General features: G+C 40.6%; 6 protein-coding genes and 4 long non-coding RNA genes across 17 annotated transcripts; 2 read left to right on the forward strand and 8 right to left on the reverse strand.

Moving 5' to 3' along the window:
* Positions 1-4,664: 4,664 nt before the first annotated feature.
* rassf10a (Ras association domain family member 10a) lies at positions 4,665-10,085 on the reverse strand. Its single transcript, XM_086301917.1, has 2 exons — positions 9,953-10,085; positions 4,665-9,762 (listed from the first exon to the last, which is right to left on the reverse strand). The coding sequence occupies exon 2, from the start codon at positions 9,684-9,686 to the stop codon at positions 8,244-8,246; it is 1,443 nt and encodes a 480-aa protein (XP_086158043.1). The 5' UTR covers positions 9,687-9,762; positions 9,953-10,085; the 3' UTR covers positions 4,665-8,243.
* A 4,050-nt stretch (positions 10,086-14,135) lies between these two features.
* Positions 14,136-64,361, reverse strand: tead1a (TEA domain family member 1a). The gene is made up of 12 exons (XM_086301918.1): positions 64,131-64,361; positions 43,460-43,925; positions 37,080-37,144; positions 34,032-34,094; positions 31,158-31,289; positions 30,899-30,948; positions 29,441-29,502; positions 27,101-27,228; positions 25,206-25,379; positions 21,096-21,236; positions 20,555-20,707; positions 14,136-18,937 (listed from the first exon to the last, which is right to left on the reverse strand). The coding sequence occupies exons 2-12, from the start codon at positions 43,662-43,664 to the stop codon at positions 18,824-18,826; spliced, it is 1,287 nt and encodes a 428-aa protein (XP_086158044.1). The 5' UTR covers positions 43,665-43,925; positions 64,131-64,361; the 3' UTR covers positions 14,136-18,823.
* Positions 64,362-82,922: 18,561 nt separating this feature from the next.
* parvaa (parvin, alpha a) lies at positions 82,923-109,410 on the reverse strand. The gene is made up of 13 exons (XM_086301919.1): positions 109,057-109,410; positions 99,354-99,443; positions 99,018-99,088; positions 98,686-98,788; positions 96,704-96,844; positions 92,472-92,587; positions 90,105-90,163; positions 88,727-88,746; positions 88,583-88,644; positions 87,330-87,398; positions 86,938-87,039; positions 85,021-85,093; positions 82,923-83,761 (listed from the first exon to the last, which is right to left on the reverse strand). Exons 1-13 carry the CDS (start codon positions 109,190-109,192, stop codon positions 83,685-83,687), a joined length of 1,119 nt encoding a protein of 372 aa, XP_086158045.1. The 5' UTR covers positions 109,193-109,410; the 3' UTR covers positions 82,923-83,684.
* A 1,143-nt stretch (positions 109,411-110,553) lies between these two features.
* Positions 110,554-172,531, reverse strand: mical2b (microtubule associated monooxygenase, calponin and LIM domain containing 2b). 4 transcript variants are annotated; one of them, XM_086301920.1, is made up of 37 exons: positions 172,343-172,531; positions 153,353-153,743; positions 150,592-150,799; positions 147,793-147,909; positions 147,096-147,197; positions 144,680-144,835; positions 144,468-144,568; positions 142,531-142,788; positions 141,607-141,722; positions 141,319-141,445; positions 139,887-139,977; positions 137,531-137,678; positions 136,664-136,860; positions 134,060-134,154; positions 133,565-133,633; positions 133,329-133,457; positions 132,528-132,707; positions 132,157-132,429; positions 131,947-132,075; positions 131,126-131,596; positions 130,319-130,420; positions 130,040-130,132; positions 129,094-129,280; positions 128,937-129,010; positions 127,758-127,845; positions 122,990-123,142; positions 121,289-121,342; positions 118,901-119,022; positions 118,536-118,760; positions 118,179-118,354; positions 117,697-118,064; positions 116,723-116,796; positions 116,512-116,601; positions 113,651-113,744; positions 113,052-113,160; positions 112,905-112,978; positions 110,554-112,824 (listed from the first exon to the last, which is right to left on the reverse strand). In XM_086301920.1, the coding sequence occupies exons 2-37, from the start codon at positions 153,656-153,658 to the stop codon at positions 112,604-112,606; spliced, it is 5,577 nt and encodes a 1,858-aa protein (XP_086158046.1). In that variant the 5' UTR covers positions 153,659-153,743; positions 172,343-172,531; the 3' UTR covers positions 110,554-112,603. The 4 variants fall into 4 exon arrangements, with proteins under 4 accessions (XP_086158046.1, XP_086158047.1, XP_086158048.1 ...); XM_086301921.1 differs by lacking the exons at positions 131,947-132,075; positions 132,157-132,429; positions 132,528-132,707; XM_086301922.1 differs by lacking the exons at positions 130,040-130,132; positions 130,319-130,420; positions 131,126-131,596; positions 131,947-132,075; positions 132,157-132,429.
* Positions 172,532-177,352: 4,821 nt separating this feature from the next.
* Positions 177,353-272,077, forward strand: ppfibp2b (PPFIA binding protein 2b). Of its 5 annotated transcripts, XM_086301925.1 has the most exons (33): positions 177,353-177,532; positions 205,976-206,080; positions 210,474-210,682; positions 226,543-226,629; positions 228,594-228,707; positions 238,921-239,070; positions 245,757-245,984; positions 246,890-246,982; positions 248,528-248,656; positions 252,169-252,280; positions 252,455-252,487; positions 253,549-253,610; positions 253,705-253,780; positions 253,880-253,962; positions 254,061-254,128; positions 254,209-254,274; positions 254,356-254,416; positions 254,638-254,685; positions 257,296-257,452; positions 257,913-257,945; positions 259,070-259,102; positions 260,229-260,364; positions 260,461-260,580; positions 260,671-260,821; positions 263,065-263,176; positions 263,262-263,350; positions 263,489-263,611; positions 264,119-264,244; positions 264,330-264,518; positions 265,953-266,153; positions 267,977-268,042; positions 270,839-270,907; positions 271,942-272,077. In XM_086301925.1, the coding sequence occupies exons 2-33, from the start codon at positions 205,999-206,001 to the stop codon at positions 271,963-271,965; spliced, it is 3,330 nt and encodes a 1,109-aa protein (XP_086158051.1). In that variant the 5' UTR covers positions 177,353-177,532; positions 205,976-205,998; the 3' UTR covers positions 271,966-272,077. The 5 variants fall into 5 exon arrangements, with proteins under 5 accessions (XP_086158051.1, XP_086158052.1, XP_086158053.1 ...); XM_086301926.1 differs by lacking the exons at positions 270,839-270,907; positions 271,942-272,077 and adding an exon at positions 268,937-269,076; XM_086301927.1 differs by lacking the exons at positions 257,913-257,945; positions 259,070-259,102 and having other exon boundaries at positions 177,354-177,532.
* On the forward strand, positions 271,990-274,419 carry rep15 (RAB15 effector protein). Its single transcript, XM_086301930.1, has 2 exons — positions 271,990-272,265; positions 272,354-274,419. The coding sequence occupies exons 1-2, from the start codon at positions 271,990-271,992 to the stop codon at positions 272,891-272,893; spliced, it is 816 nt and encodes a 271-aa protein (XP_086158056.1). The 3' UTR covers positions 272,894-274,419.
* Positions 274,420-279,586: 5,167 nt separating this feature from the next.
* LOC147326603 (uncharacterized) lies at positions 279,587-281,768 on the reverse strand. Its single transcript, XR_015130620.1, has 4 exons — positions 281,458-281,768; positions 280,716-280,764; positions 280,484-280,547; positions 279,587-280,088 (listed from the first exon to the last, which is right to left on the reverse strand). It is a non-coding gene; the product is annotated as an uncharacterized LOC147326603 (long non-coding RNA).
* Positions 281,769-332,059: 50,291 nt separating this feature from the next.
* LOC147326604 (uncharacterized) lies at positions 332,060-334,241 on the reverse strand. The gene is made up of 4 exons (XR_015130621.1): positions 333,931-334,241; positions 333,189-333,237; positions 332,957-333,020; positions 332,060-332,561 (listed from the first exon to the last, which is right to left on the reverse strand). It is a non-coding gene; the product is annotated as an uncharacterized LOC147326604 (long non-coding RNA).
* Positions 334,242-400,344: 66,103 nt separating this feature from the next.
* LOC147326605 (uncharacterized) lies at positions 400,345-402,511 on the reverse strand. Its single transcript, XR_015130622.1, has 4 exons — positions 402,221-402,511; positions 401,479-401,527; positions 401,247-401,310; positions 400,345-400,851 (listed from the first exon to the last, which is right to left on the reverse strand). It is a non-coding gene; the product is annotated as an uncharacterized LOC147326605 (long non-coding RNA).
* A 71,991-nt stretch (positions 402,512-474,502) lies between these two features.
* LOC147326606 (uncharacterized) lies at positions 474,503-476,612 on the reverse strand. Its single transcript, XR_015130623.1, has 4 exons — positions 476,379-476,612; positions 475,637-475,685; positions 475,405-475,468; positions 474,503-475,009 (listed from the first exon to the last, which is right to left on the reverse strand). It is a non-coding gene; the product is annotated as an uncharacterized LOC147326606 (long non-coding RNA).
* Positions 476,613-545,408: the final 68,796 nt, after the last annotated feature.

Consider the following 545,408-nt stretch of genomic DNA (forward strand, 5'->3'; position numbering starts at 1 on the left):
GTCTTTTGAGTAAATTGAATGGTTTTGCAGTGAGTATGCCAAGCATGGCACCAGGAGGTCAGAAACACACAGACACACACATAACCCATGTAGTTAGTGGCTGTTTAAGAGTAATTGCAGCCTTCCTATTACTGCATGTTTTGTTTGTCTGATTGCACAACAGTGTGCAGTTTATTCTGTGGTTCACTTGGATACATGTTGAGCGCTACGAATTCTTACAGTGACCAGTGTTTACAGTGGAAAAAGGCACGTTCGTGCAAACCGAACCGCAAGCTGTGTGTTTAGACACACTTCAGTGAGAAAAAAGAGTGGCTCAGACCTCGTTACAAGTCAGCACACTATCAATTCCTCCAGGATTAAGATTTGGTTTCTGGATGATGTTCACATTGTGAGTTTTGTTTGTTTGGTGTCGTTTTGGAAATAAAGCCTTACTTTTATGAACTGGATCAGACTAAGAGGAAGATGCTGGGGTTGGTGGACATGCAAATACACAACATTTATACCAAAAACTGTACTTTTTTAATGGTGTTTGTTAAAATGTTTGATAACTGCCTCTCACTATGGGTAAAAATTAAAACCCTAACTTATTTCCTGTTTGCAAACCTGGCCGATCTCTGAGTGGGAAGTCAGATTGTGGAGTCAGTGTGGAGTCACAGTCCAAATGGGATTACCCTAGTTTTTCACATAAAGACTAGAAGTGCAGGTGAACAGCTGGCCTTGTTACGTCTAAAGTTAACTAACACAACTGTCAGGGCTCTGTGTGCAGGCGGATGGAGAGGAGGATCCAAATGCGAGACTCTGAGACTGAATTGAAACTGAGAACCTTAGCTTTATTGCTGGTGATAAACAAAAACATGAACTGAACACACAGGCATAATTCTGAGGGTACGACGCGACACTGAGAACAGGAAAACACAGGGCTAATATACACAGGGTGGTAATCAGGGAATGGGCAACAGGAGGGAGACACAGCTGGGAGAAATTGGACTAACGAGACAGGGGGAGCAAAGCTGCACACACTAACATAAGACATAGACTTTCACAATAAAACAGGAAATAAGACACAAGGACGCAGACTGAGAAACACAAACTTAACACGGGCAGAACTAAAAATAAACCAGAATAAGCTGGAACATAGAACATCATCATAATCATCATCACAAGCACTAAGAGAATAAGAAAACAATCAAACACACCAAAGTACCTTGAAATGCAGATTCATCATTCAAAAATAAGCCAAAACACAACTCAAAATACTGGGTCAAACTGACCCAGAACTGTGACAGTAACTCCCAATCTCTCGAAAACTGAACTCTCACTCAGTGTATTTAATTTCTTTAAACCAATTCTGAACCCAACAGTTAGACGACCGATCTGGTTTTACATGGAGTTACAAGATTTTCTGATTTTTCAGCTTTTGTTTTTTGATGCAATCAGTAAGTCTGTGTTTTGACGTAGCAGAGTTATAACAATTCACAGTATCAGTTTTCAGTATATTCCAGTACTTTCTGTTTTACAGAAAATGTACATGTTTTCTTAAAATTGGCATGTTCTGTGCAGCTGTCATTGCTGGAAAGAGAAAACAGACAAACCTTCTGCATTGCCAAAAAAAGTCTCACTCTAGAATAAAACATGAGACAGGTGGTGTTTTAGCTTCACTGATTATGAAGTGTGGATAAAAGTATGAAGGAGGCTCAGGAGGCCTCCCACCTTTTACTGGACCTCATCGTGCTCTGTTGTCCACTGATCAGCTTTTTTTTTTTAATCATTTAAATAAAATTCATGTTTCTGAAAGATCCTTAAAAAAAACCAAAAAGTTGATTTCTCGTTGTCTCACTTTTGAGCTGAGCCATAAACTTTGAATAGAGTTAGACTTTAGCAAAGCCCTTTTAAAAGCAACTTTTACTACTTTTTGGCAGTTTTGCTAACACTACCAGGGAATTAGTTTTAAGAAACTAAATAAGTGAATGCAAAGAGATCCATTAATTTGATTTCTAGTCATCACTAAGACATAAACTGCATGTATAAAATCACCAGTGAACTTCAAATCGAATTAAGAACACAAAACAAAACATAGAAAGACTTTAAATGCTGAAAATGGTCCAGAGGTGAATGCGAAGAATACTCTGAATGTGAGATCAGCCGCTTTTAAATTGGGTAAGGGGTTTGAGTCTTGTGGACCAGTTCTTAGAACTTTTTATTTAGACCTCATGCATCTCTATTACGACAGCCAGTCGATATGCCTGCAATGTTTCCTAGATGAGCTATTTCAAGGCTATTTTGTGGGGTGTTGTAGGACAACTGTCATATTTGCCATTAAGGAATTCTTTTATAAATTACTTCATATATAGTATAGTTATACTGTCTCTGAGTTTATGCAAAGGTAAGCAAATAATATTCTCTCCTTTAAAAAAAAAGCAGCAAAATGCTCTTTTTATGCAGACATTCATGTGTAAAAAATATTTATCTGTTATCATATTAAGGGGCAAAAAATAACCTTAAACATGTGGAGAACAATAATGGGGAAAGAGTGTCAAAGAAAGCAGAAAGAAAAGAAAGTAAAGAGGAAAAAGAAGAGCTGCTGGTGTAACTGAAACTCTGTTCCTGAAGACACAGGAGAAAGTGGGTGTCGTTTGCCAGCTTGGATCACTCCGACGTCTTACGTCAGTCCAGCATGGATGGACTCAGCAGAACCACTGGTGGATTTAAGCAGTGAATGAGAACCCAGATGAATTTAACCCGTCAGAGCAGGAATAAAACAGATGGTATCAGATGACTGCAGGCATCCTGAGTGACACGTTTAGATGAGACCCAGATCAGCAGGCTCACAGTTGGCTGAGATGTGAGACGACCCCTCTGGGAAAATGTCTTATCTACACATGACAGTACTGAAGTTTGAAATATGCTTCGCTGCACGTAGACTCTGTGGCGTTCGCAGCGATGCTGATGCAGCCATTCAAAGAGCATCACGCTGTCACAGAATTAATACACGTGCAAACACTGTCAAATCTGTTTCACCCTTAAGGGTTACCAATTCTAAAGTTTAGGCCTAGCGTGCCCAGCCTCATGCATGCACCATGAGGCAAACATCCCCCCAGTTTAGACCCCGGTTGTAAAGTTTAGTTACCATTAACTTCTTCCAAGGAAACCTGATTTATCACTTGTAACCTTGGGGATGAAGAATGAAATACCAAAAACATGACTTCCTCTAATGGCTGTTTGAAGGTGGCTCCAAAAATGAGTTTTATCCTGTGATAAAATGTTCAACTTTGCAGCCTTAAAAAGCATGTTTACTGTCACAGAGAGCAGAAAAGCCACCACAGGAAGTGAGTCTGGATTCTGGGGGAGTGGCTGTTTTGATTGACAGGTGTCCTAGTGAAGGTTGCTGTAGCCAATCGGTGTCTGTGAGGTCTCAGTTGGAGTCACTAAACTAGACCTATCCTGCACTTCAGAGTGCGGTTCATTGTGTTGCACGCTTACAGCTGATGGGAAACAAGATAACTGTTTGGCAGCCAGATCTCACATTAAAGCCTCAAATTGCAGTGTCCATCACTTATATACAGTCTATTATTTCACCTGGTATTTCATTGAAAAACTGTATTATTTTAACGTCAGTTCACTCCACATTTAAACTTGCTTCAATGGCTACCAGTTCAGCTGCTTTCATTGGTTAACATCTTCAGCACCACTCCCACTCCTCTCTTCATTCACTGTGTGTTTTTACTGATTTCTGATCTAATCTTTTAATTTGTATACTTTCAATGACATTCTTTCTTTCAGGACTTCAACTTTAATGATGCTTCTGTTAATCAAAATCACTCTTTTATGCCCATTGACTTCAGCTGAATGGTTCTACTGAAAGCTTCACTCAAGGCTAAATTCCTATAAAATTGAAACTTAGTGTTATCACCCAGCTTTAGCCTCAGCTTCTTTCAGTGCCTTCAGATCAAATGATCAGTAGAAGTAAGCACAAATTTGTAGTTCCTGGTTCTTTCCACATCTCCCTGGGGAACAATTGTCCACATTTTCCATCTCACACACTTTTCTGGAATTCCCACAAAGATGCTAATACTCTGTGCCTGTTTGGTAAACACGTTTTCTCTCTACACTTAAGACCATTTCCCCCGTTGCAGGTTAGGTTGTAGAAACAAGGCTTATTCTGTAGACACAGGCTCTGCAGATAATACTAATCATGCCAACGGCAGGGAGGGGAAAACTGATCAGAGTGACACATCACCAAACAAGGAAAACTTGTACCAAATTACAACCTATGTTCGAGGAAATATCTCGAATTCTTTTGGTTAAGCTGACAGGAGCACTGACTTGTCCGCGAGGCCTGAAGAAAGGAGCGCGAGCTAGTGCATTAAGGAAAAGTACACACTATATGATATTGAGACTACAGCTAGTCTACCCTTAGATATGAATCATTTTCTCTACTCGGTTCTGAAAACTCATTCTTGACTTTGGAAACAGGAGTTGGAAAAATAGTTTTTGGAGCTTTTGACTTAATTAAGTTTGCCTTGTTCTTGGGTTTGTAGAACCAGCACAGCAGACGTGAATGGAGCACTCCTGTTTCATCTAAGAAAACTCTTCTATCCAAAACTATCCACACTAAGGTCTGTGGATGATCCAGACACACAGGACAGAGTTTCTAAAATAGCATTGTACTTATGAATATTTTAAAAAAGCAATTTATCATCAGTGTGAGCGCCACAAAAAGTGAGATGATACGGAGTAAGATGATAGGACTAAGTGAAAATGTACACTTTTAATAAAGTGGTTAATTGACCCTTTAAGACACCCCCTGAGGACCATGTGAAGGGAAGTGTTACTAACCAGTAACCTGAGCTGTACAGCTGTGCTCTGTATGTTCAGATCTCCGTTTCATCCTGTCATAATTAATGTAGGAGTTCATGCAAGAGTGATCAAGAGGCAGCGATTAAACACAACTATGCATGACGAGTACGAAAGGATAACAGGAGAGGTAGTCCACAATCTACCAACACACACACACATGCACACACACACACATCTTCCACTGTCAAGCTCTGTGGCCTAGAGGTATGCAAAGTATCTTCCTATCCCTAACCCCTGCATGCAGGCTAAACCCAAACTTGTGCGTGGAAAAGATGTTTAGCAGCGGGAGGAAGTCATCTTTTAATCGAGGTGTGAAAACACTGACGTGCTTGAGATCAAAATACATTCAGCCCTGTCAGTCATACCGAATAAAGCCACACACTGATCCAGGTTTTTTTCCCCCCATTTATTTCAACACTAACAGTCATGTGTAATATTGTGCTGACTGGCGTCATGTGACTTCTGTTGCTGTAGCCTCACAGTTGCTAATCTAGAGCCGTCTATCTAGAAAAAGCAGGCTGAATGTCCCAAACTAAGAAACCCAAACTGTTCCTGATCAAGCGACATAAATGAGCTACACGCTGGTCATTTTGGTGTGAGGAGACACATCACAGCTAACTCCACAGACACAGTATTATCAGCTATCTGTCATAAACATGTTACTTTTCACCATTTACAGGTAGACAGAGTCAAGATCTGAAATCACACAGTGCTGACATAACACAGGGTAAATGATTTATTTGAAGGACGATCTTAAAATAATAATGATATATATATATATTAGCTTCTGTTTCTGACCCCTCCCCTTGCAGCAGGGGCGCCACCAAGGGGGCCTCCGCAGTGGCACCCCTGGCAAGACTGTCCTATTTTGGTAATAATTCTAATAAATGTGAGCACAAGTGAGAGGAAGACAACCCCAAAACAACTTAAAACATTAAATTGTTATTTATTCCAGCTTTAAACAGATTATTATGGATGTCAAAATCTGATGTGGTTTTCATGTATCTATTTTCAGTGATGTCAACTTTAATAGCAGGAAATTATCTAGGCATATCATTGTTTTCTGTCTCTCTTTTTTGGAAATATTTTTGAAGTAACATGTATTTAACAACAGCATAATGAAACTGGAAATTCAGTTTTTGGTGTGCCACCCCAATATTTTTAGTGGCCCCCATTTGGCCACCCCTATGCAAAAATTCTGGAGGCACCCCTGCCTTGCAGATGTTAGAGTAGCATACCAGGCAGCACAGCTAACACTGCTTTGGAGCAAATATTTCCAGAAAAAAGATGAAGAGAGTCTTAAAATAGTCCAGTGGTCGGCTACGGAGGGACTGCTAAATTTTGGGGTGCTGAATCTCCCAAAAAGCATCTTAAAGCCTCACAGGTGTTATTCAAAGAGGTCCGCCAGCATGTAAAGGTTTAGATTAGACAGTTTTCTAATCTGTTTCTGTAAATAAGTTGGATGTTGTCATGCCTATTTAAACTGGAAATAAAAACAAGTTCAAGATTAAATCTCATTTATGGAAATGTGTGGAATGTGGCCTACGTTTCTCTTGTGGGGGTTTTTTTGTTTTGTTTTTTTTTTTGGGGGGGGGGGGGGGGGGTATTTTGCTGATTGGGCAAAAAACATATCCACCATAATGTAAATAACTAACGTGCAGGTTCACACATGTAAACCTGCTGTTTCAGTTTGTTACACAAATGCATGTGGCGTCTGATAGGGGAAGTAATTCCTCAACTTAAACTTTGATATAAACATCTGGCTTTTCTTGTCTGTTCACATTGATTATGCTTGAGTAAGAAGCTTTTCATGTTAACAACACTGCTCAGAGCAGCAAACCGATGTTCCATTACAATAATCCAGACCCAGATTTAAAGGAGCACTCTGTCAGTTTCGCTAACCAAATTCAAAGTACTCATCAGGAGGCGCAATCCCCAGCTGATGTAAATAAATTGCTGATGTTTTCTGTTTCTGTCACTCCTCATGACAACACCTAGCTTATCTCATGTTTATCTAACATATGGTCTGGTCTAAGATTTAAAAGCTGTGGGCATCGAGGGGGCAGGAGGGTCTAATTAGAGATCATATCCAGTTGTATTTTAGGAAATCCTGAAGATTCAGAGGTTTGGGATCTGTTTGAGAAACAGGAGCCTCTGCTGTTTCTGTTTGTTTTTCAGTCCGTTTCCTGTGATTCCCCTAATCTGTTACTACATTGCTGGAGTTCCCCCTTTTTCCATAGCTGTTTCGTTAGAAAGATGGCACTTTTTTTCTTGCTGTTAACTCAACCTAATAATCAAATAGATAAATCAACTTAAAAAAAAAAATGTTTGGAAACCTGGTGCTTGTTCAGGGCTATTCATGACATAACACTTGGCCTTCTCTGGCTTTGCTTACTTGAAACGCTAAGAGCTCATGGAAATATATAATGCATGATGTTGACTTTGCATCGGTTTAAAGGGTCACAAGCTCACAGCAATCAAAAACCACAAGAATCAAATAGTTCATTTTTTTCTTTTTAAGTCTAGAATGTGAGAGTTCAGCAGTATGGTTAAATACGTATGACTTCTTGTGCTTAAGAGACACGCTATACTGTATGACAGGACAATATCGAGCAATCTATCAGCTCTGCTTAGCCGACTAGATCAGGGATCAGTATACGTTCATAAACTTTACGGTATAATTGCTCCAAACCCTGATATCATTCAGAATATTAGGCAGTTCTGGGTAATAATAGTCAGCGCTTATAGTTTCCAGTCTTATTTTGAAAAGGAAGCAATGAACTGATTCCACATTTACTTTTTTGGAGACTGAAAGAGCTGTAACATGTTCTTAGCTGACTCATCTATCTGTATAGTAGTGGATAGCTGACTAGTCTTTACTGTGCATTAAGATACATTTCATGTTGGCCTTTTAAAGGAAACTTTGCATGGCCATTAGACCTACTTTCAGCATAACAACACTTAGCCGTGTCTTTCAGTCGCTTCAGCGAGTTGTTGGACTCCCTGACAAAAGCGAGCTGTTACCTCTGAGCCATCCTTCCATCAATGACGCCTTAAAGTTAATTTGAGGACTACAGATTTTAAGAGGCTTGTTATAATACTCTTCTAGGTTATTTCGCCTAACAAGTGGTGCTTTGTTGACCTTCCTCTTACAGGTCAAAGGTCAGCTATAGAGCAGCATGGCATCTCTCTCTATAAGCATGCTGTCCTTTCTAGCTTATTGTGCATGACTACATGTCAGAATTATTGCTATAGAACTACATCATCCATACAGAGGTGCATTTTGGGTAGGGGAGAACATCTCCCAGTATTGCCAACACTGATTTCTCTGCCCCTGAGTTTATGGCATTGCATAAAAGTCCAACATGCTTCCAAGCAAAGTGAGTCTATACGAGTGACTCGCACACAGGTGTGTTGTCAGAGTCCTGGCTGTGCATGGAGCTCAGCCCCGTGTCCGAGTCCTCATCGTTTGTGTTGCAGGCTTTGGAAAGACCTCGGGCCTGTTCCACCCAACCGCCGCTCTTCTCCCCTGATGCTGGTTCTGCATCAGCGCTCACTGCACCCAGCTCCCCCTTTCCATCATCGGTCAGTGTGTTGTTTGCTTGCTCTATCTCCATGGTTTCCACTTTGGCCAGCAGGTCCAGCAGTTCACTCTCCTTGGTTTCCCAGAGTGCCAGACTCAGGTCCAAGTCCCCCCTGATGGCGTCCAGATCTGTCTTCAGTCTCAGGCCGATGTAAAGGCTGGTGTCCAGCTGCGTTTTGATCCTTTCCTCTTCCAGTACGAGCTCATTTTCAGACAAACTCTCAACATCTGGTTCCACAGCTGGAGGGGCGGACACAGTGAGACACATCTCCTCCGAAACACTGTCCGTGTCCTGTGCTGCTTCTGCGCCTCTCTCCTCCCGCCGACGCTTCATCCACCGCCGATTCAGCTCCTCCTGGATCTCCCCGGTGATGCTCTCCACGAGCGCCTCGCGTTCCGTCAGCTCCTCCTGCAGCCTCACCACCTCCTCGCACCGGCGCGCGTATTCCTCAAACTGCGCAAGCGTCTCCGACGTGCACCGCGCGTCCTGACGCTCCGCTTTGCGCTTACAATCCGAAAGGGCAGGAGCCCCTGAAGTGGAATCTACGAGGTAAGTGTCCTGCACGTAGTTCACCCCGTGTCTCTTAATGCGGTCGAAGTGCACTTTGGCCTCGTAGCGCTCGATCTCCCGGTCCAGGTCCTTGATCCTCTGGATCTGCTGGCGGATGGTGTGGTCCTGAGAAATCACCAAGTGGACCAACGTCTCCATCTTTTCCACCGAGCTTTTATCTTTAGAAACAGTCTGCTCCTTCTTTTTGTTCATTTTGTCCAACTTTCTGAAGGCCTTCCTGACGATGCGCCGCTGTTTCTCCTGGGACAGGTTGGCCGCGGCGGCCGCTGCGGTCCAGCAGGTCCGGGCGGTACCCTTGAGCAAGCCGCCCGGACCACCACTCTCCCGGCTCTGGACGACTCGGGCCTCGGCGCTGCGGGGCCCGTTGTTGGGCAGCGAAGCCTCGTTTTTCACCAGGACAAAGCGAACATTCTCTTGCTCGTCTCCCCAGGCGCTCCACAGCCGAAGGATTTTGGTCTTGTTGGGTAAAATCCTCTCGAAGCCTCTCCATTTCTCCACCACGCAGTAGGACTGAGGAGAGCCAGACAGCATCGCTGCCGAGGCGCCCTGCTGCAGGTTCTGATCTTCAAGCAGGACTTTGACCACGTCGGCGCAGGTGGTTCGCTTAGTCAGCCCCGAGACCAGCTTCTCCTCCCGGCAGACCCATACCGAGATCTTTCCCTCCTCCGGCTCCATCTCCGGCTGAACTCCAAGAAAGAAAGAAAGAAAAGTTCCCTCACTGAATCCTCTCTGCTGCCTTCGTCTGCTGCAACTAAAAAAAAAATAAAGGAGACAAAAATATTTTTATTAATGATGCAAAACATTCATCAGGAATTCTCTGCGCAGTCGTCTGTGTCAGCTCTCACTTTAAATGCGCTCAGAAGTCCGGACATGTAACCTCATTACGCTTAAAAATATCTGCCTTATTTCTAAAAAGAAAAAAATCACATATATTTATTTACCTCCGTGGTCTGTTTTGGGGCAGTCTGCTGGGACCTCATGGCTCTCTCCCCGGCATATCGATCTGAGCCCTGCGCGCTGCTCCGGAGAGGAGATGAGGAGTGCGTCCTTGCGTCAGGGCAAGCTGCTCTGGTGTGTAGGACAAAACAGGAGGGTGCTGTAACGCTGGGACACGCCTCCTGCCTCCTCTCTCGCTCTCTCGCCCCCTCTCTCTCACTTACACACACACACACACACACACACACACACACACACACACACACACACACACACACACACACACACACACACACACACACTTTCTCACTCTTGATAACAAAGGTAATCTGGACTGATATGCCAGCCTTTGTTAAGTAGAAAGTCGGTACTGAGGGTTAAGACAAGGTTGCCTTCAGATAACTGTCTGAAACACACTTATCAAACTAATTCCGTGCGTGACTTAATAATCTATGGGCCGGTGTGTTTACACGGTTAAAAGTCAGCGCTGTTATCCACGTTTGCTTAGAGCTCTGTAGTATTTTTATTAATGTCACAGGTTTTATTCTTGAGATCAGTCTGGTCTACATGAGAACTGCAGTGAAGTCAAACTTGATATCTGGGATGTCAAATAATCAACAGTTATTAAGTTCGGTTGGAAATAGAACCGTCATCTCTCAGGTCAGCAAAAAGGGGTGAAAAAAGTGCGGTTGCCAAAATGCGCTATAATATTTCAAAGTCTTAACTACAGCTGATGAGAAACACGTCAGATTAGTTCCTGATCATCTCCATCTTTAACGCGACTTTCTGGCCTTTCATGATTTCTGCAGTCTTCTTCACTTTTCACTGTGAATCTGTTCACAGACTCTGAAGTGTTTGGAAGGGGATGTCAGGTCAGGCACATGCAAAATATTTTAACACAATTCCATATTGTCCAGTTTCTTCACAATGTAAATAGACGGATGTGTTCACAGATGTCTCACAGGAGTGGGAGGGCGGCACAGAGTGGGCCTCTTGTCTTCTCTTTCTTCGTGGTGGGTGGGTGGAGCTGACCTGCTCAGCCATGCAGCACACCTGTGCAGGTTGAGCTCAGGAGATTATCCAGCAGCCCCACCAGCTCCTCTCACTTTCTCTTCCTCTGGCTGACTGAGCGAGATACCAGTTTGCAGTTTGTGCATTTGCTCAGAAATGCAAACTGGCTCGTGACCGTCCACACGTTTAATGTTTGGTTTATTTATTTTAACTCAAATACTTCTCATCTAAAGACTATGAGGGTAACTGCAAGACTTGTCATTATAATTTCTGACGAGGTGGAATTTCATGTTTTTACTTTTTTTCTTTTTTGCTTGCAACTATGAGATTTTTTTGTGTGTGTTTTTGTCTGCCTCATTAGGTTAGTACAATCTCAAGGCACAGAGCAGAACCTTCAGTCTTTTGGCTTTGCTTACTGTGTCCCGCACAAGACAGAGAGAGCTAGAGTTGGAGCAGAGAGGCACTCGGACTGAGCTAAACCGCTGATGAAGCTCTTACTCAGCAGTGTTAAGACTGCAGTATGTATTGTTACTCAGTTTCATCTTCATAATCTCCACAGAGCCGAATGTTTTAGAGCTCAGCTGGATTGGGTAAAAAGCGGAAGGAAATCCATCTATTACACCCCGCAGGGTCCTCATATAGCGTCTGATCCCATAATCGGCTCTTTCAACTATTTCAGGACAGAATATGGTCGACCAAACTCGTAAAAGGATTTATGTGCATTAAGAGTGTTTTGGTGTGTGTGGTAGTGAACATATTGCATTGATGGCAAGCGTTGATCCCCAGCAGGCACCATTAGTCTGTTTGAGTACTGTCAGGAGTGATACATCAGGCCGGGTTTGTTGGTAAAATAACTGCTTAGGAAACCATCTGGGAATATGAACACACGCACACGCGTTAAGGCATGTGAGTGTGCGCACTTACTGGATACAGAACCATGTTCACATACGTTCTGGGCATGCGTTGCAAACAGTAGATTTGGATTAAGAGGACTGTGGGCTCTGCGTCTGGGATGCACGATAACGCGGAATGTTTTTCTTATCTTGGATCTTGTTTCCTGTGAGGTCACTGTGTCTGTCTGTGTGTGACCTGCAGACTTGTTATTGGCTGTCAGACGTTTGGAGTTTCCAGTCTCACCACAACAAATATGCCCACAAAGCCAGCTGTAGCATGAAAAACATTTTACTTCACAAAACGTCACGTTCACTGTTGATGAAAAATAAAATGTTGTAGTTGAGCTCAGTTATGGATAAAGCCTCAGTTAAATACAAACTTTTTAGTTTTAAAACAAATGAATCATTGTCTTAATAACGTGAACAATCAAAGATTTTTATGCATTTTTTTCTAACAAATTCTTAAAAGTGAAGTGACAGAGCAAATGCAGTTTCAATGGCGCTTTGGATGCATTTCTTTGAGTAGAGCTCCCTCTGGTGTTTTTAAGGGAAACTGCTTGGCTGACGTTCACTCTGTCTCAGCTACATCTGGAATTGTGGGTCCAGATGTTGTTTTATGTTTTGTTATGCGATTCTGATTGGCTGCGTCATTGACTGTTAATCATATACAGCTAGAGAAAATGTACTGACCATTAGCAAGGGGCACAGAAATTAAGAGGTCATCCTGATAGATCTCTAAGATGTAGCATCTTATAACCTCAACACTATGTGAATAAAAATTGTCAGTGCCAAAGACTTCCATTGTTTCCTGTAAGATCCTAAAGTCTTAAACATTGTTGGAGGTAATGCGTTGCTACAATCATATCACACTTGCTACCATGTGCGGTCACTTAATCCATATGTTCTCCATTGATCTGTACAACAGGAACAAAAACCCAATAAAATCTTTTCAGCAACAATCATTTGAAGCACATTACTTGAAATTCATTGTGTGTATCTGTTCTTTTAATGAGCGCAGGGATTAGTGCTGATATTTGAATATAAGGAAGTTCTAACTTTAATGTGAAGTAAAATTCATGTAAAGAACAACAAAAAGGTTTCAGCATATATTAGTTGTTCTTCAGTTTTGTTTTGAGCTGACTTGGCAGCTAAAAAATAATGGCAATAATTAAACAGGGTACAAGTACTTGAAAACACTGCTCCAGTATAATAAGCATACTATATGGTTACTTTCTTAGCCTATTTAAACTCCAGATGGTTCAGGTTTGATTTGCATGTTTTGTGCATTTGCGTGTGAGCTATGCATCGATACAGTTTGAGCTTCATAAGACATATGTGTGAACAATTCTTGAGTTCATAGTTCATTCAGTCGGTGTGGCAAACACAAAACTGGAATAAAAATCTTCCTGAATGGATTCTTGATGCAATTAACCAAAAAGGCTCTACATGGTCAAGATGTCTAGTTCATTGGCTCGAACTGCTAAAGTTTGTTATTGAGAACAGTTTTCTGCACCGGGCTGTAAACATACAGCATATTTTACAGTAGAGTTTCACATTTTTATATGGAAGTCTTGTATGGGAGGGTGTAGTTGGTTTCTTTTAATATATCAAAGCTTCTTTGAAAGCAAATTCCTAAAAAAACAGTGTGTGTCTCTTAATGCTGTGGGAGGTCTCATGACAGAGTCAACTTATAACAACGACTTGATTAACCTCAATCCTGAATTTTATCAAAAGGTTACAAAAAGGGGTTAAGCTTTAAATATTGCTGTCACCACTGAGCTGTAGCTCAGGAGGTAGCGCAGGGCACCTACTGATCGGAAGGTCGGTGGTTCGATCCCTGGCTCCTCCAGTCTGCATTTCAAGTATCCTTGGGCAAGATACTAACCCCAACTTGTTCTCCATCGGAGTATGAATGTGTATGAATGTCGTTAGAAAGCACTAAGTGTAGATTAAGTGCTTGTGAGAATGGGTGTGATTGGGTGAATGAGGCATGTTGTATAGAGCGCTTTGAGTACTCCGTGAGAGTAGAAAAGCGCTATATAAGAATCAGTCCATTTACCATTACCATAAATACTTGAAATGTAATGACAATAAAACTAATTGGAAAATACGAATCTATAACAGCTCTGCTGAAACCTCCCGTTGCTATTCTGTATGCAAAGAAGAATTCTGCATGTATCATGTGAATGCATTCAAGCTAAATTAATTAATGACAACAATAACAGCAAGTTCAGAGATGAGACTAATGAGAAAAGACAAAACCCACGAGCACAGTTTAGAACTGACCATTTATTTAAACTGAATAGCATATGCGTACAAAGTCTCTACAAAGCTAGAAAATATCTAACATACCTTTAGCCATGAGGGGGGAGAAAGTTACAAAGCAAAGATCAGACCCTGTGCAGTACCAATAGACACACATCACTAGCTTTTGGATTTCTCCTAAATGTACTCTCTTCACAAAATAGGATAAACATTAGAATATCAAAGATATACACAACATCTGTAATAAACGTTATTGTCACTTTTATACAAAGCACCTTATCAAAAACCCCTCGGTGCACGACACACGCGTGCTGCACCGGAGCGAAAAAGATTCAAGGCCATTTTGGAATTGATTACAGACAGGATTTCTGCGCCTCACGTGATCCGTAATAGAAGATAATATCCAACTTGCACATACAAGACGACATTAACAACACAGACGACGATGACTGAAAAACTCAGTGCTTCACTGGACTTTGTGACCTTTTGAACGACCTTTTAGACTTCACTGCTTTAGTGTTATTTCATTGTCACCACATATTCTCCAGCTGATTACAGCAAATGGACAGTTAACAGTTAAGCTGTGCAGCTGAGTCCTTGTAATGTTTAACGGACAGTTAGAGCATTTTAATGAGTCACAGTTTAAAGAAGCCTTTTCCTGACAGCCAAGATGGTAAGGGGCGTCCATTTTTGATTTTGTTTTTTTATGTTCATTAAGCGAGCTTTAATAAATCACTTTCCTCTTTACTTTGTGTCACATGACTGTCTTTGGTAAGCAGGTGCTAGATACTGTTTGGACAGAGGGTCATAGCTGCAGCTTTTGTTGGGCTATCACTTGCACGTTACGTGTCCATCCTCCTGCAGAAGGCCTAGTGTTCGGTCTACAAACAACAAATACTGGAGTGTGAGCCACAAGTCTGGGAAAGTCAAGAGCAGGGGAATTTCCTAGCGGGATGATTCACGAGTGTGAGGGGGGAAAGCGTGGTTTGTAATCCCGACAGACACCCACAGGGGTCTTTAGTTTAACAGAGTCAAAACCTAGTGGTTTTGGATAAACACTAATCCATTTCAGCACAAAGGCAGGAGACGTGAATCACGTGTGAGTCATAACTTGTTGAGGCTAAATTTTGAACAGCTGGCCATTTCTGAGCAAAGATGTGTCATTTGAGGTTTGAAGTTCCTACAAGTTACTGGATCTTCTGTACCGCAAAGCATTTTCGGCCAACATCATTGTATCAAGGTTTTCTTATTAAAACATAAAAATCTCTGGGCCTCATTTATTCACATTGCTTCATTTTTCCGACCTTCTAGTGTTTAAACAGATTCCCACATGTAAACAAAAAAAAAAAAAAAGAAATCTTTAAGAGCTGCAATGAGTTACAAATCATGGATTTTAATTCCAAGAGAAAGAAGCTTATCCAGATAAATCGGTAAACCTAGTCAGTGTAGCTTATTATAGCTGCCTTTTCAGTCTAACTTGAAAGAATCAGTTTGGCACTCTAACAAATACATTTCTTGTTCGGTTTGTTGTGTGAAAGCTGCTAATGCCATGAGTTTATCACACCATGAAAACATGTGGAAACAGCAAAGCTAAAAGTGAAACTGCCTACTTCTCAAAAGTATGCTTGGACTGCTGGAACAAGTCTGAGAGCAGGCAGTCTGACTCAGTTTTAATTCATTAATCTATTACTTTTTAAAACTAGCCTTCCAAACACCGGTGGTTGGGAATACGGGCCAAACTTGCAGAAAATCTGCAAAAGCTAATTATGAGTACGCTAAGCTAAGCTAACCAGCTATAGGTATGCGAATATATAACAAGACAAGATGATTTGAGAGCTGGTTGACTTTTAGCATTTCTTCTTATTTTTTAAACTGCCTAACTTGACTATATGCTTTTTTTTTTAAAACATACCAAACAAACCCAATATAATATGTGAATTTGCTAGCTTTAGAAGGGATTATGAGCACTGTTTCCACTTGCTTTCATTGCTATGCTAAGCTAAGCTAACCTGCTAGCTGTAGCTGTATCAGACAGAGATATTAAAGTTTTAAAAAGTTAATTGATGGCATCCACTACTTTTAACAGCGTCTATATAAAACAGATAATCAAAATGATTCTACAGCAGGTTTGTAAGAGCAGGTCGTCCAAACAGTGACAAGTCCAAACAATTGCATTTTATGAACGAGGCGCCAGGTAATATCTAGTGCACAAGCTCTGTCTACATGAATCCGTCATACATGTAATAAACAAATGCAAATACATGGAATAAATACTGCCAATAGATACCACATGAACAAGAATTTATCCCAAAGACATCAGAAAAAATTGAAAAATTAATCAGGACTGTCCACAAATTAAATTAAAGAACCACTTTTACATGGAATTTGGATAAACTGATCCCAGGACACAGAAAACAGGGGCATGTGGGACCAAAATGTTCCTGTACAATAAAATGTTTTTGTTTTTTTGTACCCATGCACCACCTACAACATCAAATTATCAGGACTTTTGGGAAACACAATAGAAATGTCTAATGCTGTTTCCAGCCAAAGGCACTTCATGCTGCTGGGCATGACACAGACAAACCACCAGACGACACCTGCTACAGTACACTCCATCGAGAGTTTTTGGTTTTTTAAAATTCATAAATTACTTTTTAAATATTATATAACCAGAAAAACCTGTGTTGTAGTGGTTGAGGGGAACTGTGTCATCTAGAGTTAAAATAACCCTGACACTGAGGTGAGAATGCTTCTGGTCAGGGCTGTCCCATCTAAATATGGATGTAATATTCAGGCTTGCTTGTATGGGCATGGTCATCACACTTACCTAAGATAACATTAAAGGGGACATATTATACTTTTCCTTGTTTTCCATCATATATAAAGTTAAAATGGTGGACACTTGGAATAAACTAGGCCAACATTTTAAATAATATGTCCGGGTATGTATAAGTAATCCCTGTGAACCAAAAGCTCAGGTTTCTGCTTCAGATAGCAAAAAAACAAAACAAAACAAAAAAAAACCTCTGTGTACAAAAGCCCCGCCCACCTGCTGAGCCTTCTGTTTGCAGGGAGTGGCCAATTAGAAGAAGTTGGGTTTAATAATGGGAGGCTGACTCAGACATTGAATGAACTGAAGGGCTACATCAAGGACCAAAATAAGATAAAGGAGGATTATTTTGAACTGTGACGCATGCAAAGCTACTCTAGGAGACTAAAAGAATGAAAATTTGGAAATGAACACAATAGGTCCCCTTTAAGTTGCAAAAGTAATTTACACAATAAAAACAGCAGTAAAACTTTTTTCCCTACGTGTACACCATGAATGGCAATGTATAAGGTTTAAAATTCACAGTGCTTTTCAGTAGACCAGAGTATGCTTCAGATTATAATCCTTAAGATCTGCAAACTCATATTAATAGTTGATCATAGTTTGTAATCACATTTCTATCTGTTAATCACCCCTCTGGTTGACAGCTGTCACGGTTTGGGATGAAGCCTGCAATTCCACGTTGAATCCATTTATGGAATCCAGTTTTAGCATTTCTAATGACGTCTCAGTGACGTCAGTTTCACCGTTTGCCGTTCTCCCACAGAGCTGGCATTTCCTACAGCTGCTGCTTCACAATAAAAGCCCACAAAACAGGATTCTGAAATCTTGAGGATTATAATTTCGTTAGTCTTTTAAGCAAAATAAAGAGTCACCTGTTGCACAAAAAAAGCTACCTGAATTGTTCAATTTCACTTATAGTTTCTTATTATTAACATAAGGTTTAGATAGTGATTGTGGAATTAAAATAGAATCTCTATGCTATTATCAATAAACAACTCCCCAAAGTTTAGAAGATTTTTTTCTTTTCTTTTTTTTGTAAAGAAAACATACAAAAAGGTAAAAATTTGATTTCTTTTTCTTTGGGACAAACCTCTTGTATAAGAATTCAGCTCACACAATTTGCAGTGTCCATCTGTACAAATCCACCTCTATATTCTACTATATGATAATGCAGTAGTGTTATTTCCTCCAGCTTTCTCTGCTTATTGATGATACACAGGGTCTGACCTTCAGCGCCTGTCAGTTTCCTGACAGATAACACACGGGGGGGAAATTATGAGATCTCACTCTCTCTGTTTTTTGTTGTTTTTTTGTTTTGTTTTTCTCCCCCTCTCTTTCTTTCTTCTCCCTGGGTCGACTTTCACCAAAACTCATGACAGAAACACCACTTTCATTTCCATCATCAAGATAGGAAAGAGAAAAAAAAGACAGAAAAGAGAAAAAACTGGGAGAAAGAGAAGAAGGAACCAATTAGTGGAGACGTGACATCCCCTGGTGATATCAGAGTCAGGATGTTCTTGGGGAAATGCACCAGGTCGATTCTGATGTGTTTTTATGGCTGCACTGCCACTGTGCTTTTTTTATTATCATTATAGCTAATGAGCTACCGATCACCAGGTTTGGAGTTAGTGTGGATATGCTCCTGTTGAGGAGGTTTCTGCGGTGTCACATCTGGTGTTAATTAAAAAAAATATTTTTACCCCCGTTATTTTCAGTGAAAATGCAGCCTTTTTCTTTTTTTCACGAATTTGTTTGGCTGAAACTAATTTTTAGAGACATTTTTAGCTCTGATGTCACAAAAAAGGAAAAAAAAAAAACACCAAGCAAAGGCCATACATGTGTTTCAACGTGAGTGTGTATATGTGTGTGTGTTATTCCTTGATGAGTCGATAGATGTGGTGCTGTGCTCCGTGCTCGTTGTTGGACACCTCGAACACACACGCCATACACAGCAACGTTTCCTGAGTGTCTCTGTTGCTCACCACCTGGAAACACACACACGGGAATGAAGAACACACAAGAGGTCAAGGTTAAGCACACTCGTATACATATATCATTCGAGATCAAGAACTGCACAAGTATACTTCTAAACTCTTATCCTCCTTAAGCCAACAACTAATATTTCAACATGTATTCACAGCTGTAGGATATAGAAGACAATATGCTTATACAAAGCACATGAAACAATTACAGCACCTGAACAAAAGCACTTTAAAAGGTCTACCAATGCAGAAAGGTGCCACTGAGAAATTCACATGCACAGTTTTAGTAGCACACTGAAGGTGCTGGTTTATGGAGAAAACCAGAGTTTGGTTAATCCCATTTGTTTTGGGGTTGTGTGATTTTTGCAAAAAAAGTGGATAAAGTAGCAGCGAGAGCTCTGCACAGACGCTGAAGAAGATTCTCATTATCTATTCCCAGTGAATGTAGTGTCACAGAGACCTGGCACCGGCTGGTGTTAAAGGGGACCTACGCTGCTCATTCCCAGTTTCATGTTTTTATTCTTGGACTCCACTAAGGTGGCTTTGCATTAGTTTAAAATCACTCTTGTTTATTTTGTACTGGATCTTGGTGCTGCCCCCAAGTTCATTCCATAGACTGTATATAAAAGTAGGTCAACACAGATGCTGACTAGTGAAATCCTGTTGTGAAGTCTTGAGCTACGCTTTTTCACTGCTGTCATCTTCCCATTTTAAAGCCAGACATGATGAGGGAGGGGTTGGTCTGCCTGGGAAACTGAGACACACTGAAGCTCATGCTGTAAGAACTGCTCCATCACCTTCCCTGCCTTATCTTCCCGTGTGTTTGATGGGAAGTAGGATCTTAATATACTCCTCTTTGCAACCAGCTTGATGAATCAACCACTTTGATGTTCCATTCCTTTTCCAGACCTAGAATCTGTGTGTGGCGGGGCGTGGTCTGTGGTGCCGTTGCAGGGGAGATGGATGCACGTGCACGACATCGGCAGTCACGCGTCGTTGGCTGGAAGATCTGCACTGGGTCCTGGGTTATTGTTGTTGGTGATGCGTGCGGCTGGCAGCGGGAGAGCTGAGGCCATTCGTGTGTGTTTAACAGCAACCGAGTTAATAAAGAGATGCTGAAAAGCACAAGCCTGTGGTCGGGTCCGTCATTAATGCCACACTGTACATCTTTGATATACAGTCTTTACCTTATCCACTCTCTAAAGCAAGCGGTTTTAGCTCTTCTCCCTTTAAAATCTCCCTCTCTGTAATCCAGCTTTCTACTGATTGGCTGTCAGTGTGAGATGATCATATTAAGGATATTAATAATTAGCTTCTATGACTCTGACATCACAGAGGTCTAAGAGTTTAAAAACTCAGTTTTTAGACAGGATGAAACCGGAGCTTTTATCTCATGGGGATTACCTGTACATATGTTGACCTCATTATTTGAAGCTTCATGTTTAATATAAGCAATCGCCATGATAACAGTAACGATATAACAGAGAATGAGGAAAAGCGGAAGAGACGTCCCAGACTTGGATTAACTGCATTAGTGTAACATTTTCACCCATCGAGAGAAGGAAGGTGGTAAATATATATTTGCATAACATAAACAGTACAGCACACAGAGAGACGCACCAGCAAAATAGTGAAGTTCTCCAGCACGCTGTTCATCATGTATTTCTCCGGCAGGTGTTTGAGCTTGTGGATGAAGTTGATCATGTATTCGCACATCGGCGAACGACTGATTCTGTAGACAAAACGCCCGTTTTCAAACCTCGCGTACTCCGTCTGTGAGAGAGGGGGAAGCAAAGGAAGATGCTTTAGCCAAATAATATTACACAACGCACCAATGAAAGGCACCTCCATCAGTTTTACACATCAAAAGCAGCTTTCTAGCGAAAAGCTCAGCCTTTGAAAATGGTTGTGTAACATTATGTGCAGCTGTGGAAAACTGTCAGGCCTGACATAATCATTTTTGCTAGTGTCATAAGGGATTATTTGATGCCATCGAGGGCTTAAGGTGAAGAAAATGAAGGATGTGGTGGTTTTAAAGCCCACATAGGGAGTTACAGGACATTTTGCAAGTATCAATATTTTTTCAGTCTGAATGCAGAAATCACCTGCTGTGTGAATAAACCCCACATGTTTCTATTTAGCAGTTATCCTCAGTCCTCACCTCAACCTTCTCAACCACCTGCTTGCCAAAGGAGCAGACCTTGGTGGAGCAGGTGATTGTCATGTTCTCCGAGCTCTCGTACTGGCTGGTCACACCGTAGAAGGCTGCGGGGTCGTCCTGCACGTTATAATTCAGGTCCGCCTGGAAACCACAGAGCAAAGACGACAACGCAAACATCAGGTCACAGAAAACAAGCACGTTTAGTCCTGTTGCTTTTCTGAAGCTAAAGTTTTCCGACAGTGCCCTCTGCTGGTACTGCACCATAAAAGGTCTCCAGAGGACGAGCAAATCCATGATTATGATGCTGAAACTGACATGAAAATGCAATGTGCAACCTTATTTTTCAGTACATGAAGTAAAAGAATCATCTCCGAGACTCTTCCTCCATCCATCAGTGCAGAGTGCTGTTTTAATTGGGCACTAACATGCAACATGAAACCTTGCATATGCATGTTTATCTCCTTAATCACCTCATAAAACAGTTAAAATGCAATTTGTTGTGTAATCTTTAGAAGAAGAAAAAATGTATTGTTGTAAAATGTGGGGATTGACCTTTATAACATCCACATTTGTTTTGTTTGTTTTTTTTATTTGAACCAAACCTTTATGCAGGTGTTTTATGAGACAGGAAAGAGGCAGGTACAGGGGGGAAACAGAAGAAAGAAACATTTTCTTATACAACTTTGTGCGACTGAAGTTGAAGCAGAAAAATGTTTAATCAGAGCAGAGAGAACACGCTGCACCTGGACTGCAGGCAGGGAGGAGCGAGGAAGGGTTTGTACTGTTTGTAATGAGTCCTCTGAGAAGCACCGTGCGTCTCGGGGCTCAGAGAACACACAAACACAAACACCATATGCTTACTCACTTACATTTACATCCATTCACGTGCACACAAACATCAAACCGTGCTCTATTAAAGCTGCAGATTATCAGAAACACACTCCATTGTGGTAGATCTGAGAGCTTTTTAATTAAATTCAAGGAAAGGCTCTCTACATGACACACACACTCTCTCTTTATTTGTTCGCATGCTGCAAGCACACCTCACCACTTCACAAGCCTGCAGGCTCCTGTCCTCTCCTGGATTATTTCTACTGTCCAACAACCTCCTCACCTCACAGTGATTTTGTCGGTTGACCAGCCCCACCCCAGAACAGGAGTTCTCCAGTCATGGAGCTTAGCAGCTGCAACTAACAGGAAGCCTTGGATTTCTGCTCATGTTGAAGCAGTGCAAGTGTAACACATGCAAAGAGGATGGTGTCGTTTTAGAATTACATTTATGACAATGACGGAAAGAGGAAAAGGTGTCGAGAATAGATCGTCTGCTGTAACATGAGCTCATCTAGCTAGCAAATCAGTGTGACTCCTACTAAGCTAACTTGCTTACGAATTAGGGCTGTGACAACATCTGATATCCAACTCGAAATGCTTGTGGTTAAAAAGAATTACACAATATCCACTTTATTTTACTTCTCCAGGCAAGGATTTTAGCTACTCTGATTAGCGACTAACAATACAATGTAGCCACACGGTCACAGAACATCAACTCAAAGGCCACCACAATGCTACAGCATAATAACTATGACATAGCATCATCAGACTGAAGTACTGTCTGAAAACATGAAGATAAAAGCCAGTATGTTTTTCCACCGTGAGCACTGAAAGCATCCAACAGCTCAGTTTGTCAATCACCAAATCCAATTACTTTAATTGACCCATTCATCTGAGATGATTCTAAGAAAAACTACTTACTACACCTTTACACACATTTAATTCATATTGCAAATGACAATGACGTTTTTATCTATAGATCACATTTCATTACATGTAAACTCAATCCACCTGACGCAGAAGATAGAGACATAAAAACCTGTGTATGTTTGCAATGCCTTAAGGCAGTCAAAGCTGCACAACAAAACAACGCCAACGCCTATTAAGCGAAGATCTGTGTAAATAAAAAGGTTTGGGGTCTGTTGTTGAATGTATGCACACATGTAACTGAGAAGAGAGTAGCTTGTTCCAAAAAACAGCAACACAATAGCTGAAAGCGTCCGCCTATGGCGTTATTTTTGTGCCACTATTCTGAGCGCACGTAAAAAAAGTTTGCAGGTGTAAGTGTTGCATTTTGAGGAGAAATTTATTTTGAGCGAAGAAAAGCTGAATTTGAGTGAACAAAATTCATTCCTGCAACGCCTGTTACCCACCAGCTGACCGGGTGGTCACTCAGGTTAAACATAATATATGAGGCTGAACTGACAAAAAATCACCGACTACACCACCAGGTATTATAGGAAAAACAATAAAGCCTTTGAACTAAAACAAACGCTGTTGTGACAGTGACGTACACTGTCTTGTTGGTATATATGTATGATTTATTTCACCTTCATGTTTCCAAACCGATATGATGAGCAGCAGCTTTTACAGCTGTGGCTCCAGCAAACATCAGCTGATACTAGAAATTAATTTTAAATAAATTCTAACAACAGCTGATCAAGCTTGAACGTGCTGCTGTTGTTGTTTAGCGCAACATCTGCTGGTTTCCTGTTTCTGGCGCAAAGTGGGAGATAAATAAACAAGAGAGACGATCAGCTGATCATTGATCAGTTTCATGATTGAAGTAGCAACAGGAGAGAGAGGGGAGAAGATGAGAGAAGAAGAGGCAGCTCACAGCGTAAAGACAGAATAACTCCAGCTTTGTGTCTTTTTCATTGTAGCTGAAGTCCGGGACTAATCGCGTTCCTTTTCCCCTCAATACGGATGTATTGTAATTGGTCCAGCCCAGAGTTGATCATGACGAATTGGCTAATCCACCACCTTTCATTGTTTATACAGTTACAAAAACAAACAAACATAAAAATGAAAAATCATCATCGGCTCACCGGGGCCGGTTCCAGTCCAGCTATGCGGTCAGCTGGTGGGTAACAGGCATCTCCGAAAACGTTAGAGCACTTATGCAAAAATGTGATGTCTTGATGAATCGAGCAGATATTAGAAGTTTACACAGCACCATTCTCGCATGAAAATATCTTAAAAGTTTATTTTCAGACTCAGAAAGAGCAATATTTCAAACTCCGCCACTCTGTGTTCCTCCGCCACTGCCTCGATTGAGTTTTGGACGAAATGGATTCTGGGATATTGCATTTTGTCATTTCGAGCTGATTGGAGACCAAAACAGCCAATCAGATTTTTTTGCATCCAAGTCTGTGATTGGCTGGTTTTGTGGCACAAATATAACGGTGTAGAGAAAGAGTTGAGCGCGCACGGGCAGAAATGTTTAGAGTGCGAGCAACACATTGCGAGCGAGTGCAAATGCAAAAACTGACCGAACTGAGGGGCTGCTATTGTGCGTTTGTATGGATAATAGCAAACACTGAAATACATTTTTTGCACGCAGCAATGAATTTTGTTCACTCAAATTCAGCTTTTCTTCACTCAAAATAAATTTCTCCTCAAAATACAACACTTGCACCTGCAAACTTTTTTTTACGTGCACTCAGAATAGTGGCACAAAAATAACGCCACAGGCGCCCACTTAGATCCAATTATTGTCATCTTACTGGGTTTTTTGTTACTGACTTTTTTTCGTAGAGGCTATAAATTATTAGTTTGAGAGTCGGATTTTTGGAAGTCCTATGGTACAGAGGAGTTCTGAGAAAGGACAGTAAAGTCAGCACACACACACACAGGTGAAAACAGCTACCTGTGAGTCTGGAGGTGAGCAGGTGTTCAAACAAAGCATCTGCGCTTTCATCAACCCACCACCTCCATATTCCAGGTGGACAGATGGAACTCACACAAGCACACACACACAGATGGAACTCACACAAGCACACACACACACACACACACACACACACACACACACACACACACACACACACACACACACACACACACACAGTGCTGCGTAGAAAAATAAGGGAACTTTCCCTGGGTGGGGGCAGAGGTGCATGGAATGCGGTTCTTGCTGACCCTACTCGGTGACGTCCAAAGCATTTTCAGGAGGAAAAAACATTAACCTTAGTCCAGAAATATTTTTAAGATATTTGACAGGTACTGGAAAAAAAAACTCAAGTAAACAGGAAACTGATTAAAAGTTTGTCTGCTTACCCAGAATTTGATCAGGTAGAAGGCGTTTTGTGGGCCCTTATCAAACAGCTCCTTCAGACCTCCCTTCTTCTCGGGGAACTTGTCGTAGATTTGCCGGATGTCCACACACTCCAGCAGCGGATCGCTGTAGCTCAGGCTGCTCTGGCTGATGTGCACAAAAAGGTGCTTGTTGTACTGAGAAGAGAGAAACATTTGAATCAGACGGACGCCAGAAATGTGGAGATAAACACACTGGGTACGCCTAAAGTTACTTCAAGGATCCTGCTATAACTTTTCACTGTAATTTTGAACCTAACAGAGAAACAGAAAAATATAAAGTTAGATCAGCAATCTGGTGGATTGTTAAAAGAAAGACTGCACGTCATCACAGCACAACCAAAAGCCAACAAGACCACAGAAGTCATTGAAAGTGCAACGAGTTATCTCCATGGTTTAGAAAAACAACTTATCGACATGAAACACAGTCAAGAACACTCTAAGCATGAATTGAGACGCTACCGTTCATCGAGGTTGTCAAGTTCTGCAACCAAGAGACAAGCTACTCTCTCCCCCCGAGGACCCAAAAAACCCTCAGAAATGTTTCTATCACTAGCTGTGATCTCAACCCAGCAGATCATGTTGTTCATTACTGAACTAATGGCAGAGAAAACACCCAAACAAGCCGCCACTGAAGGAAGCTGCAGTAAAGGTCTAGCAGAGCATCTCAAGGGAGGAAACACTCGATGGTGTCCATGGGTTCTCCACTTCAGGCAGACTGCAAATGGCTTTCATCCAAGCAGTGAAAAAATCCTCATAATACCTTTGAGCCTCTGAAAACAGGATTGTGTATAAATGGCTGTAATTCCTCAACAGTTAATGCAAATTTAGTGTTAATTCCCCTGAATTAAAGCTGAAAGCACTTCAGTCAGATCTTCGTTGTTTGATTTAAAGTCAAACGCTGCAGTCGCTGCACAGGCAAAGCTGCAAAAACTGTCTTTGTCCAAAAGATTAGGAACCTAAATGTGTGGTTATCATTTAATCGTTAAATTTAAGTCAGGTTTTATTAATTATAACAAACTGAATGCAAGCATAGCTGCTAGAAGTTATGGCTAAAACTACAAAATTAAACTGAGGGATAAACTGCTAATAATTCAACTGTAATCTCAGTATCCATGTAAGCTGCTGATTAATACGCTTATGTTGAAAGCAAACTTCAAATTTCTGAGCTCAAATAGAGGCTTTACTGACTTACTCCCACTGACCAGTTTCAGAACAGGACCACGGCAACTTTACTGGGCTGTTCTCTGACCTGCTTTTCTTAGACAGGGTGTGAGTTTGTTTGGCTTTGCAGCACAATAAATCATACAGTTTAATGCAATATTGGCCAGCTATACAGATCACAGAGGGCAAAAAACTTAATAGAAAGATCTGCTAGTCTGGTTGGTTAAAAAAAATACATAATTTCTGCATTTTTACCCAACTTTGTCTTTGCCTACTGATAAATCTGCATGTTAAATGTGACTTCAGTGGGATGGATCTACATTTAAGGACTCCATTTATTCCCACTAATGTAAATGATGCCGTTTGACAACAGAATCTATTTCACTGTACAACAAAGTCACTGTACAACAGTTTTTTTCCCACTAAGCAAACAAAAAGCAACAAGATGAATGCCAGCTGTCTATGAGCCCAAGGTAGAAAAATGGCAGTGAGTACGCAGCGTGGCAGGATGACAGATAGACTGAGCAGACAGAGAGATAAAGCTTTACAAAGGTTATTCATACTAGGCGACACACAAAGGGCTTTAACGCTGTTCTCTGCTGTGGGGTTATCTGTCATCTCTGTTTATGGGACAATAGGGAGTGCTTATTGTAGTCTGGTGCTGGATATGTGTGCATGTGTGCAGAGTAACTCACTGCCTCCTGGTCCCTCTGTGTCTCCAGGAAAGATGAAAACTCCACCAGTCGTAGTTTGGTGGTGCCGATGGAGCGACCCTGCCATGCCGGCTCTCGGTGCGTTTGGGCTGCACTGGGAGGTTCATAGCCTTGAACACACACACACACACACACACACACACCATTTAATCCCACTTCACCACTGCAACATGTTCAATCGTGCTTTTTAACGGGCTTAGCAGTAATGTAAACGTGTAAAACTTTAAGCCATTACTGGAGGCCCGAGGACAAAAGCCGGCTGAGGTAAAGGCGAGGCACTAAAAAGCGGTTAACAACAGTATATGTAAAGGGGTAACAATGCAGGGGCCACAGCGAGACCCCCGGTTGCTGCCTCAAAACTCACTCGCTCCATTTTCAAAAACCTCGCCACTCTCGTCACTTAGTTTCATGCTATTGTAACTAGCACACCCCATCATCCAATCTGAAGAGAGGAAGCTCAACAGTGCCGGGTGAGCCAAGTGACGCGGCGCCTTCTTAAATTCATGAAACGTAACTTTTGTTGACCTCATCTGTGGTCAGTCATGTGGCTGGCTCAGTTCTGGCTCAGTCTTTTTCTGATTTGTCATGAGTGGATAAAAGATTAGAGATGTTTTGGGGCATTTCCAGTGGCCGTGGTTACCTAATTTTCTGACAAACTGTCAAATTTTAACTTTTTCAAGTCAAGCACGCACTAAGGAACTCGTTAGTTTGGGTGCCCTGTTCCACATTTGAGAGGACAGGCCACGCAGCTGAGGTTGTTTTCCACTCTGAAACAGCAAAGCTAACAAGGTGTGTGCAATCAACAGGTCAGCCAATAAAACTAACTTTTGTCATTTCATTAGTTTTTCATTGTTTGACAGGATCGTAATATAAAAATTAGGTAATATATTTAATAAAAATATTAAAAATGAGACCACCTCCAACTTTCTCAGTTGGTACCATCATGTAGCGATGGTGAACAGAGGCCACGCTAAACCGAAACTTGCTGAAGAAACTGGCTGTGCGCTGCTTGTCTGTCATCTTAACCTCAGTGACGTTGTTCATTCCTCGCCACATATCTCTTGTGGTCGCGTGTGGCCTCCAGCTTCACCCTTACGTGGACTCTCACTCTCCTCTGGGAGTTCACTTCTTCCCTGTCACCTTAAAGTGTTTCTTCTTTATACTAAGCAGTTTTTGTGGATGGCTGCGGCTCAGGAGGTAGAGTGGTTTGTCTACTAATTGGAAAAGTGGTTCGATCCCTGGCTCCTCTGACACCTGTATGTCAAGTATCCTCGGGCGAGATACTGAACCCCGAGTTCTCCTGATGCATCATTTTTTTCAGTTAGGCAAAGAAAAAGCACTTTTGTGAATGTGTGTGTGAATGAGGCTTGGAGTAGAAAAACACCAAGAGCTTAAATTGAATAGAAAACAAGTACAGTCCATTTACCATTTCTTTTAGGTCACTAGGTATCCCAGGCTTGGTCTCAAAGTAGCATACAGGCCTGGCTCGTATCATCACAAAATTGGATCTATTCTTTGATGCAGCCAGTCGAACTAATAATGTCGTCTGATGTAGATTCCAGACTGTAGACTCAAAGCAGCTCCTCTGGATAAAGGTTGTAACAAGAGGAACCAACTTCGGTGTGAGCAGCACTACATTATGGACACGTCACTGGGTATAGTTGTCTTTCTTGCTAACATTATCGGCAGCAAAATCATATCCGAGGGATATTTCTATCTGGATAGCTTGCCAGCTGTTTAATGGCAGATGTATAAGTTGACTTTTTGCAGTAATAGTCAATGTGTGAGCACGAGCTGCACACTAATGTCCTCAACACTGGAGTTCACTCAGCGGCAATGGAGGTCATTATTGATAATGGTTTTCTGAGGTTACACAGAGTTTTTAAGTTGACAGGACCAAATGAGCGCTGCTTGCTATCCTGCTACTCCTTGTATTAAAGGGTATATGGCTCCAAGATTAAAATTACTAGCATTTTCAGGCAGTAAACAGACAGGCTCAGCAGCTGCACGCAAGCTGCAAAAGCTATGCCAAGCAATCAAAGTGCAATTTTCCCAGAAATTGCACTTTCCACCTGATATTTTCAAAGCTGCTTCTAGAAAAAGCAACACAAACTTTTAGTACAGATGACGTAAGAAAAGTCAGATCGACACCTTTTCCCTCTCACGACCTCTTCACGATACAAAAGCGGGAGTGCTGGAGACCCAGGTGTTCAGACAGATTCAAAAACCATCCTGTAGTGAGGCAGCGGTCTAAATGGCAGGAGACAGGACTGCGAGTCCGCTTTAAAAAAAAGAAGATAATTGCGCTGTGGTCCGTCTCACCTGAGATCGTGGTGGTCCCTGCTGTCTGCACAGAGTAGGCTTGCTGAGAGAAAGGCTTGATGCTGAGAGAAACAGAGACAGAAGCAGAAAGGAAGCATTGTCACTGTACTTACATTATACAGCGAGGAAGTCTGCTGTGCGTCTTGTATGAACAGTAGTAGAAGCACAGAGATCAAGAGCAGCTCCGAGTTCAGTAAAAGCTATACCAGCCCTATTTCCAACCATTATCATCATCTCACGGGCACGTAAGAGCAGCAGGTGATGAAATGAAAAGGGGGTTTGAACTTGGTGCAGCTAGCCATGTGAACAGAAACTAGGCCAAGAAACCAGCTTAACCATGTTGGAAATCAAATGTACCGTTATTTTCTAAGGAATTGGAAGATTCCACGTGTCACTCCTGCAAACTAATCAGATTTATGACTTCTGAATTGCCACCTTGTTTAAACATCCATTCATTTATTCTGATTGCATGCATCTGGATGTGTCTGCGAGACTCTTGTTATGATTCTGTGTGCTGCAAAAAATGCATCAATAACTTTAAGCCAAATCCAGACTGACAACACTGAGAAATCTTTGTGTGTTTGAGTTCTGGCTTGTCATATTTCAAAAAGCACTTAGTAGTAAATGGGATGAACCCTCTCTGACATTTCAAAAACATAGCGAGTACTCAGTAATAATGTCTACAGTCAGAGGAGTGAAAAACTCCTGATGTGAGGGTTTACAAGTTCACTTAAATGAAACAAAGTGCATGTTTCACTGTGTTTAGTACAGTTAGTGGTTAGTATGGCCACTGTCGGTGAAAATGGAAATTACAGAGCAGTTTAAGATTTAAAAACTTACAAATTTAGAAGACATCTCATAGATTTTTGGGGGGAAAAATAGGTATTTTTTTCTCTTGGTCAACGAACTATATTGTGTTACTTTGCAAAGGTGTAACAACCTCTTCACACCAGTGCTGCTGCCGGTGCTTGACATGTGTTATGCCTCCAGTGGATGAACTAATCAAATTTTAGCCTTCTTGGCAATCGGATTAAGCCATAAGAAATTACCCGTGATTTTAGAATGACCTGTAACCACATTGAGCATACTATCAGAAGCATCCCGGCTTCACGGTGCTGTAAATTGGGCCTATTTAGAAGAAAACAATACGCTGATTTGGGAGAACTGACAGCTTATCAAGTTCCTTGACTTAAAAACGAAAATCTCCCAAGTGTTTGCTTGTGAATTCTTAACTTTATCGACAGATTTTACTTTCAAATCATCGCAATCTTTCCATAAAGTCGTGAATTGATCTCAAGTTATTTCTCAAATCCTATCCCACACCTGCAGACCAGTCGCTGTTATTTCATTTTACTACAAAAGGGCATAATATGCATGATAGTTTGCAGTTGTGCAAGCATGGACAAAAGAGAAAACATGTAAAGTTGGATGAGAACGTGTAAGGTGACTGCGACTCACTCTTCTGCGGTGGAGCTGGACTGTCCTCCAGGAATCATCCCCTGCCACAGCTGGAAAGTACACACATGCACATTAATACACTGGACTGAGAATGCAAACCATGCATGCAATGCAATCTCTGCATGTTTTTTGTGCACTGCCACTTCAGATTGCTTTATTTCTATTCATCCCCTACTCCCTGTATTTATTCACAGAGAATAAATACAGCACATCTGTGTATGTATGCATGTATGTATGCACGTGTGTGCGCAAGTATTACCTGTGCATTAGCAGGGAAGCTGGCACGGACTATCCCAGGCAGCAGCTTGCTGTGTATGGCCGTGGCTGAGACGATCTGAGCAGAGGACATGGAGGAGATGCTCTGCAGAGCTTTCTCCTTGGCATTCTGGTCCTGCATGTAAACAAACACCACACACTCATTAACATCGTCATTCCTCTGAACATTGTCATTACCGTGCAGCTTGTGCAGATCAGCAGTGAGTCATAAAAAGCCGGAAAATTCATGAAATTGAGAAGAAGAATCTGAATTGTCTTGAATAATGGAATCTTAAATATTAAAGCTTGAGGGGAAAACACTGTCCCTGTGTGACTGGATGTGATCAGGCTGCCACTTTCCTGCTACTTTTTGATTGCACAAATTAACGTACAGCAATTTAAGTAAACTGCCCAACATGGAGCAGCTCATTTGCCAACAAAACACCGTGTAGCTCCAAGCGAACAATTACAGGAGCTTCTTTTACACCCTTATCAGGGTCAGACTACATTCTTTCGTATCTAAATCTCTTGCTTTGTAAAAAACTGTCCCTGTGACGTTTCAGAGCGATTCAGGGGACAGGGCTTTGTCTTTTTGTGCATGTCATTTGGGTGTGGTGATGTTGCTTGTGGCCTCGAGGGAAAATCATGGCGACATGAGTGGTGAGCGGCGAGGACAAAGTGTACAGCAGAGCTGAATGTGCTTCAGACGGCGCGGTGAACATTGCTGATCAGAGCTGCTGCCTCGGGGCAAACGATAACATATAGCAGATTTATAAGCTTGATGGTGTGGGCTTATTTATAACGTGAACAAAAAGGCAGCATGAAACTCATGAAACAGCTGAAAGAAATGGAATTAGAGCCACTGCCATAGCTGGAGAATCACTAATTGGCTGCTTCACTCAAGTTAATTGGCACTGAGAGAAATCTCTCCTCCTAGGGGAGGTAATAACATTATAGGAGGCACTGAAATGGGAATCATGCTGGATTTTCATATTAAATACCAGGAGCCATATGGGTATGATAACCACCTTGACCTCAACTCATTCCTTCAAAATCACCAATGATCCTGTTCCTGTTGAATGAGGAAGTATTGTGAAATCCACACAAAGAGTCGCATACGTAGTTTGATTTTTAATAGATGATCAGAAAATGTATTAAATCTGCGAAGCAGCAAATGTTACTCGGACAGCAGACACACTATCTGATGATCTTGTATCTTGAATGGTCTCATGGTCTGGGATGTGATCTACACTGAGCTCACACTTTCCCCATTCTTCCCACTTTTCTACAATATTTCGGTTTTCTAAATGGTCAAGTGTTACGCACAGAGGGTGGCAAAGAGGACAAACTCCACCGAAACTCACCGGAGCATTGGTTTTGGCAGAACAAAAGATCAAGCTCAGCCAGCAGTACCGGTAGCTCAGTCGATCTCAATCCCTGCCCACGTACGCTGACGCCTAAGCTGATAACCATCTTCACAACCAATTGGGAAATCTTGCATGTGTAATGATACCTGCATACAGTTGCTGCCTGCCCTACAAACTACTTTGCAACCCATTTCCTGCCATTTCTGTCCTAATCAATCTCACAGGTGGCTTCTAGGTGCTGTTAAAACCTTCAGGGGCTACAGGTCAATTCATTTTAATGGATTAGTGACGGGCTCTGTGACCTAATCATCTGATCAAGCCTTCATTTTACTCCAAAGACTGTCATACAACCTTTTGGCCATAAGAGCCATCCATATACACAGTTAATCACGTCACACGTTACAGTCACGTAAGAGATGCGTGCAGCTCTTCAAGAAAGCCACGTGGTGACGAAATTAGCACTCACACATACACGTTTGTCTGTTATAAAACGTGTACGGCCCAAGAACTCGCGAGCATCATCAGTGGCGTGATCTCATGTAAGATTGTCTACGGTTAAAGAGGTCTTTCCACCTCCTTTGTTGACAATTACCAACTTATTTGTGGGTTAAAAGGTATAATATTCAAGAACTGAAATGAATGTATAGACACATAAAGAAGTACTTGCTCTCAATCGTCACTTATACCCCACTAGAAGCTTTTTGTCATTAGATGTGTAACCAATTAGAAAATTGTTAAGGGGGGTAAAAAATAAATAAATAAATCAGAAAGCAACACTAGAGACATGCACAATTTTTCCTAAACATATAGTGTATCATCAACAAAAGGATCTATATGAGTTTGAATAACCTTTATTATAAACTTCAATTAACCATCTGTTGTTTCTTTTATGAAAGCAAACAATTGTTCTCATTCCGACTGCTCTTCTCGGAAAACAAGCGCTCCCTTGTTGCTTTACATAAAGTTAATTACAACCAACTGTGAGGAAGAAAAGGAAAGAGGGGTGAAGAAGGACAAGATACTAAGGACACGAGATTAGCAGACTCAAAGAGAGAGAGAGTAAGAGGACAAGGACAAAATAATGTATGGATACAAGAGAATGACAGGAAGAGGAGGAAACATGAGAGAGTGAAAAACCTAAACAGACCTAATTATACACCTAGGAAACTGGTGTCAACGTGACAGGCGTCCTCCCAGCTATAGCGTCACATTAACAAGCAAAGAGCAAAGCAGCCAGCTACAGATTCCCACTGCTTCTTCAGGACAGCTTCAGAGACTCCAAATTTTAAAAAGTGATTTTTCTTTCATTCCATTTCTTAATGTTAACGTAGAAAAATCTGTTTGCAGTTGTGTGGATGATGCTGTTTTCACTCTGTTCATCCACTGTAGTCATCACAGCAAATCCTCACTAATCATCTGTGTTTATAGCAAACAAACTGGAAAAGAAAAAACAGCAACACTTCCTGAGCAGCAGAGGATTTTTCTGGAAACGTTTCTGTGCGGTCTCTTACCTTTAGCTTGGACTGAAATTCCCTGGATTTTCTTCGGGCCAATACTTGGATGTGACTGGATACCTGGGGGAGAGGAGACGAGAGGAGAGGACGAAGTGAAGGAGGGGTTGAAGGGTAGGAAGGAGAGGAGGAAGAACCAAACAGTGAGTTGCCATGGTTATGAAAGGACTGTTGCTACACTGGAAGGGTGCACACACACACGCACACACAGACACACACCTACCTCCCCTGACAACAGTGAATAGACCCATCTATGCACATCTTTTGAGCAAGCAAAATGACACCTGGGAACACGGGCCAAGAGCTCAGATACAAAGATTACACTTCACTGACATGCAATAATTAAAAAATAAATAAAAATCCAGACACCCAGTTAGTGTTTCTCAACAGACGGGTGGTATAATCTATCATTCTCCTGTATTTATATCATTGCTCAACTTGTAACAGTAGCGCAGCTGCTAGGCAGTTAGTCGGAAAATACGTTCCTGGTTTCCTTTCTAGTAGCACAGAGAAGATGTCACATTTGGTTGTTGTGACAACAAACACAACACTTTCCAACACAGTTTATTTGACTGGACGACCGTTATGTTAAAATGAAATGAAACTGCAGAATAAACACATTATATATGGCACACAATATGACATAATACACATATACTCCAATTAAAATCCATCAATGGAACATAACCATAGTCAACAATATGAGGTCCAAAATGCACGTGTATATAATATAAAAGGATGGTTGGTCGTCAGTAAAACTACAGTTATACAGTGGGGCAAAAAAGTATTTAGTCAGCCACCGATTGTGCAAGTTCCCCCACCTAAAATGATGACAGAGGTCAGTAATTTGCACCAGAGGTACACTTCAACTGTGAGAGACAGAATGTGAAAAAAAAATCCATGAATCCACATGGTAGGATTTGTAAAGAATTTATCTGTAAATCAGGGTGGAAAATAAGTATTTGGTCAATAACAAAAATACAACTCAATACTTTGTAACATAACCTTTGTTGGCAATAACAGAGGTCAAACATTTACTATAGGTCTTTACCAGGTTTGCACACACAGTAGCTGGTATTTTGGCCCATTCCTCCATGCAGATCTTCTCGAGAGCAGTGATGTTTTGGGGCTGTCACCGAGCAACACGGACTTTCAACTCCCGCCACAGATTTTCTATGGGGTTGAGGTCTGGAGACTGGCTAGGCCACTCCAGGACTTTCAAATGCTTCTTACGGAGCCACTCCTTTGTTGCCCGGGCGGTGTGTTTTGGATCATTGTCATGTTGGAAGACCCAGCCTCGTTTCATCTTCAAAGTTCTCACTGATGGAAGGAGGTTTTGGCTCAAAATCTCACGATACATGGCCCCATTCATTCTGTCCTTAACACGGATCAGTCGTCCTGTCCCCTTGGCAGAAAAACAGCCCCATAGCATGATGTTTCCACCCCCATGCTTCACAGTAGGTATGGTGTTCTTGGGATGCTACTCTGTATTCTTCTTCCTCCAAACACGACGAGTTGAGTTTATACCAAAAAGTTCTACTTTGGTTTCGTCTGACCACATGACATTCTCCCAATCCTCTGCTGTATCATCCATGTGCTCTCTGGCAAACTTCAGACGGGCCTGGACATGCACTGGCTTCAGCAGCGGAACACGTCTGGCACTGCGGGATTTGATTCCCTGCCGTTGTAGTGTGTTACTGATGGTGACCTTTGTTACTTTGGTCCCAGCTCTCTGCAGGTCATTCACCAGGTCCCCCCGTGTGGTTCTGGGATCTTTGCTCACCGTTCTCATGATCATTTTGACCCCACGGGATGAGATCTTGCGTGGAGCCCCAGATCGAGGGAGATTATCAGTGGTCTTGTATGTCTTCCATTTTCTGATGATTGCTCCCACAGTTGATTTTTTCACACCAAGCTGCTTGCCTGTTGTAGATTCACTCTTCCCAGTCTGGTGCAGGTCTAAAATACTTTTCCTGGTGTCCTTCGAAAGCTCTTTGGTCTTGGCCATGGCGGAGTTTGGAGTCTGACTGTTTGAGGCTGTGGACAGGTGTCTTTTATACAGATGATGAGTTCAAACAGGTGCCATTCATACAGGTAACGAGTGGGGGACAGAAAAGCTTCTTACAGAAGACGTTACAGGTCTGTGAGAGCCAGAGATTTTCCTTGTTTGAGGTGACCAAATACTTATTTTCCACCCTGATTTACGAATAAATTCTTTACAAATCCTACCATGTGGATTCATGGATTTTTTTTTCACATTCTGTCTCTCACAGTTGAAGTGTACCTCTGGTGCAAATTACTGACCTCTGTCATCATTTTAAGTGGGGGAACTTGCACAATCGGTGGCTGACTAAATACTTTTTTGCCCCACTGTAGTTACATCAGAGGTTAGCTTGCGCATGTTGGCTTACAGCTCCAGCTGCACTATCACACTTACCGGAGCTTTACTAAGCACACGCATCTTTACCTCGAGGTAACAATGATACAAGTAAAATCAGGATCAGTAACCAGCGTGGCCAGTGTTGGGAAGGTTACTTTTAAAATGTATTCCACTACAGATTACAGAGCACATGCCCCAAAATGTATTTTATAACGTATTCCGTTACGTTACCCAATGAGATTAACGTATTCTGAATACTTTGGATTACTTAATATATTATCATGCTTCTTACAACTACATGAATGTGATTTATTACTATTACTGAAGGTTATTCGCCATACCAACACCAACTAGATGTTTAAATCTTAATATAAATGAGTAACAGTAGGTGGACATTAGGTAAGGCTGCACTTTTTGCAGCGATCTCGTATAGAAAACTATTCCTCCCCAACACTGAGTATAGCTGACTGTAGCTGCACCTGAATGGGCTTTTTTTGCACTGCTGAATCAACAGCTAATCGGGGAAACAATATTCTTTAAATCTCTGTGCTTTTTTCCGACAGTTGGAGATCTTTTTTTTTTTCCAAGCTACTCTTTGTATAATGGGATACGTGGCGATCCATACTGTAGGCGGCATGACTAGATTTAAAGCGCACTCCCATTATTACCTGTTTCCTTGTTCGCGTCTTCCCCGTTCGGAGTTTGATGTATCTGGCTATCAGCTCGTTTCGACCTGGAGGCACAAGACACAGAACATAGTAATGAAACATTATGCATGCCCACATGCATGTTAAACCCCATTTGACCGGTCTTTCGTTTACGCGGACAATCGCACGCAGAAATCATATGACCCTGACAAACAACTTAGTGGCTGATTTAGAGCTGTTGACCCAGCGGCCTGGTTGACGTGCAGTTTCACATAGAAACGCTGTAATCACCGATACCCCTGTTGAGCCGTCCACACATACACACATGCACATAAAATCACACACGCCACGGCCCTGAATACACATGACCCAACAATACAGGCATTCATGCGGACCGGCCGTCCCCTGATTAAAGGAGCCAGCAGGCCAGCTGTACCCGTGTTTACGCGTGCACACATACACGCACACATAAAGACACACACACACGCACGCACGCTTACGATGCTGAATAATTCAACCCATTCAATGGGGAGCACAGCAGACTCAGCATGACCTGGCTAGTATAGATTAGCCAGGGAGAGGGAGGCAGTGAGAAACAAAGCAGAAAAACACAACTTTTACATCCAGAGAAACTGCGAAGGGGAGGGGAGGGGTCGTTTGCACATATTAACTTAGGCCTGCTCCGCCTGGCTATATTACAGCTTTACAGTCCTTAGGAATTAAGGACGACAGACCATTTTACAGATTTCAGGAAATTATGTAATTTGACTGTAATTTTATTTGCTAACAAGCAAATGCGGTTCAGTTTGGTTTGGTTTGGTTTCGCTCCCGATCTGTTCTCTGTTGCAACCAAGTGGAAAACCAAAGTCGGGCCAGCTGGCCAACTGATGGTCAAGATCAGCACAAAGCCAAACCTCTACACACTACCCAAATGGCTTGCAACAATAGCCCTAACTAACTAGCAGATGGTGTGTGTGCATGCGTGTGTGTGTCTGTGTGTGTGTGTACCTTCTGAGCAGTCCCACTCTCACTGAGATATGGAGCTTAGACTGATAAAATCTACAGCTCACCATGCAGGTGTTTTCCTTCGAGCAGTCAAAAGCTGTGACTGACGACAGCACGCAGACGCACACACACACACACAGTACACATAGATGTATACGCAAACATGAGTGCGTGCTGTGAACGCGTGCACAGAAACACACACACACTGAGTAGTCCTGGCTGTGGAGGCTGACATCTGACTCCAGAGGGGCCAGCTGGTCTTTCTAGGAGGCTTAACGGTGAATTATCATCCTTCACTAACCCTGCGGCACACATCCCTCACTCTCACCCTCCCTCTCTTTCAAAAACTCTCCAGCACACACACACGCACGCACACACAAACACACTTTCTTCCCTCCCTTCATTCGGCCATCCATCCATCCTGTGTTCTGGCTGTTCCTTTTCCCCCCTCCTCTGTCCCTCTTGTAGTGAATGGGCTTCCCGTCTGCTCCCTCCCTCCCTCTTCCACTCTCTGTCTCCATCTCTCTCTACTCGCCCAGTGAAAGACTTCAAGGCCAAAGTCAGATGGTCATTAACCGTGACGAACAGAAGCAACCCCCGTGCTCCCCCCAGCTCCCTATCTCTAGGCTGAGGCCACCGCGTGCAAGCCGATATTAATGGAGACGACAAACTGGGAAGAAAGAAAAGTAATGAAATTACATGTTTGTTATGTGATTCTGAACCATTTAGAGCTGATTTGAGAACACGAAAAAAGTTCCAGAAAACACAGGAAACAAGAGCCGGGTTGGTGACGTAATGCTACGACGACACAGGGTTACAATACAAAAGTGAATACGAGGTGGTACGAGGCAGAACGAGTGAGAAGGAGAAGCTAAATCAGACGCTTCCTGCAGTTTGTGTGGTTAGAAATGCGCCTTTTCTTTCCTGTCCGCTAGCCGCAGTACATTACTGTTACGCCGTCGCTCTCTTAGTGGGGTGATTAAGAGCTTCAGCTGCTTCATAGAATAGCTCAAAACCCCTTTCAGAATAAGGTCAAGGCCTCGCTGACCGCGCTCGCTAACAAGGCTGGAGTTGAGTGGTGTGTATTGTTGTGTACCCTGGACAGACCTCAGAGACCACAGGGGCCAAACACTGGCCTAGAGCCTGGATTCGCAGCAGCTTTGTGGGAGTTTCTGTTCGTTACATCCAAAAAGCAGTTTTTAAAGTGCTAAACCTTTAGGATTTGCATTTGCACTCATTTGAGGCTCTTCCCTTTGTCCTCCAAGGCACAATCCCTGAAATCCTGGTTGGTGCAGACTGAAGTTAATCTTTCATTTATTACAAACAAGCTGCCAGTTCTTTTAAAGAGTAACCAAATCCTGTTAATCTTTTACTGCCAGGTGATGCCACCTGCAGAGATTTGGTAACATCGACTTACTCTAATGTTGGACGACCGTAATATGTAGCGCATCACGGTATCCGACTTGTTTCAAAGGAACCAAGAAGTGTTGACTGAGTGTTCCCAGCACCGTGTAAATATTGTTTTTCAAAGTGCTGATAATAGTATGATATTTGTTGCCGGTGTCAGGGAACGGAATAATGTGATGATTAAAACATGCAACAAGAAGAAGCTGTGAGGATAGAACCAGTAAAAGACTTAAACCCTCAACTCTGACAACAAATAAAGCCTTTAATATTCATTTTCTCCTTTCATTCTGAAACCACTCCAAAATTTCAGTATTAATACCAGTTTATTCCAATTTAGTTACAGTGCACACTGAAATTAAACGTGGACTAAAAATGTTTTTTCCGTATTACAGTGGTCTAAGATGACTCGTTATTTGTGGGGGAATGATCGCAGGACTCGGCGGTTCCTCTTTGCTTTGTTTTTGCGTCTCTTTCTTTTCCTTCGGTCTCATAAATCCTGTTACTCGCAGCAGCACACGTCAGCTTTGACGGCTGAAGTCACGGACTAGCTGGAGAGCATTTAGCAGCTTAAAAAAACAGATATTTCCTTTTAAAAGTGTTTGTGGAGACAGCTAAAAGGAGAGCGAAGGCTACCAGATTTCCATTTGCCAAACAGGGCTTAAATAAATGCTAATGCAGACGCGTGCTCACGCACATGTTCACCATAAGGTGATAAGATCTGGGTGTTGTGCTTAAAGCTTGTCAGCACTGCTGATCACATAGTGAAAACCACACTAATCTGACCAGACACTGGCTTAAGAGTAAATTTGTTTTCTACTGAATTATCCTTTAAAAAGAAATTTCTTTACTTTTATGTGATTTATTAGAAATAAAGACAAATGTAGCTGAAAAAAGCGGCGATTTGAGGAACTTTTCTCTTAATAACGTCACATAAAGTAGGCGGCAGTGAGCCTGAAATTTAGTGAGTCTTATGATTTGTATTTTATTATTACTGGAAAACAAACTTGGGTAGGTTACAGCCCCTAAGAAGGTAAAAAACAATATAGATACATCGGCGGGGTACAGTAACGCACACACAGGAAGAAACATTTAAAAAATACAGTCACGCATCGGGCACGTGAGGATTCAATTCCTCGCCATCTAAAGGATTTCGAAATGAACAGACAAAGGCAGAAGGGTAGCTAGCCCTTTGTCTTAGGGGAAGATGAAGAGTATCTTCAAAATGAGTCATATAAGTCGAGTAACTGGTTTCGCTGAAGTTGATTTTGCAACCTTGTTGGTATGTCGACTGGAAAGAACCAAAACCATTCAGCCCCAATGAAGGATGCAACCTCCAGTTTAAGACGATTACATTTTTACAATGAAGAAAATGTAGGTGTGTATGACACCATGTGACTGGAAAACTTTTGCCAACATGTGTCACAGTCTATACTTCTTCCACTGTTATTCTCGATAAGTAAAGCCCCCTGTGACATAGCTGGTTTGAGCATGCTCGCCGCTGAAGAGACAGATGCCGTTCTGTGTATTAGTCAGTAGATCTATAGGATATGTAGGAGACAAAGACACTGGTCATTACATTGTACTTTTGATGCATCTTTCCCAAGGATAATAGAGCCATTATTCGCCTTTTCATTCCCTGTTATATGCACCCACATTATGATGTTTCTAAGCTTCTCATCCACTAAGTTTATCCCGGCACTTTTTGTACCCGTTTCTTCTTCTTTTACGTTTCACTCCATTTTCCTCCACCCTGTGGGGGGTGTTTCTAGAACCGCAGTAGTCCCCTGCCTATCAGGTATTACTCGTTTCTCCTCTGTACTGTAAGACAACTTACCAGCCACTCAGTGTGCCTTAATGTAATGTCAACGAAAGCGAATCTACCCTTAAAGATGCTTAAGTTTGCCTTTAATAACTAAGCTTGTATTTTGCTTCTGTGCAAGCAGGAAAAAAAGCAGAAAAATCATTAAAAAACAAAACAAACTCAACAAAGCCTCAAGAGCCAGATTACACACCAGGCATGAAATAAAATAAGAGCCTATTCAATCCTGCAAGCTCCATTGGCTAAAAATTACAATAAACGAGATACTGTTTTATAATTCCGCTTTGCACAGATGTTGTAGGCAATGATTAAAACCCCTGGTCTCTGTGGCCAAATGCTGCTCATCCCTTCTTGCCATTTCGCCTTTCCTGCTCTGCCTCTGAAAACAGACACCATCTAACTCGATTAGGTCACCATGATAAACGTGTCAACAACCTGCACACAGAGTCAACAAGGTAAACAACCGAACATGCCACCAAGGCAGAGAACAGAATGAGTCTGATTGATCGGCAACTGATCGGGAACACAAAGGAGGTCGATCGCGAGGTTTAGCATCAACGCGACAGGAGAGCGCTGCTGCTTCCAATCTGTGCATGTCCGTAGCGTTTAGGGTTTTTTGGGTACACCTCTCTCTGTTTCTGCTCTATTCAGAGAACAGCAGCAGTGCATCCATGAATGACCAGGGGATGTGAAAGAACATGCAGCTGGCTGGCTTTTTTTGCATCACAACTCAGCCAAATAATGCAGCGAGATTATTTTTGTTCCATAGCCCTCCATAACAACACACGTGGCATCAGAAAATGTATTAATTTTATTTTCACCTTTATTTTGGACAGCACAGTAGAACAGCAGAGAGAGAGCAAGGGGAACAACACACAGGAAATGGCCCAGGGCGGACTCGAACCCAGAAGCCTTTTAGCAAATAAGTCACCTGCTCAACCACTGAGTTATACCAGCACACAGAACATTAGTACTGTTGGTTTAAGACATCTAATTATAGTAGATCATGTTCCTCATAGATTATCATAGCATTAATGTTACATAAGTTTGCTTTACAGGCTTAGAAACTCTTCTTATTGTGTCTCTGGGGTTCAAAGAAAAGGACAGCTGAAGCAAAACAACAACATGAAGCTAAAAAAAGAAGACGATTCGCTAAAATTGCAAAAATTCCGAAGGAAACTGTGACGTTGGGACAATTCACAAGTTTTTAAAAGTATAACTTTAAGGTGCTTTAAAGAGTCCTGACCTTAACCTAACCAAACACCCTAGAGACGCACTGGTACACAGACTGTAAGCCAGATCACCCATGAACAGGACCTGACCTCACTAATGGGACAAACAAATATGGCCGCCCTCTTTCGGGGCTCATATTTAGCGTTCTAGTCTGTGTGGGACCTTTAACCTAGATGATAGAGGAAATAACTATCTCATATTTAGGATACTGATTTTGATTTTCTCTCGATTCCCAAAACTCAAGAAGTATTCACTAGAGAGCGATACGACGAAAGAGAGGAAAAAAGAAAAACAACAGGGTGAAAGGGAGGGGGGGACGCAGCTGGTGGCAGCCAGAGAACCATCTGTTCATCACTCTATTAGTTCACACACACACACACACACATATAAGTACTCTCTCTTAGTCCCACGCTCACACACACTGCGCACCTATAGCCTGCTTCTATTTCCTCTCTTTTACGGCTCTTTCCTCCCCCTGCATCTCTGACACTTTGCCCTGCGCGACAAGCCTCCGCCACAGCCGTCTATGTCGTTATTCGCACCGTCTGACACAACAGCGAACATTTCAACAGCTCGGCCAGTCGCTCGGTGCGTTTATATCACATTCTACCACATATACCGTGTGAATTAGTGACGAACTATCAAATTTATTCACACTTATTAAATATGGCCCACGGTTGTAGAACAACACAAAGAAGTGACCTCTGCTTGTTTGCGCCTTCGTGAAGAAACCAAAACAAAGCACACGGGGTGCATCGCACTTTCACAACAGCTCCTGTAATTCGCAGTCCAAAGCAATAGGAACATTTATTAAGCGAGGAGTAAAACTGTTTTTCATTGTTTATCTACACTGATATGAGAAAAAGACCTTTTTCAGTTTTTCAAGTGTCAGTAACTTGTGCTGATTTATACCCAGCCCTGATTTCCCATCACTCACCGTACATCTTCCCTTCATCCGACAGTATAATCTTCCTCCTTCCACAGGGCGGATAGATGGCCAGGGCCTCCTGGAAGCTCTGCTCGATGTCCGGGCTCCAAACTCCCTCGGGATCCCCATCCATGGTCTTGTCCCCTCCAGAATCACTCAGTCTGTCCATGTCCTCCCCTGGACTCTCACTGCCACTCCAGCTACTGCGCTCCATACTGGCAGCTAACGGTAACTAGCTGATGTGTACTCAGTGCAAATGCCTTGATGCCAAGTTGATAAAGTAATTAAAAGTCTAGTGATAAACTGAAGCTAAAATGAACTATAATGGTAATAATTAACTCCCAGTAACAACGGCCAGCTGTGGCCAACTAGAAACTGACGGTAGCTCCAAATGGTAACTACCAGTAATAAAAATTTAAGGACTAGTGAACTGTAGAAAAGTGAGTGAGCCGCTCCAAAATCCAACCTCAGAGCTCTACAAGAAAAGAGGAATAACAAAGAAAAGTATCGTATTAGTCATTAATATTCAAACTTGATTCTTCCCATATATGCAAATTAAATTTTACTGCAGCAACACAAGCTCACGTATAAGCCAAGACAAAGTGGCACGCTATTGAAAAACCTTTTAATATTGAAACTGCGAATAATTTTACTGTTTGGTACAGTAGGGGTCTGCTTATAACCACTGACTGTAAACGACGGATGCAGCTTTAGGGTCTGGAAACTGAAGCCAACACTGACCAGCAGGGGCCGATTCCTCTGGTTCCAAAAAGACTCCCGATTGTATAGAAGTCTCTGGAAAAACGTCCCTCTGATCCTTTATTCTGTGAAAGCGATCAGGAGAGTGTTCACTGCGATCAAACTCTTGAATAAAACATTGAGTTCTGTTCCACAGACAGATGCGCCTCTCGCTTGTCATGTCCGATTCCAAAGCACCAAGACGGCGACAGCAAAAACAAAATCAGCTCGAGGCTTCATAAGGGTGCCTCGCTTTTCCAGCGAGCAGTCTTACTGTGGCTGTGCCTATGTTTTATCAAAAAACTAACACAAAAAAGAGCAAGAAAAGGACAAAAGAAACTAGAGTCAAAGTTTTGATACAATTACACCCCCAAGCCCAGAGGAAAGGATCAACTGATCACCCAGCGACTTGCATCCAATGAGCTTCTCGGTCATGTTCAGGAGACAAATACGGATTTCACTGCTAAATTTTGCTTTTCAGCTTGCATTGTGCAGGTGTGATCACCACATCCCAGAATTTCATTTCAGAAAATGGGACAAACATAATGGAGGGGTGCCATTCTTCTCTCTCTGCAGCCTGCTTTGTGATTCACACTGATATTAAGTCAGATTTTTTTTTTTAAACCAGGAAAATATTTTTTAATGTAGCTTTAAGTACCGATCAACATGTAGCAAGCCTGTATTCCAGCTGCAAGAGGTAAAGTATTGCTTCCTTTCATGAAGGAAATTGCCTATTTTGTTAAAACCGTTGTGGTACATCAAATCCATGCACGTAAGGAGTGCAAGCGTGTGAGGGGCAGGCTACTACTACACACAGCGACAGACTCAGGGAGGGGAAAAAAGACAAACTGAAGGGGCTTGCCAGCTGCCTACAATTCTTCTAAAATCCCCCATGGTAAACAGCAGGGTTGGCGCAGTACACACCACACTCAAACACCACCACCATATGCACACACACACACACACGCACACACACGCACACACACACAATTACTGTGCCAGCCCCTTGGGCGAACACATGTCATTTTGTCTGGTCTTCTACTGTTCACACTTCCCATGCACTGTCCCCTTGCCACAGCCCGAACAAGCCTGCAGTGTGAAGTAGATATGTGTGTGTGTGTGTGTCTATACTTAACACAATTATATTTGACAATAAGCACACATGCAACTGAAGCATGTAAAACAGCAGGCAACATTTTGGACACATTTTAACCCCGTCTGCACACCAGCGTTCAGCTTGAGGCTTTTTAACACCTGGAGGAAAACGCTGCGAATCCACAAGAAAACATCCGCTGGCAGAGAATTACAGACATGTGTAATGAAAGGGATCTGCTGGTTTTACTAGAGTTTGTCCCCAGGTTCTCTCTTCATGCTCATTCTGTTCACCCTCGTTTCCGTTTCCTCTCCAACTTCCCATCGTGGCTTTCTTCCCCGCCTCTTCCCGCCCATCCCTCTCCAGCAGTTTTCCCCATTCAAACAAAGATTCATTCATCCAGCAGCCCGCACCAATGAGCAGCAGCAGCTGGATTTCTTACAAGTTTCGGTGTCTCTGGGAGACTTTTCGTGCTGAAGTCAGAATACAGACGCTGTGATCGTCTAGTTTCACGTTACAGTCATTTCACTGATACGTCAATGGCAACATTCTTTAAATAAGTCAGTTCTTGTTAATTTGTTGTCAACCTTCAACCTTTACGCTTAAATATGTTGCTTCTATATGGTAGCTAACAGAAGGTGATAGCACAATATTACACTAGACTCATTTTTGTTTGTAAAGTGCTTTTTAAAGCCCATCAGAGTCAGTCACTGACATTGGCAGCCTATTAAAATCAAGGTCTAAAGCATCACTGAGCAATATTTTATAATAAATAGAAGATAAAATGACTAGTTTTGATTTCTACTACTGATTAAGGTCAATTCCAGCTGCATCTCACAGCTGTTTAGAGAATGAACCCACAGCACAGCACAAAACCAGCATGAACTTTGTTGACTTTTCTTACTTTTCGTCATAATTTTCATCAGTGACTCTTTGTTTCCTCACAAAAACAACATAATAGCCAAGTTAAAAAACTATGATGACTTTTTGTCGATAAATAAAAACGAGATGGAAATATTCTGGAGAGACGAGATCCAATCAGAACTGATTACGCTACAAAATGTCAACGATTTGAAGGAAGAGAAGAGAGTAAACATGTGGACACATTCTGCATTTAAAGTCAAGGGAAGTAAGACATTTTATAAACTGTGTGGAGCAACTCTCACCATTAAAAACATTTTGTATTTTAATCAATTGAAAGACTTCAAATTTTTAAACTTCATAAGTTTAGACAACTTAAATTTGACTGAAACTAAAGAGCATTTTAGTCAAAAGACTACAAAAACGCAAATCAAAATGTACTGTCAAAATGAACACAGCGGAAATATACAGTCCGAAAAATACTTCTTAGAAGAGTAACCAGTGGACGTGCATTTTAAATTTTAATGCTACATTTTCAGCTAAAATTACTTTATCTTTAAAACTAAAGAACTAATAAAAACATGTATAAATCAACTGACCTTTGAGGAGCTGTTAGCATTTTCCATCCATCTTGCTCATCTTACCCAATTCAGGACAAGACGAGAGGATTTTCTTAACAAGAATTCTGTTCTGTGCAGGATTTAAGTAATGAAGCACATTTGGCTGAGTCTCTTATATGGATTCATTTAGTAGATTTTATAAGTTTAAAAAGCGTTATTTGTGCCATTGCAAAGAAAAAGGAAACACAAAATTAAAGACAAAAGACAAAATTAACTTTCTTATTTAAGATGAAACCTGGATTCTCTTATTTGTGTTCTTTTATAGTTCTTACAAGAAAGGACCGTAAAGGGGCTTAGAAAAAGGAAGAGACAAGCAGCAACGTGGTGACCAGAGATTGTGGAATCTCAGTGAAGTTTAGCACAGTCGAAATAACCATTAGCGATGCAAAATGAGTATCAGGTGAAATTTACAAACACCAACAGGAGGTGAAGACAACAGCTGATGTATGACACGGCGCCTTAGTGGGTCGCCTAAGCACTCATACACTCAACAAAAATATAATAATAATAATAATAATAATAAACGCAACACCTTTGTTACTGCTCCCATTCCCCATGGGATGGACGTAGAGACCTAAAATTCATTCCAGATACACAATATAACCATCCCTCCCAAACAGTGGTCACAAATCAGTCCAAATGTGTGGTAGTGGGCACATCTGCTATATTGAGATAATCCATCCCACCTCACAGGTGTGCCACATCAGGATGCTGATCTGACATCATGAGTAGTGCACAGGTGTACCTCAGACTGCCCACAACAAAAGGCCACCCTGGAATGTGCAGTTTTTTGCGCTATTGGGGGTCTGGGGACCCAGAACCGGTCAGTATCTGGTGTGACCACCATTTGCCTCATGCAGTGCAACACATCGTCGCATGGAGTCTATCAGATTGTCAATTGTGGCCTGTGGAATGTTGGTCCACTCCACTTCAATGGCTGTGCGAGGTTGTTGGATATTCGTGGGAACTGGTACACGCTGTTGTATACGCCGGTCAAGCACATCCCGAACATGCTCAATGGGTGACGTGTCCGGTGAGTATGCTGGCCATGCAAGAACTGGGACATTCTCAGCTGCCATCTGCCCTGAACAATGTGAACCATGATTCATCCGTGAAGCGCACACCTCTCCAACGTGCCAGACGCCATCGAATGTGAGCATTTGCCCACACAAGTCTGTTACGGCGACGAGCTGGAGTCAGGTCAAGACCCCGATGAGGACAACGGGCATGCAGTTGAGCGTCCCTGAGACGGTTTCTGACAGTTGGTGCAGAAATTGTTTGGTTGTGCAAACCAATTGTTCCAGCAGCTGTCTGGGTGGCTGGTCTCAGACGATCTTGGAGGTGAACCTGCTGGATGTGGAGGTCCTGGGCTGGTTACACGAGGTCTGCGGTTGTGAGGCCGGTTGGATGTGCTGCCATATTCTCTGAAACGCCTGTGGAGACGGCTTATGGTTGAGAAATGAACATTCAATGCACGGGCGACAGATCTGGTTGACATTCCTGCTGTCAGCATGCCAATTGCACGCTCCCTCATTGCTTGTGGCATCTGTGGCATTTTGCTGTGAGACAAAACTGCACATTCCAGGGTGGCCTTTTGTTGTGGGCGGTCTGAGGTACACCTGTGCACTACTCATGATGTCAGATCAGCATCCTGATGTGGCACACCTGTGAGGTGGGATGGATTATCTCAATATAGCAGATGTGCCCACTACCACACATTTGGACTGATTTGTGACCGCTGTTTGGGAGGGATGGTTATATTGTGTATCTGGAATGAATTTTAGGTCTCCACGTCCATCCCATGGGGAATGGGAGCAAAAACAAAAGTGTTGCGTTTATATTTTTGTTGAGTGTACATCCACTAGTGAACCGACCGTGAGCTATGGGGTGTTCACGTGTCTGCCTTTAGTCACACACATAGAAAACTGAACTTTCTGAGATTTGCGGCATGAACAGAGACCTGAAGGACTCCACAGGTGAACTGTTAGCAGAGGATTAACTTCCAATGGTCAAACTGAAATATCTTCTTTACAAAAATAAATAATCAGAAGACCGACCCATTGCTTAGGACAGGAGATCAAAAATAAAATAAAATAAAGGTGCTTCAGAGCTGTCAGTAATCAAATATCATTACAATCTCTAAGCAGCGTATTCAAACTGTTTCGCCCCATTCTGACACCCTAATAAAATGTATCAGCGTCTGCTACCTCCGTGTAGTCACTGAGCTCTTTGTTCCCCATAACCTTGGTTAAAAAGGAAAGTTTAAATAATATTTCAGCATAAAAGCATTCCTGCATTCAAAGATTCACCCAGGAAAAAAAAGACTGGAGATGAAGCTCTCAAACCAGTAGGTTTAAGACGTGTTACAGAAATGTGGAATTTCTTCTTCATCTGAAAATATTTCTGCATTTTTCTGGAGAGCTCTTCAGAAAACATTTGACCTCTTTAAAGACCCTATGCTGAAGTGATGACAATAGACCACCTACGCTTAAATTCAAAGGCGTTTTAATTCTCACAGCTACATTTATAACCTCTATTGCATCTAAACACTCAACACTACCACTTTTATCACTGTGCAACAGGCTTTAAATACCAAGCTCAGCCTGAATAAATACTTGCTATATTTCACTTCTCTGCACATGAGGTCTGTGAACCTCATTCTTGGGGTTCATAGTGTAAATACCCATTCAAGTAAAAATGTACTTAAATTATTGCTAAAAGCTTGTACTCGTCAGCATTACAGGAAGACAGACTGTGGTTCCGATCTCACACGAATTACTCCATTACGGTACACTCATCAGCATAAAGAAACCATGCAAATGTTCTAATGAGAGGAATTTTTGCATAAGGCAAAAAAACCCCAAACTGACAAGATCACGTTTGCATAAACTGGAGCTTCATCCACCAGCTGTTAACTGGTTAAAATGGCATAAAGGCTGAAACGATATGAGATTCTCCAAATTTTTCCATCTTCGCAAGTCCTCGCAAGCCGTTTTTGTACACGGGGCTCAACTGTAGTTTAACAAACCACAATCATAAACAAATGCTTCAGATCATGAGCCACTCCAAGCCTTTTCTAGACTTGTGTCCTCCTGCCATCTTGGTTTCACTGAATCTAATCTGGCCTTCCAGTTCAGGAGACACGTTTGCACTTTGTGATGAATCCTCAGTTTGTGAAGTTTCCTCTTTTTGGTAAACCTGGGTGATGATATGATGTCCTGGATGGATGCATGTTTTACTTTGGTTGATGTTGGGGGGGGGGAAAAACACTAGTGTGCACTTCAACCACATCATGAGATTGCATCATCTACTGTGGTGGAATACATGAGAAAATTATGCAAAGTATATCCCGGTGTGTAGGGATTACGTGGTATTAAACACGAATACGTAATAGCCGCCAGGTAGAACAACAAAGCTAACATTATACTGCCAACATGCCCAACAGATGCAGCACTGTTCATATCATTTGCAGAATGAAGCAACTGTGTCAAAGTCAGTAAAAATAACTTTATATTTATTTACCGAGATGTGAGATTTACATGATTTTGCACCAGAGAGATCTGCAAATCAGAAAGTCTATTTTCAAAGTTCGGTGTGGGCTTTATGGGTAAGAAGGAGAAGAATGTGCTGTAGGTCAGTAAGTAGACCAAGAATAGCCTCTAAATAAGAATATAAGAAATGTGAGTCTACAGAAGGACAAAGCCAGCCATTAAAAGCCAAACATAGACCGTGCAGTGGTGAATAAGGCCTGTGAGATTTGTAAGTTCCATGTAAGACGGCACAGTGTGTAAGTAACAATGGCACACCCCAACTTTAAGTCTTTTAAAAGTAAAATTCTAAGTATTTGTATTTAGAGGATAATTTAATCTCTACATGAAAGGTTCTCTGGGTTTGGTTCTCGGCTGCAAACTGACCTCGAACTTGGTGTAAAGCTCCGTGAAGAACTTCTGGTTTCATCACTGTGCATCCATTATCTCGGACTAAAATATAAACTTGCTCAGAAATTGCAGAAAGGGAAAAAAATCTTTTTCACTGTAAAAACTTTGTTATATTTGTCACAATAAATAACCCATTTGAGATTCTTAATCTTCCTAAATACAGCCACTGTATCTCAGGGAATCCAGTAGTTTGATATTAACATTGATGTTTGTGTGGACGAAGGTTTTGATGAAGAGGAGAGGTTAAAGAATAAGAACTACAGTTAGGCTCATGTGAGCCATGAAAGGGGCCCAGTAGCAGATGGACGCTGGAGAGAGACATTAGTCACACAACAATCAACTCTGACTACTGGGCGACTCTTCTGCACCCCGGGCACCCCCCCCCCTCCCTGCGTGTCTCTCTGTCACCAGGCAGGCCCGGGCCACTCGAGCCAGGACAGCAGGCTTCATAGTGTCAGTGCCAGCCCTCAGGAGAACACACACGGGGCATACAGCCACAATCCTGCAGCTGCCTCGGACTCTCATGTTTTCCCCGTGTGTCGCCTTTCTTCCACTTTCACTTGATTCTCACAGCTCTTCCACAGGCCTGCTACATGCGTGTGTTTGCAAATATGCAACGTTTATGGAGGTTATAATGAAGATGGAAGCTTTTACTGGCGTGCGATTGTCTGCATTATCAGAAGAAACCTGTTTGTGTGTGTAATTGTGCTTGTATGTGTGCATCAGCAGGAGGTCGTGTTGCTATACAAGTTGAATGTTTTATCCCAGCCTAGGCAGTTCCTTTCACTCATTCTTCTGTTGGACCACTCAACGGCATCTGTTTCAACTGCTTCCAACATTTGCACACACACACACACACACACACACACACACACACACACACACACACACACACACACACACACACACACACACACACACCGGTTTTTATAAAAAGAGGATTTTCCCATAATCCTCAAAGCAAACATTGTTCCACTTTATAATGTTTAGCCATGTTTTAATGTTGTAGCCCATATGGCCCAAAGAGAATTATTCACCATCAGGGATGACATTTCTTGTACTCTGCTTATTTTAATATTGCTATTTTACTTCAAGGACCATATGGCACAATATTCATTCTTTACAAGTATGCAAGTGTGACTAAAGCATTCAATATCTAAGCAGACTCGGGGGTGCTTCATTCATCTTCCTATGTTAATAGCCTCCACTACAGAGGTCCCAAGGTAAAAATCATTCAAGTACACCTCATGTTATTCAAGCAGTCAGAATGTATTTAAATGTGTGATTCTGGGCCGAGCTGATGTGCCGTCCGTCCCTGACTTCCACCCTGGTCATCACTATAGGAACAATTCTGAAAAAGAGAAAAATGTAGTTCTATTTTCTCTTACTAATGCTTGCACATATCTACTACTCTAGTAAATTAAACCTTTGAATATAAGGACTTTGCAACATCTGAGGTGGGATTTGCTACAACATGGATGTTACAAAGACCGGGGGCTGCAGTACTGAACTTTCCTAGCACTCATCCAACAGATATGCAAATGCCAATGAATATTTCACAATCTGTTCAGACTTTAGGCATTCCTTTACCTGCCTGTCCTCTAATCTGTGTGATGGGGAATTATTGTCCTTGTGTAAAAATCCAGAGCATTGCCTGCTAAAGTAGGCTTCATAGACTGTATATAAAGGATGGATGTTACCATTGATACACCCTTTTATTAGTGGACGCTAACGGTTATATATTGGCTGCTACCATGTGATCAGAAGTGACCATAGTTGAGGGTGCATTAGCATTTTGGTGAACGCACATATCCCAAACAACAGGCTAATGGAGGGGTTGTCCCACATGCCAAGCACTTCTGGTCAACAAAAACAAATAACTCCAGTTCAGTGACGTCAGGTCAGGTCGCAGTGGCTACTACTGTTACACGTGAGGAAAATATTTGGAAATGATTCTTCTAAAACTGTTTGTGTGTCAAAGAGGATTTACAAAGTTTTGTAACTGTTTGTGGTCATGTATGTGCTTAGGTCCATTTAAAACATACCCCATGCTCTGTAAAAATAAACATAAATACTATGTAAAGCACTGCTACAAATAGTTAAATAGAATGTTTGGGGGGGGGGGGGGGGGGGTCTGCTTGATTGTTTGTTTTTGTTTGTCTCAGAATCAAGTATTTGAAAAATGTAAGTCATTTGGAGATTTCTTATAAATAAAAGTTAACAGATAGGAACATTGCACCACAGCGCTATAAGTCTTCTTTTTCTAATTATTAAAAAAGAATACTACAATTAAAAATAATCTCAAAATTTAAGTGTTTACTGTGAAAAAAAAAAACATCTACATTGTGTGTGCTGCACTACTTTCAAAGCTTGAACTTTAATTTACAGACTCAGTCCCCTAGGAGCAAGCACTGGGTGACAGAGTGGGAAGGAAAAACTATATTTTAACAGGAAGTTCGGGTAGAACCAGGATCAGGGAGGGTCGGCCATCTGCCACAACTGGCTGGGGTGGGGGTGGGTGGGGGCAAGAGGCAAGAGAACAGAAAAAAACAAAGATTTTTTTTTTTTTTTTAAAGGACAAAACACAGAGAGACAAGCATAAAACCATAACTATAGAAGAGAGGGAAGACAGTCACATATTCAAAGGTTTGGTCCAGAACCTTCCAGAATAACAGACTGTGACTGTGTTACAACCGTTAATATATGGCATCTCAAATGTACTGGGAATAGTTCACTATGAGTTTTTTGGTTCCCCCTTCTTTCCTTAACACTGAGCACATGCCATTCATGCAATGAGCACAGAACATTGTGCATTTTATACTTCTAATCAACCAGATTTACTTTGCTTTTCACACATTAGAGTGAAGGTCATCCTAATCTCTACAAGCAGATATCTGCTGCGAACATGCAGACATATGGACATCCAAGGAACGAAAGCAGGCAATGAATAGGAGGCATTGTTTCCACGCAGATAAACAGCCCATGTTAAGAGTTAAAGAACTGAAACCAAGGGTTGAAACCTTTAAAATGTTAAAAAAGAATCGACATTCAAACACAAATACACAGAACAGAAAGTCTTAACTCATACATCTATTATCCAGGGCATCGAAGGTTTAGAGACTGGATGTCTTTAACCCTTTAAGACCTACCATAGAACCAAGTCCGCCAGAGCTTATATTATATTTTTACATGCTGTAGTGCCATTTTTGGGAGCATTTCAAGTTGCTATACATCAATACAACCATTACAGCCTAAATTTTAATAATATGTCTGCATTAGGTGCATAGTAATTACATAAATTGCAAAAAAGTGCAATAAACTACAAAAAAATTGAAAATCGTTTTTGTTTTTTTAACATATATTTCTAGTTAGAGAAATTTAAGAGGCTTATCCCTCAAAACTGTAAATACAAAAAAGTTGCACAAACTAGTTTCCCACCACAGGAAATTTATTTTGAGTGTCTTCATAGTTTTATTTTTGAAATACACCAATTTTTATACACTGCAGGAAAAACGAAAATAAATATTATAGTGCAAATTTGCAAAATAACAGCATATGCATCAAAATAAACTATTTCCAGCAGTGCAATATGAGTCCTAAGCATCCCAGAAACGACACAGAAAGTCATAAAGTCAAACATAACTTTTTAAAACACAAGTATAGGCTCATAAGGCCCCGATCGTAAAAAAACTACATTTCCGCAAAATGACGTCACTTCCGGTTTCGGGCAGGTCATGCGGTCATGTGATAGTTCGCGCTGATGGACGTAGGAAGTGTTACAAACAGCTGATCGGATCGGCGAAGCGTGTTTCTGGAATATCATGTTTTTGTTGCTGCAAGTGATTTTTATGCAGTTTTTGCAAAGCTATATGTGGAAGGAAACTGTGACCTAGGACAAGCTGATGGCATCAGATGTAAGTACAACTCCTCCGGTTTCATATGCAAAAAAAATTATTGCGCTAGCTTACGCGGTTGCAGAGCTACCGGGATTTAAAAATAGTTACGCAAAATGGAGCGTGCCCGCTCCAATCGGCTGTAAAGGGTTAAGGGTCAAAAAGGATAAACTACACATAAAACCTTTCAAGGATGCAAGCCTTTGTCTACTTCTGGCTTGAGCAGCACCTGCTTAAGCAGGTACATTCCTACCTTAATGTACTGATGGCATAAAATAATATTAAATGTTACATGCGATATATTGTACACTAGTGCCAAACACTAACAAATCGAGTGAAATAACGTGATCAGCAGTCAACTAACTAAACAGCATGTCTTCGTCTCATCTTCCACCACTCATTCCCAACTAGTTGCATGAGATGGCCATCCCCACTTGAGCCTGGTTCTGCTGGAGGTTTCTTCCTGTTGAATGGGAGTTTTTCCTTCCCACTGTCACCAAAGCGCTTGCTCATAGGGAGTGATCTGATTGTTGTGTCAGCCAACAATTCTCTGTTTTCTCTGTATTATTGCGGCGTCTTTACCTTACAATACAAAGCCCTTAAGCAACTGGGCAACTGTAGTTGTAATTTGGAGCTATATGAATAAAACTGAATTCAACTGAAAAACTTACAGGGAGAAAGGATTTTTTCCAGCACTGATGGACGTCACCGGAACTCCAATCCAAGAACTTGATAATTAAACTGAGTGGATTTGAACTGAATACACATACTGACCACATGAATACAAAACTCTGCTTTTTTCCCTTTTTACACCAACTCTCTTGCAGTTTAGAAAGTATGACCAGCCCACTCTCATTCCAGAGGTTACAATTAACACTGCTGGTGTGCCTTTGTCTACAAAGGCATCCTTTTAGGAGGGGGTTATCCTACCCAAACTAGGATCATTCCATTACTTTGACTAACCCCAACCACGGAGTGTTAGTCAAAGTAAAAAGTGATAAAAAAAAATAAACTGAAAAAATAATCAGCGAGTGGGGGAAAAAAAGTGCAAAAACACAAGAGTCAGATAAGGACACAAACCGCAAACTCATGGTTGACGAACTCCCATCTGCACAGCCTCTTAGTACAGCCTCTGTAGGTCACAAAAGCAGCACCTTTATACATCTATAGAAATACATACACACACAGCTGTAGCTGGTGCATCAAGGAACCGACACCAAAAGAGAGGTGTAATGACATTACTTGCCAGAACTGTATTTTGTAGCACCCAAGGGTGAGAATGCGTTGGTATGACAATATCACAGTATGACTGCTTTGATAGGGATCTTGTCCTTTGTGCTCGTCCACTCCCATAAGACACAAATAAGAAAGTTGTAGTGAACGAAACCCTAATATCAAACGGCTGAAATGACCACGGCGCAGAAGACAGGATATAAAATTTCATCTAAGATATTTGTAAGAACGGCAGCATTAGATACCCTGCATTGAACAGCAATCAACAGAAATCAGTATCGTACTAATTAAATTCATTATACTAACAATATTCAGCAGCGTTTCTCACGTGATCTGAAGCTGGAAAGGTGTTTTGTTTGGTTTCACTAGTGGCTACCTACTTTTATGGATAATCCATATGAGACCCTACAAATGCCTTCCATTCAGACCAAGCCGATTATTCTTGGTTCCATTTCTAATGTAGACTTTAATCAGTTTTCTACTCCGTCACATGTGATTTTTGACTTGGCATTGATGCACGTGTCCGAGTTCAGACTTTTTGATATAATTTGGTCACGATTTCAATTAATCCATTACTGATAAGTTCATTCTGCTGAAGACAGACTGAAAAAAAAAAACCTTTATCCACGTCTCCAGTTCTTCTGATTATTTCTGACCCGATTTCATTTTGTAAAAAAAACAAAACAAAGACATATTCATCAGGCTGAATAATAAAGCTGCATCAGTGAAAAGAAACCTGCAAAGCATCTTTTATTCTTTCTCGGCACTAATACGCACTTGAGTAAGACAGAGAAAGTTGCTTTATGAGTGGTGAAGAGGCTGTGATTCACAGCATGCGCTCCTCATTATTTCACCATCTCTTCTCACGGAGGCATTACCATTTATGCACACACGCAGTAATTGGTCACAGATTGCACACTGATACAGTGAAGTGCTTATTTCCTCCTGAAATATGACGGTAAAAGGTTCAGCTAGCAGCTCTCCTCTCTGCTCGCCGTCCTTACCGTTATTCCTCATCCACCAGCTTTAGGTTGGTTTTTTTGCTGAGTCAGACAGAGTCATTATCCAGTCTCTTCCTTGGGAGGGTGGAGGGAAATTGGAGGATGAGGGGGGTGGGGTCACACGTCACACAGACACACACGCAGGAGACAATATCCTCCACCAGAGGAAAGGGAGGCCTGGGGAGGTTACAGCAATACAACACCGTTTAATAAGTGTGAACACAGGAGCGTTGTGCCGAGGCAGACACCACGTGTGCTGCATGTGCGTGCATCTGTGAGTCTTAACCCACACCTAGTAAAGGAACAGCGTACGGCTGCATGGATGCGAAAAAGAGTACAGTGACCTCCATCTACCCATCTCGTTGCCACGATTACATCCTCTAAAGCCAACACGAGCTCCGCTCTCCTCAAAACACACGTACAAAACGAATTAGCCCCTGAACTGTGTTTTCCATCTGTGGTCCATTAAAACTTGGGTACTGCTTTATTTAGACAGTAGCAGGTAAAGAGGCAGAGATTGTGGCGGCTGCGCACCCCTTATTTAAATATAGTGCTTTGTCAGCACTGTTTCATTTGTTTGTTTGTTTTGGATTCCTCTCTCCTAAGCTGAAACTCCAGCTGGACTTTATCACAGACCACAAAGGATCAGAACAAATGGTCTTTAAGGTGATCCGGGGGACAAATCAACAGCGGAATAATTAAATTTTTAAAAAATGCTGCTTTATGTTGAATCAGCTCAATTGTTTACTCACTGAAAATCTACTATAATGTGCCATTAACTCATATCTCTGAAAGTAAGTATAATCATCAATCATTTTTTAGGGTAACTTTTATTTGAATGATTTTTGTCATTTTATTGTGCTCTCAGAGGGTCGTCTGTCCCTCCCAGAGTTTAACTTTGTAAACAAAAAAACTAGTTAAGGACAACTTGAACGATCTAAAAAATAATTTGTAAAATTTGAGATTCTAGCATTTCAATAGTCTCTGTTGCTCGAACTGAGTTTTAAACTAGTTTTGGTTTTGTGTCGTCTCCCTACGCTTTCCTTTTTCCACCCCACACCAGTCATGGCAGGTGTTTGCCCTTCACTGAGGTTGGGTGTGCCAGAAGTTTCTTTTCTCTTGCCAAGTTCTGCTTACAGGAAATCATCTGATTGTCGTTTCCCCTCTAATACTCCAAGTGTCTTTACTATACAGTATAATGCGCCTTGAGGCAACTGTTATTATGACTTGCTGCTACACTTAATTTCACTATATACAAATATGGGAACATAGCAGCAGCTAAATCTCTAATGTTGAGGCTTCAAAATACAGCCTGGAGAGCTGACATTGTGCGATCAACATTAAGTAAGGCAGAACAAAGCACTGGTTTGAAAGTCTTCATTTGTGACATTTCTGAGCTACTGTAACAAGCTCAGAGCCCATGGTAGGTAAGCTAGCCTTGCGCTGGTAGCTTTATTTATGGATGTTTGTTGTATGTCATTCCCTATCTCTCCTTCCACTTCTATGTAATGCTATACTGAAACTTACATAATAACATAAACTGCACAAAAAGATTAAATTTACATGTAGTCATACTATGACTTCTAAGTGTCCCTTGGAAGTCAGAACTGGGAAATTACTTTATTCCCGAGTTAGCGCGTTCCAGCAGAAATGTCATAAAAGTAAAAAATGGAGTTCGCACCACTCAGGTCTCGCTAACAATACACCGTGAAACTTGTTGTTTTGCACAGAAAAACACAGCTACAGCACGTCAGATAAAGCCTGCGTCACGGAGTATTTAGCGAGTCACAATACATGACAGTGGCTGTACAAACTAAAAGTTTTATAGCTTTACTGAAGTCTAATTCAATGCCGCCATCTTGGACTCTTAACTTGGAGATTCTCCAACTTTCCAAGTAAGGAATTCAAGTCGATGATCATTCCAAATTCAATTTATGATTTGAACGTTAGCATTATCTAGCTTGAGGTTGCGAGCATTAGCTAGGCTAATTGGCTAGGTGCTACATGTCAAGGCTAAAAATAAAAAAAATATTGAGACAGTAAAATTAAAAGCCAGGTTTTAATTATAAATTGCTTAGCTTTAAATGTGCAAGAGGAGAAAATATAATTTCATCTTTTAAAAATGAAAAGGCCACAGGATTCTTTTTTGTGCTATTTTCTGCTGCTGTTCACTAATGCTAATAGCAAATCTAAAACACAAACCAGTGTTAGCTGAATTACCATAAAAAGGATATAAGTTCAAAGAAAAAGAGAAATAGACTTCGTACTCTGTGAAAACTTACTTGTTTCCAATTAGGTAATTATATATCATTTTTTAATAATTTATCACACTCTGCACAGAGTGAAAAGAAATTATCAGAACAAACAACAGTGAGTAATCACCATCAGGCCTGCTGAACACAAAAACCGAGGTCGTGAGCACAACAGCAGGGAAACATTTTTCCACTGTGGGAGTTTTCAGAGAGCAGAGCGAGCAGTTGGCCCACTCTGTGGAGTGTTTATCGTGTCAATTCTTCCAGCCGGGAAAATACATAAGTAGTAGTTGAAATCTAGACTTCCTTTTCACTTCCTGCTGAGGTCAGGAAATGTGAGGGTTGATTCAGACTTCCCACAGTGGGATGGTTGGACTCATCCATTCCTCTGCTTGGTGCTCAAAACCCCCGAAAGGCTGAGATCCTGCTTACAGTATTTATTTCTGTTCTTACTTTCGAAATAAAATATGTGAACTTACTGTTCTCGGTGGTATTTTCAGTATAGGTTAAATGTAGCTTTAAAAGTAATGTGCAAAAATTCTATTTTTATCTAGTTATTTATTTCCGTTTTTGCAGAAGAAAAACAAAAACATAAAAGCTTTACAAATAAAATAAGATCACGTGACTCAAAGGGAATATCAAAGACATCAGCGTCTTTATACACGAGCTCCATTCTGCAGTTTATTCACACAATGGCTCAGCTCCCGCGACAAGGATTAAGCCAAGTCACTTTTTTCAGCGGAGATCTTCATTGAGTTTTTTAAGTTAGGGATTAGGGTTAATCCATGCCTGCCTTTGTATGTTCAGTAAAAAAAAATGTACATGGATTATGATCAGTGTACACTGATCAGCCACAGCAATTATGCCCATGACAGGTGAAGTGATTGCACTGCAGAAAATTGCAATGCCAGCAAATCTTGATGTTTTGCTGATGACCACCTAAACAATGTTAGAGAGAAAACACAGGACCCCATAGCAACAACACTCCCCGGTGACTCTTCCCTCCTCTGGAAGGACAGTGTGCCTCATATCGCTTAAAAAACTGCTCAGCTACAAACTCAAGGAAAACAGCACAGAGCCCAAAGGTGTTAATTGACCTCCATGTTTTCAGGATCCACTCAAGCATACACCAGAATGCACAGGACCCAAAATCACGTATCTGTGTCCCGATGTATCACACGATATCGTTGACTAATATCAGCTAATGACATACCATTTACTGATATTGCTGGGAAATATTTAGCTGTTGTGGCACATCAGGTTTGGGATGTGAAATGTTTAGGAATCAAAACAGTGAAATAGTTTTTTTGTTTCATTTAAATGGGGCTATATTAGTTTAGATAGAAAAAATTGATAATTACAAATAATAAAAACTAAATTTAAGTAAAAAGAAAAAAACTGTTATTAGCATCAGAATGTCACAATGAGTGCATCACTAGCTTATTATACTGCAAAAAGTAAAGCCATGTAAAGCTGGTTTCACGTCTTGTGGGTATGAATGTGCTTTTATGGGCTATTTTGTTTTATTTTTGCTTGTTTGCTTCTAATAGAGACATGTTGCCGTATCTTACAACATGTTGCAGAATCACACGTTCGGTAACAGCATTCTTATCATCTTCAAAGTGCAACAACAGTGTTGTTGTGTGACTTAAGTGATTATTGGCACAGATACAAACAACGAAAGAGACACATTTTCAGATACAGTCACATCTGTGTGGATGTGAGAGACACACTGAAAGACGAGGAGCTCGGGCAGTCAGGCAAGCCAGCACAGGCTCCGCCAGCCTCCTGCAGCCACAATCCAGCCACCACCACCACCCCCCATCCGGCTCCCTTGCACACCAGCATCCCCTATTCCACCCTACTCCCCCACCCCACCCAGGAGGATGCCTATTGTTCCCCCATCTCCTAAACAAAGCCTGCACCCTCACAACCTCACCCCCAAAACCACCCTCTCTTTCCCCATCTAACCCCTTTGCCCTCCCTCAGCACACACACTCACACACACACACAGCTTTGCTGCTCTAATAAACCGGCTCAGCTCCCTAAATTTCATTACATACAAGCCCGGACCCCCACCCACCCAGCCACCCCCCCCCCCTTCCCTTCTTTCTTTTACAGTTTTTCCCCTCTTGGCAGAGTTTATCTTTGCGTATCGTGCTGCATGCTAAATATTGGGACATCAGAACAGAATGCACTACAACAACAACAGAAACTGCTCGATGAAAAACCAGGAAGCTGAAAAACTGGACTGCAGTGACACTGGAGGAATTAATTTATCGTGAGAATTAAAAGGAAGATTGTGTCTTTTTTTTTTTTAAAAAAAGAGAAATTTAAAAAAAAAAAGAAAAAAGAGCAGAGCAAACATCTTGCAAGCCAGCAGCATCCGTTCATTTGCAGGATTTACTGTATCACCTGTTGATTCAGCCAAAATGACAACTTGCACTGGCAAAAAAAAAAAGAACTACAACTACATTTGAAATTATAAACGAAACAAGTGGGACGTCACAAGACATCATTTCATTTGCCACGAAGATTACTCCTCCTAATCCCAGTTCCACAAAAATCTGTGTGCCGGATTTTGTCCTCCTGTTTAGAAATGAGTCGACAGATGAAACAACAAGGAGGACGGCAGCGAGCAGCGCCACTCCAAACTCCACCATATTGCAGCAGCATTGGTGAAGTAGATGAAAACACACACACACACACACACACACACACACAAACATGCACACATACACAGCGGTTGTGACTAAAGCACACAGAGGCCATATGGTGCGTCCTCATCCACCAACGCCTGTTGCTGCTTCAACAATGGGGCTGCCTGGCCTGGACAGCAAGAGGCAAACACACACATCCACAAATGTGTGTGTACACACACACACACACACACACACCAAATGGTCGTTAGTCAGTCAGTCTGCGTTGCTTAGGCCCCGAACAAACGCCTGGATTTGCATTCTGCACCTCCCTTTATTCTCCTCCTCCCCTCCCTCTCCCCCTCACTCACACACACACACACACACACACACCCCTGGTCTCTACAGGTGCACGGAGCACTCAAAACAGATGTCAACGGACTGGAGAAGGAGAGGCACGGGTGAGTGAGGGGGAGAGGGGAGGAAAGTGGAGGCTGTTTGCCCAGAGCGACTGACAAAGCTTTGTACACTTGCGGGCCTAGACACGGCAAAGACAATGACACACACACACACACACACACACCTTACTCTGTTACACATTCAGGCCGGCCTGATTTGTCACTGTTGGAAACTTTAAAGGGGGGATGAGCGTGAATAGAAAACGCAATTTGCATCCACATTCAGATTCGCCCTCTTAAAGACAGGTTTTAAAAGTAACCTGCTCCACTTGGAGAAATCCACATTTCATTAATGATTCCAATGTTATAATTTGCACATCTGCCAAAACAGAGCCTGAACAAAGTAATGGTTCACACACTTTTAAAAAGGTGGAATGAAATATTTGGAATACCTCTGCAGAAAAACTATTTTGTTTTCCGGATCATTTTAAAAAACACTTAAATGCATCCCACACTTTTTTTGGCACTGGCTGTTCTGAAACTGGGGCAGTGATGAAATTCACCGCTTGATCGACAATGTCAGGTGTTACTTCATCATTTGGACCATTTTAAAAGGCAGAATATGCAGAATAGTCTTTCCCTCCTTGTTTTTTATATATTTCATGAACAAAACGATACATTCAGTGACGTGGGGAAATAGAGCACCAGACATCTTTAAAAAAAACAAAAACAAAAGAGACAAGAATTAGAAAATTACACTGATAATGGAAACAGCTACAAGTTACATTCCTCACTGATTCCATTGTAATTACTGGACTTGTTGCACAACTTCACATTAACAAAACATTCATCTCCAATATCCCCAATTTCATTTAGCCGCATCAACTCTATTCAAAAAGAAGCCCAAACTAATATTCTCTGAAATATAATCCTTTTATCCAACATCGCCCTCCCGACATCTAACAGAAGGATTACTGTAACAGAATTAATGCATCTACTATGTTTCATCCTACAGGCTGTAATTTTCTCCAATAATTACATTGTGGTTTGGCCCTGCTTTGCCACACATCTCCAGCCATAGAGGACAGGAGCAGTCCTTTGATCAATATTAAAAAGGAAGTACAGAACACAACTACATAGGCTCATGTGAGGAGCTGCTGGAGAACAAGGACACTTGTGATTTGTGATGTGTTTAATTTTTGCAGGCAGCTTTTACTCCAAACTGACAGACGCGTGGAGTGGAAGGAGTGTCAGCATCACAGATCTCCATTTAGACTTATATATATATATATATATATATATATATATATAAAGAAGAGCTTTAAAGCTCTTCATAAAAGTCATTTTCTATAAAGGTGGAATAAGAAGTAAATGCGTTAACAGATCTCCCAAACGGGCTGTGTGATGGTGCTGAGAGTGAGCGTGTAATGTGTTCTGTCCACTGGGTAAACACTGGCTGTGTGCATGTTATCAGCCTATGGCCTGTTTCTGTGACTGGGGCCTGCCTGCCTGCCTGCCTGCCTGCCTGCCTGTGTAGGAAAAGAGAAAACCCCGCCGATGCAACAAGTCCCCCATTCACTCCCAGCTTTGTTAAGCTGCCTCCCAGCGCTGCTGCGAAAAGCTTTTCATCCACAATCTCTCAATCTCCCGTGGACACATTCCCGTTTTTAAAAACAGAAAACACGTGATTTTTAGCTTACGACAGAAAGAAGTGTTAGGAAACAAGGTTTGTTTTCTGGTGTCGGAAGGAAGGGGAATAAAACTGTAGTGAAAGCGACATCCCTCGCTTTGAAGCTCAACACGGCGCAGTATTAATAAGCTTGTTAGACTTGTTCAGCGTGTAGAATAGGTGTATTTGTGGCGATTTGTATTCCAGTGTCGCCGAAACTGTTTTAATTTGAGCTTCAGTGACCACTTCAGGATTTTAGAAACAAGCGAAACGTCCGGGGGCTTTCAGGCTACAGGCTGAAGAGAGCGAAGGGAGGGAGGGGGGGACTCCTCCTAGGGAACTTACCTCGATTCATACGCCTCTTTATGGATTAATTCCCACACTTTTCACCGGATCGGAGTCGCTACAGCAGCGGGAAGCCCTCCGCCAACTCCAGAGTCTCCTCTCGGTTTTGGTTTGAGGAAGGATCGGGCGCGCTGAGTGCGTAAAATACGCAGCGTCTCTCCAAGGATGCGAAATATGCGCGGAATGGGAGCAGGAATGAAATGAACGCAGCGGACTGAGTTGAACGGGGCGGGGTGAGAGGGACTGGCGTCACCCTGGATGGATGAAATAGAGTGAGTGAGAGATGGGAGGATGGGTGGAGAGAGAGAAAAAAAAGAAAGAGAAAGAGAGCGAGGGGGAAGGGGAAGGGGCCGGACTGTACAGGCTGCGTTCAACAACAAAAGAGTGGAGCGCCCAAACTCTATTCAGGAAGAGGAGGAGGAGGGTCGAGATAAAACACAGTCTGCTGTGCGGGGCTGACAACTAATCAGATAAGGTGACGCTAAAAGAAAGAGAAAAACACTTTGGATGGGAGCTTTGTGGCAGGAATTCAGAGACTCAAAAAGTTAGTCAACCACAACCTAGAAATATTTTTTAAATCTGATTTATAATCAATAAAAACGTGACGTGTGTAACTTTCGTCTGCTGTTATGCAAGCCTAGGTTTGAGTATTCGTGTTTAATGGTCTGCAGTTAAGTTTAAACGCAATATTTCACCTAACAGACTGAGTACTCACACAACTACAAAAGTCTGCGTCCACAGTAAATAAAAGATGGATGTAGCCATCACGCAAGTAGTGTTTTTGGACATGTTTGAACCAAAGAATTTTGAAAAGTTATAACTTAGGGCCATCCTTAAAATCCACGTACAGCTATAATGCACAAATACCCATAATTGCTAATCAATGCTAAGTAAAATTCTAATAAAAACACTATAAATCAAGACGCACAGCTCTTGCACCACAGAGCAGAGACTGACACATATATTTGTAAGATGATTAACAACCTTTTCCCACTTAGTCATTTACAAATGAGGTGTCCACATATAATAAAACATAATATGTAGTTGCACGGGTTGTGTTTTTTAAAAACCCCGAAAGAACAACCTGTTACACATTTTTAGTAATGCTACGTCTGTGCCATTAATGCTAGCGAACTGAAGGGGAAATGCTTGACAGATTGATGGACTCCATGCAAGAACAGCAACAGCTGGGGCAAACCACTAAAAAGACAAGCAAGCACAGGCTTGACATTTAGGCTAATTTAACATTATCAGAGGCTTGAAGTTAATGCTGCTTTGTGTTGGTTTAACGTTACAGACCGAATGGAGCAGGATTTATGAAGGCTAGTCACTCTAAATCTTCATAACTTTAAAAGAACAAGTATTGGGATTAAACTTCTTTGGCTTTCTATTATGCACAAAGCCCCAGAGGGCTTATCCTGACCTCACTTTTAGGAGCCACTGCCCTAACCAGAAAAAAAAAATCTTTGTGTCTCTATGAGATCTTCGAATGCGGCAGACAGCCGCCTCTGCCTCATAAAGGAGTTGTTGTTTACTACTAAGCTCTGCCTATCTCAGGTTTCATCCCCTCGGGCTCTGCTGGACTGTCATCTCCCTAGAGGGAGGGGCTGTGACATAAAACAAACACAGATATGCCAGGGTCGCAGCCTCCGGAACACCTACTGCAACCCGACACCACGGCCAAGCCAGGCAAGCCAGCAGACAAGCATTCCACATGGCAGCATGTCTGTGTTTGTGTGCACAGGAACAAATTCTCCCATACACACCCAGCCACACAGCTGATTCACATGTGGACCGTACACAGTGTGTTTCTGAGACATCTTAGAGGAGGCGTGCGTGGCTCGTTCCCAGACTCAGAACAATGCAAACACAGGAGCAGCTAGTAAAACCATTCAGCTCGGTGACCTAAAGGTCAACCGTCTGACCTCTGATCTGACCTCACCTGGTTTCCTGATGTTTTATTAACGCTCTGTGTGCCCGGAGTCCTGCATCTTCTTCACGCCTGCGTACAGAAGTGACGGTCTGCTGCACATTTGTTATTTAAAGAACACATAATAATATGCACGGAGCTGCTTCTTCTCTCATCAAAAGATTAAAATCACAGCTCAGATCTTGTCAACCAGAAAATCCGAATAGATCATGGTGCCACTCCCTAGAAACTTGCTTTGAGGTGCTAAAAATAATTTTGTGGAGAGGCAAATTGGTCCCGCTCGCTGTACTTTGAGCAGCACAGATCGAACTGGAGCTCTCTCTGTGCTTGTCCTTTAGGCTTCGGTGCAACACTGGATACTCTTCATCATAACATTTACCTTTTTTTATTAAAGTAAATGCTCTGTAATGGTTTGAATCTGTACACAGAAAAGTTAGACACAGAGTTCCACAGGGTTCTGTGCTTGGACCAACACGATATACATTATACCAGCTTCCCTTAGGCAGTATTATTAGAAAATAATACCCAGTTATATATATCTATAAAGCCAAATGACAGAATGGCACGTCTGAAAGACATAAAGGCCTGGATAGCCCACAATTTGCTTCTAAATTCACGACATTGTTATACTTGGGCCTAAAAATCTTAGAAACATTGTGTCTAACCAGATATGTGCTCTGGATGGCTTTACTGTAGCTTCCAGCAACACTGTGAAGAACCTGGGAGTCATTTTAAAATATGTCCTCCAACGCACACATGAAACTAACATGTCGGACTGCTTTTTTTTTACATTCTCACAGTATCAATAAATCTGGAAACATTGTGTCTCAGAGTGATGCTAAAAACTAGTTCATGTATTAATTGCTTGTAATCTTGACTACTGTAATTCATTTTTTATCAGCTTGTTCTAAAAGCTCCCTCAAAAGCCTCGAGTTAATCCAGAATCCTGCTGTGAGAGCGCTAACAGTGACAAGAAAGACAGAGCGTGTCTTTCTTTCTCCATGTTAGATTCTCTTCACTGGCTCACTGTTGAATCCAGAATTGAAACTCAAATCCTTCGTCTCACATAAAAATTCTTGAATAAGTCCCATCATATTTTAGAGACCTCATCAGTACCATGTTATGCTAACAGAGCACCAGACTCTCAGACTGCAGGCTTACAGGTGATGACCCTGAACCATCCCTTAGTTACGCAGCTATAGGCTCAGACTGCTGCCAGGCTTCACGTTGTGTACTAAACACTTCTCCACTCGGCTTTTTTCAGTCCACGCAGGTTTATTCACCACAGCAACATGTCATTACATTCTTGTCTTCTCTCTCCCTTAGTCTGCCTTCATATGCTCTGTGTTTTTACCTCTTAACCTCTCCAACCAGTCGCAGCAGATGGCTGCGCCTCCCTGAGCCTGGTCCTGCCAGAGGTTTCTTCCTGTTAAAAGAGTTTTTTCTTCCCACAATTGCAAAGTGATTGCTTATAGGGAGTTACTTGATTGTAGTTTTTTCCCCCTGAATACTGCAGGGTTTTTACCTCACACTTTAAAGCATCTCGAGGTGTCTGTTAATCCTGAACTGAGCATCCATGTGAATAAACCTGTCTCTATTTTTGGTTTTCTCTGCACTCGAAATGACAGCAAGAAAATAAAGACTGATTGCAGCCACAGCTCTAAAAGATGCAAGAGCCCCATTTGTGGTCTGTGGGTAGCAGCGTAAACAATAAAGGTGTGGAGTCTCAGGTATATGTAAGGTGGGTTCCACCTCATCTACATCCATGAAACTTCCACTAATCCATTTTTAACGGCTTTCATGACCCCTGTCTCTGCCTCACAGTTTATTCTTGACCTTATTTTGAAGGTTAGATCCACGTGTGGCTTCCTGTTTTTTCCCTTTACAATTATTGTGTCGATTGAGTTTATTATCTATTTGGTGTGTATTTAATCTTCTCTCTCAGTCTTTGTTAGTTGTTTCTACGCCTTGTTCCTGAGTCTCCTCTGCTGTTTCCTAACGCAGCAGCTTGTTCCAGAAAGCAGGTTAAAGAAATTCAGGGTGTAACCTTAAACTCTGAGGTTGGCAATTCCTTTTTAATCAAGTTGACTGGAATCCAGTTCACATTTAAAAGAGAAAAGAGAAGAAAAAGCTTATCAAAAGGTATAGGCTTGCACAAAATTTAGTGTTTTGTATTTAAATCAAATCTTAAGCTGGCAGGGACAAAACTTATGCGATGATAAAAATGTGGATCAGACAGATAAGCGACTGTTTACCTGGGCGATTTTAGGCCTAGTGAGACTTATTTGGGGGATTTGCAGTGTGACAGATGCTGAGGTTAAAACAGGGTAATTGTTTCAATGCAGGCGAGCTGGCAGACAACCTGGCAGGTGCCTTCATGTCTACAGAGTCGCGCTGTCCAGTGATTCCTGTCTCTCTATGAGTATAAAAACTAATGAACTGACATATAAATGGTATTTCATTGTTTTAAAAGACGTAAACTTTTGCAAATGCATGCGCCTCGATATTTACTACGCTATTAACTATATGAATGAGGAAATGAAACAGAGTATCAGACAGCTGGTTCAGGTGTTCAAGAGGGGAGGAGTCAGAGTTTATTGAAGAAGCTTGAAGACCTGCCAGGATAGCAAGTTAGGTTCAGAGTCTGTTATCACGGTAACCGGCTCTGGGTTCAAGTTAACCTTCCTATTGGAACAGAAAAGCCAAAGTCTCTTTCATCTGAGAAACATAACAATACATTTTCTGCTCTGGGAAAAAGAAAACAATCCTTACAATTTGTTCATATTATACCCAAAAGTACAGTAGATTGAAAAAACCAAAACTTGTCCTAAAAGAGATACGATAAGCTTTGTATGCTTTGATCACAAAATAAGTTATTTAACAGAACAAATCGAATCTTTTTTAAAAAGGCAGATTGAACTTTTATTAATCTTTAAACCGATGCATTGTATCCACCAGTGTGTGAATGCCAGAGTGAATGAATAGTGGCATTGTAAAGCGCTTTGGGTGCCTTGAAAAGCGCTATATAAATCCAATCCATTATTATTATTATTTTTATTATTATTAATGGTTCTATTTTTCACTCAAATCCTTAAATCTGCACAAAAATATAGAAAATCTAAAGAGTAAAGATAAAAACATCCATCTGTAAATTCAATGGAGCCCAACATAATTCCATCATTCTGTAAAAGCCTTCAAATCACTCGCTGCTTTGAAACACCTTTGGACACTTATTTGTGCAGCTGTTTTCGTGGAGTACCTAAATTAACTGATTTCAATGGTCACCAGGACATAACACCAAACACCGAAATACAAAATCAGCACCACCAGCGGTTTAACCAGCAAAAGATTAAATCTTATTTTCTTTCCTTGTTTTTATGGAAATTCATATATGACTCTTTTAGAAGGAAATTGGGCTACTGTCTGAAGCAAATTTACATTTCCACTGGTCAGCACTAACAGCCGCATAAAACTGTGTGATTTTTACGGTCATTGGTCACAGCTAAGACCTTTGGACTTTATCTGTTGAAAAATGCTATATATATATATAAAAAAAAAAACACCCAGCACGCCCCTGCGGGCGGTTTATCCTTCAAGCTCGGGTCCTCTACCAGAGGCCTGGGAGCTTGAGGGTCCTGCGCAGTATCTTAGCTGTTCCCAGGACTGCGCTCTTCTGGACAGAGATCTCCGATGTTATTCCCGGGATCTGCTGGAGCCACTCGCCTAGCTTGGGAGTCACCGCACCTAGTGCTCCGATTACCACGGGGACCACCATTACCTTCACCCTCCACATCCTCTCGAGCTCTTCTCTGAGCCCTTGGTATTTCTCCAGCTTCTCGTGTTCCTTCTTCCTGATATTGCTGTCATTCGGAACCGCTACATCGATCACTACGGCTGTCTTCTTCTGTTTGTCTACCACCACTATGTCCGGTTGGTTAGCCACCACCATTTTGTCCGTCTGTATCTGGAAGTCCCACAGGATCTTAGCTCGGTCATTCTCCACCACCCTTGGGGGCATCTCCCATTTTGACCTCGGGACTTCCAGGTTATACTCGGCACAGATGTTCCTGTACACTATGCCGGCCACTTGGTTATGGCGTTCCATGTATGCCTTGCCTGCTAGCATCTTGCACCCTGCTGTTATGTGCTGGATTGTCTCTGGGGCATCTTTACACAGCCTGCACCTGGGGTCTTGCCTGGTGTGATAGACCCCAGCCTCTATGGATCTTGTACTCAGAGCTTGTTCTTGTGCTGCCATGATTAGTGCCTCTGTGCTGTCTTTCAGTCCAGCTTTGTCCAGCCACTGGTAGGATTTCTGGATATCAGCCACCTCCTCTATCTGCCGGTGGTACATACCGTGCAGGGGCCTGTCCTTCCATGATGGTTCCTCGTTTCCCTCCTCTTTCTTGGGTTTCTGCTGCCTGAGGTATTCACTGAGCACTCGGTCAGTTGGGGCCATCTTCCCAATGTATTCTTGGATGTTCGTTGTCTCATCCTGGACTGTGGTGCTGACACTCACCAGTCCCCGGCCCCCTTCCTTCCGCTTAGCGTACAGCCTCAGGGTGCTGGACTTGGGGTGAAACCCTCCATGCATGGTAAGGAGCTTTCTTGTCTTTATGTCAGTGGCTTCTATCTCCTCCTTTGGCCAGCTTATTACCCCAGCAGGGTACCTGATCACGGGCAGGGCGTACGTGTTGATGGCCCGGATCTTGTTCTTACCATTCAGCTGACTCCTCAGGACTTGCCGGACCCTCTGCAGGTACTTGGTGGTTGCAGCTTTTCTAGCGGCCTCTTCATGGTTCCCATTCACCTGCGGGATCCCCAAGTACTTGTAACTGTCCTCTATGTCTGCAATGTTGCCTTCTGGTAGTTCAATCCCCTCAGTTCTGACTACCTTCCCTCTCTTTGTTACCATCCGACTACACTTCTCCAGTCCGAACGACATTCCAATGTCATTGCTGTATAGCCTGGTAGTGTGGATCAGTGAATCGATGTCTCGTTCACTCTTGGCATACAGCTTGATGTCATCCATGTACAGGAGGTGGCTGACAACTGCTCCGTTCCGTAGTCGGTATCCGTAGCCAGTCTTGTTAATGATCTCACTGAGGGGGTTCAGGCCTATGCAGAACAGCAGTGGGGACAGAGCATCTCCTTGGTAGATATATATATATATATATATATATATATATATATATATATATATATATATATATATATATATATATATATATTCTTCTTGAGGACTCTGAGGAAGAACCACCTGTCCTCAGACATCCTGGTGAACTTCTATCGCTGCACCATCGAGAGCATCCTGACCAACTGTATAACAGTCTGGTACGGGAACTGCTCTGCCTCGGACCGGAAGGCGTTGCAGAGGGTCGTGAAAACTGCCCAGCGCATCGCCGGAGCACCACTTCCTGCCATAAAAGACATCTACAGGAAGCGGTGTCTGAAAAGGGCTGGGAAAATCATCAAAGACCCCAGTCACCCATCACATGGACTCTTCACCCTCCTGCCCTCTGGGAGGCGCCACAGGAGCCTCCGGACTAAGACCACCAGGTACCGGAACAGCTTCTTCCCCACAGCTGTCAGACTCCTGAACTCTGCCTCCTGACCTCTGACCCACGTTAAACTCATGGACTGAACATACACACACCCACAATGGACAACTGTACCCTCAAACACACAATAATAACATGGACTGAACCACCACTCACAACCACTAGCACTTTATATAGCCTCTGTAGAAACTACCTACACCCTCACTTATCTTAACTGCACTACTGTATAGCTCTGTGTAAATAATCATTCTGTACATTCAATAATCTTTAATCCTACAACTGTTTACAACTTGCATAGTTCCCATTTCTGTATAGCTGTATATCCCAGATTCTGTAAAGTTATTTATTTCATATTCTGTATACTTTTTCATATTTATATCCTGTTCATATCCTGTACAAAGCTTGTACTCACTACAGCCTGTACATACTTATAGTTATAGAATATTCACAACATACTTCATACCGTGTACATTATAACATACCATAATAGACCCATTTCTGTAATATACTCACATATCTATATTATTGCTAATATATATTGTAATATATCTATATCACTAAAGCACTTCTGGATGGATGCAAACTGCATTTCGTTGCCCTGTACCTGTGCATGTGCAATGACAATAAAGTTGAATTCTATTCTATTCTAATTCTATTCTATATATATATATATATATATATATATATATATATATATATATATATATATATATATACACACACACACACACACACAGTGGGGCAAAAAAGTATTTAGTCAGCCACCGATTGTGCAAGTTCCCCCACTTAAAATGATGACAGAGGTCAGTAATTTGCACCAGAGGTACACTTCAACTGTGAGAGACAGAATGTGAAAAAAAAATCCATGAATCCACATGGTAGGATTTGTAAAGAATTTATTCGTAAATCAGGGTGGAAAATAAGTATTTGGTCACCTCAAACAAGGAAAATCTCTGGCTCTCACAGACCTGTAACGTCTTCTGTAAGAAGCTTTTCTGTCCCCCACTCGTTACCTGTATGAATGGCACCTGTTTGAACTCATCATCTGTATAAAAGACACCTGTCCACAGCCTCAAACAGTCAGACTCCAAACTCCGCCATGGCCAAGACCAAAGAGCTTTCGAAGGACACCAGGAAAAGTATTGTAGACCTGCACCAGACTGGGAAGAGTGAATCTACAACAGGCAAGCAGCTTGGTGTGAAAAAATCAACTGTGGGAGCAATCATCAGAAAATGGAAGACATACAAGACCACTGATAATCTCCCTCGATCTGGGGCTCCACGCAAGATCTCATCCCGTGGGGTCAAAATGATCATGAGAACGGTGAGCAAAGATCCCAGAACCACACGGGGGGACCTGGTGAATGACCTGCAGAGAGCTGGGACCAAAGTAACAAAGGTCACCATCAGTAACACACTACAACGGCAGGGAATCAAATCCCGCAGTGCCAGACGTGTTCCGCTGCTGAAGCCAGTGCATGTCCAGGCCCGTCTGAAGTTTGCCAGAGAGCACATGGATGATACAGCAGAGGATTGGGAGAATGTCATGTGGTCAGATGAAACCAAAGTAGAACTTTTTGGTATAAACTCAACTCGTCGTGTTTGGAGGAAGAAGAATACTGAGTTGCATCCCAAGAACACCATACCTACTGTGAAGCATGGGGGTGGAAACATCATGCTATGGGGCTGTTTTTCTGCCAAGGGGACAGGACGACTGATCCGTGTTAAGGACAGAATGAATGGGGCCATGTATCGTGAGATTTTGAGCCAAAACCTCCTTCCATCAGTGAGAACTTTGAAGATGAAACGAGGCTGGGTCTTCCAACATGACAATGATCCAAAACACACCGCCCGGGCAACAAAGGAGTGGCTCTGTAAGAAGCATTTGAAAGTCCTGGAGTGGCCTAGCCAGTCTCCAGACCTCAACCCCATAGAAAATCTGTGGCGGGAGTTGAAAGTCCGTGTTGCTCGGCGACAGCCCCAAAACATCACTGCTCTCGAGAAGATCTGCATGGAGGAATGGGCCAAAATACCAGCTACTGTGTGTGCAAACCTGGTAAAGACCTATAGTAAACGTTTGACCTCTGTTATTGCCAACAAAGGTTATGTTACAAAGTATTGAGTTGTATTTTTGTTATTGACCAAATACTTATTTTCCACCCTGATTTACGAATAAATTCTTTACAAATCCTACCATGTGAATTCATGGATTTTTTTTTCACATTCTGTCTCTCACAGTTGACGTGTACCTCTGGTGCAAATTACTGACCTCTGTCATCATTTTAGGTGGGGGAACTTGCACAATCGGTGGCTGACTAAATACTTTTTTGCCCCACTGTATACACAGTGTTTTTACATATAAACAAATAAGATGTTCTTATGTAAAGAAGAAAAGTGTGGCACACCACTGGTCAGTGTCTACGGTCAGTGTTACATTTTATTATGATGTTTTTGCAGATGTGTTAGAATATCCAGAATCACAGTGCAATTTTTTCTATAGAGAGCCTCAGATGCAAAGCAGAATATGCATGTATCTGTGCAGGTATAAGAGCACAAGCATGTATATGATCAAAGGGAGAAGGAAGTTGATAATCCTCTTTGCATGTTTTGTGCAGATCTGGAACCGAACCATAAAAACATGTTCACCGATCCTGGTGCACGAGTTGTTGGCTTATTGAATACTAAACCCTATAGCCGTGTTTTCACATCAAAAGCTGTGCTTGCCTGACATTGCACTTATTAGAAGAGGACTTAATCAAGGAGTTTTCTGCTTTTTGTGTTTCCATATGAATTAGGTTGCAAATATTTTTGGAACTTAAATGTGATTAAAGCCCTAACTTTGGCCTTGACATGTTCCCATTACTGAAGCATGCCAATCTGAATGGAGAAGAAATAAAAGTAACACTTGAGTGCAAAAATTAATCAAATGTTCAACTGATGGAATTTATTCTATTGCACTAGATGAGCCTCAAACATAAAAAGAAGCATAAAGTGCAGTAGCATTCATTACTATACAGCGACTTTTTCCTGCACTGAACTGCAGCCTTGAGCCTTCAGACTGTCACTCACCTGCACATTAGCAGCTATGATCCAAGGGGAGGGGTGTAGGTTTGGATTCAACCTTCACTAAAGTGTGTGTGCGTGCACTTTACAAGCCTTCTCAGACAAAGACCACGGTGAATACATCCACAGGCTCCAAGGCTTTATAGGATGAGAATTTCTATATGGAATGTCACTACTTTTTACATTTCTTCTGGCAGCATAAAAATTCCACAAATGTCTGAAAAGCAGTTCATTTAAGCTTTTCTTTTTGTTTTTTATGTATGTATTGCTTTTTAAAACGAGTTATTTCATCAGTAACAGCCTTGAAGCAGTCTGACAAGCTAAGACCACAAAGTTATCCCCAATAAATAATAGTGTTTTAAAGCTGCCTCACCGCACAGGCCACGCTGTCCTAAACACTAAGTAAGAGTGTAGATAGTGTTAATGTTGTCAAATTTAGCTGCTGGGTTTCCTGCCATTTCCAGATTTATGTTTTGAAACTTGGTAATCGTGTCGAATAGAATAAAAATGACAATATCAAGGGAGCTGGGACACAATGAGCGCAAACCTGTTTTACCTTAGTGACACTATTTTACTCAACAAGGAAAATCAGCCTAATCAAGCCAGCGGTAATGATCAAATGACGGCCTTGGAAAATGATTAGCTGGTCCTGCCCATTGGCTATCAGAGCTGTTCTCAGTCCACGTATAGATCTGAAGCATATAGATAATGCAATCCTATAAGCCTGCTGTCTACACTTTGAATTTTTAAAAAGTTTTTGTTTAATATGTATAAAAGTCGCTACTAGTCCGTGTAGTGAGTGTGTTGTGTTGATCACACATTTTTCATTTGGTTTACATTAAAATTGTAAACTGCACCTTTCAATCATTTTATATTAATAGCTGTATAACAATGTATAATATGAAAACAGGTGCTCACGTTGTTCTGTCATTTATGAAACTTCAGAAATATTAAACTTCTTAAACATCTTAAACCAACGCAAATAAAGCACATTTTTGTGTTTTTAGCACAACTAATCAGTCCAAATGACTCACAGAAAAACTGTAATGACATGCACTGCATGCCACCCACAACATGCTGATATCCTTCATTTTCCTTTCATTTCCTTCATCCGCCCCTCCCTGAGCCTGGTTCTGCTGGAGGTGTCTTCCTGTTAAAAGGGAGTTTTTCCTTCCCACTGTCGCCACAGTGGTTGCTCATAGGGGGTCATATGATTGTTGGGTTTTTCTCTGTATGTATTATTGTAGGGTCTACCTTACAATATAAAGCACCTTGAGGCGACTGTTGTTGGGATTTGGCGCTGTATAAATAAAATTGAATTGAATCTCAATCTAAATGCTTCTTTTAGTCTGCAGACGGAGACTCTTGTGGTTTAACAATAAAAGTTGAACTGTACAAAACGACCCTACATCTTACTTTGTTCTGTGACCTCAATAAACACTTTTCTAATGATTTTATGGGCTAAATCACTAGTTTAGTGATTATTGATTGATTACTGATTTGATTATTGATTTCAACATGATGGTCATTTAATAAATTATGGTCCACATTAGCTTCACAAAGGAGAATAAACGGGTTTACTCATTAAGTCCTGCTGCAAAATGCAAAAAGCACAGCTTAGGTTCCATCTCAACAAAACAAAAGACTTCTAGAACAATGTCCTTTGTACAGGAAGTCTGTATGACATGAGGTGAAGCTTTCTGTTTTCTCCGCAGGGCTCGGTTTTAATCGGATCTACTTTCTGAGGGCCAAGGTGACTCTTCCTTATGGGAAGCTGGCCAGGCTCCACTTTTTTTTTTTACTTGAACACAATAAATTCACAATGAACCCTCAACAGAGTGTCCTGCAGTAAAAAAGAGAAAATGGCAGATGGATTGTGCCAGTGGAACATTGGGATTCAGGTAGACCGAGCCTCCTCTCCTTTTGTGTTTTTAAACGCTCCTTTTTATACAAAGGGGGTGCAGAGCAGCCTCCTTTTGAATTTTTGACATTTATTTGATGCGTGGATAGCGAGAGCCATGCAGACATGAAAGATAGCAGTTACAGGATCGAGGTTTATGGGGCTCAATTTCCATGATCGGCATTGATCAGGCTGCTCGGAGAGGGACAGAGGATGAATGAACGAGTCAGAGGAGGTCCCAAGCGCCTTTGCTCTTCTGCTGATCTAATCAGTTTACCTTTTGTGTCATTATGTGCATGATAAGTGGTCAGGGACAACATTTCAAATAGAAACCAGCCTGTACTTTCCTGTCCTGGTGGGTTACAGCTGCAGGAGAGATGTTCCAGGGATGAACAACTGATTATTCACGAGATACTAGAAGGTTAACTATGATACAGCATATCTTACTTAGGATTTAATCTTTTAAGATAACAGACTGTCCAGCACGCTCATATCATGGTTATTGCTATCCCAGTCATACAGTGTATATATAGCTTGTTTAAACATCACAACATTGCATTGTTGCTGAAACCTGGACAACCTTATCTTTGCACTGAGGGAGCGAAATATGCTAGTAGGAGTACTTTGTTAGAAACATGGGTACTGTGGCATGTTAATAACGTATCTAGGCTTTTTTTAATTTGCTATTAGTGCGGCTCCATGGCAACACTAGCCTCTCGGCCCACTGTTTCAGAGCAAACTGAAATAGCTCAACAACTACTGGAAGCGTTGCCTTTAAATTTTATAGAGACATTCCTGGTCCTGAGAGGATGAATCCAGCTAGTGCTAGTTTTCAATATGAAGTCTCAACAGTGGGTCCAGAAAGCAGCAGTCAGTCGAGGGGCTTCTTCAGGAAAAATCAACTATGCTGACCAGTCAAGCCAAGAGAAGCTTGCAGTAACGTGTATCAAGAAGGCCATAATACAGATATTATACACTTTATGATGTCATCCATTGGTTTGAGGACCTCTTCTGAAGACATGAGTTTGACAGTTTGGTTGTTTGATCTGTTTTGTTTGGTGCTGGATGTGAATGTATTTGAGTAAAAAGCTTGAGAGGGGAAGTTATCAGTGATATTAAATAGGATGATAATTCTAGTTAGCAAACAACACTTTCCAATACAACCAAATGCTGAACGTGACAAAATTGCCCTGACCTAATGGTGATTTTCTAAAAGCCATAGATCATTGACTGGGGCATTGTTTGATTCTCCTTAACATCAACTATACCAGTCCACACAGTCCACACACACCAAAAACTAAAGAAGCTTTTTTGATGGGAGGTGAGACGCTCTGAAGAACCTAAAAAAAAGTTCAGTTGCTATCAACTCGAGTGTATAAGATTAGTGACCTGGTTCTCTTGGCAGCCATTAATTCTCTTCTGGTTTTCTTTTTTAGATGTTTTCTGACAAAGTCTAAATTGGAACTTCCTGCTTTTAATTGTAATCACTGGTTTGGTCATTTTTATTGTCGAGGTCCTTTTAGACCTCGACAATAAAAAGCCGACCTCGCCAAGAGTGTTCTTGTCTTGGTTAGATATTGTGTTGTTTTTCAAGGAAATAACTCTTCGATCATCCACTCATAATGTGGATCATAATAATCCACTTTATTCAGTTTACTTGTCTTCTTTTTAAAAATGTATCAGATTCTTGATTTGGCCATTTCTTAATTTGTTGTTATCTTTATAATAAGCTGATGTTGGGTGTTGATTTACTTGCTTAACATCTCCTTGGAGCTCATTATGAGATTTTCACTGAACAGGTTTTAAATCAAGTACAAATCTTTAAGTGGCTTCGTTTGATATGAAATAATGAGGGAATGCCTAGTCAGGTTACTGTCCAGTTACTTTTGACCCTCTGAAAAGGAGAGATTGTGTATAAAAATGGCTTTAATGCATAAATAGTTAATGCAGTTATTTTGTTAAAGTCCCTAAATAAAAGCTGCAAGTCTGCACTTTAATCACATCTTGATTGCATGATTTAAAATCCAGATTTAAAAATTTACAGAGGCAAAATTACCCCCCAAAAAAGTATAATTATTCAAATACTTATGGACCTAGTTGTACAATCCCACCTCTCCAGTGCTGCAGTGCTTCATAGGTACTCTGTGTTTTATAACTCTTTGGAAATATAGATAATTTAGAGTGACCTACTTGCATTACATGTTAGTTCCCCATGTATAATAAGCAGCCTTTGTCTGCTGGCCTTTATCATGATATCCAAGAGCTCTTTCTGCGAGAGTACTTCACACTAGTACCAGGGACTGCATATACACACAAACACATAATGGGATATACTGTACTATAGGAGTGTCATCTGATAATCTCTGATCATCTCCTGTTTCTCTGCCTCTTCACTGTGATATTGTCAGACAGCTGCAGCCGACATTCGTCCAGAGGACTGGACGTGAGCCTCGAGGAAATAAGAAGGGAAGCCAAGTCAGGGCATGAACATATAACATCAATACATTTATTACTGATGAGGCAATCCTGCTCTGCTTTGTAACATTACCTAAGCGGTAATGTTTAGTGCCAGCAAAACATCATTGGACTATATGGCTGACCCTTTCATCTAATGTCACATAATATAATAATGTGATACTTTATTGATCCTCGCTAGCAAAATAGGCTCATGTCTTGACCCAGTTCATAAAAAGGTCAGACGTCAATGGCAGCTGCAGAGGATTGTGGTGCCTCACTTGATGACAAAAATATGTCATGGAAAATGTCAAAAACTGATAAGAAAACTGTTTTAAAAGATTTATGACAAGCTTCAATATGAATCATGCCGCTGTGCAGCACCTTGCATTGTGCATTATCAACATTACATGTTATACTCCAGCCAATGCAGAAGAAAAACACTTAACTGATGATATGAAAACGTAACTATGACAGATGTTCACGTATTACTAAAATATGACAACTTAACACCTGAAAAACGAATAAATTGTGACTGAAAGGTGTGGGGTGACTGACAAAGTACAAAAGAACTACAGAACTACAGCAATTCATGTTTGCAGCATTCAAACGTTTGTCAGAGAAACATTTTAAAACATTTGGATCCTTTTCATGGTCACTGTATCCAGACTCCAACATGTCTCAGAGAGAAGATCAAAAAAGGCAAGAAATTGACCTCAGCTCGCTTCCCTGGGATGAACCACAAGACCCTTTCCTCAGGTCTCTTCCTTGGGATGGACAAGTAGAACTAGAGGAGAAACGCTTGAAAGAAATGCAGAATGAGAGCAGAGAGAAGATTATGTTCTTGATGCAAGAAAATGAGAGAAAGAGCGCTGAATTTAAAAAAAATTGTCTGACCAGGTTCAAGAAAAGGAAGGTATTATTGAGGAGAAACAAAGGAATCTCCAAGGCATGGACAAAAAGAACCAGGAGCTCCAAGGAAAGCTTGATGAAGCTCTGGAAAAATCAAGAAATCCAAGAGAAGAAACAACAGGACATAAAACTGAGAGATTCAGGTGTGTCAGTACAAGGATGCATCTAAAAGCTGCAGGACAGTCGCTCACCTTGCTCCAGATCTTACTGTGTGACAGCAAAAAAAAAAAAAAACAGGTCAAAAAATTAATTCAGGATCACAGAGCAGAATAGTTTAGAAATGTAAAATAAATGAATTAACAAGTTATACAAAGTTAAACTAAAAATGAGCATGTGCCTTTTTTTCTTTCACTTGTCTCTTTGGATATTAAAAATCGAAAATAATTCAGGGTAAATTCATCCAACCTCAAAAAGCAAAGTGAAAACTACACACACACAAAGAAAAAGAATAAAACACAAGTCGGTGTAGCCATAGCCTGATATTAAATAAGCTTGCTAGCGAGCAGCCTCCTGATCAAACTGTGTAATAACACAGTTTAATTACATTCATGCTCCAACTCTCGTAACAAATTAAACTTTTTAAACCAACATTCTCATTTCAAGGACTCCCCTATTTCTCCATTACTGCGGTGCCTTCAATCAAAGGAATGCGTCCGTTGTCCCCATGTGACCCCCGCACAGAGCGACAATGTAACGATAATACAATAACAATAATGTAACTAGGTAATAACTAGAGCAGCTGAATTGTTCCCTGGGCGAGGCAGCGGGGAGGAAATGATTCTAACATGCTTTCAGATCCCTCAGGATCTGTTGCAGACAACATGAGAGCATCTGAGAGGGAAAGCATCACCGGATAATGTTACTTGTACCGAACGTCACGTCATGCTCGACGCACAATTACTTTATATGAGTCTGTAGCTTATTTTTCACGTCAATTACCAAAATGCAGAGGTTTTAAAAGCTTTTTGAAGGTGAAATACTATGCTCCATATAAAACAACAAAAACAACACACACATACAAAAAACAACAACATGCTGCTCAGGCTCTGTGTCAGAAGCCTTTTCTTACAAACTCTCAGCTGAGGATTAAATTAGAGCCAGCACAGGGCTCCCTCTAACAGTGTGCAAAAGGATTACTTGCGCAATGTTTTAGGGACTACACACAATCACACAGGAGCTCACAAAATACAGTTTGTGGTCCAAAGTCTACGTACAGTATTCATAATAGACACGAATGTCATGGTAATTTTGGGCTTCTAATGATTTCTTTAAGAACAAGATTGGGATGTAGAGTTTGAACTTTCTCTAACCCACTCATACACACAAGCTCAAATATATAAATACACCTCTTAAATCTTTTAATAAGTATGCTGAAGGTTCTACGCTGTCTTTTAACTTGACAAGGCCAAGGCCTATTAACTTCCCGTTAGTGATCATGACTGACTATAACTGTTGCCACCGTAAAAAGGATTTGTTATACAGTACACACTGGACAGACCAATACTTACAATGGGATAGTCCAGGGAACTCAGCGAAGGTCTAAAAAGAATTATAGAAGTTGTATATAGAAGTAGCAGTTGTGTAGAATTGGCTCCTGGAGCCATTTCTAAACAACTGCAGATCCCAAGATCATCAGTTCAAGCAGTTGTGCGTGAGTACACATTATTCAGGTGTGTCAACACTTTGCTAAAGTCTGGAAGAAGACCTTGGTAAAAAACTTTCCCCCCTCGGAGGAGAGGAAATTGGTCAGGATGTTCGGGAACAATAAACGAAACACCAAGGCTCAAGCTTGCCATGAACTGGAAATGTCACTGTCGAAATTGAAGCAACATCACCATGAGTCGCAACCAGTGTTCCAGCACTGACACCTTTAAATTCGGCTGAAATTTGCAGCTGAAAAGTTTTATGGTCAGACGAGAAAAGGATTGAGCTTTTTCGCCACAAAGACACGAGCTATGTTTGGTGCAATAAAGGTGAGGCTTTAAAACCTAAGAACTCTGTACCAAGTTTCAAGCATGGTAGTGGTAGCATCATTGCTATAGGGCTGTTTTGCTACCAGTGGTACTGATATGCTGCACAAAGTTAATGTAATAGTAAAAAAGGGTTAGATTAATTACAATTGGGTGTTCCCAGTGATCCCAAGTACATTAGAGGGTGTTGGAATGGATAAAACAGGCTAACTTTAAGCATTAACGAATGAACTGCCCACAGACCCAACCTCGTCTATGCTGCAGCGTCTGTGCCCAGAAACCAACCAGTTTAAATTTGCTCTAGCAATCCTGCCAAGAACAGCGGTTAAATATTCACCCAGAAACTTGCCGACGGCTATCAAGCAGTATTAGTAGGGCTGTGCGTATGTATACTTTTGATCCTGTGTGGATTAGACAAATCCAAACTTGTGCACACAATTCCTCTTTTCTAAAGTCATTAAATATGTAAGCTGTAAATAATTCCACCCTGTAAAAGGAACAGTTCAAAGAAATCAGTAAAAGCCCCAAAATACTGTGACGTTTGTGACCAAAATGAGTGTATTTGGACTTCTGATCACAACATAAACACAGAATAGTGAACCGAGATCGCCAGCAACACGTCTGCATCTACAGGATGAATACTGCAGTGCCTCAGTATTATCAATAATAACGTCAACACATACGCGGCATACACACACCCATCCCCACCCCCTGCCTTTCTTTTTAAAGGCTATTGTGGAATGTGTGAGGGAAAATGAACCTTTTCATCCATTCAGTAACTGTCCTATCTGTTTCAGTCTATGTTGGGGTCAGCCGCAATTCAGAAAGCTTTTACACAGCTTTTCTAACAGTCCATCTCAATTTAGAGGAAAGAAAATTGTTGTGGAGGTTCACTTGTCTTTCTGTGCGGACAAAATTGGAACCAATCTGACCCCAATTTTTGTTTTGTTGGAAAAGCTTTCCTTTTGCTTCCTTTGAGGGACATAAAAAAACGCCATTGCATTTAGGGATTGAAGTATTTATTGAATTTAATGCACTAAAAACATAAACAGATGCATTATAGAGAGCGTGTCTGCACAGATGTGACATTGGCTTGAAAGTAGAATACAACATACATTTAATATATTCAGTCAAATTTAACTGGTCTTATAGAAAGATGTGAAAACTTATAAAAAGTGTGATTAATGCATATGCAATTTATACTAAGATAAATTTAACAATATAAAATACAGTAAAGCGAGCAGCTGCTGAGCAAAACAGAGCTTTGGTCAAAATGTTTTGAAAGGAAATCTGGAGCATTAAGACCACTGCGTAGCTGGTTAGCACAGTATCAACGTATTAAGAGCTGACAGTGTTCGCATGTTTAAATAAAGGCACTTTCCACATTTCATAAAAAGCAATATGAATGAAATAACAAAAGAAAAAACTGGAAAACCAAGTAGTGTATCAAAATGTACAATAAATACAATTAAACATTTTATTTTCTGAATTAAAAACGTACAAATCCGCCTCACAGGATTACCTCTGTGTCGTAGTCAAACACCAACAACGGCTGTTATTTAGTTCAATGTTCAATTCATATTGTAGAGTCAGAAATTTCAAAAATAAACAAGACAGACTTGTGTTTGATTTACTATCCAACAAGCAAAATGTGAAGCATGCACTGAGTTAAAAATAGTTTTTCATAGCAATACAAGGAAAAAGGTATTAAGCTTCAGAACGTGGTCCATGTTATATAGTGTTCCCTGCTGATGCACGTCACGCTCAGTCTACGTTTCTGTACCTGGAGAAGAGGTTATAGAGGACGCGCAGTGTTGATTTGAGGTCACAGTTCACAATATCTGAAGGACAAAGGAAGGAGAGTTACACATGGGTACATATATTCAACAAGGGTTCAACCTTTTAAAAGCAGTCAGCAGTAGTGTGGCTGGATTTCAGTCGAGGTGTATGACTGTCCCTTTTTCTGCACAGCAGCAGCGTAATTAGAAGGAAAAGCAGCACTACGGATGATGGTTTAAGTGAGCTTAAGCCACTGGCACAGTTGGAGATGTTGTGGCACCACAAACTTATAAGTCACTACTTTGCACATGGGCAGCAACAGATACCTGGATGACATGATGATGATTTTCATCATTCTGGTCTGAAAGTATGGTTCAGTTATTGTGATTCATATGCGATTATAGACGAGGCACATACAATCCTTTATGAGGGATGCTCGAACTAACTTGGCTGTGTTTTAGCGACTCCCCTGCCAAACAACCACATCTCAAACAAGTATCATACGTGCACGTTGGGTTTAAGCTCAGTGACAAAAAGATCAAGTTAAGCTCGAGACATTTAATCTCAAAAAAGTCTCAACATTATTACCTTCTTGCCATCACCATCTTTTTCTGCTTTTATGATTTTTTTGGGTACTTTACTTTGTATTCTCATTATGATAATTCTGTGTTTTTGTTGTACTAAACAAATGATAGGACCTAAAAATGAATGACAACTGTTTATACTTTTTTTATAAACCGTTGTCATCCAAAATAAAAAAGCATAACAAATGTCAAGTGGAGGAAAAAATATCGATTAGCATGTTTGGAGCTACTTAAGAGCTGTAAATGATATTTTGAGTCATGGGTTTGTGCAAACGAATGAAAAGTGGCCTACTTGAAAAATAAATTTAAAAATAGCAGTTCAGTAGCTTTACAAATGATAAAATATTGTAGAAAATATTTTAAAAATTTAGCAGCGGGTTTAGGATATGATGTACTTGTTTACACATTGTACACTCAGTAATGTAAAGAATTATAAAGACATAATAAATACAATTTAAATAATTAAAATTAAAATAAGACTTGTTCATATTTATTTATTTATTTTGGTCAAAGCCAAAGGAACATGGCAAAGGTTTGTAACCCCAACTCTAAGCTGGAGGGATCTTTATCTGCTTGTATGTCATTATAAGCAATCTGATCCTTGGCTAATAAAAGATGATTGATTACTGCAGCTAAAAAGTGAACAAAAACTAGTGGACCCTGGTGTGTCACCACATACAGCAGTGTATAAAGAAGCAAAGGTTCAAAAGCACAAATATGTTGAATGAACATCCTACCCTCAGGTCGGGGCTTTGGTCTCTCCAAACCTCCATCCTGCATCAGCTCAAAGGAGAAGGACACATTGTGAACCTGCAGACAGAGTGAGGAGGCTGCTGAAGGAAACACGTCGCATACACGCAGAAACACAAATCGTACAAACTGCACACAGGTCCTCGTTGATAAGGGAACATCCTCTGTGGGCCGACGCGGCAAACACAGCACGGCTCTGTTCTGTAAGATCATGAGCCTTCAGCAGCTGCACAAACAATCTGCTCCCTCATTTATCAGTGGATACATTACACCAGTGTCACTCAAAAAAACCCTCCTAATGCTGGGAAAGCGATACAGTCACATTCTTCATGCTATCAAAGGTGAATGAGTAACAAAGTATAACGATATATTTCAAATAGCTGCTTGGATTTCTTTCCTGTTTGTTTACTATGATTTTGTTCTTATTAACTCTTCTAGGTGCCCCAAAGGAAACAAAAGAATCTTTAATGGCGGCTTTAAAGTCCTTCAGCTCATCTTTACGCTGCCTTTGTACATTTACCGAGCAATGTATGCCAGTGCAAAGTGGAGACATGGGATTTCTCCAGAAAACTGATAATTATGACGCCGGGAAGCTGAGCTGATATTAATGTGGGTAGGACCGGACTTGTGTCCAGGTAAACTGCTTAAAGGCGGTTAAGATTTTTCACATATAGTGCATTTAGACGAGCAGATGTGCTCTCCTGTTGAGGAAAGACTTCTCAGCCAGTCTGACTCAAAAAATGGGAATCCAATCACAGGGAAGAGGTTGAAAGAGGTTTTCCATTCCCCGCACATTGTGTCTGTCGGTGTATGCTCTCCCTGCTGTGAAGTACTAAAAGCTTTGCCCAACAAGGGCTTATTGTGTGAAAAGCGTGACCTTAGCCCATCTAATAGAAAAAAGAAAGGAAGAGCCTGGAGTAGAGATCCACTGAGCAGAAGCAGGAGTGCTTTCTTGATGCCTCGTGCTACTTTGCACAGCCCACCCCTGGTGTATCGCCCACAGGCCTCTGGGCCCCCCCCCCCCCCACACACACACACACACACACACACACACACACACACACACACACCCCGAGTAAGAGCTGAGCCCCTAAGCCACTCCAGTGTTTCCCTGTGCAATAGGAGATTACAGATGCTGTGGGGCTGGTGCCTGTTCTTCCGGGCCAGGAATGTCTGTGTGTGTGTGTGCGCGAACGAGCAGTTGTGTACATTGAAGCACCCGATGCCCATTTTGCTTCGCAGCTTGGCAAGGGCAGCTGGCCAAAACCCAAACAAAAGGCTACTGTGGTGTCTCCGCAGATTGCCTGCTCAGAATACCGTAGTACTACAGAGGCCAATGGAGAGGAGAGATGGCTCTGCAGTGAATGGGCTCCGGGGAAAACGGATGGCATTTATCAAGCTATTGAGAGGAGAGAGTCTTGGCTCCAAGTATGTGAGGCTCCTCAGAAATGGAGTATCGATTTAGGCGTGTTCCCTAAACTATAGGTCAGGACTAAAGATTGGTGTAAGCCATGTTTCTCACAGATCTCTGAAAGAAAAATATTAGACGGCGGAGCTCACAACAACAAGTTTACTATCCTGCTTCAAAAACAAGCTAACAGTGCTGCATTTGTGTATTCTGTGACGTCTGTGCTGTTTTACGGGTGAACGACTCATCAAATGTCACGACAGCCTTTTTATTCAGCAACAAATACAAAATAAGTGTGAACTGACCCCATACAGATATGCACGCACATCTCTAGACACTGCACTACAGGGGGCATCAACCATGCATACCTCTTCTAGTCTGACGCTTAAGCCCCGTACCTCTCTGCCTTATAGCTACAAAGGTAAAGTCCTTGGAAAATAGTGATCATATTGAGGTACTGTGTTTTTGGTGAGACATTTCTTTAACCTCTGTTTACCTTTTGGTCAAAATTCTCTGGTGTGAGAAAAAAGTTGTAGAGCGGCACAAAGTATCCTTCCAGCAGCCCCATCAGCAGCACCAGATAAACACCATCTGCAAACTGAAACAGCAGCACAATAGCGGGGGCGTGTAAGAGAATTGTTCAAACGAGTCGAACTGGTTTATAGACATGTGACATTGAGCACGGTGTTTACAGACTTAACAAAAGAGATGTGACATCATCAAATGGCTATTAAAACCTACAAATATCATTAAACAGTGAGCCTGCGTGTGTGTCAGCGTGACAGCTTTTAATCATCCAAACGGGGTAACAGTTGTCGTTGAAAATATCATCTGTCAACCTGAAAACCGATCACATCGTTTCTGTGTGTATTTAGGTGTGTGACGTACCTGCGTGTCCAGTTCAGACACCTCCAGGTTGAGCTTGTTCAGGTGTTTGTTCACAAATGTGATCAGTGTCTGAGAAGAGACAAAGGAAGGTGTCAGACACACAAAAAAAGTGCTTCAAAGATGAAGAGGAAATAGTCCAAAGAAACAACAAGACCCTGCAGGGTGTTCCAGACGGACCGGCAACAATACGCAAGGTTTTCACAACTGACACTAAAATATCCTCAAGCTTCCTAATTTTACAGCGTCTGAGCAAAAGATAGCTTTAGATATTACTATAGAATTTGTTGTCAAAGGAGCAAAAGCGTCTGGACTTCTTGAAGTTGCTAGAAGACGTTTCACCTCTCATCCGAGAAGCTTCTTCAGTTCTAAGGTCAAATGTCGGAGAGTCCATTTCACAATGAGCTCACCCGAAACCCTGGCTCATGTGATTAGAGGACTATCAGGGGGTCCTTTTGTCCCTCTTTGGGGGGATACTCCCACTGGGTTTAAATCTGGGACTCTCCGCCATTTGACCTTAGAGCTGAAGAAGCTTCTCGGATGAGAGGTGAAACGTCTTCTAGCAACTTAAAGAAGTCCAGACGCCTTTCTTTCCAAGCTCCTTTGACCACGATGACCTGGATGGTTGTGTCACGGTTTGCAGCTGCATTTCAACCAGCGGTGTTCACATCTGATCAGATTTGAACACAGAAAAGTACCGTCAGATTCTTAACCACCATGCAATACCATCTGGAAAGCATCTGATTGGCAACATCTTCATCGTTCAGCATGACAATGGTCAGAAACACACTGCCAATGCAGTTAAAACAAACAAAACTACCTGGATAGAAAAGCACATAATCATGGATTGGCCTGCCCAGAGGCAGTGTGGGATCACCTTAACATAGAATGTAACAAAAGGACACCGACATCCAAAGAGGAGCTTCGAATGTCCTTCATGAAGCCTTGAGAACTATGAAGACTACCTCAAGAAATTTCTAGAAAGCTTCCTGAGAGAGTTAAGACTGTGTTGAAGAATAAAGGCAGTCACTTTCAAGCTCGTATCTCCCCAGACTCAGTTTTTGCCTCATCTACCGTGTTTCTATCTATGTTTTGCATGTTTAAATAAATGACTGCCCTTTTCACCATTTTGCCAGGAAAACAGAAAAAGTAAAGGAGTGGCTCGAGACTTGCACAGTACTGTATTTAGATTTTTTTGTAAAAATTCAGTCTTCCATAGTCCCACATAGTACAATGCTACTGCAGAGTCTCAGTACCTTCTTCACAACACTCAGCTTATCAGGAGCGTGGTCAAACAGGGTGTCGAAAGCATCACGCTCTGTGGAGAATAAAAATAGATCACCGTGAATAAATCTGGGGAAAAAAGTGTTACATAAGTCACTTCTTTCAAGAAAACCTACCATGTCTGCCAGAGAAGGCCCTGAGAAAGAAAAAAGGGAAACAAAATGTGTCAGGTAAACTGATTTTTACATCATCAATTTTGCAATATTTACACCACACAAGAGGGAAAAAACAAAACGAAACACAAACGCTTCCAGTTCAATCGCAGAGGAATGCAAAAGGATTATGTCACAGACATAACAACACAATAATGTAGCTGCGGTCTCATAATTTGATTAACAATAGGCACATGTATACTTTGGGTATTCAAATAACCTGGGTATCATCAGTGGCATGGTCACACTGAGCACATACTGCAGCACAATACAATAATCTCAATAGGACAACAATGCAGGGAATTAATACAACGAATGAAGATGTTCAGGTTTTCTATGGGAATGGAGGGCCTCTTGTCTGTTATTACAATGTTAGCACTTTGGAGGACGTTGCTGTTGTTGGAAAGGGTCAGGTGGTTTTGGAGGGTAGGGAGCAAGTGCAGCACGAGTGTCCCGGAGGAAGAGATATCGCAGCGGGCAGACCAGCAAGAAATGGCAGACACACACACACACACACACACACACACACACACACACACACACACACACACACACACACACACACACCCCCAGAAGCACTCCCACACACGTTTATGGTGTAATCTGTGATGGCAAAGGCAAGCAGGTCTGGGCAATGGTCCTGGTGGTGTGGTAATAACTGTATATCCACTGTGACCATGTGAGTGTGTGTAAGCCTCAGTGCATGTGTGAGTGCGTGTGTTTTATTAGCAGCCTCCATCTACCATGACAAAATGTGTGTGTTGGCCTGCCGTTATCACCCTCGTTGCTGCTGTCAGGCTGCAGGACAGCCTCGCAGGGAGACAAACAGTGTGTGTGTGACAGAGTGTATGTGTGCGATTTAAATCGTCTAATTCTTCGGCTAAGGGTGCCATCACATCTCTTGTTCAGATACAATGGTTGCCTGCTCACCAGTGCACAATATTTCTTCTGAAAGCCCTCATAAAACACAGGAGGCTACTCAGATTCTGGTTTTTGGGTCTACAGTGCTGTTATCATTGGGACCGGTGTGACAAAGATACACAAATTCATCCATTCGCAGTCTTGTTTACTTCTTTGTAATTATATTCGGACATCCAGTATATCCATGGTTACTAACCTGGCTAGACTATGACAATCGACCAAAAATAGACACGGGAAAGGATTTCTGTCGAGGTCTTTAGTCGGGCAGTGTGCTCCTTTTTATTAATGTGGATAATGTTTTAATGCAAAGAATCATATCGAGCTGGTTCCTTTTTATCACCAGCACAAACATGTGTCAGGCTGAGTGCAGCACATGTGTTGTGAGGTGTAAAAACTGAGTCACACAGTGGAGCGTACTTACTCTGTGTTGCCTGTGATTTCCTCTTGAATTTGCCTTGATTGAAGGATGCCCTCTCTTTTCTGGAAAAGATAAAGGGAGGATAGTAAGTTCACGTGCAATACATTGTTTAGCTTGATACAAGTAGAACCTATTTTGAGCCGTTCACAAAGTGACACCACAGCAGGTAGCCCTACATGTTTGACTGATATGCGTCTCCTGCTGGGATCGAACCAGGAATCATTCACTTGTCAGCCTAATGTAAAAACCACAAGGATTACAATATACATCTTATGATGTACCTTTTTTTATTGTTTCTTAATCCAATTAATCTATTTTTATTTTTAATTGTTCTCAAATTTCAGTGGATGTGCCTCAGGGTTAATTTAATTTTAATTACTTTCCTTTGTTTTGTCTTTTTAATTGATTCGAAATTGGTTATTTGTTACTTTTTCTTTTATTACTTTGTGCTCCGTCTTATAATCTGTTTGTCAGTCATCTGTGTACATGAAAGGCGCTATGCAAGCTAGTTTCACTGACTGACTGATTGACAGATATTATGCTAACTAATGCTACCTCAATGCTGGGGATAATTTAAACTAAATAATCTATAAAAACCACTGTAGAGTCACGTATGTAAATGTCTCCATCGTGCAGGCTGTCTGATGCAGCAGGTTTTTAATATACGAGAAAATGCTGACAGCAACTGTTACCTCAGGAAGTCAGTCAATGTTTGTGGAGTTTATATAGTTCGATATAACGATATATATCGGATGACGATATAAAAACGTCTATCGTTTCATTTTACGCTACCGTTTGTTTCGTGGTGTCGCAAAATAAACTATTTACAGCGATATTTTTTCATTGTTTTGATGGTCACCATAGTGGCTATATTAATTTCTTAAAGTTCTCTTATATTTAATATAACCACACTACGGACAGACAAGCGCCTGTGTTTATGTGTTGTCGTTAGCAACAACGACAGTAAAACCATTGCGTGCCCGCTTGTTTATTTTCCACATAAACCTTTCACAATAAAGCTCAAGATCCTGTTGAGACTTTTCAAAATAAACTGAATCACGTGAAAAAGTGTGCAGAGTATTTACAAATGAGAAGCAAAAAAGAGCCGCCAGGTGCTAAAAAAAACAAACAAACCTTAGACTCAAACAGAACAGGCTTTTCCCCGCAGCGCGCTGTGTAATAAATACTCACAAAGAAAACGGCGGCCGTTACAACCTATGTCTAAAAATGTGTAGTTTCATGCATCAGTTAAAACACTCGACTCCAGATACACGACACGCAGCTGGAAACACTTCAGCTACCCAAGAGTCACAGAATTTACAGGAAATGTTAAATGTGATTTATATCGTTATCGGGACGATATATGTTTTATATCAGGATATGAGATTTTGGTCATATCGCACAGCCCTATAAGATGCCATCTCTCCTTCTTTCTAATGATTTATTCCAAGTGTTGATTGGTTGTGGAAAGGATTAGTCCAGGAATATAAACCCAAAGGAGGCGGGGCATGTGATCGGGTCTTCGTCCTTCTCTCCTCCTACCTGATCTCCATAAGCACCAGCTTTATTCATTTATTGCTGCTATAGCTTTGTATATTAAGTACAGGCTGAGTGGGAGTTACTGGCAGTGTTGCTTATTTTTATTTTAGTTTTTCTGGACTAGGTTGAGGGAGAAGCTGGAATGTGACGGCCCATTATGTGGCTGGTTCATGGTCTTCTTCCTCTTTTGTTTGTTCTAGCGCCCGTGTTCTTTTGTTTCTTTCTGTCCTTTTGTGAGTAACTATGTTCCTGTTATTAAAAGCTTGATGAATGGCAGCAGCATCTCACATGTTGGGTTCCTTTGAGCCATAGATTTAGGGAGCGTAACATCAACAACCTAATTTCTACATCAATCTATCCTGTCACTGACTCCATCTTCATTGTGGTAAAGCCTTTATTGAAAAATTGTCTTCTACAGACATTTCAATCTTTACTAGATGTCAAATTTTACAGCTAAACTCAGTAAACATTAACGGTGCTGAGACTTTTGTGTGTCCCTGACAATTAATGGTGGAGAAAAAAAAATTGATGTTCAGACCTCGTCTGAACATCATCGAGGTCTGAACCTCGTTGATGTGTGTGCAGAACAAAGCCCAGAAAACACAATCACGTATTTTAAAGTGCTAACTCGCTCGTAAACATGCAGGAGAGACACAATACGCTGTGTCTTGTTAATGTGGCCGTATGCTGCATGCATTCAGACTTATCCAGTGTTTAAAATAATAAACAAATACTGCTCAGTAAAACCTGGTGCTCGTGCCGAATTAAGGAGAACATGCCTGATTTTTTTATAAGCAGCAGATTAAAAAAAAAAAAAGAACGTTCACCAACCTGGACGACGACTACTTGAATCGAGACGTGATCCGGCAATCTGATCGGTGCTCTGAAGTGTTGCGACAGCGCCACCAGCAGGTGCAAGATGGCAACTATGCTCTTAGCATGAACCGCTAATGTAAGAAAACAGAAATAATAGTCAGAAACAATAACTAGCAGATCTGTGAGATCAGGATTTTGCTTCACACGGGGGTTTCTGATAACGGTGAGGTAAGTCTGTAAGCTGTAGCATAAAATGAGAACAATTAGTGTTTTATTTACATCATTATAGGTACATTATTATTATTTAAATGTTAAATATATCAAAAATCATCCCACAGATCATACTGTGGTGGCCCTGGAAGCAAGCACTCACGTAAAAAAATGTGAACCAGAATTAGCACCTTTATATTTCTATTATCATATCTTCTATTTTTGTGGCATTTGATAGAGTTAAGTATTAGTATTTACAGTACAAAAGAGTTTTGTATTTGTGTTGTGCGCTACCGATTTAGTCAACAATTTCAAATGTCACATAATGTCGTCATTCTTCAACTAATGTCACCGACACACAGCTCTTTCTACACCATTTCTTTCCCCAATCTTTAGCCTTTGTATTTTTTAAATGTGAATACCTCACCCAAAGCATTGGGATGCCAAATAACAAGGCACATATTTTCAATGGTTTTTTTTTTAATATCGTTCAAGGAATTTAGAATGAAAAGTTTTACGTGGCAAGGTCGTGTACATACAAACACAAGATGCCAAAAGTTGCCTTGAAGCGATATTATAAAAGCTACAAAATACGAGCTTCAGTGAGGAGGGAGAAAGCACAGAAAAACAGAGTGAGAATGGCTGCAGTGATCAGTCAGAAACACTCAAGAGATGTGCAGTTAGCCATCCAAACAAAGATTTACCTTTGGATACATCAATCAATCAGGATCAATTAACTGTCTAAAGCAAGCCTTTGGTTGTTCCAAATGGTATTGGCAAATAAGAGAGGAAGCTAAAAGCATTCATAAAACCTTAGATCCCTGCTGCATGAGGACCTAAATAGGCAGCATCAGGAAGGGTTTTCTACGGCCTCTGGATGTGAGATGAAAGCAGGCACAAACAAAATTGATTAAAAGAAAGCTCCTCAAATAAAAGGACAGCCAAATCAATTACATTCTGTGCTATTAACTGTGCTCTTTAGCATATTTGAAGACATCTCGTACTTAATATCTTTTCAAGGACACAGTTTCTACAAGAGGCGCATTTAGGAAAGCCTGATTTTTCAGTTTTAAAAGAACATAACAAAATCAGTTGTGTTCGTTATCCTAAAGATTTTCTCTGTGTGTTATTACATCATTTTTTAATCTTTCTTTTGTATTTTATACCACATAACTGCTTTCGGAGGTTTCTGGGTACTTAAGTACTCACTGGGTAACCCAAGAGCCTGAAACATTTTTACTGCTGCAGTCTCACATTTTTCTTTTAGTCTTGTTACAATTTGTTATAGTTCCTTTGTAGCATACTGGAAAGCCTGGACTCTGTGTGTCCTGTGGTGGACCAATCAATGTACACAGTTCATCTAAAGACTAGAAAGTACTCCATTGGCGACTCCATTGGTTGCAAAAGACACAGCTCTCAGTAATCCTATTCCTGATCATTTTATGGGCTCAATCTCTCGTTTCAGAACATACGAAATGAACCTCATTCAGTAAATTATTGTCATTATTAGGATCAGAAAGAAGTTTTACTCAGGGTATGCTCATGTTCGAACAACTAGCTGTTAGCCAATGAGCCTGCGGTGTCCTCAGCTTCACAGTCAGATCCACATCTAGTTTCAAAACACCAAGTCTGATCTCAGTACTAGGGAGCCTCACCGTGCAAGTTCTCCTTGCTGCTTGGGGAAAACACAATCTGCCAAGTACCTTAAAAATCTGTAAGTATTCTTTGTTGCACTCGTGTGTGAAGTTAGCTGATGAACAGACTGTTGATGGCATTATTTCTGGGCTCATTCACACTTCATTGTCAACGTCCAACTTCCAGTACTATATGCTGCAGCTAATGACGAAAGTAAAAAGGCAGTGTGCAGGGAGCTCAACAGTAATTATTGTTACTCACTCTGTCAGATCAAAGAGTGCCATCAAAGGACAGATGGAGAGCTCTCTTAACATGCGCGGCTACACGGTTACATCTCAGCAGGAAGCATATTAATCCAATGGACAGATGAGTACATTCAGACACAAATCCTTCAAATACCGTTTTCCACACAGGAAGGAAACAATGAGGGTCATGACAAGCGCCAGATTTATACAGTTTTTCTGTATAAATAAATAATAATTCACAGAATAACAAAACCACCACTCCACCTTGTCAGTGGAGACAATGCGTGGTAGTGGCTGATCGATGGGTCAGTATTAGTTATCTGCTTATCTATCAACCCCAGCATTTATACTTGATGATGAAAATTTAAAAGTAAAGAAGAGACAGGAGAAACACCTTTCTCCTGCTATACGTGCTGATTTGACATAGTTTATCCAACACAGAGGACTCTGCAACTCGTGTTTGGAAAGTCACAAACACAACAACCAGAGGGGTGTACTACAAAGCCAGATTAACGATTTGTGTCGATGTTAAAGCCCAAACTTATCCTGAACACATGACCTGGTTGATAGCCGGTTATGTTACAGTTTCAGTTCAAAGCTAGAAGATGGAAGCGGCGTGTTTTCGCTGGTTCTTTTATTTGCAGCTTGTTCTAAACTGCAAATAAAACCCCTGGATCGAGTGCAAACTGTCGATGCACTGTAACTGTATTGTGCATGCATTTGTTTGGTGATGCAGAAAATAACAATATACTATATAGTATAGTATATAACACAGTATATAGTACATTACAGTGCAGTATAGCATAGTAAAAAAATCTGTGTAAACCAGTGTGGTTGTTCTTTAAAAAAAATAAATAAAAATTGCGTAATATTAGATTCTAGTAGAGTAACTTTGTATGTCACAGTTCAATATAAGCCTTATTTATCTGATATTGGGTCGTGTTGCAGCCCGTCAATTCAGCCTCTAATTGAAACAAGCTGCTTTAGCCGACCTCCCTTTAATTCGACTTTCTTCTGAAGAAACACGTCATTTTGGATTTGTTGGCAGTAACACGTCTTTTCCTCTTCTTTTAACAACAGTCTGTAAATGTCCATGAACTGAGGAGGACACAAGTCCTGGGACTTTTGGGAGAGAAATGCTGTCCCATTGTTGTCTGATATAAAATTCTATCACTCGACAATCCTGGGAATCTTTCGTCATATTTTACGTTTCATATGTTTTGCAGCCAGACTCTTCTACTGCAAACTCATGCTATTGGAATAGACGCAGTATGCCGTTTATCATTGTCTGCTGAAACTTGCAACACTTTTCCTGAAAAAGACGGCCTCGGGACACTGATGCGGAACTAAATTAGCGCTGATACCAAGCACGGCAGTCGATTTCCTGTTTAGTCTGTTTAGTTTAGTTGTTTTTTTAGACATGTTGCTGCAATCGAAAACAAAAAAGTACTGGCAGCGACCAGTGCTACCCCTCAGCCTCCTAGCAATTGCAGCTATGCTATCAATTTAAAACTGTCGAGTCGCCTCATTCTCAAGTTATCACATTCACAAACTCCGGTGTCCACTTCACCTCATTAAAACTTTGTTTGATATGAGCATTCACTATTATAATGGTATATACATGACAGAAGATAAGAAAAAGCAGAAAAGAGCCACAATCTATTTTTGTTAGTGTTGGGTCACTAGATGATGAATATGAGTGAAAGATTTCTACTATGCTGTATCTGCTGTGTGTGAAAATATTTAGTTTTTTAAATTTTATTTATTTTTTGCCATCTATCCTTCGACTGTTTTCCTCTTGTAGATGCAAACATCATTTTCCCCACAGGGATTCATTAGGTCCTGTCATATCATCGCAAGTGTTACATAACAGCATATTGTGTTTCACAACAGTCGTTCAAATGACTGGAGGACAGATGGCTCACCGTCTTAAAAGAAATTTCAATTTCATCAAATTAAACTAATACATGGAGATAGCGGTGCAAGGACTTCACACAGCACAAATACAAAATGCAGCGCATCTCACTGTAGTGTTTGCACTGCCTTCTCAAGGCTAAATAACTGAAAGTGCACGACAACAAGACCAAAACCAAAAGCTGCCTTTGGCGAGACGACATTACTGTAGGAATTAATAAAGAAATAATGAAACTTTCTTACAGTCAACATTCCAGCGGATGTTTCTGGTGGAGAGTTTGAGAGACTCGTTGATCCGCTCTAAAACCGTCTGCAGCTTCTGTTTCTGGGCGATCTCTGATTGGGTCACCTCTGCCACGTTCAGTTTCTCGCCTTCAAGCTTTTCTAAAAGAAGAATTTACAGTAAATTTTAAACTCAGAATTTCAGCTATCAACTACTAATCTACTACTTATCAGATCGACCATCTGCCACCATCTTACTCTATCCCTAGCATGTTATCTTCATTATATCCAAGAATCTTTTCTTTTCTCCTGACTGGCAGCATCGTCTACAACATCCTTTGTCCAGTATATCCCATCCCCTCCTCTGCGCATGTCACCCTTGACTGCTGTCTTCAAACCGCTCAACCTGAGCTGCCCCTCTGATGTACTAATCTTGTCCATTCTGGTCATTCCCAGTGGAAATCTAAGGATCTTCATCTCTGCCACCTCCAGTTTGGCCTCCCGTCCTTTTCTTAGAGGCACCATCTCCAAACCACACATCACAGGAGGAGTCACAACTAGGGCTGGGCCATATCATACCGTTCACAGTAACACCGGTATAATGTCAGGCAATGATAATGAAATATCGCAATAGAATATGGCATCCGCAGTGCCTTTGTTTTCATACGCACATGGCTGAAAAAACATGGCGGCGACGGAGAATGAGTAGGGCGAAAACGGATCGTTGAATGAAACAGATGAACCAGGATTGGTTTGTAAAAATGCTGCAACTTGAGTGGTGTGGAACTGGTTTAGCTTTCGTCCATCAGATACACACCAAAGCACATGCTAGCGGTAGAGCATGCTAGTGGGCCGTCGTTATTACCGTGTTTTTCAGAAAATACGGCACACTTAAAATCAGCCTTTGATTTTCTGAAAATCGACAGTGCCCCTTATTCCCGTGTGCCTTATGTATGAATTCTGGTTGTGTTTACTGACCTCGAAACGATTTTATGTACACGGCGCTCGAAAATCTGTCAAATGTTTCAGTGCGACTTTCGTAAGCTACGAAGCCGCACCGCTTGATGGATTATCGGAGGAGCATTACGGCTATCGTAGGCAGGAGCCTGGCGGAGTGATACGTGCTGTGCTTCAACATAATATTACCGTATTGTGTGTATAACCTCTTTTTAAGTTTTGTGGATATTATACATGGTTATGCTGAGGATATGTCGGCCAGTTTCCACTGGAAATGCCTTTTGGTTAAACTGCCAGCAAGGAATTTGCATTTGCACTTTTATATTTCTATATAACTTTAATGCACATAAAAAAAACAGCTGCTTGTTTAACCTCCTAAGACCCGAACTCTTTCATGACATGCATTTTTAATTTTTCTTTGTTATTTGGGTTGATTGGGACCTAAAGAATGTAAAAACCAGATTTTTTTTCTAATTTTTGTTTTTGAGAAAAATGAGATCCACATAAGAGGACATTTGTTTCAAACAGTGGCAGAATAATGTCCTCGTAAGTGGATATTTGGTGGAGGATTTTTGCACTAATAAAGCTGTGGAGTTGTACAGTATTTTGTCTCGTGTCAGTTATATCGTTATCGCAAATTTTCAAATGTATATCGTGATAAATATTTTTGACCATATTGCCCTGCCCTAGTCACAACCATCATGTAAACCTTCCCCTTCAATCTCGTCACCATCCTTCTGTCACAAATCTCCACCAGCTCCACCCTCCCTGCACTCTCTTCTTCACCTCTCTTGAGCACCGTCCTCTGTTTTGAATGGTTGAGTGACCTACACTACCTTTACTCCCTGCATGTTCACCTTTCACCTGTCTCCCTGTTATTCACACACATGTATTCTTTCTTGTTTCTAATGACTTTCATTCTTCAGCTCTCTAGTTCATACCTCCACCTCTCAAGGTTCTTTTCCCACCTGCTTCCTGCTCTCATCTGCAAACTCCCATCTGCAAACTCTTTGTCAAACCACAACAATGTGCGAAGGTTAAGTTACCAAACAGCTTCTGCAGAACTTGACCATCATACAGATCCTCAGCCAGATCTTTAACAATGATCCTCTCGCCCACCAGAACGTCATTTATCCAGTCGATCAACACCTACGCAGGCAGAAGAAGAAACAGGTGCTTCATTGGGGGCTTACAATGTTATATTTTTTTATGATACAGCTCAGCTACCTTTAAATATACCTCAATATATCCTTTAAAGAAACACAAAAAACAAATAAAACGTAGAAATTATTTTCAAAGCTTTACTCGGGCCCTTAGTCTAAGTTGTTAGGAGATGTAGCAATATAGAAATTCTTAAATGGCAGGTCAAAAGAAAAACCTTCATGAGCTCCTGCAGTTTGCGGTCATTCTTGGAGTTTGGGTCCACCATGGTGCGCACCTCGTTCTCCTCTGTTGGATGAGAAAAAGTTGGCAAAATAAACCAAACAACAGTACAAAGCAATGGAGCATTAAAGTATCTCAAACTGTAGATCCCAAAATGCTTTGGGTTAGCTAAAAATACGATTATATCCTTCATTTATCCAGGTACGAGTTGGAAAAATCTCTTTTCCAGGAGGCCCAGCCGAGAGGGCAGCAGAAATTACAACAAATATAACACGATTAAAGAAACAAATACAAGTGACATTCAGCACATTGAGTGATTTAAGCTGATTACCGAGCATGGTGTCCTCAGGGTCCAGCTCATAGTGTGAAGGGCTGAGAGGAAGGTTGATGGCATTTATCCCCTCCTCCTGAAGCTCAGACACTAGAACAAATAAGTTACAATCACACCATCAGAGTAAAACAATCACATAAACAATCAAGATATAAGACATGCTGAATTTTTGTTAGCCTGTTCTTTAAAAAACATGTATTTACATCTCATGTGTCAATAAACATCTAAACTATGAGAAGAGTGAAATTTTGTGGGTTTTTAAATGTTAGCCAATTGTAGAAGAATAACCAATAATTCAGAAGTGCTTCAGACTTTCACAAGCAGCTGAGCACTCTCATTTTAACAAATAATTATTTAGTAATAGAAAAATCATTTCCATTAACCATTTCTGCCATGAACAGACATACACGGACACAGATAGGCAGACACATACACACTGGTCTACAAAAAAAAAAGTTTTTGTTTCTAATCACTGACATTTTGACACTTTTGAATATCAATGTATCAACAAAATGTCTGGAATTTCAACTCTTGCCCACCAAAAGTGTTTTAATGTCATTCTAAAAACAGGCCAGAACGCAATATCAGAGACATGCAAAAGATGTGTAGGTCTGTCAATTTAGCTCAAAATAAAGCAAGCCCAGTATGCTCAAAAATCTTTGAGGCACCTGATTTTGTGCTTGTTCTGAACCAAAAACATTTACTCATCGTGCTCGGATTCAATTTTCTTTGATATCAGTTTTTCACTTTTATACCTTGATGAAATCTTGCCCTATGCTCATTGCTGTCATCCAGATTTAGTGGGAATACAATACATGAGGATACAAAAACTGCATCTTCAGTAACACTCTGATACACTTTCAGAAAGTTATCCCAACCCAAAAAAAAACCCAAAACAAAACTGTTGACAACCTGCACGAATGCTGCTGATGTAGTTGGCTTCAGTTTTCCTTTGAACCCATCGTCAAGCATCAACGCCTTCCTTAATTTTAGCTCCACTTTTTTCTTAAATGCTGAAACGTGACCTCTTTTCTGTCCAGTCACACTAGCTGTCCAATACTTGGAACACCATAACTAAAAAAACCAGGACGTGCTAGACGAAAATAGTCACCAAGTGAAATTTATTAGAGGTGAAAGAATCCCAGCAGCACTGGCTTGTTGGCCAGTGTTATCAAAAGCACCAGGAGAAGAAATGAAACCAGCTTTACTTCAAAAAATAAACAGTAAAAAGCTGTGTGACACATCTTTGAAATGCCAATCAATCTGATAACTCTACATGCAAGGCACACCAGCTAAGACAAAGACCAGAATTATAATCATTTGAGGTGTTCAGCAGTAGTTCGGACGTCCCCCCGATTCCACGAATAAGTGTTGGGAGCCACTTGACGTCAACCAAACACAGAGCAGTGCTGCTTCCTGCTTCTCAGTGGGCTTTAAAGCAGCCCAGCATGCCCTCCTTCACAGCATGTCAGATACCTGAGGAGGTTTGATCGCTGCTGATCTGTATGTGTGTGTGTGTGTGTGTGCACGCAGTGGAGTGAACATCCCGTGCATTACTCTGCCTTCACTGGAAAAACATCCTCTTAATCAACACCATCCACAAGTGCCTGGATGTACACTGTGTCTCCATGAGCAGACATCACATCACACAGAGGTGTATGAGAATATTCCTACAGAGCAACACACACCTCACCCTTTTCAATCCGTAAATTACCACCAATTTACCCACTTTTGTTTCCCCTGGGACAACGTGTGAGTGTTGTGGAAAAACGTCAAGCTTCAATGAGAAGGTACAGTCAGTGATGCAAGTGGTAATACCCTCCACCTAATTCCCCTCAAGAAAGTATTCAAGATTGACAAGTCGTTTGCCAGCGAGCATATCTTGAATCTTATAATGACCAGAAGTCAAAATGACCCCAATTTTCTTTTCAGTATGACCCCAAACAAACGACTGATCCCATAAACATCAATGTTACCCACAGACTCTTTTTGCAACCTTTGCAACTGTATTTTGTAGATAAAAGTGGTTGGAAATCAGGTGACAACGAGCTAGTCACCAAGGCTGGTGAACTTTTTTCCAGTCCTAGAGACTCGGGATGGGATAACCTATAAGTAAGCTTGAAGTTACTTAATTTGAATGCAGTCCAGCTAATATCTGCTGCTTGATTTACAAGGTAACACAAAAGAAAATACCCCCAAACTGAAAAATGTTCTCAGTTTGCTCATCTACAATGATTTAACATGAAGTTATAGCAGGCATACACCGGCCTGTTTTAATAGATAACAAATAGCTGCATTGCTGAGGGGGGCATGCTGTTGCATGTATACACAAGATCTATCAGACAACCCCGTATGTATGCAGTGGTAAGACTACGAGAGAGGCTTTTTAGCCCTTTATCTCAGCCAGAATCATTTAAAATCATTTAAACCTTTGTAACCCGAAGTACACAGCAAGAGTACACTCACAAGGTATGCGTGCTTTCTTGTATTTTTCTGCCCACTGCAGATCTGCTGACAAAGACGCAGAAAGTCGAATGGTCATCAGGCCAATTAGGTCTGATTGTAATCTGGAAAACCCATCAGCTACTCTGCTCGCTAAGTCTCTGTGGAGAAAGGCCAATATTTCCGGGCTCTTGGTATAGCCGGCGGATATCCGGGCAAGTACTTCCTGTACCATGTCCTAATCATTGTTTACAAATATGGCCTTAATTTTAAAAAAGCTAACAAAGAGGAACGTCATTCCCAGATGTACAGCTACACCAGGGAACAGCTAAAGCACCCACCCATTATTGGCCTGAGTAAGTTGATTGTTTAGTGTTTTGTTTGCGTGATTTTTATTTCTTTTTTATGATGGCAGTTATTCTTATTTATATTTTCAATCCTCCAGGAAGAACAATGTTTCACTGTAAACCTATACAAAGAGACACTCATTCAAATTTATTTTAAGTTATCATAAAAGTGCGATATTACAATTTTTGGTCATACTGCCCAGTAGGTCTGCACAATAAATCGAAAATTTATTGTCATCACGATATCAGCCTGCGCGATGGGCCCATCGCAAAAGACGACGTAAACTGCGATAATTGGGTACCTTAAAATGTTTACACACGTGCTTTAAAGAATTTACCAATCAAAGAAACCCCTTTACACATTTGACCAGTCGAATAGAGCCCTTCACGGCATTAACCAATCAAATGGATTAGAGGCCCGCTTCCTACACAGGTGGGGAGCGAACAACGCTGCAGCAACGAGTCACAGTTGTAAAGGCTGAGAGCGAGACGCATGACGAGAACGCTACTGACTATGAACTCGTGCCTAAAAATAAATAAATAAATAAATAAATAAATAAATAAATAGTACCTCGCTTGTTTGGAGGTACTTTGGATTTGATAAAGACGACGTTCTCCAAACACAGGTACTCTGCAAAACTTGCCGAACACTCGTGGCAACCACCAGAGGAAACACGACTAATCTCCACCATCTTCTTCAATACAACCACAGAGAACTGTTTGAAGAGTTTCAGAAAGATAGGGCTAGCCAAACAAAGGTTGCTAATGTTAAGACAAAGAGCACAGCAGTCCAATAGCTGTCTCTGTATCAGAGTTTTTCAAGTGGAACAACTTATGAGAAAACGTCGAAGCGCTACAAAGAAATAACAGAGGCCATTACACATTTTTTGACAAAGACATGATGCCTATAAATACAGTTAGCAGAGAGGGCTTCACCAGTCTGATACATAAAGTGGACCGGAGATCCCCTCATGAAACTACTTTTCCCATGTCGCCATTCCACAAATGTACGAAACATGCCGCAAGACCGTCACGTTTGAACTGAGCCAAGCTGAAAACTACGCAAGCACTACAGTAAAGTTTCCTCTCCAGTTTTGACTTACATCATAAGTACTTGGTGAGTGGTAAAATGATGAACAACTGCATTGAGATAATTTGCAGTATAATTATGTTTATTTAAAACTAATTCTAGAGACCGGGAAGGATGTCTTTCATAATTCAAGCCTCAGAAATCTTTTTATGGGGGCAATGTTTCAATGTTAAAGTGCACTTTGTTGTTACACTGCTAATACAGCAGCTTTCATTAAATAAAACTGTTGCAGTAAAACGGAAATTATGTATTCATTTTTGGGGGTTGTTTTGCTATTTATTTTATCGCAAGTCATATCGTTATCGCAGTATTGATCACAGTTTTCGCACATCGCAGGTTTTCCTAATATCGTGCAGCCCTACTGCCCAGTCCTACAACAAGCAATGCCTTTGGGACTCACAAATGCAAGATCTCTTTTGCTCTTTACATGGGCTCCTTACCTTTATACATTGAAAGCCTGCTCAAACGCTATTGGTCAGTATTGCTAAGAATACCAACAGATACCAGTACCAAAAAACTTGTCTCATGCCTTTGGGTTCTACATATTTATTAGAATTAGATAATTAGATAATTAGAAGAGATGACCACGTTTTGAATCAGGTTATCAAACCCACCTTCAAACCAGGTTTCTCTCACATTATTTTTTTTTTTTTTTTTGCAAAACAAAAGTGTATACTGGGTTAGTAACATGCGCCACTAGGCTACTAATCATCGCTGTCATCACTGGTTGGTACCAAATTTACTAGTCGTTTAATCTAATCATTTAACATTTTAACTAACGCTCAATGCCAGTAAATGATTGTGTCCTAAACATTACGCAGCCTTCTGCCACCAGGTGGCGCATTGTTGTTGAGAAACATTAAAAATCTGTTAATCTAGGCCTCGTCTTTTTGCTAACACTATTAGAATGAGATCGCGGATACAAGCAACAGAAATTAGCTTTCTCCAAAAGGCAGATGGGCTCTCGCTTAGCAATAGTGTGAGGAGTTCGGTCTGCCTTCTGAATAAGGCGTTCCAACGACCTCCTACCAGGAGTAGGCCCAGTTTATTCGTTTTTCATATGTTATTATTTCTTTTTGTAATATTTTAGTAATACGTGAACATCTTTTGTAGTAACAGGTCTTCATATAATATTTAACATCAGGTTGTTTTAAGTGTTTTTCTTCTTTGTTGCCTGTTTGGAGTATAACGTGTAACGTGGATAACGCACGATACGAGGCGCTGCACATTTAAGTGGCATGATTCATTATTGAAGAATGTGATTAATGGTTTCAATTATCTTTATTACTTGTTTTTGACATTTCCTATTAAACAGTTCTTAAATTTAACTTAACACCTGAGTGATTCTTAGTTTTAGATTAGTCGGTTAGTCTAGTTTTATTTTCCTTATTTAGTCGACTGAGAAACTAGTCGCCAGGAACATCCCTAATGGGGCTAGTTCCTCTATTCTTCTATTTCAATCACAGTTCAACAAAGACACATATGGAAAAAGGGAATAATTTTTGCTTTCTGTGGTCTACTCTACATTTTGTAACTTACAAATAACCTGAAGACCTGTGAAAGCCACCCTCAGCGGCTGAAACTTCAGTGTCTCATGTGGGGGTACAGCTGCGGTACAATGACACCATACTAATTAGCACAATGTGATATTACTGTTAACCACCACTTGTGCTATTTAAGGTAGAGCGACTTTGTTTAACCCTGGCTAGGTGCTGAGGAAGTATGGCGGGTAGATTCATCTGAATATGGCATTAATTCACTCCCCTGCTGGGATTCTGCATCGAGCAAGATTTTGCTCACCCCTTTTTGCACAACAGATTTCATTTAGTGACATTACGAGCGCACTGAAAGGGATTAAAAGGCATCCCGAGTCATCACTCCACTCCACCCCCTCCTCAGTCCACTGTCATAAAATGAGGATGCGTATCCATCCGCTTGGTTAAATAAGGGTAACACAATAAATAGCTGCATGCCTCCTGTCCAGTGCTACATATGGGGGAAAGATTGCATGCTGATGTCCTACCTGGAGGGCATAACGCTCCACAGCCCATGTCTGTCTGTCTCCGTCCCCCAGTCACAAGCATCCTCTCCTGGCTAGCAGGACCAGCTCTGTCCCCTGCGTCTCATTCTCCACAGGCTGAGCTCTCTAATAGCTTTAATACACCGACTGACCCCAAGATAAATATTAAAATTGTTTGATTTTTCACAGAGGATATAAAATTACCTCCCCTGATTCATGTATTGTATTTGCTCCATACTCAGTGTACACAGTTCTGCAGAGCCCTCGCTAATGCTCTGAAACCTCCTGACCTTCTCCTCTCTTTTCATACCACCTCGTCCACATCACATAGCTCTCCTTCCCTTCCTTCACATCCCCTCCAACCTGTTCCCTTTCTTCCTCTCATCCAGTCATTACTCCCGTTCCAGTCGGCGGCCCCTCTCTCTCCCCGGCACATGCAGAGACAGCCATAAATGTCACATGGACCTAAATTTATTCACTGATCAGTACGAGAGCGATCAGCCCACGTTTTCCATCAAATCATAGAACACACTGCAGACGTCCTACACACTGCTCTGTGCATATATACTCTGTGTGTGTGTCTGTGTGTGTGTAGGGGACATGAGCCCGTATTGATATAATGAGATTGCATGCATGTCCTATGGGCAAAGCAAACATAAAATGGGGCTCAGCTGTGCAACAGTATCCTGACTGACAGAAAGTAATCATCCGACTGAAGGGGACCTTTCTCATTCCATGATAAAACCTGGCCTTCAACAATGAATGTCATCTGTGGAGCCTGTTGTATTTCCAGTGCAAGCCGGCATGGTAATAAACTGAATTGAGCATTTAAAAGAAGCCTTTTGGAAGACATTTATTTAAAGCACGTTCCTGGTAGTTAAAATAGAGCGGGGTTAAAGAACTATTACAGAGGAAGATGAAGCGGGCAGAGGTGTCCATGAGAAGTCGAGTGAATCGCTATGAGCTCCACAGCTGCTATTCTGTACCTGATCCTGACCTCTGACCATGTGGAGCAAAGCGAGTAAGACCGAGTGCATTACAGATAACTGCTGGTCAACCAAATAATCAGTGTCTTCACCAGCTTTTATGACAAATGTTTCCAGAGATATGCTGATGGTACCGAGACATCATTCATCGCTCACAAGCTGACTGATCTTAGTGTTTTGAAACCAGACGTGCTCTGCTATCTATTAAACCATTGTAGGATTCTACTAGAGCATCTTTAAAGGATTCACAGTTCGAAACAAGCTGTTTTACCTCTCCTTCCTTCAAGCCAACTTTCATCTGTAGCCCCTCACAAACAAAACTTTGGCCAGCAGGAGGGTGGTGCTTCTGTGTAATAACAAGAGCTGAGTTCCTGGACCTTACCATATAAATAAGCTTGAATTCCTTGTACATACTCAATATTTGGAACTTTGCCCATGTTTAATATGATCATCCACAGCTGAAATAGTGCATATATGACAGAAAGGTTCACTTTAAATAAATACAGACTGAGGCAAATTAAAACAAGCAAATGACGCACACTCTGTTAGACTTTTGCAAAGTGTCCTGACATCATAAGGGCTTGCATGGCTCTCCAGTTTTTAGAAGAAGCGGTTTTTGGCAGCACCACTCGCACCACCCCTATAGATCTGGATTCCTTGGCCCAGTATATCAAGCCAACTATCACAAAGCTAGGGGTCAAAGTGGACGCTGACCTCTAGCTTGACGTCAGGGCAGCTGGCTAAAATAAAAGCCAATTCTTTCTAGGCAACACTTTGACACAGTAATCCACACCGTTGTCACCACTCGGCTGGAGTAATGTAATGCACTTTATATGGGCGTTAGTGGTTCCTCCATCGCTCGTCTCCAGATGGTACAAAATGCTACTGCCGGTCTTTTAATTGGCACATGTGAATATGAGCACGTCTCCCTCCATTGGCTGCCCATTCCTTTTAGAATGAATTTATTTGCTAATAAAGCCCTCAGTGGTCTTGCCTCACCCTCCTTCTCTGAGCTACTATGTCCTTATGTCTCTTATCTAGTCTTCTGTACAGCACTTTGGTTCCTTGTGGGTCGTTTTTAAAGTGGTTTACAAATAAAGCTAATATTGTATGGTAGTAAGGCATTACTCAGTCCTCCCTGGAAATAATTCTCCATGTTTTTGGAAATATACTGAAAGGAGAGTGGAGAGCTTGGCCTAATATATCAGACCAGAATGAATGAATGAATGAATGAATGAACTAGGTTGCCAAAGGGTCCACTGGACATGCAGAATATAATTTTTAAAACGGAGGACAAAACTGACATTTTTGGACTTTCAGCACCAGGAAGCTTTAAGCTGCAAGTCATTGATAATGAGCCCATGAGAGTGGTAACACAACAGTTAATAATTTCATCCAAGCCAGAGGTCTGAACTACAGATGTTTCCAAAGTAAGCTGGTTATGCCAAGCAGCTCTGCTGGTCTGTTTCTTTGTAATGACAGTCGACTAACTGAATGTGGAAAAACTAAGATGAAGTGTTGAAACGGACCGTATTTTATATTAACACATCTCAGCCTGTTTATCGTCTATTTAGTAAACAAATGATTCATCAAATGTGAACGTTTTTGGGACATATTAATATTTCCCTTCAGTAAAAGAAAGGGATATATTATTTTTTTAAGTGTTTTCAGGATTCTACCTCTTTGTGACGAACTCAGCTGCCGCGTCCTTTCCACGGGCTATGTGTCTGTTTTCTTTATGAGTAATGCATGCCAACACATCTGTGTTTGTTACATAACAATCATCCTTTCCTCTGCATACCCAAAGACCAGGCGGACACAGACGTGAGGCTGTAAATTCCAATTTACACCAGACAGGTGGCTAATGACCTGCTGGATGTTAAGAGGTTAACACATCTCAATAGTTCAAATCAAAAGTTTTGTAAGTGGACGTTTGATTACATATAACAATAATCCAATAGTTTGGAAAAAAAAATTTTGTTACTATTTAACTGTTTTTACTGTTCTTGCCCACCTGAGATCAAATTTAGTGTATGTCACCCACAAACTACAATGAGTTTGAACAAGTGGCCCCAATTTGTTACCGATCTGCATCTGTATGTAGCTTGTAATTATGCTGAAATAACTGCAGCCTGTATGTCTGATCCAAAGTAAATTTCTCTGTTGTTAAAGTGAAATGTTTCTTAGCTGCAACACAAAATGTTAAGCTGCTAAAAGCATGATCCATAAAACCAACCTCACATGAACTCTTTATTACCTAAATTAAATTAGTTGACCCGGTGGGAGCACTCTGGAAGGGGAAAAAAAGAGACTAATCCACATATAAATTGTCTCTGTATATGTATACCTCCTTTAACAACTAGTTTAACGCCCAATGTGTCTCCTTATTGCCTTCCAACTAAGTCAAACTAAAAAAATAAAAGCTGTTGTGAAAGCACGATGGGTGCTGCCTCTACAGTGGTTAGCGGGCCTGTGTTCCCTCTTGCCTCATTCCTCACTTATTACAGTAGTAGCGGATTCAATACCTTACATGGGTACAGACCACACAGCCTGCGGCCATGAAAGCACACACAGGACACCACACGTTGTAGTTAAAGAACTTCTTCTAAGCTTAAACATAACCAAGTGCTAAATATGTCGGCTCTCTGAAACTTCAGTGCGTAGTAGTAGTGACTTTTACTTTTTTGGAGGCTGTTCATAGAGTACAACGCTGTGTGCACATACTATAAAATGTGTCTGTAAGAGGGTTTAGTTCAGAAAACAGTGCATTCAGAGGAGCAGAAGAGTTGCTAGACTGTTAACTTTGTTAGCTGTTTACCTTCTTTGGCTTTTTTCCTTCTTACCAAAGTTCCACCAAGTTTCCCAAGGAAAGAGTCATCTTTCTTTCTGGAAGACGGAGATTTGGGCGTCGGAGACTTAGGAGACGAAGGGGACTTCTGAGGCGAAGAAGCCATGGCCGAAACGACAACTAAATCCGGGACAGTTAACTCAAAACTGTCCGAGTTGACGTGGAAATCAAAGTTTGTTAGAAAGTCAAAGTAAAAAAAAAAAACTAAGGGAAAATCGCTGTCCACTCCCTAAAGCGGAAACGGAATTCCAGACATTTTCTCCCGAGGTTGGCTGGAGTGCGTGGCCCCTCCTCTGCGGAGGAGGGCTGGGAGCAGGCGGGAGGCTTCTGACCGCGGGAACAGGGTCCAACTCGGTCTAGAGCTGTCCTGGGAGCAGCAGGAGGTGAAAATAGGAGGCAACAGAAATAGATGCAAAGGACCCTAAAAGTGACCTCGTTATAATTAAAGCCCTTTAATTTTTACTTGGGTTTTTTCTAGCTTCTCAAAGTTACCCAATAATAAACAAACAGGGCCATACCTAGAGGGGTGGACATGGGGTGTTACCAGCCCCTCCTGAAATATGACCCCCTCCCCCACCCTCCATAAGGACCTTTTTCTAAACTCTTTTTGTCTGATTAATTATTTTTTAAAAATCTTTTTATTCCACTCACTTTATTCTTTTGTTCAAGCCTCCAATTAAAGTTTCTTAGCGATGTCAAGTCCACTTTCTTTAAGAGTTGTCCGCTATACTGGATGGGGTACAACCAGTGGTTCCTGGAGGTTGCTGCACCAAAAACCACCGTTGCTCATAGTTTTTACTAAATGCTAACAAGAAAACTTCAATTGAGGGGACGTGGTTGACCTTGAAAATAAAAGTTGGGTCTCAGCAGTGCAACCAGTGTGTTCCAAGACTGTTTGTGTTGCACTTTTTTATAGTTTCACTACAGCTTGGAGAGTAGCCGGCCAGTGTTTGTAGAACATTTCCATTTAAAGCACAACCACAGCAATATGCTAGCACCCACACCAATCACAAGTATGTTTTGTTAATAATATCAAGTGGCTGCCAGAGGGTCTGTAAGCCTCTGTGACTGGGGCTTTAGCAATTATTTTCCCAGCAACTGCCATCAAGCTCCAGCAACCACTCACAACAGGTAGGGGAATACTAATTTTTCCCTCATGACCGGTTGGGGACCAGTCTCTAAGCCTGTGTGGCTGGGGCCTTAATCACTTGATCCTACATCGTCACATGTTCAAAATGGCAGACAAGTTAACATCATGTGGTTAGTGGTCATGTGTCTGTAAAACCACAACAGCATTCCAGAAAGTTGTAGCATCAATGCCAAAGAAAACTGAGGCCCAACAGCTTTTTAAGACTGTTTATATGTCTTTATGTTGTTAAGCAGTAAGAAATAGGTTGCTTTTATAATCAGAGGAAGACAGAATAAAACAGTACCAAAAATCCAAAAATTCATTTTTATTTAAGATAATTTCATTTAAAAACACTCAAAGCAGCATTAAAATAAAACATGAAAGTTTTTTGCTAAAGAAAACCAAACTTACAGATATTTAATTTGCATTCATTTGTATTATAAACAAAATAACATTTAACGCCCGAGGACCGAGAGAATAGTATGGCAGTTTGCATCAGCATTAAAACTCATGTAAACACATTCATCTTTTCATGAGATGACAATTTGATGGCATTTTGACTCACAGCCCTTTACAGTGAATTGCAGACAGATTCACAGTAGTTAACAAAATGATGAATCCACTTTGGGCACGCTGCTTTCAGGATGTCACAGCTAGTGGTATGCCTTACTGGAGCAAGGCCAGAGATATCTGCAAGTTTCAACAAAAGTACATGAGAACTCCCACTCTGTGGACTTCCAGTTTTCCTACACGGCGGTTCAAAGATAGTCCAGAATGAGTGAAACTTTAGACCAAAAATGAAATTTTGTGGAGTGAAGATTTTTCCTCTTGACATTTTCTTTATGCTTGTGATAAAGGGGATCAAGAAGTGAGTAAATTTTTAGAATAGTCCTGATTTCAAATTGTAATAAATTACCTCTGTGTAACACTTGGGGACAACAAACAACATTCCAGCACTGACATTTGAATTTCACAGATGAAGCGAGCAACAGCAGCCGTTTCTAGCAGCAGTTTTCTGATACCAGTCGTCTTCCTCAACCACGATAACCATTTGATTCTTAAACACACAGAAAGTGAATTCCCTGTTAAAATGTACATTTTTACAGCAATAAAAAAACTAAACAAAAATATCCGGTTACAGCCTCCTGTTTTGGTCTTCATAGAAGTTTCTTTAATTTAATACTAGAGAAGGTTGCAGCTGCTTGCATTGCCAGGTGTCCCAACACAGGAAGCTGCCGCCCATCTGTGTTTGCTGGGCTTTACCTTCTTTAGTTTAAGTCTCGGAACTGGACCTCCACAGTGTTTGTGCTGTCGGTGCCTTGCTTACAGGGTGGTGTAGTCTGTCCAAGAAGTTGGTGCTTTAGTTTTGGTGAGTGAAATTCAACCGTTGTATTTGTCTGTTACTTAGCACTAATTAGCTTCAAGTCTGACAATATTAGGCTAATGAATTCCCACTCCAAACAAGATCACGATCATTTTGGTCCCAAAAATTTACACAGTGGTACCAAAATGCTGATTTTGAGAATTCAACACGAGGAGTAAGCGGCCCATCCATTTTTATATACAGTCTATGCTTTTACCATTCACTGTGGACTGTCTTGCTACTGCTGTTTGCTGCTTTTTTAGCTGAGCTCCAGCCAACTGTACAATGAGACAAATAGGAATGGAACGGCTCCCCTAGATATCTGTGGTTTCAGTCTGTGCAGCAGCTCCATGGCAGATTCCATTTCTCTGGTGTTAATTAGTGCCTGAGCATACATAAATATATTTTATTTGATCCAAAGAAAAGTGAATAAATTTAAAATATGCACAAGAGTTTACAGTCACAAACAAGGCTGCACATAAAGTGACTCATAGTGAAATACTTAAAGCATTTTTCTGGTTTTATAACAACTCACGCTGTGCAAGAGTCTCCAGAAAAACTTCTGACTCCTTCCATGTGCTATCCAGTGAAGATACAGTGTTACAGTAATAACCAATCTGTCGCAACAAGTCCACTCTTATGGCTAGCAGCCACAAATAAGGCAGTTTGGTTTGTGATGAGTGCAGGCATTCAAGGCAGTGGCTCACATTATCAGAGGTGGTTAAGCATATCATACATCAAGTTTCAGGTCAGTATCAGCATGGGACATTGCAGTTACACTTCTGAGTGTTGAGAAAAGTTGGCAGAAAAGTTATTAACCCTCGTGGCTATACGGGAAGCCATTATCTAAGGGTCAATTTCTTTCTAACACGATCAAGTCTTACAATCTTCGTCAGTGTTTCAAGATTCCTTCAACATTTTTCAGACTTGTAGCTTTGCAAAAAAAAGCCAAAAGCATACTATTGTGGGAACCTGTTTTCCTTCTAATCTGTCCTCTTCAGAGTGAGATCCTCGGTTTTCAGCCATCACTCCTGCTTCTCTTGGCCCCAGCTATCATCCATGCGGGCCCAGTGGAACTCATAGCCCTTGGAGAGCACAAGGCTCTCGAGGTCCCTGTCCTCAGCCTTCTCCTTGAGCCTCTGCTCCTCCAGAATAGAGACCAACATGTCTCGTTTCTCCACTGTTCTCATGATCTCTGCGAGGATCACCTGTTCCTCCTGCAGCTCTGAGGCACTCTTCTTTGTATCTAAAAAGAGTAGGAGGAAGACAGAAATAAGAGCAAGCTATATTATATCAGACTGCAGCGCTGTGTGCTCAAGGCCGTACCCTCTACTGCCATTTTGCGTCGCAGATCCTGCTGCAGCCGACTCTGTGTGTCCTCCAGCTCCAGCTCCTGAGCGCTGAACACAGGAGAAAATAGTGAGACCTCTACATGTGAGAAAAGGGAATTGCTTTCATAATGCATTCGCTTACAAGATCATGAGTTCAGACTCATAGCGTGCCAATCTGTTCTTCTCTAGGACGAGCTTAAACCAGGACTGATAGAGCTGGGCCTCGTCACTGTCGTCCGTCTGAGGAGATTCTGTAAAAGGGAAAGAGGGAACGATGTAGGGAGGAAAAAAGATGTTTGATAGGGATCAAAAAAGAAGAAAGACATTTCAGAATTTATATCAATTATTTAAAAACCACTGCAAGAACTTCAATGACATATACATCATGTCACAGGGTCATATACTATTCACAGGAACACAAACAGAAGCTTGTATTGTAGAAAGATGAAGCAACAATAAAGTCCCTAGTGTCTATTGTGAGCACAGCCATTAACCGTATGTAGAGGCTTTTAACCAGACCAGGATTACAAGGCAGTGCTTTTCTCTAAATGGTCTGAGAAGTATGGGCAGTGCAATTAAACAGAACGAGAAGGAAAAAAAAAGAATGAAGCTTTCACTGTGGAATTCCATTGAGCTGTAGAGTAGAGTGAATCAAGGTGTTATGGTACAGACTTCTGTCAAATAAAAGCAGCTACGCAATGCTGAGACTCACAGGTTTGTAAGGCACTGGTCTGAATGTACCTGTTTCTCCTCTTATGCTCTTTTCTATGGCCACTCCTCTCTCCTCCAGGTCCCTCTGCTTTTCTCCGACTTCCTCCAACTGTCTCTGGATCACCTGTGCAACGCAACAACGTCGCCGTATGACACATGTAGTTAGATGTGATCAAAGGAGATTAATCAACGGAGAAATCGTTCTTTGAAATTTCTGCTTTCTCCTCCATACAAAGGATCTAAATTGATTTGTGGTGTTCACAAATAAAATTAGCCCTTCTTTCTCTGAAGTGTCCTTGTTATTCTGGGTAATTCTGAGAACTTGTAATGAACAAGTTTAAAGGCCCCATTTCTTTTATAGAAAACACTGCCGTTCTTCTTTTTTTTTTTTTTTTTCTGTGAGCACTACAAACAATGTTCCATTTGCCATCCTTGTAATGGGGTTTTCGAAGAAATCTCAGAGACTGATATCAGCAGGGACCGTCAAGGATAACAAACTGAAGGAAAAACCTGAAGCACCGACTCTTACAGTGAGGAGTGCTTCTGTTTGTGAAAGGTCACTGCAAATAAACATTAAGCTGGTCATTTTTATCCTTTGATGAAACATTTCCGTCACGGTGGGAGTAGCCTTTTCCCGGGTGATGATGCCCTCATCCATAGGGCAAACAGACTCCCTGAAAGGTTTGATGGAGAATGGAAATGATGTTTGGGGGGACGTGTTAGACAGCAGTCTTCCCCACTATAATAATAATAATAATAATAATAATAATAATGATGGATTGCATTTATGTAGCGCTTTTCTAGAAAAGCGCATCCGTGTGGTAGAGCTCAGGAGACGTGAAGAATCACTGCCAGCAAACATTGACGTCTAGTGTCACATGGTGGCCCACTACCTTATTAACATATGTTATATTGATTTTTTTCCCCCCAATTTGTTCATGCCTGAGTCCTTTTATATAATCAGATGCATATATATAAATACTCAAATAGCATCATTATTAAATTCCTTTAGAGCGGCTCCATTTGTTACTAGTCAAAGCATTTTTCCATAGCCTGCCCTGTTTTATTCCTTTTCATTCTTTATGGCCAAGAACCAGCTGGTGTCATATGTGAAATGAGAAAATCCTAATAAATACCACACCCAACCACCTGAAAACTGGTTGAATGCGAGCTCTAATTATTTCTTCTCATGGTTGGATTGATGGGGATTTTGTCACAACTGATTGGATTGTGAATGCAGAAAAGTGCCATCAAATTTTGATCCACCGTGCAATGCCATCGGAAAACATCTGATTAGCAACAGCTTTGGGTTTCAGCATGACAATGGTCCCAAACACACTGGCAAAGCAGTCAAAGCATGTTGGGACAGAAGAACATACAACAGAACACCACGAGTCATGGATGGGCCTCCCCACAGCCCGGATCTCAACACTATCAGAACCTAACATATTACTTATGTTAGGGGGAAACTGGCACGGGGTATTGCCGTCCTGGGGAAAACAAAGCAAATCTTGGATCAGAAAGCACTGCACATATTATACTGTGCTTTACTACTACCATATATGAGCTATTGTGTAGAGGTCTGGGGAAAACACATACAAAAGTAATACACAACCAATAACCATAACGCAGAAAAGAGTCATTAGATTAATAAATAATGCAGGGTACAGGGACCATACAAATGCACTCTTTATCAAAATGCAAGCCATAGAATTTCAGGACTTGGTGAAGTTTAAAACAGCACAAATAATATATAAAGCAAGAAACAAAATGCTTCCAAAAGAAATGCGTAAATTGTTTATAGAAAGACGAGGGGGGAGGAAATGGAATTTAAAAATACAAAGTGCTAGAACAACTTTAAAAAGTATGTCTATCTCAATACTGAAGAAAGTAACAACATAAACCAGTTTAAAATAAAATATAAAAAAAACCCTCATTTTAAACAAATATAAGAATGAAGAAAACGGGGTTGACCCAGGACAGTAACTGAAGTGATGTTTTGGTTTATTGTGAATCTGCTAATTTACATATTCTGTCTTTTATTATATGAAAGAAACTATATTGTGATGATTTGTGTTTTGTTTTTCTTTTGTTTCATTGTTTGTTTGATTTAAGACTAAAAGAAAACTAAATGAATGAGATGAAAAATTTGTGGGGGTAGGGACTAATAAGTGTATACTTCTGTTTACTCCTTTTCAAACAAAAGAATGGAATGATATCACAAAATGATGGTGAATGTACACGTTTGAAATAAAAATGAACTGAACTATTCAAGCAGTTCTAACGGTGAGGTCTGAATCCTCTGGACAGAAATTGGGACTGGGACTATACAATGAAGACTATAGAAAAAGCTGCCAAAGAGATTTAAGACTGTGTTGATGATACAGGCAGTCATACCAAATATTGATTATCAAGCTCAAAAGAACTGCACAGAATCCGTTTTAGACTTTATATTTCTTTGTATGTTTTCACATGTTTAAATAAAATCAATGCACCTACTTATTATAAAATTAATAAGAAACGAGGGGTGGCTCAACATTTTTGCACAGCACTAAAGATATAAATGTGCTCATAGACATAAATTAACTTTTGACTACAGCAGAAAGTTGAAACATAATAACACCTCTCTGTTAAAGTCATAACTGCTAGATATTCAGTGTCATCAGTGTGGGCATACTCTCAGTTAAAAACATCGTGGATCTTTTTGAGCGAGCAGCAAACCTTTGTACTGTAAAAGCATCAGGTAAATGTAAAATGTATAACTATGACTGGTAGCAAAAAGCTCTTCAGTCAGGGGTTTTTACATTTTTGTCAGGTCAGACCAATGCACAGCTTTCCAGCACAAATCTCTCTATTAACCACAGACTGAATTTAAAAGGAAATTACGATACCTGAGCTCTGTGAAGCCTCTTTAGCTGTTCTCGTTTAGCCTGTTGGGCCACTGTCTTTTCCTGCTTCCTCCTCAGTTTCTCTGAATGCAGCTGGGACAGGAAGCGTGGAACATTTCACAAAATGTACACATGGAAAAAACCAAAAAACAAACCCAGTACACGCGGGAATAACTGGAATGTGCCGTGTCTCACTCAACAGGAATGTACAAACCTTCTGACTGGATACCAGGTTTTCATTTTCATCATCACTTGAGGAGGGCTCCTCCAAATTCTGCTGACTGGATGCTGGATATGTAAGAGTGAAAAGTTAAAAAGTGAGGATAATTAGAAACTCTTAGCATTTTAGATTTGCAAGAGGAAAAAAAAGAGCCTTTTTGGATTATACAGATAAACTTTAAAAGTCAGCATGAAATTTTACTATGATAATCCCATGGATGAAAAATTCTTCTAGGTGTTCAGAAGCCTGCACTCCAAAACACAAAAAATTAGCTCCAAAAAGTATGGAAACCACACAAGCATGAAGCAAATAAGCAATAAAGGGGGCCAAAAACCTCTTCCTTCTTTTCAGCAGTGGATACTGAAATTAAACATGGCAAGACTTTTAAATAAGGAGGCTTGAGATTGCTCTAAACCCTCAATTTCAGATGGCTTTCTCTATTGCTGGAGCTGTACAACACAGAGCAGAGGAGCTTAACGTGGTCATCTCAGGCACACAGCTCTGAGTGTGGGCAGTAAACCCCACCCGCCCGCTGTTTGAGCCTTCTGTCTATGAGGGGCAGCCAATTACAAGAAAGCTAGCCTAAATGGAGGGTGGTATTAAAGGAAAAGGTGCTAAAGGCTTGTTTCACACAGTGGATGACCAGATGGGCTACACTAAGGGCTAGGGTGTGCAAATCATGCAAAACTACTTTTATTACACCCAGTAGAGAAATCAGAGACCTAAAAATGAGGAGAATAGATCCCCTTTAAACCTCAAAAACACACGTTTAGTAAAACAAGGTCCTTTGATTCTGTCTGGAGGGTTTTGTTTAGTTCACTTCTCTGATCATCAGACATTATTGCAGTTGCAGCTGCCCACTGACCTGAGTTAAAGTGCGGAACTTGTAAATTGGATCAAGCTAAAGGCAAAAAATCCAGAGGATTTAAAGCACTGTTACAAACAAGCTTCGGAGTCCCTACACTAACCTTTGTTTCTGAGGTTAGAGAGGATGTTTGTGATTTCCTTTTGAACCTCCTGGTCTTTCCCTTCACTCCCAGACAATTCCCTCTTCCTCAGCCTCAAGGAAGAGAACAAGTTGACCCTTTTGCGTGCAAATGGGCCAATGTCATCAGCGAACACCTCTCCAGAGTCTTTACGGCCCTTTAAGGACACCTGCTGCAACAGGGAAGGCAGGTCCTGCCCCGCCCCCCATGGATCTGCCCAATGAGCTTCACGCATGCTGGCCTGGTCCTCTCGGGATGACTCTGGCGCTATGGCACTGAAGCGTGAGCTAAAGCTAAACGCTCCCTCGGACATGGGTCGCCGTTTGCGGGGACCGTCGTGTTTAGGTCTCCTGTTAAAGCAGAGGAAAAGTATCAGAATTTAATCTGATTTGAAGCCCATAGAGAGCAGTAGAGAAGACAGCTTGGTTTATATAACAGCAAACTATGAGCCAAGTATTTTATACATTATGACTGCAGTGTTGGAGCTGCTGAGTTGATTGGTCCCGCTAAATGTCCTCCTGAAGGCGTTGGCTATAGCCTGGAAGGCTGAGGGGGATGAAGCTGAAGTTTGGCTCGGGGAAGCCTCCCCGCTCTGGATCGAGTTTCTCCGAGGCTCATCTAGTTGTGCCTCTGCCTGTACCTGATAAAACATGAGAGGAGAGGATAAATGTATTCAATATAATGGAGGATTAATTCCTCTTATATCTCTCACATCACTGTCCGTGAGCCATTCTACATAGCATAGAAGGAAAAGATGAGAAAACTATCTTTCATATCCAGGCTCATCTTCTCTCAGGTTAATAAACAGATCAAATCTCCACCTGGTCCTTATGTTGTGGTGCGTTTTCGGTGGTTGTGCTAACGGGAGTTCCCTCTGGGTTGACCTCCACGTCCCAGTTCAGAAGCTTCTCTTTGGCAGAAAAGGACAAGGCCAAGCGTTTCCTTGGCGTAGATGTTCTGCAGACGGCCGAGCGCTCCTCACTCGTCTCATTTACCTCTGGAGGATTCAGGGTATCCACTGAGGTTTTGGAACTGCTGTCCGAGTGCTGAAAGAAGAGCAGAAAATAGTCTTTTTTGTTCACACTGTGCAACGTCAATGAATTACACAGACACCCTTGCTCTTAGTTATATTCCTTAAAAACAAGACCGTTCTGTATCCAATGAATGTAAATTAGTCATAACATACAGGTTGTTTTTCTGCTGAAGTGATCTCCTCATAGTCAGAGTCGGCTTCAGGGACGGTATCAGGTCCGTCTTTGTCCAGCTGTGAGCTTTTGGGATAGCGCTTGATGAAAAGCAGAGGGAAGGCTACATAAAGAGACACAACAGGGAACATTTTACAACAAAAAAATATGCAAATACTGCAACCATTTTTCTGTTACCCAGCAACTATTAATTTACCTGAATATAATACAGGCACGAAACACTGTCTTTTTTCTTTTAGGTTCAGCATGCAAATGGAAAATGTGAAACACATCAGACATCAAAACTTCAGCTTCACATTACTTCTTACATCTTTAAAATGTGAATGATGCCACTGAAGTGACTGACACAATTCAACAGGGTTCTTACAGCTTAATGCAAGTTGTATGAATTTTAACACCAACTTTACAATATCCAGAATTAAAGGGAAGAAGTGCACCAGGTGGCAGCTCTGAAATAAAGCCACTGTTAGCATCCACAATAAGCAGATCCGAGGTAGTGTGCTAATCCAAAATGGCTGATGTTTTGGCTTTCTTATCTGAAATGTATGCAAACGTATGTGCATCCTATGGGATTCCACTGCAAAGATTTCCACTGTGCACTTAATACAGCACACCTCTTAAAGAGTGGCTGGTACCACTTCAGTCATGCAGCAAAAACTTGGTTCAAAGCGCAATTTTCTTTCAATCTGTGCAGTCAGTACAATATGATAAATTGACCTGCATTTACACAACGCTTTAATCCTAGTCGCTCACACACTGAAGGGCACACGAGGGGCAGTTTGGGGTTCAGTATCTTTTCTAATGACAATCCTTGGAAAAGATCTTGAATAATCAGACCCCAACTTATCTTAAAGACCTCATATCACCCCAATAGAGCACTTTGCTCTCAGACTGCTCTATTGGGGTGATAAGACTGTTGGCTTACTTGCGGTTCCTAAATTTTTAAAAGTAGAATGGGAGGCAGAACCTTCAGCTTTCAGGCCCCTCTTCTGTGAAACCAGCTCCCAGTTTGGATTGGGGAGACAAACACCCTCTCTACTTGTAAGATTAGCCTTTAATCTTTCTTTTTTGATAAAGCATATAGTTAGAGCTGGACCAGGTGACTCTGAATCCTCCCTTAGTTATGGGCTGCTGGGGGACTTCCATGATGCACTGAGTGTTTCTTCTTCACTCCCTATGTGTTTACATGCCACTCTACATTTAATCATTAGTTATTATTAATCTCTGGCTCTCTTCCACAGTGTCTTTTATCTTGCCTCCCTCGCTCAGCCACAACCGGTTGTGCCAGATGGCCGTCCCTCCCTGAGCCTGGTTCTGCCAGAGGTTTCTTCCTGTTAAAAGAGAGGTTTTTTTTCCCCCACTGTCGCCAAGGGCTTGCTCATAGGGGGTCATCTGATTGTTGTGGTCTTTACCTTACAATATAAAGCACCTTAGATGACTGCTGTTGTGATTTGGTGCTATATATTATTAAAATTGAATTGAATGGAATAGAGTAATATTTAGCTTTGTCCAACTCACAGCCAGTCAGTAAATCATTTCAAACCAGTTAGTTTTAAATTTTAAAAGTCCAGTGTCTGACAAAAGTATGCTAAGATATCACAATTCAATTGAAAGATTGATTTAAGAGATTTAACACAAAGTAAGCCCCTTGTTTCTGTTAAGACCTTTTCGTAAATGTGACAAATGAAAATACCTGCTGCAAGTTATTTTTAGAAACCTGTATCTTAGGGTTCGCTAACTAACGACAGATTAATGAGTACAAGTGTAGGTGTGTAGTCTTCAAAAGCAGTGTGAGCCAAACCACCTTGAAACAGGTGGCAGATTGAATAATGCTAAAAATATATGTATGAACTGTAAGCAGCCATAACCACAAAACAAAATTATCAACCTGACACATAAAGAAGGAAAACTTTTTGTTTTCTGAGGATTTGTCAGTCATGGCTGCAGTTAGGAGGAGGAATACTGTCTGTCCATCACGTCACAGGAATCAAATCACTCTGCAGAAAACAACAAACAGCCCAGAACACTACAAAGTTGGGAAACAGTGACCTCTAGTGTTGAATACATTGGATGACAGTTTATCAACTACATAAAAACCACAAGCCTACGGTAACTGTAATTGGGCACTTTCCCCACTGACATCTGGTTTGTCACATCACGTTATTTGTGCACAGATATTGTAGAGTGAAATGTTTTATCAGTAACAGCCTGCACTGTAAAAACAACTAAGTAAAGTCTCATAACCAAACTATTAATAGCTGTCAGACAAGAAACAAGTTTTCGGTTCTCATTGAAACGATGACGACAACAACAGGAAGATTGATGATGATGGCAGAGGCAAGACCGGAGTGAAAATCTGAGCTACTCACTTGCTCGAATCTTCCGCTTCCATCTGTTGTGTTTGTGTTTGGGGTTACAGTGATCTACAAAACAAGGGAAGAATTTCTATAAGTTGCAAAGGTTAACATTAAGCAGAAATGAATTAAACACAGAAAAAATGAAATGAAGGCTGATTAAGTGAATGTGGGGAATGCTGTCAGGTAAGAATTTGGTGTGGAACAGATCAGGTGTGGGTCACATGAAAAAGCTCATCTCACCAGGGAAGAAAAAGAACATTTTAATAATAATGTGCGACATTTTTGAAAAAGTTGGAATATGGTGTGAAATGTAAATCCAAACAGAATGCAATAATGTGAAACTAATTTAAAGGCGTATTTCACAGAAAATAGCACAAAGGTAATATATGACATACCATTTGTAAAATATGTGATATTTTAAATTTGAAGCTAGCAACGTGCTTCTAAAAAGCTGGGAAGAGCTTTTTCATGCATTCCTGCAAGCCTTTGGTTTGCTGTAAAGGAAACACATTTTGCTTCCTTTCTTTATTTTAACAAAGAGCTTCTTAAACAGGTGGAAAAATATCCATTAGAAGTGGTAATAAATGGATTTGAGTGATATCTCAAGCACATCTCATGTTGCAGGTGTTACTTGTCCTATTTAAATAGGGAAGAATAGTGAAATTGAGATGTTCTGTATTCTGCTTTAGAATCTCTTACTGGATAAGAGGAGATACTCTGCGAATACTAAGAACCTCAGCTTTAAGAGTTTGCAATGTTCATGTGGAGAAATCTATGTAGACCAGAGAAGAGAGGTTATATTTCAAAAGGTACAGATTGCTCAGTGACACTTGATGAGCTGCACATTTAAAGATTGCACACAATGTCATCCTTTTTAATCACGTGTTGGATCTGTATAGATAAATTATGTTTTTTCATATTGTGAAATGTCCTGCGAAACAAACTAAGCACACCAACGTTATGTTATTCAAACGTCGCATGAAAGTTCTGGGAAGTTTTGTGCAGGTAAACAGCTTAGTTTGCAGGACTGTGGTGAGTTCGCAGTAAAGCCCTGTGTTGGACTGGTAAGGTCAGAGTGTTGGGTTACATCAAGTGTAGCACAGATTCATTTACATTTAAGTTGATGATGCTTGGATTCATTCACTGAACTCAGTCGTTATAACAACTTAACGTCTGGTGTAAAGACAATAAAATGGAACAGAACTGAAACATCTGCTTACATCTGGTTGAATTCAGTTGTGTAAATCCACAAAGAGTGTCTGCACTCACGTAATAATATTATATTGTATTATATTAAAAAAGCAGAAAGTCCAGTTCCTGTGTCCTTTTTCACTTTTACTTGAGCAACAAAGTTGAACCAGTGCTTTAACTTTTACTGGAGTATTTTTCAACACACTTCTACTCACAGTATGTCTGTACTTTTCCACCCCTGATGTGGACAGACTGTTACAGTGGTGTGGGACAAAAACTATAAAATCAGTCACACCCCTGTCTCCCACACATAACCGGAGGAGGGTCTCCAACACAAACAAAGTAAAGTCACGAGTTAGAGTTCAGCCAGTTTGAGATTCTCCCTCAGGGAATATCATGCTATGAATGAAACAACAAACATAAACTTTGGGGATTTAAAAAGCCATCCGAGCAACTGGAAATCGTTGTTTTTCCTCCAGCCTACCATCCTCATTTCTTCAAAAAAAAGAAAATCGCACTGACCTTTGGAAGAGTCCTGGCTTTGACCTTTTGCTGCGGCGGTATCTTGCGTTTTGGATTTTACTAAACAGGAAGCATCGTGAGCTTCCACTGCCACATCCACATCGTCGGGAACTTTTTTATCAAGCGGTTCAGAGAGTGAACTGGAGGCCTCGTCTGCAAGTAACAACAGTATGCAGCCATTACATTCAAGTTCGTGTTAAACTAATCAGCGGTGCAATGTTATTAAACAGCGCGTTTCATGCCTGTGATCTTAAGAACAGACTTAAGAACTTCAGCACAAAAAAGTTGACAGTTACAAGAACTGAACTACTAGTCCTGCATCTCAAAGTAAAGATGCTAGGCGCTAATTAAGCATTGCAAAATTAAACAGAACTATTCTTAAATTCAAGAATTTAATCTGAAGCATATTTTGGCTTCTTAGGGACACAGAAGCTGTTTAAACACACAGAGTGAGACGAGTTCAGTCAGACAACCAGAAATGTGCTGCTTCACGCGCACACGACTGGTTTGTTTAAGCTGCATTTTCCCATCTCTCCCCAATTTCTACATGCAAAATATCTACATGGACTGTTGAGCTCGAAGCTTGAACGACTAACTACACAGTGCTGCTGTAAGAAGTAAAAGGTAAAGGTGAGTGGTCTGACTGAACTGCAACTTCACAGAAAATCTTCATTTCCATACAGGCATAGATAAAATACACAGTCACATATTCATGAGTACTCACAGAGTAACGAAGTCAACATTGTACAGAAGGGGATTCCACTTGGTAACAGCAAAGAAATGAAAAGATGTCGGTATAACCACAGGTATAAATGGGCCCCTAGGTATTTTTCTTATTTTTAACACTGATGGCACCAGTTATCCATTTTTGGTTTGGCTCAAAAAATTTACTTGAAAGGTTTGGGATCAAGTGAAAGTGAAACAACAATAATAATAATAATTTAAAAAACAAAAAACAAAAAAAAAAACCTTTAAAGCTAGGATTCAGAGATGTCAAATTTGAAGGAAAGGACAGAGAAGACCCGCTAGCAGAACCCATGAGAAAGCTAACAGAAGATTCACTTCAATTCTGTTTAGGTCTTGAGCTTTTTCCAATTATATGCAAGCTTTTGCATGAACCTTGTTCTTCCTTGTTTGCCTTTACAGTTATTATTGTTATTAATAGCCAGCATTTTTTGTCACCTTCTCAAAAAGCTCAAGTTAATGGTTAACAAAAGCTGTGATCGTGAACATGATTTGTGTGGGTGATGTTAGCATAAAAGAAAAAAAGATTTCCTATAAAAGAAGTTGTTTGTTTTTAATTTAACTGCTCAATTATGAGACAACCCCTGTTCAACTGTAACAACAAATGATGACGCGAGTAATTTATGCAATCAAACTGATTTATTTTGAAATATATTTACAGCTTATAAATATCATAAATTAGCATTTTTACAGGAATTCTCAATGTGGAAAAAATAAGGCTGGAAGGCTGCGTTGAGATAACATAACTGCGTAACACAGACAGTAGCCACAAGAAGGTCTGTGGCAGTGTGCAAAAAAACCAAAAAGCTGCTACTGGGCTGCTTCACTCCTGAGCAAAGACTAGGAGGTACATGAGAGGGACCTGGAGAGGGGCTCTGAGGGGGGGAGGCTTCCTTCTGAAACAGAGGGAACCACAGACAGACCACAGACATGTGGACACGTGTTACCGTCGAACGGGCCTAAGAAGAAGGGAGGCTGCTGCTGTGTTAGAGAACAAATCAATCCAGGGGCATTCACGTCGGTGCTTGGTGTTAGAGGAGTGAGGGACAAGCAGAGCACAACATGAGCATTACGAGGGTTAGCCTGCGCAAACTGGCTAAAAAAAGGTGCTACATATGCATCCGTTAACCATAAGATTATGAAGTTTAATCCAAGGTTTTTAAAAATAGTGGACCTGCAACATTAACCTTTATATGTCCCTTCCCTTAGGTGAACAAATCCACTAAAAAATAAAAAGGTTAAATTAGATATTTCTATGTATCCAAAGTTTAAATACTTCAAAGAGCAGGTAGGAGCCTGTGTCAAACTGATACAGTCGGCCAATATCAGCCATTAATCCTGAAGCTCCACCAGTACTGGTGTCTGTTGTGTTGCATTATCATATGAGCTTTGGTATCATCACACAGTGATCTGCTCTCTCTGCACCGTTTGAAATTTCTCTCAACACTTTGTGCAGCACATGTAGCACCACGGCTGAGCAGAGAGTCAATCGCCATGTTTCAGTTCAATTTCTGCCTCATTTGTGAAGTACAGTGGTAGAAAGTTGAACAATGGCCCAGCACATTTAATGGGGACCAAACATCGGACACAAAAATCCACCACTGGTTTAACTCTTATATTTATATTGGTCAATAGAAGGCTACATTAAGTTAGCTTATTTCATCTGTAGGCTCTGTGAAGAGAATCCCTACAAATGTTGTTGGTCAGCTGACGTCAAACCAATAGCGCCATCCCTAGATCCATAGACTGTATATAAATGATGAAAGCATTTTGTAAAGCCTCAAACTGAACATTTTTAGCACCTTTTTAAAACCAGAGTTCACAAGCAGAGGGTGGCACTGCACAGCCTGCTAGTTCTGGACACTAAAATATGCAAGATGATCAAACGTCTTTAGTGAGACTTGAAACTGGTGACAATGACCAAAAAAAAGAAATGTATCAGGAAAGTATTTACGAAGGGATCGATCAACGGAGGACTATTTTCCATATTTCTATACAGCTGGACATGTTTTTGCAACTAGAAGATTGACCCCCTGCTGGTCATTCGAATTAATACTGGTTTATTACCATTTCACATTTGTTTCACTTTGCAAGCTTCATCTTTTATATACAGTCTATGCACGGGCCAAACCGCTAGCATGGCTAAAAAGAAAAGCTAATTTCAGTTTGATGCACAGTTTAGATACCAAAGAACTGAAGATAATGGCAGCTTCATCCTTTCATGTAAGTATTCTTGGCGAGTTGTTTGCATGATACTGTTCATTGCATAATATTTAATATAGTATTTAACATACCACAAAGCTGCACGTAACACCTTTATCAACTATAGCATGCGATACGTGTGGTTCATGCTGGTTACTCTGGGTTACACAGAGACAGTACAGAGCTACGAAAGCAGACAAGCTCTTATGGCCAAAGCCAGCCAATCGTCACCTTCACAGGACTCAGCCAATCAGAGGGTGCAGCATTGGAAACTTGAACGGACTGAACAAAATGAAGTGAATGAGACAGAGGAAATGAATTTGGGAGGGGGAGAAAAAAAGGAGACAGATAAGATAAAGGAGAATGAATGGAAAGATGGAAAAAATGCACAATATAGTGAGAATTACAGGAAATGGTACAATCAGCACTGAAATTCTCACGTTACGATATTAAGCACTGAATACACCTTAGGTATCATTAACAAAACAGAATATAACAAATAAGGCTCACATTTCACAAAATAAAAGCGCTACATTGTTGCAAAGCTAAAAACAAAGTGAACATTTTCACTGAGTCAAGAACTTCAGTAGGTTTGGATTCAATGACTTTGGCCAACAGGGAGGCCGAAAGAAAAAAAAACAAAAAAAACAAAAAAAAACAGTCTGAAATGATCATTATATAAAGAGTCTTTTTTTGTTCTTGTTTTATTTTTTAAGAAAAAGCAATAATGTGCTTTTGAGTTAATTTTATAACCCAATGCAAGAAAATACTGCAAAAAACCCCAACACAGAGTGGGTGCTCTCGTGACAATTAGAAAACAGAAGTAGTAGAAGTTTTTTAAATAATTTGAATTCCATCCATATTTTTAAAATGATTTTTAACAGAAAACAATACAATAAATAATGAATCCTGAATAAATAAAGGGACATCGGTGAATTACCTTTAAGAAAATACACAAAGTGAAATACTTTGAGATTTAAAAAAAAAAAAAAAAAAAAAGAAGAAAAGTTTGGTATTACTATTGCACACTCTGGTGTTGCAGCGTTACGGGGCAGCAGGCAGAGTGCAGACACCACAATTACTGGTTTAGTCCACTGAGAAAAACCAACACTCAGTCCCGATGGCTTAAAAAGATTGAAGCAGAGAGCGTGTTCCAGGTCACTCTAGTGCAATTACTATAATACTGACGATATATTAACTAATCAGATTCTTGTTTAGAGTGTCTTGCGGTCTGGGTTGGACATTTCTGTGACAGCCCAGTGGGTAAAAATCTGCCTGGAACAAACCCATGTGAGTCAGAGAAGGTTACAACACCAGGAGAGCCTGATGGTCAACAAGCATGTACCAAAAGAACCCGGGTGGAGCGCTCAACATGGCGTCCTGCTTCATAAATTACTGATGGCTTCAAAAACACAAGACTAAAATGAAATGAAATGATGGAAAGCATTGCACATTTGACGCTTTTTTGGGAAATGCAAAAGAAAAAGAAATCCATCTGGGCTCCTATCTGGCCACCTGGCTCCATGACCCCCCCGTTAGTCTCCCTCCTAAGTGAGCTGGTGGCCGAGGAGATGCTGCTGGGCCATCTGGGGCTCCTGGTAGATCTGTCCCAACACCTCATGCATCATGTAGAGCAGAGGACAGCCCAGGCTCAGCAGCTCAAACAGCAACACATAGTCATGCGAGTAGCTCCTTACGTGCGACCCCACAGCTGAGAAAGACTCACACACACTTCCCAACAGCTGTTGAGGCAACACACACACAGCCCGGCTAGCACGCCTCGGCAGGCTCAAGCCTCGCCTAAGCAAGGAAACCAGGGTACCTGGGGGTTGCAGCTGGGTGCTGCCCGTGGTGGCGGTGGTGTAGCTCCCGCCGTCCATGGACGAGGGTGCGACACGACTTTGGGGTTCCTGTACAAAAACAACACACAGAGAAAGAACTCAGAAACGCAACACACTCTTCTAAAACAACAACAGGGAACTTTTCAACAAGAAGATTTAGACAACCACACAAGTTTACTCCACTAAAACTACCGTTTCACACCGATGCTCTAACACTGCTATTCTTTTCATGCTGAATATAGGGTAATCCAGAATTAGAGTATGGAGGACAGATACCCACACTGAAGGTTTGATTGTATCCTTTAAGCAGGGTGGAATGCCATCCCATAATAATAGGTACTCGTTCATATGAATAACAGTGAAGAAAACCGTCTGAAGGTTCTCAGTCATCCAGGTCATCGTACTCTAAAAAGCGTCTGGACTTTTTCCTTGTTTCCTTGAAGAAGCTTCTTCAGTTCTAAGAGTAATTGGTGGAGAGTCTCAAGCCCTATGGGAGTGTCCCCAGGAGGGTCATGAACCCCCTATTGATCCTCTACCTAAAATATCCAAATGTCCAAAATGTGAACATTAGCATCCTCTTTAGAGGAAAGTGTGAAAGAAGCCATCTATGTCCACCGTGAATGACCATCTTTGAACAGAGGCGGTGGCTTACGACACCAAGTGTCTGTCATCTATAATCCAGGTTTGAGATCCTTCCCAGACACCTTAACGCCAACTCACATCCTGGGCCATTTGACCACAGGAAATCACATCATAGGGCGGGGCTAGGCTTCACAATGGGTTCACCTGAAACCTTGGCCGATTGTGACCCACACATGTTTTCACACCTTGGCTCGTGTGATTAGGTAGAGGATCAATAGGGGGTCCATGTCCCTCTTGGGGACACTCCCGTAGAGTTTAAAATGTGGGACTCTCCATTGCTCTTAGAACTTCTCGGATGAGAGGTGAAACTTCTTCAAGGAAACTTGGAAGTCCAGACGCTTTTCTTTCCAAGCTCCTTATAAAAGAGGTTAACATGAAACATTTCCTTTGTGCTATAAAAGAAGATCTTTTCTAAAAGCTAGCTAATAGAACTGAACAGTGATATTACATATGGATATTACATTGTGTAATAAACATTTACTTTGTAATAAGTAAATGTTGGGTGTTGGGTTCCTTACCATTCTCCTCCTAACTCTTCCTGGGTTATTGCTGTACAGGCGCTGTGCATAATGCAGCTTGCAGTAGAATTTAGCTGTACAGAAAGCAGAAAAAAAATATATTTTGAAGTGACGTCTCCTACAGGTTTTAAAGGCAAGTCCAGCAAATGCAACGTACCCTCCTGTGAGTCAAATGTGTGTCCTCCCAGGCGGAGAGTGCAGTTGCAAGCGTCGCAGCGGAAACACTCTCGGTGGAAGAAGTAGCCCTCGGCGCTGAGTCTCTCCATCACGTACACCCGCTTGGAGCAGAAGTGGCAGATGTCGCTGCCGCCCAACCCGGGAGGGAAGTCCTTACGCACCACACACTGAGAGGAAGAAGGCCAGCATAGGGTTAGATTTTTGAAAGATTCTTTCAAGCAAGCTTTTAGGACCGTTTTCTTCCAAGAGACACCTGAGGAGGGGAAGAAAAAGAACCCCCAAACAAAAACACACATCAGGAGCAAACAGCCAGATTGCAGCATAAAGAAACTGTCAAAGCTGCAAAGCTGGTCACAATCACAGAAAGTGTTGCTCTTGATAGCTGTAAAGTTGCTGAAGCAGTATATGAAAGTTTTTAGGGACACACAGTATAATTTTGTGCAAGAGTCAATAACAAGAATAAAAAATAAAACAACCACTTCCAGTTCACAGGAACAGTCTGGATACTTATTCTCAGGCGATATTACAGGACTGTAAAAAGAGCAGAAGATTCATGGACGTTTAGACCTGCTCCAGGCCTGTGTATGTGTCAAAGCAGGGAAGCAAGTACAGTCATTTTTTGTTAGTTATGAAAGATGCTGTTAAAGAGAACTTCACCAATTTAACATTTTATTATTTGTTTAGTTGTCATAAAGGTTCTAAGTCCTGTACCAGAACCAGAGAGGACATCTTGCCTACATCACCCAAAATGCATCTTACACCCATGATTATGGCGTACACATTTCCCATCAGTTCATGAATATTAGTATCTGGAGTTGTGTTTGCTGTGATGAAATAGTATTAAATTGAATACAAGCTGCAGTTTTAAATGAACCCCGGCAACACAGACAAAAAAAGACTCGGGGCTAAAGCCACATGCATCTTACCGGTGGAGCACTGGGCCTGTGGTCTGTCTCATAGAGGATGGCCAGTATCTGAGCTTTAGCATCTATGGCTGATGATACCTTTCCAACTGTACGCTAACATTAATGACAGGTGAAGAGGACGGGAGGACAAAAAGACGAGAAGGGGAAAAAAGAAGGAAAAAGGGTGAAAGTTTGGGAATCAGACAGGAATTATCAAGAGGGCAGAAGGAAAAGGCTGAAAATGGATGATTTGTATTAAACGGTATCACACTGTATTCAGACTGAGGCACTGCTTGGTACCTCTTTGCTGTAACGAGGAGCCCCAGTCGGACAACTTATGGAGCGAGCGAGTGACTTTGGAACGATTCTCCTGAGGTCCTCAGGACCAGACCTCTCCGAGTGCTAAATGAGCAGCAGAATGAGCAACAGCTTGATTCATTTCATAAAGAATAAATGTGTTATTGAACACATGCGAATGTGAATACAAGAGGAAAAACAACGAGCAGGACACCCATGCTATAAACTATAAACCTAATGCCCCCATGGGGTTTATAGTTCCTGGTCATGAAGTCAGTTTATAAAACAAGCTTTTTTTAAATAAATTAATTGGAAGGCAACATTTTTACTTAATAAGCAGGTTTAAGGTTAATAGCCTTAACACTTTAATTTTAACAGAATATTTTTTACATTCTCGTGAAATGTTTCCATTTTATCCATTGGGGAGATAGCTAGTAAATTAGTTTGTTATGAATTAGACTTCCAAAAATAATATTTGTAGGTTCACAATAAACCAAAAAAAAAAAGAAAAAAAAAAGAGAATTTAATTTTTGCAAAAGAATACTGTGAATTTGAATTTTCATTAACATAATGCGATTTCTTGCTGTATACTGAATGTTGAAGTATGTTAGAGCTGTTAGTTTTCTTCCGTGACATTCACAAGTTAACACAACAATGGAAACTCATGCAGGCACAGAAATGGGTTACTTTGCAGAAGGTTTAAAGCTCATGCAGCTCAGGCAGCGTTACATTTATATTTTGTTAGATAAGCAGTACCGACTACCAAGCGGTCTTCATGCAGGCCATCGACGTGCACAATGACTCTGTTACCTCCGTGTGATTATTTTCAGATGCGTTACTATCATCAACTGTCACAGTTTTGTGAACCTTCTCCTGCTCATTTTCCACATCGTTCTGTGAACTCTCACACATATTCTCATAATTCTGCTCGAGGCCTGACGAGCCGCTCTGTTCATGTTCACAGCCAGCGTCCGAGAGCGGAGAGGAGCTCTTTTGGGTCCCAAAGCAAGGCAAGGAAAGAGCAGCAAATGTTTCGCTGTTGGGTGCAGAGGAATCAGGATGAAGTGAACAGATTTCCTGTGTTTTTTCAGAGTCAGTGGAAGAGGGAGTGTGTGTCTTGTCCTTGTGTCCAGGAGTGCAAAGTGGGACAGAGGAGAAACCAGCCTGGGCTGTGGGGTCAGGGACAGGGTGGACCACAGGGTAGACGGTGGAGCTCTTAGGTATAGACAGAACAAGAGGAGGTGTTGACAAGGAAAGAGGAGAGGAAATGGATGATTCCACCTAAAGAAGAGGAGTCAGAAACATTAGGCTGAGTAGAATAAAATGATGAAAGCGCAGAAACAAGATCATTAAAAGGTTATCAAACTCTAAAGTGAAGAGGAGCGGTGTAACATTTACCATCTTAGAATCACTGCTGGGAATTAAACTGAAAGTTGTTGTTTTGCAGGACTTCAAACTGTCTAAACCTCCCAGATGATGTCATTTTGTCAGACAACCAATTAAAGAGCAGAAAAGCAGCCAGCTGTACATCTCAAACGAGCATTAGTCCCAATTTAGCCATCATGAACATGCAGCAGTAAAATGATTAAAGGATGAACATTTTCATGCCAATAGTGTGTATAATACACAACCTGTGGTAGACAAAGAGGAGCTGCTGAGGGTGATCTGCTTGAGCCTGGAAACATGGAGGAGAGGAGGCTAGCTCTCTCTTTTATACTCCTCCTGGAAAAGTCCCTAGCAGACAGTCTCTGGTCTTTACTCTAAAGGAACAGCAGGTGGCGGTCAAAGTTGGAACGGATTCAAAATAAATAAATACTGTAAAGAACTGCTATGACATTCACCTGCCGCATAACCCCCCCTGATCTCTCAGAGGACTGCCCAACACCCAGAGCAGACTGAGGAGAGGGAGAAAGACGAATAGGTGAGAGGTCTGGAGAGGTGCGTTCTGGGTAGTAATGTTCAGGAGTGTCAGGGCTCAGTGAGCGAGGAGGACTCAACGGGCTCTTTGAGCGTGGGGGCGATGGAGACCGACTGCAGGCGCTCCGAGTGTGAGAGAATTTGGGGGAGGAGAGGAAAGTAGCGGGATTCTCAAGCAACTGAAGGTAGATGGAAGGCTGGGTCAAAGGCAAGAGGAAATGGATTATGCACAGATGCGCACAGATGCTACATGACATAATGGAAGAAGTTCAGAGGCGCTCAGAGGCAAGCATACCTGCCACTTGGGGCGAGTGGGAAGCAGACTAGGAGGAGGAGGAGGAGTGTCATCTTTGGGCTTTGCAAAACGGGGATTTTCTCTCTCCACTTCCCCATCTTCCTCATCCTCCTCATCTGATGAAGGAAGTGGGGAAGTTGGAGGAGACTGAGCAGGAGAGTAGGATGGATCTGATGGGTCCTGATCCGACGGAGGCGTGGATAGGAAAATAAAAAGGAAAGTAAAGGGTGAGAAAAGGGTGTGCAGAGCATGAAAGGGTTACTTCGCAAAGAAGCCAGTTTGTGATATGAGGACAGCAAGCAAAAACAAATGCATGCATGAGGAAGATACAGGCATTAAATCAATTCTCCAAAGTAAAAGCAAAAAATTGATTTTTGTCAGACTGACCAAGATTTGGATGTAAATGCTCCATCATGAGAAAGGAAGTCTCATAATATCAACATACCACGTTTACCATAAGATAGTATTATTGAATTTAAGTGAAATACACTCACAGAAAATACTTCAAAGATGAAGTATTGAGTCAGACACTTTTTCCTTCTGGTGTACCATCAAATAAACCTGCAAACAGCATTCTTTAACCAGCTTAAAACTGCATCATGTTCTCCGTCAAAGCTAAAAGATTACAGACGGATACAATGACAGCCAACTGTTCTGCAACACATCCGATGCAGGCAGGCAAATCCCAAGTAAATTAACAACCTTTAAGACCCTTTACATAGTCAGAAGGCAGAAACCCCACAGGCGACACAGACTGCTCAGACAGCAGAGGGAGGATGAGGAAATAAATACCAAACTCACCTTTGTTCGAGCCTTTACTGTTGCGGAGTTCTCCTCAAATTTGGCCAGCAGCTGAGTTGCCATGGAGCGGACTTTGTTCTCCCGTTGTTCCCCATCCTCACCAGCAGGGGGAGCACTGTGACAGGACAACTGGCATCACACAAAGGAGAAAGAGAAAGTGAGATCAATTTGAAAAGCAAAAAGTGGCATTACCCACATTGCTTGGAAGAATGAAGCTATTTCAAAGAAGAACCTACCTCTGTGAGGTAGTGGTTGCCCTTTCGCCGTTTCTTGTTATCAGAATCTTCCTCCAGTTTCTTGTCATCCTGCAGCATCAGACAACACAAACATATACAAAGTGCATCTCACTTTCATCCGTTAAAAAAATAAAATAAAAAAAAGACTTTAAAAGAGGCAAACCTGTGGGAAATTTCAAAATAAAAGGCTGTTGTACTCTCAATAAGCCAAAACTTGCAAACCTGCAGGAGTATTAACCACAAAGCAAACCTATTTATCACAACAGATGCTCTACACTAATACGCCTTTTTCCTCCGGCACTCATAAATCCTATGCACACTAACAGCTAAGATTCATGGTTAGATAACACACGCATTACAAACACTACTTTGACCTTTAATGCTACCTGATCTCTAATCTAATTTATATGACTACTGTTGAGCAGCAGAAATGTTCAGATCAAATCAATATCACACAAAAAGCAGCAAAATGCAAGAATCAGCATTTCTCCTTACCCTGGGAATCCTCTTTCTGGGCTGAGGCAGGTTTAGCGCCTTGTGGTTGGTTTTAGATTGATAATCTTCACCATTTTCATCTCCTTCTCTGGAAACTGGAAAATAAGCACAATACAGTTTACATACAAGTTATCCAATCTTTTCAGGAAATTCTGCTAAAACAGTTCAAGAAAATGTAAAATTACTATTAAGATCAAATGTCATTACAAGGCTTGCTGGAAACAGTAAAATTCCTATTTTAGAGGTGGATTTGTTTGCAAGTGCGACACTTGTTGATTTGAGTAATGGAAAAAAACAAAAAAAACAAAAAAACCCCTGTATGCGTCACATACAAGGCAGTGGGAGAGAAGGACACAAAAGCTCCCTTTACATGAACAACCACCACTGACAGGTGGAGTAAAAATCGCTGATCACTTGTTTTCAGAGCAGCTTTAATGGGACTTTCTGGGTCCTGACAACCTAGAGGAAAATTAAATTGATGCAGACACTACCCTGCTGAAACAGCAGTCCCCAGCAACAGCGGTCCTCCCATAATTAGACAACGCACTGGACAACACTGTCAAAAATGGTTTAGGAAAATAGCAACACAGAGGACTCAAAACTACCAATGCCCAAATCGCAAATTCCAAAAAACTAAATCTCAGAAACTACAGGTCAAGTTCATGAAAATAGAGTTTCATTAAAGAAGCATGACTTGTTTGGACAGGTTGCCAGGAGCAAGTTTATTTCTTAACATGGCAGCGCAGCCAAGTGTGCACAGTCGCATCTGAACAAACCACAAGGCTTCTGGAACAGTGTCCTTTGGTCAGACGAGACCAAAGTGGAGATGTTTGGCTATTAATGCACAGAGCCACATCTGGCAAAACCAAACAGCATGTCAGCAAAAACACCTCACTCTAACTGTCAAGCACGGCGGTGGAGGGATGATGATTTAAGCTCGTTTTAAAGACACGGGACCTGAACATCTTCAACCACAGACTCCTGTGTATGCCAGGACGGCACTGAACACAGAACTGTGCACAGAACTCTGCCCTCCTGCATGATCCAGTCAGCTTGAAAAAAAAAAAAAAAAAGCAAAAAAAAAAAAGCATAAAAACCATTAAAACCCCAGGAAGTCACACTTTAAGCACCATCTTTGCTATTGTGGAATTGTTTGAGTGCCGTGTAACATTAGCATAGGGGAGGTGGGCGGAGATCCGTATTCAGCAACTTATCAACTCCCTGAAGGCCTTTTCCACAAAGCTGATGCCCAAAGCGCTTGCTTCACATTTAGAGTCTAACACTGCTCTACATGTTTATCTCCCTCACTATTTTTTTCTACTTTTGGTTCTGTTTGATGTCACTAAGTGCAATATTCTTTATAAGGCCATCTCAGGCTTGCTGTGTTGGCTATGAATACAGAAATCCTGCCCACCTACTGCTCAAATCTGCCGTTTGCAGAGCCCACTTAAAAGTCAAAAAATGGGAACAACTTTTTTTCTTTTTTTTTTTAAAGCTAAGGGGCAGCAGCATGGCCTAATTTCAGAAAAATGTGAATTATTTTGATATAAGCTATTTTATTTGAGTCCAAGAATAAAAACATGGGACTGGAAACAAGTCCTGTTTAAACTTAGATAAGTCTAAACTTAGATAAGGCCAAGTCTGAGCAGTGGACTTAATTAGACCAGGGTTCATCCTTAGACTCCAAATAAAAAAAGGAACTGGAGTAAAAACCACTAATGCATCTTTCCAAAATAACCCGAGGCTATTCAGCAGCACAAAGGGGCCCAGTGTAAAGACTAAATATAACTCAAGTCATGCACTTAAAGATCCTAAATTCCCACCAAATAAACTGAAAGTCAGTCATTTTTCCATCCTTTGAGTTCAGCAGACAGCAGAAGTCTGCAAACACCAACATTAAAGTGCGTTAGGTAAAACGTGGCTGAGGCTGCAGCTCGCAGTGGTGCTGGACCTGAAGGCGTCCAGAGTTACGCCAAGCGACTGGATATGTCTTCCACAGACATAGCTCGCATACCACTCAGGTCTCTGGCAGGGACCAACTCAACCACAGTTGTGTAACATGTAACTTTAGCTCATGTAGAAGACTCAGCTGGGACTATAATTTAGCAGAGGGACTTCTCCACAATTTAAAAAGACAATGAAAATGTGTCCACAGCAGCAGTAAGCAGCATCATTGTCTACCAACCAAAACACTAGAAGGATCTTGATGCGATCCACGTGAGGATATTTTCTCAAGTATCGTTTTGTCCTTTAAGAGAAATAAAGTGGATGGAGAGCCTTGTTTTCACAGCTTTTTTGGGTTACATACAGCATTTCACATTTTTTGGCAAATGGATAACTGCCTCGACCGCTTCCCCGTCTGTGTGTTCAGGGTTAGATCAATACACACGGTTAAATGTTAAATGATCATTTCCTGTTCCTAAACTGGGGTCAGGAGGTCAGGTTTTAGGGCTACCGTTTCCAGTCCAAGAAATTTACATTTAAAGACACGATGAAGACTAACTTTAAAAAACAAAAAACCCAACAACATTGGGTTGTTCATGATTGAATTAAAAAAAAAAATTCATGTAAGAATCTTTGTGGTTCTGTGAGGAAGAAGCTGACCTTTGTTTGCTGGCGAGTTCCTGAAGGCCTCGTAGAACTTGGAAAGGTACAGGACCATCAGCAGCTTATCAGGTTGAGAATCTGCAGCCATCTCCTTTCCTGTCGTCACCGGTTGGATGCCAAACTCTCGCTCAGCCACATCAAACGCCAGCTGATTGTTCCCCGCCACGTCCTCCTCGTTCAGAGAGTCATAATCACTGAAATGGAAAAGGAGATGAAGGTGAGGTTAGGAGATGTGTGTATACGCTCAGGAGGTTTCTTCATATATATTCCATATACTGAAAACAATCTAGAGATAGAGCCGTTTGTGGAGGATAACTCAAGCCATTTATTTAGCTTCTAGATTTTACAGATGTCCCGTAAATGCTTCACACATTAGAGCAAAGCTGAATAAAAACAACTAAAGGAAAATATGACAAAAATATAAGTCATTAACCAAAATACAGATCTGCACTGTGTTCAGAACAATTTCAATAAGCCAAGATGGTGACAGCTTGAGGCTTCATGACAGCATACATAAAGCAGTCTATGCTTGCTGACTATTTGAGGGCATTCCAGTTACTGCTGACGGCTCCACTACAGCAGGAAATCAAGCAATTATCAAACAAGCAATTTAAAAATTGAGCATTGCACAAGAAAAGTCAATTAAACTGTGAGGAGAGAGCCAAAGAGACATGGCTCTGAAAGGTTTCTTTTGTTTGTTTTTAATTTGCACAATCATATGACTCAATTACTAAGCTATTCTAAACCAAACATTGCTCTTGAAGCTGTTGACGGAGCATGAGTATGAGAAGCAAAAATCGTCGCCTGAATTATCACGAGCATTAGTGCAAGTGTTTCCTGTTAGCAAGCTTTGGCTCTCCTTACATGAGCTCAGGCTTCTGCCGATGGATGAGAGCACAGAGGGCCAGGCCATTCCTCCAGGAAGATGCGAGGTTGGTGACATCGACTCCCTGGTACCCATGAGTCTGCCTCTGACACCAGTTCAGCAGGCGGCCAGGATGGACCTCAGACTCTACAGAGAGAAACAGTCTGTCAGCATGCAGCATCACAGGAAAGGGCATCTTCATTGTCACCATTATTTCCTCAAGGCTGGAAATGTTCCTCAGACAGTGCTGACACTATGGCACGTTAATAAAGTACGGGTTGGTTTGAACTTGCAAAACCTGAACGACCTCCCAGGCCTGAAGCAACACTGGCAGCAGAGCACATGCAAGGACATGCTTTAAATCATGACCGTAAACTCAAGCAACACAAACAAGAGAAGGAATTAGAGTGTCCAATGGGTCCCAGTACTCTTTCTGCAAAAACACTATAGGTAGCGGGACTGGGAGCAGTGGGGTATCAATGCAATCCCCTGCTTCTGAGAAAACACCAGTATCCTCTTCAGTGCATGATTTTAAACAAACTTATGAAATAGCACAGGCTTAGTGAGAATTATTAATGATTTTACATGATAAAAAGCATGTGATACTAATATGTCATGTCATACGTCATGCATCTTCCTTCCTAGCACAAATAACAAGACAGGCCCATGCAGCGACAGCTGCTTGTCAGCCTCGGACAACAACTTAAAAGAAAACAAAAATGCAAGAAAACGGACCGGATTCAACAAACACCGAGTACAATCAGATCACGAATCCTTCATATGATGTTAAGCTAACAACAGCCAGTTCTCCATTCTTGATGCACTAGTTAGTTAAACTCCACACAACAGGAAGAGCAACCTGTGGGAAACCTTTATTGTGCAGCTCCTGAAGAGCTGAACTTGACTTAGCTGTTGTTAAACTAAAGTTTTAAGCACTTTTTCTGGGAAAAACGCTACCTTGGCTACGTTTGGGCTTGACTTATGCTGCGTCACTACTATTGCTATATAATATGTTGCTGGTACTCTGTGGCCACAGATTTACAGAAGCTCACTGCTCTTCATTTTGGTGCGGCCTGCAGCACAGCTTTTATTTATTACAGATTCGATCCATTTTTTCCTACATTCTCAAAAGTATTACAAATTTCCTTTGAAATAATACAATATAATTTTGAGGCTCTAATGCAAAACCCTAGTCCTAATTAGTATAATATTCCCAGGATAATCGCAGCTCTTTACCAACTCCATTCTTTTTTTAGCTCTCCAGTTAATCCTGTGCTCCAATACTGCCATCATATTATTACAGGGAGGCCGTCTCAGGGCGCATCGTTTATGGGGGCAGGAGACATGAACACTGTTAAAATTGTTAATATTTACCTTTTTTTTTTATTTTATTTACAAATGCAATGTTTGATTACCCCTGCATCCCAGGTTTTAGAACAGATACTTCCATAGTGCCTCTGAAAAGTACGACTTCATGCAACATAACCAAAAGTACTAATATTACTAAATTGAGCAAATTTAAATGCAAAGCCCTACACTGTGTGCATCTGCTCTTCCAGATCATATCAGGTCAGCTCATGCATGAAAGAGGCCTCATGTTGGACCCTCGTGCAGGTGTAATGTTATCCACCTGTATTGTCTGCAATGAGGCGTGTCGAGCCTGTGACTGAGATGGAGCTAAAGTTTCCCCTCAGGAGGGCTGAGCAAGCATTCAGTATGATGTCAGCGGCCTTCCTTCTGTGAACCAATCTGAGGAATTTATTCAGACTCTTTTTTTGGGGTATTAGATGACATTGCCAACCGGTGCTAAGATGTTTTTGGAAACCTCGTATGAGCTTCTCAATTTGATGTTTCAAAGAAAGCTTTCATGCAGTGTTAATGAGGCTGCAGATGCATCCAGGTCTTACTGATGAGTCAGAATGATCAGATTACTATTAAAAGAAGACTGGGAGCTTTTACAGACTAATTAAGTCCCACCTGAGCAGTTGGCAGCAATCCTTTATGCCGCTACATATTAGGCACATCTACAATCTGCTCTTTGTTATAGCTCCGTGAACAAAGTAGATTGGGTGGGACTGTAATCTCCAATTTGTGACTATTAAAGACTCACACAGCAGAAAATGAAGCTGTTCGACATGCTGGGTCTGTCCAGATGCATCAAATGCTCTCAAAGTGCAAAGGTCCAAGAACACGACGAGGAGAGCTCGATTATCATCAACTGTCTTTTTCTGTAATGCACTATAACGTTGAGGTTCTTTGATGTTACCATTGGTTACAACTTGACACGATTATAATTAAATCCATTATTCATGTTTGATGGTTGGAGTGCACTTTGTAGCTTGGAGGAACATCTACCTTTCCTGGACAGGTTGACTGATCGACGTGCTGGTCCTCCTCTTTCTATCTGACCTGGTCCCTGATGACCATCAATGAACAGGTGACGCACCTGGAAGTACAAAAATCAGGAGGCCTAATGACATATAGGTTCTAGGGATGTGCAGATAGAAACTGTAGGCTGTCGACTAAAATTTGTATATTTTTTTTCTTTAAATGTTACATTGGTACATGGCATTTGAACTGCAATATATATGATACTGACCACAAAGGTTTCTGTTGGAAGAAAATGTACTTGGCACTCTTTCATTTCCACATTCAGTGGAAAGATTACATGATTGTGTTGACTGCACAAAAAAAACATTTGAGTTTTCAGAGTCTGCAGGCTTCCAGTGTCACGAGAACCAATACTTTGAGAGATGTTTTCTCATTTCCTGCTTTGATCTTTTGAAACTGATTGGCTGTTATTGTCCAATGGCTATGAAGACGAAAAACAAAAGACAAAATTTGGGGGTGGCTGTAGCTCAGGCGGTAGGAGCAGGTCATCTACCAATCGGAAGGTTGGTGGTTCGATTCGCTTCCCCCAGTCTGCATGCCAAATATCCTTGGGCAAGATACTAACCACAAATTGCTCTCCGATGCATCCATCGGAGTATGAATGCGTGTGTGAATGTTAGAAAGCACTTAGAAAAATGTGCTTGTGTGAATGGGTGAATGCACAAGTTGTATAAAGTGCTTTGAGTGCTCAGAAGAGTAGAAAAGCGCTGTATAAGAACCAGTCCATTTACCAAATCCAGGAATATTTGTGTGACCACGGGTTTGAAGATGTTTGGTGTTGATGACTACTTATTTTTTTGTTAATGCAATGAAACAGCCACATAAGTTTGTTTATATCAATGTAGGGATGTCAGATTCCACCCTTCTTGATTTCACCAGACAGTCCCCATATTTTCATATTCAGAATCATAGCAATTACTCCTTGATGACCCCTCTCAGCTGCACCATAGTGCTGAATCATCAGAATTTGTGATGGCAAATGTGATATATTTGCATAGTTCAAGTGAGCATACTGAGTTTCCCCAGTGCCCTTATTTGCAGAGCTGAATATTATCGATGTAAATCTAGAAACGCAGCTCTCACTGAGGGTGTAGTTGGTTGGTGCCAAAACACCAGCAGCAGTAGAGATTTGATCTCACACTGCAGAATTTGTAGAGAATTTGCTCAGATTTGCTCGTTGTCGATGCCTTATGGAGAATAACTGAAACATCTAAATCTCTTCAAACGTGGGTTTATTTATGTGACATCTACCATATTAATGTGGAAACGATCCCCTAACATTCTAGTTTATAATGAGGTAGACAAGTAGAGATTTCAATCCAGTATTTCTGTTAAGTGTAGAAGGCAACTTCTTGCCTTCTTTCTTTACAGGTACACTGTTGAGCACAGGACTCACCTGATGTGGGCGCACACAGCTGGCGTTGAGGTTGGGGTAGCGGGTAGCAGGGTCAATGGAGTACTGTTCAAAGTTTTTACTGATGTTCTCTGGGGTGGTCTGGGGTAGAAGACGGTAAATGCTCTCCCTGGAGTAGAAAGAAAGATTTAACTATCAGACTTAAGAAAGAACAGCTTTTAAAAGGAACCCAGAGTTCTATGACTTAAAAGTGCATTCATGTGGAAACAAACCAGCTCAGGCATTATTAGAAGACATAATCCGTTTGAATCCATGAACATGCTCACACACCTCTCAGCCAGGATCTCCAGTGGGCTCTTTCCTTTTGCCCAGCCCTTCACCATCCATGCAGTGTCAAAGGCAGCCAAAAAACCCCGAGCGCAACCCGTACCCATCGGCCAGAACGGCTGTAAACAGAAAGCATGACACACACAAGCTGAGCCTGGCACACAATAAGAGCAGCGTCGGACAACTTTCACGACACTGATAAATAAATACATAAGTACATTTTATTCTAGGCACCTGTCAAAAACACTCAAGATCACATTAGAAGACTTAAAAATATACATCTCATTAAGTCAATAAAAGATACAATAAAACAGTTAATAAAACAAGTTTACAATACATAAAGTCATTATGACCAGAGTAGCAGGTGGGAAACGATCAGACTGTGTGTGGAGTTTAACGATGGTGTTTGGAGATGGGATCTGAAAGCAGAGAGTCGGTGTTATGGATGTCTGGTGGGAGGGAGTTCCACAGGTGATGGACGGACAAGGTGAAGCCTGTCGAGCCCATAGCAGTCAAACGGGTGGATGCCACAATGAAATGGAGAAACGCACCCAGAAGTTCAGGGAGGCACTTAAGGTTAGTGACTGCCTTGAAAGCTGGGAGCAGAATTTTGAACTCAATACAATATTGAACCAGAAGCCAGTGAAGCTGCTGAAGGACAAGCATGATGTGGTTAATGGACGAGCTGGTGATGGTGCGAGCAGCAGAGCTCAGGAACAGCTAAAATTTATGGTTGAACTTGAACACGCGGGCACGGCAGTACTGTTGGGTGAGACGGATGGAAGCGATTAATGTTACGAAGATCAAAGTACAATGTGAGGGTGGAAGGACAGTGCGCCGTCAAGGATGACACGCAGACTCTTAACCTGAGCGGAGGGAGAAACCGAGCGACTGTCAATGAAAAGGGAACGCTACAACTTCTCATACCTCAAGCAAACTATCTCCCACCAGTGCAACCAGCAGCTGGTGTCCATGTTTCTCCCTGATCAAGGCGGCGTTTTCTGAGGCGTACATGCAGGTGAAGTCAAACATGGCTACATCTGGCTGTCCGTAGTGGTTGATGGCGTAGTCCAGGGATGGCAGCTGGTAGTTTGTGCCAAAATCAGCCGCTTCACGAGCATATGAGAGCAACGCTTCCTGATTGACGTTGTCAGGACTCAGAAGCCGTTCAGTTTCCATGTAATCCTGCATTAAGAAGAAGGAGACAGTTAGTTTTAGGCACATTGTATTGACAGTTGCTTTTCCACCATATTTAAAAAGTTAGTGTTATCCCATCATTTTTAATCAAAGCAGCAAGGCTGATGGTCAACGAAGAAATATTAACCGGGATAATTCAGAAATGAGTTTTATATTTCTGCTAAAACTTGATGTAAAAAAAAAAAAAAAAAAAAAAAATTTATTAAAAGGCTCAACACTGTCTTTCACTGAACACATGCGTCTTTACCTATATTACTCCCACTGTGGGGGAAAACATCTGCCTTCTTTTACACTGTGGGGACCTCATCGTCACAAATTATCTTAAAAGAAATAATTACATTTTTTAAAAGAAATAGTTGTAACAGGTTTAGGGAGAGTTTCCAGGATCTTAAGAGAAATCCATGTAATGGCCTTGAACTGGTAATAAATGTATGTGAGAGGGGAGAGAAAGAAAATTAATAAATAGCCCTCATACGTATGCCAATCCATCCCCAATACTCTAATACTCTCGTGTGTGTGTGTGTGTGTGTGTGTGTGTGTGTGTGTGTGTGTGTGTGTGTGTGTGTATTTTCAGATAATTGGTTTGGCAGACATTACTGGGTGGTTAGACTGAGGGTCACATGGAGCCTTTCCAATATGATCCAGTTGATGTCCTAATGCAACTGTAATAACCGCATTTATAATGTCTAATCTCTTTAACCCTCCTGCCATCCTTTAAAAAAAACTCACACCCATCACCCTAGGGACCATTCTCAGCCACGCCATAAAAAGACCATATATCCATATTTTATTCCACTTTAAATTAGCCAACCTTGTAAAACTACTTCTCCCTGAAATATTCATGTAAAGTTTTAATTATATTTTCGTTGTTTTAACCCTTCAAATCCCAGTGTTATTACATGAGCGCCCTGTGTTATAAGCCCCAAAAACCAAAAAACGAAACTAAATATTTCCACAAAAAACCAGTTGAAGTAATATGTGATTGTCATTATAAGTAGGCCTTTAGATGGACCAAAGATTGGCACCAACATACATTTTGACCTGCCATTATTTTTTTTGCATTTTTTTTGCAATTTAAAAATTAAAACTTCAAGGCCCTGAGTCTTCATTGACATCCAAGAAAAGAAGAAAAAAATCATATGATGATAATTTGGGGTTGAAAAATAGCGTTTATAATGGAAGTCAATGGGCAGAAAATGGTCCCCAGGGTGATGGGTGTGGGGATTTCTGCTGCTCAGCCATTTTAGGCTGATTTAAGGAATTCACACTGGAATATTAACATTGACAGGTAAAAACTATCCTGTGGCAAGTTTGGTTATATTCCACTGAACACAGTGGAAATGGCAGCCATTTAACACATAGCAGTGGCACAAAAAGGTCCCAAGAAGGCAGGAAGGTTAATGGTGTGTGTGTGTGTGTGTGTGTGTGTGTGTGTAGCGCAGCGCATGAGCATTTAATTAGAACCCCATTCATCAACCTCCTCTATGCCGACCCGTCACTCACTGGTCTGGCGAGCACGCACGCATTCCTGTTTGGGAACGGCCTTTGAATCCTGGAACCAGGGTTAACCACAGAGGGAGGGTGTGAACTGTGACCCATTGGAGTCTGGAAGAGTCGAATCTATGTTTGTGTGTCTGATTAAATCAAAGTCAGCTGAGTAAACTTACATTAATGATGACCCCTTTGTCCAGCAGGCTCTGCTTTTTTGCAGTCATGACAAAGTAGTGGGTGTTGTCTTTGTAGTAAACTATGTTCTCCAAGTCGATTCCTGCAAACATGAACATATTTACTTAACAGAGGACGTTTAGCGCAGGAAGGAGCAGCATTTAGAGCGGGAGAAGCTGTCATTTTCCCACTGCAACATTCTTTCCTGACTCACCCGTGTCCTCTTTGAGTTCCAGAAAGAACTTTTGGTTAAAGATGAAGGCCACGCCACTTATTTCTTCTACTTTGGCCTCTGCTGTTGTGTTCCTATTGACAAAGTTAGCCGTTATAGCGATGGCCAGCTTCCCACGAAACTCCTTGCGCCTGAAACCTGCAGAGGTGGGGGAGGAAAAACAAAAAAACAAAAAAAGGGTTCAAACATTTCAAATCATTTATTATTTCCTGAAGTTGGTAAATCAATACAAAAGTATTGAAAATACAATCCACAAAGCTTCACTTTGTTTGTTCCAATAGTGGGAAAACAGTAAGCTTGCTCCTGATGACCTCAGCGATCTGGATGTTTTGTAAGGCAAAGGCTGAATTAAAAATGTAACTCAGTAAGAGTCCATTTAGTGCTTTACACATGAGAATGATTTTAAAAGTTATTCAAAGGGAATGCAGTGATTTCTTTTTTACTGAGTAATGCGCTCCACCTTTTTGATGTTTGTTAGATTTCTGCAGAATTATGAATGAGCTGTAGTTTTACTATGACCTGTAAAGACACAGTTACAATAATCCGCTGAAGATGTGATCATTTGAATACTGTGCAAGCAAGATTTTCTGCATCTGCTTCAGACTGAAATCCTTTAATTTTTCCAATATTTTTCCTATGGTACTAGCACGGTAGGGAAATGCACTGTTGCCTCACAGAAATAAGGTCCTGGGTTTGAATCCAGGCTGGATTTACAAGAGATGCCTTTTGTGGAGTCTCCAGGTACTCTGGCTTCCTCCCCAAATACATGCATGGGGTTAAAATAACTGGTGTCTCAAGTGGTTATAGGTGTTTCTGTGAGTGCGTCTCTGTGCCAGCCCTGTGATAGACTGAAGATCTGTCCAGGGTATACCCTGCGTCTTGGCCTATGACAGCTGGGATAGGCTCCAGCACCTCTGATGTAAGGCTGAATTTGTGCATCATGTTTTCTAGATAGGCTGTTTTCTTTGGGGGTGAAAACAACCACCGATTTGCTTAATGCACTTTTTGTTTAAGTGTAGGGGAACTGCAATCATGTGGTGACACTGATGTGTAGAGTTGTGTGTCATCTGCATACTTTTGACAATAAATGTTATAATACTCTGAATGAGAGGGAGCATGTAGATATTATTCCCTCAATACCGCTAATGTACTCTCCAAAATCCAAAAGTACTTATCAAACAGGCTCCAAGTGTACATCACATCCTTTATCCCGGGACAAGACTCAGCGGTCCATCTGCAAGGACAGAGGTCACTCTTTCGAAGATGCCAATGTACCCATTTTGGACAGAGAAGGCCGACGGTTTGAAAGAGGAGTGAAAGAAGCCATCTATGTCCACTGTGAACGGCCATCTTTGAACAGAGGCGGTGGTTTACGACACCAGCTGTCTGCCATCCAGTGTTGAGATCCCTTCCCAGATGCCTTAACATCACATCCTGGGCCTTTTGACCTCAGGAAATCACACGATAGGGTGGGGCTAGGTTTCACAATGAGCTCACCCGAAACCTTGGCTGATGGTGACCTACACCCGTTTTCACACCTTGGCTCGTGTGATTAGGTAGAGGATCATTAGGGGGTCCAGTGTCCCTCTCACTCCCACAGGGCTTAAATCTGGGACTCCCCACCATTTGACCCTAGAACTGCAGAAACTTCTTGGATGAGAGATGAAACGTCTTCAAGCAACTTAAAGAAGTCCAGACGCTTTTCTTTCCAAGCTTCTTAGACTCTTTGCCATCCTCATCATGGATATGTGGAATTACTCCAAGTCTGAAGAAAATCCCTGCAGGGCCTAACCATTGGGGAATTTAGTATTTTTAATACAGATGCTGCAATTCTCAAGTTATCTAGTGTAGATGACAGTCAGGAGTTAGTCATAATGTTGTTCTTTCCCTAACAAATAATTTGCACAAACACCCCCCTCCTACTAGTCGACCATTATAATCCTATTTAGAATATTCCTTGGAGGAAAGTCCCGGAGCAACATGCAGTTGAAAGAGTTTCTCTGCAGTCATGGAGACACCAAACCTTCAGGAGGATGATGCTTCCCATCAGTCGTCCTTATGGGAAAGTAAACATGTTCATAACACACATATGCCACACACACACTCACACACGAGCAGAAAATAAACACTGCAACTTGTACGCTTTGACAAAGCCAACAAAGCTCTCCAACAGTTCATGAACCAGAACACCCCTCTGACCCCATACGCACCATTAAGCCTCCAGCTGAAACTATGTCAGCAGGAAATGCTTTACCAAGTGGCCGAAAGCAGCTTTGCGCCACCTCACCTCATTTCCACAAAAAACAAACAAACGGAGCTTTGACTCCTGAAATGTAGGTCCATAACAAAGTATGACCCACAGTACCACTCGCATCTGTAACCTATAATCTTTTCTCACCATCTAATGTGCTTCTGCGTCCGTCAGCTCCAATCACCACGTCAAATTCAAAGTCCGAGACAGGATGGCCAGAGGGTCGGATCTCTGCCCGCCAACCATGACCTGAGGAAGAACACAAGGAACCATATATGATATTCAAGGACAGTGCAAGAAAACACAAGCAGGAAGGCAGGAAGGCACGCTCAAGTGCTGATTTTAAAGAAAAACACGAAACAGAGCAGATGAGGTTGGATCTCAACTACCCTCTCAGTGTCACATAGTTGTGTCATGTTCCTTGGAGTGTTAGAGTGAGAAAGTTTCTGGACATGCTGTGTGGGACATGCTATTTTAAGACATTCAGAAAACACAGCACAGAGTTCAACTAAAATTTAACAGCACACTCAGTTTATCTTTATTCTCCACACAGTTTATTAGAAATACTCTATATACACTTCAAATGTGCGATCATTTTAACATGCACTGTGTGTAGGGAACTTTCCTTATATAGCCAAGATATGCAGGCGGGTCCCAGCATGTCACTGCCACTCGTGACACTTTAACATACAGATAATACCACAAATACACACCCACAGACACACTTGTCTTTCTGTATTTGTGAGGATACTTACTGACTTTGGAACTGAAAATGGCTTCATAGTAGAGCAATGCACTGACTCACACACTAGTGTAATGAATTTGTTCATGAGGACATACTCACCGACATCTGTCTGCTCCTCTGGTGGCTCCAGCAGTTTGATGAACTCAACATTGACGTGAATCTCGACACCAAGGATCAAGCTCACTTTTACCAGCATCAGTTGAAGCTGGCGGATACCTGGAGCAGGGGCAAAGAGACAAGTATGTTCACAGAGCAAACCAAGAAAAGAACCATCTCTACTGGCAAAAAACAGCAATTCTTCATACTTAGTAGTTATTGACACACATCAATTAAATCTCCAGAATAAAACTGGGAAATTTAAAAAAAGCCAACGTCCTCCAAGATCCATGATTATAAAAAAGGCATTCTTCTAACCAAGCAGCAACTTACAGGGATAAAAAGAAATTATGCCAACAGAGAAGTGCCAAAAATGACCCGAGCCCATTCCAGGGTGGATTTTAAAGTTAGAATGAACTTTACAGGCTGTAAACTGTGCTCTAAAGCCTCCATAACAACGCTATGGTGGGTGGATTTTCAACAACTAACCCTTAAACTTTAGGAAGGCTTAAAAACAGGTGGCTTTTCGTTTATTGTCATTTAGCACTAATTAACTAATGACCAAAAATGGTTTAAAACCCCCAAATTCTGGGTGTTGATGAGCAGGGGAACAAATATAACTAAGTTTAATATATACAACCTTTGGTATGGAATGTGGTTTACTGATGCTTTCGTGCTGATGTTTATTTTGCTGAAATTGGACTCAGATGAGTTTTTAATGTTATTTATTCATGAAATAAATAGTTTGGGGGTTTGAACCTTTTTATGCTTCTTAAGTAGGCCATGTCACATAACTCGAAGAACCGCTGACACAAAAAGGTAATCACAAGGATTATAAAAATAGAGCTTTGCTGCTGCTGCGACTGAATGAATCCAAAGCAACAAAGACAAGGACACCGTACTTGTGTGGATCTGTCACATACAAATCTGGTACAACAGAGTACTGCAACCAAACAGACCATAAAACAGACTGACAAGAGTAGATACTTGCAGAGACATGGCAACAGACTCTCAATGAGTCAAAATTTAAAATCAACATAAGCATGATTTTTTTAGTTTTTAGAATAATATAATGCGAGTTGTTTGTACATGTTTCCACTTGTGCTCCAGAATGAATTAAAGTTAGGAGAAGGACATGCAGTGGGTGGGTGTGGCGGAGGAGGATGCTAGAGATAGGATGAGATGGAGGCAGATGATCTGCTGTAGCAGCTGGAAGAAGATTCCCCCTACACTACTGTAAGAATCTGATATGCCGAAGCATTTACACTGTACTCACATGCATTAGCAAAGAACGCCCGTACAGTACAGATGTGACGAGAAGTGAAGAGAGTCAGCAGACCTCATCTTTGAAATGAGATACATGACAGTTACTAAAGCTGGAGAGCAACAAGTGCAAATGGAAATGTGAATGGTAAATGGCCTGTATTTGAATAGCGCTTTACTTAGTCCCTATGGACCCCAAAGCGCTTTACACTACATACAGTCATTCACCCATTCACACACTGGTGATGGCAAGCTACATTATAGCCACAGCCACCCTGGGGCGCACTGACAGAGGCGAGGTTGACCACCACCAGTAGACAACAGGTGAAGTGTCTTGCCCAAGGACACAACGACTGAGACTGTGGGAGCCGGGGCTCGAACCGGCAGCCTTCCGATTACAAGACGAACTGCCAACTCTTGAGCCACGATCGCCCCGCTACTTGCAAGCTGCAGCAAGTCAGGCTGCAGGAAAAACAATCCTCCTCTCACATGACACAGAGTCACACATCCACTTCTGTGACGTTGGCTTTGGTTTTGTGGCCAGACAACATCACATTTACTGCACAGTAGTGATTTCTCACACACACAGTGCACTTACTCAGAGGCAGGAACCATTTACATGTTATGGCTTCACAGTACTTTGCATGTTTTCTCTGTTAAAGCACTACTGCGGTGCCACTCTGAGGACTTTACAGCCCATTTTATTTTTACAAATGTGCTTCAAACGCATCACATGCAAGAAATCATAAAGATACCGCTCCAAACAAAAATAACATTAGAAATGAAATTAGATTAGAATTTGAAAAATCTGATTAGAATGAATACATTAAAAAAAATAAAAAAAAATAAAACCAATATTAGAAAATTTTCAGAGCGATTAAATGTTCTATAACGTAGAACTTTTGCCAGACTTGTTTTATAATCTGACACCTCTTCAGCTGGCATAGGAAATTCACGTTTAGTTAAGACTAAGGGGTAAGAACCCTGGGCATCCACTAATGTCTGTGCCCCACCCCTTACACACAGAGTGGAGAAAGTAGCAACTTCCTCTGGGCTAAAGGATGGTACCAACTTTCAGCCAAAGTACAAGCCCGACATCAAAGCTGGTACTGCACTTCCTCAGATCTCACAAAAACCACATTAAGAGATAAAAGATGGAAAATTTCCCAAAATATTATTATAGCTTAATAAAATTTCAGACAGGCAGAGCAACTGAATTTTAATTCATTTTTCTTATGTCTCAAATGAGATTGTTTCATGACTATATTATCAAGATACCATGGGACTCGTGTTTTGTTTCCTATTACAACCATTTAGAACCTGGTCAGTAAATAACTTTAAAAGCAGATGAATTATTCAATCATAAATTGGAGCCATTTGAAAAGAATTAGGATGAGTCTTCCTTCCTAGAGCTAAAAATCAAAGAATGTGTGTCACAGTTTAACTTTCAGTCAACTTCAACAAGTCTGCTGCGCTGTTTGTTTGGAAGATTATCATCAAAGCTTAAAAAAAGGAGACAAATGATGTGTGCACGCTCACTGATGTGGTCGATGGAGCCAGCACAGAACTTTCCGTAGAACTTCTTGGCCCCGAGTCCCCTGAGGTCGTGAATGGTGTAGGGCCAGAGGTGGAGCACATTGTTCCTGGAGAAGGTGTCTCTTTTTTCAATCACCACCACCTTGCAGCCCAGCAGAGTCAGCTCGATGGCCGTCCGAAGGCCACATGGACCGCCGCCAATGATCAAACACTGAATGGGAGAAGATTTCAGTTTTAAGAATCTGTACTGCAACACAGGAACAACTCCAGCATGTCGTCTGCCTCTCACTGTCATTGTACTAGCTTGTTTAACACTAGCTTATAAAACAAGGGAGCTCACAGAGAGGTCTGAAGGCAAACGGCAACAGACAGTAACTGAAATGTTCTCTTGCATGTTATTCAACCCAATCAGGTTGTGAATCACTCAACATACCTAAAATATCAGCATGTAAGCTTAAACATATACTTTACAGATTACTGAATTTCAACCCCTAATGCAAATATGCCATGCATGCAGCTGGAGTGGGAAAGCATCATTCAAATGTCTTGCAGCAGCTAGCGCCCCTCTTTTTAATCACAGTCAGCGCCTCATTTCCAGATTGGCACGCAGCTATTTTACAGCTACACAGGAAATTACGTAGCCAAACAGTTAGCACAGCAATTTGGATAATTTTTGTTAGGGTACATTTCTAACGGCTACCTTATTAAAAAGAACAACGAAAAACCGATAGATTCACAGAACTCTACAAAGTCCCAAACTGCTAAATCCTCTGCCCTCATTTTGAGAATAGATACAGTTTTAAAAGAGAGATCGCCCACCCAGCCTTAGGCCCACCATTTTTCTCCTGGAAAAAAAAAAAGCCTGAAATAATAGTTTCTGTTATTTTTGGCCAACTCCCAACCCAGCCCTTTTGTGTCAATCTCCCCTCTGTGAGTCTCTGGCCTCATTTCCCTCCAGACTTCTTATCTTCTCCTTCAGAAATGAGCTTTCCAGTGCTGCGTTAAACACAGTGCTCAGAATATCCATTCGTTTATGGCGAGACAAAACTCACGTGACAGAAAATACCAAAGAGGAGATCCTTATTGTATCACATGAAATGCAAATGTGAACTTTCATAATGTTTTTGAGCAAATAATACTAAACTCCCAGAGAGCAGCCATTTGGCTTTTCTACCTATAAAACCCAGAGAGCAGCCAAATGGCTGGTAGGCTTTTAGCTAAGCTTTAGCTTCAGCCAAGTGGAAGCTAAATTGGCTAGTCATTCATATGTATATTAGGTTGTTACCTGGGAATTCTGGAGGGAGGGGAGTGGGGGTGTGTGATTGAGGGGGTGGGGGAGCTGCTAAAAGCTGTGCACTTTTGTGTTTCATCTTGATGCATTCTCAATCATCCAGGGAAATAAATCTCCAAAGGTCACCAACTTGGAGTGTTTCAGTTTGCCATCTTAGGGAGAAATCAACACACCGTCTAAGAAGTTTTTGCGCAAGTGAAAGCGATGTGAAAAAATTGTCCGTGGTAACATTTCTGCCCTTGTCTAGGAATGGTTCCATCAGCCTCATTACTACATTTTCAGAAAGTCTCTCCCCAGTGGGACGATTGGGGTCCTTGCCAAGATATGGGAAGACATTGCAAATGTACTTGGATTTTAGGTCGCAAGCCACCCAAAACTTGATCCCAAACTTGTCAGGTTTACTTGCAATATACTGCAGGAAACAGCACCGAGTCTTTGATGGGAAAAGCTGTTCATCAACAGTGATATGTAGACCAGGGTTGTAGCACGTGATGCAGTTGGTGACAAATGATCCCCACACACTGGAAATTGCAGCGAACATGATTGACATGGCAGCACTGAATGCTCATGTGCTGTATCAAGCATGCACCGGGACGAAGGAAAGACGGGTGGACTTCCTGGTGGAGCTTGCAAGAGAGTTGGCTCACTCTCATGTAGCTGCGAAGAAGGCAAGAAAAGAACAGTTGCTTTGGACACAACCCTCCACACCTAGCCCTGGAAAAAGAGCCATGTGCAAATGCAAGAACAATCATGCCACTGTGCGATGTGTTCACTGCTACAGACACACATGTGGTAAATGCAGACTACAGATACCATGGCAGTGCCAGGATTGTGAGTGATTGCTGAAAATGTTGAAATGTACTCACTCACTTTTTATTATTATTTGTAAATATGTGTACAAATGGTTGGTTTTTTGTACTGTTTTTATCAATAAATCTCAGCAACAAAGGACATACACCCATGTGTGTTGATTTCTCCCTAAGATGGCAAACTGAAACACTCCAAGTTGATGACTTTTGGAGATTTATTTCCCTGGATGATTGAGAATGCATCAAGATGAAACACAAAAGGAAGTGCACAGCTTTTAGCAGCTCCCCCACCCCCTCAATCACACACCCCCACTCCCCTCCTTCCAGAATTCCCAGGTAACAACCTAATATACATATGAATGACTAGCCAATTTAGCTTCCACTTGGCTGAAGCTAAAGCTTAGCTAAAAGCCTACCAGCCATTTGGCTGCTCTCCGGGTTTTATAGGTAGAAAGGTAAAAGCCTGGGGATGCATGTGTTAAAAACACAGGTTACACTAAGTAAATGTTTCTGCATGCATCTCAGTCATCGATTTATATTAATTCTACTCCTCAGAGTTTGGATCATGTGTTTACTGCTGTTCAACAGCCTTCAACACTATCAGAACAACATCACACAACCACTTCAGAACCTTCAGAGGTCAGTCGTGCTTGGTCTTTCTTACCCTCGTGCCTTGGCAGGCCTTATTCTGGCTGTAGACCTTTTGCTGAGCTCTCTTGTCCAGTTTGGTCCAAAGGGCTTTGACTTTCCAGGTGCTGACTGCCGCCTTCAGTGAGTTATAGAAGTTGCTGTGGTCCAGTGGATCCAGCTCCAACTGCCTGCAGAGGATGCTGAAAGCCTGCAGAGTCCCTTTACAGGTAGATGCCTGGACAAAGTTCTCAAATAGCTGGCTGGCCTGAGCCGTACGCTCATCCTCTTTCTCACCCATCTGCCCAGTTGATGACCGGTGTGTCCACTCTCCTTTAATCATTTTCTTCCACCTTTGCTCTCCCGCTTTTTTATCCTCTCCTTCCACACAGTCAGCACGGGACTCCCAGCATTTGTGCAGTGTTCAGCTGAATAAAAGAAAACAGATTTTTAGAAACAGACACAGGGGAAGAAGACCAAGAACTTGTTACAGAGTTCACAGAAGTAAATCTGTCAGCGAGGGAAAGGTGAGATTATCATTTGGTGCAAAGTCAGCAAACTAAAGTTTTGTTTTGTTCCCCAGGTTTAGCTGGATATTCTATATAGAGAGTTTTAATGTCCTGGTGATTTCTGAAATTAAAGTCAATTTAGATACAATTTTAAAATAAATGCACAAATAACCGTCAGGAAAGACTTCAATATTTGTCAAAGGTGACGAGATTACTTTGTTATAATAATTACAAAAAGATGAGGTGCTTATGCCCTGCTCCGTTCTGGTCATGTTTGCGACTGCAGTGACATCTTTCAAGTATTCATTTTGCATCGCTGTCTGGAAACACCCTTGTAGTTCCTGCAAGGTCACGTTTCAAACGTAAATTGCAGAGGTCAGCATGTTGTCTCATATAGCCAGAGTGTCATGTCCTGCATTCTGTGTGAGGTATCCGGGGACTAGCACTGCTTTACCAATACATCCCTGTACAGGCCTACACATCCACCTCCAGCCAACGACAAGCCTGTGGAGTTCAAACAGTCTTAATAAGCTGAACATAGTTTTTGTCCACTGTGCAACAAAGATATTTGCCCCGACTACCTGATAGGATTATGACCCCATGTGCATTTGGAGGGTTCAGCTGAGCAGTCATGGGAGCAGCTCAAACCCTGTAGCTGCAGAAATACAGAGAAAACACTTTCACAGTTATAATTATGTGCCAGCAGCAACTCAGGGAGGCTCAAAATGTGGAAAAAGCAAAAGCTAAGGAAGAATACATCACTTCTTCTAAACCGTGCAAACTGATTTATGTTCATAACTAAGAGCTCATGAAGATGACGACCAAATATCAAGATAGCAGCACTTCTCTGCTGAGTATTTATCCTGAGACAGTTCGTTCCATAAGAGATGTTATAAGTATAGTCTGCACATGTCAAGTCTGGACATCCTGTCCTAAATCCATGAGTCTCTATTGTTGAAGTCAACAGTCGCATCATAAAAGCATTGATAGCTGCACTATTCAATTCTTTAAGGATGGATTATGTGAATATTAACAACTTAATCCCAAAGTTTGAAGAACATTCATCCACCCTGTAAAAGCTTATAAACGGCTTTCTGGGAAATGCTTCTCAACTCATTTCTCACAACCTGACCAATTAATCACCACAAAATGTTCCTATTCAGGAAAGTAAACACCCACCTTGTCACTGTCGATGTAAATGCAACGCTGAAAGAAAGCAGCCTCTAAATTTGTCATGTACATGTACTGTTCAGCTGGTGGATGTTCATGTTAAACATGGAGAGTTTCAGATTACTAGGTCAGCGAATGCAAAACTAGTTCCTGTGATCCAAAGGCTCAGGTTTTAAACCGAGCGCTCTGACAGTTTCCCAGTAGTTTCGTTTTTTTAATTTCAGGAGTTCAAGAATCAAAATACGAAGCTTGAAAATAAGATTAATGATATTTTCACTTTAATATCTCAGTCATTAATACTGGACCTTTGTTTTTGATGTCACACTTTTCTTTTTAAATAAATGATTAATAAGTCTAATGTTCAGTGAGACATAGGCTCATACTGCCTTTAGTTAACATGTACTTGCCTTCACTTTTGGCGATTCCAGTGCTTTGAGGGCCAAAAGTCGTCAAATGTCACAACATTTGACAGTTAAATTCTACGCTTCAGCTGATTTCTCTGCATACATAACACTTCCAAGCATGCACACCACATTCACTTCAACTGTTTGACATTTCAAATGACAAGACATCTGGCTGAGAATCCCTACTGCTGACTAGTGCATTCAGCAAAGCACCACGGGAACATCAGCATGAGTATAAATCCTCAAAACAGTACTAGTCACTTGCTTAAGATATGTCATTGACCCTAAATTAAGCTTCCCTCATCTCCACAACTACATCCCTACTATTAGGCAAGTGGCCAGCACCAGTGGATGAAAGCATGAGCAGGACCGACTCACAGGATCCAACAGTACATGCACTCAAGTACTTACAGGTAATGTTTTAATGTACTTGTATTTCTACGTCTACTGAATCATATTTTGCCATGCAAATGTTGTGCTTCGTACTATTTAGATGCCTGGTAACTCTTTATTTTCTTTATTTAACTGTTAAGTAAAGATTCTAAATACTCATTTAACAACTATTCAGTGTTTAACTCTTGTATTACTTGCTGTGTAATTCCATCTGTGTGAGGGCACAGGGTTGAAATCAGCTTTTCAGACTTCCTGTGGGCCCCATCGCTTTTCTGTTAGTCCTCCATTGGCCACGCCATGACACCCCCGACTCTGTTATGTTTGTTGGAACGTGCTTTGGAGCTGCTCGGCTGAATAGACCATCTTAAATTACCCCAAACATCTTTTTTTGCACTACTTCCTCCACAACAAACTGTAATACGCAATTATCTCTAGCTTCAATCTCTACTCTTTAAATAAAAGTTTAAACGTTTCAGAATTTTACTTTGCTTAATACCTCCTTGTATATGCTTCGACTCAGTAACTTCCTTAATATTAAAAAGTATTTTTTATTCTATACGTCTCAAACTATCCCCAAAAACAGGCTTGCGTGTTATTTGAAGCCAAAGCCAAACCATTTCCTGGATAACATCTCTGTCAAAGTATCACATCCCAATCGCTGGAAGCCTCTCAGCATCACTGTTACAGTCATGGAATCTGCTTTCCTGGAGGAGCTGCGAGAGGGATCGCATTTCTTTCATCTACAGACGGGAGCCGACGTGCGCGCTTACGCACGCAGCACACGGCATCCAAAAGACCTGAAACAGAATCGCATGAAAATCTGTGTTTGTACAGGAGAGTGTGCGTCACGGCAAGGGATGTGCATGCAGCAGAACACCTGGTGGGGCCTTCACTTTGTGCCAGTCACATTCCCCACACTCCGCAAGAAAGACAGACCTTCCCTTTAAATCCTCGAGTGGCCCAAAGGGGGGCTCAGGTCTCTGCTACCGAACAGTTTGGCAGCAGACAGTAGCGTCTCAATTACTATTCCTCCCCCGAAACACTCACACATGCTTATTTTAGACCCTTCGTGCCATTTTAATGGAGAAAGTTTTCTAAAGCTTTGTTGCCGGTTTTCCCATCTAATTGAAATAATACATGAATGCATTTAGCAGTTTGCCTAGCAAAACACCCATACTAGTTTCACATTTAAGCTCCCTTCCATATCAATTCTAAAGGAAACTTGAGACACGGCTCAGAGCAAATAAAATTAAAAAAATAAAAAATATCGAGGAATGTGTTTGGAAACTGCGTCCTGAAAACAGCATGGAAGCCAACTGTTCTACTTGCAGCTCCCACTGACCAGCTGGGTCAGGAGAAAAATATAGTAATGTGTGTGTTGAGATTCACAGAGCTGGAGGGTTATGGGAAAAGTCCTAACCTTGGAAGCTGTACTACTACTGTATATAACCACATCTGGCAGGGTGCATTCTGGGAAGCATGATAGAGGAAGTGGTTTACTTTGTATCGCCTTCCAAGCTCACTTCTGTCTCACAGTATATCCATATCAGCCTGCATTTCAAGGCCTGTTTCAGTCACAAACTAACGCAACAGATGAATGTCTGCAGCTTTTTTAATGCCTTTTCCTCCTACAGCAAGAGGAATAAAGTTTACGGTGCAAGGTCATACTGAAGTATCGTGTTCCTATTTTATGCAGTATGCACTTAAAGTTTACAAATGAATACAATTTGGGCCTCCAAGTCTCACCGCCCTGTAAGTGGAACCTACACCTGACAGCCCCTCCACACACACGTCCAAGTCTATTGACACCAAGCATTCATACACTGTATATTTCTATTCCCGAGTACTTGAATGAGTGACCTTTTAATTAGGTTAGTCATTTTAGTTGTGTCGGGTGTCCACAGTGATGATGTGATATGAAATACAAGAACACTTCAGAAGTAACACAAGGCTAGATCACTTATGGATAGTTATTTATGCACCGTATGCATACATTGTGTGTTTGTGATACCATCCTGATACATGTTAAAGGCATGTGTATGTGCACTTGTGCAAACTACAGAAAGGAAATGTGCGTTTAAAGAGTTTCTTTGAGACAAAAGAACCAGCTGCATCTAAAGGCTCCATGTCAGATTTTGTTTTTTTTATCCTTATCTCTAGATGATGTCAATGACAGTGGTATTCCTATCATAACTATCTAAGGAACACAGCACTGGCTGTGCATAGTACCCCACCCAGCAGGCTCTGTTTACAGGCAGCAGCCAGTTAGAAGACAGGTGGCTTAAAGGGAGCTTAAAACAGCTCGTTTCAGACTCAGGGTGAACTGAGAGACTGCACCAATGACCAAAGTAAGAGAAAGATTATTTTTAAGTTAATTTAGTACAAACTAAGCATACATAGAAAGAAAATACAAATCTAAAATGAATTTAAAAGCCATTTTCTACTTTTCAAACTGGTTTTGTAGGTCAGGGTTGACTCAGCGTGTGAACGTGTGTGTTGGGGGAATCTGTTTAATGTAATACTATCCCTCTTTGAGCCTCTGCTTAGTTAGCAGTTGATATCGGAGAGACGTCACAGTTTATTTTTTTCCACACCATGTGGACAGAACCTAAATAATTTGAGCTGCACTTGTCAAAGTGGGTTAAATGTCTTGATGCATGCTCAATCATCCAGGTAAGGAAACCCCAAAGCGTTGATTCTGTTCATGTGAATGGCAAAGCACAATCAAAGCTAAACAACAATTTGTTTCATTCACAAATAAAAAGACTATTTTGCATGATTACCTTGTTCCAGGCTTTACTATATACTTCAGATAAAAAACTATATGCTTTTACTATAACCATTGTTTCTTAAAGTAATGGAAAAACACTAAATGCATCCTATAAACACTTCATCGTGGCTCTTTGCACTGATTGTTCTGTATGTTAATGAATGCACAAAGTCAATACCTGTGGAGACTATTTCAGGCATAAAATAAATATATATCCAGAGGTTGTCCATTACATTAAATGGGCTGAGATGGCTCTGTAACGACATTTAAAGTGAGCACAGAGAAGGCCTGAGGGAATCTGTGTGGTTAAAAATCAAGGGCTTTCCTTCACTTAGTACTTATCTGAATCTTGTCTTTCAAGAAAAGCTGTTGCAGCATTATAAATCTTGACAGCAAGCTATATCAGCTGCTTTCAAAGTGACACACCCAGACAACACCCAGGGTTTGGGATTCCCAAATCCTTCACATCTCCAGGAAGTCAAAGGAGGTCAGAAATCAGAGCAAGTTTAGAGCTACGTCTGTTTACCTGATTGCAAACTGCACAAGATAACAAGTCCCTTAGTTACAAAGAACTGGAGCGTACAGGTGACAAGTAGAGCAGGAGAAATGTGTCCCTGGACTTCAAACAAAGCAACACTTCAGTCACAATGACAACACATCATTACCCATTATAACTGCACTTGCTGACTCTCAGTTTTCCTTTGTATCCTTTGGAAAACGTATGATCTGTAACACTTCTCAGTTCATTTAAAACAATACAGAGTACACATTGCTCTTTCCCATGTGACTGATACCACGATCTCTGGTACAAATGAGCATCTTCCATACGTCACATACTTCGAAGAACTGGCTAGTTTCTGGATTTATAAGATGAAACGCTCCCAAACGTTACAACACTGGTGGTCATTTGTAAATGTAATGCAAAGCTGTATACTACTTTATGTTTCATTACACAGAATCCTACATTCATGTGGAGGAATAACTATAAGGAGCACTGACAGTAGATTAAAGCTTTTAACTTATAGAAATGATTTTTTTTTTTTTGATTGATCAATCAATGGTCAACTTTCAGTTTGAAGGATTTGTGGACACTGTCACATTTTTTATAAATCTGAAATAATGTTAGAGTTTGAGGACTTGCTCAGTCAAGCAGCTGGCATGGGCACAGTCAATAACTGTATTATAAAAGGGACTGAGCTTTTGCAGCCTAAATAGCCAAGTTTTAGGATACTGACCTCAGCTACAAGTCATGCTCCTTATAATCATCCTCCAGTCTCTAAATTCAGAGAGCATGATTTTTCTAGTTGATATCAAATTACTGGAACAAGACAAATGTCGAGCAAAGGTGGAAAACTGTGGAAAGAAACGTTTGAGTCAAAAACGGTCACTTGGTGAGTCAGTGAGTTAGCTCAGCAACTGCAGCAGCTCAAACTAGTCCTGCGAGTATAGTTACTAAATTAAAAAGCATCTAGATGCAAATATAAGATCCAGAGAAAGTAAAGCTACCCGTACCTGTGTTTAGAGCAGATTAGCCAACACATCTGATAGATGAATAAAGTCATCTACCATGAAAACTCACCGACTGTGGTCAGGTATTCTGAATGTAACGACTGTCTGCTTTCATTTGTTTTACATTATAAGTTTTGTGCTGCACGCTCAATCTGAAAGGATCATCTACTGAAATTTTGTCGGACACAGACTAAAGGACTAATTAACATCTGTACTTCTGGCGTTACCCATTACAGTTTAGTGGTGTAGTAGTAATGCTGGTGTATGCAACAGATTTTACCTGGGCAGGCAACCCAAGTGGCATATTTGGCAGCTAATCGATTGTGTGGTTTTGTTGTTGTACTCTAAAAAAATCTGTCAGAGAATGAAACTATTTGTGGTCAGTTTACAAAGAGACAGCGCTTTTGCTTTTATTTTGAAAGTTTTATTGTCTAGCAGTCCTAAGTATAATTCAAGAGCAGATCTTGTCTTATGTTAAGACTTGAACTAGAACCCAGAACCTGCATCAGGGGGAGAACCGATCCCTGCACCTTATCAAAACTATGGAGCAGAACATGACCGCTGTGGCCGGCTGCAGTCGGGGTTCGTTCTCGTTTCACTGGAGAGGCAGCTAAATATATCGCGCCATTTATTCATCACAAAGTAATTTGCAAATAAAATATTTCCAGGAAGCTTTATTCCCTCCCACCCTTGGGAACAAAGAGTTTGTGTTTTTGTGGAATAGGATATTCACAGAAACCAAAATTAGACGCTTACATTTTATGCTTTTTGAAACTGACCTCTGAATGACAACAAAAGACTAATTGGAAACTCACTGACAGAATGACAAAGATGTATATTGAACCCAGTCTCCAACCCTCAATGACAGATGAGGTGTTCGAGCCTATTTTAATAATCTGCCACAAACAGTGTAAAAGCTTTTCAGTTGTAGGTCACAAGACTTTGTTTGAAAAAAATTAATTACTTGCCACGTAACAGAACTGTAGTTGTGTGAAGTTAATGGCCTGTCCAAGAGTGCTCTGAGAGAGGGATCAAAGCCGAGTCAACACGTTTCTACCCAGACAGACTGGATGCCAAAACAGAGCGAGAAATGACAGGGAAAAATACAAACTGGGGGTGTAGAGTTCAGAGAACTGAAATTTAAGGAATTTGAATCTGATTGGAGTGCAGGACTTGGCCAGGAGACAGCAGCAGGGATTGGTTATGAAAAACAGGAAATATGAACAGCTGGAACGTGTGGAGCTGCTGTCTTCAGAGACGCATCACACAAAAAGTGACTGCATCAGACCCTACACTAGCACAAAATGATCACAAATGAGTGAAAATTAAATAATGAAAGGACAAACACCTCTTAAAAATCTTACAGTTCGAGAGACACACACAAGCTAAAGCCATTAAAATGACCACACTAAACAGTGTCAATAAAACCTCCAGATGAAGATTTGATTTATTGCAGGGTTCCTGGATCCAACTGCATTAGGCTTACATTAGTATCATTTAGTATTAGTATCATTTCTAGCCATTCATTTAGTAAGAACTGAGCCAGTGAACTGAGCTCAACCTTCTGACTACGTAAGACTTGAAGGACAATTTCACAAGGAAAACAATTTCCCTTCTTCCTCCCATAAACCACTCACAGCCTTCTGTATTTCTAGTCCATTGTTAGCCTAAATCGCTGCTGTAAGATCAACAGATTGAATCCATCCGAGTTGGCAGTTCGTCTTGTAATCGGAAGGTTGCCGGTTCGAGCCACGGCTCGGACAGTCTTGGTCATTGTGTCCTTGGGCAAGACACTTCACCTACTGCCTACTGGTGTTGGCCAGAGGGGCCGATGGCGCGATATGGCAGCCTCGCCTCCGTAAGTCTGTTCCAGGGCAGCTGTAGCTACAACTGTAGCTGCCTCCACCAGTGTGTGAATGCGAGAGTGAATGAATAGTGTATTGTAAAAGCGCTTTGAGGGTCTCGAAAAGCGCTATATAAATGCAATCCATTATCATCATCATCATCTTGCATAATATAATAAGGAAAACAAAATGACAGTGAGTATAATTTACACATTCATCTGCGTAGCACCCAGTCCCCAACACCTACTTCCTAACTACCTGGTGCGTCATGAAAAGACTGTAAATAAAAGCTGGACATAGCCACTGCAAAAATCACTCATTGTGTTTGGAATCTGCAGTTAGACGTCTCAACATCAGCATTTTCACCATTTTGGAGCCAGAAGGGTCCATATTTAGTTATCAGCTAACGCTAGCAAGATGCATCCATAAATTGTGTAGCTGCAACACAGAGCAGTGCACCAGCTAGTAGAAGGTGAGCTACTATAGCAAAGAGGACGCTAAGATCAAAGGGTTACCATCTTTTGTTGAGTTCTTTTTATTATGTGGCCTCCTATTTCACATAAGCCTAGTTTGTTAGTATAAGAGGAAAAGAGACCCAGAAAGCAGCCTTGGTCCTGCTTTTTCCCCCCTCACATTATTGCCATTAGGACAAAAACAGACAAATTTGCACAAGAGACATGAGACAGCTAACAAGGAGACACAATAATGTGTGTGTGCAGTTCAGACTTGTCCCATAGTAAGAAGTTGTTTTAGATTTTCATTTTATTCTTTACTCTCACTCAGCAGACGCTTTCTGAAGAACTAAAGAAACATACAAAGTCATTGCTGCTCACGCTGCTAAATGCCTTTCACAGGGACAATATCTTATAGGCACATCAGTTAAGCCCACATCTGAAAACGACACACCCATACTTAACCTACAGATAAGGAGCTCAAAGGGGGGCCAAACTCTTCATCAGCTACATATTTGGTATCCCCTGGGTGGCAGACACAGTGAAGTGGGTCATTATGTAAAAGTACAGGATACAGGCAAAAAGGTATTTGTGCATTTGTGCAAGTAGACCTGCAAGTGTAAAATGAGTTAAATTAAGCAAAAGGTTTATATTGTTAAGCTCCTTAACAAAGACACATGGAGATACTGGAGATTCTGCTGCAACTTGGATCATGTGATCTGCCATTGGGTAAGTCACACATGTCATTTTAAATGTACACCAAGCAACAACTCTGAGGCCTATAAAATTAAGCCAGAAGTGCCAAAAACATTCGATCCTAGAATGGCCACTTGAGGCTTTTCAAGTGCCCACCTCCAAATCTGAAAAATAAAGCAAAAGCTATGATTCTTCTTCACTTTTTTAATTAGACAAAAGCCTAACACTACAACTATTATGCTAGCGTATGTACTTTATTAGACAACTCTTCCTGTTAACCATTTTATCATAGAAAATGGGGGGAAAACTAAAGCAATTAAACAAAGGAATAAAGAACCAAGCAAAAGTTATGATGATGTAACAGATTTACTGATATTCGTGCACACTAATTAAAGGGTTAAAAGGGTTCAATTTAAATCTGTGCTCTCAACAAGCGCTGTCCTACTGTATGCAGAGCTATCAACACACACTTAAAAATTAGTAGCAGTCCATTTACCCTGTGCAACATTAAGTTGTACTGAATCATTTCCCACTGTTTGAGTTTCTGGCAGAAAAACGAATCCATCTTTTATGTACAGTCTGTGATTTCTATCTGCAATTTCACAACCTTCCAAGGACAACCACAGGAAGAACAATGAGGTTGACACGTATCCTAGCACACAGTCGACAGCTCTCAGGTTCCAATTGTGATCTTGAGCATGTGCGTTCTGTCAGTCAGACCTATAACTGTACAGGACAACACCTGACCCCTCACTGCCATGTTTGCATTCCTCACCTACATGAAGCCCACAGACGTCAGGGGATACATGATTACACAATCCTGTGTTGCAGCGAGTTTGATTGACAATGAGTAAATTAACAAGAATGTATTCTAAAAGAATATATCAAAACAATTATTGAGCTTGTTCCAACACAGAATAGTTTTACCAGATTTACTAAAAGAGACTCACCTGTAAGAAAAGTGTGTTACATTTTCAGGTTTATAACGGCACATCTGAAACTACTGCTTCCTGTTGCATCTCAGAACTTCTTACGTTCCCCAGTGTCCTCCTTAAGTATTGTATTTTAATACTGTCCAGGCCACACGAGTCAGAGATACCAAGAACTGTGTTTCTTGAGATATCATACACACGCTTATCACAGCTTAAGAATTTCACTTCTATAAGTTACCACAATGAAACCAATAGTGAGCATAAAGCAGAGGGGCCACATGAGGAACTGGGACTACTGTGGAGCGCCATACAAAGAAGCTGAACTCAGTTCTGCTCAATAATAATTGCATCTCTACACATTTATTCATGCATTTTTGGCCCATTTGACAAATTTTGTTGCCCTTCCAACTCCAAGGATACAGCTGAACCTTTACAGCATAACTTCCATGATGGTAAAGTTCAGTCATATAGCATTTCAAACTGCTGCCGACTGAAACAAATACAGAGTTACAAACTGAAAGCAGGATAACAAAGTGCCACGAAAAAAGTAAAGAATCATATAGGAGTCCAGCAGACTGTTAGGCTCAGAGGATTGTGTCACCATATTGATTGATTTTTCAGGAAGTCTCAGTGAATTTTAAAAGAAAACAAAAAACCCCAGATATACTGACCAAAAGCATTCAGGAAAAAAACATGAATACAATCGGACCCATCATTGTTCCTTCTTCTCCTTACAGATGAAAAAAGGAACTACGTAAGGAAGAAAAAGGAAGTAAGATTTGCATCCAGTCTGGCTCATCACATGTAAATAAGGCAGCTGAAAGCTCCAAATATCCACAATTCAAATGCATGCAAATCCCTCCAGATTCATATGTACAGAAAAAGCAAAGTCACAAACCAAAATCAGATAACACCTGCTCTCAAACTCAGGCCGATGGGTTAGTGCCATCGTCGCACTTTGCAAACTACTAACAGAACAAAACACAGAAAATGTTTTTGTAAAAAACTGTAAAGATTTAGACTTTAAGTCACGAGCGAAAAATCTCTGAAAAACGCAAATAACTATTTTCTAATCTCTTTAAAAAGATGCACAGAGATATTTTATAGGAAATTTTTTTCAAGCCACCTAAAATCTTACAAAGGTAGACTGGGTCTGCATGTGAATGAAGCACTAAGATAATACCCAGCAGCAGTAACCAACTACTACATAATCCACATGATTTACTTGTTTACTTTTACTTCAGTGTTTCAGTACAAAAGAGCCGATTCTTTAGAGCTGATTAAAACTCAAAAGCTGTTATTCAGTGTTAACATGTTACATTTTGTACATACCATGAAGTGAAGAATGACACATGGTCCGAGAACTCTGAATGAGTTCTGCTCTTCAGAATTAACAGGGATATATATCAAGACCAAGATAAAGTCTGTATTCAACAGCCAGTCAATTTTCAGAGTTTAATTTGAAGAGCTGAAATTTCCTTTTAGGGATTTACTATACCACAATGGGTTTGTTTCTGTACATACAATCTACTAATAAAGGCATCGTGTTGTTAGTCCTCTTTGGTACAAAGGTTGCACCGAACAACAGGGGAGTGTTCGAACACTCAGTAAACAGCAATAAAACTAATCTGACTGTAAAAGGAAAGTCTTAGCGACATAAATTGCCTAAATTGGTATTGCTGAGACCAGAAGCATCGCAACATGTTCTGTGACATCAGGTGCTTTATTGACAAGGAACACCACAAAGGTGGCCGAAGGTAGTAGCAGGAAACGGCCCTTTGTTATGGAGTGTTTTCCAGTCTTATGGGACGACTGAAAGCCTTTTTCACCATGCAAACAATTCAGCTTCAGCTAATCTGACTTTTATTTACCTTCTTCTTCCTCCTCCTATCTTCTAAAAGAATGACTGTAAATGAGATCAGCAGCAATTATTCCTCGGTGTGGAATCTTACACAGATACTTGATCAATTTACATGATGGAACATGTCAGAAATATGCCCAGCAGCAGAAGCGCCAACAATAGCAGGGAGTTTACAGTGTGTAAACTGTAGTATTTATACAGCACTTGTCTCAAAAGGGGAAACCCTGTGATGTGATGAGCTAAGTGAGTTCAGCTGGTAAACCTGCATTCACGTGGATGTTGATGATTGCACAAGCTTTGTGTCAGACCAGGTGGCAGTGTAATTCAGCGTGCATCACAACAGCAAAACTTGCTCAAGAACTGCGTGAAAACCAAAAAGATCTCAATCTGATCAACACTGTGAGATGTGCTGGAAAAACAACTCTATGCAAGTCCCACCTCGCAACTGAAGCTGCGCTCAACACTCAACTGCTATCTGAAGAAGACACGACACATCTAATGAATGTTTTCACCGACTGCAGCAGATTGTGCTCTTTGATAGTCACAAGAGCACTAACGACTGATATAGACCACTACAGAAGCACAGAAGGCCTGAAGTGTGAAGCTTACATGGAAGTGCCTCCAAACCTGCAGTCTTTTTAGTGGCCAGCAGGGGGCGACTCCAAAAAAGACTTCAGAAGAAGTCTGAGAAACGGCCGTTTCTCTGGCTCACTTAGTTAATACTTTCCTGATAAGTTTGAGGGCTAAATCAACGGTTTTAAGTAATTAAAGAATCATGAATGCGTGCCATTTTGTAAATTGTGGACACAGAAAGGAAGATTAACCAGCTAACAATGTGTCAGACATATTAGCCAATGTGGGCTGTACTTTGTTTCTCAGGAACCGCCTCAGGCTTGTGCCGTCTTGTTCAAAACACCAAAAACCAACAGCTTAAATCAAGTGGGTGGCTTCAAGTTGGTCATGTCCATCACAACACAACACAAGACAACATAACACTGGAAATTCTGCCGGTGGACAATCCCACAAATAAAAAGCAAATACGTAATGTCACAACATGAATTTACCATGTTGTGAAAAGGTTTCAAAATAATGAGTTTCTTTGCATTGGTCGGGGGAGCATCACGTAAAGAATTACATAAAGTAATCGCACATGGAGAATTAAAAATCCATTTCCCAACACAAGCCTGCTTCAAGTAAAACTTCAGCTGCTAAAAAATAAACAGAAGCGCTTTCAAGTAAATTAGTACACACAAGTAAGTCAAACGTTTTAGTGTCAAAAGTTGGGAACCAAAGAACACATTTATACATTTACCATAATATTACTTTTGTTATTTGTACACCAAATAATAGTACATTTGTGGAATTTCGTGCCTTCTTATTGGGTTGGAACCATCAGTTGTGTTGTGGAGAAGTCGGGTTGGTACACAGCCAACAGCCCTATTTGACAACTGTTAGAATTCATATTATGGCGAGAACCAATCAGCTAAGTAAAGAGAAACAACAGTCCATCATTACTTTGAGAACTGAAGGTCAGTCAGTCAGAAAATTACTCAAACCTTGTCCCCAAGTGCAGTTGCAAAAACCATCAAGCACTAGGACGAAACTGGCTCACATGAGGACCGATCCAGGAAAGGAAGACCCAGAGTACCCTCTGCTGCTGAGGATAAATTCAGAGTCACCAGCCTCAGAAATCACAAGCTAACAGCACCTCAGATTAGAGCCCAGATAAATGCCACACAGAGCTCCAGTAGCAGACACATCTCTACATCAGCTGTTCAGAGGAGACTTTATGGTCAAATAGCTGCTAAGAAACCAAGACTAAGGAAAAGCACCAAGCAGAGGAGATCTATTTGGGCCAAGAAACACAAGGAATCGACATTAGACCAATGGAAATCTGTGCTTTGGTCTGATGAGTCCAAATTTGAGATCTTTTGTTCCACCTGCTGTGTCTTTGTGTGACACAGAAAAGGTGACCGGATGGTCTCTCTACATGCATCGTTCCCATCGTGAAGCATGGAGGAGGTGTGATGGCGTAGAGGTGCTTTGCTGGTGACGCTGTTGGGGATTTATTCAAATTTGAAGGCTACCACCACAGCATCCTGCAGTGACATGCAAACCACCCCATCTGGTTTGCGTTTAGTTGGACCATCATTTAACTTTGAGGAGGACAATGACCCGAAACACACCTCCAGGCTGTGTGCGGGCTATTTGACCAAGAAGGAGACTGATGAGGTGCTGAACCAGATAGCCTGGCCTTCACAGTCACCTGACCCAAACCCAGATTATTTGGGATGAGATGGACCACAGAGTGAAGGCGAAAGGGCCAACAAGTGCTCAGCATCTCTGGAAACTCCTTCAAGACTGTTGGAAAACCATTTCAGGTTTTTTAGGACCTCATGAAGCTCATCAAGAGAATGCCAAGAGGGTGCAAAGCAGTAATCAAAGCAAAGGGTGGCAATTTTCAAGAATATAAAGCATGTTTTGAGTTATTTCACACTTTTTTGTTTACTGCATAATTCCATGTGCGTTCATTCATAGTTTTGATGCCTTCAGTGAGAATCTACAGTGTAAATAGTTGTGAAAATAAATAAATAAACCATCAAATGAGAAGGTGTGCCCAAACTTCGGACTGGTAGTGTACATGTTTAGCCTGATCAAAATGTGCAAACACAGAGATTCTGTTCAGTTTACTTCTTACAAACATTTAGCAAAATGTCTCTTCCTGTGTTTGTTCATCTTCTCCTGGGCAACACCAACTGCACTGACTCTCAGTTGTAAAGATGTTTTTCAGAAGTCTTAAGAAGAGATGACTTGCTTTGATTGTTCTTAAGAATTAAGACTGGAAGCGCTACACACAGTGCATGACTTTATTTCCCAACTGTTAACACAGACTGGGCTTGATCAGTCGTCACATCCAAATCGCATTCGCAATCGGCCCGACAGTCGTTAAATGTGCGCCCAGCTTTAGAGGACTTAAAGGATCTACTGCTAATGTCTCGGTGCCTGATACCACAGGAGACCATCAGAGAGTTTGCTGAAAGCTGTTATTGCACGAAGGGGACCCACGCAACTTTAAGGAGGTGGTAATATTAAAAGAGTGCTGTACATCACAAATGAATGACAAATGTCATAAACTGAAATGTTGCCTATCCATGCCACTTATCCTTCCAACTATTATTGCACAATTAGCTCACAAGTAGAGCATCACAGATGAGTCGCATCTTAGTGGTGAGTCGAGCCTGATTCAGTCCCAAAGGCTACTGCAAATTGGCTTCAATGCCATATGTTTGTTTGTACTGAGCAAGGCTTTAATTGGTTCGTGTGAGCCCTGAAATCAAACCCTTAATCCTCACGGGATTAACACCGCACACTGTTGAGGTTTAAGGCTTGATTATGTCCACAACTTGCAGGCAGTTGTGACATTAAATGCCAGACAGTATGTCCACACTTAAAAGGAAGTGAATGACAAGCTTTCAGTAAATTATTTGCAAGGGTCCAACATCAAAGCATCTGTAGACATGATAACGCTGCAGTAAATACTAATTTAGACCCATTTAAAATATGTAGAGAGTAAATTTAAGACCACAACTTATGGAAGGATTTAGACCCATATGTCCTGCAGAGGTATAGGATTTTGCAGGCTAAGAATTAGACCTGTGGACTGCTGCTGTACAGTAGCCCTGCCAAACTTAGCTCTGTGTTATAAGGCAACTCAAACCTCAAGAACCACACAGCTCTGAACTTTGACTGGAAATAAGATAAGATGCTTTGGAGCTACAAAAAATAAATAAATAAAGGCATGAAGGTGAAAAAAGTGAAGCAGTTACCACCAATATCAGTCCAAACCTACAAGCTGCAGGCTATATTCTTTAGTAATCTTAAATATCATGCGCTTAACCAATTTAAGTTCTCAGCATAACCTTAGAAAAACCCTCTGACACACTCAAACTAAACTTGGCCTCTCTCATTTGATAGCAGCACCTCTGGTCAGCCAGTGACAGTGACGCCTGGCTCCCTGGTGTATTTTTGTCTCGCTGCCCCCCGTAGCTGATATGTGCAGTGGCACCCCCTTATAAGTCAAATGTTCATTCCAGGAAGTGAACGCTTGTGCAACAGCTTTTTTCCTTTCCCCACTGGCATCAGGGGAAAAAGGAAACACCAGTTTAAAAAGGGCTGAGATTAACATCTTAAGGGTTGGCATCAGGATGTGAAGATGAAAGTCTATGGAAAAAAAACTTCCACAGACTGTTACTGTCACATTTAGGTCAGTTAGGATTTACTGAAAGAAAAGGAATCTCTGCCAAGGCCATAAAAAGGGAATCTAAACAACAAATGACAAATTTCAGTGCCACCAATTAAAGGACAAAAGGTTAAAGGTTTTATTTTTTTTAAATCTCCCAGTAGGCCAAGGGCAAAACCAGCATTCATGTATAATAGTGCTTCACACTATGAAGCCTAATACAGTGGAATTGGACTCCCAGTGTAAGACAAGAGACAGCTGACAACCATAACAGCAACCTGTCCAGCAAACCAACCAGAGGGGCAACACGAGAGGGAAAGGGTGGGGAGAAGAAGCAAGTGGATTGTCCACTAATAATTTAAAAAGGATAAAATGTTAAACCTGGAAACGTGGAGCGTGCTCGTTGGAGCAAAAGGATACACAGAGAATGCATGAGTAACATTAAACGTTCATTTAGTTTGTTGGTAACAGATTTGAGTCAGCTGCTGTGGGTAGTACAGAGTGTGGAAATGCTGAATTTAAAATTTGGTTTCCTTGTTCAGCAGACAAAAACACCAACAACAAATAAAATCTGGAAGATTGAGAACAAAGCAAAATGTGAGATTCAGAACAAATACCAAATAATAATTTGCCTCGTCTATACACAGGTTTGTTTGTTTTGTTTTTTTAACGTTTACCCACCACTTGTGACAGACCCAGCCAACGATATTGGTAAATGCTATCTTATCTGCCGCCAAGCCAATATCAGTCAGCAAAGCCAACAACATGAAAGCACTTCGAGTGTTCAACCGAGTACAAAGACACTATATTAAGTACCAGTCTACCTCACCATCAGCTAATTTATCAGTGCATTTTCCACTTAGTGTTGCCACTGGGATGTCTCTACAACTTTGTGTGGTTGCAGACGGGTCCGTGCTTCCTACTGATGTGACAATCTCAACTCCTGCTGTGGAGTTTGTTTCATTTCACCTGAAATCAACTCTTTTCTGAAGTTCTGCACAGGAGCACAGCCAACAACAAATATTTTCCTCCCTGCAATTACTCGTGTTCAGAACAGTCATTTAGGACTTATCTAATTCCTGCATCTCTGACTTTTTAGGCCTCCATGGTGACCAAGCTGCTTCTGACCAACACTCACATTAAAAGCTGTAAGCTACTTGCAATAGGTGCTACTAACAGCGTACGAAAAGTTGGCTCCCAGCTTTGTTTTTCTCCTCAAGTCCAACAACCGAGAACAGTCTCTTCACACCATGGCGTGGTTATGTAAAAATGGAGCGCGTAAATCTTTATTGTAATGATACTAATCCAGTTTTTTGTTGGTTTTTTTAGAAGAAGAATAAACTGAGTGTAATTCTGTCCAACTACTGAAACATTAATCCACAACAACTGGGCGGTTCTCAAATGAAACTAGTCATCGGTGCCTGATTGAATTTCACATCTCAGAGGACAGAAGGAAAAACACCTCACTACAAAAGTTTTAATGCACCTACACTTGTTGGAAACTTCAGCAAATTAGTAAACCTCTTTCCTGTATGTCTGATGGGAGAAGGGTCCATATGTTAGTCTCCACTATAGAAACTTCTCTGCTTTCAACAATATAAAGCCTTGCAAAGGCTCTTGCTCAAACTCAGTTGTAAAACCTCAAATTTAATGTCTTTCTGGCTATAAATAATTGCAAGAACAGAGAGAAAAAAGATAAAGATAATAAACGACATAAATATGGCATTTAATTGATGTATGGAAATTGTGTTGATTCATATAAATGCATTCAAATGTTAAAGAGCAGTTCTATAACAGGCCACGCACATTATTTATTTTCTCGACAGATTTCAAAATAAAAGTTTAACTTCTTCCTTTTTTCAGATTCTCGGTGATTTGAGCTTGTTCTTGTCATGCCACCTGTTGCGCGCTTGCGACGTGTTAAGTTGCAGCAAATGCTAAATAATTTACCAACAGCAGCAACAGCAAAGCCTCATAAATGAGGGGGCTCAAGATCCGACTTGTCAGCAAAGTCACCAAAATATAAACCCGTGTTAACCTGCCATCCCCGTATGTGTGTCTGTGGGTGTGTGGTAATAGTGTGGGACTGTTGCTAAATAAATAAATTACCTGCAGTTTCTTACCAGCACCTTTAATGTATTAAACAGAGTAAGGAAGACTGTGTGCGGTGAAAGTTAAACATACGAGGCGTTTAAAACCAGCATTCGTGATTAGCGCTCAGTGGTGCGTTCGCTGTCAGATACTCACACCGGAGACTCCATGAAGCCCAGCGGCCGGTGAAATGTCAGAGGTCCCGCCGCAGTCCTCCACGGCTAACAACGCTCAGCTTTCGGCCGTGGAGACGCGGCTTTATGTAATCCGTGGGCGGTTAACAGTGCAGCGCGTCCGTGTCTGCAACCTGCTCCTCACAGCACAGTCACCGTATCAGCACCGATCCCCGCGACGAGCGTCTAGTTAAGAGCGAGACTACAGAGCGAGGTTAGCACTTCCGGTTACTGCCCCCCCCCCCCCGCCCCGAGGCACACAAAAACCTCAACTAGGCAACTTGGAAAGAGATTCATTACACAGAAGTGTGAAGTTCACTGTTACACTCCGAATTTAAAAGGTTTAAAAATAAACATTCAATACCTTCAACAACTTGTGACGATGTGAGCTCCACTTTATTATAACATAATATGAAAATACTGCAGGGTCCTCCTAATGAAGAAAATACTTTTGTCTTTTTATGCAAATGTACTGTTTATAAGATTGGGGAAACCTGCAGTCAGCTGAGACTGAAGAAGTCACTTGGATGAGTGATAAAAAGTTTCTCCCACTGAAAATGCTACGTCCGGATGAACAGAAATAAACTTTTGGAGACTTTTTTCTTTTGTGTGCAATATCTTCTGCCACAGTCTGTCTGAGCTGGGTTTAAAAACATATATGAAATTACATTCTTGTTTCAATTTGCATCACATATGGAAATAAATGGTTGAATGGGCTGCTATTGGCACGTTTCTACTCAGTTTGACCAAATCAAATACAAATTCAAGTCTCATTTACCCAATAATACACACATTCATACAGGGCTTTTATCTAACATTTCCTCACACTCTGATGGATACACTCTGAGTTGAGTATCTTTGATACATGAACTGGAAAGGCTGAGATCAATCAGCTGTCCTTGTTATTGATGGATGATCCGCTTTACCACCTTACCAACAGCTGGGTCAAATAAAGGCTGGGTTATGGGAGAGATTGGAAATGCTCCACCGAAATGATTTATTGCATTGAATCGTATGACTATGTCTGCAAATGTTCTGAAAAACTCAAAACAATCTCAATTTAAAAATATTAAAAACATATATTTTTTCCATCTTGACTGATATCTTAGAGGAATAGGCTGACTATAATTTAAAATAGTAATTTCTGGTTTTTTTTCTGCAAAAACAATGCATATTTTGTTAATGTTAACAAATCACAACCTTAAATATTTAGCCAATCAAATATCTATTATACAAGTCTATAAACTCAGCTACATAGTTAATATTTTTCATTAATTAAAAAGACAGCTCTACTTGCTGCAGTTTTAGAGTTCTTACATGGAAGCCCCATTTTTGACAAGTAAAAATAATCACCAATGTCAGAAGTTTGGGCAAGAACACTTTATCCAAGGTAATTTAAAGACATTGCTGTCCTTACAGAGTTTATTTACACCAAAAAGTTTTTCCATAAAGCTTTCCTAGATAATGTAAATATTATATGCCAGCAATGTTAACACTTAAATGTAAATTGGGCACATGGCATTAAATCTACAGGTTCAGACTTTTATTTTGAAATTGAATTTGCTTTGTACAGTTTCCTGTATCTCGGCTACCTTGACACAGAAAAAGGCGGGTCTTCCAGCGTCTCCAATCATATCTAATGGGGAACTGAGTGTTAAATTCAAATGTATTTTTCTCACCTTGCATTTAAATCACAGAGGAAACCAAAAGTAACGCAAGTACAACAAAGACTTCTGTAGTACTCGCTATACTTATAGCGCAATACTAAAATAATGTAATCAGCTATTGATTTTAAATAGCAGAAGGAAAATGTAATAATAATAATAATAATAATAGCAAAAACAACAATGGTCTTTCTTGGCTAACCTACTTTCCTGTGGAAGGGAACCTGAACTTACCAAATAAAGCTCTCCTACACTTGTTCATATTGTGTCATGCAATACATATATCACATATTTTAGCATTGAAGATATCTTACAGGTTGTGTCATCTTACCGAGATGACAACTCACACACTAGAAGCTACCGAACACATTCCTCTTGACATTGTCACCTTTATATTTCCAGCTTTCAGCGGTCAGACTCTCTCCCTGCGATGTTTGGTCCTGCTCTGCCATCAGGTGGTGGAAAACTGCTATATCATCCTGATAGAGCGCAGTGTGTGTGTTATCCTAACAGAGCAAATATTAAATCAAGCGACAGGGACTTCTGGATTACACAAAATGACCACTGTGAAGTTTGGGTGGATGTGTATTAATAAAATAGTCGATTCACTATCACAATTCCATAACAGGTATCTCCTCAGAGACTTTGTATCCAGTTATGCAAACAGGTGAGAGGAACCTTTTGATGCCATTAGATTATCCTCACAATGTCAACACGTGTTCTTTGAAAGAACACAATCATATTGTCAGTTGCTGGATCTCCAAAATCCATTAAACTGACCGCCTCATCAGCTCAGCACCTTGAGTTTTTACAAATGTCAGTGATGATGCCAGTGTGGAGGTTTTTAAACCTTATTGAAATCTCACTCCTCAACTTTAAGCCAGATTTTCTTAACTAACCACCTGATCAGGCTAATGGTGTTTTTACAAGGGCTGCTCTTCTTTAATGATGTTATAGCCAAACAAAACTACACTTTGTACACGTGTGCTCATAAACATATTGGATATTTCTTCCTTTTCTCCTCCATCCTGCCCACGTTTCCCCTCAGATGTGTCAGCAGCCTGTGCACAATTTGCAGGAGGCCCATTAACCACTTCAGGCTCCACAGAGTCTGACGTTAGTTCATCTTCCAGTGGAGGCGGTGCTGTGATTTGATCATCGTCCTGACAGTGGGTATGAGTTTGTGTCTGCTGTACCAGTGGATTGGATATTTTATGGACTAAAGACTTTTGCTAAAGTTAAAGTTACAGAGTTTACCTCTTTATTGGCTTCTTTTAAATAGTCTGTGATTGCTTTGTTTTTCCAACAGTTATACTGCAGGATCTCATTTTCCTTCTTCAGTGTCTCCAACACTGACTGTGAAATAAACATATGATTGGTTTTCTCAGTTTTCCTTATATTATTATAGTGTCTTTGCCTTACAATATAAAGCACCTTGAAGCAACTGTTGTTATGATTTAGTGCTATAGCTTTTGATACGTCTAATAGCTTCTTAAACATGTCATCTTTCTTAAACAAGTTATAAAATATCACTTTGGTAACTGATAGATTATGACCAGTTGTATTCACAGAGCAATAAAACAGTAATGGATAATAAGGGGGAGCTCAACATACCTGCAGTGGCTTATTACAGCAACTTGTCATTAATTAATTGTAGACACCAGGAATTTTGAAATAATCTCTTGATATACTCACTACCTGAGCCATCAATAGTGAAAGCATGAGGAACTGTTTCTCTACTGAGATTAAAAATCCATTGCTGCACGATCATTTCTGCTGTTGCTTTGGAAATCCCATGCACAGTCCTCTTTGTTTTGGAGAAAGAAGACATGGCTGATTTTAGGTGGTTTAACTTCAGCTGTCTGTGAAGGTTCTCAGTCATCCAGGTCATCGTAGTCTAAGGAGCTTGCAAATAAAAGCGTCTGGACTTCTTTAAGTTGCTTGAAGACGTTTCACCTCTCATTCGAGAAGCTTCTTCAGTTCTAAGGGTCAAATGGTGGAGAGTCCCAGATTTAAACCCAGTGGGAGTTTCCCCCTCAAAGAGGGACAAAGGACCCCTGATGATCCTCTACCTAATCACATGAGCCAAGGTTTCGGGTGAGCTCATTGTGAACTTTATAAACGCCTGGATTCTGGATTCCAGATATTGAAAGCATGTAGAACACACACGTGTGTGTGTGTGTGTGTGTGTGTGTGTGTGTGTGTGTGTGTGTGTGTAAATCACAATAACAGGCTCTCGTGTAGATGCAGTGCTGTGTGTACTACTGGTTTCTGATTTGTGTTTGCTACAAAGAAAACAACAACAGCTGTAACACGTTGTTTTTGTAGAATTGATCACATCAATGGCGATATTTATTTAAAAAAGTAAATATTAATAAAGAATGCAATCAGTGATTTTCTTGCACTGATAATGTACACTCAAGTATAATTATGACTTTACATCACTAGATGGCAGTGTTTGATTATAGAAAAAATAATAATAAAGCGAAGCTAAACATAAAATGGACATTTTCCCCCCCACGTTGTTTGGTTGTTTTTAGCTGTTTGCAATTTCGGATGTTACTGTCTCAACCTCTTAAAGATAAATTAATTATTATTATTATTATTATTATTATTATTATTATTATTATTATTATTATTATTCAATAATATTATTATTTTATTTCAAATTTCCGATTTTTAATTTAAATTTACTTATTGTTTATAATATTTTGCACAGTCAAGGAGCAGTTCAGGAAGCATTTCCCTGTGTGTTGTACTTGTATGACTCTATGAATCTTGAAATCTCGTATTATTACTATTACTATTATTACTATTATTCTCATTATTATTACTATTATTAGTAGTAGTGGTATCACTCCCCCTCTTTTCCCTTAAATGCAGAGCACATATTTCAGGTTCAGGCAATGTGAAGAACCTTTTGGACAAACGTTTGAGTTTGGAGTCTTAAAACCAAATCGTTATCCGGATTACCACAGATCGATGCCTCGCTGCGTTCATGAATATCGGAGACATCACTTGTAGGATAATGAGGCTAATTTAAGACGTTAAAATCTTTGGCTTATCATTTGAATAAAACACAACAGCAACTTTGACTAGTACTGCACAGTATTACAATCATCATTGGTATTTGTTGGATCCAAGAAGAAAAGATACAAGTACTACAATTAGATGGTTCCTTTTCATTCTCAACTATGAGCGCACTGCGAAACATATCATAATGTTCAATGTAGATCTAAAAGAGAGAGAAATAGTTTCAGGAGTTCCGAGGAGCTCGTAAAGGCATCGTGCGTATCACATGGCAGGTGATAGAGCTGAGGGAGCTGGCGCTACAGTGCAGCGCAGAGTACACACAGACAGACAGTTAACACAGGTCAGGGCACCTTGCGCGCACGACTGCTGTATGTACGCGTAATGGCGCGTTTGTGCCCTCTCACTTTATCTTCAAGCGTCTCCCAGAAACGCAGTTAAAGGATTTGTTTGGACTGCGCGTCAGAGGGTCGCACAACGTGAGTAACATGACTTTAATGTAGTAGTTTCCCCGCATCTCTAATACATTTAAACTCCAACTTATTTTTGTGTGAAAATAGCTTTTTCATTTCGGTAATTACATTTTACAAGTTGTTGTTTTGCTGCAACAAAAAAAGCACCAAATATTTGACAAGTTGTCTAATTCCTGAGTAATTAGCGTTCAATATGTGCGAGTTAAAGTGCGGCTAATGTTTTTGTCTTCTTTTACTTAAAAGTGAATTTGTGGTCCGAGGTTCGCAGATAGTGCTTATGGTGGCACTCAGTTATGTCAGGAGAGACTTCAGCACAGCCTGTATTTCAAATATTGTATTAAGTCTTAAAAATGCTTCAGTGATAATCCTGCTGGGGTTGTGCTGCGAGCATATCAGCCTTTCTATTAAGAGTAATTGGGACATAAGGTTGAATGGGACAGTATAAGTATACATGGTTTGTTTTCTTCCTTGTACATGCAAAATGACAACTTCTTTTGTTAAGGCGGAGCTCTGAAACCAAATAATGAAAAATAAATGTGCAAGCTGTTGTGGCATACACGGGTGGGCGGGGCTAGCTTCAAACAGAAAAGCATAGGCTGAGGAACTTAGCATACGCATAAAGGTAATATGCTGCTGTTGCTGCTGCCGTAAAAAGGTATTACATAGGTATTTTTGATTGGTCCTTTCACCTTACTAACTTCGCAGTAGAGACGAACTTTGCATTTTGCAGATCAGTGACCTCCGACACCCAGTCACTCAGATCTTCTACAGAATGTAGTGATGAAGTCTGTATTCTGAGTCACTACATGGCACAAATGCATGACACACCTAACAGACGTGGGTACTTTAAAAACCCTCACCTCGCCCACTGAGGGCCGTAACAGTACCATGACAGTACCCTATTTCCACTAGTAAGTGATTTCCTGTGAAAGTGAGGCAGTTTTATACCGTAATGACTGTGGACAGAAATATGATAGAAAAAAAAAGCAAAATTATGTCAAAGTAAAGGACAAGTATGACACAAACTGTGCAACATGCTGTAAGTTTCTAGCAAAGCTGAAATAAGTAGTCAAATGTTCGGTCCCAACAGGGAGATGTTACGAAAATAGCGCTTTGGGTCTTTTTACACAAAAAGGGTTTGGTGTGCTTTCTTGGAGTATGATCTGCTCTTAATTCCAGCTCAAATAGATGCTAAACCTCTTCATCTTTACAGAATATCACATAGTGGGCTGAAGCTTTTCTTAGAATTTACAACAAGAAAGTTTACACAAGCCAGAAATTCCAAAATCGTCCCCGTCACCCTTAATTTTGCCTACATTGTATATCCCATTATATATATTTTTCTACATAACAACAAAATGCAACATGGTCTGTTGGAGACAACATGGTAGTTTCACTGTGACACGGGTGTTTCTCCGCTTGCTTGCTCAGTCATGTACTGTCAGCTCGGAGCTATTAAATGATGTTTAGTTGCACCGACACATGTTGTGTAATTGCAGATCATCAATTTCTGACAGCGTGAGTAAAATGGAAAGGGGGCGGGTGAAAGAGGGGGGACGCTGATATGCTAACAGCAGAATATCAAGGTTGATGTGTGGCCCCCCTTCGCTGAAGCATCTGTTCCATCTAAGGCTGGAGACAGAGTACACACACACACACACACACACACACATGCACGCATAAACATCAGAGACATGAGAGAGCTGAAGGAGCCTCCTGCCAGTGAATACATCAGGCCGGTGCCTCCTTTCTGTTGCAAATCTCATTTTAAAAAGAGACGGAGTTGAAAGGCATCATTGCCGCTGACGACAGTGAACTGATTAACGCTGCTGAGGTTGGCACTTGGGTGGCATTAGCACACGGAAACAGAAGAAATGCACACAGGAGCTCGGCTGAAGTGGCAGTTGATAAAAGCCCTAAATTGGTAACATTTATTGTTGCAACAGTTTATTTTTGACAATAGCGCTCATCGGCTTGTCGTGATAGGTTTACGCAGGGTGCACACACACTGGGTCAAGCAGATGATGGCACTCATTTCTGTGATCAAAGCTGCTCGTCTAAGTCCCAGAGCGGCCATGTTCAGATGATTGCTCTGTCATCTTTACAGCCGCTGCCGTCCACGGCTATGGTGTAGTTCCACTGCTGCTTAGAGGGAGAGACAAAGGAGAAGAGGAGAGATATGGGTGAGAGGAATGAAAGCGAAATAGCAAAAAGAGGAAAAGCGTAGAAACCTGAAAAGACAAAGTCAGGCTGTTAATCTTGCTGAAGTGAAGGAGTGAAAGAAAAGTGTCAGAGAGAGAAAGAGGAGAAACTCTGGCTTGTCCGAGGCGATCTTTGGCTTTCTTTGTCGAGGAATGTGAAGAGGTGTTAGAGAACAGCAGAGGCTAGATGCTGCTCATGCTGTGTTGTCCCATTTAAGAGAAAATAAAGTAGTCCAGGAGGAATAAGCAGAGCAGAAAGAAGGTAAACGAAAGGATTAGGTTTTTCTTTGGTTTTTCAGCCGTTATTTTGCTCCTTCTCAAATCCTCGCTGCAGCAACGCAGTGTGCAAGGGATGAGTTAAAGGTTTAACATTTGATAAAAGGGAGTACTGTGTTGGTGGAAGTGCTCGGTAATGTGTAAAAATATGCAAATGTATCATGTCAAAGTGTTATGGAACTTCAGCACATCTTAAATCCACCTACTCGAGTGCAATAAGTGTGCAGCCTGCGGTGTGTGGATACTGGAGGCTGCTCTAGAAAGGAGGTAAAACTAATGACTCACTGAGGGTGTTTGACATTGTTTCAAAAACCAAGCATGGCTATGTTTTTTGAGGATTTCTGACCTGCCAAAAAGAACCTCCGCCTCTCAGGTGTGATACCAGGTGATGCTTATGACTATAATTCCAATGTCTGCGTCCACCAACCAGCCACAGTTTACTATATGTCCACGAATTGTGCCTGAGCCTTCCAGTCATTGTGACTTACACTCACACTTGACACTTTATTAGGCACACCTTGCTAATAACAACCCTCACCCCTCTTTTTCCTTGAGAACTGGCTTAATTGATCAAGGTGCAAGATTTGGGTCCATACTAGCATGATAGCATCACGCCGTTACAAAAAATGGAGACACTGTGGTCATGGCCACTGAGAATAATGAAATAGGCTGGGTGTTTAAACAATGCTCGGCTGACAGCAGGATGTATCGAAGCTTTCATGTTGTTCATGCCAAATTCTGACCCTTCCAGCTGAATGTTGCGGCACAAACTCATTGGACCAGGCAACATATTTCCAGTCTTCTGTTGTTTTCATGATCCTGTGGGAACTGCAGTCTCAGGTTTTTGATCCTAGCTGACAGGAGGGGCACCTGGTGTGGTCTTCTGCTCCTTCTTTGCCCATCTGCTTCAAGGTTCAAGCTTTTGTGCATTGAGAGATGCTCTTCTGCATAACTTTGTTTTCAAGACAAGAGTGGTTATTTGAGTCCTGCTTTGTTACTGTAAAACTCCCCCATTAGCTTTTGTATGACAGCCTGAAATATCATTTTTATGCTCATTATGCAACTTGATCTGATTAAGAAAAAAAGGTGGGGGGTTGTTTGAGGGGGTTAAAGCAGCTAACGTTTGCATCGAGGGTTTATCATTTACCCTTTGAAGAAGGGTAGATGATAAACGGGGCACAATAAGATTTAAAAGCAAGTAAAAAAGTCAAACATGTTTAAAAATAATAGCCCCATATGAGGGGGCAAACCATACCCGCTCTGGTGGCTCTTTGTGCTGTCTCACCTGCCTTCCTAGAGGCAGGGAAAGAAAAGACAGAAGGCTAATAGGCAAGTGCAAATGTAGAAAAATAAAAGCTGTTTGTTAAATGAACATTACAGTAAACTTATATTCATACGTATTGATTTACAGTGTTATTTAAGTGGATATCAAGAAAAGCCATTGAAGATAAAAGCTTATATGATTTGATTTTGGTAGGTAAATCTTGTTGAGTTGTTCTGAGACTGTTAGATGGCACTGCACTTGAGCAATTTTGTCCACTTTTCTGGATTAATGGGAGTAAACATTTGTTTTTTAAGGGGTAATACGTTCAAGTGTTTTGTACTGAAGCTGCTCGGTTTTTTATGGCATTGAAACACTCATGCACATGCATGGGTCTGGGCATGTGAGCGAGTCAGTGATCAAATCTCACAGTTAGACTTGTCAGAAATGATATCAAACAAAGCAGCTGATGAAGAGAGCAGAGAGGAGGTGAAGAAGAGCTTTACAGGGCAATAAATCGGGAAGTAAGGAGAGGGGAGGTGCACATTTAAGGTAAAGAGTGGTGAGTTTAAGGACACTTTGACAGCAGGAGTTACGTAATAAAGTGATTCATTTAATGAGATGCCGACTCCTAGGTAGATTGTGACATAGTGTTCACGCGCACTTTAATGCTGCAGACCAGCGAGCTGCCAGAAATCCTGCTTTTATAGATAATCAGTTAATCAGATGCTTGATTGGCAGCACCTGACTGCTATTTACCTACTAAATTCCAATGAAGCACTAGTGGTGTGTTCACTGCATAGAGTCCTATAGTCTTGATTATTAATATATATTAGTATAAAGAAAAGGTATTCAGAGCAACATTTGCACTATTGGTGCATGGATATTTTTATATTTTATATTAAATAAGTCTTCTTTTCTTTTCTGTTTACATCTTTGAGTAGAAGAAAGTAGAGCTGTGTTGATATCAGATTTTCACAGACCTCTCTAAGAAACTTATAGTGGCTCAAGATTTTAATAGAAATAATAATTTAATAGCAATAATGCTGTGATTCAAACTAATTTATCTAGAACTTGGTTTATTGTTCTTTTTTTTTAATGTTTTGGATAAAACATTTAAAAAAATGCAAAAACTGTTTGGTCTTTGAATCTTGCAGCACGTTATTGCTTCATCTCCTCATGAACAGTGAAAATGGTCAGAATACAGCGTATACCTAAACCTACAGTGATTCCTTTGAGTGACTGACATTTGCTGGGAGTGTCCACAGCAGTATGTGGCTTTATGTCCTCCGCTATGTACACAGATGGACTGCTATACAGTTCATCTGTGTACATATGTATACATCAGTACATCTCTCCGTAGTACATCTGTATATTTGCTCTTTGTATAGCAATATAAACATCTATATACTTCACTTATTTGTACATAATCTGTACATAACTATTCCCACCTTTTATACTACCCCTTTCTGTATATAATCTGCTCTTATTGCACTTATTGCTCTTTGCACTTCTAATTAGATGCAAACTGTATTTCATTAGCCTGTATTTATACATGTGTAATGACAATAATGTGGGATCCTTGTACTTGTACCACATAGACAGTTATTTTTATGTATTTTCTTCTGATCCTTCAGAATTTGGTCTATAAAAAACAAGTGTGTGATGTGTAGAAAATGCAGAGATATGTGTTGTGTATCAGCCTTATAATGTCGAGACAATGTTTGTGCCCTTATTACCCAGCCCAATGTCTGCCAGCAGTGACTCTGTAAGGACAGTAAAATGTTAAAATGTCTATAAATAAAAATGTTGCCCTCTTTATCCCGATTTTTAAATAATTATTAATAATAAAAGCAATGATATCAAATATTTTACCATATTATGACATTTTAGCCTTTTAGCTGCGCTGCTATGCTGTGTTTCAGTTACTCTATGAATTTGGCTTTTGTTTTCATTTCTGCTTCTGTGCTGTGAGGATATAATCCTCATCCTAGTTTAACTAAGTCCAGTACCAATATTCACTCCTGAATACTTGGCCAATGTCAATATTTGTATTGGATTACATTTCAGTGTAGTATTTGCCTCTGCTCTATCCTCTGATGCAAGAATCGGAGACGCCCGCTGTGTTCACTGCAGCGGCTGAGCTCTGTGCTCAGTTGTTTTATTCCAGGAATTTGACCACTAGTGTTGTTTAAGCGTCACTTTTTTTGTTTCACTTGGGACTTCAACAAGTAATGGCAGGGATAGCTCAGTAGGTAAAGTGGTCGCCCCATGATCGGAAGGTCGGCGGTTCGAATCCACTTAACGGCTACCCTGAGGTACCCCTGAGCAAGGTACCGTCCCTACACACTGCTCCCCCGGCGCCTGCTTAGTGGGCTGCCCACTGCTTCACTGAGTGAATGGGTCAAATGCAGAGAAAAACAAGTAATTTCCCCATGGGGATCAATAAAGTATCCATTATTATTATTATTATTAATAAAATAATAAAGACAAATTTATAAACACACAAGAATGGGTTGCAAATATTTGGCCCAATTACTTGCTCTTTTGATGTAACTGAAGCTTGAGTGTGAAGGAAGATAATCCTGTAATTTTCCTCTTCAAATCAAAATGGAAAACTGGACGTGTTGCGCTGTGTCTGCCCAGGAAGCAGTCATGTTGAGTGTCCATAAAGCTTTACATTAAGGTTGAGTAAGCTGAAATTAAATGAGTTTATGTGTCAGACTGTCTGCGTGTCTCCTTCAGGATGATATTTACCTGAACCACACAGAGCTTCTCATGCGGCTGTAACATTATCAGGTAACGTGATCCGTCTCTGATCATGTCCAGATAGCTTGTTAGGAGGTTGTGACTCGGACTCTGTGTAACCCTAGTCTGCTGCAGCCGAGGTGCTGGCCTCTCGCACTTCACTGCTTCTTCCTGCTCGATGTGCTCGACTTTAGAAGCTTAGAAGTTTTTACTATCCTGCTAACTTGTGTTTGGTGTTTTATTTACTCAGTGGAAAATCGTTCTTTTCAGCCTGAATTTGTATGGAGGGTAATAAGGATGCCAGTTGACTGCACTCGACCAGGCTGGCGGCCAGAATCCTTGAGCTCCATTTGAATCAGCTGCAAAGCACCAGTTGGCTTGCTCTACTGGGACACACATAAAAAACCGAATTGATGCATAATCAATTCTTCATGTCATAGTTTGAGGGTCGTGCAAATTTGTGGACTATCTGTGAAACAGGGAACTAGGAGGTGGTCTTCAACTGTGGGAAAACTGGGAAACTATGAGAGTAATGGACAGCATAGAGGTGGTTAGCCAGTTAGCCTTAACTTTGTAGCAACGTTGTGATACTGTATGTAATATTATATACAATGTATATTAAAAAAATTTTAAAGTTACATATAGCTCCAAACTGTAACTGTAACTGGAAAAAGAAGATGGGGAATTTTGAAGAGGAATCATGAGAAAAATGCTGTTTCTGCTTCTTTGACCTCCTTCAATTTTGCACTTGAAGGTCAGCGTACTGGTCATGACATGCTGCTTGTTACTCTGAAAATAGAAAGTGTTGTCCTCGGCTAAAGGAGGAGGATGATGATCACAGTTACATCATTGAAACTGGATCACAAGGTTGGACAGATCATTTACCAGGTAGTTAACGATCACACAAAATGATGCTAAGAGTTCTGGGAAATGTTTTTAATTCAGTGTTTTGGATTGTTAATCCAAAATTATCTCTCTTTTCACCTTTTTATGCCTTGCAGACGGTGGCAGGTCTCTGTGGTTGGCGCTGTGGGTCTGTTGAACGATCACTATATTGATCGCCATTGAATTTGGTCCTGATCTTTAAATACACTTCACTGACACTGGTAATCCTCCAGCTTGAAATGTAGACACATACCTTTTGGGTGACAGCTTTAGAATAAATTGGCATCAAATATGTTATTGCTGTAGTGTCCAGGTCGACTGATCAATTGATTTGTAAACAAATTGTGATTGGTTCCCTAAACCTTTACAGCGCAGTGGTTCAGTATTCAGCACCGCCGCCTCGGGTTCTCGGGTCTAACCTCCTGGTTGACTGGGTCCTCTCAGTGTGCATTTTGTACATTCTGCCTCTGTATGCTTTAGTTTCCTCTCAAAGTTTAAAGATGTGCTTGTTATGGTTAACTGTTTAATCAAAACTGGCTGTAGGTGTGGAGAGTTGGTGGTTGCTTCTCTGTGTGCTGCTAAGCCTGTCCAGGCTGAACCTTCTCTTTACTCTGAGCTGGGATAGGCTTCAGGATAAAATGAAAACTGGCATCTTCAGAATTTGTTTCATTAAAAAACTGTATAAATGAATTGTTTTTAAGTCATTCAGCTTTTTAAGGCTAACTGGTAGCTTGCACTCTGAGCCTGTGCTGGTCCCCCTGAGCCCCTGTGTCCTCCTTTGATGACGTTACATTTTGGCTTTTCTGCACCTTTGTTCATTATATTGCTCAATAAAGTGGTTTATACTTTGCTAAACAATGGTAACTTTATTATTCTGCAAAATAAACCTATTTTCCCATCAGTGCTTATCCTTTATCTGGACTAATTCTGTATAACTACACGAAATTGAAAAGTATACCAAACAAACAAAGAGCTTTGGTCACAGGGGGCCATGAGAAGCACATTCTTGTGTTTTGAGTAAATATCACAACTTTTGTGTACTTAAGTAAACTTACTTGTGATTTGTAACTCTTATGGTAGGTGGAGTAGATATGAGAAGTGGCAAAGATGCACTATTTTCATATACCGCAGACAGATTTAAGTGGTTATTTGGAAACAGATGTATTATTAAACAGGGAATTATTGTCTGGCTTCAGTATCCTACCAAACATTTTGTTAAGTAGCTAATTACACCTGCAGGATTCCTTACTCCCGTTGAAAATATAACATTTTTGCTTTGCTTTGCCTTAAGCAGGTTACTGTTGGAGTAAGTAGAGCTCGCATATAACAAACAATCACCATTTTCAGGGCACGATGCCTGTGTGCCAGTTCGTCCTGTCATGTTTTCTCTGTCATGTCATCAGCTTCATCACATGGCAGAATGAGTGCACGATCTTATTGTGGCCTCACAGGGACTCTGATTGGCTCGTTTTTATTCCCTCCTAAGTGCTGATTGGTTAGTCACGCCTGTCACATGAAGTTGTGGCCATCTTTAACGTGTATGTATTAACTGCTGTTGACATGTTGTTTTTACAGCACTGGCTTGCTGACACTGGTGTTTGAGCTCCCTGCTGGTTTCTGCACCCGGGGCCACATCAGGGCTTCAGAATGAGCCGGAAAATCAAATCCGAGTTTGCTTTGGAAAGACAAAACTTCGTCCAGCTGGACTTCCCAGTCCAGGTGTTGCTTCAAAATAACCCTGTAATTTTTTTTAACTGGGTTAACAGCTGGATGAGAGATTTTTTTAAAGTTTACTATTATGAGGATGACTTTATTTTTATTTTAGTTTCATATATTTTTACTTGAGGCAATTAAATGATGTAACCAGGCGAAACAACAACATAAATATGCTGAATCCATCATCTATAGTCTGAACACTTTCCCCCATAAAGACGGCATTTGAGGACCTCCCTGTGCAGTTAAAGGCGAGTTTAAATAACTCTTTCTGGGCTTTTGCAAGGGTACTCGTAGTTGTACAAGCAGAGATAACCCTCACTAATTTCTAATGCACACCCAGTCGGTTTGTCCTGGAAGCAGACATGAAATATGACAGAAACTGCTCAGTTCAGAAAGTGGAAACAAAGGTTACGTCTAATAGGCAGCCTATGGGAGAAGAGTTAAGGAAATCACTTGAAATTCTTGCATGAGTAAACCTACATTAGCTTAAAATGCTTTGTCTTGAGATCTGCTTTATTGCTGCTAAGTTGTGTTCTTTCGTGGTGTGTTTTGGATGCTGTTTCTGGAACAGAGCAAAGCAAACCAACTCCTTTCCATGTTGCAATGTTTTTATTGTATTTAAATTAATGCCAGAAATGAGGAGTGCACAGGGTGGTAGTAGTAGGAGTGTTATTTTTTTTTCTTTAACCTCATGCTAAGAATGAGGTTAGCCCATAAACTTCTACCATATGTTTTCTCCTTTGTGCGGGCAGGTTTATAGCCTCTTAAATGAAAATTATAACAACAGTGTAAGTTGCACAAAGCTTAACTTAGCTGATTACATGCCTACGCTGAGAAAAATATAAAGGCAGTGTTGTGTGAGCAGTAAGGGTGTCACAGTTTTACCAAACCAGAGTTTATGCAGTCACTGTAAAAAAACAACAGCAATAACGCCCTCTGTCATTTCTGAGGTTTTACATATCAGGATGAACATCCATTCTTCCTTCAGCTTCCACTTACGTAATTTGGGGCCGTGGGGAGGCTGGAGCTTTTCCCAGTTGGCATAGGGCGAAAGGTGGGCTACATCCAGGACACGTCACCAATCTGTCGCAGGGCTAAACAGAGAGACAGACCGCTAACCAATTTAAAATCACCAATTAACCTAACCCCACTAACTGCATGTCTTTAGATTGTAGGAGGAAGCTGGAGTACCTGGAGAGAACACAGACACAGGGAGAACATCCACATAGAATTACCTAATACTTATCAAGTCAGAAAATTAATTACAAAAACCTCAGATGAACTAAAATATGTAAAATATTACACATCGTGTTTTATTTTATTAAAACTAAACCTATAATAAAGAAGCAGAGTTTGAATAGCTAAGTGCAGCCCATGATTCAGGAGCCTGGAGAGCTGGTTTTTGCAGCAATAATATGAAAAAATAGTTTTCTGTATTTATTGGCCTTTCATATTGTTGTGGAGGAATTTTGGCTCGCTATTCTTTATATTCTATAACTTAGTTCATTCAGGTTTTCGGGTATTTGTTTGCGCACAGCCAATCAGGTTGAGGTCTGGACTTTGACTGGGCCATTGCAACAGCCTGATTCCGTTCTTTTTCAGCCATTCTGTTGGAGATGTGCAGCTGGGCTTGGGATCATTGTCCTGCATGACCCAGTTTGGGGACAGATTTTATCTGTCAGAAAGATACTCTCACATTTGACTGTAGAAGACTTTGATATACAGACGAATTCACGGTCAGCTCAGTGGCTGAAAAGTGCCCAGGTTCTGTGACTCCAAATCATCACCCTTTCATCCCCATGCTGAGCTTGTATGAGGCGCTTGTGCTGATATGCCATGTTTGCTTTTTGATAAATGTGATGCTGTGTGATATCGCCAAACATTTCCATTTCCACTGGTCTTGTCTGTCCAAAGGATGTTGTTTCAGAAATTCTTCTGGTTTGTTCAGATGAAACTGTGCTGAACAGAGAGTTTCTCCTGGTAACCCTTTCAAACAAGCCATACCTGTAGAGTCTTTCTCTACTTTTACTGTCATGAACTTTAACAGTTAACATGCTAACTGAGGCCTGTAGATTCTGAGAAGTAGCCCTCGGCGGGATTTTTTGGGAATGTCCCCTCCTGGTCAAATTGGCGGCTGTCTTGAATGTTTTCCACTTGTGCATAAAGTTTTTTGTTGCAGAATCATGAACTTCAAATTGTTTGCAAACAGCCTTACATGTCTTAGGTGTTGTGTGGCTGACAAAGGTAGGACCCAAACGCAGGACTCAGAACACAGACAATAAACTAACAGGTGTTTTTTTTTATTAAAACTAAAGTACAAAATAACAACAATAGGAAACTAAAACCTTTGCCACAACAAGGCTACGTTCACATTGCAGGTCTTAATGCTCAATTCCGATTTTTTGATCAAATCCGATTTTTTTGTCTGCTCGTTCCCACTAAAAATAAAATGCGACAGCAAACGCGCTCTAGTGTGAACGCTCAACGCGGCCCGCATGCGCAAAAGAAGACGTCACACACAACGCGCTCTGTTTAGACCCAGAGCAAACAGTATTGTTTGACTGATGGCCCTTGATATAAAGACTTCCGACTTTACGTTTCCCAATTTTTGCTTTAAGTTATTTTGTTATTTACATAATAATGTAAATAACCTAATAATTATCCTTATTGCTGTTTTAGAGGAGCAGTGCTTCAAAGGATAGTTGCAGATTTCTGTCAGAATCTGCAGATTATACAGTACAAATAAAATGTTCACGTTTCTCCAACGTTGTCTTCCCAACAGTTTCACTGACATCTACACTGGATGGCCAGGAAGCGTTCGCGATGTCTTCTCCGGCGCTGATAATTGGCGTCTGTCTTGTGTCAGTGACGTAGAAGACGGATTTAATGCGACATGACCATTCACACAGCAGTCGCTTTCTGAAACATCTGATATGTATCGGATTCAGTACCACATACGAAAGTGACCCAGATCGGATTTGAAAATATCGGATTTGTGCCGTTCACACTGTCAGACCATGATCGGATATGGGTCGCAAAAAATCAGATTTGATGCGCTTTCGCCTGCAGTGTGAACATAGCCTTAGAGGGAAAACAAAACAGCAAACAGAGAGAAATGCAGACAATATATACACAAGGAGGATAACGAGGGAAGAGGCCACAGGTGGGAACACAGCTTACACTAATCTGACTGACGGGAATACACATGAAACAGAAGACTATCAAAATAAAACAAGAAGTACAAACACTGACACCGAGACTAAGGTGCATGGGCCTGACACAGGGACCGGAGAGAAACATACACGAAGACAAGACAGACTGAGGAGGCAAAGGAACGAAACACAGAGCCTAATTTTGAGAGTGATAGGTACCAGATGATTTTTAACATATAACTTAAAGAGGATGTGCTTATTATTATCGTAATTAATATTATTCTTTCTGTCTTCCATTAAACTTCAGTTTAATTGTTTGTTTCCGCTCGTCCGCTTATCACCTGAATTATTATGATAGCTTTCACCAAACCAGTATGTTTTAAATACAGTATGTCAGGAATTCCCAAACTTGAGAATGCCGTGGTTCGCTTTGGAATCTTCTGCTCACCCAAACCTTTAATTACATCTGTAATTAACACACGAGATACTGAAATTCAACAAGCGCGATTCCTGATAACCACTGCTCCATTTCTCTACCACTAACGACCCACTAACTCTCCGCCAACAATCAAGACAAAGAAAATGCTTTTGAGCAATAAATTGACCCAATAAAAGAAGAATAAAACAAAATTTTATATCACATGGATTTTTGAACGTTTTGGATAAAAAATCATTTTCATGGTAATTTAAATAACCTCACGTGACCCAATCTCCAACCACCCACAGGTCTGCTGCCCAAACTTATGTTTGTTGCTCATGTTAACAACCTGAAAAAGGAGGCATGCAGATGAGTTTCCATGATAGAAAACATTTCTGCTGAATACACTATATAAGCTAACAAACTTAGAGAACTGATCACTCAGAGTCCTAGGCTAGCAATGACACCCAGTTTGTGGTTAGGCTGCTGGCCATGGTGCTTTCCCAGCCTCAACACTAGTTATTGTATAACCAAGTCCCAAAAGCAGTCTTTGAATGTTGCTTTGCCACTTTGTCTTGTGACTTATTAATATAAAACCAGTCGGCTCTGATTCCCAGGTCATCCAGCAAAATTACTCGCCAGCAGTGGAATAAATGAGCAGTGGAAAAAACCCCAGACAAATTAAGCCTTCATTATAAAATTATTTTGTCCATACACATAAATGCATAGCTTGTTTCTTAAGCCCAAAACAATTTAGGTGTCTTTGCTAAGTCCTGCTTTCTTCTGTAAAGATAACCTCACATGTTGCGTTTATGATTTTCTTTTCATATGCTCTAATGTAGAGGAAAAGGTTGAGACATCCTTAAGAGTTTGGGGCCAACGAACCAAAAGAACAACATCTGTCCCATTTTCCTTCAGCAAAAGCTGCTGGAGTTGCAGATTAAAATCATAGATTATAAAAAGCAAACTCCCAAACAGAGGCTTTGTCCATTGGAAGTAATGCTGACTGAAATTTTGCATCGAGTTACACGACTAGAGGAACAGGCTAGACAGGAACTATATGAAGTAACTGAGCAATCAGCTGGCCCACCTGGAATTTAGCTGTTGTTTCCTTACAGCTTTATCAGTGTGATGATCAAGTGATACTTTTTAAAGTCTAAACAAAAAGTCTGATTCTGGAGAAGTGCCTTGCCATTTTTTGAGGGGGTGGGGGTGTTATTTTCTATATTCTTTCTATTTAAACTGTGGCCGCTTTGTAGAAAATCTTCGGCAATCAAACCTTTTGACAATTAAATTGTGACTTTTGCTTTTCTGCTGCAAAGCTGAGCATTTTAACATGGGAGTCTACAGGGATTTACTTGCTTTTGGAAACAACCTTCAGTGGCCAGTAGAGGAACTGCAGCTTTTTTGCACTTGTGGATTTGTTCAATCTTTCAGTCCCAGAAGCTGATACTTAGGATTTTCATGCAAAATTTCTGTAACCGTTGCAGCAGAAAGAAACGCTAATGTTTGAATACAAATAGCAGAGTTGGAAGAAAGACACGGAGACATAGAGAGAGAAAGAAGGGAGAACTAAAGGACAGAACAGGGAGCGTCCTGGTCTTAAATGTCAGTGGTGCTGTCGCGTTGATGTTAATTGGTAAAGAATCTGGTGTTTCTTGTTGGCTCTGCTCCACGCGCACACACACAGTTGTATTTACCCTCTGTGACAGCAGGGGCCTGGGGGGGTTAGGTCTGGCCTCTAGCTGGTGACACTAATCTAAACAGGCTAAGTCAAATGAGGAGGAACGGTAACCCCCTCCCACCACCACCTCTGCGTGTGTGTGTGTGTCTCTTTTGTCTAAGTGTTAATGTTTAACTGTGCAGGTTCACAGGCATTCTGGCTTTTCCTGTTTGCACAAGCCCATCGCAGTAATTGTGTCTTGTGAAGGTTTTGGTGACGCTGGAATTTCTGACTTAGTCGTTCCCATTTTGCAGCAGCTTTGATGGCTTTCTAAAAAATGTTTGACAGGAAGCTGAGATTGGGACCTCTGCTGTCTTCTTGTTTGGAGAAGAAGTGCATTTCTCCAATGTTTTTAATCTCTGAGTAGAAGGCTAGCGTTAGGTCAGTGAAGGTAGAATAACCTGACGCACTTATGTAACTGTAAACATGTTTTTAAGGAAATTTCATCATTTGCATTTGTGATGTATGCACATCCAAATGTCTCGCCCAGAGGCTGTGCATATGTGAACATGTTGGAATAATGTTCCCGACCTTCTGTTCTTGTAAGGCAAATTAGAAAGCAAACTATCCAAGCAGCGTTTTTCTCAGCTCTTCACGCTCCTCTGTAAAATATCCCTTTGTATTAGAATCAAAAGTGTAGTGATGGGTGAACCCAGCTTTGTACTGATATAAAAACAAATACTGAGATGGTTTGGACATGTGCAGAGGAGGGATAGTGGATATATTGGATGAAAGATGTTGAAGATGGAGGTGCCAGGCTGGAGGAAAAGAGGAAAACCCCAGAGAAGATTCTTGGATGCTGTGAAGGAGGTCTTTCAGAGGGCTGGTGTTGGTGTAGAGGATGCTAGGCTGTGGCAACCCCCAAAGGGACAAGGGACTGCAAATGTAAAAATATGGTGCTAAATGAGTTTCTCATTTATCGTCAATGTCAGTAAATGAAGCAGTAACCCAGTGATGGATGAAACTGTTGGAAAACGACCACTGGAGTAAAGGGTTAACGGGAGCGCTGTACAGCGAGGGTCAAGCTTCCTCCCACATCCCTTCCGACCTCCTGGTGGGAAACAGGAGGTCGGAAGGGATGTGGGCCCCACAGCAGGCAGAGGTTTTGTAGTTTCTCCAGCAGAGAGTGTGTGAAAGACTTTGATGGTGAAGCAGTGAATGCCGGTCACTACAATATCCATGTGCCCTACAAATTAAGAAAGCTTAGTATCCAGAGTGATTGCATGCCACTGTGACACCACATAGTCCACTGTAGTGTTCTGCATATTACACCTTTGAGACCTTTGGTGCAATATTCAAAAACACAAATTCTTTGTGTCACGTTCCGCACAGGAACATCATATTTCCACTGTTAAATTCTTAATTGTTGTAGTGGAATATTAGATTCTTGTCACTGTGGCAGTTTTCCAGAGCAGTAAAACATATCTTGGGTGAACAGCAGGCATGTCAAAGGGCCTGGCTGCTAAAACTTTTGCTTAATAAGCTTAGATTACTCCTCTTTATTTTACTGATTTTATGAAAACGACATAACAGGCTAAGATCCTGTAAGAAAAGAAAACACTCTAGTTTTAGTTACATTTTTTCACATTTGAATTTGAAAATGAAATGGAGTGCCCACGTTGAGTCAGGGCCGAGTTCCTGCCCCAAGTGGAGGAGTTTAAATATCTCGGGGTCTTGTTCTGCAGTTCTGCTGCAGTGATGCGGACGCTGTACCGATCCGTCGTAGTGAAGAGAGAGCTGAGTATAAAAGTGAAGCTCTCAATTTACCGGTTGATCTACGTCCCTTACACTCACCTATGGTCACGAGCTGTGGGTAGTGACTGAAGGAACGAGATCACGGATACAAGCGGCAGAAATGAGCTTCCTCCGAAGGGTGGCTGGCCTCTCCTTTAGAGATACGGTGAGAAGTTCAGTCATCTGTTTAGCTGCTGCTCCACATCAAAAGGAGCCAGTTGAGGTGGTTCAGGCATCTGACAAGGATACCTCCTGGGCACCTCCTGGGTGGGGTGTTCTGGGCATGTCCCACTGGGAGGAGGCCCTGGGACAGACCAAGGACACGTTGGAGAGATTATATTTTTCGGTTGGCCTGGGTGCGCCTTGGTGTTCCCCCGGACAAGCTGGAGGAGGTGGCTGGGGAGAGAGAGGTCTGGGCTTCTCTGCTTAGGCTGCTGCCCCCGCGACCCGGCCCCGGATAAGCGGAAGAAGATGGATGGAATTTAAATGTATTTATTTAAAACAGATAGTGCCTAATAATGACCATATTGTTTGTAGTTCCAGATATAAAAACAATAAATAAGAAAATTAACAAACTGTCAGACAATGAATAACAATCCAGACAAGAAAGACATAAAATTATAACATCAAAGTCCGCAGTACAATAAGAAAATACACTGTATTTCATTGCGATACTTTTTCAGTCTATGTTTTCAGACCGTTGAATTCTCTGGACGTGTAAAAAGAAGTTAGTCTTCCTCTAAGGTAATGCCCTCCTGACTGTATTTATCATCTGCTGCTGCTACTTACAGTATGTAGCATTTGAAGTGCATTAAAGCCAGTAAGTATAAATCCTCCCATATTGTTTTCGTTAATATGCTGTTTTGCTTCTGCCTTCAGTGCCGCTCTGTCTCTGAGAATCATTTGTAAAGCAAAGGCTGCAATCTGCACTGAATTACATGTCAAAACAATTTCTTTAGCAGAGACTCTCCGGAGCTCCTCTGGAGATGATTGAATGACTAGCGGGCTGAGAAATTACTGTGACAATGAATGTGTTTCACTTATATGTAACCCATTTGTGTGTGTGTGTCTGTACTTCTATCATCCTCTTCTGATGATTAGTAATAAGCTGTGCTTATGATGACAGTCCAGAGGCTAAGTGCCGCTCATTGTCAGCTCCTATCAGCTCTGCTGTTTGCATTTGTTGAGGAAGCTCTGCCTTGTGGGTAAAATCTCTCTTCTACTGTCTCTTTGTACTTTGTCTTGTCTTCATGTGCATTTGGTTAAATTATAGTACGAGTGATAATCTGGCCTCGTTACTTCATGGTGTGTTGATTGTTATGATCCGAGTTGCATGTTATCAAAGCTAGCCGAAAGTTTGTGCGCTAAATGGCAGTTGGTGGAATTGAGGGTTTGCTAAGTGAGAAGATTATTTTATGTTTTTTTTAATGGTATACTTCATGTAATTATGACAGAAATGCATAAGTTTCAGGTAAAAGAGCCCAGATCCATTAGCTATGAGCCAGTCAGAGGCATGAACTTCAACATTTGGGCTTTTTAGATGCTTCTTCTGATTGTTTTCAGTTCGTGAAGTCATAGTTCCTGAATTCTGTCAAAACGGAGAATTATTTGTTTGCTCAGCTGCAGCATTTTTGGAGCTTGTCTTTGTTAGTGGCTCAGATGACAGAATCTTATCTTGTTTTGGATGTTTCTTGGGAGTCATATTTTTTACTTTATCTAACTCATAGTTCAAAAATAGCCTTTCTTTATCTTAGTTTAGCTCTCAGTTTATTTCCTGAAACAACAAAGCATTTTAACTCGTCTCAATTTCAGCCAACTTTGTTCTGCCCCAAAAGCTTGATTCTGCTCATCTGGATCTTTCAGTGGGAGAAACATTTTGTCACTCATCCAAATGACTATTTCAGTCTCAGCTGAAGAAGGGCATTTGCACAATGACTGACACTAGCATGCATCAAGCATGCATCAAGACAACTTTGTTCTGATTGTCTGCCCCTCATCAAGAAAACCCTTCAACAGGTGGATGAAGCTTTTGTGGTCAAAGCTGGAGCTGAATGCCCAGGATGACAAAATCGGTGATGTCACCTCTATATAGGTTGACATCATACAAAGGGAAGAGAAGACAAAGTTTGAAACTGTGCATTTAGGATAGACTGAAGTCTGAGCCTTTGGCTTGCTCAGTACAAGAAAAGCCATGATAGGCTCTTTAGCTTTGAACACTGCTGCAGAAGTGCTTTAAATATGTATTACACAACGACCAATAGAGAAAAATAAATGACTAGATTTTTAGCCAGGAATGCCTTAGATGCCGCATCTCGTCCTAATTTCCACCTGTGCACTGATGGTTAAATCAAAGATCATTCTTTGCACTGTGCTTCTAAACTGTCAGCACAAAAAAGGCACACAGTTCTTTCACAGCTTTAATCTTTTGATCTTAGCCGTTGGTCCCCTCGGGCAAGTTGTTACACTGACAATTACTACAGTCAGGCAGCTCTGCAGCTGACATTACAAGAATGTGGAAGTACTCGACACCTTCCTGGTATGTGTATACTGACACAAGAGGGGCCTGTAACCTCTCCTTGAGGCTGCTGCTACAAGTTTAACTATGTACAGTCAAAGTCGATAGGCTTATTCATCTTGGAAGAAATTATTTTTTATGGTATTTCAAGAATGTCAAATGACTGATCAGGCTTTTTGAAATTAGCAATCTAAATAAACGATTTTATTGTAAAGGTTTACTGTTATCTATCAGCATTAACATTAACTGCATTATATACTCTGACCGTTTTATTATAACACAGTTGTCAGAACTTGGAGTCAACATGCACTCATCATAGGCATGAATGTCATGGTAGTTTTGGTCTTGAAATTATTTCTTTGAACTGTTACACATGAATACATCTTTAATGACTTTAAAAAACTAGAGTTGGGTGAACAAGTTAGAATTTATTTTAGATTTTCTCTAAGGCTCAAAAGTATAATATATATATTATATATACTTAATTGTGCTAACTGTTCTACAGTGTCTTTGAACTTGACAAGATGAACGCCTATAAGCTCCTCTTTAAGAATGATGGTTGACAACAGCTGGTAATTTCTCTTTGCTGACATAAAAAGCCACCAAAGTGAGTGTTGTCAAAAAGCACTCATTGCATTGACCAATACTCAGAAAATGGGGAAAGTCCAAGGAACTCCGTGAAGATAGGTAGGAGAGTTGTAGATTTACAAAAGCTAGGAAGGTCTCAACTGAGATTTCCAGGAATTTCTATTCATCTGCTATTCATCTTACTTTTCCAAAGTCTCAAAGAAAACCCAAACTGCCCCCCAACATGAGAGAAAATTGGTTAGGATGTCGAGGAACAACCCAGGAACCAACAGGAATCAAGCCTGCCATGACCTGGAAACTGCTGGCACACCAGCGTCACTGTCGACAGTGAAGCAAGTTTTATATCGCCATGAGCGTCCATGCTTAGGCTGCTGCACCCGCGATCCGGGTCTGGATAAGCGGAAGAAGATTTTTATAGTGAAAGAAAACAAAGACTGGGCAGTTTGGCCATAATGACAACAGGTGTGTTTGGTGGAGTAAAGGTGAGGCTTTCAAACCAAAGAACATTGTACCGGCTCTCAGTCCTATTGACAATTTGTGGACTATTATTAAAAGCTGGGTTGGTGCCAGGAAACCAACCCATTTAAATGAACTCTACTAATTCTGCCAAGACGAGTGGTCAAATCCAGCCAGCCAGAATTATGCCAGAAGCTTGTTGATGGACAACGAAAGCTCTTGGTTCTCAGTGAGTTTTTCATTTTCACTCTGCCATGTTGAACTGCAGCTGCAATGGTAGTTCATCCTCTGCTCGGAAGATCCGCTTGGACCTGGGCCGCTCTAACCAGACCCAGCAGCATTTTGAAAGCTGGATTGTTTGCACTATACACAGACTACATATTGAAACAAGGACAATTGGTGCTAACTGCTCTCTAATACCACTTAGCAAATTTAATGTTTGCAGCAGAGAAACATAACAATTAATTTAGGAAAGCCTGTGTGCAATACAAGGAGAAGCACTCAAGTAGTGTCAAAAACAGTGCCACGGATAGAATTCATATCTCTGGAAAACATTTGATATGATATGACTCCTCTGACTCATTTACTCTTCCTGTGACTCTTGTCAGTGGCAGCTCAGGCATGGAGTTATTATTCACGCACCGGATTGGGAAAGATTTGGACCCGTTTAAAAAAGAAATGTAGGAAAATCCATGTTGTTGATGTGTTTTTTCTAAATGGAAAATACACATGTATATCCTACTGTGAGTAGTAGTGCCTACTTAAAGGGAAAAATCAGCTCTGCAGTTATAAAACATCCTCTCATGGATCTAGGCGATGTCCTCTAAAGAGAAAAAGGACACATTTCATTAGAGGACACCAGGTCAGTCTGCCTGTACACAGTAATAACAGCATGATGGTCACAATGAATGCGTTGTGACAGTGTAAAAGAAGCCTAGTTAACAAATAAGTACTAATTTGTTACAGCTCCAGTTTACCTGCCCTTTTATTTACCTTTTATGACTTGCATAGATTGTCCTCACTTCATGTAAATAACACGAAGCTTATGAAAAACAGACTGGAAATAGATTTGAAGTGATGTTTGGATATTCCCATTGCTGTTTGCTGCCCTCATGATTATCATTGACTGGAAGTCATGTGTTGTTTTGTGTTATGGTTCATTACCCTCACTCTGAGGACAAATAGATTACAGTAGAAATGAGAGCAGAAGTCAACTGGACTGATGGAGTATAACACAGTTGCAGGAAAAAAGAATCAGATGATCCGCAGAGAGCTGAAAACAGAGCCACGTTTCACTGAGAGACCTGAACGAAGCAGAACCAACTTGAATCAAAAGCACTTCAGCAGAACTAAATAGGACAAAAAAGAGCTGAGCAGTTCAACACGGAGCAGTGCGGCGCTGCGAGTCACATTAAACTATATATTCTTGGCCACCCAGCAGCAACGCATCAGCCACGGTTCACGGATCACACCCACAGTCACACACTAGAAAAGATAATCTAACCCGTGTTCAAGCCCACAGACTTAGCTTTGAGAAGATGCTTTTTATAGCTTTTCTCTCTGTATGTGTCTGTGTGTGACGCTGGTGGTGAGCCTGAGGAGACAATAGCCCACTTACAGAGACATAATCTTCCTTAAAAAAAGAAAGAAAGTTAGACTTCTTGCTGTTTTGACAAAGCAGAAACTCAACCATAGGGCCATGGAGGCTGAGGTGCTGGAGAGCAAAGCTATCTCAGAAGGCACAGTGTCACTGTAGGAGTTCAGTTTTGTCCAAGAGCACTTTCCTCTACATCAAGTATATGTGAATCTTGACTACGATGCAAATCAGTACAGTTAGTGGAAGTGTTCATGTCTTGCTCCAAAGCTAGCGCTTTACCCCATGTCCCGCCAGGACCTGAATGTGTCAGATATTTGCATTTGTAATTTTACCAGTAAATTTCCACAAACGTATGTGTGTCTGTGTCTTAGTAGATATTATCAGTGGACTTTAAACTTATGTTAATTTGTCTTTTTTGTGCTTACAATGGATCAAATGAGTAAGTAAGGTAAATATAAAGCGAGAATGGTCACTTATATTCACTCTAAATCAAAGAATGTTTGTAAAATTTGCTTACGAATAGAAAAAAAAGCACTTGAATGAATGTGTGTGATTAATTGAATGAGGCAGGTAGTAAAAGGTAGTCACTTTGAGTTTTCAATTGGATTGAGAAAGTATCAATCATTTGTGTAAGTTGGAAATGAAGTTTTTAATTCATGCTGCGGATGGGTCGATCGATGATGGTCAGAGTGAGTCGCGCTAGCTTATAAACAAAACCATTTTTTTAAAGTTTGTTATCTAATGAATGCATTAAGTCTGCCTTGACTGTGTCCTCCCCACACAGAGACATATTTTAGAGATATAAAATTTTAATGAGTAAGCAGCACTAGAGCCCTAAAGTAGAATGAAAGAAGAAGCAAGCAGATGTTAAGAATTCCTACTGTGAGCTAATACCCATTGCATTGCTGTTCACTAACTACAGTAGGCTGTATGTGAAGTAGGCTCTGCACTTTCTTTCTCATCATGCTGGAAGTGGAAAATAAACTTCCTCCTGTTGTGTTTTTGTGTTTGAATCATACAGTCTGCATTATGGAGGGTGGATTTCATCATGAACACTGTGCCCCCTCTTTCCCAGCAGTGGTGGTATTGGCCTTTGACAGTTGGCAGAGTGATGGGGGATGACAGGAGCCCAGGGTTGGATCATGTAGTCTAGCATGTAATGACTATATAGGGAACTACTGAGTCAGATGCTGAGACCAAAAAAATGCTGCAAACACTTATTATTATATTAGGTAACTGTTGGTTACAGCTGGTTCTGCTGCCCCCTTGTGGCAGAAAATCAAGTACTGCAGCTTTAAGTGTCAGAAACTGCAGTTCCTCTAATAGCCACTTGAGTCTGGCTCCAAAAGGGAGTCATTCCCCATAGATTTTGTTTCGATGCCTGACTTTATATATGGAATTAACACGTCTGCTGCCTAAAAAACTGCGATTTCCATATATTTCATTTCCTCAGGCGAGTCAGAGACTGTGGTGGGACACGCATGTTGGGAACAAACCTGCATGATCTAAATTTTGCTTGTGCATTTTTTCTGTTCTCAAACATTTCAGCACACACATAGTTACTGAGGCCTTTTGAGATTTGCTGTAGTGGGGAAAAAGAAAGGTCGTGCCATTTAAATGGCCGTTTCCATTGTCAGGTAAAGTTTTCAGTGCCAGTTTAGAGGCACTAAAAACTAAAATACTCCCATGACAGTTTGGACCAGGTCTGATAAGATTTCATTTTCTGTTAACCTCATGTTTGAGTAACGGCTAGTCTGAGTTTTCTCTGCTGACTTTGCTTTTTTTGATTTCTCGCCAAAGACTGAAACATTCGGCCAACCAACACAGAGTTACACCATTAGATGTTTTTATTCTTTTGCTTCTTTGTTTGATGCTGGACTTCATCCTATTTTCCTCATAATTACTTTGTTTCGACATTTTCCTCTGTGCACTTTCTCTGTTTGCTTTTACTTTATTCTTGTAAGCAACACTTGATTTATTTGCTTGCTGTACTCTGGATATGTGGTTGAACACATGAACACACATAGACGTACTAATCTAGCTACCCTTTCTGTTTATCTTCACAGTCTTTACCTCCTGACTTTCATATGCAGTGTCTCTTTCATACAAGCTTTGGCAGTGTTGTTCAGTTGCACAGAGCATGAAGGTGACGAGGGGGGAGCGGGTGCGATGGCATATAACAGTAGACAAACTCCCTGGTTTTCAATGAAGTGAACGGAACAGATCTCTTGATATGAATTCACACAGGCAGATGTTTGATCACATGACACACTCGTGGATCAAATGCATGCTTTGTTTTGAAGCCCTCGTTGGCCGAGTCAACAATTTCAACACCTGAATCTCGTCCGGCGCCAGAAGATTCTGTTTTATTTCTTTGAAGGGTTTTTAAATCAAAGCACTTTGGATTTTTTTTTCAGTCTGAAATGGGAAGTGTTTGGTTCTCAAACCTGCAGCAAGCATATAGAGTCGCTTTGTGAGACAAATGTGCTTGGATTGCAGCGTGCTGGATTTGAGGATATTTAGATAGCAGTTTATCCCCACTTGCAGCAGGCTGCAGGGCAGTAGGTATTTCTAAATGGTGTGAATGCAAGAGGTGGCTATGCAGAGAGGTGCTGACCAGTCGTGCATTGTTGTTCGGAAGCTGTTCTGTCAACATGGAAACCTGGTGAAACTGGAGCAGTGGCTACAAAGCAAGTTTACCCACTTTTCCTTATCTTTCCCTGACATCAGAAATCAGGCTAGGCGGTCACAAGAAGGTGGTTATCAACTCTTCAGTATAACCCAGGATTTCCAAATCTAACTGTGAGCACATTCACAAAAGAGGCAGTATTGGCATCACATGACCAGCTGAGAGCACGGACAGGTCTACTTACAGCAGTATAGACTATAAAATTCAAAAAATACAAAGGAGTTAAGCATGTAATACATACTAAAAGCGACACAGTGTTCATCTTTCCATAAAGTTTTGTAAACTGAATAAAAGTGACATGCTTTCTTATGCCAAAAGAAAATGACCACTGACCGGATGTGTAAGAACCATAAACCTTCTCTCTGTCTGCACACAAAGGTCCAAAGCAGCTTCCAGGAATGTCAGCTCTGCTTTCTGTTTAGGCTTTGATTTTGTACATGTTCATCTCTTATCTTGAGCATAACTTAAGTGGAGCCTGTTAGTTCTGCACTATAAGTTAACATAACGAGATACCTCAGTAGGATGTGAGTCGCTGAAAACCCAGCGTTAACCCTCACTAAGTCCCAAATCCTGCATCATAGCACAGGCCCCTACTTGCTTAGAGGACAGGTTGTAATGGTCTGAGTAATGAGATGTGTTGGGCTCATCTTACTCATGAAACTGGTACTTGAATTAAGCTGTAAAAGTAGTTTTAAAAAAAATGTGTATTTTTAGCTGTAGACATGAAGTTTCGGATATGTCCCGTCAGCACATGAGGTTAGAGACCGGATTAAATTTGGCCGAGTATCCGCTTTCCTTTTGACTCAGGTGAGAGAGCTGTCAACACTGAGGAGGGTGTAGCTGTAAGAAACAGGTCACATTTATCTCCACGTTTGACAAACATGTTTTTCTGGAGTGCATCTGCGATCGTGGGAAAAGGCGTGTCTGTTTTCTCACATCCATGAATGAGCAAGCCTGTCATGTTCACGCACACTACCTAATTGCTCTTTGATTGTTTGACTGTAACAGGCGACTGATGGGATATCAAACACCTTAAATAAGCTCTCCAGTATGTACTTTCTCTTTTTTAATAGCTTCTTTCTGCAAAGTAAGTTTGAAAATTGTCATCTTAGTTAAGGTGCTTTAAGAAAGCAGTGAAAAGATGATAAAAGTGAAAATATATTAATTTTCAGTTAGTGTGAAGCAGTTTCAGTGTGACACATCTCTTTAGCAAGAGCAATCTATCCACTCACACGCAAACTCAGAGGCTCTCACACGCATACACACACACACACACACACACACACACACACACACACACACACACACACACACACACACACACACACACACACACACACACACCCTGACCACTCAACCCTCTCACATAGAAACTTCTCTCCACAGTGGATCTTGTTCTTTACACTTTGTATAGTCAGCTCTGTGGAGATCAGTAATCTCTGTGTATCAGCACCTTTATATGCAGTCTCACTGTAAAACTGTGATTACCTTAGTTTCACACACTGTGGCCCTTTCAAGCTCACACACACACACACACACACACACATACAGTGGACACAAAGGCGATGTTGTTCTGTCGAGGTCAACAATGCAGCTGGACAGAGACAGTGTGTCACAGTATCTGAATGGTGCTGTCACCCTCGGCCTGCGCATGCTAATATGGAGTCATTTATAATGAACATAACACTGGGCATTATTTAAACACATGCTTCTTCATCTGTGCACACAAATGCACACTGTAGCTCTGTCCAGTTACCAAAAAGTAATGTTGGGGTAGTCATTTGTAAAAAAGCACGCAGGTTTAAACCATTTAAAAGTCAGTTTGTTCCCACAGAATGGCAAAATTATGGAAGCCCTTTTCTGCCGCTAAAAAAAAGTATCCATAACTTGAAATTTTGAGTTATTTTCTCAAATTTTGACTTATTATCTCAAAATTTTGAGAAAAGTAACTCGAAATTTCAAGTTAGCATTGCCAGTCAGTATCAATCTGCGGGAATTACGTCATTTCCGTGTTACCCGGAAGCCCTCAGCTACAAATGCTACAGCTAAGCTACCAGTATTACAGCCAGTCACGAATACACAAATTGCTGACTATTTTCAGCGTGGCTTCACAAATTATGAAATCCTTGTGTTATTAGCTGAATCGCATGGCGTTATTATCAGCAAACGTACTCTCGATTTTTGAATGCGCATTCCTCTGCGCCGTATCCTTCTGGATAACAAGAAAATGACGTCATTCATGTAGATTACCGATTGGCAGAGCTAACCCGAAATTTCGAGTTACTTTTCTCAAAATTTTGAGTAAATAAGTCAAAATTTCAAGGACGATAACTTGAAATTTCAAGTTATGGATACTTTTTTTTGTGGCAGAAACGGGCTTCCATATAAAATACTACAAGCACAGTTATATTTACTAATATGACTGTAATAAGTAATAAACACAAGGACCTTTGGATGTTCAGTCATCCTATTATGTTCTCTTAATTACAGTAGGTAAAGTCATTCATTAGTCTTTGTCTCTGCACCTACTCTACCCTGCTGTGTTATTATTATTATTATTGTTATACTTTAAATGCTTTCAAAGGCTCCATTAACCCCCGGAGTAGTAGCCGCCTGCAGCGTACTGCAAAGCTCCAGAGGCAGACAGCGGCCAGCTTTGCTGTTTCTTTCTTTCTTTCTTTTTTAACAATCGAAGACTGATTTTGTTCGTGTATTTCATATTTTATTTGACAGTCCTGACAGACAAACTCACACACACAGACACACACACACACACCCATCACATTACATCATGGGGAATCTTTGGGGAATTCTGATGCTGTCTTACAGAGTAATGACAGCATGTTACTGTAATTCCATTCAGTGTGTTTCATGTTGATTTTCATTGTCACTTGTCATGATGATGTGCCAGTTGGTGCTAATGCAGATGAGCATTAGTGTGCTGTGCAGGGGGGTTTATTCTCCCACGCGTCAGTAGATTACATCACCGTCCTTCCTCTTCGATTTGAACATGATGATGTCTGTTTGTTTGTAAGCTGGCATGACAGCGTGACAGCAGTGTGAGAGCCTTGAAGGAGAGATGACAGAAAAAGGATGAGTGCCAGGCAAAGAAGGGAGGACTGGGAGGGCTGAAAAGCAGGAAACAAGGATGCCAGGAGTCGGAGGGCAGCCGGAGGCGGTGATGATGGATGGAAAGCCATGGCTGTTCTTGTACGGTTGTTCCTAGTTACATGTATGCTGCCTCTGTGCACGTAGTGAGGATTTTTTAAAGAGAGTTTGTGGGTTATATCTGTGTCTGTAAAATAAAACAAAACACAAAACAATGACGTACGCTGTGTCAATGCAAAGACCTCAAAACTCAGCAAAAAGCCTGAGAGAGATTTTTAATCAAATTAAAAGAACATTTAAACATTTATCGGCATTTTTTTGGACCCTGGTGGTGACTGATGGTTAATGCAGCTTATTATTTTTATTAGTGCTTTATTTATCCAGGTAAAAAAATCTCATTGAGATTAAAAATCTTACTTCCAAGAGAGACCTGGCATCATGGCAACAAAAGTCACATACCACATAGGTATATAACTTTAGTCCAACGTAACTCTTTGTTGTCCTGTGAGTCACTGTTAGGGACAAAAATTGTTAACCTCAAAAAACCCATTGATGCAATTAAGCTTTTACTAGCGGTGCACCAATATATCGGCCTATTGTTGTTGTTGTTATTGGCCCTGTTGACCGATACTGGCAGAATTTATGGTTATTATTAGTAATATTAGAATCAGAATCCACCATCAATAATCTTCTTCTGCTTATCCGGGGCGGGGTTGTGGGGGCAGCAGCCTAAGCAGAGAAGCCCAGTTTATCCGGGGAAACACCAAGGCGTTCCCAAGCCATCCGAGAGATTATCAGAATACTTAATCCGTAAGGAAATTATGTGGTTACAGTTGCTCCAAGACAATAAGAACAGTTACAGACTGAACTAAATTAGGAATTCAATATATTACAACATTATAAAATATAAGGAATAGCTCTAATATATACAACAGCTCAATTTTAAATATCCAGAATATTATATAGATTAAATATATATGATAGATCTTTTACTCTAAACTGTAAAACTTTGTTATTTTCATATTAGTTGCCAAATACTAAAATCCATCCATTTTCAACTGGTGAAATGTAAGAAAAATCATGGGAACAGCTATAACTACTTTCAAACAGACCAGTTTTTAAAAAAAATAAAGATTTGTTTTCTTAGCACAAAAAGAATCAGATTTAGTCTTCTTTTGTATCTCCATATGAATATGCATAACCTTTGGGTAAGTAAAACCCTCCCTGTCTCTAGGAGTGGTGCAGCACTGGTCTCTATGTTTTGGTTTGGGGAACCACTCGCTACTCCAGAAATCCACAAATATATATTTTTTTCTGTCAAAGTCTTGAGTACGTTGTACAGCAAGTTGCTACTTAACTTATTTTTTTAATTTCTTCTGTAGAACATCAGAACACCTGAGATCTGATGCTACCTGCCATCACCATGGAAACAGAGGCCAGTCACATGCTCGAGGCGGCACTGGAGCAGATGGACGACATCATTGCAGGTAAAGGCTAGAAAGCAACAGGTGTAAACTTTGAGTTAGTGTTTAGAGGTGAGTGGAAGTCTCAGCATGTCATGAACCAGTATCTGCACACAGGTTGGCTTCTCCAGCACCGTGTGCTACAAATAAGCATCATCTGGTCTGTATTAATGCTGTAACACTGCTCCGTACTGCTGTTGTAATTTGGGCAATTAGTGATTGTTACTGAGAACTAAAGTGGAAACTTTGTGCATCAGCCACAGCAACATAATAAAAAAAATGTGTTTGCCGGCACCAGAAGCGTCCAGAACGTAAGTGGTATATTTGTTGCTACTCATAGACTGTATGTTAAAGATGGACTGAACCACTATGATGTCACGCACTCTGGTTCATTTTTACCATTCCGACGTAAAAGGCTGATGAGGTATTGCTGGGTGGGTGAGGTGGGCACCCAAGTTTGTGAAAGTGATAACTCGGGAATGAAGCAACGCAGGAGTTTTAAAATGATACCGTAGGCGTATCTGCTAAACATCTTGGATGAGTCTCAGTGACCTCGACCACAAGGTCAGAGGTCAAATTTTCTGAAAATCTTAGAAATGCTATAACTTAAGAACAATGCGATAAAGACTTTTTAAATTGATACGATAGGCGTGTCTACTAGGAGGCTGACAGGTAGCACTGTCCGTGGCCTGTATTTTAAAGCCTTGGCCTGAGCTTCTTGTTCATTGCTATCTGAAACCAGGAGTCAGCATGCTCATGCATTAGTGGCTTGTCAGGCAGAAAATAGGCCTGCTCTGAAGCATGCAATGCTTTATCCTCGTTCTGAACATTGATGGGGAACATAATTTACAAAGTGAAAAGTATTTTTGGAGTAGTTACTGAAGTCACATATCAAGGAAACCTGAGGGTGGTTTCCCCTTATCCGTCTATACAGCTGGAAGTCTGTGTTTTTGCAGCCAGAGTCGCTGCCCTTGTCTAATCCATCTGATTCATATACCTTCAGGCTTGTCGATTCATTTGTCAGTACTGGGTTTTCCCTGCACCCAAAATTGATCAGAACCCAGTAAGGAAGCAGACATGAGAGCTGAGTCGTTTGTGGCAACTGTATCAATAAAATCTCGTCAATATCCATCCCCAGTCATAGGTGTATGTGTGACAATGCATTTGTATTTATTTTTTTACAGTAGAGCTGCAGGAAATGATTATGTACAATATTGATAAAGCTTCAACTTATGACAAGCAAACACATTGTCAAGCACATTATGTAACCTATAAGGTCAAAGGTCAAAAGGGCTACATGAGTGCAGATTGTTTACCATTCTTCATCCGTAAAATATAACTTACTAGAGCTAAAAATGATATAGTTCAGTGTTTGGGTTTGCTTTGAGTTCAGCTCATACCTTTTTTTTGTGATCCATAAGTTAAAATTTTGGCCTATTATCTTAAACTTTTGACTTGCTAACCCCAAATTTCAAGCTAATTTCTCAATTTTGAGTTATTTTCTCAAAAGGTTGAGTTAATAAGATAACATTTTGAGATATTAACCCCATGTAACAGTGTAAAATTTCTGAACACAGCAGGTTAATAAATGGCAGGCTTGCAATGGTGAGACTGCCTCGTTTTCTGTGTTTGTACAGTATAACAAAGTTTGTTGCAGGCAGCTCAGCCTTGGACAGAAAAGATTAGACTGACAGTGGGGTAAATGTTTAATGTGATCGAGCAGCATGATGTGGGAAAACACATCAGTTCAGTCACAAGGTTAGGGAGAGAAGGACCGACGCGGAGGATTTCCTGTGAATCCGTCAGAATCAGAAATGTTTTGGTCACTAATGAAAGTAAAATTTTGGTAAATGGTAAACTATTAGTAGTTACTTTACTATCTCTTGTGGTGACTGATGAAACTGTTTTGATAGTGAGTTAATCATTTTTTGTAATTTTCTCATTTGCTGGATATCTGTGGAAACTTCAACCAATCAAGTAATTTTTAAAAATAACACTGTCAGTTATTCCCAGTTTTGTTAGTCGAGGCAGTTCATCAATTGAGAAAATAATCAGCAGATGAAATAAAATTGCAGTTGTATTCTCACAGTTGCCCTGCGACTTATTTTCACACAGACAAGTGGAGAAAAGAGGCTTTACTGCTATCATTGTTGTAATTGTTGTTACTATTTGCCATCAATGTGCTGATCTCACCCAGGCCTTTGAGCTTGCTGTTCCGGCTCTCACTGACCACAAATAGAAAGACATTAAAAATGCCATTAGCGATAGCATCAGCCAGTCGCTAACGAGGAAATTAGAGCCACTTATCAGGAATTTAGATATGTCGGTCATATTGCATTCCATGATCAAGACAGCTTTTTCTGTGCTTTTGGAGTCGAAAAGCTTCTTGCGGTAATACTTGTGAAAGCACTCTGCTGGTTAACGATTTTGGTGTTGGTGTTGTTTTTGATCTGTTTGCAGGCAGAGGAGCAGCTGCAAACCTTTATCACAGCTACCTTTTAATAAGTTGTCTATATGCTGCCAGTCCTGGGATGTAGATGTTATCAGACGCAGACGGGTCACAGAGTAAAGGCTGTTAATGGTGCAGAAATAAATTATTAGGACTACCTCTGAAATTAAAATGCTTTACAGTTGTAATCAGTTACATACACATTTACTAATACAAGGCCTTGACAGTGTACTAAGTAGCGGGCAACTTGAACTTGCCATTGCATCACAATTTGCATGCTTTGCTTACCTGACATTCAATTCAATTCAATTCAGTTTTATTTATATAGCGCCAAATCACAACAAAAGTCGCCTCAAGGCGCTTCATATATACAGAGAAAAACCCAACAATCATATGACCCCCTATGAGCAAGCACTTTGGCGACAGTGGGAAGGAAAAACTCCCTTTTAACAGGAAGAAACCTCCAACAGAACTCAATTTCGCGGCCCGCATAATGACGTGACGAAATATTTTTAAAAATTATTATTCAAAATAATTATTCAATATGAAGGCAATAGGTAGAGTGTAAGCATGTAAACATAATAATAACCACTGCAGCCTGAAGTGAAGAGTGCCTGACGAGCCCAGCTGTAAGTAAGCTATTAAGACTCGACTGTACGCTGTGTTCGTGTTTTCCTCCGAAACAACAAGTTCTGTTGGAGCAGCCTTTCAATGCCTCTCTCTGTCCCTCGCTTGCAAAGTCGACCCAGGCGACAAAGTAAAGCTAGTTTTGGGCGACGAGCCCGACACGAACCCGACGTATTAGCCAGAGGTCCCTTTACTACGGTTCGGAGCCGCGGACCTGTTTTATATACGAGATCGCTGCAAAAAGTGCAGCCTTACCTAATGTCCACCTACTGTTACTCATTTTATATTAAGATTTAAACATCTAGTTGGTATTGGTATGGTGACTATCTTTCAGTAATAGTAATAAATCACACAGCAAAAGCATGATAATATATTAAGTAATCCAAAGTATTCAGAATGCGTTACTCTCATTGAGTAACGTAACGGAATACGTTACAAAATACATTTTGGGGCATGTATTCTGTAATCTGTAGTGGGATACATTTTGTAAGTAACCTTCTCAACACTGATTATAACAGCCATATCTCCAGGGTATAGTTATAAATGACAAAACAGAACAAATTATAGCCCAGAAGCACAACTTTAACAAAATAAAAGCAACAGGAGACACATTAAAAACACTGTCTCCAAAATAAAACAGGAATCGGCTACAAGTGAGACATGAGACCGTGGACAGGGCAACGCAGGAAGCACAGGGAACAGACACAATGAAGGATATCAGATTAACTCAACACAGGAAGCTAAACCTTTCAAACTCTCTATAAAATCCAAAGACCATGACAAATAATAAAAAAAAACAACAACTTTTGTTTGATAAAGCTTTTGTTTTTCTCGTTTTTTTCCTTATAGTGCAGATAAAATAATTCACTTTAAGAATTCTCAGCATTTCAGCTGAAATGTCAGCGATGATCTTTCAGAAACATCGCACATTAGAAGCAGTTCTGACATAGATACCAGCTCAGTGGTGCTTGAGCATCCTAGATTTTCTCTCTGCTTATTTTATTTCAAATAAAGTAAGCCCACAGATGTGTAGCTTAAACTCAGCCTCTTCATGATAAATGGACGCAGCTTGTTTCTGTTGCGTGCTCTTTTGTTAATTTTGGGCTCTGTTTGCTGTCTGAAGCCTCTGCAATGTGTGGCTGTTGTTTTAGAGCCACGATTGCTTAAGTGCATCCAGATGTTTGTTAGCTTGGGCCATACAGTGCAGGGAAATGATCCAGGTGACACATGGACGGTTTGGAGGCCATGTATTAGAAAGATGTATGGCTCTGATTAAAGTTTGACTTCCTTAGTAATATTAATGTCCTCTAATCCTCTCCTCCTCCATCACTCACACACCAGGTTCAAAAGCAGCAGCGATGGAGTTCTCTAACAGCATGTATGACCTGGGTTCCCCCGTCAGTGCTGGACCGCTGCAGGTCCTTCAGTTAGCTGAGGACCTCAAACTTTCCTTGGAGCTTCGACCCAGCCAGGAGGAGCGAAACAGCCTCCGAGCACAGCTGCCTGCAGAGACCGCACAGGCTCTTGTAGACTGGCTGCAGAGTGGAGCTGTGAGTACACCGTGTGATTCATTTTGATGTTATCCGTCATTTCAGTGTTGATCGTCTTCTACAAGCAGTGTTTATGCACAAAATTGTGACATCAAATGGAAATGTGACTTTTCCTTTGTCTGTATTTGAGTTTGTATCAGAGGATTTCAGTGTGATGGATCGGCTTTGACTCTTTATGCCATTGTTTGCCCCGTGTTTAGTCTCTGCAGCTGAAAATGAGCATCATTCCAGACTGGAGAGTCTGCACAGCTCATTTTGTTATTCTCGCCTTCTAAGCGTGAGAATTCCTGTGTTCTTGTTCCTGTAAAGCATTTTTATATATTTGTTTCTTCTACTTGAATTTTCAGGCCCTTTATGTTTGTTAGTGCACGAACGAGGCTGAAAGGCATTTTACATGCACCAAGTCTCGATGCAGCCTTTCCACTTATTAGTGCGGTTATTTAACAGTCTTGGATGTGTATACAGATTCTTCCATGAAAAATCAACAACTGACTGTTTTTTTTAATAGACTGATAAAAATGTTCATGCCTTTATTAAATACTTGTTAAATATTTAATGTGCAAAGAAACCATATTCTGTGGGGGTTTCAGCGTTGACTCACATGTTTGTGGTGATTTCTTCTGATGTTTGCAGGGGAAACCTGAGCCTAACAAAGGCATGAACTTATTAGTACGTCTTTGTGTACATGTTCAATATCTCAGGTTTTCTGACATACTCGAATTACATCTCACACTTAGAAACTCAAGTCATTTTAGCAAGATGACAAGCAAGCAAACACTCCCTTGCTTTCGTGCTGAGGTAACAATTATTGTGTAGCACATACTCGATATTTAATTTACTTGCAATGATTTAAAGTGCTGGACATTTTCTCCCAAATTATTATCAGCTAGTTGAAAAGTCAGCTCGACAACTGGATTACAGTTCAGTCTGAAGTATGACCGGGTCAAATACCTGTGAGCTTAATGCATTTGATATTATTTTCTGTATGAAATTAAATTAGGCTGTGGCTATGTGATGGCAAAATGACTTCTGACTTGTTGTCGCTTAAAATCCCACAGCCAGGGCTGACAGAGCCACAGTCTTAAAGCTGACGTTAGTTCATAAATTGGACACGGTATTTGTTAAATTAATTTTTATTTGTGTACAGAAACTCCAGTTAAGCGCTGAACAGTGGTCTTAATGTTTCTGATATAACATTTTCATTATGTTATATTCTATTTTTCTTAAGCATATAGTGATGTGAGTTTTTTAACCTTTCCTGACAATCCTGGTGACTTATTTCCTCTTCAGGAGAACCAGGGGAAAAAAAATCAGACTAATAACTCATCAAAAACGCAGGAAAGAGTCAAAATTAAACGCAGGTCAATGGACAAGGTTCACAGATGTCTGTACAAATACTGCATGCAATGCTGCTTACATGGAATTTTGCATAATTCATTGCATTCACACATTGTCAGACTCGCAGTGCTAGCTCCAGAAGCCTTCTTTTCTTGCAGGTTAACTTTTTCACTCGTGCAGAATGCGGTTGCACACTTGATACAGACTACATACAGCAGGGAGGAATCACTCATGTTTGTACAGATGACTCTCCACCTGGAGTGCTACCATCTACCGGCTTTGGTTAGTGGCAGGTGGTTGTTTAACATCATAGATCCAACAGCTAACTGGTGCTGTTCATTAATAAATTAGGAGCTGTTGGTTACATTCACCCACGTTCTGAAAGGGGGACCCTGAATGTGTGTACTACAGCTGTTGTGATATTTCAGGCTGGATGTAGCGATGAACAGACAGACTGCCATCCGTAGAGCTGTAGCGCTATCAAAGCTGAAAACACACTATTACACGCTTTGTGAGATCTGTTTCGTCTCTCTCAGTAAACCGGGAGTTCATTGAGCTGTTCATTTTAAATTTGCAGTGAGACTCTCGCCATCCTAAGAGATTACACAGATGGGTTAGAAATTTGCACTGTATGCTGAGTGTACATGTCTCTGTGGAGACAAGTTATGTTTACTTGCACTCAGAGCAGGGTAGACTGGCTGGAGATGCAAAAGTAATAGCAGCCGATTTTTTGTTTGTTTTTTTTAGAGGAGGATAGCATCTGAAAAATGAAATCAGACATGCAAAATGTTAACAAAAAGAACCAGATGTTTTGTTTTTTGTTGAAGCCTCTCTTACAGGGTGAATATTTATTTTTGTAGCAAGTAGATCGGAATGCATAAGTAAAGAAAAGCTGGATTCATCTGTTCGGTCAGCAGTGATTAGTGCAGGAGTGCTGGTTCAGGATCACAAACAGACTGCTTTCATTAGTGCTTTTTGAAAGTCATTCAGATTCAATCCAAATCCAACACATGTTTCTTTAATCTGCATATTGTGCGGAGGGTGCTGTAGCATATGCTAGTAAAGACGAGGCTGCCTGCGTCTCAGAACTAACGGAAACAAGATGTTCAGCTTTGAAGTTGAGTATGATCATATTCAGTGATTTGACAGTGAGGGAACTCACATGCAAGTATTGCATTATCTAGTGTTTTCACAGCATGGGGACAGTTGCCTTGGGGTCAGAGGGGTCAGCCAAAAGGTCAGGAGAGGAGGAAGAGGAGAGGAATTTGGCTGCTGTGCTACAGAATAGTTATTCTCTGCTGCACAAGCTCAGCATGTCTCTGTGAGGATGAGCTCAGGGCTCATTTGGTCTCTGTCCCAGTCCGACACCACGTTTCATCTATTCCTGCTTTCTTTCTTGCTCGCTTCTTTTCCTTTTTTGGTTTCCTGCTTGTTGTCGTGCTTTTCCTACAAAGTCATACTTGAGCTAATTTGGCATTGACAGCTAGACATATACAGTGTGCCAAAGACAGGACGATACAGCTAAAGTTACCCTCCCGATGTCTGACTATAGCTTTGATACATCATCTGAAGTTTGGTTATATATCAGTGAAACATGTTATCAGGGTGTATTTTGCTCCACATATATTAATGAAAGCGTTCCTTTTCTTTTTTACTGTTTACACTAAAATACGTTTCACATCATGGGTTACCTCTCAGCATGTTTCATCTTTATTAACCCTTTCATGGATTTCATCAAAAGGAGGAAATAAGCGGAGAGATTTAGGACAAGTTCCATTAGGTTCTCCTCAGAGACATCATTACATCTCCATTATTATCAACTTCCTGTGCAGCTTTCCCTCCCTCACACCCTGTCTCTGTCCTGTGTGGCCTCTCAGCCTGTCCAATATCTCTGTTTATTGTTTACTCTTTGCTATTTTACCCCCTCTCCCTCTTACTTTTCCTTCATCCATTCTTTTTCCCTGTAAAGCTACTGTTCTTGCTCACTGATACTTTGCATTTATGGACACATTCCATTTAGTTTTTAATGCAAGCTTGTTTGTAAATGAGGTAGTTTCTATTTAGGCACTCAAATGTCTGTCGAGAGGATTGGATTGCTCAGGGCTGCTGCTGTAAGGTAGGTCTAACTGCTCCAATACATTATAGCAAATGTGGTACGGTTTGATGTTTGAAACCTTGCAGCTCAGGCGGATCTTTTGGTATTTTGTGAAAAATGTAGTTTTTGGACTTTCCTGCTTTTGTCATTTATGTGAGGTTTTTTTCTTCTTCTCTTGCCGAGTTTTGTCCTGCAGCAGTGCAAAGTTTTACCCACAGTTATTGAGATGGAAAGTAGATCTTGGAAAGCAGCGTTTTGAACTCCTACTTTGTTTCAACAGCAGATGTCTCACATGTTGCACTCAATCACTGGCCAAGCCTCCCTCCACCCCTCCCTTCCTCCCTTCCTCCCTCTTGCCTTCTTTGTTTCTTCCTCTCTTTGATTCACTGCTGCTTTCCTCCACAGTGCTGTCCCACTCTTCAGTCCAAGTTCAGTGTGATGTGCACAGTGTTGTACGTGACACTTTTGTCTTTATTAATATGTTATTTTAATTCATGCGGCTCAGCAGCACGAGGTGGGTGTTTTACAATAAGGTGCTGTTTTTGGTCACCATTTAAAATCTAACACTGTCTGGAGGCTGTTAATCATCTTCAGTGCCAAAGGCTTTTTCCCAATGCATTAATGCAGTATCACTCCAGTTCCCTGCTTCTTCTTTTTAAGCATTTTATTTAAAATGAATACTCAAAGAGGTCAAGGTAGAAGAATTACTTGTTCTTTCTGTTCCTCTCCCTTTGTGAGTTTAAAATTTTAAGCAAAAGCCAAAACTGTATTTGATCCAGACTACACCGTTCTCCCTTCCAAGTGTTTTCATCCCTTTGAGTCTCCGGACCACTGCTTTTAAAAAAAAAAAGGTCTGTGGAAATGTATTTCTCCTCATCCACATCATCCACTGGAGTCCCTTTGGTGGTTACTACACCCAGTTTCACAAGTTAAACTGCAGATGCTCATGAAGAAGTACACACAAGGTGACTTTAAGTTAAAAGCACTGTGTCAGCGCTGAAAGCTGTAGAGGAGACAGGAAAATGACTTTGAGGAAAGGAGAAGAAGCAAAAATAAACACAAACATGCTTTTCTTCAACTTGGAAAGTTCATGCATTAATACAGTGTTCAGTTCTTGCGATATCCTAATCTAGCACTTTTTTGAGTTGTGTATTTGTAGAAGGTTATTACTAACTAAACAAAACAAAAACCATTAAAAAAGTTTCTCGTAAGTTATTTGAGTCAGTAGATCAGGGATTAAGGAGTTAAGTGTGGCATTTCTTTACAGGAACAGTGTCTCACTCAGTCTGGATAATCCACAGTCAACAGTTTCCAGAGGGACTGTTCCTGTAGTGGAAAGCTGCTAACATTGCCTGAAAATTTCAATAGCAGATGAACAAAAGCCTGGCAGATAATCAAGGCAGCTAGAATGTAAGGCTGGCTGCTTCCTCTCAAGCTCATCCTGTCCACCTTCTCCCCCCTTCCGTCGGCTCTTTGTTACTTCGGGAACATGGCGCGAACAATTTCTCTTCAACGATGTAATCCGATAACAACTGATGTCTTTACCCGTCGGCTTCCCGTGGCTGTCATGCCACCGGCTATTGTAGTTAATAATACAACAGCTTCTTGCCATTTTTTGTGTTTCTTTTTATCGCGGTGTAACTGATTTCAATTGAAAGCCTGCGTGCGCTAGTACCTCTTGCCACGAGTTCCCAGAATCCTTTGCGGTTTTACCCCTGAATGACGTCACATTTTCAATCTCTATAGCCTGAGCAACAGGATCAAAGTCAGTTGTGCTCTGCAATTAGTCTGCACCCCACGGCCTTCTCTCCAGAGCATACTTCATGGTGAAGCACATGTAAACACAGGAAGCATCATAAGTGTATTTCTGGCAGGAAGTTGTGATAGCCGGTGACGGCTGCTCATTACTGCTGACCCAGAGATGGTTGTCTCCTGTGTTCGTGACGCAGATGAACATTTTCAGTTTCCCCAAACCTGCTGAAGAGAAAATATACAAAAAAAACCTGAACTCTTCGATTTTTTTATACATAGAAATACAACTATACAAGTTCTTTCAGCAGAAACTGTCAAGAGTTTATTAAAAATGAGATGGAATGAAAGAAAATAGGTCAGGATTTTGTTTTTACAGAGCAGGGTCCCCGATTTAATGTTTTCACTCAGTAGTTTATTATTTTGTTATATTTCTTTTTTTTGTTTTTGTATTTTACATTGAAAAATGGATTTGTCTATAATACAGCCATGTGTTGACAGAAGATGCCAGAATACTCTGTGTAGCTTAGGACCCTATTTAACGTTACACATAGTTGTGCGATTTATTACGGGTTTTCTGCCCGTCCTGCAGGCTGACAGTTGGTAGGAGTGGGTAGAACTATTAGGAATTAAAAAGGAAAAGAGAAATATCGGGGTGCTGTTTTACCCTCAGCTGATTTTGGTCCCCCTTTTGTTCTCAAAGCACAGTAGGTTAAAACCATTCACTGCATATAAACAAGGTTAACTGGTCTATAGACATTCTCTTCATGTCTGGAAGACAGACCTAAACATGGAGACCTTTGACAATCTCTGAGAGTGACTGCAGTCGTCAGGCTGTGACTGTGTGCAGGAATGTTTGCTCCTATCAGGTGACCTGAGCTTGTGATCAAAGTGGTCATGAGTGTTCAACAGCCTCAGGGTGTAGGGAACCAATTAGTCACCACAAGTTGTGATGAATTAGGAGCTGGCTTTGTCAAACTGAATGTGTCCAGTGTTCGATGGTTTTTCGTGTGAGCCGATTTAATGCAAGTTTGCTCGGCTAATGTCATCTCAGGATGGTGCTGCGTGATGGTGATTATCTCTCTTGTTCACAGTATTCACAAAGTATTTTCCTTTATTTGATAAAATACTGCCATTTGGTATCCAAATGGCAGTATTGTCACCATGCAAAATATTGCAATACTATGTTGTAGCTACATGCCACCCTGTAAAACGATTATATTCACTTATCTCATGGGGTTTAACAGTTTTCTGCTTCATTTGAAAAACCTATTATGTGTTTCCCTTTCATCATTTTTATATTTTTCACCATTCTTCATGCCCCTCCCCTTAACTGAGGACAGAACAGAATTTAGATAAAGGTATTTGGCAGTTAGGCTCTGATGGCCGTGTTGGTGTTAGAGATTAGAGCAGGACCTCCCGGAGGCTGCTGGTGGAGATGAAGCTGGAGACTTGAATGGAGCCTGAAAGATGAGAGGCAGCGATGGGGAGGAGGCAGATTGCATGAAGGCGACTGCAAAGGAGAAAGATGCGCAGTGAGATTTAAAGTACGCGGCGTGAATGCTGATTGGTCTGAACAAGGCTGGGAGAAAGATGATTGGACTAGACCACTGATGTCACAAACAGCTTGACAGCTTGTAAAAGTGGAAGAGATTTGAAGCTCAGATTTAGCCGGCAACACCTGGGAGCAGACAGATGTGAGACTGTAGATCTACCTTATTGAACTTGCGCATAAGCTTCGTTAAAATGATGCATGAGACAGACCTTCTGCTTGAGCATGCACAGGAGCGTGAAAGAGGCAGAAAGATTGTATTAAGAGACAAAGTTGGAGGAAGAAAGTGTGGCCATATCAAAATTTGCAGTATTTTGACATATTACAGCTCTTTTCAGTAATACAAAACATGACTCCATGAAATTACAGTTTACATCCAACTTTTTTTTACATTTTAGGACTTGAATCACTTGTAATCACCTGCACAGAAGCGCTATTTGTTACTGGGGTTTGTGTGGCTGTAAATAAACTTGCCGTTCAGACCAAATGGCTGAGATTGTTGTGGTGGACTCTGTAAAATACACAGGAAATGGAAACCTGAGCTAAAGGGCTTAAACATGTGGAGGATCACACACAGAGACAGACGAACAGGAGGCAAAGAAAGTGAGCCAGCGTCTCCCGGCACTGTGACTTAATTAAAAGAGCACACGAAAAAAAAGGAGGGAGACGGACCTCCTGGCATGATTTGTGTTTGTGCTGACAGTACAGCCTGTTGCTGCTTTGCCCACTTATCTGACATCAGACGCTGCTGCTTTAGAGGCTACATATGAGAGCGGGAGAGAGGAAACATAGGCCAACACTGAGACACAAACAGATGACAGAGAAAGAAGAAAAATGGCAAACCCTCCCACCGTCCCCCCTCCTTCTTTTTCGGTTTGACCATTTGGCTGTCAGATGGACCTCGGCAGAGAGCGAGAGAGAGAAAAGAGGGGGAACGATTCAAAAGTGAAGAAAGGAAGAAAAGAGAAGGAGAAGGGGAAAGGAAGGAGGGCAAAGGAGGGGGACCGACAACTCCAACCAAACGGGAATAAAAGAGGGCGTGGAGAAGGCAGAGAGCGTCCAGGGAAAAGGACAAATAAGTTGGAAAGTGAAGAAGGGGAGTAAGTAGGGAGAGGGAGAGAAAAAGAGGGAAAACACAGTGGGACTAAAGAAGGAAAGAGAGAAGTAGGAGGAGGGGGACCAAGCAGGGGGGAGTTTTCCCTCTGAGGAGGCAGAGATCATAAAAAGCCCTCCTCCACAGCTGTGAACATCGCAGTCACACGCACACTTGCATGACAGTACTCACATGCTGCAGCAGTTTGCTCAGTCCACTGTTAGTTTGTGAAACTTGCACATAAGACACACTCAGAGGCTGATAGTCCCATAAGAACACAAGAAAATAGGAAGGGCAGCAATGGGCTGGGAGCATGGAGACTCCCATTGACTTCTACAGACACTTCTCCTGGCTGAAAAAGGTGAGTTAGGGTTTGTTTATATGCTCCTTCTCCTGCGTCTTCTTCTTCCCCCCTTTTTAAATATATTCGTGTCTGTCCGTGTTGCACATTCCTTTCATTAGGTTGATGCCTCGGAGGAAACTTTTAGTTGGAAAACAGAGAGAGGGGAGAGATGTTTGAAGGAGAAGCTGCCGTCGCAAAGCAGTTGTTCCACTTTAGATGCCTGACATTGTCCTGCTGTTATTGTTTTATTTCCTGGCGACGGACTTTGTGATGTAATTTCCCTCAGCTCAAGAGCTGGACTGCATCTCCTGTTGTTGTTGTGTTATGAAGGCACGCATCCACGAGGACTGTGTTATCAGATTGGAAATATTCACTATCAGCTGATTGTTGTTGTCAAAGCAGTGTCTAATGCTCTGGGGGTTAAGCAGAGAGAGACTTAGCGCTGCAGGATCTGTGTTGTAAAGACCTGTGAGCAAGTCTTTAACTGATGAGATACCACATTTGTCTGATTTACTTAGGCTTATTTAATTTATCTTTAAAATCGTGAAGCTATGCTGCTTTTAAGCATGCTAGTGTTTTACATTATTGCAGTTTCTTTCTTCAAGATGTGACCTTTAAACTAACATTCACAGATCATTCACAGAGTTCCAGCAACTGCTAAGGTCAATGGCAAAGATCTCAAGGTGACAGTAAATCAGCTTATGCTGTTTTTATTGATGCCTCTCTCTGGGATTTATTCTGTGAATATATATGATAAGAAATTAATTGTGCAAAGTTTTCTTCACTGAAGGTGTCGCTCTGTCTCTTTTAAGGGGCTTCTTCACATGCTTAAAAGATTTTGCTGCATTTTGCCTCATTCACATCATTCTGCATTACTTCCTATCTGTTTCTCTAATATCTAACATTTAACGCTAAAACGTTATTCTACTCGGACTTCTCTGACACAGTGACTCATCAGAATAATAGAAAGTTTAAGCCTGTCAGTGAGTCCCCCTAGACTTCCATGAGCCTTGTGTCATTTTTATGGATTATTATTTTATATTTTGCCACAGTGGACGTATATTTTGAGAAATGACTCTTCACCAGGGCAGAGAATGTGTAAAAACAGGCTCTTTGTTTGACTTCTTGAAGTAGACCTGGACTGAAGACATGTTGGCCAGTCTGCACTTCATCACACTAATTCAAAAGGCTGTGAGAGGGTCAGGACTTGGTTATAAGGTTAGATAAGAGCATCTTACCACTTGGCCACCAGATGGTGAGTTACACTTCTAGGAACGTTATTAGGTCAGTTTTATCTTTTAGCTAAATGAGTGAGATGAATAACTTTCATTTCAAAGTTTGCTGGGATAAAAAATATCCATTCATCTTTTACTGCTTATCCAGGTCCGGTAGGAGGGTTCAGCACTCTAAGCAAAAAAGCACAGACTTCCCTCATTGCATTCATAAAGTCACCAGTCAAGAGGTTTGCTAAACTTACCCCAAACTAAGGTTTATTAATGGCTCAATCTGGAGCACTGATACAATCAGTTGTCTACCTCCAGTGCACTGAACAAATGTGGGTCCCAGGGTCCCACAACAGCAAAGCTGCCATTTATAAATTGTTCCAGATACGACTACAGTGATAAACAAGTTTATTAGACCAGTGTAAGGCTTTTTATGTTTCTGTAATGATCAATGCACCAGTGTGCAGAAGTTCAGGCCTTTTGACTTTCTTCTGTTAATTATTTTTATTCAGTTTCACTCACTTCTCTATTGATATTAATTGTGTTTTATTGTTATACAGCACTTTGTGGCTTTTATGTCTTTGAAAAGCACCATATAAATAAAGTTCACTTCCTTACTTACTAATCAAAATTCTATTTTTAAAGCTAAAATACAATTATCGTTGCTATCTATGAATTTTCAAATGTAGTGCTTTACAAAAAAAACTCCAGAGAGCACAGTTATTTACTTGCATTTGAAAATTTTGTTTTAATGTTTGAATTGATTAACTTTTGATTTCTCAGAGAAGTCCAGTGCGCCAGCTCAAATTTGGGCATCAAAATCGGAACTCAGTTAATTCAGTGTTTTTATGACAGTTGGTCTGATACAATTGTTAAATAAGCACTGTACATATTTACTTCAGATAATGAGGACCAAATTAGCAAAGAGTTTTAAAGAGCAAATTAGGTGATCATTTTGTTTAATGCGTGTGTGATGGTTACTTCCAGACAGAGAAAAGGCCATTTATTTTAGTAGTATACTAAACCAGCTATCATTCCCTTCTCCCACACTGCCAGCTTGGTCCTGTTTCCTTTTTCTTTGTCTTTTTTTAAACAAACGTAACAGTAAACAGCTGTTTTCATCTTCGAATTGCTGAGGCTAACGTGATTATAGTGGTAAGATCAAGATGAAGGTTAATCAAACTTGGATATGGAGAAACAGAAATGACAATTCATCCTAAATGCCACTGACTCACCTTCAGATTCACTTTCCACACTCAGTGGGACTGTTTACTGTCAAGCTGAGCAGACAGCAAATTGAATTGGACTTTAAATTGCATTTAGAGACACTGTGGTGTGACTAGAGAGAATACCTAAGCTAATGTGCTGCACACGCTGCTGCAGCGCTAAATCGAATGAGCACTCACGACTCAGATTAGGGCCAACGAGGGACGAAAACCAAAAACTAAAAGCATTTGGTTTTGGATAGAAGGTCAGGCTTTGACTTTGAAAGTGAGCAGTAAAATTCTACATGAATTCTGTGGACGTACATGTTACCTGCTTACAGAGCGCTGACCTTTGGAGCACTTTTATGTGAATCACTTAAAGTAGGTGGGTAGTGTGCTGCATGCTGTCATGCATTCTTAGACACTGGGATCACGCCACTGTATGTCATTACAGTTCCACCCATTCCACTGGCCACAACATTTATTGTGAATACACCGAGAAAAGTACGACTAATAAAACATGTCTGTATTCATTCCAGTGTAATCATTTATATTGAGTGGATAGTGTTTCCTCTCCTCTTGTGCAAAGCCTTGTTAAATATTTGGTCTGCTGCAGTGAAGTGTACTCACTTTATATAAATTGTACTAGAACTATGATTCGAATTTCATTAGTGTTGAACAAAATATGAATTTTATGGTCCTGTTTTTTGAGAGAACATCCTGAAAAAACTCAAAAGGTAATTTCATATTTAGCTCTAAATGATTTAAATATTTTCCTAGCTGATTAGAGGAATTATTTCACTATTTCACTATTATCATAAATACCTGATTTAATATATTTGAATAAAAATGTGCTGTGTAAGCAAAAACCACTCAAGGTAATGGGTCAGTATTTATTTAACTGATGCTCCACCCTGTTTTTACTTGTACTGGAAGCACTTTTACTTCATGATACAAACTGAAACGCCTCTAAAAACGTAATATTTTCTAGGTTCACAGAGAGAACCTGTTTAATTAAATTTTTACTGCTACTAATATTCTAGTAGTTTTCAGCTAAATTTCCCAGATTTAGTCAGAAGTGCTAATGGAAAACTCAAGGAAACTGAAAAAACAACTGCAGAACTGTAATATATGATGATAGTGCAAAGACATTACACTGTGGCCCCAAATCGTCTTGCTCTGTCCATTCTCACTCAATCCACCAGGCGATAACAGATAAAAACAGACTGGCCTGGTTTCTTTTATCGGTCCATTCAAACGCTGTGTCATCACCACCCTGAAATGGCCTTGCTTCTCTTCGGTCTTCTGATGGGAAGATCTGTGATTACAGCAGATTTCCCACTGGAATGAGAAACTGTAAATGTAACATTATTACAGCCTTACATTTTATAACTTAAGAGACACTCTGAAAGAAACAGTTTGTCCCCCACCCCCTTTCTACCCCCGTCTCTGTTTAATTTCAAGTCTGATAATGGGTTTAATGCATCCATATGGTCCACGTCAGGTGACCTAGCTGGTGTACATCCTGTGACCTCAGCTTCAGACAGTTCATCCAGGATTACAGGCTGATTTTAGGGTTTTTCATCTGTGTGCTGAGACGGCCTTTGAGGGATGAAAGAGACTGATAAGGTTTTGGAAGCTCACTAATGTGCCTTGAAGCTAAAGTTTAGAGTAGTTGTTGTGGCATCAGATAAGAGTTTCAGCTAAAAGCACAAAAAAAACCCTCGATGTTTACGTTTTCTTTAAAACTGGGTCATCGTCATGATAGTAGGAAAGGTCGGCTTCTTGTAGCAAACAGTTACATTTACACTGCTGCATATTTTAGCCTAAAGGCGTTTTATATATTTATTTTTTCTGGACTTTGAAGCTAGTTAAGCTAATCGTAGTTTAGATGGGTGTGGAGTGGATTTTTGGCAGTAAGAGGCTTAAATGTTGATTGCTTAAATGACAGTAATGGTTGTGGGGATTGTTGGCAAATCTGGGCCCCCTCAAATCTTTAGGGACAGATGCAGAAAGTTCCACCGACACACGATCATCATTGTACAAGAAAACACTGCAGATGCCATAATCAGCATAGTCTGTGGTTAAAAATGAAATATCATTTAATTCCACCAAAAACACGATGAGCTTTTCTTGAAGAAAAATATTTAACAAATGAAATATATATTTTTCCTGTCCTCTCTGGACTGTCTCATGCCCTACAGAACATGGACGCATTCAGTGTTTAGTTCTTTGTAGTAATCCTGTAGTAGTCCTGAGCAACCTCAGCATTCATCTAAAATGCAATTTGAACTCCTACAGGACAAACGCGACCATCTCATGTTTGCAAATTGGTTGTTAACTTAAGCTTTAGTATCACCAGTGGGATGTTTGATGAATACAGCTACCTGCTGCTGATGGAAATCAGTGGTAACCAAGTTCAGTACTTCAGATATTAAAACAAACTAATTGTTTTAGCCAAAATGTGCTAACAGCTGAGGTGAACTGCAGTGCTGAGCGATGACAATGTGGTTTTACTACTACAAGTGATTTTAACATTATCCACAGTCATTTGATTGATTGTAATAATTGATAATAATAATTGTCATACTTAATTCAGGCCTAAATTTCACACACAGTCTTGATATATTACCAGAATGACCATCAGTTCCTTTACAGCTGCTACTGCTTTCTGTCATTTCAGGTGGAAACAGATCTATAATGGACTTTTGGGCTGGTGTCAATACTAGTGTTTCAAGTAGTCATATACAAGGTTCATACTTTTATAGCATATATCCACACTGGATGTTTGGTGGTGAGAGGGAAAAACACAATCAAACATGTAGAAGCAGGTGCAAGTGAAATTATCTTAAACACAAGTAAACACAGACATGGTTGAGATGAGCACCAGAATGGAGAAGAGAGGTGATTTAAGTGACTCTGGAAATGGCACGGTTGTTGATGCCAAACAAGGTGGTCGGAACATTTAAGAAACTGCTGATCTACTTTTCCCAAATAAAACAGAGTTTGCAGAGCCTGAAATGGTCTGAAAAAAGAAAACATCCGGTGATTTCCCTGTGTGAAAATGCCCAGCTGATGTAAGACGTCAACGGTAACTCAAAGACTCACTCCTTACAACCAAGATTTGTTGAAGAGCACTTCTGAATGCGCAGCACTTCAAAACATGAAGCAGATGAGAACTAGGAGAAGACCACACCAAGTGCCTTCCTGATTGCTGATCACATACATCCCTTTAATGACCACAGTGTACCTTATCTCCTGACAGCTGTTTCCAGCAGGATGGCACGCCATGTCTGAAAGCTCAAATCATTTCAAACTGGTGTCTTGAACATGACGATGCGTTCACTGTGCTCAAATGGCCTCCAGAGTCACCAGATACCAATCCAGCAGAGCACCTCTGGGATCATAGATGTTTAACTGACAGCTGTCATGTCAGTATACACCAAAACCTCTGAGGAATGTTTCCAGCACCTTCTTGAATCTGGTTTAAAAGAAATAGCAAGATTTCTGTTAAGGGCAAACATAGTGTTGAAGCTCCAGTTTTAAGAGCTCATTCGGTTTGAGCTGTAATGTAGTATTGCTGTTTCCCACACAGTCTTTGTTTGGCATTGATACAGTGTTACTGGCCAGTACACGTCACTCTGTTTCTTAACATTATGTAGGGTTAGCACAAAGCTAAATCTCAGCTGCAGTTTAACAGGCCTGCAAGTGCAAACTGATTTAGCCAAAGTGTTTCTAACAACAGGTGGTATTTCTAATCTTGCTGACAGAAGCAGAAAATATCATCTTATCATAAGAATGTTTTCCTCTCTTTCCAAATGTTTGCAGCAGCATGTTGGGGAGCGGAGGAGCCAGCAGCATTCAAACACATTCTGACTCTTAAAGCTGAGCAGAGAAATGGAAACAGGACAGACATCATCATTCAGGAATAAAGCCATTTAAAAATTGTTCGGCTTGACTTTCATTTTCACTTCCTGAGTTGTGGAGTGCATAATTCTGCCATAACCTTAATAGCAGGGTAATAAGGAACTGGCAAAAGAACTTCTGACCAAAGGGAAATGTCTCTTTCACTGTTTGCATGTTCTTAAGTTCACATTAGAAAGCATTTCTATTTCGACACAGAGCCTGACACGGCTTTTTCTCCTGACAGGCTGCTGCAAATACATTGATATCTGATATGTTTTGTTAGACTTACAGTAGTCAGAGATGAAAAAGGTGGAAATTATAGCACAAGCTTTAGCACAATGTCGATGATTTGGCTCCGCTATCCTGCTATTTCCAGATTAACAGAAGTCAGATGAGTCAGATGATGTTTCATAACTTCGTATCATGTGCTTTGTGAAAAATGTGTATTTATACAGCATCGGCTCTGTGAGTTCCTTGTGCAAGAGTCAGCAGTCTTGCCCAGACCAGCTCTGGACATTAAGCGAGAGGATTATGTGTACAGCTTGGTTCTTTGTCAAACTCTGAAGCATCAGCAGCGCAAAAAATCAGCAATATTCTGACATTTATATGCATTTAACGTTAGCAGCTAAGCCATATTACTGGCTGTTTATAATCTTACTGTATAGATATTTCAGTCTGACTACCTGTAATCTAACAGTTTACACGTCTTTGTATTTTAAATTCAACATTGGCAATATGTATGTTTGCTGAATCATGCTTTTTGCTTTTGTTCAAAGCATCCCAGACAAAGTAAATAAGTTATTTTCTGACTTCAACAGCACTTTTTATAATGTATTTGTGCAGTTTTGTGAATAATAGATACTCTTTTCTGCTTTAGAGAACCTAGTTGTATCTGGCTTATGAGTAGCTAGATGAAATTGCCCCTGTAGCGCATCCCCCCCGTTTGTTGGGTGGTTAAGGTGTAATTCAGCATCAGACCTGCCAAATTTAGCTTCCATGTGCCAAACTAAGATGTTTAGGATGAGCAGGCATCTATTCATCTGTGGTTTAGACAAATAAACACTCATTAGGAAGCTTTTGTTGCAGGCTAACAAGTTGTCATCTCCACCTCTCACATACACACCAAAAAAGCCACTGACTAAAATCCGCTAACAGAAGCTTGGAAACGGTCACCTTGGCTACCTTCATTTTTTCTATACAGTCTTTGGTGTAAACAAGACTGCAGTTTTGCTGATTTAGGGACAGAGGATGTGCCTCTCTGCTTCAGTGCTTGAAGATAAAAATAAGCCATCCCTTATCTTTCATCCTTAACCTCTTCATGAACTTTGTGTGTTTCTTCTGTGTGCATTTGTCCAGGTGAACCTCTGTTCTCCAGCCAACAATGAAACTTACCAAGAACGACTGCTTCGCCTAGAGGGAGACAAGGAGTCTCTGGTGCTACAGGTCAGATATTTCTTATCTATCTAAGTTATAGACGGTGTCAACTGAACATTTAATACAAAGACACATACAGTATGTACGCAACGTGCCTATGCTGCCTGTGTACTTTCATATCACATTTTCAGAGTGTACTTTTTCTTTGCTGTCCCAGTTTGCTTGTTCAGATGTGGTTGTAATTATTTTGGCATGCACAACTACATCTAACTTTTTGATCCCTGCCATAAATGAGCCAGGAGACTGTCTGGCAGGATTTGTTCCACGCTGGAAAAACATCTTGTCCTTTAATCTGTAATCCTGTGAGTTCAGATATTTCGTGTTATTTCATAACAAAACATGTCCGGACACCTTCGAAAGTATGTGAGGGTGTTTACATACGACTCGTGCAGTAACCGCCAGCGCCTAGTCGGCTGCAGTAAAGATGATTATATGTCATCTAACTATATGATGTCAGGAGGTGCTCTGTGCTGTCAAAACTCTTTAATAGCCAGTTCATGCAGCTGTGATTTCCACAGTCTGTCTTTACATCCCTCCTAGTTAATTTGTCGTTTTGGAACTGCCCCTTTATGCTCTCCGTGTCTCTGTGTATGTTTGTTTTATGCTCTGGGGAAGCCCACGCGAGCGGATGATTTTTTTTTGATGATAAGTGCACCACCCGTCTGGACAACCCCGGTTTGCAAAGTTTTCACAAAGTCCACATCTCGTTCGTTACCACCACCACCACCACCCGCACACCTACTTCTTACACATTCCTCAACTGACACTGCCCGTGATTGGTTGAGATCCAAGTGAACCGGGGCTTGTTTTTACTGACTGGTGATTTAATTGGCTGTGGACAGTTTGCCCCTCCGTAGTGCCTTCCTGCCTTTTCACCTGCCTCTACTTTAAGACTGCTTATGTGAAGCTTTGTCTTGCTTCAGCGTGTGCTAGTATAGACACACTCTGTGGTTAGTAACTAACTTCCTTCTAGCTTTGTCGAGAGCATTCACCTCTGTTTGTGTGTGTGTGGCTCAGAGGAAGGAGGTAAGGGGTATTTTTAACTTTTGTCTTTAGCATTTGGAGTTTATACAGTCATATCAAGATCACGCCGTGTTGTTTCTTTATTTTTACTTACTTTATCTTTGCGTCATGTTTGTCAAGCGTTAGTGGTATCCATGTTTTTGGTGCGAAACCTAACACAAGGCTCTTAGACGTGACTCATTCAGATACTTGTTCATTCATTTACTCACTTGTTCATGGTTCATCAGTGCCAGGGAGGGCAGGTTTAGCAGACCAGTCCCTCTGTAATAACACATGTTCATGTTCTGTTAGCGGTTACAAGTGTCAAGCCAAAAACTTGACAAAATATTCTTTTGTGCCAGAGCAATGTGCGACAGGACGTGGCTGCAGGGGTAAAAATCAGAGAAACTGAAGTGACAGAGAGTCAGCTGCTGTCAGATGGATTTGGCATCGTTTAGGTGAACAGGAGGGATCTTTGAGTGTGTGTGTGGGTGCACGTTTGGCAGGAGGTGAATGGGTTGTCAGAGAGATTATAGTAAGTGTGCAATACATTCCTAGGTGACAGACTGCTGAGTAAATGTGTGTGTGTTGGTTTGGAGTTGAAGTATGTGATGATGTGTTCTTTTATGTGGATTGAAAGAAGAAAAAGACATAAAGACACAAACATAAACCAAAAGCTGTGGACTTTTGAATATGTAGGGTAGACTCAAACTGATAATATTTGTCTATCACAGGTATTAGTACTATTATACAGTATATATAGCATATTATATAGTACTATAGTAATAGTAATTCTATCTCCCATAAAAACTTGTATCAGTGACTAAAATCCAGTATCCAGTGTAGCAGAAACAATGTTTACCAACTAAAACTCCTGCATATTTCTATCTATTTTTTCCTTATCTTAAGCATGTGATCAGCCAGCGCTCTCTGAGGACGGTGTAATACAGTATGACTGTGTCACCCACCAGGTGAGCGTTCTGACCGACCAGGTGGAGGCCCAGGGAGAGAAGATCAGAGACCTAGAAAGTTCTTTGGAGGAACACCGCCAGAAACTGGCCTCCACTGAAGAAATGCTCCAACAGGTAAAGCACGTGTTTATAAACCTGTCACAGAAAAATGTTGAACAGATGAAATATTATTGTTTGCATGTTGCTTGATCCACCCTGGAGGGATTCTGATGCTACAGTACAGACAATATGGCAAGAAAATGGCATTTGTAGTAATAGACTGCATAAAAGGTGGACATGGCCTTTGTGGTTTCTGGATGTCATTGTTAGCATTTTGGCTAACACTGTGGCTCAACTAAAGGCAGCAAGCTAGGCTAGCAGAGAGTGAAATCATCTGTAAAATTTAGATTTCACCACTAACTTTGGGACTTTTAACAAAGGAGCCAGTGGTAATGGTGACTCACTTTGTGGAACTAGCCTCAAGTTGATTTTAGATGAACTGCAGTTTGTTTGGTTCTCTGTACTAGTTTAATTTCAATCAATTAAGAAAGCTGTTTTAACCCCCGTATATAAAAAATATTGCTATAACAGTATTAACACAGGGTCTCTACAGAGGGCCGTAGCTGTTTGTTCTCAGTGCAAACTGCATCAGCCTAAAGAGGAGAGTGTATTATATTTAAAACACTAAATGTGGTCTCAAATGGTGCCCAGACAGATGGTAACTGAAAATGAAACTATGACAGAGGTCATACTTATTGAGTTGACCTTGTTGTCACTTGGCGTGTCTTTTTTCTGTTTTACGTTAGAGCAAATACCAAGTCGCTGACTTCAGGTGATAGCAGGGAGTTATCCAACAGGATGTTCAGAGTGACTAAAGTGCAGGAGTGAGTTGTTACTGTAAATGAATAAATAAAGGAGTGGCGCAGTGTTTTATTGAGGGTTCCAGTTTGATTTTATGCTCGCTGGCCTCCTTTGACTCTGTCCCTGTTTAGCTGTGTGGTGGGTATAACAGAGACATCAAAACAACTAGATTTTAAAGGGTCAAAGCTCGAAGTTACTCAGTGTTCAGTGAGATGTAATGAGATTAGACAGAGTTTACTCTTACAGTACAGTGAGTTTGAAGGTGACCTTTTTAGATAAAGGATGTAAAATGTTCTGCTACCAGCTATGTCCCATTCATCGGATGTAATCCACTAATGTTGACTTTACATTAATGCAACTGCTGTCGGTCCTGGAGGGATGAGAATCAGTCAAAACATAGAAATAAAGCCCAGATTTCAGCAGCAGATACACGAAACCGAAAAAAGGTTTCCATAAACGTGGTTTTTAAAACATGAGCAGCGGTGAAATCCTGTGTGTTTCAAAAGCATTACTGAAAGATGTTGACAGAAAATGGGCCAGTCTGATTATTAAATATTCATTTCATTACAACATCTGGTAAACTGTGAGTACATTTATAACATAGGTTAATAACAAAGGGATATATTTGGAAACCGACAGAGCATTGAAGGTCTATTTAAACTGGACTAAGAGCAAGCGAATAAAAAGAAGAATACACTTTGAATTGATCAAAGCCTTTGTGTCGGTACAATGTGGCCTATGAGTTATCAAAGATTTATTTTTAACATCAAAGCAATTTTCATATAACTTCTATATAATCTATCTCTCTATATGTACATACTTTGTCCTTAACTGAAAAGAATTGTCAAAGCATCAAGCCTTTGGGGTTTTTTGAATATGAAAATTAATGTCAAATACAGACTATATTAATCCTGCGTGAAGATCTCAGTCACATGTTGCAAAATGTGTGCAAGGCGAACAGAGGCAACAGTTGAATCTGTATTGTTTTATAGTTTTGTTGTCTTCAGTATCAGGAAACAGATAAATACTATCTCATGTGCATCAACGTCTGTCCTTACTGAAAATCCCATTAGTATGCGCTCCTAAGCACTTAGCACTTTAAGGCACTGCTGGACAATAATTGTAGAGCAAAGTGCAGTAAATGGAAAGTTTATTCAGCCGGCCAGTCTTTGGATTTCTCTACTGCTGCCCACAGTAGGTCATAATTCTGAAGCAGTCTTCTAGTCGTTTCAGTTGTTTTGGTTGCCGTCACCAGTGAGGCAAGCTCGTGAGCTCTGCCAAGCTGGACACAACAAGCCTGCAGCTCTGTGCATCACAGAATCAGGCTTCTGTTTAGACTCCTCAACAGGCTCTTTGTCCTCCTCGCTGTCGGCACAGAGGATAAAAAGGCCACAGCCCCCAAATAAATACCCCACCGCGGCCGTGACGTTTTTCTCCCTCATCCAGCCACCCTTTGTTATCTATTAGTTATTGCTGTTGATGTTTTTTCAAGTGATCTAAACCAGTTTTAGGTAAAAACACAGGAGGAATAAAACATCTCTCTCTCTTTTTTTTAAAAAAAATCTCTGCTGCTACTGATCTTCTTTTTGGTTTGTGACTTGACTTTTGTGGTGTTTCCTGGTTTTAGCTGCACTGATCTGCAGCTGTCGTCCTGGTTTGTGGTTGTTTGTTAGTAGCTGCGAGTGGTTCCCTTTTACAGTTTACGACCGCTGCTCAAATAGTTAATCTGATATGAGATGTTTGGTTTGCAGAGATGAGGGCTGAGTGAGGAGAAAGATAACTGTGGACCGGTGTTTTCAGTTTCTATCTCGTCTGTTGTGTCTGTTGTATTTTATTATCAGTTATGTACCTCTTAAATCTTCTCCGTGCATAATTACAGGGCATGTTTGAAGGATTTAAAAGGTGGCAAACACGTCTGCTTCTGCAGTGTCTAATACACAAGTATGAGTACACTGGTTTGGATCATACCGAGGTTGTGACACACGATAAATTCATCTTCTGATTTCTGCGGGTTTATGTTTTCACATAAAATCACATTTATATTTTAATGCTTTCATTAGCAAAAGTGGGGAAAAAAAACAAAATGAAGATTTTGAAAAACAAAATATCAGCAAAGCTCCGGATTGTTGGATGCTAAGTTAGTTGACTTTACCTCCTAGGACATTTTGGGTTATTTAGACCAAAATACTCAATTTTGCTCTACAAGGGCCTGATATCCACTTACGAGGACATTATACTGCTACTGTTCTTTCAAAATTTTAAACGAATATCCTAATACGTGGCTCTTATTTTTCTTAAAAACAAAAGTAAGGTAAAAAAAATCTGGTAATTCTTTGTTTTTACATTCATCGGGCCCCAATATGCCCAAATATCAAAGAGAAATTAAAAATGCATGCTGTGGAAGAGTTCAGGTCTTAGGAGGCTAAGGCAGGGGTGTCCAACTCCGTGCCCGGTGTCCTGCAGGTTTTAGATGTGTCCTTGATCCAGTACAGCTGATCTAAATGGTTAAATGACCTCCTCAACATGTCTTGAAGTGACTGGTAATGAACTAATCATTCGATTCAGGTGTGTTGACCCAGGATGATACCTAAAACCTATAGGACACTGGCCCTTGAGGCCTGGAGTTGGACACCCCTGACTTAAGAACTCTCCACAGATGTTTGAAGCTTAGATTATTCCCAGAAAATGGGAAAAAGTGAAGTGCAGCACCTTCAAGTGGACAGTCAGCATGAAGCCGAAAAACAAAAAGTTGTACAGGGGTAGAAGGACACCTGAAAACGCCTGAAATTAAGGGACTTCACACGGCAGCACATTGCAAACATGAGCGCCTCCGTTAACAGACGTCAGCTGGGCGTGGAGATGGATGCTGTACGTCTGATTCTGTGTAGTGTATTCACAGGATAGTATTCACATGAGCAAACACAAACAAGTTGTGTGTCTGTGTGTGAGCGAGAGAGACAAGCGACAGGCGAACAAGAGTTTATCCAGCCATGCAGCATTATGTTTCAGCGCTGCAGGGCTGCTGTTTGCTGTGGGAACCACAACTAATCTAATAAGAAATAGCCCTCAGGACACACACACACACCACAGGGTGCAGAGTTCTCATGCTGGAGGATATCCACCCACACATGTAGTCATACTGTGACTACATGTCCTACAGTGCCTTTATTTAGACATAAAAATTACTGTACTGAGACATTTCTGTCTACACGGCTTACACTGTTGTAGTTACACAGTATCCTAAACAGCATACAAGAAAAGTATAACGCGCATAAACATTCATGGGCCATTATGTTTTAATATTTTGCCATGTTCATTAAAAATGTAATTGACTCAACAGCAGACGTCATTCACTGTCTTCATTATTGTCCAAAAAATATCAACAGCCCAGCAATTTCCCAGTATTTTTGGTTTCCATGCACTCTCTGGCTGATGTTTCTTTATTTTCTGCGTTTTTGGCCAAAACAAAAAGGCGGAGGTCTCTAAAACAGTCCGTGATTTGGCAACCAGAGATTGAGAAATATCAATAATATAATAATAAAATAATAAAATGTTGCAACTTGCAAATGATGATGATTGCCACATCCTACCTACAGTTATGGGAATGGCTTGAATCAAATGAGAACCACTGAGGCTGAGGATCCTGAAAGTGCCAAAATTGCTGTTGGCACTTGAGGTTGGCTCTAAAGGTCACGCTTGAGTTTTCTTTCTGTGGTGAATCTAAGCAGAGCCTTGAACCTACTCAAAGCTGAAGCCATGCCAGCATTTATGCCAGTGCAGGCTGCGTCAACGTCCAGTTGCATGTCTGAGGACATTAGCTGCTTCCATATTTCCCAAGGGGTTGCTGTAGTGGCTGTGTCCAGATTTTTAAACCAGAGCAGATTTTACACAGGACACTCCTCTTGACGCAACCATCCCATTTATCTGGGCTTTGGATCGGGACCAGGAGTGCATTAGATTGTCACCCCCTTTGAGGTTTAGTTAGTGTCTCCTCTGGGTGTTGAGCCGGGGATCTTTCATGTGAAAGATGAATGTGTTAACATTTGGGTAGATTTAAGGTTAGCCTAAACAGCCGACTGCTTGGATTAACAACTATGCCAGCATGAAGAGTCATAGCTGATTTTGGTCAGGCCTCATTTCAGCTAACTGTAGTCACTGAACTGAGCCTTTCCACTGTGTTGGCAATCTTTTTCTGTCATTTGGGACCATGTCACACAGAATGCCCAGTGAATCTGTGCTTTGCCTTTTGGTGAGTGAAATGAGGATATTTTTATGTATCTTGATTTTGCACCTCTACATTTTATAGATGCAACATGAAAACCAGAGCTTGCAAGCCTTAGCTTATAACTTAGATCTCAACATTCTCGTCCAAATATGGTCACGTCTGAGTCAAAAAAGCTCACCTGCCTGAAGTGAAGAACTCATATCTCCATAACCTTTTGGCATGTCAACACATAGCGGAAAAACATAAAAAATGAACTGTTGCTAGGTTTAAAGTGCCTGATGTAACTTTTTACAGGGGAGCAAGCAAAGGTGCTCAAACAGACCTAAAACTGACGTGTTAAAATCAGAAGCAGTGCATATTTGAAAGGGGCTGAGAGTAGATGACTACTTATGACATGACATAAAATGACGGGGTAAATATATAAGAAGATTACCTATGCACCAGAGCCTACTGTAACATATAATAGGGCAGCATGCTAGTTACACCGAGAGAATAGAACAGCATGGGATTTGTTTTCAGAACATAGTGAGCGATGTAAAGGTAAGTTCACAGGCAAAAACAGTACCAAACTTCTACTTCTGCGATTTTATTGAGTGTTTAATTTTTAAACAAATAGATAGTAAATCTCCAAAAAGTTGATTCTGTTCATCTGGACGTAGCGTTTTGTGGGAGAAATGTTTCGTCACTCATCCAAGTGACTTCTTCAGTCTCAGCTGACTGCAGGTTTCCCCAAATCTTATAAACAGGACATTTGCATAATGACTGAAACCAGCCCACTGAAGGAACAATGGGCTGGGAGGTCAGTTCCTTAATCTTAATTATGCAAATTCTCATAACCATTGATCAACAACCACTGACCAAAACCCACTGATCAATGGCCATGAGTACCATTCACAGAGAGTTGGGGAATGGCTGCAATCACAACATGTAAGATGGCGAAAGATGTACCCTTAGGCCCCCTCCTCGATTCAGAGATGGTCTTTCCCTTTTCACGTAAATGGCCTCCTTGACTCCGCCCTCAAACCAGCGTTCCTCCCTGTCCAGGATGTGTACATCCTCATCCTTGAAAGAGTGTCCACTGGTCTGTAGGTGTAAACAGACTGCAGAGTCCTGGCCTGACGAGGTGGCTCTTCTGTGTTGTGCCATCCGCTTCGCCAGAGGTTGTTTGGTTTCCCCGATGTATATATCCCGGGAATCCTCCTGGCACTTAACAGCGTACACTATGTTACTCTGTTTGTGTCGGGGGAGCCGATCCTTGGGGTGGACCAGTTTTTGGCGCAGCGTGTTTTGGGGTTTAAAAGCCACAGAGACCCAGTGTTTAGAAAAAATGCGTCTCAACTGCTCCGATACTCCTGACACATATGGGATCACTACAGGTTTTCACTTGGGCAGCGGTTGTCCTTCTCTCCTGGATCGGCTGGAGCTTTCTTTAGGCGTTTTTCCAGCTTTGACAAAAGTCCAGCTGGGATAACCACATTTACTCAAGGCCTTCTTGATGTGCAGTTCTTCTGCTTCCATGTACAAATTGGCCACGATGGGTGAAACTGGGGAGCCCATGGCACACCCATGTTTCTGCCTGTAGAACTGACCCTTGTATGTGAAGTAGGTGGAATGAAGACACAGTTCAAACACACTTGGTCGATGCTGAGAGTGGTCCTGTTGCTGAGGTTGGGGTCATCCTAATCTCTTACGGACTACCTCCAACGCTTCCGTGACTGGGATGCAAGTGAAGAGAGATGTAATGTCGTACGAGACCATGGTTTCATCTGCCTCCATAATGACATCTCTCACCTTCTCAACAAAATCCAGGGTGTTCTGGATGTGGTGTTCAGAGCTGCCCACCAGCGGGTTGAGGATCGAAGCCAGAAACTTGGAGATGTTATAGGTGACAGAGTTGATCATGCAGACAATCGGTCTTAAAGGTGCACCCTGTTTATGTATTTTTGGTAAACCATACAGGCTTGGTGTAGACTCCCCTGGGTATAGCCTGTGGTATGAGGTTAAGATTAAGGAACTGACCTCCCAGCCCATTCTACCTTCAGTGGGCTGGTTTCAGCCATTATGCAAATGTCCTGTTTATAAGATTTGGGGAAACCTGCAGTCAGCTGAGACTGAAGAAGTCACTTGGATGAGTGACGAAACATTTCTCCCACAAAACGCTACGTCCAGATGAACAGAATCAACTTTTTGGAGATTTACTTTCCTGGATGATTGAGAATGCATCAAGACGTTAGATAGTATATACTTCAAGTTCTCCTGTCTAGTCGTGCCATATTTAACTCTGGAGATGAGCACAACCTCTTTAAAGGGATCTATAAATTCTGTGGTGTCATGAATCGCTGTGCGGCAGGCAGGAGAAGGACCCAGGATGCAGACTCACAGACACGGGGATAAACTTAAAGAACACAGCTTTAATGCTGGCACGGCAGAATACAGGAAATACAGAACTAACTGGGAAAAAGTAAACTAACATTCGCAGGAAGGCACAGGAAGATCCACACAACATGAGGGACGACGTCACGCTGAACAGAGGGAGACGCAGACAGAAATACACAGAGGGTTAACGAGGAAAGTGGGAACACACGGGGAACACAGGTGACACTGATAATCATAACGAGACAGGGCGGGGTGAACTGAACATGACATGTACGGGCGTGAGAGTCACAAAGTAAACAGGAAGTGCACAGAGGTTCAGACAGGAGGAGAGAGAGCACGGGGAAAACACAGACATAACGGGCTGGGAAAACATGAAACAACCACAAAGGGAGACGAGGGCTCATAAATACATAGAGGGCACACAGGGGGAAGAGAGAGCACGGGGAGAACTTAGACATAATGGGCAGGGGAAACATGGAATAAAACATAAGGAGAGACGAGGGCTCACAGATACACAGAGGGGCACACAGGGGGTAAAAGCCATGAAGGGAAAACACTTAGGGAACAACACAACAGGGCAACTCAGAAAACATGGCCTAAGCAAGGAACAAAATACAAACATACAAGAAAACTAAGAACACTGGGCCAACATGGCCCAGGACCATGACATGTGGTGCATATGATAATTAGTCACATGCACGGCACGGCCTCATTATTAAAGGAAAGCAAATGTCAGGCAGCTGAGCCGTGGGCCATGACCACAGCGTGTGGATGAATTACCTCTAAATATTGCGGCTTATCCCTCTGTAAGTGACACTGGTGTTAGATTGCAAACTGACAGTCAGCTGCCATAACGAAAGAGATTTTCTAAGTGTGTGTGTGTGTGTGTGTGTGTGTGTGTGTGTGTGTGTGTGTGTGTGTGTGTGTGTGTGTGTGTGTGTGTGGCTGCTGAGCTGGAGTGATTATGGGGTTTAGTTGTTCATTTGTGTGGCTGTGGTGTTGACACAGTTTGTTTACTGTGTGATGTTTCCGTTTAGAAAGAAATTCCTTGTCTGACATTTAATGGACAGTAATCTACTTTATTTCAAGTCATTGAATTTCTGTCTTAAATATATGTTATTTAAAATAGGCTCATGTGAGAAGTGTGTGGCTATAATTCTAAAAAAATCCCAGCATCTTTTTTATTGAATTTGATTCATTTGGCATTTTGAAAATGTGCACGCACAAATGAAAAAATAGAGAAGCAAAAAATGATTCTGATTGTTGTTCTGCTCCAAAACCATCTCAAAAAAGTTTTGCATTAATAATACGTTTATATAGCTCAACTATAAGGCTACAAGATGCTTCACAAGACAAGATAGTCACGGTAAAACAAATCGTAATAAAACGTTTGAGAAACATTTAAAGGTTACAGAAAACTGGGAGGGAGAGCACAAGACAGTTAAAAGCAGAACAAAGAAAATGAAGAATTACAAACAAGTACAGTAAAAGCACACAAAAATAATCAAAGGCTCATGAAACACAAGTGACAACATAAAAGTAGCTCGATTTGGAGGCATTGAGAAAGTCTGCCTATCCGATGTCTCTACGAGAGATTTAAAACAAGAGTGTGATACATTAAAAACTATTAAACTGCAGAAAATGTATGTTTACAGCCTCAGTTTGCACTTCATCACAGCTCTCTGCTTTCTCAGTAAAAGACTTTCAGTACCTACTGCTGACTGTGACTAAAGAAAATATGACTACCTCTTACAGCAAAAACATTTCTGTCAAAGCGGCAACTTCTACGGGAAAATCACTTCCCATAACAAAGCGGTTACGTTACACTGACTCACTCACTTGGCTTTTGTTGCTTTTCTGACTGAAGGACTGGACTAGAAAGAGGTGAACTTTTGCGAGCCTTCATTCAGTTAGTTCATTTTCAGATTTGTTTGTGCTCTTTCTAAAGCTCCCACTCCTCTTTGCCTTCACAGCGCTCTGAGCTAACGCTAACTGCTCGGTTAAATACCCAACTGTGCGTTTTGACTCGCACATGTGTGACTACAGGGCGTAGCTGGTCTAATCGAGTGCTCTGCTTTAACTGGACAAGCTGAGTCCTGCATATATCAACGACATTTGTCCTGTTTAGCAAAGTTAAAAGTAACAGGGATATGGCAGCTTTAGCCACCGCCATTCGACACCATTGCCCCAGAACCAAACCTCCTGGAATCATATAAAGTTGTAATTTTTTTTCCACAGTTATTGTTATATTATCATGAGTGGGGGTCACACTTGAGTTGGCAGTCCTAGTTTTTACACGTGTCCCAATTTTGTTTTTCCTTATTAAGCTTTTTAAATTGGTGCACAAAAAGCTGGTAAGTTCATATTTGGTCTGTTTGGGTGTTTTTTCTTCCCATTTCTTTCTAAATGTTTCATACTAAACAAGTATGGAGCAAGAAGATGGACGTTAAAGGCTTAATCAGCAATCCAGGTCAACTGTAGTTTGAGTTTAGAAAGGAGGAAGTGCAATTTAAAGGAGTTTAGATGAGGAATTGAAAGCAACAGAGTTTTGCATGAGTCAGAAAAACGTTCCTTCATGTCCAGTAGAGTGCTTTTTTTCGTTCTCTCTCTTTTTTAGATGCTCTTTCTTTTACTCTCTCTCATACTAAAGAAGGCATATATTAATAGAGTCTCTAGCACGCTTGTGTGTGTGTATATATTTAGCTTTGTGGGGTCTGGGCCCCAACCGCTCTGCTCTGTTAGTGTGGGAACAATAATACGCTGAGTGGAGTAGCCTGCTTAGTCTCACAACACCGATCTCCAAAAGCTGCGTTGCTCTAGCTTGAGTAAGTTGCATGTTTGCTTCCCATGCATCTGACTTAGATGGTGCACATGTGATTCTCCCAGGAGCTGATGAGCAGGACCTCGCTAGAAACTCAGAAGCTGGATCTGATGGATGAGGTGTCCTTTCTCAAACTGAAGCTGGTCAGCATGGAGGAGACGCAAACCAACTCACACCCGCAGGATTCGACAGACACAAAGCAGAACAAAGCTGAGGTACGGAAAGTCAACAAACATGTTTTCAAACACATTCAAGTCTTTGATCTAGAAATGGAAAACTTGTATGATGTCTGTGTTTAATGGGCTATAAGCCAAGATCCCTGCCACACTTGCCTGAGTGGAAGTTTTCCCTTCTGTGTACATATTGATGTATTGTAGAGTTAAATAACAGGAGGATGAACATTTTACTTTGCACAGTTAATCCTGTTTATGGTTGGGAAATAAACCATTATCTAATTTTAGGGCACAGATTAAGAGTATTATTTTAACTTACTTGTTGGTATTAAACAGTTATTGGTACTTTGATTATACACATTGATTTTCAGGTACTTCATTAGGTGGAAAGGCCAGATACCGACTGTCTCATACTTTTCATCTTGCCCAACTCTAAAACTCTGTAATGCAACATCAGAATATGTGATATTAGCGTCTTGAATAATCACAACTGTCATTAACTGTTCAGCTGTGTTTGCCTGGGTGATCCTTCACTACATTTCTGCTAGTTTGGGCTATTTATCAGCTGCAAAGAGCAACCAGTGGAACAAAAACATCATCGCTGGTATGATCAGGTCTGCAGCCACTGCTTGGTTTGAATGAAATCACCTTCAAAATGCACATCAATAGACAACACAATTGTTTTTACCACTGTTTTTCAAATAAAGCTTAATAATCTTTATTCCGTATGTTCCATGAGGGGTTATTTAGGGACACGCATCCTGTGGTACGAGCAGTACCACAGGATTGGGGAGTTCAGACATGCTGTCTAAGGATGTATGGAAGCTGTTTGTCTGGTTTTATTGTGTTTTTTGTCTCAAAGCCAGGAGGGAACATGCACATTCACCAGGGGCTACTGCTGTCACAGTAGAAAGGCACAGATTGGGGGGAGGGGGGATTATTATGTTATTGTATAATATGTATTTGCAATATTTTGGCTTACAGATATAACAGTAACTACATGTCTGCTTTTTAACTCTTTCTGCAACTTTGGTTTCTGCGTCTGTGCTTGTTCTCACAAGTTATACTCTCTCATCCAAGCTTTTTATAAAGAAGGAAAACAAATGTTAATGTGTGGATTAAACTATGAGGCGCTGATTCCTCCCGTCTCCTGTCTGTGAGACCTCACCTGTCGGCTGGTGGCAGACGATCCCGCTAAAGAGGAGTGTGATTGGTGGAATGTGTGTTTGATGCTAACCGGGTCTATTCACAGGGCTCTTATCAGCCTCAGAGTTGTAAGTACATTATTGTATAGACAACGGCTATTTCACACAAGGCACAGTCTGTACATGAAACCTTGTATACTTGTCTGTTGGAAATTTATGCAAATTAGTACAGATTTCATAATTTTCTTATTCAAAGATTTACTTACAGACCTCTTGCTATCTTTCTAAAAAAAATCCTTTCAGTTGCTGAAGTTTCATGGTAACGGTTAAACTTTTTACGCTTGTATAGCGGTTTGTCTTTAAGCCATGTGTAACAAAAAGGAAAAACCGTTACAGCTTTCTCTAGAAACTCTCATGTTGACTCTCGTTTCCACAGCAGCAGCCTGCTGTTACTTTTGTTGTTTTTCAGGTTTGGTTTACCCACTAAACCAGTGAAAAAGTCACACGAGCAGGATTTTCCCACAGTTTTTGTCCCACATTTAAATGGAAATCGTAGAGGCCAAATGAAGAATCTGTCCTGCGATCCTGAAATATCTGTCACCCAGATAATAACCAGGCAGATGGTGAAAACATGCCCACCCTCTGGCCAACTTGACTGGCAAAGGTAATGATGAAATGTGTCTGGATGGGGTACAAACTTCACTGGTGAGGCTCTGAAACAAGCCAGAACACATCAAACAGTAGTTTAAGCACCACCCTGCTCACATCCTGCAAAGAGTCAGCGGAACAGTTTTTGTTTTTGATCGGAGACTTTAGAAATAATTAACTGAAACTGTGAAAAAACACCTGAAACTCACGAGCCTCACTAATACCTGGTGCACCTAAAGCCCTTCCACCTTGTGAAGTCAAGAAATCAATAATTCTAGTATGGCCGTCATGACTTTTACAGAAAAGTGAACACCCTCCATTTAAGTATTGTGAGCTCATTGTCATGTTCAAGAAACCATTTTAATACAATCAAGTCATGGCACATTATCCCGCTGGAAGCAGCCATTAGAATATGAGTACACTGTGGTTATATAGGGATGGACTTGGTCACCAACAGTACTCAGGTAGGCGATGGCATTTAAGTGAGTGTGTCATAGTGCGTCATTAAAATATCCCCCAACACTTTTACACCACCAACAGCCTGAACTGTTGATGCAAGCCAGGCTGGAGCTTTAATGCCGTTCACACCACATTCTGATCTAACCAGGAATGCTGCGGCAGAAAACTCATCAGACCAGGCAGCATTTTTCCAATCCTCTCCAATTTCGGTGAGCCCATTTAAACTGTAGCCTCGGTTTTCTTTTTCTAGCTGACAGGTGTGAAACCTGGTGTAGTCCTCTGCTGCTGTAGTTCCTCTGCTTCAAGCTTTGACATGTTGAGAGGTGATCTTAAACCTTGGTTGTGAGGAATGGTCATTCAAGTTACTGTTGCCTTCTCATAATCTCAAAGCAGCTGCTCATGTCTGACCTCTTGCATCAACAAGGTTTTTTTCTCACAGATAACTGTCACTCACTGGGTATCTTCAGTTTTTTGGACCAGCGGTCCCCAACCCCCGGGCCTCGGACCGGTACCGGTCCGTGAGTCGTTTGGTACCGGGCCGCGAGAGTTGAGGCTCAGGTGTGAAATGTATGGTTTTCAGGGTTTTTATCGGTTTTCAGCGTTATTTTGTTATCGTTTTTATCGTTAACTCTGTTTTCCTGGGTCTTTTCACGTGTTATGAATAAATCTTCTTTTCTTAAAACTTCTTTTATTTTGTTGTATTTATCCGCGACACCTTAAAGGCCGGTCCGTAAAAATATTGTCGGGCATAAACCGGTCCGTGGAGCAAAAAAAGGTTGGGGACCGCTGTTTTGGACCATTCTCTGTAAACCGTAGAGATGGTTATGCAGAAAAATCCCAGTAGATCAGCACCCACTGAAATACACCAACAACCATGTAGGTCCTCAGTTTTAACTTCAGCAGGTCATCTTGACTATGCATGCATGCCTAAATCCATTGAGTTGGTGCCATTTGATTTACTGATTAGCTATTTTGATTAGCAAGCACTTGAACAGGTGTACCCAATGAAGTGGCCAATGATTGTAGGTGAAAACGACTGCTCAGCTCAGCAACAGGTTTGGGCCTCGGTGAAGGTGAGAGTTACATTAGGACGCTGTTTCCCTCACTGACAGAACGCACAATAACGATGCACACATACACACATTCCAACCAAGTCCGGCTGAGCAGCCTTTGCTTGTCTTCACTAGTTTCTTTGTGTGGACTTTGTTCATTGTGACACCCAGCTGCTTCCCACTGGCACAAACGGATACTAAGGCTGCTCATGTGGTTTCGCTGTGTGCGTGTCTGTGTGTAAAGCTATCACAAGCCATCCAGGGCCGTGCTCTGATAGAATAAACACGATACAGCATTTTTGACATGCAGGGGCCCATACTCTGCAACCGCACATGGATGGAGTGTGATAAGCATCAGCGGAAGCAGACAGAGGGGAGGAGATAGTGAAGGGAACAGATGAAAAGAGAGAGGACAGAGAAAAAAGAAGGAACAGACGGCTGATGTACAAAAAGTGACAGGATGTAGTTTGAAATATTGTTTTCTGACCTGTAAGGTGCACATTAACTGAACGTGCATGATAACCACACTGCAAATCCTGCAGGACGTGACTGCCAGCGATGTCGGATTCTATGAGAAAACCAAGTGTGAGCTGACTTTGCTTCTTGTGCCAAGCTCACATTCACTCAATAACAAGAAGAACATTTGTCTTAGCAGAAAACTTTTTTATTCAGTCAGGAAGCCACATTCTGTCAATAAATCCTGGGAGCTGTCCAGTATTTCAGATACCATTTCAGGTACAGTGAACCTGAGTTTAGTGTACCTGACATGATCCTTATTTCATAAGAAAACTGCCTGCAAACCCTTGGTTTGAGTAGAAAGTGCCAACATCTTGGCACTTTCTACTCACGTCATGCTAGCTGCACCACTTTGTCTCACACTACTGTTAAATTGATGTTTAAAATGTTGGTTTAAAATAGTGATTTACAAAAGTTGCACTGTTTGCTTAGCACGGGTGGTCAGTTCATTTTAATATCCAGCACAAAAAATGCAATACCTGTTTTCAGCATTAAATACTGGTGCAATTAGCAGTAACCTGCATATCGCAGATGTTAGTAAATCCGTTTGTGTGCTCCTAGAAATATATTTGCAGCATGTTCCCATCTTTTACATGCAATCTTGTCACTTTCTAGCATGTGGCTACTGTTAATCCAAGGCATCATGCCTGTACCTAACACAGTAGTTTTGGTGCTGAAATGTATCCAAAAAATCCATTTAGGTTACACGCATGAGTTCATGTAGCCAATGAGCTGGAACAATCCGGAACAGCATTTCGGCACCTTCAGTTAATGAGTCATTAAATCTAACAGGCAGATTAAACAAAATAGTGCAGGATATTATCAAGCAGTCCTTTTTTAATAGGTTATATTGCAAAAAATGTAAAAAAGCAGCACAAACTTCAACAGGAATTGGGCGGCACTTATTCACTTTATCTAGTCTGTTTTTCAAGCTGCTTCAGGGATCATGAGGCCTATTCTCTCAGCTTGAGGCTCCACCACATAAATCTAACATCAGTCCTGTCAATGAGCCGTTTTTATAAGTTGGTGCTGTCTTGGTTTAGTATTGATTCAGTATTGAGATGCACATACGTACTCACCAGAATCCAACATGTCCGGTGTGCAGCTGAGGTGCTTTGCTTTGTTTACGTTATGATGGGGCTGCATTTTTGTCAGTAAAGTCAGGATGTGTGTGTCTGTGCGTGTGTCTGTGTGTGTGGTTAGTAACAGCTGCGAGGCTCCGGTAGGCTGTCAGGAGGAATGGCAAGCATCCACTCTGAGCATTCCTCGGGGCCAAACACTTTCACCTCAGGAAACCACACCAACACCACACACAGGCTCGCTGCCGTCTCACGAACACCTTTAAGTACTAAAGCAACCACTTTTCAGGAACAAGATTCCCCTGAGCTGTGACATTTTCTTAGACCAACAGTTTGCTCAACATTTAATGTGTGTGAACAAAAAGAACAGTTAGAGACTTTGCTCTGTGCACCTTCATGTCTCTTCTTTATTGTACGCTCTGTTTTTTTCCTGTCTTTACATCCTGTCTTGTTTTGTTTTATTGGTCTAAATTCTGGGTTACGGCTCTGTTTCCCATGCGACTAGACTTGGCTGGAGCTCAGGCATGATATAATAACCCTGGTGCGCCAGATGGGGTTATTACTTATACAAAATTATGCTTTAGATGCCTGAAATGTGGATTTTATGTAGTTTAAAACAGCCCTGCCTGCTGAGCTGCTTTTCATGTAAAATGTAAAATAGGCCACGAAGCACAATGACAGAGACTGAAATCTTGGCAGCTTGTTCCTATTGCCATTTTTTATATTTACAATATGGTATCATACTTATATTGTGCAACATCAGAAGTTGCCATGGAAACTATTCTAATGTCAGCAGAAGACAGATGTTAGCCCTGATCTGTCCTCAGTGGATACGCTCGACATTAGCTTAACAGCCAGTACAATGCAAAATCACTAAGTGCATCAGCATGACAGACTTGTTGGTTGAGGGCTTTTGGAACGCCTAAAGTGTCGTGGTCGTATCACAACGGGGCGTGTTGTGTTTGACCTTTCGATCTTTAATTCCTGTACAAAAGCTGGTTCGACTGGGAAAACCCTCTGAGACAAATTAGTGATTTGTGACCACTGTCTTGATTTAATTGGACACAATGATTCATCCACTCAGTTGGAGCACAGTTCGCCCAAACAATACAACCCATTCTTAACCACCCCACTCTAATTCTGGCTGTCAGGAGGTGTTTGTCTGCTCACCGCTGCTCTCCAAACTCCACTAGACTTCCTGCTTTTTCCTCTGACCCCAGACTAACCTTAAGAATAAAGTGGTCGCTCCTTTCCTGTCAGTGGTCACATTGAGCCAGCAGGGAGGTGGCGCAGAAACACTCGCGCTGTAGATGAGCACAGATCTGTTTTTCACACTATTTCAACAATGTAAGACGGTGAGGCATGATGCCTTGCCTGCATCTGTCTCCCACAATCTCACCGTTACAGCACTAATACAAGAGGAGGGCATTGCATAATGCAAAAGTTTTTAAAGGAGTAAAAGTTACTCTTGTGTTTTCAGTTGTTTGTCAATGTGCTGAGGTGTAATGCTCCTTCTTTTCTAGGATTCTAACATTTTCTCCAGTTGAATTTAAGCATTTCTTTCTTCCGCTTCAAGTGTTTGTGTAAATCTTTGTGCTTTGTGTGTTTCACAAGATTTTTATGTGTTTTCTGAGTTTCTACTACAAATGGCCAACAGTGATCCAGATGTGGCATCAACCATTTTCCCTGTACTGACTGATTAACAAATAAGTTCATGTTTTATTCTCCTCTCCTCCTCTCAACTGACTTTCATTTATTCCTCTTTTCTTCTCCTCATCTCACCATTTCACCTCTTCTGCCACCCTTCATTTGTCTTCCAACCCTCCCAGTGTGTGGTAAATCTCATCAGTGAGCTCCAGGAGCAGATGTGCAGGTTTCAGGAGGAGATCAGCACTCGCATTCAGGAGAAACGGGCCCTGGAGGAGAAGGAGGCCCAGCAGGGGGAGCCAAGAGACGGCCAAGCCCAGGGCTACAGCCCTCAAGTTGGGTTGGTCGGCTTGGACCTGAGCCTGTCTGGCTCTGATGCCCGGCAGCACAATGGAGGAAAGACTGTTCACGTAGGGAGACTTGATGGATGAACTCATCTTACCCTCCTTCCCCATCATTTCTTCTCTTCTCTTCTTCCCTTTTAACCAGTCCACACACCACCCGGTATTTGGAATATTCCACAGAATCAAGCTAACAACCTCTCTTGTAGTGTCTGTATGTGTACTGCAGGATGTTGGGGTCACACTCTGCTCTGGTTCTTGCAGTGATTGAGGCTTTCGATTGGGTTTTCTAAATGCTTCCATACATTTGAGGAGTTATTTACCTAAAAAGTCTTCCAGCAGTATGACGTAGAGTGAACTCCTCAAGTATTTGAAACATTTGGAATGTATTTCAGCACCGATCAGGATGTTGTCTCTATAAATCCTTTCAAGCTTGCCTTTAGGACCAGAATTGTGTTTTGTATTAGATTCGATGTGGTTTCCTTGCATGACAGTGATTCCTCCACTAACAAAGTTTACATCTGTCAGCTTCCTAATACACTGACCAGGTGGATGGGTCATGTTACGGTCCCTATAACCCTGCTGTCCAAAGTTTCCCCCAGATGGTGGCAGTGCGCAGCTGGCAGATGTGCGACCCGGAAGGCTTTCAGTAGTGTTCTGGGTTTCCTGGTTGTTAACTGCACGTTGTGGTGTCTGTTTCAGGAGGATCTTGTTCCCTTTATTAACCACTGTCTGGCCCCGGGGACCTTTATAACTGCACTGAATGTGAACCTGGTGTTTGAATACCCTCCCATTTATATGCTGGCATGCGTGCCCACTCATGTAGATGAACCTCGTGCCGATTGTGACATGTAGATGAAATGTATAACTTTTTTTGAGAATTGCTTGAAACATCAGAAAAGTTTCGTAATTGTGCACATGTATGTAAAGTGGTCTGGCTAACTGAAGAATGCTATGGTTTGGCTTTTCTGCAGGATTTGCAACAAGAAGTTAAGCAGCTGAAGAGCAAAGTGGATGAGTTGGAGGGAGAGAAGAGCCAGTATGAGAGGAAATTAAGAGCCACCAAGGTACTCGCTAAAGCACACAGAGCAGTGTAAAATGCATTTTACATGCACTTAAAATCTGTTTGTAGAAGCTGGGATGCTGTGTAACATATACAAAAAGCATATCAAATGTTGAAACTGAGAAATCTTATTATATTTTTGAATATGAAGACTTAAAAATGTGTTTCACTACTGCTGGAAAACATGTAAATTGTGGTTTGGCATTGTCTTCTGTGCGAAAGAAGTTCTTTCAATGTTACTCCAAAATCTGTAAACATCATTTAGTATTAGTGGTGTCTTCACAGATGTCCATTTCACTTGTCGTAGGGCCCCAAAATTGCAGCGTTTCATTGGTTTTTAGCCTTGGTACTTGGTCTAGAGGTGTCTCCAGAATCTCTGGATCTTTAAATGTTATGATGCAATGCCCCAATACTTTGAACTTCTCTAATCTTTTGTTATTTTATGAAGCTTTTACCCTTAAATTGTTGAACTCTTTGCCCACATAGTTTTTCACGGAGCAGTTAGTCCCTTCCGAGTTTTTCTTCTGAACAGCTCGGCCTCTTTAAGATGTTTTTTTTAATATCCAACAACATCACTAATTGAGCTCATTAGTCTCTGAGATCTTCCATCTGGTATTTTCTTGGCGTTTCTTAAATTTAAGTTAAATTGCATTATTGATGTGAAATTGTAAGGAGCGCATATATAGTTTTGAGATTTGTTGTGTTTTTCCACTATTTTTAATAAAATGCAGCTCTTGCTTTTTTTTCGAGAGTTATTTTGTGTAGAATACAATAGAATAAATAAAAAATGAATAAAAAAATGGGACTTAATGAGCTCTGAAGTTTTCATTAGGGTGGGTTTCCTTTGGACAAAGCCAGGCGGCTTTTTCCCCTTTTCTTCCAGACTTACATTAAACGAATCCAAACATTGCTCTAAACTAATCTGACTAACTTCATATCATAGACGTGAGTGTGGTGTATACTTCTCATCAAACTCACTGGAAGAAGACTTTTCAAAATGTGGAAACTGGCCTGTGAAGTCACTCCAGCAAACCTGTGTAAAGGACGGACTTCCTAATCTGATAATTGCACATATGAAAAAGGAAATAGAGCAGATGTAGACAAGAATGGATGCTGGATACTGTAACAGAAGATAAAATTAACAGCTGGTGTTACTGTGATGTTATACGTAAACGTTCGATAATTTGATCAGACTGTCACCAGGTGAATTTCTTTAACCTTCATTCATCAGGATGAAATAATCAGAGCTTCACTCATTTGTGTTTCTCAGCAGCAGAGACGTGCAGCTTCATTTCCTTTGTTATGACAGAGTCTCTCTCTAACATATTGTTGGATATTGTCTGAAGGAGGTCAAACTGCCATTGGTTTCTCTGTGCTTACAGTGCTTCCTTCCTCCTCTCTCCCTCCTTCACTATCCGCCTCCTCTCCTCTTCTCTACTAACCCCTCTCTGCGGCTTGCTCTCTTCACTTTTTTCCGCTCCTCCTTTCTCTTCACATCCCTAAATCTCTCCCCGTCATTACTCTCTTCCTGTCCTCTCTCCCTCTCTAGCTCTCTATCTCTTACTCTCTCCATGTGTGTTACCAGTCGCTCATGACCCAGCTGTCCAGCCTCAAGCTGACTGTCGAGCACACACAGCTGGAGAAGCAGCATTGGGAGGAGCGCTGGCGCAGCGCACAGGTGCCTCCTCTTCCTCCTCTCCTGCTCTTGCCGCTTGTCATCTCCCCGTGTTGATTTCTTTCCTATGATTAGTGTTATGTTTGGCCTCTTCTTTTCTACTTTTCTCGTCTTGCTCCTCCCCTTCTCGTGTTTTTTTCTCATTTCTTTTCTTTCCTTAGTTTCCTTAGTTGCATTTGTTTTTGTTGGTCTTGCGATAGCTGTGAAGCTCTGTCCTGTCCCTTTGAGCAGGAAGGGACCGGACAGAGAAACCTACACAATAAATAAATAAATCAAAACCTACACTGGTTTTGATAAGGACAAGGTTTGTATTTTTTAAAAGCAGAAACCAGTAGATTCCATCCTTTTACTTGTGGCTTTTTCTTTCCCGTCGTTGTGATTTTTAGTGTGCGTTTGCATGGATTTTGTGAATTTATTTGATTCTATCAGTTTTGTGTGTTTGTGCGACCCTACTGTGTTCATATTGTGCACTAAGGATATAACACGGTAATGATGGCTTCCACATAGTCTCACTTCAGCAGATTTCCTGGCTGGTGCCTTTCATTTTATTTTATATGCTCTGTAATATTTGGAGCCTTCGAGACAAACACAGATCTGATGGTAGTAACAAAACCCTGCACATGTCTGAGTTATTCTCTGGCTTCCCCTGCTTCTTACCCTATTGTAGGTTTTTGCTTCTGGGTTTTATTGCAGAGCAGCTGCAGGCATTGTTAAGTTTGCACTTATAGCATGCCACCATACAGTCTGTGCACACACCTGTTGTCTTCAGCTGTTGCCTCCACTGTATTTGTTAGCATAATGTGTGATTACTTTTTTTTACTATTCTTTTCATCTTAACTCAGATTAGGTTGTCATAACATGTCAAGGCCTCAGAGCAGACACAAGCAAATAGCTTAAATAACAGGGTCCACTTTATGATTTTTTGGAGATAAATGTTTTCCTGTTTAATTCTTATTTTGGCACTTTAGTCATTTAATCTGATGTCTGAGAATAGGAAAGTTGTAATGGATAAAGAAAACGTGGATTGCATGTGACTGAAGGCAGACTGAAGTACAGCAGTTTTTATTATATTAGAGGGTCAATACTGAAAAATAAGACAGAGGCTTAACGCTTGCATATGTATAAAATATCAGTATTATTGTTTCTTTTAAAAAATGATACTGCAGAAGATGTTTCTTCCTTTGATGCTAACATTCCCTTTTGCTGTTGTATTTGAATTTTCCCTACACGGAAGCATCGGTACCCTAATTTGTCCGTTTGTGTTGGCTTCAATTAAAGTGATGAGAGGTCTGACTGAGCTCTTAGCTCTTAGTCACTAGGCTGTAGACTGTATATAAAAGATGGACGTGATTGATAATCTTGAAATGGTTATTCTTGAAAGTTGTCACTACTGGCCGGAGAACAAAAGTTCACCTGGACAAATGCACATAAAACAAACGCACATATGTGGGGGTGTTCTGTGTTGTGTGGGGCTTTAAATATGTCCTCTGCCCCAAATCTACAAAAACAATGTAGTTTTTACACCATCTGTATATAAAAGATGGACATTATGAAAGTGATGCCACCTATTGTTTCCTGGACCTCAAATTTTGTTTGTTTGACCATTGCCATGTTGTTTTTGGAGCCAAAAAGAACTATATTAGCATGAGAAGGTGGCATGCTATGCTATCAGATAATGCTAGTAAGCTAAAGTTACGTAAACTGTATGAATGCAGTGCACAGAAACACACATATTTGCTTAGTGATAGATCAAATAAATATCAGAATGTCATTCAACAAAACTGAACCAATTATTCAGAGGAAACAATCTGTCAAAACCTTTTTGTACTATGCTATAAATTTGTTAAGAAGTCTTCCCACAGCCAAGTGCAGTTTATGGCACATCGTCCTGGCCTCATTTTCAGCTGTTTGGGCACAATGCAGTAGGGATGGGTATTGATAAGATTTTCACGATTCCGATTCAATTTTCGATTCTGTTTAACGATTTGATTCTTTATAGATTCTCTTATCGATTCTTTAAAAAAAAAAAAGGAGTACACAGAGGTCGATTAGCTTAGAACTTTGTTTTATATCTTCTCTTTGAACAAGATAGAAATTTAGGAGTAACATGGCCTTACAAACCCAACAGTGAGATCTTACGAGATCCAGCCTACGGCTCTTCAATGGGGTCACAGAGTCCCCAGGAAAAAAAAATTGTAAATACAAAATAATAAAATAAATATTCTTCTTTAACAATAACAAAGTATAACATAAATTATTCTGTAGCAATTACACAAGAATATCCAGTAATGTCCCTGCCTACAATTAAACACATTCACTTACCAAAAATCGGGGCATCTGCTGTGGCAAATGGGTGCAAGCCTTTGACCACAAACTCAGACACTGCTCGGTGACATTCGTCTATCCCGGCCTGAAAGGAGACGCTACCGGACACACACACCGCTGCAGTGAGAACTGCCAGCATCTGAGCCAGACTCTGTCTGTCTCTCTCATCATGATCACCTAAATGCACAGTAATGGCAGGTTTGTAATAAGGCAGATCGCGCTAACATAATATGCACTGTTAGTTGATTATTTACCTGCCGCATTAACGGGAGAGGACGTGCAAACGTTACCGCTGCTGCTGGGTTGAGATTCACGAGTCGAGCGGGATTAAAAACATGACATTCATTTAAGGTTATCGTGTGTTTTGTGAGCAAATGCTTTTGCATATTCGTAGTGTTTCCTCCCTTAAATGAAATATCTACTTTGCAAGTATTGCAAGTTGCCCTGTTGTCATCTGTTCTCGTAAAGTATAACCAAACTTTTGAGCGTTTGAGCCGCCATGTTTCCTGCCAGGTAAATGATGCTCCGGAACATGGTGACGTCATTCGGGGCGACTGGAATCGATAAGGGAATCGTTTGCAAAAATGGCAAACAATTCCAAGGAATTGAAACAGTGGGAACCGGTTCTCAACAAGAACCGGTTTTCGATACCCATCCCTACAATGCAGTAAAGTCAGTCATGTTACAGTTAACAGCTGAGGGTGGAGACTGTAGTACGTGTCAGAAATTGTGTTTTTTTGCCAGAAATACTTCCATTGGATAGATGCTTGAGTGGTGATGCAGGTTCCTTAGATCGTGTGGAGAAAGCTGTGGTAGAGTTTGTTTTAACAAAGTATTGTAAAAAAGTGAAATAGTGGGGTTGATTTAAAGCAGAAAACCAAAATAACTTGTGGCTACATGTGGCTTTCAGTGCTTGTTTTATATTTCCATTGTGTAGTTTTTATTTGAAAGAAGGTGCTCAGTGCCAAATAATAATAATAATAATGATGATAATATAGAATAATCTCAGAATTCACAACTCATTTTATGTGTTACTCTGATGGCTCATCAGTTGGCTGGTTGGTTTTTAGAAATGATTCCTTTTTAAGAAAAATGATTTGCTTAGTTGCTTCACACTTACAGCTCACAGACATCCACTGATCTGGAAGATCGACCCAGTTCACAGACATCTACTCTGACTTCCTCCACAGGCAGAAATCTCAGAGCTGCAGCAGCTCCTGGCCTCCAGAGATGCTGAGATCGTGTGCCTACAGACCCAGCTGCTGGCCAGAGGCGGCAGCGCCAATGACAACGCAGAGAGAGGTACACTCAGCTGACAGTCTGACCAATCAAATCTGTCAGTGCAGATATGTGTGAGAGGCAGCGATGTGCACGTCTGTCAACTCTGATTACTGTAACATCTAATCAACAGTTCCTCTCTTCTCTGTTCTCCACTTGGCTTGTGTTTTTTCCACTCTTTGCTGCCCTCTGCTGTAGAGGAGGTGTATATCAAGCATCTGATTAACAAATGTAAGGCATTTATGTTGCTAATGGGGCTAATTTCTAAGCAACCTCCTGGACAGCTGGATTTTTCTGTTTTGGTCATTTATGACTCAAATGTGAAACTTAAAACCAAACAGGGAAACACTTTAAATGTCGAGGCTAAGTAGTCTCTTCATCGGGAATGTGGACCACAGCTAAGCTTCAGTGTGTGTCTGTGATGTGAGCCTGTACATCCTTTCAAATCAAAAAGACTCAGAAGAGTGTCAGGCTATGCAGCGTCCACTGTCCTGTGCAAACTTCTTATACCACATCGAATCATCTTTATTTAACAGGAGTTCACCCAAAGTGCCTTCCGGTTTGGGAAGAACACATAGAATATAAAGTACAGTATAAAAGTACCACACAAACACGCTGATAAATGCACACAGTGAGGCATGTAAAAAAATAGATTCAAATCTGAGTAAATAGAACATAACAAGCACATTGAGAGGACTATAATATAAACATGTCATCTAAAGAAAATCTCAGAAGAGAGTGGGACAAGTAGTAGATAAAACTATGCAACTAGTTTATTGATTCCTGCAGGAGGAGTCACCAGAGAGCGTTGCAGTATCCTGACATTTTGTGCTTTGTTTTTCCTCCTGGCATTGTCATATTGCAGTTCATTGCTTTCTTGTTGCCTTATAAATGCTGCTCTAAAGCCACCGATGACATGCATATCATTTCAAAGCTGAGTCGTTTGAATAAACAAAAAAAATCCCATTTAGATAAGTTTCTGCATTTGAAAGGATGTTAAATGAAATCTGGTGCCGGCTCGTGTTTGTGTGGCTGATACTGATGCAAGCCTCATTAGTTCTTCTCTCGGTAATGGTGCTGTTGACAATGCTCAGTTTCCACGTGTGTCCCAGGTGATGCTGCATGGGCAGTTGTGCTGTCAGCATGTATTTGTTTTGCTTGATTAGTCCTATTTGCACGGCTCTCGTGTCTGTCACCAGCACCGCTTCGTGCACCCATCAGCTGCCCTGATCTAACTAGCTAGCGTGAGGGTACAATAGGATCCTTTTTAACTTCTTTGTCTTCTTTGTTAGACCAGGAATACCAGAGGTTAAAGGTGGGGATGGAGTCTTTGTTGGCTTCAAATGACGAGAAGGTAATGAAATAATTTTTGCCACTGCTACAATATATATCATTTACAACAAGATTAAATAAAAAGAGAATGACCATTTCTGCCTTGGTGATAACAGGATCGGCGTATAGAGGAGCTTACCATTCTGCTCAGCCAATACAGAAAGATGAGGGAGGTCATGGCACTCACGCAGGGTGAGCTTCCTTTTTCTGTATTGTGAGTTTCTGCTTGGAAACCTGTCTTTTCTCTCTAACGTCACTATGCCGCCAATTGTTTTGGTTTCTATCTACCAGGAAGCAGTGAAGAGGAGCTGAGCGGCAGTTTAAAGCTCAAAGCCATCACTCACAAAGCACACTCTGACATCCTCAGATCAGAGGTAGGATTCACAAGAAATTTTAAATAAAAGTCAAAGAATTATTGGGTTAATAATCTCACTTCCACAAATGCTTTGAAAAAATGTTTTTTCCTTCATAGCTATCATCAAGAGGATCGTCACCGCTTATGTTGTCCTCATCGCCGTATCAGAGGGATTTGGATTTCAGGTATGAACGTGCAGTGCACGTACTGTACGCGATGAATGAACGCCAGACTCTGAGTTAACTCTGTGCGGTGTCTGTTGCAGTTTCCAGAACTCTGTGGAGACATCGCTGGTGTCCGCTGCTGACCCAAGTTTGTTTAATGGGTCTTGGTAAGCCCTGCTACAGTACAAGCACATTCAAAGTGTACGTCTGCTTAACCAGATGTCAGTGATACAATATTTTTTCTGCAGGCATCGACGCCGGTTGATGTCCAGCAGTCTTGAAGAGTTGCAGAGTGGATCTTTACAAAAGGTCTGTTAGTGTTTGCCTCCACGATTCGCTTGTTTAATATAAACATACTAATCTCTATCTAATCCAGCCTATCACATCTGCTTACTAAAAAGTACTTTAAATCAGTCCTTTCTAGCTAATCTTTAACGTCCTGTTAATCTGACTGTGTGATTGCTAACCTTCTAATTCTGGGTTTGTGTGTGTGTGTTCTCTGGTCTCTCCCGTCTCTCTGTTGGCTGTAGGCTGTAGAGATCCAGCCACTTGAAAGTGAATCAGATGTAGGGGCCGAGGTACTGATCTGCAACATGATGTCACACATTTAGCTACACAAATCCCATGTATTCATTATACATCTTTAGATTGCAGGATTAGTATATATTTTTTGTAAAGAAGATGAAATAAATCAAAATATAAACAAGACTTGGGCTGTGGCCAAATAGTCAAAAAAAAATGACTCCTAATCAGTTTTTCCATGACCTGTATGGAAAACACCATGAAGTCAGGGGAAGATGTAATTTCATAAGGAAAAGAGAATCCGACTGCTCATTAAAATGTTGGCGTGGCACAAAAAGAGCTTCAAACACATATTGGATACTTTGCCTTGTCTGTTTTTACCTTGTTGTTTTATGCAGGCTGTATAAAAATGAACAACACGGTGAATCTTACTGAGGTAACCCTTTAATGTAGTCGCCACCACCTGCTCATATCACATTGGCTATCTTACTTGGCGAAACTACAGGTTCATACGTTCTGTGGTCTCTCGTCTCTACTACATCACTAATCTTCTCCTGTGTAGACTCCCCGCAGGAAATCTCACCCTGCTGTCCACTCGTATTTTCTCTTTCGACTAAAGAGATGATCCTTTGTAGTCGTTGCCTTGATTAAAGCAAGAATTTTAACAGAGTGGTTCATAGTCCAGCTTTGGGCTAAAACATATCCACATATTTGCATGTTATGTAATAAGAAAGCAGGATTTATTTATGTGATAATCTGCACCAAACGTCAGTTACTTTGATCGTTTATTGTTGTGAATGGTCTGACGTGCGATGCTTTGAATTGTCAAGATGATCACCTTTCCTTTCAGAAAGGGTGGATTAGGGTTTCCTCTGTTAAATGAGGCAATAAATGAAGCACTGAAGCACCTTTTCTTCAGTATTAAGAGAATTCAGACAGTTCTTATTACAGCGGCCACAGGGATATATTAGGGCCACTTTCCTTCTCTCCTTCCTTAACTAATCTTCATGACCAACTCCCCCCCCCCAATGATAAGAAACTGTATCTAAAGATATATTGACATATATCCCTCTAAAATTTGGATCATGACCACATTCTTGCTTTTGCTGTTTTTTTAATGCCAAACATAATTTTCACCTATCACGTCATTCACCTGATGATTTTTGACTTCTTTTTGGCCACCAGCTTACATTTTTCAAGCAGAAAATCTATTTATTTATGAAAGGGTAAAATATTTGTTGGCTATAAAATGTGATTGTGACTGTTTTTGTCCAGGTAATGGGCAACTTTCCTCTAAGAGTTCCTAAATTTTCTGTTATTTTGTAGTTATTATAAGTAAACAAATAGTCTAAAACGTCTAGAATGATGCGCTCCTTCTTCTATCCTATTCAGTGATTTCTAACAGGTTCGCATTATTTTGTTTGTGCCAGCAAGTCATCCATCCTCATTATACGTGTTTCACAAATAACAGGAAACACTTTAATACTAAGTTTTAACTTTAAAAAAAGTAACTTTAATAAATAAAGGTTAAGTAGAGATTGGACCCCAGCTCTCTAGCAGGAGGGTGAAATGATCTTTTAATAAGCAGTAAAGAACGTTCTACTGTGGAACCAATCAGGTGCAGGGGAAGGAGGCAGCAGCAGGACAGGCAAGTGGAGGAGCCAATCAAGGGCAAGGGGACATACTAATTAGTATCAAGCCATATGAATTAAGACTTGAACATACTAATTATCATACATTGAAAGTACACAGAGTGTTCGTCATACAGAAAGAGGCAGAGTACTGAGAGATGTAACAGAAAAGCAAAAAGTAATGGAGTAGTTTCTGTGTGAGTAGTTATATGGCTGCATAAAAAGATCCACACAAGGCAAAGCATCTCTTAAATATACCCGATGCACTTACATCAACAAGTAATGACTGATGACCTAGTGATATGTTCGAGGGATATAATAGACAAAAACAAGCTCACAGCGTTGTCGTCTTTTCTGTGAGGCCACTTATAAACTGCTAGAATGTGTAGTAATGTTGTGCTTTATAGCAAACAGTGATGTAACTGTCCTGGTGCCCTCTGACCTCTTGTTCTCAGCATGACAAGTTCACAGTGCATTATAGTCAATATATAATCGTATAATCATACTGCGTCTACACTAACAAACACACACACAAACGCGCACACACACACACACACAAAAGGGCCAAGACCCACCTGAAGTGGCTGTCGCTAGTACTTGACATCACAGCTGCCTCCCAGCTGTTTCTTTCTGCTGGCCTTTCTCCAGTTATTCTCTCAGACCCCGATGACTTTAATGTGCGGTTATATTCCAGCATCATCAGACATTCACTGTCTAAAGGACAGACGGTTATGCAACAGAGGAAAAACACAAATCACCTCACGGCCCCGCTGTGATCTTATGAAAGCCATCGGGTAAAGCCACTAACTTTCAGTGTAGTTAAAGAAGAATGTAAAAAAAGAGAATCGGAGCCACATAGCAACACTACAGAGATTAAGGTGTCCACTTTGTTAGAGTCAGAGGTGTCTGAAAATCATTTTAGATTCAAAGCTGCAGTGAATTTATTGAATTGTATACATTTTAAGATTCTATCTGGAATGTGATGCCAGACTTGGCTGAAAGAGTAACACACTGTTTGCTTTTTATATTGTACAGAATCCCCACATGGAGCTGAACAAGTACCAAACTCTGCCGGGGAAACTGAGTAAAAAGAACGAGCCGCGGGCCGAGCTGAACGGCGACGGAGACGGAGAGTATTTATCTCCCGTCCAGCTCTCGCCTGTCCACAGCCACAGCCAGGACTACAGTCTGAGTTAGTGTTGTATCTGTTAAGCACCATGTTTTAATCTGTGAAATCTCAAATGCAGGTCTCTCGCTCTTTGTAATTTAAACCTAAAAAATCTGCATGACCTTGCACTCAAGGGAAAAATTTAAATGTTTGTATATTTTGGGGAATACATTTATTCAGCTGAGCTAATCAAGCAGCCTTCTGGCTGTAGCTTCATAGTGACCGTACACATCTTATTTAGCTTTGCAAGAAAGCCAACATGCATATTTCCCCTCTTGTGTAACTTTTCCTTGGAATATAAAGCAAGTGATTTTAGTGAACAGATCATTTGGCACTGCAAAGCAAAACAAAACAAAAATATTTTTTGTCTTTGTCAACTAACTCTTCGCCCACTGCTTCCTTTCTGTGCCTTTTCTTTCTCCTCCTCCTCATGCCTGCTCTGCTGTCGGATTGCTCTTGTCTCCTGTTTGTGCTCTGACTGCAGTTCGCTGCAGGAGTGCCAGTGCTCCGGTTTTAGGTACTGTATGCCCTCACAGAAACGCAAATGTCAAAACTGAAAATACACTTTCAGAAGAACTGAAACGCAGTGTTTCTGTGACTGTGAAGTCACTGAGAGAAAGCCTCTTTGAGCAAACAAAAGCATCACCTATCTTGTGAGCAAAACAAGATTTTCTGAGAGGTGAGCGGAGTCAGGGTGAGCAGCCGTTTTCGCTGAGGATGAAGCAGCTTTAAAGCCCAGGATTATTAGGACTCCCTCACGACTCAGAGAGCTGTCGAAGATAATGCCCGCCTCTCTCGCATCAGCATTTGCTGAATTAAACATACGCTTTAAAGCTAATAGGCATAAAAGCATACGGCCACCCGTATATCTGCGTACACAGAGTCAGAGCTTAAGAAGGCAGGAGGGTAATCAGAGGACTGCGAGAGGGCGAGGAGTGCAAGCTTAAGTATGTATGAAGTTCAACTAGCTAAAACACCCCAAAGTAAACAAAGAAGGATGCAATCTGACATCCGCTCCCACTCGCTCTCGTGGCCTCACTGGGGTTGCACTCGCTCACAGTCCACAGCTGATGCTCCCTGTTGAAGGAGCAAGTGTTCAAAATCAAAAGGTAGCTGCTTCAAATAGGTTTCACAATCTGAAGACTGTTGTGGGGAGAACATTCATTTTGATCCTTCACAACAAGGCTGCACTAACCAGTCTGTGGTACTGTGTTGGCTGTGTCCATCCTTTCTATACAGTCTATGAGAGCACTATTTAAAATACATTACTGTTCTTATTCAAGGACTTTTAAGAAACCCTGTATATTTTGCACTTATCTTAGAAAATCGTTTTCTGGTTCTAGAGTTTTTGGGCAGATATTCTTGATCCTACCACTGAGTGGCAGATAGGATGGATAGATGTAGCATGGACTAGCATGCATATTCAGAGGTCAGCGCATATTAACTGAGACAGATATTTAGAGTAATGGGCTTGAAGCAGTAATTTAGAGTACTTCTAAAGACTTAACCGTCAACAGCTCTGCTTTACAATCAAACATGTATTCAGCATTTATTTCGGAGATAAAGACGCTTTGACTAATAATGCCTTCTGCTTTTTTTCTGCTTGCATCCTTCTCACTTAACTAACCTCTTCTGCATCAGGATCTCCTGGAAAACATGACCTCTATGATGTTGGTGGGTATATCATTTCACCCCTAAGTGTAGGAGTCTTACAAACCTGTTGAGAAGAATTTGCCAACTTGTCTGTTTCTGGGGCTAAATAGGTTATCTGCATCATTTTATGTAGCACTGTCAAATATTGGACAGTTTAACAGCCACATTTGAATTATGACACAGTAAGCACTCCAACATAGGAGAAAGACACACAAACTGTAGTTTTGAGTCTTTTTCTAACAATTATGTCTTTGTTCCACTTAGTAGCTGTTTTCCTTTGGTGTCTTTTTTCCAGCTGCTCTGTGCATCTTCCTGTTTCTTTGTGTTGTTGGTTGTACCAAGTCACTTGGTATATTTTTTTTATGTTTTTTGCAGACGTTTCAGATTTGTTTCTAGCCTTGTCTAAGGCCTTTCTTGCAGCAATTTAGCATCTCTGTGGTCACTGTGGGATGCAAATCTTTGGAGCTTTGTTTCTTTTGTTATTTTGTTTTGTCTTTTGCATATCTTTATGGTTATTTGTGTTCTCTAAGGTAGTCCTGTCTCTCTCTCAGACACAAATTTGTGTCTCTTTTGTAGTGAAATTCTGTTTTTGTGTATAGAGCCTTCTTTTTGCAATTGTTCTCTTGTGTCTTTGTGGTCACTTGGTTACTTTTGTGTTGTCTTTGGATGTGTAGTGTTTGTGCTGTGTTTTGGGATTTCTTTAGAGTAATCCTAAATCTCTTTTTGAGTTGTCCTTTGACTATTTGTAGTAGGTTTTAGTATTGAATATTTGCTTAAACACAAAGCCTATGACCTAGAAGTAGCCAGGAAAGTAATTCCAGAACAGTGACTATAGGTATGAGTAGGAGCTTTAATATTGTGATCAGAAATAGAGGACCTTACTGGGAATTTCAAACTGTTGGTTTGGTGCACATAAAAGGTGTAGTGCTGTACAAAAAGTGGTTTATTATTGCATGTATGAAAAATCTCAATGTGAGACGGTCAATTTTCCAAACAGAACAATCTCCCGTACGTGTGATTTAATTTGTAGCAGCAGATGTTCATGTTGTTCTTGTCCATAGCAGGAAACACAGATACTCTGGATCCCAGAGCTCCCCTCAGGTTCCTGCAGTGATTCCCCTCCTCATTGTTTTTTTCCCTGTGGCAGAGCATTCAGAGAAGCTGGAGGAGTGCTTTCCATCAGACCAGTCCCCGCTGTCCTCTGGAGTGGATTCTGGACAGCAGTCTCCTGTCTCACCAGAGAACAGGAAGGGTCACAGAGGAATTAGGAAACTCTGGGGGAAGTATGTTTTAAGGATATACAGAGCACACACTTAACAACATGTTTGGTGTCCTAAACTTTTTATATTTATACTCATGTTCTCATTTCTGTCTGCAAGGATCCGTCGCAGTCAGTCGGGTAGTCCTGTCCAAGTTCATGACCCAGAGCTAGGAGACTTCAAGAGGGGAGGATTCAGAGCTACAGCTGGACCTCGATTGGCCCGTCCAGGGAAAACACAGTATATTAATTAATAAAATATCTATATTAATAAAGTGAATAGTAGTGATTAGGTGCACGGTTCACTTTTTGGTGTTTTGTTCCTATGCAGAGATCTGAAGACGCCATTTTCTAAGTGGAACACAGAGCAGGTGTGTGACTGGATTGAAGACATTGGACTAGGTCAGTACAGCATCCTCGCTCGCCAGTGGGTCACCAGCGGTCAGACTCTGCTATCAGCCACGCCACAAGACCTAGAGAAGGTATACACACTCAAACGCACACATCACTGCTTTATAGAGTGTGGTTCCTAAAGTGATGCTTCTAAGACAACCGGCACACACAATCACACTGTGTTGGTTTTCCATACAGCGTGTCACATATTTTCCATTTCTACCTGTCTGATCATTGTTGCCGTCTGTCTGTTTGTTTGGTCTTTAGTAACGCCTGCCTCTGCCTTTCAACCAGCTCTTTAGTTTCGCCTTCAACACTGTCACATCATACACCTCATCTCCACCTCCAACCTTTCTCTGCATCTCATCCAGATCATTTTGATCAGTTCTGTTTCTTTCTTCGGGTTAATCTATATTAATACTGTGATCCATGGAAACTGTCAAACCTTGGATCGCCGTATCAGGAGTTTCTGTTTTTCTTTTTAAATACCTCACCTTATATATCCTTCTGCTAGGAGTACACAACTGTTTGTTTATTTATGTACTGTGTTTACCTTGGTTTTTGACCATTTTGTTATTTTTCTTTAAGTTGTTCTTCATTAAATTCTTCATCTTTTTAATAGAAAGTGGGTCTTTGAATATACTTTTCAGATTTGTCCTTTATGGTATGCAGCTTGCAGTATTTCTTTAAATTTAGGTGCAACCAGAACTTGAATGGCTTTTATTACTAAAAGGTTAGTTTAATCATTTAAATTCAATGAAATTACCATCAGATAGTCAGATTGAAAGATAGGGTGAGAAGTTCAGCCATCCGGGAGGGGCTCAGAGTAGAGCTGCTGCTCCTCCACATCCAAAGGAGCCAGTTGAGGTGGTTCAGGCATCTGACAAGTATGTCTCCTGGGCACCTTTTGGGTGTACTGGGAATGCCTTGATGTTCCCCCAGGCAAGCTAGAGGAGATGGCTGGGGAGAGGAAGGTCTGGGCTTCTCTGCTTAGGCTCCTGCCCCCGCGATCCGGCCACGGATAAGCGGAAGGAGATGGATGGATGGTCAGATTGTCAGTCATTTTATCAATGATTGAATTAATATTTTGCAGGTTTACTAATTTATGGGTGCTCCACATTATCTGCCAATTTAACCACTTTTGCAGTAGAAGAGGCTACTTCAACCTGTTGCTTTATTCACAAAGGGTTGCTGCAGCACGGGCAGCACGGTGGCACGTCATTGGCACTGTTGCCTCACAGCAAGAAGGTCCTGAGTTCAATTCCACCATCTTTCTGTGTGGAGTTTGCATGTTCTCCCCATGCGTGGTTTCCTCCCACAGTCCAAAACACAGGAGTAAATGTGAGAGCAAATGGTGTCCCTGTGTGCTAGCCCCGAGACAGACTGGCAACCAGGGTATATCTCGCCCTATGACAGCTGGGATAGGCTCCAGCACCCCCCCACCACCCTGAAAAGGATGAGCGAATGGATGGTTGCTGCTGTTGCAGCAGCTCTGCAAGTTATATTTGGCAGATTTGTTTTATGTTGGATGCTTTTCCTGACGCGAACCTAAAGGGATTTGCGTCTCCTCCCATGATCTGACCAGGGATTTTTCACTTGTTCGATGAATGTATAAAGCACTAAAATATTTTTAAACAATAATTTCACAGATAGGAGACTTTGGAGAATTTGGAAAACTCTTTCATGTTTTGCCTGTTATTGAAGTTATTTCAGCATCATTCCACATTCGACTATGAGGGTCAATTTTTTTAAAAAAAAAGGTCCGCCGTTCATTACAGCACTTCACTATGCAGACGATGCACTGATGCTACAGTAATGCTACAACCTTTGCTGATCGTACACGCTAAAAATGGATGTCATTAGACTTTACGAAGAGATAGCAGAGGTTCTGTTGTTCAGACCTTCTCCCCACTCTTAATGGCATGGGAGTTGTAGTATTTTGACATACTACTTGGCGACTACTGCAATAGTTGAGTGTAAGCAAGTCTTTGATTTCACATCTGCAGCTGCTCCAGAACATCGCTGCCTAGCCACATAAAATCATGAAGAACCTTTACGACAGGACCCTTGCTGTCGCTTTTAAACTGTGGTTTACCTGTTCACATCAGAACCTAATCAACACTGGAAATGTTTTAAAATCCATTCAAAACACTGGCTTTTAAACTAAGCCTCAACATTTGCTTTTATTTATTTGTAAGATTTTATTAATTTTGATATTCTAAAGAGTTCTTTTTTGGTAGTACAGCACTTTGACCAATGTTGCTTTTAAATCTGGTTGACTTGACTAAACTGTAACAGGAGGAAAAAGCCAATCGTTTCTCTTTGTCCACAGGAGATGGCCATGAAGAATCCACTCCACAGGAAGAAGCTTCAGTTGTCCATCAAAGCGATCAGTAGCAAACAGCCTGAAAAATCTGCAGAGCTCGATTACCTCTGGGTTACCCGTATGTAAAGGATTCTTTCTCTCACATACGCACAGACACACATATGGGAAAATCTCCGAGAAAACAGTTATGTTCTTTGTTCCAGGTTGGCTTGATGATATTGGCCTTCCTCAGTACAAAGACCAGTTTAATGAAGGAAGAGTGGATGGGCAGATGCTGCAGTATCTCACTGTGGTGAGTTTGTAACTAATCAATTCATGTAAAGTTAAATCAGCGTTACCATATGGGGGGAATGAGCTTACAGTTGCCCAAAAATAAAAGGGATGTATGACATGTTTCCCTTCTTGTATCTGTCTCTGCTCTCCATGTTAGAACGACTTATTATTCCTTAAAGTGACCAGCCAGCTGCACCACCTCAGCATCAAGTGTGCCATTCATGTTCTCCATGTCAACAAATTCAATCCCAACTGCCTCAAACGCAGGCCCGGCAATGAGGTATTGTTAACTCATTTATACGGCAAAGTACAAAGATGGCAAAAGAGCCATTAGTGAGTGAACTCTTAAATTAAAACTTCAAATCAGATCCACTGTCTTCTTCTTTGTAAGTTCTTTTTGTACATTGTATTTGTATCTCACGCATTTTTCATAAAGAATCCATCCATGAAAGTCAAAAACTTGATCACCCGTTCAAGGTCATCACTTGTGGAAGTCCTTGTTCTGACTACCTGTATGTGTGTGTGGCATCACATGGTGTCACATCAGAGTTAGCTAAGTTCATAGATTCCTGCTCACAGATGCACATGTTGGTGGTCAGAATGGGACATCCACTTGTGCCACATTTGCACATGCAGACTGAGTACAGTTTATATAACTATGTTGGTTTGTATTTTTTTAATCAGTTCGTGCAAACAAAATTTGCCAGAAAACATCACTTTGTAAGGCTGGGAAACTGTTAAAAAGTCAAACTAGAACAAAAAATACATTCATTTGTGTGTGTTACAGAGCCAGTTCACTCCCAGTGAGGTTGTCCAGTGGTCTAACCACCGAGTCATGGAGTGGTTGAGATCTGTGGACCTTGCAGAGTATGCCCCAAACCTGAGGGGCAGCGGCGTGCATGGAGGGCTGATAGTGAGTACATAAAAGCAGCCGGCATCTGGAGCAAAATGGAAAACAAGAATTTAAAAAGCATCTGACATCATTTCTCCTCAAATAGATGCTGGAGCCTCGGTTTAACTCTGATAGCATGGCCATGCTGCTGAACATCCCTCCTCAGAAAACTCTGCTGAGGCGCCACTTAACCACCAACTTCAACAACCTAGTAGGAGCACAGGCTCAGCAGGAGAAGAGGGAGTACACTGAGGCGACAGGATACTCCCCACTCAGCATCACCGCTAAAGTCAAGGTAAGAAAATACAAGAAAAGACTCAATTATAAAGCTCAGAGTAGCACAGGCAGTAGGTAAAATAAGGCATCATAAGAGACCAGTTAACACCTTCCCTCTCCCTGCAAGTGTGAGAAAAGCGCCTTAATCCACGGTGAGACCTCAGTGTGTCAGCTCGGTTTCTCCGAGCTCTTCCAAAAGTTTAAGCCAGTGAGAACTGCTCTGCTGCTCCTCACATCTTTAAGACTCAGCCATCAGCCACAGCGTCAGCTCAAAGTGCCTCTTGAAGAAAATAATTAAGTAATAATAGAAGAATAATTCATCATAAGAGAATTCACGCTTGCATTTGATCCACTTATGATCTTGGACACTTAGACATCTAATGCAGGAAGTATGTATGTGGATGTTTTTGTGGAGGTATATAATACTGTGGATGGGAAAAAAATCCCAAAACGAAATTGTTATTGTTAAGTTAGATTTTCCCCTCAAGATGAGCCAGCTATGAAGTAAAATCCAGCAGTGCTTTGTGACGATATCACAGATGTTAGAGGACACATTTGATGAATGTTGTTGTGTGTCGCTGCCCGGTGTCCCTCATTCACATCTACTAAACACAAAAAAGAGCAGATATTAGGGAAATCCATACAGATGTGATTACAGGAAATGGAACAAAACTGAGCACAGCATTGTTTTGATCTCAGTGTCAGCCTGCATTTCAGAAATAGCGTTTTAGCTGCAAGCTCCTTTGCAGCCCACTGCAATGCCAGCTTCCCTTTCATGCTGCTCTGGTCTTTTCACTTGGCAGTAATACCAGTGCAGTGTATCAGTTGAATTACAAGTATTCAAGATATTCAGTGCATCTCAAGTTTCCAAGGTGTGATCAAAAGAACCAGGGAACCAAAAACCCCATTACCTGATTTAAATCTGATCAAGGAAGCTCTCAGAGTTGTTTGTCCTTGCTGTAGTTTTTGTGCATAGGACTGGGAGTCCACCCCTTTGTAGTGTTGGTGTTAAGATCTCCAGTTTGCATCTGAATAACTTGTAACAATAACATTTAATCTACAACATCTAAGGAATCTCCTTTTAGCTCTGTTTTGGTCTCCATATAGTCCTCAACAGGCGGCTGCATCTTCCATAAAGTTCAGCTGCTAGTCACAACATCTGTTTGTGGTTTGATGCTTGACACGCGACGTGCAGTTTTATCAAAGATTTAGTTGCCTGCAGCTGTTAATGATGGCAAATCAGTAAAGAAAATCACATCAGTGAGTTGGGTAATCATTCTTATTGACATTGTTGATGTAGGAGTAGTGATTGGCACGCTTTAAACGTGTTGCTTCTTGTTGTAGAGCCTATCATTAGTCACATTGTTCTAACATTAAAAGTCTTCTCAGCAGTCACTGTTGCTTTGTTGAAGCGTGACAGCATGACGATGCTTTTGTTCCTGTTTCACTGCAGCCGAAGAAGTTGGGCTTCTCTAACTTGACTCACCTCAGGAGGAGACGGCCGGATGAATCTACAGACTATGTCTGCCCCATCGAGTCCTCCTCGCCTCAGTCGGGACAGTCTGCAGTGAACGGGGTGCAGATGCGGCCCTACACTGGCTTCAGAGGCCTGAGCCCCATCCTAGACCGAGAGCCTGACCGCTCCAGGGACCAGGTGGGGCTAGAAGATAGCAGAGCCGACCCATCTCCATGGCAACAACTGTAACGCCAACAACACGGATGACTGTTGTCATCCTGTCTATTAGCCATTCAGCTATCTCTGCTACTACTCTGCTTCCTTTGCTTGCAGCCCATAATACCTCAGTCCATCCCCTGATGTGCTTCTTTAAGCCCCGCCCATCAGCCCGACCCTGTGCCTTACATTTAGAGATTGTTTCTCAGTCAGCTGCTTGTCACGCTGCAGGGAGTCCTGAGACGAGCACAATTCAAGTATTTTGATTTCAGCTCCGGTCAGATGCCTAACTAACCCAACCTCAGCCTCAAACCTGTGCCATGACTCTAACTCATCACGAGAGAACACAGCCTCTCTCTGGATTCCTGTGACATCACTTCCTGTAATCCATACAGCATATACAGACATGTCTTCTTGTACAGTATTAAGCCAACATGTGTGCACCACCAGTAGATTATTTTTTATGTGTGACCTTTGATTTTTCTAACCAGGTTGAATGCAGTTCTGTTACATGGTCGAGATGAACTTGTGCAATATTTACATAAAATAATGGAGGGATTTTATTTATATCATTGCAGAGAAAATCATAAAATAGCATGTTTTGTTTGAAACTTGAGGTGGTGATTTTTGTACCGTTATTTTTCATATTTGACTGTAATAGTATTTTTATAGCAAAGAAAGGAAGCTAACGTGTGGTTTATCAAATCATTTAATAAACAAAATCCCACATGAGCAAAGTTGATTCATTCTTTCTGATGATCAGAGTAGAAGCAGATGTGTAAAATGTTCAATGTCCTTTATTTATTTAGTTTTTAGTTGTACATCGGTATAGGGGCCTGTACTGGACATTTTCAGTGTTTCCCACAGAGGTAGATTGCACATGCAAAAGGAGGAACATCCATGCTGTCTTAACTTATAAGAGCCATAAATTGTTGCCATTAAAGTCAATTTCTCATTCTATGTAAGGACTCAAAATTTACCGCATGTAGCGACTCCAGCTCTTGTTCTGCTCTGTAACATCATCAGTTCACAAAGTGATATTTGGCATTTCTGGCTTGCTGCATATAACCGCAGTAAGTTCAGGTTAGTAACCAGAACCAGCTGTCCCTCTGCTTCAACTTCCAGTTGACAGCAGTTTTCCAGTTTAGAACAGGGATTACCTTTACCAGCAGTCCAAGGTGGTAGAGTTGGAATCTGTTCACCGCGGGAACAAGAGACTGACTGGAGAATAGCTCAGTGACATCAAGACAGCAACAACAGTGACCCGGCTACCCTGCCAATGTCAAAGCATGCTGCCTGTTAATGTGGTTGAACTCACAAACTAAGAGTTAGGTGACTTCATGTGGAAAACACTGAATTCCTCAGGAAGCATATTCTGTATTTCTGTAAGATAACGTAACAGACTACGCTGCTGGGCGGAGCCACGAGCAGCAGCATGCCTTAATAACCTACATCAAGCACTAACCTGCTTCCATCATCATCATCATCTCCATTCTCACCATCACAGTGGCTGTCATTGCTGTTTATGACGCCACGTTTCCCCCCTTCGGCTGAGCGGTCTGAGCCAAGATGGCTGATGATCATCACCATGGTAACCCTGTTAAAGGTGACATGGGAAGTGCATGTTTGACTATGACTCAGCTGCAGGTACAATCCTCATTATCAGTGATCTGTTGCACGTTTTCATATCTTTCTACGGTAATTTTAAAAGGTTTAAGAAACATATTGTTTTGATGATAGTAAGCCTGTAATTGTGAGTTGTAATGAGTTTATAAGGAATCTGTGTGTGTGCGTGTGTGTTGCAGATGGAGACCACAGAGGGTACCATTTTGCAAATAGAAGCTCTTTCTGAAAGCATCAACAACCTCACAGTAAGCGCCAACACACACAAGCTGCTGCCTAATGACTTGTGCAGCTGATTCGCTCACTGGGAATCTGCTTGTAGTCTGCTGTAAGAGAAGTTTGAGTCACTCAGATGGAAAACTGCAGATACTCAGATGGAAATGCCATTAAAACACCACGTCTTGTGTCTGTGTACAAATTAAAGCAATGCTGCTAGTGTGAAACCTGCTCGCTGGTACTTGCTTCTTTATTACTTGCGGCTATCATCCAGATGCCAGGCTTGGTTCTTTAGCATTTGTTCTGTTCGTTCAAGTCAAGAAAATCATGACAGTAACTGAAGTCTGAGATGTTTGATAACACGTTTGCAGCGTCAGTACATCAGTGAAGATCTTGGTAAAAAAAAGAAATTTGAGCATTATTCATATCTTTTTATTAGTTGAAGTTAAATTTTAAGTCCAAGAATCTGCAGGAGTTACATCAGAACAAGGAAGGGCGAATTTAAACCTCAGATTTATTATTTGAAATAATCACAGTAATTAGAATCAACAAGCTTCCATTGCACTAGAGAGCAGAGAGACGATAACCAAGGCATACTTTTTATCACAGCAGACCTTTTAAGATGTCATAGAATGAAAAGCACAGTCTTTTTACAAACATTAATAATGTTCATATTTGCTAAGGTGAGTTAGTGTCACACATTCAAGGTAGCCATGTCTGAGGATTTCCTACAGATTCATCTTCATGTTGGGCATCTTCATTTTATAAATTCCACCTATGCTTCTCCTTTGTGACATGTCATAAAACAATCTCACATCGGATCTGATGTTCTCATTTCAGTAAAGTATACTGACCCCAGCTCAGAAGCAAACACTAACTTCTAATCTCTCTAACCCATTGCCACTCCCATGATGCTCTGCCCCCAGTATCTGCTCAGCCGAGATGAGCTGCGGAAGGAGATGAGGCGTTCACAGACGGCGCTAGTTTGAAGGACGATGACCCTAAGCTGTAGGCTGTCAATCAACCACAAAGACCTGTAGCGACCTGTCTCACAGCTGAATTGTACCTCAGCCCTCAAGCTAACACTGCAGCGTGGAGCTCCTTGTATTTACTTCTACTAGCCCCTGATACCTCAAGTTAACTCCTGCACAGAGGACTGGGAAACACAAACGGACCTACACATTTTGACAACAATCAAAGGTCTTATTTTTATTTTCTAGAGTGCTGAATTGAACAGTTATTTATACACTTTTTTTGTTACTGCTTTCCTTAATTCCCTATGCAATGTAGCTTTTAATGAGCATACTGACCACTGTGTACTGTAAATACTGTGCTGGTATTTCATTGGGGAGGACTGTGCAAAGCAGTGAACATGCAGTTTAGAATGGACAAACTGGACATTCCATCAAAAATGGTGTTGAAGCCATTTTTAAGAGCAGAGCAGCCAAAGAAGAAGGAGCTGGTTCCTCGACATTGTCATTCTATTGTTCTGCAGAGAAAGATGCTACATATCACATGTTGAAATAAAGAAGTTACAAGAACTACCAATGCTTCCTAAATGACTGTATGGAACAAAAAATTGTTGAAACTCCTCTTTTGCCTCAAAGTAGTACTGGCCATGATAGAGCACTACCCCTCCCTGAGCTTGGTCCTGCTGGAGGTCTCTTCCTGTTAAAAGGAAGTTCTTTTTCCCCACCTTCACTCAGAGCTTGCTCTAAGTGAGTTGTGTGTTGTCTGATCGTGGGGTTAAGCTAAATACCTGAAGACCCATACTTTTGTGAACAGGAGCTATATAATTCAAATTTAATGAAAATGAACAAGCTGCATTATTTCAATCATGAAACATAACTTTTTTAATTTACTACAATATAAATTAGATGGACAAAATATTAAATTATTGTTGTTTGACTCCATTAATCCTGAACATTTGGATACTACATCCAGCTTTGCAGTTTGGCTAAAGAGGACACCCATCATGAATTTAATTTCATTCCCTAACTCAAGGGAATAAGTTTACAGGTAGAGATCAAAGATTGTGCACAGGAAAGAGAAGTCTGGTTGCTTGTAAAAGAATTTAATCCCACAGTGTTTTCAGCATACTAAAAGTGGCCAAAACCTGGACTTTGCTCTGAAACATCATATAAATTTATGTTTCTGTGACTTTAATTTCTATGGCTATTCAGCTATTTTAACATGATCACAAAACTAACACCAGGATTTACTATGGTTCATTTAACCCTCTCCAGCTGTGATGTGAACACTTTACTAAATTTACTTTTACAAGTAACTTTTTAAAGCACATCCAAATATATGGTAGAAGTCTGGAACAGTAGGACAGTAGTTTGTGATATTCGGTTGACAAAAATCAAAGAAAAATGATAAGACTGGGTCCTCTAAACGGTTTTGTAGGATTACAGTTCACTGTAGTCCTACATTAACCTCTACTGGTCAAATCTGGGATTTCTCCACCTGTGAAACTTTTATCATTTCCTAAACTGACCTTGAGAGCCTCCACACTATAAGTTGCTGTCCCAGCCTACCTGTCCTCATTGCTGCTTCTTTCTAAAAGCAGACAGTTACACATTTTGTTTACCCGCCAACCCCTTCAGGCTCACCCCAGTCCTCAAGCTGCTGCACCAAGCTAACTGGTAAGATGAGTCTTTTGTTGACTTACCTAAAATTTGACAAGATGCAAACACCACACCCTTGCTGCCACTGTCAGCGAAAACTCTGCTTCAGCAGAAAATTCTCAGTATTCTGCTGGAAGTTCTCTACACATCAGGACACAAACAACCATAAAACACTCACACAGACTCTGTGTATCTCAGCAGGACGAGGGAGAAGAAGAAAGGAAATGTAGTGTATTTGGAACTGTGGAAGCTCCCAGACCAGTCCTGGTGAGTATCTGTACTGATTGACAATGCTCTTTCTGTTTATGTGCAACGCGCTGGTGGACCAGAAACTGATCAATATTTAATGTGGAAAGTAGTGTCAGAGTCAATTATGCTCTCAAATAAATGAACAGTGACACTAATTCCATGTGCTGGGACAAAAGCAGAACAGACAGTGGGTTCTTTTGCTCCTCAAAAATGCAACTGATTTAAATTTAAAGCGATAGCAGTCACACAGCAGTGCTTAAACGGTTGTGAAGCCTTTAAATTTTCTTCATTTCTCTGTATATATGACCTCAGAATTAATAAAAGTAGATAAAGAAAACCCATTTAAGCAAATGGATCCAAAATATGGGTTGTCTGTTTACTGAGAAAACCATCCATTGTTACACATCTGTAAAAGGTTAACATTTGACCTCTGTTTAGAAAAAAATATGCAACTAAATCTAAGTTTAAACTTAGGAAGCCTGCACTTTCTCCAGGGCTGGTTTTTCACAAAACCAACGCTGTCCTAAAGGTAATGGATGGACGTAGCTGCTGTGATGTCATTCACTGGTTTGAGGACCATATTTGGAAGAGAGAAGAGTGCTAAGTTATTGGCTAACACTAGCAGTCTTTGTTATGAACTAGAAGGCACTGACAGACACAGTCGTGAGGTCGTTTTTAATGATTCTAATGAATGACCAGAGTGAATGGTCAGAGTGACCATGCCACTAACTCAAGTATTCATGTGAAATATTTATTTTATTTAAAAAAAAAAAATCTGAGGGAAACTATCCATAGAAGAGTCTCTGAGGGATGATTTGCTTTAGGAGTCAGCCTCAAATGGTCATTGGAGGAACTGCAGTTTTTGGAATTTTCCACATGTAATGTTGGCTCATTTTTTTTCTCAAACGACCAACTCTGATATTTCTAATTTTTTTAACTGGGTTTGTTTTCATCTATATTTAGAACTAATGTGAAAATCTGAGTATGTTTTAGCACCAGTATGTGCATTTCAGCTTAAATTTTACACCAAAATCTGACCATTATCTTTCCAGTGTATCAGGGAGACCAGCTTGTGATCTGCTGCCCATCATCCGTCGACCATGGGTGCAAAATTCAGCAAACCTACATCTAACCCACTGAGAAACGTGTTTTCCTGTTTCAAATGTGGCCAATCCAGGCAACCATCCTTTTATCATAATATATCCCCCCAACCGAGCATCTTTGCTACACTAAAGAGGCGCAATGTCCCCAGGCCCAACGAGTTCATACATCTTTTCAGCAACTGCATCTCTGCTGCTACAGCCAGAACCCAAGAGTACCTCACCTTCAAGGATCCAGAGGACAAGTTACGCCCGAGTCCTGATGTGCTCACTCAGGTAGCAACACTTATTGAACAAAATACGTCATCAATATCCAAGACATTTTGCTTTAGAGAAGTTACTGAAATATCTCACGCTTTAACAGGTCTTCCTGATGACCTACATCACTCGGAGTGTTGAGGTCAACCTGCAGGATACCCTTAACTGCACAGTCATGACTCCTGAGCAGCGCGTCCTCCTGGGTGCTGACTGGGTTTGGGCAGTGCTGGAGAGGCCGACCAAGAACCCCAAGTTCCAGATTGTCGTGCAGGTCCTGCACCTGTCTGAAAGGGAGGAAGCTGAGCAGAAGGTCTCTATGGACACCTGCAGTGAATCCATCCAGATGGCCCAGATGGAGTCCAGCAACAATAACATGTACGAGAGAATGGTGAACTTCTGCACCTCCATCGGCAAGGACTGCTACGCTCTCTTCTTGTTTTTTGGGAAAAAAACCGACAAGGTGAATATCTATGGCGTCCTCAGCAATAATTTTGAGGCGGCCAAAGGAAAATGCAGGATTGACAGACCTCTGATCGAGAACTTCTTTAAAGGTTTGAGGTATCTCCATACGCCTTTAGGAATGATGCAGGCGATTATGACCAAAAATAAAGGCGAACCCATCACTGTCATGATTAAATTCAGCTGAATCACAGTAAGACGAGCACGCTGAGCTACGTAGTTATGTTGTATCGAAGAGGTCAAAGGTCACACAAAATCTGGTCCTCTCTGTCTGTCCTCTCCCCCTTCCTCTTCACCCTCTGCACCACAGACTTCAGCCACTGCACAGAGACCTGCCATCTTCAGAAGTTTTCTGATGACTCTGCGGTGGTTGGATGCATCAGCAGGGATGATGAGACAGAGTACCGGGCTGTGGTCGACTCCTTTGTCACGTGGTGTGAGCAGAATCATCTGCAGCTCAACGTGGCAAAGACCAAGGAACTGATCGTGGACTTCAGGAAGACCAGGAAACACTTGACCCCTGTTTCAATCCAGGGGGTCAGTGTTGACATTGTGGAGGACTATAAATACCTTGGAGTACACATTGACAATAAACTGGACTGGGCTAAAAACACCACAGCACTTTACAGGAAGGGCCAGAGTCGTCTCTATTTTTTGAGGCGACTGAGGTCCTTCAACATCTGCCAGAAAATGCTGAGGATTTTCTATGAGTCTGTGGTGGCCAGTGCGATCCTCTATGCTGTTGCATGCTGGGGGAGCAGGCTGAGGGTCGCAGATGCCAACAGACTCAATAAACTAATCCGTAAGGCCAGCAATGTTGTGGGGATGGAGCTGGACTCCCTCAAGGGGGTGTCGGAGAGGCGGATGCTGTCCAAGATAAAGACAATGTTGGATAACACCTCCCACCCACTCCATGACATGCTGGTCAGTCACAGGAGCACATTCAGTGAGAGACTGAGATTACCGAAAAGCACCACTGAACGACACAGGAAATCTTTCCTGCCTGTGGCCAACTCCCTGTACAACACATCCACTTAACACACTGTTTACTGCTACAGCTACACATGTTTCTTTTCCAGCTATTTATTTATGAGTGACTTATGTATGTATGTATATATATGTATATATTGTACTATTCTTAGTTAGCGTATTGTCTGTCTTGTCTTAATGTTGGTTTATAATGGAGCACTGTAACAAAAAATAATTTCCCCCAGGGATCAATAAAGTATTCTGATTCTGATTCTGATATGCACACACTGATCCCCCCTCCCTTTCCATACGCCTTCGATGATTGTGCCCTACCGGGGAAGATGGCAGTCAACTGGACCAGCGCAGATATGCTGCAGGACCGGATGCGCTGTCTACACCGGCTCTCTCTTACCCTTTACCTGCCCCTGTTGCTTGTCTTGTGTTTCTATGGTGTATTGATAGTCATGTGCTTTTGTGCTGAGGTGTTTTTTCTGTTATCAAACTGTTCTCCCACTAGGAGCTCAGTCTGAGTGGAGTTTTTTTCCCTCCTCCTCTTACCTCATGTAGTGTATTTTCGTTGTTTTTTCCTATCAGCCTACCTTTCTTACATGTCTCCCCAATGTGATGTTTGTGTAAAGTTGGTCAGAAGGTTCCTTTGTAAGTGCGCATGTGCCATTGGCGTGCTGCCTGCTGTAACCCTAATTTCCCACGGGATTAATAAAGTATTCTGATTCTGATTAACAACTAAGGTCCAGTTATTTGTCTTAACAAACATTTCAGGCACATCCTCTAGTCTATTTGTAGGATTGTTGGCTGTCCACTCAAGATTCAGAGTTCAGAATACAAAAAGCAGAATAAGAGATTTTTGACTACCTGACTTCTGTCTGTATTAAGAGTGGCCTTTGGTGTCATATTTCAGCTGCTGCATTGGTTAATTGATTTAATAGACTTTAATATTTGAGACTGCTATTAAGCAGGTCAAAAATGAAGTTTCATGCTCATCTAAGGCTACATATATACAAACCCGATTTACTTCACACCAGATCATTTCTCATATGTAGGAAAAGGTAAGTTCATTAGATGAAACTTAAAGGATCTTTGGCTCACGACTTCATCTGGATGGTACAGCATAACCAGGTTAAGACATCTCTAAAAAATATATATTTTTGAGTGTTTTTGGGTGTTTTTTAATTATTTATTTAAATTTTATTTTCCATTGTTCACTGTGGCCTGTTAAGCATTTTATCAATATATATTTCGTTAAATATTTACAAGAAATCAGGCATTATACAGTGTAAACTTCAGTCCAGTGTGATTTGGATGCTCACCAGAAAATTTAGCCAGATATCAGCTGGGTTTAGATACAGTTCAGATAAGTTGGGAAATTCAAATTGTTACTGCAGCAGAGTACACAAGGCAGGAACAAATGAACACATGCAGCATACCTAACAGCAATAATGCTTTGCAAAAATAGAAGAAATATGGACTATGCAGGTACAATGAATAGATATGTACTTATATATGTAAATCACTCTGTCTATCTATCTACACATACACACAGACGTACACACACACAAATACACACACATACATATACAGACATACATATATACACATATATGATGCAATTATACAGATTACTAATAGAAGAAGAATGAAACATAGTGCAGTGTTTGGGTGTTAATAGTAGCAGGTATTTAATATTGCACACTGATATATGTAAAGACCCCAGTGTGTTCATATGTGGTGTACATTCACTGCTGTTGTGCAGTGTACAGTCTGACAGCAGAAGCAGCCTGTCACTGAAGGGACTGCTCAGTGTTGTCAGGGTGACCTGTATGGGATGGATCGAAGATGGGGTATTTTAATCGAGTATATAGGGAAATGTGAACTCCTCTGACAATCTGAGTAATTGGATAACGCACTGTTATTGAAATTTCCAACTTCTGAGCCACAGAAAGAAATAACAGGCTTCATTAGGTTACCTTCCACTTGTTGACAGCAACTAAATAAAACCAACATATCCACATAATAACACCTTAAAGCAGGGGTGTCAATCTTAAATGAGCTGTGGGCCACTGCTGGTACTGTCATGTCATTGGAGGGCCACTTTAGTGTTCAAGTAGTACAAAAACAAACAAACAAGAAAACACCCACAAATCTTTCAGAAAATGTAGTGTTTTGTTTGTTTGTTTCAAATATTGTATAACAAAACTGCAAATGTGAATGCAAAAAACTTCTCACTAACTGAAACCTTTTTATTGAACTAACAAATAAAAAGGAAAGATACTCTCTTTCTGGCCAGACACGTGGAAGCATTTCTACAATAGTTTTGTCCATATTTAACAAAATAAAAATGCAGACATAAGTGAACACATTAGTTTTTGACTGCTAGTGAAAATTGTTTTCTTCACATATAACTCTCTCACTGAACTAATACAGCCAATCCCTCAACATGTTTTTACTCTGCTCATATTGCCCTCATTTTAAAACATTTTTGCTTTTAAAACAACTTATTTTCAAATTGCACTCAACAACAAAACCCCTCGTAACAAAAACGAACTTCAAGGGCCAAATTGTATTTCCTTTCTTCACGTCAACAGTAAGGGTGGCAAGTAGGGCTGACACGGGCCTCACGCAAGTTGGCCCCGAGCCGTGAGTTTGAGACCCCTGGTTTACCTACTGTCACTGCAGTGATATTAGCGTTTTTGTTTTGAAAGGTTACTAGTGGATGCTGGCAACAATCTTGGAAGAGAACAATACAATCTGTTATAAGGCCTTCACTGGAAAATTGTGTATTTGGAATATAATACCAACATGTCATTTGAAGATAACATATAGTATTCCAGTGACCAAATAGTATTTGGGTAAAAGTCACTGAATAGTGTTGGAATAAAGTGTGAAAATTGTGAAGGATTAAAATATCCAGGAGCTCAAATTGGATATTTTGTTTCAATCAAACTTTATCAACACAAATTGCACAGGTTTATTGAATATGAATAACTTCACCTCAGTTGTTTAAGCTCCTGCCAAAGCAAAACATCAGTGTGCAACCAGTGTCCACTATTGAATTAAGTAAACCCAACATGTTTTTTTTAGTGCATAATCACATTTAGTGTAATAAACTATTAAACCAGAATTACATATTAGGATTTAGCCAAGTGTTAGGATGTAATGCAGAGTAGTATTTCTAGTAGGCTTGTTTTGATATGCCTGTTTTCATTTTATTTTCTAATTTTTAAAGAAGGCTTTAGAAAGGTCAAAATAAATCTTCTGTAAGGGAGTATCAGCTATTCTAGTAGAATTTATTTTACCAATGCAAGGGTGCATTAGTACCTTGTAATACAACATATCTATTTCATAAAGGGTGAACACAAATGTCCAAAGAGACTTCCTGGCAGCTGCCATTTTGAGTATAACCTCTGGTACGGGCACGTTCAGTTTGCAGCAGCTATACAACAGTGGCCTCTAGAGGTGTTTACACACTACCACCAAATCAGACAATGCAACACAACACGCAGGTCACCCCAATGAATAGATTAGGCTGGTAGCAGTGACTTGTTAACTTATCATTTATCAAACATGTCTCCCATGAATGATGTGAAATAAATTTGAGGCATAACATTTACGTCACAAGTTAGAAGTTGCAATCAGTTTTTAGGAAAGTGAGTTTAATAAGAGTAGGTAAAATAATGCAGTAATTTCTTAGATTTTATAATCATTTTATAAATCATGTTGGCTACAGCCTATTTAGCAGTGCAACAAGAGCATTAGACAAACAAACAAATAAATAAACAGTCAGCAAAAACAAAAAAGTTAGTACCCAGGGATAAAAATGTTGAGTATGAAAGGGAAACCTAATGGACAGATGTGATGCCTGAACAGTGGTGGCTTTAAGTGATGTATCAACTTAAACATGCATCCACAGTCTATGTTACATAAGTATGATGATCAGTGGTGACGGCTGGCGCCACTTTGGAAGCAGAAACTGTTGGTTTGAAAGCCTTTAGTGTCTCCTTGTGGCGGGACTCTTATACTGTACTGTGAGATCTCGAGCAGTGACCCCCCCCGTCACTCTGGCTCCTACCTCAAAGCACACTGTGCGCTGTCGATCTTACGTGCTGCACAATAATATTCAATAGTTAGTGTTTACTGTTATATTCACATAGATCATCGCGATGTTATTTATTAAATTGCTCTCTTTTTTGCTCGTTTTCTCTTTTTTTCCTGACAGGTGATCCAGGTGATTGATATATGTATTTTTTTGTCTGTTTGTTTTTCTTTTTTGTCCTTTATCACGTTCATCTTCCCCGCTGTTTTTCTTTCCCTCTTTCTTTCTCCGTTTTCTTTCCCCCAGTCAAATCCGTCCCATGTTCAGCAAGTGAAAATAAAACAAAATAAACATTTGGTACTTAATGGATTGAAAAGAAAAATGATGGCACTCTTGTAGTTCACACAGGTGGTGATGATTCAGGGTTTTAATTTGTAAGGTTTGAATTTTGAGCCATCATAAATTTTAAACCAGGAAAGTATAATATTTAACATCTGATAAGTTAAAGCTAATACAGCTGCTCATATATAGGTAATTTGAAGAACTACCTACACCAATGAGTAGACTTCCCAGAATGGAAACAGCACTCTTTGTGTGGTTGGAGAAAACAGTCAAGTTGTTAAGAACTATGACTGAGAAGAATCCGCCTGTGTACAGCAGCAGGCTGCCTTCCTAGAATTTGGATATCCCCCGTGCGCTCGTCTCTGTATTATGTGCATTACCTCTCTTGGAAAATTAAAACCACAGCAGCTTTTTATAGTTTTCTTCATTCACTATCATCTTACACCAAAAGTCTACGCTGAAGAAGATTATTCAAAACATGCAACACAGTCACCAATCCCAGCAAATCCACCCCTAAGTCAGACTGTACAATACAGAAAATAAAAGAGCTACATCTCAGACTCTACAGGCTTCAGTTAGCATGTTAAATGTGAAAATTCAGTTAGAAAAAGACTGAACAAAAACGGCCTGAGTTTAGCAATTAACCAAAGTGACAAACATTGCTCTAAATAATTCTCCCCTAATCCAAGTAGTCACCCAAACCTGGACGTGGATTTAGAGGCCTGAGGGCCATCTCACACATTTATTCAGAAAAAAAAAACAAGTTTCAATTAAAATTAAACAAATCAAAATCTTGTGGACGTGTGCCTTTTACATGTTGGTAAAATGTTTAGGATGAGATGGAGATATAACACTCATGCACCGTGAAAATTATGAAGGTCTAAACATGTATCAAAGGGACTCACTGAACATCAGTGGATTTCTATGGGGCAAACGTACTTAAACAAGCCACTGTGACCATTGAGGCAGAGCAGAATGAATGATACTGATGGGAACTATGAGGGTTTGTAGTTAAATTCCTGCTCTTACAGGATCAGGGAGTGTCTGTTTAAAGATTATTAACATACACTGTAAAATTTAATTAGTTCCCAGAACTCAAAAAAATTGAGGAAACTCATTGCCTCAAAAGAATTGAGTAAAGCTTAACTTAAAATGACTAAATTAGGACAACTTGTTTATTTTTGAGTACTCTGTACAAGCTCATTTGTTCCCAGAACTCAAAAAAATTGGATCAAGTGAGATGACCAAGTTAGGGCAACTTACTCATTTTGAGTACACTGTACAGCCTTGTTAGTTCCCAGAACTCGTTGCCTCAAAAAAACTAAGTAAAGCTTACTTAAGATGACTAATATTGCAAGTCTGCAGTATTAAGAATAACTTGATATTTCTGACTGTACAGTACTAATTGTTTACTTACTGACAAACATTTCAAGTTCAACTAAATGAAAAACAATTTGTGGTAACCTGAATATGATTAAAAATAATTAACAACACTTTTTGTAATGATGTTAAAATCAGACCAACTTTTATTTTCAAACACAACAAAGTATAACAGCCAACATACTGGACACTGTTCTGCTGAACAACAAACAATTATATTGCCATCACGGTTATAATCTTACAATGAAACAAAGTCTCAGATTTAGTTATTCTAAAAATAAGTTTAGGCCTACCACAAGTTTGTTTTGTACTTAAATTACTTCTATAATCAAAATAAAATATTTGTTGTTCTGTCACAAGTGCAGTCTCTAATTTAAACAACACATTTGTTTTTCATTCCAACACATGAGCTGGAATGTTGTAATATTTTAAGGATGGCTTGTTTCCAGTCCAGGCATTACTGCCTGAATGACTATCACGGATCGAGGTGATCCAAATATAGGTGCAGAAGAAAGTCTTTAACTTCCCTTAAGTACAGTGGCAGTGGATGTGGGTTGGAGATGCAATGAGCTTGAACCTGCAGGCGACCATCTTCACTGACCACACCATCTGTGACGGAGGACTCATCTCTCCTGTTGTCCTGCAAGCAAACAATCATATTTTTTGGAACATGAACTTAATTGCTTTCTTAAAACATTTTTTTCTGCATTTGGTATGAAACAGACTCCAATTTAGACAATCTCAGGCTCCCTCCCCACTGGAGAGGTGACATTCAATGTCCAAATTGTCAGTCTGGATAGCCGTGACCCCCACCCGACACACAATAATGTCATGAAAGCATCATTTTAAAAAGGGCTATGCAAAGATGGCCAATAACTTTCATTCTAATGATGTGCAAAATGATTTGGGCACAAAACAAATTTTGCTGTTAAACTTGCAGACTTCACTATATTCAGTGTAGACCCTCTAAACTAAGTTTGGGGGATGTGATCTTTCAAGAAATGCAGACCAAACTGTTGTTGTTTGTTTACTTACACAGCATGTCTTGTAGAATTAACTGGAGTCACCAGCAACAGCCTAGTGCAGTCATATCTCAAGTCTAATAACAGAAGACAGGAAAAGATCAGTAAAGAAACAACTTCCCCAAACCAAAAAAGAAGTAAAACAATAAGTAAAACAGGCTGATCTAAAGTATGATTAAAGTTCAGCCTGATTAATATAAATGTCACTGACAGTTGCTAATATATTGGAAAACCAAAATACTTACCACTGAGTTGATGTCTTTCTGTCCAACAGCAGGAGTGCTGGTCCCGAGCCTCAAAGACAGTATGAAGCAAGCAGAGGGAGAAAAAACAGAACATTTTTCAGAAACCGATTTGATCCTTAATGGCTGTGCAATCATTGTAACATAGAGTTTGCTTATGTTGTTAAATAAAGGCTAGATTTGACATTAATAGATGCCACAGATGTTCAAGGTGCCACAAAGCATGAAAAAAATGGACGTCTTGGAAAACGTCTGGGCATTTTTGCAAATATGTGACGTCTTGATAAATCGAGCAGATATTTGAACTTTCGACAGCTACATTCTCGCCTGAAAATATCTTAAAAGTTGATTTTGTGACCCAGAAAAAGTAATAGGTTTTTTAGCCGCGCTCCTCCACCATTGCTGCGCTTACAAGTACGCACAGGCTCCGACGAGAGCTCTGTTATAGCTGACCGGGAGGTCAAGGCTTGGTAAGAGTCCGCGAGCACAGCTAACTCCTGGCTTATTGTTTTCACCCCCCCGAAGAATTTTGTCTGGGCTCTTATCTCACTTTTTTATTTCAAACAATCAACAGAAAATTTCACAGACACATTTTTATATAAGGTTTTTAAGGCTGTGGTGTTCATTTCTAAGTAACATGAGCCCAGCCGCAGCAGCAACGCTAGGCTAACACTAACTAGCTAGCACGGTGCTAAACTAAGAGAAGCCACAAAATCAGTTTGAATAAGAGTAAACATTTACTCACCAAGTCAGTGTATCAGGTAAAGATCCACAGCAATGACAACAATAATCTCTTGAGCTGACGCTTTCCTAGGTTTGCTCAACATATTCCATAAAAAATGCTGGCACCATGAACTTGCGGACTGATCCGTGCTAGGGAGGAGGACGGTAGTGAGTGGCATTTTCAAAACACATCTTTCATCCCTCCGCACTGAGAAGAAAAACTTCTGTCTTACTTAGTTTTTCTAAATTAAGACAACTCAAATAAATTGAGTTTATCAGCATTTCTGTAGAGGACAGAACCACCTGCTTTAATCTACCATGATGCTCTGTGTTATGTTGCCATGGCAATATGAAGTCAAATAAATACAAATATATAAACTGCACATTTGAAGGAGGACAAGAAGACAGGCAACTGGAAGAGCTTTTGAAGCAGGGAAACTTTTCTGGATTACTCTTAATTTAACTGGAAATTTTGCGAATACAAGTCAAGGAGGAAACAAGGAGGCAGGTTGGATTATATCTGAGGACAGGACGAATGAAGGAGAAGCATGAGGAGAGAGAAAACAGCAGAGCGATGGTGCAGAGCTAATCGTGGATCAAGTCGAAGAAGCAAGCATCAAAACTGTGAGTAAACATAACACATAAAGACTTAAAAATTACTGTGCTGATTAAGGAAACATTAAATTTGGTTAGTTTGGGGTCTGCAGCTTCAGGTTTGTGGGTTCAGTTGGTCTCAAAATTGAGGAAAGACAAAAAAAATTCTTTTGAAAGGTTGTTGGAGGATTCTTACTGTAAGAAATATCTGGGTTTATTAACTGCTTTTATTAAAAAAAAGTTGCATTTTATTTAGTCACATTGGAAAGGGAAGATTGGAGGATCGGGACAATAATGTGGCCAGATTTACTGTTTCCTTAATCAGAACAATAATTTTGATCTGAACTAGAAACTTCACTATGATCACCGTGTTAAAGGTTGAGTTACTTGTCAGTCTACATTTATGTTAAAGGTACTTTTAAAAAATGCAGTTTATTCGTTGTTTTTTAAAAAAAGGCTCCGCACCTGAGAAAAAAAGAAAATAGGTATCCACACCCCCAAAATTGCTGTGGATCAGAGTAGCTAAGCCCTGGTTAACTGCAATTATATAACAGGAGATGAAAAATATTGGAATGATTGAAAGAAACAAAGATTGCTTTAGGGTTTGAAGATTTGACTTTCTTATTGAAAGAGACGAAAACTAATCCATGTGTGACACTGAGAAAAAAACTGAAAGCTTAAAAGATCTGGAGGTCTGACTACTGTTATTCAAATGTGCAAACTTGTTTTAATGACATTAGAAAGAAAATGGGATGTTTAAAAAGGTAATATATAAAGATGATTTTTATATTACTTGAAAAAATGATGTTGGTTAGTGCTTCTGTACTTAGAAAAATGCTGGGTGACTAGTAAGCTGAGATTTAATGTGATAAACTGAGGAAAGGTAATATAATCTACACACTTGCTATTATTATTGTAATCCATACACCAGGTAATATTTAATCAATCATCATTCATAATTGGTGATCTATGCAAGTTTTAAGGAATAATATTTATTTGCATTCCCAATTAATTTGCAAAATCTAAAAGCGGATCTTGGTTGTTTTTTTTTTTTGTTTTTTTTTAAAAAGACGTTTCTAACTGACTTGAAACTTTTTTCAGCTGTAGAGTAAATTGAGGAGCACACAATAAAGTGAACATGCTAGGGAGAGATTGCCATGAACTCAATTTTGATGACAAAAACAGCTAAAAGAATGAGCGTTTTGTTGACACTGATGACAAAATCCTGGTCAGATACAGACAGACACATGCATACAACACACACTACTGCTCAAAAGTTTGTGGTCAGATTCAAACAGTTGTCTTTTAATTAATAATTTACATTTACTTTAACATATTATTACATGAAAATGATCAGAAATGTTTTCACAGATGTGTGTTTAATGAATCATTTATGTTGAATCACCCATGATGCATTAGGAAATGTCTACTCACTTATACGTGCGCCAAATCTTAGAAACAATCACTGCTGTGTGGACCAATCACATGGTTATAAACCAGGTGAAAATTGACTTCAAACTTTTGAGCTGTAGTGTAGATTGCAATGATAGTGTATATTTATCTATTACAGAAGAATATATAGAAGTATGAGGACAGGGAGACACTGTAAAAAAGTTATGAGCTGTCTTGCTGCAGAGAAAGTGGAGTCTGTCATCCTTGAAAAGCTCCCAAAATAGGCAGCTGGCAGGTTGAATGATGCTCTGCCTCTGTGGTCAAGTACAGACATAGGCCTTAAGCAACCATGAGCCACTGATAAGTGTGAGAAATTAGTGCACTTAATGCAGCGGTCCCCAACCCCCGGGCCTCGGACCGGTACCGGTCCGTGAGTCATTTGGTACCGGGCCGCGAGAGTTGAGGCTCAGGTGTGAAATGTATGGTTTTCAGGGTTTTTATCGGTTTTCAGCGTTATTTTGTTATCGTTTTTATCGTTAACTCGGTGTCCCTGGGTCTTTTCAAGTGTGTTATGAATAAATCTTCTTTTTTCGGTACCGGTACTAGTTTTATTTTGTTGTATTTATCTGCGAAACCTTAAAGGCCGGTCCTTTAAAATATTGTCGGGCATAAACCGGTCCGTGGCACAAAAAAGGTTGAGGACCGCTGCATGTTTCCTAATTATATACGTATGAGCCACTAATAGGAGAAAATGAGCACGCAATAAAGTGGACTTGTTAGGGAGAGATTGCCATCAGAGTTAAAACACTCCACCTCAATTTTGATGATAGACACAGCTAAAAGAATGAGCGTTTTGTTGACACTGATGACAAAATCCTGGTCAGATACAGACAGACACATGCATACAACACACACTACTGCTCAAAAGTTTGTGGTCAGTTTCAAACAGTTGTCTTTTAATTAATAATTTACATTTACTTTAACATAATATTACATGAAAATGATCAGAAATGTTTTCACAGATGTGTGTTTAATGAATCATTTATGTTGAATCACCCATGATGCATTAGGAAATGTCTACACACTTATACGTGCGCCAAATCTTAGAAACAATCACTGCTGTGTGGACCAATCACATGGTTATAAACCAGGTGAAAATTGACCTCAAACTTTTGAGCTGTAGTGTAGATTGAAATGATAGTGTATAGTTATCTATTACAGAAGAATATATAGAAGTATGAGGACAGGGAGACACTGTAAAAAAGTTATGAGCTGTCTTGCTGCAGAGAAAGTGGAGTCTGTCATCCTTGAAAAGCTCCCAAGATAGGCAGCTGGCAGGTTGAATGATGCTCTGCCTCTGTGGTCAAGTACAGACATAGGCCTTAAGCAACCATGAGCCACTGATAAGTGTGAGAAATTAGTGCACTTAATGCAGCGGTCCCCAACCCCCGGGCCTCGGACCGGTACCGGTCCGTGAGTCGTTTGGTACCGGGCCGCGAGAGTTGAGGCTCAGGTGTGAAATGTATGGTTTTCAGGGTTTTTATCGGTTTTCAGGTTTATTTTGTTATCGTTTTTATCGTTAACTCGGTGTCCCTGGGCCTTTTCAAGTGTGTTATGAATAAATCTTCTTTTTTCGGTACCGGTACTAGTTTTATTTTGTTGTATTTATCTGCGACACCTTAAAGGCCGGTCCTTGAAAATATTGTCGGGCATAAACGGGTCCGTGGCGCAAAAAAGGTTGAGGACCGCTGACTTAATGCATGTTTCCTAATTATATACGTATGAGCCACTAATAGGAGAAAATGAGCACGCAATAAAGTGGACTTGTTAGGGAGAGATTGCCATCAGAGTTAAAACACTCCACCTCAATTTTGATGATGGACACAGCTAAAAGAATGAGCGTTTTGTTGACACTGATGACAAAATCCTGGTCAGATACAGACAGACACATGCATACAACACACACTACTGCTCAAAAGTTTGTGGTCAGTTTCAAACAGTTGTCTTTTAATTAATAATTTACATTTACTTTAACATAATATTACATGAAAATGATCAGAAATGTTTTCACAGATGTGTGTTTAATGAATCATTTATGTTGAATCACCCATGATGCATTAGGAAATGTCTACACACTTATACATGGGCCCATTTTTAGTAACAATCACTGCTGTATGGACTGATCACATGGTTATAAACCAGGTGAAAATTGACCTCAAACTTTTGAGCTGTAGTGTAGATTGCAATGATAGTGTATAGTTATCTATTACAGAAGAATATATAGAAGTATGAGGACAGGGAGACACTGTAAAAAAGTTATGAGCTGTCTTGTTGCAGAGAAAGTGGAGTCTGTCATCCTTGAAAAGCTCCCAAGATAGGCAGCTGGCAGGTTGAATGATGCTCTGCCTCTGTGGTCAAGTACAGACATAGGCCTTAAGCAACCATGAGCCACTGATAAGTGTGAGAAATTAGTGCACTTAATGCAGCGGTCCCCAACCCCCGGGCCTCGGACCGGTACCAGTCCGTTAGTCGTTTGGTACCGGGCCGCGAGAGTTGAGGCTCAGGTGTGAAATGTATGGTTTTCAGGGTTTTTATCGGTTTTCAGCGTTATTTTGTTATCGTTTTTATCGTTAACTCGGTGTCCCTGGGCCTTTTCAAGTGTGTTATGAATAAATCTTCTTTTTTTCGGTACCGGTACTAGTTTTATTTTGTTGTATTTATCCGCGACACCTTAAAGGTCGGTCCTTGAAAATATTGTCGGGCATAAACGGGTCCGTGGCGCAAAAAAGGTTGAGGACCGCTGACTTAATGCATGTTTCCTAATTATATACGTATGAGCCACTAATAGGAGAAAATGAGCACGCAATAAAGTGGACTTGTTAGGGAGAGATTGCCATCAGAGTTAAAACACTCCACCTCAATTTTGATGATGGACACAGCTAAAAAAATGAGCGTTTTGTTGACACTGATGACAAAATCCTGGTCAGATACAGACAGACACATGCATACAACACACACTACTGCTCAAAAGTTTGTGGTCAGTTTCAAACAGTTGTCTTTTAATTAATAATTTACATTTACTTTAACATAATATTACATGAAAATGATCAGAAATGTTTTCACAGATGTGTGTTTAATGAATCATTTATGTTGAATCACCCATGATGCATTAGGAAATGTCTACACACTTATACGTGCGCCAAATCTTAGAAACAATCACTGCTGTGTGGACCGATCACATGGTTATAAACCAGGTGAAAATTGACTTCAAACTTTTGAGCTGTAGTGTAGATTGCAATGATAGTGTATAGTTATCTATTACAGAAGAATATATAGAAGTATGAGGACAGGGAGACACTGTAAAAAAGTTATGAGCTGTCTTGCTGCAGAGAAAGTGGAGTCTGTCATCCTTGAAAAGCTCCCAAGATAGGCAGCTGGCAGGTTGAATGATGCTCTGCCTCTGTGGTCAAGTACAGACATAGGCCTTAAGCAACCATGAGCCACTGATAAGTGTGAGAAATTAGTGCACTTAATGCAGCGGTCCCCAACCCCCGGGCCTCGGACCGGTACCGGTCCGTGAGTCGTTTGGTACCGGGCCGCGAGAGTTGAGGCTCAGTTGTGAAATGTATGGTTTTCAGGGTTTTTATCGGTTTTCAGCGTTATTTTGTTATCGTTTTTATCGTTAACTCGGTGTCCCTGGGCCTTTTCAAGTGTTATATGAATAAATCTTCTTTTTTCGGTACCGGTACTAGTTTTATTTTGTTGTATTTATCTGCGACACCTTAAAGGTCGGTCCTTGAAAATATTGTCGGGCATAAACGGGTCCGTGGCGCAAAAAAGGTTGAGGACCGCTGACTTAATGCATGTTTCCTAATTATATACGTATGAGCCACTAATAGGAGAAAATGAGCACGCAATAAAGTGGACTTGTTAGGGAGAGATTGCCATCAGAGTTAAAACACTCCACCTCAATTTTGATGATGGACACAGCTAAAAAAATGAGCGTTTTGTTGACACTTATGACAAAATCCTGGTCAGATACAGACAGACACATGCATACAACACACACTACTGCTCAAAAGTTTGTGGTCAGATTCAAACAGTTGTCTTTTAATTAATAATTTACATTTACTTTAACATAATATTACATGAAAATGATCAGAAATGTTTTCACAGATGTGTGTTTAATGAATCATTTATGTTGAATCACCCATGATGCATTAGGAAATGTCTACACACTTATACGTGCGCCAAATCTTAGAAACAATCACTGCTGTGTGGACCGATCACATGGTTATAAACCAGGTGAAAATTGACTTCAAACTTTTGAGCTGTAGTGTAGATTGCAATGATAGTGTATAGTTATCTATTACAGAAGAATATATAGAAGTATGAGGACAGGGAGACACTGTAAAAAAGTTATGAGCTGTCTTGCTGCAGAGAAAGTGGAGTCTGTCATCCTTGAAAAGCTCCCAAGATAGGCAGCTGGCAGGTTGAATGATGCTCTGCCTCTGTGGTCAAGTACAGACATAGGCCTTAAGCAACCATGAGCCACTGATAAGTGTGAGAAATTAGTGCACTTAATGCAGCGGTCCCCATCCCCCGGGCCTCGGACCGGTACCGGTCCGTGAGTCGTTTGGTACTGGGCCGCGAGAGTTGAGGCTCAGGTGTGAAATGTATGGTTTTCAGGGTTTTTATCGGTTTTCAGCGTTATTTTGTTATCGTTTTTATCATTAACTCGGTGTCCCTGGGCCTTTTCAAGTGTGTTATGAATAAATCTTCTTTTTTTCGGTACCGGTACTAGTTTTATTTTGTTGTATTTATCTGCGACACCTTAAAGGTCGGTCCTTGAAAATATTGTCGGGCATAAACGGGTCCGTGGCGCAAAAAAGGTTGGGGACCGCTGACTTAATGCATGTTTCCTAATTATATACGTATGAGCCACTAATAGGAGAAAATGAGCACGCAATAAAGTGGACTTGTTAGGGAGAGATTGCCATCAGAGTTAAAACACTCCACCTCAATTTTGATGATGGACACAGCTAAAAAAATGAGCGTTTTGTTGACACTGATGACAAAATCCTGGTCAGATACAGACAGACACATGCATACAACACACACTACTGCTCAAAAGTTTGTGGTCAGTTTCAAACAGTTGTCTTTTAATTAATAATTTACATTTACTTTAACATAATATTACATGAAAATGATCAGAAATGTTTTCACAGATGTGTGTTTAATGAATCATTTATGTTGAATCACCCATGATGCATTAGGAAATGTCTACACACTTATACGTGCGCCAAATCTTAGAAACAATCACTGCTGTATGGACCAATCACATGGTTATAAACCAGGTGAAAATTGACTTCAAACTTTTGAGCAGTAGTGTAGATTGCAATGATAGTGTATAGTTAACTACTACAGAAGAATATATAGAAGTATGAGGACAGGGAGACACTGTAAAAAAGTTATGAGCTGTCTTGCTGCAGAGAAAGTGGAGTCTGTCATCCTTGAAAAGCTCCCAAGATAGGCAGCTGGCAGGTTGAATGATGCTCTGCCTCTGTGGTCAAGTACAGACATAGGCCTTAAGCAACCATGAGCCACTGATAAGTGTGAGAAATTAGTGCACTTAATGCAGCGGTCCCCATTCCCCGGGCCTCGGACCGGTACCGGTCCGTGAGTCGTTTGGTACCGGGCCGCGAGAGTTGAGGCTCAGGTGTGAAATGTATGGTTTTCAGGGTTTTTATCGGTTTTCAGCGTTATTTTGTTATCGTTTTTATCGTTAACTCGGTGTCCCTGGGCCTTTTCAAGTGTGTTATGAATAAATCTTCTTTTTTCGGTACCGGTACTAGTTTTATTTTGTTGTATTTATCCGCGACACCTTAAAGGCCGGTCCTTGAAAATATTGTCGGGCATAAACCGGTCTGTGGCGCAAAAAAGGTTGAGGACCGCTGACTTAATGCATGTTTCCTAATTATATACGTATGAGCCACTAATAGGAGAAAATGAGCACGCAATAAAGTGGACTTGTTAGGGAGAGATTGCCATCAGAGTTAAAACACTCCACCTCAATTTTGATGATGGACACAGCTAAAAAATGAGCGTTTTGTTGACACTGATGACAAAATCCTGGTCAGATACAGACAGACACATGCATACAACACACACTACTGCTCAAAAGTTTGTGGTCAGATTCAAACAGTTGTCTTTTAATTAATAATTTACATTTACTTTAACATAATATTACATGAAAATGATCAGAAATGTTTTCACAGATGTGTGTTTAATGAATCATTTATGTTGAATCACCCATGATGCATTAGGAAATGTCTACACACTTATACGTGCGCCAAATCTTAGAAACAATCACTGCTGTATGGACCGATCACATGGTTATAAACCAGGTGAAAACTGACTTCAAACTTTTGAGCTGTAGTGTAGATTGCAATGATAGTGTATAGTTATCTATTACAGAAGAATATATAGAAGGATGAGGACAGGGAGACACTGTAAAAAAGTTATGAGCTGTCTTGCTGCAGAGAAAGTGGAGTCTGTCATCCTTGAAAAGCTCCCAAGATAGGCAGCTGGCAGGTTGAATGATGCTCTGCCTCTGTGGTCAAGTACAGACATAGGCCTTAAGCAACCATGAGCCACTGATAAGTGTGAGAAATTAGTGCACTTAATGCAGCGGTCCCCAAACCCCGGGCCTCGGACCGGTACCGGTCCGTGAGTCGTTTGGTACCGGGCCGCGAGAGTTGAGGCTCAGGTGTGAAATGTATGGTTTTCAGGGTTTTTATCGGTTTTCAGCGTTATTTTGTTATCGTTTTTATCGTTAACTCGGTGTCCCTGGGTCTTTTCAAGTGTGTTATGAATAAATCTTCTTTTTTCGGTACCGGTACTAGTTTTATTTTGTTGTATTTATCTGAGAAACCTTAAAGGCCGGTCCTTTAAAATATTGTCGGGCATAAACCGGTCCGTGGCGCAAAAAAGGTTGAGGACCGCTGCATGTTTCCTAATTATATACGTATGAGCCACTAATAGGAGAAAATGAGCACGCAATAAAGTGGACTTGTTAGGGAGAGATTGCCATCAGAGTTAAAACACTCCACCTCAATTTTGATGATGGACACAGCTAAAAGAATGAGCGTTTTGTTGACACTGATGACAAAATCCTGATCAGATACAGACAGACACATGCATACAACACACACTACTGCTCAAAAGTTTGTGGTCAGATTCAAACAGTTGTCTTTTAATTAATAATTTACATTTACTTTAACATAATATTACATGAAAATGATCAGAAATGTTTTCACAGATGTGTGTTTAATGAATCATTTATGTTGAATCACCCATGATGCATTAGGAAATGTCTACACACTTATACGTGCGCCAAATCTTAGAAACAATCACTGCTGTATGGACCGATCACATGGTTATAAACCAGGTGAAAATTGACCTCAAACTTTTGAGCTGTAGTGTAGATTGCAATGATAGTGTATAGTTAACTATTACAGAAGAATATATAGAAGTATGAGGACAGGGAGACACTGTAAAAAAGTTATGAGCTGTCTTGCTGCAGAGAAAGTGGAGTCTGTCATCCTTGAAAAGCTCCCAAGATAGGCAGCTGGCAGGTTGAATGATGCTCGGCCTCTGTGGTCAAGTACAGACATAGGCCTTAAGCAACCATGAGCCACTGATAAGTGTGAGAAATTAGTGCACTTAATGCAGCGGTCCCCATCCCCCGGGCCTCGGTCCGGTACCGGTCCGTGAGTCGTTTGGTACCGGGCCGCGAGAGTTGAGGCTCAGGTGTGAAATGTATGGTTTTCAGGGTTTTTATCGGTTTTCAGCGTTATTTTGTTATCGTTTTTATCGTTAACTCGGTGTCCCTGGGCCTTTTCAAGTGTTATATGAATAAATCTTCTTTTTTCGGTACCGGTACTAGTTTTATTTTGTTGTATTTATCCGCGACACCTTAAAGGTCGGTCCTTGAAAATATTGTCGGGCATAAACCGGTCCGTGGCGCAAAAAAGGTTGAGGACCGCTGACTTAATGCATGTTTCCTAATTATATACGTATGAGCCACTAATAGGAGAAAATGAGCACGCAATAAAGTGGACTTGTTAGGGAGAGATTGCCATCAGAGTTAAACACTCCACCTCAATTTTGATGATGGACACAGCTAAAAGAATGAGCGTTTTGTTGACACTGATGACAAAATCCTGGTCAGATACAGACAGACACATGCATACAACACACACTACTGCTCAAAAGTTTGTGGTCAGTTTCAAACAGTTGTCTTTTAATTAATAATTTACATTTACTTTAACATAATATTACATGAAAATGATCAGAAATGTTTTCACAGATGTGTGTTTAATGAATCATTTATGTTGAATCACCCATGATGCATTAGGAAATGTCTACACACTTATACGTGCGCCAAATCTTAGAAACAATCACTGCTGTGTGGACCAATCACATGGTTATAAACCAGGTGAAAATTGACTTCAAACTTTTGAGCTGTAGTGTAGATTGCAATGATAGTGTATAGTTATCTATTACAGAAGAATATATAGAAGTATGAGGACAGGGAGACACTGTAAAAAAGTTATGAGCTGTCTTGCTGCAGAGAAAGTGGAGTCTGTCATCCTTGAAAAGCTCCCAAGATAGGCAGCTGGCAGGTTGAATGATGCTCTGCCTCTGTGGTCAAGTACAGACATAGGCCTTAAGCAACCATGAGCCACTGATAAGTGTGAGAAATTAGTGCACTTAATGCAGCGGTCCCCATCCCCCGGGCCTCGGACCGGTACCGGTCCGTGAGTCGTTTGGTACCGGGCCGCGAGAGTTGAGGCTCAGGTGTGAAATGTATGGTTTTCAGGGTTTTTATCGGTTTTCAGCGTTATTTTGTTATCGTTTTTATCGTTAACTCGGTGTCCCTGGGCCTTTTCAAGTGTGTTATGAATAAATCTTCTTTTTTCGCTACCGGTAATAGTTTTATTTTGTTGTATTTATCCGCGACACCTTAAAGGCCGGTCCTTGAAAATATTGTCGGGCATAATCCGGTCCATGGCGCAAATAAGGTTGAGGACCGCTGACTTAATGCATGTTTCCTAATTATATACGTATGAGCCACTAATAGGAGAAAATGAGCACGCAATAAAGTGGACTTGTTAGGGAGAGATTGCCATCAGAGTTAAAACACTCCACCTCAATTTTGATGATGGACACAGCTAAAAAAATGAGCGTTTTGTTGACGCTGATGACAAAATCCTGGTCAGATACAGACAGACACATGCATACAACACACACTACTGCTCAAAAGTTTGTGGTCAGATTCAAACAGTTGTCTTTTAATTAATAATTTACATTTACTTTAACATAATATTACATGAAAATGATCAGAAATGTTTTCACAGATGTGTGTTTAATGAATCATTTATGTTGAATCACCCATGATGCATTAGGAAATGTCTACACACTTATACGTGCGCCAAATCTTAGAAACAATCACTGCTGTGTGGACCAATCACATGGTTATAAACCAGGTGAAAATTGACCTCAAACTTTTGAGCTGTAGTGTAGATTGCAATGATAGTGTATATTTATTTATTACAGAAGAATATATAGAAGTATGAGGACAGGGAGACACTGTAAAAAAGTTATGAGCTGTCTTGCTGCAGAGAAAGTGGAGTCTGTCATCCTTGAAAAGCTCCCAAGATAGGCAGCTGGCAGGTTGAATGATGCTCTGCCTCTGTGGTCAAGTACAGACATAGGCCTTAAGCAACCATGAGCCACTGATAAGTGTGAGAAATTAGTGCACTTAATGCAGCGGTCCCCAACCCCCGGGCCTCGGTCCGGTACCGGTCCGTGAGTCGTTTGGTACCGGGCCGCGAGAGTTGAGGCTCAGGTGTGAAATGTATGGTTTTCAGGGTTTTTATCGGTTTTCAGCGTTATTTTGTTATCGTTTTTATTGTTAACTCGGTGTCCCTGGGCCTTTTCAAGTGTGTTATGAATAAATCTTCTTTTTTCGGTACCGGTACTAGTTTTATTTTGTTGTATTTATCTGCGAAACCTTAAAGGCCGGTCCTTTAAAATATTGTCGGGCATAAACCGGTCCATGGCGCAAAAAAGGTTGAGGACCGCTGCATGTTTCCTAATTATATACGTATGAGCCACTAATAGGAGAAAATGAGCACGCAATAAAGTGGACTTGTTAGGGAGAGATTGCCATCAGAGTTAAAACACTCCACCTCAATTTTGATGATGGACACAGCTAAAAAAATGAGCGTTTTGTTGACACTGATGACAAAATCCTGATCAGATACAGACAGACACATGCATACAACACACACTACTGCTCAAAAGTTTGTGGTCAGATTCAAACAGTTGTCTTTTAATTAATAATTTACATTTACTTTAACATAATATTACATGAAAATGATCAGAAATGTTTTCACAGATGTGTGTTTAATGAATCATTTATGTTGAATCACCCATGATGCATTAGGAAATGTCTACACACTTATACGTGCGCCAAATCTTAGAAACAATCACTGCTGTATGGACCGATCACATGGTTATAAACCAGGTGAAAATTGACCTCAAACTTTTGAGCTGTAGTGTAGATTGCAATGATAGTGTATATTTATTTATTACAGAAGAATATATAGAAGTATGAGGACAGGGAGACACTGTAAAAAAGTTATGAGCTGTCTTGCTGCAGAGAAAGTGGAGTCTGTCATCCTTGAAAAGCTCCCAAGATAGGCAGCTGGCAGGTTGAATGATGCTCTGCCTCTGTGGTCAAGTACAGACATAGGCCTTAAGCAACCATGAGCCACTGATAAGTGTGAGAAATTAGTGCACTTAATGCAGCGGTCCCCAACCCCCGGGCCTCGGTCCGGTACCGGTCCGTGAGTCGTTTGGTACCGGGCCGCGAGAGTTGAGGCTCAGGTGTGAAATGTATGGTTTTCAGGGTTTTTATCGGTTTTCAGCGTTATTTTGTTATCGTTTTTATCGTTAACTCGGTGTCCCTGGGCCTTTTCAAGTGTGTTATGAATAAATCTTCTTTTTTCGGTACCGGTACTAGTTTTATTTTGTTGTATTTATCCGCGACACCTTAAAGGCCGGTCCTTGAAAATATTGTCAGGCATAAACCGGTCTGTGGCGCAAAAAAGGTTGAGGACCGCTGACTTAATGCATGTTTCCTAATTATATACGTATGAGCCACTAATAGGAGAAAATGAGCACGCAATAAAGTGGACTTGTTAGGGAGAGATTGCCATCAGAGTTAAAACACTCCACCTCAATTTTGATGATGGGCACAGCTAAAAAATGAGCGTTTTGTTGACACTGATGACAAAATCCTGGTCAGATACAGACAGACACATGCATACAACACACACTACTGCTCAAAAGTTTGTGGTCAGTTTCAAACAGTTGTCTTTTAATTAATAATTTACATTTACTTTAACATAATATTACATGAAAATGATCAGAAATGTTTTCACAGATGTGTGTTTAATGAATCATTTATGTTGAATCACCCATGATGCATTAGGAAATGTCTACACACTTATACGTGCGCCATATCTTAGAAACAATCACTGCTGTATGGACCGATCACATGGTTATAAACCAGGTGAAAATTGACCTCAAACTTTTGAGCTGTAGTGTAGATTGCAATGATAGTGTATAGTTATCTATTACAGAAGAATATATAGAAGTATGAGGACAGGGAGACACTGTAAAAAAGTTATGAGCTGTCTTGCTGCAGAGAAAGTGGAGTCTGTCATCCTTGAAAAGCTCCCAAGATAGGCAGCTGGCAGGTTGAATGATGCTCTGCCTCTGTGGTCAAGTACAGACATAGGCCTTAAGCAACCATGAGCCACTGATAAGTGTGAGAAATTAGTGCACTTAATGCAGCGGTCCCCATCCCCCGGGCCTCGGACCGGTACCGGTCCGTGAGTCGTTTGGTACCGGGCCGCGAGAGTTGAGGCTCAGGTGTGAAATGTATGGTTTTCAGGGTTTTTATCGGTTTTCAGCGTTATTTTGTTATCGTTTTTATCGTTAACTCGGTGTCCCTGGGCCTTTTCAAGTGTGTTATGAATAAATCTTCTTTTTTTCGGTACCGGTACTAGTTTTATTTTGTTGTATTTATCTGCGACACCTTAAAGGTCGGTCCTTGAAAATATTGTCGGGCATAAACGGGTCCGTGGCGCAAAAAAGGTTGAGGACCGCTGACTTAATGCATGTTTCCTAATTATATACGTATGAGCCACTAATAGGAGAAAATGAGCACGCAATAAAGTGGACTTGTTAGGGAGAGATTGCCATCAGAGTTAAAACACTCCACCTCAATTTTGATGATGGACACAGCTAAAAGAATGAGCGTTTTGTTGACACTGATGACAAAATCCTGGTCAGATACAGACAGACACATGCATACAACACACACTACTGCTCAAAAGTTTGTGGTCAGTTTCAAACAGTTGTCTTTTAATTAATAATTTACATTTACTTTAACATAATATTACATGAAAATGATCAGAAATGTTTTCACAGATGTGTGTTTAATGAATCATTTATGTTAAATCACCCATGATGCATTAGGAAATGTCTACACACTTATACATGGGCCCATTTTTAGTAACAATCACTGCTGTATGGACTGATCACATGGTTATAAACCAGGTGAAAATTGACCTCAAACTTTTGAGCTGTAGTGTAGATTGCAATGATAGTGTATAGTTATCTATTACAGAAGAATATATAGAAGTATGAGGACAGAGAGACACTGTAAAAAAGTTATGAGCTGTCTTGCTGCAGATAAAGTGGAGTCTGTCATCCTTGAAAAGCTCCCAAGATAGGCAGCTGGCAGGTTGAATGATGCTCTGCCTCTGTGGTCAAGTACAGACATAGGCCTTAAGCAACCATGAGCCACTGATAAGCGTGAGAAATTAGTGCACTTAATGCAGCGGTCCCCAACCCCCGGGCCTCGGACCGGTACCAGTCCGTTAGTCGTTTGGTACCGGGCCGCGAGAGTTGAGGCTCAGGTGTGAAATGTATGGTTTTCAGGGTTTTTATCGGTTTTCAGCGTTATTTTGTTATCGTTTTTATCGTTAACTCGGTGTCCCTGGGCCTTTTCAAGTGTGTTATGAATAAATCTTCTTTTTTTCGGTACCGGTACTAGTTTTATTTTGTTGTATTTATCCGCGACACCTTAAAGGTCGGTCCTTGAAAATATTGTCGGGCATAAACGGGTCCGTGGCGCAAAAAAGGTTGAGGACCGCTGACTTAATGCATGTTTCCTAATTATATACGTATGAGCCACTAATAGGAGAAAATGAGCACGCAATAAAGTGGACTTGTTAGGGAGAGATTGCCATCAGAGTTAAAACACTCCACCTCAATTTTGATGATGGACACAGCTAAAAAAATGAGCGTTTTGTTGACACTGATGACAAAATCCTGGTCAGATACAGACAGACACATGCATACAACACACACTACTGCTCAAAAGTTTGTGGTCAGTTTCAAACAGTTGTCTTTTAATTAATAATTTACATTTACTTTAAGATAACATTACATGAAAATGATCAGAAATGTTTTCACAGATGTGTGTTTAATGAATCATTTATGTTGAATCACCCATGATGCATTAGGAAATGTCTACACACTTATACGTGCGCCAAATCTTAGAAACAATCACTGCTGTGTGGACCGATCACATGGTTATAAACCAGGTGAAAATTGACTTCAAACTTTTGAGCTGTAGTGTAGATTGCAATGATAGTGTATAGTTATCTATTACAGAAGAATATATAGAAGTATGAGGACAGGGAGACACTGTAAAAAAGTTATGAGCTGTCTTGCTGCAGAGAAAGTGGAGTCTGTCATCCTTGAAAAGCTCCCAAGATAGGCAGCTGGCAGGTTGAATGATGCTCTGCCTCTGTGGTCAAGTACAGACATAGGCCTTAAGCAACCATGAGCCACTGATAAGTGTGAGAAATTAGTGCACTTAATGCAGCGGTCCCCAACCCCCGGGCCTCGGACCGGTACCGGTCCGTGAGTCGTTTGGTACCGGGCCGCGAGAGTTGAGGCTCAGTTGTGAAATGTATGGTTTTCAGGGTTTTTATCGGTTTTCAGCGTTATTTTGTTATCGTTTTTATCGTTAACTCGGTGTCCCTGGGCCTTTTCAAGTGTTATATGAATAAATCTTCTTTTTTCGGTACCGGTACTAGTTTTATTTTGTTGTATTTATCTGCGACACCTTAAAGGTCGGTCCTTGAAAATATTGTCGGGCATAAACGGGTCCGTGGCGCAAAAAAGGTTGAGGACCGCTGACTTAATGCATGTTTCCTAATTATATACGTATGAGCCACTAATAGGAGAAAATGAGCACGCAATAAAGTGGACTTGTTAGGGAGAGATTGCCATCAGAGTTAAAACACTCCACCTCAATTTTGATGATGGACACAGCTAAAAAAATGAGCGTTTTGTTGACACTTATGACAAAATCCTGGTCAGATACAGACAGACACATGCATACAACACACACTACTGCTCAAAAGTTTGTGGTCAGATTCAAACAGTTGTCTTTTAATTAATAATTTACATTTACTTTAACATAATATTACATGAAAATGATCAGAAATGTTTTCACAGATGTGTGTTTAATGAATCATTTATGTTGAATCACCCATGATGCATTAGGAAATGTCTACACACTTATACGTGCGCCAAATCTTAGAAACAATCACTGCTGTGTGGACCGATCACATGGTTATAAACCAGGTGAAAATTGACTTCAAACTTTTGAGCTGTAGTGTAGATTGCAATGATAGTGTATAGTTATCTATTACAGAAGAATATATAGAAGTATGAGGACAGGGAGACACTGTAAAAAAGTTATGAGCTGTCTTGCTGCAGAGAAAGTGGAGTCTGTCATCCTTGAAAAGCTCCCAAGATAGGCAGCTGGCAGGTTGAATGATGCTCTGCCTCTGTGGTCAAGTACAGACATAGGCCTTAAGCAACCATGAGCCACTGATAAGTGTGAGAAATTAGTGCACTTAATGCAGCGGTCCCCATCCCCCGGGCCTCGGACCGGTACCGGTCCGTGAGTCGTTTGGTACTGGGCCGCGAGAGTTGAGGCTCAGGTGTGAAATGTATGGTTTTCAGGGTTTTTATCGGTTTTCAGCGTTATTTTGTTATCGTTTTTATCATTAACTCGGTGTCCCTGGGCCTTTTCAAGTGTGTTATGAATAAATCTTCTTTTTTTCGGTACCGGTACTAGTTTTATTTTGTTGTATTTATCTGCGACACCTTAAAGGTCGGTCCTTGAAAATATTGTCGGGCATAAACGGGTCCGTGGCGCAAAAAAGGTTGGGGACCGCTGACTTAATGCATGTTTCCTAATTATATACGTATGAGCCACTAATAGGAGAAAATGAGCACGCAATAAAGTGGACTTGTTAGGGAGAGATTGCCATCAGAGTTAAAGCACTCCACCTCAATTTTGATGATGGACACAGCTAAAAGAATGAGCGTTTTGTTGACACTGATGACAAAATCCTGGTCAGATACAGACAGACACATGCATACAACACACACTACTGCTCAAAAGTTTGTGGTCAGTTTCAAACAGTTGTCTTTTAATTAATAATTTACATTTACTTTAACATAATATTACATGAAAATGATCAGAAATGTTTTCACAGATGTGTGTTTAATGAATCATTTATGTTGAATCACCCATGATGCATTAGGAAATGTCTACACACTTATACGTGCGCCAAATCTTAGAAACAATCACTGCTGTATGGACCAATCACATGGTTATAAACCAGGTGAAAATTGACTTCAAACTTTTGAGCAGTAGTGTAGATTGCAATGATAGTGTATAGTTAACTACTACAGAAGAATATATAGAAGTATGAGGACAGGGAGACACTGTAAAAAAGTTATGAGCTGTCTTGCTGCAGAGAAAGTGGAGTCTGTCATCCTTGAAAAGCTCCCAAGATAGGCAGCTGGCAGGTTGAATGATGCTCTGCCTCTGTGGTCAAGTACAGACATAGGCCTTAAGCAACCATGAGCCACTGATAAGTGTGAGAAATTAGTGCACTTAATGCAGCGGTCCCCAACCCCCGGGCCTCGGACCGGTACCGGTCCGTGAGTCGTTTGGTACCGGGCCGCGAGAGTTGAGGCTCAGTTGTGAAATGTATGGTTTTCAGGGTTTTTATCGGTTTTCAGCGTTATTTTGTTATCGTTTTTATCGTTAACTCGGTGTCCCTGGGCCTTTTCAAGTGTGTTATGAATAAATCTTCTTTTTTCGGTACCGGTACTAGTTTTATTTTGTTGTATTTATCTGCGAAACCTTAAAGGCCGGTCCTTTAAAATATTGTCGGGCATAAACCGGTCCATGGCGCAAAAAAGGTTGAGGACCGCTGCATGTTTCCTAATTATATACGTATGAGCCACTAATAGGAGAAAATGAGCACGCAATAAAGTGGACTTGTTAGGGAGAGATTGCCATCAGAGTTAAAACACTCCACCTCAATTTTGATGATGGACACAGCTAAAAAATGAGCGTTTTGTTGACACTGATGACAAAATCCTGGTCAGATACAGACAGACACATGCATACAACACACACTACTGCTCAAAAGTTTGTGGTCAGATTCAAACAGTTGTCTTTTAATTAATAATTTACATTTACTTTAACATAATATTACATGAAAATGATCAGAAATGTTTTCACAGATGTGTGTTTAATGAATCATTTATGTTGAATCACCCATGATGCATTAGGAAATGTCTACACACTTATACGTGCGCCAAATCTTAGAAACAATCACTGCTGTATGGACCGATCACATGGTTATAAACCAGGTGAAAACTGACTTCAAACTTTTGAGCTGTAGTGTAGATTGCAATGATAGTGTATAGTTATCTATTACAGAAGAATATATAGAAGGATGAGGACAGGGAGACACTGTAAAAAAGTTATGAGCTGTCTTGCTGCAGAGAAAGTGGAGTCTGTCATCCTTGAAAAGCTCCCAAGATAGGCAGCTGGCAGGTTGAATGATGCTCTGCCTCTGTGGTCAAGTACAGACATAGGCCTTAAGCAACCATGAGCCACTGATAAGTGTGAGAAATTAGTGCACTTAATGCAGCGGTCCCCAACCCCCGGGCCTCGGACCGGTACCGGTCCGTGAGTCGTTTGGTACCGGGCCGCGAGAGTTGAGGCTCAGGTGTGAAATGTATGGTTTTCAGGGTTTTTATCGGTTTTCAGCGTTATTTTGTTATCGTTTTTATCGTTAACTCGGTGTCCCTGGGTCTTTTCAAGTGTGTTATGAATAAATCTTCTTTTTTCGGTACCGGTACTAGTTTTATTTTGTTGTATTTATCTGAGAAACCTTAAAGGCCGGTCCTTTAAAATATTGTCGGGCATAAACGGGTCCGTGGCGCAAAAAAGGTTGAGGACCGCTGCATGTTTCCTAATTATATACGTATGAGCCACTAATAGGAGAAAATGAGCACGCAATAAAGTGGACTTGTTAGGGAGAGATTGCCATCAGAGTTAAAACACTCCACCTCAATTTTGATGATGGACACAGCTAAAAGAATGAGCGTTTTGTTGACACTGATGACAAAATCCTGATCAGATACAGACAGACACATGCATACAACACACACTACTGCTCAAAAGTTTGTGGTCAGATTCAAACAGTTGTCTTTTAATTAATAATTTACATTTACTTTAACATAATATTACATGAAAATGATCAGAAATGTTTTCACAGATGTGTGTTTAATGAATCATTTATGTTAAATCACCCATGATGCATTAGGAAATGTCTACACACTTATACGTGCGCCAAATCTTAGAAACAATCACTGCTGTATGGACCGATCACATGGTTATAAACCAGGTGAAAATTGACCTCAAACTTTTGAGCTGTAGTGTAGATTGCAATGATAGTGTATAGTTATCTATTACAGAAGAATATATAGAAGTATGAGGACAGGGAGACACTGTAAAAAAGTTATGAGCTGTCTTGCTGCAGAGAAAGTGGAGTCTGTCATCCTTGAAAAGCTCCCAAGATAGGCAGCTGGCAGGTTGAATGATGCTCGGCCTCTGTGGTCAAGTACAGACATAGGCCTTAAGCAACCATGAGCCACTGATAAGTGTGAGAAATTAGTGCACTTAATGCAGCGGTCCCCATCCCCCGGGCCTCGGTCCGGTACCGGTCCGTGAGTCGTTTGGTACCGGGCCGCGAGAGTTGAGGCTCAGGTGTGAAATGTATGGTTTTCAGGGTTTTTATCGGTTTTCAGCGTTATTTTGTTATCGTTTTTATCGTTAACTCGGTGTCCCTGGGCCTTTTCAAGTGTTATATGAATAAATCTTCTTTTTTCGGTACCGGTACTAGTTTTATTTTGTTGTATTTATCCGCGACACCTTAAAGGTCGGTCCTTGAAAATATTGTCGGGCATAAACCGGTCCGTGGCGCAAAAAAGGTTGAGGACCGCTGACTTAATGCATGTTTCCTAATTATATACGTATGAGCCACTAATAGGAGAAAATGAGCACGCAATAAAGTGGACTTGTTAGGGAGAGATTGCCATCAGAGTTAAACACTCCACCTCAATTTTGATGATGGACACAGCTAAAAGAATGAGCGTTTTGTTGACACTGATGACAAAATCCTGGTCAGATACAGACAGACACATGCATACAACACACACTACTGCTCAAAAGTTTGTGGTCAGTTTCAAACAGTTGTCTTTTAATTAATAATTTACATTTACTTTAACATAATATTACATGAAAATGATCAGAAATGTTTTCACAGATGTGTGTTTAATGAATCATTTATGTTGAATCACCCATGATGCATTAGGAAATGTCTACACACTTATACGTGCGCCAAATCTTAGAAACAATCACTGCTGTGTGGACCAATCACATGGTTATAAACCAGGTGAAAATTGACTTCAAACTTTTGAGCTGTAGTGTAGATTGCAATGATAGTGTATAGTTATCTATTACAGAAGAATATATAGAAGTATGAGGACAGGGAGACACTGTAAAAAAGTTATGAGCTGTCTTGCTGCAGAGAAAGTGGAGTCTGTCATCCTTGAAAAGCTCCCAAGATAGGCAGCTGGCAGGTTGAATGATGCTCTGCCTCTGTGGTCAAGTACAGACATAGGCCTTAAGCAACCATGAGCCACTGATAAGTGTGAGAAATTAGTGCACTTAATGCAGCGGTCCCCATCCCCCGGGCCTCGGACCGGTACCGGTCCGTGAGTCGTTTGGTACCGGGCCGCGAGAGTTGAGGCTCAGGTGTGAAATGTATGGTTTTCAGGGTTTTTATCGGTTTTCAGCGTTATTTTGTTATCGTTTTTATCGTTAACTCGGTGTCCCTGGGCCTTTTCAAGTGTGTTATGAATAAATCTTCTTTTTTCGCTACCGGTAATAGTTTTATTTTGTTGTATTTATCCGCGACACCTTAAAGGCCGGTCCTTGAAAATATTGTCGGGCATAATCCGGTCCATGGCGCAAATAAGGTTGAGGACCGCTGACTTAATGCATGTTTCCTAATTATATACGTATGAGCCACTAATAGGAGAAAATGAGCACGCAATAAAGTGGACTTGTTAGGGAGAGATTGCCATCAGAGTTAAAACACTCCACCTCAATTTTGATGATGGACACAGCTAAAAAAATGAGCGTTTTGTTGACGCTGATGACAAAATCCTGGTCAGATACAGACAGACACATGCATACAACACACACTACTGCTCAAAAGTTTGTGGTCAGATTCAAACAGTTGTCTTTTAATTAATAATTTACATTTACTTTAACATAATATTACATGAAAATGATCAGAAATGTTTTCACAGATGTGTGTTTAATGAATCATTTATGTTGAATCACCCATGATGCATTAGGAAATGTCTACACACTTATACGTGCGCCAAATCTTAGAAACAATCACTGCTGTGTGGACCAATCACATGGTTATAAACCAGGTGAAAATTGACCTCAAACTTTTGAGCTGTAGTGTAGATTGCAATGATAGTGTATATTTATTTATTACAGAAGAATATATAGAAGTATGAGGACAGGGAGACACTGTAAAAAAGTTATGAGCTGTCTTGCTGCAGAGAAAGTGGAGTCTGTCATCCTTGAAAAGCTCCCAAGATAGGCAGCTGGCAGGTTGAATGATGCTCTGCCTCTGTGGTCAAGTACAGACATAGGCCTTAAGCAACCATGAGCCACTGATAAGTGTGAGAAATTAGTGCACTTAATGCAGCGGTCCCCAACCCCCGGGCCTCGGTCCGGTACCGGTCCGTGAGTCGTTTGGTACCGGGCCGCGAGAGTTGAGGCTCAGGTGTGAAATGTATGGTTTTCAGGGTTTTTATCGGTTTTCAGCGTTATTTTGTTATCGTTTTTATTGTTAACTCGGTGTCCCTGGGCCTTTTCAAGTGTGTTATGAATAAATCTTCTTTTTTCGGTACCGGTACTAGTTTTATTTTGTTGTATTTATCTGCGAAACCTTAAAGGCCGGTCCTTTAAAATATTGTCGGGCATAAACCGGTCCATGGCGCAAAAAAGGTTGAGGACCGCTGCATGTTTCCTAATTATATACGTATGAGCCACTAATAGGAGAAAATGAGCACGCAATAAAGTGGACTTGTTAGGGAGAGATTGCCATCAGAGTTAAAACACTCCACCTCAATTTTGATGATGGACACAGCTAAAAAAATGAGCGTTTTGTTGACACTGATGACAAAATCCTGATCAGATACAGACAGACACATGCATACAACACACACTACTGCTCAAAAGTTTGTGGTCAGATTCAAACAGTTGTCTTTTAATTAATAATTTACATTTACTTTAACATAATATTACATGAAAATGATCAGAAATGTTTTCACAGATGTGTGTTTAATGAATCATTTATGTTGAATCACCCATGATGCATTAGGAAATGTCTACACACTTATACGTGCGCCAAATCTTAGAAACAATCACTGCTGTATGGACCGATCACATGGTTATAAACCAGGTGAAAATTGACCTCAAACTTTTGAGCTGTAGTGTAGATTGCAATGATAGTGTATATTTATTTATTACAGAAGAATATATAGAAGTATGAGGACAGGGAGACACTGTAAAAAAGTTATGAGCTGTCTTGCTGCAGAGAAAGTGGAGTCTGTCATCCTTGAAAAGCTCCCAAGATAGGCAGCTGGCAGGTTGAATGATGCTCTGCCTCTGTGGTCAAGTACAGACATAGGCCTTAAGCAACCATAAGCCACTGATAAGTGTGAGAAATTAGTGCACTTAATGCAGCGGTCCCCATCCCCCAGGCCTCGGTCCGGTACCGGTCCGTGAGTCGTTTGGTACCGGGCCGCGAGAGTTGAGGCTCAGGTGTGAAATGTATGGTTTTCAGGGTTTTTATCGGTTTTCAGCGTTATTTTGTTATCGTTTTTATCGTTAACTCGGTGTCCCTGGGCCTTTTCAAGTGTTATATGAATAAATCTTCTTTTTTCGATACCGGTACTAGTTTTATTTTGTTGTATTTATCTGCGACACCTTAAAGGTCGGTCCTTGAAAATATTGTCGGGCATAAACGGGTCCGTGGCGCAAAAAAGGTTGAGGACCGCTGACTTAATGCATGTTTCCTAATTATATACGTATGAGCCACTAATAGGAGAAAATGAGCACGCAATAAAGCGGACTTGTTAGGGAGAGATTGCCATCAGAGTTAAAACACTCCACCTCAATTTTGATGATGGACACAGCTAAAAGAATGAGCGTTTTGTTGACACTGATGACAAAATCCTGGTCAGATACAGACAGACACATGCATACAACACACACTACTGCTCAAAAGTTTGTGGTCAGTTTCAAACAGTTGTCTTTTAATTAATAATTTACATTTACTTTAACATAATATTACATGAAAATGATCAGAAATGTTTTCACAGATGTGTGTTTAATGAATCATTTATGTTGAATCACCCATGATGCATTAGGAAATGTCTACACACTTATACGTGCGCCAAATCTTAGAAACAATCACTGCTGTATGGACCAATCACATGGTTATAAACCAGGTGAAAATTGACTTCAAACTTTTGAGCTGTAGTGTAGATTGCAATGATAGTGTATAGTTATCTATTACAGAAGAATATATAGAAGTATGAGGACAGAGAGACACTGTAAAAAAGTTATGAGCTGTCTTGCTGCAGAGAAAGTGGAGTCTGTCATCCTTGAAAAGCTCCCAAGATAGGCAGCTGGCAGGTTGAATGATGCTCTGCCTCTGTGGTCAAGTACAGACATAGGCCTTAAGCAACCATGAGCCACTGATAAGTGTGAGAAATTAGTGCACTTAATGCAGCGGTCCCCAACCCCCGGGCCTCGGTCCGGTACCGGTCCGTGAGTCGTTTGGTACCGGGCCGCGAGAGTTGAGGCTCAGGTGTGAAATGTATGGTTTTCAGGGTTTTTATCGGTTTTCAGCGTTATTTTGTTATCGTTTTTATCGTTAACTCGGTGTCCCTGGGCCTTTTCAAGTGTGTTATGAATAAATCTTCTTTTTTCGGTACCGGTACTAGTTTTATTTTGTTGTATTTATCCGCGACACCTTAAAGGCCGGTCCTTGAAAATATTGTCAGGCATAAACCGGTCTGTGGCGCAAAAAAGGTTGAGGACCGCTGACTTAATGCATGTTTCCTAATTATATACGTATGAGCCACTAATAGGAGAAAATGAGCACGCAATAAAGTGGACTTGTTAGGGAGAGATTGCCATCAGAGTTAAAACACTCCACCTCAATTTTGATGATGGGCACAGCTAAAAAATGAGCGTTTTGTTGACACTGATGACAAAATCCTGGTCAGATACAGACAGACACATGCATACAACACACACTACTGCTCAAAAGTTTGTGGTCAGTTTCAAACAGTTGTCTTTTAATTAATAATTTACATTTACTTTAACATAATATTACATGAAAATGATCAGAAATGTTTTCACAGATGTGTGTTTAATGAATCATTTATGTTGAATCACCCATGATGCATTAGGAAATGTCTACACACTTATACGTGCGCCATATCTTAGAAACAATCACTGCTGTATGGACCGATCACATGGTTATAAACCAGGTGAAAATTGACCTCAAACTTTTGAGCTGTAGTGTAGATTGCAATGATAGTGTATAGTTATCTATTACAGAAGAATATATAGAAGTATGAGGACAGGGAGACACTGTAAAAAAGTTATGAGCTGTCTTGCTGCAGAGAAAGTGGAGTCTGTCATCCTTGAAAAGCTCCCAAGATAGGCAGCTGGCAGGTTGAATGATGCTCTGCCTCTGTGGTCAAGTACAGACATAGGCCTTAAGCAACCATGAGCCACTGATAAGTGTGAGAAATTAGTGCACTTAATGCAGCGGTCCCCATCCCCCGGGCCTCGGACCGGTACCGGTCCGTGAGTCGTTTGGTACCGGGCCGCGAGAGTTTAGGCTCAGGTGTGAAATGTATGGTTTTCAGGGTTTTTATCGGTTTTCAGGGTTATTTTGTTATCGTTTTTATCGTTAACTCGGTGTCCCTGGGCCTTTTCAAGTGTGTTATGAATAAATCTTCTTTTTTTCGGTACTGGTACTAGTTTTATTTTGTTGTATTTATCCGCGACACCTTAAAGGCCAGTCCTTGAAAATATTGTCGGGCATAAACCGGTCTGTGGCGCAAATAAGGTTGAGGACCGCTGACTTAATGCATGTTTCCTAATTATATACGTATGAGCCACTAATAGGAGAAAATGAGCACGCAATAAAGTGGACTTGTTAGGGAGAGATTGCCATCAGAGTTAAAACACTCCACCTCAATTTTGATGATGGACACAGCTAAAAGAATGAGCGTTTTGTTGACACTGATGACAAAATCCTGGTCAGATACAGACAGACACATGCATACAACACACACTACTGCTCAAAAGTTTGTGGTCAGTTTCAAACAGTTGTCTTTTAATTAATAATTTACATTTACTTTAACATAATATTACATGAAAATGATCAGAAATGTTTTCACAGATGTGTGTTTAATGAATCATTTATGTTAAATCACCCATGATGCATTAGGAAATGTCTACACACTTATACATGGGCCCATTTTTAGTAACAATCACTGCTGTATGGACTGATCACATGGTTATAAACCAGGTGAAAATTGACCTCAAACTTTTGAGCTGTAGTGTAGATTGCAATGATAGTGTATAGTTATCTATTACAGAAGAATATATAGAAGTATGAGGACAGAGAGACACTGTAAAAAAGTTATGAGCTGTCTTGCTGCAGATAAAGTGGAGTCTGTCATCCTTGAAAAGCTCCCAAGATAGGCAGCTGGCAGGTTGAATGATGCTCTGCCTCTGTGGTCAAGTACAGACATAGGCCTTAAGCAACCATGAGCCACTGATAAGCGTGAGAAATTAGTGCACTTAATGCAGCGGTCCCCAACCCCCGGGCCTCGGACCGGTACCAGTCCGTTAGTCGTTTGGTACCGGGCCGCGAGAGTTGAGGCTCAGGTGTGAAATGTATGGTTTTCAGGGTTTTTATCGGTTTTCAGCGTTATTTTGTTATCGTTTTTATCGTTAACTCGGTGTCCCTGGGCCTTTTCAAGTGTGTTATGAATAAATCTTCTTTTTCGGTACCGGTACTAGTTTTATTTTGTTGTATTTATCTGCGAAACCTTAAAGGCCGGTCCTTTAAAATATTGTCGGGCATAAACGGGTCCGTGGCGCAAAAAAGGTTGAGGACCGCTGACTTAATGCATGTTTCCTAATTATATACGTATGAGCCACTAATAGGAGAAAATGAGCGCGCAATAAAGTGGACTTGTTAGGGAGAGATTGCCATCAGAGTTAAAACACTCCACCTCAATTTTGATGATGGACACAGCTAAAAAATGAGCGTTTTGTTGACACTGATGACAAAATCCTGGTCAGATACAGACAGACACATGCATACAACACACACTACTGCTCAAAAGTTTGTGGTCAGTTTCAAACAGTTGTCTTTTAATTAATAATTTACATTTACTTTAAGATAACATTACATGAAAATGATCAGAAATGTTTTCACAGATGTGTGTTTAATGAATCATTTATGTTGAATCACCCATGATGCATTAGGAAATGTCTACACACTTATACGTGCGCCAAATCTTAGAAACAATCACTGCTGTGTGGACCGATCACATGGTTATAAACCAGGTGAAAATTGACTTCAAACTTTTGAGCTGTAGTGTAGATTGCAATGATAGTGTATAGTTATCTATTACAGAAGAATATATAGAAGTATGAGGACAGAGAGACACTGTAAAAAAGTTATGAGCTGTCTTGCTGCAGAGAAAGTGGAGTCTGTCATCCTTGAAAAGCTCCCAAGATAGGCAGCTGGCAGGTTGAATGATGCTCTGCCTCTGTGGTCAAGTACAGACATAGGCCTTAAGCAACCATGAGCCACTGATAAGTGTGAGAAATTAGTGCACTTAATGCAGCGGTCGCCAACCCCCGGGCCTCGGACCGGTACCGGTCCGTGAGTCGTTTGGTACCGGGCCGCGAGAGTTGAGGCTCAGGTGTGAAATGTATGGTTTTCAGGGTTTTTATCGGTTTTCAGCGTTATTTTGTTATCGTTTTTATCGTTAACTCGGTGTCCCTGGGCCTTTTCAAGTGTGTTATGAATAAATCTTCTTTTTTTCGGTACCGGTACTAGTTTTATTTTGTTGTATTTATCTGCGACACCTTAAAGGTCGGTCCTTGAAAATATTGTCGGGCATAAACCGGTCCGTGGCGCAAAAAAGGTTGAGGACCGCTGACTTAATGCATGTTTCCTAATTATATACGTATGAGCCACTAATAGGAGAAAATGAGCACGCAATAAAGTGGACTTGTTAGGGAGAGATTGCCATCAGAGTTAAAACACTCCACCTCAATTTTGATGATGGACACAGCTAAAAAAATGAGCGTTTTGTTGACACTGATGACAAAATCCTGGTCAGATACAGACAGACACATGCATACAACACACACTACTGCTCAAAAGTTTGTGGTCAGTTTCAAACAGTTGTCTTTTAATTAATAATTTACATTTACTTTAACATAATATTACATGAAAATGATCAGAAATGTTTTCACAGATGTGTGTTTAATGAATCATTTATGTTGAATCACCCATGATGCATTAGGAAATGTCTACACACTTATACGTGCGCCAAATCTTAGAAACAATCACTGCTGTGTGGACCGATCACATGGTTATAAACCAGGTGAAAATTGACTTCAAACTTTTGAGCTGTAGTGTAGATTGCAATGATAGTGTATAGTTATCTATTACAGAAGAATATATAGAAGTATGAGGACAGGGAGACACTGTAAAAAAGTTATGAGCTGTCTTGCTGCAGAGAAAGTGGAGTCTGTCATCCTTGAAAAGCTCCCAAGATAGGCAGCTGGCAGGTTGAATGATGCTCTGCCTCTGTGGTCAAGTACAGACATAGGCCTTAAGCAACCATGAGCCACTGATAAGTGTGAGAAATTAGTGCACTTAATGCAGCGGTCCCCAACCCCCGGGCCTCGGACCGGTACCGGTCCGTGAGTCGTTTGGTACCGGGCCGCGAGAGTTGAGGCTCAGGTGTGAAATGTATGGTTTTCAGGGTTTTTATCGGTTTTCAGCGTTATTTTGTTATCGTTTTTATCGTTAACTCGGTGTCCCTGGGTCTTTTCAAGTGTTATGAATAAATCTTCTTTTTTCGGTACCGGTACTAGTTTTATTTTGTTGTATTTATCTGCGACACCTTAAAGGTCGGTCCTTGAAAATATTGTCGGGCATAAACCGGTCTGTGGCGCAAAAAAGGTTGAGGACCGCTGACTTAATGCATGTTTTCTAATTATATACGTATGAGCCACTAATAGGAGAAAATGAGCACGCAATAAAGTGGACTTGTTAGGGAGAGATTGCCATCAGAGTTAAAACACTCCACCTCAATTTTGATGATGGACACAGCTAAAAAAATGAGCGTTTTGTTGACACTGATGACAAAATCCTGGTCAGATACAGACAGACACATGCATACAACACACACTACTGCTCAAAAGTTTGTGGTCAGATTCAAACAGTTGTCTTTTAATTAATAATTTACATTTACTTTAACATAATATTACATGAAAATGATCAGAAATGTTTTCACAGATGTGTGTTTAATGAATCATTTATGTTGAATCACCCATGATGCATTAGGAAATGTCTACACACTTATACGTGCGCCAAATCTTAGAAACAATCACTGCTGTATGGACCGATCACATGGTTATAAACCAGGTGAAAATTGACCTCAAACTTTTGAGCTGTAGTGTAGATTGCAATGATAGTGTATATTTATTTATTACAGAAGAATATATAGAAGTATGAGGACAGGGAGACACTGTAAAAAAGTTATGAGCTGTCTTGCTGCAGAGAAAGTGGAGTCTGTCATCCTTGAAAAGCTCCCAAGATAGGCAGCTGGCAGGTTGAATGATGCTCTGCCTCTGTGGTCAAGTACAGACATAGGCCTTAAGCAACCATGAGCCACTGATAAGTGTGAGAAATTAGTGCACTTAATGCAGCGGTCCCCATCCCCCGGGCCTCGGACCGGTACCGGTCCGTGAGTCGTTTGGTACCGGGCCGCGAGAGTTGAGGCTCAGGTGTGAAATGTATGGTTTTCAGGGTTTTTATCGGTTTTCAGCGTTATTTTGTTATCGTTTTTATCGTTAACTCGGTGTCCCTGGGCCTTTTCAAGTGTTATATGAATAAATCTTCTTTTTTTCGGTACCGGTACTAGTTTTATTTTGTTGTATTTATCTGCGACACCTTAAAGGTCGGTCCTTGAAAATATTGTCGGGCATAAACGGGTCCGTGGCGCAAAAAAGGTTGAGGACCGCTGACTTAATGCATGTTTCCTAATTATATACGTATGAGCCACTAATAGGAGAAAATGAGCACGCAATAAAGCGGACTTGTTAGGGAGAGATTGCCATCAGAGTTAAAACACTCCACCTCAATTTTGATGATGGACACAGCTAAAAGAATGAGCGTTTTGTTGACACTGATGACAAAATCCTGGTCAGATACAGACAGACACATGCATACAACACACACTACTGCTCAAAAGTTTGTGGTCAGTTTCAATCAGTTGTCTTTTAATTAATAATTTACATTTACTTTAACATAATATTACATGAAAATTATCAGAAATGTTTTCACAGATGTGTGTTTAATGAATCATTTATGTTAAATCACCCATGATGCATTAGGAAATGTCTACACACTTATACGTGCGCCAAATCTTAGAAACAATCACTGCTGTATGGACCGATCACATGGTTATAAACCAGGTGAAAATTGACTTCAAACTTTTGAGCTGTAGTGTAGATTGCAATGATAGTGTATATTTATTTATTACAGAAGAATATATAGAAGTATGAGGACAGGGAGACACTGTAAAAAAGTTATGAGCTGTCTTGCTGCAGAGAAAGTGGAGTCTGTCATCCTTGAAAAGCTCCCAAGATAGGCAGCTGGCAGGTTGAATGATGCTCGGCCTCTGTGGTCAAGTACAGACATAGGCCTTAAGCAACCATGAGCCACTGATAAGTGTGAGAAATTAGTGCACTTAATGCAGCGGTCCCCATCCCCCGGGCCTCGGACCGGTACCGGTCCGTGAGTCGTTTGGTACCGGGCCGCGAGTGTTGAGGCTCAGGTGTGAAATGTATGGTTTTCAGGGTTTTTATCGGTTTTCAGGGTTATTTTGTTATCGTTTTTATCGTTAACTCGGTGTCCCTGGGTCTTTTCAAGTGTTATATGAATAAATCTTCTTTTTTCGGTACTGGTACTAGTTTTATTTTGTTGTAATTATCCGCGACACCTTAAAGGTCGGTCCTTGAAAATACTGTCGGGCATAAACCGGTCCGTGGCGCAAAAAAGGTTGAGGACCGCTGACTTAATGCATATTTCCTAATTATATACGTATGAGCCACTAATAGGAGAAAATGAGCACGCAATAAAGTGGACTTGTTAGGGAGAGATTGCCATCAGAGTTAAAACACTCCACCTCAATTTTGATGATGGACACAGCTAAAAAAATGAGCGTTTTGTTGACACTGATGACAAAATCCTGGTCAGATACAGACAGACACATGCATACAACACACACTCTGCTCAAAAGTTTGTGGTCAGATTCAAACAGTTGTCTTTTAATTAATAATTTACATTTACTTTAACATAATATTACATGAAAATGATCAGAAATGTTTTCACAGATGTGTGTTTAATGAATCATTTATGTTGAATCACCCATGATGCATTAGGAAATGTCTACACACTTATACGTGCGCCAAATCTTAGAAACAATCACTGCTGTGTGGACCAATCACATGGTTATAAACCAGGTGAAAATTGACCTCAAACTTTTGAGCTGTAGTGTAGATTGCAATGATAGTGTATAGTTATCTATTACAGAAGAATATATAGAAGTATGAGGACAGGGAGACACTGTAAAAAAGTTATGAGCTGTCTTGCTGCAGAGAAAGTGGAGTCTGTCATCCTTGAAAAGCTCCCAAGATAGGCAGCTGGCAGGTTGAATGATGCTCTGCCTCTGTGGTCAAGTACAGACATAGGCCTTAAGCAACCATGAGCCACTGATAAGTGTGAGAAATTAGTGCACTTAATGCAGCGGTCCCCATCCCCCGGGCCTCGGACCGGTACCGGTCCGTGAGTCGTTTGGTACCGGGCCGCGAGAGTTGAGGCTCAGGTGTGAAATGTATGGTTTTCAGGGTTTTTATCGGTTTTCAGGGTTATTTTGTTATCGTTTTTATCGTTAACTCGGTGTCCCTGGGCCTTTTCAAGTGTGTTATGAATAAATCTTCTTTTTTCGGTACTGGTACTAGTTTTATTTTGTTGTAATTATCCGCGACACCTTAAAGGCCGGTCCTTGAAAATACTGTCGGGCATAAACCAGTCCATGGCGCAAATAAGGTTGAGGACCGCTGACTTAATGCATGTTTCCTAATTATATACGTATGAGCCACTAATAGGAGAAAATGAGCACGCAATAAAGTGGACTTGTTAGGGAGAGATTGCCATCAGAGTTAAAACACTCCACCTCAATTTTGATGATGGACACAGCTAAAAAAAATGAGCGTTTTGTTGACACTGATGACAAAATCCTGGTCAGATACAGACAGACACATGCATACAACACACACTACTGCTCAAAAGTTTGTGGTCAGTTTCAAACAGTTGTCTTTTAATTAATAATTTACATTTACTTTAACATAATATTACATGAAAATGATCAGAAATGTTTTCACAGATGTGTGTTTAATGAATCATTTATGTTGAATCACCCATGATGCATTAGGAAATGTCTACACACTTATACATGGGCCCATTTTTAGTAACAATCACTGCTGTATGGACTGATCACATGGTTATAAACCAGGTGAAAATTGACTTCAAACTTTTGAGCTGTAGTGTAGATTGCAATGATAGTGTATAGTTATCTATTACAGAAGAATATATAGAAGTATGAGGACAGGGAGACACTGTAAAAAAGTTATGAGCTGTCTTGCTGCAGAGAAAGTGGAGTCTGTCATCCTTGAAAAGCTCCCAAGATAGGCAGCTGGCAGGTTGAATGATGCTCTGCCTCTGTGGTCAAGTACAGACATAGGCCTTAAGCAACCATGAGCCACTGATAAGTGTGAGAAATTAGTGCACTTAATGCAGCGGTCCCCATCCCCCGGGCCTCGGTCCGGTACCGGTCCGTGAGTCGTTTGGTACCGGGCCGCGAGAGTTGAGGCTCAGTTGTGAAATGTATGGTTTTCAGGGTTTTTATCGGTTTTCAGCGTTATTTTGTTATCGTTTTTATCGTTAACTCGGTGTCCCTGGGCCTTTTCAAGTGTTATATGAATAAATCTTCTTTTTTCGGTACCGGTACTAGTTTTATTTTGTTGTATTTATCTGCGACACCTTAAAGGCCGGTCCTTTAAAATATTGTCGGGCATAAACGGGTCCGTGGCGCAAAAAAGGTTGAGGACCGCTGACTTAATGCATGTTTCCTAATTATATACGTATGAGCCACTAATAGGAGAAAATGAGCACGCAATAAAGTGGACTTGTTAGGGAGAGATTGCCATCAGAGTTAAAACACTCCACCTCAATTTTGATGATGGACACAGCTAAAAAAATGAGCGTTTTGTTCAAATTCAAATTCAAATTCAAATTTTATTTGTCACGTACACAGTCATACACAGTACGATATGTAGTGAAATGCTTGGACAACTGCTCGTGACCTAAAGAAAACAAAAAAGGAAAAGGCTATGAATAAGATAGGAAATAAATATGAAAAATTAAAAAGGGTAAATTTAACTAGGAAGGAATAAAATATAAATTAAGGTTAAAAATGAAATAACTGTACAACACAAATTAGAATGAAGGGTAAATTTAACTGGGAAGAATAAGATAAAGATAAATATATAAATTAAAGTTGAAAATAAAATAACTGTACAACAAAATACACAATACACAATATAGAACTATATAAGAATGTATGAAGAAATCTAAATATAAATAAATATATACACAATAACAGCAGCTGTACAAGTATTAACCGGAAATGAAGAATATAGTGACCAGTGTTGTGCAAAACCAAAGTCCAGAAAGTCCAGTGTGTGTGTAAGAACCATATGTGTGGGTCAGTACTGTGTGGTGGTGTGATTGAGAGACCGTATCGCCTGCGGGAAGAAGCTCCTCCTCAGTCTCTCTGTGTTGGTCTTCAGGGAGCGGAATCGCTTTCCTGACCTCAACAGAGAGAACAGTCTGTTGTTGGGATGGCTGAGGTCCTTCACGATCTTCCTGGCCTTGGTCCAGCACCGCCTGCTGTAGATTGAGTGCAGGTCAGGGAGCTCGGAGCGGATGGTGCACTCAGCTGACCGCACAACCCTCTGTAGAGCTCGTCTGTCCTGCATGGTGCTGTTCCCGAACCAGGTTAAGATGTTTCCCGCCAGGATGCTCTCTATGGTGCACGAGTAAAAGTTCCTGAGCACCTTGGAGGGCAGTTGGAAGTCTCTCAAGCGTCTGAGGTGGTAGAGACGCTGTCGGGCCTTTTTCACCACGGTGTTGATGTGACAGGACCATGACAGGTCCTGCGTGATGTGAACTCCGAGGTATTTGAAGCTGTCCACTCTCTCCACTGGGCACTCGTTGATGACGGGGGTCTGGTAGTTCCTCTCCTGCTTAGTGCTGAAGTCCACTATCAGCTCCTTTGTCTTACTGATGTTTAGAAGGAGGTTGTTCCTCTGGCACCAGTTCTCCAGATTCCTAATCTCCTTCAGGTAGGCCGTCTCGTTGTTATCAGAGATCAGGCCCACCACGACGGTGTCGTCAGCAAACTTGATGATGGTGGTGGAGCTGGTAGTGGCCACACAGTCATATGTGTACAAAGAGTACAGCAGGGGGCTCAGAACACACCCCTGGGGGGCTCCAGTGCTGAGAGTGGTGGAGGCTGAGACATGTCCGCCCATCCTTACTGCCTGTGGTCTGCCAGTTAGGAAGTTGGAGATCCACTGACACATAGATGAGCTGAGTCCCAGATGCTCCAGCTTGGTGGTGAGTGTGGAGGGAATTATGGTGTTAAATGCAGAGCTGTAGTCTATGAAGAGCATTTTAACATAATTCCCCCTTCTAGTGTCCAAGTGAGTGAGTGATGTGTGGAGGAGATGAGAGATGGCATCGTCTGTGGAACGATTTGGACGGTAAGCGAACTGTAGTGGGTCCAGTGTGTCTGGTAGTGAAGAAATGATGAAGTCTCTGACCAGGCGTTCAAAGCACTTCATCACTACTGAGGTGAGGGCTACAGGGCGATAGTCATTGAGAGAAGCAGGGTGGGGTTTCTTCGGGACAGGAACAATGATGGACTCTTTGAAGCATGTGGGGATCACCGACTGAGATAAAGAGATGTTGAATATCTCAGTGAACACAGGAGCTAGCTGGTATGCGCAGTCTCTTAGGATACGACCTGGGATGCCGTCTGGTCCTGCTGCTTTCCTGGTGTTCACTCTTTTGAAGGCTCTCCTTACTTCATGCTCGGAGATGACGAGCACGTTTCCGGTGCTGGCAGTATCTTCCTGTCTGCAGCCGTTAGCGCCGCTAGCACTAGCATTGTTGGAGACCTTAGCTGCAGCCTCGAAGCGAGCATAGAAAGTGTTCAGCTCGTCTGCCAGAGTCACGGCCGCGTTCGTCATACCGGTTGTTGGTGCTTTATAGTCCGTTATTGTCCTTAGTCCCCGCCACAGGCTCCTAGAGTCACTCTGTTGGAGTTGTGACTCTAGTTTCCTCCCGTAGCGCTGCTTCGCCTCTTTCACCGCCCTCCGCACGTTATATGACGCGGCTTTGTACGGGTCCATGTCCCCCGTCATGAGTCCCGTGTTGTAGGCAGCGGTGCGGGATCTCAGAGCGTCGCGGATGGTTTTATCCACCCACGGCTTCTGGTTGGGAAACGTTGTTGACACTGATGACAAAATCCTGGTCAGATACAGACAGACACATGCATACAACACACACTACTGCTCAAAAGTTTGTGGTCAGATTCAAACAGTTGTCTTTTAATTAATAATTTACATTTACTTTAACATAATATTACATGAAAATGATCAGAAATGTTTTCACAGATGTGTGTTTAATGAATCATTTATGTTGAATCACCCATGATGCATTAGGAAATGTCTACACACTTATACGTGCGCCAAATCTTAGAAACAATCACTGCTGTGTGGACCGATCACATGGTTATAAACCAGGTGAAAATTGACTTCAAACTTTTGAGCTGTAGTGTAGATTGCAATGATAGTGTATAGTTATCTATTACAGAAGAATATATAGAAGTATGAGGACAGGGAGACACTGTAAAAAAGTTATGAGCTGTCTTGCTGCAGAGAAAGTGGAGTCTGTCATCCTTGAAAAGCTCCCAAGATAGGCAGCTGGCAGGTTGAATGATGCTCTGCCTCTGTGGTCAAGTACAGACATAGGCCTTAAGCAACCATGAGCCACTGATAAGTGTGAGAAATTAGTGCACTTAATGCAGCGGTCCCCATCCCCCGGGCCTCGGTCCGGTACCGGTCCGTGAGTCGTTTGGTACCGGGCCACGAGAGTTGAGGCTCAGGTGTGAAATGTATGGTTTTCAGGGTTTTTATCGGTTTTCAGGGTTATTTTGTTATCGTTTTTATCGTTAACTCGGTGTCCCTGGGCCTTTTCAAGTGTTATATGAATAAATCTTCTTTTTTTCGGTACCGGTACTAGTTTTATTTTGTTGTATTTATCTGCGAAACCTTAAAGGCCGGTCCTTGAAAATATTGTCGGGCATAAACGGGTCCGTGGCGCAAAAAAGGTTGAAGACCGCTGACTTAATGCATGTTTCCTAATTATATACGTATGAGCCACTAATAGGAGAAAATGAGCACGCAATAAAGTGGACTTGTTAGGGAGAGATTGCCATCAGAGTTAAAACACTCCACCTCAATTTTGATGATGGACACAGCTAAAAAAATGAGCGTTTTGTTGACACTGATGACAAAATCCTGGTCAGATACAGACAGACACATGCATACAACACACACTACTGCTCAAAAGTTTGTGGTCAGTTTCAAACAGTTGTCTTTTAATTAATAATTTACATTTACTTTAACATAATATTACATGAAAATGATCAGAAATGTTTTCACAGATGTGTGTTTAATGAATCATTTATGTTGAATCACCCATGATGCATTAGGAAATGTCTACACACTTATACGTGCGCCAAATCTTAGAAACAATCACTGCTGTGTGGACCAATCACATGGTTATAAACCAGGTGAAAATTGACCTCAAACCTTTGAGCTGTAGTGTAGATTGCAATGATAGTGTATAGTTATCTATTACAGAAGAATATATAGAAGTATGAGGACAGGGAGACACTGTAAAAAAGTTATGAGCTGTCTTGCTGCAGAGAAAGTGGAGTCTGTCATCCTTGAAAAGCTCCCAAGATAGGCAGCTGGCAGGTTGAATGATGCTCTGCCTCTGTGGTCAAGTACAGACATAGGCCTTAAGCAACCATGAGCCACTGATAAGTGTGAGAAATTAGTGCACTTAATGCAGCGGTCCCCATCCCCCGGGCCTCGGACCGGTACCGGTCCGTGAGTCGTTTGGTACCGGGCCGCGAGAGTTGAGGCTCAGTTGTGAAATGTATGGTTTTCAGGGTTTTTATCGGTTTTCAGGTTTATTTTGTTATCGTTTTTATCGTTAACTCGGTGTCCCTGGGTCTTTTCAAGTGTGTTATGAATAAATCTTCTTTTTTCGGTACCGGTACTAGTTTTATTTTGTTGTATTTATCCGCGACACCTTAAAGGCCGGTCCTTGAAAATATTGTCAGGCATAGTCTGTGGCGCAAAAAAGGTTGAGGACCGCTGACTTAATGCATGTTTCCTAATTATATACGTATGAGCCACTAATAGGAGAAAATGAGCACGCAATAAAGTGGACTTGTTAGGGAGAGATTGCCATCAGAGTTAAAACACTCCACCTCAATTTTGATGATGGACACAGCTAAAAAATGAGCGTTTTGTTGACACTGATGACAAAATCCTGATCAGATACAGACAGACACATGCATACAACACACACTACTGCTCAAAAGTTTGTGGTCAGATTAAAACATTCTTGTCTTAATTGTAAAATTATATTTGCTTTAACATAATATTACGCAAAGTTTACCAGTAATGTTTTCACAGATGTGTGTTTAATGAATCTTTTATTGGTTAAATCACTCATGATGCATTAGGAAATGTCTGCATATTTATACATGGACCAAATTTTATTAACACTCACTCCTTTATGGCCACATGGAACACACTTGATTCAATCAGATTACAAACAGAAAATGGGATGATCCATCACAAACCTCGATATTTTACTGTTTTTAATCCACACAATGATTTTGGTTTGTGCTGATATCTTTGGAAAAAGGTTTCTTGACTGACAAGTTTGGATGTAACATCACAAACTGACATCTGGTGACACGATGTACCAAATAAAAATGGGCCTCTGTAGATGTCACGGTTCCCTTGCCCTCTTTTGCTGGCCTGCTTCTTTCTCTCTCTCCTCTTTCGGTGTATGCCTGTGTTGTTGTCCGTGTGCTTGTCTTTTTTAGGGGATGCTCCTCCACCTTCCCGTCCCTCAGTCACTTGTGAAGAATCAGCTGATTACTCGCCTGTTCCTCGCGAGGTCTTCATGCTGGCTTCTAAACAACCAGATCATTGCAGTACCAAGGTAACGTATCATGCCACAGTCATGTCACATTTTCCATCAGTTCTTGCCTTTGCTCACTCTCTGTTTCTGTGCAGACGTTTCAGCGTTACGGATCTCCACGACCTTCTGTGACAGTGTCTGAGTGTGCCTCCAGACAACCTTCACTACCATTGAATCATACCTGTTATTAACCTCTGTCTCTCTTCCACAGCATGTCTTTTATCCTGTCTTCCTTCTCTCACCCCAACCGGTCGCAGCAGATGGCCGCCCCTCCCTGAGCCTGGTTCTGCCGGAGGTTTCTTCCTGTTAAAAGGGAGTTTTTCCTTCCCACTGTTGCCAAAGTGCTTGCTCATAGGGGGTCATATGATTGTTGGGTTTTTCTCTGTATCTATGAAGCGCCTTGAGGTGACTTTTGTTGTGATTTGGCGCTATATAAATAAAATTGAATTGAATTGAATTGAATTCTGTTGTTTTCATAACAGTACACTGTAGAAATAATGGACTGTGTATTAGGTATTGAGGTCATAGTGAATGTAGTTTATTAGTGTGTGTCGTAGTATGATTTTGTTGTTGATAGGATTTAAGATTACAAAATAGAAAATAGTCCTGGGATGGGAACAAAGAACTGAGGTGCAGGGAAGTGCGGCAGTTAACCCCCAAACACAGGACAGTAGCAAGATTTACTGAGGGTGAGGGGCAGACAATTGCCAATGTACATTACCTTAAAAGGAGATGGGGGTCAGGGTGTCAGCACCCCAGGCCACTTTACCAGTGTTTTTCCATTGTGGGGGATTTACTGTAGAAATTGGAGACCAGAGACTATAACTGTAATTGTTGTGTGAAACCCTTCAGATCAGCCTTTAGAGTAGGACTGCACAGGATGCAGTGTGCTGATCTCCAGATGCATCTGTAAGGAAAATGGGTAATGAAAGGATTGTGTGAAATTTGGAAACATCTCTGCGTGATCTCTACCAAGACAAAAAGAATCGGAGAGACCGACGTTGTCTCAACAACACTAAGTAGATATTCCACTAAATCTCATTTGTGATTTATGCTAAATGTTACCATTAATTATTTATATTTCTTTACGCTTCTGATTAATTTAGTAAAACATCAAAAGATTTTCACTGTTGACAGTAAATAAGACATTTCTAATTCTCTACAGACGTTTGAGCTGTAGTATAGATTGCAATAATAGTGTATGGTTATTGTTTATAGCAGATGAAATAGCAGATGAAGTATCAGGACAGGGTGTGAATAAAAGTTATGAGTTGCGTTGCTGCAGAGAAAGTTGTTCACTCTGGTGAGGTCTAATGAGTCTAATGGGAGGCTGAGCCTTCAGCTTTCCTGTCCCTGTCCTGTTTAACCAGAAACGCTCTCGTCTTTTAACATTAAACTCATAACTTTCCTTTTTGATCAGTCTTACAGCTACAGCTGGATCAGCTGACCCTGTCCCATCCTTTAGTTATGCTGTTATAGGCCACAACTGCTCATTAACTTCCCATCATGCACTGAGCACTTCTGTCTTTTACTCTCAGTGTGTTAATATATCACTACTGCGTGTCAGTAACGTTGGTCCTTTTCCTCCCATCATGTGTGATCCTCCACTTCTTTTAAGTGTCTCCCAGCACAATTCTTACCATATTTTGGTTCCTGCAACTGGTCTGTCGGGTTATTGTCTCCCCAGAAACACTTTCCTTGTGCTTTTGGAAATCTATTTTTTCCTATTTCTGTTTTGTTTTTCCTATTTCCGCTGTGTTTTGTGTGCTTTTGCAGGGTTTTTCTTATTGCTGGTGTTTTCTTAAGTTGCAGTCCGTTCGGCCTCTCAGGGCCACCGCAGTACAGTCCCCCCCAATTTTTTTAAATTTAACCCAACAACATAGTTGGTTAAATTATACAAAAAAAAAAATCATATGTGCCCATAAAAGAGGTCAAAATCACAGAACTCTACTCAAAGTTAACAACAACCAATACTGATACCTCAAACAAACTGACCTCACTAAAGAAGACAAAGGGGGAAACTTAAATAGTGGCTGATCAGCCCACAAAAATCACAAAAAGGGGTAAAACACACAAAAACCTAACTGAGACCAAAACCAGTTATTTATTATCCTGTAAATTAAACCTTATATTTAAGGAAAGACCAATGTGGATGCAGTGTTGTGTGTAAGCCTCTACACTGATATTACCACTGTGTGGCTGTAACTGCAGCCATCACACCGCCTGACCACGTTAAGGTGGTAATCTCTCAGGGGGAAAACAGAAAAACAAAACAACAAAAAATAAAATAAAATAATGCTCATCAGATTCTAACAATTCAAAACATGACATTTACCTTAACTGGATGACCTATATAATAAATATTATCGAACCCAACAATAGTACTTCACACTATTGCCAATATTAACAAAACCAAAAAGGGTAAGCCAAGTTATTTAAAAAAAGACAATTCACAAAGTCTTGAAAAATAGAAATAAAGAATAAAAATCTTCAATCCACTCTATAACAGCAGTCTCCTGCTTCCCTGCAGATCAACACGTTCTCACTCCTAACTCGTCATATGTGCGACGCCCATACAGCATGTATCACTTCTCAGTTATTTATTGCACTTCTTGCTCGTCAGTGAGGCACTTTTAGTGCTTTATCTATGTTTGTGTGGGGACTTGTTATAAATCAGTCTTCAACCTTTAATCTCTCTCTGAAAATGACTGGGATTAAATGCAGTATAATAAACTTTCCTGAACGTGTGTCTTGTCATGATCTCCAGTGCTGCCATTTCATAGGATCTCCTGTCCAGGGCTTCTCAGACGTTGGTTGTTTTTATAACTCCTCTCACCTTCTGCTCTTGTGTCTGCTGTGATAAGCCTTTTATACTCCATCCATCCATCCATCCATTCGCTTCCGCTTCTCCTTTTCAGGGTCGCGGGGGGCGCTGGAGCCTATCCCAGCTGTCATAGGGCGAGAGGCAGGGTACACCCTGGACAGGTCGCCAGTCTGTCGCAGGGCCAACACACAGGGACAGACAACCATTCGCACTCACATTCATACCTAGTGACAATTTGGATTATCCAATTAACCTATCCCCACAAGCTGCATGTCTTTGGACGGTGGGAGGAAGCCGGAGTACCCGGAGAGAACCCACGCAAACACGGGGAGAACATGCAAACTCCACACAGAAAGACCCCGGCCTGATGGTGGAATTGAACTCAGGACCTTCTTGCTGTGCGGCGCCTTTTATACTCACCCATTTTATTTCCATTTCTGTTTCTCACTATTTTTCTTAACAAGATTAAACCAGAATCAAGGTATGACTCAAGTATGTGAGGAAATTCTACACTAATTGGTACCCGCGGTCTTTCTTATGTTACATACCACACCCCAAAGAAAGGGCACACATAATGCAGACACATTTTCAGTGACCCAAATAACATTCAAACACGCTCCGTATCATAACCTCCTTTTTGTTTGTGTTTATTTTAAGCAGTTGATTTAACATAAGGATTAAAATAGAAAGAACAATCCTTGAAATAACACGTGTGTGTGAAATACATAATACAAAACATAAAATAAATAAATATGTCAAATCCCCTTAGATCCAGCCTCACAATCACTTGTTCTATGACGACTAAAGGAAGTTTATTTACGTCACAGACCCAGTGACGCCCATTCAGTTTCATTATCCAGGAAGTAACAGCTGATGCTCACTTCTGTTTAAGACACAGTCCAATCTTAGGTTCCTCATCCTGAGTGGAACAATGGGTCTATGTGAGTACAGCTGCCTTTTTCACATCATCTTGTTACGGCCCTAGCAGGGCCTCCTCCTGAAGGTGCCTGTGTGGGCGTGTCCCACCACCTCTTCTGCCTGAGGTGCCACCTTTCCCTGGTACACAGCTGACTCACATCAGTAATTAAAAGTATTTAAGCCCAGGGAAAGGTGAGCTCTGGGCCAGAGTGCCAGTAGTGTGGTTACAGCTTGTGAGCTGAGTGGTTGTTGTGTTTGCAGCTAGTGAGCTGTGTTTTTGGTGGTTTTCAGCTAGTGAGCTGCTCTTTCTTTTTGGCTTACGTTTTACTTTATTGACCAACGCCTGAGTTTTGTTTGTTTTCTTAAATGGTAATAGCGGCTTGTCCGTCTCTTTTAGTTAGTATAAATTGAAACTTTAATAAAACTCTTTAATTTAACCCCTTTGCCTCCTTGACTCCTTTTTCTGACCCGGTCCCTTTTGTTACTTCCCCCTCCCCGCCTAGTCCCCTCAGGGGAACGTAACAATCTCTACATTATATGAGTTGATGATTCTAGCATTACAGAAAATGTCTTAATATTTCCAGACTGAGCTGTGGTGAGATCTTTAGTTTTCTTTCTTGTGTTTCAGTGACAGCCTTAGCCATCACAAACCTATTTGCTTATTTATTTATTTTTATCTCTAAAACTCATAGGTAAATACATATCAATACATGTATTCATCGTGAAGCATCCTGATGATCAATAACCAAGTGTTTCTTCCTGAAACAATTACATGTAACCAGTGTTGGGGAGTAACGGAATACATGTACCGCCGTTACGTATTTAAAATACAAAATATGAGTAACTGTATTCCGTTACAGTTACCGTTTAAAAAGGTGGTATTCAGAATACAGTTACTTTGTTGAAATAAATGGATTACACTGCGGTACTTTGTAGCCACAGCTGCCCTGAGGCAGACTGACAGAAGCGAGGCTGCCATATCACGCCATCGGGCCTCCACTAGTAGGCAGTAGGTGAAGTGTCTTGCCCAAGGACACAACGACCAAGACTGTCCGAGCCGCGGCTTGAACCGGCAACCTTCCAATTACAAGACAAACTGCCAACTCTTGAGCCACGATCTAATGGACAGATGCAAGGTTATCGATGGTTACATCCTCGTGCAATAAAGAGGTTGAATGTTGTATCACACAATGCCTGATCAATTTGTTTCACTAACTCATCTAAATAAGGAATTTTGTAGCAGAAACAGTAATTATAGCAGTTTGTTGTGGAACAGTAATGTCCATATCAACAACTTTTTTCTTGTGGCTCTAATACTCCATCGTAACATAAAGCCTCCCCGTCTTCTCTGTAGCTCAGTTACTTGATCTAAATCCTTGATCAGCTGTGTGCTGAGCTATGGCCCAGTTAGATGTTAATGTGTGTTCTTATGTTGTGTTATAGTGACAGCTGTGTGTACTGCTGCAGGAGCAAGTAAGCAGTTTATTTATCTTTAACTAATTTGAATCAAAGCCCGATCCATGTCTGATACATGTCTTGTCTTCCTGCAGTAGGTGCTGTAGTCACTGCTCCTGCTCTTCTGGGAGCTGCAGGTTTCAATTCAGCTGGAATAGCTGCAGGCTCCTGCGCTGCAGGCATGATGTCGTCTGCTGCAGCTTCTAATGGAGGAGAAGTGACAGCCGGAGGTGTGGTGGCTGTTTTGCAGTCAGCAGGTAAATAAATAATTAGACGTTTTATTAGGATTTTAACTTACAACAACATGCAAAAAGAAGAAGTTCATGGCTTTGGGCCTTGGATTCCAGGCCGGAGTTGTGTCCTCAGCCTGTAGTCTGACTTGGAGGAAGAAAACTAAATCTTGTGGACCCCATTGCAGTGTGAGTGTGGTGGTTTCTTACTGGTCAATAGTAGACCTTACAATGTTCTTGTACGGGAGTCATTTTGAACCATACGTAACATTTGACGTTTGTTGACAGGATTTTTGACCAGCATACAAAACCACCTGCCTTAGACTGATCAATATGGCTGATGAACCATCTGAAACCGTTAATATGGTGTCACCATTTTTTATTGGTGCACCCTGTGTACCAGAATTTTGTGGCTTAACACGAATTATGAAGACCGGGAGAGCCAGATTAGTGCAATGCTCCATGCTCAAAAGTGGTCTATAGAGCAGCAGTGTGATTTTGTGCTGAGTGCATTAGGAGAGCAAGTGGAGCGGGATACGCCAGATAAGATCTTTCTTCAATTTAAAGAACTGTACGGGGACAAAACAGCTGTGGGTACCTTGCGTGCCATGTTTTATGACTGCAGACAAAGGCCAGAAGAGCCTATTAGAAAGTTCACTTTACATTTAAGGGAGATCTGTAATTTATTACTTTGGTTTGATTTTTCAGTTTTTCTTTACAGGAAAAGATGGATAAGCTTGGTGTTAGTCCTTTCCATCAAGTTTCCTTTGTTAAAGCTGTTTTCTGCTTACAGTATGTGAATATCAAATAAAGTCTTATGAATCAAATTATGTCAGTCCTTCATCACATGTATCACTTGTTTTTTTGGAGTGTTTTTTTTTCTTTGTTTTTTAATTTTGTTATCCCACATGAAAAATTCCAAAACTGCAGATTTTAGACACTTTAGACCTAAAATGTATATTCATTAGGGGAAAAAAACATTCATTTGTGATAGTAAACGTAAAACAACCTGAAAGACTTCATGTGACAGTCAGAACATTGAGCTTATCAAATTTGCGGACCCCCATCACGGTTATGACTGTTCTTCCCATCCCATGCAAGGCCACCTGGGTTGGCTGGAAGACTGTTTACTTAGCCTGTCGGGGCGAAGGACACTGTCTCAGCTGAACTCTGGATACACACACACACATACACTGATATGCACACACTGATCCCCCCTCCCTTTCCATACGCCTTCGATGATTGTGCCCTACCGGGGAAGATGGCAGTCAACTGGACCAGCGCAGATATGCTGCAGGACCGGATGCGCTGTCTACACCGGCTCTCTCTTACCCTTTACCTGCCCCTGTTGCTTGTCTTGTGTTTCTATGGTGTATTGATAGTCATGTGCTTTTGTGCTGAGGTGTTTTTTCTGTTATCAAACTGTTCTCCCACTAGGAGCTCAGTCTGAGTGGAGTTTTTTTCCCTCCTCCTCTTACCTCATGTAGTGTATTTTCGTTGTTTTTTCCTATCAGCCTACCTTTCTTACATGTCTCCCCAATGTGATGTTTGTGTAAAGTTGGTCAGAAGGTTCCTTTGTAAGTGCGCATGTGCCATTGGCGTGCTGCCTGCTGTAACCCTAATTTCCCACGGGATTAATACAGTATTCTGATTCTTATTAACAACTAAGGTCCAGTTATTTGTCTTAACAAACATTTCAGGCACATCCTCTAGTCTATTTGTAGGATTGTTGGCTGTCCACTCAAGATTCAGAGTTCAGAATACAAAAAGCAGAATAAGAGATTTTTGACTACCTGACTTCTGTCTGTATTAAGAGTGGCCTTTGGTGTCATATTTCAGCTGCTGCATTGGTTAATTGATTTAATAGACTTTAATATTTGAGACTGCTATTAAGCAGGTCAAAAATGAAGTTTCATGCTCATCTGAGGCTACATATATACAAACCCGATTTACTTCACACCAGATCATTTCTCATATGTAGGAAAAGGTAAGTTCATTAGATGAAACTTAAAGGATCTTTGGCTCACGACTTCATCTGGATGGTACAGCATAACCAGGTTAAGACATCTCTAAAAAATATATATTTTTGAGTGTTTTTGGGTGTTTTTTAATTATTTATTTAAATTTTATTTTCCATTGTTCACTGTGGCCTGTTAAGCATTTTATCAATATATATTTCGTTAAATATTTACAAGAAATCAGGCATTATACAGTGTAAACTTCAGTCCAGTGTGATTTGGATGCTCACCAGAAAATTTAGCCAGATATCAGCTGGGTTTAGATACAGTTCAGATAAGTTGGGAAATTCAAATTGTTACTGCAGCAGAGTACACAAGGCAGGAACAAATGAACACATGCAGCATACCTAACAGCAATAATGCTTTGCAAAAATAGAAGAAATATGGACTATGCAGGTACAATGAATAGATATGTACTTATATATGTAAATCACTCTGTCTATCTATCTACACATACACACAGACGTACACACACACAAATACACACACATACATATACAGACATACATATATACACATATATGATGCAATTATACAGATTACTAATAGAAGAAGAATGAAACATAGTGCAGTGTTTGGGTGTTAATAGTAGCAGGTATTTAGTATTGCACACTGATATATGTAAAGACCCCAGTGTGTTCATATGTGGTGTACATTCACTGCTGTTGTGCAGTGTACAGTCTGACAGCAGCAGCAGCCTGTCACTGAAGGGACTGTTTCAGTGTTGTCAGGGTGGCCTGTATGGGATGGATCGAAGATGGGGTATTTTAATCGAGTATATAGGGAAATGTGAACTCCTCTGACAATCTGAGTAATTGGATAACGCACTGTTATTGAAATTTCCAACTTCTGAGCCACAGAAAGAAATAACAGGCTTCATTAGGTTACCTTCCACTTGTTGACAGCAACTAAATAAAACCAACATATCCACATAATAACACCTTAAAGCAGGGGTGTCAATCTTAAATGAGCTGTGGGCCACTGCTGGTACTGTCATGTCATTGGAGGGCCACTTTAGTGTTCAAGTAGTACAAAAACAAACAAACAAGAAAACACCCACAAATCTTTCAGAAAATGTAGTGTTTTGTTTGTTTGTTTCAAATATTGTATAACAAAACTGCAAATGTGAATGCAAAAAACTTCTCACTAACTGAAACCTTTTTATTGAACTAACAAATAAAAAGGAAAGATACTCTCTTTCTGGCCAGACACGTGGAAGCATTTCTACAATAGTTTTGTCCATATTTAACAAAATAAAAATGCAGACATAAGTGAACACATTAGTTTTTGACTGCTAGTGAAAATTGTTTTCTTCACATATAACTCTCTCACTGAACTAATACAGCCAATCCCTCAACATGTTTTTACTCTGCTCATATTGCCCTCATTTTAAAACATTTTTGCTTTTAAAACAACTTATTTTCAAATTGCACTCAACAACAAAACCCCTCGTAACAAAAACGAACTTCAAGGGCCAAATTGTATTTCCTTTCTTCACGTCAACAGTAAGGGTGGCAAGTAGGGCTGACACGGGCCTCACGCAAGTTGGCCCCGAGCCGTGAGTTTGAGACCCCTGGTTTACCTACTGTCACTGCAGTGATATTAGCGTTTTTGTTTTGAAAGGTTACTAGTGGATGCTGGCAACAATCTTGGAAGAGAACAATACAATCTGTTATAAGGCCTTCACTGGAAAATTGTGTATTTGGAATATAATACCAACATGTCATTTGAAGATAACATATAGTATTCCAGTGACCAAATAGTATTTGGGTAAAAATCACTGAATAGTGTTGGAATAAAGTGTGAAAATTGTGAAGGATTAAAATATCCAGGAGCTCAAATTGGATATTTTGTTTCAATCAAACTTTATCAACACAAATTGCACAGGTTTATTGAATATGAATAACTTCACCTCAGTTGTTTAAGCTCCTGCCAAAGCAAAACATCAGTGTGCAACCAGTGTCCACTATTGAATTAAGTAAACCCAACATGTTTTTTTTAGTGCATAATCACATTTAGTGTAATAAACTATTAAACCAGAATTACATATTAGGATTTAGCCAAGTGTTAGGATGTAATGCAGAGTAGTATTTCTAGTAGGCTTGTTTTGATATGCCTGTTTTCATTTTATTTTCTAATTTTTAAAGAAGGCTTTAGAAAGGTCAAAATAAATCTTCTGTAAGGGAGTATCAGCTATTCTAGTAGAATTTATTTTACCAATGCAAGGGTGCATTAGTACCTTGTAATACAACATATCTATTTCATAAAGGGTGAACACAAATGTCCAAAGAGACTTCCTGGCAGCTGCCATTTTGAGTATAACCTCTGGTACGGGCACGTTCAGTTTGCAGCAGCTATACAACAGTGGCCTCTAGAGGTGTTTACACACTACCACCAAATCAGACAATGCAACACAACACGCAGGTCGCCCCAATGAATAGATTAGGCTGGTAGCAGTGACTTGTTAACTTATCATTTATCAAACATGTCTCCCATGAATGATGTGAAATAAATTTGAGGCATAACATTTACGTCACAAGTTAGAAGTTGCAATCAGTTTTTAGGAAAGTGAGTTTAATAAGAGTAGGTAAAATAATGCAGTAATTTCTTAGATTTTATAATCATTTTATAAATCATGTTGGCTACAGCCTATTTAGCAGTGCAACAAGAGCATTAGACAAACAAACAAATAAATAAACAGTCAGCAAAAACAAAAAAGTTAGTACCCAGGGATAAAAATGTTGAGTATGAAAGGGAAACCTAATGGACAGATGTGATGCCTGAACAGTGGTGGCTTTAAGTGATGTATCAACTTAAACATGCATCCACAGTTTATGTTACATAAGTATGATGATCAGTGGTGACGGCTGGCGCCACTTTGGAAGCAGAAACTGTTGGTTTGAAAGCCTTTAGTGTCTCCTTGTGGCGGGACTCTTATACTGTACTGTGAGATCTCGAGCAGTGACCCCCCCCGTCACTCTGGCTCCTACCTCAAAGCACACTGTGCGCTGTCGATCTTACGTGCTGCACAATAATATTCAATAGTTAGTGTTTACTGTTATATTCACATAGATCATCGCGATGATGTTATTTATTAAATTGCTCTCTTTTTTGCTCGTTTTCTCTTTTTTTCCTGACAGGTGATCCAGGTGATTGATATATGTATTTTTTTGTCTGTTTGTTTTTCTTTTTTGTCCTTTATCACGTTCATCTTCCCCGCTGTTTTTCTTTCCCTCTTTCTTTCTCCGTTTTCTTTCCCCCAGTCAAATCCGTCCCATGTTCAGCAAGTGAAAATAAAACAAAATAAACATTTGGTACTTAATGGATTGAAAAGAAAAATGATGGCACTCTTGTAGTTCACACAGGTGGTGATGATTCAGGGTTTTAATTTGTAAGGTTTGAATTTTGAGCCATCATAAATTTTAAACCAGGAAAGTATAATATTTAACATCTGATAAGTTAAAGCTAATACAGCTGCTCATATATAGGTAATTTGAAGAACTACCTACACCAATGAGTAGACTTCCCAGAATGGAAACAGCACTCTTTGTGTGGTTGGAGAAAACAGTCAAGTTGTTAAGAACTATGACTGAGAAGAATCCGCCTGTGTACAGCAGCAGGCTGCCTTCCTAGAATTTGGATATCCCCCGTGCGCTCGTCTCTGTATTATGTGCATTACCTCTCTTGGAAAATTAAAACCACAGCAGCTTTTTATAGTTTTCTTCATTCACTATCATCTTACACCAAAAGTCTACGCTGAAGAAGATTATTCAAAACATGCAACACAGTCACCAATCCCAGCAAATCCACCCCTAAGTCAGACTGTACAATACAGAAAATAAAAGAGCTACATCTCAGACTCTACAGGCTTCAGTTAGCATGTTAAATGTGAAAATTCAGTTAGAAAAAGACTGAACAAAAACGGCCTGAGTTTAGCAATTAACCAAAGTGACAAACATTGCTCTAAATAATTCTCCCCTAATCCAAGTAGTCACCCAAACCTGGACGTGGATTTAGAGGCCTGAGGGCCATCTCACACATTTATTCAGAAAAAAAAAACAAGTTTCAATTAAAATTAAACAAATCAAAATCTTGTGGACGTGTGCCTTTTACATGTTGGTAAAATGTTTAGGATGAGATGGAGATATAACACTCATGCACCGTGAAAATTATGAAGGTCTAAACATGTATCAAAGGGACTCACTGAACATCAGTGGATTTCTATGGGGCAAACGTACTTAAACAAGCCACTGTGACCATTGAGGCAGAGCAGAATGAATGATACTGATGGGAACTATGAGGGTTTGTAGTTAAATTCCTGCTCTTACAGGATCAGGGAGTGTCTGTTTAAAGATTATTAACATACACTGTAAAATTTAATTAGTTCCCAGAACTCAAAAAAATTGAGGAAACTCATTGCCTCAAAAGAATTGAGTAAAGCTTAACTTAAAATGACTAAATTAGGACAACTTGTTTATTTTGAGTACTCTGTACAAGCTCATTTGTTCCCAGAACTCAAAAAAATTGGATCAAGTGAGATGACCAAGTTAGGGCAACTTACTCATTTTGAGTACACTGTACAGCCTTGTTAGTTCCCAGAACTCGTTGCCTCAAAAAAACTAAGTAAAGCTTACTTAAGATGACTAATATTGCAAGTCTGCAGTATTAAGAATAACTTGATATTTCTGACTGTACAGTACTAATTGTTTACTTACTGACAAACATTTCAAGTTCAACTAAATGAAAAACAATTTGTGGTAACCTGAATATGATTAAAAATAATTAACAACACTTTTTGTAATGATGTTAAAATCAGACCAACTTTTATTTTCAAACACAACAAAGTATAACAGCCAACATACTGGACACTGTTCTGCTGAACAACAAACAATTATATTGCCATCACGGTTATAATCTTACAATGAAACAAAGTCTCAGATTTAGTTATTCTAAAAATAAGTTTAGGCCTACCACAAGTTTGTTTTGTACTTAAATTACTTCTATAATCAAAATAAAATATTTGTTGTTCTGTCACAAGTGCAGTCTCTAATTTAAACAACACATTTGTTTTTCATTCCAACACATGAGCTGGAATGTTGTAATATTTTAAGGATGGCTTGTTTCCAGTCCAGGCATTACTGCCTGAATGACTATCACGGATCGAGGTGATCCAAATATAGGTGCAGAAGAAAGTCTTTAACTTCCCTTAAGTACAGTGGCAGTGGATGTGGGTTGGAGATGCAATGAGCTTGAACCTGCAGGCGACCATCTTCACTGACCACACCATCTGTGACGGAGGACTCATCTCTCCTGTTGTCCTGCAAGCAAACAATCATATTTTTTGGAACATGAACTTAATTGCTTTCTTAAAACATTTTTTTCTGCATTTGGTATGAAACAGACTCCAATTTAGACAATCTCAGGCTCCCTCCCCACTGGAGAGGTGACATTCAATGTCCAAATTGTCAGTCTGGATAGCCGTGACCCCCACCCGACACACAATAATGTCATGAAAGCATCATTTTAAAAAGGGCTATGCAAAGATGGCCAATAACTTTCATTCTAATGATGTGCAAAATGATTTGGGCACAAAACAAATTTTGCTGTTAAACTTGCAGACTTCACTATATTCAGTGTAGACCCTCTAAACTAAGTTTGGGGGATGTGATCTTTCAAGAAATGCAGACCAAACTGTTGTTGTTTGTTTACTTACACAGCATGTCTTGTAGAATTAACTGGAGTCACCAGCAACAGCCTAGTGCAGTCATATCTCAAGTCTAATAACAGAAGACAGGAAAAGATCAGTAAAGAAACAACTTCCCCAAACCAAAAAAGAAGTAAAACAATAAGTAAAACAGGCTGATCTAAAGTATGATTAAAGTTCAGCCTGATTAATATAAATGTCACTGACAGTTGCTAATATATTGGAAAACCAAAATACTTACCACTGAGTTGATGTCTTTCTGTCCAACAGCAGGAGTGCTGGTCCCGAGCCTCAAAGACAGTATGAAGCAAGCAGAGGGAGAAAAAACAGAACATTTTTCAGAAACCGATTTGATCCTTAATGGCTGTGCAATCATTGTAACATAGAGTTTGCTTATGTTGTTAAATAAAGGCTAGATTTGACATTAATAGATGCCACAGATGTTCAAGGTGCCACAAAGCATGAAAAAAATGGACGTCTTGGAAAACGTCTGGGCATTTTTGCAAATATGTGACGTCTTGATAAATCGAGCAGATATTTGAACTTTCGACAGCTACATTCTCGCCTGAAAATATCTTAAAAGTTGATTTTGTGACCCAGAAAAAGTAATAGGTTTTTTAGCCGCGCTCCTCCACCATTGCTGCGCTTACAAGTACGCACAGGCTCCGACGAGAGCTCTGTTATAGCTGACCGGGAGGTCAAGGCTTGGTAAGAGTCCGCGAGCACAGCTAACTCCTGGCTTATTGTTTTCACCCCCCCGAAGAATTTTGTCTGGGCTCTTATCTCACTTTTTTATTTCAAACAATCAACAGAAAATTTCACAGACACATTTTTATATAAGGTTTTTAAGGCTGTGGTGTTCATTTCTAAGTAACATGAGCCCAGCCGCAGCAGCAACGCTAGGCTAACACTAACTAGCTAGCACGGTGCTAAACTAAGAGAAGCCACAAAATCAGTTTGAATAAGAGTAAACATTTACTCACCAAGTCAGTGTATCAGGTAAAGATCCACAGCAATGACAACAATAATCTCTTGAGCTGACGCTTTCCTAGGTTTGCTCAACATATTCCATAAAAAATGCTGGCACCATGAACTTGCGGACTGATCCGTGCTAGGGAGGAGGACGGTAGTGAGTGGCATTTTCAAAACACATCTTTCATCCCTCCGCACTGAGAAGAAAAACTTCTGTCTTACTTAGTTTTTCTAAATTAAGACAACTCAAATAAATTGAGTTTATCAGCATTTCTGTAGAGGACAGAACCACCTGCTTTAATCTACCATGATGCTCTGTGTTATGTTGCCATGGCAATATGAAGTCAAATAAATACAAATATATAAACTGCACATTTGAAGGAGGACAAGAAGACAGGCAACTGGAAGAGCTTTTGAAGCAGGGAAACTTTTCTGGATTACTCTTAATTTAACTGGAAATTTTGCGAATACAAGTCAAGGAGGAAACAAGGAGGCAGGTTGGATTATATCTGAGGACAGGACGAATGAAGGAGAAGCATGAGGAGAGAGAAAACAGCAGAGCGATGGTGCAGAGCTAATCGTGGATCAAGTCGAAGAAGCAAGCATCAAAACTGTGAGTAAACATAACACATAAAGACTTAAAAATTACTGTGCTGATTAAGGAAACATTAAATTTGGTTAGTTTGGGGTCTGCAGCTTCAGGTTTGTGGGTTCAGTTGGTCTCAAAATTGAGGAAAGACAAAAAAAATTCTTTTGAAAGGTTGTTGGAGGATTCTTACTGTAAGAAATATCTGGGTTTATTAACTGCTTTTATTAAAAAAAAGTTGCATTTTATTTAGTCACATTGGAAAGGGAAGATTGGAGGATCGGGACAATAATGTGGCCAGATTTACTGTTTCCTTAATCAGAACAATAATTTTGATCTGAACTAGAAACTTCACTATGATCACCGTGTTAAAGGTTGAGTTACTTGTCAGTCTACATTTATGTTAAAGGTACTTTTAAAAAATGCAGTTTATTCGTTGTTTTTTAAAAAAAGGCTCCGCACCTGAGAAAAAAAGAAAATAGGTATCCACACCCCCAAAATTGCTGTGGATCAGAGTAGCTAAGCCCTGGTTAACTGCAATTATATAACAGGAGATGAAAAATATTGGAATGATTGAAAGAAACAAAGATTGCTTTAGGGTTTGAAGATTTGACTTTCTTATTGAAAGAGACGAAAACTAATCCATGTGTGACACTGAGAAAAAAACTGAAAGCTTAAAAGATCTGGAGGTCTGACTACTGTTATTCAAATGTGCAAACTTGTTTTAATGACATTAGAAAGAAAATGGGATGTTTAAAAAGGTAATATATAAAGATGATTTTTATATTACTTGAAAAAATGATGTTGGTTAGTGCTTCTGTACTTAGAAAAATGCTGGGTGACTAGTAAGCTGAGATTTAATGTGATAAACTGAGGAAAGGTAATATAATCTACACACTTGCTATTATTATTGTAATCCATACACCAGGTAATATTTAATCAATCATCATTCATAATTGGTGATCTATGCAAGTTTTAAGGAATAATATTTATTTGCATTCCCAATTAATTTGCAAAATCTAAAAGCGGATCTTGGTTGTTTTTTTTTTTTGTTTTTTTTTAAAAAGACGTTTCTAACTGACTTGAAACTTTTTTCAGCTGTAGAGTAAATTGAGGAGCACACAATAAAGTGAACATGCTAGGGAGAGATTGCCATGAACTCAATTTTGATGACAAAAACAGCTAAAAGAATGAGCGTTTTGTTGACACTGATGACAAAATCCTGGTCAGATACAGACAGACACATGCATACAACACACACTACTGCTCAAAAGTTTGTGGTCAGATTCAAACAGTTGTCTTTTAATTAATAATTTACATTTACTTTAACATATTATTACATGAAAATGATCAGAAATGTTTTCACAGATGTGTGTTTAATGAATCATTTATGTTGAATCACCCATGATGCATTAGGAAATGTCTACTCACTTATACGTGCGCCAAATCTTAGAAACAATCACTGCTGTGTGGACCAATCACATGGTTATAAACCAGGTGAAAATTGACTTCAAACTTTTGAGCTGTAGTGTAGATTGCAATGATAGTGTATATTTATCTATTACAGAAGAATATATAGAAGTATGAGGACAGGGAGACACTGTAAAAAAGTTATGAGCTGTCTTGCTGCAGAGAAAGTGGAGTCTGTCATCCTTGAAAAGCTCCCAAAATAGGCAGCTGGCAGGTTGAATGATGCTCTGCCTCTGTGGTCAAGTACAGACATAGGCCTTAAGCAACCATGAGCCACTGATAAGTGTGAGAAATTAGTGCACTTAATGCAGCGGTCCCCAACCCCCGGGCCTCGGACCGGTACCGGTCCGTGAGTCGTTTGGTACCGGGCCGCGAGAGTTGAGGCTCAGGTGTGAAATGTATGGTTTTCAGGGTTTTTATCGGTTTTCAGCGTTATTTTGTTATCGTTTTTATCGTTAACTCGGTGTCCCTGGGTCTTTTCAAGTGTGTTATGAATAAATCTTCTTTTTTCGGTACCGGTACTAGTTTTATTTTGTTGTATTTATCTGCGAAACCTTAAAGGCCGGTCCTTTAAAATATTGTCGGGCATAAACCGGTCCGTGGCACAAAAAAGGTTGAGGACCGCTGCATGTTTCCTAATTATATACGTATGAGCCACTAATAGGAGAAAATGAGCACGCAATAAAGTGGACTTGTTAGGGAGAGATTGCCATCAGAGTTAAAACACTCCACCTCAATTTTGATGATAGACACAGCTAAAAGAATGAGCGTTTTGTTGACACTGATGACAAAATCCTGGTCAGATACAGACAGACACATGCATACAACACACACTACTGCTCAAAAGTTTGTGGTCAGTTTCAAACAGTTGTCTTTTAATTAATAATTTACATTTACTTTAACATAATATTACATGAAAATGATCAGAAATGTTTTCACAGATGTGTGTTTAATGAATCATTTATGTTGAATCACCCATGATGCATTAGGAAATGTCTACACACTTATACGTGCGCCAAATCTTAGAAACAATCACTGCTGTGTGGACCAATCACATGGTTATAAACCAGGTGAAAATTGACCTCAAACTTTTGAGCTGTAGTGTAGATTGAAATGATAGTGTATAGTTATCTATTACAGAAGAATATATAGAAGTATGAGGACAGGGAGACACTGTAAAAAAGTTATGAGCTGTCTTGCTGCAGAGAAAGTGGAGTCTGTCATCCTTGAAAAGCTCCCAAGATAGGCAGCTGGCAGGTTGAATGATGCTCTGCCTCTGTGGTCAAGTACAGACATAGGCCTTAAGCAACCATGAGCCACTGATAAGTGTGAGAAATTAGTGCACTTAATGCAGCGGTCCCCAACCCCCGGGCCTCGGACCGGTACCGGTCCGTGAGTCGTTTGGTACCGGGCCGCGAGAGTTGAGGCTCAGGTGTGAAATGTATGGTTTTCAGGGTTTTTATCGGTTTTCAGGTTTATTTTGTTATCGTTTTTATCGTTAACTCGGTGTCCCTGGGCCTTTTCAAGTGTGTTATGAATAAATCTTCTTTTTTCGGTACCGGTACTAGTTTTATTTTGTTGTATTTATCTGCGACACCTTAAAGGCCGGTCCTTGAAAATATTGTCGGGCATAAACGGGTCCGTGGCGCAAAAAAGGTTGAGGACCGCTGACTTAATGCATGTTTCCTAATTATATACGTATGAGCCACTAATAGGAGAAAATGAGCACGCAATAAAGTGGACTTGTTAGGGAGAGATTGCCATCAGAGTTAAAACACTCCACCTCAATTTTGATGATGGACACAGCTAAAAGAATGAGCGTTTTGTTGACACTGATGACAAAATCCTGGTCAGATACAGACAGACACATGCATACAACACACACTACTGCTCAAAAGTTTGTGGTCAGTTTCAAACAGTTGTCTTTTAATTAATAATTTACATTTACTTTAACATAATATTACATGAAAATGATCAGAAATGTTTTCACAGATGTGTGTTTAATGAATCATTTATGTTGAATCACCCATGATGCATTAGGAAATGTCTACACACTTATACATGGGCCCATTTTTAGTAACAATCACTGCTGTATGGACTGATCACATGGTTATAAACCAGGTGAAAATTGACTTCAAACTTTTGAGCTGTAGTGTAGATTGCAATGATAGTGTATATTTATTTATTACAGAAGAATATATAGAAGTATGAGGACAGGGAGACACTGTAAAAAAGTTATGAGCTATCTTGCTGCAGAGAAAGTGGAGTCTGTCATCCTTGAAAAGCTCCCAAGATAGGCAGCTGGCAGGTTGAATGATGCTCTGCCTCTGTGGTCAAGTACAGACATAGGCCTTAAGCAACCATGAGCCACTGATAAGTGTGAGAAATTAGTGCACTTAATGCAGCGGTCCCCAACCCCCGGGCCTCGGACCGGTACCGGTCCGTGAGTCGTTTGGTACCGGGCCGCGAGAGTTGAGGCTCAGTTGTGAAATGTATGGTTTTCAGGGTTTTTATCGGTTTTCAGGGTTATTTTGTTATCGTTTTTATCGTTAACTCGGTGTCCCTGGGCCTTTTCAAGTGTGTTATGAATAAATCTTCTTTTTTCGGTACCGGTACTAGTTTTATTTTGTTGTATTTATCCGCGACACCTTAAAGGCCGGTCCTTGAAAATATTGTCAGGCATAAACCGGTCTGTGGCACAAATAAGGTTGAGGACCGCTGACTTAATGCATGTTTCCTAATTATATACGTATGAGCCACTAATAGGAGAAAATGAGCACGCAATAAAGTGGACTTGTTAGGGAGAGATTGCCATCAGAGTTAAAACACTCCACCTCAATTTTGATGATGGACACAGCTAAAAAAATGAGCGTTTTGTTGACACTGATGACAAAATCCTGGTCAGATACAGACAGACACATGCATACAACACACACTACTGCTCAAAAGTTTGTGGTCAGTTTCAAACAGTTGTCTTTTAATTAATAATTTACATTTACTTTAACATAATATTACATGAAAATGATCAGAAATGTTTTCACAGATGTGTGTTTAATGAATCATTTATGTTGAATCACCCATGATGCATTAGGAAATGTCTACACACTTATACGTGCGCCAAATCTTAGAAACAATCACTGCTGTGTGGACCGATCACATGGTTATAAACCAGGTGAAAATTGACTTCAAACTTTTGAGCTGTAGTGTAGATTGCAATGATAGTGTATAGTTATCTATTACAGAAGAATATATAGAAGTATGAGGACAGGGAGACACTGTAAAAAAGTTATGAGCTGTCTTGCTGCAGAGAAAGTGGAGTCTGTCATCCTTGAAAAGCTCCCAAGATAGGCAGCTGGCAGGTTGAATGATGCTCTGCCTCTGTGGTCAAGTACAGACATAGGCCTTAAGCAACCATGAGCCACTGATAAGTGTGAGAAATTAGTGCACTTAATGCAGCGGTCCCCATCCCCCGGGCCTCGGTCCGGTACCGGTCCGTGAGTCGTTTGGTACCGGGCCGCGAGAGTTGAGGCTCAGGTGTGAAATGTATGGTTTTCAGGGTTTTTATCGGTTTTCAGCGTTATTTTGTTATCGTTTTTATCGTTAACTCGGTGTCCCTGGGCCTTTTCAAGTGTGTTATGAATAAATCTTCTTTTTTCGGTACCGGTACTAGTTTGATTTTGTTGTATTTATCCGCGACACCTTAAAGGCCGGTCCTTGAAAATATTGTCGGGCATAATCCGGTCCATGGCGCAAATAAGGTTGAGGACCGCTGACTTAATGCATGTTTCCTAATTATATACGTATGAGCCACTAATAGGAGAAAATGAGCACGCAATAAAGTGGACTTGTTAGGGAGAGATTGCCATCAGAGTTAAAACACTCCACCTCAATTTTGATGATAGACACAGCTAAAAAATGAGCGTTTTGTTGACACTGATGACAAAATCCTGGTCAGATACAGACAGACACATGCATACAACACACACTACTGCTCAAAAGTTTGTGTTCAGTTTCAAACAGTTGTCTTTTAATTAATAATTTACATTTACTTTAACATAATATTACATGAAAATGATCAGAAATGTTTTCACAGATGTGTGTTTAATGAATCATTTATGTTGAATCACCCATGATGCATTAGGAAATGTCTACACACTTATACGTGCGCCAAATCTTAGAAACAATCACTGCTGTGTGGACCAATCACATGGTTATAAACCAGGTGAAAATTGACTTCAAACTTTTGAGCTGTAGTGTAGATTGCAATGATAGTGTATAGTTATCTATTACAGAAGAATATATAGAAGTATGAGGACAGGGAGACACTGTAAAAAAGTTATGAGCTGTCTTGCTGCAGAGAAAGTGGAGTCTGTCATCCTTGAAAAGCTCCCAAGATAGGCAGCTGGCAGGTTGAATGATGCTCTGCCTCTGTGGTCAAGTACAGACATAGGCCTTAAGCAACCATGAGCCACTGATAAGTGTGAGAAATTAGTGCACTTAATGCAGCGGTCCCCAACCCCCGGGCCTCGGTCCGTGAGTCGTTTGGTACCGGGCCGCGAGAGTTGAGGCTCAGTTGTGAAATGTATGGTTTTCAGGGTTTTTATCGGTTTTCAGGGTTATTTTGTTATCGTTTTTATCGTTAACTCGGTGTCCCTGGGCCTTTTCAAGTGTGTTATGAATAAATCTTATTTTTTTCGGTACCGGTACTAGTTTTATTTTGTTCTATTTATCTGCGACACCTTAAAGGCCGGTCCTTGAAAATATTGTCGGGCATAAACGGGTCCGTGGCGCAAAAAAGGTTGAGGACCGCTGACTTAATGCATGTTTCCTAATTATATACGTATGAGCCACTAATAGGAGAAAATGAGCACGCAATAAAGTGGACTTGTTAGGGAGAGATTGCCATCAGAGTTAAAACACTCCACCTCAATTTTGATGATGGACACAGCTAAAAAAATGAGCGTTTTGTTGACACTGATGACAAAATCCTGGTCAGATACAGACAGACACATGCATACAACACACACTACTGCTCAAAAGTTTGTGGTCAGTTTCAAACAGTTGTCTTTTAATTAATAATTTACATTTACTTTAACATAATATTACATGAAAATGATCAGAAATGTTTTCACAGATGTGTGTTTAATGAATCATTTATGTTGAATCACCCATGATGCATTAGGAAATGTCTACACACTTATACGTGCGCCAAATCTTAGAAACAATCACTGCTGTGTGGACCAATCACATGGTTATAAACCAGGTGAAAATTGACTTCAAACTTTTGAGCTGTAGTGTAGATTGCAATGATAGTGTATAGTTAACTATTACAGAAGAATATATAGAAGTATGAGGACAGGGAGACACTGTAAAAAAGTTATGAGCTGTCTTGCTGCAGAGAAAGTGGAGTCTGTCATCCTTGAAAAGCTCCCAAGATAGGCAGCTGGCAGGTTGAATGATGCTCTGCCTCTGTGGTCAAGTACAGACATAGGCCTTAAGCAACCATGAGCCACTGATAAGTGTGAGAAATTAGTGCACTTAATGCAGCGGTCCCCATCCCCCGGGCCTCGGACCGGTACCGGTCCGTGAGTCGTTTGGTACCGGGCCGCGAGAGTTGAGGCTCAGGTGTGAAATGTATGGTTTTCAGGGTTTTTATCGGTTTTCAGCGTTATTTTGTTATCGTTTTTATCGTTAACTCGGTGTCCCTGGGCCTTTTCAAGTGTGTTATGAATAAATCTTCTTTTTTCGGTACCGGTACTAGTTTGATTTTGTTGTATTTATCTGCGACACCTTAAAGGTCGGTCCTTGAAAATATTGTCGGGCATAAACCGGTCCGTGGCGCAAAAAAGGTTGAGGACCGCTGACTTAATGCATGTTTCCTAATTATATACGTATGAGCCACTAATAGGAGAAAATGAGCACGCAATAAAGTGGACTTGTTAGGGAGAGATTGCCATCAGAGTTAAAGCACTCCACCTCAATTTTGATGATGGACACAGCTAAAAAAATGAGCGTTTTGTTGACACTGATGACAAAATCCTGGTCAGATACAGACAGACACATGCATACAACACACACTACTGCTCAAAAGTTTGTGGTCAGTTTCAAACAGTTGTCTTTTAATTAATAATTTACATTTACTTTAACATAATATTACATGAAAATGATCAGAAATGTTTTCACAGATGTGTGTTTAATGAATCATTTATGTTAAATCACCCATGATGCATTAGGAAATGTCTACACACTTATACGTGCGCCAAATCTTAGAAACAATCACTGCTGTGTGGAGCAATCACATGGTTATAAACCAGGTGAAAATTGACCTCAAACTTTTGAGCTGTAGTGTAGATTGCAATGATAGTGTATAGTTATCTATTACAGAAGAATATATAGAAGTATGAGGACAGGGAGACACTGTAAAAAAGTTATGAGCTGTCTTGCTGCAGAGAAAGTGGAGTCTGTCATCCTTGAAAAGCTCCCAAGATAGGCAGCTGGCAGGTTGAATGATGCTCTGCCTCTGTGGTCAAGTACAGACATAGGCCTTAAGCAACCATGAGCCACTGATAAGTGTGAGAAATTAGTGCACTTAATGCAGCGGTCCCCATCCCCCGGGCCTCGGACCGGTACCGGTCCGTGAGTCGTTTGGTACCGGGCCGCGAGAGTTGAGGCTCAGGCGTGAAATGTATGGTTTTCAGGGTTTTTATCGGTTTTCAGCGTTATTTTGTTATCGTTTTTATCGTTAACTCGGTGTCCCTGGGCCTTTTCAAGTGTGTTATGAATAAATCTTCTTTTTTCGGTACCGGTACTAGTTTGATTTTGTTGTATTTATCCGCGACACCTTAAAGGCCGGTCCTTGAAAATATTGTCGGGCATAATCCGGTCCATGGCGCAAAAAAGGTTGAGGACCGCTGACTTAATGCATGTTTCCTAATTATATACGTATGAGCCACTAATAGGAGAAAATGAGCACGCAATAAAGTGGACTTGTTAGGGAGAGATTGCCATCAGAGTTAAAACACTCCACCTCAATTTTGATGATGGACACAGCTAAAAAATGAGCGTTTTGTTGACACTGATGACAAAATCCTGGTCAGATACAGACAGACACATGCATACAACACACACTACTGCTCAAAAGTTTGTGGTCAGATTCAAACAGTTGTCTTTTAATTAATAATTTACATTTACTTTAACATAATATTACATGAAAATTATCAGAAATGTTTTCACAGATGTGTGTTTAATGAATCATTTATGTTGAATCACCCATGATGCATTAGGAAATGTCTACACATTTATACATGGGCCCATTTTTAGTAACAATCACTGCTGTATGGACCGATCACATGGTTATAAACCAGGTGAAAATTGACTTCAAACTTTTGAGCTGTAGTGTAGATTGCAATGATAGTGTATAGTTATCTATTACAGAAGAATATATAGAAGTATGAGGACAGGGAGACACTGTAAAAAAGTTATGAGCTGTCTTGCTGCAGAGAAAGTGGAGTCTGTCATCCTTGAAAAGCTCCCAAGATAGGCAGCTGGCAGGTTGAATGATGCTCTGCCTCTGTGGTCAAGTACAGACATAGGCCTTAAGCAACCATGAGCCACTGATAAGTGTGAGAAATTAGTGCACTTAATGCAGCGGTCCCCAACCCCCGGGCCTCGGACCGGTACCGGTCCGTGAGTCGTTTGGTACCGGGCCGCGAGAGTTGAGGCTCAGGTGTGAAATGTATGGTTTTCAGGGTTTTTATCGGTTTTCAGCGTTATTTTGTTATCGTTTTTATCGTTAACTCGGTGTCCCTGGGCCTTTTCAAGTGTGTTATGAATAAATCTTCTTTTTTTCGGTACCGGTACTAGTTTTATTTTGTTGTATTTATCTGCGACACCTTAAAGGTCGGTCCTTGAAAATATTGTCGGGCATAAACCGGTCCGTGGCGCAAAAAAGGTTGAGGACCGCTGACTTAATGCATGTTTCCTAATTATATACGTATGAGCCACTAATAGGAGAAAATGAGCACGCAATAAAGTGGACTTGTTAGGGAGAGATTGCCATCAGAGTTAAAACACTCCACCTCAATTTTGATGATAGACACAGCTAAAAGAATGAGCGTTTTGTTGACACTGATGACAAAATCCTGGTCAGATAAAGACAGACACATGCATACAACACACACTACTGCTCAAAAGTTTGTGGTCAGATTCAAACAGTTGTCTTTTAATTAATAATTTACTTTAACATATTATTACATGAAAATGATCAGACATTTTTTCACAGATGTGTGTTTAATGAATCATTTATGTTGAATCACCCATGATGCATTAGGAAATGTCTACACACTTATACGTGCGCCAAATCTTAGAAACAATCACTGCTGTATGGACTGATCACATGGTTATAAACCAGGTGAAAATTGACTTCAAACTTTTGAGCTGTAGTGTAGATTGCAATGATAGTGTATAGTTATCTATTACAGAAGAATATATAGAAGTATGAGGACAGGGAGACACTGTAAAAAAGTTATGAGCTGTCTTGCTGCAGAGAAAGTGGAGTCTGTCATCCTTGAAAAGCTCCCAAGATAGGCAGCTGGCAGGTTGAATGATGCTCTGCCTCTGTGGTCAAGTACAGACATAGGCCTTAAGCAACCATGAGCCACTGATAAGTGTGAGAAATTAGTGCACTTAATGCAGCGGTCCCCAACCCCCGGGCCTCGGTCCGTGAGTCGTTTGGTACCGGGCCGCGAGAGTTGAGGCTCAGTTGTGAAATGTATGGTTTTCAGGGTTTTTATCGGTTTTCAGGGTTATTTTGTTATCGTTTTTATCGTTAACTCGGTGTCCCTGGGCCTTTTCAAGTGTGTTATGAATAAATCTTCTTTTTTTCGGTACCGGTACTAGTTTTATTTTGTTCTATTTATCTGCGACACCTTAAAGGCCGGTCCTTGAAAATATTGTCGGGCATAAACGGGTCCGTGGCGCAAAAAAGGTTGAGGACCGCTGCATGTTTCCTAATTATATACGTATGAGCCACTAATAGGAGAAAATGAGCACGCAATAAAGTGGACTTGTTAGGGAGAGATTGCCATCAGAGTTAAAACACTCCACCTCAATTTTGATGATGGACACAGCTAAAAAAATGAGCGTTTTGTTGACACTGATGACAAAATCCTGGTCAGATACAGACAGACACATGCATACAACACACACTACTGCTCAAAAGTTTGTGGTCAGTTTCAAACAGTTGTCTTTTAATTAATAATTTACATTTACTTTAACATAATATTACATGAAAATTATCAGAAATGTTTTCACAGATGTGTGTTTAATGAATCATTTATGTTAAATCACCCATGATGCATTAGGAAATGTCTACACACTTATACGTGCGCCAAATCTTAGAAACAATCACTGCTGTGTGGACCAATCACATGGTTATAAACCAGGTGAAAATTGACTTCAAACTTTTGAGCTGTAGTGTAGATTGCAATGATAGTGTATAGTTAACTATTACAGAAGAATATATAGAAGTATGAGGACAGGGAGACACTGTAAAAAAGTTATGAGCTGTCTTGCTGCAGAGAAAGTGGAGTCTGTCATCCTTGAAAAGCTCCCAAGATAGGCAGCTGGCAGGTTGAATGATGCTCTGCCTCTGTGGTCAAGTACAGACATAGGCCTTAAGCAACCATGAGCCACTGATAAGTGTGAGAAATTAGTGCACTTAATGCAGCGGTCCCCATCCCCCGGGCCTCGGACCGGTACCGGTCCGTGAGTCATTTGGTACCGGGCCGCGAGAGTTGAGGCTCAGGTGTGAAATGTATGGTTTTCAGGGTTTTTATCGGTTTTCAGGGTTATTTTGTTATCGTTTTTATCGTTAACTCGGTGTCCCTGGGCCTTTTCAAGTGTGTTATGAATAAATCTTCTTTTTTCGGTACGGTACTAGTTTTATTTTGTTGTATTTATCCGCGACACCTTAAAGGCCGGTCCTTGAAAATATTGTCAGGCATAAACCGGTCTGTGGCGCAAATAAGGTTGAGGACCGCTGACTTAATGCATGTTTCCTAATTATATACGTATGAGCCACTAATAGGAGAAAATGAGCACGCAATAAAGTGGACTTGTTAGGGAGAGATTGCCATCAGAGTTAAAACACTCCACCTCAATTTTGATGATGGACACAGCTAAAAAATGAGCGTTTTGTTGACACTGATGACAAAATCCTGGTCAGATACAGACAGACACATGCATACAACACACACTACTGCTCAAAAGTTTGTGGTCAGTTTCAAACAGTTGTCTTTTAATTAATAATTTACATTTACTTTAACATAATATTACATGAAAATGATCAGAAATGTTTTCACAGATGTGTGTTTAATGAATCATTTATGTTAAATCACCCATGATGCATTAGGAAATGTCTACACACTTATACATGGGCCCATTTTTAGTAACAATCACTGCTGTATGGACTGATCACATGGTTATAAACCAGGTGAAAATTGACCTCAAACTTTTGAGCTGTAGTGTAGATTGCAATGATAGTGTATAGTTATCTATTACAGAAGAATATATAGAAGTATGAGGACAGGGAGACACTGTAAAAAAGTTATGAGCTGTCTTGCTGCAGAGAAAGTGGAGTCTGTCATCCTTGAAAAGCTCCCAAGATAGGCAGCTGGCAGGTTGAATGATGCTCTGCCTCTGTGGTCAAGTACAGACATAGGCCTTAAGCAACCATGAGCCACTGATAAGTGTGAGAAATTAGTGCACTTAATGCAGCGGTCCCCATCCCCCGGGCCTCCGACCGGTACCGGTCCGTGAGTCATTTGGTACCGGGCCGCGAGAGTTGAGGCTCAGGTGTGAAATGTATGGTTTTCAGGGTTTTTATCGGTTTTCAGGGTTATTTTGTTATCGTTTTTATCGTTAACTCGGTGTCCCTGGGCCTTTTCAAGTGTGTTATGAATAAATCTTCTTTTTTCGGTACCGGTACTAGTTTTATTTTGTTGTATTTATCCGCGACACCTTAAAGGCCGGTCCTTGAAAATATTGTCAGGCATAAACCGGTCTGTGGCGCAAATAAGGTTGAGGACCGCTGACTTAATGCATGTTTCCTAATTATATACGTATGAGCCACTAATAGGAGAAAATGAGCACGCAATAAAGTGGACTTGTTAGGGAGAGATTGCCATCAGAGTTAAAACACTCCACCTCAATTTTGATGATGGACACAGCTAAAAAATGAGCGTTTTGTTGACACTGATGACAAAATCCTGGTCAGATACAGACAGACACATGCATACAACACACACTACTGCTCAAAAGTTTGTGGTCAGTTTCAAACAGTTGTCTTTTAATTAATAATTTACATTTACTTTAACATAATATTACATGAAAATGATCAGAAATGTTTTCACAGATGTGTGTTTAATGAATCATTTATGTTAAATCACCCATGATGCATTAGGAAATGTCTACACACTTATACGTGCGCCAAATCTTAGAAACAATCACTGCTGTATGGACTGATCACATGGTTATAAACCAGGTGAAAATTGACCTCAAACTTTTGAGCTGTAGTGTAGATTGCAATGATAGTGTATAGTTATCTATTACAGAAGAATATATAGAAGTATGAGGACAGGGAGACACTGTAAAAAAGTTATGAGCTGTCTTGCTGCAGAGAAAGTGGAGTCTGTCATCCTTGAAAAGCTCCCAAGATAGGCAGCTGGCAGGTTGAATGATGCTCTGCCTCTGTGGTCAAGTACAGACATAGGCCTTAAGCAACCATGAGCCACTGATAAGCGTGAGAAATTAGTGCACTTAATGCAGCGGTCCCCAACCCCCGGGCCTCGGACCGGTACCAGTCCGTGAGTCGTTTGGTACCGGGCCGCGAGAGTTGAGGCTCAGGTGTGAAATGTATGGTTTTCAGGGTTTTTATCGGTTTTCAGGTTTATTTTGTTATCGTTTTTATCGTTAACTCGGTGTCCCTGGGCCTTTTCAAGTGTGTTATGAATAAATCTTCTTTTTTCGGTACCGGTACTAGTTTTATTTTGTTGTATTTATCTGCGAAACCTTAAAGGCCGGTCCTTTAAAATATTGTCGGGCATAAACGGGTCCGTGGCGCAAAAAAGGTTGAGGACCGCTGACTTAATGCATGTTTCCTAATTATATACGTATGAGCCACTAATAGGAGAAAATGAGCACGCAATAAAGTGGACTTGTTAGGGAGAGATTGCCATCAGAGTTAAAACACTCCACCTCAATTTTGATGATGGACACAGCTAAAAAAATGAGCGTTTTGTTGACACTGATGACAAAATCCTGGTCAGATACAGACAGACACATGCATACAACACACACTACTGCTCAAAAGTTTGTGGTCAGTTTCAAACAGTTGTCTTTTAATTAATAATTTACATTTACTTTAACATAACATTACATGAAAATTATCAGAAATGTTTTCACAGATGTGTGTTTAATGAATCATTTATGTTGAATCACCCATGATGCATTAGGAAATGTCTACACACTTATACGTGCGCCAAATCTTAGAAACAATCACTGCTGTGTGGACCAATCACATGGTTATAAACCAGGTGAAAATTGACTTCAAACTTTTGAGCTGTAGTGTAGATTGCAATGATAGTGTATAGTTAACTATTACAGAAGAATATATAGAAGTATGAGGACAGGGAGACACTGTAAAAAAGTTATGAGCTGTCTTGCTGCAGAGAAAGTGGAGTCTGTCATCCTTGAAAAGCTCCCAAGATAGGCAGCTGGCAGGTTGAATGATGCTCTGCCTCTGTGGTCAAGTACAGACATAGGCCTTAAGCAACCATGAGCCACTGATAAGTGTGAGAAATTAGTGCACTTAATGCAGCGGTCCCCATCCCCCGGGCCTCGGACCGGTACCGGTCCGTGAGTCATTTGGTACCGGGCCGCAAGAGTTGAGGCTCAGGTGTGAAATGTATGGTTTTCAGGGTTTTTATCGGTTTTCAGGGTTATTTTGTTATCGTTTTTATCGTTAACTCGGTGTCCCTGGGCCTTTTCAAGTGTGTTATGAATAAATCTTCTTTTTTCGGTACCGGTACTAGTTTTATTTTGTTGTATTTATCCGCGACACCTTAAAGGCCGGTCCTTGAAAATATTGTCAGGCATAAACCGGTCTGTGGCGCAAATAAGGTTGAGGACCGCTGACTTAATGCATGTTTCCTAATTATATACGTATGAGCCACTAATAGGAGAAAATGAGCACGCAATAAAGTGGACTTGTTAGGGAGAGATTGCCATCAGAGTTAAAACACTCCACCTCAATTTTGATGATGGACACAGCTAAAAAATGAGCGTTTTGTTGACACTGATGACAAAATCCTGGTCAGATACAGACAGACACATGCATACAACACACACTACTGCTCAAAAGTTTGTGGTCAGTTTCAAACAGTTGTCTTTTAATTAATAATTTACATTTACTTTAACATAATATTACATGAAAATGATCAGAAATGTTTTCACAGATGTGTGTTTAATGAATCATTTATGTTAAATCACCCATGATGCATTAGGAAATGTCTACACACTTATACGTGCGCCAAATCTTAGAAACAATCACTGCTGTATGGACTGATCACATGGTTATAAACCAGGTGAAAATTGACCTCAAACTTTTGAGCTGTAGTGTAGATTGCAATGATAGTGTATAGTTATCTATTACAGAAGAATATATAGAAGTATGAGGACAGGGAGACACTGTAAAAAAGTTATGAGCTGTCTTGCTGCAGAGAAAGTGGAGTCTGTCATCCTTGAAAAGCTCCCAAGATAGGCAGCTGGCAGGTTGAATGATGCTCTGCCTCTGTGGTCAAGTACAGACATAGGCCTTAAGCAACCATGAGCCACTGATAAGCGTGAGAAATTAGTGCACTTAATGCAGCGGTCCCCAACCCCCGGGCCTCGGACCGGTACCAGTCCGTGAGTCGTTTGGTACCGGGCCGCGAGAGTTGAGGCTCAGGTGTGAAATGTATGGTTTTCAGGGTTTTTATCGGTTTTCAGGTTTATTTTGTTATCGTTTTTATCGTTAACTCGGTGTCCCTGGGCCTTTTCAAGTGTGTTATGAATAAATCTTCTTTTTTCGGTACCGGTACTAGTTTTATTTTGTTGTATTTATCTGCGAAACCTTAAAGGCCGGTCCTTTAAAATATTGTCGGGCATAAACGGGTCCGTGGCGCAAAAAAGGTTGAGGACCGCTGACTTAATGCATGTTTCCTAATTATATACGTATGAGCCACTAATAGGAGAAAATGAGCACGCAATAAAGTGGACTTGTTAGGGAGAGATTGCCATCAGAGTTAAAACACTCCACCTCAATTTTGATGATGGACACAGCTAAAAAAATGAGCGTTTTGTTGACACTGATGACAAAATCCTGGTCAGATACAGACAGACACATGCATACAACACACACTACTGCTCAAAAGTTTGTGGTCAGTTTCAAACAGTTGTCTTTTAATTAATAATTTACATTTACTTTAACATAACATTACATGAAAATTATCAGAAATGTTTTCACAGATGTGTGTTTAATGAATCATTTATGTTGAATCACCCATGATGCATTAGGAAATGTCTACACACTTATACGTGCGCCAAATCTTAGAAACAATCACTGCTGTATGGACCGATCACATGGTTATAAACCAGGTGAAAATTGACCTCAAACTTTTGAGCTGTAGTGTAGATTGCAATGATAGTGTATAGTTATCTATTACAGAAGAATATATAGAAGTATGAGGACAGGGAGACACTGTAAAAAAGTTATGAGCTGTCTTGCTGCAGAGAAAGTGGAGTCTGTCATCCTTGAAAAGCTCCCAAGATAGGCAGCTGGCAGGTTGAATGATGCTCTGCCTCTGTGGTCAAGTACAGACATAGGCCTTAAGCAACCATGAGCCACTGATAAGTGTGAGAAATTAGTGCACTTAATGCAGCGGTCCCCAACCCCCGGGCCTCGGACCGGTACCGGTCCGTGAGTCGTTTGGTACCGGGCCGCGAGAGTTGAGGCTCAGTTGTGAAATGTATGGTTTTCAGGGTTTTTATCGGTTTTCAGCGTTATTTTGTTATCGTTTTTATCGTTAACTCGGTGTCCCTGGGTCTTTTCAAGTGTGTTATGAATAAATCTTCTTTTTTCGGTACCGGTACTAGTTTTATTTTGTTGTATTTATCCGCGACACCTTAAAGGCCGGTCCTTGAAAATATTGTCAGGCATAAACCGGTCCGTGGCGCAAAAAAGGTTGAGGACCGCTGACTTAATGCATGTTTCCTAATTATATACGTATGAGCCACTAATAGGAGAAAATGAGCACGCAATAAAGTGGACTTGTTAGGGAGAGATTGCCATCAGAGTTAAAACACTCCACCTCAATTTTGATGATGGACACAGCTAAAAAAATGAGCGTTTTGTTGACACTGATGACAAAATCCTGGTCAGATACAGACAGACACATGCATACAACACACACTACTGCTCAAAAGTTTGTGGTCAGTTTCAAACAGTTGTCTTTTAATTAATAATTTACATTTACTTTAACATAATATTACATGAAAATGATCAGAAATGTTTTCACAGATGTGTGTTTAATGAATCATTTATGTTGAATCACCCATGATGCATTAGGAAATGTCTACACATTTATACATGGGCCCATTTTTAGTAACAATCACTGCTGTGTGGACCAATCACATGGTTATAAACCAGGTGAAAATTGACTTCAAACTTTTGAGCTGTAGTGTAGATTGCAATGATAGTGTATAGTTATCTATTACAGAAGAATATATAGAAGTATGAGGACAGGGAGACACTGTAAAAAAGTTATGAGCTGTCTTGCTGCAGAGAAAGTGGAGTCTGTCATCCTTGAAAAGCTCCCAAGATAGGCAGCTGGCAGGTTGAATGATGCTCTGCCTCTGTGGTCAAGTACAGACATAGGCCTTAAGCAACCATGAGCCACTGATAAGTGTGAGAAATTAGTGCACTTAATGCAGCGGTCCCCAACCCCCGGGCCTCGGGCCGGTACCGGTCCGTGAGTCGTTTGGTACCGGGCCGCGAGAGTTGAGGCTCAGGTGTGAAATGTATGGTTTTCAGGGTTTTTATCGGTTTTCAGGGTTATTTTGTTATCGTTTTTATCGTTAACTCGGTGTCCCTGGGCCTTTTCAAGTGTGTTATGAATAAATCTTCTTTTTTTCGGTACCGGTACTAGTTTTATTTTGTTGTATTTATCTGCGACACCTTAAAGGTCGGTCCTTGAAAATATTGTCGGGCATAAACCGGTCCGTGGCGCAAAAAAGGTTGAGGACCGCTGACTTAATGCATGTTTCCTAATTATATACGTATGAGCCACTAATAGGAGAAAATGAGCACGCAATAAAGTGGACTTGTTAGGGAGAGATTGCCATCAGAGTTAAAACACTCCACCTCAATTTTGATGATAGACACAGCTAAAGAATGAGCGTTTTGTTGACACTGATGACAAAATCCTGGTCAGATACAGACAGACACATGCATACAACACACACTACTGCTCAAAAGTTTGTGGTCAGTTTCAAACAGTTGTCTTTTAATTAATAATTTACATTTACTTTAACATAATATTACATGAAAATGATCAGAAATGTTTTCACAGATGTGTGTTTAATGAATCATTTATGTTGAATCACCCATGATGCATTAGGAAATGTCTACACACTTATACGTGCGCCAAATCTTAGAAACAATCACTGCTGTATGGACCAATCACATGGTTATAAACCAGGTGAAAATTGACTTCAAACTTTTGAGCAGTAGTGTAGATTGCAATGATAGTGTATAGTTAACTACTACAGAAGAATATATAGAAGTATGAGGACAGGGAGACACTGTAAAAAAGTTATGAGCTGTCTTGCTGCAGAGAAAGTGGAGTCTGTCATCCTTGAAAAGCTCCCAAGATAGGCAGCTGGCAGGTTGAATGATGCTCTGCCTCTGTGGTCAAGTACAGACATAGGCCTTAAGCAACCATGAGCCACTGATAAGTGTGAGAAATTAGTGCACTTAATGCAGCGGTCCCCAACCCCCGGGCCTCGGACCGGTACCGGTCCGTGAGTCGTTTGGTACCGGGCCGCGAGAGTTGAGGCTCAGTTGTGAAATGTATGGTTTTCAGGGTTTTTATCGGTTTTCAGCGTTATTTTGTTATCGTTTTTATCGTTAACTCGGTGTCCCTGGGCCTTTTCAAGTGTGTTATGAATAAATCTTCTTTTTTCGGTACCGGTACTAGTTTTATTTTGTTGTATTTATCTGCGAAACCTTAAAGGCCGGTCCTTTAAAATATTGTCGGGCATAAACCGGTCCATGGCGCAAAAAAGGTTGAGGACCGCTGCATGTTTCCTAATTATATACGTATGAGCCACTAATAGGAGAAAATGAGCACGCAATAAAGTGGACTTGTTAGGGAGAGATTGCCATCAGAGTTAAAACACTCCACCTCAATTTTGATGATGGACACAGCTAAAAAATGAGCGTTTTGTTGACACTGATGACAAAATCCTGGTCAGATACAGACAGACACATGCATACAACACACACTACTGCTCAAAAGTTTGTGGTCAGATTCAAACAGTTGTCTTTTAATTAATAATTTACATTTACTTTAACATAATATTACATGAAAATGATCAGAAATGTTTTCACAGATGTGTGTTTAATGAATCATTTATGTTGAATCACCCATGATGCATTAGGAAATGTCTACACACTTATACGTGCGCCAAATCTTAGAAACAATCACTGCTGTATGGACCGATCACATGGTTATAAACCAGGTGAAAACTGACTTCAAACTTTTGAGCTGTAGTGTAGATTGCAATGATAGTGTATAGTTATCTATTACAGAAGAATATATAGAAGGATGAGGACAGGGAGACACTGTAAAAAAGTTATGAGCTGTCTTGCTGCAGAGAAAGTGGAGTCTGTCATCCTTGAAAAGCTCCCAAGATAGGCAGCTGGCAGGTTGAATGATGCTCTGCCTCTGTGGTCAAGTACAGACATAGGCCTTAAGCAACCATGAGCCACTGATAAGTGTGAGAAATTAGTGCACTTAATGCAGCGGTCCCCAACCCCCGGGCCTCGGACCGGTACCGGTCCGTGAGTCGTTTGGTACCGGGCCGCGAGAGTTGAGGCTCAGGTGTGAAATGTATGGTTTTCAGGGTTTTTATCGGTTTTCAGCGTTATTTTGTTATCGTTTTTATCGTTAACTCGGTGTCCCTGGGTCTTTTCAAGTGTGTTATGAATAAATCTTCTTTTTTCGGTACCGGTACTAGTTTTATTTTGTTGTATTTATCTGAGAAACCTTAAAGGCCGGTCCTTTAAAATATTGTCGGGCATAAACCGGTCCGTGGCGCAAAAAAGGTTGAGGACCGCTGCATGTTTCCTAATTATATACGTATGAGCCACTAATAGGAGAAAATGAGCACGCAATAAAGTGGACTTGTTAGGGAGAGATTGCCATCAGAGTTAAAACACTCCACCTCAATTTTGATGATGGACACAGCTAAAAGAATGAGCGTTTTGTTGACACTGATGACAAAATCCTGATCAGATACAGACAGACACATGCATACAACACACACTACTGCTCAAAAGTTTGTGGTCAGATTCAAACAGTTGTCTTTTAATTAATAATTTACATTTACTTTAACATAATATTACATGAAAATGATCAGAAATGTTTTCACAGATGTGTGTTTAATGAATCATTTATGTTGAATCACCCATGATGCATTAGGAAATGTCTACACACTTATACGTGCGCCAAATCTTAGAAACAATCACTGCTGTATGGACCGATCACATGGTTATAAACCAGGTGAAAATTGACCTCAAACTTTTGAGCTGTAGTGTAGATTGCAATGATAGTGTATAGTTAACTATTACAGAAGAATATATAGAAGTATGAGGACAGGGAGACACTGTAAAAAAGTTATGAGCTGTCTTGCTGCAGAGAAAGTGGAGTCTGTCATCCTTGAAAAGCTCCCAAGATAGGCAGCTGGCAGGTTGAATGATGCTCTGCCTCTGTGGTCAAGTACAGACATAGGCCTTAAGCAACCATGAGCCACTGATAAGTGTGAGAAATTAGTGCACTTAATGCAGCGGTCCCCATCCCCCGGGCCTCGGTCCGGTACCGGTCCGTGAGTCGTTTGGTACCGGGCCGCGAGAGTTGAGGCTCAGGTGTGAAATGTATGGTTTTCAGGGTTTTTATCGGTTTTCAGCGTTATTTTGTTATCGTTTTTATCGTTAACTCGGTGTCCCTGGGCCTTTTCAAGTGTTATATGAATAAATCTTCTTTTTTCGGTACCGGTACTAGTTTTATTTTGTTGTATTTATCCGCGACACCTTAAAGGTCGGTCCTTGAAAATATTGTCGGGCATAAACCGGTCCGTGGCGCAAAAAAGGTTGAGGACCGCTGACTTAATGCATGTTTCCTAATTATATACGTATGAGCCACTAATAGGAGAAAATGAGCACGCAATAAAGTGGACTTGTTAGGGAGAGATTGCCATCAGAGTTAAACACTCCACCTCAATTTTGATGATGGACACAGCTAAAAAAATGAGCGTTTTGTTGACACTGATGACAAAATCCTGGTCAGATACAGACAGACACATGCATACAACACACACTACTGCTCAAAAGTTTGTGGTCAGTTTCAAACAGTTGTCTTTTAATTAATAATTTACATTTACTTTAACATAATATTACATGAAAATGATCAGAAATGTTTTCACAGATGTGTGTTTAATGAATCATTTATGTTGAATCACCCATGATGCATTAGGAAATGTCTACACACTTATACGTGCGCCAAATCTTAGAAACAATCACTGCTGTGTGGACCAATCACATGGTTATAAACCAGGTGAAAATTGACTTCAAACTTTTGAGCTGTAGTGTAGATTGCAATGATAGTGTATAGTTATCTATTACAGAAGAATATATAGAAGTATGAGGACAGGGAGACACTGTAAAAAAGTTATGAGCTGTCTTGCTGCAGAGAAAGTGGAGTCTGTCATCCTTGAAAAGCTCCCAAGATAGGCAGCTGGCAGGTTGAATGATGCTCTGCCTCTGTGGTCAAGTACAGACATAGGCCTTAAGCAACCATGAGCCACTGATAAGTGTGAGAAATTAGTGCACTTAATGCAGCGGTCCCCATCCCCCGGGCCTCGGACCGGTACCGGTCCGTGAGTCGTTTGGTACCGGGCCGCGAGAGTTGAGGCTCAGGTGTGAAATGTATGGTTTTCAGGGTTTTTATCGGTTTTCAGCGTTATTTTGTTATCGTTTTTATCGTTAACTCGGTGTCCCTGGGCCTTTTCAAGTGTGTTATGAATAAATCTTCTTTTTTCGCTACCGGTAATAGTTTTATTTTGTTGTATTTATCCGCGACACCTTAAAGGCCGGTCCTTGAAAATATTGTCGGGCATAATCCGGTCCATGGCGCAAATAAGGTTGAGGACCGCTGACTTAATGCATGTTTCCTAATTATATACGTATGAGCCACTAATAGGAGAAAATGAGCACGCAATAAAGTGGACTTGTTAGGGAGAGATTGCCATCAGAGTTAAAACACTCCACCTCAATTTTGATGATGGACACAGCTAAAAAAATGAGCGTTTTGTTGACGCTGATGACAAAATCCTGGTCAGATACAGACAGACACATGCATACAACACACACTACTGCTCAAAAGTTTGTGGTCAGATTCAAACAGTTGTCTTTTAATTAATAATTTACATTTACTTTAACATAATATTACATGAAAATGATCAGAAATGTTTTCACAGATGTGTGTTTAATGAATCATTTATGTTGAATCACCCATGATGCATTAGGAAATGTCTACACACTTATACGTGCGCCAAATCTTAGAAACAATCACTGCTGTGTGGACCAATCACATGGTTATAAACCAGGTGAAAATTGACCTCAAACTTTTGAGCTGTAGTGTAGATTGCAATGATAGTGTATATTTATTTATTACAGAAGAATATATAGAAGTATGAGGACAGGGAGACACTGTAAAAAAGTTATGAGCTGTCTTGCTGCAGAGAAAGTGGAGTCTGTCATCCTTGAAAAGCTCCCAAGATAGGCAGCTGGCAGGTTGAATGATGCTCTGCCTCTGTGGTCAAGTACAGACATAGGCCTTAAGCAACCATGAGCCACTGATAAGTGTGAGAAATTAGTGCACTTAATGCAGCGGTCCCCAACCCCCGGGCCTCGGTCCGGTACCGGTCCGTGAGTCGTTTGGTACCGGGCCGCGAGAGTTGAGGCTCAGGTGTGAAATGTATGGTTTTCAGGGTTTTTATCGGTTTTCAGCGTTATTTTGTTATCGTTTTTATTGTTAACTCGGTGTCCCTGGGCCTTTTCAAGTGTGTTATGAATAAATCTTCTTTTTTCGGTACCGGTACTAGTTTTATTTTGTTGTATTTATCTGCGAAACCTTAAAGGCCGGTCCTTTAAAATATTGTCGGGCATAAACCGGTCCATGGCGCAAAAAAGGTTGAGGACCGCTGCATGTTTCCTAATTATATACGTATGAGCCACTAATAGGAGAAAATGAGCACGCAATAAAGTGGACTTGTTAGGGAGAGATTGCCATCAGAGTTAAAACACTCCACCTCAATTTTGATGATGGACACAGCTAAAAAAATGAGCGTTTTGTTGACACTGATGACAAAATCCTGATCAGATACAGACAGACACATGCATACAACACACACTACTGCTCAAAAGTTTGTGGTCAGATTCAAACAGTTGTCTTTTAATTAATAATTTACATTTACTTTAACATAATATTACATGAAAATGATCAGAAATGTTTTCACAGATGTGTGTTTAATGAATCATTTATGTTGAATCACCCATGATGCATTAGGAAATGTCTACACACTTATACGTGCGCCAAATCTTAGAAACAATCACTGCTGTGTGGACCAATCACATGGTTATAAACCAGGTGAAAATTGACCTCAAACTTTTGAGCTGTAGTGTAGATTGCAATGATAGTGTATATTTATTTATTACAGAAGAATATATAGAAGTATGAGGACAGGGAGACACTGTAAAAAAGTTATGAGCTGTCTTGCTGCAGAGAAAGTGGAGTCTGTCATCCTTGAAAAGCTCCCAAGATAGGCAGCTGGCAGGTTGAATGATGCTCTGCCTCTGTGGTCAAGTACAGACATAGGCCTTAAGCAACCATGAGCCACTGATAAGTGTGAGAAATTAGTGCACTTAATGCAGCGGTCCCCAACCCCCGGGCCTCGGTCCGGTACCGGTCCGTGAGTCGTTTGGTACCGGGCCGCGAGAGTTGAGGCTCAGGTGTGAAATGTATGGTTTTCAGGGTTTTTATCGGTTTTCAGCGTTATTTTGTTATCGTTTTTATTGTTAACTCGGTGTCCCTGGGCCTTTTCAAGTGTGTTATGAATAAATCTTCTTTTTTCGGTACCGGTACTAGTTTTATTTTGTTGTATTTATCTGCGAAACCTTAAAGGCCGGTCCTTTAAAATATTGTCGGGCATAAACCGGTCCATGGCGCAAAAAAGGTTGAGGACCGCTGCATGTTTCCTAATTATATACGTATGAGCCACTAATAGGAGAAAATGAGCACGCAATAAAGTGGACTTGTTAGGGAGAGATTGCCATCAGAGTTAAAACACTCCACCTCAATTTTGATGATGGACACAGCTAAAAAAATGAGCGTTTTGTTGACACTGATGACAAAATCCTGATCAGATACAGACAGACACATGCATACAACACACACTACTGCTCAAAAGTTTGTGGTCAGATTCAAACAGTTGTCTTTTAATTAATAATTTACATTTACTTTAACATAATATTACATGAAAATGATCAGAAATGTTTTCACAGATGTGTGTTTAATGAATCATTTATGTTGAATCACCCATGATGCATTAGGAAATGTCTACACACTTATACGTGCGCCAAATCTTAGAAACAATCACTGCTGTATGGACCGATCACATGGTTATAAACCAGGTGAAAATTGACCTCAAACTTTTGAGCTGTAGTGTAGATTGCAATGATAGTGTATATTTATTTATTACAGAAGAATATATAGAAGTATGAGGACAGGGAGACACTGTAAAAAAGTTATGAGCTGTCTTGCTGCAGAGAAAGTGGAGTCTGTCATCCTTGAAAAGCTCCCAAGATAGGCAGCTGGCAGGTTGAATGATGCTCTGCCTCTGTGGTCAAGTACAGACATAGGCCTTAAGCAACCATAAGCCACTGATAAGTGTGAGAAATTAGTGCACTTAATGCAGCGGTCCCCATCCCCCAGGCCTCGGTCCGGTACCGGTCCGTGAGTCGTTTGGTACCGGGCCGCGAGAGTTGAGGCTCAGGTGTGAAATGTATGGTTTTCAGGGTTTTTATCGGTTTTCAGCGTTATTTTGTTATCGTTTTTATCGTTAACTCGGTGTCCCTGGGCCTTTTCAAGTGTTATATGAATAAATCTTCTTTTTTCGATACCGGTACTAGTTTTATTTTGTTGTATTTATCTGCGACACCTTAAAGGTCGGTCCTTGAAAATATTGTCGGGCATAAACGGGTCCGTGGCGCAAAAAAGGTTGAGGACCGCTGACTTAATGCATGTTTCCTAATTATATACGTATGAGCCACTAATAGGAGAAAATGAGCACGCAATAAAGCGGACTTGTTAGGGAGAGATTGCCATCAGAGTTAAAACACTCCACCTCAATTTTGATGATGGACACAGCTAAAAGAATGAGCGTTTTGTTGACACTGATGACAAAATCCTGGTCAGATACAGACAGACACATGCATACAACACACACTACTGCTCAAAAGTTTGTGGTCAGTTTCAAACAGTTGTCTTTTAATTAATAATTTACATTTACTTTAACATAATATTACATGAAAATGATCAGAAATGTTTTCACAGATGTGTGTTTAATGAATCATTTATGTTGAATCACCCATGATGCATTAGGAAATGTCTACACACTTATACGTGCGCCAAATCTTAGAAACAATCACTGCTGTATGGACCAATCACATGGTTATAAACCAGGTGAAAATTGACTTCAAACTTTTGAGCTGTAGTGTAGATTGCAATGATAGTGTATAGTTATCTATTACAGAAGAATATATAGAAGTATGAGGACAGGGAGACACTGTAAAAAAGTTATGAGCTGTCTTGCTGCAGAGAAAGTGGAGTCTGTCATCCTTGAAAAGCTCCCAAGATAGGCAGCTGGCAGGTTGAATGATGCTCTGCCTCTGTGGTCAAGTACAGACATAGGCCTTAAGCAACCATGAGCCACTGATAAGTGTGAGAAATTAGTGCACTTAATGCAGCGGTCCCCAACCCCCGGGCCTCGGTCCGGTACCGGTCCGTGAGTCGTTTGGTACCGGGCCGCGAGAGTTGAGGCTCAGGTGTGAAATGTATGGTTTTCAGGGTTTTTATCGGTTTTCAGCGTTATTTTGTTATCGTTTTTATCGTTAACTCGGTGTCCCTGGGCCTTTTCAAGTGTGTTATGAATAAATCTTCTTTTTTCGGTACCGGTACTAGTTTTATTTTGTTGTATTTATCCGCGACACCTTAAAGGCCGGTCCTTGAAAATATTGTCAGGCATAAACCGGTCTGTGGCGCAAAAAAGGTTGAGGACCGCTGACTTAATGCATGTTTCCTAATTATATACGTATGAGCCACTAATAGGAGAAAATGAGCACGCAATAAAGTGGACTTGTTAGGGAGAGATTGCCATCAGAGTTAAAACACTCCACCTCAATTTTGATGATGGGCACAGCTAAAAAATGAGCGTTTTGTTGACACTGATGACAAAATCCTGGTCAGATACAGACAGACACATGCATACAACACACACTACTGCTCAAAAGTTTGTGGTCAGTTTCAAACAGTTGTCTTTTAATTAATAATTTACATTTACTTTAACATAATATTACATGAAAATGATCAGAAATGTTTTCACAGATGTGTGTTTAATGAATCATTTATGTTGAATCACCCATGATGCATTAGGAAATGTCTACACACTTATACGTGCGCCATATCTTAGAAACAATCACTGCTGTATGGACCGATCACATGGTTATAAACCAGGTGAAAATTGACCTCAAACTTTTGAGCTGTAGTGTAGATTGCAATGATAGTGTATAGTTATCTATTACAGAAGAATATATAGAAGTATGAGGACAGGGAGACACTGTAAAAAAGTTATGAGCTGTCTTGCTGCAGAGAAAGTGGAGTCTGTCATCCTTGAAAAGCTCCCAAGATAGGCAGCTGGCAGGTTGAATGATGCTCTGCCTCTGTGGTCAAGTACAGACATAGGCCTTAAGCAACCATAAGCCACTGATAAGTGTGAGAAATTAGTGCACTTAATGCAGCGGTCCCCATCCCCCAGGCCTCGGTCCGGTACCGGTCCGTGAGTCGTTTGGTACCGGGCCGCGAGAGTTGAGGCTCAGGTGTGAAATGTATGGTTTTCAGGGTTTTTATCGGTTTTCAGCGTTATTTTGTTATCGTTTTTATCGTTAACTCGGTGTCCCTGGGCCTTTTCAAGTGTTATATGAATAAATCTTCTTTTTTCGATACCGGTACTAGTTTTATTTTGTTGTATTTATCTGCGACACCTTAAAGGTCGGTCCTTGAAAATATTGTCGGGCATAAACGGGTCCGTGGCGCAAAAAAGGTTGAGGACCGCTGACTTAATGCATGTTTCCTAATTATATACGTATGAGCCACTAATAGGAGAAAATGAGCACGCAATAAAGCGGACTTGTTAGGGAGAGATTGCCATCAGAGTTAAAACACTCCACCTCAATTTTGATGATGGACACAGCTAAAAGAATGAGCGTTTTGTTGACACTGATGACAAAATCCTGGTCAGATACAGACAGACACATGCATACAACACACACTACTGCTCAAAAGTTTGTGGTCAGTTTCAAACAGTTGTCTTTTAATTAATAATTTACATTTACTTTAACATAATATTACATGAAAATGATCAGAAATGTTTTCACAGATGTGTGTTTAATGAATCATTTATGTTGAATCACCCATGATGCATTAGGAAATGTCTACACACTTATACGTGCGCCAAATCTTAGAAACAATCACTGCTGTATGGACCAATCACATGGTTATAAACCAGGTGAAAATTGACTTCAAACTTTTGAGCTGTAGTGTAGATTGCAATGATAGTGTATAGTTATCTATTACAGAAGAATATATAGAAGTATGAGGACAGGGAGACACTGTAAAAAAGTTATGAGCTGTCTTGCTGCAGAGAAAGTGGAGTCTGTCATCCTTGAAAAGCTCCCAAGATAGGCAGCTGGCAGGTTGAATGATGCTCTGCCTCTGTGGTCAAGTACAGACATAGGCCTTAAGCAACCATGAGCCACTGATAAGTGTGAGAAATTAGTGCACTTAATGCAGCGGTCCCCAACCCCCGGGCCTCGGTCCGGTACCGGTCCGTGAGTCGTTTGGTACCGGGCCGCGAGAGTTGAGGCTCAGGTGTGAAATGTATGGTTTTCAGGGTTTTTATCGGTTTTCAGCGTTATTTTGTTATCGTTTTTATCGTTAACTCGGTGTCCCTGGGCCTTTTCAAGTGTGTTATGAATAAATCTTCTTTTTTCGGTACCGGTACTAGTTTTATTTTGTTGTATTTATCCGCGACACCTTAAAGGCCGGTCCTTGAAAATATTGTCAGGCATAAACCGGTCTGTGGCGCAAAAAAGGTTGAGGACCGCTGACTTAATGCATGTTTCCTAATTATATACGTATGAGCCACTAATAGGAGAAAATGAGCACGCAATAAAGTGGACTTGTTAGGGAGAGATTGCCATCAGAGTTAAAACACTCCACCTCAATTTTGATGATGGGCACAGCTAAAAAATGAGCGTTTTGTTGACACTGATGACAAAATCCTGGTCAGATACAGACAGACACATGCATACAACACACACTACTGCTCAAAAGTTTGTGGTCAGTTTCAAACAGTTGTCTTTTAATTAATAATTTACATTTACTTTAACATAATATTACATGAAAATGATCAGAAATGTTTTCACAGATGTGTGTTTAATGAATCATTTATGTTGAATCACCCATGATGCATTAGGAAATGTCTACACACTTATACGTGCGCCATATCTTAGAAACAATCACTGCTGTATGGACCGATCACATGGTTATAAACCAGGTGAAAATTGACCTCAAACTTTTGAGCTGTAGTGTAGATTGCAATGATAGTGTATAGTTATCTATTACAGAAGAATATATAGAAGTATGAGGACAGGGAGACACTGTAAAAAAGTTATGAGCTGTCTTGCTGCAGAGAAAGTGGAGTCTGTCATCCTTGAAAAGCTCCCAAGATAGGCAGCTGGCAGGTTGAATGATGCTCTGCCTCTGTGGTCAAGTACAGACATAGGCCTTAAGCAACCATGAGCCACTGATAAGTGTGAGAAATTAGTGCACTTAATGCAGCGGTCCCCATCCCCCGGGCCTCGGACCGGTACCGGTCCGTGAGTCGTTTGGTACCGGGCCGCGAGAGTTGAGGCTCAGGTGTGAAATGTATGGTTTTCAGGGTTTTTATCGGTTTTCAGGGTTATTTTGTTATCGTTTTTATCGTTAACTCGGTGTCCCTGGGCCTTTTCAAGTGTGTTATGAATAAATCTTCTTTTTTTCGGTACTGGTACTAGTTTTATTTTGTTGTATTTATCCGCGACACCTTAAAGGCCAGTCCTTGAAAATATTGTCGGGCATAAACCGGTCTGTGGCGCAAATAAGGTTGAGGACCGCTGACTTAATGCATGTTTCCTAATTATATACGTATGAGCCACTAATAGGAGAAAATGAGCACGCAATAAAGTGGACTTGTTAGGGAGAGATTGCCATCAGAGTTAAAACACTCCACCTCAATTTTGATGATGGACACAGCTAAAAGAATGAGCGTTTTGTTGACACTGATGACAAAATCCTGGTCAGATACAGACAGACACATGCATACAACACACACTACTGCTCAAAAGTTTGTGGTCAGTTTCAAACAGTTGTCTTTTAATTAATAATTTACATTTACTTTAACATAATATTACATGAAAATGATCAGAAATGTTTTCACAGATGTGTGTTTAATGAATCATTTATGTTAAATCACCCATGATGCATTAGGAAATGTCTACACACTTATACATGGGCCCATTTTTAGTAACAATCACTGCTGTATGGACCGATCACATGGTTATAAACCAGGTGAAAATTGACCTCAAACTTTTGAGCTGTAGTGTAGATTGCAATGATAGTGTATAGTTATCTATTACAGAAGAATATATAGAAGTATGAGGACAGAGAGACACTGTAAAAAAGTTATGAGCTGTCTTGCTGCAGATAAAGTGGAGTCTGTCATCCTTGAAAAGCTCCCAAGATAGGCAGCTGGCAGGTTGAATGATGCTCTGCCTCTGTGGTCAAGTACAGACATAGGCCTTAAGCAACCATGAGCCACTGATAAGCGTGAGAAATTAGTGCACTTAATGCAGCGGTCCCCAACCCCCGGGCCTCGGACCGGTACCAGTCCGTTAGTCGTTTGGTACCGGGCCGCGAGAGTTGAGGCTCAGGTGTGAAATGTATGGTTTTCAGGGTTTTTATCGGTTTTCAGCGTTATTTTGTTATCGTTTTTATCGTTAACTCGGTGTCCCTGGGCCTTTTCAAGTGTGTTATGAATAAATCTTCTTTTTCGGTACCGGTACTAGTTTTATTTTGTTGTATTTATCTGCGAAACCTTAAAGGCCGGTCCTTTAAAATATTGTCGGGCATAAACGGGTCCGTGGCGCAAAAAAGGTTGAGGACCGCTGACTTAATGCATGTTTCCTAATTATATACGTATGAGCCACTAATAGGAGAAAATGAGCGCGCAATAAAGTGGACTTGTTAGGGAGAGATTGCCATCAGAGTTAAAACACTCCACCTCAATTTTGATGATGGACACAGCTAAAAAATGAGCGTTTTGTTGACACTGATGACAAAATCCTGGTCAGATACAGACAGACACATGCATACAACACACACTACTGCTCAAAAGTTTGTGGTCAGTTTCAAACAGTTGTCTTTTAATTAATAATTTACATTTACTTTAAGATAACATTACATGAAAATGATCAGAAATGTTTTCACAGATGTGTGTTTAATGAATCATTTATGTTGAATCACCTGTCAGGGTTCGAATTTGAGGAAGAGACAAACGACTGCATGGTCTCAGTAGATGTCAGAATAGTGATTTTTATTATACATATGTACATATGGGGAAGATGAGCATCACAAGCCTTTTTAGAGCCGATCTTCCCCGAGCAAGCATCTCACAAAGCTTTTATTACAATGATGACGTCAAGTCACATGATAAGTATCAGTCAGTTCTCAGAACTCAGGAAGTTCCCCTCACTCCACAAGTTCTCCTTATAAGGCCTCCAGATGTTTCCACTCAGCCCAGCACTCAGAGAAAACCAGTGTGTGTTGTGTGTATATCTATTCGTGTCTATTGTGAAAGTATATCTATCAGAAAACTGTCCTCAGACAACCCTCCTATTCTTACTAAGGGTGTGTGTACACATTCATGTGTTGTATAAGAGCGTGCATGTACTTTCAAGGCCTGTGTACGTGCAGAACTGAACATAGAACCAAGGCAGGGTCCAGCAGGCCCCACAGGCTTCTGAGTGATTACAGAACTGTGAAACAGCTTTAAGCAAATAACATGAATAGTACAGAACAACAATAGACTGATTAGAGTACTGATAATCTGTGTAGATTAATGTTAACATAGATATGGTTCAAAGATTATTCTGTCAACTGGTTCAACAATGGTAAATGATTAATGATTGATACTTCTGATTATAACTGTGATCATAAGAATACAAAATAAAATATCTCCTGGTCACACACCCATGATGCATTAGGAAATGTCTACACACTTATACGTGCGCCAAATCTTAGAAACAATCACTGCTGTGTGGACCGATCACATGGTTATAAACCAGGTGAAAATTGACTTCAAACTTTTGAGCTGTAGTGTAGATTGCAATGATAGTGTATAGTTATCTATTACAGAAGAATATATAGAAGTATGAGGACAGGGAGACACTGTAAAAAAGTTATGAGCTGTCTTGCTGCAGAGAAAGTGGAGTCTGTCATCCTTGAAAAGCTCCCAAGATAGGCAGCTGGCAGGTTGAATGATGCTCTGCCTCTGTGGTCAAGTACAGACATAGGCCTTAAGCAACCATGAGCCACTGATAAGTGTGAGAAATTAGTGCACTTAATGCAGCGGTCGCCAACCCCCGGGCCTCGGACCGGTACCGGTCCGTGAGTCGTTTGGTACCGGGCCGCGAGAGTTGAGGCTCAGGTGTGAAATGTATGGTTTTCAGGGTTTTTATCGGTTTTCAGCGTTATTTTGTTATCGTTTTTATCGTTAACTCGGTGTCCCTGGGCCTTTTCAAGTGTGTTATGAATAAATCTTCTTTTTTTCGGTACCGGTACTAGTTTTATTTTGTTGTATTTATCTGCGACACCTTAAAGGTCGGTCCTTGAAAATATTGTCGGGCATAAACGGGTCCGTGGCGCAAAAAAGGTTGAGGACCGCTGACTTAATGCATGTTTCCTAATTATATACGTATGAGCCACTAATAGGAGAAAATGAGCACGCAATAAAGTGGACTTGTTAGGGAGAGATTGCCATCAGAGTTAAAACACTCCACCTCAATTTTGATGATGGACACAGCTAAAAAAATGAGCGTTTTGTTGACACTGATGACAAAATCCTGGTCAGATACAGACAGACACATGCATACAACACACACTACTGCTCAAAAGTTTGTGGTCAGTTTCAAACAGTTGTCTTTTAATTAATAATTTACATTTACTTTAACATAATATTACATGAAAATGATCAGAAATGTTTTCACAGATGTGTGTTTAATGAATCATTTATGTTGAATCACCCATGATGCATTAGGAAATGTCTACACACTTATACGTGCGCCAAATCTTAGAAACAATCACTGCTGTGTGGACCGATCACATGGTTATAAACCAGGTGAAAATTGACTTCAAACTTTTGAGCTGTAGTGTAGATTGCAATGATAGTGTATAGTTATCTATTACAGAAGAATATATAGAAGTATGAGGACAGGGAGACACTGTAAAAAAGTTATGAGCTGTCTTGCTGCAGAGAAAGTGGAGTCTGTCATCCTTGAAAAGCTCCCAAGATAGGCAGCTGGCAGGTTGAATGATGCTCTGCCTCTGTGGTCAAGTACAGACATAGGCCTTAAGCAACCATGAGCCACTGATAAGTGTGAGAAATTAGTGCACTTAATGCAGCGGTCCCCAACCCCCGGGCCTCGGACCGGTACCGGTCCGTGAGTCGTTTGGTACCGGGCCGCGAGAGTTGAGGCTCAGTTGTGAAATGTATGGTTTTCAGGGTTTTTATCGGTTTTCAGCGTTATTTTGTTATCGTTTTTATCGTTAACTCGGTGTCCCTGGGTCTTTTCAAGTGTTATATGAATAAATCTTCTTTTTTCGGTACCGGTACTAGTTTTATTTTGTTGTATTTATCTGCGACACCTTAAAGGTCGGTCCTTGAAAATATTGTCGGGCATAAACGGGTCCATGGCGCAAAAAAGGTTGAGGACCGCTGACTTAATGCATGTTTCCTAATTATATACGTATGAGCCACTAATAGGAGAAAATGAGCACGCAATAAAGTGGACTTGTTAGGGAGAGATTGCCATCAGAGTTAAAACACTCCAACTCAATTTTGATGATGGACACAGCTAAAAAAATGAGCGTTTTGTTGACACTGATGACAAAATCCTGGTCAGATACAGACAGACACATGCATACAACACACACTACTGCTCAAAAGTTTGTGGTCAGATTCAAACAGTTGTCTTTTAATTAATAATTTACATTTACTTTAACATAATATTACATGAAAATGATCAGAAATGTTTTCACAGATGTGTGTTTAATGAATCATTTATGTTGAATCACCCATGATGCATTAGGAAATGTCTACACACTTATACGTGCGCCAAATCTTAGAAACAATCACTGCTGTGTGGACCGATCACATGGTTATAAACCAGGTGAAAATTGACTTCAAACTTTTGAGCTGTAGTGTAGATTGCAATGATAGTGTATAGTTATCTATTACAGAAGAATATATAGAAGTATGAGGACAGGGAGACACTGTAAAAAAGTTATGAGCTGTCTTGCTGCAGAGAAAGTGGAGTCTGTCATCCTTGAAAAGCTCCCAAGATAGGCAGCTGGCAGGTTGAATGATGCTCTGCCTCTGTGGTCAAGTACAGACATAGGCCTTAAGCAACCATGAGCCACTGATAAGTGTGAGAAATTAGTGCACTTAATGCAGCGGTCCCCATCCCCCGGGCCTCGGACCGGTACCGGTCCGATAGTCGTTTGGTACCGGGCCGCGAGAGTTGAGGCTCAGGTGTGAAATGTATGGTTTTCAGGGTTTTTATCGGTTTTCAGCGTTATTTTGTTATCGTTTTTATCGTTAACTCGGTGTCCCTGGGTCTATTCAAGTGTTATGAATAAATCTTCTTTTTTTCGATACCGGTACTAGTTTTATTTTGTTGTATTTATCTGCGACACCTTAAAGGTCGGTCCTTGAAAATATTGTCGGGCATAAACCGGTCTGTGGCGCAAAAAAGGTTGAGGACCGCTGACTTAATGCATGTTTTCTAATTATATACGTATGAGCCACTAATAGGAGAAAATGAGCACGCAATAAAGTGGACTTGTTAGGGAGAGATTGCCATCAGAGTTAAAACACTCCACCTCAATTTTGATGATGGACACAGCTAAAAAAATGAGCGTTTTGTTGACACTGATGACAAAATCCTGGTCAGATACAGACAGACACATGCATACAACACACACTACTGCTCAAAAGTTTGTGGTCAGATTCAAACAGTTGTCTTTTAATTAATAATTTACATTTACTTTAACATAATATTACATGAAAATGATCAGAAATGTTTTCACAGATGTGTGTTTAATGAATCATTTATGTTGAATCACCCATGATGCATTAGGAAATGTCTACACACTTATACGTGCGCCAAATCTTAGAAACAATCACTGCTGTATGGACCGATCACATGGTTATAAACCAGGTGAAAATTGACCTCAAACTTTTGAGCTGTAGTGTAGATTGCAATGATAGTGTATATTTATTTATTACAGAAGAATATATAGAAGTATGAGGACAGGGAGACACTGTAAAAAAGTTATGAGCTGTCTTGCTGCAGAGAAAGTGGAGTCTGTCATCCTTGAAAAGCTCCCAAGATAGGCAGCTGGCAGGTTGAATGATGCTCTGCCTCTGTGGTCAAGTACAGACATAGGCCTTAAGCAACCATGAGCCACTGATAAGTGTGAGAAATTAGTGCACTTAATGCAGCGGTCCCCATCCCCCGGGCCTCGGACCGGTACCGGTCCGTGAGTCGTTTGGTACCGGGCCGCGAGAGTTGAGGCTCAGGTGTGAAATGTATGGTTTTCAGGGTTTTTATCGGTTTTCAGCGTTATTTTGTTATCGTTTTTATCGTTAACTCGGTGTCCCTGGGCCTTTTCAAGTGTTATATGAATAAATCTTCTTTTTTTCGGTACCGGTACTAGTTTTATTTTGTTGTATTTATCTGCGACACCTTAAAGGTCGGTCCTTGAAAATATTGTCGGGCATAAACGGGTCCGTGGCGCAAAAAAGGTTGAGGACCGCTGACTTAATGCATGTTTCCTAATTATATACGTATGAGCCACTAATAGGAGAAAATGAGCACGCAATAAAGCGGACTTGTTAGGGAGAGATTGCCATCAGAGTTAAAACACTCCACCTCAATTTTGATGATGGACACAGCTAAAAGAATGAGCGTTTTGTTGACACTGATGACAAAATCCTGGTCAGATACAGACAGACACATGCATACAACACACACTACTGCTCAAAAGTTTGTGGTCAGTTTCAATCAGTTGTCTTTTAATTAATAATTTACATTTACTTTAACATAATATTACATGAAAATTATCAGAAATGTTTTCACAGATGTGTGTTTAATGAATCATTTATGTTAAATCACCCATGATGCATTAGGAAATGTCTACACACTTATACGTGCGCCAAATCTTAGAAACAATCACTGCTGTATGGACCGATCACATGGTTATAAACCAGGTGAAAATTGACTTCAAACTTTTGAGCTGTAGTGTAGATTGCAATGATAGTGTATATTTATTTATTACAGAAGAATATATAGAAGTATGAGGACAGGGAGACACTGTAAAAAAGTTATGAGCTGTCTTGCTGCAGAGAAAGTGGAGTCTGTCATCCTTGAAAAGCTCCCAAGATAGGCAGCTGGCAGGTTGAATGATGCTCTGCCTCTGTGGTCAAGTACAGACATAGGCCTTAAGCAACCATGAGCCACTGATAAGTGTGAGAAATTAGTGCACTTAATGCAGCGGTCCCCATCCCCCGGGCCTCGGACCGGTACCGGTCCGTGAGTCGTTTGGTACCGGGCCGCGAGTGTTGAGGCTCAGGTGTGAAATGTATGGTTTTCAGGGTTTTTATCGGTTTTCAGGGTTATTTTGTTATCGTTTTTATCGTTAACTCGGTGTCCCTGGGTCTTTTCAAGTGTTATATGAATAAATCTTCTTTTTTCGGTACTGGTACTAGTTTTATTTTGTTGTAATTATCCGCGACACCTTAAAGGTCGGTCCTTGAAAATACTGTCGGGCATAAACCGGTCCGTGGCGCAAAAAAGGTTGAGGACCGCTGACTTAATGCATATTTCCTAATTATATACGTATGAGCCACTAATAGGAGAAAATGAGCACGCAATAAAGTGGACTTGTTAGGGAGAGATTGCCATCAGAGTTAAAACACTCCACCTCAATTTTGATGATGGACACAGCTAAAAAAATGAGCGTTTTGTTGACACTGATGACAAAATCCTGGTCAGATACAGACAGACACATGCATACAACACACACTACTGCTCAAAAGTTTGTGGTCAGATTCAAACAGTTGTCTTTTAATTAATAATTTACATTTACTTTAACATAATATTACATGAAAATGATCAGAAATGTTTTCACAGATGTGTGTTTAATGAATCATTTATGTTGAATCACCCATGATGCATTAGGAAATGTCTACACACTTATACGTGCGCCAAATCTTAGAAACAATCACTGCTGTGTGGACCAATCACATGGTTATAAACCAGGTGAAAATTGACCTCAAACTTTTGAGCTGTAGTGTAGATTGCAATGATAGTGTATAGTTATCTATTACAGAAGAATATATAGAAGTATGAGGACAGGGAGACACTGTAAAAAAGTTATGAGCTGTCTTGCTGCAGAGAAAGTGGAGTCTGTCATCCTTGAAAAGCTCCCAAGATAGGCAGCTGGCAGGTTGAATGATGCTCTGCCTCTGTGGTCAAGTACAGACATAGGCCTTAAGCAACCATGAGCCACTGATAAGTGTGAGAAATTAGTGCACTTAATGCAGCGGTCCCCATCCCCCGGGCCTCGGACCGGTACCGGTCCGTGAGTCGTTTGGTACCGGGCCGCGAGAGTTGAGGCTCAGGTGTGAAATGTATGGTTTTCAGGGTTTTTATCGGTTTTCAGGGTTATTTTGTTATCGTTTTTATCGTTAACTCGGTGTCCCTGGGCCTTTTCAAGTGTGTTATGAATAAATCTTCTTTTTTCGGTACTGGTACTAGTTTTATTTTGTTGTAATTATCCGCGACACCTTAAAGGCCGGTCCTTGAAAATACTGTCGGGCATAAACCGGTCCATGGCGCAAATAAGGTTGAGGACCGCTGACTTAATGCATGTTTCCTAATTATATACGTATGAGCCACTAATAGGAGAAAATGAGCACGCAATAAAGTGGACTTGTTAGGGAGAGATTGCCATCAGAGTTAAAACACTCCACCTCAATTTTGATGATGGACACAGCTAAAAAAAATGAGCGTTTTGTTGACACTGATGACAAAATCCTGGTCAGATACAGACAGACACATGCATACAACACACACTACTGCTCAAAAGTTTGTGGTCAGTTTCAAACAGTTGTCTTTTAATTAATAATTTACATTTACTTTAACATAATATTACATGAAAATGATCAGAAATGTTTTCACAGATGTGTGTTTAATGAATCATTTATGTTGAATCACCCATGATGCATTAGGAAATGTCTACACACTTATACATGGGCCCATTTTTAGTAACAATCACTGCTGTATGGACTGATCACATGGTTATAAACCAGGTGAAAATTGACTTCAAACTTTTGAGCTGTAGTGTAGATTGCAATGATAGTGTATAGTTATCTATTACAGAAGAATATATAGAAGTATGAGGACAGGGAGACACTGTAAAAAAGTTATGAGCTGTCTTGCTGCAGAGAAAGTGGAGTCTGTCATCCTTGAAAAGCTCCCAAGATAGGCAGCTGGCAGGTTGAATGATGCTCTGCCTCTGTGGTCAAGTACAGACATAGGCCTTAAGCAACCATGAGCCACTGATAAGTGTGAGAAATTAGTGCACTTAATGCAGCGGTCCCCATCCCCCGGGCCTCGGTCCGGTACCGGTCCGTGAGTCGTTTGGTACCGGGCCGCGAGAGTTGAGGCTCAGTTGTGAAATGTATGGTTTTCAGGGTTTTTATCGGTTTTCAGCGTTATTTTGTTATCGTTTTTATCGTTAACTCGGTGTCCCTGGGCCTTTTCAAGTGTTATATGAATAAATCTTCTTTTTTCGGTACCGGTACTAGTTTTATTTTGTTGTATTTATCTGCGACACCTTAAAGGCCGGTCCTTTAAAATATTGTCGGGCATAAACGGGTCCGTGGCGCAAAAAAGGTTGAGGACCGCTGACTTAATGCATGTTTCCTAATTATATACGTATGAGCCACTAATAGGAGAAAATGAGCACGCAATAAAGTGGACTTGTTAGGGAGAGATTGCCATCAGAGTTAAAACACTCCACCTCAATTTTGATGATGGACACAGCTAAAAAAATGAGCGTTTTGTTCAAATTCAAATTCAAATTCAAATTTTATTTGTCACGTACACAGTCATACACAGTACGATATGTAGTGAAATGCTTGGACAACTGCTCGTGACCTAAAGAAAACAAAAAAGGAAAAGGCTATGAATAAGATAGGAAATAAATATGAAAAATTAAAAAGGGTAAATTTAACTAGGAAGGAATAAAATATAAATTAAGGTTAAAAATGAAATAACTGTACAACACAAATTAGAATGAAGGGTAAATTTAACTGGGAAGAATAAGATAAAGATAAATATATAAATTAAAGTTGAAAATAAAATAACTGTACAACAAAATACACAATACACAATATAGAACTATATAAGAATGTATGAAGAAATCTAAATATAAATAAATATATACACAATAACAGCAGCTGTACAAGTATTAACCGGAAATGAAGAATATAGTGACCAGTGTTGTGCAAAACCAAAGTCCAGAAAGTCCAGTGTGTGTGTAAGAACCATATGTGTGGGTCAGTACTGTGTGGTGGTGTGATTGAGAGACCGTATCGCCTGCGGGAAGAAGCTCCTCCTCAGTCTCTCTGTGTTGGTCTTCAGGGAGCGGAATCGCTTTCCTGACCTCAACAGAGAGAACAGTCTGTTGTTGGGATGGCTGAGGTCCTTCACGATCTTCCTGGCCTTGGTCCAGCACCGCCTGCTGTAGATTGAGTGCAGGTCAGGGAGCTCGGAGCGGATGGTGCGCTCAGCTGACCGCACAACCCTCTGTAGAGCTCGTCTGTCCTGCATGGTGCTGTTCCCGAACCAGGTTAAGATGTTTCCCGCCAGGATGCTCTCTATGGTGCACGAGTAAAAGTTCCTGAGCACCTTGGAGGGCAGTTGGAAGTCTCTCAAGCGTCTGAGGTGGTAGAGACGCTGTCGGGCCTTTTTCACCACGGTGTTGATGTGACAGGACCATGACAGGTCCTGCGTGATGTGAACTCCGAGGTATTTGAAGCTGTCCACTCTCTCCACTGGGCACTCGTTGATGACGGGGGTCTGGTAGTTCCTCTCCTGCTTAGTGCTGAAGTCCACTATCAGCTCCTTTGTCTTACTGACGTTTAGAAGGAGGTTGTTCCTCTGGCACCAGTTCTCCAGATTCCTAATCTCCTTCAGGTAGGCCGTCTCGTTGTTATCAGAGATCAGGCCCACCACGACGGTGTCGTCAGCAAACTTGATGATGGTGGTGGAGCTGGTAGTGGCCACACAGTCATATGTGTACAAAGAGTACAGCAGGGGGCTCAGAACACACCCCTGGGGGGCTCCAGTGCTGAGAGTGGTGGAGGCTGAGACATGTCCGCCCATCCTTACTGCCTGTGGTCTGCCAGTTAGGAAGTTGGAGATCCACTGACACATAGATGAGCTGAGTCCCAGATGCTCCAGCTTGGTGGTGAGTGTGGAGGGAATTATGGTGTTAAATGCAGAGCTGTAGTCTATGAAGAGCATTTTAACATAATTCCCCCTTCTAGTGTCCAAGTGAGTGAGTGATGTGTGGAGGAGATGAGAGATGGCATCGTCTGTGGAACGATTTGGACGGTAAGCGAACTGTAGTGGGTCCAGTGTGTCTGGTAGTGAAGAAATGATGAAGTCTCTGACCAGGCGTTCAAAGCACTTCATCACTACTGAGGTGAGGGCTACAGGGCGATAGTCATTGAGAGAAGCAGGGTGGGGTTTCTTCGGGACAGGAACAATGATGGACTCTTTGAAGCATGTGGGGATCACCGACTGAGATAAAGAGATGTTGAATATCTCAGTGAACACAGGAGCTAGCTGGTATGCGCAGTCTCTTAGGATACGACCTGGGATGCCGTCTGGTCCTGCTGCTTTCCTGGTGTTCACTCTTTTGAAGGCTCTCCTTACTTCATGCTCGGAGATGACGAGCACGTTTCCGGTGCTGGCAGTATCTTCCTGTCTGCAGCCGTTAGCGCCGCTAGCACTAGCATTGTTGGAGACCTTAGCTGCAGCCTCGAAGCGAGCATAGAAAGTGTTCAGCTCGTCTGCCAGAGTCACGGCCGCGTTCGTCATACCGGTTGTTGGTGCTTTATAGTCCGTTATTGTCCTTAGTCCCCGCCACAGGCTCCTAGAGTCACTCTGTTGGAGTTGTGACTCTAGTTTCCTCCCGTAGCGCTGCTTCGCCTCTTTCACCGCCCTCCGCACGTTATATGACGCGGCTTTGTACGGGTCCATGTCCCCCGTCATGAGTCCCGTGTTGTAGGCAGCGGTGCGGGATCTCAGAGCGTCGCGGATGGTTTTATCCACCCACGGCTTCTGGTTGGGAAACGTTGTTGACACTGATGACAAAATCCTGGTCAGATACAGACAGACACATGCATACAACACACACTACTGCTCAAAAGTTTGTGGTCAGATTCAAACAGTTGTCTTTTAATTAATAATTTACATTTACTTTAACATAATATTACATGAAAATGATCAGAAATGTTTTCACAGATGTGTGTTTAATGAATCATTTATGTTGAATCACCCATGATGCATTAGGAAATGTCTACACACTTATACGTGCGCCAAATCTTAGAAACAATCACTGCTGTGTGGACCGATCACATGGTTATAAACCAGGTGAAAATTGACTTCAAACTTTTGAGCTGTAGTGTAGATTGCAATGATAGTGTATAGTTATCTATTACAGAAGAATATATAGAAGTATGAGGACAGGGAGACACTGTAAAAAAGTTATGAGCTGTCTTGCTGCAGAGAAAGTGGAGTCTGTCATCCTTGAAAAGCTCCCAAGATAGGCAGCTGGCAGGTTGAATGATGCTCTGCCTCTGTGGTCAAGTACAGACATAGGCCTTAAGCAACCATGAGCCACTGATAAGTGTGAGAAATTAGTGCACTTAATGCAGCGGTCCCCATCCCCCGGGCCTCGGTCCGGTACCGGTCCGTGAGTCGTTTGGTACCGGGCCACGAGAGTTGAGGCTCAGGTGTGAAATGTATGGTTTTCAGGGTTTTTATCGGTTTTCAGGGTTATTTTGTTATCGTTTTTATCGTTAACTCGGTGTCCCTGGGCCTTTTCAAGTGTTATATGAATAAATCTTCTTTTTTTCGGTACCGGTACTAGTTTTATTTTGTTGTATTTATCTGCGAAACCTTAAAGGCCGGTCCTTGAAAATATTGTCGGGCATAAACGGGTCCGTGGCGCAAAAAAGGTTGAAGACCGCTGACTTAATGCATGTTTCCTAATTATATACGTATGAGCCACTAATAGGAGAAAATGAGCACGCAATAAAGTGGACTTGTTAGGGAGAGATTGCCATCAGAGTTAAAACACTCCACCTCAATTTTGATGATGGACACAGCTAAAAAATTAGCGTTTTGTTGACACTGATGACAAAATCCTGGTCAGATACAGACAGACACATGCATACAACACACACTACTGCTCAAAAGTTTGTGGTCAGTTTCAAACAGTTGTCTTTTAATTAATAATTTACATTTACTTTAACATAATATTACATGAAAATGATCAGAAATGTTTTCACAGATGTGTGTTTAATGAATCATTTATGTTGAATCACCCATGATGCATTAGGAAATGTCTACACACTTATACGTGCGCCAAATCTTAGAAACAATCACTGCTGTGTGGACCAATCACATGGTTATAAACCAGGTGAAAATTGACCTCAAACCTTTGAGCTGTAGTGTAGATTGCAATGATAGTGTATAGTTATCTATTACAGAAGAATATATAGAAGTATGAGGACAGGGAGACACTGTAAAAAAGTTATGAGCTGTCTTGCTGCAGAGAAAGTGGAGTCTGTCATCCTTGAAAAGCTCCCAAGATAGGCAGCTGGCAGGTTGAATGATGCTCTGCCTCTGTGGTCAAGTACAGACATAGGCCTTAAGCAACCATGAGCCACTGATAAGTGTGAGAAATTAGTGCACTTAATGCAGCGGTCCCCATCCCCCGGGCCTCGGACCGGTACCGGTCCGTGAGTCGTTTGGTACCGGGCCGCGAGAGTTGAGGCTCAGTTGTGAAATGTATGGTTTTCAGGGTTTTTATCGGTTTTCAGGTTTATTTTGTTATCGTTTTTATCGTTAACTCGGTGTCCCTGGGTCTTTTCAAGTGTGTTATGAATAAATCTTCTTTTTTCGGTACCGGTACTAGTTTTATTTTGTTGTATTTATCCGCGACACCTTAAAGGCCGGTCCTTGAAAATATTGTCAGGCATAGTCTGTGGCGCAAAAAAGGTTGAGGACCGCTGACTTAATGCATGTTTCCTAATTATATACGTATGAGCCACTAATAGGAGAAAATGAGCACGCAATAAAGTGGACTTGTTAGGGAGAGATTGCCATCAGAGTTAAAGCACTCCACCTCAATTTTGATGATGGACACAGCTAAAAAAATGAGCGTTTTGTTGACACTGATGACAAAATCCTGGTCAGATACAGACAGACACATGCATACAACACACACTACTGCTCAAAAGTTTGTGGTCAGTTTCAAACAGTTGTCTTTTAATTAATAATTTACATTTACTTTAACATAATATTACATGAAAATGATCAGAAATGTTTTCACAGATGTGTGTTTAATGAATCATTTATGTTGAATCACCCATGATGCATTAGGAAATGTCTACACACTTATACGTGCGCCAAATCTTAGAAACAATCACTGCTGTGTGGACCGATCACATGGTTATAAACCAGGTGAAAATTGACTTCAAACTTTTGAGCTGTAGTGTAGATTGCAATGATAGTGTATAGTTATCTATTACAGAAGAATATATAGAAGTATGAGGACAGGGAGACACTGTAAAAAAGTTATGAGCTGTCTTGCTGCAGAGAAAGTGGAGTCTGTCATCCTTGAAAAGCTCCCAAGATAGGCAGCTGGCAGGTTGAATGATGCTCTGCCTCTGTGGTCAAGTACAGACATAGGCCTTAAGCAACCATGAGCCACTGATAAGTGTGAGAAATTAGTGCACTTAATGCAGCGGTCCCCATCCCCCGGGCCTCGGACCGGTACCGGTCCGATAGTCGTTTGGTACCGGGCCGCGAGAGTTGAGGCTCAGGTGTGAAATGTATGGTTTTCAGGGTTTTTATCGGTTTTCAGCGTTATTTTGTTATCGTTTTTATCGTTAACTCGGTGTCCCTGGGTCTTTTCAAGTGTTATGAATAAATCTTCTTTTTTTCGATACCGGTACTAGTTTTATTTTGTTGTATTTATCTGCGACACCTTAAAGGTCGGTCCTTGAAAATATTGTCGGGCATAAACCGGTCTGTGGCGCAAAAAAGGTTGAGGACCGCTGACTTAATGCATGTTTTCTAATTATATACGTATGAGCCACTAATAGGAGAAAATGAGCACGCAATAAAGTGGACTTGTTAGGGAGAGATTGCCATCAGAGTTAAAACACTCCACCTCAATTTTGATGATGGACACAGCTAAAAAAATGAGCGTTTTGTTGACACTGATGACAAAATCCTGGTCAGATACAGACAGACACATGCATACAACACACACTACTGCTCAAAAGTTTGTGGTCAGATTCAAACAGTTGTCTTTTAATTAATAATTTACATTTACTTTAACATAATATTACATGAAAATGATCAGAAATGTTTTCACAGATGTGTGTTTAATGAATCATTTATGTTGAATCACCCATGATGCATTAGGAAATGTCTACACACTTATACGTGCGCCAAATCTTAGAAACAATCACTGCTGTATGGACCGATCACATGGTTATAAACCAGGTGAAAATTGACCTCAAACTTTTGAGCTGTAGTGTAGATTGCAATGATAGTGTATATTTATTTATTACAGAAGAATATATAGAAGTATGAGGACAGGGAGACACTGTAAAAAAGTTATGAGCTGTCTTGCTGCAGAGAAAGTGGAGTCTGTCATCCTTGAAAAGCTCCCAAGATAGGCAGCTGGCAGGTTGAATGATGCTCTGCCTCTGTGGTCAAGTACAGACATAGGCCTTAAGCAACCATGAGCCACTGATAAGTGTGAGAAATTAGTGCACTTAATGCAGCGGTCCCCATCCCCCGGGCCTCGGACCGGTACCGGTCCGTGAGTCGTTTGGTACCGGGCCGCGAGAGTTGAGGCTCAGGTGTGAAATGTATGGTTTTCAGGGTTTTTATCGGTTTTCAGCGTTATTTTGTTATCGTTTTTATCGTTAACTCGGTGTCCCTGGGCCTTTTCAAGTGTTATATGAATAAATCTTCTTTTTTTCGGTACCGGTACTAGTTTTATTTTGTTGTATTTATCTGCGACACCTTAAAGGTCGGTCCTTGAAAATATTGTCGGGCATAAACGGGTCCGTGGCGCAAAAAAGGTTGAGGACCGCTGACTTAATGCATGTTTCCTAATTATATACGTATGAGCCACTAATAGGAGAAAATGAGCACGCAATAAAGCGGACTTGTTAGGGAGAGATTGCCATCAGAGTTAAAACACTCCACCTCAATTTTGATGATGGACACAGCTAAAAGAATGAGCGTTTTGTTGACACTGATGACAAAATCCTGGTCAGATACAGACAGACACATGCATACAACACACACTACTGCTCAAAAGTTTGTGGTCAGTTTCAATCAGTTGTCTTTTAATTAATAATTTACATTTACTTTAACATAATATTACATGAAAATTATCAGAAATGTTTTCACAGATGTGTGTTTAATGAATCATTTATGTTAAATCACCCATGATGCATTAGGAAATGTCTACACACTTATACGTGCGCCAAATCTTAGAAACAATCACTGCTGTATGGACCGATCACATGGTTATAAACCAGGTGAAAATTGACTTCAAACTTTTGAGCTGTAGTGTAGATTGCAATGATAGTGTATATTTATTTATTACAGAAGAATATATAGAAGTATGAGGACAGGGAGACACTGTAAAAAAGTTATGAGCTGTCTTGCTGCAGAGAAAGTGGAGTCTGTCATCCTTGAAAAGCTCCCAAGATAGGCAGCTGGCAGGTTGAATGATGCTCTGCCTCTGTGGTCAAGTACAGACATAGGCCTTAAGCAACCATGAGCCACTGATAAGTGTGAGAAATTAGTGCACTTAATGCAGCGGTCCCCATCCCCCGGGCCTCGGACCGGTACCGGTCCGTGAGTCGTTTGGTACCGGGCCGCGAGTGTTGAGGCTCAGGTGTGAAATGTATGGTTTTCAGGGTTTTTATCGGTTTTCAGGGTTATTTTGTTATCGTTTTTATCGTTAACTCGGTGTTCCTGGGTCTTTTCAAGTGTTATATGAATAAATCTTCTTTTTTCGGTACTGGTACTAGTTTTATTTTGTTGTAATTATCCGCGACACCTTAAAGGTCGGTCCTTGAAAATACTGTCGGGCATAAACCGGTCCGTGGCGCAAAAAAGGTTGAGGACCGCTGACTTAATGCATGTTTCCTAATTATATACGTATGAGCCACTAATAGGAGAAAATGAGCACGCAATAAAGTGGACTTGTTAGGGAGAGATTGCCATCAGAGTTAAAACACTCCACCTCAATTTTGATGATGGACACAGCTAAAAAAATGAGCGTTTTGTTGACACTGATGACAAAATCCTGGTCAGATACAGACAGACACATGCATACAACACACACTCTGCTCAAAAGTTTGTGGTCAGATTCAAACAGTTGTCTTTTAATTAATAATTTACATTTACTTTAACATAATATTACATGAAAATGATCAGAAATGTTTTCACAGATGTGTGTTTAATGAATCATTTATGTTGAATCACCCATGATGCATTAGGAAATGTCTACACACTTATACGTGCGCCAAATCTTAGAAACAATCACTGCTGTGTGGACCAATCACATGGTTATAAACCAGGTGAAAATTGACCTCAAACTTTTGAGCTGTAGTGTAGATTGCAATGATAGTGTATAGTTATCTATTACAGAAGAATATATAGAAGTATGAGGACAGGGAGACACTGTAAAAAAGTTATGAGCTGTCTTGCTGCAGAGAAAGTGGAGTCTGTCATCCTTGAAAAGCTCCCAAGATAGGCAGCTGGCAGGTTGAATGATGCTCTGCCTCTGTGGTCAAGTACAGACATAGGCCTTAAGCAACCATGAGCCACTGATAAGTGTGAGAAATTAGTGCACTTAATGCAGCGGTCCCCATCCCCCGGGCCTCGGTCCGGTACCGGTCCGTGAGTCGTTTGGTACCGGGCCGCGAGAGTTGAGGCTCAGTTGTGAAATGTATGGTTTTCAGGGTTTTTATCGGTTTTCAGCGTTATTTTGTTATCGTTTTTATCGTTAACTCGGTGTCCCTGGGCCTTTTCAAGTGTTATATGAATAAATCTTCTTTTTTCGGTACCGGTACTAGTTTTATTTTGTTGTATTTATCTGCGACACCTTAAAGGCCGGTCCTTTAAAATATTGTCGGGCATAAACGGGTCCGTGGCGCAAAAAAGGTTGAGGACCGCTGACTTAATGCATGTTTCCTAATTATATACGTATGAGCCACTAATAGGAGAAAATGAGCACGCAATAAAGTGGACTTGTTAGGGAGAGATTGCCATCAGAGTTAAAACACTCCACCTCAATTTTGATGATGGACACAGCTAAAAAAATGAGCGTTTTGTTCAAATTCAAATTCAAATTCAAATTTTATTTGTCACGTACACAGTCATACACAGTACGATATGTAGTGAAATGCTTGGACAACTGCTCGTGACCTAAAGAAAACAAAAAAGGAAAAGGCTATGAATAAGATAGGAAATAAATATGAAAAATTAAAAAGGGTAAATTTAACTAGGAAGGAATAAAATATAAATTAAGGTTAAAAATGAAATAACTGTACAACACAAATTAGAATGAAGGGTAAATTTAACTGGGAAGAATAAGATAAAGATAAATATATAAATTAAAGTTGAAAATAAAATAACTGTACAACAAAATACACAATACACAATATAGAACTATATAAGAATGTATGAAGAAATCTAAATATAAATAAATATATACACAATAACAGCAGCTGTACAAGTATTAACCGGAAATGAAGAATATAGTGACCAGTGTTGTGCAAAACCAAAGTCCAGAAAGTCCAGTGTGTGTGTAAGAACCATATGTGTGGGTCAGTACTGTGTGGTGGTGTGATTGAGAGACCGTATCGCCTGCGGGAAGAAGCTCCTCCTCAGTCTCTCTGTGTTGGTCTTCAGGGAGCGGAATCGCTTTCCTGACCTCAACAGAGAGAACAGTCTGTTGTTGGGATGGCTGAGGTCCTTCACGATCTTCCTGGCCTTGGTCCAGCACCGCCTGCTGTAGATTGAGTGCAGGTCAGGGAGCTCGGAGCGGATGGTGCGCTCAGCTGACCGCACAACCCTCTGTAGAGCTCGTCTGTCCTGCATGGTGCTGTTCCCGAACCAGGTTAAGATGTTTCCCGCCAGGATGCTCTCTATGGTGCACGAGTAAAAGTTCCTGAGCACCTTGGAGGGCAGTTGGAAGTCTCTCAAGCGTCTGAGGTGGTAGAGACGCTGTCGGGCCTTTTTCACCACGGTGTTGATGTGACAGGACCATGACAGGTCCTGCGTGATGTGAACTCCGAGGTATTTGAAGCTGTCCACTCTCTCCACTGGGCACTCGTTGATGACGGGGGTCTGGTAGTTCCTCTCCTGCTTAGTGCTGAAGTCCACTATCAGCTCCTTTGTCTTACTGACGTTTAGAAGGAGGTTGTTCCTCTGGCACCAGTTCTCCAGATTCCTAATCTCCTTCAGGTAGGCCGTCTCGTTGTTATCAGAGATCAGGCCCACCACGACGGTGTCGTCAGCAAACTTGATGATGGTGGTGGAGCTGGTAGTGGCCACACAGTCATATGTGTACAAAGAGTACAGCAGGGGGCTCAGAACACACCCCTGGGGGGCTCCAGTGCTGAGAGTGGTGGAGGCTGAGACATGTCCGCCCATCCTTACTGCCTGTGGTCTGCCAGTTAGGAAGTTGGAGATCCACTGACACATAGATGAGCTGAGTCCCAGATGCTCCAGCTTGGTGGTGAGTGTGGAGGGAATTATGGTGTTAAATGCAGAGCTGTAGTCTATGAAGAGCATTTTAACATAATTCCCCCTTCTAGTGTCCAAGTGAGTGAGTGATGTGTGGAGGAGATGAGAGATGGCATCGTCTGTGGAACGATTTGGACGGTAAGCGAACTGTAGTGGGTCCAGTGTGTCTGGTAGTGAAGAAATGATGAAGTCTCTGACCAGGCGTTCAAAGCACTTCATCACTACTGAGGTGAGGGCTACAGGGCGATAGTCATTGAGAGAAGCAGGGTGGGGTTTCTTCGGGACAGGAACAATGATGGACTCTTTGAAGCATGTGGGGATCACCGACTGAGATAAAGAGATGTTGAATATCTCAGTGAACACAGGAGCTAGCTGGTATGCGCAGTCTCTTAGGATACGACCTGGGATGCCGTCTGGTCCTGCTGCTTTCCTGGTGTTCACTCTTTTGAAGGCTCTCCTTACTTCATGCTCGGAGATGACGAGCACGTTTCCGGTGCTGGCAGTATCTTCCTGTCTGCAGCCGTTAGCGCCGCTAGCACTAGCATTGTTGGAGACCTTAGCTGCAGCCTCGAAGCGAGCATAGAAAGTGTTCAGCTCGTCTGCCAGAGTCACGGCCGCGTTCGTCATACCGGTTGTTGGTGCTTTATAGTCCGTTATTGTCCTTAGTCCCCGCCACAGGCTCCTAGAGTCACTCTGTTGGAGTTGTGACTCTAGTTTCCTCCCGTAGCGCTGCTTCGCCTCTTTCACCGCCCTCCGCACGTTATATGACGCGGCTTTGTACGGGTCCATGTCCCCCGTCATGAGTCCCGTGTTGTAGGCAGCGGTGCGGGATCTCAGAGCGTCGCGGATGGTTTTATCCACCCACGGCTTCTGGTTGGGAAACGTTGTTGACACTGATGACAAAATCCTGGTCAGATACAGACAGACACATGCATACAACACACACTACTGCTCAAAAGTTTGTGGTCAGATTCAAACAGTTGTCTTTTAATTAATAATTTACATTTACTTTAACATAATATTACATGAAAATGATCAGAAATGTTTTCACAGATGTGTGTTTAATGAATCATTTATGTTGAATCACCCATGATGCATTAGGAAATGTCTACACACTTATACGTGCGCCAAATCTTAGAAACAATCACTGCTGTGTGGACCGATCACATGGTTATAAACCAGGTGAAAATTGACTTCAAACTTTTGAGCTGTAGTGTAGATTGCAATGATAGTGTATAGTTATCTATTACAGAAGAATATATAGAAGTATGAGGACAGGGAGACACTGTAAAAAAGTTATGAGCTGTCTTGCTGCAGAGAAAGTGGAGTCTGTCATCCTTGAAAAGCTCCCAAGATAGGCAGCTGGCAGGTTGAATGATGCTCTGCCTCTGTGGTCAAGTACAGACATAGGCCTTAAGCAACCATGAGCCACTGATAAGTGTGAGAAATTAGTGCACTTAATGCAGCGGTCCCCATCCCCCGGGCCTCGGTCCGGTACCGGTCCGTGAGTCGTTTGGTACCGGGCCACGAGAGTTGAGGCTCAGGTGTGAAATGTATGGTTTTCAGGGTTTTTATCGGTTTTCAGGGTTATTTTGTTATCGTTTTTATCGTTAACTCGGTGTCCCTGGGCCTTTTCAAGTGTTATATGAATAAATCTTCTTTTTTTCGGTACCGGTACTAGTTTTATTTTGTTGTATTTATCTGCGAAACCTTAAAGGCCGGTCCTTGAAAATATTGTCGGGCATAAACGGGTCCGTGGCGCAAAAAAGGTTGAAGACCGCTGACTTAATGCATGTTTCCTAATTATATACGTATGAGCCACTAATAGGAGAAAATGAGCACGCAATAAAGTGGACTTGTTAGGGAGAGATTGCCATCAGAGTTAAAACACTCCACCTCAATTTTGATGATGGACACAGCTAAAAAATTAGCGTTTTGTTGACACTGATGACAAAATCCTGGTCAGATACAGACAGACACATGCATACAACACACACTACTGCTCAAAAGTTTGTGGTCAGTTTCAAACAGTTGTCTTTTAATTAATAATTTACATTTACTTTAACATAATATTACATGAAAATGATCAGAAATGTTTTCACAGATGTGTGTTTAATGAATCATTTATGTTGAATCACCCATGATGCATTAGGAAATGTCTACACACTTATACGTGCGCCAAATCTTAGAAACAATCACTGCTGTGTGGACCAATCACATGGTTATAAACCAGGTGAAAATTGACCTCAAACCTTTGAGCTGTAGTGTAGATTGCAATGATAGTGTATAGTTATCTATTACAGAAGAATATATAGAAGTATGAGGACAGGGAGACACTGTAAAAAAGTTATGAGCTGTCTTGCTGCAGAGAAAGTGGAGTCTGTCATCCTTGAAAAGCTCCCAAGATAGGCAGCTGGCAGGTTGAATGATGCTCTGCCTCTGTGGTCAAGTACAGACATAGGCCTTAAGCAACCATGAGCCACTGATAAGTGTGAGAAATTAGTGCACTTAATGCAGCGGTCCCCATCCCCCGGGCCTCGGACCGGTACCGGTCCGTGAGTCGTTTGGTACCGGGCCGCGAGAGTTGAGGCTCAGTTGTGAAATGTATGGTTTTCAGGGTTTTTATCGGTTTTCAGGTTTATTTTGTTATCGTTTTTATCGTTAACTCGGTGTCCCTGGGTCTTTTCAAGTGTGTTATGAATAAATCTTCTTTTTTCGGTACCGGTACTAGTTTTATTTTGTTGTATTTATCCGCGACACCTTAAAGGCCGGTCCTTGAAAATATTGTCAGGCATAGTCTGTGGCGCAAAAAAGGTTGAGGACCGCTGACTTAATGCATGTTTCCTAATTATATACGTATGAGCCACTAATAGGAGAAAATGAGCACGCAATAAAGTGGACTTGTTAGGGAGAGATTGCCATCAGAGTTAAAGCACTCCACCTCAATTTTGATGATGGACACAGCTAAAAAAATGAGCGTTTTGTTGACACTGATGACAAAATCCTGGTCAGATACAGACAGACACATGCATACAACACACACTACTGCTCAAAAGTTTGTGGTCAGTTTCAAACAGTTGTCTTTTAATTAATAATTTACATTTACTTTAACATAATATTACATGAAAATGATCAGAAATGTTTTCACAGATGTGTGTTTAATGAATCATTTATGTTGAATCACCCATGATGCATTAGGAAATGTCTACACACTTATACGTGCGCCAAATCTTAGAAACAATCACTGCTGTGTGGACCGATCACATGGTTATAAACCAGGTGAAAATTGACTTCAAACTTTTGAGCTGTAGTGTAGATTGCAATGATAGTGTATAGTTATCTATTACAGAAGAATATATAGAAGTATGAGGACAGGGAGACACTGTAAAAAAGTTATGAGCTGTCTTGCTGCAGAGAAAGTGGAGTCTGTCATCCTTGAAAAGCTCCCAAGATAGGCAGCTGGCAGGTTGAATGATGCTCTGCCTCTGTGGTCAAGTACAGACATAGGCCTTAAGCAACCATGAGCCACTGATAAGTGTGAGAAATTAGTGCACTTAATGCAGCGGTCCCCATCCCCCGGGCCTCGGACCGGTACCGGTCCGTGAGTCGTTTGGTACCGGGCCGCGAGAGTTGAGGCTCAGGTGTGAAATGTATGGTTTTCAGGGTTTTTATCGGTTTTCAGGTTTATTTTGTTATCGTTTTTATCGTTAACTCGGTGTCCCTGGGTCTTTTCAAGTGTGTTATGAATAAATCTTCTTTTTTCGGTACCGGTACTAGTTTTATTTTGTTGTATTTATCCGCGACACCTTAAAGGCCGGTCCTTGAAAATATTGTCAGGCATAAACCGGTCTGTGGCGCAAAAAAGGTTGAGGACCGCTGACTTAATGCATGTTTCCTAATTATATACGTATGAGCCACTAATAGGAGAAAATGAGCACGCAATAAAGTGGACTTGTTAGGGAGAGATTGCCATCAGAGTTAAAACACTCCACCTCAATTTTGATGATGGACACAGCTAAAAAATGAGCGTTTTGTTGACACTGATGACAAAATCCTGGTCAGATACAGACAGACACATGCATACAACACACACTACTGCTCAAAAGTTTGTGGTCAGATTAAAACATTCTTGTCTTAATTGTAAAATTATATTTGCTTTAACATAATATTACGCAAAGTTTACCAGTAATGTTTTCACAGATGTGTGTTTAATGAATCTTTTATTGGTTAAATCACTCATGGTGCATTAGGAAATGTCTGCATATTTATACATGGACCAAATTTTAGTAACACTCACTCCTTTATGGCCACATGGAACACACTTGATTCAATGAGATTACAAACAGAAAATGGGATGATCCATCACAAACCTCGATATTTTACTGTTTTTAATCCACACAATGATTTTGGTTTGTGCTGATATCTTTGGAAAAAGGTTTCTTGACTGACAAGTTTGGATGTAACATCACAAACTGACATCTGGTGACACGATGTACCAAATAAAAATGGGCCTCTGTAGATGTCACGGTTCCCTTGCCCTCTTTTGCTGGCCTGCTTCTTTCTCTCTCTCCTCTTTCGGTGTATGCCTGTGTTGTTGTCCGTGTGCTTGTCTTTTTTAGGGGATGCTCCTCCACCTTCCCGTCCCTCAGTCACTTGTGAAGAATCAGCTGATTACTCGCCTGTTCCTCGCGAGGTCTTCATGCTGGCTTCTAAACAACCAGATCATTGCAGTACCAAGGTAACGTATCATGCCACAGTCATGTCACATTTTCCATCAGTTCTTGCCTTTGCTCACTCTCTGTTTCTGTGCAGACGTTTCAGCGTTACGGATCTCCACGACCTTCTGTGACAGTGTCTGAGTGTGCCTCCAGACAACCTTCACTACCATTGAATCATACCTGTTATTAACCTCTGTCTCTCTTCCACAGCATGTCTTTTATCCTGTCTTCCTTCTCTCACCCCAACCGGTCGCAGCAGATGGCCGCCCCTCCCTGAGCCTGGTTCTGCCGGAGGTTTCTTCCTGTTAAAAGGGAGTTTTTCCTTCCCACTGTTGCCAAAGTGCTTGCTCATAGGGGGTCATATGATTGTTGGGTTTTTCTCTGTATCTATGAAGCGCCTTGAGGTGACTTTTGTTGTGATTTGGCGCTATATAAATAAAATTGAATTGAATTGAATTGAATTCTGTTGTTTTCATAACAGTACACTGTAGAAATAATGGACTGTGTATTAGGTATTGAGGTCATAGTGAATGTAGTTTATTAGTGTGTGTCGTAGTATGATTTTGTTGTTGATAGGATTTAAGATTACAAAATAGAAAATAGTCCTGGGATGGGAACAAAGAACTGAGGTGCAGGGAAGTGCGGCAGTTAACCCCCAAACACAGGACAGTAGCAAGATTTACTGAGGGTGAGGGGCAGACAATTGCCAATGTACATTACCTTAAAAGGAGATGGGGGTCAGGGTGTCAGCACCCCAGGCCACTTTACCAGTGTTTTTCCATTGTGGGGGATTTACTGTAGAAATTGGAGACCAGAGACTATAACTGTAATTGTTGTGTGAAACCCTTCAGATCAGCCTTTAGAGTAGGACTGCACAGGATGCAGTGTGCTGATCTCCAGATGCATCTGTAAGGAAAATGGGTAATGAAAGGATTGTGTGAAATTTGGAAACATCTCTGCGTGATCTCTACCAAGACAAAAAGAATCGGAGAGACCGACGCTGTCTCAACAACACTAAGTAGATATTCCACTAAATCTCATTTGTGATTTATGCTAAATGTTACCATTAATTATTTATATTTCTTTACGCTTCTGATTAATTTAGTAAAACATCAAAAGATTTTCACTGTTGACAGTAAATAAGACATTTCTAATTCTCTACAGACGTTTGAGCTGTAGTATAGATTGCAATAATAGTGTATGGTTATTGTTTATAGCAGATGAAATAGCAGATGAAGTATCAGGACAGGGTGTGAATAAAAGTTATGAGTTGCGTTGCTGCAGAGAAAGTTATTCACTCTGGTGAGGTCTAATGAGTCTAATGGGAGGCTGAGCCTTCAGCTTTCCTGTCCCTGTCCTGTTTAACCAGAAACGCTCTCGTCTTTTAACATTAAACTCATAACTTTCCTTTTTGATCAGTCTTACAGCTACAGCTGGATCAGCTGACCCTGTCCCATCCTTTAGTTATGCTGTTATAGGCCACAACTGCTCATTAACTTCCCATCATGCACTGAGCACTTCTGTCTTTTACTCTCAGTGTGTTAATATATCACTACTGCGTGTCAGTAACGTTGGTCCTTTTCCTCCCATCATGTGTGATCCTCCACTTCTTTTAAGTGTCTCCCAGCACAATTCTTACCATATTTTGGTTCCTGCAACTGGTCTGTCGGGTTATTGTCTCCCCAGAAACACTTTCCTTGTGCTTTTGGAAATCTATTTTTTCCTATTTCTGTTTTGTTTTTCCTATTTCCGCTGTGTTTTGTGTGCTTTTGCAGGGTTTTTCTTATTGCTGGTGTTTTCTTAAGTTGCAGTCCGTTCGGCCTCTCAGGGCCACCGCAGTACAGTCCCCCCCAATTTTTTTAAATTTAACCCAACAACATAGTTGGTTAAATTATACAAAAAAAAAATCATATGTGCCCATAAAAGAGGTCAAAATCACAGAACTCTACTCAAAGTTAACAACAACCAATACTGATACCTCAAACAAACTGACCTCACTAAAGAAGACAAAGGGGGAAACTTAAATAGTGGCTGATCAGCCCACAAAAATCACAAAAAGGGGTAAAACACACAAAAACCTAACTGAGACCAAAACCAGTTATTTATTATCCTGTAAATTAAACCTTATATTTAAGGAAAGACCAATGTGGATGCAGTGTTGTGTGTAAGCCTCTACACTGATATTACCACTGTGTGGCTGTAACTGCAGCCATCACACCGCCTGACCACGTTAAGGTGGTAATCTCTCAGGGGGAAAACAGAAAAACAAAACAACAAAAAATAAAATAAAATAATGCTCATCAGATTCTAACAATTCAAAACATGACATTTACCTTAACTGGATGACCTATATAATAAATATTATCGAACCCAACAATAGTACTTCACACTATTGCCAATATTAACAAAACCAAAAAGGGTAAGCCAAGTTATTTGAAAAAAGACAATTCACAAAGTCTTGAAAAATAGAAATAAAGAATAAAAATCTTCAATCCACTCTATAACAGCAGTCTCCTGCTTCCCTGCAGATCAACACGTTCTCACTCCTAACTCGTCATATGTGCGACGCCCATACAGCATGTATCACTTCTCAGTTATTTATTGCACTTCTTGCTCGTCAGTGAGGCACTTTTAGTGCTTTATCTATGTTTGTGTGGGGACTTGTTATAAATCAGTCTTCAACCTTTAATCTCTCTCTGAAAATGACTGGGATTAAATGCAGTATAATAAACTTTCCTGAACGTGTGTCTTGTCATGATCTCCAGTGCTGCCATTTCATAGGATCTCCTGTCCAGGGCTTCTCAGACGTTGGTTGTTTTTATAACTCCTCTCACCTTCTGCTCTTGTGTCTGCTGTGATAAGCCTTTTATACTCCATCCATCCATCCATCCATTCGCTTCCGCTTCTCCTTTTCAGGGTCGCGGGGGGCGCTGGAGCCTATCCCAGCTGTCATAGGGCGAGAGGCAGGGTACACCCTGGACAGGTCGCCAGTCTGTCGCAGGGCCAACACACAGGGACAGACAACCATTCGCACTCACATTCATACCTAGTGACAATTTGGATTATCCAATTAACCTATCCCCACAAGCTGCATGTCTTTGGACGGTGGGAGGAAGCCGGAGTACCCGGAGAGAACCCACGCAAACACGGGGAGAACATGCAAACTCCACACAGAAAGACCCCGGCCTGATGGTGGAATTGAACTCAGGACCTTCTTGCTGTGCGGCGCCTTTTATACTCACCCATTTTATTTCCATTTCTGTTTCTCACTATTTTTCTTAACAAGATTAAACCAGAATCAAGGTATGACTCAAGTATGTGAGGAAATTCTACACTAATTGCTTTCTTATGTTACATACCACACCCCAAAGAAAGGGCACACATAATGCAGACACATTTTCAGTGACCCAAATAACATTCAAACACGCTCCGTATCATAACCTCCTTTTTGTTTGTGTTTATTTTAAGCAGTTGATTTAACATAAGGATTAAAATAGAAAGAACAATCCTTGAAATAACACATGTGTGTGAAATACATAATACAAAACATAAAATAAATAAATATGTCAAATCCCCTTAGATCCAGCCTCACAATCACTTGTTCTATGATGACTAAAGGAAGTTTATTTACGTCACAGACCCAGTGACGCCCATTCAGTTTCATTATCCAGGAAGTAACAGCTGATGCTCACTTCTGTTTAAGACACAGTCCAATCTTAGGTTCCTCATCCTGAGTGGAACAATGGGTCTATGTGAGTACAGCTGCCTTTTTCACATCATCTTGTTACAGCCCTAGCAGGGCCTCCTCCTGAAGGTGCCTGTGTGGGCGTGTCCCACCACCTCTTCTGCCTGAGGTGCCACCTTTCCCTGTTACACAGCTGACTCACATCAGTAATTAAAAGTATTTAAGCCCAGGGAAAGGTGAGCTCTGGGCCAGAGTGCCAGTAGTGTGGTTACAGCTTGTGAGCTGAGTGGTTGTTGTGTTTGCAGCTAGTGAGCTGTGTTTTTGGTGGTTTTCAGCTAGTGAGCTGCTCTTTCTTTTTGGCTTACGTTTTACTTTATTGACCAACGCCTGAGTTTTGTTTGTTTTCTTAAATGGTAATAGCGGCTTGTCCGTCTCTTTTAGTTAGTATAAATTGAAACTTTAATAAAACTCTTTAATTTAACCCCTTTGCCTCCTTGACTCCTTTTTTCTGTTACTTCCCCCTCCCCGCCTAGACCCCTCAGGGGAACGTAACAATCTCTACATTATATGAGTTGATGATTCTAGCATTACAGAAAATGTCTTAATATTTCCAGACTGAGCTGTGGTGAGATCTTTAGTTTTCTTTCTTGTGTTTCAGTGACAGCCTTAGCCATCACAAACCTATTTGCTTATTTATTTATTTTTATCTCTAAAACTCATAGGTAAATACATATCAATACATGTATTCATCGTGAAGCATCCTGATGATCAATAACCAAGTGTTTCTTCCTGAAACAATTACATGTAACCAGTGTTGGGGAGTAACGGAATACATGTACCGCCGTTACGTATTTAAAATACAAAATATGAGTAACTGTATTCCGTTACAGTTACCGTTTAAAAAGGTGGTATTCAGAATACAGTTACTTTGTTGAAATAAATGGATTACACTGCGGTACTTTGTAGCCACAGCTGCCCTGAGGCAGACTGACAGAAGCGAGGCTGCCATATCACGCCATCGGGCCTCTACTAGTAGGCAGTAGGTGAAGTGTCTTGCCCAAGGACACAACGACCAAGACTGTCCGAGCCGCGGCTTGAACCGGCAACCTTCCAATTACAAGACAAACTGCCAACTCTTGAGCCACGATCTAATGGACAGATGCAAGGTTATCGATGGTTACATCCTCGTGCAATAAAGAGGTTGAATGTTGTATCACACAATGCCTGATCAATTTGTTTCACTAACTCATCTAAATAAGGAATTTTGTAGCAGAAACAGTAATTATAGCAGTTTGTTGTGGAACAGTAATGTCCATATCAACAACTTTTTTCTTGTGGCTCTAATACTCCATCGTAACATAAAGCCTCCCCGTCTTCTCTGTAGCTCAGTTACTTGGTCTAAATCCTTGATCAGCTGTGTGCTGAGCTATGGCCCAGTTAGATGTTAATGTGTGTTCTTATGTTGTGTTATAGTGACAGCTGTGTGTACTGCTGCAGGAGCAAGTAAGCAGTTTATTTATCTTTAACTAATTTGAATCAAAGCCCGATCCATGTCTGATACATGTCTTGTCTTCCTGCAGTAGGTGCTGTAGTCACTGCTCCTGCTCTTCTGGGAGCTGCAGGTTTCAATTCAGCTGGAATAGCTGCAGGCTCCTGCGCTGCAGGCATGATGTCGTCTGCTGCAGCTTCTAATGGAGGAGAAGTGACAGCCGGAGGTGTGGTGGCTGTTTTGCAGTCAGCAGGTAAATAAATAATTAGACGTTTTATTAGGATTTTAACTTACAACAACATGCAAAAAGAAGAAGTTCATGGCTTTGGGCCTTGGATTCCAGGCCGGAGTTGTGTCCTCAGCCTGTAGTCTGACTTGGAGGAAGAAAACTAAATCTTGTGGACCCCATTGCAGTGTGAGTGTGGTGGTTTCTTACTGGTCAATAGTAGACCTTACAATGTTCTTGTACGGGAGTCATTTTGAACCATACGTAACATTTGACGTTTGTTGACAGGATTTTTGACCAGCATACAAAACCACCTGCCTTAGACTGATCAATATGGCTGATGAACCATCTGAAACCGTTAATATGGTGTCACCATTTTTTATTGGTGCACCCTGTGTACCAGAATTTTGTGGCTTAACACGAATTATGAAGACCGGGAGAGCCAGATTAGTGCAATGCTCCATGCTCAAAAGTGGTCTATAGAACAGCAGTGTGATTTTGTGCTGAGTGCATTAGGAGAGCAAGTGGAGCGGGATACGCCAGATAAGATCTTTCTTCAATTTAAAGAACTGTACGGGGACAAAACAGCTGTGGGTACCTTGCGTGCCATGTTTTATGACTGCAGACAAAGGCCAGAAGAGCCTATTAGAAAGTTCACTTTACATTTAAGGGAGATCTGTAATTTATTACTTTGGTTTGATTTTTCAGTTTTTCTTTACAGGAAAAGATGGATAAGCTTGGTGTTAGTCCTTTCCATCAAGTTTCCTTTGTTAAAGCTGTTTTCTGCTTACAGTATGTGAATATCAAATAAAGTCTTATGAATCAAATTATGTCAGTCCTTCATCACATGTATCACTTGTTTTTTTGGAGTGTTTTTTTTTCTTTGTTTTTTAATTTTGTTATCCCACATGAAAAATTCCAAAACTGCAGATTTTAGACACTTTAGACCTAAAATGTATATTCATTAGGGGAAAAAACATTCATTTGTGATAGTAAACGTAAAACAACCTGAAAGACTTCATGTGACAGTCAGAACATTGAGCTTATCAAATTTGCGGACCCCCATCACGGTTATGACTGTTCTTCCCATCCCATGCAAGGCCACCTGGGTTGGCTGGAAGACTGTTTACTTAGCCTGTCGGGGCGAAGGACACTGTCTCAGCTGAACTCTGGATACACACACACACATACACTGATATGCACACACTGATCCCCCCTCCCTTTCCATACGCCTTCGATGATTGTGCCCTACCGGGAAAGATGGCAGTCAACTGGACCAGCGCAGATATGCTGCAGGACCGGATGCGCTGTCTACACCGGCTCTCTCTTACCCTTTACCTGCCCCTGTTGCTTGCCTTGTGTTTCTATGGTGTATTGATAGTCATGTGCTTTTGTGCTGAGGTGTTTTTTCTGTTATCAAACTGTTCTCCCACTAGGAGCTCAGTCTGAGTGGAGTTTTTTTCCCTCCTCCTCTTACCTCATGTAGTGTATTTTCGTTGTTTTTTCCTATCAGCCTACCTTTCTTACATGTCTCCCCAATGTGATGTTTGTGTAAAGTTGGTCAGAAGGTTCCTTTGTAAGTGCGCATGTGCCATTGGCGTGCTGCCTGCTGTAACCCTAATTTCCCACGGGATTAATAAAGTATTCTGATTCTTATTAACAACTAAGGTCCAGTTATTTGTTTTAACAAACATTTCAGGCACATCCTCTAGTCCAGGGGTGCCCAATCCCAGTCCTCGAGAGCTACCGTCCTGCAGCTTTTAGATGCATCCCTACTCCAACACAGCTGAATCAAATGGTTTGATTACCTCTTCAGCATGCCATCGTGTTTGGCAAAGGCCTGATAACAAGCCATTCATTTGATTCAGTTGTGTTGGAGTAGGGATGCATCTAAAAGCTGCAGGACGGTAGCTCTCGAGGACCGGGATTGGGCAGCCCTGCTCTAGTCTATTTGTAGGATTGTTGGCTGTCCACTCAAGATTCAGAGTTCAGAATACAAAAAGCAGAATAAGAGATTTTTGACTACCTGACTTCTGTCTGTATTAAGAGTGGCCTTTGGTGTCATATTTCAGCTGCTGCATTGGTTAATTGATTTAATAGACTTTAATATTTGAGACTGCTATTAAGCAGGTCAAAAATGAAGTTTCATGCTCATCTGAGGCTACATATATACAAACCCGATTTACTTCACACCAGATCATTTCTCATATGTAGGAAAAGGTAAGTTCATTAGATGAAACTTAAAGGATCTTTGGCTCACGACTTCATCTGGATGGTACAGCATAACCAGGTTAAGACATCTCTAAAAAATATATATTTTTGAGTGTTTTTGGGTGTTTTTTAATTATTTATTTAAATTTTATTTTCCATTGTTCACTGTGGCCTGTTAAGCATTTTATCAATATATATTTCGTTAAATATTTACAAGAAATCAGGCATTATACAGTGTAAACTTCAGTCCAGTGTGATTTGGATGCTCACCAGAAAATTTAGCCAGATATCAGCTGGGTTTAGATACAGTTCAGATAAGTTGGGAAATTCAAATTGTTACTGCAGCAGAGTACACAAGGCAGGAACAAATGAACACATGCAGCATACCTAACAGCAATAATGCTTTGCAAAAATAGAAGAAATATGGACTATGCAGGTACAATGAATAGATATGTACTTATATATGTAAATCACTCTGTCTATCTATCTACACATACACACAGACGTACACACACACAAATACACACACATACATATACAGACATACATATATACACATATATGATGCAATTATACAGATTACTAATAGAAGAAGAATGAAACATAGTGCAGTGTTTGGGTGTTAATAGTAGCAGGTATTTAGTATTGCACACTGATATATGTAAAGACCCCAGTGTGTTCATATGTGGTGTACATTCACTGCTGTTGTGCAGTGTACAGTCTGACAGCAGCAGCAGCCTGTCACTGAAGGGACTGCTCAGTGTTGTCAGGGTGACCTGTATGGGATGGATCGAAGATGGGGTATTTTAATCGAGTATATAGGGAAATGTGAACTCCTCTGACAATCTGAGTAATTGGATAACGCACTGTTATTGAAATTTCCAACTTCTGAGCCACAGAAAGAAATAACAGGCTTCATTAGGTTACCTTCCACTTGTTGACAGCAACTAAATAAAACCAACATATCCACATAATAACACCTTAAAGCAGGGGTGTCAATCTTAAATGAGCTGTGGGCCACTGCTGGTACTGTCATGTCATTGGAGGGCCACTTTAGTGTTCAAGTAGTACAAAAACAAACAAACAAGAAAACACCCACAAATCTTTCAGAAAATGTAGTGTTTTGTTTGTTTGTTTCAAATATTGTATAACAAAACTGCAAATGTGAATGCAAAAAACTTCTCACTAACTGAAACCTTTTTATTGAACTAACAAATAAAAAGGAAAGATACTCTCTTTCTGGCCAGACACGTGGAAGCATTTCTACAATAGTTTTGTCCATATTTAACAAAATAAAAATGCAGACATAAGTGAACACATTAGTTTTTGACTGCTAGTGAAAATTGTTTTCTTCACATATAACTCTCTCACTGAACTAATACAGCCAATCCCTCAACATGTTTTTACTCTGCTCATATTGCCCTCATTTTAAAACATTTTTGCTTTTAAAACAACTTATTTTCAAATTGCACTCAACAACAAAACCCCTCGTAACAAAAACGAACTTCAAGGGCCAAATTGTATTTCCTTTCTTCACGTCAACAGTAAGGGTGGCAAGTAGGGCTGACACGGGCCTCACGCAAGTTGGCCCCGAGCCGTGAGTTTGAGACCCCTGGTTTACCTACTGTCACTGCAGTGATATTAGCGTTTTTGTTTTGAAAGGTTACTAGTGGATGCTGGCAACAATCTTGGAAGAGAACAATACAATCTGTTATAAGGCCTTCACTGGAAAATTGTGTATTTGGAATATAATACCAACATGTCATTTGAAGATAACATATAGTATTCCAGTGACCAAATAGTATTTGGGTAAAAGTCACTGAATAGTGTTGGAATAAAGTGTGAAAATTGTGAAGGATTAAAATATCCAGGAGCTCAAATTGGATATTTTGTTTCAATCAAACTTTATCAACACAAATTGCACAGGTTTATTGAATATGAATAACTTCACCTCAGTTGTTTAAGCTCCTGCCAAAGCAAAACATCAGTGTGCAACCAGTGTCCACTATTGAATTAAGTAAACCCAACATGTTTTTTTTAGTGCATAATCACATTTAGTGTAATAAACTATTAAACCAGAATTACATATTAGGATTTAGCCAAGTGTTAGGATGTAATGCAGAGTAGTATTTCTAGTAGGCTTGTTTTGATATGCCTGTTTTCATTTTATTTTCTAATTTTTAAAGAAGGCTTTAGAAAGGTCAAAATAAATCTTCTGTAAGGGAGTATCAGCTATTCTAGTAGAATTTATTTTACCAATGCAAGGGTGCATTAGTACCTTGTAATACAACATATCTATTTCATAAAGGGTGAACACAAATGTCCAAAGAGACTTCCTGGCAGCTGCCATTTTGAGTATAACCTCTGGTACGGGCACGTTCAGTTTGCAGCAGCTATACAACAGTGGCCTCTAGAGGTGTTTACACACTACCACCAAATCAGACAATGCAACACAACACGCAGGTCGCCCCAATGAATAGATTAGGCTGGTAGCAGTGACTTGTTAACTTATCATTTATCAAACATGTCTCCCATGAATGATGTGAAATAAATTTGAGGCATAACATTTACGTCACAAGTTAGAAGTTGCAATCAGTTTTTAGGAAAGTGAGTTTAATAAGAGTAGGTAAAATAATGCAGTAATTTCTTAGATTTTATAATCATTTTATAAATCATGTTGGCTACAGCCTATTTAGCAGTGCAACAAGAGCATTAGACAAACAAACAAATAAATAAACAGTCAGCAAAAACAAAAAAGTTAGTACCCAGGGATAAAAATGTTGAGTATGAAAGGGAAACCTAATGGACAGATGTGATGCCTGAACAGTGGTGGCTTTAAGTGATGTATCAACTTAAACATGCATCCACAGTCTATGTTACATAAGTATGATGATCAGTGGTGACGGCTGGCGCCACTTTGGAAGCAGAAACTGTTGGTTTGAAAGCCTTTAGTGTCTCCTTGTGGCGGGACTCTTATACTGTACTGTGAGATCTCGAGCAGTGACCCCCCCCCCCTCCCCGTCACTCTGGCTCCTACCTCAAAGCACACTGTGCGCTGTCGATCTTACGTGCTGCACAATAATATTCAATAGTTAGTGTTTACTGTTATATTCACATAGATCATCGCGATGATGTTATTTATTAAATTGCTCTCTTTTTTGCTCGTTTTCTCTTTTTTTCCTGACAGGTGATCCAGGTGATTGATATATGTATTTTTTTGTCTGTTTGTTTTTCTTTTTTGTCCTTTATCACGTTCATCTTCCCCGCTGTTTTTCTTTTCCTCTTTCTTTCTCGGTTTTCTTTCCCCCAGTCAAATCCGTCCCATGTTCAGCAAGTGAAAATAAAACAAAATAAACATTTGGTACTTAATGGATTGAAAAGAAAAATGATGGCACTCTTGTAGTTCACACAGGTGGTGATGATTCAGGGTTTTAATTTGTAAGGTTTGAATTTTGAGCCATCATAAATTTTAAACCAGGAAAGTATAATATTTAACATATGATAAGTTAAAGCTAATACAGCTGCTCATATATAGGTAATTTGAAGAACTACCTACACCAATGAGTAGACTTCCCAGAATGGAAACAGCACTCTTTGTGTGGTTGGAGAAAACAGTCAAGTTGTTAAGAACTATGACTGAGAAGAATCCGCCTGTGTACAGCAGCAGGCTGCCTTCCTAGAATTTGGATATCCCCCGTGCGCTCGTCTCTGTATTATGTGCATTACCTCTCTTGGAAAATTAAAACCACAGCAGCTTTTTATAGTTTTCTTCATTCACTATCATCTTACACCAAAAGTCTACGCTGAAGAAGATTATTCAAAACATGCAACACAGTCACCAATCCCAGCAAATCCACCCCTAAGTCAGACTGTACAATACAGAAAATAAAAGAGCTACATCTCAGACTCTACAGGCTTCAGTTAGCATGTTAAATGTGAAAGTTCAGTTAGAAAAAGACTGAACAAAAACGGCCTGAGTTTAGCAATTAACCAAAGTGACAAACATTGCTCTAAATAATTCTCCCCTAATCCAAGTAGTCACCCAAACCTGGACGTGGATTTAGAGGCCTGAGGGCCATCTCACACATTTATTCAGAAAAAAAAAACAAGTTTCAATTAAAATTAAACAAATCAAAATCTTGTGGACGTGTGCCTTTTACATGTTGGTAAAATGTTTAGGATGAGATGGAGATATAACACTCATGCACCGTGAAAATTATGAAGGTCTAAACATGTATCAAAGGGACTCACTGAACATCAGTGGATTTCTATGGGGCAAACGTACTTAAACAAGCCACTGTGACCATTGAGGCAGAGCAGAATGAATGATACTGATGGGAACTATGAGGGTTTGTAGTTAAATTCCTGCTCTTACAGGATCAGGGAGTGTCTGTTTAAAGATTATTAACATACACTGTAAAATTTAATTAGTTCCCAGAACTCAAAAAAATTGAGGAAACTCATTGCCTCAAAAGAATTGAGTAAAGCTTAACTTAAAATGACTAAATTAGGACAACTTGTTTATTTTGAGTACTCTGTACAAGCTCATTTGTTCCCAGAACTCAAAAAAATTGGATCAAGTGAGATGACCAAGTTAGGGCAACTTACTCATTTTGAGTACACTGTACAGCCTTGTTAGTTCCCAGAACTCGTTGCCTCAAAAAAACTAAGTAAAGCTTACTTAAGATGACTAATATTGCAAGTCTGCAGTATTAAGAATAACTTGATATTTCTGACTGTACAGTACTAATTGTTTACTTACTGACAAACATTTCAAGTTCAACTAAATGAAAAACAATTTGTGGTAACCTGAATATGATTAAAAATAATTAACAACACTTTTTGTAATGATGTTAAAATCAGACCAACTTTTATTTTCAAACACAACAAAGTATAACAGCCAACATACTGGACACTGTTCTGCTGAACAACAAACAATTATATTGCCATCACGGTTATAATCTTACAATGAAACAAAGTCTCAGATTTAGTTATTCTAAAAATAAGTTTAGGCCTACCACAAGTTTGTTTTGTACTTAAATTACTTATATAATCAAAATAAAATATTTGTTGTTCTGTCACAAGTGTAGTCTCTAATTTAAACAACACATTTGTTTTGCATTCCAACACATGAGCTGGAATGTTGTAATATTTTAAGGATGGCTTGTTTCCAGTCCAGGCATTACTGCCTGAATGACTATCACGGATCGAGGTGATCCAAATATAGGTGCAGAAGAAAGTCTTTAACTTCCCTTAAGTACAGTGGCAGTGGATGTGGGTTGGAGATGCAATGAGCTTGAACCTGCAGGCGACCATCTTCACTGACCACACCATCTGTGACGGAGGACTCATCTCTCCTGTTGTCCTGCAAGCAAACAATCATATTTTTTGGAACATGAACTTAATTGCTTTCTTAAAACATTTTTTTCTGCATTTGGTATGAAACAGACTCCAATTTAGACAATCTCAGGCTCCCTCCCCACTGGAGAGGTGACATTCAATGTCCAAATTGTCAGTCTGGATAGCCGTGACCCCCACCCGACACACAATAATGTCATGAAAGCATCATTTTAAAAAGGGCTATGCAAAGATGGCCAATAACTTTCATTCTAATGATGTGCAAAATGATTTGGGCACAAAACAAATTTTGCTGTTAAACTTGCAGACTTCACTATATTCAGTGTAGACCCTCTAAACTAAGTTTGGGGGATGTGATCTTTCAAGAAATGCAGACCAAACTGTTGTTGTTTGTTTACTTACACAGCATGTCTTGTAGAATTAACTGGAGTCACCAGCAACAGCCTAGTGCAGTCATATCTCAAGTCTAATAACAGAAGACAGGAAAAGATCAGTAAAGAAACAACTTCCCCAAACCAAAAAAGAAGTAAAACAATAAGTAAAACAGGCTGATCTAAAGTATGATTAAAGTTCAGCCTGATTAATATAAATGTCACTGACAGTTGCTAATATATTGGAAAACCAAAATACTTACCACTGAGTTGATGTCTTTCTGTCCAACAGCAGGAGTGCTGGTCCCGAGCCTCAAAGACAGTATGAAGCAAGCAGAGGGAGAAAAAACAGAACATTTTTCAGAAACCGATTTGATCCTTAATGGCTGTGCAATCATTGTAACATAGAGTTTGCTTATGTTGTTAAATAAAGGCTAGATTTGACATTAATAGATGCCACAGATGTTCAAGGTGCCACAAAGCATGAAAAAAATGGACGTCTTGGAAAACGTCTGGGCATTTTTGCAAATATGTGACGTCTTGATAAATCGAGCAGATATTTGAACTTTCGACAGCTACATTCTCGCCTGAAAATATCTTAAAAGTTGATTTTGTGACCCAGAAAAAGTAATAGGTTTTTTAGCCGCGCTCCTCCACCATTGCTGCGCTTACAAGTACGCACAGGCTCCGACGAGAGCTCTGTTATAGCTGACCGGGAGGTCAAGGCTTGGTAAGAGTCCGCGAGCACAGCTAACTCCTGGCTTATTGTTTTCACCCCCCCGAAGAATTTTGTCTGGGCTCTTATCTCACTTTTTTATTTCAAACAATCAACAGAAAATTTCACAGACACATTTTTATATAAGGTTTTTAAGGCTGTGGTGTTCATTTCTAAGTAACATGAGCCCAGCCGCAGCAGCAACGCTAGGCTAACACTAACTAGCTAGCACGGTGCTAAACTAAGAGAAGCCACAAAATCAGTTTGAATAAGAGTAAACATTTACTCACCAAGTCAGTGTATCAGGTAAAGATCCACAGCAATGACAACAATAATCTCTTGAGCTGACGCTTTCCTAGGTTTGCTCAACATATTCCATAAAAAATGCTGGCACCATGAACTTGCGGACTGATCCGTGCTAGGGAGGAGGACGGTAGTGACGTGGCATTTTCAAAACACATCTTTCATCCCTCCGCACTGAGAAGAAAAACTTCTGTTTTACTTAGTTTTTCTAAATTAAGACAACTCAAATAAATTGAGTTTATCAGCATTTCTGTAGAGGACAGAACCACCTGCTTTAATCTACCATGATGCTCTGTGTTATGTTGCCATGGCAATATGAAGTCAAATAAATACAAATATATAAACTGCACATTTGAAGGAGGACAAGAAGACAGGCAACTGGAAGAGCTTTTGAAGCAGGGAAACTTTTCTGGATTACTCTTAATTTAACTGGAAATTTTGCGAATACAAGTCAAGGAGGAAACAAGGAGGCAGGTTGGATTATATCTGAGGACAGGACGAATGAAGGAGAAGCATGAGGAGAGAGAAAACAGCAGAGCGATGGTGCAGAGCTAATCGTGGATCAAGTCGAAGAAGCAAGCATCAAAACTGTGAGTAAACATAACACATAAAGACTTAAAAATTACTGTGCTGATTAAGGAAACATTAAATTTGGTTAGTTTGGGGTCTGCAGCTTCAGGTTTGTGGGTTCAGTTGGTCTCAAAATTGAGGAAAGACAAAAAAAATTCTTTTGAAAGGTTGTTGGAGGATGTAAGAAATATCTGGGTTTATTAACTGCTTTTATTAAAAAAAGTTGCATTTTATTTAGTCACATTGGAAAGGGAAGATTGGAGGATCGGGACAATAATGTGGCCAGATTTACTGTTTCCTTAATCAGAACAATAATTTTGATCTGAACTAGAAACTTCACTATGATCACCGTGTTAAAGGTTGAGTTACTTGTCAGTCTACATTTATGTTAAAGGTACTTTTAAAAAATGCAGTTTATTCGTTATTTTTTTAAAAAAGGCTCCGCACCTGTGAAAAAAAGAAAATAGGTATCCACACCCCCAAAATTGCTGTGGATCAGAGTAGCTAAGCCCTGGTTAACTGCAATTATATAACAGGAGATGAAAAATATTGGAATGATTGAAAGAAACAAAGATTGCTTTAGGGTTTGAAGATTTGACTTTCTTATTGAAAGAGACGAAAACTAATCCATGTGTGACACTGAGAAAAAAACTGAAAGCTTAAAAGATCTGGAGGTCTGACTACTGTTATTCAAATGTGCAAACTTGTTTTAATGACATTAGAAAGAAAATGGGATGTTTAAAAAGGTAATATATAAAGATGATTTTTATATTACTTGAAAAAATGATGTTGGTTAGTGCTTCTGTACTTAGAAAAATGCTGGGTCACTAGTAAGCTGAGATTTAATGTGATAAACTGAGGAAAGGTAATATAATCTACACACTTGCTATTATTATTGTAATCCATACACCAGGTAATATTTAATCAATCATCATTCATAATTGGTGATCTATGCAAGTTTTAAGGAATAATATTTATTTGCATTCCCAATTAATTTGCAAAATCTAGAAGCGGATCTTAGTTGTTTTTTTTTTTGTTTTTTTTTAAAAAGACGTTTCTAACTGACTTGAAACTTTTTTCAGCTGTAGAGTAAATTGAGGAGCACACAATAAAGTGAACATGCTAGGGAGAGATTGCCATGAACTCAATTTTGATGACAAAAACAGCTAAAAGAATGAGCGTTTTGTTGACACTGATGACAAAATCCTGGTCAGATACAGACAGACACATGCATACAACACACACTACTGCTCAAAAGTTTTTGGTCAGTTTCAAACAGTTGTCTTTTAATTAATAATTTACATTTACTTTAACATAATATTACATGAAAATGATCAGAAATGTTTTCACAGATGTGTGTTTAATGAATCATTTATGTTAAATCACCCATGATGCATTAGGAAATGTCTACACACTTATACATGGGCCCATTTTTAGTAACAATCACTGCTGTGTGGACCGATCACATGGTTATAAACCAGGTGAAAATTGACTTCAAACTTTTGAGCTGTAGTGTAGATTGCAATGATAGTGTATATTTATTTATTACAGAAGAATATATAGAAGTATGAGGACAGGGAGACACTGTAAAAAAGTTATGAGCTGTCTTGCTGCAGAGAAAGTGGAGTCTGTCATCCTTGAAAAGCTCCCAAGATAGGCAGCTGGCAGGTTGAATGATGCTCTGCCTCTGTGGTCAAGTACAGACATAGGCCTTAAGCAACCATGAGCCACTGATAAGAGTGAAAGATTAGGAAACATGTATACAGTTCATTAGTTAGACTCCTATGAGCCACTAATAGGAGAAAATGAGCACGCAATAAAGTGGACTTGTTAGGGAGAGATTGCCATCAGAGTTAAAGCACTCCACCTCAATTTTGATGATGGACACAGCTAAAAAATGAGCGTTTTGTTGACACTGATGACAAAATCCTGGTCAGATACAGACAGACACATGCATACAACACACACTACTGCTCAAAAGTTTGTGGTCAGATTCAAACAGTTGTCTTTTAATTAATAATTTACATTTACTTTAACATAATATTACATGAAAATTATCAGAAATGTTTTCACAGATGTGTGTTTAATGAATCATTTATGTTGAATCACCCATGATGCATTAGGAAATGTCTACACACTTATACGTGCGCCAAATCTTAGAAACAATCACTGCTGTATGGACCAATCACATGGTTATAAACCAGGTGAAAATTGACCTCAAACTTTTGAGCTGTAGTGTAGATTGCAATGATAGTGTATAGTTATCTATTACAGAAGAATATATAGAAGTATGAGGACAGGGAGACACTGTAAAAAAGTTATGAGCTGTCTTGCTGCAGAGAAAGTGGAGTCTGTCATCCTTGAAAAGCTCCCAAGATAGGCAGCTGGCAGGTTGAATGATGCTCTGCCTCTGTGGTCAAGTACAGACATAGGCCTTAAGCAACCATGAGCCACTGATAAGTGTGAGAAATTAGTGCACTTAATGCAGCGGTCCCCAACCCCCGGGCCTCGGACCGGTACCGGTCCGTGAGTCGTTTGGTACCGGGCCGCGAGAGTTGAGGCTCAGTTGTGAAATGTATGGTTTTCAGGGTTTTTATCGGTTTTCAGCGTTATTTTGTTATCGTTTTTATCGTTAACTCGGTGTCCCTGGGCCTTTTCAAGTGTGTTATGAATAAATCTTCTTTTTTCGGTACCGGTACTAGTTTTATTTTGTTGTATTTATCCGCGACACCTTAAAGGCCGGTCCTTGAAAATATTGTCAGGCATAAACCGGTCTGTGGCGCAAATAAGGTTGAGGACCGCTGACTTAATGCATGTTTCCTAATTATATACGTATGAGCCACTAATAGGAGAAAATGAGCACGCAATAAAGTGGACTTGTTAGGGAGAGATTGCCATCAGAGTTAAAACACTCCACCTCAATTTTGATGATGGACACAGCTAAAAAATGAGCGTTTTGTTGACACTGATGACAAAATCCTGGTCAGATACAGACAGACACATGCATACAACACACACTACTGCTCAAAAGTTTGTGGTCAGTTTCAAACAGTTGTCTTTTAATTAATAATTTACATTTACTTTAACATAATATTACATGAAAATGATCAGAAATGTTTTCACAGATGTGTGTTTAATGAATCATTTATGTTAAATCACCCATGATGCATTAGGAAATGTCTACACACTTATACATGGGCCCATTTTTAGTAACAATCACTGCTGTATGGACTGATCACATGGTTATAAACCAGGTGAAAATTGACCTCAAACTTTTGAGCTGTAGTGTAGATTGCAATGATAGTGTATAGTTATCTATTACAGAAGAATATATAGAAGTATGAGGACAGGGAGACACTGTAAAAAAGTTATGAGCTGTCTTGCTGCAGAGAAAGTGGAGTCTGTCATCCTTGAAAAGCTCCCAAGATAGGCAGCTGGCAGGTTGAATGATGCTCTGCCTCTGTGGTCAAGTACAGACATAGGCCTTAAGCAACCATGAGCCACTGATAAGTGTGAGAAATTAGTGCACTTAATGCAGCGGTCCCCATCCCCCGGGCCTCGGACCGGTACCGGTCCGTGAGTCGTTTGGTACCGGGCCGCGAGAGTTGAGGCTCAGGTGTGAAATGTATGGTTTTCAGGGTTTTTATCGGTTTTCAGCGTTATTTTGTTATCGTTTTTATCGTTAACTCGGTGTCCCTGGGCCTTTTCAAGTGTGTTATGAATAAATCTTCTTTTTCGGTACCGGTACTAGTTTTATTTTGTTGTATTTATCTGCGAAACCTTAAAGGCCGGTCCTTTAAAATATTGTCGGGCATAAACCGGTCCGTGGCGCAAAAAAGGTTGAGGACCGCTGACTTAATGCATGTTTCCTAATTATATACGTATGAGCCACTAATAGGAGAAAATGAGCACGCAATAAAGTGGACTTGTTAGGGAGAGATTGCCATCAGAGTTAAAACACTCCACCTCAATTTTGATGATGGACACAGCTAAAAAAATGAGCGTTTTGTTGACACTGATGACAAAATCCTGGTCAGATACAGACAGACACATGCATACAACACACACTACTGCTCAAAAGTTTGTGGTCAGTTTCAAACAGTTGTCTTTTAATTAATAATTTACATTTACTTTAACATAACATTACATGAAAATTATCAGAAATGTTTTCACAGATGTGTGTTTAATGAATCATTTATGTTGAATCACCCATGATGCATTAGGAAATGTCTACACACTTATACGTGCGCCAAATCTTAGAAACAATCACTGCTGTATGGACCGATCACATGGTTATAAACCAGGTGAAAATTGACCTCAAACTTTTGAGCTGTAGTGTAGATTGCAATGATAGTGTATATTTATTTATTACAGAAGAATATATAGAAGTATGAGGACAGGGAGACACTGTAAAAAAGTTATGAGCTGTCTTGCTGCAGAGAAAGTGGAGTCTGTCATCCTTGAAAAGCTCCCAAGATAGGCAGCTGGCAGGTTGAATGATGCTCGGCCTCTGTGGTCAAGTACAGACATAGGCCTTAAGCAACCATGAGCCACTGATAAGTGTGAGAAATTAGTGCACTTAATGCAGCGGTTCCCAACCCCCGGGCCTCGGACCGGTACCGGTCCGTGAGTCGTTTGGTACCGGGCCGCGAGAGTTGAGGCTCAGGTGTGAAATGTATGGTTTTCAGGGTTTTTATCGGTTTTCAGCGTTATTTTGTTATCGTTTTTATCGTTAACTCGGTGTCCCTGGGCCTTTTCAAGTGTGTTATGAATAAATCTTCTTTTTCGGTACCGGTACTAGTTTTATTTTGTTGTATTTATCTGCGAAACCTTAAAGGCCGGTCCTTTAAAATATTGTCGGGCATAAACGGGTCCGTGGCGCAAAAAAGCTTGAGGACCGCTGACTTAATGCATGTTTCCTAATTATATACGTATGAGCCACTAATAGGAGAAAATGAGCACGCGATAAAGTGGACTTGTTAGGGAGAGATTGCCATCAGAGTTAAAACACTCCACCTCAATTTTGATGATGGACACAGCTAAAAAAATGAGCGTTTTGTTGACACTGATGACAAAATCCTGGTCAGATACAGACAGACACATGCATACAACACACACTACTGCTCAAAAGTTTGTGGTCAGTTTCAAACAGTTGTCTTTTAATTAATAATTTACATTTACTTTAACATAACATTACATGAAAATGATCAGAAATGTTTTCACAGATGTGTGTTTAATGAATCATTTATGTTGAATCACCCATGATGCATTAGGTAATGTCTACACACTTATACGTGCGCCAAATCTTAGAAACAATCACTGCTGTATGGACCGATCACATGGTTATAAACCAGGTGAAAATTGACCTCAAACTTTTGAGCTGTAGTGTAGATTGCAATGATAGTGTATAGTTATCTATTACAGAAGAATATATAGAAGTATGAGGACAGGGAGACACTGTAAAAAAGCTATGAGCTGTCTTGCTGCAGAGAAAGTGGAGTCTGTCATCCTTGAAAAGCTCCCAAGATAGGCAGCTGGCAGGTTGAATGATGCTCGGCCTCTGTGGTCAAGTACAGACATAGGCCTTAAGCAACCATGAGCCACTGATAAGTGTGAGAAATTAGTGCACTTAATGCAGCGGTCCCCAACCCCCGGGCCTCGGACCGGTACCGGTCCGTGAGTCGTTTGGTACCGGGCCGCGAGAGTTGAGGCTCAGTTGTGAAATGTATGGTTTTCAGGGTTTTTATCGGTTTTCAGCGTTATTTTGTTATCGTTTTTATTGTTAACTCGGTGTCCCTGGGCCTTTTCAAGTGTTATGAATAAATCTTCTTTTTTTCGGTACCGGTACTAGTTTTATTTTGTTGTATTTATCCGCGACACCTTAAAGGCCAGTCCTTGAAAATATTGTTGGGCATAATCCGGTCCGTGGCGCAAATAAGGTGGAGGACCGCTGACTTAATGCATGTTTCCTAATTATATACGTATGAGCCACTAATAGGAGAAAATGAGCACGCAATAAAGTGGACTTGTTAGGGAGAGATTGCCATCAGAGTTAAAGCACTCCACCTCAATTTTGATGATGGACACAGCTAAAAAATGAGCGTTTTGTTGACACTGATGACAAAATCCTGGTCAGATACAGACAGACACATGCATACAACACACACTACTGCTCAAAAGTTTGTGGTCAGATTCAAACAGTTGTCTTTTAATTAATAATTTACATTTACTTTAACATAATATTACATGAAAATGATCAGAAATGTTTTCACAGATGTGTGTTTAATGAATCATTTATGTTAAATCACCAATGATGCATTAGGAAATGTCTACACATTTATACATGGGCCCATTTTTAGTAACAATCACTGCTGTATGGACCGATCACATGGTTATAAACCAGGTGAAAATTGACCTCAAACTTTTGAGCTGTAGTGTAGATTGCAATGATAGTGTATAGTTATCTATTACAGAAGAATATATAGAAGTATGAGGACAGGGAGACACTGTAAAAAAGTTATGAGCTGTCTTGCTGCAGAGAAAGTGGAGTCTGTCATCCGCTGGCAGGTTGAATGATGCTCTGCCTCTGTGGTCAAGTACAGACATAGGCCTTAAGCAACCATGAGCCACTGATAAGTGTGAGAAATTAGTGCACTTAATGCAGCGGTCCCCAACCCCCGGGCCTCGGTCCGGTACCGGTCCGTGAGTCGTTTGGTACCGGGCCGCGAGAGTTGAGGCTCAGTTGTGAAATGTATGGTTTTCAGGGTTTTTATCGGTTTTCAGCGTTATTTTGTTATCGTTTTTATCGTTAACTCGGTGTCCCTGGGCCTTTTCAAGTGTGTTATGAATAAATCTTCTTTTTTTCGGTACCGGTACTAGTTTTATTTTGTTGTATTTATCCGCGACACCTTAAAGGCCGGTCCTTTAAAATATTGTCGGGCATAAACCGGTCCGTGGCGCAAAAAAGGTTGAGGACCGCTGCATGTTTCCTAATTATATACGTATGAGCCACTAATAGGAGAAAATGAGCACGCAATAAAGTGGACTTGTTAGGGAGAGATTGCCATCAGAGTTAAAACACTCCACCTCAATATGATGATGGACACAGCTAAAAAAATGAGCGTTTTGTTGACGCTGATGACAAAATCCTGGTCAGATACAGACAGACACATGCATACAACACACACTACTGCTCAAAAGTTTGTGGTCAGATTCAAACAGTTGTCTTTTAATTAATAATTTACATTTACTTTAACATAATATTACATGAAAATTATCAGAAATGTTTTCACAGATGTGTGTTTAATGAATCATTTATGTTGAATCACCCATGATGCATTAGGAAATGTCTACACACTTATACGTGCGCCAAATCTTAGAAACAATCACTGCTGTGTGGACCAATCACATGGTTATAAACCAGGTGAAAATTGACCTCAAACTTTTGAGCTGTAGTGTAGATTGCAATGATAGTGTATATTTATTTATTACAGAAGAATATATAGAAGTATGAGGACAGGGAGATACTGTAAAAAAGTTATGAGCTGTCTTGCTGCAGAGAAAGTGGAGTCTGTCATCCTTGAAAAGCTCCCAAGATAGGCAGCTGGCAGGTTGAATGATGCTCTGCCTCTGTGGTCAAGTACAGACATAGGCCTTAAGCAACCATGAGCCACTGATAAGTGTGAGAAATTAGTGCACTTAATGCAGCGGTCCCCATCCCCCGGGCCTCGGACCGGTACCGGTCCGTGAGTCGTTTGGTACTGGGCCGCGAGAGTTGAGGCTCAGGTGTGAAATGTATGGTTTTCAGGGTTTTTATCGGTTTTCAGGGTTATTTTGTTATCGTTTTTATCGTTAACTCGGTGTCCCTGGGTCTTTTCAAGTGTGTTATGAATAAATCTTCTTTTTTCGGTACCGGTACTAGTTTTATTTTGTTGTATTTATCTGCGAAACCTTAAAGGTCGGTCCTTGAAAATATTGTCGGGCATAAACGGGTCCGTGGCGCAAAAAAGGTTGAGGACCGCTGACTTAATGCATGTTTCCTAATTATATACGTATGAGCCACTAATAGGAGAAAATGAGCACGCAATAAAGTGGACTTGTTAGGGAGAGATTGCCATCAGAGTTAAAACACTCCACCTCAATTTTGATGATGGACACAGCTAAAAAAATGAGCGTTTTGTTGACACTGATGACAAAATCCTGATCAGATACAGACAGACACATGCATACAACACACACTACTGCTCAAAAGTTTGTGGTCAGTTTCAAACAGTTGTCTTTTAATTAATAATTTACATTTACTTTAACATAATATTACATGAAAATGATCAGAAATGTTTTCACAGATGTGTGTTTAATGAATCATTTATGTTGAATCACCCATGATGCATTAGGAAATGTCTACACACTTATACGTGCGCCAAATCTTAGAAACAATCACTGCTGTGTGGACCGATCACATGGTTATAAACCAGGTGAAAATTGACTTCAAACTTTTGAGCTGTAGTGTAGATTGCAATGATAGTGTATAGTTATCTATTACAGAAGAATATATAGAAGTATGAGGACAGGGAGACACTGTAAAAAAGTTATGAGCTGTCTTGCTGCAGAGAAAGTGGAGTCTGTCATCCTTGAAAAGCTCCCAAGATAGGCAGCTGGCAGGTTGAATGATGCTCTGCCTCTGTGGTCAAGTACAGACATAGGCCTTAAGCAACCATGAGCCACTGATAAGTGTGAGAAATTAGTGCACTTAATGCAGCGGTCCCCAACCCCCGGGCCTCGGACCGGTACCGGTCCGTGAGTCGTTTGGTACCGGGCCGCGAGAGTTGAGGTTCAGGTGTGAAATGTATGGTTTTCAGGGTTTTTATCGGTTTTCAGCGTTATTTTGTTATCGTTTTTATCGTTAACTCGGTGTCCCTGGGTCTTTTCAAGTGTGTTATGAATAAATCTTCTTTTTTCGGTACCGGTACTAGTTTTATTTTGTTGTATTTATCCGCGACACCTTAAAGGCCGGTCCTTGAAAATATTGTCGGGCATAAACCGGTCCGTGGCGCAAAAAAGGTTGAGGACCGCTGCATGTTTCCTAATTATATACGTATGAGCCACTAATAGGAGAAAATGAACACGCAATAAAGTGGACTTGTTAGGGAGAGATTGCCATCAGAGTTAAAACACTCCACCTCAATTTTGATGATGGACACAGCTAAAAAATGAGCGTTTTGTTGACACTGATGACAAAATCCTGGTCAGATACAGACAGACACATGCATACAACACACACTACTGCTCAAAAGTTTGTGGTCAGATTCAAACAGTTGTCTTTTAATTAATAATTTACATTTACTTTAACATATTATTACATGAAAATTATCAGAAATGTTTTCACAGATGTGTGTTTAATGAATCATTTATGTTGAATCACCCATGATGCATTAGGAAATGTCTACACACGTATACGTGCGCCAAATCTTAGAAACAATCACTGCTGTATGGACCAATCACATGGTTATAAACCAGGTGAAAATTGACTTCAAACTTTTGAGCTGTAGTGTAGATTGCAATAATAGTGTATAGTTATCTATTACAGAAGAATATATAGAAGTATGAGGACAGGGAGACACTGTAAAAAAGTTATGAGCTGTCTTGCTGCAGAGAAAGTGGAGTCTGTCATCCTTGAAAAGCTCCCAAGATAGGCAGCTGGCAGGTTGAATGATGCTCTGCCTCTGTGGTCAAGTACAGACATAGGCCTTAAGCAACCATGAGCCACTGATAAGTGTGAGAAATTAGTGCACTTAATGCAGCGGTCCCCATCCCCCGGGCCTCGGACCGGTACCGGTCCGTGAGTCGTTTGGTACCGGGCCGCGAGAGTTGAGGCTCAGGTGTGAAATGTATGGTTTTCAGGGTTTTTATCGGTTTTCAGCCTTATTTTGTTATCGTTTTTATCGTTAACTCGGTGTCCCTGGGTCTTTTCAAGTGTGTTATGAATAAATCTTCTTTTTTCGGTACCGGTACTAGTTTTATTTTGTTGTATTTATCCGCGACACCTTAAAGGCCGGTCCTTGAAAATATTGTTGGGCATAATCCGGTCCATGGCGCAAATAAGGTGGAGGACCGCTGACTTAATGCATGTTTCCTAATTATATACGTATGAGCCACTAATAGGAGAAAATGAGCACGCAATAAAGTGGACTTGTTAGGGAGAGATTGCCATCAGAGTTAAAACACTCCACCTCAATTTTGATGATGGACACAGCTAAAAAATGAGCGTTTTGTTGACACTGATGACAAAATCCTGGTCAGATACAGACAGACACATGCATACAACACACACTACTGCTCAAAAGTTTGTGGTCAGTTTCAAACAGTTGTCTTTTAATTAATAATTTACATTTACTTTAACATAATATTACATGAAAATGATCAGAAATGTTTTCACAGATGTGTGTTTAATGAATCATTTATGTTAAATCACCCATGATGCATTAGGAAATGTCTACACACTTATACATGGGCCCATTTTTAGTAACAATCACTGCTGTGTGGACCAATCACATGGTTATAAACCAGGTGAAAATTGACTTCAAACTTTTGAGCTGTACTGTAGATTGCAATGATAGTGTATAGTTATCTATTACAGAAGAATATATAGAAGTATGAGGACAGGGAGACACTGTAAAAAAGTTATGAGCTGTCTTGCTGCAGAGAAAGTGGAGTCTGTCATCCTTGAAAAGCTCCCAAGATAGGCAGCTGGCAGGTTGAATGATGCTCTGCCTCTGTGGTCAAGTACAGACATAGGCCTTAAGCAACCATGAGCCACTGATAAGTGTGAGAAATTAGTGCACTTAATGCAGCGGTCCCCATCCCCCGGGCCTCGGACCGGTACCGGTCCGTGAGTCGTTTGGTACCGGGCCGCGAGAGTTGAGGCTCAGGTGTGAAATGTATGGCTTTCAGGGTTTTTATCGGTTTTCAGCCTTATTTTGTTATCGTTTTTATCGTTAACTCAGTGTCCCTGGGTCTTTTCAAGTGTGTTATGAATAAATCTTCTTTTTTCGGTACCGGTACTAGTTTTATTTTGTTGTATTTATCCGCGACACCTTAAAGGCCGGTCCTTGAAAATATTGTTGGGCATAATCCGGTCCATGGCGCAAATAAGGTGGAGGACCGCTGACTTAATGCATGTTTCCTAATTATATACGTATGAGCCACTAATAGGAGAAAATGAGCACGCAATAAAGTGGACTTGTTAGGGAGAGATTGCCATCAGAGTTAAAACACTCCACCTCAATTTTGATGATGGACACAGCTAAAAAAATGAGCGTTTTGTTGACACTGATGACAAAATCCTGGTCAGATACAGACAGACACATGCATACAACACACACTACTGCTCAAAAGTTTGTGGTCAGTTTCAAACAGTTGTCTTTTAATTAATAATTTACATTTACTTTAACATAATATTACATGAAAATGATCAGAAATGTTTTCACAGATGTGTGTTTAATGAATCATTTATGTTGAATCACCCATGATGCATTAGGAAATGTCTACACACTTATACGTGCGCCAAATCTTAGAAACAATCACTGCTGTATGGACCAATCACATGGTTATAAACCAGGTGAAAATTGACTTCAAACTTTTGAGCTGTAGTGTAGATTGCAATGATAGTGTATAGTTATCTATTACAGAAGAATATATAGAAGTATGAGGACAGGGAGACACTGTAAAAAAGTTATGAGCTGTCTTGCTGCAGAGAAAGTGGAGTCTGTCATCCTTGAAAAGCTCCCAAGATAGGCAGCTGGCAGGTTGAATGATGCTCTGCCTCTGTGGTCAAGTACAGACATAGGCCTTAAGCAACCATGAGCCACTGATAAGTGTGAGAAATTAGTGCACTTAATGCAGCGGTCCTCATCCCCCGGGCCTCGGTCCGGTACCGGTCCGTGAGTCGTTTGGTACCGGGCCGCGAGAGGTGAGGCTCAGTTGTGAAATGTATGGTTTTCAGGGTTTTTATCGGTTTTCAGGTTTATTTTGTTATCGTTTTTATCGTTAACTCGGTGTCCCTGGGCCTTTTCAAGTGTGTTATGAATAAATCTTCTTTTTTTCGGTACCGGTACTAGTTTTATTTTGTTGTATTTATCTGCGACACCTTAAAGTTCGGTCCTTGAAAATATTGTCGGGCATAAACGGGTCCATGGCGCAAAAAAGGTTGAGGACCGCTGACTTAATGCATGTTTCCTAATTATATACGTATGAGCCACTAATAGGAGAAAATGAGCACGCAATAAAGTGGACTTGTTAGGGAGAGATTGCCATCAGAGTTAAAACACTCCACCTCAATTTTGATGATGGACACAGCTAAAAAAATGAGCGTTTTGTTGACACTGATGACAAAATCCTGGTCAGATACAGACAGACACATGCATACAACACACACTACTGCTCAAAAGTTTGTGGTCAGTTTCAAACAGTTGTCTTTTAATTAATAATTTACATTTACTTTAACATAATATTACATGAAAATGATCAGAAATGTTTTCACAGATGTGTGTTTAATGAATCATTTATGTTAAATCACCCATGATGCATTAGGAAATGTCTACACACTTATACGTGCGCCAAATCTTAGAAACAATCATTGCTGTATGGACCGATCACATGGTTATAAACCAGGTGAAAATTGACTTCAAACTTTTGAGCTGTAGTGTAGATTGCAATGATAGTGTATAGTTATCTATTACAGAAGAATATATAGAAGTATGAGGACAGGGAGACACTGTAAAAAAGTTATGAGCTGTCTTGCTGCAGAGAAAGTGGAGTCTGTCATCCTTGAAAAGCTCCCAAGATAGGCAGCTGGCAGGTTGAATGATGCTCTGCCTCTGTGGTCAAGTACAGACATAGGCCTTAAGCAACCATGAGCCACTGATAAGTGTGAGAAATTAGTGCACTTAATGCAGCGGTCCCCAACCCCCGGGCCTCGGACCGGTACCGGTCCGTGAGTCGTTTGGTACCGGGCCGCGAGAGTTGAGGCTCAGGTGTGAAATGTATGGTTTTCAGGGTTTTTATCAGTTTTCAGGTTTATTTTGTTATCGTTTTTATCGTTAACTCGGTGTCCCTGGGCCTTTTCAAGTGTGTTATGAATAAATCTTCTTTTTTCGGTACCGGTACTAGTTTTATTTTGTTGTATTTATCTGCGAAACCTTAAAGGCCGGTCCTTTAAAATATTGTCGGGCATAAACCGGTCCGTGGCACAAAAAAGGTTGAGGACCGCTGCATGTTTCCTAATTATATACGTATGAGCCACTAATAGGAGAAAATGAGCACGCAATAAAGTGGACTTGTTAGGGAGAGATTGCCATCAGAGTTAAAACACTCCACCTCAATTTTGATGATGGACACAGCTAAAAAAATGAGCGTTTTGTTGACACTGATGACAAAATCCTGGTCAGATACAGACAGACACATGCATACAACACACACTACTGCTCAAAAGTTTGTAGTCAGATTCAAACAGTTGTCTTTTAATTAATAATTTACTTTAACATAATATTACATGAAAATTATCAGAAATGTTTTCACAGATGTGTGTTTAATGAATCATTTATGTTGAATCACCCATGATGCATTAGGAAATGTCTACACACTTATACATGGGCCCATTTTTAGTAACAATCACTGCTGTATGGACTGATCACATGGTTATAAACCAGGTGAAAATTGACTTCAAACTTTTGAGCTGTAGTGTAGATTGCAATGATAGTGTATAGTTATCTATTACAGAAGAATATATAGAAGTATGAGGACAGGGAGACACTGTAAAAAAGTTATGAGCTGTCTTGCTGCAGAGAAAGTGGAGTCTGTCATCCTTGAAAAGCTCCCAAGATAGGCAGCTGGCAGGTTGAATGATGCTCTGCCTCTGTGGTCAAGTACAGACATAGGCCTTAAGCAACCATGAGCCACTGATAAGTGTGAGAAATTAGTGCACTTAATGCAGCGGTCCCCATCCCCCGGGCCTCGGTCCGGTACCGGTCCGTGAGTCGTTTGGTACTGGGCCGCGAGAGTTGAGGCTCAGGTGTGAAATGTATGGTTTTCAGGGTTTTTATCGGTTTTCAGCCTTATTTTGTTATCGTTTTTATCGTTAACTCGGTGTCCCTGGGCCTTTTCAAGTGTGTTATGAATAAATCTTCTTTTTTCGGTACGGTACTAGTTTTATTTTGTTGTATTTATCCGCGACACCTTAAAGGCCGGTCCTTGAAAATATTGTCGGGCATAAACCGGTCCGTGGCGCAAAAAAGGTTGAGGACCGCTGACTTAATGCATGTTTCCTAATTATATACGTATGAGCCACTAATAGGAGAAAATGAGCACGCAATAAAGTGGACTTGTTAGGGAGAGATTGCCATCAGAGTTAAAACACTCCAACTCAATTTTGATGATGGACACAGCTAAAAAATGAGCGTTTTGTTGACACTGATGACAAAATCCTGGTCAGATACAGACAGACACATGCATACAACACACACTACTGCTCAAAAGTTTGTGGTCAGATTCAAACAGTTGTCTTTTAATTAATAATTTACATTTACTTTAACATAATATTACATGAAAATTATCAGAAATGTTTTCACAGATGTGTGTTTAATGAATCATTTATGTTGAATCACCCATGATGCATTAGGAAATGTCTACACACTTATACGTGCGCCAAATCTTAGAAACAATCACTGCTGTATGGACCGATCACATGGTTATAAACCAGGTGAAAATTGACCTCAAACTTTTGAGCTGTAGTGTAGATTGCAATGATAGTGTATATTTATTTATTACAGAAGAATATATAGAAGTATGAGGACAGGGAGACACTGTAAAAAAGTTATGAGCTGTCTTGCTGCAGAGAAAGTGGAGTCTGTCATCCTTGAAAAGCTCCCAAGATAGGCAGCTGGCAGGTTGAATGATGCTCTGCCTCTGTGGTCAAGTACAGACATAGGCCTTAAGCAACCATGAGCCACTGATAAGTGTGAGAAATTAGTGCACTTAATGCAGCGGTCCCCATCCCCCGGGCCTCGGTCCGGTACCGGTCCGTGAGTCGTTTGGTACCGGGCCGCGAGAGTTGAGGCTCAGGTGTGAAATGTATGGTTTTCAGGGTTTTTATCGGTTTTCAGGTTTATTTTGTTATCGTTTTTATCGTTAACTCGGTGTCCCTGGGTCTTTTCAAGTGTGTTATGAATAAATCTTCTTTTTTCGGTACCGGTACTAGTTTTATTTTGTTGTATTTATCTGCGACACCTTAAAGGTCGGTCCTTGAAAATATTGTCGGGCATAAACGGGTCCGTGGCGCAAAAAATGTTGAGGACCGCTGACTTAATGCATGTTTCCTAATTATATACGTATGAGCCACTAATAGGAGAAAATGAGCACGCAATAAAGTGGACTTGTTAGGGAGAGATTGCCATCAGAGTTAAAACACTCCACCTCAATTTTGATGATGGACACAGCTAAAAAAATGAGCGTTTTGTTGACACTGATGACAAAATCCTGGTCAGATACAGACAGACACATGCATACAACACACACTACTGCTCAAAAGTTTGTGGTCAGTTTCAAACAGTTGTCTTTTAATTAATAATTTACATTTACTTTAACATAATATTACATGAAAATGATCAGAAATGTTTTCACAGATGTGTGTTTAATGAATCATTTATGTTGAATCACCCATGATGCATTAGGAAATGTCTACACACTTATACGTGCGCCAAATCTTAGAAACAATCACTGCTGTATGGACCGATCACATGGTTATAAACCAGGTGAAAATTGACCTCAAACTTTTGAGCTGTAGTGTAGATTGCAATGATAGTGTATAGTTAACTATTACAGAAGAATATATAGAAGTATGAGGACAGGGAGACACTGTAAAAAAGTTATGAGCTGTCTTGCTGCAGAGAAAGTGGAGTCTGTCATCCTTGAAAAGCTCCCAAGATAGGCAGCTGGCAGGTTGAATGATGCTCTGCCTCTGTGGTCAAGTACAGACATAGGCCTTAAGCAACCATGAGCCACTGATAAGTGTGAGAAATTAGTGCACTTAATGCAGCGGTCCCCATCCCCCGGGCCTCGGACCGGTACCGGTCCGTGAGTCGTTTGGTACCGGGCCGCGAGAGTTGAGGCTCAGGTGTGAAATGTATGGTTTTCAGGGTTTTTATCGGTTTTCAGCGTTATTTGGTTATCGTTTTTATCGTTAACTCTGTGTCCCTGGGTCTTTTCAAGTGTGTTATGAATAAATCTTCTTTTTTTCGGTACCGGTACTAGTTTTATTTTGTTGTATTTATCTGCGAAACCTTAAAGGCCGGTCCTTGAAAATATTGTCGGGCATAAACCGGTCCGTGGCGCAAAAAAGGTTGAGGACCGCTGACTTAATGCATGTTTCCTAATTATATACGTATGAGCCACTAATAGGAGAAAATGAGCACGCAATAAAGTGGACTTGTTAGGGAGAGATTGCCATCAGAGTTAAAACACTCCACCTCAATTTTGATGATGGACACAGCTAAAAAAATGAGCGTTTTGTTGACACTGATGACAAAATCCTGGTCAGATACAGACAGACACATGCATACAACACACACTACTGCTCAAAAGTTTGTGGTCAGTTTCAAACAGTTGTCTTTTAATTAATAATTTACATTTACTTTAACATAATATTACATGAAAATGATCAGAAATGTTTTCACAGATGTGTGTTTAATGAATCATTTATGTTGAATCACCCATGATGCATTAGGAAATGTCTACACACTTATACGTGCGCCAAATCTTAGAAACAATCACTGCTGTATGGACCGATCACATGGTTATAAACCAGGTGAAAATTGACCTCAAACTTTTGAGCTGTAGTGTAGATTGCAATGATAGTGTATATTTATTTATTACAGAAGAATATATAGAAGTATGAGGACAGGGAGACACTGTAAAAAAGTTATGAGCTGTCTTGCTGCAGAGAAAGTGGAGTCTGTCATCCTTGAAAAGCTCCCAAGATAGGCAGCTGGCAGGTTGAATGATGCTCTGCCTCTGTGGTCGAGTACAGACATAGGCCTTAAGCAACCATGAGCCACTGATAAGTGTGAGAAATTAGTGCACTTAATGCAGCGGTCCCCAACCCCCGGGCCTCGGACCGGTACCGGTCCGTGAGTCATTTGGTACCGGGCCGCGAGAGTTGAGGCTCAGGTGTGAAATGTATGGTTTTCAGGGTTTTTATCGGTTTTCAGGGTTATTTTGTTATCGTTTTTATCGTTAACTCGGTGTCCCTGGGTCTTTTCAAGTGTGTTATGAATAAATCTTCTTTTTTTCGGTACCGGTACTAGTTTTATTTTGTTGTATTTATCTGCGAAACCTTAAAGGCCGGTCCTTGAAAATATTGTCGGGCATAAACCGGTCCGTGGCGCAAAAAAGGTTGAGGACCGCTGACTTAATGCATGTTTCCTAATTATATACGTATGAGCCACTAATAGGAGAAAATGAGCACGCAATAAAGTGGACTTGTTAGGGAGAGATTGCCATCAGAGTTAAAACACTCCACCTCAATTTTGATGATGGACACAGCTAAAAAAATGAGCGTTTTGTTGACACTGATGACAAAATCCTGGTCAGATACAGACAGACACATGCATACAACACACACTACTGCTCAAAAGTTTGTGGTCAGTTTCAAACAGTTGTCTTTTAATTAATAATTTACATTTACTTTAACATAATATTACATGAAAATGATCAGAAATGTTTTCACAGATGTGTGTTTAATGAATCATTTATGTTGAATCACCCATGATGCATTAGGAAATGTCTACACACTTATACGTGCGCCAAATCTTAGAAACAATCACTGCTGTATGGACCGATCACATGGTTATAAACCAGGTGAAAATTGACCTCAAACTTTTGAGCTGTAGTGTAGATTGCAATGATAGTGTATATTTATTTATTACAGAAGAATATATAGAAGTATGAGGACAGGGAGACACTGTAAAAAAGTTATGAGCTGTCTTGCTGCAGAGAAAGTGGAGTCTGTCATCCTTGAAAAGCTCCCAAGATAGGCAGCTGGCAGGTTGAATGATGCTCTGCCTCTGTGGTCAAGTACAGACATAGGCCTTAAGCAACCATGAGCCACTGATAAGTGTGAGAAATTAGTGCACTTAATGCAGCGGTCCCCATCCCCCGGGCCTCGGACCGGTACCGGTCCGTGAGTCGTTTGGTACCGGGCCGCGAGAGTTGAGGCTCAGGTGTGAAATGTATGGTTTTCAGGGTTTTTATCGGTTTTCAGCGTTATTTTGTTATCGTTTTTATCGTTAACTCGGTGTCCCTGGGCCTTTTCAAGTGTGTTATGAATAAATCTTCTTTTTTCGGTACCGGTACTAATTTTATTTTGTTGTATTTATCCGCGACACCTTAAAGGCCGGTCCTTGAAAATATTGTCGGGCATAATCCGGTCCATGGCGCAAAAAAGGTTGAGGACCGCTGACTTAATGCATGTTTCCTAATTATATACGTATGAGCCACTAATAGGAGAAAATGAGCACGCAATAAAGTGGACTTGTTAGGGAGAGATTGCCATCAGAGTTAAAACACTCCACCTCAATTTTGATGATGGACACAGCTAAAAAATGAGCGTTTTGTTGACACTGATGACAAAATCCTGGTCAGATACAGACAGACACATGCATACAACACACACTACTGCTCAAAAGTTTGTGGTCAGATTCAAACAGTTGTCTTTTAATTAATAATTTACATTTACTTTAACATAATATTACATGAAAATGATCAGAAATGTTTTCACAGATGTGTGTTTAATGAATCATTTATGTTGAATCACCCATGATGCATTAGGAAATGTCTACACATTTATACATGGGCCCATTTTTAGTAACAATCACTGCTGTATGGACCGATCACATGGTTATAAACCAGGTGAAAATTGACTTCAAACTTTTGAGCTGTAGTGTAGATTGCAATGATAGTGTATAGTTATCTATTACAGAAGAATATATAGAAGTATGAGGACAGGGAGACACTGTAAAAAAGTTATGAGCTGTCTTGCTGCAGAGAAAGTGGAGTCTGTCATCCTTGAAAAGCTCCCAAGATAGGCAGCTGGCAGGTTGAATGATGCTCTGCCTCTGTGGTCAAGTACAGACATAGGCCTTAAGCAACCATGAGCCACTGATAAGTGTGAGAAATTAGTGCACTTAATGCAGCGGTCCCCATCCCCCGGGCCTCGGACCGGTACCGGTCCGTGAGTCGTTTGGTACCGGGCCGCGAGAGTTGAGGCTCAGGTGTGAAATGTATGGTTTTCAGGGTTTTTATCGGTTTTCAGCGTTATTTTGTTATCGTTTTTATCGTTAACTCGGTGTCCCTGGGCCTTTTCAAGTGTGTTATGAATAAATCTTCTTTTTTCGGTACCGGTACTAGTTTTATTTTGTTGTATTTATCCGCGACACCTTAAAGGCCGGTCCTTGAAAATATTGTCGGGCATAATCCGGTCCATGGCGCAAAAAAGGTTGAGGACCGCTGACTTAATGCATGTTTCCTAATTATATACGTATGAGCCACTAATAGGAGAAAATGAGCACGCAATAAAGTGGACTTGTTAGGGAGAGATTGCCATCAGAGTTAAAACACTCCACCTCAATTTTGATGATGGACACAGCTAAAAAATGAGCGTTTTGTTGACACTGATGACAAAATCCTGGTCAGATACAGACAGACACATGCATACAACACACACTACTGCTCAAAAGTTTGTGGTCAGATTCAAACAGTTGTCTTTTAATTAATAATTTACATTTACTTTAACATAATATTACATGAAAATTATCAGAAATGTTTTCACAGATGTGTGTTTAATGAATCATTTATGTTGAATCACCCATGATGCATTAGGAAATGTCTACACATTTATACATGGGCCCATTTTTAGTAACAATCACTGCTGTATGGACCGATCACATGGTTATAAACCAGGTGAAAATTGACTTCAAACTTTTGAGCTGTAGTGTAGATTGCAATGATAGTGTATAGTTATCTATTACAGAAGAATATATAGAAGTATGAGGACAGGGAGACACTGTAAAAAAGTTATGAGCTGTCTTGCTGCAGAGAAAGTGGAGTCTGTCATCCTTGAAAAGCTCCCAAGATAGGCAGCTGGCAGGTTGAATGATGCTCTGCCTCTGTGGTCAAGTACAGACATAGGCCTTAAGCAACCATGAGCCACTGATAAGTGTGAGAAATTAGTGCACTTAATGCAGCGGTCCCCATCCCCCGGGCCTCGGACCGGTACCGGTCCGTGAGTCGTTTGGTACCGGGCCGTGAGAGTTGAGGCTCAGGTGTGAAATGTATGGTTTTCAGGGTTTTTATCGGTTTTCAGCGTTATTTTGTTATCGTTTTTATCGTTAACTCGGTGTCCCTGGGCCTTTTCAAGTGTGTTATGAATAAATCTTCTTTTTTCGGTACCGGTACTAGTTTTATTTTGTTGTATTTATCTGCGAAACCTTAAAGGCCGGTCCTTTAAAATATTGTCGGGCATAAACCGGTCTGTGGCGCAAAAAAGGTTGAGGACCGCTGACTTAATGCATGTTTCCTAATTATATACGTATGAGCCACTAATAGGAGAAAATGAGCACGCAATAAAGTGGACTTGTTAGGGAGAGATTGCCATCAGAGTTAAAGCACTCCACCTCAATTTTGATGATGGACACAGCTAAAAAAATGAGCGTTTTGTTGACACTGATGACAAAATCCTGGTCAGATACAGACAGACACATGCATACAACACACACTACTGCTCAAAAGTTTGTGGTCAGTTTCAAACAGTTGTCTTTTAATTAATAATTTACATTTACTTTAACATAATATTACATGAAAATGATCAGAAATGTTTTCACAGATGTGTGTTTAATGAATCATTTATGTTGAATCACCCATGATGCATTAGGAAATGTCTACACACTTATACGTGCGCCAAATCTTAGAAACAATCACTGCTGTGTGGACCGATCACATGGTTATAAACCAGGTGAAAATTGACCTCAAACTTTTGAGCTGTAGTGTAGATTGCAATGATAGTGTATAGTTAACTATTACAGAAGAATATATAGAAGTATGAGGACAGGGAGACACTGTAAAAAAGTTATGAGCTGTCTTGCTGCAGAGAAAGTGGAGTCTGTCATCCTTGAAAAGCTCCCAAGATAGGCAGCTGGCAGGTTGAATGATGCTCTGCCTCTGTGGTCAAGTACAGACATAGGCCTTAAGCAACCATGAGCCACTGATAAGTGTGAGAAATTAGTGCACTTAATGCAGCGGTCCCCATCCCCCGGGCCTCGGACCGGTACCGGTCCGTGAGTCGTTTGGTACCGGGCCGCGAGAGTTGAGGCTCAGGTGTGAAATGTATGGTTTTCAGGGTTTTTATCGGTTTTCAGCCTTATTTTGTTATCGTTTTTATCATTAACTCGGTGTCCCTGGGCCTTTTCAAGTGTGTTATGAATAAATCTTCTTTTTTCGGTACCGGTACTAGTTTTATTTTGTTGTATTTATCCGCGACACCTTAAAGGTCGGTCCTTGAAAATATTGTCGGGCATAAACGGGTCCGTGGCGCAAATAAGGTTGAGGACCGCTGACTTAATGCATGTTTCCTAATTATATACGTATGAGCCACTAATAGGAGAAAATGAGCACGCAATAAAGTGGACTTGTTAGGGAGAGATTGCCATCAGAGTTAAAACACTCCACCTCAATTTTGATGATGGACACAGCTAAAAAAATGAGCGTTTTGTTGACACTGATGACAAAATCCTGGTCAGATACAGACAGACACATGCATACAACACACACTACTGCTCAAAAGTTTGTGGTCAGTTTCAAACAGTTGTCTTTTAATTAATAATTTACATTTACTTCAACATAATATTACATGAAAATGATCAGAAATGTTTTCACAGATGTGTGTTTAATGAATCATTTATGTTGAATCACCCATGATGCATTAGGAAATGTCTACACACTTATACGTACGCCAAATCTTAGAAACAATCACTGCTGTGTGGACCAATCACATGGTTATAAACCAGGTGAAAATTGACTTCAAACTTTTGAGCTGTACTGTAGATTGCAATGATAGTGTATAGTTATCTATTACAGAAGAATATATAGAAGTATGAGGACAGGGAGACACTGTAAAAAAGTTATGAGCTGTCTTGCTGCAGAGAAAGTGGAGTCTGTCATCCTTGAAAAGCTCCCAAGATAGGCAGCTGGCAGGTTGAATGATGCTCTGCCTCTGTGGTCAAGTACAGACATAGGCCTTAAGCAACCATGAGCCACTGATAAGTGTGAGAAATTAGTGCACTTAATGCAGCGGTCCCCATCCCCCGGGCCTCGGACCGGTACCGGTCCGTGAGTCGTTTGGTACCGGGCCGCGACAGTTGAGGCTCAGGTGTGAAATGTATGGTTTTCAGGGTTTTTATCGGTTTTCAGGTTTATTTTGTTATCGTTTTTATCGTTAACTCGGTGTCCCTGGGCCTTTTCAAGTGTGTTATGAATAAATCTTCTTTTTTCGGTACCGGTACTAGTTTTATTTTGTTGTATTTATCTGCGACACCTTAAAGGCCGGTCCTTGAAAATATTGTCAGGCATAAACCGGTCTGTGGCGCAAATAAGGTTGAGGACCGCTGACTTAATGCATGTTTCCTAATTATATACGTATGAGCCACTAATAGGAGAAAATGAGCACGCAATAAAGTGGACTTGTTAGGGAGAGATTGCCATCAGAGTTAAAACACTCCACCTCAATTTTGATGATAGACACAGCTAAAAAATGAGCGTTTTGTTGACACTGATGACAAAATCCTGGTCAGATACAGACAGACACATGCATACAACACACACTACTGCTCAAAAGTTTGTGGTCAGTTTCAAACAGTTGTCTTTTAATTAATAATTTACATTTACTTTAACATAATATTACATGAAAATGATCAGAAATGTTTTCACAGATGTGTGTTTAATGAATCATTTATGTTGAATCACCCATGATGCATTAGGAAATGTCTACACACTTATACGTGCGCCAAATCTTAGAAACAATCACTGCTGTATGGACCGATCACATGGTTATAAACCAGGTGAAAATTGACCTCAAACTTTTGAGCTGTAGTGTAGATTGCAATGATAGTGTATAGTTATCTATTACAGAAGAATATATAGAAGTATGAGGACAGGGAGACACTGTAAAAAAGTTATGAGCTGTCTTGCTGCAGAGAAAGTGGAGTCTGTCATCCTTGAAAAGCTCCCAAGATAGGCAGCTGGCAGGTTGAATGATGCTCTGCCTCTGTGGTCAAGTACAGACATAGGCCTTAAGCAACCATGAGCCACTGATAAGTGTGAGAAATTAGTGCACTTAATGCAGCGGTCCCCATCCCCCGGGCCTCGGACCGGTACCGGTCCGTGAGTCGTTTGGTGCCGGGCCGCGAGAGTTGAGGCTCAGGTGTGAAATGTATGGTTTTCAGGGTTTTTATTGGTTTTCAGGTTTATTTTGTTATCGTTTTTATCATTAACTCGGTGTCCCTGGGCCTTTTCAAGTGTGTTATGAATAAATCTTCTTTTTTCGGTACTGGTACTAGTTTTATTTTGTTGTATTTATCCGCGACACCTTAAAGGCCGGTCCTTGAAAATATTGTCGGGCATAAACCGGTCTGTGGCGCAAAAAAGGTTGAGGACCGCTGACTTAATGCATGTTTCCTAATTATATACGTATGAGCCACTAATAGGAGAAAATGAGCACGCAATAAAGTGGACTTGTTAGGGAGAGATTGCCATCAGAGTTAAAGCACTCCACCTCAATTTTGATGATGGACACAGCTAAAAAAATGAACGTTTTGTTGACACTGATGACAAAATCCTGGTCAGATACAGACAGACACATGCATACAACACACACTACTGCTCAAAAGTTTGTGGTCAGTTTCAAACAGTTGTCTTTTAATTAATAATTTACATTTACTTTAACATAATATTACATGAAAATTATCAGAAATGTTTTCACAGATGTGTGTTTAATGAATCATTTATGTTGAATCACCCATGATGCATTAGGAAATGTCTACACACTTATACGTGCGCCAAATCTTAGAAACAATCACTGCTGTGTGGACCAATCACATGGTTATAAACCAGGTGAAAATTGACTTCAAAGTTTTGAGCTGTAGTGTAGATTGCAATGATAGTGTATATTTATTTATTACAGAAGAATATATAGAAGTATGAGGACAGGGAGACACTGTAAAAAAGTTATGAGCTGTCTTGCTGCAGAGAAAGTGGAGTCTGTCATCCTTGAAAAGCTCCCAAGATAGGCAGCTGGCAGGTTGAATGATGCTCTGCCTCTGTGGTCAAGTACAGACATAGGCCTTAAGCAACCATGAGCCACTGATAAGTGTGAGAAATTAGTGCACTTAATGCAGCGGTCCCCATCCCCCGGGCCTCGGTCCGGTACCGGTCCGTGAGTCGTTTGGTACTGGGCCGCGAGAGTTGAGGCTCAGTTGTGAAATGTATGGTTTTCAGGGTTTTTATCGGTTTTCAGGTTTATTTTGTTATCGTTTTTATCGTTAACTCGGTGTCCCTGGGCCTTTTCAAGTGTTATATGAATAAATCTTCTTTTTTCGGTACCGGTACTAGTTTTATTTTGTTGTATTTATCTGCGACACCTTAAAGGTCGGTCCTTGAAAATATTGTCGGGCATAAACGGGTCCGTGGCGCAAAAAAGGTTGAGGACCGCTGACTTAATGCATGTTTCCTAATTATATACGTATGAGCCACTAATAGGAGAAAATGAGCACGCAATAAAGTGGACTTGTTAGGGAGAGATTGCCATCAGAGTTAAAACACTCCACCTCAATTTTGATGATGGACACAGCTAAAAAAATGAGCGTTTTGTTGACACTGATGACAAAATCCTGGTCAGATACAGACAGACACATGCATACAACACACACTACTGCTCAAAAGTTTGTGGTCAGATTCAAACAGTTGTCTTTTAATTAATAATTTACATTTACTTTAACATAATATTACATGAAAATGATCAGAAATGTTTTCACAGATGTGTGTTTAATGAATCATTTATGTTGAATCACCCATGATGCATTAGGAAATGTCTACACACTTATACGTGCGCCAAATCTTAGAAACAATCACTGCTGTATGGACTGATCACATGGTTATAAACCAGGTGAAAATTGACTTCAAACTTTTGAGCTGTAGTGTAGATTGCAATGATAGTGTATAGTTATCTATTACAGAAGAATATATAGAAGTATGAGGACAGGGAGACACTGTAAAAAAGTTATGAGCTGTCTTGCTGCAGAGAAAGTGGAGTCTGTCATCCTTGAAAAGCTCCCAAGATAGGCAGCTGGCAGGTTGAATGATGCTCTGCCTCTGTGGTCAAGTACAGACATAGGCCTTAAGCAACCATGAGCCACTGATAAGTGTGAGAAATTAGTGCACTTAATGCAGCGGTCCCCATCCCCCGGGCCTCGGACCGGTACCGGTCCGTGAGTCGTTTGGTACCGGGCCGCGAGAGTTGAGGCTCAGTTGTGAAATGTATGGTTTTCAGGGTTTTTATCGGTTTTCAGGGTTATTTTGTTATCGTTTTTATCGTTAACTCGGTGTCCCTGGGCCTTTTCAAGTGTGTTATGAATAAATCTTCTTTTTTTCGGTACCGGTACTAGTTTTATTTTGTTGTATTTATTCGCGACACCTTAAAGGCCAGTCCTTGAAAATATTGTCGGGCATAAACCGGTCTGTGGCGCAAATAAGGTTGAGGACCGCTGACTTAATGCATGTTTCCTAATTATATACGTATGAGCCACTAATAGGAGAAAATGAGCACGCAATAAAGTGGACTTGTTAGGGAGAGATTGCCATCAGAGTTAAAACACTCCACCTCAATTTTGATGATGGACACAGCTAAAAAAATGAGCGTTTTGTTGACACTGATGACAAAATCCTGGTCAGATACAGACAGACACATGCATACAACACACACTACTGCTCAAAAGTTTGTGGTCAGATTCAAACAGTTGTCTTTTAATTAATAATTTACATTTACTTTAACATAATATTACATGAAAATGATCAGAAATGTTTTCACAGATGTGTGTTTAATGAATCATTTATGTTGAATCACCCATGATGCATTAGGAAATGTCTACACACTTATACATGGGCCCATTTTTAGTAACAATCACTGCTGTATGGACCGATCACATGGTTATAAACCAGGTGAAAATTGACCTCAAACTTTTGAGCTGTAGTGTAGATTGCAATGATAGTGTATAGTTATCTATTACAGAAGAATATATAGAAGTATGAGGACAGGGAGACACTGTAAAAAAGTTATGAGCTGTCTTGCTGCAGAGAAAGTGGAGTCTGTCATCCTTGAAAAGCTCCCAAGATAGGCAGCTGGCAGGTTGAATGATGCTCTGCCTCTGTGGTCAAGTACAGACATAGGCCTTAAGCAACCATGAGCCACTGATAAGTGTGAGAAATTAGTGCACTTAATGCAGCGGTCCCCATCCCCCGGGCCTCGGACCGGTACCGGTCCGTGAGTCGTTTGGTACCGGGCCGCGAGAGTTGAGGCTCAGTTGTGAAATGTATGGTTTTCAGGGTTTTTATCGGTTTTCAGGGTTATTTTGTTATCGTTTTTATCGTTAACTCGGTGTCCCTGGGCCTTTTCAAGTGTGTTATGAATAAATCTTCTTTTTTTCGGTACCGGTACTAGTTTTATTTTGTTGTATTTATTCGCGACACCTTAAAGGCCAGTCCTTGAAAATATTGTCGGGCATAAACCGGTCTGTGGCGCAAATAAGGTTGAGGACCGCTGACTTAATGCATGTTTCCTAATTATATACGTATGAGCCACTAATAGGAGAAAATGAGCACGCAATAAAGTGGACTTGTTAGGGAGAGATTGCCATCAGAGTTAAAACACTCCACCTCAATTTTGATGATGGACACAGCTAAAAAGATGAACGTTTTGTTGACACTGATGACAAAATCCTGGTCAGATACAGACAGACACATGCATACAACACACACTACTGCTCAAAAGTTTGTGGTCAGTTTCAAACAGTTGTCTTTTAATTAATAATTTACATTTACTTTAACATAATATTACATGAAAATGATCAGAAATGTTTTCACAGATGTGTGTTTAATGAATCATTTATGTTGAATCACCCATGATGCATTAGGAAATGTCTACACACTTATACGTGCGCCAAATCTTAGAAACAATCACTGCTGTGTGGACCAATCACATGGTTATAAACCAGGTGAAAATTGACTTCAAACTTTTGAGCTGTAGTGTAGATTGCAATGATAGTGTATAGTTATCTATTACAGAAGAATATATAGAAGTATGAGGACAGAGAGACACTGTAAAAAAGTTATGAGCTGTCTTGCTGCAGAGAAAGTGGAGTCTGTCATCCTTGAAAAGCTCCCAAGATAGGCAGCTGGCAGGTTGAATGATGCTCTGCCTCTGTGGTCAAGTACAGACATAGGCCTTAAGCAACCATGAGCCACTTATAAGTGTGAGAAATTAGTGCACTTAATGCAGCGGTCCCCATCCCCCGGGCCTCGGACCGGTACCGGTCCGTGAGTCGTTTGGTACCGGGCCGCGAGAGTTGAGGCTCAGGTGTGAAATGTATGGTTTTCAGGGTTTTTATCGGTTTTCAGCGTTATTTTGTTATCGTTTTTATCGTTAACTCGGTGTCCCTGGGCCTTTTCAAGTGTGTTATGAATAAATCTTCTTTTTTCGGTACCGGTACTAGTTTTATTTTGTTGTATTTATCCGCGACACCTTAAAGGCCGGTCCTTGAAAATATTGTCAGGCATAAACCGGTCCATGGCGCAAATAAGGTTGAGGACCGCTGACTTAATGCATGTTTCCTAATTATATACGTATGAGCCACTAATAGGAGAAAATGAGCACGCAATCAAGTGGACTTGTTAGGGAGAGATTGCCATCAGAGTTAAAACACTCCACCTCAATTTTGATGATAGACACAGCTAAAAGAATGAGCGTTTTGTTGACACTGATGACAAAATCCTGATCAGATACAGACAGACACATGCATACAACACACACTACTGCTCAAAAGTTTGTGGTCAGTTTCAAACAGTTGTCTTTTAATTAATAATTTACATTTACTTTAACATAATATTACATGAAAATGATCAGAAATGTTTTCACAGATGTGTGTTTAATGAATCATTTATGTTGAATCACCCATGATGCATTAGGAAATGTCTACACACTTATACGTGCGCCAAATCTTAGAAACAATCACTGCTGTATGGACTGATCACATGGTTATAAACCAGGTGAAAATTGACTTCAAACTTTTGAGCTGTAGTGTAGATTGCAATGATAGTGTATAGTTATCTATTACAGAAGAATATATAGAAGTATGAGGACAGGGAGACACTGTAAAAAAGTTATGAGCTGTCTTGCTGCAGAGAAAGTGGAGTCTGTCATCCTTGAAAAGCTCCCAAGATAGGCAGCTGGCAGGTTGAATGATGCTCTGCCTCTGTGGTCAAGTACAGACATAGGCCTTAAGCAACCATGAGCCACTGATAAGTGTGAGAAATTAGTGCACTTAATGCAGCGGTCCCCAACCCCCGGGCCTCGGACCGGTACCGGTCCGTGAGTCGTTTGGTACCGGGCCGCGAGAGTTGAGGCTCAGGTGTGAAATGTATGGTTTTCAGGGGTTTTATCGGTTTTCAGCGTTATTTTGTTATCGTTTTTATCGTTAACTCGGTGTCCCTGGGCCTTTTCAAGTGTGTTATGAATAAATCTTCTTTTTTCGGTACCGGTACTAGTTTTATTTTGTTGTATTTATCTGCGAAACCTTAAAGGCCGGTCCTTGAAAATATTGTCGGGCATAAACCGGTCTGTGGCGCAAAAAAGGTTGAGGACCGCTGACTTAATGCATGTTTCCTAATTATATACGTATGAGCCACTAATAGGAGAAAATGAGCACGCAATAAAGTGGACTTGTTAGGGAGAGATTGCCATCAGAGTTAAAACACTCCAACTCAATTTTGATGATGGACACAGCTAAAAAAATGAGCGTTTTGTTGACACTGATGACAAAATCCTGGTCAGATACAGACAGACACATGCATACAACACACACTACTGCTCAAAAGTTTGTGGTCAGTTTCAAACAGTTGTCTTTTAATTAATAATTTACATTTACTTTAACATAATATTACATGAAAATTATCAGAAATGTTTTCACAGATGTGTGTTTAATGAATCATTTATGTTGAATCACCCATGATGCATTAGGAAATGTCTACACATTTATACATGGGCCCATTTTTAGTAACAATCACTGCTGTGTGGACCAATCACATGGTTATAAACCAGGTGAAAATTGACTTCAAACTTTTGAGCTGTAGTGTAGATTGCAATGATAGTGTATAGTTATCTATTACAGAAGAATATATAGAAGTATGAGGACAGGGAGACACTGTAAAAAAGTTATGAGCTGTCTTGCTGCAGAGAAAGTGGAGTCTGTCATCCTTGAAAAGCTCCCAAGATAGGCAGCTGGCAGGTTGAATGATGCTCTGCCTCTGTGGTCAAGTACAGACATAGGCCTTAAGCAACCATGAGCCACTTATAAGTGTGAGAAATTAGTGCACTTAATGCAGCGGTCCCCATCCCCCGGGCCTCGGACCGGTACCGGTCCGTGAGTCGTTTGGTACCGGGCCGCGAGAGTTGAGGCTCAGGTGTGAAATGTATGGTTTTCAGGGTTTTTATCGGTTTTCAGCGTTATTTTGTTATCGTTTTTATCGTTAACTCGGTGTCCCTGGGCCTTTTCAAGTGTGTTATGAATAAATCTTCTTTTTTCGGTACCGGTACTAGTTTTATTTTGTTGTATTTATCCGCGACACCTTAAAGGCCGGTCCTTGAAAATATTGTCAGGCATAAACCGGTCCATGGCGCAAATAAGGTTGAGGACCGCTGACTTAATGCATGTTTCCTAATTATATACGTATGAGCCACTAATAGGAGAAAATGAGCACGCAATAAAGTGGACTTGTTAGGGAGAGATTGCCATCAGAGTTAAAACACTCCACCTCAATTTTGATGATGGACACAGCTAAAAAAATGAGCGTTTTGTTGACACTGATGACAAAATCCTGGTCAGATACAGACAGACACATGCATACAACACACACTACTGCTCAAAAGTTTGTGGTCAGTTTCAAACAGTTGTCTTTTAATTAATAATTTACATTTACTTTAACATAATATTACATGAAAATGATCAGAAATGTTTTCACAGATGTGTGTTTAATGAATCATTTATGTTGAATCACCCATGATGCATTAGGAAATGTCTACACACTTATACGTGCGCCAAATCTTAGAAACAATCACTGCTGTATGGACCGATCACATGGTTATAAACCAGGTGAAAATTGACCTCAAACTTTTGAGCTGTAGTGTAGATTGCAATGATAGTGTATAGTTATCTATTACAGAAGAATATATAGAAGTATGAGGACAGGGAGACACTGTAAAAAAGTTATGAGCTGTCTTGCTGCAGAGAAAGTGGAGTCTGTCATCCTTGAAAAGCTCCCAAGATAGGCAGCTGGCAGGTTGAATGATGCTCTGCCTCTGTGGTCAAGTACAGACATAGGCCTTAAGCAACCATGAGCCACTGATAAGTGTGAGAAATTAGTGCACTTAATGCAGCGGTCCCCAACCCCCGGGCCTCGGTCCGGTACCGGTCCGTGAGTCGTTTGGTACCGGGCCGCGAGAGTTGAGGCTCAGTTGTGAAATGTATGGTTTTCAGGGTTTTTATCGGTTTTCAGGTTTATTTTGTTATCGTTTTTATCGTTAACTCGGTGTCCCTGGGCCTTTTCAAGTGTTATATGAATAAATCTTCTTTTTTCGGTACCGGTACTAGTTTTATTTTGTTGTATTTATCTGCGACACCTTAAAGGTCGGTCCTTGAAAATATTGTCGGGCATAAACGGGTCCGTGGCGCAAAAAAGGTTGAGGACCGCTGACTTAATGCATGTTTCCTAATTATATACGTATGAGCCACTAATAGGAGAAAATGAGCACGCAATAAAGTGGACTTGTTAGGGAGAGATTGCCATCAGAGTTAAAACACTCCACCTCAATTTTGATGATAGACACAGCTAAAGAATGAGCGTTTTGTTGACACTGATGACAAAATCCTGGTCAGATACAGACAGACACATGCATACAACACACACTACTGCTCAAAAGTTTGTGGTCAGTTTCAAACAGTTGTCTTTTAATTAATAATTTACATTTACTTTAACATAATATTACATGAAAATGATCAGAAATGTTTTCACAGATGTGTGTTTAATGAATCATTTATGTTAAATCACCCATGATGCATTAGGAAATGTCTACACACTTATACGTGCGCCAAATCTTAGAAACAATCACTGCTGTATGGACCAATCACATGGTTATAAACCAGGTGAAAATTGACTTCAAACTTTTGAGCTGTAGTGTAGATTGCAATGATAGTGTATAGTTATCTATTACAGAAGAATATATAGAAGTATGAGGACAGGGAGACACTGTAAAAAAGTTATGAGCTGTCTTGCTGCAGAGAAAGTGGAGTCTGTCATCCTTGAAAAGCTCCCAAGATAGGCAGCTGGCAGGTTGAATGATGCTCTGCCTCTGTGGTCAAGTACAGACATAGGCCTTAAGCAACCATGAGCCACTGATAAGTGTGAGAAATTAGTGCACTTAATGCAGCGGTCCCCATCCCCCGGGCCTCGGACCGGTACCGGTCCGTGAGTCGTTTGGTACCGGGCCGCGAGAGTTGAGGCTCAGGTGTGAAATGTATGGTTTTCAGGGTTTTTATCGGTTTTCAGCGTTATTTTGTTATCGTTTTTATCATTAACTCGGTGTCCCTGGGCCTTTTCAAGTGTGTTATGAATAAATCTTCTTTTTTTCGGTACCGGTACTAGTTTTATTTTGTTGTATTTATCTGCGACACCTTAAAGGTCGGTCCTTGAAAATATTGTCGGGCATAAACGGGTCCGTGGCGCAAAAAAGGTTGGGGACCGCTGACTTAATGCATGTTTCCTAATTATATACGTATGAGCCACTAATAGGAGAAAATGAGCACGCAATAAAGTGGACTTGTTAGGGAGAGATTGCCATCAGAGTTAAAGCACTCCACCTCAATTTTGATGATGGACACAGCTAAAAGAATGAGCATTTTGTTGACACTGATGACAAAATCCTGGTCAGATACAGACAGACACATGCATACAACACACACTACTGCTCAAAAGTTTGTGGTCAGTTTCAAACAGTTGTCTTTTAATTAATAATTTACATTTACTTTAACATAATATTACATGAAAATGATCAGAAATGTTTTCACAGATGTGTGTTTAATGAATCATTTATGTTGAATCACCCATGATGCATTAGGAAATGTCTACACACTTATACGTGCGCCAAATCTTAGAAACAATCACTGCTGTATGGACCAATCACATGGTTATAAACCAGGTGAAAATTGACTTCAAACTTTTGAGCAGTAGTGTAGATTGCAATGATAGTGTATAGTTAACTACTACAGAAGAATATATAGAAGTATGAGGACAGGGAGACACTGTAAAAAAGTTATGAGCTGTCTTGCTGCAGAGAAAGTGGAGTCTGTCATCCTTGAAAAGCTCCCAAGATAGGCAGCTGGCAGGTTGAATGATGCTCTGCCTCTGTGGTCAAGTACAGACATAGGCCTTAAGCAACCATGAGCCACTGATAAGTGTGAGAAATTAGTGCACTTAATGCAGCGGTCCCCAACCCCCGGGCCTCGGACCGGTACCGGTCCGTGAGTCGTTTGGTACCGGGCCGCGAGAGTTGAGGCTCAGGTGTGAAATGTATGGTTTTCAGGGTTTTTATCGGTTTTCAGCGTTATTTTGTTATCGTTTTTATCGTTAACTCGGTGTCCCTGGGCCTTTTCAAGTGTGTTATGAATAAATCTTCTTTTTTCGGTACCGGTACTAGTTTTATTTTGTTGTATTTATCTGCGAAACCTTAAAGGCCGGTCCTTTAAAATATTGTCGGGCATAAACCGGTCCATGGCGCAAAAAAGGTTGAGGACCGCTGCATGTTTCCTAATTATATACGTATGAGCCACTAATAGGAGAAAATGAGCACGCAATAAAGTGGACTTGTTAGGGAGAGATTGCCATCAGAGTTAAAACACTCCACCTCAATTTTGATGATGGACACAGCTAAAAAATGAGCGTTTTGTTGACACTGATGACAAAATCCTGGTCAGATACAGACAGACACATGCATACAACACACACTACTGCTCAAAAGTTTGTGGTCAGATTCAAACAGTTGTCTTTTAATTAATAATTTACATTTACTTTAACATAATATTACATGAAAATGATCAGAAATGTTTTCACAGATGTGTGTTTAATGAATCATTTATGTTGAATCACCCATGATGCATTAGGAAATGTCTACACACTTATACGTGCGCCAAATCTTAGAAACAATCACTGCTGTGTGGACCAATCACATGGTTATAAACCAGGTGAAAATTGACTTCAAACTTTTGAGCTGTAGTGTAGATTGCAATGATAGTGTATAGTTATCTATTACAGAAGAATATATAGAAGTATGAGGACAGGGAGACACTGTAAAAAAGTTATGAGCTGTCTTGCTGCAGAGAAAGTGGAGTCTGTCATCCTTGAAAAGCTCCCAAGATAGGCAGCTGGCAGGTTGAATGATGCTCTGCCTCTGTGGTCAAGTACAGACATAGGCCTTAAGCAACCATGAGCCACTGATAAGTGTGAGAAATTAGTGCACTTAATGCAGCGGTCCCCATTCCCCGGGCCTCGGACCGGTACCGGTCCGTGAGTCGTTTGGTACCGGGCCGCGAGAGTTGAGGCTCAGGTGTGAAATGTATGGTTTTCAGGGTTTTTATCGGTTTTCAGCGTTATTTTGTTATCGTTTTTATCGTTAACTCGGTGTCCCTGGGCCTTTTCAAGTGTGTTATGAATAAATCTTCTTTTTTCGGTACCGGTACTAGTTTTATTTTGTTGTATTTATCCGCGACACCTTAAAGGCCGGTCCTTGAAAATATTGTCGGGCATAAACCGGTCTGTGGCGCAAAAAAGGTTGAGGACCGCTGACTTAATGCATGTTTCCTAATTATATACGTATGAGCCACTAATAGGAGAAAATGAGCACGCAATAAAGTGGACTTGTTAGGGAGAGATTGCCATCAGAGTTAAAACACTCCACCTCAATTTTGATGATGGACACAGCTAAAAAATGAGCGTTTTGTTGACACTGATGACAAAATCCTGGTCAGATACAGACAGACACATGCATACAACACACACTACTGCTCAAAAGTTTGTGGTCAGATTCAAACAGTTGTCTTTTAATTAATAATTTACATTTACTTTAACATAATATTACATGAAAATGATCAGAAATGTTTTCACAGATGTGTGTTTAATGAATCATTTATGTTGAATCACCCATGATGCATTAGGAAATGTCTACACACTTATACGTGCGCCAAATCTTAGAAACAATCACTGCTGTATGGACCGATCACATGGTTATAAACCAGGTGAAAATTGACTTCAAACTTTTGAGCTGTAGTGTAGATTGCAATGATAGTGTATAGTTATCTATTACAGAAGAATATATAGAAGGATGAGGACAGGGAGACACTGTAAAAAAGTTATGAGCTGTCTTGCTGCAGAGAAAGTGGAGTCTGTCATCCTTGAAAAGCTCCCAAGATAGGCAGCTGGCAGGTTGAATGATGCTCTGCCTCTGTGGTCAAGTACAGACATAGGCCTTAAGCAACCATGAGCCACTGATAAGTGTGAGAAATTAGTGCACTTAATGCAGCGGTCGCCAACCCCCGGGCCTCGGACCGGTACCGGTCCGTGAGTCGTTTGGTACCGGGCCGCGAGAGTTGAGGCTCAGGTGTGAAATGTATGGTTTTCAGGGTTTTTATCGGTTTTCAGCGTTATTTTGTTATCGTTTTTATCGTTAACTCGGTGTCCCTGGGTCTTTTCAAGTGTGTTATGAATAAATCTTCTTTTTTCGGTACCGGTACTAGTTTTATTTTGTTGTATTTATCTGAGAAACCTTAAAGGCCGGTCCTTTAAAATATTGTCGGGCATAAACCGGTCCGTGGCGCAAAAAAGGTTGAGGACCGCTGCATGTTTCCTAATTATATACGTATGAGCCACTAATAGGAGAAAATGAGCACGCAATAAAGTGGACTTGTTAGGGAGAGATTGCCATCAGAGTTAAAACACTCCACCTCAATTTTGATGATGGACACAGCTAAAAGAATGAGCGTTTTGTTGACACTGATGACAAAATCCTGATCAGATACAGACAGACACATGCATACAACACACACTACTGCTCAAAAGTTTGTGGTCAGATTCAAACAGTTGTCTTTTAATTAATAATTTACATTTACTTTAACATAATATTACATGAAAATGATCAGAAATGTTTTCACAGATGTGTGTTTAATGAATCATTTATGTTGAATCACCCATGATGCATTAGGAAATGTCTACACACTTATACGTGCGCCAAATCTTAGAAACAATCACTGCTGTATGGACCGATCACATGGTTATAAACCAGGTGAAAATTGACCTCAAACTTTTGAGCTGTAGTGTAGATTGCAATGATAGTGTATAGTTAACTATTACAGAAGAATATATAGAAGTATGAGGACAGGGAGACACTGTAAAAAAGTTATGAGCTGTCTTGCTGCAGAGAAAGTGGAGTCTGTCATCCTTGAAAAGCTCCCAAGATAGGCAGCTGGCAGGTTGAATGATGCTCGGCCTCTGTGGTCAAGTACAGACATAGGCCTTAAGCAACCATGAGCCACTGATAAGTGTGAGAAATTAGTGCACTTAATGCAGCGGTCCCCATCCCCCGGGCCTCGGTCCGGTACCGGTCCGTGAGTCGTTTGGTACCGGGCCGCGAGAGTTGAGGCTCAGGTGTGAAATGTATGGTTTTCAGGGTTTTTATCGGTTTTCAGCGTTATTTTGTTATCGTTTTTATCGTTAACTCGGTGTCCCTGGGCCTTTTCAAGTGTGTTATGAATAAATCTTCTTTTTTCGGTACCGGTACTAGTTTTATTTTGTTGTATTTATCTGCGAAACCTTAAAGGCCGGTCCTTGAAAATATTGTCGGGCATAAACCGGTCTGTGGCGCAAAAAAGGTTGAGGACCGCTGACTTAATGCATGTTTCCTAATTATATACGTATGAGCCACTAATAGGAGAAAATGAGCACGCAATAAAGTGGACTTGTTAGGGAGAGATTGCCATCAGAGTTAAAACACTCCACCTCAATTTTGATGATGGACACAGCTAAAAAAATGAGCGTTTTGTTGACACTGATGACAAAATCCTGGTCAGATACAGACAGACACATGCATACAACACACACTACTGCTCAAAAGTTTGTGGTCAGTTTCAAACAGTTGTCTTTTAATTAATAATTTACATTTACTTTAACATAATATTACATGAAAATTATCAGAAATGTTTTCACAGATGTGTGTTTAATGAATCATTTATGTTGAATCACCCATGATGCATTAGGAAATGTCTACACATTTATACATGGGCCCATTTTTAGTAACAATCACTGCTGTGTGGACCAATCACATGGTTATAAACCAGGTGAAAATTGACTTCAAACTTTTGAGCTGTAGTGTAGATTGCAATGATAGTGTATAGTTATCTATTACAGAAGAATATATAGAAGTATGAGGACAGGGAGACACTGTAAAAAAGTTATGAGCTGTCTTGCTGCAGAGAAAGTGGAGTCTGTCATCCTTGAAAAGCTCCCAAGATAGGCAGCTGGCAGGTTGAATGATGCTCTGCCTCTGTGGTCAAGTACAGACATAGGCCTTAAGCAACCATGAGCCACTGATAAGTGTGAGAAATTAGTGCACTTAATGCAGCGGTCCCCAACCCCCGGGCCTCGGACCGGTACCGGTCCGTGAGTCGTTTGGTACCGGGCCGCGAGAGTTGAGGCTCAGGTGTGAAATGTATGGTTTTCAGGGTTTTTATCGGTTTTCAGCGTTATTTTGTTATCGTTTTTATCGTTAACTCGGTGTCCCTGGGCCTTTTCAAGTGTGTTATGAATAAATCTTCTTTTTTCGGTACCGGTACTAGTTTTATTTTGTTGTATTTATCCGCGACACCTTAAATGCCGGTCCTTGAAAATATTGTCAGGCATAAACCGGTCCATGGCGCAAATAAGGTTGAGGACCGCTGACTTAATGCATGTTTCCTAATTATATACGTATGAGCCACTAATAGGAGAAAATGAGCACGCAATAAAGTGGACTTGTTAGGGAGAGATTGCCATCAGAGTTAAAACACTCCACCTCAATTTTGATGATGGACACAGCTAAAAAAATGAGCGTTTTGTTGACACTGATGACAAAATCCTGGTCAGATACAGACAGACACATGCATACAACACACACTACTGCTCAAAAGTTTGTGGTCAGTTTCAAACAGTTGTCTTTTAATTAATAATTTACATTTACTTTAACATAATATTACATGAAAATGATCAGAAATGTTTTCACAGATGTGTGTTTAATGAATCATTTATGTTGAATCACCCATGATGCATTAGGAAATGTCTACACACTTATACGTGCGCCAAATCTTAGAAACAATCACTGCTGTATGGACCGATCACATGGTTATAAACCAGGTGAAAATTGACCTCAAACTTTTGAGCTGTAGTGTAGATTGCAATGATAGTGTATAGTTATCTATTACAGAAGAATATATAGAAGTATGAGGACAGGGAGACACTGTAAAAAAGTTATGAGCTGTCTTGCTGCAGAGAAAGTGGAGTCTGTCATCCTTGAAAAGCTCCCAAGATAGGCAGCTGGCAGGTTGAATGATGCTCTGCCTCTGTGGTCAAGTACAGACATAGGCCTTAAGCAACCATGAGCCACTGATAAGTGTGAGAAATTAGTGCACTTAATGCAGCGGTCCCCAACCCCCGGGCCTCGGTCCGGTACCGGTCCGTGAGTCGTTTGGTACCGGGCCGCGAGAGTTGAGGCTCAGTTGTGAAATGTATGGTTTTCAGGGTTTTTATCGGTTTTCAGGTTTATTTTGTTATCGTTTTTATCGTTAACTCGGTGTCCCTGGGCCTTTTCAAGTGTTATATGAATAAATCTTCTTTTTTCGGTACCGGTACTAGTTTTATTTTGTTGTATTTATCTGCGACACCTTAAAGGTCGGTCCTTGAAAATATTGTCGGGCATAAACGGGTCCGTGGCGCAAAAAAGGTTGGGGACCGCTGACTTAATGCATGTTTCCTAATTATATACGTATGAGCCACTAATAGGAGAAAATGAGCACGCAATAAAGTGGACTTGTTAGGGAGAGATTGCCATCAGAGTTAAAGCACTCCACCTCAATTTTGATGATGGACACAGCTAAAAGAATGAGCGTTTTGTTGACACTGATGACAAAATCCTGGTCAGATACAGACAGACACATGCATACAACACACACTACTGCTCAAAAGTTTGTGGTCAGTTTCAAACAGTTGTCTTTTAATTAATAATTTACATTTACTTTAACATAATATTACATGAAAATGATCAGAAATGTTTTCACAGATGTGTGTTTAATGAATCATTTATGTTGAATCACCCATGATGCATTAGGAAATGTCTACACACTTATACGTGCGCCAAATCTTAGAAACAATCACTGCTGTATGGACCAATCACATGGTTATAAACCAGGTGAAAATTGACTTCAAACTTTTGAGCAGTAGTGTAGATTGCAATGATAGTGTATAGTTAACTACTACAGAAGAATATATAGAAGTATGAGGACAGGGAGACACTGTAAAAAAGTTATGAGCTGTCTTGCTGCAGAGAAAGTGGAGTCTGTCATCCTTGAAAAGCTCCCAAGATAGGCAGCTGGCAGGTTGAATGATGCTCTGCCTCTGTGGTCAAGTACAGACATAGGCCTTAAGCAACCATGAGCCACTGATAAGTGTGAGAAATTAGTGCACTTAATGCAGCGGTCCCCAACCCCCGGGCCTCGGACCGGTACCGGTCCGTGAGTCGTTTGGTACCGGGCCGCGAGAGTTGAGGCTCAGGTGTGAAATGTATGGTTTTCAGGGTTTTTATCGGTTTTCAGCGTTATTTTGTTATCGTTTTTATCGTTAACTCGGTGTCCCTGGGCCTTTTCAAGTGTGTTATGAATAAATCTTCTTTTTTCGGTACCGGTACTAGTTTTATTTTGTTGTATTTATCTGCGAAACCTTAAAGGCCGGTCCTTTAAAATATTGTCGGGCATAAACCGGTCCATGGCGCAAAAAAGGTTGAGGACCGCTGCATGTTTCCTAATTATATACGTATGAGCCACTAATAGGAGAAAATGAGCACGCAATAAAGTGGACTTGTTAGGGAGAGATTGCCATCAGAGTTAAAACACTCCACCTCAATTTTGATGATGGACACAGCTAAAAAATGAGCGTTTTGTTGACACTGATGACAAAATCCTGGTCAGATACAGACAGACACATGCATACAACACACACTACTGCTCAAAAGTTTGTGGTCAGATTCAAACAGTTGTCTTTTAATTAATAATTTACATTTACTTTAACATAATATTACATGAAAATGATCAGAAATGTTTTCACAGATGTGTGTTTAATGAATCATTTATGTTGAATCACCCATGATGCATTAGGAAATGTCTACACACTTATACGTGCGCCAAATCTTAGAAACAATCACTGCTGTGTGGACCAATCACATGGTTATAAACCAGGTGAAAATTGACTTCAAACTTTTGAGCTGTAGTGTAGATTGCAATGATAGTGTATAGTTATCTATTACAGAAGAATATATAGAAGTATGAGGACAGGGAGACACTGTAAAAAAGTTATGAGCTGTCTTGCTGCAGAGAAAGTGGAGTCTGTCATCCTTGAAAAGCTCCCAAGATAGGCAGCTGGCAGGTTGAATGATGCTCTGCCTCTGTGGTCAAGTACAGACATAGGCCTTAAGCAACCATGAGCCACTGATAAGTGTGAGAAATTAGTGCACTTAATGCAGCGGTCCCCATTCCCCGGGCCTCGGACCGGTACCGGTCCGTGAGTCGTTTGGTACCGGGCCGCGAGAGTTGAGGCTCAGGTGTGAAATGTATGGTTTTCAGGGTTTTTATCGGTTTTCAGCGTTATTTTGTTATCGTTTTTATCGTTAACTCGGTGTCCCTGGGCCTTTTCAAGTGTGTTATGAATAAATCTTCTTTTTTCGGTACCGGTACTAGTTTTATTTTGTTGTATTTATCCGCGACACCTTAAAGGCCGGTCCTTGAAAATATTGTCGGGCATAAACCGGTCTGTGGCGCAAAAAAGGTTGAGGACCGCTGACTTAATGCATGTTTCCTAATTATATACGTATGAGCCACTAATAGGAGAAAATGAGCACGCAATAAAGTGGACTTGTTAGGGAGAGATTGCCATCAGAGTTAAAACACTCCACCTCAATTTTGATGATGGACACAGCTAAAAAATGAGCGTTTTGTTGACACTGATGACAAAATCCTGGTCAGATACAGACAGACACATGCATACAACACACACTACTGCTCAAAAGTTTGTGGTCAGATTCAAACAGTTGTCTTTTAATTAATAATTTACATTTACTTTAACATAATATTACATGAAAATGATCAGAAATGTTTTCACAGATGTGTGTTTAATGAATCATTTATGTTGAATCACCCATGATGCATTAGGAAATGTCTACACACTTATACGTGCGCCAAATCTTAGAAACAATCACTGCTGTATGGACCGATCACATGGTTATAAACCAGGTGAAAATTGACTTCAAACTTTTGAGCTGTAGTGTAGATTGCAATGATAGTGTATAGTTATCTATTACAGAAGAATATATAGAAGGATGAGGACAGGGAGACACTGTAAAAAAGTTATGAGCTGTCTTGCTGCAGAGAAAGTGGAGTCTGTCATCCTTGAAAAGCTCCCAAGATAGGCAGCTGGCAGGTTGAATGATGCTCTGCCTCTGTGGTCAAGTACAGACATAGGCCTTAAGCAACCATGAGCCACTGATAAGTGTGAGAAATTAGTGCACTTAATGCAGCGGTCGCCAACCCCCGGGCCTCGGACCGGTACCGGTCCGTGAGTCGTTTGGTACCGGGCCGCGAGAGTTGAGGCTCAGGTGTGAAATGTATGGTTTTCAGGGTTTTTATCGGTTTTCAGCGTTATTTTGTTATCGTTTTTATCGTTAACTCGGTGTCCCTGGGTCTTTTCAAGTGTGTTATGAATAAATCTTCTTTTTTCGGTACCGGTACTAGTTTTATTTTGTTGTATTTATCTGAGAAACCTTAAAGGCCGGTCCTTTAAAATATTGTCGGGCATAAACCGGTCCGTGGCGCAAAAAAGGTTGAGGACCGCTGCATGTTTCCTAATTATATACGTATGAGCCACTAATAGGAGAAAATGAGCACGCAATAAAGTGGACTTGTTAGGGAGAGATTGCCATCAGAGTTAAAACACTCCACCTCAATTTTGATGATGGACACAGCTAAAAGAATGAGCGTTTTGTTGACACTGATGACAAAATCCTGATCAGATACAGACAGACACATGCATACAACACACACTACTGCTCAAAAGTTTGTGGTCAGATTCAAACAGTTGTCTTTTAATTAATAATTTACATTTACTTTAACATAATATTACATGAAAATGATCAGAAATGTTTTCACAGATGTGTGTTTAATGAATCATTTATGTTGAATCACCCATGATGCATTAGGAAATGTCTACACACTTATACGTGCGCCAAATCTTAGAAACAATCACTGCTGTATGGACCGATCACATGGTTATAAACCAGGTGAAAATTGACCTCAAACTTTTGAGCTGTAGTGTAGATTGCAATGATAGTGTATAGTTAACTATTACAGAAGAATATATAGAAGTATGAGGACAGGGAGACACTGTAAAAAAGTTATGAGCTGTCTTGCTGCAGAGAAAGTGGAGTCTGTCATCCTTGAAAAGCTCCCAAGATAGGCAGCTGGCAGGTTGAATGATGCTCGGCCTCTGTGGTCAAGTACAGACATAGGCCTTAAGCAACCATGAGCCACTGATAAGTGTGAGAAATTAGTGCACTTAATGCAGCGGTCCCCATCCCCCGGGCCTCGGTCCGGTACCGGTCCGTGAGTCGTTTGGTACCGGGCCGCGAGAGTTGAGGCTCAGGTGTGAAATGTATGGTTTTCAGGGTTTTTATCGGTTTTCAGCGTTATTTTGTTATCGTTTTTATCGTTAACTCGGTGTCCCTGGGCCTTTTCAAGTGTTATATGAATAAATCTTCTTTTTTCGGTACCGGTACTAGTTTTATTTTGTTGTATTTATCCGCGACACCTTAAAGGTCGGTCCTTGAAAATATTGTCGGGCATAAACCGGTCCGTGGCGCAAAAAAGGTTGAGGACCGCTGACTTAATGCATGTTTCCTAATTATATACGTATGAGCCACTAATAGGAGAAAATGAGCACGCAATAAAGTGGACTTGTTAGGGAGAGATTGCCATCAGAGTTAAACACTCCACCTCAATTTTGATGATGGACACAGCTAAAAAAATGAGCGTTTTGTTGACACTGATGACAAAATCCTGGTCAGATACAGACAGACACATGCATACAACACACACTACTGCTCAAAAGTTTGTGGTCAGTTTCAAACAGTTGTCTTTTAATTAATAATTTACATTTACTTTAACATAATATTACATGAAAATGATCAGAAATGTTTTCACAGATGTGTGTTTAATGAATCATTTATGTTGAATCACCCATGATGCATTAGGAAATGTCTACACACTTATACGTGCGCCAAATCTTAGAAACAATCACTGCTGTATGGACCAATCACATGGTTATAAACCAGGTGAAAATTGACCTCAAACTTTTGAGCTGTAGTGTAGATTGCAATGATAGTGTATAGTTATCTATTACAGAAGAATATATAGAAGTATGAGGACAGGGAGACACTGTAAAAAAGTTATGAGCTGTCTTGCTGCAGAGAAAGTGGAGTCTGTCATCCTTGAAAAGCTCCCAAGATAGGCAGCTGGCAGGTTGAATGATGCTCTGCCTCTGTGGTCAAGTACAGACATAGGCCTTAAGCAACCATGAGCCACTGATAAGTGTGAGAAATTAGTGCACTTAATGCAGCGGTCCCCATCCCCCGGGCCTCGGACCGGTACCGGTCCGTGAGTCGTTTGGTACCGGGCCGCGAGAGTTGAGGCTCAGGTGTGAAATGTATGGTTTTCAGGGTTTTTATCGGTTTTCAGCGTTATTTTGTTATCGTTTTTATCGTTAACTCGGTGTCCCTGGGCCTTTTCAAGTGTGTTATGAATAAATCTTCTTTTTTCGGTACCGGTAATAGTTTTATTTTGTTGTATTTATCCGCGACACCTTAAAGGCCAGTCCTTGAAAATATTGTCGGGCATAATCCGGTCCATGGCGCAAATAAGGTTGAGGACCGCTGACTTAATGCATGTTTCCTAATTATATACGTATGAGCCACTAATAGGAGAAAATGAGCACGCAATAAAGTGGACTTGTTAGGGAGAGATTGCCATCAGAGTTAAAACACTCCACCTCAATTTTGATGATGGACACAGCTAAAAAAATGAGCGTTTTGTTGACGCTGATGACAAAATCCTGGTCAGATACAGACAGACACATGCATACAACACACACTACTGCTCAAAAGTTTGTGGTCAGATTCAAACAGTTGTCTTTTAATTAATAATTTACATTTACTTTAACATAATATTACATGAAAATGATCAGAAATGTTTTCACAGATGTGTGTTTAATGAATCATTTATGTTGAATCACCCATGATGCATTAGGAAATGTCTACACACTTATACGTGCGCCAAATCTTAGAAACAATCACTGCTGTGTGGACCAATCACATGGTTATAAACCAGGTGAAAATTGACCTCAAACTTTTGAGCTGTAGTGTAGATTGCAATGATAGTGTATATTTATTTATTACAGAAGAATATATAGAAGTATGAGGACAGGGAGACACTGTAAAAAAGTTATGAGCTGTCTTGCTGCAGAGAAAGTGGAGTCTGTCATCCTTGAAAAGCTCCCAAGATAGGCAGCTGGCAGGTTGAATGATGCTCTGCCTCTGTGGTCAAGTACAGACATAGGCCTTAAGCAACCATGAGCCACTGATAAGTGTGAGAAATTAGTGCACTTAATGCAGCGGTCCCCAACCCCCGGGCCTCGGTCCGGTACCGGTCCGTGAGTCGTTTGGCACCGGGCCGCGAGAGTTGAGGCTCAGGTGTGAAATGTATGGTTTTCAGGGTTTTTATCGGTTTTCAGCGTTATTTTGTTATCGTTTTTATTGTTAACTCGGTGTCCCTGGGCCTTTTCAAGTGTGTTATGAATAAATCTTCTTTTTTCGGTACCGGTACTAGTTTTATTTTGTTGTATTTATCTGCGAAACCTTAAAGGCCGGTCCTTTAAAATATTGTCGGGCATAAACCGGTCCATGGCGCAAAAAAGGTTGAGGACCGCTGCATGTTTCCTAATTATATACATATGAGCCACTAATAGGAGAAAATGAGCACGCAATAAAGTGGACTTGTTAGGGAGAGATTGCCATCAGAGTTAAAACACTCCACCTCAATTTTGATGATGGACACAGCTAAAAAAATGAGCGTTTTGTTGACACTGATGACAAAATCCTGGTCAGATACAGACAGACACATGCATACAACACACACTACTGCTCAAAAGTTTGTGGTCAGATTCAAACAGTTGTCTTTTAATTAATAATTTACATTTACTTTAACATAATATTACATGAAAATGATCAGAAATGTTTTCACAGATGTGTGTTTAATGAATCATTTATGTTGAATCACCCATGATGCATTAGGAAATGTCTACACACTTATACGTGCGCCAAATCTTAGAAACAATCACTGCTGTATGGACCGATCACATGGTTATAAACCAGGTGAAAATTGACCTCAAACTTTTGAGCTGTAGTGTAGATTGCAATGATAGTGTATATTTATTTATTACAGAAGAATATATAGAAGTATGAGGACAGGGAGACACTGTAAAAAAGTTATGAGCTGTCTTGCTGCAGAGAAAGTGGAGTCTGTCATCCTTGAAAAGCTCCCAAGATAGGCAGCTGGCAGGTTGAATGATGCTCTGCCTCTGTGGTCAAGTACAGACATAGGCCTTAAGCAACCATAAGCCACTGATAAGTGTGAGAAATTAGTGCACTTAATGCAGCGGTCCCCATCCCCCAGGCCTCGGTCCGGTACCGCTCCGTGAGTCGTTTGGTACCGGGCCGCGAGAGTTGAGGCTCAGGTGTGAAATGTATGGTTTTCAGGGTTTTTATCGGTTTTCAGCGTTATTTTGTTATCGTTTTTATCGTTAACTCGGTGTCCCTGGGCCTTTTCAAGTGTTATATGAATAAATCTTCTTTTTTCGATACCGGTACTAGTTTTATTTTGTTGTATTTATCTGCGACACCTTAAAGGTCGGTCCTTGAAAATATTGTCGGGCATAAACGGGTCCGTGGCGCAAAAAAGGTTGAGGACCGCTGACTTAATGCATGTTTCCTAATTATATACGTATGAGCCACTAATAGGAGAAAATGAGCACGCAATAAAGTGGACTTGTTAGGGAGAGATTGCCATCAGAGTTAAAACACTCCACCTCAATTTTGATGATGGACACAGCTAAAAGAATGAGCGTTTTGTTGACACTGATGACAAAATCCTGGTCAGATACAGACAGACACATGCATACAACACACACTACTGCTCAAAAGTTTGTGGTCAGTTTCAAACAGTTGTCTTTTAATTAATAATTTACATTTACTTTAACATAATATTACATGAAAATGATCAGAAATGTTTTCACAGATGTGTGTTTAATGAATCATTTATGTTGAATCACCCATGATGCATTAGGAAATGTCTACACACTTATACGTGCGCCAAATCTTAGAAACAATCACTGCTGTATGGACCAATCACATGGTTATAAACCAGGTGAAAATTGACTTCAAACTTTTGAGCTGTAGTGTAGATTGCAATGATAGTGTATAGTTATCTATTACAGAAGAATATATAGAAGTATGAGGACAGAGAGACACTGTAAAAAAGTTATGAGCTGTCTTGCTGCAGAGAAAGTGGAGTCTGTCATCCTTGAAAAGCTCCCAAGATAGGCAGCTGGCAGGTTGAATGATGCTCTGCCTCTGTGGTCAAGTACAGACATAGGCCTTAAGCAACCATGAGCCACTGATAAGTGTGAGAAATTAGTGCACTTAATGCAGCGGTCCCCAACCCCCGGGCCTCGGTCCGGTACCGGTCCGTGAGTCGTTTGGTACCGGGCCGCGAGAGTTGAGGCTCAGGTGTGAAATGTATGGTTTTCAGGGTTTTTATCGGTTTTCAGCGTTATTTTGTTATCGTTTTTATCGTTAACTCGGTGTCCCTGGGCCTTTTCAAGTGTGTTATGAATAAATCTTCTTTTTTCGGTACCGGTACTAGTTTTATTTTGTTGTATTTATCCGCGACACCTTAAAGGCCGGTCCTTGAAAATATTGTCAGGCATAAACCGGTCTGTGGCGCAAAAAAGGTTGAGGACCGCTGACTTAATGCATGTTTCCTAATTATATACGTATGAGCCACTAATAGGAGAAAATGAGCACGCAATAAAGTGGACTTGTTAGGGAGAGATTGCCATCAGAGTTAAAACACTCCACCTCAATTTTGATGATGGGCACAGCTAAAAAATGAGCGTTTTGTTGACACTGATGACAAAATCCTGGTCAGATACAGACAGACACATGCATACAACACACACTACTGCTCAAAAGTTTGTGGTCAGTTTCAAACAGTTGTCTTTTAATTAATAATTTACATTTACTTTAACATAATATTACATGAAAATGATCAGAAATGTTTTCACAGATGTGTGTTTAATGAATCATTTATGTTGAATCACCCATGATGCATTAGGAAATGTCTACACACTTATACGTGCGCCATATCTTAGAAACAATCACTGCTGTGTGGACCGATCACATGGTTATAAACCAGGTGAAAATTGACCTCAAACTTTTGAGCTGTAGTGTAGATTGCAATGATAGTGTATAGTTATCTATTACAGAAGAATATATAGAAGTATGAGGACAGGGAGACACTGTAAAAAAGTTATGAGCTGTCTTGCTGCAGAGAAAGTGGAGTCTGTCATCCTTGAAAAGCTCCCAAGATAGGCAGCTGGCAGGTTGAATGATGCTCTGCCTCTGTGGTCAAGTACAGACATAGGCCTTAAGCAACCATGAGCCACTGATAAGTGTGAGAAATTAGTGCACTTAATGCAGCGGTCCCCATCCCCCGGGCCTCGGACCGGTACCGGTCCGTGAGTCGTTTGGTACCGGGCCGCGAGAGTTGAGGCTCAGGTGTGAAATGTATGGTTTTCAGGGTTTTTATCGGTTTTCAGGGTTATTTTGTTATCGTTTTTATCGTTAACTCGGTGTCCCTGGGCCTTTTCAAGTGTGTTATGAATAAATCTTCTTTTTTTCGGTACTGGTACTAGTTTTATTTTGTTGTATTTATCCGCGACACCTTAAAGGCCAGTCCTTGAAAATATTGTCGGGCATAAACCGGTCTGTGGCGCAAATAAGGTTGAGGACCGCTGACTTAATGCATGTTTCCTAATTATATACGTATGAGCCACTAATAGGAGAAAATGAGCACGCAATAAAGTGGACTTGTTAGGGAGAGATTGCCATCAGAGTTAAAACACTCCACCTCAATTTTGATGATGGACACAGCTAAAAGAATGAGCGTTTTGTTGACACTGATGACAAAATCCTGGTCAGATACAGACAGACACATGCATACAACACACACTACTGCTCAAAAGTTTGTGGTCAGTTTCAAACAGTTGTCTTTTAATTAATAATTTACATTTACTTTAACATAATATTACATGAAAATGATCAGAAATGTTTTCACAGATGTGTGTTTAATGAATCATTTATGTTAAATCACCCATGATGCATTAGGAAATGTCTACACACTTATACATGGGCCCATTTTTAGTAACAATCACTGCTGTATGGACTGATCACATGGTTATAAACCAGGTGAAAATTGACCTCAAACTTTTGAGCTGTAGTGTAGATTGCAATGATAGTGTATAGTTATCTATTACAGAAGAATATATAGAAGTATGAGGACAGAGAGACACTGTAAAAAAGTTATGAGCTGTCTTGCTGCAGATAAAGTGGAGTCTGTCATCCTTGAAAAGCTCCCAAGATAGGCAGCTGGCAGGTTGAATGATGCTCTGCCTCTGTGGTCAAGTACAGACATAGGCCTTAAGCAACCATGAGCCACTGATAAGCGTGAGAAATTAGTGCACTTAATGCAGCGGTCCCCAACCCCCGGGCCTCGGACCGGTACCAGTCCGTTAGTCGTTTGGTACCGGGCCGCGAGAGTTGAGGCTCAGGTGTGAAATGTATGGTTTTCAGGGTTTTTATCGGTTTTCAGCGTTATTTTGTTATCGTTTTTATCGTTAACTCGGTGTCCCTGGGCCTTTTCAAGTGTGTTATGAATAAATCTTCTTTTTCGGTACCGGTACTAGTTTTATTTTGTTGTATTTATCTGCGAAACCTTAAAGGCCGGTCCTTTAAAATATTGTCGGGCATAAACGGGTCCGTGGCGCAAAAAAGGTTGAGGACCGCTGACTTAATGCATGTTTCCTAATTATATACGTATGAGCCACTAATAGGAGAAAATGAGCGCGCAATAAAGTGGACTTGTTAGGGAGAGATTGCCATCAGAGTTAAAACACTCCACCTCAATTTTGATGATGGACACAGCTAAAAAATGAGCGTTTTGTTGACACTGATGACAAAATCCTGGTCAGATACAGACAGACACATGCATACAACACACACTACTGCTCAAAAGTTTGTGGTCAGTTTCAAACAGTTGTCTTTTAATTAATAATTTACATTTACTTTAAGATAACATTACATGAAAATGATCAGAAATGTTTTCACAGATGTGTGTTTAATGAATCATTTATGTTGAATCACCCATGATGCATTAGGAAATGTCTACACACTTATACGTGCGCCAAATCTTAGAAACAATCACTGCTGTGTGGACCGATCACATGGTTATAAACCAGGTGAAAATTGACTTCAAACTTTTGAGCTGTAGTGTAGATTGCAATGATAGTGTATAGTTATCTATTACAGAAGAATATATAGAAGTATGAGGACAGGGAGACACTGTAAAAAAGTTATGAGCTGTCTTGCTGCAGAGAAAGTGGAGTCTGTCATCCTTGAAAAGCTCCCAAGATAGGCAGCTGGCAGGTTGAATGATGCTCTGCCTCTGTGGTCAAGTACAGACATAGGCCTTAAGCAACCATGAGCCACTGATAAGTGTGAGAAATTAGTGCACTTAATGCAGCGGTCGCCAACCCCCGGGCCTCGGACCGGTACCGGTCCGTGAGTCGTTTGGTACCGGGCCGCGAGAGTTGAGGCTCAGGTGTGAAATGTATGGTTTTCAGGGTTTTTATCGGTTTTCAGCGTTATTTTGTTATCGTTTTTATCGTTAACTCGGTGTCCCTGGGCCTTTTCAAGTGTGTTATGAATAAATCTTCTTTTTTTCGGTACCGGTACTAGTTTTATTTTGTTGTATTTATCTGCGACACCTTAAAGGTCGGTCCTTGAAAATATTGTCGGGCATAAACCGGTCCGTGGCGCAAAAAAGGTTGAGGACCGCTGACTTAATGCATGTTTCCTAATTATATACGTATGAGCCACTAATAGGAGAAAATGAGCACGCAATAAAGTGGACTTGTTAGGGAGAGATTGCCATCAGAGTTAAAACACTCCACCTCAATTTTGATGATGGACACAGCTAAAAAAATGAGCGTTTTGTTGACACTGATGACAAAATCCTGGTCAGATACAGACAGACACATGCATACAACACACACTACTGCTCAAAAGTTTGTGGTCAGTTTCAAACAGTTGTCTTTTAATTAATAATTTACATTTACTTTAACATAATATTACATGAAAATGATCAGAAATGTTTTCACAGATGTGTGTTTAATGAATCATTTATGTTGAATCACCCATGATGCATTAGGAAATGTCTACACACTTATACGTGCGCCAAATCTTAGAAACAATCACTGCTGTGTGGACCGATCACATGGTTATAAACCAGGTGAAAATTGACTTCAAACTTTTGAGCTGTAGTGTAGATTGCAATGATAGTGTATAGTTATCTATTACAGAAGAATATATAGAAGTATGAGGACAGGGAGACACTGTAAAAAAGTTATGAGCTGTCTTGCTGCAGAGAAAGTGGAGTCTGTCATCCTTGAAAAGCTCCCAAGATAGGCAGCTGGCAGGTTGAATGATGCTCTGCCTCTGTGGTCAAGTACAGACATAGGCCTTAAGCAACCATGAGCCACTGATAAGTGTGAGAAATTAGTGCACTTAATGCAGCGGTCCCCAACCCCCGGGCCTCGGACCGGTACCGGTCCGTGAGTCGTTTGGTACCGGGCCGCGAGAGTTGAGGCTCAGTTGTGAAATGTATGGTTTTCAGGGTTTTTATCGGTTTTCAGCGTTATTTTGTTATCGTTTTTATCGTTAACTCGGTGTCCCTGGGCCTTTTCAAGTGTTATATGAATAAATCTTCTTTTTTCGGTACCGGTACTAGTTTTATTTTGTTGTATTTATCTGCGACACCTTAAAGGTCGGTCCTTGAAAATATTGTCGGGCATAAACGGGTCCGTGGCGCAAAAAAGGTTGAGGACCGCTGACTTAATGCATGTTTCCTAATTATATACGTATGAGCCACTAATAGGAGAAAATGAGCACGCAATAAAGTGGACTTGTTAGGGAGAGATTGCCATCAGAGTTAAAACACTCCAACTCAATTTTGATGATGGACACAGCTAAAAAAATGAGCGTTTTGTTGACACTGATGACAAAATCCTGGTCAGATACAGACAGACACATGCATACAACACACACTACTGCTCAAAAGTTTGTGGTCAGATTCAAACAGTTGTCTTTTAATTAATAATTTACATTTACTTTAACATAATATTACATGAAAATGATCAGAAATGTTTTCACAGATGTGTGTTTAATGAATCATTTATGTTGAATCACCCATGATGCATTAGGAAATGTCTACACACTTATACGTGCGCCAAATCTTAGAAACAATCACTGCTGTGTGGACCGATCACATGGTTATAAACCAGGTGAAAATTGACTTCAAACTTTTGAGCTGTAGTGTAGATTGCAATGATAGTGTATAGTTATCTATTACAGAAGAATATATAGAAGTATGAGGACAGGGAGACACTGTAAAAAAGTTATGAGCTGTCTTGCTGCAGAGAAAGTGGAGTCTGTCATCCTTGAAAAGCTCCCAAGATAGGCAGCTGGCAGGTTGAATGATGCTCTGCCTCTGTGGTCAAGTACAGACATAGGCCTTAAGCAACCATGAGCCACTGATAAGTGTGAGAAATTAGTGCACTTAATGCAGCGGTCCCCATCCCCCGGGCCTCGGACCGGTACCGGTCCGTGAGTCGTTTGGTACCGGGCCGCGAGAGTTGAGGCTCAGGTGTGAAATGTATGGTTTTCAGGGTTTTTATCGGTTTTGAGGGTTATTTTGTTATCGTTTTTATCGTTAACTCGGTGTCCCTGGGCCTTTTCAAGTGTGTTATGAATAAATCTTCTTTTTTCGGTACCGGTACTAGTTTTATTTTGTTGTATTTATCCGCGACACCTTAAAGGCCGGTCCTTGAAAATATTGTCGGGCATAAACCGGTCCATGGCGCAAATAAGGTTGAGGACCGCTGACTTAATGCATGTTTCCTAATTATATACGTATGAGCCACTAATAGGAGAAAATGAGCACGCAATAAAGTGGACTTGTTAGGGAGAGATTGCCATCAGAGTTAAAACACTCCACCTCAATTTTGATGATGGACACAGCTAAAAAAATGAGCGTTTTGTTGACACTGATGACAAAATCCTGGTCAGATACAGACAGACACATGCATACAACACACACTACTGCTCAAAAGTTTGTGGTCAGTTTCAAACAGTTGTCTTTTAATTAATAATTTACATTTACTTTAACATAATATTACATGAAAATGATCAGAAATGTTTTCACAGATGTGTGTTTAATGAATCATTTATGTTGAATCACCCATGATGCATTAGGAAATGTCTACACACTTATACGTGCGCCAAATCTTAGAAACAATCACTGCTGTATGGACCGATCACATGGTTATAAACCAGGTGAAAATTGACCTCAAACTTTTGAGCTGTAGTGTAGATTGCAATGATAGTGTATATTTATTTATTACAGAAGAATATATAGAAGTATGAGGACAGGGAGACACTGTAAAAAAGTTATGAGCTGTCTTGCTGCAGAGAAAGTGGAGTCTGTCATCCTTGAAAAGCTCCCAAGATAGGCAGCTGGCAGGTTGAATGATGCTCTGCCTCTGTGGTCAAGTACAGACATAGGCCTTAAGCAACCATGAGCCACTGATAAGTGTGAGAAATTAGTGCACTTAATGCAGCGGTCCCCAACCCCCGGGCCTCGGTCCGGTACCGGTCCGTGAGTCGTTTGGTACCGGGCCGCGAGAGTTGAGGCTCAGGTGTGAAATGTATGGTTTTCAGGGTTTTTATCGGTTTTCAGCGTTATTTTGTTATCGTTTTTATCGTTAACTCGGTGTCCCTGGGCCTTTTCAAGTGTTATATGAATAAATCTTCTTTTTTCGGTACCGGTACTAGTTTTATTTTGTTGTATTTATCCGCGACATCTTAAAGGCCGGTCCTTGAAAATATTGTCGGGCATAAACCGGTCCGTGGCGCAAAAAAGGTTAAGGACCGCTGACTAAATGCATGTTTCCTAATTATATACGTATGAGCCACTAATAGGAGAAAATGAGCACGCAATAAAGTGGACTTGTTAGGGAGAGATTGCCATCAGAGTTAAAACACTCCACCTCAATTTTGATGATGGACACAGCTAAAAAATGAGCGTTTTGTTGACACTGATGACAAAATCCTGGTCAGATACAGACAGACACATGCATACAACACACACTACTGCTCAAAAGTTTGTGGTCAGTTTCAATCAGTTGTCTTTTAATTAATAATTTACATTTACTTTAACATAATATTACATGAAAATTATCAGAAATGTTTTCACAGATGTGTGTTTAATGAATCATTTATGTTAAATCACCCATGATGCATTAGGAAATGTCTACACACTTATACGTGCGCCAAATCTTAGAAACAATCACTGCTGTATGGACCGATCACATGGTTATAAACCAGGTGAAAATTGACTTCAAACTTTTGAGCTGTAGTGTAGATTGCAATGATAGTGTATATTTATTTATTACAGAAGAATATATAGAAGTATGAGGACAGGGAGACACTGTAAAAAAGTTATGAGCTGTCTTGCTGCAGAGAAAGTGGAGTCTGTCATCCTTGAAAAGCTCCCAAGATAGGCAGCTGGCAGGTTGAATGATGCTCTGCCTCTGTGGTCAAGTACAGACATAGGCCTTAAGCAACCATGAGCCACTGATAAGTGTGAGAAATTAGTGCACTTAATGCAGCGGTCCCCATCCCCCGGGCCTCGGACCGGTACCGGTCCGTGAGTCGTTTGGTACCGGGCCGCGAGTGTTGAGGCTCAGGTGTGAAATGTATGGTTTTCAGGGTTTTTATCGGTTTTCAGGGTTATTTTGTTATCGTTTTTATCGTTAACTCGGTGTCCCTGGGTCTTTTCAAGTGTTATATGAATAAATCTTCTTTTTTCGGTACTGGTACTAGTTTTATTTTGTTGTAATTATCCGCGACACCTTAAAGGTCGGTCCTTGAAAATACTGTCGGGCATAAACCGGTCCGTGGCGCAAAAAAGGTTGAGGACCGCTGACTTAATGCATATTTCCTAATTATATACGTATGAGCCACTAATAGGAGAAAATGAGCACGCAATAAAGTGGACTTGTTAGGGAGAGATTGCCATCAGAGTTAAAACACTCCACCTCAATTTTGATGATGGACACAGCTAAAAAAATGAGCGTTTTGTTCAAATTCAAATTCAAATTCAAATTTTATTTGTCACGTACACAGTCATACACAGTACGATATGTAGTGAAATGCTTGGACAACTGCTCGTGACCTAAAGAAAACAAAAAAGGAAAAGGCTATGAATAAGATAGGAAATAAATATGAAAAATTAAAAAGGGTAAATTTAACTAGGAAGGAATAAAATATAAATTAAGGTTAAAAATGAAATAACTGTACAACACAAATTAGAATGAAGGGTAAATTTAACTGGGAAGAATAAGATAAAGATAAATATATAAATTAAAGTTGAAAATAAAATAACTGTACAACAAAATACACAATACACAATATAGAACTATATAAGAATGTATGAAGAAATCTAAATATAAATAAATATATACACAATAACAGCAGCTGTACAAGTATTAACTGGAAATGAAGAATATAGTGACCAGTGTTGTGCAAAACCAAAGTCCAGAAAGTCCAGTGTGTGTGTAAGAACCATATGTGTGGGTCAGTACTGTGTGGTGGTGTGATTGAGAGACCGTATCGCCTGCGGGAAGAAGCTCCTCCTCAGTCTCTCTGTGTTGGTCTTCAGGGAGCGGAATCGCTTTCCTGACCTCAACAGAGAGAACAGTCTGTTGTTGGGATGGCTGAGGTCCTTCACGATCTTCCTGGCCTTGGTCCAGCACCGCCTGCTGTAGATTGAGTGCAGGTCAGGGAGCTCGGAGCGGATGGTGCGCTCAGCTGACCGCACAACCCTCTGTAGAGCTCGTCTGTCCTGCATGGTGCTGTTCCCGAACCAGGTTAAGATGTTTCCCGCCAGGATGCTCTCTATGGTGCACGAGTAAAAGTTCCTGAGCACCTTGGAGGGCAGTTGGAAGTCTCTCAAGCGTCTGAGGTGGTAGAGACGCTGTCGGGCCTTTTTCACCACGGTGTTGATGTGACAGGACCATGACAGGTCCTGCGTGATGTGAACTCCGAGGTATTTGAAGCTGTCCACTCTCTCCACTGGGCACTCGTTGATGACGGGGGTCTGGTAGTTCCTCTCCTGCTTAGTGCTGAAGTCCACTATCAGCTCCTTTGTCTTACTGACGTTTAGAAGGAGGTTGTTCCTCTGGCACCAGTTCTCCAGATTCCTAATCTCCTTCAGGTAGGCCGTCTCGTTGTTATCAGAGATCAGGCCCACCACGACGGTGTCGTCAGCAAACTTGATGATGGTGGTGGAGCTGGTAGTGGCCACACAGTCATATGTGTACAAAGAGTACAGCAGGGGGCTCAGAACACACCCCTGGGGGGCTCCAGTGCTGAGAGTGGTGGAGGCTGAGACATGTCCGCCCATCCTTACTGCCTGTGGTCTGCCAGTTAGGAAGTTGGAGATCCACTGACACATAGATGAGCTGAGTCCCAGATGCTCCAGCTTGGTGGTGAGTGTGGAGGGAATTATGGTGTTAAATGCAGAGCTGTAGTCTATGAAGAGCATTTTAACATAATTCCCCCTTCTAGTGTCCAAGTGAGTGAGTGATGTGTGGAGGAGATGAGAGATGGCATCGTCTGTGGAACGATTTGGACGGTAAGCGAACTGTAGTGGGTCCAGTGTGTCTGGTAGTGAAGAAATGATGAAGTCTCTGACCAGGCGTTCAAAGCACTTCATCACTACTGAGGTGAGGGCTACAGGGCGATAGTCATTGAGAGAAGCAGGGTGGGGTTTCTTCGGGACAGGAACAATGATGGACTCTTTGAAGCATGTGGGGATCACCGACTGAGATAAAGAGATGTTGAATATCTCAGTGAACACAGGAGCTAGCTGGTATGCGCAGTCTCTTAGGATACGACCTGGGATGCCGTCTGGTCCTGCTGCTTTCCTGGTGTTCACTCTTTTGAAGGCTCTCCTTACTTCATGCTCGGAGATGACGAGCACGTTTCCGGTGCTGGCAGTATCTTCCTGTCTGCAGCCGTTAGCGCCGCTAGCACTAGCATTGTTGGAGACCTTAGCTGCAGCCTCGAAGCGAGCATAGAAAGTGTTCAGCTCGTCTGCCAGAGTCACGGCCGCGTTCGTCATACCGGTTGTTGGTGCTTTATAGTCCGTTATTGTCCTTAGTCCCCGCCACAGGCTCCTAGAGTCACTCTGTTGGAGTTGTGACTCTAGTTTCCTCCCGTAGCGCTGCTTCGCCTCTTTCACCGCCCTCCGCACGTTATATGACGCGGCTTTGTACGGGTCCATGTCCCCCGTCATGAGTCCCGTGTTGTAGGCAGCGGTGCGGGATCTCAGAGCGTCGCGGATGGTTTTATCCACCCACGGCTTCTGGTTGGGAAACGTTGTTGACACTGATGACAAAATCCTGGTCAGATACAGACAGACACATGCATACAACACACACTACTGCTCAAAAGTTTGTGGTCAGATTCAAACAGTTGTCTTTTAATTAATAATTTACATTTACTTTAACATAATATTACATGAAAATGATCAGAAATGTTTTCACAGATGTGTGTTTAATGAATCATTTATGTTGAATCACCCATGATGCATTAGGAAATGTCTACACACTTATACGTGCGCCAAATCTTAGAAACAATCACTGCTGTGTGGACCGATCACATGGTTATAAACCAGGTGAAAATTGACTTCAAACTTTTGAGCTGTAGTGTAGATTGCAATGATAGTGTATAGTTATCTATTACAGAAGAATATATAGAAGTATGAGGACAGGGAGACACTGTAAAAAAGTTATGAGCTGTCTTGCTGCAGAGAAAGTGGAGTCTGTCATCCTTGAAAAGCTCCCAAGATAGGCAGCTGGCAGGTTGAATGATGCTCTGCCTCTGTGGTCAAGTACAGACATAGGCCTTAAGCAACCATGAGCCACTGATAAGTGTGAGAAATTAGTGCACTTAATGCAGCGGTCCCCATCCCCCGGGCCTCGGTCCGGTACCGGTCCGTGAGTCGTTTGGTACCGGGCCACGAGAGTTGAGGCTCAGGTGTGAAATGTATGGTTTTCAGGGTTTTTATCGGTTTTCAGGGTTATTTTGTTATCGTTTTTATCGTTAACTCGGTGTCCCTGGGCCTTTTCAAGTGTGTTATGAATAAATCTTCTTTTTTTCGGTACCGGTACTAGTTTTATTTTGTTGTATTTATCTGCGAAACCTTAAAGGCCGGTCCTTGAAAATATTGTCGGGCATAAACCGGTCCGTGGCGCAAAAAAGGTTGAAGACCGCTGACTTAATGCATGTTTCCTAATTATATACGTATGAGCCACTAATAGGAGAAAATGAGCACGCAATAAAGTGGACTTGTTAGGGAGAGATTGCCATCAGAGTTAAAACACTCCACCTCAATTTTGATGATGGACACAGCTAAAAAAATGAGCGTTTTGTTGACACTGATGACAAAATCCTGGTCAGATACAGACAGACACATGCATACAACACACACTACTGCTCAAAAGTTTGTGGTCAGTTTCAAACAGTTGTCTTTTAATTAATAATTTACATTTACTTTAACATAATATTACATGAAAATGATCAGAAATGTTTTCACAGATGTGTGTTTAATGAATCATTTATGTTGAATCACCCATGATGCATTAGGAAATGTCTACACACTTATACGTGCGCCAAATCTTAGAAACAATCACTGCTGTGTGGACCAATCACATGGTTATAAACCAGGTGAAAATTGACCTCAAACCTTTGAGCTGTAGTGTAGATTGCAATGATAGTGTATAGTTATCTATTACAGAAGAATATATAGAAGTATGAGGACAGGGAGACACTGTAAAAAAGTTATGAGCTGTCTTGCTGCAGAGAAAGTGGAGTCTGTCATCCTTGAAAAGCTCCCAAGATAGGCAGCTGGCAGGTTGAATGATGCTCTGCCTCTGTGGTCAAGTACAGACATAGGCCTTAAGCAACCATGAGCCACTGATAAGTGTGAGAAATTAGTGCACTTAATGCAGCGGTCCCCATCCCCCGGGCCTCGGACCGGTACCGGTCCGTGAGTCGTTTGGTACCGGGCCGCGAGAGTTGAGGCTCAGGTGTGAAATGTATGGTTTTCAGGGTTTTTATCGGTTTTCAGGGTTATTTTGTTATCGTTTTTATCGTTAACTCGGTGTCCCTGGGTCTTTTCAAGTGTGTTATGAATAAATCTTCTTTTTTCGGTACCGGTACTAGTTTTATTTTGTTGTATTTATCCGCGACACCTTAAAGGCCGGTCCTTGAAAATATTGTCAGGCATAAACCGGTCTGTGGCGCAAAAAAGGTTGAGGACCGCTGACTTAATGCATGTTTCCTAATTATATACGTATGAGCCACTAATAGGAGAAAATGAGCACGCAATAAAGTGGACTTGTTAGGGAGAGATTGCCATCAGAGTTAAAACACTCCACCTCAATTTTGATGATGGACACAGCTAAAAAATGAGCGTTTTGTTGACACTGATGACAAAATCCTGGTCAGATACAGACAGACACATGCATACAACACACACTACTGCTCAAAAGTTTGTGGTCAGATTAAAACATTCTTGTCTTAATTGTAAAATTATATTTGCTTTAACATAATATTACGCAAAGTTTACCAGTAATGTTTTCACAGATGTGTGTTTAATGAATCTTTTATTGGTTAAATCACTCATGGTGCATTAGGAAATGTCTGCATATTTATACATGGACCAAATTTTAGTAACACTCACTCCTTTATGGCCACATGGAACACACTTGATTCAATGAGATTACAAACAGAAAATGGGATGATCCATCACAAACCTCGATATTTTACTGTTTTTAATCCACACAATGATTTTGGTTTGTGCTGATATCTTTGGAAAAAGGTTTCTTGACTGACAAGTTTGGATGTAACATCACAAACTGACATCTGGTGACACGATGTACCAAATAAAAATGGGCCTCTGTAGATGTCACGGTTCCCTTGCCCTCTTTTGCTGGCCTGCTTCTTTCTCTCTCTCCTCTTTCGGTGTATGCCTGTGTTGTTGTCCGTGTGCTTGTCTTTTTTAGGGGATGCTCCTCCACCTTCCCGTCCCTCAGTCACTTGTGAAGAATCAGCTGATTACTCGCCTGTTCCTCGCGAGGTCTTCATGCTGGCTTCTAAACAACCAGATCATTGCAGTACCAAGGTAACGTATCATGCCACAGTCATGTCACATTTTCCATCAGTTCTTGCCTTTGCTCACTCTCTGTTTCTGTGCAGACGTTTCAGCGTTACGGATCTCCACGACCTTCTGTGACAGTGTCTGAGTGTGCCTCCAGACAACCTTCACTACCATTGAATCATACCTGTTATTAACCTCTGTCTCTCTTCCACAGCATGTCTTTTATCCTGTCTTCCTTCTCTCACCCCAACCGGTCGCAGCAGATGGCCGCCCCTCCCTGAGCCTGGTTCTGCCGGAGGTTTCTTCCTGTTAAAAGGGAGTTTTTCCTTCCCACTGTTGCCAAAGTGCTTGCTCATAGGGGGTCATATGATTGTTGGGTTTTTCTCTGTATCTATGAAGCGCCTTGAGGTGACTTTTGTTGTGATTTGGCGCTATATAAATAAAATTGAATTGAATTGAATTGAATTCTGTTGTTTTCATAACAGTACACTGTAGAAATAATGGACTGTGTATTAGGTATTGAGGTCATAGTGAATGTAGTTTATTAGTGTGTGTCGTAGTATGATTTTGTTGTTGATAGGATTTAAGATTACAAAATAGAAAATAGTCCTGGGATGGGAACAAAGAACTGAGGTGCAGGGAAGTGCGGCAGTTAACCCCCAAACACAGGACAGTAGCAAGATTTACTGAGGGTGAGGGGCAGACAATTGCCAATGTACATTACCTTAAAAGGAGATGGGGGTCAGGGTGTCAGCACCCCAGGCCACTTTACCAGTGTTTTTCCATTGTGGGGGATTTACTGTAGAAATTGGAGACCAGAGACTATAACTGTAATTGTTGTGTGAAACCCTTCAGATCAGCCTTTAGAGTAGGACTGCACAGGATGCAGTGTGCTGATCTCCAGATGCATCTGTAAGGAAAATGGGTAATGAAAGGATTGTGTGAAATTTGGAAACATCTCTGCGTGATCTCTACCAAGACAAAAAGAATCGGAGAGACCGACGCTGTCTCAACAACACTAAGTAGATATTCCACTAAATCTCATTTGTGATTTATGCTAAATGTTACCATTAATTATTTATATTTCTTTACGCTTCTGATTAATTTAGTAAAACATCAAAAGATTTTCACTGTTGACAGTAAATAAGACATTTCTAATTCTCTACAGACGTTTGAGCTGTAGTATAGATTGCAATAATAGTGTATGGTTATTGTTTATAGCAGATGAAATAGCAGATGAAGTATCAGGACAGGGTGTGAATAAAAGTTATGAGTTGCGTTGCTGCAGAGAAAGTTGTTCACTCTGGTGAGGTCTAATGAGTCTAATGGGAGGCTGAGCCTTCAGCTTTCCTGTCCCTGTCCTGTTTAACCAGAAACGCTCTCGTCTTTTAACATTAAACTCATAACTTTCCTTTTTGATCAGTCTTACAGCTACAGCTGGATCAGCTGACCCTGTCCCATCCTTTAGTTATGCTGTTATAGGCCACAACTGCTCATTAACTTCCCATCATGCACTGAGCACTTCTGTCTTTTACTCTCAGTGTGTTAATATATCACTACTGCGTGTCAGTAACGTTGGTCCTTTTCCTCCCATCATGTGTGATCCTCCACTTCTTTTAAGTGTCTCCCAGCGCAATTCTTACCATATTTTGGTTCCTGCAACTGGTCTGTCGGGTTATTGTCTCCCCAGAAACACTTTCCTTGTGCTTTTGGAAATCTATTTTTTCCTATTTCTGTTTTGTTTTTCCTATTTCCGCTGTGTTTTGTGTGCTTTTGCAGGGTTTTTCTTATTGCTGGTGTTTTCTTAAGTTGCAGTCCGTTCGGCCTCTCAGGGCCACCGCAGTACAGTACCCCCCAATTTTTTTAAATTTAACCCAACAACATAGTTGGTTAAATTATACAAAAAAAAAATCATATGTGCCCATAAAAGAGGTCAAAATCACAGAACTCTACTCAAAGTTAACAACAACCAATACTGATACCTCAAACAAACTGACCTCACTAAAGAAGACAAAGGGGGAAACTTAAATAGTGGCTGATCAGCCCACAAAAATCACAAAAAGGGGTAAAACACACAAAAACCTAACTGAGACCAAAACCAGTTATTTATTATCCTGTAAATTAAACCTTATATTTAAGGAAAGACCAATGTGGATGCAGTGTTGTGTGTAAGCCTCTACACTGATATTACCACTGTGTGGCTGTAACTGCAGCCATCACACCGCCTGACCACGTTAAGGTGGTAATCTCTCAGGGGGAAAACAGAAAAACAAAACAACAAAAAATAAAATAAAATAATGCTCATCAGATTCTAACAATTCAAAACATGACATTTACCTTAACTGGATGACCTATATAATAAACATTATCGAACCCAACAATAGTACTTCACACTATTGCCAATATTAACAAAACCAAAAAGGGTAAGCCAAGTTATTTAAAAAAAGACAATTCACAAAGTCTTGAAAAATAGAAATAAAGAATAAAAATCTTCAATCCACTCTATAACAGCAGTCTCCTGCTTCCCTGCAGATCAACACGTTCTCACTCCTAACTCGTCATATGTGCGACGCCCATACAGCATGTATCACTTCTCAGTTATTTATTGCACTTCTTGCTCGTCAGTGAGGCACTTTTAGTGCTTTATCTATGTTTGTGTGGGGACTTGTTATAAATCAGTCTTCAACCTTTAATCTCTCTCTGAAAATGACTGGGATTAAATGCAGTATAATAAACTTTCCTGAACGTGTGTCTTGTCATGATCTCCAGTGCTGCCATTTCATAGGATCTCCTGTCCAGGGCTTCTCAGACGTTGGTTGTTTTTATAACTCCTCTCACCTTCTGCTCTTGTGTCTGCTGTGATAAGCCTTTTATACTCCATCCATCCATCCATCCATCCATTCGCTTCCGCTTCTCCTTTTCAGGGTCGCGGGGGGCGCTGGAGCCTATCCCAGCTGTCATAGGGCGAGAGGCAGGGTACACCCTGGACAGGTCGCCAGTCTGTCGCAGGGCCAACACACAGGGACAGACAACCATTCGCACTCACATTCATACCTAGTGACAATTTGGATTATCCAATTAACCTATCCCCACAAGCTGCATGTCTTTGGACGGTGGGAGGAAGCCGGAGTACCCGGAGAGAACCCACGCAAACACGGGGAGAACATGCAAACTCCACACAGAAAGACCCCGGCCTGATGGTGGAATTGAACTCAGGACCTTCTTGCTGTGCGGCGCCTTTTATACTCACCCATTTTATTTCCATTTCTGTTTCTCACTATTTTTCTTAACAAGATTAAACCAGAATCAAGGTATGACTCAAGTATGTGAGGAAATTCTACACTAATTGGTACCCGCGGTCTTTCTTATGTTACATACCACACCCCAAAGAAAGGGCACACATAATGCAGACACATTTTCAGTGACCCAAATAACATTCAAACACGCTCCGTATCATAACCTCCTTTTTGTTTGTGTTTATTTTAAGCAGTTGATTTAACATAAGGATTAAAATAGAAAGAACAATCCTTGAAATAACACATGTGTGTGAAATACATAATACAAAACATAAAATAAATAAATGTCAAATCCCCTTAGATCCAGCCTCACAAGCACTTGTTCTATGACGACTAAAGGAAGTTTATTTACGTCACAGACCCAGTGACGCCCATTCAGTTTCATTATCCAGGAAGTAACAGCTGATGCTCACTTCTGTTTAAGACACAGTCCAATCTTAGGTTCCTCATCCTGAGTGGAACAATGGGTCTATGTGAGTACAGCTGCCTTTTTCACATCATCTTGTTACAGCCCTAGCAGGTCCTCCTCCTGAAGGTGCCTGTGTGGGCGTGTCCCACCACCTCTTCTGCCTGAGGTGCCACCTTTCCCTGTTACACAGCTGACTCACATCAGTAATTAAAAGTATTTAAGCCCAGGGAAAGGTGAGCTCTGGGCCAGAGTGCCAGTAGTGTGGTTACAGCTTGTGAGCTGAGTGGTTGTTGTGTTTGCAGCTAGTGAGCTGTGTTTTTGGTGGTTTTCAGCTAGTGAGCTGCTCTTTCTTTTTGGCTTACGTTTTACTTTATTGACCAACGCCTGAGTTTTGTTTGTTTTCTTAAATGGTAATAGCGGCTTGTCCGTCTCTTTTAGTTAGTATAAATTGAAACTTTAATAAAACTCTTTAATTTAACCCCTTTGCCTCCTTGACTCCTTTTTCTGACCCGGTCCCTTTTGTTACTTCCCCCTCCCCGCCTAGACCCCTCAGGGGAACGTAACAATCTCTACATTATATGAGTTGATGATTCTAGCATTACAGAAAATGTCTTAATATTTCCAGACTGAGCTGTGGTGAGATCTTTAGTTTTCTTTCTTGTGTTTCAGTGACAGCCTTAGCCATCACAAACCTATTTGCTTATTTATTTATTTTTATCTCTAAAACTCATAGGTAAATACATATCAATACATGTATTCATCGTGAAGCATCCTGATGATCAATAACCAAGTGTTTCTTCCTGAAACAATTACATGTAACCAGTGTTGGGGAGTAACGGAATACATGTACCGCCGTTACGTATTTAAAATACAAAATATGAGTAACTGTATTCCGTTACAGTTACCGTTTAAAAAGGTGGTATTCAGAATACAGTTACTTTGTTGAAATAAATGGATTACACTGCGGTACTTTGTAGCCACAGCTGCCCTGAGGCAGACTGACAGAAGCGAGGCTGCCATATCACGCCATCGGGCCTCCACTAGTAGGCAGTAGGTGAAGTGTCTTGCCCAAGGACACAACGACCAAGACTGTCCGAGCCGCGGCTTGAACCGGCAACCTTCCAATTACAAGACAAACTGCCAACTCTTGAGCCACGATCTAATGGACAGATGCAAGGTTATCGATGGTTACATCCTCGTGCAATAAAGAGGTTGAATGTTGTATCACACAATGCCTGATCAATTTGTTTCACTAACTCATCTAAATAAGGAATTTTGTAGCAGAAACAGTAATTATAGCAGTTTGTTGTGGAACAGTAATGTCCATATCAACAACTTTTTTCTTGTGGCTCTAATACTCCATCGTAACATAAAGCCTCCCCGTCTTCTCTGTAGCTCAGTTACTTGATCTAAATCCTTGATCAGCTGTGTGCTGAGCTATGGCCCAGTTAGATGTTAATGTGTGTTCTTATGTTGTGTTATAGTGACAGCTGTGTGTACTGCTGCAGGAGCAAGTAAGCAGTTTATTTATCTTTAACTAATTTGAATCAAAGCCCGATCCATGTCTGATACATGTCTTGTCTTCCTGCAGTAGGTGCTGTAGTCACTGCTCCTGCTCTTCTGGGAGCTGCAGGTTTCAATTCAGCTGGAATAGCTGCAGGCTCCTGCGCTGCAGGCATGATGTCGTCTGCTGCAGCTTCTAATGGAGGAGAAGTGACAGCCGGAGGTGTGGTGGCTGTTTTGCAGTCAGCAGGTAAATAAATAATTAGACGTTTTATTAGGATTTTAACTTACAACAACATGCAAAAAGAAGAAGTTCATGGCTTTGGGCCTTGGATTCCAGGCCGGAGTTGTGTCCTCAGCCTGTAGTCTGACTTGGAGGAAGAAAACTAAATCTTGTGGACCCCATTGCAGTGTGAGTGTGGTGGTTTCTTACTGGTCAATAGTAGACCTTACAATGTTCTTGTACGGGAGTCATTTTGAACCATACGTAACATTTGACGTTTGTTGACAGGATTTTTGACCAGCATACAAAACCACCTGCCTTAGACTGATCAATATGGCTGATGAACCATCTGAAACCGTTAATATGGTGTCACCATTTTTTATTGGTGCACCCTGTGTACCAGAATTTTGTGGCTTAACACGAATTATGAAGACCGGGAGAGCCAGATTAGTGCAATGCTCCATGCTCAAAAGTGGTCTATAGAGCAGCAGTGTGATTTTGTGCTGAGTGCATTAGGAGAGCAAGTGGAGCGGGATACGCCAGATAAGATCTTTCTTCAATTTAAAGAACTGTACGGGGACAAAACAGCTGTGGGTACCTTGCGTGCCATGTTTTATGACTGCAGACAAAGGCCAGAAGAGCCTATTAGAAAGTTCACTTTACATTTAAGGGAGATCTGTAATTTATTACTTTGGTTTGATTTTTCAGTTTTTCTTTACAGGAAAAGATGGATAAGCTTGGTGTTAGTCCTTTCCATCAAGTTTCCTTTGTTAAAGCTGTTTTCTGCTTACAGTATGTGAATATCAAATAAAGTCTTATGAATCAAATTATGTCAGTCCTTCATCACATGTATCACTTTTTTTTTTGGAGTGTTTTTTTTTCTTTGTTTTTTAATTTTGTTATCCCACATGAAAAATTCCAAAACTGCAGATTTTAGACACTTTAGACCTAAAATGTATATTCATTAGGGGAAAAAACATTCATTTGTGATAGTAAACGTAAAACAACCTGAAAGACTTCATGTGACAGTCAGAACATTGAGCTTATCAAATTTGCGGACCCCCATCACGGTTATGACTGTTCTTCCCATCCCATGCAAGGCCACCTGGGTTGGCTGGAAGACTGTTTACTTAGCCTGTCGGGGCGAAGGACACTGTCTCAGCTGAACTCTGGATACACACACACACATACACTGATATGCACACACTGATCCCCCCTCCCTTTCCATACGCCTTCGATGATTGTGCCCTACCGGGGAAGATGGCAGTCAACTGGACCAGCGCAGATATGCTGCAGGACCGGATGCGCTGTCTACACCGGCTCTCTCTTACCCTTTACCTGCCCCTGTTGCTTGTCTTGTGTTTCTATGGTGTATTGATAGTCATGTGCTTTTGTGCTGAGGTGTTTTTTCTGTTATCAAACTGTTCTCCCACTAGGAGCTCAGTCTGAGTGGAGTTTTTTTCCCTCCTCCTCTTACCTCATGTAGTGTATTTTCGTTGTTTTTTCCTATCAGCCTACCTTTCTTACATGTCTCCCCAATGTGATGTTTGTGTAAAGTTGGTCAGAAGGTTCCTTTGTAAGTGCGCATGTGCCATTGGCGTGCTGCCTGCTGTAACCCTAATTTCCCACGGGATTAATAAAGTATTCTGATTCTGATTAACAACTAAGGTCCAGTTATTTGTTTTAACAAACATTTCAGGCACATCCTCTAGTCTATTTGTAGGATTGTTGGCTGTCCACTCAAGATTCAGAGTTCAGAATACAAAAAGCAGAATAAGAGATTTTTGACTACCTGACTTCTGTCTGTATTAAGAGTGGCCTTTGGTGTCATATTTCAGCTGCTGCATTGGTTAATTGATTTAATAGACTTTAATATTTGAGACTGCTATTAAGCAGGTCAAAAATGAAGTTTCATGCTCATCTGAGGCTACATATATACAAACCCGATTTACTTCACACCAGATCATTTCTCATATGTAGGAAAAGGTAAGTTCATTAGATGAAACTTAAAGGATCTTTGGCTCACGACTTCATCTGGATGGTACAGCATAACCAGGTTAAGACATCTCTAAAAAATATATATTTTTGAGTGTTTTTGGGTGTTTTTTAATTATTTATTTAAATTTTATTTTCCATTGTTCACTGTAGCCTGTTAAGCATTTTATCAATATATATTTCGTTAAATATTTACAAGAAATCAGGCATTATACAGTGTAAACTTCAGTCCAGTGTGATTTGGATGCTCACCAGAAAATTTAGCCAGATATCAGCTGGGTTTAGATACAGTTCAGATAAGTTGGGAAATTCAAATTGTTACTGCAGCAGAGTACACAAGGCAGGAACAAATGAACACATGCAGCATACCTAACAGCAATAATGCTTTGCAAAAATAGAAGAAATATGGACTATGCAGGTACAATGAATAGATATGTACTTATATATGTAAATCACTCTGTCTATCTATCTACACATACACACAGACGTACACACACACAAATACACACACATACATATACAGACATACATATATACACATATATGATGCAATTATACAGATTACTAATAGAAGAAGAATGAAACATAGTGCAGTGTTTGGGTGTTAATAGTAGCAGGTATTTAGTATTGCACACTGATATATGTAAAGACCCCAGTGTGTTCATATGTGGTGTACATTCACTGCTGTTGTGCAATGTACAGTCTGACAGCAGCAGCAGCCTGTCACTGAAGGGACTGCTCAGTGTTGTCAGGGTGACCTGTATGGGATGGATCGAAGATGGGGTATTTTAATCGAGTATATAGGGAAATGTGAACTCCTCTGACAATCTGAGTAATTGGATAACGCACTGTTATTGAAATTTCCAACTTCTGAGCCACAGAAAGAAATAACAGGCTTCATTAGGTTACCTTCCACTTGTTGACAGCAACTAAATAAAACCAACATATCCACATAATAACACCTTAAAGCAGGGGTGTCAATCTTAAATGAGCTGTGGGCCACTGCTGGTACTGTCATGTCATTGGAGGGCCACTTTAGTGTTCAAGTAGTACAAAAACAAACAAACAAGAAAACACCCACAAATCTTTCAGAAAATGTAGTGTTTTGTTTGTTTGTTTCAAATATTGTATAACAAAACTGCAAATGTGAATGCAAAAAACTTCTCACTAACTGAAACCTTTTTATTGAACTAACAAATAAAAAGGAAAGATACTCTCTTTCTGGCCAGACACGTGGAAGCATTTCTACAATAGTTTTGTCCATATTTAACAAAATAAAAATGCAGACATAAGTGAACACATTAGTTTTTGACTGCTAGTGAAAATTGTTTTCTTCACATATAACTCTCTCACTGAACTAATACAGCCAATCCCTCAACATGTTTTTACTCTGCTCATATTGCCCTCATTTTAAAACATTTTTGCTTTTAAAACAACTTATTTTCAAATTGCACTCAACAACAAAACCCCTCGTAACAAAAACGAACTTCAAGGGCCAAATTGTATTTCCTTTCTTCACGTCAACAGTAAGGGTGGCAAGTAGGGCTGACACGGGCCTCACGCAAGTTGGCCCCGAGCCGTGAGTTTGAGACCCCTGGTTTACCTACTGTCACTGCAGTGATATTAGCGTTTTTGTTTTGAAAGGTTACTAGTGGATGCTGGCAACAATCTTGGAAGAGAACAATACAATCTGTTATAAGGCCTTCACTGGAAAATTGTGTATTTGGAATATAATACCAACATGTCATTTGAAGATAACATATAGTATTCCAGTGACCAAATAGTATTTGGGTAAAAGTCACTGAATAGTGTTGAAATAAAGTGTGAAAATTGTGAAGGATTAAAATATCCAGGAGCTCAAATTGGATATTTTGTTTCAATCAAACTTTATCAACACAAATTGCACAGGTTTATTGAATATGAATAACTTCACCTCAGTTGTTTAAGCTCCTGCCAAAGCAAAACATCAGTGTGCAACCAGTGTCCACTATTGAATTAAGTAAACCCAACATGTTTTTTTTAGTGCATAATCACATTTAGTGAAATAAACTATTAAACCAGAATTACATATTAGGATTTAGCCAAGTGTTAGGATGTAATGCAGAGTAGTATTTCTAGTAGGCTTGTTTTGATATGCCTGTTTTCATTTTATTTTCTAATTTTTAAAGAAGGCTTTAGAAAGGTCAAAATAAATCTTCTGTAAGGGAGTATCAGCTATTCTAGTAGAATTTATTTTACCAATGCAAGGGTGCATTAGTACCTTGTAATACAACATATCTATTTCATAAAGGGTGAACACAAATGTCCAAAGAGACTTCCTGGCAGCTGCCATTTTGAGTATAACCTCTGGTACGGGCACGTTCAGTTTGCAGCAGCTATACAACAGTGGCCTCTAGAGGTGTTTACACACTACCACCAAATCAGACAATGCAACACAACACGCAGGTCGCCCCAATGAATAGATTAGGCTGGTAGCAGTGACTTGTTAACTTATCATTTATCAAACAGGTCTCCCATGAATGATGTGAAATAAATTTGAGGCATAACATTTACGTCACAAGTTAGAAGTTGCAATCAGTTTTTAGGAAAGTGAGTTTAATAAGAGTAGGTAAAATAATGCAGTAATTTCTTAGATTTTATAATCATTTTATAAATCATGTTGGCTACAGCCTATTTAGCAGTGCAACAAGAGCATTAGACAAACAAACAAATAAATAAACAGTCAGCAAAAACAAAAAAGTTAGTACCCAGGGATAAAAATGTTGAGTATGAAAGGGAAACCTAATGGACAGATGTGATGCCTGAACAGTGGTGGCTTTAAGTGATGTATCAACTTAAACATGCATCCACAGTCTATGTTACATAAGTATGATGATCAGTGGTGACGGCTGGCGCCACTTTGGAAGCAGAAACTGTTGGTTTGAAAGCCTTTAGTGTCTCCTTGTGGCGGGACTCTTATACTGTACTGTGAGATCTCGAGCAGTGACCCCCCCCCCGTCACTCTGGCTCCTACCTCAAAGCACACTGTGCGCTGTCGATCTTACGTGCTGCACAATAATATTCAATAGTTAGTGTTTACTGTTATATTCACATAGATCATCGCGATGATGTTATTTATTAAATTGCTCTCTTTTTTGCTCGTTTTCTCTTTTTTTTCCTGACAGGTGATCCAGGTGATTGATATATGTATTTTTTTGTCTGTTTGTTTTTCTTTTTTGTCCTTTATCACGTTCATCTTCCCCGCTGTTTTTCTTTTCCTCTTTCTTTCTCGGTTTTCTTTCCCCCAGTCAAATCCGTCCCATGTTCAGCAAGTGAAAATAAAACAAAATAAACATTTGGTACTTAATGGATTGAAAAGAAAAATGATGGCACTCTTGTAGTTCACACAGGTGGTGATGATTCAGGGTTTTAATTTGTAAGGTTTGAATTTTGAGCCATCATAAATTTTAAACCAGGAAAGTATAATATTTAACATATGATAAGTTAAAGCTAATACAGCTGCTCATATATAGGTAATTTGAAGAACTACCTACACCAATGAGTAGACTTCCCAGAATGGAAACAGCACTCTTTGTGTGGTTGGAGAAAACAGTCAAGTTGTTAAGAACTATGACTGAGAAGAATCCGCCTGTGTACAGCAGCAGGCTGCCTTCCTAGAATTTGGATATCCCCCGTGCGCTCGTCTCTGTATTATGTGCATTACCTCTCTTGGAAAATTAAAACCACAGCAGCTTTTTATAGTTTTCTTCATTCACTATCATCTTACACCAAAAGTCTACGCTGAAGAAGATTATTCAAAACATGCAACACAGTCACCAATCCCAGCAAATCCACCCCTAAGTCAGACTGTACAATACAGAAAATAAAAGAGCTACATCTCAGACTCTACAGGCTTCAGTTAGCATGTTAAATGTGAAAGTTCAGTTAGAAAAAGACTGAACAAAAACGGCCTGAGTTTAGCAATTAACCAAAGTGACAAACATTGCTCTAAATAATTCTCCCCTAATCCAAGTAGTCACCCAAACCTGGACGTGGATTTAGAGGCCTGAGGGCCATCTCACACATTTATTCAGAAAAAAAAAACAAGTTTCAATTAAAATTAAACAAATCAAAATCTTGTGGACGTGTGCCTTTTACATGTTGGTAAAATGTTTAGGATGAGATGGAGATATAACACTCATGCACCGTGAAAATTATGAAGGTCTAAACATGTATCAAAGGGACTCACTGAACATCAGTGGATTTCTATGGGGCAAACGTACTTAAACAAGCCACTGTGACCATTGAGGCAGAGCAGAATGAATGATACTGATGGGAACTATGAGGGTTTGTAGTTAAATTCCTGCTCTTACAGGATCAGGGAGTGTCTGTTTAAAGATTATTAACATACACTGTAAAATTTAATTAGTTCCCAGAACTCAAAAAAATTGAGGAAACTCATTGCCTCAAAAGAATTGAGTAAAGCTTAACTTAAAATGACTAAATTAGGACAACTTGTTTATTTTGAGTACTCTGTACAAGCTCATTTGTTCCCAGAACTCAAAAAAATTGGATCAAGTGAGATGACCAAGTTAGGGCAACTTACTCATTTTGAGTACACTGTACAGCCTTGTTAGTTCCCAGAACTCGTTGCCTCAAAAAAACTAAGTAAAGCTTACTTAAGATGACTAATATTGCAAGTCTGCAGTATTAAGAATAACTTGATATTTCTGACTGTACAGTACTAATTGTTTACTTACTGACAAACATTTCAAGTTCAACTAAATGAAAAACAATTTGTGGTAACCTGAATATGATTAAAAATAATTAACAACACTTTTTGTAATGATGTTAAAATCAGACCAACTTTTATTTTCAAACACAACAAAGTATAACAGCCAACATACTGGACACTGTTCTGCTGAACAACAAACAATTATATTGCCATCACGGTTATAATCTTACAATGAAACAAAGTCTCAGATTTAGTTATTCTAAAAATAAGTTTAGGCCTACCACAAGTTTGTTTTGTACTTAAATTACTTATATAATCAAAATAAAATATTTGTTGTTCTGTCACAAGTGTAGTCTCTAATTTAAACAACACATTTGTTTTTCATTCCAACACATGAGCTGGAATGTTGTAATATTTTAAGGATGGCTTGTTTCCAGTCCAGGCATTACTGCCTGAATGACTATCACGGATCGAGGTGATCCAAATATAGGTGCAGAAGAAAGTCTTTAACTTCCCTTAAGTACAGTGGCAGTGGATGTGGGTTGGAGATGCAATGAGCTTGAACCTGCAGGCGACCATCTTCACTGACCACACCATCTGTGACGGAGGACTCATCTCTCCTGTTGTCCTGCAAGCAAACAATCATATTTTTTGGAACATGAACTTAATTGCTTTCTTAAAACATTTTTTTCTGCATTTGGTATGAAACAGACTCCAATTTAGACAATCTCAGGCTCCCTCCCCACTGGAGAGGTGACATTCAATGTCCAAATTGTCAGTCTGGATAGCCGTGACCCCCACCCGACACACAATAATGTCATGAAAGCATCATTTTAAAAAGGGCTATGCAAAGATGGCCAATAACTTTCATTCTAATGATGTGCAAAATGATTTGGGCACAAAACAAATTTTGCTGTTAAACTTGCAGACTTCACTATATTCAGTGTAGACCCTCTAAACTAAGTTTGGGGGATGTGATCTTTCAAGAAATGCAGACCAAACTGTTGTTGTTTGTTTACTTACACAGCATGTCTTGTAGAATTAACTGGAGTCACCAGCAACAGCCTAGTGCAGTCATATCTCAAGTCTAATAACAGAAGACAGGAAAAGATCAGTAAAGAAACAACTTCCCCAAACCAAAAAAGAAGTAAAACAATAAGTAAAACAGGCTGATCTAAAGTATGATTAAAGTTCAGCCTGATTAATATAAATGTCACTGACAGTTGCTAATATATTGGAAAACCAAAATACTTACCACTGAGTTGATGTCTTTCTGTCCAACAGCAGGAGTGCTGGTCCCGAGCCTCAAAGACAGTATGAAGCAAGCAGAGGGAGAAAAAACAGAACATTTTTCAGAAACCGATTTGATCCTTAATGGCTGTGCAATCATTGTAACATAGAGTTTGCTTATGTTGTTAAATAAAGGCTGGATTTGACATTAATAGATGCCACAGATGTTCAAGGTGCCACAAAGCATGAAAAAAATGGACGTCTTGGAAAACGTCTGGGCATTTTTGCAAATATGTGACGTCTTGATAAATCGAGCAGATATTTGAACTTTCGACAGCTACATTCTCGCCTGAAAATATCTTAAAAGTTGATTTTGTGACCCAGAAAAAGTAATAGGTTTTTTAGCCGCGCTCCTCCACCATTGCTGCGCTTACAAGTACGCACAGGCTCCGACGAGAGCTCTGTTATAGCTGACCGGGAGGTCAAGGCTTGGTAAGAGTCCGCGAGCACAGCTAACTCCTGGCTTATTGTTTTCACCCCCCCGAAGAATTTTGTCTGGGCTCTTATCTCACTTTTTTATTTCAAACAATCAACAGAAAATTTCACAGACACATTTTTATATAAGGTTTTTAAGGCTGTGGTGTTCATTTCTAAGTAACATGAGCCCAGCCGCAGCAGCAACGCTAGGCTAACACTAACTAGCTAGCACGGTGCTAAACTAAGAGAAGCCACAAAATCAGTTTGAATAAGAGTAAACATTTACTCACCAAGTCAGTGTATCAGGTAAAGATCCACAGCAATGACAACAATAATCTCTTGAGCTGACGCTTTCCTAGGTTTGCTCAACATATTCCATAAAAAATGCTGGCACCATGAACTTGCGGACTGATCCGTGCTAGGGAGGAGGACGGTAGTGAGTGGCATTTTCAAAACACATCTTTCATCCCTCCGCGCTGAGAAGAAAAACTTCTGTCTTACTTAGTTTTTCTAAATTAAGACAACTCAAATAAATTGAGTTTATCAGCATTTCTGTAGAGGACAGAACCACCTGCTTTAATCTACCATGATGCTCTGTGTTATGTTGCCATGGCAATATGAAGTCAAATAAATACAAATATATAAACTGCACATTTGAAGGAGGACAAGAAGACAGGCAACTGGAAGAGCTTTTGAAGCAGGGAAACTTTTCTGGATTACTCTTAATTTAACTGGAAATTTTGCGAATACAAGTCAAGGAGGAAACAAGGAGGCAGGTTGGATTATATCTGAGGACAGGACGAATGAAGGAGAAGCATGAGGAGAGAGAAAACAGCAGAGCGATGGTGCAGAGCTAATCGTGGATCAAGTCGAAGAAGCAAGCATCAAAACTGTGAGTAAACATAACACATAAAGACTTAAAAATTACTGTGCTGATTAAGGAAACATTAAATTTGGTTAGTTTGGGGTCTGCAGCTTCAGGTTTGTGGGTTCAGTTGGTCTCAAAATTGAGGAAAGACAAAAAAAATTCTTTTGAAAGGTTGTTGGAGGATTCTTACTGTAAGAAAAATCTGGGTTTATTAACTGCTTTTATTAAAAAAAAGTTGCATTTTATTTAGTCACATTGGAAAGGGAAGATTGGAGGATCGGGACAATAATGTGGCCAGATTTACTGTTTCCTTAATCAGAACAATAATTTTTATCTGAACTAGAAACTTCACTATGATCACCGTGTTAAAGGTTGAGTTACTTGTCAGTCTACATTTATGTTAAAGGTACTTTTAAAAAATGCAGTTTATTCGTTATTTTTTAAAAAAAGGCTCCGCACCTGTGAAAAAAAGAAAATAGGTATCCACACCCCCAAAATTGCTGTGGATCAGAGTAGCTAAGCCCTGGTTAACTGCAATTATATAACAGGAGATGAAAAATATTGGAATGATTGAAAGAAACAAAGATTGCTTTAGGGTTTGAAGATTTGACTTTCTTATTGAAAGAGACGAAAACTAATCCATGTGTGACACTGAGAAAAAAATTGAAAGCTTAAAAGATCTGGAGGTCTGACTACTGTTATTCAAATGTGCAAACTTGTTTTAATGACATTAGAAAGAAAATGGGATGTTTAAAAAGGTAATATATAAAGATGATTTTTATATTACTTGAAAAAATGATGTTGGTTAGTGCTTCTGTACTTAGAAAAATGCTGGGTCACTAGTATGCTGAGATTTAATGTGATAAACTGAGGAAAGGTAATATAATCTACACACTTGCTATTATTATTGTAATCCATACACCAGGTAATATTTAATCAATCATCATTCATAATTGGTGATCTATGCAAGTTTTAAGGAATAATATTTATTTGCATTCCCAATTAATTTGCAAAATCTAGAAGCGGATCTTGGTTGTTGTTGTTTTTTTTTTTAAAAAAGACGTTTCTAACTGACTTCAAACTTTTTTCAGCTGTAGAGTAAATTGAGGAGCACACAATAAAGTGAACATGCTAGGGAGAGATTGCCATGAACTCAATTTTGATGACAAAAACAGCTAAAAGAATGAGCGTTTTGTTGACACTGATGACAAAATCCTGGTCAGATACAGACAGACACATGGATACAACACACACTACTGCTCAAAAGTTTGTGGTCAGATTCAAACAGTTGTCTTTTAATTAATAATTTACATTTACTTTAACATAATATTACATGAAAATGATCAGAAATGTTTTCACAGATGTGTGTTTAATGAATCATTTATGTTGAATCACCCATGATGCATTAGGAAATGTCTACACATTTATACATGGGCCCATTTTTAGTAACAATCACTGCTGTATGGACTGATCACATGGTTATAAACCAGATGAAAATTGACCTCAAACTTTTGAGCTGTAGTGTAGATTGCAATGATAGTGTATAGTTATCTATTACAGAAGAATATATAGAAGTATGAGGACAGGGAGACACTGTAAAAAAGTTATGAGCTGTCTTGCTGCAGAGAAAGTGGAGTCTGTCATCCTTGAAAAGCTCCCAAGATAGGCAGCTGGCAGGTTGAATGATGCTCTGCCTCTGTGGTCAAGTACAGACATAGGCCTTAAGCAACCATGAGCCACTGATAAGTGTGAGAAATTAGTGCACTTAATGCAGCGGTCCCCATCCCCCGGGCCTCGGACCGGTACCGGTCCGTGAGTCGTTTGGTACCGGGCCGCGAGAGTTGAGGCTCAGGTGTGAAATGTATGGTTTTCAGGGTTTTTATCGGTTTTCAGCGTTATTTTGTTATCGTTTTGATCGTTAAATCGGTGTCCCTGGGTCTTTTCAAGTGTGTTATGAATAAATCTTCTTTTTTCGGTACCGGTACTAGTTTTATTTTGTTGTATTTATCCGCGACACCTTAAAGGCCGGTCCTTGAAAATATTGTCGGGCATAAACCGGTCTGTGGCGCAAAAAAGGTTGAGGACCGCTGACTTAATGCATGTTTCCTAATTATATACGTATGAGCCACTAATAGGAGAAAATGAGCACGCAATAAAGTGGACTTGTTAGGGAGAGATTGCCATCAGAGTTAAAACACTCCACCTCAATTTTGATGATGGACACAGCTAAAAAAATGAGCGTTTTGTTGACACTGATGACAAAATCCTGGTCAGATACAGACAGACACATGCATACAACACACACTACTGCTCAAAAGTTTGTGGTCAGTTTCAAACAGTTGTCTTTTAATTAATAATTTACATTTACTTTAACATATTATTACATGAAAATTATCAGAAATGTTTTCACAGATGTGTGTTTAATGAATCATTTATGTTGAATCACCCATGATGCATTAGGAAATGTCTACACACTTATACGTGCGCCAAATCTTAGAAACAATCACTGCTGTGTGGACCGATCACATGGTTATAAACCAGATGAAAATTGACCTCAAACTTTTGAGCTGTAGTGTAGATTGCAATGATAGTGTATAGTTATCTATTACAGAAGAATATATAGAAGTATGAGGACAGGGAGACACTGTAAAAAAGTTATGAGCTGTCTTGCTGCAGAGAAAGTGGAGTCTGTCATCCTTGAAAAGCTCCCAAGATAGGCAGCTGGCAGGTTGAATGATGCTCTGCCTCTGTGGTCGAGTACAGACATAGGCCTTAAGCAACCATGAGCCACTGATAAGTGTGAGAAATTAGTGCACTTAATGCAGCGGTCCCCAACCCCCGGGCCTCGGACCGGTACCGGTCCGTGAGTCGTTTGGTACCGGGCCGCGAGAGTTGAGGCTCAGGTGTGAAATGTATGGTTTTCAGGGTTTTTATCGGTTTTCAGCGTTATTTTGTTATCGTTTTTATCGTTAACTCGGTGTCCCTGGGCCTTTTCAAGTGTGTTATGAATAAATTTTCTTTTTTCGGTACCGGTACTAGTTTTATTTTGTTGTATTTATCCGCGACACCTTAAAGGCCGGTCCTTGAAAATATTGTCGGGCATAAACCGGTCCGTGGCGCAAAAAAGGTTGAGGACCGCTGACTTAATGCATGTTTCCTAATTATATACGTATGAGCCACTAATAGGAGAAAATGAGCACGCAATAAAGTGGACTTGTTAGGGAGAGATTGCCATCAGAGTTAAAACACTCCACCTCAATTTTGATGATGGACACAGCTAAAAAATGAGCGTTTTGTTGACACTGATGACAAAATCCTGGTCAGATACAGACAGACACATGCATACAACACACACTACTGCTCAAAAGTTTTTGGTCAGATTCAAACAGTTGTCTTTTAATTAATAATTTACATTTACTTTAACATATTATTACATGAAAATTATCAGAAATGTTTTCACAGATGTGTGTTTAATGAATCATTTATGTTGAATCACCCATGATGCATTAGGAAATGTCTACACATTTATACATGGGCCCATTTTTAGTAACAATCACTGCTGTATGGACTGATCACATGGTTATAAACCAGGTGAAAATTGACTTCAAACTTTTGAGCTGTAGTGTAGATTGCAATGATAGTGTATAGTTATCTATTACAGAAGAATATATAGAAGTATGAGGACAGGGAGACACTGTAAAAAAGTTATGAGCTGTCTTGCTGCAGAGAAAGTGGAGTCTGTCATCCTTGAAAAGCTCCCAAGATAGGCAGCTGGCAGGTTGAATGATGCTCTGCCTCTGTGGTCAAGTACAGACATAGGCCTTAAGCAACCATGAGCCACTGATAAGTGTGAGAAATTAGTGCACTTAATGCAGCGGTCCCCATCCCCCGGGCCTCGGACCGGTACCGGTCCGTGAGTCGTTTGGTACCGGGCCGCGAGAGTTGAGGCTCAGGTGTGAAATGTATGGTTTTCAGGGTTTTTATCGGTTTTCAGGTTTATTTTGTTATCGTTTTGATCGTTAACTCGGTGTCCCTGGGCCTTTTCAAGTGTGTTATGAATAAATCTTCTTTTTTTCGGTACTGGTACTAGTTTTATTTTGTTGTATTTATCCGCGACACCTTAAAGGCCGGTCCTTGAAAATATTGTCGGGCATAATCCGGTCCATGGCGCAAAAAAGGTTGAGGACCGCTGACTTGATGCATGTTTCCTAATTATATACGTATGAGCCACTAATAGGAGAAAATGAGCACGCAATAAAGTGGACTTGTTAGGGAGAGATTGCCATCAGAGTTAAAACACTCCACCTCAATTTTGATGATGGACACAGCTAAAAAAATGAGCGTTTTGTTGACACTGATGACAAAATCCTGGTCAGATACAGACAGACACATGCATACAACACACACTACTGCTCAAAAGTTTTTGGTCAGTTTCAATCAGTTGTCTTTTAATTAATAATTTACATTTACTTTAACATAATATTACATGAAAATGATCAGAAATGTTTTCACAGATGTGTGTTTAATGAATCATTTATGTTGAATCACCCATGATGCATTAGGAAATGTCTACACACGTATACGTGCGCCAAATCTTAGAAACAATCACTGCTGTATGGACCAATCACATGGTTATAAACCAGGTGAAAATTGACTTCAAACTTTTGAGCTGTAGTGTAGATTGCAATGATAGTGTATAGTTATCTATTACAGAAGAATATATAGAAGTATGAGGACAGGGAGACACTGTAAAAAAGTTATGAGCTGTCTTGCTGCAGAGAAAGTGGAGTCTGTCATCCTTGAAAAGCTCCCAAGATAGGCAGCTGGCAGGTTGAATGATGCTCTGCCTCTGTGGTCAAGTACAGACATAGGCCTTAAGCAACCATGAGCCACTGATAAGCGTGAGAAATTAGTGCACTTAATGCAGCGGTCCCCAACCCCCGGGCCTCGGACCGGTACCGGTCCGTGAGTCGTTTGGTACTGGGCCGCGAGAGTTGAGGCTCAGGTGTGAAATGTATGGTTTTCAGGGTTTTTATCGGTTTTCAGCGTTATTTTGTTATCGTTTTTATCGTTAACTCGGTGTCCCTGGGTCTTTTCAAGTGTGTTATGAATAAATCTTCTTTTTTCGGTACCGGTACTAGTTTTATTTTGTTGTATTTATCTGCGACACCTTAAAGGCCAGTCCTTGAAAATATTGTCGGGCATAATCCGGTCCATGGCGCAAATAAGGTTGAGGACTGCTGACTTAATGCATGTTTCCTAATTATATACGTATGAGCCACTAATAGGAGAAAATGAGCACGCAATAAAGTGGACTTGTTAGGGAGAGATTGCCATCAGAGTTAAAACACTCCACCTCAATTTTGATGATGGACACAGCTAAAAAAATGAGCGTTTTGTTGACACTGATGACAAAATCCTGGTCAGATACAGACAGACACATGCATACAACACACACTACTGCTCAAAAGTTTGTGGTCAGATTCAAACAGTTGTCTTTTAATTAATAATTTACATTTACTTTAACATAATATTACATGAAAATGATCAGAAATGTTTTCACAGATGTGTGTTTAATGAATCATTTATGTTGAATCACCCATGATGCATTAGGAAATGTCTACACATTTATACGTGCGCCAAATCTTAGAAACAATCACTGCTGTATGGACCGATCACATGGTTATAAACCAGGTGAAAATTGACCTCAAACTTTTGAGCTGTAGTGTAGATTGCAATGATAGTGTATAGTTATCTATTACAGAAGAATATATAGAAGTATGAGGACAGGGAGACACTGTAAAAAAGTTATGAGCTGTCTTGCTGCAGAGAAAGTGGAGTCTGTCATCCTTGAAAAGCTCCCAAGATAGGCAGCTGGCAGGTTGAATGATGCTCTGCCTCTGTGGTCAAGTACAGACATAGGCCTTAAGCAACCATGAGCCACTGATAAGTGTGAGAAATTAGTGCACTTAATGCAGCGGTCCCCATCCCCCGGGCCTCGGGCCGGTACCGGTCCGTGAGTCGTTTGGTACCGGGCCGCAAGAGTTGAGGCTCAGGTGTGAAATGTATGGTTTTCAGGGTTTTTATCGGTTTTCAGCGTTATTTTGTTATCGTTTTTATCGTTAACTCGGTGTCCCTGGGCCTTTTCAAGTGTGTTATGAATAAATCTTCTTTTTTCGGTACCGGTACTAGTTTTATTTTGTTGTATTTATCCGCGACACCTTAAAGGCCGGTCCTTGAAAATATTGTCGGGCATAAACCGGTCTGTGGCGCAAATAAGGTTGAGGACCGCTGACTTAATGCATGTTTCCTAATTATATACGTATGAGCCACTAATAGGAGAAAATGAGCACGCAATAAAGTGGACTTGTTAGGGAGAGATTGCCATCAGAGTTAAAACACTCCACCTCAATTTTGATGATGGACACAGCTAAAAAAATGAGCGTTTTGTTGACACTGATGACAAAATCCTGGTCAGATACAGACAGACACATGCATACAACACACACTACTGCTCAAAAGTTTGTGGTCAGTTTCAAACAGTTGTCTTTTAATTAATAATTTACATTTACTTTAACATAATATTACATGAAAATGATCAGAAATGTTTTCACAGATGTGTGTTTAATGAATCATTTATGTTAAATCACCCATGATGCATTAGGAAATGTCTACACACTTATACGTGCGCCAAATCTTAGAAACAATCACTGCTGTGTGGACCAATCACATGGTTATAAACCAGGTGAAAATTGACTTCAAACTTTTGAGCTGTAGTGTAGATTGCAATGATAGTGTATAGTTATCTATTACAGAAGAATATATAGAAGTATGAGGACAGGGAGACACTGTAAAAAAGTTATGAGCTGTCTTGCTGCAGAGAAAGTGGAGTCTGTCATCCTTGAAAAGCTCCCAAGATAGGCAGCTGGCAGGTTGAATGATGCTCTGCCTCTGTGGTCAAGTACAGACATAGGCCTTAAGCAACCATGAGCCACTGATAAGTGTGAGAAATTAGTGCACTTAATGCAGCGGTCCCCATCCCCCGGGCCTCGGACCGGTACCGGTCCGTGAGTCGTTTGGTACCGGGCCGCGAGAGTTGAGGCTCAGGTGTGAAATGTATGGTTTTCAGGGTTTTTATCGGTTTTCAGCGTTATTTTGTTATCGTTTTTATCGTTAACTCGGTGTCCCTGGGCCTTTTCAAGTGTGTTATGAATAAATCTTCTTTTTTCGGTACCGGTACTAGTTTTATTTTGTTGTATTTATCCGCGACACCTTAAAGGCCGGTCCTTGAAAATATTGTCAGGCATAAACCGGTCTGTGGCGCAAAAAAGGTTGAGGACCGCTGACTTAATGAATGTTTCCTAATTATATACGTATGAGCCACTAATAGGAGAAAATGAGCACGCAATAAAGTGGACTTGTTAGGGAGAGATTGCCATCAGAGTTAAAACACTCCACCTCAATTTTGATGATAGACACAGCTAAAAGAATGAGCGTTTTGTTGACACTGATGACAAAATCCTGGTCAGATACAGACAGACACATGCATACAACACACACTACTGCTCAAAAGTTTTTGGTCAGTTTCAAACAGTTGTCTTTTAATTAATAATTTACATTTACTTTAACATAATATTACATGAAAATTATCAGAAATGTTTTCACAGATGTGTGTTTAATGAATCATTTATGTTGAATCACCCATGATGCATTAGGAAATGTCTACACACTTATACGTGCGCCAAATCTTAGAAACAATCACTGCTGTATGGACTGATCACATGGTTATAAACCAGGTGAAAATTGACCTCAAACTTTTGAGCTGTAGTGTAGATTGCAATGATAGTGTATAGTTATCTATTACAGAAGAATATATAGAAGTATGAGGACAGGGAGACACTGTAAAAAAGTTATGAGCTGTCTTGCTGCAGAGAAAGTGGAGTCTGTCATCCTTGAAAAGCTCCCAAGATAGGCAGCTGGCAGGTTGAATGATGCTCTGCCTCTGTGGTCAAGTACAGACATAGGCCTTAAGCAACCATGAGCCACTGATAAGTGTGAGAAATTAGTGCACTTAATGCAGCGGTCCCCAACCCCCGGGCCTCGGACCGGTACCGGTCCGTGAGTTTTTTGGTACCGGGCCGCGAGAGTTGAGGCTCAGGTGTGAAATGTATGGTTTTCAGGGTTTTTATCGGTTTTCAGGTTTATTTTGTTATCGTTTTTATCGTTAACTCGGTGTCCCTGGGCCTTTTCAAGTGTGTTATGAATAAATCTTCTTTTTTTCGGTACCGGTACTAGTTTTATTTTGTTGTATTTATCTGCGACACCTTAAAGGCCGGTCCTTTAAAATATTGTCGGGCATAAACCGGTCCATGGCGCAAAAAAGGTTGAGGACCGCTGCATGTTTCCTAATTATATACGTATGAGCCACTAATAGGAGAAAATGAGCACGCAATAAAGTGGACTTGTTAGGGAGAGATTGCCATCAGAGTTAAAACACTCCACCTCAATTTTGATGATGGACACAGCTAAAAAAATGAGCGTTTTGTTGACACTGATGACAAAATCCTGGTCAGATACAGACAGACACATGCATACAACACACACTACTGCTCAAAAGTTTGTGGTCAGTTTCAAACAGTTGTCTTTTAATTAATAATTTACATTTACTTTAACATAATATTACATGAAAATGATCAGAAATGTTTTCACAGATGTGTGTTTAATGAATCATTTATGTTGAATCACCCATGATGCATTAGGAAATGTCTACACACTTATACGTGCGCCAAATCTTAGAAACAATCACTGCTGTATGGACTGATCACATGGTTATAAACCAGGTGAAAATTGACCTCAAACTTTTGAGCTGTACTGTAGATTGCAATGATAGTGTATAGTTATCTATTACAGAAGAATATATAGAAGTATGAGGACAGGGAGACACTGTAAAAAAGTTATGAGCTGTCTTGCTGCAGAGAAAGTGGAGTCTGTCATCCTTGAAAAGCTCCCAAGATAGGCAGCTGGCAGGTTGAATGATGCTCTGCCTCTGTGGTCAAGTACAGACATAGGCCTTAAGCAACCATGAGCCACTGATAAGTGTGAGAAATTAGTGCACTTAATGCAGCGGTCCCCAACCCCCGGGCCTCGGACCGGTACCGGTCCGTGAGTTTTTTGGTACCGGGCCGCGAGAGTTGAGGCTCAGGTGTGAAATGTATGGTTTTCAGGGTTTTTATCGGTTTTCAGGTTTATTTTGTTATCGTTTTTATCATTAACTCGGTGTCCCTGGGCCTTTTCAAGTGTGTTATGAATAAATCTTCTTTTTTCGGTACCGGTACTAGTTTTATTTTGTTGTATTTATCTGCGAAACCTTAAAGGCCGGTCCTTTAAAATATTGTCGGGCATAAACCGGTCCATGGCGCAAAAAAGGTTGAGGACCGCTTCATGTTTCCTAATTATATACGTATGAGCCACTAATAGGAGAAAATGAGCACGCAATAAAGTGGACTTGTTAGGGAGAGATTGCCATCAGAGTTAAAACACTCCACCTCAATTTTGATGATGGACACAGCTAAAAAAATGAGCGTTTTGTTGACACTGATGACAAAATCCTGGTCAGATACAGACAGACACATGCATACAACACACACTACTGCTCAAAAGTTTGTGGTCAGTTTCAAACAGTTGTCTTTTAATTAATAATTTACATTTACTTTAACATAATATTACATGAAAATGATCAGAAATGTTTTCACAGATGTGTGTTTAATGAATCATTTATGTTGAATCACCCATGATGCATTAGGAAATGTCTACACACTTATACGTGCGCCAAATCTTAGAAACAATCACTGCTGTGTGGACCAATCACATGGTTATAAACCAGGTGAAAATTGACCTCAAACTTTTGAGCTGTAGTGTAGATTGCAATAATAGTGTATATTTATTTATTACAGAAGAATATATAGAAGTATGAGGACAGGGAGACACTGTAAAAAAGTTATGAGCTGTCTTGCTGCAGAGAAAGTGGAGTCTGTCATCCTTGAAAAGCTCCCAAGATAGGCAGCTGGCAGGTTGAATGATGCTCTGCCTCTGTGGTCAAGTACAGACATAGGCCTTAAGCAACCATGAGCCACTGATAAGTGTGAGAAATTAGTGCACTTAATGCAGCGGTCCCCAACCCCCGGGCCTCGGTCCGGTACCGGTCCGTGAGTCGTTTGGTACCGGGCCGCGAGAGTTGAGGCTCAGGTGTGAAATGTATGGTTTTCAGGGTTTTTATCGGTTTTCAGCGTTATTTTGTTATTGTTTTTATCGTTAACTCGGTGTCCCTGGGCCTTTTCAAGTGTGTTATGAATAAATCTTCTTTTTTTCGGTACCGGTACTAGTTTTATTTTGTTGTATTTATCTGCGACACCTTAAAGGTCGGTCCTTGAAAATATTGTCGGGCATAAACGGGTCCATGGCGCAAAAAAGGTTGAGGACCGCTGCATGTTTCCTAATTATATACGTATGAGCCACTAATAGGAGAAAATGAGCACGCAATAAAGTGGACTTGTTAGGGAGAGATTGCCATCAGAGTTAAAACACTCCACCTCAATTTTGATGATGGACACAGCTAAAAAAATGAGCGTTTTGTTGACACTGATGACAAAATCCTGGTCAGATACAGACAGACACATGCATACAACACACACTACTGCTCAAAAGTTTGTGGTCAGTTTCAAACAGTTGTCTTTTAATTAATAATTTACATTTACTTTAACATAATATTACATGAAAATGATCAGAAATGTTTTCACAGATGTGTGTTTAATGAATCATTTATGTTGAATCACCCATGATGCATTAGGAAATGTCTACACACTTATACGTGCGCCAAATCTTAGAAACAATCACTGCTGTGTGGACCAATCACATGGTTATAAACCAGGTGAAAATTGACTTCAAACTTTTGAGCTGTAGTGTAGATTGCAATGATAGTGTATAGTTATCTATTACAGAAGAATATATAGAAGTATGAGGACAGAGAGACACTGTAAAAAAGTTATGAGCTGTCTTGCTGCAGAGAAAGTGGAGTCTGTCATCCTTGAAAAGCTCCCAAGATAGGCAGCTGGCAGGTTGAATGATGCTCTGCCTCTGTGGTCAAGTACAGACATAGGCCTTAAGCAACCATGAGCCACTGATAAGTGTGAGAAATTAGTGCACTTAATGCAGCGGTCCCCAACCCCCGGGCCTCGGACCGGTACCGGTCCGTGAGTCGTTTGGTACCGGGCCGCGAGAGTTGAGGCTCAGGTGTGAAATGTATGGTTTTCAGGGTTTTTATTGGTTTTCAGCGTTATTTTGTTATCGTTTTTATCATTAACTCGGTGTCCCTGGGCCTTTTCAAGTGTGTTATGAATAAATCTTCTTTTTTCGGTACCGGTACTAGTTTTATTTTGTTGTATTTATCTGCGAAACCTTAAAGGCCGGTCCTTTAAAATATTGTCGGGCATAAACCGGTCCATGGCGCAAAAAAGGTTGAGGACCGCTGCATGTTTCCTAATTATATACGTATGAGCCACTAATAGGAGAAAATGAGCACGCAATAAAGTGGACTTGTTAGGGAGAGATTGCCATCAGAGTTAAAACACTCCACCTCAATTTTGATGATGGACACAGCTAAAAAAATGAGCGTTTTGTTGACGCTGATGACAAAATCCTGATCAGATACAGACAGACACATGCATACAACACACACTACTGCTCAAAAGTTTTTGGTCAGATTCAAACAGTTGTCTTTTAATTAATAATTTACATTTACTTTAACATAATATTACATGAAAATGATCAGAAATGTTTTCACAGATGTGTGTTTAATGAATCATTTATGTTGAATCACCCATGATGCATTAGGAAATGTCTACACATTTATACATGGGCCCATTTTTAGTAACAATCACTGCTGTATGGACTGATCACATGGTTATAAACCAGGTGAAAATTGACTTCAAACTTTTGAGCTGTAGTGTAGATTGCAATGATAGTGTATAGTTATCTATTACAGAAGAATATATAGAAGTATGAGGACAGGGAGACACTGTAAAAAAGTTATGAGCTGTCTTGCTGCAGAGAAAGTGGAGTCTGTCATCCTTGAAAAGCTCCCAAGATAGGCAGCTGGCAGGTTGAATGATGCTCTGCCTCTGTGGTCAAGTACAGACATAGGCCTTAAGCAACCATGAGCCACTGATAAGTGTGAGAAATTAGTGCATTTAATGCAGCGGTCCCCAACCCCCGGGCCTCGGTCCGGTACCGGTCCGTGAGTCGTTTGGTACCGGGCCGCGAGAGTTGAGGCTCAGGTGTGAAATGTATGGCTTTCAGGGTTTTTATCGGTTTTCAGCGTTATTTTGTTATCGTTTTTATCGTTAACTCGGTGTCCCTGGGCCTTTTCAAGTGTGTTATGAATAAATCTTCTTTTTTTCGGTACCGGTACTAGTTTTATTTTGTTGTATTTATCCGCGACACCTTAAAGGTCGGTCCTTGAAAATATTGTCGGGCATAAACGGGTCCGTGGCGCAAAAAAGGTTGGGGACCGCTGACTTAATGCATGTTTCCTAATTATATACGTATGAGCCACTAATAGGAGAAAATGAGCACGCAATAAAGTGGACTTGTTAGGGAGAGATTGCCATCAGAGTTAAAACACTCCACCTCAATTTTGATGATGGACACAGCTAAAAAAATGAGCGTTTTGTTGACGCTGATGACAAAATCCTGATCAGATACAGACAGACACATGCATACAACACACACTACTGCTCAAAAGTTTGTGGTCAGATTCAAACAGTTGTCTTTTAATTAATAATTTACATTTACTTTAACATAATATTACATGAAAATGATCAGAAATGTTTTCACAGATGTGTGTTTAATGAATCATTTATGTTGAATCACCCATGATGCATTAGGAAATGTCTACACACTTATACGTGCGCCAAATCTTAGAAACAATCACTGCTGTGTGGACCAATCACATGGTTATAAACCAGGTGAAAATTGACCTCAAACTTTTGAGCTGTAGTGTAGATTGCAATGATAGTGTATAGTTATCTATTACAGAAGAATATATAGAAGTATGAGGACAGGGAGACACTGTAAAAAAGTTATGAGCTGTCTTGCTGCAGAGAAAGTGGAGTCTGTCATCCTTGAAAAGCTCCCAAGATAGGCAGCTGGCAGGTTGAATGATGCTCTGCCTCTGTGGTCAAGTACAGACATAGGCCTTAAGCAACCATGAGCCACTGATAAGTGTGAGAAATTAGTGCACTTAATGCAGCGGTCCCCATCCCCCGGGCCTCGGACCGGTACCGGTCCGTGAGTCGTTTGGTACCGGGCCGCGAGAGTTGAGGCTCAGGTGTGAAATGTATGGCTTTCAGGGTTTTTATCGGTTTTCAGCGTTATTTTGTTATCGTTTTTATCGTTAACTCGGTGTCCCTGGGCCTTTTCAAGTGTGTTATGAATAAATCTTCTTTTTTCGGTACCGGTACTAGTTTTATTTTGTTGTGTTTATCCGCGACACCTTAAAGGCCGGTCCTTGAAAATATTGTCGGGCATAAACCGGTCCGTGGCGCAAAAAAGGTTGAGGACCGCTGACTTAATGCATGTTTCCTAATTATATACGTATGAGCCACTAATAGGAGAAAATGAGCACGCAATAAAGTGGACTTGTTAGGGAGAGATTGCCATCAGAGTTAAAACACTCCACCTCAATTTTGATGATAGACACAGCTAAAAGAATGAGCGTTTTGTTGACACTGATGACAAAATCCTGGTCAGATACAGACAGACACATGCATACAACACACACTACTGCTCAAAAGTTTGTGGTCAGTTTCAAACAGTTGTCTTTTAATTAATAATTTACATTTACTTTAACATAATATTACATGAAAATGATCAGAAATGTTTTCACAGATGTGTGTTTAATGAATCATTTATGTTGAATCACCCATGATGCATTAGGAAATGTCTACACACTTATACGTGCGCCAAATCTTAGAAACAATCACTGCTGTGTGGACCAATCACATGGTTATAAACCAAGTGAAAATTGACTTCAAACTTTTGAGCTGTAGTGTAGATTGCAATGATAGTGTATAGTTATCTATTACAGAAGAATATATAGAAGTATGAGGACAGGGAGACACTGTAAAAAAGTTATGAGCTGTCTTGCTGCAGAGAAAGTGGAGTCTGTCATCCTTGAAAAGCTCCCAAGATAGGCAGCTGGCAGGTTGAATGATGCTCTGCCTCTGTGGTCAAGTACAGACATAGGCCTTAAGCAACCATGAGCCACTGATAAGTGTGAGAAATTAGTGCACTTAATGCAGCGGTCCCCATCCCCCGGGCCTCGGACCGGTACCGGTCCGTGAGTCGTTTGGTACTGGGCCGCGAGAGTTGAGGCTCAGGTGTGAAATGTATGGTTTTCAGGGTTTTTATCGGTTTTCAGGTTTATTTTGTTATCGTTTTTATCGTTAACTCGGTGTCCCTGGGCCTTTTCAAGTGTGTTATGAATAAATCTTCTTTTTTCGGTACCGGTACTAGTTTTATTTTGTTGTATTTATCCGCGACACCTTAAAGGCCGGTCCTTGAAAATATTGTCGGGCATAAACCGGTCCGTGGCGCAAAAAAGGTTGAGGACCGCTGACTTAATGCATGTTTCCTAATTATATACGTATGAGCCACTAATAGGAGAAAATGAGCACGCAATAAAGTGGACTTGTTAGGGAGAGATTGCCATCAGAGTTAAAACACTCCACCTCAATTTTGATGATGGACACAGCTAAAAAATGAGCGTTTTGTTGACACTGATGACAAAATCCTGGTCAGATACAGACAGACACATGCATACAACACACACTACTGCTCAAAAGTTTGTGGTCAGATTCAAACAGTTGTCTTTTAATTAATAATTTACATTTACTTTAACATAATATTACATGAAAATGATCAGAAATGTTTTCACAGATGTGTGTTTAATGAATCATTTATGTTGAATCACCCATGATGCATTAGGAAATGTCTACACACTTATACGTGCGCCAAATCTTAGAAACAATCACTGCTGTATGGACCGATCACATGGTTATAAACCAGGTGAAAATTGACTTCAAACTTTTGAGCTGTAGTGTAGATTGCAATGATAGTGTATAGTTAACTACTACAGAAGAATATATAGAAGTATGAGGACAGGGAGACACTGTAAAAAAGTTATGAGCTGTCTTGCTGCAGAGAAAGTGGAGTCTGTCATCCTTGAAAAGCTCCCAAGATAGGCAGCTGGCAGGTTGAATGATGCTCTGCCTCTGTGGTCAAGTACAGACATAGGCCTTAAGCAACCATGAGCCACTGATAAGTGTGAGAAATTAGTGCACTTAATGCAGCGGTCCCCAACCCCTGGGCCTCGGACCGGTACCGGTCCGTGAGTCGTTTGGTACCGGGCCGCGAGAGTTGAGGCTCAGTTGTGAAATGTATGGTTTTCAGGGTTTTTATCGGTTTTCAGCGTTATTTTGTTATCGTTTTTATCGTTAACTCGGTGTCCCTGGGTCTTTTCAAGTGTTATATGAATAAATCTTCTTTTTTCGGTACCGGTACTAGTTTTATTTTGTTGTATTTATCTGCGAAACCTTAAAGGCCGGTCCTTTAAAATATTGTCGGGCATAAACCGGTCTGTGGCGCAAAAAAGGTTGAGGACCGCTGACTTAATGCATGTTTCCTAATTATATACGTATGAGCCACTAATAGGAGAAAATGAGCACGCAATAAAGTGGACTTGTTAGGGAGAGATTGCCATCAGAGTTAAAGCACTCCACCTCAATTTTGATGATGGACACAGCTAAAAGAATGAGCATTTTGTTGACACTGGTGACAAAATCCTGGTCAGATACAGACAGACACATGCATACAACACACACTACTGCTCAAAAGTTTGTGGTCAGTTTCAAACAGTTGTCTTTTAATTAATAATTTACATTTACTTTAACATAATATTACATGAAAATGATCAGAAATGTTTTCACAGATGTGTGTTTAATGAATCATTTATGTTGAATCACCCATGATGCATTAGGAAATGTCTACACATTTATACATGGGCCCATTTTTAGTAACAATCACTGCTGTGTGGACCAATCACATGGTTATAAACCAGGTGAAAATTGACTTCAAACTTTTGAGCTGTAGTGTAGATTGCAATGATAGTGTATAGTTATCTATTACAGAAGAATATATAGAAGTATGAGGACAGGGAGACACTGTAAAAAAGTTATGAGCTGTCTTGCTGCAGAGAAAGTGGAGTCTGTCATCCTTGAAAAGCTCCCAAGATAGGCAGCTGGCAGGTTGAATGATGCTCTGCCTCTGTGGTCAAGTACAGACATAGGCCTTAAGCAACCATGAGCCACTGATAAGTGTGAGAAATTAGTGCACTTAATGCAGCGGTCCCCATCCCCCGGGCCTTGGACCGGTACCGGTCCGTGAGTCGTTTGGTACCGGGCCACGAGAGTTGAGGCTCAGGTGTGAAATGTATGGTTTTCAGGGTTTTTATCGGTTTTCAGGTTTATTTTGTTAGCGTTTTTATCGTTAACTCGGTGTCCCTGGGCCTTTTCAAGTGTGTTATGAATAAATCTTCTTTTTTCGGTACCGGTACTAGTTTTATTTTGTTGTATTTATCCGCGACACCTTAAAGGCCGGTCCTTGAAAATATTGTCAGGCATAAACCGGTCTGTGGCGCAAATAAGGTTGAGGACCGCTGACTTAATGCATGTTTCCTAATTATATATGTATGAGCCACTAATAGGAGAAAATGAGCACGCAATAAAGTGGACTTGTTAGGGAGAGATTGCCATCAGAGTTAAAACACTCCACCTCAATTTTGATGATGGACACAGCTAAAAAATGAGCGTTTTGTTGACACTGATGACAAAATCCTGATCAGATACAGACAGACACATGGATACAACACACACTACTGCTCAAAAGTTTGTGGTCAGATTCAAACAGTTGTCTTTTAATTAATAATTTACATTTACTTTAACATAATATTACATGAAAATGATCAGAAATGTTTTCACAGATGTGTGTTTAATGAATCATTTATGTTGAATCACCCATGATGCATTAGGAAATGTCTACACACTTATACGTGCACCAAATCTTAGAAACAATCACTGCTGTGTGGACCAATCACATGGTTATAAACCAGGTGAAAATTGACTTCAAACTTTTGAGCTGTAGTGTAGATTGCAATGATAGTGTATAGTTATCTATTACAGAAGAATATATAGAAGTATGAGGACAGGGAGACACTGTAAAAAAGTTATGAGCTGTCTTGCTGCAGAGAAAGTGGAGTCTGTCATCCTTGAAAAGCTCCCAAGATAGGCAGCTGGCAGGTTGAATGATGCTCTGCCTCTGTGGTCAAGTACAGACATAGGCCTTAAGCAACCATGAGCCACTGATAAGTGTGAGAAATTAGTGCACTTAATGCAGCGGTCCCCAACCCCCGGGCCTCGGTCCGGTACCGGTCCGTGAGTCGTTTGGTACCGGGCCGCGAGAGTTGAGGCTCAGTTGTGAAATGTATGGTTTTCAGGGTTTTTATCGGTTTTCAGCGTTATTTTGTTATCGTTTTTATCGTTAACTCGGTGTCCCTGGGCCTTTTCAAGTGTGTTATGAATAAATCTTCTTTTTTCGGTACCGGTACTAGTTTTATTTTGTTGTATTTATCCGCGACACCTTAAAGGCCAGTCCTTGAAAATATTGTCGGGCATAAACCGGTCTGTGGCGCAAAAAAGGTTGAGGACCGCTGACTTAATGCATGTTTCCTAATTATATACGTATGAGCCACTAATAGGAGAAAATGAGCACGCAATAAAGTGGACTTGTTAGGGAGAGATTGCCATCAGAGTTAAAACACTCCACCTCAATTTTGATGATGGACACAGCTAAAAAATGAGCGTTTTGTTGACACTGATGACAAAATCCTGGTCAGATACAGACAGACACATGCATACAACACACACTACTGCTCAAAAGTTTGTGGTCAGATTCAAACAGTTGTCTTTTAATTAATAATTTACATTTACTTTAACATAATATTACATGAAAATGATCAGAAATGTTTTCACAGATGTGTGTTTAATGAATCATTTATGTTGAATCACCCATGATGCATTAGGAAATGTCTACACATTTATACATGGGCCCATTTTTAGTAACAATCACTGCTGTGTGGACCAATCACATGGTTATAAACCAGGTGAAAATTGACTTCAAACTTTTGAGCTGTAGTGTAGATTGCAATGATAGTGTATAGTTATCTATTACAGAAGAATATATAGAAGTATGAGGACAGGGAGACACTGTAAAAAAGTTATGAGCTGTCTTGCTGCAGAGAAAGTGGAGTCTGTCATCCTTGAAAAGCTCCCAAGATAGGCAGCTGGCAGGTTGAATGATGCTCTGCCTCTGTGGTCAAGTACAGACATAGGCCTTAAGCAACCATGAGCCACTGATAAGTGTGAGAAATTAGTGCACTTAATGCAGCGGTCCCCATCCCCCGGGCCTTGGACCGGTACCGGTCCGTGAGTCGTTTGGTACCGGGCCACGAGAGTTGAGGCTCAGGTGTGAAATGTATGGTTTTCAGGGTTTTTATCGGTTTTCAGGGTTATTTTGTTATCGTTTTTATCGTTAACTCGGTGTCCCTGGGCCTTTTCAAGTGTGTTATGAATAAATCTTCTTTTTTCGGTACCGGTACTAGTTTTATTTTGTTGTATTTATCCGCGACACCTTAAAGGCCGGTCCTTGAAAATATTGTCAGGCATAAACCGGTCTGTGGCGCAAATAAGGTTGAGGACCGCTGACTTAATGCATGTTTCCTAATTATATACGTATGAGCCACTAATAGGAGAAAATGAGCACGCAATAAAGTGGACTTGTTAGGGAGAGATTGCCATCAGAGTTAAAACACTCCACCTCAATTTTGATGATGGACACAGCTAAAAAATGAGCGTTTTGTTGACACTGATGACAAAATCCTGATCAGATACAGACAGACACATGGATACAACACACACTACTGCTCAAAAGTTTGTGGTCAGATTCAAACAGTTGTCTTTTAATTAATAATTTACATTTACTTTAACATAATATTACATGAAAATGATCAGAAATGTTTTCACAGATGTGTGTTTAATGAATCATTTATGTTGAATCACCCATGATGCATTAGGAAATGTCTACACACTTATACGTGCACCAAATCTTAGAAACAATCACTGCTGTGTGGACCAATCACATGGTTATAAACCAGGTGAAAATTGACTTCAAACTTTTGAGCTGTAGTGTAGATTGCAATGATAGTGTATAGTTATCTATTACAGAAGAATATATAGAAGTATGAGGACAGGGAGACACTGTAAAAAAGTTATGAGCTGTCTTGCTGCAGAGAAAGTGGAGTCTGTCATCCTTGAAAAGCTCCCAAGATAGGCAGCTGGCAGGTTGAATGATGCTCTGCCTCTGTGGTCAAGTACAGACATAGGCCTTAAGCAACCATGAGCCACTGATAAGTGTGAGAAATTAGTGCACTTAATGCAGCGGTCCCCATCCCCCGGGCCTCGGTCCGGTACCGGTCCGTGAGTCGTTTGGTACCGGGCCGCGAGAGTTGAGGCTCAGGTGTGAAATGTATGGTTTTCAGGGTTTTTATCGGTTTTCAGCGTTATTTTGTTATCGTTTTTATCGTTAACTCGGTGTCCCTGGGCCTTTTGAAGTGTGTTATGAATAAATCTTCTTTTTTCAGTACCGGTACTAGTTTTATTTTGTTGTATTTATCCGCGACACCTTAAAGGCCGGTCCTTGAAAATATTGTCGGGCATAAACCGGTCTGTGGCGCAAATAAGGTTGAGGACCGCTGACTTAATGCATGTTTCCTAATTATATACGTATGAGCCACTAATAGGAGAAAATGAGCACGCAATAAAGTGGACTTGTTAGGGAGAGATTGCCATCAGAGTTAAAACACTCCACCTCAATTTTGATGATGGACACAGCTAAAAAAATGAGCGTTTTGTTGACACTGATGACAAAATCCTGGTCAGATACAGACAGACACATGCATACAACACACACTACTGCTCAAAAGTTTGTGGTCAGTTTCAAACAGTTGTCTTTTAATTAATAATTTACATTTACTTTAACATAACATTACATGAAAATGATCAGAAATGTTTTCACAGATGTGTGTTTAATGAATCATTTATGTTGAATCACCCATGATGCATTAGGAAATGTCTACACACTTATACGTGCGCCAAATCTTAGAAACAATCACTGCTGTGTGGACCGATCACATGGTTATAAACCAGGTGAAAATTGACTTCAAACTTTTGAGCTGTAGTGTAGATTGCAATGATAGTGTATAGTTATCTATTACAGAAGAATATATAGAAGTATGAGGACAGGGAGACACTGTAAAAAAGTTATGAGCTGTCTTGCTGCAGAGAAAGTGGAGTCTGTCATCCTTGAAAAGCTCCCAAGATAGGCAGCTGGCAGGTTGAATGATGCTCTGCCTCTGTGGTCAAGTACAGACATAGGCCTTAAGCAACCATGAGCCACTGATAAGTGTGAGAAATTAGTACACTTAATGCAGCGGTCCCCAACCCCCGGGCCTCGGTCCGGTACCGGTCCGTGAGTCGTTTGGTACCGGGCCGCGAGAGTTGAGGCTCAGTTGTGAAATGTATGGTTTTCAGGGTTTTTATCGGTTTTCAGCGTTATTTTGTTATCGTTTTTATCGTTAACTCGGTGTCCCTGGGCCTTTTCAAGTGTTATATGAATAAATCTTCTTTTTTCGGTACCGGTACTAGTTTTATTTTGTTGTATTTATCTGCGACACCTTAAAGGTCGGTCCTTGAAAATATTGTCGGGCATAAACGGGTCCGTGGCGCAAAAAAGGTTGAGGACCGCTGACTTAATGCATGTTTCCTAATTATATACGTATGAGCCACTAATAGGAGAAAATGAGCACGCAATAAAGTGGACTTGTTAGGGAGAGATTGCCATCAGAGTTAAAACACTCCACCTCAATTTTGATGATGGACACAGCTAAAAAAATGAGCGTTTTGTTGACACTGATGACAAAATCCTGGTCAGATACAGACAGACACATGCATACAACACACACTACTGCTCAAAAGTTTGTGGTCAGTTTCAAACAGTTGTCTTTTAATTAATAATTTACATTTACTTTAACATAATATTACATGAAAATGATCAGAAATGTTTTCACAGATGTGTGTTTAATGAATCATTTATGTTGAATCACCCATGATGCATTAGGAAATGTCTACACACTTATACGTGCGCCAAATCTTAGAAACAATCACTGCTGTATGGACTGATCACATGGTTATAAACCAGGTGAAAATTGACCTCAAACTTTTGAGCTGTAGTGTAGATTGCAATGATAGTGTATAGTTATCTATTACAGAAGAATATATAGAAGTATGAGGACAGGGAGACACTGTAAAAAAGTTATGAGCTGTCTTGCTGCAGAGAAAGTGGAGTCTGTCATCCTTGAAAAGCTCCCAAGATAGGCAGCTGGCAGGTTGAATGATGCTCTGCCTCTGTGGTCAAGTACAGACATAGGCCTTAAGCAACCATGAGCCACTGATAAGTGTGAGAAATTAGTGCACTTAATGCAGCGGTCCCCATCCCCCGGGCCTCGGACCGGTACCGGTCCGTGAGTCGTTTGGTACCGGGCCGCGAGAGTTGAGGCTCAGGTGTGAAATGTATGGTTTTCAGGGTTTTTATCGGTTTTCAGCGTTATTTTGTTATCGTTTTTATCGTTAACTCGGTGTCCCTGGGTCTTTTCAAGTGTGTTATGAATAAATCTTCTTTTTTCGGTACCGGTACTAGTTTTATTTTGTTGTATTTATCCGCGACACCTTAAAGGCCGGTCCTTGAAAATATTGTCGGGCATAAACCGGTCTGTGGCGCAAAAAAGGTTGAGGACCGCTGACTTAATGCATGTTTCCTAATTATATACGTATGAGCCACTAATAGGAGAAAATGAGCACGCAATAAAGTGGACTTGTTAGGGAGAGATTGCCATCAGAGTTAAAACACTCCACCTCAATTTTGATGATGGACACAGCTAAAAAATGAGCGTTTTGTTGACACTGATGACAAAATCCTGGTCAGATACAGACAGACACATGCATACAACACACACTACTGCTCAAAAGTTTGTGGTCAGATTCAAACAGTTGTCTTTTAATTAATAATTTACATTTACTTTAACATATTATTACATGAAAATGATCAGAAATGTTTTCACAGATGTGTGTTTAATGAATCATTTATGTTGAATCACCCATGATGCATTAGGAAATGTCTACACATTTATACATGGGCCAATTTTTAGTAACAATCACTGCTGTATGGACTGATCACATGGTTATAAACCAGGTGAAAATTGACCTCAAACTTTTGAGCTGTAGTGTAGATTGCAATGATAGTGTATATTTATTTATTACAGAAGAATATATAGAAGTATGAGGACAGGGAGACACTGTAAAAAAGTTATGAGCTGTCTTGCTGCAGAGAAAGTGGAGTCTGTCATCCTTGAAAAGCTCCCAAGATAGGCAGCTGGCAGGTTGAATGATGCTCTGCCTCTGTGGTCAAGTACAGACATAGGCCTTAAGCAACCATGAGCCACTGATAAGTGTGAGAAATTAGTGCACTTAATGCAGCGGTCCCCATCCCCCGGGCCTCGGTCCGGTACCGGTCCGTGAGTCGTTTGGTACCGGGCCGCGAGAGTTGAGGCTCAGTTGTGAAATGTATGGTTTTCAGGGTTTTTATCGGTTTTCAGGTTTATTTTGTTATCGTTTTTATCGTTAACTCGGTGTCCCTGGGCCTTTTCAAGTGTGTTATGAATAAATCTTCTTTTTTCAGTACCGGTACTAGTTTTATTTTGTTGTATTTATCCGCGACACCTTAAAGGCCGGTCCTTGAAAATATTGTCGGGCATAAACCGGTCTGTGGCGCAAATAAGGTTGAGGACCGCTGACTTAATGCATGTTTCCTAATTATATACGTATGAGCCACTAATAGGAGAAAATGAGCACGCAATAAAGTGGACTTGTTAGGGAGAGATTGCCATCAGAGTTAAAACACTCCACCTCAATTTTGATGATGGACACAGCTAAAAAAATGAGCGTTTTGTTGACACTGATGACAAAATCCTGGTCAGATACAGACAGACACATGCATACAACACACACTACTGCTCAAAAGTTTGTGGTCAGTTTCAAACAGTTGTCTTTTAATTAATAATTTACATTTACTTTAACATAACATTACATGAAAATGATCAGAAATGTTTTCACAGATGTGTGTTTAATGAATCATTTATGTTGAATCACCCATGATGCATTAGGAAATGTCTACACACTTATACGTGCGCCAAATCTTAGAAACAATCACTGCTGTGTGGACCGATCACATGGTTATAAACCAGGTGAAAATTGACTTCAAACTTTTGAGCTGTAGTGTAGATTGCAATGATAGTGTATAGTTATCTATTACAGAAGAATATATAGAAGGATGAGGACAGGGAGACACTGTAAAAAAGTTATGAGCTGTCTTGCTGCAGAGAAAGTGGAGTCTGTCATCCTTGAAAAGCTCCCAAGATAGGCAGCTGGCAGGTTGAATGATGCTCTGCCTCTGTGGTCAAGTACAGACATAGGCCTTAAGCAACCATGAGCCACTGATAAGTGTGAGAAATTAGTGCACTTAATGCAGCGGTCCCCATCCCCCGGGCCTCGGACCGGTACCGGTCCGTGAGTCGTTTGGTACTGGGCCGCGAGAGTTGAGGCTCAGGTGTGAAATGTATGGTTTTCAGGGTTTTTATCGGTTTTCAGGTTTATTTTGTTATCGTTTTTATCGTTAACTCGGTGTCCCTGGGCCTTTTCAAGTGTGTTATGAATAAATCTTCTTTTTTTCGGTACCGGTACTAGTTTTATTTTGTTGTATTTATCCGCGACACCTTAAAGGCCGGTCCTTGAAAATATTGTCGGGCATAAACCGGTCTGTGGCGCAAAAAAGGTTGAGGACCGCTGACTTAATGCATGTTTCCTAATTATATACGTATGAGCCACTAATAGGAGAAAATGAGCACGCAATAAAGTGGACTTGTTAGGGAGAGATTGCCATCAGAGTTAAAACACTCCACCTCAATTTTGATGATGGACACAGCTAAAAAATGAGCGTTTTGTTGACACTGATGACAAAATCCTGGTCAGATACAGACAGACACATGCATACAACACACACTACTGCTCAAAAGTTTGTGGTCAGATTCAAACAGTTGTCTTTTAATTAATAATTTACATTTACTTTAACATAATATTACATGAAAATGATCAGAAATGTTTTCACAGATGTGTGTTTAATGAATCATTTATGTTGAATCACCCATGATGCATTAGGAAATGTCTACACATTTATACATGGGCCCATTTTTAGTATCAATCACTGCTGTATGGACTGATCACATGGTTATAAACCAGGTGAAAATTGACTTCAAACTTTTGAGCTGTAGTGTAGATTGCAATGATAGTGTATAGTTATCTATTACAGAAGAATATATAGAAGTATGAGGACAGGGAGACACTGTAAAAAAGTTATGAGCTGTCTTGCTGCAGAGAAAGTGGAGTCTGTCATCCTTGAAAAGCTCCCAAGATAGGCAGCTGGCAGGTTGAATGATGCTCTGCCTCTGTGGTCAAGTACAGACATAGGCCTTAAGCAACCATGAGCCACTGATAAGTGTGAGAAATTAGTGCACTTAATGCAGCGGTCCCCATCCCCCGGGCCTCGGACCGGTACCGGTCCGTGAGTCATTTGGTACCGGGCCGCGAGAGTTGAGGCTCAGTTGTGAAATGTATGGTTTTCAGGGTTTTTATCGGTTTTCAGCGTTATTTTGTTATCGTTTTTATCGTTAACTCGGTGTCCCTGGGCCTTTTCAAGTGTGTTATGAATAAATCTTCTTTTTTCGGTACCGGTACTAGTTTTATTTTGTTGTATTTATCCGCGACACCTTAAAGGTCGGTCCTTGAAAATATTGTCGGGCATAAACGGGTCCGTGGCGCAAATAAGGTTGAGGACCGCTGACTTAATGCATGTTTCCTAATTATATACGTATGAGCCACTAATAGGAGAAAATGAGCACGCAATAAAGTGGACTTGTTAGGGAGAGATTGCCATCAGAGTTAAAACACTCCACCTCAATTTTGATGATGGACACAGCTAAAAAAATGAGCGTTTTGTTGACACTGATGACAAAATCCTGGTCAGATACAGACAGACACATGCATACAACACACACTACTGCTCAAAAGTTTGTGGTCAGTTTCAATCAGTTGTCTTTTAATTAATAATTTACATTTACTTTAACATAATATTACATGAAAATGATCAGAAATGTTTTCACAGATGTGTGTTTAATGAATCATTTATGTTGAATCACCCATGATGCATTAGGAAATGTCTACACACTTATACGTGCGCCAAATCTTAGAAACAATCACTGCTGTATGGACTGATCACATGGTTATAAACCAGGTGAAAATTGACCTCAAACTTTTGAGCTGTAGTGTAGATTGCAATGATAGTGTATAGTTATCTATTACAGAAGAATATATAGAAGTATGAGGACAGGGAGACACTGTAAAAAAGTTATGAGCTGTCTTGCTGCAGAGAAAGTGGAGTCTGTCATCCTTGAAAAGCTCCCAAGATAGGCAGCTGGCAGGTTGAATGATGCTCTGCCTCTGTGGTCAAGTACAGACATAGGCCTTAAGCAACCATGAGCCACTGATAAGTGTGAGAAATTAGTGCACTTAATGCAGCGGTCCCCATCCCCCGGGCCTCGGACCGGTACCGGTCCGTGAGTCGTTTGGTACCGGGCCGCGAGAGTTGAGGCTCAGTTGTGAAATGTATGGTTTTCAGGGTTTTTATCGGTTTTCAGCGTTATTTTGTTATCGTTTTTATCGTTAACTCGGTGTCCCTGGGTCTTTTCAAGTGTGTTATGAATAAATCTTCTTTTTTCGGTACCGGTACTAGTTTTATTTTGTTGTATTTATCCGCGACACCTTAAAGGCCGGTCCTTGAAAATATTGTCGGGCATAAACCGGTCTGTGGCGCAAAAAAGGTTGAGGACCGCTGACTTAATGCATGTTTCCTAATTATATACGTATGAGCCACTAATAGGAGAAAATGAGCACGCAATAAAGTGGACTTGTTAGGGAGAGATTGCCATCAGAGTTAAAACACTCCACCTCAATTTTGATGATGGACACAGCTAAAAAATGAGCGTTTTGTTGACACTGATGACAAAATCCTGGTCAGATACAGACAGACACATGCATACAACACACACTACTGCTCAAAAGTTTGTGGTCAGATTCAAACAGTTGTCTTTTAATTAATAATTTACATTTACTTTAACATATTATTACATGAAAATTATCAGAAATGTTTTCACAGATGTGTGTTTAATGAATCATTTATGTTGAATCACCCATGATGCATTAGGAAATGTCTACACACTTATACGTGCGCCAAATCTTAGAAACAATCACTGCTGTGTGGACCGATCACATGGTTATAAACCAGGTGAAAATTGACTTCAAACTTTTGAGCTGTAGTGTAGATTGCAATGATAGTGTATAGTTATCTATTACAGAAGAATATATAGAAGGATGAGGACAGAGAGACACTGTAAAAAAGTTATGAGCTGTCTTGCTGCAGAGAAAGTGGAGTCTGTCATCCTTGAAAAGCTCCCAAGATAGGCAGCTGGCAGGTTGAATGATGCTCTGCCTCTGTGGTCAAGTACAGACATAGGCCTTAAGCAACCATGAGCCACTGATAAGTGTGAAAAATTAGTGCACTTAATGCAGCGGTCCCCATCCCCCGGGCCTCGGACCGGTACCGGTCCGTGAGTCGTTTGGTACAGAGCGGCGAGAGTTGAGGCTCAGGTGTGAAATGTATGGTTTTCAGGGTTTTTATCGGTTTTCAGCGTTATTTTGTTATCGTTTTTATCGTTAACTCGGTGTCCCTGGGCCTTTTCAAGTGTGTTATGAATAAATCTTCTTTTTTCGGTACCGGTACTAGTTTTATTTTGTTGTATTTATCTGCGAAACCTTAAAGGCCGGTCCTTGAAAATATTGTCGGGCATAAACCGGTCCATGGCGCAAAAAAGGTTGAGGACCGCTGACTTAATGCATGTTTCCTAATTATATACGTATGAGCCACTAATAGGAGAAAATGAGCACGCAATAAAGTGGACTTGTTAGGGAGAGATTGCCATCAGAGTTAAAACACTCCACCTCAATTTTGATGATGGACACAGCTAAAAAATGAGCGTTTTGTTGACACTGATGACAAAATCCTGGTCAGATACAGACAGACACATGCATACAACACACACTACTGCTCAAAAGTTTGTGGTCAGTTTCAAACAGTTGTCTTTTAATTAATAATTTACATTTACTTTAACATAATATTACATGAAAATGATCAGAAATGTTTTCACAGATGTGTGTTTAATGAATCATTTATGTTAAATCACCCATGATGCATTAGGAAATGTCTACACATTTATACATGGGCCCATTTTTAGTAACAGTCACTGCTGTGTGGACCAATCACATGGTTATAAACCAGGTGAAAATTGACTTCAAACTTTTGAGCTGTAGTGTAGATTGCAATGATAGTGTATAGTTATCTATTACAGAAGAATATATAGAAGTATGAGGACAGGGAGACACTGTAAAAAAGTTATGAGCTGTCTTGCTGCAGAGAAAGTGGAGTCTGTCATCCTTGAAAAGCTCCCAAGATAGGCAGCTGGCAGGTTGAATGATGCTCTGCCTCTGTGGTCAAGTACAGACATAGGCCTTAAGCAACCATGAGCCACTGATAAGTGTGAGAAATTAGTGCACTTAATGCAGCGGTCCCCATCCCCCGGGCCTCGGGCCGGTACCGGTCCGTGAGTCGTTTGGTACCGGGCCGCGAGAGTTGAGGCTCAGGTGTGAAATGTATGGTTTTCAGGGTTTTTATCGGTTTTCAGCCTTATTTTGTTATCGTTTTTATCGTTAACTCGGTGTCCCTGGGTCTTTTCAAGTGTGTTATGAATAAATCTTCTTTTTTCGGTACCGGTACTAGTTTTATTTTGTTGTATTTATCTGCGAAACCTTAAAGGCCGGTCCTTGAAAATATTGTCGGGCATAAACCGGTCCGTGGCGCAAAAAAGGTTGAGGACCGCTGACTTAATGCATGTTTCCTAATTATATACGTATGAGCCACTAATAGGAGAAAATGAGCACGCAATAAAGTGGACTTGTTAGGGAGAGATTGCCATCAGAGTTAAAACACTCCACCTCAATTTTGATGATGGACACAGCTAAAAAAATGAGCGTTTTGTTGACACTGATGACAAAATCCTGGTCAGATACAGACAGACACATGCATACAACACACACTACTGCTCAAAAGTTTGTGGTCAGTTTCAATCAGTTGTCTTTTAATTAATAATTTACATTTACTTTAACATAATATTACATGAAAATGATCAGAAATGTTTTCACAGATGTGTGTTTAATGAATCATTTATGTTGAATCACCCATGATGCATTAGGAAATGTCTACACACTTATACGTGCGCCAAATCTTAGAAACAATCACTGCTGTATGGACTGATCACATGGTTATAAACCAGGTGAAAATTGACTTCAAACTTTTGAGCTGTAGTGTAGATTGCAATGATAGTGTATAGTTATCTATTACAGAAGAATATATAGAAGGATGAGGACAGAGAGACACTGTAAAAAAGTTATGAGCTGTCTTGCTGCAGAGAAAGTGGAGTCTGTCATCCTTGAAAAGCTCCCAAGATAGGCAGCTGGCAGGTTGAATGATGCTCTGCCTCTGTGGTCAAGTACAGACATAGGCCTTAAGCAACCATGAGCCACTGATAAGTGTGAGAAATTAGTGCACTTAATGCAGCGGTCCCCATCCCCCGGGCCTCGGACCGGTACCGGTCCGTGAGTCGTTTGGTACCGGGCCGCGAGAGTTGAGGCTCAGGTGTGAAATGTATGGTTTTCAGGGTTTTTATCGGTTTTCAGGGTTATTTTGTTATCGTTTTTATCGTTAACTCGGTGTCCCTGGGCCTTTTCAAGTGTTATATGAATAAATCTTCTTTTTTCGGTACCGGTACTAGTTTTATTTTGTTGTATTTATCTGCGACACCTTAAAGGTCGGTCCTTGAAAATATTGTCGGGCATAAACGGGTCCGTGGCGCAAAAAAGGTTGAGGACCGCTGACTTAATGCATGTTTCCTAATTATATACGTATGAGCCACTAATAGGAGAAAATGAGCACGCAATAAAGTGGACTTGTTAGGGAGAGATTGCCATCAGAGTTAAAACACTCCACCTCAATTTTGATGATGGACACAGCTAAAAAAATGAGCGTTTTGTTGACACTGATGACAAAATCCTGATCAGATACAGACAGACACATGCATACAACACACACTACTGCTCAAAAGTTTGTGGTCAGTTTCAAACAGTTGTCTTTTAATTAATAATTTACATTTACTTTAACATAATATTACATGAAAATGATCAGAAATGTTTTCACAGATGTGTGTTTAATGAATCATTTATGTTGAATCACCCATGATGCATTAGGAAATGTCTACACACTTATACGTGCGCCAAATCTTAGAAACAATCACTGCTGTATGGACCGATCACATGGTTATAAACCAGGTGAAAATTGACTTCAAACTTTTGAGCTGTAGTGTAGATTGCAATGATAGTGTATAGTTATCTATTACAGAAGAATATATAGAAGTATGAGGACAGGGAGACACTGTAAAAAAGTTATGAGCTGTCTTGCTGCAGAGAAAGTGGAGTCTGTCATCCTTGAAAAGCTCCCAAGATAGGCAGCTGGCAGGTTGAATGATGCTCTGCCTCTGTGGTCAAGTACAGACATAGGCCTTAAGCAACCATGAGCCACTGATAAGTGTGAGAAATTAGTGCACTTAATGCAGCGGTCCCCATCCCCCGGGCCTCGGACCGGTACCGGTCCGTGAGTCGTTTGGTACCGGGCCGCGAGAGTTGAGGCTCAGGTGTGAAATGTATGGTTTTCAGGGTTTTTATCGGTTTTCAGCGTTATTTTGTTATCGTTTTTATCGTTAACTCGGTGTCCCTGGGCCTTTTCAAGTGTTATATGAATAAATCTTCTTTTTTCGGTACCGGTACTAGTTTTATTTTGTTGTATTTATCTGCGACACCTTAAAGGTCGGTCCTTGAAAATATTGTCAGGCATAAACCGGTCCATGGCGCAAATAAGGTTGAGGACCGCTGACTTAATGCATGTTTCCTAATTATATACGTATGAGCCACTAATAGGAGAAAATGAGCACGCAATAAAGTGGACTTGTTAGGGAGAGATTGCCATCAGAGTTAAAACACTCCACCTCAATTTTGATGATAGACACAGCTAAAAAAATGAGCGTTTTGTTGACACTGATGACAAAATCCTGATCAGATACAGACAGACACATGCATACAACACACACTACTGCTCAAATGTTTGTGGTCAGTTTCAAACAGTTGTCTTTTAATTAATAATTTACATTTACTTTAACATAATATTACATGAAAATGATCAGAAATGTTTTCACAGATGTGTGTTTAATGAATCATTTATGTTAAATCACCCATGATGCATTAGGAAATGTCTACACATTTATACATGGGCCCATTTTTAGTAACAATCACTGCTGTGTGGACCAATCACATGGTTATAAACCAGGTGAAAATTGACTTCAAACTTTTGAGCTGTAGTGTAGATTGCAATGATAGTGTATAGTTATCTATTACAGAAGAATATATAGAAGTATGAGGACAGGGAGACACTGTAAAAAAGTTATGAGCTGTCTTGCTGCAGAGAAAATGGAGTCTGTCATCCTTGAAAAGCTCCCAAGATAGGCAGCTGGCAGGTTGAATGATGCTCTGCCTCTGTGGTCAAGTACAGACATAGGCCTTAAGCAACCATGAGCCACTGATAAGTGTGAGAAATTAGTGCACTTAATGCAGCGGTCCCCATCCCCCGGGCCTCGGACCGGTACCGGTCCGTGAGTCGTTTGGTACCGGGCCGCGAGAGTTGAGGCTCAGGTGTGAAATGTATGGTTTTCAGGGTTTTTATCGGTTTTCAGGTTTATTTTGTTATCGTTTTTATCGTTAACTCGGTGTCCCTGGGCCTTTTCAAGTGTGTTATGAATAAATCTTCTTTTTTCGGTACCGGTACTAGTTTTATTTTGTTGTATTTATCCGCGACACCTTAAAGGCCGGTCCTTGAAAATATTGTCAGGCATAAACCGGTCTGTGGCGCAAATAAGGTTGAGGACCGCTGACTTAATGCATGTTTCCTAATTATATATGTATGAGCCACTAATAGGAGAAAATGAGCACGCAATAAAGTGGACTTGTTAGGGAGAGATTGCCATCAGAGTTAAAACACTCCACCTCAATTTTGATGATGGACACAGCTAAAAAATGAGCGTTTTGTTGACACTGATGACAAAATCCTGATCAGATACAGACAGACACATGCATACAACACACACTACTGCTCAAAAGTTTGTGGTCAGTTTCAAACAGTTGTCTTTTAATTAATAATTTACATTTACTTTAACATAATATTACATGAAAATGATCAGAAATGTTTTCACAGATGTGTGTTTAATGAATCATTTATGTTGAATCACCCATGATGCATTAGGAAATGTCTACACACTTATACGTGCGCCAAATCTTAGAAACAATCACTGCTGTGTGGACCAATCACATGGTTATAAACCAGGTGAAAATTGACTTCAAACTTTTGAGCTGTAGTGTAGATTGCAATGATAGTGTATAGTTATCTATTACAGAAGAATATATAGAAGTATGAGGACAGGGAGACACTGTAAAAAAGTTATGAGCTGTCTTGCTGCAGAGAAAGTGGAGTCTGTCATCCTTGAAAAGCTCCCAAGATAGGCAGCTGGCAGGTTGAATGATGCTCTGCCTCTGTGGTCAAGTACAGACATAGGCCTTAAGCAACCATGAGCCACTGATAAGTGTGAGAAATTAGTGCACTTAATGCAGCGGTCCCCAACCCCCGGGCCTCGGACCGGTACCGGTCCGTGAGTCGTTTGGTACCGGGCCGCGAGAGTTGAGGCTCAGGTGTGAAATGTATGGTTTTCAGGGTTTTTATCGGTTTTCAGCGTTATTTTGTTATCGTTTTTATCGTTAACTCGGTGTCCCTGGGTCTTTTCAAGTGTGTTATGAATAAATCTTCTTTTTTCGGTACCGGTACTAGTTTTATTTTGTTGTATTTATCTGCGAAACCTTAAAGGCCGGTCCTTTAAAATATTGTCGGGCATAAACCGGTCCGTGGCGCAAAAAAGGTTGAGGACCGCTGACTTAATGCATGTTTCCTAATTATATACGTATGAGCCACTAATAGGAGAAAATGAGCACGCAATAAAGTGGACTTGTTAGGGAGAGATTGCCATCAGAGTTAAAACACTCCACCTCAATTTTGATGATGGACACAGCTAAAAGAATGAGCGTTTTGTTGACACTGATGACAAAATCCTGGTCAGATACAGACAGACACATGCATACAACACACACTACTGCTCAAAAGTTATTGGTCAGATTCAAACAGTTGTCTTTTAATTAATAATTTACATTTACTTTAACATAATATTACATGAAAATTATCAGAAATGTTTTCACAGATGTGTGTTTAATGAATCATTTATGTTAAATCACCCATGATGCATTAGAAAATGTCTACACACGTATACGTGCGCCAAATCTTAGAAACAATCACTGCTGTATGGACCAATCACATGGTTATAAACCAGGTGAAAATTGACTTCAAACTTTTGAGCTGTAGTGTAGATTGCAATGATAGTGTATAGTTATCTATTACAGAAGAATATATAGAAGTATGAGGACAGGGAGACACTGTAAAAAAGTTATGAGCTGTCTTGCTGCAGAGAAAGTGGAGTCTGTCATCCTTGAAAAGCTCCCAAGATAGGCAGCTGGCAGGTTGAATGATGCTCTGCCTCTGTGGTCAAGTACAGACATAGGCCTTAAGCAACCATGAGCCACTGATAAGTGTGAGAAATTAGTGCACTTAATGCAGCGGTCCCCAACCCCCGGGCCTCGGACCGGTACCGGTCCGTGAGTTTTTTGGTACCGGGCCGCGAGAGTTGAGGCTCAGGTGTGAAATGTATGGTTTTCAGGGTTTTTATCGGTTTTCAGCGTTATTTTGTTATCGTTTTTATCGTTAACTCGGTGTCCCTGGGCCTTTTCAAGTGTGTTATGAATAAATCTTCTTTTTTCGGTACCGGTACTAGTTTTATTTTGTTGTATTTATCTGCGACACCTTAAAGGCCGGTCCTTTAAAATATTGTCGGGCATAAACCGGTCCATGGCGCAAAAAAGGTTGAGGACCGCTGCATGTTTCCTAATTATATACGTATGAGCCACTAATAGGAGAAAATGAGCACGCAATAAAGTGGACTTGTTAGGGAGAGATTGCCATCAGAGTTAAAACACTCCACCTCAATTTTGATGATGGACACAGCTAAAAAAATGAGCGTTTTGTTGACACTGATGACAAAATCCTGGTCAGATACAGACAGACACATGCATACAACACACACTACTGCTCAAAAGTTTGTGGTCAGTTTCAAACAGTTGTCTTTTAATTAATAATTTACATTTACTTTAACATAATATTACATGAAAATTATCAGAAATGTTTTCACAGATGTGTGTTTAATGAATCATTTATGTTGAATCACCCATGATGCATTAGGAAATGTCTACACACTTATACGTGCGCCAAATCTTAGAAACAATCACTGCTGTATGGACTGATCACATGGTTATAAACCAGGTGAAAATTGACCTCAAACTTTTGAGCTGTACTGTAGATTGCAATGATAGTGTATAGTTATCTATTACAGAAGAATATATAGAAGTATGAGGACAGGGAGACACTGTAAAAAAGTTATGAGCTGTCTTGCTGCAGAGAAAGTGGAGTCTGTCATCCTTGAAAAGCTCCCAAGATAGGCAGCTGGCAGGTTGAATGATGCTCTGCCTCTGTGGTCAAGTACAGACATAGGCCTTAAGCAACCATGAGCCACTGATAAGTGTGAGAAATTAGTGCACTTAATGCAGCGGTCCCCAACCCCCGGGCCTCGGACCGGTACCGGTCCGTGAGTTTTTTGGTACCGGGCCGCGAGAGTTGAGGCTCAGGTGTGAAATGTATGGTTTTCAGGGTTTTTATCGGTTTTCAGCGTTATTTTGTTATCGTTTTTATCATTAACTCGGTGTCCCTGGGCCTTTTCAAGTGTGTTATGAATAAATCTTCTTTTTTCGGTACCGGTACTAGTTTTATTTTGTTGTATTTATCTGCGAAACCTTAAAGGCCGGTCCTTTAAAATATTGTCGGGCATAAACCGGTCCATGGCGCAAAAAAGGTTGAGGACCGCTGCATGTTTCCTAATTATATACGTATGAGCCACTAATAGGAGAAAATGAGCACGCAATAAAGTGGACTTGTTAGGGAGAGATTGCCATCAGAGTTAAAACACTCCACCTCAATTTTGATGATGGACACAGCTAAAAAAATGAGCGTTTTGTTGACGCTGATGACAAAATCCTGATCAGATACAGACAGACACATGCATACAACACACACTACTGCTCAAAAGTTTGTGGTCAGATTCAAACAGTTGTCTTTTAATTAATAATTTACATTTACTTTAACATAATATTACATGAAAATGATCAGAAATGTTTTCACAGATGTGTGTTTAATGAATCATTTATGTTGAATCACCCATGATGCATTAGGAAATGTCTACACACTTATACGTGCGCCAAATCTTAGAAACAATCACTGCTGTGTGGACCAATCACATGGTTATAAACCAGGTGAAAATTGACCTCAAACTTTTGAGCTGTAGTGTAGATTGCAATGATAGTGTATATTTATTTATTACAGAAGAATATATAGAAGTATGAGGACAGGGAGACACTGTAAAAAAGTTATGAGCTGTCTTGCTGCAGAGAAAGTGGAGTCTGTCATCCTTGAAAAGCTCCCAAGATAGGCAGCTGGCAGGTTGAATGATGCTCTGCCTCTGTGGTCAAGTACAGACATAGGCCTTAAGCAACCATGAGCCACTGATAAGTGTGAGAAATTAGTGCACTTAATGCAGCGGTCCCCAACCCCCGGGCCTCGGTCCGGTACCGGTCCGTGAGTCGTTTGGTACCGGGCCGCGAGAGTTGAGGCTCAGGTGTGAAATGTATGGCTTTCAGGGTTTTTATCGGTTTTCAGCGTTATTTTGTTATCGTTTTTATCGTTAACTCGGTGTCCCTGGGCCTTTTCAAGTGTGTTATGAATAAATCTTCTTTTTTTCGGTACCGGTACTAGTTTTATTTTGTTGTATTTATCCGCGACACCTTAAAGGTCGGTCCTTGAAAATATTGTCGGGCATAAACCGGTCTGTGGCGCAAAAAAGGTTGAGGACCGCTGACTTAATGCATGTTTCCTAATTATATACGTATGAGCCACTAATAGGAGAAAATGAGCACGCAATAAAGTGGACTTGTTAGGGAGAGATTGCCATCAGAGTTAAAACACTCCACCTCAATTTTGATGATGGACACAGCTAAAAGAATGAGCGTTTTGTTGACACTGATGACAAAATCCTGGTCAGATACAGACAGACACATGCATACAACACACACTACTGCTCAAAAGTTTGTGGTCAGTTTCAAACAGTTGTCTTTTAATTAATAATTTACATTTACTTTAACATAATATTACATGAAAATGATCAGAAATGTTTTCACAGATGTGTGTTTAATGAATCATTTATGTTGAATCACCCATGATGCATTAGGAAATGTCTACACACTTATACGTGCGCCAAATCTTAGAAACAATCACTGCTGTGTGGACCAATCACATGGTTATAAACCAGGTGAAAATTGACTTCAAACTTTTGAGCTGTAGTGTAGATTGCAATGATAGTGTATAGTTAACTACTACAGAAGAATATATAGAAGTATGAGGACAGGGAGACACTGTAAAAAAGTTATGAGCTGTCTTGCTGCAGAGAAAGTGGAGTCTGTCATCCTTGAAAAGCTCCCAAGATAGGCAGCTGGCAGGTTGAATGATGCTCTGCCTCTGTGGTCAAGTACAGACATAGGCCTTAAGCAACCATGAGCCACTGATAAGTGTGAGAAATTAGTGCACTTAATGCAGCGGTCCCCATCCCCCGGGCCTCGGACCGGTACCGGTCCGTGAGTCGTTTGGTACCGGGCCGCGAGAGTTGAGGCTCAGTTGTGAAATGTATGGTTTTCAGGGTTTTTATCGGTTTTCAGGTTTATTTTGTTATCGTTTTTATCGTTAACTCGGTGTCCCTGGGCCTTTTCAAGTGTGTTATGAATAAATCTTCTTTTTTCGGTACCGGTACTAGTTTTATTTTGTTGTATTTATCTGCGAAACCTTAAAGGCCGGTCCTTTAAAATATTGTCGGGCATAAACCGGTCTGTGGCGCAAAAAAGGTTGAGGACCGCTGCATGTTTCCTAATTATATACGTATGAGCCACTAATAGGAGAAAATGAGCACGCAATAAAGTGGACTTGTTAGGGAGAGATTGCCATCAGAGTTAAAACACTCCACCTCAATTTTGATGATGGACACAGCTAAAAAAATGAGCGTTTTGTTGACGCTGATGACAAAATCCTGATCAGATACAGACAGACACATGCATACAACACACACTACTGCTCAAAAGTTTGTGGTCAGATTCAAACAGTTGTCTTTTAATTAATAATTTACATTTACTTTAACATAATATTACATGAAAATGATCAGAAATGTTTTCACAGATGTGTGTTTAATGAATCATTTATGTTGAATCACCCATGATGCATTAGGAAATGTCTACACACTTATACGTGCGCCAAATCTTAGAAACAATCACTGCTGTGTGGACCAATCACATGGTTATAAACCAGGTGAAAATTGACCTCAAACTTTTGAGCTGTAGTGTAGATTGCAATGATAGTGTATATTTATTTATTACAGAAGAATATATAGAAGTATGAGGACAGGGAGACACTGTAAAAAAGTTATGAGCTGTCTTGCTGCAGAGAAAGTGGAGTCTGTCATCCTTGAAAAGCTCCCAAGATAGGCAGCTGGCAGGTTGAATGATGCTCTGCCTCTGTGGTCAAGTACAGACATAGGCCTTAAGCAACCATGAGCCACTGATAAGTGTGAGAAATTAGTGCACTTAATGCAGCGGTCCCCAACCCCCGGGCCTCGGTCCGGTACCGGTCCGTGAGTCGTTTGGTACCGGGCCGCGAGAGTTGAGGCTCAGGTGTGAAATGTATGGCTTTCAGGGTTTTTATCGGTTTTCAGCGTTATTTTGTTATCGTTTTTATCGTTAACTCGGTGTCCCTGGGCCTTTTCAAGTGTGTTATGAATAAATCTTCTTTTTTCGGTACCGGTACTAGTTTTATTTTGTTGTGTTTATCCGCGACACCTTAAAGGCCGGTCCTTGAAAATATTGTTGGGCATAAACCGGTCCGTGGCGCAAAAAAGGTTGAGGACCGCTGACTTAATGCATGTTTCCTAATTATATACGTATGAGCCACTAATAGGAGAAAATGAGCACGCAATAAAGTGGACTTGTTAGGGAGAGATTGCCATCAGAGTTAAAACACTCCACCTCAATTTTGATGATGGACACAGCTAAAAAAATGAGCGTTTTGTTGACACTGATGACAAAATCCTGGTCAGATACAGACAGACACATGCATACAACACACACTACTGCTCAAAAGTTTGTGGTCAGTTTCAAACAGTTGTCTTTTAATTAATAATTTACATTTACTTTAACATAATATTACATGAAAATGATCAGAAATGTTTTCACAGATGTGTGTTTAATGAATCATTTATGTTGAATCACCCATGATGCATTAGGAAATGTCTACACACTTATACGTGCGCCAAATCTTAGAAACAATCACTGCTGTGTGGACCAATCACATGGTTATAAACCAGGTGAAAATTGACCTCAAACTTTTGAGCTGTAGTGTAGATTGCAATAATAGTGTATATTTATTTATTACAGAAGAATATATAGAAGTATGAGGACAGGGAGACACTGTAAAAAAGTTATGAGCTGTCTTGCTGCAGAGAAAGTGGAGTCTGTCATCCTTGAAAAGCTCCCAAGATAGGCAGCTGGCAGGTTGAATGATGCTCTGCCTCTGTGGTCAAGTACAGACATAGGCCTTAAGCAACCATGAGCCACTGATAAGTGTGAGAAATTAGTGCACTTAATGCAGCGGTCCCCATCCCCCGGGCCTCGGACCGGTACCGGTCCGTGAGTCATTTGGTACCGGGCCGCGAGAGTTGAGGCTCAGGTGTGAAATGTATGGCTTTCAGGGTTTTTATCGGTTTTCAGCGTTATTTTGTTATTGTTTTTATCGTTAACTCGGTGTCCCTGGGCCTTTTCAAGTGTGTTATGAATAAATCTTCTTTTTTTCGGTACCGGTACTAGTTTTATTTTGTTGTATTTATCTGCGACACCTTAAAGGTCGGTCCTTGAAAATATTGTCGGGCATAAACGGGTCCGTGGCGCAAAAAAGGTTGGGGACCGCTGACTTAATGCATGTTTCCTAATTATATACGTATGAGCCACTAATAGGAGAAAATGAGCACGCAATAAAGTGGACTTGTTAGGGAGAGATTGCCATCAGAGTTAAAACACTCCACCTCAATTTTGATGATAGACACAGCTAAAAGAATGAGCGTTTTGTTGACACTGATGACAAAATCCTGGTCAGATACAGACAGACACATGCATACAACACACACTCTGCTCAAAAGTTATTGGTCAGATTCAAACAGTTGTCTTTTAATTAATAATTTACATTTACTTTAACATAATATTACATGAAAATGATCAGAAATGTTTTCACAGATGTGTGTTTAATGAATCATTTATGTTGAATCACCCATGATGCATTAGGAAATGTCTACACACTTATACGTGCGCCAAATCTTAGAAACAATCACTGCTGTGTGGACCGATCACATGGTTATAAACCAGGTGAAAATTGACTTCAAACTTTTGAGCTGTAGTGTAGATTGCAATGATAGTGTATAGTTATCTATTACAGAAGAATATATAGAAGTATGAGGACAGAGAGACACTGTAAAAAAGTTATGAGCTGTCTTGCTGCAGAGAAAGTGGAGTCTGTCATCCTTGAAAAGCTCCCAAGATAGGCAGCTGGCAGGTTGAATGATGCTCTGCCTCTGTGGTCAAGTACAGACATAGGCCTTAAGCAACCATGAGCCACTGATAAGTGTGAGAAATTAGTGCACTTAATGCAGCGGTCCCCAACCCCCGGGCCTCGGTCCGGTACCGGTCCGTGAGTCGTTTGGTACCGGGCCGCGAGAGTTGAGGCTCAGGTGTGAAATGTATGGCTTTCAGGGTTTTTATCGGTTTTCAGGTTTATTTTGTTATCGTTTTTATCGTTAACTCGGTGTCCCTGGGCCTTTTCAAGTGTGTTATGAATAAATCTTCTTTTTTTCGGTACCGGTACTAGTTTTATTTTGTTGTATTTATCTGCGACACCTTAAAGGTCGGTCCTTGAAAATATTGTCGGGCATAAACGGGTCCGTGGCGCAAAAAAGGTTGAGGACCGCTGCATGTTTCCTAATTATATACGTATGAGCCACTAATAGGAGAAAATGAGCACGCAATAAAGTGGACTTGTTAGGGAGAGATTGCCATCAGAGTTAAAACACTCCACCTCAATTTTGATGATGGACACAGCTAAAAAAATGAGCGTTTTGTTGACACTGATGACAAAATCCTGGTCAGATACAGACAGACACATGCATACAACACACACTACTGCTCAAAAGTTTGTGGTCAGTTTCAAACAGTTGTCTTTTAATTAATAATTTACATTTACTTTAACATAATATTACATGAAAATGATCAGAAATGTTTTCACAGATGTGTGTTTAATGAATCATTTATGTTGAATCACCCATGATGCATTAGGAAATGTCTACACACTTATACGTGCGCCAAATCTTAGAAACAATCACTGCTGTGTGGACCAATCACATGGTTATAAACCAGGTGAAAATTGACTTCAAACTTTTGAGCTGTAGTGTAGATTGCAATGATAGTGTATAGTTATCTATTACAGAAGAATATATAGAAGTATGAGGACAGAGAGACACTGTAAAAAAGTTATGAGCTGTCTTGCTGCAGAGAAAGTGGAGTCTGTCATCCTTGAAAAGCTCCCAAGATAGGCAGCTGGCAGGTTGAATGATGCTCTGCCTCTGTGGTCAAGTACAGACATAGGCCTTAAGCAACCATGAGCCACTGATAAGTGTGAGAAATTAGTGCACTTAATGCAGCGGTCCCCAACCCCCGGGCCTCGGACCGGTACCGGTCCGTGAGTCGTTTGGTACCGGGCCGCGAGAGTTGAGGCTCAGGTGTGAAATGTATGGTTTTCAGGGTTTTTATTGGTTTTCAGCGTTATTTTGTTATCGTTTTTATCATTAACTCGGTGTCCCTGGGCCTTTTCAAGTGTGTTATGAATAAATCTTCTTTTTTCGGTACCGGTACTAGTTTTATTTTGTTGTATTTATCTGCGAAACCTTAAAGGCCGGTCCTTTAAAATATTGTCGGGCATAAACCGGTCCATGGCGCAAAAAAGGTTGAGGACCGCTGCATGTTTCCTAATTATATACGTATGAGCCACTAATAGGAGAAAATGAGCACGCAATAAAGTGGACTTGTTAGGGAGAGATTGCCATCAGAGTTAAAACACTCCACCTCAATTTTGATGATGGACACAGCTAAAAAAATGAGCGTTTTGTTGACGCTGATGACAAAATCCTGATCAGATACAGACAGACACATGCATACAACACACACTACTGCTCAAAAGTTTTTGGTCAGATTCAAACAGTTGTCTTTTAATTAATAATTTACATTTACTTTAACATAATATTACATGAAAATGATCAGAAATGTTTTCACAGATGTGTGTTTAATGAATCATTTATGTTGAATCACCCATGATGCATTAGGAAATGTCTACACATTTATACATGGGCCCATTTTTAGTAACAATCACTGCTGTATGGACTGATCACATGGTTATAAACCAGGTGAAAATTGACTTCAAACTTTTGAGCTGTAGTGTAGATTGCAATGATAGTGTATAGTTATCTATTACAGAAGAATATATAGAAGTATGAGGACAGGGAGACACTGTAAAAAAGTTATGAGCTGTCTTGCTGCAGAGAAAGTGGAGTCTGTCATCCTTGAAAAGCTCCCAAGATAGGCAGCTGGCAGGTTGAATGATGCTCTGCCTCTGTGGTCAAGTACAGACATAGGCCTTAAGCAACCATGAGCCACTGATAAGTGTGAGAAATTAGTGCACTTAATGCAGCGGTCCCCAACCCCCGGGCCTCGGTCCGGTACCGGTCCGTGAGTCGTTTGGTACCGGGCCGCGAGAGTTGAGGCTCAGGTGTGAAATGTATGGCTTTCAGGGTTTTTATCGGTTTTCAGCGTTATTTTGTTATCGTTTTTATCGTTAACTCGGTGTCCCTGGGCCTTTTCAAGTGTGTTATGAATAAATCTTCTTTTTTTCGGTACCGGTACTAGTTTTATTTTGTTGTATTTATCCGCGACACCTTAAAGGTCGGTCCTTGAAAATATTGTCGGGCATAAACGGGTCCGTGGCGCAAAAAAGGTTGGGGACCGCTGACTTAATGCATGTTTCCTAATTATATACGTATGAGCCACTAATAGGAGAAAATGAGCACGCAATAAAGTGGACTTGTTAGGGAGAGATTGCCATCAGAGTTAAAACACTCCACCTCAATTTTGATGATGGACACAGCTAAAAAAATGAGCGTTTTGTTGACGCTGATGACAAAATCCTGATCAGATACAGACAGACACATGCATACAACACACACTACTGCTCAAAAGTTTGTGGTCAGATTCAAACAGTTGTCTTTTAATTAATAATTTACATTTACTTTAACATAATATTACATGAAAATGATCAGAAATGTTTTCACAGATGTGTGTTTAATGAATCATTTATGTTGAATCACCCATGATGCATTAGGAAATGTCTACACACTTATACGTGCGCCAAATCTTAGAAACAATCACTGCTGTGTGGACCAATCACATGGTTATAAACCAGGTGAAAATTGACCTCAAACTTTTGAGCTGTAGTGTAGATTGCAATGATAGTGTATAGTTATCTATTACAGAAGAATATATAGAAGTATGAGGACAGGGAGACACTGTAAAAAAGTTATGAGCTGTCTTGCTGCAGAGAAAGTGGAGTCTGTCATCCTTGAAAAGCTCCCAAGATAGGCAGCTGGCAGGTTGAATGATGCTCTGCCTCTGTGGTCAAGTACAGACATAGGCCTTAAGCAACCATGAGCCACTGATAAGTGTGAGAAATTAGTGCACTTAATGCAGCGGTCCCCATCCCCCGGGCCTCGGACCGGTACCGGTCCGTGAGTCGTTTGGTACCGGGCCGCGAGAGTTGAGGCTCAGGTGTGAAATGTATGGCTTTCAGGGTTTTTATCGGTTTTCAGCGTTATTTTGTTATCGTTTTTATCGTTAACTCGGTGTCCCTGGGCCTTTTCAAGTGTGTTATGAATAAATCTTCTTTTTTCGGTACCGGTACTAGTTTTATTTTGTTGTGTTTATCCGCGACACCTTAAAGGCCGGTCCTTGAAAATATTGTCGGGCATAAACCGGTCCGTGGCGCAAAAAAGGTTGAGGACCGCTGACTTAATGCATGTTTCCTAATTATATACGTATGAGCCACTAATAGGAGAAAATGAGCACGCAATAAAGTGGACTTGTTAGGGAGAGATTGCCATCAGAGTTAAAACACTCCACCTCAATTTTGATGATAGACACAGCTAAAAAAATGAGCGTTTTGTTGACACTGATGACAAAATCCTGATCAGATACAGACAGACACATGCATACAACACACACTACTGCTCAAAAGTTTGTGGTCAGTTTCAAACAGTTGTCTTTTAATTAATAATTTACATTTACTTTAACATAATATTACATGAAAATGATCAGAAATGTTTTCACAGATGTGTGTTTAATGAATCATTTATGTTGAATCACCCATGATGCATTAGGAAATGTCTACACACTTATACGTGCGCCAAATCTTAGAAACAATCACTGCTGTATGGACCAATCACATGGTTATAAACCAGGTGAAAATTGACTTCAAACTTTTGAGCTGTAGTGTAGATTGCAATGATAGTGTATAGTTATCTATTACAGAAGAATATATAGAAGTATGAGGACAGAGAGACACTGTAAAAAAGTTATGAGCTGTCTTGCTGCAGAGAAAGTGGAGTCTGTCATCCTTGAAAAGCTCCCAAGATAGGCAGCTGGCAGGTTGAATGATGCTCTGCCTCTGTGGTCAAGTACAGACATAGGCCTTAAGCAACCATGAGCCACTGATAAGTGTGAGAAATTAGTGCACTTAATGCAGCGGTCCCCAACCCCCGGGCCTCGGTCCGGTACCGGTCCGTGAGTCGTTTGGTACCGGGCCGCGAGAGTTGAGGCTCAGGTGTGAAATGTATGGTTTTCAGGGTTTTTATCGGTTTTCAGCGTTATTTTGTTATCGTTTTTATCGTTAACTCGGTGTCCCTGGGCCTTTTCAAGTGTGTTATGAATAAATCTTCTTTTTTCGGTACCGGTACTAGTTTTATTTTGTTGTATTTATCCGCGACACTTTAAAGGCCGGTCCTTGAAAATATTGTCAGGCATAAACCGGTCTGTGGCGCAAAAAAGGTTGAGGACCGCTGACTTAATGCATGTTTCCTAATTATATACGTATGAGCCACTAATAGGAGAAAATGAGCACGCAATAAAGTGGACTTGTTAGGGAGAGATTGCCATCAGAGTTAAAACACTCCACCTCAATTTTGATGATGGGCACAGCTAAAAAATGAGCGTTTTGTTGACACTGATGACAAAATCCTGGTCAGATACAGACAGACACATGCATACAACACACACTACTGCTCAAAAGTTTGTGGTCAGTTTCAAACAGTTGTCTTTTAATTAATAATTTACATTTACTTTAACATAATATTACATGAAAATGATCAGAAATGTTTTCACAGATGTGTGTTTAATGAATCATTTATGTTGAATCACCCATGATGCATTAGGAAATGTCTACACACTTATACGTGCGCCATATCTTAGAAACAATCACTGCTGTATGGACCGATCACATGGTTATAAACCAGGTGAAAATTGACCTCAAACTTTTGAGCTGTAGTGTAGATTGCAATGATAGTGTATATTTATTTATTACAGAAGAATATATAGAAGTATGAGGACAGGGAGACACTGTAAAAAAGTTATGAGCTGTCTTGCTGCAGAGAAAGTGGAGTCTGTCATCCTTGAAAAGCTCCCAAGATAGGCAGCTGGCAGGTTGAATGATGCTCTGCCTCTGTGGTCAAGTACAGACATAGGCCTTAAGCAACCATGAGCCACTGATAAGTGTGAGAAATTAGTGCACTTAATGCAGCGGTCGCCAACCCCCGGGCCTCGGACCGGTATCGGTCCGTGAGTCGTTTGGTACCGGGCCGCGAGAGTTGAGGCTCAGGTGTGAAATGTATGGTTTTCAGGGTTTTTATCGGTTTTCAGCGTTATTTTTTTATCGTTTTTATCATTAACTCGGTGTCCCTGGGCCTTTTCAAGTGTGTTATGAATAAATCTTCTTTTTTTCGGTACCGGTACTAGTTTTATTTTGTTGTATTTATCTGCGACACCTTAAAGGTCGGTCCTTGAAAATATTGTCGGGCATAAACGGGTCCGTGGCGCAAAAAAGGTTGGGGACCGCTGACTTAATGCATGTTTCCTAATTATATACGTATGAGCCACTAATAGGAGAAAATGAGCACGCAATAAAGTGGACTTGTTAGGGAGAGATTGCCATCAGAGTTAAAGCACTCCACCTCAATTTTGATGATGGACACAGCTAAAAAAATGAGCGTTTTGTTGACACTGATGACAAAATCCTGGTCAGATACAAACAGACACATGCATACAACACACACTACTGCTCAAAAGTTTGTGGTCAGTTTCAAACAGTTGTCTTTTAATTAATAATTTACATTTACTTTAACATAATATTACATGAAAATGATCAGAAATGTTTTCACAGATGTGTGTTTAATGAATCATTTATGTTGAATCACCCATGATGCATTAGGAAATGTCTACACACTTATACGTGCGCCAAATCTTAGAAACAATCACTGCTGTGTGGACCAATCACATGGTTATAAACCAGGTGAAAATTGACTTCAAACTTTTGAGCTGTAGTGTAGATTGCAATGATAGTGTATAGTTATCTATTACAGAAGAATATATAGAAGTATGAGGACAGGGAGACACTGTAAAAAAGTTATGAGCTGTCTTGCTGCAGAGAAAGTGGAGTCTGTCATCCTTGAAAAGCTCCCAAGATAGGCAGCTGGCAGGTTGAATGATGCTCTGCCTCTGTGGTCAAGTACAGACATAGGCCTTAAGCAACCATGAGCCACTGATAAGTGTGAGAAATTAGTGCACTTAATGCAGCGGTCCCCATCCCCCGGGCCTCGGACCGGTACCGGTCCGTGAGTCGTTTGGTACCGGGCCGCGAGAGTTGAGGCTCAGGTGTGAAATGTATGGTTTTCAGGGTTTTTATCGGTTTTCAGCGTTATTTTGTTATCGTTTTTATCATTAACTCGGTGTCCCTGGGCCTTTTCAAGTGTGTTATGAATAAATCTTCTTTTTTTCGGTACCGGTACTAGTTTTATTTTGTTGTATTTATCTGCGACACCTTAAAGGTCGGTCCTTGAAAATATTGTCGGGCATAAACGGGTCCGTGGCGCAAAAAAGGTTGGGGACCGCTGACTTAATGCATGTTTCCTAATTATATACGTATGAGCCACTAATAGGAGAAAATGAGCACGCAATAAAGTGGACTTGTTAGGGAGAGATTGCCATCAGAGTTAAAGCACTCCACCTCAATTTTGATGATGGACACAGCTAAAAGAATGAGCGTTTTGTTGACACTGATGACAAAATCCTGGTCAGATACAGACAGACACATGCATACAACACACACTACTGCTCAAAAGTTTGTGGTCAGTTTCAAACAGTTGTCTTTTAATTAATAATTTACATTTACTTTAACATAATATTACATGAAAATGATCAGAAATGTTTTCACAGATGTGTGTTTAATGAATCATTTATGTTGAATCACCCATGATGCATTAGGAAATGTCTACACATTTATACATGGGCCCATTTTTAGTAACAATCACTGCTGTGTGGACCAATCACATGGTTATAAACCAGGTGAAAATTGACTTCAAACTTTTGAGCAGTAGTGTAGATTGCAATGATAGTGTATAGTTAACTACTACAGAAGAATATATAGAAGTATGAGGACAGGGAGACACTGTAAAAAAGTTATGAGCTGTCTTGCTGCAGAGAAAGTGGAGTCTGTCATCCTTGAAAAGCTCCCAAGATAGGCAGCTGGCAGGTTGAATGATGCTCTGCCTCTGTGGTCAAGTACAGACATAGGCCTTAAGCAACCATAAGCCACTGATAAGTGTGAGAAATTAGTGCACTTAATGCAGCGGTCCCCATCCCCCAGGCCTCGGTCCGGTACCGGTCCGTGAGTCGTTTGGTACCGGGCCGCGAGAGTTGAGGCTCAGGTGTGAAATGTATGGTTTTCAGGGTTTTTATCGGTTTTCAGCGTTATTTTGTTATCGTTTTTATCGTTAACTCGGTGTCCCTGGGCCTTTTCAAGTGTTATATGAATAAATCTTCTTTTTTCGATACCGGTACTAGTTTTATTTTGTTGTATTTATCTGCGACACCTTAAAGGTCGGTCCTTGAAAATATTGTCGGGCATAAACGGGTCCGTGGCGCAAAAAAGGTTGAGGACCGCTGACTTAATGCATGTTTCCTAATTATATACGTATGAGCCACTAATAGGAGAAAATGAGCACGCAATAAAGTGGACTTGTTAGGGAGAGATTGCCATCAGAGTTAAAACACTCCACCTCAATTTTGATGATGGACACAGCTAAAAGAATGAGCGTTTTGTTGACACTGATGACAAAATCCTGGTCAGATACAGACAGACACATGCATACAACACACACTACTGCTCAAAAGTTTGTGGTCAGTTTCAAACAGTTGTCTTTTAATTAATAATTTACATTTACTTTAACATAATATTACATGAAAATGATCAGAAATGTTTTCACAGATGTGTGTTTAATGAATCATTTATGTTGAATCACCCATGATGCATTAGGAAATGTCTACACACTTATACGTGCGCCAAATCTTAGAAACAATCACTGCTGTATGGACCAATCACATGGTTATAAACCAGGTGAAAATTGACTTCAAACTTTTGAGCTGTAGTGTAGATTGCAATGATAGTGTATAGTTATCTATTACAGAAGAATATATAGAAGTATGAGGACAGAGAGACACTGTAAAAAAGTTATGAGCTGTCTTGCTGCAGAGAAAGTGGAGTCTGTCATCCTTGAAAAGCTCCCAAGATAGGCAGCTGGCAGGTTGAATGATGCTCTGCCTCTGTGGTCAAGTACAGACATAGGCCTTAAGCAACCATGAGCCACTGATAAGTGTGAGAAATTAGTGCACTTAATGCAGCGGTCCCCAACCCCCGGGCCTCGGTCCGGTACCGGTCCGTGAGTCGTTTGGTACCGGGCCGCGAGAGTTGAGGCTCAGGTGTGAAATGTATGGTTTTCAGGGTTTTTATCGGTTTTCAGGTTTATTTTGTTATCGTTTTTATCGTTAACTCGGTGTCCCTGGGCCTTTTCAAGTGTGTTATGAATAAATCTTCTTTTTTCGGTACCGGTACTAGTTTTATTTTGTTGTATTTATCCGCGACACCTTAAAGGCCGGTCCTTGAAAATATTGTCAGGCATAAACCGGTCTGTGGCGCAAAAAAGGTTGAGGACCGCTGACTTAATGCATGTTTCCTAATTATATACGTATGAGCCACTAATAGGAGAAAATGAGCACGCAATAAAGTGGACTTGTTAGGGAGAGATTGCCATCAGAGTTAAAACACTCCACCTCAATTTTGATGATGGGCACAGCTAAAAAATGAGCGTTTTGTTGACACTGATGACAAAATCCTGGTCAGATACAGACAGACACATGCATACAACACACACTACTGCTCAAAAGTTTGTGGTCAGTTTCAAACAGTTGTCTTTTAATTAATAATTTACATTTACTTTAACATAATATTACATGAAAATGATCAGAAATGTTTTCACAGATGTGTGTTTAATGAATCATTTATGTTGAATCACCCATGATGCATTAGGAAATGTCTACACACTTATACGTGCGCCATATCTTAGAAACAATCACTGCTGTATGGACCGATCACATGGTTATAAACCAGGTGAAAATTGACCTCAAACTTTTGAGCTGTAGTGTAGATTGCAATGATAGTGTATAGTTATCTATTACAGAAGAATATATAGAAGTATGAGGACAGAGAGACACTGTAAAAAAGTTATGAGCTGTCTTGCTGCAGATAAAGTGGAGTCTGTCATCCTTGAAAAGCTCCCAAGATAGGCAGCTGGCAGGTTGAATGATGCTCTGCCTCTGTGGTCAAGTACAGACATAGGCCTTAAGCAACCATGAGCCACTGATAAGCGTGAGAAATTAGTGCACTTAATGCAGCGGTCCCCAACCCCCGGGCCTCGGACCGGTACCAGTCCGTTAGTTGTTTGGTACCGGGCCGCGAGAGTTGAGGCTCAGGTGTGAAATGTATGGTTTTCAGGGTTTTTATCGGTTTTCAGGTTTATTTTGTTATCGTTTTTATCATTAACTCGGTGTCCCTGGGCCTTTTCAAGTGTGTTATGAATAAATCTTCTTTTTTTCGGTACCGGTACTAGTTTTATTTTGTTGTATTTATCCGCGACACCTTAAAGGTCGGTCCTTGAAAATATTGTCGGGCATAAACGGGTCCGTGGCGCAAAAAAGGTTGAGGACCGCTGACTTAATGCATGTTTCCTAATTATATACGTATGAGCCACTAATAGGAGAAAATGAGCACGCAATAAAGTGGACTTGTTAGGGAGAGATTGCCATCAGAGTTAAAACACTCCACCTCAATTTTGATGATGGACACAGCTAAAAAAATGAGCGTTTTGTTGACACTGATGACAAAATCCTGGTCAGATACAGACAGACACATGCATACAACACACACTACTGCTCAAAAGTTTGTGGTCAGTTTCAAACAGTTGTCTTTTAATTAATAATTTACATTTACTTTAAGATAACATTACATGAAAATGATCAGAAATGTTTTCACAGATGTGTGTTTAATGAATCATTTATGTTGAATCACCCATGATGCATTAGGAAATGTCTACACACTTATACGTGCGCCAAATCTTAGAAACAATCACTGCTGTGTGGACCGATCACATGGTTATAAACCAGGTGAAAATTGACTTCAAACTTTTGAGCTGTAGTGTAGATTGCAATGATAGTGTATAGTTATCTATTACAGAAGAATATATAGAAGTATGAGGACAGGGAGACACTGTAAAAAAGTTATGAGCTGTCTTGCTGCAGAGAAAGTGGAGTCTGTCATCCTTGAAAAGCTCCCAAGATAGGCAGCTGGCAGGTTGAATGATGCTCTGCCTCTGTGGTCAAGTACAGACATAGGCCTTAAGCAACCATGAGCCACTGATAAGTGTGAGAAATTAGTGCACTTAATGCAGCGGTCGCCAACCCCCGGGCCTCGGACCGGTAGCGGTCCGTGAGTCGTTTGGTACCGGGCCGCGAGAGTTGAGGCTCAGTTGTGAAATGTATGGTTTTCAGGGTTTTTATCGGTTTTCAGCGTTATTTTGTTATCGTTTTTATCGTTAACTCGGTGTCCCTGGGCCTTTTCAAGTGTGTTATGAATAAATCTTCTTTTTTTCGGTACCGGTACTAGTTTTATTTTGTTGTATTTATCTGCGACACCTTAAAGGTCGGTCCTTGAAAATATTGTCGGGCATAAACCGGTCCGTGGCGCAAAAAAGGTTGAGGACCGCTGACTTAATGCATGTTTCCTAATTATATACGTATGAGCCACTAATAGGAGAAAATGAGCACGCAATAAAGTGGACTTGTTAGGGAGAGATTGCCATCAGAGTTAAAACACTCCACCTCAATTTTGATGATGGACACAGCTAAAAGAATGAGCGTTTTGTTGACACTGATGACAAAATCCTGGTCAGATACAGACAGACACATGCATACAACACACACTACTGCTCAAAAGTTTGTGGTCAGTTTCAAACAGTTGTCTTTTAATTAATAATTTACATTTACTTTAACATAATATTACATGAAAATGATCAGAAATGTTTTCACAGATGTGTGTTTAATGAATCATTTATGTTGAATCACCCATGATGCATTAGGAAATGTCTACACACTTATACATGGGCCCATTTTTAGTAACAATCACTGCTGTATGGACTGATCACATGGTTATAAACCAGGTGAAAATTGACCTCAAACTTTTGAGCTGTAGTGTAGATTGCAATGATAGTGTATAGTTATCTATTACCGAAGAATATATAGAAGTATGAGGACAGGGAGACACTGTAAAAAAGTTATGAGCTGTCTTGTTGCAGAGAAAGTGGAGTCTGTCATCCTTGAAAAGCTCCCAAGATAGGCAGCTGGCAGGTTGAATGATGCTCTGCCTCTGTGGTCAAGTACAGACATAGGCCTTAAGCAACCATGAGCCACTGATAAGTGTGAGAAATTAGTGCACTTAATGCAGCGGTCCCCAACCCCCGGGCCTCGGACCGGTACCTGTCCGTGAGTCGTTTGGTACCGGGCCGCGAGAGTTGAGGCTCAGGTGTGAAATGTATGGTTTTCAGGGTTTTTATCGGTTTTCAGGGTTATTTTGTTATCGTTTTTATCGTTAACTCAGTGTCCCTGGGCCTTTTCAAGTGTGTTATGAATAAATCTTCTTTTTTTCGGTACCGGTACTAGTTTTATTTTGTTGTATTTATCTGCGACACCTTAAAGGTCGGTCCTTGAAAATATTGTCGGGCATAAACGGGTCCGTGGCGCAAAAAAGGTTGAGGACCGCTGACTTAATGCATGTTTCCTAATTATATACGTATGAGCCACTAATAGGAGAAAATGAGCACGCAATAAAGTGGACTTGTTAGGGAGAGATTGCCATCAGAGTTAAAACACTCCACCTCAATTTTGATGATGGACACAGCTAAAAAATGAGCGTTTTGTTGACACTGATGACAAAATCCTGGTCAGATACAGACAGACACATGCATACAACACACACTACTGCTCAAAAGTTTGTGGTCAGTTTCAAACAGTTGTCTTTTAATTAATAATTTACATTTACTTTAACATAATATTACATGAAAATGATCAGAAATGTTTTCACAGATGTGTGTTTAATGAATCATTTATGTTAAATCACCGATGATGCATTAGGAAATGTCTACACACTTATACATGGGCCCATTTTTAGTAACAATCACTACTGTATGGACTGATCACATGGTTATAAACCAGGTGAAAATTGACTTCAAACTTTTGAGCTGTAGTGTAGATTGCAATGATAGTGTATAGTTATCTATTACAGAAGAATATATAGAAGTATGAGGACAGGGAGACACTGTAAAAAAGTTATGAGCTGTCTTGCTGCAGAGAAAGTGGAGTCTGTCATCCTTGAAAAGCTCCCAAGATAGGCAGCTGGCAGGTTGAATGATGCTCTGCCTCTGTGGTCAAGTACAGACATAGGCCTTAAGCAACCATGAGCCACTGATAAGTGTGAGAAATTAGTGCACTTAATGCAGCGGTCCCCAACCCCCGGGCCTCGGACCGGTACCGGTCCGTGAGTCGTTTGGTACCGGGCCGCGAGAGTTGAGGCTCAGTTGTGAAATGTATGGTTTTCAGGGTTTTTATCGGTTTTCAGCCTTATTTTGTTATCGTTTTTATCGTTAACTCGGTGTCCCTGGGCCTTTTCAAGTGTGTTATGAATAAATCTTCTTTTTTTCGGTACCGGTACTAGTTTTATTTTGTTGTATTTATCTGCGACACCTTAAAGGTCGGTCCTTGAAAATATTGTCGGGCATAAACGGGTCCGTGGCGCAAAAAAGGTTGAGGACCGCTGACTTAATGCATGTTTCCTAATTATATACGTATGAGCCACTAATAGGAGAAAATGAGCACGCAATAAAGTGGACTTGTTAGGGAGAGATTGCCATCAGAGTTAAAACACTCCACCTCAATTTTGATGATGGACACAGCTAAAAAAATGAGCGTTTTGTTGACACTGATGACAAAATCCTGGTCAGATACAGACAGACACATGCATACAACACACACTACTGCTCAAAAGTTTGTGGTCAGTTTCAAACAGTTGTCTTTTAATTAATAATTTACATTTACTTTAACATAATATTACATGAAAATGATCAGAAATGTTTTCACAGATGTGTGTTTAATGAATCATTTATGTTGAATCACCCATGATGCATTAGGAAATGTCTACACACTTATACGTGCGCCAAATCTTAGAAACAATCACTGCTGTGTGGACCAATCACATGGTTATAAACCAGGTGAAAATTGACTTCAAACTTTTGAGCTGTAGTGTAGATTGCAATGATAGTGTATATTTATCTATTACAGAAGAATATATAGAAGTATGAGGACAGGGAGACACTGTAAAAAAGTTATGAGCTGTCTTGCTGCAGAGAAAGTGGAGTCTGTCATCCTTGAAAAGCTCCCAAGATAGGCAGCTGGCAGGTTGAATGATGCTCTGCCTCTGTGGTCAAGTACAGACATAGGCCTTAAGCAACCATGAGCCACTGATAAGTGTGAGAAATTAGTGCACTTAATGCAGCGGTCCCCAACCCCCGGGCCTCGGACCGGTACCGGTCCGTGAGTCGTTTGGTACCGGGCCGCGAGAGTTGAGGCTCAGGTGTGAAATGTATGGTTTTCAGGGTTTTAATCGGTTTTCAGCGTTATTTTGTTATCGTTTTTATCGTTAACTCGGTGTCCCTGGGTCTTTTCAAGTGTGTTATGAATAAATCTTCTTTTTTCGGTACCGGTACTAGTTTTATTTTGTTGTATTTATCTGCGACACCTTAAAGGTCGGTCCTTGAAAGTATTGTCGGGCATAAACGGGTCCGTGGCGCAAAAAAGGTTGAGGACCGCTGACTTAATGCATGTTTCCTAATTATATACGTATGAGCCACTAATAGGAGAAAATGAGCACGCAATAAAGTGGACTTGTTAGGGAGAGATTGCCATCAGAGTTAAAACACTCCACCTCAATTTTGATGATGGACACAGCTAAAAGAATGAGCGTTTTGTTGACACTGATGACAAAATCCTGGTCAGATACAGACAGACACATGCATACAACACACACTACTGCTCAAAAGTTTGTGGTCAGTTTCAAACAGTTGTCTTTTAATTAATAATTTACATTTACTTTAACATAATATTACATGAAAATGATCAGAAATGTTTTCACAGATGTGTGTTTAATGAATCATTTATGTTGAATCACCCATGATGCATTAGGAAATGTCTACACACTTATACGTGCGCCAAATCTTAGAAACAATCACTGCTGTATGGACCGATCACATGGTTATAAACCAGGTGAAAACTGACTTCAAACTTTTGAGCTGTAGTGTAGATTGCAATGATAGTGTATAGTTATCTATTACAGAAGAATATATAGAAGGATGAGGACAGGGAGACACTGTAAAAAAGTTATGAGCTGTCTTGCTGCAGAGAAAGTGGAGTCTGTCATCCTTGAAAAGCTCCCAAGATAGGCAGCTGGCAGGTTGAATGATGCTCTGCCTCTGTGGTCAAGTACAGACATAGGCCTTAAGCAACCATGAGCCACTGATAAGTGTGAGAAATTAGTGCACTTAATGCAGCGGTCCCCAACCCCCGGGCCTCGGACCGGTACCGGTCCGTGAGTCGTTTGGTACCGGGCCGCGAGAGTTGAGGCTCAGGTGTGAAATGTATGGTTTTCAGGGTTTTTATCGGTTTTCAGCGTTATTTTGTTATCGTTTTTATCGTTAACTCGGTGTCCCTGGGTCTTTTCAAGTGTGTTATGAATAAATCTTCTTTTTTCGGTACCGGTACTAGTTTTATTTTGTTGTATTTATCTGCGACACCTTAAAGGTCGGTCCTTTAAAATATTGTCGGGCATAAACCGGTCCGTGGCGCAAAAAAGGTTGAGGACCGCTGCATGTTTCCTAATTATATACGTATGAGCCACTAATAGGAGAAAATGAGCACGCAATAAAGTGGACTTGTTAGGGAGAGATTGCCATCAGAGTTAAAACACTCCACCTCAATTTTGATGATGGACACAGCTAAAAGAATGAGCGTTTTGTTGACACTGATGACAAAATCCTGATCAGATACAGACAGACACATGCATACAACACACACTACTGCTCAAAAGTTTGTGGTCAGATTCAAACAGTTGTCTTTTAATTAATAATTTACATTTACTTTAACATAATATTACATGAAAATGATCAGAAATGTTTTCACAGATGTGTGTTTAATGAATCATTTATGTTGAATCACCCATGATGCATTAGGAAATGTCTACACACTTATACGTGCGCCAAATCTTAGAAACAATCACTGCTGTATGGACCGATCACATGGTTATAAACCAGGTGAAAATTGACCTCAAACTTTTGAGCTGTAGTGTAGATTGCAATGATAGTGTATAGTTATCTATTACAGAAGAATATATAGAAGTATGAGGACAGGGAGACACTGTAAAAAAGTTATGAGCTGTCTTGCTGCAGAGAAAGTGGAGTCTGTCATCCTTGAAAAGCTCCCAAGATAGGCAGCTGGCAGGTTGAATGATGCTCGGCCTCTGTGGTCAAGTACAGACATAGGCCTTAAGCAACCATGAGCCACTGATAAGTGTGAGAAATTAGTGCACTTAATGCAGCGGTCCCCATCCCCCGGGCCTCGGTCCGGTACCGGTCCGTGAGTCGTTTGGTACCGGGCCGCGAGAGTTGAGGCTCAGGTGTGAAATGTATGGTTTTCAGGGTTTTTATCGGTTTTCAGCGTTATTTTGTTATCGTTTTTATCGTTAACTCGGTGTCCCTGGGCCTTTTCAAGTGTTATATGAATAAATCTTCTTTTTTCGGTACCGGTACTAGTTTTATTTTGTTGTATTTATCCGCGACACCTTAAAGGTCGGTCCTTGAAAATATTGTCGGGCATAAACCGGTCCGTGGCGCAAAAAAGGTTGAGGACCGCTGACTTAATGCATGTTTCCTAATTATATACGTATGAGCCACTAATAGGAGAAAATGAGCACGCAATAAAGTGGACTTGTTAGGGAGAGATTGCCATCAGAGTTAAACACTCCACCTCAATTTTGATGATGGACACAGCTAAAAAAATGAGCGTTTTGTTGACACTGATGACAAAATCCTGGTCAGATACAGACAGACACATGCATACAACACACACTACTGCTCAAAAGTTTGTGGTCAGTTTCAAACAGTTGTCTTTTAATTAATAATTTACATTTACTTTAACATAATATTACATGAAAATGATCAGAAATGTTTTCACAGATGTGTGTTTAATGAATCATTTATGTTGAATCACCCATGATGCATTAGGAAATGTCTACACACTTATACGTGCGCCAAATCTTAGAAACAATCACTGCTGTGTGGACCAATCACATGGTTATAAACCAGGTGAAAATTGACTTCAAACTTTTGAGCTGTAGTGTAGATTGCAATGATAGTGTATAGTTATCTATTACAGAAGAATATATAGAAGTATGAGGACAGGGAGACACTGTAAAAAAGTTATGAGCTGTCTTGCTGCAGAGAAAGTGGAGTCTGTCATCCTTGAAAAGCTCCCAAGATAGGCAGCTGGCAGGTTGAATGATGCTCTGCCTCTGTGGTCAAGTACAGACATAGGCCTTAAGCAACCATGAGCCACTGATAAGTGTGAGAAATTAGTGCACTTAATGCAGCGGTCCCCATCCCCCGGGCCTCGGACCGGTACCGGTCCGTGAGTCGTTTGGTACCGGGCCGCGAGAGTTGAGGCTCAGGTGTGAAATGTATGGTTTTCAGGGTTTTTATCGGTTTTCAGCGTTATTTTGTTATCGTTTTTATCGTTAACTCGGTGTCCCTGGGCCTTTTCAAGTGTGTTATGAATAAATCTTCTTTTTTCGGTACCGGTAATAGTTTTATTTTGTTGTATTTATCCGCGACACCTTAAAGGCCGGTCCTTGAAAATATTGTCGGGCATAATCCGGTCCATGGCGCAAATAAGGTTGAGGACCGCTGACTTAATGCATGTTTCCTAATTATATACGTATGAGCCACTAATAGGAGAAAATGAGCACGCAATAAAGTGGACTTGTTAGGGAGAGATTGCCATCAGAGTTAAAACACTCCACCTCAATTTTGATGATGGACACAGCTAAAAAAATGAGCGTTTTGTTGACGCTGATGACAAAATCCTGGTCAGATACAGACAGACACATGCATACAACACACACTACTGCTCAAAAGTTTGTGGTCAGATTCAAACAGTTGTCTTTTAATTAATAATTTACATTTACTTTAACATAATATTACATGAAAATGATCAGAAATGTTTTCACAGATGTGTGTTTAATGAATCATTTATGTTGAATCACCCATGATGCATTAGGAAATGTCTACACACTTATACGTGCGCCAAATCTTAGAAACAATCACTGCTGTGTGGACCAATCACATGGTTATAAACCAGGTGAAAATTGACCTCAAACTTTTGAGCTGTAGTGTAGATTGCAATGATAGTGTATATTTATTTATTACAGAAGAATATATAGAAGTATGAGGACAGGGAGACACTGTAAAAAAGTTATGAGCTGTCTTGCTGCAGAGAAAGTGGAGTCTGTCATCCTTGAAAAGCTCCCAAGATAGGCAGCTGGCAGGTTGAATGATGCTCTGCCTCTGTGGTCAAGTACAGACATAGGCCTTAAGCAACCATGAGCCACTGATAAGTGTGAGAAATTAGTGCACTTAATGCAGCGGTCCCCAACCCCCGGGCCTCGGTCCGGTACCGGTCCGTGAGTCGTTTGGTACCGGGCCGCGAGAGTTGAGGCTCAGGTGTGAAATGTATGGTTTTCAGGGTTTTTATCGGTTTTCAGCGTTATTTTGTTATCGTTTTTATTGTTAACTCGGTGTCCCTGGGCCTTTTCAAGTGTGTTATGAATAAATCTTCTTTTTTCGGTACCGGTACTAGTTTTATTTTGTTGTATTTATCTGCGAAACCTTAAAGGCCGGTCCTTTAAAATATTGTCGGGCATAAACCGGTCCATGGCGCAAAAAAGGTTGAGGACCGCTGCATGTTTCCTAATTATATACGTATGAGCCACTAATAGGAGAAAATGAGCACGCAATAAAGTGGACTTGTTAGGGAGAGATTGCCATCAGAGTTAAAACACTCCACCTCAATTTTGATGATGGACACAGCTAAAAAAATGAGCGTTTTGTTGACACTGATGACAAAATCCTGATCAGATACAGACAGACACATGCATACAACACACACTACTGCTCAAAAGTTTGTGGTCAGATTCAAACAGTTGTCTTTTAATTAATAATTTACATTTACTTTAACATAATATTACATGAAAATGATCAGAAATGTTTTCACAGATGTGTGTTTAATGAATCATTTATGTTGAATCACCCATGATGCATTAGGAAATGTCTACACACTTATACGTGCGCCAAATCTTAGAAACAATCACTGCTGTATGGACCGATCACATGGTTATAAACCAGGTGAAAATTGACCTCAAACTTTTGAGCTGTAGTGTAGATTGCAATGATAGTGTATATTTATTTATTACAGAAGAATATATAGAAGTATGAGGACAGGGAGACACTGTAAAAAAGTTATGAGCTGTCTTGCTGCAGAGAAAGTGGAGTCTGTCATCCTTGAAAAGCTCCCAAGATAGGCAGCTGGCAGGTTGAATGATGCTCTGCCTCTGTGGTCAAGTACAGACATAGGCCTTAAGCAACCATAAGCCACTGATAAGTGTGAGAAATTAGTGCACTTAATGCAGCGGTCCCCATCCCCCAGGCCTCGGTCCGGTACCGGTCCGTGAGTCGTTTGGTACCGGGCCGCGAGAGTTGAGGCTCAGGTGTGAAATGTATGGTTTTCAGGGTTTTTATCGGTTTTCAGCGTTATTTTGTTATCGTTTTTATCGTTAACTCGGTGTCCCTGGGCCTTTTCAAGTGTTATATGAATAAATCTTCTTTTTTCGATACCGGTACTAGTTTTATTTTGTTGTATTTATCTGCGACACCTTAAAGGTCGGTCCTTGAAAATATTGTCGGGCATAAACGGGTCCGTGGCGCAAAAAAGGTTGAGGACCGCTGACTTAATGCATGTTTCCTAATTATATACGTATGAGCCACTAATAGGAGAAAATGAGCACGCAATAAAGCGGACTTGTTAGGGAGAGATTGCCATCAGAGTTAAAACACTCCACCTCAATTTTGATGATGGACACAGCTAAAAGAATGAGCGTTTTGTTGACACTGATGACAAAATCCTGGTCAGATACAGACAGACACATGCATACAACACACAATACTGCTCAAAAGTTTGTGGTCAGTTTCAAACAGTTGTCTTTTAATTAATAATTTACATTTACTTTAACATAATATTACATGAAAATGATCAGAAATGTTTTCACAGATGTGTGTTTAATGAATCATTTATGTTGAATCACCCATGATGCATTAGGAAATGTCTACACACTTATACGTGCGCCAAATCTTAGAAACAATCACTGCTGTATGGACCAATCACATGGTTATAAACCAGGTGAAAATTGACTTCAAACTTTTGAGCTGTAGTGTAGATTGCAATGATAGTGTATAGTTATCTATTACAGAAGAATATATAGAAGTATGAGGACAGAGAGACACTGTAAAAAAGTTATGAGCTGTCTTGCTGCAGAGAAAGTGGAGTCTGTCATCCTTGAAAAGCTCCCAAGATAGGCAGCTGGCAGGTTGAATGATGCTCTGCCTCTGTGGTCAAGTACAGACATAGGCCTTAAGCAACCATGAGCCACTGATAAGTGTGAGAAATTAGTGCACTTAATGCAGCGGTCCCCAACCCCCGGGCCTCGGTCCGGTACCGGTCCGTGAGTCGTTTGGTACCGGGCCGCGAGAGTTGAGGCTCAGGTGTGAAATGTATGGTTTTCAGGGTTTTTATCGGTTTTCAGCGTTATTTTGTTATCGTTTTTATCGTTAACTCGGTGTCCCTGGGCCTTTTCAAGTGTGTTATGAATAAATCTTCTTTTTTCGGTACCGGTACTAGTTTTATTTTGTTGTATTTATCCGCGACACCTTAAAGGCCGGTCCTTGAAAATATTGTCAGGCATAAACCGGTCTGTGGCGCAAAAAAGGTTGAGGACCGCTGACTTAATGCATGTTTCCTAATTATATACGTATGAGCCACTAATAGGAGAAAATGAGCACGCAATAAAGTGGACTTGTTAGGGAGAGATTGCCATCAGAGTTAAAACACTCCACCTCAATTTTGATGATGGACACAGCTAAAAGAATGAGCGTTTTGTTGACACTGATGACAAAATCCTGGTCAGATACAGACAGACACATGCATACAACACACACTACTGCTCAAAAGTTTGTGGTCAGTTTCAAACAGTTGTCTTTTAATTAATAATTTACATTTACTTTAACATAATATTACATGAAAATGATCAGAAATGTTTTCACAGATGTGTGTTTAATGAATCATTTATGTTGAATCACCCATGATGCATTAGGAAATGTCTACACACTTATACGTGCGCCATATCTTAGAAACAATCACTGCTGTATGGACCGATCACATGGTTATAAACCAGGTGAAAATTGACCTCAAACTTTTGAGCTGTAGTGTAGATTGCAATGATAGTGTATAGTTATCTATTACAGAAGAATATATAGAAGTATGAGGACAGGGAGACACTGTAAAAAAGTTATGAGCTGTCTTGCTGCAGAGAAAGTGGAGTCTGTCATCCTTGAAAAGCTCCCAAGATAGGCAGCTGGCAGGTTGAATGATGCTCTGCCTCTGTGGTCAAGTACAGACATAGGCCTTAAGCAACCATGAGCCACTGATAAGTGTGAGAAATTAGTGCACTTAATGCAGCGGTCCCCATCCCCCGGGCCTCGGACCGGTACCGGTCCGTGAGTCGTTTGGTACCGGGCCGCGAGAGTTGAGGCTCAGGTGTGAAATGTATGGTTTTCAGGGTTTTTATCGGTTTTCAGGGTTATTTTGTTATCGTTTTTATCGTTAACTCGGTGTCCCTGGGCCTTTTCAAGTGTGTTATGAATAAATCTTCTTTTTTTCGGTACTGGTACTAGTTTTATTTTGTTGTATTTATCCGCGACACCTTAAAGGCCAGTCCTTGAAAATATTGTCGGGCATAAACCGGTCTGTGGCGCAAATAAGGTTGAGGACCGCTGACTTAATGCATGTTTCCTAATTATATACGTATGAGCCACTAATAGGAGAAAATGAGCACGCAATAAAGTGGACTTGTTAGGGAGAGATTGCCATCAGAGTTAAAACACTCCACCTCAATTTTGATGATGGACACAGCTAAAAGAATGAGCGTTTTGTTGACACTGATGACAAAATCCTGGTCAGATACAGACAGACACATGCATACAACACACACTACTGCTCAAAAGTTTGTGGTCAGTTTCAAACAGTTGTCTTTTAATTAATAATTTACATTTACTTTAACATAATATTACATGAAAATGATCAGAAATGTTTTCACAGATGTGTGTTTAATGAATCATTTATGTTAAATCACCCATGATGCATTAGGAAATGTCTACACACTTATACATGGGCCCATTTTTAGTAACAATCACTGCTGTATGGACTGATCACATGGTTATAAACCAGGTGAAAATTGACTTCAAACTTTTGAGCTGTAGTGTAGATTGCAATGATAGTGTATAGTTATCTATTACAGAAGAATATATAGAAGTATGAGGACAGGGAGACACTGTAAAAAAGTTATGAGCTGTCTTGCTGCAGAGAAAGTGGAGTCTGTCATCCTTGAAAAGCTCCCAAGATAGGCAGCTGGCAGGTTGAATGATGCTCTGCCTCTGTGGTCAAGTACAGACATAGGCCTTAAGCAACCATGAGCCACTGATAAGTGTGAGAAATTAGTGCACTTAATGCAGCGGTCCCCATCCCCCGGGCCTCGGTCCGGTACCGGTCCGTGAGTCGTTTGGTACCGGGCCGCGAGAGTTGAGGCTCAGTTGTGAAATGTATGGTTTTCAGGGTTTTTATCGGTTTTCAGCGTTATTTTGTTATCGTTTTTATCGTTAACTCGGTGTCCCTGGGCCTTTTCAAGTGTTATATGAATAAATCTTCTTTTTTCGGTACCGGTACTAGTTTTATTTTGTTGTATTTATCTGCGACACCTTAAAGGCCGGTCCTTTAAAATATTGTCGGGCATAAACCGGTCCGTGGCGCAAAAAAGGTTGAGGACCGCTGACTTAATGCATGTTTCCTAATTATATACGTATGAGCCACTAATAGGAGAAAATGAGCACGCAATAAAGTGGACTTGTTAGGGAGAGATTGCCATCAGAGTTAAAACACTCCACCTCAATTTTGATGATGGACACAGCTAAAAAAATGAGCGTTTTGTTCAAATTCAAATTCAAATTCAAATTTTATTTGTCACGTACACAGTCATACACAGTACGATATGTAGTGAAATGCTTGGACAACTGCTCGTGACCTAAAGAAAACAAAAAAGGAAAAGGCTATGAATAAGATAGGAAATAAATATGAAAAATTAAAAAGGGTAAATTTAACTAGGAAGGAATAAAATATAAATTAAGGTTAAAAATGAAATAACTGTACAACACAAATTAGAATGAAGGGTAAATTTAACTGGGAAGAATAAGATAAAATATATAAATTAAAGTTGAAAATAAAATAACTGTACAACAAAATACACAATACACAATATAGAACTATATAAGAATGTATGAAGAAATCTAAATATAAATAAATATATACACAATAACAGCAGCTGTACAAGTATTAACCGGAAATGAAGAATATAGTGACCAGTGTTGTGCAAAACCAAAGTCCAGAAAGTCCAGTGTGTGTGTAAGAACCATATGTGTGGGTCAGTACTGTGTGGTGGTGTGATTGAGAGACCGTATCGCCTGCGGGAAGAAGCTCCTCCTCAGTCTCTCTGTGTTGGTCTTCAGGGAGCGGAATCGCTTTCCTGACCTCAACAGAGAGAACAGTCTGTTGTTGGGATGGCTGAGGTCCTTCACGATCTTCCTGGCCTTGGTCCAGCACCGCCTGCTGTAGATTGAGTGCAGGTCAGGGAGCTCGGAGCGGATGGTGCGCTCAGCTGACCGCACAACCCTCTGTAGAGCTCGTCTGTCCTGCATGGTGCTGTTCCCGAACCAGGTTAAGATGTTTCCCGCCAGGATGCTCTCTATGGTGCACGAGTAAAAGTTCCTGAGCACCTTGGAGGGCAGTTGGAAGTCTCTCAAGCGTCTGAGGTGGTAGAGACGCTGTCGGGCCTTTTTCACCACGGTGTTGATGTGACAGGACCATGACAGGTCCTGCGTGATGTGAACTCCGAGGTATTTGAAGCTGTCCACTCTCTCCACTGGGCACTCGTTGATGACGGGGGTCTGGTAGTTCCTCTCCTGCTTAGTGCTGAAGTCCACTATCAGCTCCTTTGTCTTACTGACGTTTAGAAGGAGGTTGTTCCTCTGGCACCAGTTCTCCAGATTCCTAATCTCCTTCAGGTAGGCCGTCTCGTTGTTATCAGAGATCAGGCCCACCACGACGGTGTCGTCAGCAAACTTGATGATGGTGGTGGAGCTGGTAGTGGCCACACAGTCATATGTGTACAAAGAGTACAGCAGGGGGCTCAGAACACACCCCTGGGGGGCTCCAGTGCTGAGAGTGGTGGAGGCTGAGACATGTCCGCCCATCCTTACTGCCTGTGGTCTGCCAGTTAGGAAGTTGGAGATCCACTGACACATAGATGAGCTGAGTCCCAGATGCTCCAGCTTGGTGGTGAGTGTGGAGGGAATTATGGTGTTAAATGCAGAGCTGTAGTCTATGAAGAGCATTTTAACATAATTCCCCCTTCTAGTGTCCAAGTGAGTGAGTGATGTGTGGAGGAGATGAGAGATGGCATCGTCTGTGGAACGATTTGGACGGTAAGCGAACTGTAGTGGGTCCAGTGTGTCTGGTAGTGAAGAAATGATGAAGTCTCTGACCAGGCGTTCAAAGCACTTCATCACTACTGAGGTGAGGGCTACAGGGCGATAGTCATTGAGAGAAGCAGGGTGGGGTTTCTTCGGGACAGGAACAATGATGGACTCTTTGAAGCATGTGGGGATCACCGACTGAGATAAAGAGATGTTGAATATCTCAGTGAACACAGGAGCTAGCTGGTATGCGCAGTCTCTTAGGATACGACCTGGGATGCCGTCTGGTCCTGCTGCTTTCCTGGTGTTCACTCTTTTGAAGGCTCTCCTTACTTCATGCTCGGAGATGACGAGCACGTTTCCGGTGCTGGCAGTATCTTCCTGTCTGCAGCCGTTAGCGCCGCTAGCACTAGCATTGTTGGAGACCTTAGCTGCAGCCTCGAAGCGAGCATAGAAAGTGTTCAGCTCGTCTGCCAGAGTCACGGCCGCGTTCGTCATACCGGTTGTTGGTGCTTTATAGTCCGTTATTGTCCTTAGTCCCCGCCACAGGCTCCTAGAGTCACTCTGTTGGAGTTGTGACTCTAGTTTCCTCCCGTAGCGCTGCTTCGCCTCTTTCACCGCCCTCCGCACGTTATATGACGCGGCTTTGTACGGGTCCATGTCCCCCGTCATGAGTCCCGTGTTGTAGGCAGCGGTGCGGGATCTCAGAGCGTCGCGGATGGTTTTATCCACCCACGGCTTCTGGTTGGGAAACGTTGTTGACACTGATGACAAAATCCTGGTCAGATACAGACAGACACATGCATACAACACACACTACTGCTCAAAAGTTTGTGGTCAGATTCAAACAGTTGTCTTTTAATTAATAATTTACATTTACTTTAACATAATATTACATGAAAATGATCAGAAATGTTTTCACAGATGTGTGTTTAATGAATCATTTATGTTGAATCACCCATGATGCATTAGGAAATGTCTACACACTTATACGTGCGCCAAATCTTAGAAACAATCACTGCTGTGTGGACCGATCACATGGTTATAAACCAGGTGAAAATTGACTTCAAACTTTTGAGCTGTAGTGTAGATTGCAATGATAGTGTATAGTTATCTATTACAGAAGAATATATAGAAGTATGAGGACAGGGAGACACTGTAAAAAAGTTATGAGCTGTCTTGCTGCAGAGAAAGTGGAGTCTGTCATCCTTGAAAAGCTCCCAAGATAGGCAGCTGGCAGGTTGAATGATGCTCTGCCTCTGTGGTCAAGTACAGACATAGGCCTTAAGCAACCATGAGCCACTGATAAGTGTGAGAAATTAGTGCACTTAATGCAGCGGTCCCCATCCCCCGGGCCTCGGTCCGGTACCGGTCCGTGAGTCGTTTGGTACCGGGCCACGAGAGTTGAGGCTCAGGTGTGAAATGTATGGTTTTCAGGGTTTTTATCGGTTTTCAGGGTTATTTTGTTATCGTTTTTATCGTTAACTCGGTGTCCCTGGGCCTTTTCAAGTGTTATATGAATAAATCTTCTTTTTTTCGGTACCGGTACTAGTTTTATTTTGTTGTATTTATCTGCGAAACCTTAAAGGCCGGTCCTTGAAAATATTGTCGGGCATAAACGGGTCCGTGGCGCAAAAAAGGTTGAAGACCGCTGACTTAATGCATGTTTCCTAATTATATACGTATGAGCCACTAATAGGAGAAAATGAGCACGCAATAAAGTGGACTTGTTAGGGAGAGATTGCCATCAGAGTTAAAACACTCCACCTCAATTTTGATGATGGACACAGCTAAAAAAATGAGCGTTTTGTTGACACTGATGACAAAATCCTGGTCAGATACAGACAGACACATGCATACAACACACACTACTGCTCAAAAGTTTGTGGTCAGTTTCAAACAGTTGTCTTTTAATTAATAATTTACATTTACTTTAACATAATATTACATGAAAATGATCAGAAATGTTTTCACAGATGTGTGTTTAATGAATCATTTATGTTGAATCACCCATGATGCATTAGGAAATGTCTACACACTTATACGTGCGCCAAATCTTAGAAACAATCACTGCTGTGTGGACCAATCACATGGTTATAAACCAGGTGAAAATTGACCTCAAACCTTTGAGCTGTAGTGTAGATTGCAATGATAGTGTATAGTTATCTATTACAGAAGAATATATAGAAGTATGAGGACAGGGAGACACTGTAAAAAAGTTATGAGCTGTCTTGCTGCAGAGAAAGTGGAGTCTGTCATCCTTGAAAAGCTCCCAAGATAGGCAGCTGGCAGGTTGAATGATGCTCTGCCTCTGTGGTCAAGTACAGACATAGGCCTTAAGCAACCATGAGCCACTGATAAGTGTGAGAAATTAGTGCACTTAATGCAGCGGTCCCCATCCCCCGGGCCTCGGACCGGTACCGGTCCGTGAGTCGTTTGGTACCGGGCCGCGAGAGTTGAGGCTCAGTTGTGAAATGTATGGTTTTCAGGGTTTTTATCGGTTTTCAGGTTTATTTTGTTATCGTTTTTATCGTTAACTCGGTGTCCCTGGGTCTTTTCAAGTGTGTTATGAATAAATCTTCTTTTTTCGGTACCGGTACTAGTTTTATTTTGTTGTATTTATCCGCGACACCTTAAAGGCCGGTCCTTGAAAATATTGTCAGGCATAGTCTGTGGCGCAAAAAAGGTTGAGGACCGCTGACTTAATGCATGTTTCCTAATTATATACGTATGAGCCACTAATAGGAGAAAATGAGCACGCAATAAAGTGGACTTGTTAGGGAGAGATTGCCATCAGAGTTAAAACACTCCACCTCAATTTTGATGATGGACACAGCTAAAAAATGAGCGTTTTGTTGACACTGATGACAAAATCCTGGTCAGATACAGACAGACACATGCATACAACACACACTACTGCTCAAAAGTTTGTGGTCAGATTAAAACATTCTTGTCTTAATTGTAAAATTATATTTGCTTTAACATAATATTACGCAAAGTTTACCAGTAATGTTTTCACAGATGTGTGTTTAATGAATCTTTTATTGGTTAAATCACTCATGGTGCATTAGGAAATGTCTGCATATTTATACATGGACCAAATTTTAGTAACACTCACTCCTTTATGGCCACATGGAACACACTTGATTCAATGAGATTACAAACAGAAAATGGGATGATCCATCACAAACCTCGATATTTTACTGTTTTTAATCCACACAATGATTTTGGTTTGTGCTGATATCTTTGGAAAAAGGTTTCTTGACTGACAAGTTTGGATGTAACATCACAAACTGACATCTGGTGACACGATGTACCAAATAAAAATGGGCCTCTGTAGATGTCACGGTTCCCTTGCCCTCTTTTGCTGGCCTGCTTCTTTCTCTCTCTCCTCTTTCGGTGTATGCCTGTGTTGTTGTCCGTGTGCTTGTCTTTTTTAGGGGATGCTCCTCCACCTTCCCGTCCCTCAGTCACTTGTGAAGAATCAGCTGATTACTCGCCTGTTCCTCGCGAGGTCTTCATGCTGGCTTCTAAACAACCAGATCATTGCAGTACCAAGGTAACGTATCATGCCACAGTCATGTCACATTTTCCATCAGTTCTTGCCTTTGCTCACTCTCTGTTTCTGTGCAGACGTTTCAGCGTTACGGATCTCCACGACCTTCTGTGACAGTGTCTGAGTGTGCCTCCAGACAACCTTCACTACCATTGAATCATACCTGTTATTAACCTCTGTCTCTCTTCCACAGCATGTCTTTTATCCTGTCTTCCTTCTCTCACCCCAACCGGTCGCAGCAGATGGCCGCCCCTCCCTGAGCCTGGTTCTGCCGGAGGTTTCTTCCTGTTAAAAGGGAGTTTTTCCTTCCCACTGTTGCCAAAGTGCTTGCTCATAGGGGGTCATATGATTGTTGGGTTTTTCTCTGTATCTATGAAGCGCCTTGAGGTGACTTTTGTTGTGATTTGGCGCTATATAAATAAAATTGAATTGAATTGAATTGAATTCTGTTGTTTTCATAACAGTACACTGTAGAAATAATGGACTGTGTATTAGGTATTGAGGTCATAGTGAATGTAGTTTATTAGTGTGTGTCGTAGTATGATTTTGTTGTTGATAGGATTTAAGATTACAAAATAGAAAATAGTCCTGGGATGGGAACAAAGAACTGAGGTGCAGGGAAGTGCGGCAGTTAACCCCCAAACACAGGACAGTAGCAAGATTTACTGAGGGTGAGGGGCAGACAATTGCCAATGTACATTACCTTAAAAGGAGATGGGGGTCAGGGTGTCAGCACCCCAGGCCACTTTACCAGTGTTTTTCCATTGTGGGGGATTTACTGTAGAAATTGGAGACCAGAGACTATAACTGTAATTGTTGTGTGAAACCCTTCAGATCAGCCTTTAGAGTAGGACTGCACAGGATGCAGTGTGCTGATCTCCAGATGCATCTGTAAGGAAAATGGGTAATGAAAGGATTGTGTGAAACCCTTCAGATCAGCCTTTAGAGTAGGACTGCACAGGATGCAGTGTGCTGATCTCCAGATGCATCTGTAAGGAAAATGGGTAATGAAAGGATTGTGTGAAATTTGGAAACATCTCTGCGTGATCTCTACCAAGACAAAAAGAATCGGAGAGACCGACGTTGTCTCAACAACACTAAGTAGATATTCCACTAAATCTCATTTGTGATTTATGCTAAATGTTACCATTAATTATTTATATTTCTTTACGCTTCTGATTAATTTAGTAAAACATCAAAAGATTTTCACTGTTGACAGTAAATAAGACATTTCTAATTCTCTACAGACGTTTGAGCTGTAGTATAGATTGCAATAATAGTGTATGGTT

Source organism: Aulonocara sp. 'chitande type north' Nkhata Bay, linkage group LG7 (assembly GCF_057382095.1).
Source record: "Aulonocara sp. 'chitande type north' Nkhata Bay isolate Kocher_YH1m ecotype deep benthic linkage group LG7, A_spYH_male_GT1.1, whole genome shotgun sequence".
NCBI lineage: Eukaryota > Metazoa > Chordata > Actinopteri > Cichliformes > Cichlidae > Aulonocara > Aulonocara sp. 'chitande type north' Nkhata Bay.

Bases quoted from the DNA above. Each gene is read 5' to 3' on its own strand.
- rassf10a (XM_086301917.1), bottom strand. From the start codon at position 9,686: ATGGAGCCGGAGGAGGGAAAGATCTCGGTATGGGTCTGCCGGGAGGAG.
- tead1a (XM_086301918.1), bottom strand. From the start codon at position 43,664: ATGGAGCGCAGTAGCTGGAGTGGCAGTGAGAGTCCAGGGGAGGACATG. The intron at 30,949-31,157 runs GTAATACTTGCG...TGTACTTTCCAG, and splicing joins GCTTCCCTGCTAATGCACAG to CTGTGGCAGGGGATGATTCC. The intron at 29,503-30,898 runs GTGAGTCGCAGT...TGTTTCTCTCAG, and splicing joins TCCAGCTCCACCGCAGAAGA to CATCAAGCCTTTCTCTCAGC.
- parvaa (XM_086301919.1), bottom strand. From the start codon at position 109,192: ATGGCTTCTTCGCCTCAGAAGTCCCCTTCGTCTCCTAAGTCTCCGACG. The intron at 88,747-90,104 runs GTAAGTACGCTC...TTTCTTTCTCAG, and splicing joins GAAATCACAGGCAACACAGA to GGCCTTCTCTGGCAGACATG. The intron at 87,040-87,329 runs GTACGTCACACA...CTGCTGTTTCAG, and splicing joins TGTCTGAACTGGACACGCAG to TTTGCAGATGGTGTTTATCT.
- mical2b (XM_086301920.1), bottom strand. From the start codon at position 153,658: ATGATTAAAGGAGAGTGGACACACCGGTCATCAACTGGGCAGATGGGT. The intron at 132,076-132,156 runs GTGAATGTCATA...CTGTTCCTTTAG, and splicing joins CAGGGGGGGTTATGCGGCAG to AGTAAAGACCAGAGACTGTC. The intron at 129,281-130,039 runs GTAAGATGCATG...TCTTCCTCTCAG, and splicing joins ACAGGCCCAGTGCTCCACCG to TGTGTGGTGCGTAAGGACTT.
- ppfibp2b (XM_086301925.1), top strand. From the start codon at position 205,999: ATGCTACCTGCCATCACCATGGAAACAGAGGCCAGTCACATGCTCGAG. The intron at 226,630-228,593 runs GTCAGATATTTC...GTCACCCACCAG, and splicing joins AGGAGTCTCTGGTGCTACAG to GTGAGCGTTCTGACCGACCA. The intron at 263,177-263,261 runs GTATGTAAAGGA...TCTTTGTTCCAG, and splicing joins CGATTACCTCTGGGTTACCC to GTTGGCTTGATGATATTGGC.
- rep15 (XM_086301930.1), top strand. From the start codon at position 271,990: ATGGGTGCAAAATTCAGCAAACCTACATCTAACCCACTGAGAAACGTG. The intron at 272,266-272,353 runs GTAGCAACACTT...ACGCTTTAACAG, and splicing joins GTCCTGATGTGCTCACTCAG to GTCTTCCTGATGACCTACAT.